At 38.8% G+C, this 576,716-nt stretch overlaps 2 protein-coding genes across 2 annotated transcripts; both read right to left on the bottom strand.

The window, feature by feature from the left end:
- Positions 1–23,615: 23,615 nt before the first annotated feature.
- On the bottom strand, positions 23,616–60,012 carry HAS3 (hyaluronan synthase 3). The gene is made up of 3 exons (XM_053692328.1): positions 59,407–60,012; positions 39,647–39,748; positions 23,616–24,657 (listed from the first exon to the last, which is right to left on the bottom strand). Exons 1-3 carry the CDS (start codon positions 60,010–60,012, stop codon positions 23,728–23,730), a joined length of 1,638 nt encoding a protein of 545 aa, XP_053548303.1. The 3' UTR covers positions 23,616–23,727.
- Positions 60,013–152,561: 92,549 nt separating this feature from the next.
- On the bottom strand, positions 152,562–437,418 carry TANGO6 (transport and golgi organization 6 homolog). Its single transcript, XM_053699413.1, has 18 exons — positions 437,263–437,418; positions 432,374–433,020; positions 429,689–429,805; positions 416,070–416,220; positions 411,542–411,678; positions 408,991–409,159; positions 395,215–395,285; positions 389,124–389,236; positions 381,284–381,460; positions 362,887–363,019; positions 349,109–349,297; positions 348,915–349,031; positions 310,859–311,203; positions 310,717–310,774; positions 288,094–288,246; positions 188,460–188,611; positions 188,249–188,362; positions 152,562–152,879 (listed from the first exon to the last, which is right to left on the bottom strand). Exons 1-18 carry the CDS (start codon positions 437,324–437,326, stop codon positions 152,703–152,705), a joined length of 3,084 nt encoding a protein of 1,027 aa, XP_053555388.1. The 5' UTR covers positions 437,327–437,418; the 3' UTR covers positions 152,562–152,702.
- Positions 437,419–576,716: the final 139,298 nt, after the last annotated feature.

Below are 576,716 nucleotides of genomic sequence, written 5' to 3'. Positions count from 1 at the left end.
GTACTTCCTTTAAGGATCCTTTAGATAGGAAGCTTCAATCTTATCTAAGGAAGGCCTTTTTATATTCAGGTCATCTTCTTAGACCTGCAATTTCTTTGGCTGATGTTGCGGCTGCATCAACTTTCTGGTTGGAGAATTTAGTGCAACAGGAATTGGATTCTGACTTATCTAGCATTATTCGCTTACTGCAATATGCTAATCATTTTATTTAGGATGCTATTTTTGATATTATCAAAAGTGATGTTAGATCCATGTCTTTAGCTATTTTAGCTAGAAGAGCTTTGTGGCTTAAATCTTGGAATGCTGATATGACATCTAAGTCTAGATTACTATCTCTTTCTTTCCAAGGTAATAATTTATTTGGGTCCCAGTTGGATTCTATTATTTCAACTGTTACTGCCTCAGGATAAAAAAACCTAAGAGTAAATCTAAGGCTTCTAACTATTTTCCTTCCCTTCGTCAGAATAAGGAAGAAAAAAATTCAATCCTTCCCCCAAGTAATCTGCCTCCAATTGGAAGCCTTCCTCAAATTAGAATAAATCCAAGCCTTTTAGAAAACCAAAGTCAGCCCCTAAGTCCGCATGAAGGCGCGGCCCTCATTCCAGCTCAGCTGGTAGGGGACAGATTAAGGTTTTTAAAGGATATTTGGATAAAATCTGTTCAAAATCAGAGCATTGTCTCTCAAGGGTATCGGATAGGATTCAGAGTAAGACCTCCTGTGAGAATATTTTTTCTCTCGCGTATCCCAGTAAATCCAGTAAAAGCTCAGGCTTTCCAGAAGTGTGTTTCAGACCTGGAGTCTTCAGGGGTAATCATGCCAGTTCCTCTTCTGGAACAAGGTTTGGGGTTTTATTCAAATCTATTCATTGTCCCAAAGAAGGAAAATTTATTCAGACCAGTTCTGGATCTGAAAATTTTGAATCGTTATGTAAGAGTACCAACTTTCAAGATGGTGACTATAAGGACTATTCTGCCTTTTGTTCAGCAAGGACATCATATGCCCACAATAGACTTGCCGATTCAATAGACCGATTCATCCAGAACATTATCAGTTTCTGAGATATTTTTTTCTAGACAAGCATTACCAATTTGTTGCTCTTCCATTTGGCCTAGCAACAGCTCCAAGAATCTTCTCAAAGGTTCTGGGTGCCCTACTCTCTGTAATCAGAGAACAGGGTATTGCGGTGTTTCCTTATTTGGACGATATCTTGGTACTAGCTCAGTGTTTACGTTCTGCAGAATCTCACACAAATCAACTAGTGTTGTTTCTTCGGAAACATGGTTGGAGGATCAATTTACCAAAGAGTTTCTTGATTCCTCAGACAAGGGTCACCTTTTTAGGCTTCCAGATAGATTCAGTGTCCATGACTCTGTCTCTAACAGACAAGAAACCTTCAGTCTCAGTCATTCCCTTCAGTGGCTATGTGCATGGAAGTTTTAGGTCTCATGACTGCAGCATCGGACGCGATCCCCTTTGCTCGTTTTCACATGAGACCTCTTCAGCTTTGTATGCTGAATCAGTGGTGCAGGGATTATACAAAGATATCACAATTAATATCCTTAAATCCCAATGTACGACACTCTCTGACATGGTGGATAGATCACCATCGTTTAGTTCAAGGGGCTTCTTTTGTTCGGCCAACCTGGACTGTGATCACAACAGATGCGAGTCTCTCAGGTTGGGGAGCTGTTTGGGGATCTCTGACAGCACAAGGGGTTTGGAAATCTCAAGAGGCGAGATTACCAATAAATATTTTAGAACTCCGTGCAATTCTCAGAGCTCTTCAGTTTTGGCCTCTGTTAAAGAGAGAACCGTTCATTGTTTTCAGACAGACAATATCACAACAGTGGCATATGTCAATCATCAGGGTGGGACTCACAGTCCCCAAGCTATGAAAGAAGTATCTCGAATACTTGGCGGAATCCAGCTCCTGTCTAATCTCTGCGGTGCATATCCCAGGTGTAGACAATTGGGAAGCGGATTATCTCAGCCGCCAGACTTTATATCCAGGGGAGTGGTCTCTCCATCCAGATGTGTTTTCTCAGATTGTTCAGATGTGGGGTCTTCCAGAGATAGATCTGATGGCCTCTCATCTAAACAAGAAACTTCCCAGATACCTGTCCAGGTCCAGGGATGTTCAGGCGGAAGCAGTGGATGCGCTGACAACTTCCTTGGTGTTATCATCCTGCTTACATCTTCCCGCCTCTAGTTCTCCTTCCAATAGTGATTTCCAAAATCATCATGGAACAATAATTTGTGTTGCTGGTGGCGCCAGCATGGCCACACAGGTTTTGGTATGCGGATCTGGTTCGGATGTCCAGTTGTCCGCCTTGGCCACTTCCGTTACGGCCAGACCTACTATCTCAAGGTCCATTTTTCCATCAGGATCTCAAATCATTAAATTTGAAGGTATGGAAATTGAACGCTTAGTTCTAAGTCATAGAGGTTTCTCTGACTCAGTGATTAATACTATGTTACAAGCTCGTAAATCTGTCTCTAGAAAGATTTATTATAGAGTTTGGAAGACTTACATTTCATGGTGTTCTTCTCATAAATTTTCTTGGCATTCTTTTAGAATTCCTAGAATTTTACAGTTTCTTCAGGATGGTTTGGATAAGGTTTTGTCTGCAAGTTCCTTGAAAGGACAAATCTCCGCTCTTTCTGTTTTTATTTCACAGAAAGATTGCTATACTTCCTGATATACACTGTTTTGTACAGGCTTTAGTTCGTATTAAGCCTGTCATTAAATCAATTTCTCCTCCTTGGAGTCTTAACTTGGTTCTGAAGGCTTTACAAGCTCCTCCATTTGAGCCTATGCATTCTTTGGGCATTAAACTACTTTCTTGGAAAGTGTTGTTCCTTTTGGCCATCTCTTCTGCTAGAAGAGTTTCTGAGCTATCTGCTCTTTCTTGTGAATCTCCTTTTCTGATTTTTCATCAGGATAAGGCGGTTTTGCGGACTTCATTTGAATTTTTACCTAAGGTTGTGAATTCTAACAACATTAGTAGAGAAATTGTTGTCCCTTCCTTGTGTCCTAATCCTAAGAATCCTTTGGAAAGATCCTTACATTCTTTGGATATGGTGAGAGCTTTGAAATATTATGTTGAAGCTACTAAAGATTTCAGGAAGACTTCTAGTCTATTTGTTATATTTTCTGGTCCTAGGAAAGGTCAGAAGGCCTCTGCTATTTCCTTGGCCTCTTGGTTAAAGCTTTTGATTCATCAAGCTTATTTGGAGTCGGGTCAAGCCCCGCCTCAGAGAATTGCAGCTCTTTCTACTAGATCAGTCTCCACTTTGTGGGCTTTTAAGAATGAAGCTTCAGTTGATCAGATTTGCAAAGCAGCAACTTGGTCCTCTGCATACATTTACTAAATTCTACCGTTTTGATGTATTTGCTTCTTCGGAAGCAGTTTTTGGTAGAAAAGTTCTTCAGGCAGCTGTTTCAGTTTGATTCTTCTGCTTTTGATTTTAAGTTTTTTTCTTTCAAATGAAAATAAACTTATTTTTTTGGGTGTGGACTAATTTTTTCAGCGATATATGGCTGTTTTTATTTTATTCCCTCCCTCTCTAGTGACTCTTGAGTGGAGATCCACATCTTGGGTATTGATATCCCATATGTCACTAGCTCATGGACTCTTGCCAATTACATGAAAGAAAACATAATTTATGTAAGAACTTACCTGATAAATTCATTTCTTTCATATTGGCAAGACTCCATGAGGCCCACCCTTTTTATGGTGGTTATGATTTTTTGTATAAAGCACAATTATTCCCAAATTTCTTTTGTGGATGCTTTCTACTCCTTTCTTTATCACCCCACTGCTTGGCTATTTGTTAAACTGAATTGTGGGTGTGGTGAGGGGTGTATTTATAGGCATTTTGAGGTTTGGGAAACTTTGCCCCTCCTGGTAGGATTGTATATCCCATATGTCACTAGCTCATGGACTCTTGCCAATATGAAAGAAATGAATTTATCAGGTAAGTTCTTACATAAATTATGTTTTTTCCGCCTCTAGTTCTTCTTCCAAAGGTGATCTCCAAGATCATAATGGAACAATCTTATGTATTTCTGATAGCACCAGCATGGCCTCACAGGTTTTGGTATGCAGACCTTGTCCGAATGTCCAGTTGCCAGCCTTGGTCACTTCCTATAAGACCAGACCTTCTGTCTCAAGGCCCAGTTTTCCATCAGGATCTCAAATCTCTAAATTTGAAGGCATGGAAATTGAATGCTTAGTTCTTAGTCATAAAGGTCTCTCTAACTCTTCTTTTAGAATTCCTAGGATTCTAGTTTCTTCAGGATGGTTTGGATAAAGGTTTGTCTGCAAATACTTTGAAAGGACAAATCTCTGCTCTTTCTGTCTTATTTCATAGAAAGATTGCTAAGCTTCCTGATATTAACTGTTTTGTTCAGGCTTTGATTTGTATCAAACCTGTTATTAAATCTATTTCTCCTCCTTGGAGTCTCCAATTTGGTTTTAAAGATTTTGCAGGCTATTCCTTTTGAGCCTATGCATTATTTGGATATTACACTACTTTCTTGGAAAGTGTTATTTCTTTTTGCTATCTATTCTGCTAGAAGAGTTTCTGAATTGTCTGCTCTCTTGTGAGACCCCTTATCTTATTTTTCATCCAGATAAAGCTGTTTTGCGGACTTCGTTTAAATTTTTACCTAAAGTTGTGAATTCTAACAACATCAATAGGGAAATTATTGTTCCTTCCTTGTGTCCTAATCCTAAGAATACTCTTGAAAAGTCTTTATATTCTTTGGATGTGGTAAGAGCTTTGAAATATTATGTTGAGGCTACTAAAGATTTCAGAAAGACTTCTAGTCTTTGTTATTTTTTCTGGTTCCAGAAAAGGTCAGAAAGCCTCTGCCATTTCCTTGGCATCTTGGTTGAAGCTTTTGATTCACAGAGCTTATTTGGAGGCGGGGCAGTCTCCGCCTCAGCGAATTACAGCTCATTCTACTAGATAAGTCGCCACATCTTGGACTTTCAAGAATGAAGCTTCAGTTGATCAAATTTGCAAAGCAGCAACTTGGTCTTAATTGCATACATTTACTAAATTTTACCATTTTGATGTTTGCTTCTTCGGAAGCAGCCTTTGGTAGACAGGTTCTTCAGTCAGCTGTCTCAGTTTAAGTCTAGTGCCAATGATTTGAGGGTTGTTTTTTTTTTAAAGAAAACGTAAAAAAAAATTGGATTTAATTTCTCATAGGAAATGGCTGTTTTTATTTTATCCCTCCCTCTCTAGTAACATCTTGGGTATTATATCCCATATGTCACTAGCTCATGGACTCTTGCCACCTATATGAAAGAAAACATAATTTATGTAAGAATTTACCTGATAAATTAATTTCTTTCATGGTGGCAAGAGTCCATGAGACCCACCCATTTTTTGGGGGTTATGATTTTCTTTTTTATGTAAAGCACTTTATCCGGTTTCTCTTTTTTATGCTTTTACTCCTTTTACACCTCACTAACTTGGCTATACGTTCAACTGAGGTATGAGTGAGGTGGTTGGTGTATTTATAGGCATTTGAGGTTTGGGAAACTTTGCCCCCTCCTGGTAGGAATGTATATCCCATACGTCACTAGCTCATGGATTCTTGCCACCATGATGAAAGAAATTAATTTCAGTTAAGTTCTTACATAAATTATGTTTTTCTTGCTCCTAAAACAGCATGTTGCTGGCTCTTCAGTATTAGGCCAAGAGGTAAGGAGATCAGACAGGTGCACCTTTAACCCATTTGTTTGTTCATCTTTTGAAATGGGCAGAGTTACCGATGCAGAGAAGGGCCCCGTCAGCTTCTGACAGTGGTAGTGCTGATCGTTGGTGGTGTGGGAAGGTTAGAAAGGATGCGGGTGGGCTGGAGGGGAGCTGGTGCGACTGCTACTCTACAGAAAAAAAACGGACAGCGGCAGAGAGGGGTGGAGGGAGAAGTAGGTAGAGGGGGATTGTATGGTGGTGGAGGGGAGGATTAGAGGGTAGGGTTATTATCTAAGAGGGGGAGGAAGCAGCTACACTACAGAAAAAAAGTAAAACTTTTTATAGCAAACTGGGTACTGCCAGTACCCAAGACGGCAGGAATCAGAGGGGGGAGGTTTAGAGACTGTTGGGGGGGGATCAGGGAGGTTGGGGAGTAAGGGGGGGATCCTACACTGCAGAAAATAGAAAAATTAAAAATATCTTAAGAAAAAAAGCCTTATTTTTATACTGGCAGACTTTTTGCCAGTACTTAAGATGGGGTGACCATGGGGGGGGGGGGGGGAGAGCTGTTTGAGAGGGATCAGGGGGGTGGGAAGTGTCAGGTGGGAGGGTAATCTCTACACTAAAGCTAAAATTAACCTTACAAGCTACCTGATTAACCCCTTCACTGCTGGGAATAAGTGTGGTGCACAGCTGCAATTAGCGGCCTTCTAATTGCCAAAAAGCAATGGCAAAGCCATATATGTCTGCTATTTATAAAGAAAGGGGATCCCAGTGAAGCTTTTAAAATAATTTTTCTTATGACTGCGATAGTTGTGTGTAAATAATTTCAGTATGAAACCTAAAGTTTGTGAAAAGTTAACTATTTTTTTTATTTGATCTCATTTTGAGATGAAATAGTGGCATGAAATATACCAAAATGGGCCGAAATCAATACTTTGGGGTGCAGAAAGCACATGAAAATTAAATGTATGGCAACAAATGCAAGAAGCATGACAGGTAAAATGGGGGAGCTTGGAGCTCTTAGTTGCAGAAGAGGACTATGATATTATCAGTATAACTTAAACTTGGTGGGATGCTTCACATGACTGGGCAGTTAACTTAGAGGGATATACATTATTTAGGAGGGACAGAAATAATAAAAGGGGTGGAGGAGTCTGCATGTATATTAAACCTAACCTTAAACCTACAATAAGGGAAGATATTTCTGATACAGGCGACAATGTAGAGACCCTGTGGGTGGAAATAAAGAGTGGGGGGAAAATCCTAAAAAAATATTACTAGGAGCATGCTACAAGCCCCCCAACATTAGTGACCTGGATGAAACTCAACTACTAATACAAATAGGTAAGGCTGCTAATAACAGTGCTGTAATTATGGGAGATTTTAACTACCCTGATATAAACTGGGCCAATGAAACTAGTAATTCAGCTAAGGGGGATAGATTTTTAAATGTTCTCAGGCATAACTTATTGTCACAATTAATAGAGGAGCCAACTAGGAGTAACGCTATTTGGATTTAGTGCTATCAAATAATACAGATATAATATCGAACATTTGGGTAACAGTGATCATAACATGGTCACATTTGAAATCTCTTTTCATAAGCAGTGTCTTAAAGGTTTAACCAAGACTTTTTTAATTTTAAGAAAGCAAAATTCAACGATTTAAGGAAATCATTAAATAACATAAATTGGGACAAAGTATTCTCTAATAAAAAATACAGAGGATAAATGGATAACATTTAAAACTTTGTTAAATAAATATACATATCAACAAATACCATATGGTTATAAAAATCAAAAATTCAAGCCAATGTGGCTGAATATAAATGTGTTTAGAGAAATTAGGAAAAAATGTAGGGCATATAAATTATACAAAGAAAATGGTACAGACTCAAAATTCCATATTTATAAGGAATGTAACAAAGCATGCAAAAAAAAAAATCAAATTAGCCAAAATTGAAAATGAAAAATTAATTGCAAAGGATTCTGAATCTAACCCTAAAAGGTTCTTTAAGTACATAAATAGCAAAAAAATCTAAGAGACAATATAGGTACATAAAAATGCGGGGAGGGTAGCATGAGTGACAGGGAGAAGGCTGAGATACTAAACCATTTTTTTTTCTTCAGTATACACACGAGAGGAACCATTGGATGATACTTTGGAACAAAATAGAACATGCCAGCCCATACCATTAACTGGGTTATGTATAGAGGATATTAGGAACAAATTGGATAATATTAAGGTAAATAAAACTCCAGGCCCAGATGGAATAAACCCAAGGGTGTTACGGGAATTTAGCACTGTTATAGACAAACCTCTACTCTTAATTTTTCAAGACTCATTATCCTCAGGCATGGTACCCAAGGATTGGCGTAAAGCTGATGTGGTGCCACTCTTCAAAAAGGGAAGTAGGGATGATCCAGGAAGCTATAGACCAGTTAGACTGACATCAATAGTGGGGAAGATATTTGAAGGAATTTTAAGGGATTATATTGGTGAGCATATTCGTGTAAACAAGATTATGAGTTCTAATCAGCATGGTTTTATGAGAAATAGATCATGTCAAACTAATCTAATTAGATTCTATAAGGAAGTAAGTAAAAATATAGATAAAGGGGAATCAGTTGATGTGATATACTTAGATTTTGCAAAGGCATTTGATACAGTGCCACATGAGAGATTAATGCACAAAATTAAGGGACTTGGAATAGCTGAAAATGTTAGTTTATGGATAAATAACTGGATAAGATAGGGAGCAATGAGTAGTAGTAAATGGATCATACTCAGATTGGACAAAGGTGATCAGTGCTGGTCCCTATTCTTTTTAATATTTTTATAAATGAATTGGAGCTAGCATTAAATAGCGACATCTCTATTTTTGCAGATGATACGAAGTTAAGTAAGGTCATTAGGTCAGCGCAAGATGAACCTTCGTTACAAAGGGACCTGCAAAAATTAAAAGTATGGGCAGGTAAATGGAAAATGAGACTTAATATGGGAAAATGCAAGGTTCTACATTTTGGAAGTAAAAATAAGCAGGCAACGTATTATTTAAATGGGACAAGACTTAGCCAAACACTGGAGGAAAGGGATTTGGGGTAGTAATAGATACCAAGCTAAAGATGGGTGCACAATGCAGGGCAGCAGCTTCAAAGGCTAATAAGATACTAGCATGTATTAAGAGGCATTGATTCAAAAGAGGAAAGCATAATTCTGTCACTATATAAAGCCCTGGTAAGATCTCACCTTGAGTATGGAGAGCAGTTCTGGGGACCTATTGCAGAACTAGAAAAAGTTCAGAGAAGGGCCACAAAGCTAATAAGGGGATTGGAGAATTTAACCTATGAGGAGAGGCTAGACAAACTGGGTCTGTTTTCTTTAGAAAAGAGGTGGCATGATTACTTTATATAAATATATTCAAGGCCCATATACAGAGATGGGAGAAGCTCTGTTTATTCCAAGAAAATTTTTGTGACCAGAGGTCACAATTTAAGGTTGGAGGAAAGGAGATTTAATCTCCTGCAACGGAAAAGTTTTTTCACTGTAAGAGCAATAAAATTGTGGAACTCATTACCAAAGGAGATAGTGAATGCCAATACCCTAGATACATTTAAAAATTATTTGGATACATTTCTGTCTATAAACAAAATTCATGGATATGATTGCTAGTATTAAATAGGTCACCTTTTAGTGGAATTATTTAAGCTTAACTGGAGCTTTTTGTATATATTTTAGATTTGTATAGGTTGAACTTGATGGACTTCGGTCTTTTTTTCAACCTCATCTACTATGTTACTATGTTTTGATAGGTAAATATAAAAAAGGATCTATTTCTGTTTAAATGTAGTGATGGCAAAAATGCTCTGGTCTTTTGGGGAAGTTTTAGTCTGAAATGCCTGGTCCTTAAGGGGTTAAGAGCCATAAAAGGTGCAGGGAAAAAATATGTGCTCAAAAACATCAATGCCAATAAAAAACAAAGGGTGGGGGCTTGTGGACTCTCACCACCATGAAATAAATTAATTTATCCGGTAAGCATAAATTGTTTTCTTTCATACGGATGGTGAGAGTCAACGATCCATTACTCATGAGAACTAATACCCAAGCTGTGGAAGTACACAAGTATGAACATAAAAGGAGAGATTTAAAAACGTCGTTTTCACTGAGAAAATAAATCCACAATCCCACTTAAAGAGACACAACCATCAAATTAAGACAACTGCCTGAAGAACCTTAATACCAAAAGCTGCTTCAGAGGAAGCAGAAACATCAAAATGTTAAAAGTATGCAAAGAAGACCAAGTAGCTGCTTTGCAAATCTGATCAACTGAAGCCTCATTCTTGAAAGCCCAAGAAGTGGCAACTGACCTAGTAGAATGAGCAGTAATCCGCTGTGACAGAGGCTGTCCTGCCTCCAAATAAGCTCTGTGAATCAAGTTTTAACCAAGAGGCTAAGGAAATAGAGGCCTTCTGGCCTTTCCTAGGCCAAGAGAAAAGAACAAACAAACTAGAGGTTTGTCTGAAATCCTTAGTAGCATCAACATATTTCAATGCTCTAACAACATTTAGAGAATGAACAGATCTTTCAGAAGAATTCTTAGAATTAGGACACAGAGGGAACAACAATCTCTCTACCATTGTTATCTGAAGAAAACAACTTTAAGCAAAAAATTAAATGATGTCTGTAAGACAGCTTTGTCCTGATGAAAAATCAGATAAGGAGGCTCACAGGAAAGAGCAGAAAATTCAGAAACTCTTCTATCAGAATATGGCCAGAAGAAACAACACTTCCAATGTATGCATAGGCTCAAAAGGAGGAGCCTGCAAAACCTTTAACGCTAGGTTAAGATTCCAAGTAGGAGAAATAGGCATAATAGGTTTAATTCAGACCAGAGCCCGAACAAAACAATAAACATCAGGAAGACTAGCAATCTTTCTGTGGAATAAAACAAAGAGCAGAAATCTGACCTTTCAGGGAACTGGCAGATAAACCCTTATCTAAACCATCCTGCAAAAACGGAAGAATCCTTGGAATTCTTAAAGAATGGCAGAAAAAAACATGATTTGCACACCAGGAAATGAACGTTTTCCAAACCTTGTGAAAAATCCTCCTAGAAACAGGTTTACGAATCAGTTTCAATCACAGAATCTAAGAAACTTCTGTCTCAGAACTTAGCATTCAATTTCCATTCCATCAAATTTAGAGATTTTAGATCCGGATGGAAGAAAGGACCTTAAAGTGAAGATCAATTTCGATGAATTAGTGCCCGGTTTTTAATAAACCTATTAAAAACAACGGCACTTTAATTCATCAAAATTGACATTTCACTCCTTTTCTTCAAAAACTTAACTTTTAATCCTGACTGCTGCTCCAGCGATTCCCTCGGCCATAGGAAGCCTCTTCTTACGCCAGAAATGACAAATCCAGCTTCCTCCAATCACGGCTTTCCCCCCTGGGGATCATGGCCTGATGCAACGCAGTGATTGGAGGAAGCCGGATTCTTCATTTTGGACCAGCGAAGAGGGCTTGCGTCGAGCGGAGGAAGCACTGCAACGGCTGATAGGATTAAAAGGTAAGTTTTTGAAGAAAAGGAGTGAAATGTCAATTTTGATGAATTAAAGTGCCCTTGTTTTTAATAGGTTTATTAAAAAACGGGCACTAATTCATCCAAATTGACCTTCACTTTAAGACAGAAGGTCTGACCACAGAGGAAGAGGCCAAGGAGGGCAACTGGAAATTTGAACCAGATCAGTGTACCAAATCGTGTGATACCAAGCTGGGACAATCAGGATTACAAATTACTTCTCTAGCTTTATCTTGAAAATCACTCTTTTAAGAAGAACCAGAGGAGGAAACAGATAAGCATGCCAAAATGACCAAGGGATTACTAGAGCATCCTCTGCCTGAAGATCCCTGAATCTTGCAAAGTACCTAGGAAGTTTGTTGTTCAAATGAGAGGCCATCAGATCTATTTCTGGAAGGCCCCAAAGAATCCCAATCTGATTGAACACATCCTGATGAAGAGACCACTCCCCTGGATGTAGAGACTGAGAAAGTCTGCCTCCCATTTGTTCACTCCTGGAATGTGAATCGCATAAATTAGGCAAATATTGACTTCTGCCCAATAAAGAATTCTAGACAACTCCATCATAGCCAGGTAACTGTGAGTTCCCCCCTGATGGTTGATATAAGCTATTGCTGTGACATTGTCTGGGTAGGAAGATAAGACTCCCTTTTCAACAGGGGCCAAGCTTAAATGGCCTAGAGAATAGCACAGAGGTCTAGAATACTGATGGGTAACCTCACTTACCGAGTATACCAAATCCTCTGCGGTGTTAGAGACCCCCTAATGGCCATCTGTGGTGAGCACAGACCAGGTAGGATGAGCAAAAGAAGCCCTCTGAATAATACACTTAAAGTATGGTATCTAATTCTATATTATTGTCTCTTTAATTGCAAGGAAATAAGTTATCTGGGTCTCATTTAGATTCTATTATTTCCGCCATTACTGCAGGTAAGGGAGCTTTTATTCCCAAGACAAGAAGCCTAAAGGATAATCTAAAGCTTCTAATCTTTTTTGTTCCTTTTGTCAAAATAAGGAACAGAAAAATGACTCCTCTGCTCAAAAGCAAAGTTCATCTGGTTTAATCTTGAGGCCTAATGCTAACTGGAGCAAATCCAAACAGATTAAGAAATCTGTCCCCACTTCTAAAACCACATGAAGGTGTGGCCCCTGATCCAGTAGTTCTGGTAGGGGGCAGATTAAGCCTCTTTCAGGAGGCTTGGTTTCAGTCTGTTCCAGATCCCCCGGGTTTGGAATATTGTTTCTCAAGGATATGGAATTGGATTCAGAACAAGGCCTCCCAAAGGAAGTTTTTTTTTTCCTGTTAAATGTTCCAAGGAATCCTGTAACAGCACAAGCCTTTCTTCAATCCGTCTCAGATATGAAAGCTATGGGAGTGATTGTTCCAGTTCCTTTGCAGGAATAGGGGATGGGGATTTTATTCAAATCTCTTCATTGTTCCAAAGAAGGTACTTTCCGACCAGTTCTGGATCTAAGAACAATTTTGTAAGGGTTCCATCATTTAGAATGGAAACTATCAGGACTATTTGGCCTTTTGTTCAGCAAGGTCAGTTTATGTCCACATTAGATTTAAAGGATGCTTACTTTCATATTCCAATTCTCTCAGAAGATTACCAGTTTCTGATGTTTGCTTTTCTGGACAAATACTTTGTTGCTCTTCCGTTTGATCTAGCTACAGCTCCAAGAATATTTACCAAGTTTCTGGGTGACCTTTTGTCTGTAATCAGAGCTCAGGGTATTGCAGTGTTTCCTTACCTGGAGGATATCTTGGTACTAGCTCCGCCTTTTTCTTTAGCAGAATTTCACACCAACAACTAGTGTTTCTTCAAAGACATGGTTGAAGGATCAATTTGCCAGAGAGATACTCAGTGTCCATGAGTCTTTCTTTAACAGATTAGAGACGGATGAAATTGGTGTTTACTTGCCTGAACCTTCAGTCTCTTTCATTCCCTACAGTAGCTCTGTGTATGGAAGTAGTAGGTCTCATGATTGCCGCCTCAGATGCAATTCCATTTGCTCGATTTCATGAGGCCTCTTAAGCTTTGTATGCTGCGTCAATAATGCAAAGATTTCTTCTGTTAAGTGTGATCAGTCCACGGGTCATCATTACTTCTGGGATACTAACTCCTCCCCAACAGGAAGTGCAAGAGGATTCACCCAGCAGAGCTGCATATAGCTCCTCCCCTCTACGTCACTCCCAGTCATTCTCTTGCACCCAACGACTAGATAGGAGGTGTGAGAGGACTATGGTGATTATACTTAGTTTTATATCTTCAATCAAAAGTTTGTTATTTTAAAATAGCACCGGAGTGTGTTATTACCTCTCTGGCAGAGTTTGAAGAAGAATCTACCAGAGTTTTTGCTATGATTTTAGCCGGAGTAGTTAAGATCATATTGCTGTTTCTCGGCCATCTGAGGAGAGGTAAACTTCAGATCAGGGGACAGCGGGCAGATGAATCTGCATAGAGGTATGTAGCAGCTTTTATTTTCTGACAATGGAATTGATGAGAAAATCCTGCCATACCGATATAATGTCATGTATGTATACTTTACACTTCAGTATTCTGGGGAATGGTACTTCACTAGAATTACACTGTAAGAAGTACATAAAGCTGTTTAATAACTAGAAATTATGTTTAGCGTTTTTGCTGGAATGTAAAATCGTTTTCATTTGCTGAGGTACTGAGTGAATAAATGTTTGGGCACCATTTTTCCACTTGGCAGTTGCTTAATCTTTTTCTGTCAGTTTCTGTTCTCTCTCACTGCTGTGTGTGAGGGGGAAGGGCCGTTTTTTGGCGCCTTTTCTATGCATCAGTTATTTCAGTCAGCAGCTCATTGTATTCCCTGCATGATCCGGTTCATCTCTACAGAACTCAGGGGTCTTCAAACTTATTTTGAGGGAGGTAATTTCTCTCAGCAGAGCTGTGAGAATTATAGTTGACTGTGATAAAAAACGTTTATTCTGTAATTGTTTCCTGCTTTCAGAATTTGTTATCTTTGCTATTGGGATTAAACCTTTGCTAAAGTTGTGTTGTTTACAAGGATTGAGGCTATAACTGTTTCAATTTATTAATTTTCAACTGTTATAGATTTTCTGTGCTTCTTAAAGGCGCAGTACGTTTTTAATTGAATTGTATTCCAAGTTGCAAGTTTATTTGCTAGTGTGTTAAACATGTCTGATTCAGAGGAAGATACCTGTGTCATTTGTTGCAATGCCAAAGTGGAGCCCAATAGAAATTTATGTACTAACTGTATTGATGCTACTTTAAATAAAAGTCAATCTGTACAAATTGAACAAATGTCACCAAACAACGAGGGGAGAGTTATGCCGACTAACTCGCCTCACGTGCCAGTACCTGCATCTCCCGCTCGGGAGGTGCGTGATATTGTAGCGCCGAGTACATCTGGCCGGCCATTACAAATCACATTACAGGATATGGCTTCTGTTATGACTGAAGTTTTGGCTAAATTACCAGAACTAAGAGGTAAGCGTGATCACTCTGGGGTGAGAACAGAGTGCGCTGATAATATTAGGGCCATGTCAGACACTGCGTCACAGGTTGCAGAACATGAGGACGGAGAACTTCATTCTGTGGGTGACGGTTCTGATCCAAAACTGGATTCAGATATTTCATATTTTAAATTTAAACTGGAAAACCTCCGTGTATTACTAGGGGAGGTGTTAGCGGCTCTGAATGATTGTAACACAGTTGCAATACCAGAGAAAAAGTGTAGGTTGGATAAATATTTTGCGGTACCGACGAGTACTGAGGTTTTTCCTATACCTAAGAGAATTACTGAAATTGTTTCTAAGGAGTGGGATAGACCCGGTGTGCCGTTCTCACCCCCTCCGATATTTAGAAAAATGTTTCCAATAGACGCCACCACACGGGACTTATGGCAAACGGTCCCTAAGGTAGAGGGAGCAGTTTCTACTTTAGCTAAGCGTACCACTATCCCGGTGGAGGATAGCTGTGCCTTTTCAGATCCAATGGATAAAAAATTAGAGGGTTACCTTAAGAAAATGTTTGTTCAACAAGGTTTTATATTGCAACCCCTTGCATGCATTGCGCCGATCACGGCTGCAGCGGCGTTCTGGATTGAGTCTCTGGAAGAGAACATTAGTTCAGCTACTCTGGACGACATTACGGACAGGCTTAGAGTCCTTAAACTAGCTAATTCATTCATTTCGGAGGCCGTAGTACATCTAACTAAACTTACGGCGAAGAATTCAGGATTCGCCATTCAGGCACGCAGGGCGCTGTGGCTAAAATCCTGGTCAGCTGATGTTACTTCTAAGTCTAAATTGCTTAATATACCTTTCAAAGGGCAGACCTTATTCGGGCCCGGGTTGAAAGAGATTATCGCTGACATTACAGGAGGTAAAGGCCATGCCCTGCCTCAGGACAAAGCCAAATCTAAGACTAGACAGTCTAATTTTCGTTCCTTTCGTAATTTCAAAGCAGGAGCAGCATCAACTTCCTCTGCACCAAAACAGGAAGGAGCTGTTGCTCGCTACAGACAAGGCTGGAAACCTAACCAGTCCTGGAACAAGGGCAAGCAGACCAGGAAACCTACTGCTGCCCCTAAAACGGCATGAATTGAGGGCCCCCGATCCGGGATCGGATCTAGTGGGGGGCAGGCTTTCTCTCTTCGCCCAGGCTTGGGCAAGAGATGTCCAGGATCCCTGGGCGCTAGAAATAATATCTCAGGGATACCTTCTGGACTTCAAATACTCTCCTCCAAGAGAGAGATTTCATCTGTCAAGGTTGTCAACAATCCAGACAAAGAAAGAGGCGTTTCTACGCTGCGTACAAGAGCTCTTGTTAATGGGAGTAATCCACCCAGTTCCACGATCGGAACAGGGACAGGGGTTTTACTCAAATCTGTTTGTGGTTCCCAAAAAAGAGGGAACTTTCAGACCAATCCTGGACTTAAAGATCCTAAGAGTTCCATCGTTCAAGATGGAGACTATTCGGACAATTTTACCTATGATCCAAGAGGGTCAGTACATGACCACTGTAGATTTAAAAGATGCTTACCTTCACATACCGATTCACAAAGATCATTACCGGTACCTAAGGTTTGCCTTCCTAGACAGGCATTACCAGTTTGTGGCTCTTCCATTCGGATTGGCTACAGCTCCAAGAATATTCACAAAGGTTCTGGGTGCTCTTCTGGCGGTACTAAGACCGCGGGGAATCTCGGTAGCTCCATACCTAGACGACATTCTAATTCAAGCTTCAAGCTTTCAAACTGCCAAGTCTCATACAAAGTTAGTACTGGCATTTCTAAGGTCACATGGATGGAAGGTGAACGAAAAGAAAAGTTCACTCGTTCCACTCACAAGAGTTCCCTTCCTGGGGACTCTTATAGATTCTGTAAAAATGAAGATTTACCTGACAGAGGACAGGTTAACAAGACTTCAAAGTGCTTGCCGCACCCTTCATTCCATTCAACACCCGTCAGTGGCTCAATGCATGGAGGTAATCGGCTTAATGGTAGCGGCAATGGACATAGTACCCTTTGCACGCCTACACCTCAGACCACTGCAACTGTGCATGCTAAGTCAGTGGAATGGGGATTACTCAGACTTATCCCCTTCTCTGAATCTGGATCAAGAGACCAGAAATTCTCTTCTTTGGTGGCTTTCTCGGCCACATCTGTCCAGGGGGATGCCATTCAGCAGACCAGACTGGACAATTGTAACAACAGACGCCAGCCTTCTAGGTTGGGGTGCCGTCTGGAATTCTCTGAAGGCTCAGGGACAATGGAGTCAGGAGGAGAGTCTCCTGCCAATAAACATTCTGGAATTGAGAGCAGTTCTCAATGCCCTCCTGGCTTGGCCCCAGTTGACAACGCGGGGTTTCATCAGGTTTCAGTCGGACAACATCACGACTGTAGCTTACATCAACCATCAGGGAGGGACACGAAGCTCCCTAGCTATGATGGAAGTATCAAAGATAATTCGCTGGGCAGAGTCTCACTCTTGCCACCTGTCAGCAATCCACATCCCGGGAGTGGAGAACTGGGAGGCGGATTTCTTAAGTCGTCAGACTTTGCATCCGGGGGAGTGGGAACTTCATCCGGAGGCCTTTGCCCAAATACTTCGACGTTGGGGCAAACCAGAGATAGATCTCATGGCGTCTCGACAGAACGCCAAGCTTCCTCGTTACGGGTCCAGATCCAGGGATCCAGAAGCAGTCCTGATAGATGCTCTGACAGCACCTTGGGACTTCAGGATGGCTTACGTGTTTCCACCCTTCCCGATGCTTCCTCGATTGATTGCCAGAATCAAACAAGAGAGAGCATCAGTGATTCTAATAGCACCTGCGTGGCCACGCAGGACTTGGTATGCAGATCTGGTGGACATGTCATCCTGTCCACCTTGGTCTCTACCTCTGAAACAGGACCTTCTGATTCAGGGTCCCTTCAAACATCAAAGTCTAACTTCTCTGAAGCTGACTGCTTGGAAATTGAACGCTTGATTTTATCAAGACGTGGGTTTTCTGAGTCAGTTATTGATACCTTAATACAGGCTAGGAAACCTGTTACCAGAAAGATTTACCATAAGATATGGCGTAAATACCTATATTGGTGTGAATCCAAGGGTTACTCTTGGAGTAAGGTTAGGATTCCTAGGATATTGTCTTTTCTACAAGAAGGTTTAGAAAAGGGTTTATCCGCTAGTTCATTAAAGGGACAGATCTCAGCTCTGTCCATTCTGTTACACAAACGTCTGTCAGAAGTTCCTGACGTCCAGGCTTTTTGTCAGGCTTTGGCCAGGATTAAGCCTGTGTTTAAAACGGTTGCTCCACCATGGAGTTTAAACCTTGTTCTTAATGTTTTACAGGGCGTTCCGTTTGAACCCCTTCATTCCATTGATATAAAGTTGTTATCTTGGAAAGTTCTATTTTTAATGGCTATTTCCTCGGCTCGAAGAGTCTCTGAGTTATCAGCCTTACATTGTGATTCTCCTTATTTGATTTTTCATTCTGATAAGGTAGTTCTGCGTACTAAACCTGGGTTCTTACCTAAGGTAGTTACTAACAGGAATATCAATCAAGAGATTGTTGTTCCTTCTTTATGCCCAAATCCTTCTTCGAAGAAGGAACGTCTACTGCACAACCTGGATGTAGTCCGTGCTCTAAAATTTTACTTACAGGCAACTAAGGAATTTCGACAAACGTCTTCTCTGTTTGTCGTTTACTCTGGGCAGAGGAGAGGTCAAAAAGCTTCTGCTACCTCTCTTTCTTTTTGGCTTCGTAGCATAATTCGTTTAGCTTATGAGACTGCTGGACAGCAGCCTCCTGAAAGGATTACAGCTCATTCCACTAGAGCTGTGGCTTCTACTTGGGCCTTTAAGAATGAGGCTTCTGTTGAACAGATTTGCAAGGCTGCAACTTGGTCTTCGCTTCATACTTTTTCCAAATTTTACAAATTTGACACTTTTGCTTCATCGGAGGCTATTTTTGGGAGAAAGGTTCTTCAGGCAGTGGTTCCTTCTGTATAAAGAGCCTGCCTATCCCTCCCGTCATCCGTGTACTTTTGCTTTGGTATTGGTATCCCAGAAGTAATGATGACCTGTGGACTGATCACACTTAACAGAAGAAAACATAATTTATGCTTACCTGATAAATTCCTTTCTTCTGTAGTGTGATCAGTCCACGGCCCGCCCTGTTTTAAGGCAGGTAAATATTTTTTAATTTATACTCCAGTCACCACTTCACCCTTGGCTTTTCCTTTCTCGTTGGTCCTTGGTCGAATGACTGGGAGTGACGTAGAGGGGAGGAGCTATATGCAGCTCTGCTGGGTGAATCCTCTTGCACTTCCTGTTGGGGAGGAGTTAATATCCCAGAAGTAATGATGACCCGTGGACTGATCACACTACAGAAGAAAGGAATTTATCAGGTAAGCATAAATTATGTTTTTACTCAGCTGTCTCTAAAGATATGCTTAGATTCCAGTACAAGGCATTCTCTGACTAAATGGAGTGATAGCAAAAATGCTAAAAATTCTCCAGTATCTTGGGCAAATTTTTCTCTGAAAGTCCCAGTAGTGAAAGGGTTAAAGGAACATTAAACACCAAAAATGTTATTGTTTAAACACAGGGTTATCTATATGGCACACATGGCCTAACGCTCTCTAGCTGTGAAAAACTGGCAAATCCATTCAGATAGGAAACTGCCTTCAAGGGCTTAGAAATTAGCTACCTAGGTTTAGATTTCAACTAAGAATACCAAGAGAACAAAGCAAATTTGATGATAAAAGGAAATTGGAAAGTTATTTAAAATTGCATGCCCTATCTGAATCATTAAAACTTAATTTGGACTTTACTATCACATTAAAATTCTAGGCTCTGAATAGTCAATATAATAATAGTCTTGATTACAGTTGAGAAAAAATTTCCTTCCTAAAAGGATATAAATGTCTGTTTTGTTATTATAACCAAAAAAACAACAACTAAGCAGTGGGTTATGCTTTATAGAAATCATTGCAATATGTATTATTCATAATATTAAAAGGATTTCACCTTCTTTCTTTTTATTTTTTTACTTTATTTGTGCAGTGTCCATTATTTTCTGTCACAACCCAACAAGGGGGGCTAGTGTCTCTACAGGATGACATCTATAGCTTTGATGTCATACATCTTCTAGAGTAACATCAGCCGGCTTAGTATTTGCTGACTGCAAAAGAAACAGGCAGTGTGTTTTGCCCATGCGCAGAAGAGGACAGAATGTAACTTAAGTTACCAAGATGTCAGCTTTCTTATCTCCCTGCGGACAGGAGCTTAATTGTGTTAATTTCTAAGTTCTCATTTTGCAAGAAAACAAGTTAATTGTTTGCTGTTTTTTTACACAATTTGTTTCTTTTTATGTTTTGATTTTGCATATTTGTTTTTATTAAAGAAGTACGTTTGTGTTAAACTGTGCCTCCCCTTTGCTCCTTAGAGAGGCCAAGAATCAAATGCTGTAGCCAGCAAATGCTGGAAGTCAACTGGATTATGCAATTTGAAGCATTTTGAAAACCGGCTACAGAGTTTGCTTTTTTGGCCTGTGGGGTAAAGCAATTTTTTTACACAAAAGCAATAGTTGCTTAAAGGGACACTGAACCCAAATTTTCTCTCTCATGATTCAGATAGAGCATGACCTTTTAAGCAACTTTCTAATATTCTCAGATTATCAATTTTTCTTCGTTCTCTTTTTCTATCTTTATTTTAAAAGCAGGAATGTAAATCTTAGCAGCCAACCCATTTTAGATTCAGCACCATGGATAGCGCTTGCTTATTGGAAGCTTACATTTACCCACCAATAAGCAAGCATAACCCAGGTTCTCAACCAAAAATGAGCTGGCTCCTATGCATCACATTCCTGCTTTTTAAATAAAGATAGCAAGAGAATGAAGAAAAATTGATAATAAGAGTAAATTAGAGCATGCAATTTTAAGCAACTTTCTATCTGAATCATGAAAGAAAAAAATTGGGTTTAGTGTCCCTTTAAAGCCCCTTTTAAGAAAGTCTCAGGTTGTAGCAAACATCCCCCTGAATTGTTAATGATACCGATAGACACAAAAATAAACACACATTTGGATACATTATTGTTTTTTTATTTTAAGAATGTTGCAGCTAATATGCTGACAGAATAATTAAATCCAATAAATAAACATTTTAAAAATATGAAAAAAGTATAAAATAAAAATTGTTCATATTACAAGCTACCCTGAAGTATCAGATTCATGCAGACGTACACCAGGCAGTTGTACATGCTTCCTGGGTAATATTTTGAGAATCCCTGCGTATTCTCACCTGATAATTAGCTTATAGGTATTGGGTTATGCAGCTGTAGTTCTTCAGGGCTCTGGTTTAAACATTACCCTTATACAGGGAATGGTCGAATCGACCTGTCTATATCATTAGTGATGTGCATATGCGCTCTATGGTACTGAGAGTTATTTACCAGTTACAGCAGTTGTGTATATGAACGCACATAACCTATTGATTTTAGGCTCATATGATGGCCAAAATGTACTCTGGGGGTAGTCAGGTGGTCAGCTAGATAAAATATATTAGCAACACCTGTTCTTAGGAAATCTTTAAAGGGACAGTGTACATAAAGATGTTATATCATGCATTTAAAGGAGCAGCACTTAAACTTCTGAGCTGTTTAAATTCAAACTTAAAATGCGTGTTTATGCACAACTGATACGGCTGTATTAAAGGGCCAGTAAACCTAAAAAATAATGTTATATGTGCAGAATTATATAACATTATATTAGCGTTAGCTTTATGCAATCTAATATTGCCTGTGAATTTTTATAAAAAAAAAGACTGTTTTTCAGACCCGCTCTCTATGCTCTTCTGAGCGGGTCTATTTTTATCACAGAGCGCATCTGGCCAGCTGTCTAGTCACAGCCTGGTCCGACAGCGGGCGCAAGCTGCACTGAGTGTAATGGCGCGGTCGGGCCGTGCTGTGACTAGACAGCTGGCCAGATGCGCTCTGTGATAAAAATAGACCCGCTCAGAAGAGCAGGTCTGAAAAACAGTCTTTTTTTATAAAAATTCACAGGCAATATTAGATTGCATAAAGCTAACGCTAATATAATGTTATATAATTCTGCACTATGTGCAGAATTATATAACATTATTTTTTAGGTTTACTGGCCCTTTAATAAGCATTGGTTCCTAAACCTCTACTGGGGAAAAAGACTGAGTCTCCTCAAACTTGATGAAAAATGTTTAGTGGGTTGAGCAAAAGAATACATAGCTACAATACAATCTGAAATGCCTTCTTTAAGATGAAATAAAGTAAAGCATAGAATATCCCTTTCACAGTACAGTAACTGACAACATCTAAGCTTCAGCATTGCCATTTTGATTGTGCATTGTATACTCCGGTCAGATATCCTCAAATCCTGACCTACTTCCCTGAGGACTGGAATTATGAATCAATACAATATTATTCTACAGGTAACTAGGCTACTGTTCTTTGTAATGTGATTGTTAACCTTTGCCTCTAAACATTAAAGGACCAGTAAATACATTATATTTGCATAATCGAAAAATGCATGATAACAAGACAATGCAATAGCACTTAGTATGGACTGCAAATGAGTAGATTTTTTTTTTCTGACAAATTTCCAAGTTCTGTCTATTTCCACTCCAACTGCATCATGTGACAGCTATCAGCCAATCACAAATTCATATACGTATATTCTGTGATTTCTTGCACATGCTCAGTTGGAACTGGTGACAAAATGTGTAAATATAAAAAGATTGTACATTTTGTTAATGGGAGTAAAATTGAAAGTTTTTTAAAATTGAATGCTCTATCTGAATCATGAAAGTTTAATTTTGACTTGTGTCCCTTTAATAATTAATGCTTGTGTGTCTTTCTGTTTTTGTGCATTTGGATCAATGGAGGTAGGTTTCGTATCTGACCACTGAGACATATAAACGACATCAGATCTGTCCTTATACTATAACTGCATATAGTCAGCAAATTTCAAGCACTGGTGAATGGTCCATGCAAGTATTCTAGTCTTGTTATCCCTGAGCAGCAACTTTAGCAGGTAACGCAAACCAAACAGCGATTTGGCAGCAAAAAAGGGGGGAAATCTGCCATTATGGTGAATAGGTAAAAATTGGTTCATCTAAATAGCACCGTGGCAAACGTATATCTTTGCTCGTTTTGTTTTAGTTTCCCTTTTCTGTGGTGGTTTATTGAGGTGGCTACTTCTAGAGAACAGAGACTGTAAGCTCTCCGACTCAGGGACATGTATTCTCTCAGCATATCTATATTTTAAATGTCTTAAGTCTTGTGCATTCATTCTATAGCACTATGGCAAATGCTGGTGTTTGATTAATGAGGGATAATTGTAGAAATTAGTTATTCATATAAATAAATGAGGAAGGCCAAGAGGCCAACACAAAATGTCACTAAGCTTAGTGCAGACCCATGTACAGAGCAATGCACACTGTGGGCTTCATTACTGAGGTGGGTAATATTGGTTAGTTTCCCTGAAGAGATTTAAGGTTTCACATTTATAATGTCTTTTTTAAAGTAAACTATTTAACCCATTCATATCTGGAGCTCTGGCTTGATTATAACAGTGAAACACATCTGTGACACCAGATTGCAGGGACAGTCATGCCGGTTTAAGGCTGTGCCTCTGAAGGATCTTATTGCTCAGGCGGATGGCTTTGACTTGTCTGTCTGAGGTATATGTTTGCATAGTACAGTCATAGCTCTGTGAGTAAGTGCTGGTGATAAATGACCCTGGCTACAAGTTCTTTTATTTCAAATATATGGGCTCTTCTGGGTCATACTGAAATGACTGTGATGCATTGTACATCCATGATCGTGCAAGGCAATGAGTCGCTGGAGTACTGTGCCAAGCCTCATTCCCCAGTCTGATCTGCAAAGCAACCTCACACCTCTGCCAGTGCCAAGCTGTACAGCTCCTGTCTTTTCCCACATCTCCTGGCTATTACCGATAGATACAAACTGAGCAAGGCTAACCAGTAACAGGCATACAGAATGGCACCAGACACCAGAAAAAGTAACTCAGTCTCAGTGAAGGGGTCCTGGCTCTGCCAATATGCTGTGTATGCCAACCCTCCCAGAAGGACACAGAACCATACAGATACAGGAACTATGCCTATGAAGTTCACTACCAGTTTTCTACGTCCAGATGTGCCCCAGCCTGCCTTATTTATGGTTATCAAAGCAAACATCTTTGCAGGCAAAAGACTGGTCATGTACAGGAGTGAGTAGAGAGACATGAAGATCATCTCAGCGTTACCGCGCAGGCAGCATGCATAGGCCGCCTTCACAATACCCACCAGCTGCACTGTTAGCAGAAAAAGGAGAATGTTCCAGACACGCCCACGGTAAAACAGTTGTACTACTGTGGCCATCAAAAAGAATGGAAAGAAACCTGTTACAACTGACTCATAGGTCATCCAGAGGTGGTGTTTGTGGAACCATAAGGCATTGTACAACCACTCCCGGAAATATGACTTGCTCCATCGTGTCTGCTGGTTTAGCCAGCGTAAGTACCGAGTGGGTGTCTCTGTAAGGCAATGAGACCTTGCTGTGTACTTAGTCCTGTATCCCATACTCAGAACACGGTTGGTGAGGTGTCTATCGTCCCCAAAGCTGCACTTCTGGCCTAGAAAAGTCTGATGGTACCAGTCTTCCAGAAAATACTGTAGCAGGCTGTTCCGATACATCCCTAGAGGGCCACTGATACACTGCACACAGCCAAAATACGACTGGCAGGCTCGTTCTACGTTAAATGCCATCCAATACCGTACACTGCTGAGGAAGGAGATCCAGGAATCATATTTATTCAGAATCTGAGAATATAAAGTAAAAAATAGCAGAGAAGAGAAATTAGAAACATTGATTATGAGAGCAAGGAGAGTATATAGTATGGGGATTTGTTGCGTTTTACTCATCTTTGTAGTCTCTCTGAAAAAGTCTTATACATGCAGAATATATTATTTAAATCAAGTCTGTAGTCAGCAAGTGAGATTTTTTTTTATATTAGTTATATAAAATGCCTTTACCTTTTCTTCTTGTTTTCTAAACCCCCATAACTCTAGCACCCCTGATGTTTCTGAACTACAATTCCCATTATGCCCAACTAGACTGCAGAGTGCCTAAGTATCATGGGAAATGTAGTTTCAAAACATCTGTGGTGCCAAGGTTAGCCATCACTGTGCTAGAGCTACTGTGTCCTCCTGATCACAGTATTATGAAGCCTCAATTGACGAACTTAGCAAGGCAGCCATATGACCTTAAAGGGACATGAAACCCAAAATTTATTTTCATCATTCAGATAAAGAATACAATTTTAAACAGCTTTCCAATTTACTACTATTATTTAATTTGCTTCATTTTTCAGATATCCTTTGTTGAATAAATAGCAATGCACATGGGTAAGCCAATCAAACGAGGCATCTATGTGCAGCCACCAATCAGCAATTACTGAGCCTATGTAGATAAGTAAATTTGAAAGTTATTTACAATTGCATTCTCTTTCTAAACTATGAAAGAAAAAAATGTGGGTTTCATCTCCCTTTAAGATCCCAGTTTTTCTTTATTTGTTTATTAATTTAATGTAGCATCATATGAATATTATGTCAGAATCAGTATAAGAGAAAACGAGATTTGTAATAACTAATAAATCAGTTTCTTCACATTCTAAGCAGTGATACATGAAACGCAACCTGGACACTATTTCATTTCTACTGGGTTTTCTTTGGCTGCCAGGTCAAGTTTTAGAGGTTGAGTTACTTATTTTCATTTCAATCTCTACACAGTTCCTCTTGGAAAAATGAGAAATTAAGTTCACTGGAAGTAGAGGGGTATATGTTAAAGGAAGATATTCACTGAAGACTTCTAGTAGGGTTTGTAAACATTTTTGAAATTACATTTCCCATGATGCTCGGACACTTTAAAGGGACACTGAACCCATTTTTTTTCTTTTGTGATTCAGATAGAGCATGCAATTTTAAGCAACTTTCTAATTTACTCCTATAATCAATTTTTTCTTCATTCTCTTGCTATCTTTATTTGAAAAAGAAGGCATCTAAGCTTTTTTTTTTGGTTCAGATCTGTGGACAGCACTTTTTTATTGGTAGATGAATTTATCCACCAATCAGCAAGAATAACCCAGGTTGTTTACCAAAAATGGCCCGGCATCTAAACTTACATTCTTGCATTTCAAATAAAGATACCAAGAGAATGAAGAAAATTTGATAATAGGAGTAAATTAGAAAGTTGCTTAAAATTGCATGCTCTATCTGAATCACAAACGAAAAAATGTGGGTTCAGTGTCCCTTTAAGCTGGCTGAGTATCATGGGAAATGTAGTTCCAAAACCTTGTGTGCCAACGTTGATCACCCCTGCAATAATGTGTGAGGCAGTATACTTCAACTGGTACCTGAATACCAACACCTTAAGAATGAAGAAACAGGTTTAGTAAATATTTATCTTGTTTTTTTTTTAATTTCTGGTCAACTTAAGGGAGTATACATTATACAACAAGAACGTTTGAACAAATTAAAGAGACAGTAAACACCTTGTAATTACAAGACATTTCTGTAGTCTTGCTATAGAATACATCTGCCAAGTGTACATATTTGTATAATACACTAGCTTTGTGTTTGCTGCAATTGTTTTTCAACAGCCAAACTCCCCCCACCACTTGCCTTCTTTGAAGGAGCTAATCCAGGCTTGAGTCTGCAGCTGACAAAACTGGCCACATTAATTATGTCAGAAAAAAATATTTTGTTTTGCTGTTGTTAACTGATAAATCCACTCAGGGAAATAAATGTAGCAAGATTAGAGCTAAAGCTTATAAAAAATAATGAAAGTATATAACGTTTACCATATAGATAACAAGGTGCTCACTCCTGTGAAGTTATGCATGAGTCAGCACTATTTGGCTAAAATGCAAATCGTAAACTGTCCTGAGATAAGGGGGCAGTCTGCAGAGACTTAGATACAAGGTAATCACAGAGGTAAAAAGTATATTAATATAACTGTGTTGGTTATACAAATCTGGGGAATTATTATTATTACTATTATTATTGGTTATTTGTAGAGTGCCAACAGATTCCACAGCGCTATAAACATAGGCGGTATACAAGGTAACATTTATAGGGATCAAATGGGAAGAGGGCCCTGCCGAGAGTCGCACTGTTGTAGTCAGCTCTTATGAAGGTGATCTGCAAACAGTTGGGCTCTTAGGCTTACATGCCAAGGGGATTCATGGTGTATAGTAATGGAGGAGAGGAACTGGTATAAAGAAAGGTTAGTGTAGGTTGTATGCATCCATGAACACTAGGTCTTTAGGGAGCGCTTGAAGCTTTTAAAAACTAGGGGAGAGTCTTATGGAGCGAGGCAGAGAGTTCCACAAGATGGGAGCCAGTCTGGAGAAGTCCTGTAAATGGGAGTGTGAGGAGGTAACAAGAGAGGAGGAGAGGAGGAGGTTGTGAGCAGAGCGAAGGGGATGGGAGGGAGAGTATTAAAGGGACATGAAACCCAAAATGTTTTTCATGCATCAGATATAGCTTGCAATTTTAAAAAAAACATAATTTATGCTTACCTGATACATTTATTTCTCTTGTAGTGTATCCAGTCCACGGATCATCCATTACCTGTGGGATATTCTCCTCCCCAACAGGACGTTGCAAGAGGATCACCCACAGCAGAGCTGCTATATAGCTCCTCCCCTCACTGTCATATCCAGTCATTCGACCAAAACAAATCGAGAAAGGAGAAACCATAGGGTGCAGTGGTGACTGAAGTTTAATTAAAGTTTAGACCTGCCTTAAAAGGACAGGGCGGGCCGTGGACTGGATACACTACAAGAGAAATAAATTTATCAGGTAAGCATAAATTATGTTTTCTCTTGTTAAGTGTATCCAGTCCACGGATCATCCATTACTTGTGGGATACCAATACCAAAGCTAAAGTACACGGATGATGGGAGGGACAAGGCAGGAACTTAAACGGAAGGAACCACTGCCTGTAGAACCTTTCTCCCAAAAACAGCCTCCGAAGAAGCAAAAGTATCAAATTTGTAAAATTTTGAAAAGGTATGAAGCGAAGACCAAGTCGAAGCCTTGCAAATCTGTTCAACAGAGGCCTCATTTTTAAAGGCCCAGGTGGAAGCCACAGCTCTAGTAGAATGAGCTGTAATTCTTTCAGGGGGCTGCTGTCCAGCAGTCTCATACGCTAAACGGATTATACTCCGAAGCCAAAAGGAAAGAGAGGTTGCCGAGGCCTTTTGACCTCTCCTCTGTCCAGAGTAAACAACAAACAGGTTAGATGTTTGACGAAAATCTTTAGTAGCCTGCAAGTAAAACTTCAATGCACGGACTACGTCTAGATTATGCAAAAGACGTTCCTTCTTTGAAGAAGGATTAGGGCATAATGACGGAACAACAATCTCTTGATTGATATTCCTGTTAGAAACCACCTTGGGTAAAAACCCAGGTTTTGTACGCAGAACTACTTTATCTGAATGAAAGATCAGATAAGGAGAATCACAATGTAAGGCAGATAACTCCGAGACTCTTCGAGCCGAGGAAATAGCCATCAGAAAAAGAACTTTCCATGATAGAAGTTTGATATCAATAGAATGAAGGGGTTCAAACGGAACCCCTTGAAGAACTTTAAGAACCAAGTTTAAGCTCCATGGGGGAGCAACAGGTTTAAACACAGGTTTAATTCTAACTAAAGCCTGACAAAATGCCTGAACGTCTGGAACTTTTGCCAGACGCTTGTGTAAAAGAATAGACAGAGCAGAAATCTGCCCTTTTAAAGAACTAGCTGATAATCCTTTATCCAAACCCTCTTGGAGGAAGGACAATATTCTAGGAATCCTAACCCTACTCCATGAGTAATTCTTGGATTCACACCAATGAAGATATTTACGCCATATCTTGTGGTAAATTTTCCTGGTGACAGGCTTTCGTGCCTGTATTAAGGTATCAATTACTGACTCGGAGAAGCCACGCTTTGATAGAATCAAGCGTTCAATCTCCATGCAGTCAGTCTCAGAGAAAGTAGATTTGGATGATTGAAAGGACCTTGTATTAGAAGGTCTTGTCTCAGAGGCAGAGTCCATGGTGGAAAGGATGACATGTCCACTAGGGCTGCATACCAGGTCCTGCGTGGCCACGCAGGCGCTATCAATATCACTGATGCTCTCTCCTGTTTGATTTTGGCAATCAGACGAGGGAGCAGAGGAAACGGTGGAAACACATAAGCCAGGTTGAAGAACCAAGGCGCTGCTAGAGCATCTATTAGTGCCGCTTCTGGGTCCCTGGATCCGTAACAAGGAAGCTTGGCGTTCTGGTGAGACACCATGAGATCCAGTTCTGGTTTGCCCCAACGGAGAACCAATTGAGCAAACACCTCCGGATGGAGTTCCCACTCCCCCGGATGAAAAGTCTGACGACTTAGAAAATCCGCCTCCCAGTTCTCTACCCCTGGGATATGGATCGCTGACAGGTGGCAAGAGTGAGTCTCTGCCCAGCAAATTATCTTGGAGACTTCTGACATCGCTAGGGAACTCCTGGTCCCCCCTTGATGGTTGATGTAAGCCACAGTCGTGATGTTGTCCGACTGAAATCTGATGAACCTCAGTTTTGCTAACTGAGGCCAAGCTAGAAGAGCATTGAATATTGCTCTTAACTCCAGAATATTTATTGGGAGGAGTTTCTCCTCCTGAGTCCATGAACCCTGAGCCTTCAGGGAGTTCCAGACTGCACCCCAACCTAGAAGGCTGGCGTCTGTTGTTACAATGGTCCAATCTGGCCTGCGAAAGGTCATACCTTTGGACAGATGGACCCGAGATAACCACCAGAGAAGAGAAGCTCTGGTTTCCTGGTCCAGATTCAGTAGAGGGGACAAATCTGTGTAATCCCCATTCCACTGACTGAGCATGCATAATTGCAGCGGTCTGAGATGCAGGCGCGCAAATGGCACTATGTCCATCGCCGCTACCATTAAGCCGATTACTTCCATGCACTGAGCCACCGTGGGGCACGGAATGGAGTGAAGAACACGGCAAGCATTTAGAAGTTTTGATAACCTGGACTCCGTCAGGTAAATTTTCATTTCTATAGAATCTATCAGAGTCCCTAGGAAGGAAACCCTTGTGAGAGGAGATAGAGAACTCTTTTCTTCGTTCACTTTCCACCCATGCGACCTCAGAAATGCCAGAACTATCTCTGTATGAGACTTGGCAATTTGAAAGCTTGACCCCTGTATCAGGATGTCGTCTAAGTAAGGAGCCACCGCTATGCCTCGCGGTCTTAGAACCGCCAGAAGTGAGCCCAGAACCTTTGTAAAAATTCTTGGGGCTGTAGCCAACCCGAATGGGAGAGCTACGAACTGGTAATGCCTGTCTAGAAAGGCAAACCTCAGGAACCGGTGATGATTCTTGTGAATCGGAATGTGAAGGTAGGCATCCTTTAAGTCCACTGTGGTCATGTACTGACCCTCTTGGATCATGGGTAAGATGGTTCGAATAGTTTCCATCTTGAATGATGGAACTCTGAGGAATTTGTTTAGGATCTTTAAATCCAAAATTGGTCTGAAGGTTCCCTCTTTTTTGGGAACCACAAGCAGCTTTGAATAAAATCCCTGTCCTTGTTCCGTCCGCGGAACTGGATGGATCACTCCCATTACAAGGAGGTCTTGCATGCAGCTTAGGAATGCCTCTTTCTTTATCTGGTTTGCAGATAATCTTGAAAGGTGAAATCTCCCTTGTGGGGGAGAAGCTTTGAAGTCCAGAAGATATCCCTGAGATATGATCTCCAACGCCCAGGGATCCTGAACATCTCTTGCCCATGCCTGGACGAAGAGAGAGAGTCTGCCCCCTACTAGATCCGTTGTCGGATAGGGGGCCGCTCCTTCATGCTGTCTTGGAGGCAGCAGCAGGCTTTCTGGCCTGCTTGCCCTTGTTCCAGGACTGGTTAGGTTTCCAGGCCTGCTTAGATTGAGCAAAAGTTCCCTCTTGTTTTGAAGTAGAGGGAGCTGATCCTGCACCTGCCTTGAAATTTCGAAAGGCACGAAAATTAGACTGTTTGGCCCTTGATTTGGCCCTGTCCTGAGGAAGGGTATGACCCTTACCTCCAGTAATGTCAGCAATAATTTCTTTCAAACCAGGCCCGAATAAGGTCTGCCCCTTGAAAGGAATGTTGAGTAATTTAGACTTTGAAGTCACATCAGCTGACCAGGATTTAAGCCATAGCGCCCTGCGCGCCTGGATGGCGAATCCGGAATTCTTAGCCGTTAGTTTAGTCAAATGAACAATGGCATCAGAAACAAATGAGTTAGCTAGCTTAAGTGTTCTAAGCTTGTCAATAATTTCAGTCAATGGAGCTGTATGGATGGCCTCTTCCAGGGCCTCAAACCAGAACGCCGCCGCAGCAGTGACAGGCGCAATGCATGCAAGGGGCTGTAAAATAAAACCTTGTTGAATAAACATTTTCTTAAGGTAACCCTCTAATTTTTTATCCATTGGGTCTGAAAAAGCACAACTGTCCTCAACCGGGATAGTGGTACGCTTTGCTAAAGTAGAAACTGCTCCCTCCACCTTAGGGACTGTCTGCCATAAGTCCTGTGTAGTGGCATCTATTGGAAAAATTTTTCTAAATATAGGAGGTGGGGAAAAAGGCACACCGGGTCTATCCCACTCCTTACTAATGATTTCTGTAAGCCTTTTAGGTATTGGAAAAACATCAGTACTCACCGGCACTGCATAGTATTTATCCAGTCTACACAATTTCTCTGGCACTGCAATTGTGTCACAGTCATTCAGAGCAGCTAATACCTCCCCAAGCAATACACGGAGGTTCTCAAGCTTAAATTTAAAATTAGAAATATCTGAATCGGGTCTCCCTGATTCAGAGACGTCACCCACAGACTGAAGCTCTCCGTCCTCAGGTTCTGCATATTGTGACGCAGTATCAGACATGGCTCTTACAGCATCTACGCGCTCTGTATCTCGTCTAACCCCAGAGCTATCGCGCTTGCCTCTTAATTCAGGCAATCTGGCTAATACCTGTGACAGGGTATTATTCATGATTGCAGCCATGTCCTGCAAAGTAATCGCTATGGGCATCCCTGATGTACTTGGCGCCATATTAGCGTGCGTCCCTCGAGCGGGAGGCGAAGGGTCCGACATGTGGGGAGAGTTAGTCGGCATAACTTCCCCCTCGACAGACCCCTCTGGTGACAATTCTTTTATAGATAAAGACTGATTTTTACTGTTTAAGGTGAAATCAATACATTTAGTACACATTCTCCTATGGGGCTCCACCATGGCTTTTAAACATAATGAACAAGTAGTTTCCTCTGTGTCAGACATGTTTATACAGACTAGCAATGAGATTAGCAAGCTTGGAAAACACTTTAAACCAAGTTAACAAGCAATATAAAAAACGTTACTGTGCCTTTAAGAGAAACAAATTTAGCAAAATTTGAAATAACAGTGAAAAAAGGCAGTTACACTAACAAAATGTTTACAGTGTATGTAACTAGTTAGCAGAGCATTGCACCCACTTGCAAATGGATGATTAACCCCTTAATACCAAAAACAGAATAATAAATGACAAAAACGTTTTTAAACACAGTCACAACTGCCACAGATCTACTGTGGTTGTTACCCTCCTCAAACACGACTTTTGAAGCCTTTTGAGCCCTTCAGAGATGTCCTGTATCATGCAGAAGGAAGCTGAGTGTCTCTGTCTGTAATTTTAGCTGCGCAAAAAGGCGCTAAAATAGGCCCCTCCCACTCATATTACAACAGTGGAAAGCCTCAGGAAACTGTTTCTAGTCAAAAATCAAGCCAGCCATGTGGAGAAAAAACTAGGCCCCAATAAGTTTTGTCACCAAACATATATAAAAACGATTAACATGCCAGCAAACGTTTTATATTACACTTTTATAAGAGTATGTATCTCTGTTAATAAGCATTTTTCTAGCAAATTCCATCCCTAGAAATATGTTTACTGCACATACCTTATTGCAGGGAAACCTGCACGCCATTCCCCCTCTGAAGTTACCTCACTCCTCAGAATATGTGAGAACGGCAATGGATATTAATTACTTCTGCTAAGATCATAGAAATCACAGGCAGATTCTTCTTCTAATGCTGCCTTTGATAAAACAGTACACTCCGGTACCATTTAAAAATAACAAACTTTTGATTGAAGTTAAGAAACTAACTATAATAACACCACACTCCTCTTACTACATCCATCTTTGTTGAGAGTTGCAAGAGAATGACTGAATATGACAGTGAGGGGAGGAGCTATATAGCAGCTCTGCTGTGGGTGATCCTCTTGCAACGTCCTGTTGGGGAGGAGAATATCCCACAAGTAATGGATGATCCGTGGACTGGATACACTTAACAAGAGAAATTATAATTTACATCTATTATCAAATTTCTTTCATGTAATTAACAAGAGTCCATGAGCTAGTGACGTATGGGATATACATTCCTACCAGGAGGGGCAAAGTTTCCCAAACCTTAAAATGCCTATAAATACACCCCTCACCACACCCACAAATCAGTTTTACAAACTTTGCCTCCAAGGGAGGTGGTGAAGTAAGTTTGTGCTAGATTCTACGTTGATATGCGCTCCGCAGCAAGTTGGAGCCCGGTTTTCCTCTCAGCGTGCAGTGAATGTCAGAGGGATGTGAGGAGAGTATTGCCTATTGAATGCAGTGATCTCCTTCTACGGGTCTATTTCATAAGGTTCTCTGTTATCGGTCGTAGAGATTCATCTCTTACCTCCCTTTTCAGATCGACGATATACTCTTATATTTACCATTTCCTCTACTGATTCTCGTTTCAGTACTGGTTTGGCTTTCTACAAACATGTAGATGAGTGTCCTGGGGTAAGTAAGTCTTATTTTCTGTGACACTCTAAGCTATGGTTGGGCACTTTATTTATAAAGTTCTAAATATATGTATTCAAACATTTATTTGCCTTGACTCAGAATGTTCAACTTTCCTTATTTCCAGACAGTCAGTTTCATATTTGGGATTATGCTTTAAATTATCATATTTTGTCTTACCTCAAAAATTTGACTTTTTTCCCTGTGGGCTGTTAGGCTCGCGGGGGCTGAAAATGCTTCATTTTATTGCGTCATTTTGGCGCGGATTTTTTTGGCGCAAAAATTCATTTCCGTTTCCGGCGTCATACGTGTCGCCGGAAGTTGCGTCATTTTTTGACGTTATTTTGCGCCAAAAATGTCGGCGTTCCGGATGTGGCGTCATTTTTGGCGCCAAAAGCATTTAGGCGCCAAATAATGTGGGCGTCTTATTTGGCGCCAAAAAATATGGGCGTCGCTTTTGTCTCCACATTATTTCAGTCTCATTTTCATTTGCTTCTGGTTGCTAGAAGCTTGATGTTTGGCATTTTTTTCCCATTCCTGAAACTGTCTTATAAGGAATTTGATTTATTTTGCTTTATATGTTGTTTTTTCTCTTACATATTGCAAGATGTCTCACGTTGCATCTGAGCCAGAAGATACTACAGGAAAACCACTGCCTGCTGGATCTACCAAAGCTAAGTGTATCTGCTGTAAACTTTTGGTAGCTATTTCTCCAGCTGTTGTTTGTATTAATTGTCATGACAAACTTGTTAAAGCAGATAATATTTCCTTTAGTGATGTACCATTGCCTGTTGCAGTTCCCTCAACATCTAAGGTGCAGAATGTTCCTGATAACATAAGAGATTTTGTTTCTGAATCCATAAAGAAGGCTTTGTCTGTTATTTCTCCTTCTAGTAAACGTAAAAAGTCTTTTAAATCTTCTCTCTCTACAGATGAATTTTTAAATGAACACCATCATTCTGATTCTTTGGACTCTTCTAGTTCAGAGGATTCTGTCTCAGAGATTGATGCTGATAAATCTTCATATTTATTTAAGATGGAATTTATTCGCTCTTTACTTAAAGAAGTACTAATTGCTTTAGAAATAGAGGATTCTAGTCCTCTTGATACTAATTCTATACGTTTGGATAAGGTTTTTAAAGCTCCTGCGGTTATTCCAGAAGTCTTTCCTGTTCCTAATGCTATTTCTGCAGTAATTGCTAAGGAATGGGATAAATTGGGTAATTCATTTACTCCTTCTAAACGTTTTAAGCAATTATATCCTGTTCCGCCTGACAGGTTAGAATTTTGGGACAAAATCCCTAAAGTTGATGGGGCTATTTCTACCCTTGCTAAACGTACTACCATTCCTACGTCAGATGGTACCTCGTTTAAGGATCCTTTAGATAGAAAAATTGAATCTTTTCTAAGAAAAGCTTATCTATGTTCAGGTAATCTTCTTAGACCTGCTATATCATTGGCTGATGTTGCTGCAGCTTCAACTTTTTGGTTGGAAACTCTAGCGCAACAAGTAACAAATCGTGATTCTCATGATATTATTATTCTTCTCCAGCATGCTAATAATTTCATCTGTGATGCCATTTTTGATATTATTAGAGTTGATGTTAGATTTATGTCTCTGGCTATCTTAGCCAGAAGAGCTTTATGGCTTAAGACTTGGAATGCTGATATGGCTTCTAAATCAACTCTACTTTCCATTTCTTTCCAGGGAAACAAATTATTTGGTTCTCAGTTGGATTCTATTATTTCAACTGTTACTGGTGGGAAAGGAACTTTTTTACCACAGGATAAAAAATCTAAAGGTAAAAACAGGGCTAACAATCGTTTTCGTTCCTTTCGTTTCAACAAAGAACAAAAGCCTGATCCTTCGTCCTCAGGAGCAGTTTCAGTTTGGAAACCATCTCCAGTCTGGAATAAATCCAAGCCTGCTAGAAAGGCAAAGCCTGCTTCTAAGTTCACATGAAGGTACGGCCCTCATTCCAGTTCAGCTGGTAGGGGGCAGGTTACGTTTTTTCAAAGAAATTTGGATCAAATCTGTTCACAATCTTTGGATTCAGAACATTGTTTCAGAAGGGTACAGAATTGGTTTCAAGATGAGACCTCCTGCAAAGAGATTTTTTCTTTCCCATGTCCCAGTAAATCCAGTGAAAGCTCAAGCATTTCTGAATTGTGTTTCAGATCTAGAGTTGGCTGGAGTAATTATGCCAGTTCCAGTTCCGGAACAGGGGATGGGGTTTTATTCAAATCTCTTCATTGTACCAAAGAAGGAGAATTCCTTCAGACCAGTTCTGGATCTAAAATTATTGAATCGTTATGTAAGGATACCAACGTTCAAGATGGTAACTGTAAGGACTATATTGCCTTTTGTTCAGCAAGGGAATTATATGTCCACAATAGATTTACAGGATGCATATCTGCATATTCCGATTCATCCAGATCATTATCAGTTCCTGAGATTCTCTTTTCTAGACAAGCATTACCAATTTGTGGCTCTACCGTTTGGCCTTGCTACAGCTCCAAGAATTTTCACAAAGATTCTCGGTGCCCTTCTGTCTGTAATCAGAGAACAGGGTATTGTGGTATTTCCTTATTTGGACGATATCTTGGTACTTGCTCCGTCTTTACATTTAGCAGAGTCTCATACGAATCGACTTGTGTTGTTTCTTCAAGATCATGGTTGGAGGATCAATTTACCAAAAAGTTCTTTGATTCCTCAAACAAGGGTAACCTTTCTGGGTTTCCAGATAGATTCAGTGTCCATGACTCTGTCTTTAACAGACAAGAGACGTCTAAAATTGATTACAGCTTGTCGAAACCTTCAGTCACAATCATTCCCTTCGGTAGCCTTATGCATGGAAATTCTAGGTCTTATGACTGCTGCATCGGACGCGATCCCCTTTGCTCGTTTTCACATGCGACCTCTTCAGCTCTGTATGCTGAACCAATGGTGCAGGGATTACACGAAGATATCTCAATTAATATCTTTAAAACCGATTGTTCGACACTCTCTAACGTGGTGGACAAATCACCATCGTTTAATTCAGGGGGCTTCTTTTGTTCTTCCGACCTGGACTGTAATTTCAACAGATGCAAGTCTCACAGGTTGGGGAGCTGTGTGGGGATCTCTGACGGCACAAGGAGTTTGGGAATCTCAGGAGGTGAGATTACCGATCAATATTTTGGAACTCCGTGCAATTTTCAGAGCTCTTCAGTTTTGGCCTCTTCTGAAGAGAGAATCGTTCATTTGTTTTCAGACAGACAATGTCACAACTGTGGCATACATCAATCATCAAGGAGGGACTCACAGTCCTCTGGCTATGAAAGAAGTATCTCGAATTTTGGTTTGGGCGGAATCCAGCTCCTGTCTAATCTCTGCGGTTCATATCCCAGGTGTAGACAATTGGGAAGCGGATTATCTCAGTCGCCAAACGTTGCATCCGGGCGAATGGTCTCTTCACCCAGAGGTATTTCTTCAGATTGTTCAATTGTGGGGGCTCCCAGAGATAGATCTGATGGCCTCTCATCTAAACAAGAAACTTCCCAGGTATCTGTCCAGATCCCGGGATCCTCAGGCGGAGGCAGTGGATGCATTATCACTTCCTTGGAAGTATCATCCTGCCTATATCTTTCCGCCTCTAGTTCTTCTTCCAAGAGTAATCTCCAAGATTCTGAGGGAATGCTCGTTTGTTCTGCTAATAGCTCCGGCATGGCCTCACAGGTTTTGGTATGCGGATCTTGTCCGGATGGCATCTTGCCAGCCATGGACTCTTCCGTTAAGACCAGACCTTCTGTCACAAGGTCCTTTTTTCCATCCGGATCTGAAATCCTTAAATTTAAAGGTATGGAGATTGAACGCTTGATTCTTGGTCATAGAGGTTTCTCTGACTCCGTGATTAATACTATGTTACAGGCTCGTAAATCTGTATCTCGAGAGATATATTATAGAGTCTGGAAGACTTATATTTCATGGTGTCTTTCTCATCATTTTTCTTGGCATTCTTTTAGAATACCGAGAATTTTACAATTTCTTCAGGATGGTTTGGATAAGGGTTTGTCCGCAAGTTCTTTGAAAGGACAAATCTCTGCTCTTTCTGTTCTTTTTCACAGAAAGATTGCTATTCTTCCTGATATTCATTGTTTTGTACAAGCTTTGGTTCGTATAAAACCTGTCATTAAGTCAATTTCTCCTCCTTGGAGTTTGAATTTGGTTCTGGGAGCTCTTCAAGCTCCTCCGTTTGAACCTATGCATTCATTGGACATTAAATTACTTTCTTGGAAAGTTTTGTTCCTTTTGGCCATCTCTTCTGCTAGAAGAGTTTCTGAATTATCTGCTCTTTCGTGTGAGTCTCCTTTTCTGATTTTTCATCAGGATAAGGCGGTGTTGCGAACTTCTTTTGAATTTTTACCTAAAGTTGTGAATTCCAACAACATTAGTAGAGAAATTGTGGTTCCTTCATTATGTCCTAATCCTAAGAATTCTAAGGAGAAATCATTGCATTCTTTGGATGTTGTTAGAGCTTTGAAATATTATGTTGAAGCTACGAAATCTTTCCGTAAGACTTCTAGTCTATTTGTTATCTTTTCCGGTTCTAGGAAAGGCCAGAAAGCTTCTGCCATTTCTTTGGCATCTTGGTTGAAATCTTTAATTCATCTTGCCTATGTTGAGTCGGGTAAAACTCCGCCTCAAAGAATTACAGCTCATTCTACTAGGTCAGTATCTACTTCCTGGGCGTTTAGGAATGAAGCTTCGGTTGACCAGATCTGCAAAGCAGCAACTTGGTCCTCTTTGCATACTTTTACTAAATTCTACCATTTTGATGTGTTTTCTTCTTCTGAAGCAGTTTTTGGTAGAAAAGTTCTTCAGGCAGCGGTTTCAGTTTGAATCTTCTGCTTATGTTTTTTGTTAAACTTTATTTTGGGTGTGGATTATTTTCAGCAGGAATTGGCTGTCTTTATTTTATCCCTCCCTCTCTAGTGACTCTTGTGTGGAAAGATCCACATCTTGGGTAGTCATTATCCCATACGTCACTAGCTCATGGACTCTTGTTAATTACATGAAAGAAAACATAATTTATGTAAGAACTTACCTGATAAATTCATTTCTTTCATATTAACAAGAGTCCATGAGGCCCACCCTTTTTTGTGGTGGTTATGATTTTTTTGTATAAAGCACAATTATTCCAATTCCTTATTTTATATGCTTCGCACTTTTTTCTTATCACCCCACTTCTTGGCTATTCGTTAAACTGATTTGTGGGTGTGGTGAGGGGTGTATTTATAGGCATTTTAAGGTTTGGGAAACTTTGCCCCTCCTGGTAGGAATGTATATCCCATACGTCACTAGCTCATGGACTCTTGTTAATATGAAAGAAATGAATTTATCAGGTAAGTTCTTACATAAATTATGTTTTTCTTTGTAAACTTATTTAAATTTGATAAGCTCTATTTGAATAATTAAAGAAAAAAAATTGACTTTACTGCTCTGAAGCCTCAGTGTAATCAACTTAGTTAATAAATGTTTTGTAGATGATTCATTTATATAGCCCACCTGGGAGTGTTTTTGTAACAATGTATAGTTTTGCTTATTTTTAAAAAACATTGTGCTGATTTACAGACTCATAACCAAGCCCCCAAAGTATCAGATGTAGACTGAAGTCTACAGATTCCTGCTGCTTCTGTTTGAGTAATCTGTCTTCTTTTCATATGCAGGGGAGGGTCTGCTGTTCCTGCTTTCTCAGCCCCTTTCAGTGGGTGTCCCAGACTACCTCATCAACAGTGCTAAACTGGGAGCTTATAACTATGTTTTTAAAAGGTTTTATACAGGGTTTTTAGATCAGTATCTGTGCATACTCTTCTTTTGGTGTACACTGTCCCTTTAATGCAATAGTGGTAAAATTACTGTATTATAAGCTTTACCTGTACATCTCCTCCAACTCCCCCCACTAAAGGGTCTTCCTCCAGAATGCGTAGCATCTCTGCAGTACACACTGGGTCCAATACGGTGTCTGAATCACAGACCTATAACAGGAAAAGCAGATTTATATGGTCAGCTGTATCACACAGATCACACATTTGCAACTTCTAGAAAAATGCAATCCATACAGCGCTCAAGACAAAAGCTAAGTTTCAAAAAGGTACAGAGAGAAAGAAGTGCATTTTAAAGTAAAAAATTAATTACAATTTATTTTTAATTGTAAGCTTTATCTGAATCATTCCAATTTAATTTTGACTTCAATGCTCTTCATTACATGTCCACTAAGTAAACTGCACGTCTGTGAGTCTGTGTAGCTTCCACCAGATTAATTACTGGTTCTTGTTACTGGCATCCAAGGTTTGAGTTACAAGCCTTTGTGTTACTGGTAGCCACTGTTCTGACTGCTCTGGCAACCATAGGGTATGGCAGGAGCATAACTACAGGGGTCTAAGATATCTCAACTAGGACTGGGCCAACACCTCTAGAGGGCCTATCTTACAAAACAGGAGTGGTTCCCTGAAAAACAGGGCTCACTGTACAAAAAGTGTATAGAATTGTCTTTACAAATATGGTAGCAGGGTTTCCAAGATGACCAACACTGTCTTGCTGCATGGAAAAAGCTGCCACCATATTTGTACACAAAGGGTGCATATCCTCAGGGGTGGGACTTACCAACAGAGAATTATGACTCACAGTCACAGAAAAACATCTCTATTTCTATGGAAAATGGGTGTATGTTATGGGTATCCTGAAGAATTATTCTATTAGGAGTTTGTAGTGCTTTGGAAAGGACATTGTTGAAATGGGGGGGGGGGGGGGGGGCTGTTGCAGCTTTTGTCCTAGTACCCAATTAGGTCTTTTTACACCCCTGGGGTAAGGGAGGTGGATATACATTTACTAAACACATATATTTAGGAGTTTGTACCTTTGGTTTTAAATAAATAATTAAAAAGATAACATTTGTTATTTTTTTCCCCTTTGCACCATTGTGTATATTATACAGAAAATGAGTAGGAATAAAATAATTAACCATAAAATATAAGATAAATTGTAAGACTAGGAGTAACATAGGCATAGTATCTATGCTATTCTGTTTATGACCCTAGCTCACATAATGTAGTAAAAAATAAATGAACACTAAATATAAATTGCCTGTGTTCTGTAATATTTCCCTACCTTGTTACATTTTCCTATCTACATAACGCGTACGGCCAAGCCTACATCTAGATGGAGAACTTTCATATCCGTCATTTTTTTTTCCCAAACAGAGGTTGATGTTAAAATAGTGATCGTATGGTTATGTTCTGTACAATTTTCCGACCACGTTATATTTGGCTGTTTTCAGTGCAGATCTCTCTCAAACATAAATAATTAAAAAATAAACACAAAATATAGTCCTAAAGCCTGTGTACACAGGCCATTTTTTTCAATACAGCGGTCCCACCCCTTGCTCTCTCTCTCTCTCGCCCCCTCTCTTTTGTGCTCTCTCTCTCTCTGACCCCCTTTTTTTGTTCTCTCTCTCTCTCCGTCACTCTCTCTTTTGTGCTCTCTCTCTCCGTCCCCCTCCCTTTTGTGCTCTCTCTACCCCCTATCTTTTGTGCTCTCTCCCTCCCTCTCTTTTGTGCTCTCCCTCCCCCCTCTCTTTTGTGCTCTCTCTCCCCCCTCTCTTTTGTGCTCTCTCTCCCCCCTCTCTTTTGTGCTCTCTCTCCCCCCTCTCTTTTTTGCTCTCTCTCCCCCCCTCTCTTTTGTGCTCTCTCTCCCCCCTCTCTTTTGTGCTCTCTCTCCCCCCTCTCTTTTGTGCTCTCTCTCCCCCCTCTCTTTTGTGCTCTCTCTCCCCCTCTCTTTTGTTCTCTCTCTCCCCCTCTCTTTTGTGCTCTCTCACCCCCCCTCTCTTTTGTTCTCTTTCTGCCCCCTCTGTTTTGTGCACTTTCTCCCCCCTCTCATTTGCTCTGTCTCCCCCCTCTCTTTTATGCTCTCTCTCTCTGTCCCCCTTTTTTTGTGCTCTCTCTCTCCGTCGCTCTCTCTTTTGTGCTCTCTCTCCGTCCCCCTCTCTTTTGTGCTCCCTCTCTCCCCCCTCTCTTTTGTGCTCTCTCTCTCCCCCTCTCTTTTGTGCTCTCTCTCTCCCCCTCTGTTTTGTGCTCTTTCTCCCCCCTCTCTTTTGTGCTCTTTCTGCCCCCTCTCTTTTGTGCTCTTTCTGCCCCTATCTTTTGTGCTCTTTCTCCCCCTCTCTTTTGCTCTGTCTCCCCCTATTTTTTGTGCTCTCTCTCCCCCCTCTCTTTCGTGCTCTCTCTCTCCCCCCTCTCTTTTGTGCTCTCTCTCTGTCCCCCTCTCTTTTGTGCTCTCTCCCCCTCCCTTTTGTGCTCTCTCTCTCCCCCCTCTCTTTTGTGCTCTTTCTCCCCCCTCTCTTTTGTTCTGTCTCCCTCCCTCTCTTTTGTGCTCTCCCCCCTCTCTTTTGTGCTCTCCCTCCCTCTCTTTTGTGCTCTCCCTCCCTCTCTTTTGTGCTCTCTCTCCCTCTCTTTTGTGCTCTCTCTCCCTCTCTTTTGTGCTCTCTCTCCCCCCTCTCTTTTGTGCTCACTCTTCCCCCTCTCTTTTGTGCTCACTCTTCCCCCCTCTCTTTTGTGCTCTCTTTCCCCCTCTCTTTTGTGCTCTCTCTCCCCCTCTCTTTTTTGTGCTCTCTCTCCCCCTCTCTTTTGTGCTCTCTCTCTCTCCCCCCTCTCTTTTGTGCTCTCTCTCCCCCCCTCTTTTGTGCTCTCTCCCCCCCCTCTTTTGTGCTCTCTCCCCTCTCTCTTTTGTGCTCTCTCTCGCCCCTCTCTTTTGTGCTCTTTCTCGCCCCTCTCTTTTGTGCTCTTTCTCCCCCCTCTCTTTTGTGCTCTTTCTGCCCCCCTCTCTTTTGTGCTCTTTCTCCCCCTTCTCTTTTGCTCTGTCTCCCCCCTCTTTTGCACGTTCTCTCTACAGACCACACCTGGCTACTCCCCCACCATGCCTGCGTCATGCATCACCATGCCTGCGTCATGCATCACCACGCCCGCGTCACGTCCCACCACGCCTGCGTTACATCCCGGCCGGCCTTTCCACTCTGCCCGACCCCGCCCACTCCCACCGGACAGCAGATCAGGTCAGTTTGTGTAAGGACAGGTGTGTTTGTCCTCGCGCTGTCTCTACTGCGCATGACAGCTTCAGACAAACACACTTGGCCTTTTATATTATAGGATGGTATTAGCTTGTAATGATAGCGTTATTTTTATAAATGCATTTTGTAGGCTATATAACAAAAAAAAAAAAAATACTATACAGATGTAGATACAAAACGGCAACTATTTATATTATTTTTTAGCAAATGTAACGGATGTGCCAACACACCAAGCACAGGTTCTGGCCACATGTCAGTCACCAGATGCACAGTTTCCTAAAATTATGTTTTCTGCAAATTAGAAATGAATGTAGAGGTTTTTTTAACTTGTATATACGATGCAATATAGAGATAGTATGTTCAGATTTGCTCCTAAAATAATACAGTCAAAACTTTACTGGAGAGAATATTGAGGTTCCATATTTGTCATTGTACATTAAACGGACATAAACCCAAACATTTTGTTCAGGATTCCAATGGAACATGCAATTTTAATCAACTTTACAATTTGCTTCTATTATCAATACGCTTCATTCTCTTGGAATCCTTTGTTGAAGGAGAAACAATGCGCTACTGGGAGCTAATTGAACACATCAGGTGAGCCAATGGCAAGAGGCATATATGTGCAGCCACCAATCAGCAGCTATCTTTCAGTAGTCCATTGCTGCACCTGAGCCTACCTAGGTATGTTTTTCAACAAAGGATATAGAGGATGAAGCAAATTAGATATGTCAATCACACTTTTTTTAGTCAAAACAATGTTTTACTTTGTTATCAAGCACTTATGACCCCTCCATACCAATAACCACTCTCCTAGATTAACTATGGGCCCAATTATCAAAAACTCGCCGGCATAGAGAGAAAACATACACTTTCTTTTTTATTATTATTATTATTATTATTATTAATTTAGTCCAGTGTTATTCGAAATAATATGTGGTACAAAACACGCCAAAATATCTTAGATATTCCCACCATGCATAAAGAAATAGTCTACAAATTAGTTAGTACAATATATAAATTTTTACAACAGATATGTGTACTTGGCTATTAACCCTTTCTGGTCCTTTAAATGATTAACTTGTGCGGCCCGCAAGTCTTATTTAATTCTCGCACCATTATTTTTGAATTACACAGTTAAATAGCAAGTCACCGCTAGATGTCGTTATTTAGCTGTGAAATTAAAAAGAGGCAGTCGGAATATATCCGACATTTGAGCGCATGCGCTAAAACCCTTTGTCGGATATATTCCGACATAGGACCGCAAAGGGTTTAACTTCTATTTGATAACATCGACACTCTAACCATGGAGACAGCAAAAAAGAGAGAGCTGTTTGGGAGAAATCAGGTAGGTGGGAGTGTAACCCCTACATTATATTACTATTAACCTTACCAGCTAACTAATTAACCCCTTCATTGCTGGAAATTTCACAAGTGTGGTACTATTACAAAACCCAAAGTTTGTGAAAAAGATAACAATTTTTTTAATATGATCGTATTTGGCGGTGAAACAGTGGCATGAAATATACCAAAATGGGCCTAGATCAATACCTTGCGTTGTCTACTAAAAATATATATCGTTTTGCTAGGTAAACAAAACAAAAATAAAGGCTCTATTTCTGTTTAAATAGAGTGATAGCAAAAATGCTAAAACATTTACTGGTACTTTGGGCAAGTTTTTCTCTAAAATTCCTGGTCCTTAAAGGGACATTAAACACTAAATAAATGCTAGATAGAATGATGCATTCAAAGAAAAGATTAGTCTGGGAATAACATGCAGATGTATTTTTCAAAGTTTCATTAGTTGTTTAAACATTGGCAAAATAAGTGTAAAGTTTTAGTGTCTATAAAACAATGGGAGCGGCCATGTTGTAACTTAGATTACCTTCTCTGCTGTGGCCAATTAGGGACAGTTATAAATAGGTCTCTAGAGTGTGCAGCCAATGGCTGTGTGGAATATAACACTGCACTTCCATTTCTAACAGGAACTGAAAAGCTCACAATTTCATAATGGATTTACAGGAAAAGGGGACAAAAAAAAAATAATGAAAGTATACTGCAGAGTTTTCTTTATATATACGATTTATCATGTTATATTACCATCTCAAAGTGTTTAATGTCCCTTTAAGAGGTTAATATTGGCTTACATTTTAGCTGGGTGGTCAGTAAAATCAGCCGGGTGGTGTGTCAATTAAGGTCCAGATTACAAGTGGAGTGGTATTTAACACTCCGGTGCTACCTCTTCAAGAAATAAGCTTTTTGCGTACATCGGGTAGCACTTTTATTACAAGTTGAAAGTAAACTGTTCTCGCACAAGCCCTAACCCAATTTGTGCAAAAAGCCGAACTTAGAATATTGTGCAAGTTAACGTATTCCCCCATAGAATACAGATGTAGAAACAAAAATGAAGCAGCACCACCAAACAGCGTTTCTTCAAGGTGTTTTATTCAGCTTGAGGAGTAGCCAGACCCAATAAAGTTAAACAACAACGTTTCGGACACAGTCCTTAGTCATGTATGGCTAAACTATACACATAATCATCTTTAAATACCCTCCTAGCCACACCCACACACCTGTGAAGTTTGTACATTCCAAATTAACCCCTTACATACCACTCAAGGTACACAGGTAATTATCAGCAAAAAACATTTCAGTTATTTTCCGGTGAAACACACCAACCTTATATATATTAAAGTATAGTTAAATATACATACATATATCAAGTAAATTAGCAGAACAGAATCCATAATCATCTGTAACAAAAGAGAAAAGGAAGAAATTAAGAAACATTGTATCAAATAATATTTAAAGGCATACAGATAGGTCAAAATCCCTATTCATCCCATTAGGGTGTAATGTCCCCAACTTATTAATCCAGAACATTTCTCTACTCTTAAGGATTTTGGCTCTATCTCCACCCCTTCTAGGAACTGGCACATGCTCTATCACTTGAAATCTTAACTGATTAAGGTTATGTCCAGCAGACAAAAAATGGCACGCTACAGGGGCATCAAGTTTTTTTGTCCTAATACTGCTTTTATGTTGAACCATACGTTCACGGACACTACGGGTGGTCTCTCCGACGTACCCCAATCCACAGGGACATTTAATCAAATAAACCACATATTCTGTGTTGCATGTAAAATAATCCTTAATAGAAAACATATATCCAGTCCTAGGATGACTAAAGGTGGGGCCTTTAATTATGTTATTGCAGTTAGAGCAACCAAGGCATGGGAAATTCCCCCAATTTTTCTTGCCTATATAGCTCTGCACCCCCCTCTTTTTAAGGGGGCCAATATCTGCTCTGACAAGTGAATCTTTAAAATTTCTACCTCTTTTATAGGCCGGCATAAAAGGTTTAGAAAACTCAGATACTGCTGTATATAAAAAACTGCATACAAACCCCGTTTTTAACATTCAGAAAGAGGTTGAAAATTGTGTTAATATTGCTGTAAAAAATGGGATAATTGATAAAGATATTGCAAAGTTTCTTTTGGAATCAGAGGCAGTTACTCCTGTTTTATACACACTTCCTAAAGTACATAAATGCTTAACTTCCCCCCCTGGACGCCCCATTGTAGCTGGAATGGGTTCTATCCTATCTAAAGTTTCCATTTTTTTAGATAAGGCTTTGAGACCACTGGTATTATCCAATTCCTATATTCAGGATACAAGTGATTTTATAACTAAATTGCAGAACCTGTCTATTGATGGGAACAGAGGCATACTGTTTAGTCTGGATGTAGCATCATTATATACTTTCATCTCGCATTAGGCTTGAGTCAAGATTTAAAATTTTCACCATTACAACAAGAATTTTTGATCCAATTATTGAGGATTGTATTATGTTGTAATTATTTTTTATTTGGTGATGATTACTACCTACAACTCCAAGGGACTGCCATGGGTTCCAATGTCGCCCCCACATACGCAAATATCTATATGAATATCTTTGAGGAATATTTTGTTTATAATCATCCATTGTTTTTACTATATGGTGCCACATGGTGGCGCTATATAGATGATATTTTTGGTGTGTGGTTGGGCGACATTGGAACCCTTGAGAAATTTATTAATGATTTAAATTCTGCTACAACTAGAATTAAATTCAAACTGGTGTGGAGTGAGGAGAGTGTGGTTTTTCTGGATACTCGAGTATCAAAAACTCCACAGGGCTTATCTGTGGATTTATATAAAAAAGAAACAGACTGTAACACCCTCCTCCACTATACCAGTGCCCACCCTCCATCTCTTCTCAAATCTTTACCTAGAAGCCAATTCCTTCGGGTCAGAAGGATTGTGTCTGATGAAAATTTGGCCAAATTAAGATTGAGAGAGATGGGGGATCGGTTTTTAGCAAGGGGTTACCCTAAGGAATTAATTGAATCAGAACTTGAGTATGCTCTTGCCACAACTAGACAATCCCTGTTAACTAAAAAGAATAATGAGAAAAGAGAGATAAAGGGGACAGAAAAATCTGATTGGTTTTTGTTAGCCAATATTCCCCTTTAAGTCTAAAGGTTCAGAAAATTTTATTAAAGCATTGGCATGTGTTACAGACCTGTGAATCAGATGTTTTGGAGTTTTCTAAACCTTTTATGCCGGCCTATAAAAGAGGTAGAAATTTTAAAGATTCACTTGTCAGAGCAGATATTGGCCCCCTTAAAAAGAGGGGGGTGCAGAGCTATATAGGCAAGAAAAATTGGGGGAATTTCCCATGCCTTGGTTGCTCTAACTGCAATAACATAATTAAAGGCCCCACCTTTAGTCATCCTAGGACTGGATATATGTTTTCTATTAAGGATTATTTTACATGCAACACAGAATATGTGGTTTATTTGATTAAATGTCCCTGTGGATTGGGGTACGTCGGAGAGACCACCCGTAGTGTCCGTGAACGTATGGTTCAACATAAAAGCAGTATTAGGACAAAAAAACTTGATGCCCCTGTAGCGTGCCATTTTTTGTCTGCTGGACATAACCTTAATCAGTTAAGATTTCAAGTGATAGAGCATGTGCCAGTTCCTAGAAGGGGTGGAGATAGAGCCAAAATCCTTAAGAGTAGAGAAATGTTCTGGATTAATAAGTTGGGGACATTACACCCTAATGGGATGAATAGGGATTTTGACCTATCTGTATGCCTTTAAATATTATTTGATACAATGTTTCTTAATTTCTTCCTTTTCTCTTTTGTTACAGATGATTATGGATTCTGTTCTGCTAATTTACTTGATATATGTATGTATATTTAACTATACTTTAATATATATAAGGTTGGTGTGTTTCACCGGAAAATAACTGAAATGTTTTTTGCTGATAATTACCTGTGTACCTTGAGTGGTATGTAAGGGGTTAATTTGGAATGTACAAACTTCACAGGTGTGTGGGTGTGGCTAGGAGGGTATTTAAAGATGATTATGTGTATAGTTTAGCCATACATGACTAAGGACTGTGTCCGAAACGTTGTTGTTTAACTTTATTGGGTCTGGCTACTCCTCAAGCTGAATAAAACACCTTGAAGAAACGCTGTTTGGTGGTGCTGCTTCATTTTTGTTTCTACATTTGCATTTGTGGGTTCTGGCAGGAACCTGGACGCTGGCACACCTTAAAACATTCCCTGTGCTGGATATATATGACTATCCCATAGAATACAGAGGAGCAAAAAAGTGGGGGGAAAATCCTACTCGAGCGCAAACACAATCACAAATGTGCTAACCAGACATAAAAATATGAATATTTCACATTCCAATTAGGGATGGGCAAATGTTTCGCAACAATCGAAAAATGAAACAAATTTTAACACGTTCGTTCATTTCGAATTTTCGAATGTTTGTACAACATTCTAGCATTTGTTTAATGTAATAGTATTTCTAATGCTTTGTTTATATGTAATATTATATTCAAATTTTTCTAATAATTCGATTCGAATTATGCAATATTCAAATTTATATATTTGTAATAATATTTCTAATGCTTTCTTTAAAGTGAAGGTCAATTTTCATCAACGAGTGCCCGGTTTTTAAAAATACTTTTAAAAACAGGGGCACTTTCATTGATGAAAATTAACATTGCACTGGATTTGAAGAAATACTTACCTTTTACTCCTGAAAAGCCAGATTGACTATCCCGCTCCTTCTTCTTCCTGCTGTAGACCACAGCAATGACAAAACTGGCTTCCTCCAATCACAGCCAGGCATCACGAGCTGGACGCTCTGGGGTGCAAGCCATGATTGGAGGAAGCCGGTTTTGTCATTTCTGACGTCAGTACAGAGGAACTGAGGCTGGGATCGGCGATCCGGTTTTGCAGGAGTAAAAGGTAAGTATTTCTACAAATCCAGTGCAATGTAAATTTTCATCAATGAAAGTTCCCCTGTTTTTAAAAGTATTTTTAAAAACCGGGCATTCATTGATGAAAATTGACCTTCACTTTAAGTGTAATATTCAAATTATGCAATATTCGAAATAGAAACATTCAAATTGAAATATTTGTATTTATTATGTATCTATTTACTAAATTCCCTACCACATAAACTATTGAACTTCTGAACAGTATAACACTGAATGTTACATTCGAAATTTCAAATGTGTACATTCGATCTAATTATGAACATTCAAAATCAAAAGTAACATTTGAAAACTGTAAATAGCATTCAATTATAGAATATTTAAGAATATTCGTTCTTATCAACATTCGATTATGTAAATCGAATTTCTAAAATAACATTTGTTCTAATATTCAAATTTTAATATAAACACATTCGCCCATCCCTAATTCCAATGTTTTTCACATAACAGAATATGTTCTTTTTATTTATAAATACATATTTCTATATATATATGATTATTTTTTGGTATAATATATATCTTTACCGATATATATGTATATATATATATATATATATATATATATATATATCTAAAAAAAATAATCATGTTTTCATCTACTTAAGGGGCCAGTAAATATAGTAGATTTGCATAACCAATGTATCTCTATGTTAAAGCCCTTTGTCTGCCTTTTTTTACTGGAGACCTCATATTTTTGAAACCTTATAACTTTTTTGTGCAATATTTTTTTAAATCATTTTTATTAGATGGTGTTATGAGTGTAACTGTACTTTGTAATATATTTTTTATGTGTTTTGTGCAACTTTTATTGTTGCTCGAAACAGTCAACCCGAACTCTGAGGATGCGATATCCCAAAGTGCATTAACTTAAATTGCGCTCAAGTAATCACATTTACTTTCAACTTGTAATACGAGCGAAAAACCCGATGTGCGCAAACACCCGCATTAAACCTCTTTTCACAAATGTTTAGTAATGCTTCCGAATTGGCAGCAGATGTTATGGATGACAGAGGTTCCTGGAGATATGGTACAATATAATTTTTTTATTAACCCTTTAAGGACACAGCTTTCTGTTTGCTCAATTGTTTTATGACGGAAAAATTCCGTCATATGTCCTTAAGAGGTTAATTTATTACAATGCAATTAAACTTCTAATGCAATTCTGGCTCCCACATTAAAGTGATAGTAAATCCTAGTGTTTGTGAAACGCTAGGGTTTACCAGTGAAACAAAAAAATGGGACTTTCAGTCATGAAGTATAAAATATGCTGAAAGTTCCTTGATTTGTCTGAAGCGTTCGCAGCGCTGAGCACCTCAGGCAGCCCACGGCAGAATGCTTTTTTTCAGTGAGGTGACGTATCCACCTCTTAGCCAATAGCAGTGCGGGCCAGCTGGCATTTTGCCGGATAGCTAGCACGCTATTGGCTAAGATCACTTCACTGGAAAATAGCCATGGGCTGCCTGAGGCTCTCAAACAATGAAGGAAAATAAAGGAACTATCAGTATGAAGTATTTTATACTTCATGCCTGAAAGTCCCCTATATTTGTTGCACTGGTAAATCCTAGCGTTTCAAAACCTCTATGATTTACTATCACTTTAATTTAGTGTACTGTGCCAAACTGTAAATATACACTACTACCTTGAAGGCATATCTTGTTGTGATAACAATACTGATGAATGTACCCTGTACAGAATGACATTATTGTTATTTTGTCTACAATGCATATTCCCAGGTCATAGGCATTCATAAACTTTACCACATAATGCAAGCTATGGGAATCTATCTGACAATGAATTTATTAATCAATTTAACCCATATTCTATTCCCTAATTCAATTACAACTAAGCGCTCAATATTCCTAACATGAGATATGTATCTTTAGTGAAGGTAACCTTTTTAAAGGGACATAAAACACAGCTGAGATTGTAATATCAAATGCTTAATTATGCATAGTAAAAAAAATGGCAATATACTTAAATTATTTATTTTCCTTCCTTTGGCTGCAATTTAACCCTGAATATTGTGGGTTTTCCAATTCTGAGAACTGGAAGTGTAAAGTGCAGACTTTACAACTAACCTTGATACATATATCTCTAATTGGTCTTAGCTAAATGTTTAGTTAGTAACAAGTTTGGACTGGCTCTCTCAAATAGTGTAAGTGGCAGGTTTTACATTAAAAAATGAAATTAGATTACAAAGTTTCTCTATTACATAGAATTAAATATTAAATTACCATTTCAAAGTGGTTCATATCCCATTAATCCACTGCAAGGCAACAGGAAAGTTGTGTAACTATAATGTGTTTTATGTCCCTTTAACAGTGTTCAATAAAAGGGGATATATATATATGCTCTGTAATGTCAACATAAAGCATGTGCCTTACAGTGATACTAATATGCACATATGCAGCGGTGCCAAAGCTCACACATCCTCCTCTATTTATGATGTTAAGATGTAAATAAGTTATTTGATTTTCTACTGATTTTATAGGTTTCTATTACCAGTTCCACCTTTTCTTCTGTAGTTCACAAATGAATACATTTATAGGGACAGTGCACTGCAACCCCCCCCCCCTTTAATTTAATCCCAATTATCCATTGTACCCACTGGCGTGTATTAAATTGTTTACAAATTGTTAATTTACCTTTATTTTGCCATTTGAACTAGCTGCTTTTGCTTGTGTTATCCCCACCTATACTGAAAATGTATATTGGCTATGGAAAAGTTATGTAAACAAAGCCAGCAGAAGAAATTACACTCCCAGACAGAGGTAGAAGAGGTTATTAATAAACGGTTAAAGGGACAGTCTAGTCAAAAATCAACTTTCATGATTCAGATAGGGCATGCAATTTTAAACAACTTTCCAATTTGCTTTATCATCAAATTTGCTTTGTTTTTTTTTGTATTCTTTGTTGAAAGCTAAACCTAGGTAGACTCATATGCTAATTCCTAAGACCTTGAATGCCACCTTTTATCTCAGTGCATTTTGACAATTTGTTCACAGCTAGACAGTGCTAGTTCATATGTGCCATATAGATAACATTGTGCTCCCTCATGTGGAGTTACTGATGAGAGGGCATTGATTGACTAAAATGCAAGTCTGTCAACAAAACTGAAATAAGATCTTTTTAAACAATATAAATTCTGGAGTAGACTGTCCCTTTAATTTTGTACTATTCTCTCTAATTAATGTGCTTTGGTATACAGACAGAGATAAGGACACATTTATGTGAATAGAAAGTGATAAAATAAGGAGACTATTTTAATGGGTTGTGAATTCAAAGAACAAAAACAGCTCTTTCATATACAAAAAAAATAAACCTAAAGGAGCACTTTCTCATACATTGTTTTACTCTGCTGCTGGTATAAAAAGGCATCAGAGACACATTAGGGAAAACTAATTTGATAGTACACATTAAAGGGATATTAAAACCTCTTGCTTTTGAATAAAAAATGTGCTTTGTCCCAAACTCCCTAGAGAGGACATAAAAAGCTAAATCTGTAACCTAGGTTTTCAAAATGCTGCAGATTGCCTTAAAGGGACAGTCTACTTCATAATTGTTATTGTTTAAAAAGATAGATAATCCCTTTATTACCCATTTCCCAGTTTTGCATAACCAACACAGTTATATTAATACACCTTTTACCTTTGTGCTTACCTTGTATCTAAGCCTCTGCAGACTTCCCTTTATTTCAGTTCTTTTGACAGACTTGTATTTTAGCCAATCAGTGCTGACTCATATATAACTCCACGGGAGGGAGCACAGTTTTTATCTATATGGCACACGTGAACTAGCGGTGAAAAACAGTCAAAATGCACTGAGGAAAGAGGCAGCCTTCAAGGGCTTAGAAATTAGCATATAAGATGACCTTGGTTTAGCTTTCAACAAAGAATATCAAAAGAACAAAGCAAATTTGATGATTAAAGTAAATTGAAAAGTTGTTTAAAATTGCATGACCTATCTGAATCATGAAAGTATAATTTTGACTAGACTGTCCCTTTAACTGGCTGATTTTCAGCATTTGCAGGTTACAGAAGTTTGCTTTCTGGCCTCTCTAGACAGTGTCTACTTTTTTTTGAAGTTTGTCTTCTTACACATATGCTAAGCATAAGAAAATCTGAGCTTGCATGCAAAATTCATTAGCATTTAAAGGGATATGAAAATCAAACATTTTCTTTTGTGATTCAGACAGAGCATGCAATTTAAAAAAAAATATTTTTTACTTTACTTCTGTTATCAAATTTGTTTTGTTCTCGTGGTATTCTTTGTTGAAGAGATACCCAGGTAAGTGCCGGGAGCAGTATATGGCAGGAAATAGTGCTGCCATCTAGTGCTCTTACAAATGGATAACATTCTTACAAGCTGGTTCCATATAGTGCTCTTACAAATTGATAACATTCTTACAAACTGGTGCCATCTAGTGCTCTTACAAATGGATAACATTCTGCCCAACAGGTGCCATATAGTGCTCTTACAAATGGATAACATTCTTACAAACTGGTGCCATATAGTGCTCTTACAAATGGATAACATTCTTACAAACTGGTGCCATCTAGTGCTCTTACAAATGGATAACATTCTGCCCAACAGGTGTCATCTAGTGCTCTTACAAATTGATAACATTCTTACAAACTGGTGCCATAGAGTGCTCTTACAAATGGATAACATTCTGCCCAACAGGTGCCATCTAGTGCTCTTACAAATGGATAACATTCTTACAAACTGGTGCCATCTAGTGCTCTTACAAATGGATAACATTCTTACAAACTGGTGCCATCTAGTGCTCTTACAAATGGATAACATTCTTACAAACTGGTGCCATATAGTGCTCTAACAAATGGATAACATTCTTACAAACTGGTGCCATATAGTTCTCTTACAAATGGATAACATTCTTACAAACTGGTGCCATATAGTGCTCTAACAAATGGATAACATTCTTACAAACTGGTGCCATATAGTTCTCTTACAAATGGATAACATTCTTACAAACTGGTGCCATCTAGTGCTCTTACAAATGGATAATATTCTTACAAACTGGTGCCATCTAGTGCTCTTACAAATGGATAACATTCTTACAAACTGGTGCCATCTAGTGCTCTTACAAATGGATAACATTGTTACAAACTGGTGCCATATAGTGCTCTTACAAATGGATAACATTCTTACAAACTGGTGCCATCTAGTGCTCTTACAAATGGATAACATTCTTACAAACTGGTGCCATCTAGTGCTCTTACAAATGGATAACATTCTTACAAACTGGTGCCATATAGTTCTCTTACAAATGGATAACATTCTTACAAACTGGTGCCATATAGTGCTCTAACAAATGGATAACATTCTTACAAACTGGTGCCATATAGTGCTCTTACAAATGGATAACATTCTTACAAACTGGTGCCATCTAGTGCTCTTACAAATGGATAACATTCTTACAAACTGGTGCCATCTAGTGCTCTTACAAATGGATAACATTCTTACAAACTGGTGCCATCTAGTGCTCTTACAAATGGATAACATTCTTACAAACTGGTGCCATATAGTGCTCTTACAAATGGATAACATTCTGCCCAACAGGTGCCATCTAGTGCTCTTACAAATGGATAACATTCTTACAAACTGGTGCCATATAGTGCTCTTACAAATGGATAACATTCTTACAAACTGGTGCCATCTAGTGCTCTTACAAATGGATAACATTCTTACAAACTGGTGCCATTTAGTGCTCTTACAAATGGATAACATTCTTACAAACTGGTGCCATCTAGTGCTCTTACAAATGGATAACATTCTGCCCAACAGGTGCCATATAGTGCTCTAACAAATGGATAACATTCTTACAAACTGGTGCCATATAGTGCTCTAACAAATGGATAACATTCTTACAAACTGGTGCCATATAGTGCTCTTACAAATGGATAACATTCTTACAAACTGGTGCCATCTAGTGCTCTTACAAATGGATAACATTCTTACAAACTGGTGCCATATAGTGCTCTAACAAATGGATAACATTCTTACAAACTGGTGCCATCTAGTGCTCTTACAAATGGATAACATTCTTACAAACTGGTGCCATATAGTGCTCTTACAAATGGATAACATTCTTACAAACTGGTGCCATATAGTGCTCTAACAAATGGATAACATTCTTACAAACTGGTGCCATCTAGTGCTCTTACAAATGGATAACATTCTTACAAACTGGTGCCATCTAGTGCTCTAACAAATGGATAACATTCTTACAAACTGGTGCCATCTAGTTCTCTTACAAATGGATACCATTCTTACAAACTGGTGCCATCTAATGCTCTTACAAATGGATAACATTCTTACAAACTGGTGCCATATAGTGCTCTTACAAATGGATAACATTCTTACAAACTGGTGCCATCTAGTGCTCTTACAAATGGATAACATTCTTACAAACTGGTGCAATCTAGTGCTCTTACACATGGATAACATTCTTACAAACTGGTGCCATCTAGTGCTCTTACAAATGGATAACATTCTTACAAACTGGTGCCATCTAGTGCTCTTACAAATGGATAACATTCTTACAAACTGGTGCCATATAGTGCTCTTACAAATGGATAACATTCTTACAAACTGGTGCCATCTAGTGCTCTTACAAATGGATAACATTCTTACAAACTGGTGCCATCTAGTGCTCTAACAAATGGATAACATTCTTACAAACTGGTGCCATCTAGTGCTCTTACAAATGGATAACATTCTTACAAACTGGTGCCATCTAATGCTCTTACAAATGGATAACATTCTTACAAACTGGTGCCATCTAATGCTCTTACAAATGGATAACATTCTTACAAACTGGTGCCATATAGTGCTCTTACAAATGGATAACATTCTTACAAACTGGTGCCATCTAGTGCTCTTACAAATGGATAACATTCTTACAAACTGGTGCAATCTAGTGCTCTTACACATGGATAACATTCTTACAAACTGGTTCCATCTAGTGCTCTTACAAATGGATAACATTCTTACAAACTGGTGCCATCTAGTGCTCTTACAAATGGATAACATTCTTACAAACTGGTGCCATATAGTGCTCTTACAAATGGATAACATTCTTACAAACTGGTGCCATCTAGTGCTCTTACAAATGGATAACATTCTTACAAACTGGTGCCATCTAGTGCTCTAACAAATGGATAACATTCTTACAAACTGGTGCCATATAGTGCTCTTACAAATGGATAACATTCTTACAAACTGGTGCCATCTAGTGCTCTTACAAATTGATAAAATTCTTGCAAACTGGTGCCATCTAGTGCTCTTACAAATGGATAACATTCTTACAAACTGGTGCCATAAGTGCTCTTACAAATGGATAACATTCTTACAAACTGGTGCCATCTAGTGCTCTTACAAATGGATAACATTCTTACAAACTAACATTCTTACAAACTGGTGCCATCTAGTGCTCTTACAAATGGATAACATTCTTACAAACTGGTGCCATATAGTGCTCTTACAAATGGATAACATTCTTACAAACTGGTGCCATATAGTGCTCTTACAAATGGATAACATTCTTACAAACTGGTGCCATATAGTGCTCTTACAAATGGATAACATTCTTACAAACTGGTGCCATCTAGTGCTCTTACAAATGCATAACATTCTTACAAACTGGTGCCATATAGTGCTCTTACAAATGGATAACATTCTTACAAACTGGTGCCATCTAGTGCTCTTACAAATGGATAACATTCTTACAAATTGGTGCCATCTAGTGCTCTTACAAATGGATAACATTCTTACAAACTGGTGCCATATAGTGCTCTAACAAATGGATAACATTCTTACAAACTGGTGCCATCTAGTGCTCTTACAAATGGATAACATTCTTACAAACTGGTGCCATATAGTGCTCTTACAAATGGATAACATTCTTACAAACTGGTGCCATCTAGTGCTCTTACAAATGGATAACATTCTTACAAACTGGTGCCATCTAGTGCTCTTACAAATGGATAACATTCTTACAAACTGGTGCCATATAGTGCTCTAACAAATGGATAACATTCTTACAAACTGGTGCCATCTAGTGCTCTTACAAATGGATAACATTCTTACAAACTGGTGCCATCTAGTGCTCTTACAAATGGATAACATTCTTACAAACTGGTGCCATCTAGTGCTCTTACAAATGGATAACATTCTTACAAACTGGTGCCATATAGTGCTCCAGAAATGGGCAGGCTCCTAAAATGACGTCCCTGTTTTTTAACAAAAGAACACAAAGAAACAGAAACATCAGTAAATTAGAAAGTTGGTCAAAATTGCATTCTCCATCTGAATCATGAAAGAAAAATTTGGAGTTTTGTGTTTCTTTAAGGGACTAAAATTCTTGTGCTGAATAACTTTTTAAATTTAGATCACTATAGAGCTAAACACATTTTTCCTTGAGTCCATAAATTCACTAGAAAAATGGGACATCACACAGCTGCTTTATGATCTACTGGTCAGCAATAAGAGATCTACTGGCAGATCCCAATCTACCATTTGGATAGGTTTTGGGATTGGAGAGGTTTCTTACATTTTAGTTGAATTACTTTTCCCCAGTGAATACAATGCCAAGCATGTTCTCATTCTAAACACAAACTGGTGAATAAATTGGCTTACTGGTGTTTTCTGCTTGTCACATTAACTGGCTTACTCATTTCCATAATGTGACATAGTCAATATTAAAAAAAGTAACAATATGTAATAATACAAGAAAATGTAGTTCATAACAATTCTAAACTTTCCCTACAAGGTAAATCACACTACACTAAACCTAATACAAAACAAGCATTGCAAGGCACATAGCACAAAGTATCACATTTCGTGCAAAGGAACATTACAGTCATTTTTATATATGTGCAGTATATATCAGCAATTAAACACAGCACAGAAAAAGATTTGCATACACAATGGGGTAAATTAATTAAAGACCGGGCGGACATGATTCGCTGTAGTGAGTCATGACCGCCCTGCATCACAAAATGCCGACACTGCACAAGCATTTCACAACAAATGCTTGTCCAATGCCGCCCCCTACACATTCACGGCCGCTAGCAGGGGGTGTCAATCATCCGATCATATCTGATCGGGATGACTGCAGCCCAAAAGTTAAGGAGCAGCGGTCGCGATCTTGAAACCTCGGACGGAGCAAGCAGCATCGGTTGCTTAAAAAATCTCCCCAAATAAGTCAAGAGCAACTGATAATGCGTGCCGTGTTATGTTGAGTTTTGCATTGCGCAAACAATAAATCATAATTGGGTATTAAAAGTTATTGGATAATAAAATATTTGAATGCACCTTAAACATAAGTAGGGCCCTTAAATTTTACCCCTGGCTCCTAAGATTTTGGGTTATTCTTCATATATCTATTTACAAATACCATTGTCTGACGGACTCCAAAATATTCTTACTGGCTCCTGAATTTTAAATGGATTTGTAGACCCCTGCGTATTGGACATTAAAAAACATAGAAACATAAAATGTGCATAGCAAACAACCAAAAACTTTTAGTGAATATTCTCATTAAAGTCTATTATCTGAGGGTAGGAATGCACTTGTGCTATCCAGCATGAATATTGTAGAGTGAATTATACTACTGTGCACTCAATATATTAAAGGGATATAAAACCAAAATTGTTTCTTTCATGATTCAGATAGAGCATGATATTTTAAACAACTTTCTTATTTACTTCTATTATCAATTTGCTTTGTCCGCTTGGTATCTTTTGTTGAAAAGCAGAGACGTATGTTTAGGAGCCCGGCCCCTTATAGACACATGTAATCTGGCCCTAAATGTTTTAAAAGCATTGTAAACTATTTTTGTTCTAAAAATTTGCAAGGTATTCCAATATCAGAACATCTCAGGGAAATACCAATTAAAAAAAACTGTTCTGGCTGCTTATAGCTCCTGTACTGATCTAAGCAATCACTGGCTGGCACGTAGCAGGGTCTGACAAACAGCACCTTACATAAGTATGTATATATGTACATACCCCACTCTTTTCATTAACCCTTTATGCATAAGTCTATTCTTTCTTGTTCATGCTCTACAACAGAACAGCAGGATGTGTAATCTATTCATTGTTTAACTGTCATGGGAAGGGAATGCCAACATAACACTAAATAAGTATGGGTAATGTGTGCAACCAGCACAATAATGGCTTCACCTGTAATATAACTCACCTGTATATAATCCACACTATCTCCCAGTGCTCGGAATGCTGTGTACATTACTTCCCGCTTTCCTCCCCACTTTTGCATAATGCAAGTATAAGGGAAGAGTTTGACCATCTCTTGCACTCCTTTCACGCCATCCTGACTGCCTTCCTCTAATTCATGGTAGTTGGTATCCCAGATGTAACAGCTGGTGCCCTCTGACCCCATGACCTCTCTGAAAATGTCCATCATGTAACGGTCTTCTTCAGTATTCCCATCAATCACCATCACCACTCTTACGTTTGGATATGACAGACGTTGTACAGATCGCAAACACTTCCGCAGGTACTCTGGATCCTCTTGGTAAGCTGCAATGCACAGGGCTACAGTTGATGTGCCTATAGGTGTCTGGCCATTGCAACGCATTCTCTTGTGCTCCAGAAAGGCAAAGAGGCTCTGGGTGAGCAGGTGGAGGCCCAGGATGGCGCCGTAGAGACCAAATGACAGGTTGTGGCGATCTGTGTGGATGAACTGGTAGCCAGTCACATATGCAGCCAAGATCCCCCCTAATACCAGAAGCGCAAAGAGGCTAGTGCCTAGGATACGCAAAGCAGTCTGCAGCCGCCCGGGCATCTGTACAAAAAGAAAGATTAAAAGGATATTAAGGTCATTGTTTCATATAATGCATATGATATATCAGCAATAATAATTGCATTGCAATTTGCAAAAGATCTATAAACCATATATTTTTGAATCACTTAACACTGTCATTCTTTTAATACAGTTTACAGGGTTTTGCAAAGCAAAATACACCCCTTGTAATGCCTGGTGGAATTCACTCTCCTGGTTTCTTTAATGTGAAAGAGAACAAATGAATGCATATAAATATGTATTTAACACCTGTAGCACATTAGCAGTAAACCATTTACCACATATTATTTTGATAGTGAATATTAATGTAAAGCTTGCAGATAAGCAAACTACACACAGATTTATTGAAGGAAAGAGCCACTCCATACAAGATTTATTTTGTGTTTTTTTTATTCTCAGTGCAGGCAAATTAATAAAAAATAAATAAAAAAAAAGACATTTTTTTAAAGTATATGTTAATGTATGATACTCATCCTTTTAAATTATATATCATTATTTCACAAAGGTTCATTTTGAACACAGACCTATCAGGGAGACTCTGCCCCCCTACCCCCCTTCCCTTCAGAACACAGAGCTTCTTGTACAAGGTAAAGCTATGGATTAAATGACTTGAAACTGGGAGTCACTGGCTCATAACTGCAAACCAGAGACCCGAAACGAGAAAGGCTCTGCTTAGAAGAGATAAAGAATAATGCCTGTCACAAATATCAGCTAACTGATGAGTGAGCGGCATTCGCTGATACTGAGCCTGATGACATCTAATATTTCCAGTAAACTAGAGGCCTGTAATCCTGCAACACTCCCTTTAATTTTTTTACTATTATCCGATGATTTGGGTCAAAGTGATTTTAGAGTCCAGCAAAAGCTGATTTAGGAAACAATGGGGGGAAAAATAGTCCATTAAAAAAATTTGCCTGGCTCCAGTAGATTTTTAAACCACTCTTATGTCAAGTAGCCACTTAACCACTAGGTTCTGTTAAGCATTGTTTTACTGCTAAACATTCAGTTTGTATGTGCTTTGTCTTGCATTTTAAACTTAAGAAAGCTTAAGATTTAAAGGGACAGTGCAGAATGGCCAGACCACTCCCAAAAATACGAATGTGCCGGTTATAACACAACATACATAAAGCCAGTATTCCAAGGAATGGGAACAGCTAAATGGGCACTGAACACATCTTTGTTCTAAATATTCTACACATGTATTTTACATAGTAACATAGTAGGTGAGATTGAAAGAAGATAGAAGTCCATTGGCCTATACCGATCCTATCTATTTTACCATAAAGAAGTTGTCAATTGAACATACATTAATACAATTAGACCCATTTAAAGTGATGGTATATCCTAATTTGTGAAGCGCTAGGATTTAACATTGGAACAAATAAAGGGGACTTTTAGTCATGAAGTATAAAATACCGACTGGCCGCCGTTGAGCAAGGGGCGGCATTGCAATGCTGTCGGCATTTAGCGAGGTCGAGCGGACATGATTCGCTACAGCAAATCATGTCTGCTCAACCTTTAATAAATCTATGAAAGCTTTGAAACCAGAATGAAGGACGACAAAAGCTTATTCAGAGTGCATGGTATCCTTTGTAGAGTCCGACTAATGATTAGAAATTCTGACTACATTAAGCATATAATAGAGTACTTTTTTTATGTACATTGGAACAGAACTGCTGAAGAGAAGGGCTAAATGGATTTTTTTAAATGATTAAATAGTGTTCAACCATATGGCATGAATTAATATTACAACTATTGGATTTATATTTAGATCAAATTTAATTTTCCACTCTAAAAATACACTTTATGAATTTAAAGTTGAAAAAACTAATAAACACATGTTAAAATATGTAGAAAGTGTAGCTCTTTTGCTGTGGTATAATTCATATAACACATTTAGGTCTAGATTACAAGATGAGCGCTAAATATTGCTTACGCTAAAGCTAATGTGCGCTGGTATTACAAGTGAGGTGCAATGCGAAGGGGGTAACTCGCACAGCGATGGGCATTAAATATAAATATATATTTAAAGTGTTAATATGTATATAAACATATACATTTACAGTAGCAATAACCAGCCCGCAAACGGCCAAAGTAAATTAGCGCTCCACTTGCAATTTAGGCCTTAATCTTTATTTGCAAATTTGCCTGTTTGCATTTTGTCAAATTTAAATAATAATAATGTTCCATTTCAAGTATTTGAACAATGGGACAGAATTACATATTTTCTCTCTGTGTTCTCAATGGTCCATTTTACCTGCTGGAGTGTATTAAATTGATTACAGATATATCTTTTATTCTGTTATTTGAAATAGTGGATTTTGTCAGTTGGGACATGATACCGAAATGTTGAAACACTTGAATGTGATGCAGCATAGCTGTAAACATCTCTATGTAAAAAAGGAAGACATTTGCCTCAAAATGTTCTAAGTATTCACACCCGTGGTAAAGGGACTTTAAGCAGCCAATCAGGATACTAGTCCCAGGACTTGCAAGGGAGCGTGCATCTGGCATGTGCAGGCACAGCTATGTTATTTCCATATTCAGTTTAAGGAAGTTTACTATAACAATCATAGCAAAGCATAGCATGACCTCAGCACTGCTGATGCTGATTGGCTATTATTATTATTATTTTTGTTCAACTTGCAACTGACAGTAGCTGAAGCATAACTGTTACAAAAGCACTTATTCTAGTAAGCTAGAAGAAATTTTGAGGTAAAATATCTTCCTTTTTTACATAGAGATGTATTATGTCTCTTTAGGTAGTGGTCATTATATAACTGAAATAACATTAAAGGGAAATCAATTTAACAGTACACTGTCCCTTTGAGTCCACTCTCAGGTAGTCACTAGAAGAAATAATCAGATTAGTTATATTTTGAAAAATATAGGATAATTCTTTAATAACGGATAAAGCAGTAGTTTCCTCTCCGGTACGTGCAGAAGTCAAAGACATGTTGACCAATTCGAAATGCACCGACACTAGCACCTCATTTCCAACCGGTTCTCTGGCTTATTTAAATTATTTAAATTTCAAATTATTTAAATTATTGCCATCAATTTAGCTACTTTTAGGGAATATTTTAGCTTGAAAAAGACCTGTATACAGACGTAGCTATATATTTTGTCTTTTCTTTTCTTGGAACTTGCACTGCTATGGTGAGGTACCTTACTGATGTCAAGGTTTCCAGCTATTGGCCTAAAATAGGTGGGGTCTCGCCGACTACAGCATTACCACAAACACCATTTTTCATTAAGGACGAGTTAGAGTCTTAGCAGAGGCCTAACATTTTTATCTGCTTTGAGCAGAGTAGGTTTATGTAAGGGAATTATACCTAATAAAAGTTATATTTTAGGTCAATGTTGGATGAGAGCCCATTTTTCATTCTGTTTCCCTCTTTCTGTTAGCATTGTATAAGGGGTGGTGACCCCATGTAACCTGGCAAACCAAACAGATGAAGAACACAGAGCCATTTCTACACTTGTTTCACTTTGGAGCAGCTCAGAATAACAACACTTCAATTTTTCAGAATAAAAGATTCCATATAGTAAGCTACCTTTGAAGAAGATCATAAAAACTGTGTTATCCCTATAAAGAATCATATAAGGCGGAAAGCAGATTACAAAACACATCAAGCACTGACACCAGTAAATTTGTTTTGAAGTCGTTAAACTTCAAGACTAGGAATTTGTATTCAAGGATAAACTGAAAAAAAAAATGAAATTTCAAAGAAACAATAGCTAATAACGTATCAACATCAGCTTGAATACATTTGAAGACCTGTGTAATTATTGAGAAGGCAAAAAAAAAAAAAAATAACATTTTTAATCTATTGACTTCAAATTTTCATCATTTCCAGTTCTCTAACCCTCTCTGGGCTGGTGAGATTCTATAACATGATTTGTCAGTATTACGAGGCCCCTCAGGGCATGTTTTAAAGGTTTTAAAGGCTATTTTTACCTTGGTAGTTGTGTATCCTATTGAGGGGAGTTCATTAATATTCTTTATGTTAAGGGGAGACACTTACTTTATTGGCTTCCTCAAGCCTCCAGAATTAAACACACAATTCTGACTCTGACAATCAAGGCCCTCAATAGCACTGCTCATCTTATATCTCAGACCTTGTCTCCAGATACTCTCGCTCCCGCCCCCTTCATTTTACTCATGACCTCCTCCTCACTTGTTACCGCCTCGCATTTCTGTCTCCAGAACTTCTCCAGACTGGCCCCTATTTTGTGTAATTCTCTGCTTCTCAATACTGTTCAGGGTTCCATATAACATATGCTAACATTCTCTTACCTCGGCTTGAGATTATACAACTCACCCGTTCAAAAGTATTGTTAAATAAAATGACCAATTGTCTTTCATGCCCGTTACATTTGTTATCTGTAATGTAAACTATTTGATATAACATCTGAACATGAATCTTTATATCAGATGAAATGGAGAATCATGTAAGCATCAAAGGTGTTCTAGTTCTAGCAATTAAAAGGACATAAAAGTCAAAATTATAACGTTCACGGTTCAGATAGAACATGCGATTTTAAACAACTTTCCAAATTACTTCTATTATGTAATTTGCTTTGTACTCTTGGTAAATGATGTTGAAAAGCTTACCTAGGTAGGCTCAGAAGCAGCAATGCATTACTGGGAGCTAGCTGCTGATTGGTGGCTACTCACATAAGCCCCTTGGCTCACTAGCTAGACCATTTTTTATTTTATTTTTTGCACTTTTGTACCACATGTAACAATTTATTGACGTCCAAATTGTACTTCTGTATTACTGATACTTCACATTCAGTTCAATTTGAGTGACCACCTTCATTATTTCACAAATTATTTTCATATTTATACTAAAAATAAAAGACAAACAACAGTTATATTGATAAGAAAACCCACATGTTTGAAATCTGAAACAAAAAATTCACAAAACAAAAAGAAAAAAATAAGTTAAAGGGAAAATCTACTCCAGAATTTGTAAAGTTTATAAAGATAGATAATCCCTTTATTACCGATTCCCCAGTTTTGCATAACCAACACAGTTAAACGAATACACATTTTACCTCTGTGCTAACCTTGTAGCTAAGCCTCTGTAGGCTGTTCCCTTATCTCAGTGCTTTTGACAAAGTTGCATTTTACCCAATCCGTGTTGACTCATAAATAACTCCACGGGAATAGACACCATTTTATCTATATGACACACGTGAACAAGCACTGTCTAGCTGTGAAAAAGTGTAAAAATGCACTGAGATAAGAGGCGGCTTTCAATGGCTTAAAAATTAGCATATGAGCCTACCTAGAATTAGCTTTCAACAAAGAATACCAAAAAAACAAAGCTAATTTGATGAAATTGGAAAGTTGTTTAACATGTCATGCCCTATCTGAATCATGAAAGTTTAATTTTGACTAGACTGTCCCTTTAAATATTCTCAGGATTTTTTTGCTAGTGCTACCATCTCCAGATCACATTACAATGTAAACCTGACAAATGGAAGTGACAACAAAAATCTCCACCCAAAGATTATGAATCTTTTTTTTTTTTGCCGCTACATCCGTTTTTTGTTTACAATTTGAACATGATCTGACTGTTCCTAAATGTTTTAATGGGCACAACCTTTGTATAGAGATACACTAGAATGTCCCATTATTTTGAGAGAGCATTTCATGTTTGAACATTTTGTTTTACTATGTTGTTAAAGGGACATGAAACGCAATTGTTTACATGATTCTAATAGAACACGCTATTTTAGACAGCTTTCCAATTTACTTCTATCATCTCATTTGTTTTGTTCTCTTTGTACTCTTTGTTGAAAAGCATACCAAGGTAGCTTCAGGAGTAGCAATGTGCTACTGGGAGCTAAATTCTGATTGAACGCTGCACATTTGTGCCTCTTGTCATTGGCTTACCTGATGTGTTCAGCTAATTCCCAGTAGTGCATTGCTGCTCCTTTAACAAAGGATACCAAGAGAATTAAAGGTATATGAAACCCAAAAATGTCCTTTTGTGACTCAGACAGTGCATGCCAGTTTAAAAAAAGTTTTTAATTTACTTTTATTATCAAATTTGCTTAATTCGCAGGACATTCTGTGTTGAAGAGATACCTAGGTAGGCATCTGGAGCACTACATGGCAGAAAATGGCTCTTTGAAATGGATTACATCCTTGCAAAACTGCTGCCGTATAGTGCTCCAAAAATGGGCCGGCTCCTAAGCTTACAACCTTGCATTTTAACAAAAGATACCAAGAGCACAAAGACAAATTGATACTAGAAGTAAATTAGAAAGTTGTTGAAAATTGCATGCTCTATCTGATTTATGAAAGAAAAATTTGGCGTTTTATATCCCTTTAAGCAAATTTTATAATTGAAATAATTTGGAAAATTGTTTAATTTTGTTTATTCTTCTTGAATAATAAAAGACCTTTTAATTCCTTCAAAGCAGTTAAACGTAGTCAGAGTTACACTACTTGTACACTGCCACTCTGCTCCAGATATGGCCACACAACTGATTGAAGCATATGCATGTATGACTGCTTCTTGTTTGCTGACCTGCTGAATCCTTATAGTATCACAGCCTAGACTATCTATCTATCTATCTATCTATCTATCTATCTATCTATCTATCTACAGGGAGTGCAGAATTATTAGGCAAGTTGTATTTTTGAGGATTAATTTTATTATTGAACAACAACCATGTTCTCAATGAACCCAAAAAACTCATTAATATCAAAGCTGAATATTTTTGGAAGTAGTTTTTAGTTTGTTTTTAGTTTTAGCTATTTTAGGGGGATATCTGTGTGTGCAGGTGACTATTACTGTGCATAATTATTAGGCAACTTAACAAAAAACAAATATATACCCATTTCAATTATTTATTTTTACCAGTGAAACCAATATAACATCTCAACATTCACAAATATACATTTCTGACATTCAAAAACAAAACAAAAACAAATCAGTGACCAATATAGCCACCTTTCTTTGCAAGGACACTCAAAAGCCTGCCATCCATGGATTCTGTCAGTGTTTTGATCTGTTCACCATCAACATTGCGTGCAGCAGCAACCACAGCCTCCCAGACACTGTTCAGAGAGGTGTACTGTTTTCCCTCCTTGTAAATCTCACATTTGATGATGGACCACAGGTTCTCAATGGGGTTCAGATCAGGTGAACAAGGAGGCCATGTCATTAGATTTTCTTCTTTTATACCCTTTCTTGACAGCCACGCTGTGGAGTACTTGGATGCGTGTGATGGAGCATTGTCCTGCATGAAAATCATGTTTTTCTTGAAGGATGCAGACTTCTTCCTGTACCACTGCTTGAAGGTGTCTTCCAGAAACTGGCAGTAGGACTGGGAGTTGAGCTTGACTCCATCCTCAACCCGAAAAGGCCCCACAAGCTCATCTTTGATGATACCAGCCCAAACCAGGACTCCACCTCCACCTTGCTGGCGTCTGAGTCGGACTGGAGCTCTCTGCCCTTTACCAATGCAGCCACGGGCCCATCCATCTGGCCCATCAAGACTCACTCTCATTTCATCAGTCCATAAAACCTTAGAAAAATCAGTCTTGAGATATTTCTTGGCCCAGTCTTGACGTTTCAGCTTGTGTGTCTTGTTCAGTGGTGGTCGTCTTTCAGCCTTTCTTACCTTGGCCATGTCTCTGAGTATTGCACACCTTGTTCTTTTGGGCACTCCAGTGATGTTGCAGCTCTGAAATATGGCCAAACTGGTGGCAAGTGGCATCTTGGCAGCTGCACGCTTGACTTTTCTCAGTTCATGGGCAGTTATTTTGCGCCTTGGTTTTTCCACACGCTTCTTGCGACCCTGTTGACTATTTTGAATGAAACGCTTGATTGTTCGATGATCACGCTTCAGAAGCTTTGCAATTTTAAGAGTGCTGCATCCCTCTGCAAGATATCTCACTATTTTTGACTTTTCTGAGCCTGCAAAGTCCTTCTTTTGACCCATTTTGCCACAGGAAAGGAAGTTGCCTAATAATTATGCACACCTGATATAGGGTGTTGATGTCATTAGACCACACCCCTTCTCATTACAGAGATGCACATCACCTAATATGCTTAATTGGTAGTAGGCTTTCGAGCCTATATAGCTTGGAGTAAGACAACATGCATAAAGAGGATGATGTGGTCAAAATACTCATTTGCCTAATAATTCTGCACTCCCTGTATCTATCTATCTATCTATCTATCTAGAAATAAAGGAATTTTTTTAAAAAAATATAATGCTCTAACAAAACATGTTAGAGTTTTTTACAGTAGCATGCCCATGTAAATGGACATGAAACCCAATTTTTTATTTCATGATTTAGAAAGAGCGTGCAATGTTAAACACTTTTCCAATTTACTTCTATTATCTATTTTGCTTCAGTCTCTTGATATCCTTTGTTGAAAAGCATATCTAAATAGGCTCAGTAGCTGCTGATTGGTAGCTGCACATACATGTCTCGTGTGATTGGCTCACCCCTGTGCATTGCTATTTCTTCAACAAAGGATATCTAAAGAATGAAGCAAATTAGATAATAGAAGTAAATGTGAATTTTGTTTAAAATTGTATTCTCTATCTGAATCATGAAAGAAAAAAGTTGGCTTTCATGTCCCTTTAAGTCCATTCAAAAATAGGTCAAATCTGAGTTTAGCGTTCTAAATTATTTTCTTGGCCGTATCGCATTATTTTACTTTGAAAATCTGTATGGGGGTTCAGATGAGGGCCACCAACAATACTGCAGTGTTTGTGTCTCCAGGAACAAAAAGGGGAGCCATATTTTGGGGTATAAAGTCCCCGTTTTCCCCATAGCCTTCCCCAGCCAGCTCTGCTCACCTACATGGATACATTGTATCAAACCCTCAGCCTACAGGTTTTTATTTTATTTCTGCAGGTTTTTATACATTTGTAACTGTTTACTGTACACAGGCACTTAAAGCAGCCCTGTCAGTACCTGCTGAGAAAATAATGCTCACACAGCACAGCTTTAAAGGGCAGCTCACCGCCTGGTCACAAAGTCTTAAAGGGACAGGCAAAAAACCCCACAGCCTTTAAAAGGTCAACTAGCACCACGCGCACACACAGTCTTAAAGGGACAGATCACAGTAATGTTCACACAGGGAAACCTTAAAGGGCAGCTTGGCACCTGCTCACACAGTCTTAAAGGGGCAGGCACACACAAACATTAGTGGGTAAACTCACACCACATATACTCTTAAAGGGAGCAATAACAGTATCTGCATGCAAAGCACACAGCCTTAAAGGGATACTTTGTCTTAAAGGGACAGGGGAACCTACACACACATTACTCACAGCCTCTAATGGGACAACTTGCACCACACACATAGACAGCATTAAAGGAACAGCTCACACCATGCACACCCAGCGCAGCCTTAGGGCAGCTCGCCGCATGCTCACAGTCTTAAAGGGGCAGGCACAAACCTTTAGAGGTAAACTCACACCACACGTACAGTCTTAAAGGGAGCGATAACAGTATGTATTTGCCACAGCCTTAAAGGGACCCTCTGTCTTAAAGGGACAGGGGCCCATGCACACACATACACACAGAGCACTCACAGCCTTTAAAGGAAGAACTTGCACCACACGCACAGTCTTAAATGGACAGATAACAGTAATGTTTACACAGCACAACCTTGAAGGGCAGCTTGACACCTACACACACAGTCTTAAAGGGGCAGGCACACACGCACAGTCTTAAAGGGAGCAATAACAGTATGCATCCGTATGCAGCCTTAAAGGGACACTTTGTCTCAAAGGGACAGGGACACGTACACACACACAGCACTCACAGACTTTAAAGGGACAACTTGCACCACACCAGGGGCTTATTTTGGCCTAGGCAAACAAGGCACTAGCCTAGCTCAGCAGATTTTTTTAGGGGCAGCACTTTTTGAGTTTCACTACACACGTACACTGCACTACACACGTACACTGCACTACACACGTACACTGCACATATAAGAACAAGCGCACTTGAACATGAACATTTACTTTGGAAATGCCATGGGGAAAAAAGTTCACGTCACAAGTAAAGGGGGGGGAGCAGAATTTTGGTTGCCTAAGGCAGCACAAAACCTAAATACGCCACTGCACCACATGCACACAGCGTTACAGGAACAGCTCACACCATGCACACCCAACGTAGCCTTAAAGGGCAGCTCGGCCTTCTCACACAGTCTTAAAGGGGCAGACACACACAAACTTAGAGTCATAATGTAGTATGCACCCACAAGCAACGCACCCAGCCTTAAAGGGATGCTCTGTCTTAAAGGGACAGGGGCACCTGCACACACACAGCACTCACAGCCTTTAAAAGGACAACTTGCATCACACGCACACAGAGTTAAGGGAACAGCTCACACCATGCACACAGCGCATGTGCATGTGTTCTTAAAGGGGAAGGCAACACAACCTTTAGTGGGTAAACTCATACCACACGCACGGTCTTAAAGGAAGCGATAACAGTATGCATCCACATACAACGCACGCACAGCCTTAAAGGGTCACTGTATTAAAGGGACAGGGGCACCTGCACACGCACACACAGCACTCACAGCCTTTAAAGGGACAACTTGCATCACACGCACACAGCGTTAAAGGAACAGTTCACACCATGCACACACAGCGCAGTCTTAAAGGGGAAGGCAACACAACCTTTAGTGGGTAAACTCACACCACACGCACGGTCTTAAAGAAAGCGATAACAGTATGCATCCACATACAATGCACACACAGCCTTAAAGGGTCACTGTATTAAAGGGACAGGGGCATCTGCACACACACAGCACTCACAGCCTTAAAGGGACAACTTGCACCACACACACACAGCCTTAAAAGAAACTCACACCATGCACAGTCTTTAAGGGAAAGGCACACAGGCTTTTAAGCACACCCAAATGCACAAAGCCTTAAAGGGGCACTCAGTTTTAAAGTGACAGACACAAACACAGCCTTTAAAGGGGCAGCTCACACCACAGGTGCACAAACACAGCACACACAGCCTTAAAGGTAGCACATTACGCTAGCATAGTCTTAAAGGCACGTACCTCACACATTACACACAGTCCTTAAAGTGATATTAAGTTTTTCCCTTGGTCTAAACAGATCTAGATTGTTAGAGATATTTTAGATGGAGTTTACACTCTTCAGTTGTAATGATGATATTCTATAACTAGCGCTGAAATTCAAATACCCTGTGCTATGGCCCACCCACTTCAAAATGAATATTTTTGTTGAGCTAACGGTTTGAAATAATCAGCGCTCTAGACATAAAGCACTTTTGTTGAAGAGCACAGTTCAAACTGTTAGCTCAACAAATATATTACTTTTGAAGTGGGCGGCTGGAGCGTGAGGTATTCGAATTTCAGTGCTACATTAAAAAGTAAGTTATAGCGCATCTTCATTACAACTGAAGTGTCAAACTCCATCTAAAATATCTCTAACATTCCATATCTGTTTAGACAAAGAGAAAAGTTTACTGTGTGAGTTTGTCCGTGCCTTTAAGACTGTGCAAGCGTAATGTGATTTGTGCCTTTAAGGCTGTGTGTGCTCTGTTTGTGCACCTGTACTATTAAAACTGTGTGTGTGCTGTGTGAGCTGACCCTTTAAAGGCTGTTTTTGTGTCTGTCACTTTAAGACTGAGTGCCCCTTTAAGGCATTGTGCATTTTGGTGTGCCTGTCCCTTAAAGACTGTGCATGGTGTGAGATGTTCCTTTAAGGCTGTGTATGTGTGGTACAAGTTGTCCCTTTAAAGGCTGTGAGTGCTTTGTGTGTATGTGTGTGCACGTGCCCCTGTCCCTTTAAGACTGAGGGTCCCTTTAAGGCCGTGTGCATTGCATGTGAATGCATACTGTTATCACTCCCTTTAAGACTGTACGTGTGGTGTGAGTTTACCCACTAAAGGTTTGTGCTTGCCCCTTTAAGACTGTGAGCATGCGGCTTGCATGGTGTGAGCTGTTCCTTTAATGCTGTGTGTGTGTGTGTGGGGCAAGTTGTCCCATTAAAGGCTGTGAGTGCTTGGCGCCCATGGGAGCCGGATTTACCGCACGGCTATTGGCTAAGAGGTGAAAACGTCACCTCTTAGCCCAAATTTTTTTTTAGCCGTGCTCTGCTGTAAGAGCTAAGAGCGGCGATCGGTTGAATCAAATTAAGGAGCTTTCTACATGAAGTATCTTATACTTCATGAATGAAATTCCCCTTTATTTGTTTCAATAGTAAATCCTAGCGTTTGTACAACGCTAGGATTTACTTTCACTTTAAAGCTGTGTTGTGTGAGCATTATTTTCTCAGCAGGTACTGACAGGGCTGCTTTAAGTGCCTGTGTACAGTAAACAGTTACAAATGTATAAAAACCTGCAGAAATAAAATAAAAACCTGTAGGCTGAGGGTTTGATACAATGTATCCATGTAGGTGAGCAGAGCTGGCTGGGGAAGTCTATGGGGAAAACAGGGATTTTATACCCCAAAATATGGCTCCCCTTTTTGTTCCTGGAGACACAAACACTGCAGTATTGTTGGTAGCCCTCATCTGAATCCCCATACCAATTTTTGAAGTAAAATAATGCTATACGGCCGAGAAAATAATTTAGAACGCTAAACTCAGATTTTACCCAAAAATATTATAAATAAAAAGTAAGATACATGAGAGTCAATACTGAATGCACACATTCTTAAAATGTTTAAAATTAAAATTACAACTTCTTGTCAGAGCTTCTAGGAGTATGAAAGGACAGTCATCTAATTCAACGGACACACCTCATCATATATATGATTAAAACAACCATACCAGTGGGATTGACAGCCCTGAAAGATATCATAAAACTGAGGCCATTCATTTAACAAAAAAAAAGGTTAAGGTGATGATAAATATGCCTTTAAGAAGAAAGCTAGGAGGGCTTGATGTGAGCCAGAGGTGGGTTATAGTACATCCTGGAAAACAAAGGAGACTTCAAAAGGCTTTAAAAGAATTGGGGGGGGGGGGGGGGGGGATGCGAGCACAAAGCTGGTAATAACAGGTTGCATCTGAGGGAGTCTCCCGCAGTCTGTAGCTGGGAACATTGGAATTAGGACCATGTGCAGCAAAGATGAAATATAAGGAAAGAATGATGTGTTTATCCTACAGTAAGAACAAACTCTCTTTGTTGCATCTCTATGGCGAGAATACCTCTTCAGCTCTACATTTCTCATGAATTACTACAAGGTTACTCTATAATAGGATGAAAAAGTTCAATATCACATGTAGATCATTTCTTTACATTCACTAAGAATTCACTAAGAATTCTCCAGATAGACAAAACTCTGCGATTCCTGTGATCGTTTAAAGTTGGTTCACAAGAATATGGAGAGAACCCTCATGCTTTAGTGAATCAGCTCCAATAGAATATATAAAGATTTGTCTCACAGAAAAGTTCTAATTTTTCACCAAGGGACTGCCCCTCTCTTTAGTTGACTTACACACCCCATGCCACAATCTTTTTAAAGGGATAGCACCTGGGTAGCGCTTGCTGATTGGTTGCTAAATGTAGCCACCAATCAGCAAGCGCTACCCAGGTGCTGAACCAAAAATTGGCTGGATTCTAAGCTTACATTCCTGCTTTTTCAAATAAAGATACCAAGAGAACAAAGAAAAAATTATAATAGGAGTAAATTAGAAAGTTGCTTAAAATTGCATGTTCTATCTAAATCATGAAAAAAAAAGATTTGGGTTGCATATCTCTTTAAAAGTCATTGTTTCACCCTGCACTTGCAGAGATTCCCAACCTACAGAGGTCTATGCCACACGTCTCCTTGCAGTGAGAGGAATACATTTCATGCCTATACTGTACAATCCATATGTATTAGGTGGTATCTAAGACAAATAATCTGTATAGTGCCTAAGTGATAGCTTGGGGGGGGGGGGCATGTACTAAACTATTCTTTGTGTTAATGTGAAATTAAAAGAAGCAGGCGAGCTTTGATTAGCATTTGGACCAATCTACTTCAATCAGCATAAAATCTTGATGACTCTTTCAAAAGCAGAAAGCAGCTGACATCAAACGCTTGCATTTCTCAAAAAGTTTATACAACAGGAATATTTCAATAAAGTACCTGATCCTAATACATATGCTGGAGTATAACATTGCACACAACAACTGTCCTTTCCATTGTTTTGGGACATCCTGAAACTGTTACAGTGAAGAGGAATCCCCCATGTGTGCTGCAGGCACCTGTGTCCTCTATCACTGCAGGGAAACCAAAGAGCAAGGGATGAAGACTGAGGAGGGGTCTGTCCTTGAGAGAGTGACCAGGAGTGCACTGCAAATGCAGAACCGCATCTATATCAAATTCCCTAAGATCAAATGTATGTGTTGTCTAAATGCTGCACATATATGATATTTAGATATGCAGTCTTTTAAAAATAAAAACCTGAAACCACTGTATACACATAAGAAGCATGTAGTTTATCTAAGCATCATTTTACAGCAACATTGGTTACATCCTCGTTACCCCCAACCTTCCAATGAAATAATATAGATCCCTGGGTGGTCTTACCGTGCAGCAGCTCTTCTCTGGGTTAATCCACGATCATTTGCTTCCTCCAGCACAAAGCTTCTCCACACATCTTGTTTCTTACTCTTTGCTATTCCTTTAGCATGTGCTTTTTTTCTCTCTTCTTACACCATTATCTGGTTCCCTCCCACCTCTCCCCTTTTCTTTCTACAGTCTGCAGGTTGTTTTAATCTCTACCTTCACTCCTCCTTTATCCAACCATCCACTTCGTCCAGACCTCCCATTTCCTGATGTTTCTTGCCCCATCTTTTTCCCTCCTCTCTGTCTTCCTGCATCCCCTGAGTTCAGCACTCTTCCCCTGCTGCCCCTGCAGTACCACGAGGGTGCGGTTCCGCTTGCTGCAGGTCACCACTAGTGGGTTTTGCTGTGAATCTTTTCCATTGATTCGTAAGACATATGCAAATATCTCATTGCCCTGTCACGTCCCTGACTTAATTTATATGAACTTGAAAACTTTCTACAATTCTGAAGAAGAAATAAAATGCAAATAAGGGACAGAGGTATCCTGGGTTTTCTGTGGATTTATTTAACTTCGTTCACACAGATTTCCTTTAGGGTCTCTCTGACAGACAACAGTTATATTTCTTTATTTTAAAAACAAATTAACAATATAATTTCAGCACTATATAGACCAGTAAATACAGTAGATTTACATAATAAATAAATGCATTATAAAAAAAGAAAGCAATAGCACTTAGTCTGAACTTCAAATGAACACAGAACATTTTTTTTTCCTGACAATTTTCAGTCTATTTCCACTCCCCCTGTATTATGTGACAGCCATCAGCCAATCACAAATATATATGTATATAGTCTGTGAATTCTTGCACATGCTCAATAGGAACTATAGAGTCAAAAAGTGTAAATCTAAAAAGACTGTGCATTTTGCTAACATAAGTAAATTTGAAAGCTGTTAAAAATTGCATGTTCTATCTGAATCATGAAAGTTTCATTTTGAATTGAGTGTCCCTTTAAACCCCTTAGTGACCACAGCACTTTTCCATTTTCTGACCGCTTGGGACCAAGACTATTTTTACATTTCTCCGATGTTTGTGTTTAGCTGTAATTTTCCTCTTACTCATTTACTGTACCCACACATATTATATACTGTTTTTCTCACCATTAAATTTACTTTCTAAAGATACCATTATTTTTATCATATCATAATTTACTATTAAAAAATTATAAAATATTATGAAAAAATAGAAAAAAACACACTTCTTCTAACTTTGACCTCCAGAATCTGTTACACATCTACAACCACCAAAAAACACCCATGCTAAATAGTTTCTAAATTTTGTTGTTTATATGTTCTTTGCTATTTTTGCAAGTTATAGGGCAATAAGTACAAGTAGCACTTTGCTATTTCCAAATCATTTTTTTTTTTTCAAAATTAGCGCTAGTTACATTGGAACACTGATATCTGTCAGGAATCCCTGAATATCCCTTCACATGTGTATATATTTTTTTTTAGTAGACAACCCAAAGTATTGATCTAGGCCCATTTTGGTATATTTCATGTCAAATGCGATCAAACAAAAAAAATTGTTCACTTTTTCACAAACTTTTTCACAAACTTTAGGTTTCTCACTGAAATTATTTACAAACAGCTTGTGCAATTATGGCACAAATGGTTGTAAATGCTTCTCTGGGATCCTCTTTGTTCAGAAATAGCAGACATTTATGGCTTTGGCATTACTATTTGGTAATTTTGAAGGCCGCTAAACGCTGCTGCGCACCACACGTGTATTATGCCCTGCAGTGAAGGGGTTAATTAGGGAGCTTGTAGGGTTAATTTTAGCTTTAGTGTAGTGTAGTAGACAACCCAAAGTATTGATCTAGGCTTATTTTGGTATATTTCAGGCCACCATTTCACCGCCAAATGCGATCAAATAAAAAAAATTGTTAACTTTTTCACAATTTTTTTCCCCCTGAAATTATTTACAAACAGTTAGTGCAATAATGGCACAAATGGTTGTATATGCTTCTCTGGGATCAGAAATAGCAGACATATATGGCTTTGGCATTGCTTTTTGGTAATTAGAAGGCCGCTAATTGCCGCTGCGCACCACACTTGTGTTATGCCCTGCAGTTAAGGGGTTAATTAGGTAGCTTGTAAGTTTAATTTTAGCTTTAGTGTAGAGATCAGCCTCCCACCTGACACATCCCACCCCCTGATCCCTCCCTGACCCCCTCAAACAGCTCTGTTCCCTGCCCACCTCACAATTGTCACTGCCATCTTAAGTTCTGGTTGAAAGTCTGCCAGTACTAAAATTAAAGGATTTTTAAAAAAAAAAATTAATTTTTAAATTTTTTTAAACAGCAGCCCGCAACCTCCCTAATCCCCCCATACAGCTCTCTAACCCTCCCTCCTCTACCTATTTTCCGCCATCTTGGGTACTGGCAGCTGTCTGCCAGTACCCAGTTTGCTTATAAACTATTGCCCAGTTTTCTCAAAACCCAATTTTCTGTAGTGTAGCTGCCCCCCCCTCCCAAATCCCTTTAGAAAAATGTATTTCCCTCTCTTTCCCACCCTCTACTTCCCTCTCTCTGGACTCAATGGAGCGTGCTCTGCGGGACAGGATCCGGAAGTCCCTCCAACGATGGGCCGCCCACCTGCCTCCCTGCTACAGCTCCCACCCACCAACGATCAGGGTATTGCAGGATGCCTCAATATCGAGGCATCACTGCAATACCCTGAGAGCTGCTGGAAGCGATCGCAATTGCTTCCAGCGCTCAATTAGACCGAGGACGTACCAGGTACGTCCATTGTCACTAACTGACAATTTTTGCAGGATGTTCCTGGTACCTTCTCGGTCGTTAAGGGGTTAATTATTCAAAAGAGTTTAAACAAATAACCAAAGATGTGCACTAAACACGTTTGTATTGGTATGACACAAAAAAAGTGGAGAAAAAAAGCCTAATCTGACACATTCCATGCAAAACTCCAAAAATGGACTGGACAAAATTATTGTCACCTTCTCAAAATTGTAAGAAATAATTGCCTTCCAAGTTTGTGATACTCCGGTAATTTGTAATTAAACTCACCAGTATCAATTAACAGGTGCTGACAATATCGGAATCACACCGGCAACCAGTTAAAATGGTGAAAAATGTACTCAACCTTCTGGGTTTGTGTCTGTGTGCCATATTGAACATGGAGAAGAGAAAGAGCAGCAAAGAAATGTTTGAGGATTTGAGAACAAAAATTGTGGAAAATAATGGACATTCTCAAGGTTACAAGTCCATCTCCAGAGATCTTAATGTTCCTGTGTCCACTGTGCGCAGCTTTGTCAAGAAGTTTACAGCTCATGGCACTGTAGCTAATCTCCCTGAACATGGACGAAAGAGAAAAATTGATTAAAGATTGCAACAAAGGATTGTTCAAATGGTGGATAAAGAACCTTGATCAACTTCCAGACAAATTCAAGCTGACCTTCAGGCACAGGGTACAAAACTTACCTGAGGAATCCAAAATCCTTTTAGGAGAATGTGCTGTGGACTGACGAACCAAAATTACAGCTCTTTTTGGTAAAGCCCATCATTCTACTTTTTTCAGAAAAATAATGAGTCTTTTAAAGAAAAGAATACAGTCCCTACAGTCAAACATGGTGGAGGTTCACTGATGTTTTGGGGTTGCTTTGCTGCTTCAGGCACTTGATGTCTTGACTGTGTGCATGGCAATATGAAATCTGGGAAGACAACAAAGTATTCTGTGGTGCAATGTAGGGCCCAGTGTCAGAAAGTTGGGTCTTTGTCAGAGGTTATGGGTCTTACAGCAGGACAATGACCCAAAGCACATGTCAAAAAGCACCCAGAAATGGTTTAAGACAAAAGTGCTGGAGAGTACTGAACTGGCCGGCAATGAGTCCAGATCTCAATCCCATAGAGCACTTGTGGAGAGATCTTAAAACAGCAGTTTGGAAAAGGAAACTTTTCAATCCGAGAGACCTGGAGCAGTTGGCGAAAAAAAGTGTAGTCCAAAATTCCAGTAGAGAGGTGTAAGAAACTTATTGATGGTTACAGGAAGCAATTGATTTCAGTTATTTTTTTTCAAGGGGTGTGCTACCAAATATTAAATATTAAAGTCCATTTTTGGAGTCTTGCGTGTAATGTGTCAGATTTGGCTTTTTTTTTCTCTCCACTTTTTTGTGTCATACCAATACAAACAAAATAAATAAACATGAGAATGCCTAAACATTTGTAATTGCAACAATTTTCTGGGCGAACTGGTGCATTATCTGACACAAATGCAGGGGTGACAATATTTTTGGCCATGACTGTATGTATGCTTTCATTTAGGGAAAATTAAAAAGAATAAATAAATCTATAAGTATAAATAAACTAATCTAGCAAAATTGATTTTTTTTTATTGTTTAGTATGCCCTCTTTAAAGGGACATAATATAATTATATTGCATGTATGTGGACTTTTTAATTTTTTTAATGTAATTTAACCCCTCAAATGCTTGGGTAGTGCAAAACCATAACACTGTGGTGGAATTGTGTTCTATAACTTGTGGTTAGGGATTTGAGAAGAAGTACAATTGTTGTCCAATTACAGTTGCTTATTTTGGTCATGGCTTGACTTCAGCTCTCCTGCTTTCATGGTGAGGGCCATTCTGTCTGATTACAGGGAGCAGAGAGAACCCTGATCTAGTAGGTGTCAGAGAGACAGTGCAGGTGTCAGAGAGACAGTGCAGGTGTCAGAGAGACAGTGCAAGTCCTTAGTCTGTCCCTCTGGCTACATGAGCACTGGACTATCAATCAATAATTGCATGTGTCCTTTGTTGATTGATTGGCTAGGTTATGACAGGAAGCTATTGACTTCTTAAAGGGAAATTAAATACCTTTTGATTAGCTGTGCTTTGCACCTAGGTTTTTAAAATGCTGTTAATTGTCTAAACCATCTCTTTGATTTGCAGCATTTTCACGCTACAGAATTTGCTTTTTGGCTTCTCTATGGAGTGTGGGTCAAGCACAATTTTGCAGAAAAGTGAGAGATCTTTTTAAAGAGACATGAAACCCAAGTTTTTTCTTTCATGATTCAGATAGAACATACAATCTTAAACAACTTTCCAGTTTATTTCTGTAATCAATTTTGTTTCATTCTCTTGGTATCGTTTATTGAAGGTGCCTCGATGTAATTCTTGGAGCTAGCTGAACACATTGGTTAACCAATGACAAGAGACATATATGTGCAGCCACCAAGCAGCAGCTAGCTCTAAGCCTACTTAGGTATCATTATAAATAAAGAATACAAAGAGAACAAAGCAAATTTGGTTATAGAAGTAAATTGGATTTGTGTAAATGTGTTTTATACAGGGTTTAGAAAGTAACTCTTTAAATCTCTTGCAGTGCTACTCAACTGATACAGACAGTCTTTTCCTCTAGACACAAAAGCTTGCAAATTCTATTTCAAATGCAAATTTATTTATTTTTTATCAATTTAATTTTTATGTCTTTCCTATGTTCGGTCAATAGAATGTTGCTGATTTTGGGGTATTTTCTATTGCAGCTGAAACATCTTCTTAAAAAAAAAAAAAAATCCAATTAAAGGGTTACTTTCTGTTATGATTTTTAAGCTAAACAACTAACATATTAAAGTTAATAAACATTAATTAAAACCTACTGACCTATATTTTCTCCAAAACGAAGTTTCATAACGTTCTAAAAGTTATATCTTTTATTCGCCGATGATGTCACGTTATCCAGCCCACTATTTTCAGCACTGAGTGTTCAAAATACTTAAACCAATAACTTTGTGTTTAAAGCGCCATTTTGGAACCTAGGTATTGTAAACGGATTGGTACAGAGCAAAGGATACCCACGGTGTGGGTGTGGAAAACAATTAAATTTGCAGACAAGATTTCTGATATACGGTAGAGATATGTTAATGAAATGCTATTGAGAAAAAGCATATTTGGGGTAGTTAGTTAGTAACAGGCATAGAAAATATTTACTTACAGTGGCCCTTTAACTCTATAAGGATTTATAACCTGTGTTGAGCTCTTCACATTTTACAGAATCTTAACACTTACGAGCCTATAATATATAATATAAAGATAAACTATTATTGTGATGTTATTATTATTATCATCATCTGATACCAGAAGGGTTTAAAACTCTTAAAAGGACATGGAAACCAAAAGTACACTTGGGGGGCCGATTTATGAAGCTGCAAATGCAGCTGTTTCCGCGAGAGCCTTTAGGTTCCCCGGAAACCTAAGTTAAGAAGCAGTGGTCGTAAGACCGCTGCTCCTTAACTCATCCGCCACCTCTGAGGCGGCGGACAGCAATCATCCCAATTGGATACGATCGGGATGATTGACGCCCCCTCCTAGCGGCCGTCAGCATTTATCGATGTGGCTCCATAGGGTTTATAGCCTGAGCATATCTTTTTTTATAACACTGAGATTGGCACCACTTGCACATACCAGGTGCTAAATGTGTGCTTACTAGGGCTCTAATTGGTGGGTATGTTCTGTGCATAATGCAGGGAGTGTACTAAATGATTAGCATCTCTGAGGAAGCACATGTACGCATGCGCGAAACGCATCAGATAGAAGGAGTTGTACCTCTTGTCTTCTACCTGCATGAATAAACCTTGAATTGCACTGGCACCCTGGCTCCGATTTCTCCTTTCCTTTTTCTAAATGATTAGTAACCAGGATAAACTTCTAAATGAGCACCGAGGCTGGATTGACTACCAGAACACCTGGAGATTTAGAAGGTTTTAAAGATTTGAACTGTTAGGAGGATTTGATCACTGCAATGTGGCGCTATAGTGTGTGAGGTTTAGACTTTTTTTGTGCTTCCTTCTCTTTCTCTCAGAGCAGTGGTGGCCCGTTTGCGGGCATACGATAAGTTAGCGCTCCACTTGTAATCTAGTCCAAAGTTTTTAGAATAGGGCCCGCCTTCTAAATTATGCTGAGTAACATGGGTGTTAAACAATGTTAAACACATGCCCTATTTATTTGTTTTCCTCACTTTTTATTTAAGGGTGTAAAATGCAAATATGTACATATACGTAAAATTCAATAGGAATCTTATTTAAAAAATATTTATGAAAATTTCTGGATTTCAGAATAATTCCAGATTTTACAATTACTTATTTTTGGGATTTGTATCTGTTTTGGTCTGTATGATGCCATAGCCCATAGGTAGTAGCCGTAGGTAGTAAGTATTGTAGTGGTTTTGTGTAGCTACATGTATGTACAGTATATTAGTAGAAGTTAGGCTACACACAGTGTACACACACACTACACACCATACAAACACTGCACAAATGCTATACACTACACACACGTCAGCTGCCCCTACACACACAATATACACCACATAAACATTACACACAAACGCTACATACAGGCACACACATTCTACACATATATGTCACTTAAAGTGAATTTAAATTTTCATGAGAAAATGCCCGGTTTTTTAAAAAAAATATTAAAAACAAGGGCACTTTCATTCATGAAAATTGACATTGCATCCAGATTTTAAAAATACTTACCTTTTTCTTCTGAAACGCCGGATCGCCGTTCTGAAACAATGCCCCCATCTGCTCCTTCCTGGTTAACTTACCCAGCAATGATGAAAACCGGCTTCCTCCAATCACAGTGTTGCCTCAGGCAATGATTCCCCCTGGGGGGAAACCGTGATTGGAGGATGCTGGAATCGTCATTGCTGATGTATGAAGAGGCTTGTGACGGGCTGCTGAAGTGCTGGAGCGGCTTCAAGAAGAAAAGGTAAGTATTTTAAGAAAACGGGTGAAATGTAAACTTTCATGAATGAAAGTGCCCCTGTTTTTAATAGTATTTTTAAAAACTGGGCACTCATTCTTGAAAGTTTACATTCACTTTAATCACACACATACTGTATATATATTTAAAAAAAAAAATTTAAGCTTTCAATCAAATGTTAGAACGCATGGAAATTTCTAAAATTAACCTCCACCATCAAATAATATATTAGTATTAGTATATATTAATATAATTAATATAATATATATTAGGGTTAGTATATTATATTATAAAAAGGCTATTATATTGAGAGAAAAAAAATCTCTTATTCGTTACAGCATATAATTTCATCACAATTGACGCTGCAACTCTGTGTTTAACCTAGACGTGTTCATTCGGATGCTTTGTTACCTTGTGCCTTTTCGGCTCTATTAGGAGCCGCATTCATTCTTGTGAAAGTGCAACACACTACGATCTGGTTTTGTACAGATCATAGTTTGTTGCAATTTCACAAGAATGCGGCTCCCAATGGAGCCAAACCATACAAGGTGCGCCGCCTTCTGCTTTCGGAAGCTAACGAAGCATCTGAATACCAACGTCCAGTTTAACCCCCTCAAAGGCGTTACAGACATAGCAAAAGTAATGCTTATGACTTGGCTGTGCAACTACCTCTGCTGATTGGGTCAACGACAATTTCCTCTTGGGACCAGCAGTTCTCTGCAGCTCCCAAGCAGTATTTTAACTTTTTGTTTAACGCCTTTGCTCAGGTTAAACACATAGACTCGCAAGGTCAATAGTGATAACATTACATGCTCTTATAAATGAGAGCATGTATTTTTTTTCTTCACTTTAGTGACCTTTTAAATAGGCTGATCATTACACTTCACTTTCATGTCCCTTCGACAAACATATGCTGCTTCTAATTTACTTACTAAAGTCACTTGGGCATGATTTTGTCAAGTGATGTCAAGTTAAAACCAGTAAAAACCATAACAAAAAAAATTATAATCTGATGTATGGGACTGGGAGAATAATGTATCACCTTGTTATTTAAATGGATATACAGTATTTAGTTTGCTATTTACTGTTATCCATTATTCTTGAAGTAAAATCACTTTAAAATGTCCCAAAGCCAATCATATAATTAGTGGATAAAATTAGATTGCTAGCTTTCTGGGTCAGGACTGCTTGACGCCAAAGAAGCTGCAAGCTTGGGCTGGATAAAACTTTTAGGTGCCTTGATTGCGCTTCCCTGGCAGCTCGCCCGTCTCTGCGTGAGACTCAGCTTGTGTTGTGCAAGAGTAGGATCCTACGTGTATACCGCACCCTCCTGTATTACAGTAATATGGCATCATTCAGGGGACACCTCCTCTGTATATTGGAACTGGTTATAAACACCAAAAAATGAACCTCCAATTTAGTCTTCTTATAATTCCCCCCCTGCTACAGTAAATTAATATATATGATGTACCAATACATTCTAGATGCAACATTAAAGGGACCGTTTACTGTAACATTGGTTTCCCCTTAATATCTTCCAAGTGACTTGTTATATTAGCTGCAGAGTATAAAATATACGAGAAATTGCTTATTTATGTTTATTTTTGGAAAATGTAATAGCTGGATTTGCTCTTTGAAATCAAACCCCATTAAAATAGGCTAAGCTTTTAGAGAAATCAGACATCCTTATCCTATCAATCAAATGTTTCCAATTCTTATCTCTATACAATACTTAGAAAGAACAATTGAAAATTAACATTTTACAACTTTATCTCTTCCACTCCCCACTGGGAGTGTATTTTTTTCTTCTGCTGGCTGTGTTTACATAGCTTGTCAATAGCCTATACTTAAAGGGACACAAAACCCAATTTTTTTCTTTTATGATTTAAAAATAGCATGCAATTTTAAACAGCTTTCTAATTTACTTCTATTATCTAATTTGCTTCATTTTCTTGATATCCTTTGCTGAAAAGCATATCTAGATAGGCTCAGTAGCTGCTGCTTGTTGGCTGCACATGGATCCCTTGTGTGATTTACTCACCCATGTGCATTGCTATTTCTTCAACAACAGATATCTAAAGAATGAAGCAAATTAGATAGTATAAGTAAATTGGAAAGATGTTTAAGATTCTATTCTCTATATGAATCATGAAAGAAAATTTTTGGGTTTACAATTAATTCAGATCCATGTCTCCCCTACACGCTGCACAGTAATTTTTTAATATGTCCAAGAGCTAATTTATATCTGGCTGTAACAAATTCGATCTGTCTCTTATTAGCGAATGAGATAAACAACACTAAAGAGGCTTTTCAATGGGTTATAAATAAACCCCTTAATGACTTGTGCCCTACAGCCATTTACAGTGATTGTATACTTAAAGTGGAGCATAGATCAGTGACAGAACTTCCAGGGTTGCAAAGTCCGCAAGTGCAACTGGGGCCTGCAGGTCCGTCACTCAGTCCTAGCAATCTAGATGTGCTCAGGGAGGCAGTGGAAGCCATGGTAAGGAGCTTTGCCAAACACACACAGGGATACAGGAGTGAATTCGAGAAAACAATATAAAGTGAATAGAAGGGACAGTTCCAGATATCACAGGATGATTTGAGGTAGTGCTACGTGTTATAAAATGGAGAGGTTTGTGCTTGACATTATAGGATAAAGATGGCCAATGCCAGTCATTATATGGGACGGTAAATAAGTATAGATGAAAAGGTAAGTCTCAAGAATAAGCAGCTGGAAGGTTAGTGCCAGGCATTATTGAGGTATAGAACAGCAGTGTCAGATTTAAGAATATAAAGAGGATGGCACATGCATACATAGGTGAATTAGAAGGCAGTGCCAAACATAAAGGATTAAAGAGACAGTATACACCAATTTTCATATAACTGCATGTAATAGACACTACTATAAAGAAGAATATGCACAGATACTGGTCTAAAAATCCAGTATAAAACCTTGTAAAAACTTAGTTAGAAACTCCCAGTTTAGAACTGTTGATAAGGTTAGGCTGGGACACCCAGTGGAAGGGGCTGGTTATAGTGATAGTACAACTCCTCTGTCTGGAATAGCTGACATTCTCTACTGCCCTTTGGAGAAAGGGTTTCTTTGGGGAGTTTACGCATTTTTAAGATATTGAGTTTAGATAACAGGTCTGTCTGTTTTTTTGTTTTTTTTCAGGAGATTGCCCATGACTGGAATTATATTGCAACTCTTATCAAGTGCTATGCAAAGGTCTTCACAAATTATATGTAAGAACAAACAAACAACTAAAAGAAAAAAAATTGGGTTTATGTCCCTTTAAGGGGGTAATATGTATTTGGTATGCATCATTTGCAATGCAGTGATTCATTTCTGATGTACATAAACAATGAATGTAATGCTCCTTTAAAGTAGAAATGTGTCTGTAAGGAAGAGGGTAAATTAATGTGTGGGAATGAAAGAAGGAAAGGAAATCAATGTAATCTCTAATGCAGGTAGCTTTACAGTGAGTGGGTGAAGAAGTAAGTTGTCACACAGTAGTAGTAGGAATTGTATTAAAGTAATTTATAGGAGATTAAAAATCACACGGATGTGGTGTGAAATGAAAAGGAGTGTTTCTGCTAACACTGAAATGACAAACATGTAGGTGATTAAATTAAAGTGAAGCAATAAGAGGTGGGTGAGGGACAGAGGAAAGTGAAGCTTTGTTTTATATGAGCTGGTGGTGTATATATCTTGTTCAGAGAATGGGAAAATGGGAACTGGAAAATGGATTTGTGTTAAAGGGACATGATACCCAAATGCTGAAGCACTGCAAAGTCATGCAGCATAGCTGTAAAAATCTGAATAGAAAATATCACCTGAAAAAGGTGTTAGAAATAATCGTTGGTGCCTAATCTGAATGCTACAAATTCTAACAAAAGGAAGATATTTTATCTCAAAATTTCACATTGCACTGTAAAAATACTTTAACCAGCCAATCAGGATGCTAGTGCATGCACAATCATGTTATTTTCCTATTCAGTTTAAGGAAGTTTACTATGAAATCTCACAAGATTTCAGTGAAATCTCATGAGATCACAGCAATGCATGACCGCAGCACTGCTGATGCTGATTGGCTATTGATGTTTGTTTTTTTGTTTTTTTATTCAACTTGCAGCTGTACAGTATCTGAAGTATAACTGTTCGCAGATCACTTACTCTTTTAAGCTGAAGAAATGTTGAGGTAAAATATCTTCCAATTTTATGTCAGCTTTTTACAGTTATGCTGCCTCACTTTCAAGTGATTTATGGATGTCTTGTAATAACCACAAAACCCGGTCGTGGTAAAAGGTTACTTTATTAAAACATTGCGACGCGTTTCTCGGGCAAAACAAAAGACCGTTCCATCATGCATAAAAACAAGTAATAAATGAACGCTATTTAAATCTAAAATGACCCGGAAGTGGTTGATACAGAAAGTTCACCATCATGATACTTTGTATTAGTCTAACTTAGTGTCAAACTCAGTCAAATGAGTCAAACCCAGACAGAGAGAAACCTTTTGGATACATAAATTAAAAACTTTGTATCCCATGGGCTTAAATGCCAATGTGGATCTCCCTGCCTTTGTTTGAAATATTCGTTACACAGATCTGACGCAATCTTCAACATTTTTATTTTTTTCTCATATATACATTCATTAGACATGTGCACAGCGGAAAAATTTGTTTCGGTTCATTTCGGACCGATTCTGATTTTTTTTAATTTAGCTTTGGATCTATTTGAATTCGGATACATTCCAATGTATTCGTTTCGGATTCATTCGGATTCAAATAAATTCGGATGTATTCGTTTCGTATTCGATTCGTAAATTCGGAAGTTTGGTATGTGTTATGTTGATTCAGATGGTTCCAAATTACACAAATGGAATTATTTCACTGTTCTATCTCACTATATCTCACAAAATTTCATTTTTATACTGAATTGTGATTAGTCCATGGCCATTCGAATGGAACGAATAAATCCGGATTTATTTGTTCCAAATGCATTCAGATTAGTTTAGTTTCATTGTTAGGGTAATTTGGAAATTCGAATCTCCGAACGTGTCTAACATTCATCTATCCACACACTCTTTCTTTTCAACCCACAACAAATCACTCCCTTCTTATTGCATTCGCATAAACATCACATACCCCCCAATCACTCCTTTTTTACCACTCACACTTTTTCTGCTCATTGACATATTTGTCATCAAGATATGCACATTATCACTATCTATATATTTACATTATGCTTCCATTCACACATATATATATGTCCATCCACATGAATCTCTCTTTTTCCCATTATGTCCTTATTCACATCACGTATCTGAACTGCTATATTTCACCTCCTTCTTTTGTCACATGACCATGACACTCGTCCCTTCTTCACCTTTTTATGGGACATTAATAGCAATACCCTTATTTTTATTTACCCTTTAATATATATTAATATATATGTATATTTAAAAAAAAAAAATATTTGCATTATACACAGTGATTTCTTACACCAAAATCTTAATTTCCATTGGTGTCTGTATTAAAATCCCTTTTTCAGATATTTATTCTACTATATAACACCTGATATGTCAGCAAGAATGTAGAGGATAAACTATATATATATATGAATTAGTATATAAACACATTTTTAAATGTATGTTCCTTATTACAGAACCTAAGATCGGCTTAATATATGAATTAGGTTATACATGTATATGTGTCCTCTAATTTTTCACATCACAATTTTTCATATTATTATAATTATTGTACTCTATTATTATTACTATTTGTTATTTGTATCAATTCATATAACTATCAGTGCTACTTTTTAGTCTTAATTGTCATGCTGTGCTGCTCTAGCCGTTGCTAGGGGCGCGACATCTCCTTCCCTGCTCATTGCCAGGGGCTGTGTCGGCTCTGGGTGCGTGCGGCGCTGACGTCATCGACGCATGCTCCGGATGCCGGTCTGAGCTCAGGGGTGCGAATCTGTGCCTATTTAAATGCTCAAAGAACGATCTGTCACTGCCAAAGTATAGGTGGTCCTTTGTGTGCTCCTGGGTGTGACAGATCGTTCTTTCTTGTGCCTGATAACTGTTGCTGAACCTGCCTGTCTGACTACTCTACCTGCCTTAACCCTTAAAATGCTGGATTAATCTCTGTTGCTGAACCTGCCTGTCTGACTACTCTACCTGCCTTAACCCTTAAACTGCTGGATTGATCACTGTTGCTGAACCTGCCTGTCTGACTACTCTACCTTCCTTAATCCTTTAACTGCTGGACTGCTTTACTGTTGCCAAACCCTTCCTGCCTGACCATTCTAGTGGTGGGCCCTTGGACTGCTTTACTGTTGCCAAACCCTGCCTGCCTGACAATTCTAGTGGTTTATCCTTGGACTGCTTTGCTGTTGCCAGACCCTGCCTGCCTGACCATTCTAGTGATTCATCCTTGCACTGCTCTGCTGTTGCCGCTGGAGACTGTCCTGCCTGTGGTGAGTGCCGCCTTCCTCATCTCACTAACTTTCTCTGCTCTGGGATATTCCTTATCATTCCAGCTCAACGCCGGGATAACAAGACTACTGGCCGAGTTTGGTCTGATAGAGGAATATCCCACGAGCGTTACATTATACTTGGGCCATGCAGCCAGATGAGGTGGCACGAGCTGTTTATCTTCAGGGACAGATGTTGGGAACCCATACCACACAGTTGCAGAATATGGATTCCAAGCTAGAGGCTATTACCGCTCAACTCTCCTTACTAGCTGCAGCAAGGGATGCCGCTCCTGTTGCTACACCACCAGCCCCTACTCCTAGTACTGTGGCTTCTTCCTCTGCCTCTGGAAGCATACCCCGGATACCCTTGCCTGACAAATATGAAGGTACTACTGACTTCAGGGGCTTTCTAAACCAATGCAGGCTGCACTTCCGCAATGATCCTCACACCTTTCAGTCTCATCAGTCAAGGGTCACCTTTATCATTTCCTTGCTAAAGGACAAGGCCCTAGCCTGGGTCTCTCCCCTTTTGGAACAGAACGCTACACTCCTGCATGATGCTGATGAGTTAATTTCTGCTTTATCTTCTGTGTTTGGGACTTTTGGCCGTACCTCTGCTGCGGAATATTCTCTCCTGGATCTCCGCCAGGGCAATAAAACTGTGGCACAATTTGCCATCGAGTTCCGCTCCTTGACACTTGAAACCACTTGGGATGGCAGTGCTCTCAAGGCAGCCTTTAGGAGGGGTCTCCATGAACGCATCAAAGACAAACTCACTTATCGTGATATTCCTTCTTCTTTGGATGACTTTATAGCGCTTTGTATCAATCTGGACTCTCGCTTTCAGGAAAGGCAAGCCGAGAGAGACAGAACAAGGAGGGTCCTTCCCTCCCGTCCTCCTAATTGCCCAGTTTCGGCAGCATCTGCTATCCCTTCAGTAGCTCCAGTTACCTCAGTAGAGGAACCCATGGATCTCTCCTCCTTCAAACCTTCAGAGTCCGAAAGGCAGAGAAGAAGGAGACTTTATCATTGTCTAACACGCCTCCTAAACATAGCCCGACACGTCTAACCCTCTATCCGCTATCCCCCCTCACTATCCTAACAATAAAAAAGCTATTAACCCCTAAACCGTCGCTCCCGTACCCCGCCGCAACCTAATAAAGTTATTAACCCCTAAACCGTCGCTCCCGTACCCCGCCGCCAGCTATATTATATCTATAACCCCCTAAAGTGAGCCCCTAACACCGCCGCCATCTATATTAAAATTATTAACCCCTAATGTAAGCCCCTTACACCGCCGCCATCTCTATTAAAATGATTAACCCCTAATTTAATCTACCTACCCCGCCGCCAGCTATATTATCTATATTAACCCTAAGTATATTATAGTTAATATAGGTATTACATTATATATATTAACTATATTAACCCTAATTATATTAGGGTTAATATAGTTAATATAGTTACTATAGTATTTATATTAACTATATTAACTCTATCTAACCCTAACACCCCTAACTAAATTTATATTAAATTAATCTAATTCATTTATAAACTAAAATATTCCTATTTAAATCTAAATACTTACCTATAAAATAAACCCTAAGATAGCTACAATATAATTAATAATTACATTGTAGCTATGTTAGGGTTAATATTTATTTTACAGGTAAATTGTTAATTATTTTAAGTAGGTATAATAGCTATTAAATAGTTATTAACTATTTAATATCTACCTAGTTAAAATAATTACCCAATTACCTGTAAAATAAATCCTAACCTAAGTTACAAATACACCTACACTATCAATAAATTAAATAAACTACAAACATCTATCTAAAAATACAATTAAATTAACTAAACTAAATTACAAAATAAAACAAACACTAAATTACAAAAAATAAAAAAAGATTACAAGATTTTTAAGCTAATTACACCTATTCTAAGCCCCCTAATAAAATAATAAACCCCCAAAATAAAAAAATTCCCTGCCCTATTCTAAATTAAACAAATTTCAAAGCTCTTTACCTTACCAGCCCTTAAAAGGGCCTTTTGTGGGGCATGTCCCAAAGAATTCAGCTCTTTTGCATACAAATACAATACCCCCCCCCCCCCCCCATTACAACCCACCACCCACATACCCCTATTCTAAAACCACCCAAACCCCCCTTAAAAAAGCCTAACACTACCCCCCCTGAAGATCTCCCTACCTTGTCTTCACCACACCGGGCCGAACTCCTGATCCGATCCGGGCGATGTCTTCCTCCAAGCGGCAAAGAAGAATTCTTCCTCCGGCGATGTCTTCCTCCAAGCGGCAAAGAAGAATTCTTCCTCCGGCGACGTCTTCCTCCAAGCGGCAGCAAAGTCTTCATTCTTCCGGCGGCATCTTCAATCTTCTTTCTTCGCTCCGCCGCCGCGGAGCATCCATCCCGGACGACTACTGAACTTGGAATGAGGTACCTTTAAATGACGTCATCCAAGATGGCGTCCGCCGAATTCCGATTGGCTGATAGGATTCTATCAGCCAATCGGAATTAAGTTAGAAAAATCTGATTGGCTGATTGAATCAGCCAATCAGATTCAAATTCAATCCGATTGGCTGATCCAATCAGCCAATCAGATTGAGCTTGCATTCTATTGGCTGTTCCGATCAGCCAATAGAATGCGAGCATTTATTAAATAAGGGGTTAATCATTTTAATAGAGATGGTGGCGGTGTAAGGGGCTTACATTAGGGGTTAATAATTTTAATATAGATGGCGGCGGTGTTAGGGGCTCACTTTAGGGGGTTATAGATATAATATAGCTGGCGGTGGGGTACGGGAGCGACGGTTTAGGGGTTAATAACTTTATTAGGTTGCGGCGGGGTACGGGAGCGGCGGTTTAGGGGTTAATAGCTTTTTTATTGTTAGGATAGTGAGGGGGGATAGCGGATAGAGGGTTAGACGTGTCGGGCTTTGTTAGGGAGGCGTGTTAGACAGTGCGGGTGTTTTAGACTTTAGTCAGGTTTTATAGGCGCCGGCAGTTTCTAACGTGCCGCAAGTCACTGGCGACGCCAGAAATTTGTACTTGCGCAGATTTCTGGACATCGCTGGTTTGTCAGACTTATGGCACGTTAGCATCTGACGGCGACTTATATGGGATAGCTCGAGTTGCGAGCTGAAACTGCGGGCGACCCCGGTTCCCTCGCTTGCGCCGCAAACTGCGATCTATATCGGATCGCGCCCCCAGATGGGAGATTCTTAATTACAGAAATAGAGGCCAAAGGCTCTTTTTTACGCTATGCAATCTATATGCACCAAATGAATGTCAGCCGGCTTTCTGGGATATATTATTCACTAAATTAATTAACTTGGTAAATACCCAAATGATTATTGGGGGAGATTTTAACACTGTGTTTGCTGCATACCTGGACAGACTAAAAATGAATAGATCCTATAGATCTAAGAAAGAGGCAAGGATATTATCTAACTTCTCCAAAAATTGAAAGATATATGGAGAGTGCAACACCCTGATGAAAGGCACTTTAACTGAATGAATCTGAAGTGAATCTAAAACTCATCAAACCCTTGCAAGAATTGATAAGTTTTTAGTTAGCAAAGCCCTGCTAAATACATAAATATCTACAGACATTAAAAATATAATCATATCGGATCACACAATCATTTCTCTGTCTGTTCAGGTAGGGAATATTTGGAGAGATCAATGTGGAAAGTCCCCCCCCACCTATTTATCTTCTGATGTTATTTCAGAAACTGGCTGACACAAAAATGGAAGGATTATACATATTTTAACAGGGAATATTTTTCTATGACAGAAATTTTTTGGTAGACAGCAAAAGCCTATCTTAAAGGGGAAATAAAAGCATATATGGTTAAAAGAATAAGCAGGAAGAGAGACATGCAGCTGGCTAATCAACTTAAAAATAAATACGCTAGGTATATTCAAACACCAGATAGAAATAATTGGAACAATTACCAAGATGCAAAAAAAGAGAGAAAGATCTTCCTTGACCAACAACGGACTCAAGTGGAGATTAAAAACAAAGCAGCCTTCAACAGGATCTCCCCTAAATTTGCTAAAATGTTAGCTAATCTCTCTAGAAGTAAGAAAAGAAACAACTAAATTGGGACAATTACAGTAGAGGGAACTAAATATACTGCTCCAAAAGACATATTAGCCCAGTTCCATAAGTTCTTTCAAAGAATATACTCTCCCGTAGATATTAATATAGACTCTAAAGAATGCTTCTGGGGCAATAGCAATTTTCCAAAATTCTGCCTGATCAATTATTATCTTTAAACAAATAAATCACAATAGAAGAAACAATCACAGCTTTTAAAGACCTAGCCACATGTAAAGCGCCAGGTCCTGATCAAATGCCACCTGAATTCTTCAAAATCCTTTCAGAATCAATTGATTCTGAAAGGATTTTGAAGAATTCAGGTGGCATTTGATCAGGACCTGCCCCAATACTTACGAACCTATTCAATACCTATTTTATCCATCATGTAAAGCCTTCCAAACAGTTTATTACCGCCTCTAACATTATCCTTATCCTTAAAAAGGATAAGGATCCCGGGTTCTATGGATTCTTATAGGCCTATATCTCTATTAAATAATGACTACAAGATCTTAGCCAGTATTATTGCCAATTGATTATAATCAAGACTTCGCTTACTTATGGTAGATGCCGAAAAGGTATTTGATTCTATTCTTTGGGATCACTTATTTCCTGCCTTAAACAATTTTGGTTTTTCAGGTCATCTTTTAAGTTATATCAGATTGATATACCAGGACCCAGTTTCCTTTCTGAGTTTAAATAGTTTTCTCTCTCCGGCTGTAACTTTACATAAAGGTACAAGACAGGGATGCCCCCTATCCCCATTGCTCTTTAATATAGCTCTAGAACCACTAGCAATAATGTGTCTAAATAAATTGGAGGGCATTAAGATAGGTCAGAAGAAATGCATCCACTACTTATAAGCAGATGATATCCTTTTCTATATAGGAAATTCAAGAAAGAACATACCGATACTTCTGGACATCATAACTGAATTTAGTAACTTTTCTGTCTACAAAATTAATCTTACAAAATCAGAAATCTTATGGGTCATTAGATAAAAAATAGCCTCTTGAATAATCCTTTCAAGTTTGCAGACAGAAATATCAAATACCTGGGGATAACCCTATCTAAAAACCCTGAAGAATGGTATGGCCTTAACTATATTCCTATATGGACAAAATGCTCTTTGGAGCTGAAAAGTTGGAGTAAACTACCTCTTACTTTGTCTGCAAAAATAGTTCTGCTTAAAATGCGCCTATTTCCTTCAAATTATTCCTACTTGCATTCGCAACATAGGCATCCAGAAATTCAACTCTAGCTGTTCACGTTTTTTATGGGATCCTGGGAAACCACATATATAGCATTAGCAAGACTAACTCATCCTAAAGATGTGGGAGGTTTTGCTTTCCACAATATTAAGAATTATAACTGGGCCTGCCTGTCAAAAGTAGCCTTAGATTGGCTTACAGAAAGTGACCATGTCACAAACTATAAGATAGAAGAACACATGGTTGCTCCATACTCAGTAAAAGCTCTCCTACATATGAATGAGCCTCAGCATATTAGAAACAGTATTCCAAAAATATATACGATAAACAACGTACTCCTAGTCTGGAATAAAGTCTGTAAACATCTGGAGATAAACTATAAAATATCCAAATATCTCCCTATTCGTGGGAACCCAGATTTTTAAAGCGGCTTTACCTCACATATGTTTTTAAATTATGGTCCTTAAAAAACCTTAAATATATTGTACAGTTGGTCGATCCACTCGTTAAGCATGTAAGAACATTTGACTCTATATTAAAGGAATTTAATTTAGATAAAAAACACTTTTATGCATACTTGCAGGTCAGACACTATATCTGCAGCCATAATCTCTCCGAACAAAACTCGTGGTTGCTGGGTCCGCTGGACCCAATTATTGATAGGTTTTGCCTAGGCAAACATTTGATGACTGCTATTTATAGATGTCTATCTGCTAAGGATGCAGCAGATAAAATCAACACGCTATTTCAAATCTGGAGCATAGACATCCCAACTATTAATTTTGAGTTCTTTCAAAAAAGCTTCTTCAGAGTCACAAAATTTACGTCTGTCATAGCTCTGAGAGAATCACATATCAGATTACTGAATAGGTCATATCTTACGCCTAAGACAATGGCTAAATGGAACATTCAGGGAGCTAATGGCTGCTTTCGGTGTAAAAATATAATTTATGTAAGAACTTACCTGATAAATTCATTTCTTTCATAGTGGCAAGAGTCCATGAGCTAGTGACGTATGGGATATACATTCCATGCCTACCAGGAGGGGGCAAAGTTTCCCAAACCTCAAAATGCCTATAAATACACCTCCCACCTCACTCATACCTCAGTTTAATGTATAGCCAAGTAGTGAGGTGTAAAAAAGGAGTAAAAAGCATACAAAAAGAGGAACTGGAAAAAATATATGCTTTAAAAAAATCATAACCACAAAAAAATATGGAGGGTCTCATGGACTCTTGCCACTATGAAATAAATTAATTTATCAGGTAAGTTCTTACATAAATTATGTTTTCTTTCATGTAAGTGGCAAGAGTCCATGAGCTAGTGATGAATGGGATATAATACCCAAGATGTGGAAGTCCACGAGTCACTAGAGAGGGAGGGATAAAATAAAAATAGCTATATCCGCTGAGAAATTAAATCTAAGAAAATAATAATTTTCTTAAAAGTTTTTAAAAACAAAAACAAATCAAAGGCACTAGAATAAAACAGAGACAGCTGCCTGAAGAACATTTCTACCAAAGGCTGCTTCCGAAGAAGCAAACACATCAAAATTGTAAAATTTAGTAAATGTATGCAAAGAAGACCAAGTTGCTGCTTTGCAAATTTGATCAACTGAAGCTTCATTCTTGAAAGTCCAAGAAGTGGCAACTGATCTAGTATAATGAGCTGTAATTCTCTGAGGCGGAGACTGCCCTGCCTCCAAATAAGCTTTGTGAATAAAAAGTTTCAACCAAGATGCCAGAGAAATGGCAGAGGCTTTCTGACCTTTCCTGGAACCAGAAAAAACCCCAAATAGACTAGAAGTCTTTCTGAAATCTTTAGTATCCTCAACATAATATTTAAAACCTCTTACCAAATCCAAAGAATGTAAAGACCTTTCAAGAGTATTCTTAGGATAAGGACAAAAGGAAGGAACAACAATTTCCCTTTTAATGTTGTTAGAATTCACAACCTTAGGCAAAAATTTAAACGAAGTCTGCAAAATAGCTTTATCTTGATGGAAATTCAGATAAGGAGACTCACAAGAGATAGCAGCAATTCGGAAAGGAGAAGCCTGTACAATCTTCAATACCAAATTGAGACTCTGAGGAGGAGAAATATATTTAATAACAGGTTTGATATGAGTCAAAGCCTGAACAAAACAGTGAATATCAGGAAGCTTAGCGATCTTTCTATTAAATAATACAGAAAGAGCAGAAATTTGTCCATTTAAAGTATTTGCAGACTACCCCTTATCCAAACCATCCTGAAAAAACTGTAAAATCATAGGAATTCTGAAAGAATGCCAAGAATAATCATAAGTGGAACACCATGAAATATAGGTTTTCCAAACCCGATGATAAATTTTCCTTGAAACAGACTTATGAGACTGTATCATAGTGCTAATCACTGAGTCAGAGAAACCTCTATGACTAAGCACTAAGTGTTTAATTTCCATGCCTTCAAATTTAGAGATTTGAGATCCTGATGGAAAAACAGCCCTTGAGACAGAAGGTCTAAGTGGCCAAGGCTGGCAACTGGACATCCGAACAAGATTCGCAGACCAAAACCTGTGAGGCCATGCTGGTGCATTCAGAAACACATAAGATTGTTCTATTATGATCTTGGAGATCACCCTTGGAAGAAGAACCAGAGGCGGAAAAATGTAAGCAGGTTGGTAAAACCAAGGAACTGCTAAATCATCCACCATCTCCGCCTGAGGATCCTTGGACCTGGAAAGGTATCTGTGAAGCTTCTTGTTTAGACGAGAGGCCATCAGATCTATTTCTGGAAGACCCCACATCTGTACAAGATGAAAAAACACATCTGGATGGAGAGAACACTGCCCTGGACGTAAAGTCTGACGGCTGAGATAATCTGCTTCCTAAATGTCTACACCTAGGATATGAATCGCAGAAATTTGACAAGAGTTGGATTCCGCCCAAGAGAGTATCCAAGATACTTTTTTCATTGCTGAAGGACTGTGAGTCCCTCCTTAATGATTGACATATGCCACTGTTATGATATTGTCTGTCTGAAAACAAATGTAAAGTTCTCTCTTCAATAGAGGCCACGCCTGAAGAGCTCTGAAAATAGCACAGAGTTCTAAAATATTGATTGATAATCTTGCCTCTTGAGGATTCCAAACCCCTTGTGCTGTTAGAGACCCCCAGACAGCTCCCAAACCTATAAATCTTGCATCTGTTGAGATCACAGTCCAGGAAAGACGAACAAAGGAGTCCCCTTGAACAATAAGGTGATGGTCTAACCAGCAAGTCAGAGAGAGTTGAGTGTTGGGTTTAAGTATATCAGTTATGATATCTGAGTAAAATCCCTGCATCATTGGTACAACATGCAAAGCTGTAGAGGGCTCATATGAAAACGAGCAAAGGGGATCGCGTCCAATGCTCCAGTCATGAGACCTAAAACTTCCATGCACATAGCCACTGAAGAGAATGATAGAGACTGAAGGTTTAGACAAGCTTAAACCAACTTAATTTGTCTCTTGTCTGTCAGAGAAAGAGTAATGGACACTGAATCTATCTGGAAACCTAAAAAAGGTGACCCTTGTCTGAGGAATCAAGAAACTCTTTTGCAAATTGATCCTCCAACCATGTCTTTGAAGAAACCACACTAGTTATTTTGTGTGAGATTCTGCTAAATGAAAAGATTGAGCTAGTACCAAGATATCGTCCAAATAAGGAAACTCTGCAATACCCTGCTCTCTGATTACAGATGGAAGGGCACCAAGAAGATTCTTGGAGCTGTCGCTAGGCCAAATGGAAGAGCGACAAATTGGTAATGCTTGTCTAGAAAAGAGAATCTAAGAAAACGATAGTGGTCTGGATAAATCGGAATCTGAAGATAAGCGTCCTGTAAGTCTATTGTGGACATGAAATGACCTTGGTGAACAAAAGGCAGAATAGTCCTCATAGTCACCATCTTGAAAGTTGTGACTCTTACAAAACCATTTAAAATTTTCAGATCCAGAATTGGTATGAGCGAACCTTCTTTCTTTGGGACAATGAACAGATTTGAATAAAAACCCAAACCCTGTTCCTGCTGAGGAACTAACAATCATCCCTGAAAGCTCTAGGTCTGAAACACACTTCTGAAAAGCCTGAGCCTTCACAGGGTTTGTTGGAACATGAGAAAGAAAGAATCTTCCCATGGGAGGTCTTATTCGGAAACCTATTCGAAACCCTTGAGAAACAATATCCTAAATCCACTGATTTAGAACAGAATCTGTCCAAATGTCTTGAAATAATTTAAATCTGCCCCCCACCAGTTTAACTGGTTTGAGGGCCGCACCTTCATGCAAGTCTTAGGGGCTGGATTTCGTTTCTTATAAGGCTTGGATTTATTCCAATTTGAAGATGGTCTCCAATTAGAACCAGAGGCCTTAGGGGAAGGAGAGGTCTTTTGTTTTCTCTATTCTGATGAAAGGAACGAAAACGATTGGGAGCTTTAAACTTACCCTTAGATTTCTTATCTTGGGGCAGAAAAACTCCCTTTCCCCCAGTGATAGTGGAGAAAATAGAATCCAATTGGGAACCAAATAAATTATTACCCTGTAACGATAGAGATAGTAATCTAGATTTAGACACCATGTAAGCATTCCAAGATTTAAGCCATAAAGCTCTTCTAGTAAGAATAGCTAGACATAGATTTAATATAAGCAGCAACGAACAGAATACTCCGGCAAACCTCCAGGCGTTAGTAATAAAAAAATTCCTTTTATTGGAGCAGGTTACAAGTTATTAGAAAAACATGTTAAAAACAGGTAAGATCTCACAGCAGGCGAGTTGATTGATTTAATATCAATCTTAATTACATCAAATATAGCATCGCAAATGAAATGATTGTCATGTTAAAGTAAATGAACAATGCTAGACAATTCAGGATCTGATAACTGCTGTGCTAAACTGTCCAACCAAAAAGTTGAAGCAGCAGCAACATCAGCCATAGAAATAGCAGGTCTAAGAATATAGCCAGTATGTAAATATGCTCTTCTACGATAAGATTCAATCTTCCTATTTAAAGGATCCTTAAAGGAAGTACTATCTTTCATAGGAATAGTAGTACGTTTGACAAGAGTGGAAATAGCCCCATCAACCTTAGGGACTTTTTCCCAAAACTCTAAATTGGCCACAGGTAAAGGCTTAGACCATTCTTTAGTAATCATATTAGAGATAGCATCTGGAATAGGAAAAACTTCAGGAGTAACCTCAGAAGTTTTAAAAACAGAATTCAAACGTTTGCTAGTTTTGTTATCAAGAGGACTAGACTCCTCAATACCCAAAGTAAACAATACTTCCTTTAATAAAGAACGAATATATTAAATCTTAAAAAGAAAAGTAGATTTGTCAATTTCAGTCTCTGAAGCAGGATCCTCTGAGCCAGAGACATCCTCATCAGCAGTAGATACTTCAGTATGCTGTCGCTCAATACAAATTTAATCAGATTTATGAGAAATTTTGGAAAGACCTTTTACGTTTATTTGAAGGCGGAATAGCAGTCATAGCCTTCTCTATGGCTGCAGCAATATAATTTTTCATATCTGCAAGAATATCATGTACATTAGACTGTGAAGGCATAACAGTAGATGTATTTGTACTTATAGGAACATTATCAGCATGTAATAATTTATCATAACAAGTGCCACATATTTGAGCTGAAGAAGTAAGATCAGCTAATTTACAACAAACACACTTAGCTTTGGTAGAATTGTGTTCATGCAGCTTAGTTCCTACAGTAACATCAGAGGCAGGATCAGTTTGAGACATCTTGCAAAATATAACAACAAAAAATAACATTTAAACAAAATATAAAATTTCCTCAAAATAGCAGTTTCAGGAATGGGAAAAAAAGCTTATGATAAAATTCTTATTCAAAAGTAAAATCAAAAGCAAACATCATAGCCATCTATAAACAGATGAGAGCAAACAAAGATGACGCAAATGCAGAGGAAAAAACTTTTGGCGCCAAAGCTAACAAAATTTTGCGCCAAAAAAAATTGCGTCATTAAAGATGCAAGAAATTATGCAACTCGCGTCACGACAGAGGCGACTTTGTGTCCAAAATTTTTGCGACAAAAATGACGCAATAAAAGGTTAGCCTTTTTGCATCATCATGAGCCTAGTTAGCCCACGAAAATTTTTAAAAACAGACTCCAAGTTACAACTAACTAGAACCCCAGGTAAGAAAAAAATACCTAAAATCTCCCATAAACATAATTTCCATGCTGAAACTGTTAGACTGCAAAGAGAAATACACAGACCTGACTCATGGCAAATATATGCAATAAACATTAAAAACTTTATAATATAAAGTGCCAAACATAGCTGAGAGTGTCTTAAAAATGATATATACTTACCAGAAGACACCCATTCACATCAGCAGAGGTAATGGTAGAGGAGTATAATGCAGATCTGTAAAGGGAAGCAGCAGATTTACAGAGAGCCTTAGAATAGATTTCCTATAGGTGAAAACATGGAATCATCAGGCAATACTCCCTTCACATCCCTCAGACAAACACTGTACTTTGAGAGGAATTTGGGCTTCAAAATGCTTAGAAGCGCCTTTCACAGAAGAAAATCAAGCACATCTTGCTTCACCACCTCCACAGGAGGCAAAGTTTGTAAAACTGATGTATGAGTGAGTTGGAAGGTGTATTTATAGGCATTTTGACGTTTGGGAAACTTTTCCCCCTTCTGATAGGAATGTATATCCCATACGTCATTAGCTCATGGACTCTTGCCACTTACATGAAAGAAATACCCGCTGCCGACTTATTACATTTATTCTATATATGTTCCAAAATTAAAAAACTATGGCCTAGATTTGGAGTTTTGCGTTAGCCGTCAAAACCAGCGTTAGAGGCTCCTAACGCTGGTTTTTACCGCCCGCTGGTATTTGGAGTCAGTCAGGAAAGGGTCTAACGCTCACTTTGCAGCCGCGTCTTTTCCATACCGCAGATCCCCTTTTGCGTATCCTATCTTTTCAATGGGATCTTTCTAACGCCAGTATTTAGAGTCGTGGCTGAAGTGAGCGTTAGAAATCTAACGACAAAACTCCAGCCGCAGAAAAAAGTCAGTAGTTAAGAGCTTTCTGGGCTAACGCCGGTTCATAAAGCTCTTAACTACTGTACTCTAAAGTACACTAACACCCATAAACTACCTATGTACCCCTAAACCGAGGTCCCCCCACATCGCCGCCACTCTATTAAATCTTTTTAACCCCTAATCTGCCGACCGCACACCGCCGCCACCTATGTTATACTTATGTACCCCTAATCTGCTGCCCCTAACACCGCCGACCCCTATATTATATTTATTAACCCCTAATCTGCCCCCCACAACGTCGCCGCCAGCTACCTACAATAATTAACCCCTAATCTGCCGACCGGACCTCAGCGCTACTATAATAAAGTTATTAACCCCTAATCCGCCTCACTCCCGCCTCAATAACCCTATAAGAAATAGTATTAACCCCTAATCTGCCCTCCCTAACATCGCCGACACCTATCTTCAATTATTAACCCCTAATCTGCCGACCGGACCTCACCGCTATTCTAATAAATGTATTAACCCCTAAAGCTAAGTCTAACCCTAACACTAACACCCCCCTAAGTTAAATATAATTTAAATCTAACAAAATAAATTAACTCTTATTAAATAAATTAATCCTATTTAAAACTACCCAACACCCACATACCCCTAATCTAACCCAAACCCCCCTTAAATAAACCTAACACGAAGCCCCTGAAGATCTCCCTACCTTGTCTTCACCACACCGGGTTCACCGATCGGTCCAGAAGAGCCTCCGATGTCTTCATCCAAGCCAATCAGATTGAGCTCGCATCCTATTGGCTGATCGGAACAGCCAATAGAATGCGAGCTCAATCTGATTGGCTGATCCAATCAGCCAATCGGATTGAACTTGAATCTGATTGGCTGATTCCATCAGCCAATCAGAATTTTCCTACCTTAATTCTGATTGGCTGATAGAATCCTATCAGCCAATCGGAATTCGAGGGACGCCATCTTGGATGACGTCCCTTAAAGGAACCTTCATTCTTCAGTTGGACGTCGAACGAAGAGGATGGATCCGCACCGGAGGTCTTCAAGATCAGCCGCTCGTCATCGGATGGAACAACATAGAAAATGCCGCCTGGATGAAGATGTTTGCCGGTCCGGATGTCCTCTTCTGCCCGGTTAGGATGAAGATTTCTGCCCGAAGATGGACTTCTTCATTTGCCGCTTGGATCAAGACTTCAGCCGGAGGATGGACGTCACTCTTCAGCCCCCGCTTGGGCTTGGATGAAGACATCGGAGGCTCTTCTGGACCGATCGGTGAACCTGGTGTGGTGAAGACAAGGTAGGGAGATCTTCAGGGGCTTAGTGATAGGTTTATTTAAGGGGGGTTTGGATTAGATTAGGGGTATGTGGGTGGTGGGTTGTAATGTTGGGGGGGGGGTATTGTATGTTTTTTTTTACAGGCTAAAGAGCTGAATTCTTTGGGGCATGCCCCGCAAATGGCCCTTTTAAGGGCTGGTAAGGTAAAAGAGCTTTTCTATTTTAATTTTAGAATAGGGTAGGGCATTTTTTTATTTTGGGGGGCTTTGTTATTTTATTAGGGGGCTTAGAGTAGGTGTAATTAGTTTAAAATTGTTGTAATATTTTTCTAATGTTTGTAAATATTTTTTTATTTTTTGTAACTTAGTTCTTTTTTATTTTTTGTACTTTAGTTAGTTTATTTAATTGTATTTATTTGTAGGTATTGTATTTAATTAATTTATTGATAGTGTAGTGTTAGGTTTAATTGTAGATAATTGTAGGTATTTTATGTAATTAATTTATTGATAGTGTAGTGTTAGGTTTAATTGTAACTTAGGTTAGGATTTATTTTACAGGTAATTTTGTAATTATTTTAAATAGGTAGCTATTAAATATTAAATAACTATTTAATAGCTATTGTACCTGGTTACAATAAATACAAAGTTGCCTGTAAAATAAATATTAATCCTAAAATAGCTACAATATAATTATTCATTATATTGTAGCTATATTAGGGTTTATTTTACAGGTAAGTATTTAGCTTTAAATAGGAATAATTTATTTAATAAGAGTAAATTTATTTAATTAGATTTAAATTATATTTAACTTAGGGGGGTGTTAGTGTTAGGGTTAGACTTAGCTTTAGGGGTTAATAAATTTAATAGAGTAGCGGTGAAGTCCGGTCGGCAGATTAGGGGTTAATACTTGAAGTTAGGTGTCGGTGATGTTAGGGAGGGCAGATTAGGGGTTAATACTATTTATTATAGGGTTAGTGAGGCGGGAGTGAGGCGGATTAGGGGTTAATACATTTATTATAGTAGCGGTGAGGTCCGGTCGTCAGATTAGAGGTTAATAATTGTAGGTAGGTGGAGGCGACGTTGGGGGCGGCAGATTAGAGGTTAATAAATATAATATAGGGGTCGGCGGGGGTTAGGGGCAGCAGATTAGGGGTACATAGCTATAACGTAGGTTGCGGCGGTGTACGGAGCGGCAGATTAGGGGTTAATAATAAAATGCAGGTGTCAGCGATAGCGGGGGCGGCAGATTAGGGGTTAATAAGTGTAAGGCTAGGGGTGTTTAGACTCGGGGTTCATGTTAGAGTGTTAGGTGCAGACTTAGGAAGAGTTTCCCCATAGGAAACAATGGGGCCGCGTTAGGATCGGAACGCTGTTTTTTGCAGGTGTTAGGTTTTTTTTCAGCTCAAACTGCCCCATTGTTTCCTATGGGGGAATCGTGTACGAACACGTTTTTGAAGCTGGCCGCGTCCGTAAGCACCGCTGGTATTGAGAGTTGCAGTGGCGGTAAATTATGCTCTACGCTCCCTTTTTGGAGCCTAACGCAGCCATTCTGTGAACTCTAAATACCAGCGGTATTTAAAAGGTGCGGGGGAAAAAAAGCACGCGTAGCTAACGCACCCCTTCTAACGCAAAACTCCAAATCTAAGCGTATGGACGCAAATAGAGTGCTGGCTAAATAGATTCTTACCTATCAGAATAAATTTAGAGTCTATTCATATTTTTTTCCCTAACCTCTCAAAGGAGTGTCCAGAATAAGTCTCTGATTAATACTGCAATCTTAATAGCCAGACAAATGATCTTAAAATCTTGGAAAGATAAAAAAGTTCAGAGTATAGCTGCGTTCGTACACAACATGACACATCAATTAGTTTTGGATCAACATGATCCCTTGATCATTCAGAATAATAAATTAAAAGCATTTATGGCCAAATGGGATAGAGTAATCATATCTTACCCCAGAGAGACCCAATTACAGATTAAAGATCACTTTCGTGCCTCCCCCCTGTTCCTTCAATTGATACAACTTGACGATTACCCTGTATATTGGAGACATCTTTATTGAGTTTTTCTTTTTTTTTTTTCTCCCTCCTCTTCTCTTTCTCTACTCTGTTAATTCTTTTTTTTATGTACTTATTTGCTATTGTACTTTTGTTTATAATTTTATTGTACTTTATTATAATACTAGTGTAGGTCTTGAATGTCCTGCACGTAAACCGCACAATATATGGAGAAAAAAAAAAAAAAAAAAAGGGACACAAGAAATTTTGCAAGCTTTTTTTTTTTTTTGGGTTTATCAAGATGATGTTGAAATGGATATTTGATGTAATCAGTTTAGCATGATGACTGATGTTATGAATTTCTATTATTCTTGTCCTTAATAAAAAGGAAATATAAAAAAAAAATGTTTAATCAATATATGTATGTAAAGTTAAATCCCATTAAAATTATATTTTTAATTAGTTTAAAATGTTATCACAAATGGAGAAAAAATATAATTAGACATTGTCTGCAGATGTGAGTTCCTAGTACACTGTCACTGAACATAACAAAGAAGGTAGTTTGTAATATATGGGACCTTTGTTAAAAAAGTATTACGTTAATAAAGCATAAAAAATGTCAGGTGCCAGTGGCTATGGCTTCTACAATTGAATTTCTGATGACTAAACTTTAAAAATGTTCTGCATACATGTATAAAACATCTTTACTCAATTCCCACAAAATATTTATTGTCTTTTTGACATTGTGTTATAAAATGATTCTTGGAAAAAATGGCTATTGATGTGAAGTGTTGGCTATGGGTGCCATCTTTCCCCCTAGCTATACTAAATCCTAGTAGTAGCCACTAATAGTCTAAGTAGACCCTGTAGCCAGGAAAAGTTTACTTATGACAGCTTCACTCTTCCAATCCATAGGATCCTTTAAGTATGTATCATCATCCTAGGGAATGGTCATATGTGTAGCTAAGAGCGACATCAACTGCAGGTGCATCACCCTAACTTTATAAAAATGATACAGAAATGGGAAAACAATTTATACCTTGTAGAATGATGTTTTCTAATATTTTAGCTATAAACCAAACTTGGCTGTAAACTAAAAAGTATGTATAACTAAAATATTACAAGACAGACTTTTTCTGTATAAAGAATCATGTCAAATCAGTTTTAGGATTTTTTTTAACCTCAGATCTAATTATGCACGACTACTTAGCTGAGCATCCTAACACATCAGGAACTGTGCAGACATCTTGGTTGGGAATCAGTGTTTACTAAGTAACAATGGTTATGAAAACACTTCTTCCATATAGAACAACCTACAAATAAAAGTCCAGACTCTAGTCAAAAATCCTAAAGATTGAGACCAATATCATATAGAAAACATATAAAAGTGTAATGAATAAACCAGTACAAATCAGGAACATTCCTATAAAAGGGAACATTTATTGTAAATCAGGGGATATATCACTTATATCAAAATTCTTAAGTGGGCTTATTCATATATGAATTAAATCTATATTTGTAACAGTATTAAAACATACACATGTATTGGTTTTACTTAAACTTACTCAGTTATTTCACATCATGTTCCACTTAAAGGGCCACTGTAAGTAAATATTTTCTATGCCTGTTACTAACTAACTACCCCAAATATGCTTTTTATCAATAGCATTTCATTAACATATCTCTACCGTATATCAGAAATCTTATCTGCAAATTTAATTGTTTTCCAAACCCACTCCGTGGGTTTCCTTTGCTCTGTACCAATCCATTTACAATACCTAGGTTTCAAAATGGCGCTTTAAACACAAAGTTATTGGTTTAAGTATTTTGAACATGCAGTGCTGAAAATAGTGGGCAGGATAACGTGACATCATCGGCGAATAAAAGATATAACTTTTAGAACGTTATGAAACTTCGTTTTGGAGAAAATATAGGTCAGTAGGTTTTAATTAATGTTTATTAACTTTAATATGTTAGTTGTTTAGCTTAAATATTATAACAGAAAGTAATCCTTTAAGGGAGCTTTGAGGAACGACCCATTTAGATCTCGAAAAGCTTCCAGTTTGGTGTGGCACGAAGTACCAAAGCAACTACATTTGCAGCTTAAGAAGCTGTCAATAATGGAGCGCTACACATTGTATCTATGTTAATAAGTACAGTGATGCAAAATATTTCCTTTAGGGATTAAATTAAAATTAAAAATTAAAAAAAGACATTGAACTGAAAATATTTCCATAGAAACATTGGTTTAAACATATGAAAATCAGAACAGTTCACAAAAATAAAAGTTTTTTTGGGGTCATCTTTTTAGGGTAGTGATCTTCTGAACCATATTTCTATGGATTCACTTTATTGTTGCAGTGAAATATGTTTTGCTCTATTTCTGTTTGGTCAGGCCTTTGTATAGTCCCAGGGGACATCACAGCAATTACTACTATCTGACTAATCATAAAATATTTAAAATCACCTTAGCTTATATTGTTCCTATAATTGAAATTAGGTACATTAGGGAGAACAGTGAAAACAAGAATTAAACCTCTTAATCTCAAACAGTGATTTTTATAATAATGTTTAAAAAAAAATCAATACGAAGAAAACAAAATAATAAAAAGACTATATATACAATAAAATAATAAATTGTATAAACAGAAATTGATAGCTGTACTTATACACAGGGAAAACAGGTGTTATCTGGTCAAATCCAACACATAGCACATTACAAGGTTAAGTCCCTTCCTCAGGTAATGATAGATGATATTAATTCATGTATTATTTTTCTGACATCTTTGTGATTTATCAGTAAAAACTCAAACTGCACAGCTATCCTATTTTTTAAGAACGTCAGAAACACATACGTGAACCAACATTCTGTCTCCTAATAGTTTAGATTATATTCTGTAATTCATATAGTGATTCTAGATTATTTTTTTGTGATCTCATTTGACAGACCCAGATTGTAAAATGTTTTCTTTCATAGAAAAATATAAACCTTATGATCCAGCCAATATCTAAGTATCTCATGGCAGACTCCAATGACTTTCATCATCAGAAGCCTGTACACCAGTTACACAAAAGTTTAAAGGGACAGTCTAAATAAACGTTTATGATTCAGATAGGGCATGCAATTTTAAACAATTTTTCCATTTACTTTTATCATCAAATTTGCTTTGTTCTCTTGGAATTCTTTGTTGAAAGCTAAACCTAGATAGGCTCATATGCTAATTTCTATGCCCTTGAAGGCCACCTTTTATCTCAGTGCATTTTGACAGTTTAGGGCTAGCTCATGTTTGCCATATAGATAAAATTGTGTTCACTCCTTAAAAACGGTCATCTACTTACTTCGTGTCTTATTTTGATGAAACAAACCTATGTATAACGAAACTTGACCACGCATTATGTATGTATGTATGTTTTGTATTACCTCAATAAAAAGTCTATTAAAAAAAAATGTGCTCACTCCTATGGAGTTACTTATGAGTCAGCACTTATCGGCTAAAATGCAAGTCTGTCAAAAGAACTGAAATAAGGGAGGCAGAGACTTAAATACAAGGTAATCACAGATGAAAAAAGTGTATTAATATAACTGTGTTGGTTATGCAAAACTGGGGAATGGGTAACAAAGAGATGATCCACTTTTTTAAACAATACAAATTCTGGAGTAGACTGTCCCTTTATGTTAGAGGTGAAGGCTTGTTACGCAGACACACACACATACACTAGTCAGACAACTTTCCCAGAAGTTCTGTTGTAATAAACAACAATAATCACGTCTCTAGGGCTCAGAGTACCGCGCCTGCTCTGCATGCTGAGTGGGCAGCAGCTGGCACAGGTCCACAGTCCAAAACTGGTAGCAAAGAGGTTATCAATAAAAAGGAGGAACCAACTCTGTAGCAACTAAACACATGCACAAATACACTATTTAGCACAACAAAAATGGATTGTCCTTGAAAAAAAATATGATATTTTAATTAATACAATACATATATTTTTTGTAGGAAAATGACATTAAAATGCAGAAATCTCATGTTATACTATAAACAAAGGCAGTCTATGGAGCTAACATTTGCTTACTTGGAAACAAAATATTTTGAGTGTACTGTTGATCATGGTGGTGGAGAAACCAAACGTATTAAATGATAAGAATAGAGGATGTGCAGTTACTACAGTATACACTACTAGAAATGACATTTTTGGATATGTAACTAAATATTTATAGCGTCATGTATCTTTTAAAATATTCCAAATCCTTTATACAAAGGGATTTATCTCACCAACTAAATCCATAGATTAAATACTGGCAGTCACAAATTACACCAATAACTTAATAAATAGATAGTTTTACTAACTAACCTCACATTCAGTATTTATGTCTTGCACACAATAAGGTGTTAATAGATTTATATAGCTTGTCCTAAGCCTCTTACCTTCATATGCAGCGACTTTGTTACTCTTTCTTCGTGCTCTTTTTACAGTGCTGTCGCCCATGATATAAATAAAATACTTTCAGTCTTTTTTTTTTTTTTAACACAAGAATCTCCTTGTTTAGAGAGAGTGAAACAGGATCCAGGAGAGAAGAGTGAAACAGGCAGCTCATTCTCTCATCCTTCTGCAAGTATCCACAAACATCATTAATGCCTTCACCTGAAGGGGACGAGTGTCTACAAACCAGTCAGCAGTCCAAGGACTGACGGCAGCAGAAGTGTCCGCTTATGCAGATGTGCAGGGGGCCTTAGATCGGCAACTCTTACAGTCTCATTAAAGGGACAGTCAACACCAGAATTTTTTTGGTTTAAAAAGATAGATAATCCCTTTATTACCCATTCCCCAGTTTTGCATAACCAACACAGTTATAATAATATTCTTTTTACCTCTGTGATCAACTTGTATCAGTTCTTTTGAGAGACTTGCATTTTAGCCAATCAGTGCTCAGTCCTCGGTAAATTCATATATTATCTTTATGAAACGCATGAACCAACACCCTCTAGTGGTGAAAAACTGTCAAAATGTATTTAGATTAGAGGCGGCCTTCAAGGTCTAAGAAATTAGCATATGAATCTCCTAGGTGTAGCTTTCAACTAAGAATATCAAGAGAACAAAGCAAAATTGGTGATGAAAGTAAATTGGAAAGTTGTTTAAAATTACATGCCCTGTTTAAATCATGAAAGTTTTTTTTTTGGACTTTACTGTCCTTTAAAGGGATATAAAAACCCAAACATTTAATTTTGTGATTCAGACAGAGCATACCATTTTAAAAAAAAGTTTCTTTGTTGAAGAGATATCTATGTAGGCATCTGGATCACTACATGGCAGGAAATAGTGCTGCTATCTAGTGCTCTTGCAAATGGATAATATTCTTGCAAAACTGTTGCCATATAGTGCTCCAGACACCTACACACTGAGCTTACGACCCCCTCCTTTTCAACAAAGAATACCAAGAGAATAACAAAAATTTGGTAATAAAAGTAAATTAGAAAGTTGTTTAGAAAAAAATGCTTTATCTGAATTATGGAATAAAAAAAATGGGTTTAATGTCCCTTTAAGGTAAGAGTATGTGAAAAATATGTTTAGTTTTTCATTGGTCAATGCAGCTTAAAGGGATATGTCAAAATGTTACTCTTCATAAAATGTTTTTAATATGCATAGTAAAAAATGTGGCACTTTTTTTTGTTTGACTTATTTTTACCTTCTTTTCCTGTAATTGAAATCTGAAGATTGTAATTTTTTTTTCATTGATCACCAACGAGGTGCAGAATCCTGAGCTTCCTACATGCTACACAGTGATGCTTGATTATATCAGAAGCTTGTTTCTGCATGTCCCTGTCTCGCCACAGCAAAGCAGATAACACTCAAGAGGTTTTTTAAACGAGTGTATCTCTGGAATGCAAAACAATGCACAATTTAGCTTTTTAAAATATCTTCTTGGTATGCAGATTATTTGCAATGCATTTATTAAAGGGATATGAAACCCAAATACTTTCCTTCATAATTCAGATAGAGCATTCAATTTTAAGCAACTTTCTAATTTACTCCTATTATTAATTTTTCTTTGTTCTCTTGGTATGCTTTGTTGAACGAGCAGCAATGCAATACTGGTTTATAACTGAACACATGGGTGAGCCAATGACAATGGGTATCTATATGCAACCACCAATCAGCAGCTAGAACCAAGGTTCTTTGCTGTTCCTGAGCTTTCCTAGATAAACCTTTTAGAAAAGGATAACAAGAGAAGGAAGCAAATTAAATAATAGAAGTACATTGGAAAGTTGTTTAAAATTGTATTCTCTATTGGAATCAAGAAAGAAAAAAAATTGAGTTTCATGTCCCTTTAATTTCTGATGCATGTGAAATGACAAATGTTTCATTAAGATATATTCGTGGGGGTATATTTATTATATGTTGGGCGGACATGATTTGCTGTAGCGAATCATGTCCTCCCGACATCACTAAATGTAACATTGCACAAGCATTTCTGGTGTGCAATGCCGCCCTCTGTACATTCGCGGCTTCTGGTGTGCAATGCCGCCCCCTGCACATTCGCAGCCAATCGGACGCTAGCAGAGGGTGTCAATCATCCGGATCAGGATGATTGCAGTCCGCCACCTCACGAGTTAAGGAGAAGCAGTCTTACGACCGCTGCTTCTTAACTTAAGAAACTTCAGGGGTAGATTGCAGCATCCGCTGCTTGGTAAATCTACCCCGAGGAGTTAATGGATAAAATGGATAACATATAGGTCTCCAGACATGTGCATTCTCCTGAGATTATGTTCATGCTTCTCAATAAAAAGCCAATAAGAAAGCTGTCCAAAATATTTTCGGGTTTCACATCTCTGTAACCCTTTAACACTATACGATGTATATATACGTCATGCGGTACAATGCTTATCGTACTGCAGAACGTATTTATGGCTCTGCTTTAGGAAGACTGCGGTTCCTGAGCTGCAGGCATCTGTCTTCATATGGTGACAGAGCACGATCGGAGCTCCTTTACCAAATTAATGCAGATTGCCATATTGTTACAGTGACACGGTCTGTGTCACTGTCTGTAACAATCACAATCTCCTTCAGGGGTGTTGGGAGGTGCAGGAGGGAGGTGGGTGGGTGGCATAGAGGTGGAGAGGAAGGGATGGACACTGCAGAAAAACATAATTTATGCTTACCTGATAAATTAATTTATTTAATGGTGGAGGGAGTCCACAATCCATTACTCCTGGGAATGACTGTTCTCTACCACTAGAAGGAGGCAAAGATTCCCAAAAACCCCCACCTCACACATACCTCAGTCTAATGTATAGCCAAGCATAGTGAGGTAAGAAAAAGGAATAAAAGCCATAAAAGGAGCAGGGGAAAAAGATGTGTCAAAATGAAATTAACCCTTGAAAACATAGGGTGGGGTCAGGTAAGCATAAAATATGTTTTCTTTCATAGAGGTAGTGAGAGTCTATGATCCATTACTTCTGGGAACTAATACCCAAGCTGTGGAGTCCACAAGTAATAATATAAAGGGAGGGATTTAAAAACATCTTTTTTTCACAGACAAATTAAATCCACAACCCTAATAAAAAAAAAATCAAACAGGCAAAAAATCTAACTAAGACAACTGCCTGAAGAACCTTCCTACCAAAGGCTGCTTCAGAAGAAACAAACACATCAAAATGGGAGAATTTGGTAAAAGTATGAAAAGAAGACCATGTAGCTTGCCATGCAAATCTGGTCAATCTGGCCCAGGAAGTGGCAACTGACCTAGTAGAATGAGCAGTAATCCGTTGACCTGCCTCCAAGTAAGCCGTGTGAATCAAAAATTTCAACCAAGTTGCCAAAGAAAGAGCAGAAACTTCTATCCTTTTCTAGAACCAAAAAAGTGAACAAGCAAACTAGAAGTTTGTCTAAAAACCTTAGTAGTATCAATGTAATATTTCAATGCCCTAACAACCTCCAAATTATGCACAAACAACTTTAGGTAAAAAGTTAAAAGTAGTCCATAAAACAAACTTATCCTGATGACAAATCAGATAAGGATGATCACAAGAAAGCAGAAACTTTAGAAACTCTTCTAGCAGAAGAGATAGCCAAGAAAACAACACCTTCCAAGAAAGCAGTTTAATATCCACCTTATGCATAGGTTCAAAAGGAGGAGCCTGCAAAACCCTTAATACCAAGTTAAGATTGCATGTAGGAGAAATTGGCTTTATTACAGGTTTAATACAAACTAAAGCCTATGAATATATGAATATATATATTAGCAAACTTTCTATGAAAGAAGACTGAAAGAACAGACCATCCTGTAACAACTGCATAATCCTAGGAATTCTGAATGAATGCCAGGAAAAACCATGATCCACATACCAAAAAAGAAAGGCCTTCCAGACTTATTATAATTTTTCCTAGAAACAGGCTTACAGACCTGAATTAAGTTTTTAATTACAGAAACAGAGAACCCCATATGACTAACTGTTCAATTTCCATGCCATCAAGTTAATAGACTTGAGATCCGGACGGAAAAACGGACATTGAGACAGAAAGTCTGAAGGTAGAGGAAGAGGCCAAGAAGGACAGCTGGACTTGTTAAACGAGATCTGCATAACAAAACCTGCGAGGCCAAGCTGGAACAATCAGAATTTCTGAATATTTCTTTAGGCTTATCTTGGAAATCACTCTAGGTAGAAGTACCAGAGGAGGAAAGAGATAAGCAAGCTGTAATGACCAAGGACCTACTAGAGCATCCACTAACTCTGCTTGAGGATCCCTGGACCTTGCAAAGTACCTGGGAAGTTTGTTCAAATGGGAGGCCATCAGATCTATCTCTTGGAGGCCCCAAAGATCCACAATCTGATTGAATAGATGCTGTTGAAGAGACCACTCCCCTGGATGTAGAGATTGACGACTGAGAATGTCCGCTTCCCAGTTGTTCTCCCCTGGAATATGAATTGCAGAGACTAGACAGGATTTGGTTTCTGCCCATGAGAGTATTTGAGGATTTCAAACTCCCTGTGCTCTCAAAGACCCCAAAACAGCTCCCCAACCAGAGAGACGTGCATCTGTAGTGATAACAGTGCAGGTAGGACGAGCAAAAGAACCCCCCTGAATAATAAACTGATGATCAAGTCAGAGACTGACTTGTACTGGGATCTAAAAATATTTAGTGAGACAGCTGAATATAATCTCCGACCCATTGAGAAAGCATTCAAAGCTGAAGAGGTCTCATATGAGACCAATGGAAATTGCATATGAAGCTGCAATCATAAGACCTTGAATTTCCATACAAAGAGCAATCAAGGGGAAAGAGAGTGCAGGTTCAGACAAGCTGACACCAATTTTAACCTTTTCTGCTCTGTTAGAGAAAGACTCATAGAGACTGAATCTATTTGAAATCCCATTTCCTTCTTTGGAACAATAAAGAGATTTGAATAAAATCCCATCCCCTGTTCCTGCAAAGGAACTGGTATAATCACTCCTGTAGCTTCCAGATCTTAGACAGACTGGAAAAAAAGCTTGAGCTTTTAAAGGATTCCTTAGAACAATGGACAGAAAAAATCTTCCTTGGTGAGGCCTAGAACTGAATCCTATTCAATATCCCTGAGAAACTATATTCAGAGTAACCAAGACTCCTGAAAGAGGCTTAGGGGGAGATTTAATAAGCAGTGAATGCTGCTTTCTCTACCCATAGTTTCCAGCAATCTGGAAAATGAAAATAAGAAGCAGCAGTCATAAGACTGCTGCTCCTTAACTTGTCCGCCACATTTTAAGTGGTGGACTGCAATCATCCGGATCAGATATGATCAGGATGATTGACATCCCCTGCTAGCGGCTGATTGGCCGCGAATGTGCAGGGGGCGGCATTGCACAAGCATTTCCTGTGAAACACTTATGCAATGTTAAGAAAAACAGAAAAATTAAATAATGAAAGTAAACTGCAAAGTTGTCTTACAAACATAGTTAAATGTTTTATAAAGATTTACATTTTGTTTTTTAATGTTTCTTTAAAATACTGGAGGAACACTTGCTCTGCCTTAGTCAGCCAAAGTATAAGGGATGAGTTCTACAGTCATGAAAAAAATTATTTAATCTATTTTTATTTGGTGTGTAGTGGTTTGTTTGATTACACCTTTAAGTTAAAGGGATGTTGAACAGTCTGTTTCATTGTTGTAATAAAAAAAATAATCAATAGGCAGTGGCTTATACTTAATAGAAATAATTGCAATATGTATTATTTATCATTTTAAAATGATTTTATATTTATTTATTTGTTTTTACACTACATTTGTGCAGTGTCCATTATTACCGGTCACAGCCCTACAAGGAGGCTGGGGCCTCTGCAGGAAGGTTTATTTAGCATGATGTCATAAAACTTCTGGAGTGACATGAGCTGGTTTACTATAAGGTGAATAGGCTAGATCACTGGTTTTCAAACCCGTCCTCAAGCCTCCCCAACAGGCCAGATTTTCAGGATTATCTTGGGTGAGAGCAGGTAAAATAATTATGTTTACTAATCACCTGATTATTTCAACTGTGCTCTAGTTCAGCTATCTTCAAAATCTGGCCTGTTAGGGAGCTCTGAGGGCAGGTTTGAATACAAGTGGACTAGATAAGAGGGAGTTAGATTTGCCCATGCTAAGATCAATCAGAATGTAACTAAAATTGCCAAGATGGCAGCTCTCTTATCACCCTGAGGCAGCTAGTGGCTACAGTGAGAATTTTAAAGTGCTCATTTTGCAAGAAAACAAGTAAGTTGTTTGCTGTTTGTACACAGTGTTTATTTTTATGTTTTCATTGATTTACCATATTTGTTTTTACCAAATGAGCACTGTTTAATATCCCTTTAACATAAGAGAGCAAAAATAAAATGCTCTAAAGTGTTATACAGCCATGTGTTTATCCCTGTATTTAAAGGGGCATTAAACTCTAAACTCAGAATAACCTCAATACAATGCTCATTAAATGTATTTAGTTTTCAGAGCAGAAATACACTACTGGGAGTTAGATGAAAAAATTGACTGAGCCAATCACAAGAGGCATATGTGCGTAGTCACCAAGCAGCATGTTTGCATTGCTGCTTCTGAGCCTACCAAGGCATGCTTTTTAACAAATAATACTAAGAGAATGAAGCAACTTTGAACAGTGAAGTAAACTGAAAAAATGTTATAAAAATTCGTAATTTGCAATTTGTTAGTAAAACAATCACAAAACTGGCTGCAGTTTGTGACATTTGGTTTGTTCTGGCACAAAATTTATAAGACAACTGTCTGTGTTATTGGAAATATTTTTTTGTGCTGCCCTTTTCTTTTTATAATAAATCTGCTGCCGTTAAAAATAGAACGCTGCAAACTGCAGCCATTTCTTGTGATTTGCTTTTCTAACGTCCGTTAACAAGTCTGTTTAAATTGAATGCTCTATCTAAGCCATTACAGTTTAATTTTGACTTTTTTTACTTTTAAAGGGACATAAAACACTAGATACAGTGATGCATTCAAAGCAATGATTATCCTGAGAATAATATGCAGATGTCTTTTTTTTAATTATTTTAGCTGTTGAAACATTTAAAAAATAATTATAACAATTCAGTGTCCCAACAGCAATGGGTGACGCCATGTTTTAACCTAGATTTTCTCTGCTGATGCTAATTATGGACGGCTATAAATAAGTTGCTAAAGGGAGCAAGCACTGTGAGGAATATGGCAGTGTTAAGTCTGCATGTTTTACAGAAAATGTAAAGTCCACAAGTTTCAGAATTAAACTACAGGAAAAGGGTAAATATTTCATATATATATATATATATATATATATATATATATATATATATATATATATATATAAATAAATAAATATATATATATATATATATATATATATATATATATTTTAGAACACAGGAGAGCACTCTCACTTTTCAGCTTATCTGCCAGGGTGCTAGTATAGGATAAATAAAGGTATCAAAAACTGCACTCGCTGGTCTTTTAAACACACTTTTACTGTGACAATATTTTGACGTTTCGGGGACAAAATATCCCCTTCCCCAGACCTGAGGATGGGGATATTTTGTCCCCGAAACGTCACTTTATTTTCACAGTAAAAGTGTGTTTAAAAGACCAGTTTTTGTTACCTTTATATATATATATATCTATACATACACACACAGTTCTTGTTTTGTGCTGGTTCAATTAGTGCCAGCACACATGAGTAGTTTTTCATTAATTTGCTCTCTTAAAGGGCCAGTACAGTGAACTATAAAAAAATTGCTATCATGCATATAAAAGAGCAGTAATATATTATAAATATTTTTTCAATGCGGTCCTTTTTGATGTTGAAGCTAACTGGAAGAGTATATCTATGTGCATGCTAAAAAAAAAAAAAAAAGTTAAAAATGTCCTTTTTATATGCACCAAAGAAATAAAATAACTGCTCACTGGCTGAAAAACAGAACTCCCCAATGTCTTATTGATGGATAGCGACATGTATCACAAGCATAAGACAATTTTATATTGCTGTTTTTACAGTTACAGCATTAATTTTAGGGCTTTAAATATAATATACTATAATATTGTATAATTACACATAGAATATACATTACACTATAATATAATATTACATTTCTAAGATGAATTTTGAGAAGGGCCTGGAAACTCATTTACTTCCCTTTGACTTCCATTATATAACTGAGTTAATTTTAAACAGATTTATTTTTTGCAACTATTCCTTCAGGTATAGAACCCCAGCTTAAACTGAGGGATATATATATATACTTACTGTATATACTTGCATACAAAGAGAGAAGCGCTCTACCAGGAACGAACAACAGCTCATTAGCTAGTTCTATGGCGATTTACCACCCGGAAGCAGCCTCTTTTAGACCAGTGTGCTTTTCACAGAGGGAAACTTTTCTGAAGTATATCAGTCTGATCCCGCCAATTAAGGTCAGTCCAGCCCCGAAATACCAGGCAATTCTCCTCTGAACAAGGAACATGACAACCCCAGACAATCATTTCGGCCTCCTATGGGCCTCGTCAGTGAGGTGCAGCCACATTCCTCTAAGCACACTGGGCAAGGAGTCCACGTCTGGTTTCCCCCATCACCCATAGGGAGACTTCCCCAGGGTCATATTAATTTGCATACAAAGAGAGAAGCGCTCTACTAGGAACGAACAACAGCTCATTAGCTAGTTCTATGGCGATTTACCACCCGGAAGCAGCCTCTTTTAGACCAGTGTGCTTTTCACAAAGGAAAACTTTCCTGAAGTATATCAGTCTGATCTCGCTGTACTGTATATACTGTATATAATCCTACCATCATGTGCCCACACCACAGCCACCAGCCCACCCCCTCTTTGCATATATTTAGCCATTGTTAAACACCTTAGTTCATATTTTTTATTTTAACCATAACAAATTAAGTACTTCTAATACGATTATTACAAATATATACAATATATAGACAGCCTTTATCTCCCTCTCTACTCGCCCCAGTTAAATTTCTATGTATATGTGAATGTATGTAGTCTGTTAAGGGTCTGGTTTAAAGTATCCCAATTCAGTAAAAAAGTTGTATATAATAAAGAGAATGCAGCTTAAATAAATGGTGTATAGGACTAAAATGCCTATACAGTGCTAGAAATTGGGAGTGGAATACGTATAAGCGCATTCCCTAAATCGCATACCAAATTCACATATAGGGGCCGATTTATCAAAGCTTCAACTGATAATAAGATGTAATCCGCTTGAATCTTGCGTCATATTCAACGCAAATTGAATCCGCCGTAATTAACAAAGCATCAACATCGTCAAATGTTGAAATGTGTGACGTAATATACACTCCCGCTATCTCAATCTGACGCAGATCGATGCTTCTGTAATTCCAGACTTTGAATTCACATTCAACTCTATTTGACCCTATTCCCAATTTATCAAACATTCAACAGGTACACTCGCGTCTTTTCCGCTGCAGCGTACCTATCGTTGAAACTGCCAGCCTTGAGACCGCGAATGCCATAGAAATCAACGATAGTCAGAAAACCCAGAAAGGTTATGTTAGATGCTGCAAGAGAATGCAGCATATTACATATTTATGTAAATTAGAAAGTTGATTACAATTGTATACTCTTTCTAATCACACAGATAACAAAGACGCATGTTTAGTATCCAAATAATATGTTAAATAATAATATTATAATCACATGTAATTTTAAGGGACAGCAGGACTAGTAAAATATAGGGATAAAAATAAAATAAATACATTACATACTATAGCTAACTTCCTTTTTGATCAATCTAATTTCAACATGTTTAACGCATGTAATGCAAGTCCCACTGCATTTCGCACCAAATTGGACGCAATACTCGAACTTCTAAACAACCCACAAACTAGTGAAATTGTCCATCACTTTTGATTGGGAAATGCATAATCACATGATTTATGACATCAACCAATCTGATTTAAATATACATTTTATACTATCACCAACAAATCAAATTGCTCGATACTTGTGTCAATGATCACTCATCAGAACTTGTAAGTGCCATCTGTTACATTGTGTATTATACTTTGAAACTATGTATATATGAAATTAGTATTAAAGTTAAACATTGATGATGACATTAGGACACACAGTGTAATATTTTTGACAATGATTTTAAAAATCGAATGATGTTTGATTCAATAAAATCTTAAACTGATAGCTCAAAGGGATAGTCCACCTTACATTAAACTGTCATGAATCAGATACAGCAGAAATTAAATTCACCTCTTTACTGTCATGATATTTTCAGTGTTTTTCTTCCTTCTCTTGAATTTCATTTTCATTAAGAAATGTTATCTTATATGCCAGCCCATTTTATAACACCTGTGTAGGGGTGGTGTTTAAAACTACACTGCAATCGGGAAGGGTTACACAGGTGCAGAGAGAAAACTGGCCAGCTCTTAAAATATCCATTGTTTGCAAATAAATACCTATGATACCCTGATTACATGTTATATTCACAATTATTCTTCCTCAGAATAATAATATATTTACACTATATACATATAGTGGTATAAATAAGCACAGAGATATGAAAGAAAACATTGTTTAGAACAAAATAAAATTTAGGGACATGTAAATATGTTTGGAAAAGATTTCTGACATAACACATATATATACAAGTATGTGCAAAGATATATGTACAAATTCTAGCATTAATAATCATTTAAAAAAAACAAAAAAAACATGAGATAGTCATATCATGATTTCTAGAAATACAAATACACATTAATTTATGTGAAAATATCATATATCAGATTTTTTGTATAACAAATAAAACAAAAAAATAACTTTCTATGAGATATTATTGTTTGTTCAGGTATAAATCTAGCTGTTTCTTGGACATTAACAGATGAAAAATAAAAGATTAGCTTTAGAGAAATGTTCTTGTTCATAGACAGTAATCATATGGTATAAATTAAGTTGGAAAAAAGAGAATATCCGCGACATCAATGACTCGACTCTTATTTATAAACAGTTCTATGCTCATCGCTCCGTACTTAACGTGCATGTTTTTGACAGATTTTAAAAAAATTAGGGCGTCTCATGTGGATTCGCTGCAGCGATGTCAAGCGATGCCTGGCGAGCGTATTCACTCCAGCGAATGCACTGAGATTGATGATTTGATAAATCGACCCCAGAGTATAAGTATCAACAGTCCACAAATAAATAAAGGTAGGTCATTCCTGGGTGAGACCCAAATCAGGTGTGTCGTTCTTAAAATACTTATGGTGGTTCACTTACTAAGAGCCTATTGGAGGCTTGAAACATTGTCCTCTTGTCTTTTGGACCCAACCTATGGAAATAAAGGTCTTTTAAAGAAATTGCTGATGGCTGGAGTGTTTCTGCATATATCTACTAGTCCAAATAGTCCCAGCTAATTGGTGCCCAGTGGTAACGTGACCCTACTCGTCATTGTGCTGACATGCATGTGTGTCTATACAGCCCTTATTATTGGACGACCTGGTCATTTGATCCTTCTGTTATACCAAAATTTACCATGGATACAGACTCACAGGGAAGAGCAAACTATAGCTTATCTTTTTCTTGATAAGTCTGTAACCCTGTTGATCAACAGCCCCGGCTATATATAGGATCCAAAACTGCTTATTGTTCTCAACTGAAAATACATTGTTCATAAATGATATTATTAACTCATGTTTAGACTAAACAATGTTTCTACAGAGTTTGTGCTATGTGTTAAATGGTTCTTAAAAGTGATTAACCTTTATTTGTTTTTAACAATAAAACCAAGAGACATATCAAAAAGGTCTATTGTTACTATAGGTGCAATGATCTCTATTTAAAAGATACAGACTACCTTGACATTAAAGTCAAAATTAAACTTTCATGATTCAGATAGAACATGCAATTTTAAAGAATATTCCAATGTACTTATTTTAGCAATTTTGCTTCATTCTCTTGGTAACATTTTATTGAAGAGTAAAACTAGGTAGGCTGATAAGAGCTCAGGAGTGTGCACGTCTTTAGTACTCTATGGCAGCAGTGTTTTGCAACATTATTAGTATGTTTGTTATACAATGTTGCAAACCACTGCTGCCATAGAGTACTAAAGACACGTGCACACTCCTGAGCTCTTATCAGCCTACCTAGTTTTACTCTTCTATAAAAGATTCCAAGAGAACAAAAGATACCAAAAGTAAATTGGAAAGTTGTTTAAAATTGCATGCTCTATCTGAATAATAAAAGTTTGATTTTGACTTTACTGTCACTTTAATACAAATGAAAAGGGGGAGATTTGCTACTTTGCATCTCCTTATGTTTCAAAACTCTGTAGGTTTGAATGTAGTTAAAAGTAACCCCTGCTAGTTTAAGTCTTCAATTTGCTGTCAGTTTGGGTCCTATAGTTGATCTATGAAATACTTGTTTTTTTTCTGGTTATTTATGCTATTAATATAGGGTGACCATATGACAAATATGAAAAATACATATGTCAGGGCTGTTTTCAAGGCTGTTTAAATAAATCTTTTGTATAAGAACCCTGGCATATGTATTTTTCATATGTGTCCCTTTTTAAAGCAGCAATATGGTCAGCCTATATTAATATCACCCTATTAAACCCCATAAATTTATTTTTTATTTATTATTTTGTAAAAGGGGGCTTATTATGTTCATATGTAGAGTGAACATTATAGTAGGAATGCAGTAAGGTTTATGTCTTTGTTCAGACCTCAGGGTACCATGTGTGAATTCTTGGTGTGAGTTCCCTCCCTTCTTCTTTCTGTCTGACATACTCTAAATATAATTCCTCATAGGCAGCTTGGGTCTTGATTTTGTACTTGTTTATAGTGAGCTGAAAGGTTGTGTGTTTTTCTCACCATTTATTATGTTAGTAATATGTTCCAATAAGCATTTTTTTAGGGCGTGTTGTGCTCCCTACATACTGTAAATGACACTTGTACTGTAACAGGTACACAACATATGTAGATTTGCAATAGCAAAGTGATTGTATGGTAAAGGTGTTTCCATTTACTGCAGAGTCAATATCTTTTGTGGCCTTGTTTCCGGAGTAATGGTGTGAGCATGCTGTACAATTTGCTGTGTTGCATTTGTAAAAAAAACTTTTGTTTGAGCCTGTAGCCAGTTTTCTTTTTTTCTTGTTTTGGAGTTTGCTTGGTGCAAGGATAAATTTGAGATTTTTATTTATTTTAAAAATGATTTCAGGTTCTGAATCTGTTATCTCTTTTTCACAAAGCTGTCTTTTCTTGAGTAAGTGCCAATGTTTTGTGGCACCTTCATTCATTGTTTGTTTGTTCCTGTTCCTTTTGTAAAAATAAATTGAGGAATTTTTTGCAAGGAGACCACCTTGTCTGTGTTCTACTGTTAGCAAGTTGGCAGTTACTTGCATCGGTCTCCTGCTTCCTGGGTTCCTGTGCTGGATACTAATGTGCTTTTTCTTTTTCACCTTCATTGTATGTCATTACCATAGACACTTTTTCCATATTTTGTCCCTTGCTCTTTTATAGACCTTTTCTATTGTGCATGTGTTTTAGCCTTTCAATCTAAATTTTTATTTTAGATCTTTTGCTTCCCTTTCAAAATTCTCCAATTTGGTACAGTTCCTTCTAATTTGTTGAAACTGGCCAAATGGGATGTTATTAATCCAACTAGGGTGGTGGTTGCTATTTGCATTTAGATATCCGTCGCTGTAATTTTTTTTGTATAGTTTACTGAGTATTTTATCCCCTTCATGAAATAGTATTAGATCTAGGAATTCTATCTCAAATGGTTGGGTTTTCTCAGTGAAAGTTAAGTTGAAGTCGTTAGAATGTATGTACATATTTAAGTCTTTCCTCACTATCATTACAAATTAGGATGATATCATCTATAACCCTGTCCCAGGTAATAGATGAGAAAAAGGGATTGTTGTTACAGATACATTTGTCCTCCCATATATATGTTTGTGTAACTGGGGGCAAATGTCATCCCCATTGTTGTGCCATTTCTTACTTAGAATGAACCTTATCGTCTCCAGGAACAATTATTTTCTAATTTCATGTAGAGTGGTACATTTATTTAGCCAGTATCATATAGCTTCTATCCCCAAGTTATCTGGGATGTTGGTGTATAAAGCATTAATGTCTAGTGTAACCCAACTGTAATTTTCATTCCAGCCGATTCTTGTCATTTTTTCGATGGTATGTGGGGTATCCCTTAAATAAGATCTTAAGGTGGGTAATAAAGGTTGCAAGTAGGTGCCAATGAATTCAAATTGTCTAGTGGTGAGAGAATTGATCCCTAGACTATTGGTCTCCCTGGTGGGTGTTTGAGGCTTTTGTGAATTTTGGGGAGATGGTAGAAAGTGTCTTCTTTAGGACAATTTTGACTGAGGAATCAGAATTCATTGTCATTGAGTATTTCTAGATCTTGTGCAGTATATAATAGGTCTCTGCATTGTTGTAAGTACCAAAAAGTGGGGTCTCACTTCAGTCTGGTATATGTGTTAGTTTCCCCCAGGATACTGTGGGCCTCAGCTATGTAGGCCTCTCTATCTTGTACCACTATTCCCTCTCCCTTGTACGCCTCTCTTATGACAAGTTTTCAAAATGTTTTTTTGGAATTAGTAATGCTAAGGTTGTGTGTGTATTTATAATATACAGTATATATATATATATATATATATATATATATATATAAATATACACATACATACACAACACACACACACACACACACACACACACACATATATATACAGTATATATATATATATATATATATATATATATATATACAGGTAGCCCCCAGTTTACGCCGGGGTTAGGTTCCAGAAGCAATGGTTGTAAATCGAAACCGTTGTAAATTGAAACCCAGTTTATAATGTAAGTCAATGGGAAGTGAGGGAGTTAGGTTCCAGGCCCCTCTCAAAATGGTCATAAGTAACACCTAAACATTATTTTTAAAGCTTTGAAATTAAGACTTTAAATGCTAAACAGCAATTTAAACCTAATAAAATAATCACACAACACAGAATATATAATTAAACTAAGTTAAATGAACAAAAACATTTGCTAAACAGCATTATAAACCTAATAAAATAATCACACAACACAGACTTTACTTGCATTGTTCTGCAAACAGTTCTTTCTATGCATTTCAATCTGGATTGCTTTATAGACAGGAAGATCTTGTTCCTTTGAAAACTGCTCAATAGCTCAGGTCTAGTTACACAAATTAATTTCAGCTTGCTTGGCTTGCATATCTTTGCTGCAACACAAGCAGACAGCTCCACCTACTGGCTATTTTGATCAATGCACTCCTTCTCAATGCTTTTCAATAGTCACATGACTTGAAAAAAAAGGTTGTTATTCTGAAACGGTGCAAATTGAACCGTTGTAAACCGAGGGCCACCTGTATATATATATATATATATACACACACACACTCACTGGCCACTTTATTAGGTACACCTTGCTAGTAGTGGGTTGGACTCACTTTTGTAATGCTCGTGGGATATTCCACTATCAGACCGAACTTGGCCAGTAGTCTTGTTATCCCGGCGTCAAGCTGGAATGATAGGGAACATTCCAGAGCAGAGAAAGTTTGCGAAATGAGGTAAACAGTACTCACACTATGCAGGGTAGTCTTTGGCGACAGCAGGTAGGATTCAGCGATTAGGCAGTTCAAGGGTAAACCACTTAAAGGACTGAAACAGACAGGATAGTCTCTGACGGCAATAGGTAGAGAATCCAGTGGTAAGGCAGTTCAAGGGTAAATCAATAGAATGGTCAGGGAGGCAGAGTTCGGCAACATAATGGCAATCCAATATTTTAGGGTTAACGTCAGCAGAGTAGTTAAACAGGCAGAGTTCATCAACGGTAAAGCAATCCAGCAATTCAGGGATTAAGGCAAGCAGCGTAGTCAAACAGGAAGAGTTCATCAACAGTTAAGCAGTCCAGCAATTCAGGGGTTAATGCAAGCAGCGTAGTCAAACAGGCAGAGTTCATCAACAGTTAACCAATCCAGCAATGCAGAGTTTAAGGCAAGCAGTGTAGCCAAACAGGCAGAGTTCATCAACAGTTAATCAGCCCAGCAATTCAGGGGTTAAGGCAAGCAGTGTAGTCAAACAGGCAGTGTTCAGCGACAGTGAATCAATACAGCAATTCAGCAAATATAGCACCCAGGAGCACAAGAAGTAACACCTATACTTGGGCACAGGTGAGAGGGACTGAGGCCTTTACATAGGGAAGACAGGGCAGGCGGTGATGATGTCATCACTGTGCTGCAGTTACACTGCCGTATCCCTAGCAACAGGAGGAGTGCCTGTGGTAACGGCCACAGCAGAGCAGAGAGCAGCGTGACACCTTTTGCCTTCAGAACTGCCTTAATTTTTCCTGGAAACATTCCTCAGACATTTTGGTTCATATTGACATGATAGCATCACGCAGTTGCTGCAGATTTGTCGGCTGCATATCCATGATGCAAATCTCTTGTTTCACCACATCCCAAAGGTGCTCTATTGGATTGAGATCTGGTGACTGTGGAGGTCAATGGAGTACAGTGAAGTCATTGTCATGTCCAAGAAACCAGTTTGAGATGATTTGAGTTTTGTGACATGGTGCATTATCCTGCTGGAAGTAGCCATCAGAAGATAGGTACACTGTAGTCATAAAGGAATGGACATAGTCTAGCAACAATTCTCAGGTAGGCCGTGGCGTTTAAACGATGCTCAATTGGTACTAAGGGGCCCAAAGTGTGTATATATACACACACGTGTATAAATCCCAAATTCCTAAATCCAAACATTCTTACGATGCTCAATTGGTACTAAGGGGCCCAAAGTGTGTATATATACACACACGTGTATAAATCCCAAATTCCCAAATCCAAACATTCTTAAATCAAACCTCTCTGCCTGTGTTGTGTTTTTTTTAATGTTCTAAGATAAATAATAGTCTACATTTATTTAAAACAACTCTTACCTTTCTGATTACAGTTCTGTACTCACAGTAGTTTCTGAGGGTATTATGTATATAGAAGTATTAAAAATGATATAAAGCTACCTTTAGCTTACATGTATAAGCTGTATTATTACGTCTAAATATTGCCTAAATAACATAAAATATTGATGTTTACACTTGGTTCCAGCCCCTCTCCAAACTGTCCCATTTTACAAATGCAAATAATCCAAAATCTAAACTTTTCAGAAATCAAACCTTTTGCGTTTTTTCTACCTGTATAGATGCGTATGTGTGTGTATATATACTCACCGGCCACTTTATTAGGTACACCTTGCTAGTACTGGGTTGGACCCCCTTTTGCCTTCAGAACTGCCTTAATTCTTTGTGGTATAAATTTAACAAGGTATTGGAAACATTCCTCAGACATTTTGGCCCATATTGACATGATAGCATCACGCAGTTGCTGCAGATTTGTCGGCTGCACATCTAGGATGCGAATCTCCCATTCCACCACATCCCAAAGGTGCTCTATTGGATTGAGATCTGGTGACTGTGGAGGCCATTGGAGTACAGTGAACTAATTGTCATGTTCAAGAAACTAGTTTGAGATGATTTGAGCTTTGTGACATAGTGCATTATCCTGCTAGAAGTAGCCATCAGAAGATGGATACACTGTAGTAAAGGAATGGACATGGGCAGCAACAATACTCAGGTAGGCGGTGGCATTTAAACGATGCTCAATTGGTACTAAGGGGCCCAAAGTGTGCCAAGAAAATATTCCCCACACCATTACACCACCACCACCAGCCTAAACCGTTGATACAAGGCAGGATGGATCCATGCTTTCATGTTATTTACGCCAAATTCTGACCCTAATATCTGAATGTGGCAGCTGAAATCAAGACATATCAGACCAGGCAATGTTTTTGTCCAATCTTCTATTGTCAAATTTTGGTGAGCCTGTGCGAATTGTAGCCTCAGTTTCCTGTTCTTAGCTGACAAGAGTGGCACCCGGTGTGGTTTTCTGCTGCTGTAACCCATCTGCTTCAAAGATCGACATGTTGTGCATTCAGTGATGGTATTCTGCATACCTTGGTTGTAACGATTATTTGAGTTACTGTTGCCTTTCTATCATCTTGAACCAGCTGTTGCCTTTCTATAATCTTGAACCAGTCTTCCCATTCTCCTCTGACCTCAACAAGGCATTTTCGTCCACACAACTGCCGCTCCCTGGATATTTTCTCTTTTTCGGACAATCCTCTGGAAACCCTAGAGATGGTTGTGTGTGAAAATCCCAGTAGATCAGCAGTTTTTTAAATACTCAGACCAGCCCGTCTGGCACCAACAAGCATGCCACATTCAAAGTCACTTAAATCCCCTTCCTTATGCTCGGTTTGGACTTCAGCAAGTCGTCTTCACTACGTCTAGATGCCTAAATGCATTGAGTTGCTGCCATGTGATTGGCTGATTAGCAAGCAATTGAACTGTTGTACCTAATAAAGTGGCCGGTTAGTGTGTGTATGTATATATATATATATATATATGTATATATATATATATATATATATACACACACACACATATTTATATATATTTTAACTACACATTTTATATTACAATCTCAAAGTGTTTAATGCCCCTTTAATACACCTCCACATTTTACAGGATGATGTGCTTTATTTATGATTGTCTACAGCCCTGTCCTCTTTGTGATACAGCAGAAGCCAGCGGTTATTACTGCAACTTATATACCTTTTTTGAACATAAGATCACTTATCTTATAAAATATTTTCGTAATTTTTTTAACTTGTTAAAACAAATGCAAAATAACATGGGGCAGAAGATTACTGTTGTAATTAAAGGGACAGTCCAAACAAATGCATAACATACTTAAACATTTTTATTGTTTACAAAGATAGATAATCCCTTTATTACCCATTCCCCAGTGTTGCATAAACACCAGTTATATCAGTACACTTTTTACCACTGTGATTACCTTGTATCGAAGCCTCTGCAGACTGCCCTCTTATTTCAGGTTTTTAGTCAAATATGCATTTTAGCCAATCAGTGCTGACTCATAAATAACTCCACAGGAGTGAGAACAATGTTATCTATATGGCACACACAAACCCAAAGTGTGTATATATACACACACGTGTATAAATCCCAAATTCCCAAATCCAAACATTCTTACGATGCTCAATTGGTACTAAGGGGCCCAAAGTGTGTATATATACACACACGTGTATAAATCCCAAATTCCCAAATCCAAACATTCTTAAATCAAACCTCTCTGCCTGTGTTGTGTTTTTTTTAATGTTCTAAGATAAATAATAGTCTACATTTATTTAAAACAACTCTTACCTTTCTGATTACAGTTCTGTACTCACAGTAGTTTCTGAGGGTATTATGTATATAGAAGTATTAAAAATGATATAAAGCTACCTTTAGCTTACATGTATAAGCTGTATTATTACGTCTAAATATTGCCTAAATAACATAAAATATTGATGTTTACACTTGGTTCCAGCCCCTCTCCAAACTGTCCCATTTTACAAATGCAAATAATCCAAAATCTAAACTTTTCAGAAATCAAACCTTTTGCGTTTTTTCTACCTGTATAGATGCGTATGTGTGTGTATATATACTCACCGGCCACTTTATTAGGTACACCTTGCTAGTACTGGGTTGGACCCCCTTTTGCCTTCAGAACTGCCTTAATTCTTTGTGGTATAAATTTAACAAGGTATTGGAAACATTCCTCAGACATTTTGGCCCATATTGACATGATAGCATCACGCAGTTGCTGCAGATTTGTCGGCTGCACATCTAGGATGCGAATCTCCCATTCCACCACATCCCAAAGGTGCTCTATTGGATTGAGATCTGGTGACTGTGGAGGCCATTGGAGTACAGTGAACTAATTGTCATGTTCAAGAAACTAGTTTGAGATGATTTGAGCTTTGTGACATAGTGCATTATCCTGCTAGAAGTAGCCATCAGAAGATGGATACACTGTAGTAAAGGAATGGACATGGGCAGCAACAATACTCAGGTAGGCGGTGGCATTTAAACGATGCTCAATTGGTACTAAGGGGCCCAAAGTGTGCCAAGAAAATATTCCCCACACCATTACACCACCACCACCAGCCTAAACCGTTGATACAAGGCAGGATGGATCCATGCTTTCATGTTATTTACGCCAAATTCTGACCCTAATATCTGAATGTGGCAGCTGAAATCAAGACATATCAGACCAGGCAATGTTTTTTTCCAATCTTCTATTGTCAAATTTTGGTGAGCCTGTGCGAATTGTAGCCTCAGTTTCCTGTTCTTAGCTGACAAGAGTGGCACCCGGTGTGGTTTTCTGCTGCTGTAACCCATCTGCTTCAAAGATCGACATGTTGTGCATTCAGTGATGGTATTCTGCATACCTTGGTTGTAACGATTATTTGAGTTACTGTTGCCTTTCTATAATCTTGAACCAGTCTTCCCATTCTCCTCTGACCTCAACAAGGCATTTTCGTCCACACAACTGCCGCTCCCTGGATATTTTCTCTTTTTCTGACAATCCTCTGGAAACCCTAGAGATGGTTGTGTGTGAAAATCCCAGTAGATCAGCAGTTTTTTAAATACTCAGACTAGCCCGTCTGGCACCAACAAGCATGCCACATTCAAAGTCACTTAAATCCCCTTCCTTATGCTCGGTTTGGACTTCAGCAAGTCGTCTTCACTACGTCTAGATGCCTAAATGCATTGAGTTGCTGCCATGTGATTGGCTGATTAGCAAGCAATTGAACTGTTGTACCTAATAAAGTGGCCGGTTAGTGTGTGTATGTATATATATATATATATATATATATATATATATATATATATGTATATATATATATATATATATATATATATACACACACACACACATATTTATATATATTTTAACTACACATTTTATATTACAATCTCAAAGTGTTTAATGCCCCTTTAATACACCTCCACATTTTACAGGATGATGTGCTTTATTTATGATTGTCTACAGCCCTGTCCTCTTTGTGATACAGCAGAAGCCAGCGGTTATTACTGCAACTTATATACCTTTTTTGAACATAAGATCACTTATCTTATAAAATATTTTCGTAATTTTTTTAACTTGTTAAAACAAATGCAAAATAACATGGGGCAGAAGATTACTGTTGTAATTAAAGGGACAGTCCAAACAAATGCATAACATACTTAAACATTTTTATTGTTTACAAAGATAGATAATCCCTTTATTACCCATTCCCCAGTGTTGCATAAACACCAGTTATATCAGTACACTTTTTACCACTGTGATTACCTTGTATCGAAGCCTCTGCAGACTGCCCTCTTATTTCAGGTTTTTAGTCAAATATGCATTTTAGCCAATCAGTGCTGACTCATAAATAACTCCACAGGAGTGAGAACAATGTTATCTATATGGCACACACAAACTAGCACTGTCTAACTGTGAACAACTGTTAAAATGCACTGAGATAAGAGGCGGCCTTCAAATGCTTTACAAAGGTTTAGCTTTTAACAAAGAATACCAAAAGAACAAAGCAAATTTGATGATAAAAGTACATTGGGAAGTTGTTTAAAATTGCATTCCTTATCTAAATCATGAAAGTTTAATTTTAACTAGACTGTCCATTTAATCTGGATGTAGCAAAGGATAAACCTGTATTGAACAAAGTAACATAAGAGAGGAGCAGCAATTGCAATTCTTTTGCACTCAAAGAGCCTGCAAACTAGTTTTACAAAGTTTATCTATAAAATATATTTTGTTTCTATAACAAACTTGAAACAATTAACCCTTTAAGGACACAGCTTTCAGTTTGCTCAATTGTTTTATGATGGAAAAATTCCATCATATGTCCTTAAGAGGTTAACTACAAGGTTAGTTGCAAATAAAACCTAGACATAAACATAGACCAAGATGCATATACAATGCTGTGCGTGGTGCAGAAGGGGAGATGAAACTGTAAGTTATATTACAATTAAGGTAAACTAAGTGTTATAAAGACATTATTTTTTTTATTTTTTTTTAAAAAGAATACCTGCAGCTTTACTTCAGTAAAAACTTGCCTGAAAGGGTTAAGAAGTGCAAGCCCACTGTGAAGATCTTTTTTTTTTTCAGGTGGTGACGTATTGTTGCAGTACGGCTTGCACAAACATTGGATTTGGCGGTGGGCAGGCAACGGTCCCGGTAAGTACAATAAATGACAAACTTTTTAACCCTTGTGTAACGGAAGCTTCCGTTACATTTGTACTTGGAGGACTGCAGGTCAGCCTCCTCCCCACTGACTATGGACCCAGGAACTTGAGGGGATTCTATAATTTGGGAGGCGGGTGTCCAGGGTACATTTGGGGTACTTTTACCCTGGATTCAGGTTTACCCCGTTTCCACGAATTCCCAGAGACTCTAAGAACTGAAGGGCCTTGAAGATTCCTGTGTTTTGTTGGAGTATAAGGTGACAGCCCAATTCAGCATTGTCTGCTGCAAACCCCCCCCTAGACTTAGAGACTCAAAATGTTAAAACCTCCTGCTCTAATCCTGTTGTTATCTAGTCTAGGTGTGAAGTGTCTTTTTGTTATTGTGTGAGTTTACCCATTGTCCTTTTGTAAGTCAGGATGCAATTAGAATCTTGTTTAACTAACCATTGTCTGATGTTTGTCTCATTGAATAATATTTGTTTCTATTGATTATGTAGTAACTACCCCCATTTGTTGGAAATGTATAAAAGTGTTTTCTGTGCAATAAAGCAGTTCCTATTTTGAACCTCAAGCATTCAGTGTTGGCTAATGTTCTTGGGGGTAGCTATAACAACTAGCAGCGGCCGTTATTCTAATAGCGGCAGGTATCCAGTGGAGGTTCATGGGTTGGTGTTTGGTGGGAGGAAGCTGACTTTAGCGGGTACCCAGTCTGGGGTACCGAGACCCGCTACAATTGGCTGGCAGCGGTGGGATCTGCTTCCTCCTTATGGAGCAGTTCCAAACCACCAGTGGGACCTCGATTGAAATGAAGGCGGAATTCCATTGGAGATTGCAGGCAGTGCTGGCCCAGTTTGATGGCCCTGTCTTGGCAGAGGGCAAACTGGCCTGGAAGGATATAATTTGATGGAAACTCTGGCACAAGGCTCTCCAGTTTGAACAAGACTAACAGGGGAAGTCCCTTCCTACACCAGAGCAGCAATACTGGCTCCAGATGGATCTACGAATACCGTTCCTGGGAAAGCAGCCCCGGGAGGAATGGATGGCCAAATTGGACGGATTGGTCCAGACAGAGGTGGAGGTGGATGAAGGGTACCGGCACTGCAGTGGTATGTGGCCCAGGTGTGTCCGGAAATGAAGACAGATGATTCTACAGAGGGCTATGACTGCAGCGGCCCAGGAGTGCTATTTGAAAGTCTCACACAGGACCCCCACTGCGGGAGTACGGCAGAGTGGCGTCAGGAGGACATACTGGAACACAGAGAGCTGAGGTTGAACCTTACAGAAGTACCCAGACTGAGAGACGATCTTTATTACCTAGCTGCTCATGAGTGGGAGCTAGAAAAGGCATATAAAAGGCTGATAGATCTTGTTCAGCAGCATGCTTCAGAGCCTGAAGAGGGCTATGGTGCAACGATCAGGGATTTATTGGACTTTTCCTCAGAGGAGTGGCAACCGGTAATGAGCTACCATGAGCTGCTAAACCATGTTCAGCAGCCTGTCCCTGAGCTTGCCACACCAGTAGAAGCGCTGGCAACAGGGCAGGGCACCAATGGCCTCTGTCCAGCACCTGTGATATCTCTGGAATCCCAGGGAGAGGAGGTAGTCGATTTCTCTACATAGCCACAGGCTCCAGAAATTGATAATTTAATTGACTTTTCCTCTGAGGAGGGACAGACCAGTGAGTCGTCAGCAGAAGAGATGGCCATAGGGCAGAGCACCCCTGGCTTCTGTCCAGCACCTGCAGCATCTCCAGGAAACCAGGGAGAGGAGGTAGCTGACCTCTCTCCACAGCAGCAGTCAGTTCCAGGGAGAGGAGGTAGCTGACCTCTCTCCCCAGTGTCAGAGCGGTTTCCAGGGAGAGGATGTAGCCGACCTCTCCCCACAGCAGGAGAGTCAGTTCCAGGGAGAGTAGGTAGCCTTCCTCTCTCCACAGCGACAGAGCCATTTCCAGGGAGAGCTAGCCTCTCTCCCCAGCAACAAAGCAGGGCTCAGGGAGAGGAAGTAGCCGACCTCTCTCCCCAGCAGCTTAGCGTGTTCCAGGAAGAGGAGATCAGCATTCTCACTCCCCAGTGGCAGTGGCCAAAAACAAAAATGGGAGGTTTTGGGCTGGGCCATCCGACTAACACAGGTCCAAACCAGTGGGTGGTCTGGTACCTGGTTAGTCTACCCCAGGGGGGGAAGAAATGTAACGGAAGCTTCCGTTATATTTGTACTTGGAGAGAACTGCAGGCCAGCCTCCTCCTTAATATAAGGTTAGCTAATTTTGTACCTTTTCAAATGTCTGGACGTTGCTTATTGCCACATGCGGGAGGGGCTATATGGAAGGTACATAAAGTCTAACTGTTAGTGATTAGCAATGGCTACGAAAGTTGAATTGACTTATTTTAGTAATAATCCCTTCACTTGTGTGGTATATTGATGTATGAAAAACAAAAACATTGTATACTTGTCTGACAAGGGGTTTGTTTGTGACTATATTATAACAATGGGAGTCGCAAAATTAAATTTATGCTTACCTGATAAATTTGTTTCTTTCTTGACACGGTGAGTCCACGGATCATCATAATTACTATTGGGAATATCACTCCTGGCCAGCAGGAGAAGGCAAAGAGCACCACAACAAATCTGTTAAATATCACTCCCTTACTTATAACCTCCAGTCATTCGACCAGAAGCAAAGAAGAAAGGAAGTAACATAAGGTGCTGAGGTTTATAGAAAAATAAACTGTCTGAAAATACAGGGCGGGGCCGTGGAATCACCGTGTCAAGATAGAAACAAATTTATCAGATAAGCATAAATTTAATTTTCTTTCTAATGACACGGTGAGTCCACAGATCATCATAATTACTATTGGGAATCAATACCCAAACTAGAGGACACGGATGATAAGGGAGGGACAAGACAGTTAAACTAAACAGAAGGCACCACTGCTTAAAGAACCTTTCTCCCAAAAGAAACCTCAGCCTAAGCAAAAGTATCAAACTTATAAAATAGATAAAGCAGAAATTTGACCCTTCAGGGTACTTGCAGCTAAACCTTTCTCCAGACGTTCTAAGGGGAAAAGACAACATTCCAGGAATCCTAACCCCACTCCAAGAGTAGCCTCTGGATTCACACCAATAAAGATATTTACGCCATATTTTATCTTATAATAAATATTTCTAGTTACAGGCTTGCGAGCCTGAATCATAGTCTCAATGACCGACTCTGAAAGCCCACGCTTAGATAGACTCAAGCGGTCAATCTCCAAGCAGTCAGCTTCAGAGAAACGAGATTTGGATGAAGGAAGGGCCCCTGAAGAAGAAGGTCCTTCCTTAACAGAAGACTCCAAGATGGAAGAGATGACATCTCCACCAGATCCGCATACCAGATTCTGCGAGGCCACGCCGGAACAATGAGAATCACTGACGCCCTCTCCTGTCTGATTCGAGCAATGACTCGTGGAAGGAGAGCGAACGGAGGAAACACATACGCTAGACTGAAGTTCCAAGGAACTGCCAGCACATCTATTAGCACAGCCCGAGGATCACTTGACCTTGACCTGTACCTCGGAAGCTTGGCATTCTGATGAGATGCCATGAGATCCAGCTCCGGCTGCCCCCACTTGAGAACCAAATTAGCAAACACCTCCGGGTGAAGTTCCCACTCCCCCAGATGAAACGTCTGTCTGCTCAGAAAATCCCACCCCTGGAATTTGGATCGCAGACCGACAGCAATTGTGGGATTCTGCCCACTAAATAATCCTGGCTACCTCTATCATGGCTAATGAACTCCGAGTTCGTCCCTGATGATTGATGTATGCCACTGACGTTATGTTGTCCGACTGAAACCTGATAAACTGGGCTAAAGCTAACTGAGGCCAAGCCAGAAGAGCATTGAAGATTGCCCTCAGCTCTAACATGTTTTTTTGGGAAAAAGCGATTCCTCCCGAGTCCATAGACCCTGAGCCTTTAACGAGCTCCAGACAGCTACCCATCCCAGCAGGCTGGTATACGTGGTCGCAATCACCCAGGAAGGTCTGCGAAAGCAGGTTCCCTGAGTAAAATGTTCCTGAGAGAACCACCACAGAAGAGAATCTCTTGTCACCTGATCCAGAACAATTCGCAGAGACAGATACGCATAATTCCCGTTACACTGACTGAGCATGCATAACTGCAGAGGCCTGAGATGGAACCGAGCAAACGGAATAATGTCCATAGCTGACACCGATTACCTCCATACACTGAGCCACTGACGGCTGAGGAGAGGACCGAATGACAAAACAAGAGTTGAAGATCTTTGCTCTTCTGGCTTCTGTCAGAAAAACCTTCATAGAGAATCGATAATGGTTCCCAAGAATACCACCCTTGAAGATGGAACCAAGAAACTTTTTCCTAAAATCACCTTCCACCCGTGGGAGCGCAGAAAAGACAACAACAAATGCGAGTGGGAGTTTGCTTGCTGAAAAGATGATGCCTGAACCAGAATATCATCCAGATAAGGTGCCACTGCAACATCCCGCAAATGGAGAACTGCCAACAACGCTCCCAGAACCTTTGATAAAATTCTGGGAGCCGTTGCCAGGCCAAAAGGAAGGACCACAAACTGAAAATGTTTGTCTAGGAACGCAAACCTCAGAAACTTGAAATAATCCTTGTGGATGGGAATATGTAGATACGCATCCTTTAAATCCACAGTAGTCATAAATGGACCTTCCTTAACCAAAGGAAGGATGGATCAAATAGTGACCATCTTGAAAGACGTAACTCTGAGGAACTTGTTTACACTCTTGAGATCTAGAATTGGTCTGAAAGTTCCCTCTTTTTTGGGAACCACAAACAGATTGGAATAAAAACCCAGACCCTGTTCCTGTATTGGAAAAGGAACTATCATTCCCAGGTCGGAAAGATCCTGAACACATTTTAAAAATGCTTCTCTTTTTATCTGGTCTACAGATAACCTTGAAAGATGGAACCTGCCCCTGGGAGGAAAACCTTTGAACTCCAATTTGTATCTACGTCCACCGCCCATGGATCCGAAACATCCCGAACCCAAGCCTGAGCGAACAGGGAAAGCCTACCCCCCACAAGATCCGCTCCAGGACCAGGGGCAGACTCCTCATGCTGACTTTGAGTCAGAGACAGGTTTCTAAGACTGCTTCCCCTTGCTCCAAGCCTGATTGGACTTCCAGGAGGACCTGGACTGTTCCTGCTTGACAGAGGAAGGGGAAGGCTTGCCTGACAAATTTCGAAAGGAATGAAAAACAAAATTTATGCTTACCTGATAAATTTCTTTCTCTTGTGGTGTATCCAGTCCACGGGTTCATCCATTACTTGTGGGATATTCTCCTTCCCAACAGGAAGTTGCAAGAGGACACCCACAGCAGAGCTGTCTATATAGCTCCTCCCCTAACTGCCACCCCCAGCCATTCAACCGAAGACAAGCAAGAAAAAAGGAGAAACTATAGGGTGCAGTGGTGACTGTAGTTTAAAAATAAAAAACACCTGCCTTAAAGTGACAGGACGGGCCGTGGACTGGATACACCACAAGAGAAACAGAATTTATGCTTACCTGATAAATTACTTTCTCCAACGGTGTGTCCGGTCCACGGCGCCATCCATTACTTGTGGGAAATATTCTCCCCCACAGGGAAAGGCAAGGAGAGCACACAGCAAGAGCTGTCCATATAGCTCCCCCTCTGGCTCCGCCCCCCAGTCATTCGACCGACGGTTAGGAGAAAAAGGAGAAACTATAGGGTGCCGTGGTGACTGTAGTGTATAAAGAAAATTTTTTTTCAACCTGATTAGGAAACCAGGGCGGGCCGTGGACCGGACACACCGTTGGAGAAAGTAATTTATCAGGTAAGCATAAATTCTGTTTTCTCCAACATTGGTGTGTCCGGTCCACGGCGTCATCTATTACTTGTGGGAACCAATACCAAAGCTTTAGGACACGGATGAAGGGAGGGAGCAAATCAGGTTACCTAAATGGAAGGCACCACGGCTTGCAAAACCTTTCTCCCAAAAATAGCCTCCGAAGAAGCATAAGTATCAAATTTGTAGAATTTGGCAAAAGTGTGCAGAGAGGACCAAGACGCTGCCTTACATATCTGATCAACAGAAGCCTTGTTCTTGTAGGCCCAAGTGGAAGACACAGCCCTAGTAGAGTGAGCTGTGATTCGGTCAGGAGGTTGCCGTCCGGCAGTCTCATAAGCCAATCGGATAATGCTTTTCAGCCAGAGAGAGAGGTAGCAGTAGCTTTTTGACCTCTCCTCTTACCAGAGTAAACGACAAACAAAGATGAGGTTTGTCTAAAATCTTTTGTTGCTTCTAAGTAGAACTTTAAAGCACGAACAACATCTAAATTGTGTAATAAACGTTCCTTCTTTGAAACTGGATTCGGACACAGAGAAGGAACAACTATTTCCTGGTTAATATTCTTGTTGGAAACAACTTTTGGAAGAAAACCAGGCTTAGTACGCAAAACAACCTTATCTGAATGGAAAACCAGATAGGGTGGATTACATTGCAAAGCAGATAATTCAGAAACTCTTCTAGCAGAAGAAATAGCAACCAAAAACAGAACTTTCCAAGATAATAACTTAATATCTATGGAATGTAAAGGTTCAAACGGAACCCCTTGAAGAACTGAAAGAACTAAATTTAGACTCCAAGGAGGAGTCATGGGTCTGTAAACAGGCTTGATTCTAACCAAAGCCTGAACAAAAGCTTGTACATCTGGCACAGCTGCCAGTCGTTTGTGTAACAAGACAGATAAAGCAGAAATCTGTCCTTTTAGAGAACTAGCTGACAACCCTTTATCCAAACCTTCTTGGAGAAAGGAGAGAATCTTTGGAATTTTAATCTTACTCCAGGAGAATCCCTTGGATTCACACCAGCAGATATATTTTTTCCATATTTTATGGTAAATCTTTCTAGTCACAGGTTTTCTGGCTTGGACCAGAGTATCTATCACAGAATTCTAAAAACCCACGCTTGGATAAAATCAAGCGTTCAATTTCCAAGCAGTCAGCTGCAGAGAAACTAGATTTGGATGTTCGAATGGACCTTGTACTAGAAGATCCTGTCTCAAAGGTAGCTTCCATGGTGGAGCTGATGACATATTCACCAGGTCTGCATACCAAGTCCTGCGTGGCCACGCAGGAGCTATCAGAATCACAGAGGCCTTCTCCTGTTTGATCCTGGCTATGAGCCTGGGAAGGAGAGGAAACGGTGGAAACACATACGCTAGGTTGAACGACCAAGGCGCCACTAATGCATCCACTAGAGTCGCCTTGGGATCCCTGGATCTGGACCCGTAGAAAGGAATCTTGAAGTTCTGACGGGACGCCATTAGATCCATGTCTGGAATGCCCCATAATTGGGTTAACTGAGCAAAGACCTCCGGGTGGAGTTCCCACTCCCCCGGATGGAAAGTCTGACGACTCAAATAGTCCGCCTCCCAGTTGTCTACTCCTGGGATGTGAATAGTAGATAGATGGCAGGAGTGATTCTCTGCCCATTGGATAATCTTGGTTACTTCCTTCATCGCTAGGGAACTCTTTGTTCCCCCCTGATGATTGATGTACGCAACAGTCGTTATGTTGTCCGACTGAAATCTTATGAACCTGGCTTCCGCTAGCTGAGGCCAAGCCAGGAGCGCATAGAATATTGCTCTTAGTTCCAAAATGTTTATCGGGAGAAGCGACTCTTCCCGAGACCATAGGCCCTGAGCTTTCAGGGAGTCCCAGAGGCTGGCGTCAAGAGGCTGGCGTCGGTCGTGACGATGACCCACTCCGGTCTGCGGAAACTCATTCCCTGAGACAGGTGATCCTGGGTCAACCACCAGAGAAGTGAGTCCCTGGTTACCTGGTCTACTTGAATTTGGGGAGACAAGTCTGTATAGTCCCCATTCCACTGATTGAGCATGCACAGCTGTAATGGTCTTAGATGAATTCGAGCAAAAGGAACCACGTCCATTGCTGCGACCATTAGTCCTATTACTTCCATGCACTGAGCTATGGAGGGTTGAGGAATAGAATGAAGAACTCGACAAACGTTTAGAAGCTTTAGCTTTCTGACTTCTGTCAGGAAGATCTTCATTTCCACAGAATCTATTATTGTTCCCAGAAAAGGAACCCTTGTGGACGGTGACAGTGAACTCTTTTCTATGTTCACATTCCACCCGTGAGATCTGAGAAAAGCCAACACAATGTCTGTGTGGGCCCTTGCTTTGGAAAGAGACGACGCTTGGATTAGGATGTCGTCTAGATAAGGTGCTACAGCGATGCCCCTCGGCCTTAGGACAGCTAGAAGGGACCCTAGCACCTTTGTGAAAATTCTGGGAGCGGTGGCTAAACCGAATGGAAAAGCCACGAACTGGTAATGTTTGTCCAGAAAGGCGAACCTCAGGAACTGATGATGAGTTTTGTGGATTGGAATATGCAGATACGCATCCTTTTTGACGGTAGTCAAATATTGACCCTGCTGGATTGTCTGCAAGATTGTCCGAATGGTTTCCATTTTGAAGGATGGAACACTGAGGAACTTGTTTAATATCTTTAAATCCAGAATTGGCCTGAAAGTTCCCTCTTTTTTGGGAACCACAAACAGGTTTGAGTAAAAACCTAGACCTTGTTCCCCGGAGGGGACTGGGTTTATCACTCCCATCTTTGATAGGTCTCTTACACAATGTAAGAATGCCTGTTTCTTTATCTGGTCAGAAGATAAGCGAGACAGGTGGAACCTTCCCCTTGGAGGAAGTCCCTTGAACTCTAGCAGGTATCCCTTGGAGACTATCTCTAGTGCCCAGGGATCCGGAACATCTCTTGCCCAAGCCTGAGCGAAGAGAGATAGTCTGTCCCCTACCAGATCCGGTCCCGGATCGGGGCTACCCCTTCATGCTGTCTTGGTAGCAGCAGCAGGTTTCTTGGTCTGTTTACCCTTGTTCCAGCCTTGCATGGGCTTCCAAGCGGGTTTGGGCTTGCCGCGTTACCTTCTTGTCTAGCGGCAGTGGAGTTATTAGCCGGTCCGTTCCTGAAATTGCGAAAGGAACGAAAATTAGACTTGTTCTTAGCCTTAAAAGGCCTATCCTGTGGGAGGGCATGGCCCTTACCCCCAGTGATGTCTGAAATAATTTCCTTCAATTCCGGCCCAAAAAGGGTCTTACCCTTGAAAGGAATATTAAGTAACTTAGTCTTGGACGACACATCTGCCGACCAGGATTTCAGCCAAAGCGCCCTCCGCGCTACTATAGCAAAACCTGAGTTTTTCACCGCCAATTTCATTATTTGAAAGGCGGCATCCAATATAAAGGAATTAGCTAATTTTAATGCGTGAATTCTGTCCATGACTTCTTCATAGGAAGTCTCTTTCTGGAGCGACCTTTCTAGTTCCTCGAACCAAAAGGACGCCGCTGAAGTGACAGTAATAACACACGTAGCTGGTTGAAAGATGAACCCTTGCTGAACAAAAATCTTTTTAAGCAATCCTTCCAATTTTTTATCCATAGGATCTTTGAAAGCGCAGCTGTCCTCTATAGGAATAGTGGTGCGCTTCGCTAGTGTTGAAACAGCTCCCTCAACCTTCGGGACCGTCTGCCATGCATCCCTTCTAGGGTCTACTATGGGAAACATTTTCTTAAATATAGGAGGTGGGGCAAAGGGTACACCTGGCTTCTCCCACTCCTTTTCCACTATGTTCGCTACCCTTTTGGGTATTGGAAAAGCGTCGTCGTGCACTGGGACCTCTAAAAATTTGTCCAATTTGCACAACTTCTCTGGTACTACCATAGAATCACAGTCATCCAGAGTAGCTAATACCTCCTTTAGCAAAGCGCGGAGATGTTCTAGCTTAAACTTAAATGCTACTATATCAGGTTCTGCCTGTTGAGAAATTTTTCCTGAGTCTGAAATTTCACCCTCAGACAGCCCTTCCCTCACAGCCAATTCCGATTGATGTGAGGGTAAAATAGATAAAGCATCGTCAGCGTCTGATTGTTCATCCCTTTTATCTGTATTTAAAGCTGAACAATCACGCTTTCTCTGAAATGCTGGCAGTTTCGATACAAGATTTGCTATAGAATTATCCACTTCTGCTGTTAATTGTTGCATAGAAATAAGCACTGGCGCGCTAGGTGTCGCCTGCGCGGGCAAAGCTGGTGTAGACACAGAAGGAGAGGATGTAGAACTATCCCCACTACCTTCATTAGATAAATCATCTTGGGCAACATTATGAAATGTAACAGAGCTGTCCTCATTTTGTTTGGACGCTATGGCACAATTATCACAAACACTCGAAGGGGGAACCACATTTGTCTCTACACACACAGAACATAGGTTATCTGATGGCACAGACATGTTAAACAGATTTAGGCAGGCAAACAATGCAATAAAAACGATTTTAAACAAAAACGTTACTGTATCTTTAAATAATAAAATGACACACTTTATTTCTGAATGTTCAAAAAACTATGAAGGCAATATCCGATTTTTCTGAAATTTGGACCCCAGTGTCTTAATGCTTAGAAAGTATTGCACAGCAAATATGGAGACTCTAGCTCTTAAAACAAGCAAACCGGAGCTAATTGTTGGATTTAACCGTTTTTATACACGACAATCCCTGCTTACAGCATTGCTGCAGCTTTTACCTTTCTTAGGGGTCAATCATCCACAGAAATAAGCCTTCTGGAGTCACTTTCTGAGCCACAGGACCCTCTCACATGGAACTGCATGCACTGCCTTGAAATTAACTGAAGTGCCAAAATGAGGCCTCCTCCCTCAGTACACTAGAGTGAAGGGGCCTTCCTGACTAGATTTAGGTGTCTAAAGCAAGCCAGATCAATAAAAAACGTCCTCAAGTGTATATGAGCTTATAAAACATTTCAATTGCCATCATATTGTAATAAAAAACAATCGACTTGGCCCCTGACAGTGTCTACCAGCATAAAAATAAAAAAGGGGAAGCTTGTTATCTTTTTTGCTGAGGTGAAAGAAAAATGGCTTACCGTTTTCCCTGAGGGGAAAAATGACTGTCATCGAGCATTAGCCTGTGTTGTTAGAAGGAGACTAGTCATACCTGAAGCAGATAAGTCTGCAAACTGTTACCCCCAACTGAAGTTCTCTGGTTTCAACAGTCCTGCGTGGTAACAGAAATGGATTTTAGTTACTTGTGCTAAAATCATAGCCCTCTTAAACAGAAATCTTCATCACTTTTCTGTTGTAGAGTAAATAGTACAAGCCAGCACTATTTTAAAATAACAAACTCTTGATAGAAGAATAAAAACTACAACTAAACACCACAAACTCCTCACCATCCCCGTGGAGATGCTACTTGTTCAGAGCGGCAAGGAGAATGACTGGGGGGCGGAGCCAGAGGGGGAGCTATATGGACAGCTCTTGCTGTGTGCTCTCCTTGCCTTTCCCTGTGGGGGAGAATATTTCCCACAAGTAATGGATGACGCCGTGGACAGGACACACCAATGTTGGAGAAAAGAAATTTATCAGGTAAGCATAAATTTTGTTTTCTCTTGTAAGGTGTATCCAGTCCACGGGTTCATCCATTACTTGTGGGATACCAATACCAAAGCTTTAGGACACGGATGAAGGGAGGGACAAGGCAGGAACTTAAACGGAAGGCACCACTGCCTGCAAGACCTTTCTCCCAAAAATAGCCTCTGAGGAAGCAAAAGTTTCAAATTTGTAGAATTTAGAAAAAGTATGAAGCGAAGACCAAGTCGCCGCCTTACAAATCTGTTCAACAGAGACCTCATTTTTAAAAGCCCATGTGGAAGCTACCGCTATAGTGGAATGAGCTGTAAATCTTTCAGGAGGCTGCTGGCCAGCAGTCTCATAAGATAAACGGATTATGCTTCTCAGCCAAAAAGAAAGAGAAGATGCCAAAGCCTTTTGGCCTCTCCTCTGTCCAGAGTAGACAACAAACAATGCAGATGTTTGACGAAAATCCTTAGTAGCTTGTAAATAAAACTTTAAAGCACGAACCACGTCAAGATTGTGTAATAGACGTTCCTTCTTTGAAGAAGGATTAGGACACAGTGATGGAACAACAATCTCCTGATTGATATTCTTATTAGATACCACCTTAGGAAGAAACCCAGGTTTGGTACGCAAAACTACCTTATCTGAATGGAAGATCAGATAAGGGGAATCACACTGTAAGGCAGATAACTCTGAAACTCTTCGAGCCGAAGAGATAGCTACCAAAAATAGAACTTTCAAAGATAGAAGTTTGATATCTATGGAATGCAGAGGTTCAAACGGAACCCCTTGAAGAACTTTAAGAACTAAATTTAAACTCCATGGCGGAGCAACAGGTTTAAACACAGGCTTGATTCTAACTAAAGCCTGACAAAACGCCTGAACGTCTGGAACATCTGCCAGACGCTTGTGCAGAAGAATAGACAGAGCAGAAATCTGTCCCTTTAAGGAACTAGCTCACAATCCCTTCTCCAATCCTTCTTGGAGAAAGGATAATACCCTAGGAATCCTGACTTTACTCCATGAGTAACCCTTGGATTCACACCAATGAAGATATTTACACCATATCTTATGATAGATTTTCCTGGTGACAGGCTTTCGAGCCTGAATTAAGGTATCAATGACCAACTCGGAGAAACCACGTTTTGATAAAATCAAGCGTTCAATCTCCAAGCAGTCAGCCACAGAGAAATTAGATTTGGATGTTTGAATGGACCTTGGAGTAGAAGGTCCTGCCTCAGCAGCAGAGTCCATGGTGGAAGGGATGACATGTCCACCAAATCTGCATACCAAGTCCTGCGTGGCCACGCAGGTGCTATCAAAATCACCGAAGCTCTCTCCTGCTTGATCTTGGCAATCAGACGAGGGAGGAGAGGAAATGGTGGGAACACATAAGCCAGGCTGAAGGACCAGGGCACTGCTAGAGCATCTATCAGCGCTGCCTGGGGATCCCTTGACCTGGACCCGTAACAAGGAAGCTTGGCGTTCTGACGAGATGCCATCAGACCCAGTTCTGGTTTGCCCCATAGTTGAATCAGCTGGGCAAATACCTCCGGATGGAGCTCCCACTCCCCCGGATGAAAAGTCTGCCGACTTAGAAAATCCGCCTCCCAGTTCTCTACTCCTGGGATATGGATAGCTGAGAGATGGCAAGAGTGAACCTCTGCCCATAGAATTATCTTTGAAACCTCCAACATTGCCAGGGGGATTCTTGTTCCCCCCTGATGGTTGATATAGGCTACAGTCGTGATATTGTCCGACTGAAATCTGATGAACCTGACCGCAGCTAGTTGAGGCCAAGCCTGAAGAGCATTGAATATCGCTCTCAGTTCCAGAATGTTTATCGGAAGGAGGGCTTCCTCCTGAGTCCACGAACCCTGAGCCTTCAGGGAGTTCCAGACTGCGCCCCAGCCCAGAAGGCTGGCATCTGTCGTCACTATAGTCCACTCTGGCCTGCGGAAACTCATTCCCCTGGACAGATGGACCCGAGATAACCACCAGAGAAGAAAATCCCTGGTCTCTTGATCCAGATTTAGCAGAGGGGACAAATCTCTGTAGTCCCCATTCCACTGATTGAGCATGCAAAGTTGCAGTGGTCTGAGATGTAGGCGGGCAAACGGAAGTATGGCCATTGCCGCTACCATTAGGCCGATTACTTCCATAACACTGAGCCACTGACGGCCGAGAAGTGAAATGAAGAGCACGGCAGGAAGTTAGAAGCTTTGATAACCTGACCTCTGTCAGAAAAATTTTCATTTCTACTGAATCTATCAGTGTTCCTAGGAAGGAAACTCTTGTGAGAGGGGAGAGAGAACTCTTTTCTTCGTTCACCTTCCACCCGTGAGACCTCAGAAAGGCCAGAACAATGTACGTATGGGACTTGGCGATTTGAAAAGTCGACGCCTGTATCAGAATGTCGTCTAGGTAAGGAGCCACCGCTATGCCCCGTTGCATTAGAACCGCCAGTAGGAACCCTAGAACCTTCGTAAAGATTCTTGGTGCTGTGGCTAACCCGAAGGGAAGAGTCACAAACTGGTAATGCATGTGTAAGAAGGCGAACCTGAGGAAATGATGATGATCTCTTTGAATCGGAATGTGGAGATAAGCATCCTTTAAGTCCACGGTAGTCATATATTGACCCTCCTGGATCATAGGGAGGATGGTTCGGATAGTCTCCATCTTGAAGGATGGGACCCTGAGAAATTTGTTTAGGATCTTGAGATCCAAGATTGGTCTGAAAGTTCCCTCTTTTTTGGGAACTATAAACAGATTTGAATAGAAGCCCTGCCCCTGTTCCTCCCTTGGAACTGGGTGGATCACTCCCATAACCAGTAGGTCTTGAACACAACGTAAGAATGCCTCTCTCTTTATCTGGTTTACAGATAATTGTGAGAGACGAAATCTCCCCTTTGGAGATGAAGCTTTGAAGTCCAGAAGATATCCCTGGGAAACAATCTCTAATACCCAGGGATCCTGGACGTCTCTTGCCCAAGCCTGGGCGAAGAGAGAAAGTCTGCCCCGAACTAGATCCGGTCCCGGATCGGGGGCTACTCCTTCATGCTGTCTTAGAGGCAGCCACAGGTTTCTTGGCCTGCTTCCCCTTGTTCCAAGCCTCGTTAGGTCTCCAGACTGGTTTGGGCTGGGCGAAATTCCCCTCTTGTTTTGCATTAGAGGAAACTGAAGCTGCGCCACTCTTGAAGTTTCGAAAGGAAGGAAAATTAGTCTGTTTGGTCCTTAACTTATTCGACCTATCCTGAGGAAGGGTGTGACCTTTACCTCCAGTAATATCAGAAATGATCTCCTTCAGACCGGGCCCGAATAGGGTCTGTCCCTTCAAAGGGATGTGAAGAAGCTTAAACTTTGAAGTAACATCTGCTGACCAGGACTTAAGCCATAGCGCCCTACGCGCCAATATGGCAAAACCTGAATTCTTAGCTGTTAGCTTGGCTAAATGAAAAATGGCGTCAGAAATAAAGGAGTTAGCTAACTTAAGAGCTTTAATCCTGTCTAGAATATCGTCTAACGGGGTCTCTACCTGTAGAGCCTCCTCAAGAAACCAAAAGGCTGCTGCAGCAGTAACTGGGGCAATGCATGCAAGAGGCTGAAGAATAAAACCTTGATGCATAAAATTTTTCTTAAGTAGACCCTCCAATTTTTTATCCATAGGATCTAGGAAAGCACAACTGTCCTCGACGTGGATAGTTGTACGCTTAGCTAGGGTAGAGACTGCTCCCTCCACCTTAGGGACCGTCTGCCACGAGTCCCGTATGGTGGCATCTATGGGAAACATCTTTTTGAAAGGAGGGGGAGAGAACGGCACACCTGGTCTACATTCCTTAGTAATAATTTCCGAAAACCTCTTAGGGACTGGAAAAACATCAGTGTAAACAGGCACTGCAAAGTATTTGTCCATTTTACACAATTTCTCTGGAACCACAATGGGGTCACAGTCATCCAGAGTTGCTAAAACCTCTCTAAGCAATAAGCAGAGGTGTTCAAGCTTAAATTTAAACGCTGTCATCTCAGAATCAGACTGAAGTAACGCCTTCCCTGAGTCTGAAATGTCACCCACAGATAGAAGCTCACCTGCCTCGGCTTCTGAGTATTGTGACGGTATATCGGACACAGGCAATAAAGCGTCAGAAAGCTCTGTATTAGTTCTAGCCCCAGAGCTGTCTCGCTTTCCTTGTAGCCCTGGCAGTTTGGAGAATACCTCTGTGAGGGTAGCATTCATAACTGCCGCCATGTCCTGTAAGGTAAAAGAATTAGACGCGCTAGATGTACTTGGCGTCACTGGAGCGGGAGTTATAGGTTCTGACACATGGGGAGAGTTAGATGGCATAATCTCCCTCTTTTCAGTCAGAGAATCCCCTGGAGATAAATCTTTAAGCGCCATAATATGGTCTTTATAGTTTATAGAAATTTCAGTACATTTGGTACACATTCTAAGAGTGGGTTCCACAATGGCTTCCAAACATATTGAACAAGGAGTTTCCTCTATGTCAAACATGTTTAAACAGACTAGTAATGAGACAAGCAAGTTGGAAAACACTTTAATAAAGGTGAAACAGCAATTAAACAAAAATGTTACTGTGCCTTTAAGAGAAAAAAACTAGCACTTAAACTGCAAAACAGTGAAAAATAACAGTAAAATCTTTGAAATTTTTACAGTGTGAGTAAGGGACTAAAGCAACATTGCACCCACTTGCAAATGGATGATTAACCCCTTAGGCCCCAAACCGGATTGAAAAACGTTAAAAAACTTTAAAAGTCAATTGAGCACCATGCCACAGCTCTGCTGAGACTCCTACCTGCCCTTAAATACGATTTTGTGCAGAAATAACCCCTTTGAAATGGTTCTCAGATGCCAGAGGACTCTTCTAGGGAAGCTGCATGTCTCAGTCTGTATTAAAACTGCGCAGTTAGAGCGCTAAAATAGGCCCCTCCCACCATGTACGGGATGTCAGAGGGGCCTTAAGAAAATACTCCTAGGAGTATCTGACTAGCCATGTGGAAACTAGGCCCCAAATAAAGACTTATCTCCCTCAGAGAAAAAACGTCCTATTTATGAAATCATGTAAACGTTTTGTCACTAAGCAATATGAATATTAACATGAATATTACCCTGTTATGTAAGCATGATCCCAGTCGCTGTTAAATCACTGCATCAGGCTTACCTCAAATACACAAGGCTCTGTCAGCATTTTCTAGAACGTATTCATCTCTCTAGAAATAAAAATACTGAACATACCTCAAAGCAGGTAATCTGCAGACCGTTCCCCCAACTGAAGTTTTCCCATATTCTTCAGTTATGTGTGAGAACAGCAATGGACCTTAGTTACAAACCGCTAAGATCATCAAACCTCCAGGCAGAATTCTTCTTCTAATTTCTGCCTGAGAGTAAAACAGTACAACGCCGGTACCGTTTAAAAATAACAAACTCTTGATTGAAGGTAAAACTACACTAAGTCACCACATATCTCTTGATACTTCCTTTCTTGTCGAGAGTTGCAAGAGAATGACTGGGGGTGGCAGTTAGGGGAGGAGCTATATAGACAGCTCTGCTGTGGGTGTCCTCTTGCAACTTCCTGTTGGGAAGGAGAATATCCCACAAGTAATGGATGAACCCGTGGACTGGATACACCTTACAAGAGAAATTACTCTGGCGACCCTTCGTCTAATTTCTCCTATCCTGAGGGAGAGAGTGACCCTTACCTCCCGTAATATCAGAAATTATTTCAGCTAAGGCTGGTCTAAACAAAGTCCTACCTTTCTAAGGAATAGAAAAAAGTTTAGACTTTGACGACACATCCGCAGACCAGGACTTCAACCATAAGGCCCTGAGAGCCAGATTAGCAAAACCAGAAATTTTTGCTCCCAACCTGATGACCTGCAAAGAGGCATCCGTGACAAAGGAATTAGCTAACTTAAGAGCCTTGATCCTATCCTGGATCTCATCCATAGGTGCATACGTCTGAATAGAATCAGACAAAGCATTAAACCAATATACTGCCGCACTAATGACAGTAGCAATACACACCGCAGGTTGCCATTCCAGACACTGGTGAACATAAATCCTTTTAAGCAATGCCTCCAACTTTTTATCCATGGGATCTTTAAAAGAACAGCTATCCTCAATGGGAATAGTGGTCCTCTTAGCCAGCGTGGAAATTGCTCCTTCCACCTTGGGAACTGTCTCCCAAGACTCTTAACAGAGTCAGCAATTTTAAACATTTTCTTAAAAATCGGAGAAGGGGAAAAGGAAACTCTGGCTTCTCCCAATCCCGTGCAATAATCTCAGAAGGACAATCAGAAACAGGAAAAACCTCCCCCTCTGACGGAACATCAAAATACTTGTTCAGCTTACTAGATTTCTTTGGAGTAACTACAAGCGTAGTAACAGAATCATCCAAAGTAGCCAAAACCTCCTAAAGTAGCGCCCGGAGGTGTTCAATCTTAAATCTAAAAGTTACCACTTCAGAATCAGAAGAAGGAACTATACTATCTGAATCTGAAATTTCCCCCCTCAGACTCTATGGAAAAATCTTCCCCCTCAGACCTATGGGAAGAAACGTTCAACATAGATACACCTGATTCAGATACCTTCCTCACTGAATCCTTATATCTCCTTTTACGCTTCCCCTGAAATACAGGAAAAGCTGCCAGTGCATGAGTTACCGCAGAGGATATCTGGGTAGCAATCTCCTGCAAGGAAACTCCAACTGGAGTAGACACACTGGGCACTGCATGAGATGACACTAAATTATTGAGGAGAAAGCTGCAGCATATCCTGAACAGGAGGACCCTGAACAGCATCCGCCTTAGCTAATGATGGCTCAGATTAAAAAATCTTATCCCTATACTGTAATGTCCTATCAATACATGATGAACAAAAAAGGATTGGAGGTTCCACATTAGAGTCAAAACGCAAGCTGCATGCAACATCTTGCAAAGCCTCTTCCATCTTTCAAATTTGCTTCAAAAAATGTGAAAATAAAAAACGCTACTGTCCCTTTAAATTTTAAAAGAACAAAATTTTTACTGCAAAAAAAATCAGTTTTCTGTTTAAGCTAAAAAATCACCTTCAGGCAGCCTCCTTACCTCAACACACCCTGCTGAGGTGCCTACCTGACCCCCTAAAGCCGGTAAATATCCTGACAATACGGACCCAGCAGTTCTTGGAAAGGAAATGAAAACCCCAACAAAATGCAGCCCTTCGTCTTATTTCTCTTATCCTGAGGGAGAGAGTGACCATTACCTCCCATAATATCAGAAATAATTTCAGCTAAGGCTGGTCCAAACAAAGTCCTACCTTTGTAAGGAATAGGCAAAAGTTTAGACTTTGACGACACATCCGCAGACCAGGACTTCAACCATAAGGCCCTGAGAGCCAGAATAGCAAAACCAGAAATTTTTGCTCCCAACCTGATGACCTGCAAGGAGGCATCCGTGATAAAGGAATTAGCTAACTTAAGAGCCTTGATCCTATTCTGGATCTCATGCATAGGCGCATACGTCTGAATAGAATCAGACAAAGCATTAAAGGGACAGTATACTGTAAAATAGTTTTTCCCTTAATGTGTTTACAATTGGTTTTTTTACCAACTGCAGAGTAAAAAAATGTATGAAAATTAGCTTTTTAAGGCTTATTTGTGTATATTAAAGCTCTGATTTTGTGTTTTGAAGCCACAACCTAATACAATGGGTTGAGCTTGTAGGTATAATCAGATCTCATTACTGTATCACATTGTGCACATATACCTGCTTCTTATCTTATATCTGTCCTTAAAACAATCACCAGTACCTTGAGAGAACAATGGAAAATCAACATTTTATTACCTTATCTCTGCTATATCCAACTGCGAGTGTAATTTCTTCTGCTGGCTGTGTTTACAAAGCTTATCTATAGCTGGTACGCGCGGCCACAAACTTTCAGAATAGGTGGGGATACCACATGCTAAATCAACCATTTCAAATGCCAATATAAGGGTAAAGGAGCTACTTGTAAACAATTTAATACACTCCAGCAGGTATAGTGGATCATTGGGAACAAATTAAAGGGGATACATTTTTTGAGTAAACTGTCCCTTTAAACCAATATGCTGCCGCACTAGTGACAGTAGCAATACACACCGCAGGTTGCCATTCCAGACCCTAGTGAACATAAATCCTTTAAAGCAATGCCTCCAACTTTTTATCCATGGGATCTTTAAAAGAACAGCTATCCTCAATGGGAATAGTGGTCCTCTTAGCCAATGTGGAAATCGCTCCTTCCACCTTGGGAACTGTCTCCCAAGACTCCTTAACAGAGTCAGCAATTTTAAACATTTTCTTAAAAATCGGAGAAGGGGAAAAAGGAACCCCTGGCTTCTCCCACTCCCGTGCAATAATCTCAGAAGCACAGTCAGAAACAGGAAAAACCTCTACCTCTGAGGGAACATAAAAATACTTGTTCAGCTTACTAGATTTCTTTGGAGTAACTACAAGCGTAGTAACAGAATCATCCAAAGTAGCCAAAACCTCTTAAAGTAGCGCCCGGAGGTGTTCAATCTTAAATCTAAAAGTTACCACTTCAGAATCAGAAGAAGGAACTATACTATCTGAGTCTGAAATTTCCCCCCTCAGACTCTATGGAAGAATCTTCCCCCTCAGACCTATGGGAAGAAACGTTCAACATAGCCACACCTGATTCAAATACCTTCCTCACTGAATCCTTATATCTGCTTTTACGCTTCCCCTGAAACGCAGGAAAAGCCGCCAGTGCATGAGTTACCGCAGAGGATATCTGGGTAGCAATCTCCTGCAAGGAAACTCCAACTGGAGAAGAAACACTGGGCACTGCATGAGATGACACTAAATTATGGGACGCATGAGGAGAAAGCTGCGGCATATCCTGAACAGGAGGACCCTGAACAGCATCTGCCTTAGCTAATGATGGCTCAGATTCAAAAATCTTATCCCTATACTGTAATGTCCTATCAATACATGATGAACAAAAAAGGATTGGAGGTTCCACATTAGAGTCAAAACACAAGCTGCATTCAACATCTTGCAAAGCCTCTTCCATCTTTACCAAAACCAATCAAATTTGCTTCCAAAAATGTGAAAATAAAAAAACGTTACTATCCCTTTAAATTTGAAAAGAACAACATTTTTACTGCAAAAAAAAATCAGTTTTCTGTTTAAGCTAATAAACACCTTCAGGCAGCCTCCTTACCTCAACGCACCCTGCTGAGGTGCCTACCTGACCCCCTAAAGCCGGTAAATATCCTGATGATCCGGACCCAGCTGTTCTTTGAAAGGAAATGAAAACCGCATTAAAATGCAGCCCTTAGCTCCCAAGGAACCTCCACATACACCGGAACAAACAAGGAAGTGAACCAGAAAGGCGCCAACAAATTGCCGCCTCAGAAAACGCCCCTCCCATTAGGGGGCACACTAACGTTCCAGCTTCAATTAAATTCACAGGAAATTTTTTTTTATATAAAAAATAAAACACAGAGCCTCTCCTAAGTGTCACACAGTGCCCATATACTGCCAAACACTAAACCCACATTGGTTTACAGTCCCTATGCCCAGCAAAGTGCCATAACTATTTTCTAATAAAGAAAAAAAAACGGCACTTACCTGAGTCAAATCTGCCCGGCAGCAGGGCAGCTCACAGATATGGAAAGGCTTTCTCCCCCCAATAGACCCGTGGAACAAATAAAGGACCGACTAATCTTGATCAGGCATTCAGGGTAGGGCAGCAGCAAACATGGAAGGCACAGTGAGATGAAAAATCCCAATAGTTACCAAATGCTCAAAAGCCACCACAGCTCTACTGAAGAGACTGATGTGGAACACAGCTAGACCCCAGTAAAAAACAGAACAGCCAGCTCTGCTTTAAAAATAATAAAAACAAAGGATATTCCAGCCTCCAAAATTTAAAAAGAACCTTTATTTCCACATGTGTTCCTCAGAAGAAAACATACTAAATATATGCGCACATATTTTTGCAAAAAAAAGAAAAAAATAATAATTAATAAGCTACAAGCAACAGGAATTTGTAGATAGGGATGCTATGGAAGGACCACTATTTTCTTCTCTAGCTTCTGTGGGGGAAATAGTGCAGCTCTGATTATGTGATCTAGCTCCTCCAGTCCTAACTGTGCATGAAGAACGGATACCGAATCAGATTCGCACTGCACCACAAACTTTAAAAGGCGGTACAGGTCCAGAAGTACATCGCGCAGGACCTGTTGAGACACAAGAAAGGAGGAAGAGGATTAGTCACAGAAGCTGTCTGATACTGAAAAGTAGGAGTTATGGGAAATATAAATACTGGAAGGTAAAAGAAAATGTGTAATAAAAAGGGATGGCAAAGAAAGGAACTGAGTCATAGGATGGCAGCTGGAATATTAAAAAAAAACATCCTAAATGTGGGGAATGAGACATCTAATTCAGCCTATCTATATTAGAAATATTTACACATTTATTTTACAGCCCATGAGTGTACAATTACTAAAGAATAGTTTTATCATTTGCTATTAGACATTACACACTAAATAAATGCTAGCTAGAATAAAGCCAAGAAAAGATCACAGTTCTGATCTACAAAAAAAAAGGGGGGTTAGCATTTTATTCCATAGGAACACAGCCTTCCATCACATACAAACCACCAAAGATACTGAAGGACGGTTTCTGGGAGTCTTTGGACTTCTATATGGAACCCCAGTCTCATTAATTAGCATCTATGCCCCAAATGTTCAACACATCCCATTTTTTCGTAAAATGTTTCAGAAACTAGTAGACATGGCCAAAGGTATTGTCATCCTGGGGGGAGACTTTAACTTCCCTCTCCAACCACTAAAAGATAGTTCAAATATCAACGTCTGCGTTTCTAAGAAAACCGCACAATTTTTGTGGAAAAATATAAGGGAACACAATCTTTATGACTCCTGGAGATATTTCCATGAGGACAAGATCGATTACACATTCTTCTCAGCCCCCACAAAAATGTACAGCAGATTAGATTATTTTTTTGTAAACCAAGTAGGTCTCCCTCACCTTTCAAACTCCCAGATCAAAGCCACCACATGGTCTGATCACTCTGCTGTATTACTCTCTCTAAACTGGCCCAACTCCAGGAATTCTGAATTCATATGGAAGTTGGACGATGCAATATTACACAAGACTGAGCACACAGAGGCCTTGACACGCTCCCTGCAAGAATTTTTTACTATCAATAACACCCCTGATATTGAAATCTCCACTTTGTGGGAAACACATAAGTGCTATATGAGAGGGGAGTTCATAAAAATTAGGGCACAAAATAAGAAAAGAGCCCGCTTAAGATACACCGAATTGGCTGAATCACTATCTAAATTAGACCTACAACACAAGAAAACACCTACCGACCCACAAGTATTACAAGATTTAATGCGCACTAGAAATCAATTGAAATCTCTCCTAGCCCAAGAACAACAAGCTATCACTCATAAAGTTAAACAAAAATTTTTCTATGAAGGTGATAGGGCAGGGAAATTATTGGCCAGAGCTCTTAAAAAGAGAAAACTAAAATCATATATCCACCATTTGATCACCCCTCAAAAACAAAAGGTGCAAACTACCCCGGAGATAGGTGCACAATTCCGGGAATACTACCTTAAATTATATAATATAGCTCCTACCACCGCTAAGCCCATTGAAGACTCAGAGTTAGAACATTACCTACAGAACTGTGTCCTGCCTTCCCTGACTCCCGAACAGAGAGCTGAGTTAGATTCACCCATTACCCATCAAGAAATTATTAGAGGACTTAAGGAAATGAATAAGGGTAAAAGCCCAGGCCCAGATGGCTTTTCAATGAATTACTATCAATTCTTTAAAGATATTTTGTCCCCTTTTCTTCTCCAACTTTTTAATGAGGTGGGGGAGGGGAATCCATTTTCTAAAAACATGGTTGAGGCTCATATAACAGTACTACCTAAACCTGATAAGCCCCCTACAACCCCATCAAACTTCCGCCCTATCTCCTTAATTAATACAGATATAAAGCTTTACGCTAAGATTATTGCCTCCCGTATTAATAAATTTCTCCCTACACTAATACATGTCAACCAAGCAGGCTTTACTCCCTCCCGGGAAGCTAGGGACAATACAATAAAGCTACTTAACCTTCTCGACTATGTCACAGTTAATGAGATACCTACTATATTTCTATCAATAGATGCCGAAAAGGCTTTCGATAGACTAAATTGGAGGTTCTTAAAGGCAACTTTATATAAATTTGGATTTGGACAAACAATAGTTGAAAAAATATTTGCATTGTATAATTCCCCCTCGGCTAGAATTAGACTAAACGATTCCCTAACTCCCCCAATAACTATTGCCAATGGTACGAGACAGGGCTGCCCTCTCTCGCCTTTGCTGTTTGTTCTGGCAATGGAGATTTTGGCATCCAAAATTAGGCAGAACTCAGAGATAAAAGGAATTGAGGTCCAAGGCAATCACTATAAAATGGCATTATATGCCGATGATGTCATGCTCACATTAACATCCCCTGCCACCTCCCTTAAGGCGATATCGTCAGAGCTCTCAAACTATAGCAGGTATTCTTACTTCAAAGTTAATGAAACTAAGTCAGAATTCATCAGCTTTTACAACCCCTCTAATTTGGTAGATAAGATACAAACAGACTTTGGGTATCATCATAACACTAAATCAATTAAATATTTAGGTGTTCAAATCCCTGAAAACAAATCATTAGTATTTTCATTAAACTATCTCCCACTACTGCAAAAACTTAAAAAGGAACTACATGAGTGGAAACATAAAAGTATATCTTGGATAGGTCGTATAAACTCAATAAAAATGATGGTACTCCCCAAGATACTATACACTTTCCAAGCCCTCCCCATACAACTTCCGGACTCATATATACGCTCTTTACAAAAGGCTCTCAACTCCTTTATCTGGTCTGAACATATGATAAGGGTTCCTATGCACACGTTGTATATGCCTAAAGATAGAGGGGGATTAGGGGCCCCAAACATAGCACTCTATAGATTAGCAACACAGCTGGTACGTATCATTGATTGGTGCAAAAATGGGATAAATAAGGAATGGATTGCACTAGAACACTCACTAGCCTCTTTCCCCAATCTTGGTAGCGCCTGCTGGATACCCCCTACCGAACAAACATGTACTACGTCAATATCTTCACTCACAAGGGAAACCTTTAAATCATGGCACTATGTTCTCAAACATTTCCCTTCTATATCATCCGTTCCATCCCCCTTATCCCCAACTATCACTAATCCTGTCTTTCAAATAAAGTACAAAAGTATTGGTACAACCGACAGCACGATCCACACTCTAATTCCATTTAGTAAGGTTTTAAGGGGGCAGTCCCTATGTACAAAAGAAGAGCTACTAGAATTGAATATTGATCACTTCCAACAATGGTATAAGTTTTTCCAACTTCAACACTATATCAACACACACCCTGATAAACAGCAAATTCTTAGAACACGTACACCGTTTGAAAATATATGCTTCTCACAAGTGGCGACTAAGGGCCACCTCTCTATGACCTACCAACAACTATTAAGTTATCACTCACGCAAGCTACCATCATATACAGAGAAGTGGGAGAAAGATTTTAACTCCCCTCTTACAGAAAAGGATTGGCTTACCATAATTAAACACATGAACTCTTCCACCACATCTATGAAATTCAGGGAGACAAACATGAAGTTACTAAGTAGATGGTATTTGACACCACATAGGTTATCCCTGATCTACCCTAACACCCAAGCCTTATGCTGGAGAAATTGCGGCCAGACAGGTACACTGCTTCACGTGTGGTGGCACTGTCCAAAAATACAGGAATTTTGGAGAATGGTGACCTCTGAGATTCGCAAAGCCACACACCATGACATATCCCTAGACCCACAGACGTGTTTATTTCATAAGCCAACCAAGATTAGATGCAGGCTCAGAGCGGTAATACTGAATATGATGCTGAATTGTGCTAAACAGTTAATTCCAAGACGATGGAAAAGTACTGATGTTCCATCTAGAGAGGAATGGATAAACTCCATCACATTAACATTATCCCTAGAGAAATACCACTATGGTTTAGTGAACAAACTGGAGGAATATTATTCTATTGTGTTTCTATGGGAAGAATATTTGAATGCTGTAAAAAAGAAAAGAACTTAGAATGCCTTAATCACCAACCTGTTTAAGAATACCACCTCTGTAAGTTAGCCTAGTTTTGAAGGACTAGAACATTATTGTTAATCTATTGCCTGTGAATTAACTGAGACCTGAACTGCATTATTGTTTTACAACTGTAATTGTTTGATTTCTGTTAATAAAAAATTTTCAAAAAAAAAAAAAAAAAAAGCCAAGAAAAGATTAGTATGAGAACAACATGTAGATGGATTTTTTAAAAGTTTAATTAGTTTAAATATTGAGAAAATAAGTGTAATGCAATGGGTGCTGCCATGTTGTAACTTAGATTTCTTTCTCTGCTGAGGCTAAGATAGTTATAAATAAGTCAATGGGGTGTGCAGCCAAAGGCAGTGTGGAATATAAGTGTTCTGCACTTCTATTTCTAACAAGTACTGAAAAGCTCACAATAGTCAGAGTGAAATTACAGGAAAAGGGAACAAAATAAATAATGAAAGTATATTGCAATTTTTTTATATATACAATTTATCATGTTATATTACCTGCTCAAAGTATTTAATGTCCCTTTCATTTAGCAGTTTCAAATCAGGAGGCAGTCACCAACTATTTATTTTCATTTTTATAAAAACAAGATCTTCTAAATCCATGAATTTCATGTGCTATTTCAGCTACATGTTGGCATGGAAACCAGAAGTGGAGGCTTCGGCCTAGCTGAAGAGTCTATTTTGGTGCCATGGAAACAAAGTAGGCAGCATGGCATTGTAATGCTTTAAACAGCAGTGAATGTCAGAAATACAAACATCTAATCAAATATATTAACCCAGAGGGAATATAGCTCAGTAAATTGATGTAAAACTTATGTATTTTTTTAAATCAAATGCAATGCCAGTATCTTAAAAGTGTTTTTGTTTTGTTTAGATCTACATTTTATAGTATTAATAGAGTGGTAGCCTTGATTACAGATGCATTGTCAGTTCAATGACAGTTAGAACTGGACCCCCTCACACTTATTGATCTCTGGGAGACTTAGTAAGGTTGCGATTAATTATTCACGTTGTCACTAACAGTAAAACTGCAAAGCAGCAAATAATAAAATAGATGAAGATTGAATGTGTGGGATTATCAAAGGACTAAAATGTGCTTCAAACATACAATTAGTGACCTTCTAAACATATTCAATACAATAAGACACTGTGACCTAATTTGAAATAAGGAACACATTTGATAGACTTTAAATCATTTGCTCATAGAAGAAAAACAAAACACATTATGATGGATAATGAATATGCACAAAGCCTGTCTAGTGTAAAACTTCCAGCCATGTAGTTGAGTTTTTACTTTATTTCTTTGCTATATCCTATTACCATGTTAGTTTAAATTTACATATTAGATTTAACATACAGGGGCGTAACTACAGGGGTCTCAGAGGCACATACATCTAGAGGCCCCTTCTGGCCCTCCAGTCAGTAGTGGTATTTCTATATGGGGGTCTGGTGTACCTTGGCTCCACTTACATCATGTAATTATTATTATTATAAGTTCTCTGAGGAAAATTACAACCACATAATGTTACTGCGCATGCATGCTTGTACGTCACCACTTTCATTAAAAACCTGAGGACTAATTTTAATCCCCGGAAAAATTTGCTACCGATGTGCGCATGCTTGTATTTACGTAATCACATTCCACACATTTTTTTTGAAACATATGTGGAGTGTGATTACGTAATTGTGCGCTTGCACAAATTGTGGTACCAAATTTCGACAGAGAAGCAAATCTAGACAGAACACCGGCTCTCACAAACCTCACTCTGCCCGACTGGCCCCAGCCCCTACTCACTAGGCTGCACTGCCTAAACTTATTGGTAAACCTTTCCCTGCAACAGGCTAAATTTTAGGTGCGACTGGCATTGGTGTGCAGTGGCTAGCATCAAGAGCATTCATGGGTGTCTTAGGAGCTCCAAACCAGGGTGCCAGGGCCTATTTTGAAGGCGCCAGTGGCGCCAGGGTTTGTCGAACTCTGGATTAACATATCTGTCTCTAGCATGTAAATTTGCAAACAAACAATGCTCTGCACCAAAAAGTGGAAAAACAATAAAAAGCAAAAAAACGAATGTTTTATATGGTGGCCAGAAGCACAATGCACTATCCCCTAGGCCACAAGGAGGGATAATCTGAAACCCCCAGTGTAGTAAGTTTATATGTGGGGTTAATGGTGCTCTATCTTTGGCAATGGGTTTAATGCACTATATGAGGGTAACAAAGGGTTAATAATATTTCTTATATGAAACCCAATTTTTTATCTCATGATTAAGATAGAGCATGCAATTTTAAGCAACTTTCTAATTTACTCTTATTATCAATTTTTCTTCATTCTCTTTATATGCTTTGTTGAATGAGCAGCAATGCACTACTGGTTGCTGACTGAACACATGGCTGAGCCAATTACAATTGGTATATATAGATATATATCTATATGCAGCCACCAATCAGCAGCTAGAACCTAGGTTCTTTGCTGCTCCTGGGTTTTCCTAGATACATTTTTCAGCAGAGGATAACAAGAGAAGGAAGCAAATTAAATAATAGAAGTAAATTGGAAAGTTGTTTAAAATTGTATTCTCTATCTGAATCATGAAAGAAAAGGTTTGGGTTTCATGTCCCTGTAATGTAAGGTATAATAACAAGAGGTTATTACTGCTCTATTTATGGAATAAAATTCAATATCTGGTTCACAAAGGTTCATTACTAATCTATAAGAGTCTCAGAAGTGGGTAAATACTACTCTATACGTGACTGGCAAGGGGTCGATATGACTCTAAATGTAGCTCACAGGGATTAATAATGTTTGCATGAGGCTAACACAGGGGTATTGCTGCTCTAAAATGTTAATAATTAGCTGCTCAGTTGTAAAAAAAAAAAATGTATAAAGTAAATGTGTAAAATGTGGGTTGGACATACAGATATATTTGTGCCTAGGGCAGCAGGAAACCTAATTACATTACTATCTGCAATCTATTGTACAATAGCATTACCTGCAAGGCAACACTTCTTAAAGGGACACTGTCGGATAGAGCACACACCTTTAAATAACAACTTTCCCATTCACTTTCATTATCTAAATGTGTACAATCTTTTTATATGCACACTTTCTGAGGCACCAGCTCTTACTGAGGATGTGCAAGAACTGACAGAAAATATGCATATGTATTTTGTGATTGGCTGATGTCTGTCACATGATGCAGGGGAAGGAAAATTTAACACATTAAAATCTGTCAGAAAAAAATCTAATACTCATTTTAAATTCAAACTACCTGATTTTTCATTGTCTTTATTATGCATTTGTTTATTATTCAACTGTACTGTGTTTATTAATTCTTTAAATGTTTCTTGGGACTGGGAGGTAAGTGGTCTTCTTTTGAGCTGAGCTGGTTGTCTGAGCAGTCAAAGAACAGTTTGTTATAATCTAGATAGGGACTAGGCTTATTAAATTTATTTCCTAAAGGTGACCTAGAACTGCCCAAACCTAAATAGCAGAAAAAAAATCAGACTAATCTACCACAAAGTAATAATTCAGGCCTGGAAACTTTGTTCTAGAATAATAAAATATGGCCTTGGTCAATCTAATCATGTCCCAGAACACAAACCTTGAATATGCAGTGTCACACAGTGGGGTGGACTTTACATTTTAAAAACACGTTCATTTAAAGGGACATTGTACACTAGATTTTTCTTTGCATAAATGTTTTGTAGATGATTAATTTATATAGCACATCTGGGGTGTTTTGTAACAATGTATAGTTTTGCTTATTTTTTTAATAACATTGTGCTGACATTCAGACTCCTAACCAAGCCCCACAGTGTCAGATGTATACGCTCAATTACAGACTCCTGATGTCTCCTGTTTGTTATCTGTCTTTTCCTATGAAGGGAATGGGGGAGGGGGAGTGTCTTATCTTTCTGTTTCCCCAGTCCCTTTCAGTGGGTGTCCCAGCCTAACCTGAGAAACAGTGCTAAATCTGGAACTTCTTAGTAAGTTTTAAAATGTTTTATACTGGATTTTTACATCAGTATCTGTGCATATTCTTGTGTCTATTACATGCTGTTATATGAAAATTGGCGTATACTGTCCCTTTAAACACAAGATTAAATATTTATGAGGCTTAGGTCACATTGTACTCCAAAATTTTCTATCAAGTATACAATAAGTAGCAGTTAAACATTTTTGTATATGAAATAGCTGGTTTTGTTCTTTGAAACCACAACTTATTAAAATGGACTGAACCTGCAGGGAAATCAGACCTTCTTATCACTTTCTATACACAGATATGCTTCCTTATCTTATCTCTCTCTGTCAGTGACGTGCAGTGAGGTCAGAGGCAGGTGAGGCACTGGCTAGGATATGCCTTCATTCTTTAGATATCCTTTGTTGAAGAAATAGCAATGTACATGGGTGAGCCAATCACATGAGGTATCTATTGTGCAGCCACCAATCAGCAGCTACTGAGCATATTTAGATAAGATTTTCAACAAAGGATATCAAGAGAATGAAGGAAATTAGATATTAGATGTAAATTGGAGAGAGAGAGAGATAGAGAGACAGAGGGGAGAGAGAGAGACACAAAGAGAGACAGAGGGGAGAGAGACAGAGAAAGAGACCATGGGGGAGAATGAGACGTAAGGAGAGAGACAGAGGGGGTGGGAGAGACAGGGAGAGAGAGATGGATAGAGAGAGACAGAGGGGGAGAGAAATAGACACAGAGGGGAGAGAGAGAGAGAGGGGGAGGGAGAAAGGGAGAGACTGAGGGGGAGGGAGAGAGAGATAGAGACAGAGGGGAGAGAGAGAGACACAGAGGGGAGAAAGAGAGACAGAGAGAGAGAGAGGGAGAGAGAGGGGGAGGGAGAGAGAGAGAGAGGGGGGGGGGAGGGGAGAGGGAGGGGATAGAGAGAGAGAGAGGGGGGAGAGAGAGGGGATAGAGAGAGAGAGGGGGGGGGAGAGAGAGAGATAGAGAGAGACAGAGGGGATATAGAGAGACAGAGGGGATAGAGAGAGACAGAGGGGATAGAGAGAGACACAGAGGGGAGAAAGAGAGACAGAGAGAGAGAGAGGGAGAGAGAGGGGGAGGGAGAGAGAGAGAGAGAGAGGGGGGGGGAGGGGAGAGGGAGGGGATAGAGAGAGAGAGAGGGGGAGAGAGAGGGGATAGAGAGAGAGAGGGGGGGGAGAGAGAGAGATAGAGAGAGACAGAGGGGATATAGAGAGACAGAGGGGATAGAGAGAGACAGAGGGGATAGAGAGAGACAGAGGGGATAGAGAGAGACAGAGGGGATAGAGAGAGAGGGAGAGGGATAGAGAGACAGAGGGAGAGGGATAGAGAGACAGAGGGAGAGGGATAGAGAGACAGAGGGAGAGGGATAGAGAGATAGAGGGGGAGGGATAGGAGACAGAGGGGGAGGGATAGTGAGAGAGAGAGAGACAGAGGGGGAGGGAGAAAGGGAGAGACAGAAGGGAGAGAGACAGAGGGGGAGAGAGAGAGACAGAGGGGGAGAGAGAGACAGAGGGGATAAAGAGAGAAAGAGGGGATAAAGAGACAGAGGGGGAGGGATAGGAGACAGAGGGGGAGGGATAGGAGACAGAGGGGGAGGGATAGGAGACAAAGGGGGAGGGATAGGAGACAGAGTGGGAGGGATAGAGAGAGAGAGACACACACACAGAGGGGAGAGAGAGAGACAGACAGAGGGGAGAGAGAGACAGAGGGGAGAGAGAGACAGACAGAGGGGAGAGAGAGAGGAGAGAGACAGAGGGGAGAGAGAGAGAGACAGAGGGGAGAGAGAGAGAGAGGGGAGAGAGACAGAGGGGAGAGAGAGAGAGAGGGGAGAGAGAGACAGAGGGGAGAGAGAGAGAGAGAGAGAGACAGAGCGGAGAGAGAGAGAGGGGGGAGAGAGAGACAGAGGGGAGAGAGAGACAGGGGGGAGAGACAGAGAGACACAGAGGGGAGAGAGAGAGGTGGGGAGAGAGAGAGAGAGGGGGGGGGGAGAGAGAGAGACAGAGGGGAGAGAGAGAGAGGGGGATGGAGGGGGAGAGAGAGGAGGATGGAGGGGGAGAGAGAGAGACAGAGGGGGATGGAGGGGGAGAGAGAGACAGAGGGGGAGGGAGGGGGATAGAGAGACAGGGGAGGGGGGATAGAGAGACAGGGGAGGGGGGATAGAGAGACAGGGGAGGGGGGGATAGAGAGACAGGGGAGGGGGGGATAGAGAGACAGGGGAGGGGGGATAGAGAGACAAGAGAGGAGGGGAGAGACAAGGGAGGGGGGGAGAGAGAGAGAGAGACAAGGGAGGGGGGGAGAGAGAGACAGGGGAGGGGGGAGAGAGAGACAGGGGAGGGGGGGGGGAGAGAGAGACAGGGGAGGGGGGGAAGAGAGACAGGGGAGGGGGGGGAGAGAGAGACAGGGGAGGGGGGGAGAGAGAGACAGGGGAGGGGGGGAGAGAGAGACAGGGGAGGGGGGAGAGAGAGACAGGGGAGGGGGGGAGAGAGAGACAGGGGAGGGGGGAAAGAGAGACAGGGGAGGGGGGAAGAGAGAGAGACAGGGGAGGGGGGAAGAGAGAGAGACAAGGGAGGGGGGGGAGAGAGAGACAAGGGAGGGGGGGGAGAGAGAGACAAGGGAGGGGGGGGAGAGAGAGACAAGGGAGGGGGGGAGAGAGAGACAAGGGAGGGGGGGAGAGAGACACAGGGGAGGGGGGGAGAGACACAGGGGAGGAGGTTAGAGACACAGGGGGGGAGAGACACAGGGGGGAGAGACAAAGGGGAAGGGGGGAGACAGTATTGTTGTAGTTATGTTATGGTGGTTGAGGAAGGCAGCACACTAGTCACTGTCACACACACATCCATCTAACATCACTGACAGACTGCTCACAGTCTCACAGACAACAGTGAGACTCGAGTCAGACTCAAACAAGTTGTGTTCCTTTCTTCCACTAGCACGGCAGCTGCACTGCTGCTGCAGCTCTGAACTCTCACTGACCTGTTATGAGCCGCCCTCACTCACTGTGCACCGACAGACACCTCCGGAGTCCGGCGTGACCATCCGTCTCCGACTGAGACAGACAGTGAGTGCGTGAGAAGACCTCTTCAAACTAGGACCGTCTGACTGATGCTGTGCATGTATGTAGTAGAGAAAGAACAGCCTCTTCCACAATGTGTATTATATTAATGTTGCAGTTTATCGTTTGGTTGAGCAGTACCAGGTTATTTGGGAACTATTTATAAACTGTATGTCTGACTCTGACTGACTTCTTCATCTTCATTGATCTTCATCTAGTGTAGTGATGACTGTGTCTAACGCGTTGACTCTCGACTCCGCGCCACCTGATCTCCCTCCCACCCGCCGCATGTCCCACCCACTGACTAGTAGTCACTCACTGTCAGTGAGACTGGGACCACGCGGCACGCTGATTGGCTGAGGCAGGCAGGGCTGAGAAGGCTCCCGAGGCTGCCATAGACTAGCCTCTATTGGGAGCGGTATGGGCCGAGACAAAATGTTAGTCGCCACTGGGTGGCAGTCTCCTGCGGCCCATACAAACAAATACAATAATATTGCGCAACGGAAGGGCTCACAGCCTCTTCCTACTTGCGCAATATGATTGTATTTGTTGAGAATACAACACGACAGTCAATTAAGATAGCTGAGTGGGTGGCAGGGGGGTGTGACTAATTAATACACAAATTTTTTTTATAAATTTTTTTTTTATTTTTTTATTATTAAAAATGTATTGGTTGGTGTAATTACACACATAGGACAAGTGAGGCGCTGCCTCACCTGCCTCCTATGACAGCACGTCACTGCTCTCTGTATACCAAAGCCGAATACTTAGAGAGAACAATTGAAAATAAATATTTTATTAATCATCTGTCCTATTCCTCATTGGGAGTGTAATTTCTTTATCTGGCTAAATTTACACATTTTTATTTATAGTCAATACTTAAGTATTGACATTTTCAGTATAGGTAGGGATACCACAGGTAAAAGAAGCTATTTAAAATGCCAAAATAAAGGTAAATAAGCACAGGAAGTGAATTTTTTTTAAAACTAATACCTTTTTGGCAGTGACAAATCTCACAGAAGTCGGTTTATGCAGAACTGGAACATACATTAAAAAATAATTTTTTTAAGTTTTTAGACTACATTTTTAACAACAGAATACAAAAACAGTGCTTTGCAGTCATGTTATATATCATTTTTTTCTACTAGCTGGAATTTACGGGTTTTCTTTCATTTCTCTTTGGGAATGTTCTGTACTCTGAGTGACATTGTAACTATGAATGAACTGCTGTCCTAGTTTTGTAATAAAGTGATTTTTACGGTTTCTGTCCCTTCACCCTTAGCTTTCTACTGGGTTTTACGTTTTGTTACATTTTGTTGTATTTAAAACAATGCTACATTTAAACCCTTTATATGTTGCAGTCTGTCCTTATACAGGTATACCTCACTTTACAGCGCTTCACTTTACAGCGCTTCGCTAATACAGCGCTTTGTGGAGCTGAAGTTCAACCTCCAATTATTTTAAAACAGTGCTGTAATCTTTGTGAGATTGCAAGAAAAGTGACTGGCACCATTTTATTATGCTTAGTTCCCTCTGTTTACAGCATTACAGTGCAATCTGTGTCTCAGTGCTATACTCTGGCAAATTTTACTACAGTGATTGTCACTATTTTACAGGTACAGTATTTATTGAATACTGTGCTGTGCGAGTGTTAAACTAAACTTAGCGCTATTGCACCCCTAATATAAGTTAATTAAAACCTGTTTTTAAGTTTTTAAACACACTGGCAAGTGAAAAGAAAACTAAAACTGCCTTGTTTCACTTTAAGGCGGTTTTCACTTTACAGCGGGGCTCCGGTCCCTAACCCGCTGTATGAGCGGGGTATACCTGTATAGCATTTTTATTCATTGAAGGACCAGTAAATAGATTTGCATAATCAACAAATGCACAATAACAAGACAATGCAATAGAACTTAGTCTGAACTTCAAATAAGTAGATTTTTTTTGACAAATTTTATTTATGTCTATTTCCACTCCTCCTGCATCATGTGAGAAACATCAGCCAATCACAAATGCATATAGGTATATTCTGTCAATTCTTGCACATGCTCAGTAGAAGCTGGTGACTCAAAAAGTTTAAATATAAAAATACTGTGCTCATTTTTTTTTATGGTAAATTTGAAAGTTGTTTGAAATTGCATGTTCTATTTGAATCGTTAAAGTTTAATTATGACTTGAGTGTCCCTTTAAAATAAAGTACCCTGGTTTGTTTTATTAATCTGTTATGGTATTTTGTTTGCTTCTAAAAACATTTTAATGACATTCAGAAATGCTAAGACCTTTGAGGAATGTCACTCAATCACTAGACTTTTTTTTAATTAAAAGGACACCAAAGTCAATTTTTCTATATGAATAGTACATATTAGCAGATCTGAATACAAAACAAATGTCCGGTCCGCTTCCAACTCTCTAAGGGACTGACGATCAAAAACTTATAGACATTCATCTCACAAAACCTTTGGAATATTTTTATTGTAATGTAGGTGTGTAGGTAGTGGCATAAACAGCTGTGAAGCAAAATTTTGCCTTTCTAAATTTCACAGCACAGACGAGACTTAGATAATCTTTCCTGAGGGGACAGTTTTAGATTATTAGGCTCTAAGTGTTTTGTGTGACCCTCAGCACCAAAGGGACATCATCATTTGTTATTGAAAAAGCAGGTCCAGACTACTCATAAGGTTTTTCAGCATGTGTATTTGTACCAAATTTAGTACATTTGAGTGCTTAACGAGTAAGAAAGTTCAAAATTGAAATGTGCATTAAAGCGCCAGTAAACCTAGAAAATAATGTTATATAATTCTGCACATAGTGCAGAATTATATAACATTATTTTAGTGCTAGCTTTATGTAACCTAATATTGCCGGCATTTTTTCAGACCTGCCCTCTGTGCTCTACTGAGCGGGTCTGGTTTTCCCTCAGAGCACATCTGGCCAGATGTCTAGTCACAGCCCGGCCCGACCGCGCCATTACACTCAATGTAGCTCGCTCCCACTGTCAGACAGAGCAGGAGCGAGCTACATTGAGTGTAATGGCATGATCGGGCCGGGCTGTGACTAGACAGCTGGCCAGATGTGCTCTGAGGGAAAACCAGACCCGCTCAGTAGAGCACAGAGGGCAGGTCTGAAAAACATTCTTTTTTTAATAAAAAATGCCGGCAATATTAGGTTACATAAAGCTAGCACTAATATAATGTTATATAATTCTGCACTATGTGCAGAATTATATAACATTATTTTCTAGGTTTACTGGCGCTTTAATGCATTTAAATTTTATATAGAAGAATGTTTGCAATATACAGTACTTCCATTTGTACAAACTGCTTCTAGTAAAACATACTAAAACAATGCTGTGAGGATCCATGCACCAGCATTAAAACACTGCACCTTCTTAGAGAGCCAGCAGTGACTTGTATGACTCAAATGAAATCTTCACAACAACAATACACAACACCGACAGCTCTCTGAGCTTGAATACTCACAGCATATTTATTTCACTTTAACTACTTTATGAAGATTGGGATTTAATAAAGAGTTACTTAGGGAGAGCCAGCGGATGCTTCAGATTAAGCAGCAAACACAGATAGATCTATAGCTCTCACCGGTAATTATTATTGGGTGTGTAACCACATAAGACCTTAGGGTACATTCCAAAGTAATGTTACTACCTTAATGATTATGATTAGAATCAGTATAAGAAACAAATCTGTGTCCTTGTGTAATCTGAACTAATTCTGCCAGTCTCAGGGTATTAGATAAAGCCTGCAAATGTAACATTACAAATCATTTAAATGTTTTTAAATCTCCACATATAACTAAATGTCACAATTAAGCCTACTAGAAATGATTAAACTTTATTTATAAAGCGCCAACATATTACGCAGCGCTGTCCACGGGTACAATTGATATTAGTAAAATAATGATACAGAAATAAAGCAAAATAAGTCAGATAGCATTTGGGTAAAAGTAATCATAACATGGTAAGGTTTGAAATCACTTTACATAAGTAGTGTTACAAGGGTTCAACCAATACATTTAATTTTAAGAAAGAAAATAAATGATTTAATATTAAATAGCATAAATTGGGGACAAATATTCTCAAATAAAAAAACAGGATAAATGGATAACATTCTAAACTTTGGAATGTTGAGTCTGTTCTACTTTCTTTGAATAATGTAAATGTCCTACATGTTTCCTAATTTCTCTTAACACATTTTTATTTAGCCACATTGGCTTGAATTTATTTATTTTACTTTTATAACCATGTGGTATGTGTTGATATGTATATTTATTTAACAAATACTGTAACAGGTGTGTAGGTAGTGACATAAATAGCTCTGAAGCAAAAAATAGCCTTTCTAAATTGCACAGTACAGACACGATTTAGATAATCTTGCCTGAGGGGACAACTTTAGATCATTAGGCCCTAAGTGTTTTGTGTGACCTTCAGCACTAAAAGGACATAATTTGTTATTGAAAAAGCAGTCCCAGACTAGGCTAGAGGAAAGGAGATTTAATCTTCAGCATTTGTTCACTGTAAGAGCAATCAAAAACGCATTGCCTTGCCTAAGGAGGTAGTGAGTGCCAATACTTAGATAAATTTAAAAACAGCTTAGATAGATTTCTGGCTAGAAACATAATTCAGGGATATGATTAAACTCAAAAACAAGGGAAACTGCAAGGTAACCAAGTATTATGCAAAAGTCAGAAATCCCAAAGCATGTGTAATAGAGAGCATGATGATCCTTGGTGTTCAGACTAGAATGTGTTTTTGTCTGATTCTCTTGATACCTTGAAGTATCCAAGATAAAGCAGGAAAAACAGAATTTATGCTTACCTGATAAATTACTTTCTCTTGCGGTGTATCCAGTCCACGGATTCATCCTTACTTGTGGGATATTCTCATTCCCTACAGGAAGTGGCAAAGAGAGCACACAGCAGAGCTGTCCATATAGCTCCCCCTCAGGCTCCGCCCCCCCAGTCATTCGACCGACGGTTAGGAGAAAAAGGAGAAACCATAGGGTGCAGTGGTGACTGTAGTTTAAACAAAATTTTTTTTTTTTAACCTGACTTAATTGCCAGGGCGGGCCGTGGACTGGATACACCGCAAGAGAAAGTAATTTATCAGGTAAGCATAAATTCTGTTTTCTCTTGCAAGGTGTATCCAGTCCACGGATTCATTCTTACTTGTGGGATACCAATACCAAAGCTTTAGGACACGGATGAAGGGAGGGAACAAGACAGGTAACCTAAACGGAAGGCACCACTGCTTGCAAAACCTTTCTCCCAAAAATAGCCTCCGAAGAAGCAAAAGTATCGAATTTGTCTCTCCCACTCCCTAGTCACAATATCCGCCACCCTCTTAGGGATCGGAAACGCATCAGTGTATACGGGGACTTCTAGATATTTGTCCATTTTACACAATTTCTCAGGGACCACCATGGGGTCGCAATCATCCAGCGTAGCTAATACCTCCTTAAGCAGCACGCGGAGGTGTTCCAGTTTAAATTTAAACGCTAAGGAATCTGATTCTGCCCGCTGAGAAACCTTTCCTGTGTCAGAAATTTCTCCCTCGGACAGCACATCCCTCACTGCCACTTCAGAGTGTTGTGAGGGTACAACAGATAAATCATCCAAAGCTTCTGATTGCTCATACTCTGTTCTTAAGACCGAGCTATCACGCTTTTTAGGAAAAACTGGCAGTTTGGATAGGAATGCCGCAAGGGAATTATCCATGACTGCTGCTAATTGTTGTAATGTAATAGGGGCCAATGCGCTAGAGGTACTAGGCATCGCTTGTGCGGGCGTAACTGGTGTTGACACATGGGGAGAGGAAGGTAGGCTATCCTCGTTACCTTCTGTCAAAGAATCATCTTGGGCTACATCTTTAAGTGAAACAACATGATCTTTAAACTGCATAGACACATTAGCGCACTTAAAACACAAATGAAGAGAGGGTTCCACCATGGCTACTAAACACATAGAGCAACGTCTATCTGTAGGCTCAGACATGTTAAACTGACAAGTAAATAGACTTAGACAGCACTCAAATACTGAAAAATACAATTTGAGAAAAAACGGTACTGTGCCTTTAAATAATAAAAAGCACACACTTTTTTACTAAATCCTCAAAAATGATCCAATCTTTCTGAAATTTTCACCATATGATCCTAATGCTTTGAAATGATTGCACAGTGAATTTCAAGTCAATTAACCCCTTAATGCCCAAACCGGAGCAACCTAAAGCTGACAACCGGTTAGCAAACTACAGCACCATGCCACAGCAATCTGCTGTGGCCCTACCTGCCCCTGGGGATTAGTTTGATCGAAAATAAGCCTCTATGAAGTCTTTGGACCCTCCACATGAAGCTGCATGAAGCTGTCTGCCATCTCAACTGCGGCGCGAAATTTAGGCCCCGTCCCTCTCCACTCCGGTGTTGTGGGGCCTTCAAAACCCTAAACAGGTGTCTAAATATATGCCATGTGGAATAAAACCCCATAAATCACATCCAAATGTAATAAAAACTTGTATAATGATTAGTTTTTCTTCTATAAAATAATCGATTGCCCTTTAACAGTGTCCACCAGTTATTGAGCCCTGTTAATTAAGCCTTTCTTCTATACTGAGTCTCAGAATATGGCTTACCTTCCCCACATGGGGATTCTTGTCAGTCTTCTAGCATTACTAAGTCTTGACTAGAAAAAAATGACTGAACATACCTTATAGCAGTTAAGCCTGCAAACTGTTCCCCCCAACTGAAGTTTTCTGGTACTCTTCAGTCCTGTGTGTGAACAGCAGTGGATTTTAGTTACAACATGCTAAAATCGTTTTCCTCTCAGCAGAATTCTTCATCACTTTCTGCCAGAGAGTAAATAGTACAAACCGGCACTATTTAAAAATAACAAACTTTTGATTGAAGATATAAAACTACAAATCTAACACCACATTCACTTTAAACTCCCGTGGAGATGCTACTTGTTAGAGCGGCAAAGAGAATGACTGGGGGGGCGGAGCCTGAGGGGGAGCTATATGGACAGCTCTGCTGTGTGCTCTCTTTGCCACTTCCTGTAGGGAATGAGAATATCCCACAAGTAAGGATGAATCCATGGACTGGATACACCTTGCAAGAGAAATTATGGTTTTGAATTTGCATCTTCCTGTAGATGAATAAATGCAGGTCATTTTCTCAGTTTTCTGGTCCTCTGTATACGCAGACTTAAAAGTACTTTCATAAAATAGTTGGTTACAGAGGTTTTAAAGGGATAGTCTACACCAGAATTTATATTGTTTAAAAAGATAGATAATCCCTTTATTACCCATTTCCTAGTTTTGCATAAAAAACACAGATTAATATACTTTTTTCCCTCTGTGATTTCCTTCTATCTAACCCTCTGCAAACTGCCCCCTTATTTCAGTTATTTTGACAGACTTGCATTTTTCGCTTATCAGTGCTGACTCCTAGCTAACTCCACAGGCATGAGCACAATGTTACCTATATTGCACACATGAACTAACATCCTATAGTTGTGAAAACATGCCAAAATGCATTCAGATAAGAGGCGGCCTTCAAGGACTAAGAAATTAGCATATGAGCCTACCTAGGTTTAGCATTAAACTAAGAAAATAAAGCAAAGAGTGCTTCCTCTGAACTAGGCTAGGGATCTTTTGCTCTCTATCCATGCCTTCATATATGAAACTTTGGCATTGCAACACCAATTCCTCAATATACTTAATATCATAGGATGGCCCATTCATTTTTGATGATTTAGAATGGTCTGTTTTTCAGTGTCATGTTCAGTGCGACTCTTCATTCTTCTTTCCTCTCTCCATATACATCCTAGTTTTATGTAGGGACAGGAGAAGCTACTAAAGACTTCTGAAAGTTTCTCCCTACTCCAAGAAGACAAACACTAACAAATCACTAGTTCCTGAATATGGTTTAACATAAGTATGAATTATGTAGTTTGTTGAATTTTTGGTAGGCATTAAATAAAACATGGATTATGATCTTAGTTGCGCTGTCTTCATTTATGCGTATCTAGAAAATAATGAAACAAAAATATTTCCTTGGCCATCTTTCCTTGTGTGCATTTGAGGAAAGCCAGGGCTCTTTGGTGAATTTTCAAGAATACCAATCATTCTGCCTCGTCTTATCTTTCTTAGTACTTAGATGATCAAGGAAAATTAAAGATCATATAGTTCCATCTTTGACTTAAAGCACAATAGTTTTGAGAGGACCCCTTGCAGATAATATCTCCAGCCATTAAATATAATCTGTTACCATTGGATAAACCTGTCTTTCCCTATAACTGAGCTATTTTTCTTAAACATTTCAGGCTCAATTGTTAAGGCAGAATACAGCTTGAGCTGACATAATCCACTAGCTAAATTTAAAGACAATTCTGATAAGCTCTTTAGGCATCTTACTAACAATTGTGGGCTTCTTGAAAGTAATATGCAATAAAAGGGACACTGTACTGTAAAACTGATTTTCCCCTTAATGTGTTTCCAATGACTTGCACCAAATGCAAAGTGTAAAATGTATAAGAAATTGCTCCTTCTTGTTTATTTTTGTATATGAAATAACTGTTTTTCTAATTGAAAATGCAACCCATTAGGCTGAGCTTGCAGAAATAGCAGACCCCCATTTTGTATCTATTTCTTTATATACATGCCTCATTATCTTATCTCTTTGTCTATACTCAAAAACTGATACTTAAGGCCAATTCTCTACAGCTATCCGGTCTAGTGAAATTCTTTAAGATGCTTTATCAGTATTATGAGACCCCCCAAGGATCATTTTAAAGATAATTGTAACATTGGGAACTGTGTATCTCATTATGTGGAGTTCACTAATATGCTTTATGTTAAGAAGAGACACAATTTATAATATGATTCTTAGTAAAATAAGTTGATAATTTCTCTCCATGCCAGAGGCTTTTTGAGAATCGGTCCTTAAAGAGAGCAATTGAAAAATAACACTTTTGTACTAGTCTTTCTCACCTCCTCCCGGGCTGTTGTTGATTCTTGTTTACAAAGCTTTTTTTTAGAGAATAATAATATGCATATTATCAGTATAGGTTTGGTTTTAGCAGACAAAATCAGCAATTTTAAATGACAAAATAAAGGCAAATTAGCTATTTGTAAATAATTTAATGCACTCCAGCAGATAAAGTTGATCATTGGAAACACATTAAAGGGTAGAAAATATTATAATTTTTATAATTCTCTGAAGCATAAGGGGATCTTTGACATTGCAAGATTTCTGAGTAAAGTGACTGAACGAGAGCCGCCATATTGGAAGTGAGGTACTAGGTGTAAGAAAGCCCAGTACAGCCAATGATGGGTGGAGCTTTGGTTGCTAATGAAAAACACCACAGGAAGAATGTCATAAATCATTTTATAAAGTATGATATTTTAAGGGATGTTTGCCTTGCTACATAGGTATACAAATAGATGGTTAATATGGTTAAAGAGACAGTCTACACCAGAATTTTTATTGTTTTAAAAGATAGATAATCCATTTATTACCCATTCCCCAGTTTTGCATAACCAACACAGTTATATTAATACACTTTTAACCTCTGTGATTAACTTGTATCTAAGCCTCTGCTAACTGCCCCTTTATTTCAGTTCTTTTGACAGACTTGCAGTCTAGCCAATCAGTGCCTGCTCCCAGATAACTTCATGTGCACAAGCACAGTGTTATCTATATGAAATACGTGAACTAACACCCTCTAGTGGTGAAAAACTGTTAAAATGCATTCTGAAAAGAGGTGGCCTTCAAGGTCTAAGAAATTAGCATATGAACCTCCTAGGTTAAGCTTTCAACTAAGAATTCCAAGAGAACAAAGCAAAATTGGTGATAAAAGTAAATTGGAAAATTGTTTAAAATTACATGCTCTATCTGAATCATGAAAGTTTATTTTGGCCTAGACTGTCCCTTTAAACATGGTCCTGACCAATATATTTTCATACTGGAACGGATTGAGTAACTAAGAGCACTGAGATAAAAGGGGAGTGTATATGCGAGTACCTTGTGACTGGATATTATTTTCTATTTAAAGAATCCACATATGATTATGTTTTCTACCTGATGAAACAGTGTTACTGAGCTGAGAAACGCGTCGAAGTTTAATGGAAATCATATGGTCACTTTTTTTATCTTTTATATTGTTTGAAAAAACATTGGAGTCGGATTTGCTGCATGTAAGGAGAGCAAGGAGGTTGTGCAGAAATACATACTGTTTTTGAAGCTTACTGTGCCACTTTGGAAAGTCTAGTCAGTATTTGTAGACACTTCTGATTTGAAAGCAGTTACCGGTGTTATCAGAGCACTGGGCCACTGTCAGAGTCCAGTCTGCCCCTATCAGCAAGAGGGAGTATTGCACCTTTTGTGAGTGGCACATCATATTTATACCCGATACTGTGCTTGATGTTTATTGATCTGCACAATGTAGTGTCTTTTTGTTGTACTGTATTATTCAATACTTTATAGAAGTGTTTTCATGGAACAACAGTCCTGTGAAGATGCAAGGATTGGACTGCATTTATCATACATTTGTAGTTATATCAACTAGTCCTTGTGTTTCTGTATTTTGTTTTAATTACCTCTTTATCTGAATCTAATTATTAGAGCAGCATTACAGTACTAAAACCCACAATTGACATAAATGACTGCAAAAGGGGTAAATAAAGTATATTGCAAAGCTGTACTATAATTAAAGGGACATTCCAATCAAACATGTGGATGCTTTTCAGTTTTGAATAGAAGCATTTTTGTACTAAACATGTCTTTGCAAAAATGCTTCTAATAAAAGCTATAGCTGTTTCAAAAATGTATTTAAGTATGTACTGTGCACCAGCATTTTAAACAGCACTAAGGTGCTTGTTCCATCTGGCAATGACTCTATTTATTAATTACTGACATGGTACAAGCCCCACTGGCGCTCTGAGCAGCTGCAGTATTTAAAATGCTGGAGCGTTGAGAATATCTAGCTATGCTTAACATGCACGTGCAGAGAAAAATACTAACACTAAAACAGTGATAACTTTTACTAGAAGCATTTTTACCAATAAATGTATATTGTAAATATGTTTCTGTTCAAAGACGTCATTAATCTATGTGCATTTAAATTTTGACTGAAATGTCCCTTTAAACATTTCATATTACAGTCTCAAGGTGTTCAGTATAGGAATGCAAATATTTCCAGAAGTATAAAATCAAAGATTACATATGACAAAATGCCTACGATGTTATGGAGCTAGCTGTGTGCTTTTTTAGTAGTTTAATTTTGCTTTTGTGGAAATCTCTCATGACAATACAGTGCAAGCATTTAGCAGTGCTTGTGACAACCTCTTTCTTTGTGCTGGAGAGTTTTACTAGTATAAATCTTTGTGATATGCATTAGCATTGAACACTGCAGAAACTCTATTAATAGAAGCCAGTCGCTCAAATGCTCACCCCCCCCTCTAAATGAAAAATGTACAGAGTGGCAGAAATTGGCAGTTTATCTCAGTGGGTAATTAAGAAATTGAATTTGTGCAGGCGGTGAGCTTAAAATACCAAGAAATGGGTGGTTTACTGCAGTGAGCTTAACACTAGAAGTACTGGGCAGAACAATACATAGCAAATTAAAATCTAACAAACATACAACAGCACCTACATGGCCAGGACACTGAACATATTAACCAGTAATTCTTACACTGAAAGACAATAAAGAGTGTGTATTCACGGAGAACACATAAGGCAGCCTAAAAGGTTTGAAGGGATTGATTTGTTTCCTTAGCCCAATCAAATATTGCAGCTTCAGCAACACAAATAAACCCATCTTTGTGTCACAATTTAAAACTACTGAGCTGGTGACACCTTTAAGGGCTTACTAATTAGGTTTGGTTTGCAATACAGTAATTTAGTATTATATATAAATATATATATATATATAGATATCAACACACGCACACATATATATATTATATATATATATATATATATATATATATATACACACACACTTATACAGGTATATATATATAAATATATATATACACACACACACACTTTGGGCTAGATTTATTAACGCTGAGGCGTACAGGGGTGCGTATACGCCTCAGCTCGCCTGTGGCGGGGCGAAATTACCCACAGGTATTCGCCATTGCACACGAGCGCAACTTTGCGCTCGCGTGCAATCCCGCCCCCTGCCCGTGCACAGCCAATCACGCGCGGGCAGGAGCTGTCAATCTCCTCGGTCGGACTCGACCGAGGAGATTGAATTTCGCCACCTTAGAGGTGCGAAGAGCGTAGGGAAAAAGGCGGTCTGGTGACCGCTGCTTGATAAATCACGGCGAGCAAGTTCTTGTGAGAACTTGCAGCCGTAGGGGCTTGATAAATAGAGCCCTAAAGTGCTTCACTTTACAGCGCTTCACTAATACAACACTTTGTGGAGCTGAAGTTTCACCTCCAAGGATTTTGAAACAGTGCTGTACTCATCGTAAGATTGTGAGAAATGCGACTGGCACCATTTTGTTATGCACAGTTCACAGTGCAATCTGTGTCTCAGTGCTATAGTCTGGCAAATTTTACTACAGTAATTGTCACTGTTTTACAGGTATTGAATACTAAAGGAATACTGTAATATATGTTAGTTCAAACATGTTTTCAAGTACAGTGGCAAGTGAAAAGAAAGATAAAACCACGTGGTTTCACTTTACAGTGGGGCTTTGGTCCCTAACCCCCTTTATGAGCGGGTATACCTGTATATATATATATATATATATATATATATATATATATATATGTTACAAACTGCTGTTTGTAACTGGCCCTTTAAATGGAAAATTGCCCTGCTTCCCTGGATTTTGGAGAAGCCTATTTGCCAGCCTCCTTCCACATGACTATGGCCCCTGGAAGATTGTGCCCCTGAAAACCTATTAACTTTTGTTGGGTGTGTGTGGCCCTTTGGGAACCGTCTGGGGACATATTGTGACTTTGGTGAACAATGCCCCCTTTAAGACTATGTCCCCAGACCTGTGAAATGACTTGTCCCTGGCTTTCTCCCACTTGGTTCAGTTTCATTGTGTGCCATTAAGAGTAAAATTTTGTTCAGCTTCAAGAAACCTATTCTAAATACAAGTCTGCTGGGATTAGCTCTAATTAGGTTTAGTGATCAACTTTCCCATTGTCTAATCAGACTAGTATTGATAAGGTGGACTGCATTGTTTTATTGTGTGTAATGTTATCTGCTGAAGTAAATGTTGTGGCCTGTCAAAGGGAGTGTCTCTCTATCTAATATCAAATGTGTGATGGGGGATTTTATGCCTCCCCCTGAGAGTGTCCTGTTTGCATGTAACCTCAATAAAAAGGAGGCTGTGTGCTCCAGCACATCAGACCTATTTCTGACCCTCTAACTTGCAGCTTTGACTCATGTTTGTAGGGGACAGCTTCAGCTATAATCACTACAGGGATTGCTATGCTTTTCATACTCCCTTAGCTACGGGGATTGCTACAGAAGGAAGAGGTTCACCTACTGGAGCCTGGTCGTAGGTCCAGGGCGCAGAGCAGACGGCGAGATACCAGCCCAGCAGCGGTGGTTCATAGAGTCTGCGTTACTTATGGTGGCTACGCAGTAGTTATAGTGTCCACGGTGCTGCTGCTCCTTTGGTGAGCGCTAGGAGCATCCTTTTCTACGGTCCAACTTCCAGCCAGCCTGGAGGCAACTGTAACAATATATATATATATATACACACACACACACATACATATATATACTAAGTGGTGTATTTTTTGGTAAAAATATAGCCTTTCAGTTTTACCTCTTAGATCCCCCCTCAATGCACTAAAGACTGTATATATTTAAAGGGACACTAAATTAAAGGGACATTAAACACTTTTTTTTCTTTCTTGATTTAGAAAGAACATGCGATTTTAAACAACTTTCCAATTTACATCTATTATCTAATTTACCTCATTCTCTTGATATACTTTGTTGAAAAGCACATATAAATAGGCTCAGTAGCTGCTGATTGGTGGCTGAACATAGATAACTCGTGTGATTGTCTCACCCATGTGCATTGCTATTTCTTCTACAAAGGATATCTGAAGAATGAAGCAAATTAGATAATAGAAGTAAATTGGAAAGTTGTTTAAAATTGAATTCTTTGAATCATAAAAGAACAATTTTGGGTTTCATGTCCCTTTAAACGTTAATGATTCAGCAGTTTTAAGACAGTTTCCAATTTACTGCCATTACCAAATTGTGCAGTCTTTTATATATACACGTTCTGAGGCACCAGCTCCTACTGAGCATGTGCAAGAATTCAGTGTATATGTATATGAGCCTGTGATTGGCTGATGGCTGTCACATGATACAAGGGGCAAGCAAATTGAAGTAAATTTTGGAACGTGTCAGAAAAAATCTACTGCTCATTTAAAATTCCGAATAAGGGCTTCTGCATTATTAACCCATTACATAAACCATTGCATCTTTATTCTGGGTGCCACCATCTTGTTGCTCCTGTATTGTTGAATCCTGTGATAGAAGCAGTTTATTTTAACAGATCAGTTGTCACTGATGTTTTGACAACTGTACCTTGAACTTTGCTTTCCGTTGTTCATGGTAAACCAGAGGCTTTACATATTTGCAGTTTTTTTGTATACAGTTTAAAGTTACATAACAAATATAAAAAAAAATATATAGCTCCTGCTCTTTATTCTACACTTTAAACTGAAGTGCACAATAAAGCTTGTCAATAAGACAACAATATCACTGATCTGTGAGTGTGCACTGTGCTTCTGTCACATGGTGTGAGAAAACAAATTCATCACATAAAACCTAAGGTGGCCAAATTCAAAAATAAAAATATATAATTCTAAAAACTCTAATATTTAAAAAAAACAAACGCATTTTTAAACAACATTTACAATTTACTTGTATTATCTAATTTGTAATTGATATGTTTTGATGTATTACTACCCTTTGTTGAAGAGCATGCCCAGATAGGCGAGGAGTGTGCTCATGTCCTGAGCACTATACAACAGCTGTGTTTTCAACAATATTTGTAACAATTTGTATACAATGTTATAAGTTGGAAACAATGCTCCCTCTCATAATCAACAATTTTAACATTGTAAAAACGGTCGCCATATAGGGATCAGGACACATGAATGCTTCTCAGCCTTGAATAAAAGACACTTGCAATGCTTAATGTTACATATAACAAAAGGCCTACATTTTTAACCTTTAAAGAACTAGTATTTTTAGCCCTGAATATAAAAATCTTGTATTATACATAAATCTGTTATAGAAATATAACAATTTATTTAAAAATGTTTACGACACATACACATGTAGATGAAAAACATTACAGGGTAAGAAAATGCACCAATCTGTTGCTTCAAGTGTAATAAACATAAAAAAAGTCAGATGAACCTGTGCTTTGAAAAGGCACATAATGATTTTTATCTCTCTTCCAAATGGCAATACAATCAAGTCAGCCGTAGCATGGCTTATGTTATACTGTAGGCTTAAATTATGGCATTTCAGCCAAATTCATGATACAAAATAGTTAAACATTAAAAAAAAAACAAGCTGTAATTGAGATGCTCAGAGAATGTGAACCAAGCATTTTGTTTTGAAGTTTCTTTGAGTCTTGCAATTCTGCTAAAAAGAAGCGAGGAACCAAAGCAATCAATGACTTTGGTCATCTTAGGGAGTCTCAGATTATACATACTGCTTCAGAAATATAAGCACACCTTTCTTTTACCCATTTCCAGGGATCATGTAAAGCAAGACGTGACTCCCCATCAAGTAGAAAGAGCTAATTTTCAGGCAAGAATTTGTAATGAGTTGCTTTTTCCAGCTAAAGTTCCACAATTCAGAGTCATCAATCATTCTGTCAGTCTGGACAATTGTGAAAGTGACAACTAACAACTTATCAGCAGTATTCTACGTCAAGAAACAGTGATGGCGACAGATGTCAGACAACAAGTAAATTGATTAATACTCAAAGTATCTATGGCTATATAGTAGGCTTAAGGTCATCTCATCTGAAAGGTTACCCATATTATCCCCCTCACTGAGAAGGTCCTTAAAGTGAATGTAAACTTGAGCATACTCGCTCAAGTCATAGGATAGGATTTAAACATTTATGAGATTTTAATTTATCAAATTTGTAGTCTATACTGATCTTCTCAGATTTACCTTTGAACGATATAACGATAAGCGCCGTTCCTCCGCCCGCCATATTGATCAATTTATTGATAGATGAGAAATCTGCAATCCACTAATCATTGTTCAGACCCTTTGCACAAACGTCACAACCCAGGGGGGAAACAATGATTAGTGGATTGCAGATCCGTCATCTATAAATCAATTTATCAATATGGCGGGCACAGGAAAGGCGCTTATCATTATATATCATTCAAAGGTAAAAATCTAAGAAGATCAGAATAGACTACAAATTTGATGAATGAAAGTCTCATTAATTTTTAAAATCCTATTCTATGACTTGAGCAAGTATGCTGAAGTTTACATTCATTTTAAATCTGAGGCCCCTTAGGATAGCCAGGTTTGCAAGTTTACCAATCCCATATCTACTGAGGCAACAAGCCATGATAAATGGGAAAAGCAAAACAGGACTTACTCACTTTCATTGCAACCTGAAGGATTCCTGTAACACAAAGGAAAATCAGTGTAACTAACAATCACCTAGATTACAAGTTTTGCGCTATAGAGGGTGCAAAAAGAACTCAACTAAAGTTACGTTATTTCACCCTCCATTGTGCTACCATTACGCGTTTTTGAAAAGCCGCCTTGTGCGTACGATATGGTTGCGTTAAGCTCCATACCACACAAAACACAAGCGCTGCTTTGACGTGCTCGTGCACGCTTTCCCCATAGACATCAAGGGGGAGAGAGTGTTAGAAAAAAAAGTAAAACCCGCCACCCAACCAACCCCCCAAAATAAAAAAACCTAACTCTAAAAAAAAAAACCTAAGCTACCCATTGCCCTGAAAAGAGCATTTGTATGGGCATTGCCCTTAAAAGGGCATTCAGCTCTTTTAAGACAAGCCCAAACCCTAATCTAAAAAAAAAAAACCCACCCAATAAAAGTTTTAAAAAAACCTAACACTAACCCCCGAAGATCCACTTACAGTTTTTGAAGTACAGATATTTTGGGGGGGTTGGTTGGGTGGTGGGTTTTACTGTTGGGGGGGTCTTTGTATTTTTTTTCAGGGAAAAGAGCTGATTTCTTTAGGGCAATGCCCTACAAAAGGCAATTTTAAGGGCTATTGGTAGTTTATTGTAGGCTAGTACTGGAAAATAAGAACACAAAAGCGCATCCACGATTTAAGGTAAAAACGTATGTAACATTTATTAGTGCACACAGTCTATTGCACTTACAAGAAATAAAACAAATGAATGCCTTATTAAAAGCCTTGGCACACTCTCTGTGACAGCTCCACATGAACCAGCAACTGAACTCTCACAGAGAGTGTGCCAAGGCTTTTAATAAGGCATTCATTTGTTTTATCTCTTGTAAGTGCAATAGACTGTGTGCACTAATAAATGTTACATACGTTTTTAACTTGAATCGTGGATGCGCTTTGTGTTCTTATTTTCCAGTATATTTAAAGCCTGAGCACTCCTTTGTGCTCAGTGAATGTGGAAGCTGCATCAAAGATTCGTCACGAAGGGAGAAGTTATTCTATCTACAGGAGCTGTGATTCTATATATGTAAAGTATCTACCAATACTCCCAGAGTCTTGAATGTAAGTTAACAAAGTGGGTTTTTATTATCATTATAAGTAAAATTGTTTTTATGTAGTATTAGTATTATTATCGATATTAGTGAAATTGTTGATATTCTAACACTATATCATAGTGACTCAAAACTTTATATAAAAGTGACTCAAAACTTTATATCTAATCAGTACAACTGACAAGATACAGTTTTAATTTGGTCTATACCTATTACTTGTGCCTTTGCGCAGCTTAATTGTTTTGTTGAGTATCTTATTGTAGGCTAGGGTTTTTTTTATTTTGGGAGGGCTATTAGATTAGGTGTAATTGTTTTTATTTTGGATAATTTAATTTGTTATTTTTAATAATTTTTTGTAATTTAGTATTTTAAATTTTTTGTAACTGTAGATTTAATTTTTTTATTAGTGTTAGGTTTTTAGGTTTTTTTGATGAGTAATTTAATTTATTTAATTGATATTTATTTTATTTTTAGTATAATAGTAATATTAGTTTAATTTATAGTTTAAATTTATTTTTATTTTTTTAATTTTCAAGGTAAATTTTTATTTATTTTAAGATAGGGATCTTGTCATTTTAATTTAAAGTTAGGGGGCTGTTAGCTTTAGGGGTTAATAGTTTAATTTATTTTTTTGCGATGTGGGGGGGCTGGTGGTTTAGGGGTTAATAACTTTATTTAGTGGTGGCGATGTTGGGGTGCGGGGGAATAGGGGTTAATAACTTTAGTATAGTGGTGACGATGTTGGGGAGCGGCGGAACAGGGGTTAATACATTTTATTAGTGGCGGCGATGTTGGGAGTGGCAGATTAGGGGTTAATAAAATAGTGTTTGCAATGCGGGAGGGCCTCAGTTTAGGGGTTAATAGGTAGTTTATGGGTGTTAGTGTACTTTAACACTTTAGTTATTAGTTTTGTGTAACAGTTTTGTTGCGCAAAACATAACTACTGCTCTCAGATTGCGGAACAGATCGTGTCGGTATAGGGTGTAACCCAAGCTTTTTAGCCTCACTGCAAAACTTGCAATGGCAGCGCTATGGAAATCCCATGCCAAAACGTAATTTTTTTTGAGTGTGGGACTGACGTTGCATTACAGCTAAAATGCTTGCGGTACAGCTATACCGACAAGACTCGTAATGGCTGCGTTGCTGTTTTAACACAGAAATGGCCATTTTTTTTTGCATTAAAACACGAACGCAAAACTCTTAATCTAGGTGACTGTTTGCCCATCTAAGGAGTACAGCACAGACATTCTGGAATGAGGCATGGGAACTTCCCTGCGACATCCAGCAGCTATAATATATCAGAACTCTACTAGGAGAATTACATGGCTTCTAACACTCCCCTGCCCTCTCTTGCAGGAAACAATCCATTGAGGACAATAAACTCAAAATCTTCAGCAGAGCACCTCTCTGCGCCTACCTCCAGGAAACAAGGCAAAGAGCTATTGAGAGCATAGGGGAAGTGGGAGGGACATTTAATTCTTTGTTTAGGGTGTCTTTGCCTCCTCCTGGTGGGCAGGTGAAGTATTCCCATAGGTTATGAATGGATTTTGTGGACTCTCACTGCCATTAGAAAGAAAAGAATCATAACCCATACCCAATATACATCCCTCGGACAAGCACTGTACTCTGAGGGGAAACCAGGTCTCAATATAGACTGAAAACCCCTCTCTCTGAAGAATCAAATGCACATATTCACTCTTTAAACTCTTTGGGTATTCCCAAGAGTAAAGGAAAGTGGACTCTCACCACCTGTATGAAAGAAAAAGAAGCACTGTTGAAGGAGAAGACCAAGACCATCTAAATAGAGAAATAGCAGCAAAAACAAAATTTATGCTTACCTGATAAATTTCTTTCTTTCCGGGCATGGAGAGTCCACGATTTCATTAAAATTACAAGTGGGATATTCAATTCCTGGCCAGCAGGAGGAGGCAAAGAGCATCCCAGTAGAGCTGTTAAGTGTCACTCCCCTTACCCATAATCCCCAGTCATACGGCCAAAGGAAAATGGAAAAAGAAGATAACACAAAGGTATAGAGGTGCCTGAGGTATCGCAAAAAAAACCCTGCTGTCTTACATTTAAATAAGGGCGGGTAGTGGACTCTCCATGCCTGGAAAGAAATTTATCAGGTAAGCATAAATGTTGTTTTCTTTCCTATGGCATAGAGTCTCTACAATTTCATTCCAATTACTAGTGGGAACCAATACCCAAGCTAGAGGGCACAGAATGAAAGGGAGGGAGAACAAGATAGGCAGACCTAAACAGAAGGCACCACCGTTTCAAGAACCTTTCTCCCAAAGAAAGCCTCAGCCGAGGCAAAAGTATCAAATTTGTATAATTTGAAAAAGGTATGCAGAGAGGACCACGTAGCGGCCTTGCAAATTTGCGCCACAGAAGCTTAATTTTTTAAAGCCCAGGAAGAAGAGAGAGCCCTAGTGGAATGAGCCGTAATTCTCTCAGGAGGCTGCTGTCCAGCTGTCTCATAAGCTAACCGAATAACACTTCTCAACCAAAGAGAAAGAGTAGTACAAGTGGCCATCTGACCCTTACGCTTACCAGAGAAAACCACGAACAGGGCAGATGATTCCGAAAATATTTAGTTGCTTGAAGATAGAATTTCAGAGCATGCACAACATCCAAGTAATGCAAAAGACGTTCCTTCTGAGAAGAAGGATTAGGACAAAAAGGAACAATAATTTCCTGATTAATATTGCGATCCAACACTACCTTAGGGAGAAATCCCAGCTTAGTACGAAGGACCGCCTTATCCGCATGAAAAATAAGGTAAGGGGAATCATACAATGTGGATGGCAGATAGGAGAAAATCATGAGATTCCGCCCACTGAAGAATGCAGGTCACCTCCTTCATTGCTAAGGAACTCTGAGTTTCTCCCTGGTGATTGATATAAGCCACAGAGGTGATGTTGTCCGATTGGAATCTGATAAACCGGACCAATGCTAGTTGAGGCCAAGCTGTCAAGGCATTGAAGATTGCCCTCAACTCTAAGATGTTTATGGGAAGAGAAGACTACTCCCGAGTCCAAAGGCCCTGAGCTTTTAAGGAGCCACAAACTGCTCCCCAGTCTAACAGGCTGGCATCCGTGGTCACAATCACCCTAGGAGGTCTCAGAGAGCATGTACCCCGAGACAGATGGTCCTGCGAAGTCACCAACAAGAGAGAATTTCTTGTAAGGGGATCCAGATCTATCCGTTGCGAAAGATTTGAGTGGTCTCCGCTCCATTGACTGAGCATGCATAGCTGCAGAGGTCTCAGATGGAACCGAGCAAAAGGAATAATGTCCATGGAAGCAACCATCAGACCAATCATCTCCATGCATTGAGCCACTGATGGACGGATAGAAGACTGAAGAAAAAGGCAAGAAGCAATACGTTTGAATTTTCTGACATACGTCATAGACAACAACATCTCTGTATGAGAGAAAAAACAACAAAACTAGGGGGCGCTCTCTACTAAATAATGAATGGTAAAAATACAAAAATAAAAATATAGACACTGAACCCAAAAGTTTTCTTTTGTGATTCAGATAGAGCATGACATTTTTAAACAACGTTCTAATTTACTCCTATTATCAAATGTTCTTTATTCTCTTGGTATCTTTATTTGAAATGCAAGAATGTAAGTTTAGATGCCGGAACATTTTTGGTGAACAACCTGGGTTGTCCTTGCCAATTGGTGGATAAATTCATCCACCAATAAAAAGTGCTGTCCAGAGTCTGAACCAAGAAAAAAGCTTAGATGCCTTCTTTTTCAAATAAAGATAGCAAGAGAACGAAGAAAATTTGATAATAGGAGTTAATTAGAAAGTTAAAATTGCATGCTCTATCTGAATCACAAAAGAAAAAAAATGGGTTCAGTGTCCCTTTAAATAATGAACAAAAAGCAAAAAAGACCTGAGGGTAAAAAATAAAGATAATACATAAAATGCATAAATCCAATCACAAATGCATAAAAATGTAAATACAAATGCAATATAAATCCAAAAGTTATATAAAAATATGAAGGACAGATCCAGGGTAATCTTATCAAACGGTTAGTTCATCAATGTCAAGTACACCAAAACCCAGGAGTCTAGATGATATACACAGGCATATAAATATACTTATGTATATCTTTAAAGATAACTAAATCTGTGTAAACTTGACAGCCAATTATACCAATCAGTCTAAAATCTGTTAGATGAAACGGTAGAAACAAATCAACAACAGGTTAAATAACACTATGTTGAATACTACACAATAAGTAAAATAATATATTGTTTGAGACTTATAACTCCCAACAGATATAGTCAAGTCCTTAGTCCAGGATATCAATATCTTCCACTTGAGGGGATAAGCCAGGCAGCACTCTAACTTCCCCAAACGTGATGAGACGACTATGCAGTAAAACAACAAAAAGGAAATAGGCGCCACATGTGTAGATCAATTGCACCGAATGGTAACAGACAAACTAGAGACACAGGGTACTCACATGATGTAGAGGCACTCACTTGTGCCGGTAGGAGCAGACTGATTCTTTTACAGCAAACCAGCTAGCTGAACTCGGTCAAATCTTAGGATCTCCAGAAGCACTAGAATACTGTAACAACAAATCTGCAGCGAGTGATGTACAGGAGCGAGCAAACCGCCCCTTGGTAGCGTAGGATAGTCCAATAAACACTAAGTACTAGGAGTGTAACTTAAAAAGATTTATTAAAAAGTATATAACAATACCAAAGTTAAAAACAACTCCTGCTTAATGTTTGAATCACTAACATGAGATTAAATGCAATAATGCGATGTGTTTCTCGGGATAACCCCGTTCATCAGGCATGTACTTAGTTTTCATCAGGCTAGTACTTAGTGTTTATTGAACTTTCCTACGCTACCAAGGGGCGGTTTGCTCGCTCCTCCACATCACTCGCTGCAGATCCGTTGTTCCAGTATTCTAGTGCTTCTGGAGATCCTAAGATTTGCCCGTTCAGCTAGCTGGTTTGCTGTAAAAGAACTAGTCTGCTCCTACTGGCACAAGTGAGTGCCTCTACATCATGTGAGTACCCTGTGTCTCCAGTTCGTCTGTTACCATTCGCTGCAATTGATCTACACATGTGGCGCCTATTTCCTTTTTGTTGTTTTACTGCAATGTCAAGTACACGGCTGCTCTATTCCTTGCAGATCACTCCGGATCAGGCTCTGAAGATGGATACAAAAGACAAAGGGGCGCCTATATCCCACACCGATATAAAGCCAAATGGGTACTCACATTTAGCTGGAGCAACCTTATGTGCTTGTGGAAGCGAGCTGATAACTTGGGGTGTATCAGCTAACCCTGACGACAGGCATCTCTCAGGAACACCAGATGCAGTACTCAAATACAAACCGCCCCAAAGAGTATTAAAAGTAGAAGTAAGGTGCTAACACTTGGCTAAAGTAAAACAAGGGGTTTATTAAAACTCACATATAAAACCAAAGCTTCAAGTGATAAGAGGGCATATGCATATAGCCCCCAAATGCAACACGTTTCTCAGCTGTAAAATCACTGTTTCATCAGGCATAAAAGCACCTTACCATTTCCTAAACTTTTAAACAACACATGACCAATCAAAGCAATGGATAAAACACACCCCTCTAGAGGCGTGACTAAACACATGTGTATACAATCAGTGTTTCATAGTTACAATTACAATATGTAGCATATAATTACATCCTAACAAAACATTTTGAGTACAAAGCCCATATCTCACACAAAAATATATGTACACATGCTATATAAACACATTTAACCCTGATTCTCATATTTAATGCACTCATGTAACTGAAGACTAAGTTTATATCAAAATACCAAAACGAACATAAATAGTGCTTATTCATTAGTATATTCTGTTTTATTTTATTTGAGGTATTTATGTGACACACTCACTTTGTATTTTCAATGATATCCCTTCAATCCGTTGCTCAGTAAGTTAAAACCTCTCAGGTGTTTTAATCATATTGACTCTACAGCGTGGTCACATCATAAACCACCCCCAATTGGTATACTCCAGCCCGCCCACTAAGATCCAACAATGACCTGCTCCTTGCATCTTCGACTATCACCTCTTCCCATGCTAGACTGCAGAACTTATGTTGTGCAGCACCTACCCTCGAAACACTCTTCCTCGTGCTGTAAGGCTTTGCCCTGCTCTTTCTTCCTTTAAATGCTCCCTGAAAACTTTTTTTGTTCAGAGACGCCTACCACCCAACTCAGTAATAAATTACTTCCACTTACCTAACATTTCCTTCATCTAACTATGTATTTTCTCAACCTCCTACCTTCTAGATTGTAAGTTCCCACTAGAATAGGGCCCTCAATTCCTCCTGTATGTGTTTATAAAATTTTGTCTTGTCTCTTACAAGTTTTATATCATTGTTTTATTTAAATTAATTGTACCCATTGACAGCGCTACGGAATATGTTGGCCCTCATAAATAAAGTATAATAATAATAAAATAAGTCCCACTTTATATCAATAAAAAAAATAAGGATTTCCTATGTAACTTCACAGTGCAATCAACAGTGAGTACTCACTCCACAAACTTACCTCCATGGCTTTCTCACTCAGACCTCGTAGAAGCAGAACCACCACATGAATAGCTGCTCTTCGCACCTGGGCTTCTGGGTCAGTTCGGACAATAGCTGATAAACAGTTGTTCACCTGGGGGAAATTTAAATGTAAGCCATGTCACAATGACAGAAGATAATCAGGGCAAGTGTACTGAAGACATGAAGATAATGTGGAATGGAAATCATACCTCATGAACAAATGGGCCTAGAGAGAACTGCAGCCGCTGGCACAGCTCGCCCAGATTGGATAGGCTGCTCGCCCTCAAGGAGCTATCCGGATCTCTGGAGCACTTCAGGAAGGTGTGAATAAGGGGGTCTCTGTACTGAAATATCACGTCCCCTGGAAATAAACAATGTATCAGTATTTGCAAACATACTGTACATGGCTATATGGCAGACAAAAAAATACTCTAAACATAATATCAGTGTAGATGACAAAATATATTATAGTTATAGTTTTGACAACCACATTTAACTCTAAAAAAGGTATACAACAAGATACATATTTGACATTTTTACCTTCATATGATGTCTACAGGATTATATAAAGTAGACAATATAGGGCTAGATTACAAGTGGAGCGTGTGATTATTAACCAGCCATTACAAGATCAGATCTCTGGTTAATTTTATAAATGTGCCCCAAAAATACAGTGTAGTGTATTTGATTAAAAAATAAAGATAGCAGCATCTTTTTATTTTTTATTGAGGTTTAATGTCATGACATACAACAAGCTAAAACAAATGTCAAATACAATAAGCTAATACAAATAATTTCTATAAGCAATGATGGAATAACATGTTAATTGGAATCTTGACCCTCCGAATTTCACAGAAGGCCACTCTTGTGCCTTATAAGACTAATATAAGTTAAAGGGACAGTCTAGGCCAAAATAAACTTTCATGATTCAGATAGAGCATGTAATTTTAAACAATTTTCCAATTTACTTTTATCACCAATTTTGCTTTGTTCTCTTGGTATTCTTAGTTGAAAGCTTAACCTAGGAGGTTCATATGCTAATTTCTTAGACCTTGAAGCCTCCTCTTTTCAGAATGCATTTTAACAGTTTTTCACCACTAGAGGGTGTTAGTTCACGTTTTCATATAGATAACACTGTGCTCGTGCACGTGAAGTTATCTGGGAGCAGGCACTGATTGGCTAAACTGCAAGTCTGTCAAAAGAACTGAAATAAAGGGGCAGATTGCAGAGGCTTAGATACAAGATAATCACAGAGGTTAAAAGTATATTAATATAACTGTGTTGGTTATGCAAAACTGGGGAATGGGTAATAAAGGGATTATCTATCTTTTAAAACAATAAAAATTCTGGTGTAGACTGTCCCTTTAAAGAGAGTACTCAGAGATAAGAGAGGTTACTCTTGGACCCCATTGAGGAAACCTCTTTTTTTTTTTTTTAAGTAAATAACTAGAATGATTAGGAAAGGCACAAGTTTAACATAAACATCTGCTTTTTAGTTCAGAGAATAGTTAGTAACATAAAACATAGAGGTCTATTTATCAAAGGTCTGGCGGACCTGATCCGACAGTGCGGATCAGGTCTGCCAGACCTTGCTGAATGTGGACAGCAATACTCTCTCCGTATTCAGCATTGCACCAGCAGCTCTTGTGAGCTGCTGGTGCAACGCCGCCCCCTGCAGATTTGCGGCCAATCGGCCGCCAGCAGGGGGTGTCAATCAACCCGATCATACTCGATCAGGTTGAACTGTGGCGATTTCTGTCCACCTCATCAGAGCAGGCGGACAGGTTATGGAGCAGCGGTCTTCAGAAATGCTCCATAACTTGCGTTATGGACATACAGTATTTATTTGGAAACGAACCAGAAGGGACTATACTAACCATGCATAATATAACAAGAGGATACACTTCTAAGGGTCGACTCTGCCAAAGCCCATTGTAAGGGTGCTGTATGTGTTCTATCACTCCCAAGCGTAAATTTATCTATGGGGCAGCTGATTCGGCCACAAACAACAAGGCATAAATGGGAGTAAACTAGGAGAAGATACTGCCCCAGTAAAATGGAATAAGGTTAGCAGACTCTTATTCTGTACAAAATTACTCAGCAGTGAAGGGGCTTAATTAAATGAGAAGCCAACTACGATGGGGTATTGTGGGTATGTGATAGCTACAGAAGTGTTAACATTCTATTGATGCCCTTCCCTCTTAGTACAATATATGCCTAACACACGCATGAGAGTAAAATTCAAGCAAAGTTATGCATGTATAGCAACTACCGTATTTTCCGGCGTATAAGACGACTTTTTAACTCTTGAAAATCTTCTCAAAAGTCGAGGGTCGTCTTATACGCTGGGTGTCGTTTTATAAGCCTTATTATTACAGAGTACAGGCTCCACTGAAACAGAGGCGGGCACTGGGCGGGTGCTGTCAGGTCCTATCTACCTTTTATTTTTGTTACTGGCCCTTTATTTGTGGTTGTCCCGTTGCCTTATTTAAGTTCCCTGTTACCAGCATTCCTTGCTGGATTAATTTTCCTCCTGCACTTGTGGGAGTGTTACCTATCGCCAATCCGGCTTCTCCATCCTCTCAGCTCCTCCTGCTGCAGCTGTCTTGCAGACTGAAGCGCTTGTCAGGACTTTGCTCCGTCTTCTCAGTGAGACGCCTTCTCTACCTGGCTACGTCATCAGCTGTGGCCGAACACGCTGCTCCTGTTACCGCTCTCAGGAAATTCTCCTCTACAGACGCGGCTGTCTCACGGACCTTGCAACTAATCCTGAATGTATGAATCAACATACGGTGAGCAGGTTGCTATTCATATATATTGCGCATATTTAAGAGCTGGTTATTGTATTATCTTGGGCTTACCGAACATAGCAGTCTAGTTACAACATCTGAAGTATACATTTCATATTACGATACTAGTCAGTGTGATACACCCTTCCCTCATGATCCGGTTAATGATATCTATGCCTTGACATTAGGAGGTACTATCCTTACTGTGAATTTGTGTTACATCTAGTTGGTGTGCTTGCTGCATTCATTGAGGGGGTAGTCTAGGGGGTAGTCTTATACGGCGAGTATAGCACAAACCCTATATTTTTAACAGGAAAAGTAGGGGGTCGTCTTATACGCCCAGTCGTCTTATACACGGAAAATACGGTAGTTGAAAAATAAGCAAACTGTCAAAGATTAAAAATAACCTATGGTAAGCTGCTAAAAGCACTCAAGATAGGGAAGATTAGCCATTAACAGTATGCATGCTGAATAATTAAAAGTTTCAACGGCATGTAGCGGGGCAATAGTTCTACAAGGTTGGTGGTGCTTCACTAAGTCCATATAAAACAGATCTTCTGGGTTCCAAGACAGGCGCAAAGGAGCTGTAGATAGTGGCCTGTAAGATTCTAGACAGCTTGGTTATTTTGCGATTGTGAGAGATGAACTGCCCGGATCCCACTTAGGGAACTGTGAGGCTGTGTGAATGATCTCAAAGGGCACCAATGTAGCCGAAGGGAGACACGCGGCATGTAAGTTTTCATCGCCGTGATCATTTTTTTTTCTGGAGAAACTTGTGTGCTACAATTTATGGTCTCTTGAATTTTTGGTGGAACAAATTGGGTCGTTTCGGGTGCAGGATCGGAGGCGTGGGTGATAACATTGAAGCTCTCTAAAGCATTTTCTGGTCGCCTCGCCAGCCCCTCTTTAGATCGGATTGCTGGTTCCATAGCGCAGTGTTTCAGATCTCCCATAGAAGTGCTAGTAGTAGGTAGTGGATGTCGGGGCCCCAGAACGTCACCACCCTCACACTTCACACTGTCGGGGATGAATTGGTAGGGCTGCTGAAGCAAACCAGTGCTGCTGCCTTTGAATGCTGTGACCAGCATGTCCTTCATAGCTGCATGGTGTCTGGTAAGTAGGCTGCATAGATCCTCAAGGAAATGTGTAGGGATCTCCATAGCAGAAACTCAGTAAGAGGCGTTAGGCAGATGTAATGAGCAGGACAGTGAATAAAATTTGCGGTGTCTTATCACGGGATGTTCTTGCAGTGCCTTGCGGGGAATCACTGCCTTTTAACGATAGGAGCACCTAAGTGCCCTACCAGGGGGTTAGATGTTAGGCCACAACCCTTGAATTACTCCGGCATGCTGAATTCATTATCAAGACCAAAAATAGTGGTATTGTGCGAAATAGCTTACTTTGGTGACAAATCTGTAGTCAAGCAAGCTGCACGATGTAGTGTTAGCAAGAGGATTTTAAGTAGATTTGTGCTGGAGTTTGAAGAGACTAACACTCTTGCGACCTGTGATGGCCGCTGCCCGGACGTTTTCCCAGCATCTTTATTTTTTAATAAAATAACTGCACTAGGCAGTGTTTTGGGGGTAAAGATGGCGGTTGTGGGTGTTAAAAAAAAAAAAAAAAAAAAGCTTATATACATATATATTTGTGTTAATATGTGTATATACTATATTATATCATAGGTTGACCTATAAACCTGGCTCATACATGTTTTTCTTCTCACCAAAAAAGAAAAAAAAATAATTTGGGGCATTTAGTATAAATTCATAATATGGTAAAAAGAAGAACACCTGATAGTTATTTTTTTAACTATTATTTAACGTCTCCATATTTTGCCATTATATTTTTGTAGGAAATAAGTTGTTACTGGTGTTCACACTTGTTGCATTATAATCTGATATAGCATACGTTTGCTGATCAAGTTACATTTTGCATGGTTATTTAAAATGTGTGGGATTAAGTACCAAATCACAACTTGAAACATGTCATAGGTGGGATTAATCTTAACATTTATATTATTATCCATGAAAGAGAGAACACACAATGGGGGAATGACAAAAGACAAGCAGAAAAAGAAAATGCCTTGCAGACATGTTGTTGATTACACTTAAATCAGAAACACTAGCTGACTCCAAAACCTGCAGCATCCTACAGACCAGGGGTGCCCAAAATGTTGACTGCCTTGCCCTTTAAAGGTAAATCATGGAACAATATAGTGGCTGTCAAAAGCATAGTGTAGCTGCACTAAGGTTATGCTGCCATGAAATACATAGTGTAGCCGCACTAAGGTTATGCTGCCATGAAAAGCATAGTGTAGCCGCTCTAAGGTTATGCTACCATGAAAAGCATAGTGTAGCCACACTAAGGTTATGCTACCATGAAAAGCATAGTGTAGCCGCATTAAGGTTATGCTACCATGAAAAGCATAGTGTAGCCGCACTAAGGTTATGCTACTATGAAAAGCATAGTGTAGCCGCACTAAGGTTATGCTACCATGAAAAGCATAGTGTAGCCGCACTAAGGTTATGCTACCATGAAAAGCATAGTGTAGCCGCACTAAGGTTATGCTACCATGAAAAGGATGCCTTTTGACAGCCACATTATTGAAAGGAATTAGGAATTTAGTGTTTGGCCGCACTAAAGGCCCCATTGCTCCTGCCTAACATTTTTAAGGTATCACACAGTTCCCTTGGTGTAACTTCTCTACTTGAGCAACAACCCTCCATCGGTCACGTGACATGGCCTCAGCCCACCCCTGGTCAGGCATCTTCGCCCTGTTCAAGATCTGGCAACAACGCTTTGCACACCCCGAGGGCTTCTCACAGGCTGAACTCTGTGATCTGCAGAAGGATAGCAAATTTAGGGAGGTGACAACTACTAGTAATAGGCTTGGTACTCTGGTGAGTAGCATGTGCCCGATGACAGTTGCAATTTCAGGACTGTGCAGCTTGAGCTGCATCCATCTGGTTGCAGTTAATGCATTGTCAATGCAAGACATTCCAGTTGGGTTAATTGATACAATGCAGATTGTATTTACATTTATGTTTTCTTAATACTGGGGATTGTAATTGTTAATTGTAATGCCACATGCTACATGTCAGGGGTTGTTAAATTAAAATATAACTAGCTTTCTTGAGGCTACACACACTGGGCCTTAAATATACTCTCTCTTTCTGCTCTTGTGCAAAATCAATTTATTGAAATGTGTTACAGCTAAAGAATTCTTTAACCCCTTCACCCAAACAGACATATATAAGTCTTGCAGTGCTTTGCCTATCGTACAGCAAGACATATATATATACGTGTTAGCTTCAGGAAGCTCCAGCAGTCTCAGATGTTAAGTTACAGCCGAGAGCTGGAGTTCCTGAAGCTGCAGGCATCTGCCGCATATGGAGCCAGAGCGCGATCAGTGCTCCGGTTCCATATGAGGGCAGATGCCTCATTGTTACAACCGTTGACACTGTGTGTGGGAGGTGTGAGTAGGGGGCAAGGTGGGCGGCTCAGCAGTAGAGAGGGGAGGGAAAGGCCCTATGCTACAGAAAAACAAAAAACAAAAGCAGCTTCACTACGGATGAGGCAGCTTCACTACAGAAAAGGGAATGTGGGGTTGTGGGGGGCCCTAACTAAGGATCGTGGGAGGGGGGAGGACACTACGGTACAGAAAATAAATTAAAGATAATAATAAAAAATTGGTTTACAGGTACTGGCAGACAGCTGCCAGTACCTAAGATGGCGGCTAGTAGTTAGAGGGGGGAGGTTTAGAGAGCTGTTGGGGGGGGGGATCAGGGTGGTTGGGGGGTAAGGGCGGATCCTATACTGCAGAAAATATATATATATATATTTTTTTTATTTAAAAAAAAAGAAGCCTTAAATGTTCATACTGGCAGACCAGTGGGGGGGGGGGGGGGGGGGAGGGGGCAGAGAGCTGATTGGGAGGGATCAGGGGTTGGAAAGTGTCATATGGGAGGGTAATCTCCACACTAAAGCTGAAATTAACCTTTTAAGATAGGTGTGGTGCGCAGCTGCAATTAGCGGCCTTCTAATTACCAAAAAGAAATGGCAAAGTCATATATGTCTGCTATTTCTGAACAAAGGGGATTCCAGAGAATCTTTTATAACCATGTGCGCCATAATTGCACAAGCAGTATGTAAATAATTTCAGTGAGAAACCCAAAGTTTGTGAATAAATAAACATTTTTTTTTATTTGATCTCATTTGGCCGTGAAATGGTGGCATGAAATATACCAAAATGGGCCTATATCAGTAACTTGGGTTGTCTACATAAAAAAAAATAATATATAGTTTTGACAGGTAAATAAAAAAAACCAAGGATCGATTTTTGTTTAAATGAAGTAATAGCAAAATGCTAAAAAATTCTCCAGTATTTTGGGCAAGTTATCCCCTATAAGTATTGGTAGTAAAGGGGTTAAAACAGCATCCCAGAGGGACAAAGTACATTTATTAGTTATAAAATGTCAACCAGCTCCCTTTATTAATGACAAATTAAAATCTACCAGGGATGATAGACATAAGGCAAAAATGACTTAAAAGCCCAACAAAAGATGTGTTTTGGCCATAGATTTGGACTTTGTAACAGCTAATGTGGGAAATTGTTAACCCTGTGTACTATTTATGTAAAAACACAAGAACACCCTGATTTTTCTTAACATTTGGAGTATGCTACATGCACAATTTTCTTTATTTTGGCATAAGTATTTTTCAGTGATAATTTTGTCTGGGAACCCCTGCTACAGACTAAGCATATATTCTTTCCACTGATATATAACATCACACATATGCATATTCGCATAATATATGACTATTACTGCAATATAATTAAAATAAATCTTTACTTACTACCGAAAATTTGGAAGACGTAATTTATAATTAAATTTTTCAACAACTGCATATTTGTTTCCATAAGCCCCCGTTTCCATTGACAGAATGTTTCTTATAACAATAATATATTTTATTTGGTGTTGCTAAATTTTATGCAAATTTCATATTGCAAATAATTGGCTTTATACTGCAGTCATTTTCCGTAGAACATTTTATAAAACGTATAATACCTAATGTAAAATAAAAGTTTCTAAGTCAAAGGTACGTTTCTAATTACAATTTCTTACCTCCAAAATACTTTACACAGATACTTGTACATTTATTGTTTTGCTTGATATTAAAAAAAAAAATACATATTGCAATTACTTTCTCAACATTTTGCAATTAAATTTTTATTAGGAAATAGGTTATTGTTGGTATTTTGCCATATCAGAATAATGCAACAAGTGTGAATAAGTCTACTGATTGTCCATTTATCACTACATTTATTTTGCTATAGCTTATTGCACGTTCCTATACTTTTGTAATTAGAAATTAAATAATCTACAGCAGCAATTTCTTGGTCTGTATCATATCCAATATTTACCAAGTGAGACTTGCTTTTGTGCAGGGGCAAGGACACAAAAATACCAAAAGAAAAATACCAACAAAAATACCATGCCCCGATTATCTGATGTCCCCTTCTTTATTCCCAGTACTGTTCATAATACCATAAAGCACTAGGATCTTTGTAAGTTTTAGATCGAATATATGCCAAGGTATAGAAAGTTCTGCTGATGATTATTTAATTTCTAATTATATTTGCCCACCCTACAAATACTTACCAAGTGAGATTTTTAAAAAGCAGTATAAAAATTATGTGTGTGAATAAAGACATGGGTAACCAACTTAAACACGTCCAAAGTGTATAAGGGCATATCTTCACACTGGTTGCTGAATAAAAATGAACTGTTGATGGAAAACAAATGGCTCATCTAAAGACAGAGCTTATAATTCAGATACCCTTTTCTCAGAGGTTAATGGCACCAGAAAAACTGTTTCAGTGTCAAAAGCCATAGAGGAGCTGACGTTAAATACACATTTATTAATGCATCAAAAACGGAATGCAAATCCAGGGCAGGATTGTGACGACACTTTAGATAAGGATTGAAAAACTGCACAATAGGATGCTGTGTCCATTTATTGCAAAAGATTGACACTTGGACCTTAAGTATAGCAGAAGAAAGTAAATTTTTTCAATCTTCAACTACCTTCGGATCCCACCCTGTGACAGACTCCGGCTACCCCGACTGGGTAGCTCTGCCAGAGGGTCCTTCCTATCCCTGACAACAGGTCGCTATGTAGTAGAGAAAAAGATTATAGAAGGAGCCCACCCAAATAACTAGACAGACTAGCATTCAGGTGAAACAAGAACTGATTTTATTGAGAAACACACACTCCTTTTATACACAACCAAAGGGTCTTATCTCACTCCCAAATCTCCTGCCATTCCCGCCCCTCCAGACAGGCTGGCGCCTGCCATAACAGCCACAGTCCCACAGAGCCCCAAAGGTGGTGGTTTCGAGGTGATCCCCGGGGAGCGGCTGCACTTCCATTGTGTCCTTTGCTCTCGGTCCCCAGATGCCACAGTCCAAAAAGTGGCGTGATTCGTTACAGAGTTACAGCCTGCTAAATATAGGGGGTAGGGGTGTCCAAAACCCACGGTTCCCAAAGGAGCTCCCCTCCGGCAATCACCCCACTTCTTGTCCTCCCTAGGTGCTACCAATCCCCAAAAGAGCAAGAGTTTTGAGGCAAAGGGCCGTTGGAGCAACCAGGGGTAAAGTTAGTGGGTTTCCAGCGTGAAGCGGCCGACCGGGAGTTCCAGGAGCCCGGCTAGCCTGAGAGGGGTTAGGCGGGTATCCATTTCAGTGCGGCTGGCCGGCACTTCCAGGAGCACGGCCAGACTAGAAGGGTTTTCCCGGTCAGAGATCAGCTCTTCTCTGACAAAGTTCACAATTCAAAACAACAGGCATGGGAGATTGCGGTTGCTCTCAGGAGCACAAATCCGCTGAGAAACAGGAGGGGGTGAGTTAGTAGGGGGTAGGGGTTTAACCCTTTCTGCCTGGTATCCACAGACAGGATGTAGGTTATACAGCCAATGTAGAAAGCCAATAATGTCACATGCAGAGAGTCCATCATTTATGAATGCATAGGGTACAGATATATCCAGAAATCCTGCATACAGAGAGTGCAGGTAAACAATCATTAGGCTGAGCTTCTTCAGTTTTTTTACCTGTCACAGATATCCTAACCAATCAAGCCACAACCCAAGTAAAAAAAATCAAAAAATCTCTCTTTAACAGACAAGTAGTTAAAAAGACTTTTAAAGAAAGGTCTTTCCTCACTCACTTCCGTTATAAGCAGGAAGATTGATTGACATATAACGATGCTATCTAACCAAGAAGATGTTTGAGCTGACACTTGCCCGGAATAAACACTTTTATCAGTTGAGGGGGGAGAAAAGGTCAGCTTAGCACACAAACAGTAACTTTGACATAAGGCAGCAGTGCAGCACAGTTCAGCTTATACAGACACAACAACGGCATAGTTGCCCCACCCACCAATACCTTTCTAGACAGAAGCTCGTTTGTTGAAACTAATAGCCCATGGGGCCATAAATGATGAGTAGAAAAAATATATATCCGACTGCTGTGTGCCCCTGAACCACATGTTCCACTTACTACTGTGCACACTCAAAAGGAAACTGCATGAGGCTGCGTGTCAACTATCAGCTCCATCTAGTAGTGTGATTTAAAATACATATTGTTTTCCTTGAACCCCCAGAGTGAACTTACCCAATGCAGCCTTCTCCCCACTCTCGCCTGCAACCCTTCTTTTTCCCAGAAACATCCGCACATGGGAAAGAAGGGGGAGGCTAGAGAGAGGTAGAACTTTATTTGTGGTTAGTGTGTGACATCACACTAGGGAGTCGGACAGCCCCTCGGCACTCACTTAGGCACGCAGTGATGACAGATCAGCAGAAGGTTGCTTTTTAACTATACCGTTTGGGTGCTGTTGAATCTTTCTTCATTACTGCCTGTCATTTGATGCGCCTGGGTTAGTTAATCACGGTATAGACTCAAAAAGTGCTGCCCCCTCCAATCTGCCGCCCTAGGCCAGTGCATTGTTTGCCTAGGCCAAAATATGCCCTTGCCATAAGGTCAATTAAATGACTCTCTTACTGTCACAAGAATAGAATTCTAGACATGTTCCCAAAATGGGGTGGTGTGCTTATCCCCTCTTACACCTCCTTGGAAGTTCTTGGCAACATATTTACTATTAGTGGACCCCATGGAATTAGGCATAAACTTTACAAAAATCAATGGATCTCCTCCAATTTAATCAAATATCAACTTCCTTTCTTGCAAGCTTCAGCTAAAAGAAAGCCTAGCTAGGACTTGTACGGAGAGAAAATGAGGCATGTGTCTAAAGTATGGCCTGAGGAAACAGACTACCAGATTGTGAGTCTTTGTCATAACTTAATTTCCTCATATGGAAGTGATATCATATCAGAAAAGTAGGTGATCATTTACTTCAAAGCTTTGCCAATGCTGACTCAGAGCTACTCTTCTACAATGTCCATTGTATGCAACAGCAGAAGTATTATGATGCAGGTACTGCCTTGTAAATATTCACATTAAAGAAAAAAACAAATAGCTGCACCTCGAGAGCAGTAGGTTAAGCGATACATTTTATTCAAACAAAACATAAAAGAAAAAAATAAAAGAACCAATAGCTAGTGAGAATGAAGTGTATTTTGTATCCTACTGTCCTCAAAGTGAAACATTTTAAAAAAAAAGTAATATATTTAATTGCTGAGATTTTTATCATCCTTGATTCAGTAGAAACTTTCTTAAAGGGACATAATACTCATATGCTAAATGAATTGAAAGTGATACAGAATTACTGTAAAAAGCTGACAGGAAAATATCACCTGAGGATCTCTATGTAAAAAAGGAAGATATTTTACCTCACAATTTCCTCAGCTCAGCAGAGTAAGTTCTGTGTAAACAGTGATACTTTTTTACATAAAGATGTTCAGGTGATATTTTCTAGTCAGCTTTTTACAGCTATGCTGCATCAGTTTCAAGTGTTTCAACATTAGGGAATCATGGTCCTTTAAGTCCTTGGGAGCCTCTGCCTGTCCCACAAACTCCTTCCAGTTGTTCTAGATTAAGTTCACATATATACTGTAAGTCAGGACCTATTGTAGTAAAACACAAAACAGAAAAACATAGATTATCCTTACCTGATAATTGCATTTCCTTCTGTATGAGGAGAGTCCACGGCATCATTCCTTACTGTTGGGAAAGACACCCCAGCCAAAGACTTAAATACTCCCCCTACTTTCCTCATATCCCAGTCATTCTGCCAAGGGAACAAAGAACAGTAGGAGAAACATCAGGGTATAAATAATGCCAGAAGAGAAAACCTAATTTTGGTCCGCCCATCAGAGTATATGGGCAGGGGCCGTGGACTCTCCTCATACAGAAGGAAATGAAATTATCAGGTAAGCATAATTTATGTTTTCCTTCTTAATATGAGGAGAATCCACGGCATCATTCCATACTGTGGGGAAAACTATACCCAAGCTCTAGAGGACACTGAATGATAACGGGAGGGATAAAAGAGAGGCAGACCCTAATCTGAGGGCACCACAGCCTGCAAAACCTTTCTCATAAAAGCTGCTTCGGCCAAAGCAAAAACGTCAAACTTCTAAAATTTAGAAAAAGTATGTAAGGAGGACCAGGTAGCCGCCTTACAAATTTGATCCATAGAGGCCTCCATAGAGGAAGCCACCGCTCTAGTGGAATGAGCCGTAATCCTCTGAGGAGGTCTAAGGAGCTAAGCGTATAACACTCCTCAACCAAAAAGAAGCCTTCAGACCCTTACGCTTCCCAGAGTAGATAACAAACAAGGAAGAAGTTTGTCTAAAATCCTTAGTAGCTTGCAGATAAAACTTCAAAGCTTGAACCACATCCAAATTATGAAGTAAACTTTCCTTCAAAGAAGAGGGATTAGGACAAAAGGAAGGAACCACAATCTCCTGATTGATGTTGCGATCAGACACAACCTTAGGAAGAAAACCCAAGCAGGTACGTAGGGCAGCCTTATCAGCGTGAAACACCAGATAAGGAGGGTCACATTGCAAGGCACCTATTTCAGAAACTCTGCGTGCCGACGCAATAGCCAATAGAAAAAGAACCTTCCAGGACAACAATTTGATGTCAACTGAATGTATAGGCTCAAACGGAGCCCGTTGCAAAACCTTAAGAACAAGATTCAATCTCCAAGGTGGAGCATTAGATCTAAACACAGGTCTGATCCTAATCAGAGCCTTAACGAAAGATTGGATGTTAAGGAGCTCTGCAAGCCTCTTGTGCAGCAAAACAGATAGGGCCGAAATCTGTCCCCTCAGGGAACTGGCAGAAAGGCCATTCTCCAGACCCTCCTGGAGAAAAGAAAGTATCCTGGCAGCCTTAACCTTATGCCAGGCTAAAACATGTTCTTCACACCAGAATAAGCTCTCCACACTTTATGATAGATGCGACAAATAACAGGCTTACGAAACCTGAATGAGAGTATCAATAACCCTCTCAGAGAAACCTCTCTTGGCTAGGACTAAGTGTTCAATCTCCACGCAGTCAGCCTCAGAGAATCTAGATTTTGATGAACAAAAGAACCCTGTTCCAGCAGATCCCTGCAACAAGGTAACTTCCACGGAGGAGATGAGGACATCCCCACCAGGTCCACGAGCCACATCCTTCGCGGCCACAATGGAGCAATCAGTATCACTGATGCCTGCTCCTGCTTGATGCGCGCCACTACACGAAGAAGAAGTGGTAATGGCGGGAAAATGTAAATCAGATTGAATCTCCAAGGCATTGCTAATGCATTGCTAATGCATCTATTAGCTCCGCTTGAGGATCCCTGGGTAGCTTGGAATTGAGACGGGACGCCATGAGATCTATCTCCGGCATCTCCCATTTGTTGCAAATTTCCGCACATACCTTGGGATGGAGAGACCATCCCCCCGGATGAAAGGATTGTCTGCTGAGGAAATCCGCATCCCAGTTGTCCACACCCGGAATGTGGATAGCTGAAAGCGAGAAATCCGAGATACTTCCCTCATTGCTAGGGAGCTTCTCGTTCCCCCCTGATGGTTGATGTAAGCCACCGAGGTTATGTTGTCTGATTGGAATCTGATAAACCAGGACGATCGCAGAAGAGGCCAAGCCTTCAGAGCATTGAAGACTGCCCAAAGTTCCAGAATGTTGATCGGGAGGAAGGATTCCTCTCGAGTCCACAGGCCCTGTGCCTTCCTGGCACCCCAAACAGCTCCCCATCCTGATAGACTTGTGTCCGTAGTCACAATCTCCCAGAATGGTCTCAAGAAGGATGTCCCTTGGGACAAGTGATCTGGACAGAGCCACCAGGAGAGCGATTTTCTCGACCGGCTGTCCAGAGAAATCTGTTTAGACAGATCCGAATGATCGCTGTTCCACTGTCTCAGCATGCACAGCTGTAGTGGTCTGAGATAGAATCTGGCAAAAGAAATAATGTCCATGCTGGACACCATGAGATCAATCACCTCCATACACCGAGCCATAGAGGGCCTTAAAGTGAAGGTAAAGTTAATGGGTCTGCTACAAATAAATGAATATATCATGCAAAATAAATAGCATGTTCATTCATCAATACTTCGATCTTTCAATATTACCTTAGATATCTTTTATAATCTGCTCCGATTCTGCTATCCTAAAATCAACCCTTTTTTTTTTCCCCCTAAACAACAATCACGTTGTTTAGATAGACAATTGATTCTTTGGCCGTTAGGCGGCCGTCAATTGACGTCATCAGGGGATGGTTAATTCTGCGCATGCTCAACTATTTGTATTGCCTACTTGCAAAGCGAGCGCGTCCATTAACGATTAACGCATGCGCAATGGTGACAGAGAATTTAGAATGCGCATGCGCGGTTATTAGACGCTCAATGTGCACGAGCTTAGTTTACACGTACAGAGCGGGTGGTACCGCTCTATACGTCAAAGTATCAGAAACCCGGAAATGCTGTATGGGAGGAGATTCTGATGGCTACGATAAGAAAAATGTAGGTAGATAAATATGGTCAAAAATAAGTTTATTTAAAAAAAAAACATATCGACTGCATTGGAGATTGTAAAAGGATTATGCATATCCATTTTTAGTTTTCAAAATAAGCTTTATTAGCGAAATGGTATAACAAAGGAAAAAAGGAAAACATATAAACACGTTCATTACCAAACAATATTAAGTTATTATGTAACATTTGCGGTGGTACAGTTATTCAAAGACATTTCGCGATGTGTTAGATGTTGAAATCTATTCTAACAGCCTAGTTAATGTCATTCGGTACGTAAGGTATAAAACCATCACATACCGTTTATACTTACTGAAACTCATCACATAGACTGTTTACACGCCAAGAACCATCGCAACAGATGATTCTCTGTTGAAACAATATGAAATGCATAATGAAAAATATAGCTTAACGAGAACAGTACAATTCTAACAATCTCAAATCGACAGCTTACTTATACACAGCGCTGTCGGATCAGTTGTTCTCGGTGCATTATATCTCTAACAGATAGGAAAAAGAGTTAGGAGTAAGATAGATTAACCTTCCGATGAAGGGGGGAGAGAAAGATAGGGGAAAGAAGAGAAAGTGAGGAGATGAAAAACAGAAGAGGGAAAAAAATAAATAAAAAAAATTAAAAATAAAAAGGGGGGGGGGGAGTGGTGGGGTAGGGGGGTGTGGAGGGACGAGGGGATTGTTGTGTGAGTTGTGTAATATAAAAAGTGGACTCCCTTTTCAAGTTCAGCTACAGTATTTCTCTACGGGAAGACTTAGATTCCACGTCCCTCCCAGGTTAGTAACATCATTTCATGTGTACCCAGTTTCCCAATTTTAAGGTAATTAATGGTATCTCTCAAGCCTCAGTAAGTCAGTTACTTTATTTTTCCATTCTCGAATATTGGGGGTGCTCTGTTTTTTCCAGTATAAGGGAATTAGGCCTTTTGCGCCATTAAGCATCAACAGGAGGAGAAGATATTTATCCTCTCCAATTATTTTGGGTAACTGGTGGTATAATAAATAGCAGGGGTTAGGAGGTATAATAATATTGAGTACCCTACTCATTTCAGCTAGTATATCATTCCAGTAAGGTCGTATCAGTGGACAGGTCCACCATATATGTAAAAGGGTTCTCTCCTCTCCACACCCTCTCCAACAGTTCCCGCTAGTGTGTGGGTATATGTGTTTCAGCCTGTGGGGAGTCAGATACCACCTACTTAGCAATTTGTATTGTGTTTCTTGTATCTTGGCTGAGACTGAGGCCCGTCTCGTTCGGTCAAAAATTTTTCTCCAGTCCTTGTGGTCTATCTCTAAATCTAGTTCGTCCTGCCATGACAGCGTAAAGGATGGGAGGAGGTGGCCGTCTCCCTGTAATAATAATTTGTAAAGTTGAGAGATCAAGTGAGTCGGGTGTTGGGTCATCGTAAATAAAGTTTCAAAATGTGTCTTACGTCTTGTCAGATTATGTTTGTCTCTGTGCGTATCAAAGTAGTGTCTAATCTGAGCTAGTCTAAACCATGAAGCGAATATCCCATTATCCCATGTCTTTAATTCTTCCTGTGTTTTCAAACCGTCCTGCTGGAGTATATTATATATGGCAGAGTCAGCAAGATCATAGGACCCCTTCGTGGAGGGGAGACCAGACATGAAGATCAGGTCAGGATTCTCTCTAAGTGGGGTAACGGGTGATATAAAGGTAGATATGTGAGAGGTTTTCTTAAGCAATTTATCCCAGTTCATTAGTACACTGTCCATGAGTGGATAGAGCTTAATCACAGAGGGTCTGTGGGCGGGAGAAATCCACTCCAGGGTGCCTGAGTTTCCTCTTTTTAGGATAGCATTGTCTACATGTATCCAAGCCTTTTGGTTTGAGTTTTGACACCATTCCACCAATCTCTGGAGGAATATTGCCCTTTGGTACGTCAACAAGTCAGGCACTCCCATTCCTCCTCCACTCCGAGTCAAGAATGTCGTTTTTCTACTGATTCTTGGTTTTAGATCTCTCCAGATATACGACTCAATAGCCGATTGAATTTGGTGTAGGATATGGGAGGCTGCAGATGACGGGATAGTCTGCATGATGTAGAGAACTCTGGGCATGACATTCATTTTGACCACTCCTAAGCGGCCTAACCAGGAGATGGTTTTATTTCTCCAATTGGACAGATCCTTACAGATCTCATTTTTGATGTTCTTATAGTTTAGGGTCACTATTGCTTTAATACTGGGTGTCAAGAATATACCCAAGTATTTCAGTTTATCTTTTGCAATTCTCAATGGGCAGCCTCTTTTCAGTTTATCAAACTCAGCCTCCGGGACCGTAACGTTCATGATCTCGGACTTTGAGGGATTTAGGAGAAAGTTTGATACATCCCCGAAGAGTGTTAACTCTTCAATAGCCGTTGTGAGGGACTGCCCTACATCTGATATTAGCAAGAGGACATCATCAGCGTACATGGCAAGCTTATGCGTATTGCCCCCTATATTGATTCCTTTAATCTCAGGGTTCGCTCTAATTCTGGTCGCTAATATTTCAATCGTCAGAGCGAACAGAAGGGGAGACAGGGGACAACCCTGTCGAGTCCCATTGCGAATATCGAAGGGATTTGAAAGGGTTCCATTCACTCTTACCCTAGCATTGGGTGTTGAGTATAGTGACATTATCCAATTTGTAATTTTAGGCCCAAAACCGAACTTTCCCAGTGTGAGTTGCATAAATGTCCAGCTGACCCGATCAAATGCTTTTTCAGCATCGGTCGAGATCAGGGCCAGCGGGACTGAATTGTTGTGCGCGAATGTTATCATTTGAAGGACTTTCAAGGTATTATCCCTTGCTTCACGTCCTGGGATAAAGCCTACCTGGTCGGTAGAGATAAGGTGTGGAAGATGTTTATTGAGGCGGTTGGCAAGTACCTTCGCCAATATCTTAACGTCTGCGTTAAGCAGCGAGATAGGGCGGTAATTTTCTGGGCTAGTTTCTGGTTTGCCTGGCTTAGGGATCACGGCAATGTGGGCCTCTAGCATTGTGTTAGGTAGAAATGGGTCGTCTGATAGTTGATTAAAGAGATTTATCATATTCGGCGCGAGTATGTCGCCAAACATTTTGTAGTACTTGGCTCCGAAACCATCAGGTCCTGGGCTCTTGCCCGAAGATATATCCCTGAGTGCTTGCTTAATTTCCATAGGTGTAAGCAGGGAGTCCAAGGTCTCGGAGTCCTGATTCGAGAGCTTTGGGGTATCGACACTATCAAGATACTCCAATATCCTGTTTGTCTCTTGCTCCCGAGTAGGGGCATGACCTTCAGCCCTATTCGTATTCTGGATATTGTATAGGGTTTCGTAGTAAGATCGAAAGATCTCAGCGATAGATCTCCCATCTTCCCCAGTCTTCCCATCCGGGTGTATCATACTATATACATATTGTTTCTTTTTTTTCCGGGCAACAGCCCTGGCCAGCAATCTACCAGCTTTATTACCCTGTTCGAAGAACTGTTGTCTCAGAACAAGGGCTGCTTTCTGGTAGTCTTCTTGTAGGAACTGCAAGAGTTCTGTTCTCGCTTGAGTCAAATTCTTATCGAGCGCTGCATCAGTAGGCATAGCCTTGTGTGAGCGCTCAGCGTTCTCTACTTCAGAAAGAAGCTTCTGATATTTTAATCGTCTACTCTTAACTATCCTGGCTTTCTGTTTCAGAAAGAGACCTCGGATAGTGCACTTATGGGCTTCCCATACCATGGCTGACAGTGTTTCCGTTCTTTCATGTATCTGGAAGTATTCTGTCAGAGCCTTCTCTATTTCTAGTTTAAAGACTGGATCATCCAACAGGGTATCATCCATTCTCCAAATATAGGGTGTGATAGGCGCGTCAGACCATAGGATTGTACATGTGACTGGGGCATGATCTGACCATGTGATAGGAAGTATATTGCTTGACGTGGCAACTGTGAGGCCAGTAGCATCTGTGAACCAATAATCTATTCTCGAGTATTTTTTATGGGGGTGGGAGAAGAATGTAAAGTTCTTAGATGTGGGGTGGTGTGATCGCCATATGTCGTGTAATGCTGCTTCTCTGAGCGATGATGTTATGCATATCCATTTTTAATGAAAAAACTTTACCTTCACTTTAAGGAAGTCTGGAGGGCACGCACGACAAGCGGAAGTTAGCTAGTAACCTCCCTGGTCTGTAAGGCATATCCTCATGGATATGGAGTCTATTATAGTACCCAGGAATTGCACCCTGGTACTGGGAATAAGAGAACTATTTTCTAAGTTTATCTTCCATCCATGAGATCGAAGAAGAAACAGAAGGGATTTCGATTGGTCTTCTGCCAGACAACAAGATGGTGCTTGAACCAGAATATCGTCCAAGTATGGAGATACTGCTATACCTCTGGTTCTGGCAACTGCAAGCAGAGCCCCTAGAACTTTCGTAAAAACTCTTGGAGCAGTAGCTAGACCAAACGGAAGTGCAATAAACTGGGGGTGCTGGTCCAGGAAAGCAAACCTTAGGAACTTGAAGTGTTCCTTGTGGATTGGAACGTAAAGGTAAACATCCTTCAGATCTATAGTGGTCATGAACTGTCCTTCCTGAACAAAGGGAAGGATGGACCTTATCGTCTCCATCTTGAACGAGGGGACAGATAGGAATTTGTTTAAGCAATTTAGGTCCAGAATCAGGTGGAAAGTTCCCTCCTTCTATGGGACCACAAAAAGGTTTGAATAGTATCCCAAAGGCGTCTCTCTTTTCTGGCCTGGAAGACAGGTTTGATAGGGGGAATATGCCCCTGGGTGGATGAGACTTAAAACCTATCTTGTATCCCTGAGCGATGACCTCCAGGACCCATGGCTCCTGCACGTCCCCAAACCAAGCATCTGAAAAGAATGACAGTCAGCCCCCTATGTGATCAAGAACCGGATCGGGGGCTGCCCCTTCATCCTCGACGGGCTTCTTGTGGCAGGCCGGCTTCAAAGTACTCTTGGATTGCTCGGGCTTTGCAGAGGGCTGCTGATGTTGGGATTTATCAGAACGAAAGGAACACAAATTAGGACCTTGTCCCTTAGGTTTGTTTCTCTTATCCTGCGGTAAAAAGCCTTTGCCTCCAGTAACCGTGGAGATAATTGAGTCCAGACCTGGAGCAAATAAAATCTTCCCCTTAAAGGGGAGGGCAAGAAGTCTGGACTTAGAAGTCGTGTCCGCAGCCCAGGACTTCAGCCAGAGTGCCCTACGGGGCTTGAACAGAAAAACCTGAAGCCTTAGCATTCAGGCGAATAATTTGCATAACAAATAAAAGAACTAGCAACCCTTAAGGCCTTAATTCTTTCTTGGATCACGTTGAGGGGACCCTTCACCTCGATCAACTCAGATAAGGAGTCCCACAAGTAGATAGCCGATCCAGCAACCGCAGCAACAGCCGCTGCCGGTTGAAACAAATATCCCGTATGTTGAAACATCTTTTTTAACAGAGTTTCTATCTTCTTATCCATGGGCTCTTTTAACAAAAAACTATCCTCAAGCAGGATAGTAGTGTGTTTAGCAAGTGTGGAGATAGTGCCATCCACCTTGGGGATGGAACCCAACAACTCAATTGAGAGTCCGGGACCGGGAACAATTTCTTAAAGGAAGACGAAGGGGAAAAGGAAGAACCAATCCTTTCCCATTCATTCTTAATAATGTTCGCCATCTTTACAGGAACCAGGAAAGTTTGTGGTACAACCCTGTCCTCACAGACCTTATCTAATTTAGGAATCAAAGGTTCCTCAGGCAATTTGGGCTCTGGAACCTCTAACGTAGCCAAAACTTCCTTCAACAGAAAGCGTAAATGTTCAATCCTAAATCTAAAGTCTGGTTCCTCCGCAGCTGGAGGTTTAGAGGCAGCAGACTCTGACACAGAAAGTTCGCCCTCTGAAGTATCAGAGGCGCCTTCATCATCGGATAATCTTGTATCAGATAAATGCAACAAACTAGTTGATGACCCCTGGGAAGGAAAGCAATATTTGACCTTTTCCTTGCGCTTAGCAGGGCGAGGTAAAGCACTAAAGGCCGCAGACACCGCTGTTTGTAACTGTGCAGTAAAGTCTGGCGGTAAAAGGCCCTCTCCAGATGGAGGATTAGGAGTGCTACCGGGAGCTGCATGTGTATTAGGAGATGACTGTAGGGTGCGCACCTCACAGGAGGAAGACTCCTCAGAGGTGGATGGCTCAGTGGTATTAAACATATTAACCTTCTTTGACATGATTACTTTATCGAGGCTTGTGGAACATAGTTGAGCGGGCGGGTATACCGTGGCCTCCTCACAATATAAACAGGTATTAGACTTAGGTAAAGAGGGAGTACCCTCTAATGCATCAGAATCCTCCATAGCTTGCGCTTACAAAGCAGACTATTGATTAATAATAAAAAATGGCACCTTTATACCCCCAATGGCTGGGGCACTCACCACCTCCTATGACCCAGGCAAAAACAGAAAAAACGCTTCTTCTCCGGTAACCAGCACGGGCAGGAAAGAGGAAATAAAGTGTGACCACACCCGATCACATGGTGCGCAATGCAGGACTGCCCCTGCTATAAGAGCAAAAAAAGTGCGCCAAGCCTTTCAAGCTGCGCAGCTCAAAAAATGAAAATAAAAACCTATACGTTCCAAAATCTGCCTGAGCCCAAAAAAAAATCTCACATGTTGCAGCATAATCAAATAAACTTATCTGATTAATCCCTACTGTTCAATAATCGCCCTCAAGAGATACTAACGCTTGATTCCCTACAGATAAAAGGAGCCACACTGTGACCCTGTCTTCTGGCGTTATCATATGTGTAAAAAATGAAACTATCTTACTGGAATCTATGCCATGGAACAGAAACACAGCCTCTCAAAGTCTGTAGCATTGCTTCTGACATGGACTTAAGTGATGGAAGCACGCAGTGAAACTCATCAACACTGATTGCTTAGGAGCTGTTAATACGAGTCTGGATGGGTTCGCAGAAAGACTCTCCCTGCATCTCCAGACTCTAACCTTCGTCAAAGCTCTCACTGAGAGGCTGAGAAGACTACTTAAAACTCCAGTTACCCTTCATAAGGAACTACTCCGAATCTTATGACACTTCTCTGCCAACCTCCTGTGATGAAAGGCAAAGAATGACTGGGATATGAGGGAAGTAGGGGGGGATTATTTAAGCCTTTGGCTGGGGTGTCTGCCTCCTCCTGGTGGCCAGGTTCAGTATTTTCCAACAGTAAGGAATGATGCCGTGGACTCTCCTCGTATTAAGAAGGAAAAGAGGATTGTCCTTGAACATGGCTCTGGGAAATAGACTGTGCAAAACAGACCTAAATAGGTGTGTATATTATTTCACATCGAGAATGAACACATTAACTAAAAATAAATATAAATCTTTATTTTTTTATCTTGTGTATTGTAATAAGAACAGTTAAATCAATACCAAACCTGCCCATGTAAGACATGGGTAGGGAAAAATATCCATTGTCTAGGTCAGAGGAAGTACTGTATACAAGAACTCTATACCAAATGCCAATTGGTGAAAATTATTTATCTAATGGTGGATTGATATTCCTAAGATTAACTAAATCAGTTATGGCCAACTACCTAGCACATGGAGTTGCAGAAATGGTTTTTTAGAACGTGCCGCATATAAGTTTATGGCCTTTAAACAAACAAACAAATAACATTTTCTACAAACATCTAGTAGCACATATTTAGGCAAGGTGACAGTGTACCCTCTACCTGCTTGAGGTACTAGTGTTGAGGACCTCAGGAAAAAAATATATTAAAATAATTACAATGGGGGGGGGGGGGGGCGTGTCCAACCACCGACCAAGATGGCTACCTTTTAGATACAGCTGTAACATCAGATCTAACTAAACCTTTATTTTTCACCCATAATCTTTACAAACCAAGCTTTATGCAAGGGATACAACACAGATCGCTATTGTAACGTCAATCTGAAAAGCTTGACAAGAACTTCCAGCCTGGCAGACCTATATTATAAGGTACGCAACAGAGGCCTAATAACGTCCGGAACCTTGTCATATCCCCCAACTTTTCTGCTCAATCAGATTATGCTGCAAACACTGTGCCACTCTGTTAACTATAATACTAACGCTACCAATTAAGCAATGACTGTCCAGCCACATAGCGGAGCAGATACCTCCATTGCGGAGGCTGTGGAAGCCTGGGGGTCTAACATTCGGTCATTACTGGCAGAGCATTTCCGGTGCCTGGAAAGACAGCTGAACACAGTAATAACCCAGGACAAACGGTAGAAATTTAACTTACAGCGGTGCACATACAAAGGTGAGGATTTCAAACAAAGTTGATGTGTTTGTACAAGATGACACCACACCGCCACCTTGAACAAAGCAACCACCGGCAGCCATAAAGAGAGCACAATACCTGTCACAGAGAGAACAGAGACATATGCTAATAGCCAAAGGAACTAATAATGTGAAATCAGCGTACAGGAAACCAGTTACATGCCCTGATCAGCTAAATCTACCCAAGAAGAAAGTCCGGATCATACATGCGGCTAAGATGGCGGGTCCTAAAACGAAATTACTAAACCGGCCTAAATACCAAGGCAGCTGGCTGAGTATCTCCTGGAGACAAGCAAGTTGCACGCTTCACGGAAGACGCTAGCCAAGAGCAGAAACTAAAGAGGTCTCCTCACATGCAACAGTTTCTCTGTGATTGTCTTATTCTCAGGAACATTGTTGACTTTCACAAGCCCTGGAAAATCATACACTCTGTGAGCCTTCTGATGCGTCTCAATTGCTCTGGAGTCGGCTAGAACCTAAGCAGTACTCTATAATAACACCAGTTAACAATATTTGTTTATTACCTAAGCTGGACTGCACCGTATTTTATTGTTTTCCACTGACGTTTCAGTTGATCTTGGCACTCAAACAGTTGAGCTAAGTTAGTTTTGGGTAACCTAATTTTTACTATTGCTTGTTAGATGTTTACACAGTAACCAGGGTTCTTCATATAGTAATAAGAGTGACATAATGATCATAGGACATCCATGAAGTATCATATAAGCAAAGTGGGTTTCTTAACTGTACCATCTAATATCCTTTAAATTTAGCCTTAATTGATATCTTATATCATAACGTAGCTACCCCGCAATACCTGCAGTATAGAAAAAGTATACTTTTTGTCCACATCTAATACCCCAAATACTTCCCTTAGTCTAATATACTCTTAACTCTAGATATATCTCCAATGTCTTGTTACTCTACGGCCTCATTGTCAGCGGCCGAGACAGTAAGGCGTGTTAAAATGGCGGAATGTCTAGGTCTAGCAATTGATTAGACTTTGGACAAGATATCCTTAGAACCTCAGATAAACGTGTACACTAGTTGTCCCCCAATTAATGGTTGGTTCAGAGCTATATACTAAATATATTGAGGAAAACTGGTACTAGTTCATGTCCCCTCAGGCTCAGAGCCAAGATAATACGATGTTTCAGAAAATTTCCCTAACATGCTGGTCATTGTAGATGGCATTCTAAATCATTATCATATCTGATAGAGAGTTTTACTTACACTACCATATGTTTAGTGTCACCTCCCAATATTTAATGCTTTATTTGACCTAGGTTTTTTCAAAAGTAAGCTTTATTGAATGAACACATATATAATTACATCTTATACATTTGAGATGAAACATAAAACCAGAGCGATCAATATCGCCATATCAGATAAACATAAACATATCCTGGTAAGTGACTGATAAAAAGTTATGATATTACAATTGACGTGTTCATTGTTTGTAATTCCACTTTACGATATGCCAAAAATGTACATTGATTCTTGCGGTCGACAGCACCGGACCTAGGCATCCAATGGTAAAAAAAAACAACAAGGTTGCTAGTATAGTGTTAGATGCGGGTGAGTCCGGCAGTGCCAACCCCACAATGTCTCTGAAAATTTCAGTGGAGAAGGTAATAAGAGAAAAGATAGATTCAGGAAGCCGATGGGAAGGTGAAAGAGAAGGGGAATGTTGGGTTAAGATAGTGTGGGGGTAAGAGGGAGGGGAAGAGCAGGTAATGGGATGTGGAGGGGAGGAGAGAGGGAAGAAAAAAAAAAAAAAAAAAAAAAAAAAGGGGGGGGGTGAGGGAAGGGTAAGGGAGGAATTAATTCCAATGGACACAGTAAATTTAAACTAAATAATCCAGATCTTACATGAGTTTCGCCTCGACTGGCCACCCAGTCTCCAAATTTATCCCTGACAGCTATAAACCCCTACCCTCCCAGATCAGAATCATATATTCATGATTGACCTAGGTTTTTTAACTAAACTATGTAGACTAGCCCACAGACTTGCACCTCACTAGGACAGATACTAAATATATTAACAGATTGGTAGTCCCTATTCTCATTAATGTGGTACATTATCCTTTTCCATCTCATATTTCACTAAATATTCTGATTGAGGGCCCAAAAGAGGTCTTATATAATAGTCCTCATACTGATCTATATGCCACGGGAGTTTCAAGTTTCTATGTTTTTTTTATATATATATATATATGCATTTGTGAAGGGTCCAAAGCGACCATATATGCCTAATATTTACTAATACAGATAGTTGAGAATTTCTTTATGTATCATATAGCTGATGTATTTGGACAACTCATATTTTAACTGTACATGTACACTACAAGTTCTATTACAGCTAGTTGAAGATAGTGAGACATTTCTATCTATACTTTTGATCTTTGTTAGTCTGGGACCAAGCTGCCTTTCTATAAGAATATGTAATTACGTATAGTCTATGTTTTTTGTCAAGGGTCAAAATGTAGCCCTCCAAGCTTAATATTCTCTGAAATATTTAGATGGGAGGCACTCATTATGCATCATATATACAGTAGATATAAAAAGTCTACATACCCCTGTTAAAATGTCAGGTTTCTGTGATGTAAAAAAATTAGACAAAGATAAATCATTTCAGAACTTTTTCCACCTTTAATGTGACCTATAAACTACACAACTCAATTGAAAAACAAACTGAAATCTTTAAGGTGGAGGGAAGTAAACAAAAAAAAAAAAAAAAAAATAATGTGGTTGCATAAGTGTGTACACCCTCTTATAACTGGGGATGTAGCTGTGTTCAGAATTAAGCAATCACATTCAAAACCATGTTAAATAAGAGTCATCACACACCATAATTTAAAGTGCCTCTGATTAACCCTGAATAAAGTTCAGCTGTTCTAGTAGGTCTTTCCTCACATTTTCTTAGTCGCGTCCTACACAAAAGTCATGGTCCGCAGAGAGCTTCCAAAGCATTAGAGGGATCTCCTTGTTAAAAGGTATCAGTCAGGAGAAGGGTACAAAAGAATTTCCAAGGCATTAGATATACCATGGAACACAGTGAAGACAGTCATCATCAAGTGGAGAACATATGGCACAACAATGACATTAACAAGAACTGGATGTCCCTCCAAAATTGATGAAAAGACGAGAAGAAAACTGGTCTGGGAAGCTACCAAGAGGCCTACAGCAACATTAAAGGAGCTGCAGGAATATCTGGCAAGTACTGGCTGTGTGGTACATGTGACAACAATTTCCCGTATTCTTCATATGTTTGGGCTTTGGGGTAGATGGCAAGACGGAAGCCTTTTCTTACAAAGAAAAACATCCAAGCCCAGCTAAATTTAGCAAAAACACATCTGAAGTCTCCCAAAAGCATGTGAGAAAAGGTGTTATGGTCTGATGAAACCAAGGTTAAACTTTTTGGCAATAATTCCAAAAGATATGTTTGGCGCAAAAACAACACTGCATATCACCAAAACAACACCATACCCAAAGTGAAGCATGGTGGTGGCAGCATCATGCTTTGGGGCTGTTTTTCTTTAGCTGGAACTGGGGCCTTATTCAAGGTAGAGGGAATTATGAACAGTTCCAAATACATGTCAATATTGGCACAAAACCTTCAGGCTTCTGCTATAAAGCTGAACATGAAGAGGAACTTCATCTTTCAGCATGACAATGACCCAAAGCATTCATCCACATCAACAAAGGAATGGCTTCACCAGAAGAAGATTAAAGTTTTGGAATGGCCCAGCCAGAGCCCAGACCTGAATCCAATCGAAAATCTGTGGGGTGATCTGCAGAGGGCTGTGCACAGGAGATGCCCTCGCAATCTGACAGATTTGGAGTGTTTTTGCAAAGAGGAGTGGGCAAATCTTGCCAAGTCAAGATGTGCCATGCTGATAGACTCATACCCAAAAAGACTGAGTGCTGTAATAAAATCAAAAGATGCTTCAACAAAGTAGTAGTTTAAGGGAGTGCACACTTATGTAACCATATTATTATTTTTTTTTTACTTCCCTTCACCTAAAATATTTCAGTTTGTTTTTCAATTGAGTTGCATAGATTATAGGTCACATTAAAGGTGGAAAAAGTTCTGAAATGATTTATCTTTGTCTCCTTTTTTTACATCACAGAAACCTGCCATTTTAACAGGGATGTGTAGACTTTTTATATCCACTGTATAACAAGTTAAGTTATAGCTAACAAGAGGTCCTAAGAAATTTCCATTAATAACTTTCTTCCTTGGCAATTTGAGACAATATTATCTCCCTGTAATAGGTTCTTTAAATTATAATATAATATAAACAAAATAAGGTTCATCATTCAGGACCCAAGAGTGGCCCCCTCTTGTTTTAGAACACCCTCTGTGAAGTTATATATGTGATACTGTTGAGAGGTCCATGAGTGGCCTCATGCGTTATTTGGAGGGTATATAATTAGCATGGCATATACCAATGTATATGAATATTTGTCATAATTGTCACATCAACATATAATACCTATCTTGCTCAGCTTACTTTGTATGTGTGCCTTATAATAATTTCTCTCTAATGTTTTTTCTGACATATATTATATGTATGCCTTGATTTGAACCTCAACAAAAAATTACAAGGGGTGAAAGAGACTAAAGATGCTGTGCAATATATTGATTTATAAACAATGTTAAGTATAATAATATTCTAAAACTATTATTATCTCGTCAAATATTACACCATGCACTAAGAGCCTGCCAAGAAAGCAAAGGACCTAGCATCCAAACACACAGTATGTAACTTTTCTAAAATCTGAACCCCAGGAACCAAAATCTTCCCTAAGAAAGTACAAAGTCACCAAACATTGAAGGTGTATAAACATAATCTACTGTAGTTATCCACATAGGCATTTGGATGAAGGGTTTATGAAAAAAAAAAAACATACAAATAAACACCACCTAAAAAGGCAAGAACACATTTTGTGCCAGAAGAGAAGCACACATACTGCAGCTAGAGGAAGTGTTCCAATTGTTGTCAAAGCTGCTCTGGGATTAATGGGTTAATATCTTTCTGTTTATTCTGTTGGCATGGAAAAGACTTTCCTAATAATCATAGCATGCTGCAGCATGTTCCACACCCAGGAAGCAGCTACTGATGCCAGACAGATGAAAGGGTGAAAGCTGTGACATCACAGGGCATCCTATCCATCTGCCTGTGATACCGCAGGCAATAATATTTATTAGTTATTGAAACCAAGTCCCCTAACAGTTCATCAAACTGAAAATGTCTTGTAATAAAACTTTAAAAACAATGTTAATGCTTTAAATTAAAGTTGGAAAGAATTCCTGCATATACAATGAATTAAAATGCAGCCAGTGTATTGCTCTGTGTAATCATCATGACGCTCTAATTAAAAATATGCAGCACCATTCAAAAGTTTGGACAACTACTCATAGAAGGGTCTTCTGTATTACTACCATTTCACATTCTAGAATAATAAAAAAGGAAATTTATGCTTACCTGATAAATGTATTTCTTTTACAATATGACGAGTCCACGGATTTCATCCTTACTTGTGGGATTTATCCTCCTGTTGACAGGAAGTGGCAAAGAGCACTACAGCAGAGCTGTATATATAGCTCCTCCCTTCCCTCCACCTCCAGTCATTCGACCGAAGTTAGGAAGAGAAAGGAAAAGCTAAAGGTGCAGAGGTGACTGAAGTTTAATAAAATAAATATATACCTGTCTTAAAAAATGACAGGGTGGGCCGTGGACTCGTCATATCGTACAAAGATATGACGAGTCCACGGATTTCATCCTTACTTGTGGGATACAATACCAAAGCTATAGAACACGGATGAAAGGGAGGGACAAGACAGGAACCTAAATGGAAGGCACCACTGCTTGAAGAACCTTTCTCCCAAAACCAGCCTCAGAAGAAGCAAAAGTATCAAATTTGGAAAATTTGGAAAACGTATGAAGAGACGACCAAGTTGCAGCCTTGTAAATCTGTTGAACAGAAGCATCATTTTTAAATGCCCATGAGGAAGCCACAGCCCTAGTAGAATGAGCCGTAATTCTTTCAGGAGGCTGCTGTCCAGCAGTCTCATATGCCAGACAGATGATACTCTTCAGCCAAAAAGAGAGGTAGCCGTAGCTTTCTGGCCCCTACGCTTTCCAGAAAAAATAACAAATAAAGAAGAAGATTGACGAAAGTCTTTAGTCGCCTGCAAGTAAAACTTCAGGGCACGGACTACGTCCAAGTTATGCAACAAACGCTCCTTCTTAGAAGAAGGATTAGGACATAATGAAGGAACCACAATTTCCTGATTAATATTCTTATTTGAAACAACCTTAGGAAGGAATACAGGTTTGGTACGTAGAACCACCTTATCAGAATGAAAGATAAGATAAGGCGAGTCACATTGTAACGCTGAAAGCTCAGAAACTCTACGAGCAGAAGAAATAGCAACCAAAAACAAAAGTTTCCAAGATAACAACTTAATATCTATGGAATGCATAGGTTCAAACGGAACCCCTTGAAGAACATTAAGAACTAAATTCAAACTCCAGGGTGGAGCAATTGGTCTAAACACAGGCTTGATTCTGGTCAGAGCCTGACAAAAGGATTGAACATCTGGAACATCTGCCAAACGTTTGTGTAGTAAAATTGACAAAGCAGAAATTTGTCCCTTTAAGGAACTTGCTGATAACCCTTTCTCCAAACTCTCTTGGAGAAAACACAGAATTCTGGGAATCCTAATTCTACTCCACGAGTAGCTCTTGGATTCACACCAATAAAGATATTTACGCCATATCTTATGATAGATATTTCTAGTAACAGGCTTACGTGCCTGAATCAAAGTATAAATGACCGAATCAGAGAACCCACACTTAGATAAAATCAAAAGCGTTCAATCTCCACGCAGTCAGTTGCAGAGAAACTAGATTTGGATGTTGAAAATGTCCCTGAATGAGCAGGTCCTGCCTCAATGGAAGCCTCCACGGTGGTAGAGAGGACATGTCCACTAGATCGGCACACCAAGTCCTGCGAGGCCACGCAGGCGCGATTAGATCACTTTACCTCTTCCTAGTACGAACATAGGCAAAGAGAATGACTGGAGGTGGAGGGAAGGGAGGAGCTATATATACAGCTCTGCTGTGGTGCTCTTTGCCACTTCCTGTCAACAGGAGGATAAATCCCACAAGTAAGGATGAAATCCGTGGACTCGTCATATCTTTGTAAAAGAAATTATTATAAATTTACAGTTACACCTAACAATCAAGTTATCATACTGTGACACCAGATCACAGTTTACATTCACCACAGCAATCTGGTACAAATCCCTGTTTTAGGCATCTACTTTAATTTCTAGAAATCAGTTGAGTAGAAATTTTTAAAGAAACTCTCACCTGACAGTTCAAGGAGGATACAGAAAACAGTACTGGCTTAGCCAGGAGCAAACCTAACAAAAAGTTAGAACAGGCAGGCTCTGCGACTTAGAGGCCGGACAGACAGGCTCTGCGACTTAGAGGCCAGACAGACAGGCTGTGCGACTTAAAGGCCAGACACGCAGGCTCCGCGACTTAGAGGCCAGATAGGCAGGTTCCGCGACTTAGAGGCCAGATAGGCAGGTTCCGCGACTTAAGAGGCCAGACAGGCAGGTTGCGTGACTTAAAGGGACAGTCAACACCAGAATGTTTGTTGTTTTAAAAGATAGATAATCCCTTAATTATACATTCCAAAGTTTTGCATAACCAACAGTTATAATTATACACGTTTTACCTCTGTAATTACCTTGTATCTAAGCCTCAGCAGACTGCCCCCTTATTTCAGTTCTTTTGACAGACTTGCATTTTAGCCAATCAGAGCTGTCTCCATGGTAAATTCACATGCATGAGCTCAATGTAATCTATATGAAACACATGAACTAATGCCCTCTAGTGGTGAAAAACTATCAATTTGCATTTAGATTAGAGGCGACCTTCAAGGTCTAAGAAATTAGCATATGAACCTCCTAGGTTTAGCTTTCAACATTGGTGATAAAAGTAAATTGGAAAGTTGTTTAAAATTACATGCCATATTTGAATCATGAAAGTTTTTTTTGGACTTGACTATCCCTTTAAGAGACTAGAGAAGCGGGTTCCATAACTTGGAGGCCAGACAGGCAGGCTCAGTGACATGGAGGCCAGACAGGCAGGTTCCGTGACTTGGAGGCCACACAGGCAAGTTCTGTGACTTGGAGGCCACACAGGCAAGAAACCAGACAGACTGTGACTTGGAGATCAGGTGTCACAGCAGACAAGGAGTATTCAGGAGAAATGTCAGATAACAGACAAGGGTCCAGGAGCCAGGAATCCATCAGCACAGGCAACACAGCAGACAAGGAGGATCCAGGAGTGATATAAGATAACAAGCCATGTTCAGTCAGAATAATAAGTATCAGGACAAAGACTCAAACACAAGGGTGAAACCTCAATTACAAGTGGAGCACAAACATTTGCACGAAAGAGATAAGCATTTTTTAGCGGATGTTTGTGCTTGTCTGGCTTACCGTGGGTATTACAAGTTTAAAGTAAAGCGATTTTAATTTACGCTAGAATGATTACTTCAAAACTCTGGTTAACTTTTTTGCGAAAATAAAAGTTTCTCAAAACAAATCAAAAATAAATTACAAAGTACACTTACACTCATAATAACACTATACAAGAAAAAATATTTTAAAAAATATATTGCACACAAAAGTTATAAGGGCTCAAAGATAGGTTGTCTCAAGTGACATGCATATATATATATATATATATATATATATATATATATATATCTCATGTCTAAAGATGTATGTGTGTATATATATATATATATATATATATATATATATGTGTGTACATATGTATTTATACGTGTATATACAGTGGGGCAAAAAAGTATTTAGTCAGCCACCAATTGTGCAAGTTCTCCCACTTAAGAAGATGAGAGAGGCCTGTAATTTCCATCATAGGTATATTATAAATGTTGAAACAGATCCAGACAATCACATTGTCTGATTTGGAAAGAATTTATTTGCAAATTATGGTGGAAAACAGAATTTATGTTTACCTGATAAATTACTTTCTCCAACGGTGTGTCCGGTCCACGGCGTCATCCTTACTTGTGGGATATTCTCTTCCCCAACAGGAAATGGCAAAGAGCCCAGCAAAGCTGGTCACATGATCCCTCCTAGGCTCCGCCTTCCCCAGTCATTCGACCGACGTAAAGGAGGAATATTTGCATAGGAGAAATCATATGATACCGTGGTGACTGTAGTTAAAGAAAATAAATCATCAGACCTGATTAAAAAACCAGGGCGGGCCGTGGACCGGACACACCGTTGGAGAAAGTAATTTATCAGGTAAACATAAATTCTGTTTTCTCCAACATAGGTGTGTCCGGTCCACGGCGTCATCCTTACTTGTGGGAACCAATACCAAAGCTTTAGGACACGGATGATGGGAGGGAGCAAATCAGGTCACCTAGATGGAAGGCACCACGGTTTGCAAAACCTTTCTCCCAAAAATAGCCTCAGAAGAAGCAAAAGTATCAAATTTGTAAAATTTGGTAAAAGTGTGCAGTGAAGACCAAGTCGCTGCCTTACATATCTGATCAACAGAAGCCTCGTTCTTAAAGGCCCATGTGGAAGCCACGGCCCTAGTGGAATGAGCTGTGATTCTTTCAGGAGGCTGCCGTCCGGCAGTCTCATAAGCCAATCTGATGATGCTTTTAAGCCAAAAAGATAGAGAGGTAGAAGTTGCTTTTTGACCTCTCCTTTTACCAGAATAAACAACAAACAAGGAAGATGTTTGTCTGAAATCCTTTGTAGCATCTAAATAGAATTTTAGAGCACGGACAACGTCCAAATTGTGTAACAAACGTTCCTTCTATGAAACTGGATTCGGACACAAAGAAGGTACAACTATCTCCTGGTTAATATTTTTGTTGGAAACAACCTTCGGAAGAAAACCAGGCTCAGTACGTAAAAACCACCTTATCTGCATGGACCAGATAGGGCGGAGAACACTGCAGAGCAGATAACTCAGAAACTCTTCTAGCGGAAGAAATTGCAACCTAAAACAAAACTTTCCAAGATAATAACTTAATATCTATGGAATGTAAGGGTTCAAACGGAACCCCTTGAAGAACTGAAAGAACTAGATTAAGACTCCAGACTACATTTAAACACCAAAAAACTCTAAGCCATCTCCGTGGAGATGTTGCCTGTACAACGGCAAAGAGAATGACTGGGGAAGGCGGAGCCTAGGAGGGATCATGTGACCAGCTTTGCTGGGCTCTTTGCCATTTCCTGTTGGGGAAGAGAATATCCCACAAGTAAGGATGACGCCGTGGACCGGACACACCTATGTTGGAGAAAATAAGTATTTGGTCAATATCAAAAGTTCATCTCAATACTTTGTTATATATCCTTTGTTGGCAATGACAGAGGTCAAACGTTTTCTGTAAGTCTTCACAAGGTTGTCACACACTGTTACTGGTATCTTGGCCCATTCTTGCATGCAGATCTCCTCTAGATCAGTGATGTTTTGGGGCTGTCGCTGGGCAACACGGACTTTCATCTCCCTCCAAAGGTTTTCTATGGGGTCATTCACTAGGTCCCCCGTGTGGAATGGGATGTTTGGTCACCGTTCTTGTGATCATTTTGACCCCACGGGGTGAGATCTTGTGTGGAGCCCCAGATCGAGGGAGATTATCAGTGGTCTTGTATGTCTTCCATTTTCTAATTATTGCTCCCACAGTTGATTTCTTCACACCAAGCTGCTTGCCTATTGCAGATTCAGTCTTCCCAGCCTGGTGCAGGTCTACAATTTTGTTTCTGGTGTCCTTTGACAGCTCTTTGGTCTTCACCATAGTGGAGTTTGGAGTGTGACTGTTTGAGGTTGTGGACAGGTGTCTTTTATACTGATAACAAGTTCAAACAGGTGCCATTAATACAGGTAATGAGTGGAGGACAGAGGAGCCTCTTAACGAAGAAGGTACAGGTCTGTGAGAGACAGAAAGTTTAATAAAATAAATATATACCTGTCTTAAAAAAATGACAGGGTGGGCCGTGGACTCGTCATATCGTAAAAGAAATACATTTATCAGGTAAGCATAAATTTCCTTTTCTTTTACAAAGATATGACGAGTCCACGGATTTCATCCTTACTTGTGGGATACAATACCAAAGCTATAGGACACGGATGAAAGGGAGGGACAAGACAGGAACCTAAATGGAAGGCACCACTGCTTGAAGAACCTTTCTCCCAAAACCAGCCTCAGAAGAAGCAAAAGTATCAAATTTGGAAAATTTTGAAAAAGTATGAAGAGACGACCAAGTTGCAGCCTTGTAAATCTGTTGAACAGAAGCATCATTTTTAAATGCCCATGAGGAAGCCACAGCCCTAGTAGAATGAGCCGTAATTCTTTCAGGAGGCTGCTGTCCAGCAGTCTCATATGCCAGACAGATGATACTCTTCAGCCACAAAGAAAGAGAGGTAGCTGTAGCTTTCTGGCCCCTACGCTTTCCAGAAAAAACAACAAATAAAGAAGAAAATTGACGAAAGTCTTTAGTCGCCTGCAAGTATAACTTCAGGGCAGGGACTACGTCCAAGTTATGCAACAAACGCTCCTTCTTAGAAGAAGGATTAGGACATAATGAAGGAACCACAATTTCCTGATTAATATTCTTATTTGAAACAACCTTAGGAAGGAATACAGGTTTGGTACGTAGAACCACCTTATCAGAATGAAAGATAAGATAAGGCGAGTCACATTGTAACGCTGAAAGCTCAGAAACTCTACGAGCAGAAGAAATAGCAACCAAAATCAAAACTTTCCAAGATAACAACTTAATATCTATGGAATGCATAGGTTCAAACGGAACCCCTTGAAGAACATTAAGAACTAAATTCAAACTCCAGGGTGGAGCAATTGGTCTAAACACAGGCTTGATTCTGGTCAGAGCCTGACAAAAGGATTGAACGTCTGGAACATCTGCCAAACGTTTGTGTAGTAAAATTGACAAAGCAGAAATTTGTCCCTTTAAGGAACTTGCTGATAACCCTTTCTCCAAACCCTCTTGGAGAAAACACAGAATTCTGGGAATCCTAATTCTACTCCACGAGTAGCTCTTGGATTCACACCAATAAAGATATTTACGCCATATCTTATGATAGATATTTCTAGTAACAGGCTTACGTACCTGAATCAAAGTATCAATGACCAAATAAGAGAACCCACGCTTAGATAAAATCAAGCGTTCAATCTCCACGCAGTCAGTTGCATAGAAACTAGATTTGGATGTTGAAAAAGGTCCCTGAATGAGCAGGCCCTGCCTCAATGGAAGCCTCCACGGTGGTAGAGAGGACATGTCCACTAGATCGGCATACCAAGTCCTGCGAGGCCACGCAGGCGCGATTAGATCACATTACCTCTTCCTAGTACTAACATAGGCAAAGAGAATGACTGGAGGTGGAGGGAAGGGAGGAGCTATATATATACAGCTCTGCTGTGGTGCTCTTTGCCACTTCCTGTCAACAGGAGGATAAATCCCACAAGTAAGGATGAAATCCGTGGACTCGTCATATTTTTCTAAAAGAAATTATTAAATTTACAGTTACACCTTACAATCAAGTTATCATACTGTGACACCAGATCACAGTTTACATTCACCACAGCAATCTGGTACAAATCCCTGTTTTAGGCATCTACTTTAATTTCTAGAAATCAGTTGAGGAGAAATTTTTAAAGAAACTCTCACCTGACAGTTCAAGGAGGATACAGAAAACAGTACTGGCTTAGCCAGGAGCAAACCTAACAAAAGTTAGAACAGGCAGGCTCTGCGACTTAGAGGCCAGACAGACAGGCTCTGCGACTTAGAGGCCAGACAGACAGGCTCTGCAACTTAAAGGCCAGACATGCAGGCTCCGTGACTTAGAGGCCAGATAGGCAGGTTCCGCGACTTAAGAGGCCAGACAGGCAGGTTGCCTGACTTAAAGGGACAGTCAACACCAGAATGTTTGTTGTTTTAAAAGATAGATAATCCCTTAATTATACATTCCAAAGTTTTGCATAACCAACAGTTATAATTATACACGTTTTACCTCTGTAATTACCTTGTATCTAAGCCTCAGCAGACTGCCCCCTTATTTCAGTTCTTTTGACAGACTTGCATTTTAGCCAATCAGAGCTGTCTCCATGGTAAATTCACATGCATGAGCTCAATGTTATCTATATGAAACACATGAACTAATGCCCTCTAGTGGTGAAAAACTATCAATTTGCATTTAGATTAGAGGCGACCTTCAAGGTCTAAGAAATTAGCATATGAACCTCCTAGGTTTAGCTTTCAACATTGGTGACTTGACTGTCCCTTTAAGAGACCAGAGAGGCGGGTTCCATAACTTGGAGGCCAGACAGGCAGGCTCAGTGACATGGAGGCCAGACAGGCAGGTTCAGTGACTTGGAGGCCACACAGGCAAGTTCCGTGACTTGGAGGCCACACAGGCAAGTTCCGTGACTTGGAGGCCACACAGGCAAGAAACCAGACAGACTGTGACTTGGAGATCAGGTGTCACAGCAGACAAGGAGTATTCAGGAGAAATGTCAGATAACAGACAAGGGTCCAGCAGCCAGGAATCCATCAGCACAGGCAACACAGCAGACAAGGAGGATCCAGGAGTGATATAAGATAACAAGCCAGGTTCAGTCAGAATAATAAGTATCAGGACAAAGACTCAAACACAAGGGTGAAACCTCAATTACAAGTGGAGCACAAACATTTGCACGAAAGAGATAAGCATTTTTTAGCAGATGTTTGTGCTTGTCTGGCTTACCGTGGGTATTACGAGTTTAAAGTAAAGCGATTTTAATTTACGCTAGAATGATTACTTCAAAACTCTGGTTAACTGTTTTGCGAAAATAAAAGTTTCTCAAAACAAATCAAAAATACATTACAAAGTACACTTACACTCATAATAACACTATACAAGAAAAAATATTTTAAAAAATATATTGCACACAAAAGTTATAAGGGCTCAAAGATAGGTTGTCTCAAGTGACATGCATATATATATATATATATATATATATATCTCATGTCTAAAGATGTATGTGCATGCATATATATATGTGTGTGAGTGTGTGTGTGTGTACATATGTATTTATTTGTGTATATACAGTGGGGCAAAAAAGTATTTAGTCAGCCACCAATTGTGCAAGTTCTCCCACTTAAGAAGATGAGAGAGGCCTGTAATTTTCATCATAGGTATACCTCAACTATGAGAGACAAAATGTGGAAACAGATCCAGACAATCACATTGTCTGATTTGGAAAGAATTTATTTGCAAATTATGGTGGAAAATAAGTATTTGGTCAATATCAAAAGTTCATCTCAATACTTTGTTATATATCCTTTGTTGGCAATGACAGAGGTCAAACGTTTTCTGTAAGTCTTCACAAGGTTGTCACACACTGTTGCTGGTATGTTGGCCCATTCCTGCATGCAGATCTCCTCTAGAGCAGTGATGTTTTGGGGCTGTCGCTGGGCAACACGGACTTTCATCTCCCTCCAAAGGTTTTCTATGGGGTCATTCAATAGGTCCCCCCGTGTGGAATGGGATGTTTGGTCACCGTTCTTGTGATCATTTTGACCCCACGGGGTGAGATCTTGCGTGGAGCCCCAGATCGAGGGAGATTATCAGTGGTCTTGTATGTCTTCCATTTTCTAATTATTGCTCCCACAGTTGATTTCTTCACACCAAGCTGCTTGCCTATTGCAGATTCAGTCTTCCCAGCCTGGTGCAGGTCTACAATTTTGTTTCTGGTGTCCTTTGACAGCTCTTTGGTCTTAACCATAGTGGAGTTTGGAGTGTGACTGTTTGAGGTTGTGGGCAGGTGTCTTTTATACTGATAACAAGTTCAAACAGGTGCCATTAATACAGGTAATGAGTGGAGGACAGAGAAGCCTCTTAAAGAAGAAGATACAGGTCTGTGAGAGCCAGAAATCTTGCTTGTTTGTATGTGACCAAATACTTATTTTCCACCATAATATGCAAATAAATTCTTTCCAAATCAGACAATGTGATTGTCTGGAATTGTTTCCACATTTTGCCTCTCGTAGTTGAGGTATACCTATGATGAAAATTACAGGCCTCTCTCATCTTCTTAAGTGGGAGAACTTGCACAATTGGTGGCTGACTAAATACTTTTTTGCCCCACTGTATGTATTTACAGACATAAATACACATATAAACACAAATATATATGTACACACATATATATACACACATGGGGCGCGATCCGATATAGATCGTAATTTGCGGCGCAAGCGGGGGAACCCCCGCCGCCCGTAATTTCAGCTCGCAACTCGAGCTATCACATATACGGCGCCGTCACATGCTAAAGTGCTGTAAGTCTGACAAACCAGCGATGTCCAGAAATCTGCGTAAGTACAAATTTCTGGAGTCGCCAGTGACTTACGGCACTTTAGAAACTGCCGGCGCATAAAAAACCTGACTAAAGTATTAAATCTCCCGTACTGTCTAACACGCCTCCCAAACATAGCCCGACATGTCTAACCCTCTATCCGCTATCCCCCCTCACTCTCCTAATAATAAAAAATGTATTAACCCCTAAACCGCCGCTCCCGGACCCCGCCGCAACCTACATTAACTACCCCCTAATGTGAGCTCCTACCCCGCCGCCAGCTATATTAAAATTATTAACCCCTAATCTAATCCCCCTACCACGCCGCCGGCTATATTAAAATTATTAACCCCTAATCTAATCCCCCTACCCCGCCGCCAGCTATATTAAAATGATTAACCCCTAATTTAATCCCCCTACACCGCCGCCAGCTATATTAAATACATTAACCCCTAATCTAATACCCCTAAAGTAACCAGCTCTATTACCAGCCCTTAAAAGGGCCTTTTGCGTGACATTGCCCCAAAGTAACAGCTCTATTGCCAGCCCTTAAAAGGGCTTTTTGCGGGGCATTTCCCCAAAGTAATCAGCTCTTTTACCAGCCCTTAAAAGGGCTTTTTGCGGGGCATTTTCACAAAGTAATCAGCTCTTTTGCATCTAATCTAAATCCCCCTACACCGCCGCCACCTATAAGAAATGTATTACCCCCTAATCTAATCCCCCTACACCGCCGCCACCTATATTAAATAGATTAACCCCTAATCTAATCCCCCTACACCGCCGCCAGCTATATTAACCCTAATTATATTAGGGTTAATATAGTTAATATAGTTATTATATTATATATATTAACTATATTAACCCTAATTATATTAGGGTTAATATAGTTAATATCGTTATAGCTATTTTAGGATTTATATTTATTTTACAGGTAACTTGGTATTTATTTTAACTAGGTACGATAGCTATTAAATAGTTAATAACTATTTAATAGCTACCTAGTTAAAATAATTACCAATTTACCTGTAAAATCTAACCTAAGTTACAAATACACCTACACTATCAATAAATTAAATAAACTACAAATATCTAAACTAAAATACAATTAAATAAACTAAACTTCAAAAAAAACAAAACACTAAATTACAAAAAATAAAAAAAATTACAAGAAGTAAGAAATCAGCTCTTTTGCCTTTAAAAAAACAAACACAATACCACCCCCCAACATTACAACCCACCACCCACATACCCCTACTCTAGTAGGGGTATGTGGGTGGTGGGTTGTAATGTTGGGGGGTGGTATTATGTTTTTTTTATACAGCCCAGTAATGCTTTTCACAGAGTAGAACTTTCCTGTAGAATATCAGTCTGATCCCGCCTATTAAGGTCAGTCCAGCACCGAAATACCAGGCAATTCCTCTCTGAACAAGGAATACAGCAACCCCAGACGATCGTTTCGGCCTTCATTGGGCCTCGTCAGTGAGGTGTAGCCATATTCCTCTAAGCACACTGAGCAAGGAGTCCACATCTGGTTGCCCCTTTTTCCCATAGGGAGACTAAATACATACAGAGAGAAATGCACTCACAGGAACGAACAACCAGCTCAATACCATTGTTAGCCTGTTATATGGCGATTTATCACCTGGGTGCAACTTCTTTTAGCCCAGTAATGCTTTTCACAGAGTAGAACTTTCCTGTAGTTTATCTGATCCCGCAATTTATGCTCAGTCCAGGGCCGAAATACCAGGCAATTCCTCTCTGAACAAGGAACACAGCAACCCCAGAAGATCGTTTCGGCCTTCATTGGGCCTCGTCAGTGAGGTGTAGCAGTATTCCTCTAAGCACACTGTGCATTGGAGCCCTTTTCTGTCAAGTAGAGAAAAACATGAAAAAGCATGTTTATGAAATACTCAGATTTAAAAAAGTGTTATATCTTTACCTATATATAATCGTGTATATATATATATATATATATATATATATATATATAAACTTTTCATTTCACACAGTCACTTACGGAGAACAGTCTTGACAAAGGTTCCTGCGAGGACCGAAACGTTGACTGAATTAATGAATTAATAAAACTTATTGCTAATTAAGACCTGTGTGTGCCTCTTCTCTACATGAAAAGTTTCTACCTATCTATCTACCATAGAGTGCACCCAGGCAATTCAACGTACAGTGAGTGCTTGGATCCAAAAACCAGATTATATATATATATATATATATATAGTACTAAAAACCATCATATATATGTAGAAATATTTATTTGTGAATAAATAGAACGAATTCTGTTATGTACACACATAAGAATTTGCAATGGAGTTTGCGCGAAAGTGGGTTGTTAGGTTTTTCCCCCACTGTTTTTGTATCCATTGACTTCTATGGGGGAATACGTGAGCGTGAAAGCAAAATTCTAATTTCGCAATCCGACCAGCGCAAAGAAGCTTACTTCTAGTACAATTAACACTCGAGTGGGAATGATAATTAGCGCTTCACTTGTAATCTGGCCCTTAATGAGAAACACAGGTGTAGCTCTGGATTACACAGCAAAGCAAGGAAAACATATTCTGGAGTAAAAGCTGAAAGTAAATGCCATAAAGGGGGGACCAACGGCACTACAAAATATATTTTCTTTCATGTAATTAGCAAGAGTCCATGAGCTAGTGACGTATGGGATATACATTCCTACCAGGAGGGGCAAAGTTTCCCAAACCTCAAAATGCCTATAAATACACCCCTCACCACACCCACAATTCAGTTTTACAAACTTTGCCTCCGATGGAGGTGGTGAAGTAAGTTTGTGCTAGATTCTACGTTGATATGTGCTCCGCAGCAAGTTGGAGCCCGGTTTTCCTCTCAGCGTGCAGTGACTGTCAGAGGGATGTGAAGAGAGTATTGCCTATTTGAATGCAGTGATCTCCTTCTAAGGGGTCTATTTCATAGGTTCTCTGTTATCGGTCGTAGAGATTCATCTCTTACCTCCCTTTTCAGATCGACGATATACTCTTATATATACCATTACCTCTGCTGATTCTCGTTTCAGTACTGGTTTGGCTATCTACTATATGTAGATGAGTGTCCTGGGGTAAGTAAGTCTTATTTTTTGTGACACTCCTAGCTATGGTTGGGCACTTTGTTTATAAAGTTCTAAATATATGTATTCAAACATTTATTTGCCTTGACTCAGAATGTTCAACTTTCCTTATTTTTCAGACAGTCAGTTTCATATTTGGGATAATGCATTTTAATTTAACATTTTTTCTTACCTTAAAATTTTACTTTTTCCCTGTGGGCTGTTAGGCTCGCGGGGGCTGAAAATGCTTCATTTTATTGCGTCATTCTTGGCGCGGACTTTTTTGGCGCAAAAATTCTATTTCCGTTTCCGGCGTCATACGTGTCGCCGGAAGTTGCGTCACTTTTTGACGTTATTTCGGATGTGGCGTCATTTTTGGCGCCAAAAAGCATTTAGGCGCCAAATAATGTGGGCGTCTTATTTGGCGCGAAAAAATATGGGCGTCACTCTTGTCTCCACATTATTTAAGTCTCATTTTTTATTGCTTCTGTTTGCTAGAAGCTTGTTCTTTGGCATTTTTTCCCATTCCTGAAACTGTCATTTAAGGAATTTGATCAATTTTGCTTTATATATATGTTGTTTTTTCTCTTACATATTGCAAGATGTCTCACGTTGCATCTGAGTCAGAAGATACTACAGGAAAATCGCTGTCAAGTGCTGAATCTACCAAAGCTAAGTGTATCTGCTGTAAACTTTTGGTAGCTATTCCTCCAGCTGTTGTTTGTATTGATTGTCATGACAAACTTGTTAAAGCAGATAATATTTCCTTTAGTAAAGTACCATTGCCTGTTGCAGTTCCTTCAACATCTAAGGTGCAGAATGTTCCTGATAATATAAGAGATTTTGTTTCTGAATCCATAAAGAAGGCTATGTCTGTTATTTCTCCTTCTAGTAAACATAAAAAATCTTTTAAAACTTCTCTCCCTACAGATGAATTTTTAACTGAACATCATCATTCTGATTCTGATGATTCCTCTGGTTCAGAGGATTCTGTCTCAGAGGTTGATGCTGATAAATCTTCATATTTATTTAAAATGGAATTTATTCGTTCTTTGCTTAAAGAAGTCCTAATTGCTTTAGAAATAGAGGATTCTGGTCCTCTTGATACTAAATCTAAACGTTTAAATAAGGTTTTTAAAACTCCTGTAGTTATTCCAGAAGTTTTTCCTGTCCCTGATGCTATTTCTGCAGTAATTTCCAAAGAATGGGATAATTTGGGTAATTCATTTACTCCTTCTAAACGTTTTAAGCAATTATATCCTGTGCCGCCTGACAGATTAGAATTTTGGGACAAGATCCCTAAAGTTGATGGAGCTATTTCTACCCTTGCTAAACGTACTACTATTCCTACGTCAGATGGTACTTCGTTTAAGGATCCTCTAGATAGGAAAATGGAGTCCTTTCTAAGAAAAGCTTATCTGTGTTCAGGTAATCTTCTTAGACCTGCTATATCTTTGGCTGATGTTGCTGCAGCTTCAACTTTTTGGTTGGAAACTTTAGCGCAACAAGTAACACATCGTGATTCTCATGATATTATTATTCTTCTTCAACATGCTAATAATTTTATCTGTGATGCCATTTTTGATATTATCAGAGTTGATGTCAGGTTTATGTCTCTAGCTATTTTAGCTAGAAGAGCTTTATGGCTTAAAACTTGGAATGCTGATATGGCTTCTAAATCAACTTTACTTTCCATTTCTTTCCAGGGTAACAAATTATTTGGTTCTCAGTTGGATTCCATTATTTCAACTGTTACTGGTGGGAAAGGAACTTTTTTACCACAGGATAAAAAATCTAAAGGTAAAAACAGGGCTAATAATCGTTTTCGTTCCTTTCGTTTCAACAAAGAACAAAAGCCTGATCCTTCATCCTCAGGAGCAGTTTCAGTTTGGAGACCATCTCCAGTCTGGAATAAATCCAAGCCAGCTAGAAAGGCAAAGCCTGCTTCTAAGTCCACATGAAGGTGCGGCCCTCATTCCAGCTCAGCTGGTAGGGGGCAGGTTACGTTTTTTCAAGGAAATTTGGATCAATTCTGTTCACAATCTTTGGATTCAGAGCATTGTTTCAGAAGGGTACAGAATTTGTTTCAAGTTGAGACCTCCTGCAAAGAGATTTTTTCTTTCCCGTGTCTCAGTAAATCCAGTAAAAGCTCAAGCATTTCTGAAATGTGTTTCAGATCTAGAGTTGACTGGAGTAATTATGCCAGTTCCAGTTCCGGAACAGGGGATGGGGTTTTATTCAAATCTCTTCATTGTACCAAAGAAGGAGAATTCCTTCAGACCAGTTCTGGATCTAAAAATATTGAATCGTTATGTAAGGATACCAACGTTCAAGATGGTAACTGTAAGGACTATCTTACCTTTTGTTCAGCAAGGGAATTATATGTCCACAATAGATTTACAGGATGCATATCTGCATATTCCAATTCATCCAGATCACTATCAGTTTCTGAGATTCTCTTTCCTAGACAAGCATTACCAGTTTGTGGCTCTGCCGTTTGGCCTAGCTACAGCTCCAAGAATTTTTACAAAGGTTCTCGGTGCCCTGCTGTCTGTAATCAGAGAACAGGGTATTGTGGTATTTCCTTATTTGGACGATATCTTGGTACTTGCTCAGTCTTTACATTTAGCAGAATCTCATACGAATCGACTTGTGTTGTTTCTTCAAGATCATGGTTGGAGGATCAATTTACCAAAAAGTTCTTTGATTCCTCAGACAAAGGTAACCTTTCTGGGTTTCCAGATGGATTCAGTGTCCATGACTCTGTCTTTAACAGACAAGAGACGTTTAAAATTGATTACAGCTTGTCGAAACCTTCAGTCACAATCATTCCCTTCGGTAGCCTTATGCATGGAAATTCTAGGTCTTATGACTGCTGCATCGGACGCGATCCCCTTTGCTCGTTTTCACATGCGACCTCTTCAGCTCTGTATGCTGAAGCAATGGTGCAAGGATTACACGAAGATATCTCAATTAATATCTTTAAAACCGATTGTTCGACACTCTCTAACATGGTGGACAGATCACCATCGTTTAATTCAGGGGGCTTCTTTTGTGCTTCCGACCTGGACTGTAATTTCAACAGATGCAAGTCTCACAGGTTGGGGAGCTGTGTGGGGATCTCTGACGGCACAAGGAGTTTGGGAATCTCAGGAGGTGAGATTACCGATCAATATTTTGGAACTCCGTGCAATTTTCAGAGCTCTTCAGTTTTGGCCTCTTCTGAAGAGAGAATCGTTCATTTGTTTTCAGACAGACAATGTCACAACTGTGGCATACATCAATCATCAAGGAGGGACTCACAGTCCTCTGGCTATGAAAGAAGTATCTCGAATTTTGGTTTGGGCGGAATCCAGCTCCTGTCTAATCTCTGCGGTTCATATTCCAGGTGTAGACAATTGGGAAGCGGATTATCTCAGTCGCCAAACGTTGCATCCAGGCGAATGGTCTCTTCACCCAGAGGTATTTCTTCAGATTGTTCAAATGTGGGAACTTCCAGAAATAGATCTGATGGCGTCCCATCTAAACAAGAAACTTCCCAGGTATCTGTCCAGATCCCGGGATCCTCAGGCGGAGGCAGTGGATGCATTATCACTTCCTTGGAAGTATCATCCTGCCTATATCTTTCCGCCTCTAGTTCTTCTTCCAAGAGTAATCTCCAAGATTCTGAAGGAATGCTCGTTTGTTCTGCTGGTAGCTCCGGCATGGCCTCACAGGTTTTGGTATGCGGATCTTGTCCGGATGGCCTCTTGCCAACCGTGGACTCTTCCGTTAAGACCAGACCTTCTGTCACAAGGTCCTTTTTTCCATCAGGATCTGAAATCCTTAAATTTAAAGGTATGGAGATTGAACGCTTGATTCTTGGTCAAAGAGGTTTCTCTGACTCTGTGATTAATACTATGTTACAGGCTCGTAAATCTGTATCTCGAGAGATATATTATAGAGTCTGGAAGACTTATATTTCTTGGTGTCTTTCTCATCATTTTTCCTGGCATTCTTTTAGAATACCGAGACTTTTACAGTTCCTTCAGGGTGGTTTAGATAAGGGTTTGTCCGCAAGTTCTTTGAAAGGACAAATCTCTGCTCTTTCTGTTCTTTTTCACAGAAAGATTGCTATTCTTCCTGATATTCATTGTTTTGTACAAGCTTTGGTTCGTATAAAACCTGTCATTAAGTCTATTTCTCCTCCTTGGAGTTTGAATTTGGTTCTGGGAGCTCTTCAAGCTCCTCCGTTTGAACCTATGCATTCATTGGACATTAAATTACTTTCTTGGAAAGTTTTGTTCCTTTTGGCCATCTCTTCTGCCAGAAGAGTTTCTGAATTATCTGCTCTTTCTTGTGAGTCTCCTTTTCTGATTTTTCATCAGGATAAGGCGGTGTTGCGAACTTCTTTTGAATTTTTACCTAAAGTTGTGAATTCCAACAACATTAGTAGAGAAATTGTGGTTCCTTCATTATGTCCTAATCCTAAGAATTCTAAGGAGAAATCGTTGCATTCTTTAGATGTTGTTAGAGCTTTGAAATATTATGTTGAAGCTACGAAATCTTTTCGTAAGACTTCTAGTCTATTTGTTATCTTTTCCGGTTCTAGAAAAGGCCAGAAAGCTTCTGCCATTTCTTTGGCATCTTGGTTGAAATCTTTAATTCATCTTGCCTATGTTGAGTCGGGTAAAACTCCGCCTCAGAGAATTACAGCTCATTCTACTAGGTCAGTTTCTACTTCCTGGGCGTTTAGGAATGAAGCTTCGGTTGACCAGATCTGCAAAGCAGCTACTTGGTCCTCTTTGCATACTTTTACTAAATTCTACCATTTTGATGTATTTTCTTCTTCTGAAGCAGTTTTTGGTAGAAAAGTACTTCAGGCAGCGGTTTCAGTTTGAATCTTCTGCTTATGTTTTTCGTTAAACTTTATTTTGGGTGTGGATTATTTTCAGCAGGAATTGGCTGTCTTTATTTTATCCCTCCCTCTCTAGTGACTCTTGTGTGGAAAGATCCACTTCTTGGGTAGTCATTATCCCATACGTCACTAGCTCATGGACTCTTGCTAATTACATGAAAGAAAACATAATTTATGTAAGAACTTACCTGATAAATTCATTTCTTTCATATTAGCAAGAGTCCATGAGGCCCGCCCTTTTTTTGTGGTGGTTATGATTTTGTATAAAGCACAATTATTCCAATTCCTTATTTTATATGCTTTCGCACTTTTTTATCACCCCACTTCTTGGCTATTCGTTAAACTGAATTGTGGGTGTGGTGAGGGGTGTATTTATAGGCATTTTGAGGTTTGGGAAACTTTGCCCCTCCTGGTAGGAATGTATATCCCATACGTCACTAGCTCATGGACTCTTGCTAATATGAAAGAAATGAATTTATCAGGTAAGTTCTTACATAAATTATGTTATAATATTTAACCTTCTATTGCCCACTAGTGTTCTAAGGGAATTCGTCCCTATAGTTGATTATGTGGGAGTAGGTGCTATGTAGTATTGCACTGACACAAAATTAACTCAGAAGAAGGAAGAATTCTCCCAAGAAAAAGACTACATATATAGCACTCAAAAAGGTTAAGAATTGTATGGATTAATTGTCAAAACTAAGTGACACTACCATACAGCAACTATAGAGGTAACTGTACTTGTTAAGTGTTCGGGGTTGCTCAGCGTTAAAACGTAACTTTTATTAATAATATATACATAAAATAAAGAAAAATAGGGTTAAAAACGCACCTAGGAGCTTACAAGTGACCCAAATAGTATAGACTGAGTGAGTAATAGTTCAACACCTGAGTAGACCATTTATAGTATAGCGAGGTTAGGATGCTGAATATATAAGGTAAAGAGGTAGAATGTAAAATATTCACTTATAAATATATAGTAGAAAACACCTAATATCTACTGGGAAGGACAGTGTTTATAAAAGCACACTGTACGTGAAACAAGTAGTGTAACTGGACACTAAGAGTGGTGTATTGGTTATCAAACTAGGGAGCCACTAATATACTATGATTAGTTTATAGGAGCACACTGTACCTGGGTCGTGTGGTATAACTGGACACTAGGGCCTCTAGTTATCAACGTGTCTACTTTACCTGCCTTCGCCGGCCCAATACGCCCGCCTAAGCTCGCCTACCATCGCCGCCGCGGACCTGAAAAATCTCGCCAAAGTTATCAATAAATCTGTCAAAAAGCCGCGCACCAAGTACAGGGCGATGAGCAGCGGACTGTGATAGTTATCGCTCATCCGATCTCGCTGCTCTTCGGCTTTTTGACAGCTTTATTGACAAGCTGTCACTAAGCACCCACACTAACTACACTGTTCTACCCCTTATACCAGCGCCCCTGGAGCCCCCCGCAACTAAATAAAGTTATTAACCCCTAAACCGCCGCTCCTAGACCCCGCTGCAACTCTTATAAATGTATTAACCCCTAAACCGCCGCTCCAGGACACCGCCGCCACCTACATTATACCTAGTAACCCCTATCCTGCCCCCCTATACCGCCGCCACCTATAATAAAGTTATTAACCCCTATCCTGCGGATCCCGGACCCCGCCGCAACTAAATAAATAGTTTAACCCCTAAATCGCCGCTCCCGGACCCCGCCGCAACCTATATTAAACTTATTAACCCCTAATCTGCCCCCCCTACACCGTCGCCACCTATAATAAATTTATTAACCCCTATCCTGCCCCCCCCTACACCGCCGCCACTGTAATAAAATTATTAACCCCTAAACCTAAGTCTAACACTAACCCTAACACCCCCTTAACTTAAATATTAATTAAATAAATCTAAATAATATTTCTCTTATTAACTAAATACTTACCTTTAAAATAAACCCTAATATAGCTACAATATAAATAATAATTATATTGTAGCTATCTTAGGATTTGTTTTTATTTTACAGGCACCTTTCAATTTATTTTAACTAGGTACAATAGCTATTAAATAGTTATTAACTATTTAATAGCTACCTAGTTAAAATAAAGATAAATTTACCTGTAAAATAAAAACTAACCTAAGTTACAATTACACCTAACACTACACTATACTTTAATAAATTATTCCTATTTAAAACTAAATACTTACCTGTAAAATAAACCCTAAGATAGCTACAATGTAATTAATAATTACATTGTAGCTATTTTAGGATTTATATTTATTTTACAGGTAACTTTGTATTTATTTTAGCTAGTTAGAATAGTTATTAAATAGTTATTAACTATTTAATAACTACCTAGCTAAAAGAAATACAAAATTACCTGTAAAATAAATCCTAACCTAAGTTACAATTAAACCTAACACTACACTATCATTAAATTAATTAAATAAATTAGCTACAAATAACTACAATTAAATTCAATTAAATAAACTAACTAAAGTACAAAAAATAAAAAAAGCTAAGTTACAAAAAATAAAAAAAATAAGTTACAAACATTTCAAAAATATTACAACAATTTTAAGCTACTTACACCTAATCTAAGCCCCCTACTAAAATAACAAAGCCCCCAAAATAAAAAAAATTCCCTACCCTATTCTACATTAAAAAGTTACCAGCTCTATTACCTTACCAGCCCTTAAAAGGGTCTTTTGCGGGGCATGCCCCAAAGAAAACAGCTCTTTTGCCTGTAAAATAAAAATACAACCCCCCCAACATTAAAACCCACCCACCATTATTATTTATATTGTAGCTATATTAGGGTTTATTTTAAAGATAAGTATTTAGTTTTAAATAGGATTAATTTAGTTAATAAGAGAAATATTATTTAGATTTATTTAATTAATATTTAAGTTAGGGGGGTGTTAGGGTTAGACTTAGGTTTAGGGGTTAATAATTTTATTACAGTGGCGGCGGTGTAGGGGGGGCAGGATAGGGGTTAATAAATTTATTATAGGTGGCGACGGTGTAGGGGGGGGCAGATTAGGGGTTAATAAATTTAATATAGGTGGCGGCGGGGTCCGGGAGCGGCGATTTAGGGGTTAATACATATATTATAGTTGTGGCGGGGACCGTGAGCGGCGGTTTAGGGGTTAACATTTATTATAGGTTGCGGTGGGCTCCGGGAGCGGCGGTTTAGGGGGTAATACATTTATTTAGTTGTGGCGGTGTAGGGGGGACAGATTAGGGGTGTTTAGACTCGGGGTACATGTTAGGGTGTTAGGTGTAGACATCTCCCATAGGAATAAATGGGATCTCTGGCAGCAGCGAACATGAACTTTCGCTATTGTCAGACTCCCATTGATTCCTATGGGATCCGCCCGCCTCCAGGCCGGGGTTTGAAAACCAAGTACGCTGGGCCGGAAAAGTGCCGAGCGTACCTGATAGTTTTTTGATAACTAGCAAAAGTAGTCAGATTGTGCAGAACTTGTGTGCGGAACATCTGGAGTGACGTAAGCATCGATCTGTGTAGGACTGAGTCCGGCGGATCGAAACTTACGTCACTATATTCTACTTTTGCCGGTGTCTAGGGCTTGATAACTAAGGCGAATCAGCCTCGCCACAAATACGCTGTGGAATTCCAGCGTATTTGAGGTTGACGGCTTGATAACTAGGGGCTTAGGAGTGGTATATTAAATACCAAACTACTGAGCCACTAATATACTGTGATTTGTCAATGTATTTACTTTTTAAGTGGATAACAAATGTTACCCTGTTCTTTAAGCAATTAAGTAAAACACTAGTAAGAGTGTTTCATATGATACCACTCAATATTCTCTTATAATATATGGTAAAATGCCCCTGAAATCTACTGGGAAGGACAGTGTTTATTGAAGCACACTGTATCTGATTCGTATAGTGTAACTGGACACTAGGAGTAGTATATTTGTTACCAAATTAGTGAGCTACTAATGTACTATGATTAGTCAATGTATTAACTATTTCAGTGGACAACAAATGCTACCCACTATTGAGGGTGTTACGTATAAGTTCGTTGTTGTCTATATATTACTTGTACTTCCACTATAGTGTGATTAAACTCATATTGATTAAAGCATATCATTTATTGAAGGTTCACGTACATTGATATAAAACATGAATCTATAGTATCACAATAATAGTTTAATTCGGGGGAAGAAAGCGTGTACTACATACGATTAATTGCTATTGGTTCAAGTATATACATATATTGCTCGTCAGATATTACAGTGGTGCTCAGTATTGTATAGAGTGATGACCTGTATCTCTCAAACTCGAAAAACTCTTATTTTCTAAGCATCAGAGACTAGTTACACATGCTTTGTAGAGAAGCTGCGGCACATCAGATTGCCGTACATCAATATAGCTCTGTTGTTATTACTGTTACACAACTTATAATATAAAGTGCATAGGAAAATGCTAAGGTTAAATCAGCATAAAGCGTATTATTATAACTTTGTTGCGCTCCTCATATTGCTGATCTGATATATTCATCAGTGCACTGGTTCATAGATGTGTAGTGAATCTGCAGCACGTCTAACCGCCACACACTGTTAGTCCTATGTGATTTCTGCAGATACAGAAATTGTACTGACAAGCGCATAGGAGAGTATCAAAGTTTGATCAGCGTATTACCTATTAATACCAATTTTTTTGCGCTCCTACCTTACTAGTATGCTATAGTAGCGTTAGCTTGATGCTTGTGAATTGAGCTGCATAAAGCTTCACATAGGTTAGTAAACATTGCGATATAGGTTAAAGTCTAAACAGCTTCTCCCATTCCTATATTATAGAGAAATTTTAATTACATAATGTTTTACACATTTTTAATACTCATTTTCTATCTTTTGGGGTTTTCAATATGTTGTATATTAAAGTGATAGTAAACTCTCCCCTTTTTAAAACCAGATCCGGAATGTTAGCGATATTTGAGCTGTTTAGAGTTTAATGAATCAGTTGTAATGAAGATACGCTATAACTTACTTTTTAATATAGATATGAAATTCAAATTATCCGCGCTCCTCCGCCGACTTCAAAAGAACATTTTTCTGTGAGCTAACGGTTCAAATTGTTGTCCAATCACCACTCTCCCCATATCGCTCCTTTTGCTTTAGCTATTTAGCGTTGATTGGAGAACAATTCAAACCATAAGCACACAGAAAATTTGACTTTTGAAGTGGGCCAAGAGTTAGATTTTAGAATTGCATATCTATATTAGAAAGTTATAGCGCAGCTTAATTACAACTGATGAATTAAACTCTGTCTAAAATATCACTAACATTCCGAATCTGTCTTTATAAAGGGGATAGTTTACCATAATTTTAAACAATGGAGTATTTGACAAAGTCTCAAACCATAAAAACACAATTTATGCTTACCTGATAAATTTATTTCTCTTGTGGTGTATCCAGTCCACGGATCATCCATTACTTGTGGGATATTCTCATTCCCAACAGGAAGTTGCAAGAGGAAACCCACAGCAGAGCTGCAATATAGCTCCTCCCCTAACTGTCATAGCCAGTCATTTGACCGAAAACAAGCCGAGAAAGGAGGAACCATAGGGTGTAGTGGTTACTGTAGTTTAAATTTAAAAATTACCTGCCTTAAAATGACAGGGCGGGCCGTGGACTGGATACACCACAAGAGAAATAAATTTATCAGGTAAGCATAAATTGTGTTTTCTCTTGTAAGGTGTATCCAGTCCATGGATCATCCATTACTTGTGGGATACCAATACCAAAGCTAAAGTACACGGATGAAGGGAGGGACAAGGCAGGAACTTAAATAGAAGGAAACACTGCCTGTAAAACCTTTCTCCCAAATATAGCCTCTGAAGAAGCAAAAGTATCAAATTTGCAAAATTTTGAAAAAGTATGAAGCGAAGACCAAGTCGCCGCCTTGCAAATCTGTTCAAAAAAAGCCTCATTTTTAAAGGCCCAAGTGGAAGCCACAGCTCTAGTGGAATGAGCTGTAATCCTTTCAGGAGGCTGCTGTCCAGCAGTCTCATAGGCTAAGCGGATTAAGCTTCTTAGCCAAAAAGAAGGAGAGGCTGCCGAAGCCTTTTGATCTCTCCTCTGTCCAGAGAAGACAACAAACCAAGCAGATGTTTGACGAAAATCTTTAGTAGCTTGTAAGTAAAAACTTTAAAGCACGGACCACGTCCAGATTGTGAAACACAAGGATGGAACAACAATCTCTTGATTGATATTCTTGTTAGATACCACCTTAGGTAAAAACCCAGATTTGGTACGCAGGACTACCTTATCCGTATGAAAAATCAGATAAGGAGAATCACATTGTAAGGCAGATAACTCGGAGACTCTACGAGCCTAGGAAATAGCTACCAAAAAAGGACTTTCCAAGATAAAAGTTTGATATCTATGGAATGAAGAGGTTCAAACGGAACTTCTTGAAGAACCTTAAGAACCAAGTTTAAGCTCCATGGTGGAGCAACCGGTTTAAACACAGGCTTGATTCTAACTAAAGCCTGACAAAATGCCTGAACGTCTGGAACATCTGCCAGACGCTTAACTAGCTGACAATCCTTTTTCCAATCCTTCTTGGAGAAAAGATAATATCCTAGGAATCCTGACCTTACTCCATGAGTAACCCTTGGATTCACACCAATAAAGATATCTACGCCATACCTTATGGTAAATTTTCCTGGTGACAGGCTTTCGTGCCCGTATTAAGGTATCAATAACTGACTCGGAGAAGCCATGCTTTGATAAAATCAAGCGTTCAATCTCTAGGCAGTCAGCCGCAGAGAAATTAGATTTGGATGGTTGGAAGGACCCTGAAGTAGAAGGTCCTGTCTCAGAGGCAGAGACCATGGTGGAAAGGATGACATGTCCACTAGATCTGCATACCAGGTCCTGCGTGGCCACGCAGGTGCTATCAGAATCACCGATGCTCTCTCCTGCTTGATCTTGGCAATCAGTCGAGGGAGCAGAGGAAACGGTGGAAACACATAAGCCAGGTTGAAAGACCAGGGCGCTGCTAGAGCATCTATCAGTTTCGCCTTGGGATCCCTGGACCTGGATCCGTAACACGGAAGCTTGGCGTTCTGGCGAGACGCCATGAGATCCAGTTGTGGTTTGCCCCAACGATGAATCAGTTGTGCAAATACCTCCAGATGGAGTTACCACTCTCCCGGATGAAAAGTCTGACGACTTAGAAAATCCGCCTCCCAGTGCTCTACACCTGGGATATGGATAGCTGATAGGTGGCAAGAGTGAATCTCTGCCCAGCGAATTATTTTTGAAACTTATAACATCTCTAGGGAATTTCTTGTTCCCCCTTGATGGTTGATGTAAGCTACAGTTGTGATGTTGTCCGACTGAAATCTGATGTACCTCAGAGTTGCTAACTGAGGCCAAGCCTGAAGAGCCTTAAATATCGCTCTTAGTTCCAGAATATTTATTGGAAGGAGAGACTCCTCCTGAGTCCACGATCCCTGAGCCTTCAGGGAGTTCCAGACTGCACCCCAACCTAGAAGGCTGGCATTTGTTGTTACAATTGTCCAATCTGGCCTGCGAAAGGTCATACCTTTGGACAGATGGACCCGAAATAGCTACCAGGGAAAAGAATACCTGGTCTCTTGGTCCAGATTCAGTTGAGGGGACAAATCTGTGTAATCCCCGCTCCACTGACTGAGCATGCATAGTTGCAGCGGTCTGAGATGTAAGCGTGCAAACAGCACTATGTCCATTGCCGCTACCATTAAGCCGATTACTTCCATACACTGAGCCACCGAAGGGCGCGGAATGGAATGAAGAACCCGGCAGGAATTTAGAAGCTTTGATAACCTGGACTCCGTCAGGTGAATTTTCATTTCTATAGAATCTATCAGAGTCCCTAGAAAGGAAACTCTTGTGAGTGGGGATAGAGAACTCTTTTCCTCGTTCACTTTCCACCCATGCGACCTCAGAAATGCCAGTACTACGTCCGTATGAGACTTGGGAATTTGGAAGTTTGACGCCTGTATCAGGATGTTGTCTAAATAAGGGGCTACTGTTATGCCCCGCGGCCTTAGGACCGCCATAAGCGACCCTAGAACCTTTGTAAAGATTCTTGGGGCTGTAGCTAATCCAAAGGGAAGAGCTACAACTGGTAATGCCTGTCTTGAAAGGCAAACCTGAGAAACCGATGATGATCTTTGTGTATCGGAATGTGAAGATAAGCATCCTTTAGATCCACTGTAGTCATATATTGACCCTCCTGGATCAGTGGTAGGATGGTACGAATAGTTTCCATCTTGAACGACGGAACTTTGAGGAATTTGTTTAAGATCTTTAGATCCAAAATTGGTCTGAAGGTTCCCTCTTTTTTGAGAACCACAAACAGATTTGAGTAAAAACCCTGTTCCTGTTCACTCCCATAACTAGGAGGTCTTGTACACAGTGTAAGAATGCCTCTCCTTTATCTGGTGTGCAGATTATTGTGAAAGGTGAAATCTCCCTTTTGGGGGGGAAGCTTTAAAGTCCAGAAGATGTCCCTGGGATATAATTTCCAACGCCCAGGGATTCTGAACATCTCTTGCCCACGCCTGGGCGAAGAGTGAAAGTCTGCCCCCTACTAGATCCGTTACCGGATAGGGGGCCGTTCCTTCATGCTGTCTTAGAGGCAGCAGCAGGCTTTTTTGACCTGCTTACCTTTTTTCCAGGTCTGGTTTGGTCTCCAGACAGTCTTAGATTGAGCAAAAGTTCCCTCTTGTTTATTATTAGAGGAAGTTGATGCCGCACCTGCCTTGAAGTTTTGAAAGGCACGAAAATTAGACTGTTTGGCCCTAGATTTGGACCTGTCCTGAGGAAGGGCATGACCTTTTCCTCCAGTGATATCAGCAATAATCTCCTTCAAACCAGGCCCGAATAGGGTCTGCCCCTTTAAGGGAGTGAAGTAGCTTAGATTTTGAAGTCACGTCAGCTGACCATGATTTAAGCCATAGCGCTCTGCGCACCTGTATAGCAAAACCAGAATTCTTAGCCGTTAGTTTAGTCAAATGAACAATGGCATCAGAAATAAAAGAATTGGCTAGCTTAAGTGCTCTAAGTTTGCCAAGTATGTCATCCAATGGAGTCGCTACCTGTAAAGCCTCTTCCAGAGACTCAAACCAGTACGCCGCAGCAGCAGTGACAGGGGCAATGCATACAAGGGGCTGTAGGATAAAACTTTGTTGAATAAATATTTTCTTAAGGTAACCTTCTAATTTTTTATCCATTGGATCTAAAAAAGCACAACTGTCCTCGACAGGGATAGTAGTACGCTTTGCTAGAGTAGAAACTGCTCCCTCCACCTTAGGGACTGTCTGCCATAAGTCCCGTGTGGTGGCGTCTATTGGAAACATTTTTCTAAAAATAGGAGGGGAAGAGAACGGCACACCTGGTCTATCCCATTCCTTATTAATCATTTTTGTAAACCTTTTAGGTATTGGAAAAACATCAGTACACACCGGCACTGCAAGTATTTATCCAGTCTACACAATTTCTCTGGCACTGCAATGGAATCACAGTCATTCAGAGCAGCTAAAACCTCCCTAAGCAACACGCGGAGGTGTATAAGCTTAAATTTAAATGTAGAAATATTAGAATCAGGTGTCTTCCTGAGTCATTAACATCACCCACTGACTGAAGCTCTCTTTCCTCAGCTTCTGCATATTGTGAGGCAGTATCAGACATGGTTCTTAAAGCTTCAGTATGCTCTGCATTTTGCATACAAAGAGAGAAGCGCTCTACCAGGAACGAACAACAGCTCAGTGGCTTGTTCTATGGCGATTTACCACCCGGAAGCAGCCTCTTTTAGACCGGAAAGTTTTCTTCTGTGAAAAGCACACTGGTCTAAAAGAGGCTGCTTCCAGGTGGTAAATCGCCATAGAACAAGCCACTGAGCTGTTGTTCGTTCCTGGTAGAGCGCTTCTCTCTTTGTATGCTCTGCATTTTGTCTCACCCCAGAGCTATCTCGCTTACCTCTAAGTTCAGGTAGTCTGGCTAATACCGCTGACAGTGTATTATCCATGACTGCCGCCATGTCTTGTAAAGTAAACGCTATGGGCGCCCTAGATGTACTTGGCGCCATTTGAGCGTGAGTCCCTTAAGCGGGAGTCAAAGGGTCTGACACGTGGGGAAAGTTAGTCGGCATAACTTCCCCCTCGTCAAATTCCTCTGGTGATAAAAAATTTTAAGACAGAAAATGATCTTTATTGCCTAAAATGAAATCAGTACATTTGGTACACATTCTAAGAGGGGGTTCCACCATGGCTTTTAAACATAATGAACAAGGAGTTTCTTCTATGTCAGACATGTTTATACAGACTAGCAATGAGACTAGCAAGCTTGGAAAACACTTTAAATCAAGTTAACAAGCAAATATAAAAATGGTACTGTGCCTTTAAGAGAAACAAATTTTGTCAGAATTTGAAAAACAGTGAAAAAATGCAGTAAATCGAACTAAATTTTTACAGTGTATGTAATAGGCTAGCAGAGCATTGCACCCACTTGCAAATGGATGATTAACCCCTTAGTTCAAAAAACGGATCAAAAAAACAAAATAGACGTTTTTTAACAGTCACAACCAACTGCCACAGCAAGCTGTAGCCCTACCTTCCCCAATAAACGACTTTGGAAAGCCTTTGGGCCCTTTAGAGATGTCCTATAGCATTCAGAGGGCCTTTGAGGGAATCTGGATGTCTGAGTTTGTAATTTTAACTGCACAAAAAAAAACGTTAAAATAGGCCCCTCCCACTCATAGTAACACAGTGGAAAGCCTCAGGAAACTGTTTCTAGGCAATATTTAAGCCAGCCATGTGGAAAAAACTAGGCCCCAATAAAGTTTTATCACCAAAGCATATATAAAAACGATTAAACATGCCAGCAAACGTTTTATATTGCAATATCATAAGGGTATTACCCCTGGGAGTAAGCATGATACCAGTCGTTATTAAATCACTGTATTCAGGCTTAACTTACATTAATCCGGTATCAGCAGCATTTTCTAGTGTTTTCCATCTCTAGAAAAAATTATAACTGCACATACCTGATAGCAGAATAAACTGCACGCCATTCTCTCGCTGAAGTTTTACTTCATCTGTGTAATCCCCTCAGACATATGTGAGAACAGCAATGGATCTTAGTTACAACCTGCTAAGATCATAGAAACCTCAGGCAGATTCTTCTTCTATTTACTGCCTGAGATAAAATAGCACAACTCCGGTACTATTTAAAAATAACAAACTTTTGATTGAAGAAAATAAACTAGCTATATTTAACCACTCTCTCCTACAACGTCCTTGCTTGTTGAGAGTTGCAAGAGAATGACTGGCTATGACAGTTAGGGGAGGAGCTATATTGCAACTCTGCTGTGGGTTTCCTCTTGCAACTTCCTGTTGGGAATGAGAATATCCCACAAGTAATGGATGATCCGTGGACTGGATACACCTTACAAGAGAAATACAGATAAGAAATATACAAACATTTCAGTCTGCCTTTTTAAAAATATCTAAGAGAATTAACTCTATATTTAAAGGAAAAAGGTGTCAAATGATAAATTGACAAGTTCATTTAAGACAAATAGTACAAAACATTAACATAACAAACCATAATCATTCTGTGGTTAATTAGTCAAGTAAGGCAAATTGTACATAAAAAAAAAAAAAAAAAACTATGAAGATAGTTCTCAATAATGCCTCATTCTGTAACATAGACCTAAAATAAAATACCCAGATCAAAAGAACATTTCATGAGAGCAAAATCAAATACAGCCTCTAGTAAAATATGGTAAAGCGATAAGTATAAGAAGATGAAAGCTCTAGGTCTATATTACAGTGTAAAGAGGTTAAACAAATAATTAGCAAAATGAAAAAGACAGTAGCACAGATAATGAAACCTAATAGTTTTGTTATAACACAAAAGCATAAAGAAACAGCACTAGAAATCAGACTCTTATACTCTCTCCTTTATGATATAAAACAATAGCAAAAGGAAGTTGAACTAAACATAAATTCAATAGCAAACAAAAAAACTCAATCAAATCCATCACGTTAAAAAAACAAAACTCTGAACTTAAATGGACATTGTACTCTAAAATGTTCTCCAATTTAATGTGTTCCCAGTGGTACATTTTACCGGATGGGGTGTATTTAACCGTTTTGCAAGTTTCACTTACACTGAAAATATGAGTAACAAATGTTTTCTCTGTAGAAAAGATCTGTAAATAGGAGACAACTGATTAATCTCCCGGTGTTTGTGTGTGTGTGTGTGTGTGTGTGTGTGGGGGGGGGGGGTATGAGGGAGTGATTTTGTATGTGAAATAGCCGTTTGTGTTTATTCAACCCCCCAAGCCATAATTAACATTTTGATACTTAACAATGGCTGGCAGGCTCAGCTCATTATTATTGGCATATACTTGGTGATAAGTCTTAAATGGATACTATAAACCTCAATTTTTTCTCCTATTATAAATTTTTCTTCATCCTTTTGCTGTCTTTATTTGAAAAAGCAGAAATGTAAGGTTAGGAGTCGGCCCGTTTTTGGTTCAGCACCTGGGTAGCGCTTGCTGATTGGTGGTTACATTTAGCCACCAATCAGCAAGTGCTACCCAGGTGCTAAACCAAAAATGGGTCGGCTTTTAAGCTTTACATTTCTGCTTTTTCAAATAAAGATAGCAAGAAACCGAAGAAAAATTGATAATAGGAGTAAATTAGAAAATTGCCTAAAAACAGAATATATGCTTACCTGATAAATTACTTTCTCTTACGGTGTATCCAGTCCACGGATTCATCCTTACTTGTGGGATATTCTCATTCCCTACAGGAAGTGGCAAAGAGAGCACACAGCAAAGCTGTCCATATAGCTCCCCCTCAGGCTCCGCCCCCCCAGTCATTCGACCGACGGTTAGGAGAAAAAGGAGAAACCATAGGGTGCAGTGGTGACTGTAGTTTAAACAATAAATTTTAACCTGGCTTAATTACCAGGGCGGGCCGTGGACTGGATACACCGTAAGAGAAAGTAATTTATCAGGTAAGCATAAATTCTGTTTTCTCTTACAAGGTGTATCCAGTCCACGGATTCATCCTTACTTGTGGGATACCAATACCAAAGCTTTAGGACACGGATGAAGGGAGGGAACAAGACAGGTAACCTAAACGGAAGGCACCACTGCTTGCAAAACCTTTCTCCCAAAAATAGCCTCCGAAGAAGCAAAAGTATCGAATTTGTAAAATTTGGCAAATGTATGCAGTGAAGACCAAGTCGCTGCCTTACAAATCTGTTCAAAAGAAGCCTCATTCTTGAAAGCCCATGTGGAAGCCACAGCTCTGGTGGAATGAGCTGTAATTCGTTCAGGAGGCTGCTGTCCAGCAGTCTCATAAGCCAATCGGATGATGCTTTTCAGCCAGAAGGAAAGAGAGGTAGCAGTTGCTTTCTGACCTCTCCTCTTACCAGAATAGACAACAAACAAGGATGATGTTTGTCTGAAATCTTTAGTTGCTTGTAAATAGAATTTTAAAGCACGAACCACATCAAGATTGTGTAATAGTCGTTCCTTCCTTGAGGATGGATTAGGGCACAGAGAAGGAACAATGATTTCCTGGTTAATATTCTTATTAGAAACCACTTTAGGAAGAAAACCAGGTTTGGTACGCAAGACTACCTTATCTGCATGGAACACCAGATAGGGTGAATTACACTGCAAAGCAGATAATTCTGAAACTCTTCGAGCAGAAGATAAAGCTACCAAAAACAAAACTTTCCAAGATAACAACTTAATATCTATGGAATGTAAAGGTTCAAACGGAACCCCTTGAAGAACCGAAAGAACTAAATTTAGACTCCATGGAGGAGCCACAGGTTTATAGACAGGTTTGATTCTAACTAAAGCCTGTGCAAACGCTTGAACGTCTGGTACTTCTGTCAGACGCTTGTGTAACAGAGCAGATATCTGTCCCTTTAAGGTACTAGCTGATAACCCTTTCTCCAATCCTTCTTGGAGAAAAGACAAAATCCTTGGAATCCTAATCTTACTCCACGAGTAACCCTTAGATTCACACCAACAAAGATATTTCCGCCATATCTTATGATACATTTTCCTGGTGACAGGTTTCCTAGCTTGGATCAGAGTATCTATGACTGATTCAGAGAACCCACGCTTGGATAGAATTAAGCGTTCAATCTCCAAGCAGTCAGCTGCAGAGAAACTAGATTTGGATGCAAGAATGGACCCTGTATTAGAAGATCCTGCCTCATTGGCAGTGTCCATGGTGGGACAGATGACATATCCACTAGGTCTGCATACCAAGTCCTGCGTGGCCACGCAGCCGCTATCAGAATTACCAAGGCCTTCTCCTGTTTGATTCTGGCTATCAGCCGAGGGAGAAGGGGAAACGGTGGAAAGACATAGGCCAGATTGAAGGACCAAGGCGCTACTAGAGCATCTATCAAAGCCGCCTTGGGGTCCCTGGACCTGGATCCGTATAGAGGAAGTTTGGTGTTCTGACGGGACGCCATCAGATCCAATTCTGGAATGCCCCAAAGCTGAGTCAGCTGAGCAAATACCTCCGGGTGAAGTTCCCACTCCCCCGGGTGAAAAGTCTGACGACTTAGGAAATCCGCTTCCCAGTTGTCTACTCCTGGGATGTGAATCGCAGATAGGTGGCAAGAGTGATCCTCCGCCCACCTGATTATCTTGGTTACTTCCTTCATCGCTAAGGAACTCTTTGTTCCTCCCTGATGATTGATGTATGCTACAGTCGTGATGTTGTCCGACTGAAATCTGATGAACCTGGCCGCCGCTAGCTGAGGCCAAGCCTGGAGCATATTGAATATCGCTCTCAGCTCCAAAATGTTTATCGGGAGAAGAGACTCTTCCCGAGACCATAGACCCTGAGCTTTCAGGGAGCCCCAGACCGCGCCCCAGCCTAACAGACTGGTGTCGGTCGTTACAATGATCCACTCCGGTCTGCGGAAGCACATTCCCTGAGACAGGTGATCCTGAGACAACCACCAGAGAAGAGAATCTCTGGTTTCCTGGTCCAGTTGGATTTGAGGAGACAAATCTGCATAATCCCCATTCCACTGTTTGAGCATGCACAATTGCAGTGGTCTGAGATGAATTCGAGCAAATGGGACTACGTACATTGCTGCTACCATTAATCCGATTACCTCCATGCACTGAGCGACAGATGGCCGAGGAATTGAATGAAGAGCTCGGCAAGTGCTTAGAAGCTTTAACTTTCTGACCTCCTTCAGAAATATTTTCATTTCTACCAAGTCTATTAATGTTCCCAGGAAGGGAACCCTTGTAAATGGGGCAGAGAACTTTTTTCGGTGTTCACCTTCCACCCGTGAGACCTTAGAAAAGCCAGAACAATATCCGTATGAGCCTTGGCTCTGGGAAAAGACGACGCCTGAATCAAGATGTCGTCCAGATAGGGTGCTACTGCAATGCCCCGCGGTCTTAGAACCACTAGAAGGGACCCTAGCACTTTTGTGAAAATTCTTGGAGCGGTGGCCAACCCGAAGGGAAGGGCCACGAACTGGTAATGCTTGTCCAGAAAAGCGAACCTTAGGAACTGATGGTGATCTTTGTGGATAGGAATATGAAGGTACGCATCCTTTAGATCCACGGTAGTCATATATTGACCTTCCTGGATCATCGGTAAGATTGTCCGAATGGTCTACATCTTGAAGGATGGAACTCTGAGGAACTTGTTTAGAATTTTTAGATCCAGGATTGGTCTGAAAGTTCCTTCCTTTTTGGGAACCACAAACAGGTTTGAGTAAAAACCCAGTCCTTGTTCTGTAATTGGAACTGGACATATCACTCCCATTTTGATTAGATCTTCTACACAGCATAAGAACGCCTCTTTCTTTGTCTGATCTGAAGACAGACGAGAAATGTGGAACCTTCCCCTTGGAGGAAGGTCCTTGAATTCTAGAAGATATCCCTGAGCAACTATCTCTAATGCCCAGGGATCGGGAATATCTCTTGCCCAAGCCCTTTCCGCCAGTGATATCCGAAATAATCTCTTTCAACTCTGGCCCGAAAAGGGTATTTCCCTTGAAAGGGATATTCAGTAACTTAGTTTTAGACGACACATCGGCCGACCATGATTTCAGCCAGAGCGCTCTGCGCGCCATGATGGCAAAACCAGAATTTTTCGCCGCTAACTTGGCTAATTGCAAAGCGGCATCTGTTATAAAAGAATTAGCCAGCTTCAGAGCTTTAATTCTATCCATAATTTCGTCATATGAGGTCTCTGTCTGGAGCGACTCCTCCAGCGCCTCAAACCAGAAAGCCGCTGCAGTAGTCACAGGAATAATGCAGGCAATAGGTTGGAGAAGGAAACCTTGTTGAACAAATATTTTCTTTAGTAAACCTTCCAATTTTTTATCCATAGGATCTTTGAAAGCACAACTGTCTTCAATTGGTATGGTTGTGCGCTTGGCAAGTGTTGAAATTACCTCCTCTACCTTAGGGATCGTCTGCCATGCGTCCCGCCTGGGATCAGTTATAGGGAACATTTTCTTAAAGATAGGGGGGGGGGGGGGGAACAAAGGGTACACCTGGTCTCTTCCACTCCCTATCCACAATGTCCGCCACCCTCTTCGGGATCGGAAACACATCAGTGTATACAGGGACTTCTAGGAATCTGTCCATTTTACACAATTTCTCTGGGACCACCATGGGGTCGCAATCATCCAACGTAGCTAATACCTCCTTAAGTAGTACGCGGAGGTGTTCCAGCTTAAATTTAAACGCTAAGGAATCTGATTCTGCCCGCTGAGAAATCTTTCCTGTATCCGAAATTTCTCCCTCGGACAGCACATCCCTCACCGTCATTTCAGAATGTTGTGAGGGTACAACAGATAAACCTTACAAAGCTTCTGATTGCTCATACCCTGTTCTTAAAACCGAGCTATCACGCTTTTTAGGAAAAACTGGCAGTTTGGATAAAAATGCCGCAAGGGAATTATCCATGACTGCTGCCAATTGTTGTAATGTTATAGGGACCATTGCGCTAGAGGTACTAGGCATCGCTTGCGCGGGCGTGACTGGTGTCGACACATGGGGAGAGGAAGGTGGGCTATCCTCATTACCTTCTGTTAAAGAATCATCTTGGGCTACATTTTTAAGTGAAACATCGTTATCTTTAAAATGCATAGATACATTAGCACACTTTAAACACAAATGTAAAGGGGGTTCCACCATGGCTACTAAACACATAGAGCAACGTCTATCTGTAGGCTCAGACATGTTAAACAGATACAGACAGCAGTTAAAGACTAAAAAATACAATTTGAGAAAAAACGGTACTGTGCCTTTAAATAATAAAAGTGCACACTTTTTTTCTAAATGTTCAAAAATGATCCAATCTTTCTGAAAACCACACGACCTTAATGCTTGGTAATGGTTGCACAGCAAATATCAAGTCAATTATCCCCTTAATGCCAGAACCGGAGCAACCTAAAGCTGACAACCGGTTAGCAAACTACAGCACCATGCCACAGCAATCTGCTGTGGCCCTACCTTGCCCCTGGGGATTAGTTGATGAAAAAACATAATTTATGTAAGAACTTACCTGATAAATTCATTTCTTTCATATTAGCAAGAGTCCATGAGCTAGTGACGTATGGGATATACATTCCTACCAGGAGAGGCAAAGTTTCCCAAACCTCAAAATGCCTATAAATACACCCCTCACCACACCCACAATTCAGTTTAACGAATAGCCAAGAAGTGGGGTGATAAGAAAGGAGCGAAAGCATCAAAAATAAGGAATTGGAATAATTGTGCTTTATACAAAAAAATCATAACCACCACAAAAAAGGGTGGGTCTCATGGACTCTTGCTAATATGAAAGAAATGAATTTATCAGGTAAGTTCTTACATAAATTATGTTTTCTTTCATGTAATTAGCAAGAGTCCATGAGCTAGTGACGTATGGGATAGCAGATACCCAAGATGTGGAACTTCCACGCAAGAGTCACTAGAGAGGGAGGGATAAAATAAAGACAGCCAATTCCGCTGAAAAAATAATCCACAACCCAAATCAAAAGTTTTAATCTAAATAATGAAAAAAACTGAAATCATAAGCAGAACAATCAAACTGAAACAGCTGCCTGAAGTACTTTTCTACCAAAAACTGCTTCAGAAGAAGAGAAAACATCAAAATGGTAGAATTTAGTAAAAGTATGCAAAGAAGACCAAGTTGCTGCTTTGCAAATCTGATCAACAGAAGCTTCATTCCTAAAAGCCCAGGAAGTAGAAACTGACCTAGTAGAATGAGCCGTAATCCTTTGAGGCGGGGACTTACTCGACTCCACATAAGCATGATGAATCAAAGACTTCAACCAAGACGCCAAAGAAATGGCAGAAGCTTTCTGACCTTTCCTGGAACCAGAAAAGATAACAAATAGACTAGAAGTCTTTCTAAAATCTTTAGTAGCTTCAACATAATATTTCAAAGCTCTTACTACATCCAAAGAATGTAAAGATCTCTCCTTTGAATTCTTAGGATCAGGGCACAATGAAGGGACAACAATTTCTCTACTAATGTTGTTAGAATTCACAACCTTAGGTAAAAATTGAAATGAAGTCTGCAACACCGCCTTATCCTGATGAAAAATCAGAAAAGGAGATTCACAAGAAAGAGCAGATAACTCAGAAACTCTTCTAGCAGAAGAGATGGCCAAAAGGAACAAAACTTTCCAAGAAAGTAATTTAATATCCAGAGAATGCATAGGTTCAAACGGAGGAGCCTGTAAAGCCCTCAGAACCAAATTAAGACTCCAAGGAGGAGAGATTGACTTAATGACAGGCTTGATACGAACCAAAGCCTGTACAAAACAATGAATATCAGGAAGATTAGCAATCTTTCTGTGAAAAAGAACAGAAAGAGCAGAGATTTGTCCTTTCAAAGAACTTGCAGATAAACCTTTATCCAAACCATCCTGAAGAAACTGTAAAATTCTAGGAATTCTAAAAGAATGCCAGGAGAACTTATGAGAAGAACACCAAGAAATGAAAGTCTTCCAGACTCGATAATAAATCTTCCTAGACACAGATTTACGAGCCTGTAACATAGTATTAATTACTGAGTCAGAGAAACCTCTATGACTAAGAATCAAGCGTTCAATTTCCATACCTTCAAATTTAATGATTTGAGATCCTGATAGAAAAATGGGCCTTGAGATAGAAGGTCTGGTCTTAAAGGAAGTGTCCAAGGTTGGCAACTGGCCATCCGAATGAGATCCGCATACCAAAACCTGTGAGGCCATGCTGGAGCCACCAGCAGTACAAACGAACGTTCCATTAGAATTTTGGAAATCACTCTTGGAAGAAGAACTAGAGGCGGAAAGATATAGGCAGGATGATAATTCCAAGGAAGTGACAACGCGTCTACTGCTTCCGCCTGAGGATCCCTGGATCTGGACAGATACCTGGGAAGTTTCTTGTTTAGATGAGAGGCCATCAGATCTATTTCTGGAAGTCCCCAGATTTGAACAATCTGAAGAAATACCTCTGGGTGAAGAGACCATTCGCCCGGATGTAACGTCTGGCGACTGAGATAATCCGCTTCCCAATTGTCTACACCTGGGATGTGAACCGCAGAAATTAGACAGGAGCTGGATTCCGCCCATACAAGTATCCGAGATACTTCTTTCATAGCTTGAGGACTGTGAGTCCCACCTTGATGATTGACATACGCCACGGTTGTGACATTGTCCGTCTGAAAACAAATAAACGATTCTCTCTTCAGAAGAGGCCAGAACTGGAGAGCTCTGAAAATCGCACGGAGTTCCAAAATGTTGATTGGTAATCTCGCCTCCTGAGATTCCCAAACCCCTTGCGCTGTCAGAAATCCCCATACAGCTCCCCAACCTGAAAGACTCGCATCTGTTGAGATCACAGTCCAGGTTGGACGAATAAAAGAGGCCCCTTGAATTAAACTATGGTGATCCAACCACCAAGTCAGAGAAGATCGAACATTGGGATTTAAGGATATTATTTGTGATATCCTTGTATAATCCCTGCACCACTGGTTCAGCATACAAAGCTGAAGAGGTCTCATGTGAAAACGAGCAAAGAGGATCGCGTCCGATGCAGCAGTCATGAGACCTAGAATTTCCATGCAAAAAGCTACCGAAGGGAATGACTGAGACTGAAGGTTTCGACAAGCTGAAACCAACTTCAGACGTCTCTTTTCTGTTAGAGACAAAGTCATGGACACTGAATCTATTTGAAAGCCCAAAAAGGTTACCTTTGTCTGAGGAATCAAAGAACTCTTTGGTAAATTGATCCTCCAACCATGTTTTTGAAGAAACAACACAAGTTGATTCATATGAGATTCTGCAGAATGTAAAGACTGAGCAAGTACCAAGATATCGTCCAAATAAGGAAATATTGCAATACCCTGTTCTCTGATTACAGAGAGAAGGGCACCGAGAACCTTTGAAAAGATCCTTGGAGCTGTTGCTAGGCCAAACGGAAGGGCAACAAACTGGTAATGCTTGTCTAGAAAAGAGAATCTCAGAAACTGATAGTGATCTGGATGAATTGGAATATGAAGATATGCATCCAGTAAATCTATTGTGGACATATAATGCCCTTGCTGAACAAAAGGCAGAATAGTCCTTATAGTCACCATTTTGAATGTTGGTATTCTTACATAACGATTCAATATTTTTAGATCCAGAATTGGTCTGAAGGAATTCTCCTTCTTTTGTACAATGAATAGATTTGAGTAAAACCCCAGACCCCGTTCCAGAACTGGAACTTGCACAATTACCCCAGCCAACTCTAGATCTGAAACACATTTCAGAAATGCCTGAGCCTTTACTGGGTTTACTGGAATGCGAGAGAGAAAAAAATCTTCTCACAGGAGGTCTTATCTTGAAACCTATTCTGTATCCTTGAGAAACAATGTTCTGAATCCAAAGACTGTGAATCGAATTGATCCAAATATCTTTGAAAAATCGTAACCTGACCCCTACCAGCTGTGCTGGAATGAGGGCCGCACCTTCATGCGGATTTGGGAGCTGGTTTTGACTTTCTAAAAGGCTTGGATTTATTCCAGACTGGAGAAGGTTTCCAAACAGAAACCGTTCCTTTAGGGGAAGGGTCAGGCTTCTGTTCTTTATTCTGACGAAAGGAACGAAAACGATTAGCAGCCCTGTATTTACATTTAGATTTTTTGTCCTGCGGCAAAAAGGTTCCTTTCCCCCCAGTAACAGTTGAAATAATAGAATCCAACTGTGAACCAAATATTTTATTACCTTGGAAAGAAAGAGAAAGCAAAGTTGACTTAGAAGTCATATCTGCATTCCAAGATTAAAGCCATAAAGCTCTTCTAGCTAAAATAGCTAAAGACATATACCTGACATCAATTCTAATGATATAAAAAATGGCATCACAAATAAAGTTATTAGCATGTTGAAGAAGTTTAACAATGCTATAAGCATTATGATCTGACACTTGTTGCGCTAAAGCCTCCAACCAGAAAGTTGAAGCTGCAGCAACATCAGCCAAAGAAATAGCAGGTCTAAGAAGATTACCTGAACATAAATAAGCTCTCCTTAGAAAGGATTCAATCTTCCTGTCTAAAGGATCCTTAAAGGAAGTACTATCCGCCGTAGGAATAGTAGTACGTTTAGAAAGAGTAGAAATAGCCCCATCAACTTTAGGGATTTTATCCCAAAATTCTAATCTATCAGATGGCACAGGGTACAATTTCTTAAACCTTTGAGAAGGAGTAAATGAAGTACCCAGACTATTCCATTCCCTAGAAATTACTTCTGAAATAGCATCAGGAACTGGAAAAACTTCAGGAATAACTACATGAGGTTTGAAAACCGAATTTAAACGCTTAGTAGATCTAGTATCAAGAGGACTAGATTCCTCCATATCTAATGCAATTAACACTTCTTTAAGTATAGAACGAATAAACTCCATCTTAAATAAATATGAAGATTTATCAGTGTCAATATCTGAGGCAGAATCTTCTGAACCAGATAGATCCTCATCAGAAACAGATAAGTCAGAATGATGACGGTCACTTAAAAATTCATCTGAAATATGAGAAGTTTTAAAAGACCTTTTACGCTTACTGGAAGGAGGAATAACAGACAGAGCCTTCCTAATAGATTTAGAAACAAATTCTTTTACATTAACAGGGACATCCTGAACATTAGATGTTGAAGGAACAACAACAGGTAATGGATTATTACTAATCACAATCTGCATTAGAAAGTTTATCATGACAGTTATCACAAACAACAGCCGGAGGAACAGTTACCAAAAGTTTACAACAGATGCACTTAACTTTGGTAGAACCAGCATCAGGCAGCGTCTTTCCAGAAGTAGATTCTTATCCAGGGTCATGTTGAGACATCTTGCAATATGTAATAGAAAAAACAACATATAAAGCAAAATTATCAAATTCCTTAAATGACAGTTTCAGGAATGGGAAAAAATGCCAAATGAACAAGCCTCTAGCAACCAGAAGCAATGAAAAATGAGACTGAAATAATGTGAAAAAAAGGTGGAGACAAGAATGACGCCCACATTTTTTGGCGCCAAAAATGACGCCCACATTATTGGCGCCAAGTACAACGCCCATATTTTTTGGCGCCAAGTATGACGCCACATCCTGTGACGCAAAAAAACGTCTGAACGTCAAAAATGACGCAACTATGCACAAACTTCCGGCGTCAATTAGGGCGCCGGACATGACAAAATTTTTGCGCCAAAAAAGTCTGCGCCAAAAATGACGCAATAAATTGAAGCATTTTCAGCCCCCGCGAGCCTAACAGCCCACAGGGAAAAAAAGTCAATTGAAAAAAAATTCTTTTAAGGTAAGAAAAAAATATTCCATATGCATTATCCCAAATAATGAAACTGACTGTCTGAAAATAAGGAATACTGATTATCCTGAATCATGGCAAATATAAGTTTAAACACATATATTTAGAACTTTACATATAAAGTGCCCAACCATAGCTTAGAGTGTCATAATAAAATAAGACTTACTTACCCTAAGACACTCATCTACATATAGTAGACAGCCAAACCAGTACTGAAACGAGAATCAGTAGAGGTAATGGTATATAAGAGTATATCGTCGATCTGAAAAGGGAGGTAAGAGATGAATCTCTACGACCGATAACAGAGAACCTATGAAATAGATCCCGTAGAAGAAGACCATTGAATTCAAATAGGCAATACTCTCTTCACATCCCTCTGACATTCACTGCACTCTGAGAGGAAAACCGGGCTCCAGCCTGCTGCGAAGCGCATATCAACTTAGAATCTAGCACAAACTTACTTCACCACCTCCATGGGAGGCAAAGTTTGTAAAACTGAATTGTGGGTGTGGTGAGGGGTGTATTTATAGGCATTTTGAGGTTTGGGAAACTTTGCCCCTCCTGGTAGGAATGTATATCCCATACGTCACTAGCTCATGGACTCTTGCTAGTTACATGAAAGAAATAAGCCTCTATGAAGTCCTCAAGAAGTTTTATGACCCTCCACGTGAAGCTGCATGAAGCTGTCTGCAAAATGAATAGCGCAACTGAGGCGCAAAATTTAGGCCCCCTCCCTCTCCACTCCGGAGTTGTGGGGCCTTCAAAACCCTAAATAGGTGTCCAAAATTCTGCCATGTGGAATAAAACCCCAAATAACACTCCAAAAATGATAAAAACATGTATAGTGATTATATTTTACTAAAAAATAATCGATTGCCCTTTAACAGTGTCCACCAGTCATTTAGCCCTGTTAAATAAGCCTTCCTTCTATACTGAGTCTCAGAATATGGCTTACCTTCCCCACATGGGGATTTCTTGTCAGTCTTCTAGCATTACTAAGTCTTGACTAGAAAAAGATGACTGAACATACCTTAGAGCAGTTAAGCCTGCAAACTGTTCCCCCCAACTGAAGTTTTCTGGTACTCCTCAGTCCTATGTGAGAACAGCAGTGGATTTTAGTTACAGCATGCTAAAATCATTTTCCTCTCAGCAGAATTCTTCATCACTTTCTGCTAGAGAGTAAATAGTACAAACCGGCACTATTTAAAAATAACAAACTTTTGATTGAAGATATAAAAACTCTAACACCACATTCACTTTACCCTCCCGTGGAGATGCTACTTGTTAGAGCGGCAAAGAGAATGACTGGGGGGGCGGAGCCTGAGGGGGAGCTATATGGACAGCTTTGCTGTGTGCTCTCTTTGCCACTTCCTGTAGGGAATGAGAATATCCCACAAGGATGAATCCGTGGACTGGATACACCTTGTAAGAGAAATTGCATTCTTTATCTGAATCATGAAAGAAAAAAAATGGGCTTAGTAGCCCTTTAACCCTACCAAAGACGTGCCAGGCACATCCTACAAAAAACAGTCATTAACGATCAAGGATGTGCCTGACACGTCCTCCGGGGTTTCAAGCGGTGGAAGCGATCGTGATCGCTTTCAGGCGCTTTCAAGGTATTGCAGTGATGCCTCGATACTGAGGCATCACTGCAATACATTTTTGTACCCACCGATGAAGAGAGAGCCCCTCTCTGGCCCTCTCTGCATCGGCCAACGATGGTGCCGATCGTTGGTGGATGGGAGCCATAGCAGGGAGGCGGGTGGGCGGTCCATTGCTGGTCGGTTCCGGATCCTGTGTCCCTCAAGTGCGGCACAGAATTGTGCGGGAGAGCGTGAGGGGGCAGGGGCATGCGAGCATACGTGTGTGCGATCTACATTTGAATTCAATTCAATGTATGGGAAGGAGGGAGAGGGAATAAATGTTAAAACAGTATATGATAGTGATTGCCTATTCAGTCGGGCAGAACTATGCTCACCTTAAAAAACTATCCCAACGGTTTTGTGTACAATAGGTCAAAACAATAGGTGGCGCAAGTGAATGCTGTTCTGACTAATAATGGTTTAAAATGTATTTCAGATTCCTTATGTGTCTGATAATGTTCTCACCTTACATAGGCTGTATTGAAATTTCAAGTGTAAATGGTATCTCTCCAGGACAATAAAGCTTCTAGATTCAAATTCTATAGTTTAAATATATATATATTTATTGAATAAAAGATTCTTGTTTCTTAAATGAACGATTCTTATATATGAGATCAAAATAGTGATGATCTATTCACAAGTGATAATCAGTTGACAATTTAAAACATTTGGTAAAATATAAAATATGATAGTACAATATTAAAAACACCGGTGTTCTTCATAAACAAAAAACTATAAAAACTCAAATTGAGATAATATAAGCAAGCAGGTGTACTCAGAAGATAAAACCAGAAAATAAACAGAGGAGACTCATGTACCTCTAAGCGTATGACTATCAAAAAACATATATAAATGCATATATGAGTATATGAACCATATGTCTGGTATCCGTTAAACTAGCGTATATATATACTTCACAGATGTATAAGGGTTAAGCAAATATTATACAGTTCCTTATTGCTTAATGTTCTGGCAAAACATGGGGTGGTTATCCTTCCGTCAAAAATATATTTGAGCCAATGTATATTGAAACAAAATGTGGCAAAATGTAGCCAGTAATATGTAGCAGCAGTGTTATTTCTTAGATTTCAGCGTCTCTGTTTTTTGATCAGAGGTAGGTTTACATACGGTTTTGAGCTTGGTGTAGCGATTCCTTCCTTAAAAACAGTGCACTGTTGACGTCAACAGTGCACTGTTTTTAAGGAAGGAATCGCTACACCAAGCTCAAAACCGTATGTAAACCTACCTCTGATCAAAAAACAGAGACGCTGAAATCTAAGAAATAACACTGCTGCTACATATTACTGGCTACATTTTGCCACATTTTGTTTCAATATACATTGGCTCAAATATATTTTTGACGGAAGGATAACCACCCCATGTTTTGCCAGAACATTAAGCAATAAGGAACTGTATAATATTTGCTTAACCCTTATACATCTGTGAAGTATATATATACGCTAGTTTAACGGATACCAGACATATGGTTCATATACTCATATATGCATTTATATATGTTTTTTGATAGTCATACGCTTAGAGGTACATGAGTCTCCTCTGTTTATTTTCTGGTTTTATCTTCTGAGTACACCTGCTTGCTTATATTATCTCAATTTGAGTTTTTATAGTTTTTTGTTTATGAAGAACACCGGTGTTTTTAATATTGTACTATCATATTTTATATTTTACCAAATGTTTTAAATTGTCAACTGATTATCACTTGTGAATAGATCATCACTATTTTGATCTCATATATAAGAATCGTTCATTTAAGAAACAAGAATCTTTTATTCAATAAATATATATATATTTAAACTATAGAATTTGAATCTAGAAGCTTTATTGTCCTGGAGAGATACCATTTACACTTGAAATTTCAATACAGCCTATGTAAGGTGAGAACATTATCAGACACATAAGGAATCTGAAATACATTTTAAACCATTATTAGTCAGAACAGCATTCACTTGCGCCACCTATTGTTTTGACCAGGGAATAAATGTTGAAAGGGAAAGGGATCTGGGAGGGGGTAGGAAATTGAGGGGGGCAGCTACTGTCCAAATATTTTTTTTATAGATAAATAAATATAAAAAACAACAACATTTTTTTCAGCAAACTGGGTACTGGCAGACAGTTGCCAGAACCCAAGATGGCGACATATAGGTACAGGGGGGAGGGTTAGAGAGCTGTTGGGGGGGGGGGGGGGGTCAGGGGCTAAGGGGGATCTAACACTGCAGAATAAATATAAGGGAGGGATCAGGGGGTGGGATGTGTCAGGTGGGAGGCTGATCTATACACTAAAGCTAAAATTAACCCTACAAGCTAAAGTTAGTGACCTAAAGTTAGTAAAAAAAAGTTTGTAAAAAATGAACAATTTTTTTTATTTGATCGCATTTGGAGGTGAAATGGTGGCATGAAATATACCAAAATGGGCCTAGATCAATACTTTGGGTTGTCTACTAAAAAAAAAATATATATCTATGAAGGGTTATCAGGGATTCCTGACAGATATCAGTGTTACAATGTAACTATCGCTAATTTTGAGGAAAGAAAATGGTTTGGAAATAGCAAAGTGCTACTTGTACTGATTGCGCTATAACTTGCAAAAAAAGCAAAGAACATTTAAACATTGGATATTTCTAAACTCAGGACAAAAAGAAAATGTATGCTTACCTGATAAATTTCTTTCTTTCTTTCTTGACACGGTGAGTCCACGGATCATCATAATTACTGTTGGGAATATCACTCCTGACCAGCAGGAGGAGGCAAAGAGCACCACAGCAAAGCTGTTAAATATCACTCCCCTACCCACAAACCCCAGTTATTCGACCAAAGGGAAAGGAGAAAGGATGTAACATAAGGTGCCTGAGATTTATAGAAAAATAAACTGTCTGAAAAATACAGGGCGGGCCACGGACTCACCGTGTCAAGAAATAAATAAATTTATCAGGTAAGCAAACATTTTCTTTTCTTTCTAATGACACGGTGAGTCCACGGATCATCATAATTACTGTTGGGAACCAACCCAAGCCAGAGGACACAGATGATAAGGGAGGGACAAGACAGTTAAAGGGCCAGTAAACCTAAAAAATAATGTTATATAATTCTGCACATAGTGCAGAATTATATGACATTATATGAGTGCTAGCTTTATAAAACCTAATATATCCGGTAAACTTTTCTAAACAAACAGGGTTTTCCAGACCCGCCCTCTGTGCTCTACTGAGCGGGTCTGGTTTTCCCTCAGAGCGCATCTGGCCAGCTGTCTAGTAACAGCCCGGCCCGACCGTGACATTACACTCAATGCAGCTCGCTCCAGAAGTAGAAGAGAAGTAGCCATAGCTTTCTGACCCTTGCGCTTCCCAGAAAAAACAACAAATAAAGAAGAATGCTGGCGAAAATCCTTAGTCGCCTGTAAATAATATTTCAATGCACGAACCACATCCAGGTTGTGCAACAAACGCTCCTTATAAGATGGAGGATTAGGACACAAAGAAGGAACAACGATTTCTTGATTAATATTCCTTTTTCGAAACCACCTTGGGAAGGAAACCTAAGGCAGTACGCAGTACCACCTTATCAGAATGAAAAAACAAAATTTATGCTTACCTGATAAATTTCTCTCTTGTGGTGTATCCAGTACACGGGTTCATCCATTACTTGTGGAATATTCTCCTTCCCAACAGGAAATTGCAAGAGGACACCCACAGCAGAGCTGTCTATATAGCTCCTCCCCTAACTGCCACTCCCAGCCATTCGACCGAAGACAAGCAAGAAAAAAGGAGAAACTATAGGGTGCAGTGGTGACTGTAGTTTAAAAATAAAAAACACCTGCCTTAAAGTGACAGGGCGGGCCGTGGACTGGATACACCACAAGAGAAAGAAATTTATCAGGTAAGCATACATTTTGTTTTCTCTTGTAAGGTGTATCCAGTCCACGGGTTCATCCATTACTTGTGGGATACCAATACCAAAGCTTTAGGACACGGATGAAGGGAGGGACAAGGCAGGCACTTAAACGGAAGGCACTACTGCCTGTAAGACCTTTCTCCCAAAAATAGCCACCGAGGAAGCAAAAGTATCAAATTTGTAGAATTTAGAAAAAGTATGAAGCGAAGACCAAGTCGCCGCCTTACAAATCTGTTCAACAGAGGCCTCATTTTTAAAAGCCCATGTGGAAGCTACCGCTCTAGTGGAATGAGCTGTAATTCTTTCAGGAGGCTGCTGGCCAGCAGTCTCATAAGCTAAACGGATTATGCTACTCAGCCAAAAAGAAAGAGAAGATGCCGAAGCCTTTTGGCCTCTCCTCTGTCCAGAGTAGACAACAAACAATGCAGATGTTTGACGAAAATCCTTAGTAGCTTGTAAATAAAACTTTAAAGCACGAACCACGTCAAGATTGTGTAATAGACGTTCCTTCTTTGAAGAAGGATTAGGACACAGTGATGGAACAACAATCTCCTGATTGATATTCTTATTAGATACCACCTTAGGATGAAAACCAGGTTTGGTACGCAAAACTACCTTATCTGTATGGAAGATCAGATAAGGGGAATCACACTGAAAGGCAGATAACTCTGAAACTCTTCGAGCCGAAGAGATAGCTACCAAAAACAGAACTTTCCAAGATAGAAGTTTGATATCTATGGAATGCAGAGGTTCAAACGGAACCCCTTGAAGAACTTTAAGAACTAAATTTAAACTCCATGGCGGAGCAACAGGTTTAAACACAGGCTTGATTCTAACTAAAGCCTGACAAAACGCCTGAACGTCTGGAACATCTGCCAGACGCTTGTGCAGAAGAATAGACAGAGCAGAAATCTGTCCCTTTAAGGAACTAGCTGACAATCCCTTCTCCAATCCTTCTTGGAGAAAGGATAATATCCTAGGAATCATGACGTTACTCCATGAGTAACCCTTGGATTCACACCAATGAAGATATTTACACCATATCTTATGATAGATTTTTCTGGTGACAGGCTTTCGAGCCTGAATTAGGGTATCAATGACTGACTCGGAGAAACCACATTTTGATAAAATCAAGCGTTCAATCTCCAAGCAGTCAGCCGCAGAGAAATTAGATTTGGATGTTTGAATGGACCTTGGAGTAGAAGGTCCTGCCTCAGCGGCAGAGTCCATGGTGGAAGGGATGACATGTCCACCAGATCTGCATACCAAGTCCTGCGTGGCCACGCAGGTGCTATCAAAATCACCGAAGCTCTCTCCTGCTTGATCTTGGCAATCAGACGAGGGAGGAGAGGAAATGGTGGGAACACATAAGCCAGGCTGAAGGACCAGGGCACTGCTAGAGCATCTATCAGCGCTGCCTGGGGATCCCTTGACCTGGACCCGTAACAAGGAAGCTTGGTGTTCTGACGAGACGAAATCAGATCCAGTTCTGGTTTGCCCCATAGTTGAATCAGCTGGGCAAATACCTCTGGATGGAGCTCCCACTCCCCCGGATGAAAAGTCTGCCGACTTAGAAAATCCGCCTCCCAGTTCTCTACTCCTGGTGATATGGATAGCTGAGAGATGGCAAGAGTGAACCTCTGCCCATAGAATTATCTTGGAAACCTCCAACATTGCAAGGGGGCTTCTTGTTCCCCCCTGATGGTTGATATAGGCTACAGTCGTGATATTGTGCGACTGAAATCTGATGAACCTGACCTCAGCTAGTTGAGGCCAAGCCTGAAGAGCATTGAATATCGCTCTCATTTCCAGAATGTTTATCGGAAGGAGGGCTTCCTCCTGAGTCCACGAACCCTGAGCCTTCAGGGAGTTCCAGACTGCGCCCCAGCCCAGAAGGCTGGCATCTGTCGTCACTATAGTCCACTCTGGCCTGCGGAAACTCATTCCCCTGGACAGATGGACCCGAGATAACCACCAGAGAAGAGAATCCCTGGTCTCTTGATCCAGATTTAGCAGAGGGGACAAATCTGTGTAGTCCCCATTCCACTGATTGAGCATGCAAAGTTGCAGTGGTCTGAGATGTAGGCGGGCAAACGGAACTATGTCCATTGCCGCTACCATTAGGCCGATTACTTCCATACACTGAGCCACAGACGGCCGAGAAGTGGAATGAAGAGCACGGCAGGAAGTTAGAAGCTTTGATAACCTGACCTCTGTCAGAAAATTTTTCATTTCTACTGAATCTATCAGTGTTCCTAGGAAGGAAACTCTTAAGAGAGGGGAGAGAGAACTCTTTTCTTCGTTCACCTTCCACCCGTGAGACCTCAAAAAGGCCATAACAATGTCCGTATGGGACTTGGCGATTTGAAAAGTCGACGCCTGTATCAAAATGTCGTCTAGGTAAGGAGCCAACGCTATGCCCCGTGGCCTTAGAACCGCCAGTAGAGACCCTAGAACCTTCGTAAAGATTCTTGGTGCCGTGGATAACTCCACGGTAGTCATATATTGACCCTCCTGGATCATCGGGAGGATGGTTCGGATAGTCTCCATCTTGAAAGATGGGACCCTAAGAAATTTGTTTAGTATCTTGAGATCCAAGATTGGTCTGAAAGTTCCCTCTTTTTTGGGAACTATAAACAGATTTGAATAGAATCCCTGCCCCTGTTCCTCTCTTGGAACTGGGTGGATCACTCCCATAACCAGTAGGTCTTGAACACAACGTAAGAATGCCTCTCTCTTTATCTGGTTTACAGATAATTGTGAGAGATGAAATCTCCCCTTTGGAGATGAAGCTTTGAAGTCCAGAAGATATCCCTGGGAAACAATCTCTAATACCCAGGGATCATGGACGTCTCTTGCCCAAGCCTGGGCGAAGAGAGAAAGTCTGCCCCCCACTAGATCCGGTCCCGGATCGGGGGCTACTCCTAAATGCTGTCTTAGAGGCAGCCGCAGGTTTCTTGGCCTGCTTCCCCTTGTTCCAAGCCTGGTTAGGTCTCCAGACTGGTTTGGGTTGGGCGAAATTGCCCTCTTGTTTTGCATTAGAGGAAACTGAAGCTGCGCCACTCTTGAAGTTTCGAAAGAAACGAAAATTATTCTGTTTGGTCCTTAACTTATTGGACCTATCCTAACCTCCAGTAATATCAGAAATGATCTCCTTCAGACCGGGCCCGAATAGGGTCTGTCCCTTGAAGGGGATGTTAAGAAGCTTAGACTTTGAAGTAACGTCTGCTGACCAGGACTTAAGCCATAGCGCCCTACACGCCAAAATGGCAAAACCTGAATTTTTAGACGTTAGCTTGGCTAAATGAAAAATGGCGTCAGAAATAAAGGAGTTAGCTAACTTAAGAGCTTTAATCCTGTCTAGAATATCATCTAACAGGGTCTCCACTTGTAGAGCCTCCTCAAGAGACTCAAACCAAAAGGCCGCTGCAGCAGTAACTGGGGCAATGCATGCAAGAGGCTGGAGAATAAAACCTTGATGTATAAAAAATTTCTTAAGGAGACCCTCCAATTTTTTATCCATAGGATCTAGGAAAGCACAACTGTCCTCGACGGGGATAGTTGTACTCTTAGCTAGGGTAGAGACTGCTCCCTCCACCTTAGGGACCGTCTGCCACGAGTCCCGTATGGTGGCATCTATGGGAAACATCTTTTTGAAAGCAGGAGGGGGAGAGAACGGCACACCTGGTCTATCCCATTCCATAGTAATAATTTCCGAAAACCTCTTAGGGACTGGAAAAACATCAGTGTAAACAGGCACTGCAAAGTATTTGTCCATTTTACACAATTTCTTTGGAACCACAATGGGGTCACAGTCATCCAGAGTCGCTAAAACCTCCCTAAGCAATAAGCGGAGGTGTTCAAGCTTAAATTTAAACGCTTTCATATCAGAATCAGACTGAAGTAACGCCTTCCCTGAGTCTGAAATGTCACCCACAGATAGAAGCTCACCTGACTCGGCTTCTGAGTATCGTGAGGGTATATCGGACACAGGCAATAAAGCGTCAGAAAGCTCTGTATTAGTTCTAGCCCCAGAGCTGTCTCGCTTTCCTTGTAGCCCTGGCAGTTTGGAGAATACCTCTGTGAGGGTAGCATTCATAACTGCCGCCATGTCCTGTAAGGCAAAAGAATTAGACGCGCTAGATGTACTTGGCGTCACTTGAGCGGGAGTTATAGGTTCTGACACATGGGGAGAGTTAGATGGCATAATCTCCCTCTTTCCAGTCAGAGAATCCCCTGGAGATAAATCTTTAAGCGCCATAATATGGTCTTTATAGTTTATAGAAATTTCAGTACATTTGGTACACATTCTAAGAGGGGGTTCCACAATGGCTTCCAAACATATTGAACAAGGAGTTTCCTCTATGTCAGACATGTTTAACAGACTAGTAATGAGACAAGCAAGCTTGGAAAACACTTTAATAAAAGGTGAAAAGCAACTAAACAAAAACGTTACTGTGCCTTTAAGAGAAAAAAACTAGCACTTAAACTGCAAAACAGTGAAAAAATACAGTAAAATCTTTGAAATTTTTACAGTGTGAATAAGGGACTAAAGCAGCATTGTACCCACTTGCAAATGGATGATTAACCCCTTAGGTCCCAAACCGGATTGAAAAACGTTAAAGAACGTTAAAAGTCAATTGAGCACCATGCCACAGCTCTGCTGAGGCTCCTACCTGCCCTTAAATACGATTTTGTGCAGAAATAACCCCTTTGAAATGGTTCTCAGATGCCAGAGGACTCTTCTAGGGAAGCTGGATGTCTCAGTCTGAATTAAAACTGCGCAGTTAGAGCGCTAAAATAGGCCCCTCCCACCATGTACTGGATGTCAGAGAGGCCTTAAGAAAATACTCCTAGGAGTATCTTACTAGCCATGTGGAAACTAGGCCCCAAATAAAGACTTATCTCCCTCAGAGAAAAAACGTCCTATTTATGAAATCATGTAAACGTTTTGTCACTAAGCAATATGAATATTAACATGAGTATTACCCTGTTATGTAAGCATGATCCCAGTTGCTGTTAAATCACTGCATCAGGCTTACCTCAAATACACAAGGCTCTGTCAGCATTTTCTAGAACTTATTAATTTCTCTAGAAATAAAAATACTGAACATACCTCAAAGCAGGTAATCTGCAGGCCGTTTTCCCAACTGAAGTTTTCCCATATTCTTCAGTTATGTGTGAGAACAGCAATGGACCTTAGTTACAAACCGTTAAGATCATCAAACCTCCAGGCAGAATTCTTCTTCTAATTTCTGCCTGAGAGTAAAACAGTACAACGCCGGTACCGTTTAAAAATAACAAACTCTTGATTGAAGGTAAAACTACACTAAGTCACCACATATCTCTTGATACTTCCTTTCTTGTCGAGAGTTGCAAGAGAATGACTGGGAGTGGCAGTTAGGGGAGGAGCTATATAGACAGCTCTGCTGTGGGTGTCCTCTTGCAACTTCCTGTTGGGAAGGAGAATATTCCACAAGTAATGGATGAACCCATGGACTGGATACACCTTACAAGAGAAATAAGGAAAGGAGATTCACACTGCAGCGCTGAAAGCTCCGAAACTCTTTGAGCCGAAGAAATAGCGACCAAAAACAAAACCTTTTCAGGATAACATCTTAATATCCAATAAGCTCAAACGGAGCCTGTTGAAGAACTCTAAGAACCAAATTAAGACTCCAAGGAGGAGTAACAAACTTAAACATAGGCCGGATTCTAACCAGGGCCTGACAAAACGATTGAACATCTGGCACATCCGCCAGACGCTTGTGTAACAAAATAGATAAAGCAGAAGTTGGACCCTTCAAAGTACTAGCAGATAAACCCTTCTCCAGACCCTCCTGGAAAAAAGACAAAATCCTAGGAATTCTAACTCTACTCCAAGAGAACACTCTAGAGTCACACCAATAGAGATATTTACGCCATATCTTATAGTAAATCTTCCTAGTCCCAGGCTTACAAGCCTGAACCATAGTTTCAATAACCGACTCAGAAAACCCACGCTTAGATAAAATCAAGCGTTCAATCTCCAAGCAGTCAGCTTCAGAGAAACGAGATTTGGATGAAGGGAGGGCCCATGAAGTAGAAGGTCCTCCCTTAACGGAAATCTCCAAGGTGGACAAGATGACATCTCCACCAGATCCGCATACCAGATTCTGCGGTGCCACGCCGGAGCAATAAAAATCACTGATGCCCTCTCCTGTCTGATTCGAGCAATGACCCGTAGAAGGAGAGCAAACGAAGGAAAAACATACGCTAGACTGAAAGTCCAAGGAACTGCCAGAGCATCAATCAGCACAGCCCGAGGATCCCTTGACCTCTACCCATACCTCGGAAGCTTGGCATTCTGACGAGATGCTATGAGATCCAGCTCCGGCTGCCCCATTTGAGAACCAAGCTGGAAAACACCTCCGGGTAAAGCTCCCACTCCCCCGGATGAAACGTCTGTCTGCTCACAAAATCCGCTTCCCAATTGTCCACCCCTGGAATATGGATCGCATTGCAGCATTTGTGAGCCTCCGCCCACTGAATAATCTTGGCTACCTCTGTCATGGCCAAGGAACTCTGAGTTCCTCCCTGATGATTGATGTAAGCTGGGACCTGATAAACTGGGCTGAAGCTAACTGGGACCAGGCCAGAAGAGCATTGAAGATTGTCCTCAGTTCTAGGATATTTATGGGAAGAACCGACTCCTCCCTAATCCATAGACCCTGAGCCTTCAATGAGCCCCAGACAGCTCCCCATCCCAGCCGGCTGGCATCCGAGATCACGATTACCCAGGAAGGTCTGCGAAAGCAAGTTCCCTGGGAGAGATAATCCTGAGGCAACAACCATACAAGAGAGTCCCTTGACGCCTGATCCCGATCTATTCGCAGAGACAGATCCACATAATCCCTGTTCCATTGACTCAGCATGCATAACTGCAGAGGCCTGATATGGAACTGAGCAAACGGAATAATGTCCATAGTCGACACCATCAGACCAATGACCTCCATACACTGAGCCACTGACGGCCGAAGAGAGGACTGAAGGGCAAGACAAGAATTAAAGATCTTTGTTATTCTGGCCTCTGTCAGAAAAATCCTCATTGATAGAGAATCAATCGCCTAGATTTAGAGTTTTGTGTTAGAAGGGTTGCGTTAGCTACGCGTGGTTTCCCCCCCCCGCACCTTTTAAACAACGCTGGTATTTAGAGTTCTCAGAAGGGCTGCGTTAGGCTCCAAAAAGGGAGCTTACAGGCATATTTACCGCCACTGCAACTCTCAATACCAGCGTTGCTTACGGACGCGGCCAGCTTCAAAAACGTGCTCGTGCACGATTCCCCCATAGGAAACAATGGGGCAGTTTGAGCTGGAAAAAAACCTAACACCTGCAAAAAAGCAGCGTTCAGCGCCTAACGCAGCCCCATTTTTTCCTATGGGGAAATACTTCCTAAGTCTGCACCTAACACCCTAACATGTACCCCGAGTCTAAACACCCCTAACCTTACACTTATTAACCCCTAATCTGCTGCCCCCGCTATCGCTGACCCCTGCATATTATTTTTAACCCCTAATCTGCTGCTTCGTACACCGCCGCAACCTACGTTATCCCTATGTACCCCTAATCTGCTGCCCCTAACACCGCCGACCCCTATATTATATTTATTAACCCCTAATCTGCCGCCCCCAACGTCACCGCCACCTACCTAAATTATTAACCCCTAATCTGCCGACCGGACTTTACCGCTACTATAATAAATGTATTAACCCCTAATCCGCCTCACTCCCGCCTCAAAAACCCTATAATAAATAGTATTAACCCCTAATCTGCCCTTCCTAACATCGCCGACACCTAACTTCAAGTATTAACCCCTAATCTGCCGACCGGACCTCGCCGCTACTCTAATAAATGTATTAACCCCTAAAGCTAAGTCTAACCCTAACACTAACACCCCCTAAATTAAATATAATTTAAATCTAACGAAATAAATTAACTCTTATTAAATAAATTATTCCTATTTAAAGCTAAATACTTACCTGTAAAATAAACCCTAATATAGCTACAATATAAATAATAATTATATTGTAGCTATTTTAGGATTAATATTTATTTTACAGGCAACTTTGTATTTATTTTAACCAGGTACAATAGCTATTAAATAGTTAATAACTATTTAATAGTTACCTAGTTAAAATAATTACAAAATTACCTGTAAAATAAATCCTAACCTAAGTTACAATTAAACCTAACACTACACTATCAATAAATTAATTAAATAAACTATCTACAATTATCTACAATTAAATCAACTAAACTAAATTACAAAAACAAACAAACACTAAATTACAAAAACAAACACTAAATTACAAAAAATAAAAAAAGATTACAAGAATTTTAAACTAATTACACCTACTCTAAGCCCCCTTAAAAAATAACAAAGCCCCCCCAAAATAAAAAAATGCCCTACCCTATTCTAAAATAAAAAATTTACAGCTCTTTTACCTTACCAGCCCTTAAAAGGGCCTTTTGCGGGACATGCCCCAAAGAAAACAGCTCTTTTGCCTGTAAAAAAACATACAATACCCCCCCAACATTACAACCCACCACCCACATACCCCTAATCTAACCCAAACCCCCCTTAAAAAACCTAACACTAAGCCCCTGAAGATCTTCCTACCTTATCTTCACCACGCCGGGTATCACCGATCCGTCCAGAAGAGGGTCCGAAGTCTTCATCGTATCCGGCAAGAAGAGGTCCACAAGAGGGTCCGAAGTCTTCATCCTATCCGGCAAGAAGAGGGCATCCGGACCGGTAGACATCTTCATCCAGACGGCATCTTCTATCTTCTTCCATCCGGCGCGGAGCGGGACCATCTTGAAGCAGCCGACGCGGATCCATCCTCTTCTAACGACGTCCTAAGTCCGAATGAAGGTTCCTTTAAATGACGTCATCCAAGATGGCGTCCCTCGAATGCCGATTGGCTGATAGGATTCTATCAGCCAATCAGAATTAAGGTAGGAAAAATCTGATTGGCTGATTGAATCAGCCAATCAGATTCAAGTTCAATCGGATTGACTGATCCAATCAGCCAATCAGATTGAGCTCGCATTCTATTGGCTGATCGGAACAGGGTTAGATTAGGGGTATGTGGGTGGTGGGTTGTAATGTGGGGGGGGGGGTATTGAATGTTTTTTTACAGGCAAAAGAAGCTGTTTTCTTTGTGGCATGCCCCGCAAAAGGCCCTTTTAAGGGCTGGTAAGGTAAAAGAGCTGTAAATTTTTTTATTTTAGAATAGGGTAGGGCATTTTTTTTATTTTGGGGGGCTTTGTTATTTTTTTAGGGGGCTTAGAGTAGTTGTAATTAGTTTAAAATTCTTGTAATCTTTTTTTATTTTTTGTAATTTAGTTTAGTTGATTTAATTGTAGATAATTGTAGATAGTTGAATTAATTAATTTATTGATAGTGTAGTGTTAGGTTTAATTGTAACTTAGGTTAGGATTTATTTTACAGGTAATTTTGTAATTATTTTAACTAGGTAGCTATTAAATAGTTATTAACTATTTAATAGCTATTGTACCTGGTTAAAATAAATACAAAGTTGCCTGTAAAATAAATATTAATCCTAAAATAGCTACAATATAATTATTATTTATATTGTAGCTATATTAGGGTTTATTTTTCAGGTAAGTATTTAGCTTTAAATAGGATTAATTTATTTAATAAGAATTATTTTATTTCGTTAGAATAAAATTATATTTAATTTAGGGGGGGTGTTAGTGTTAGGATTAGACTTAGCTTTAGGGGTTAATACATTTATTAGAGTAGCGGTGAGGTCCGGTCGGCAGATTAGGGGTTAATACTTGAAGTTAGGTGTCGGCGATGTTAGGGAGGGCAGATTAGGGGTTAATACTATTTATTATAGGGTTTTTGAGGCGGGAGTGAGGCGGATTAGGGGTTAATACATTTTTTATAGTAACGGTGAGGTCCGGTCGGCAGATTAGGGGTTAATAATTGTAGGTAGGTAGCGGCGACGTTGGGGGGGGGGGGGGCAGATTAGGGGGTAGTAAATATTATGTAGGGGTCAGCGATGTTAGGGGCAGCAGATTAGGGGTACATAGGGATAATGTAGGTTGCGGCGGTGTGCGGTCGGCAGATTAGGGGTTAAAAAAATTTAATAGAGTGGCGGCGATGTGGGGGGGCCTCGGTTTAGGGGTATATAGGTAGTTTATGGGTGTTAGTGTACTTTAGAGCACAGTAGTTAAGAGCTTTATGAACCGGCGTTAGCCCAGAAAGCTCTTAACTCCTGACTTTTTTCTGCGGCTGGAGTCTTGTCATTAGAGTTCTAACGCTCACTCTATCCAAGACTCTAAATAACGGCGTTAGAAAGATCCCATTGAAAAGATAGGATACGCAATTGACGTAAGGGGATCTGCGGTATGGAAAAGTTGCGGCTGGAAAGTGAGCGTTAGACCCTTACCTACAAGACTCTAAATACCAGCGGTAGGCCAAAACCAGCGTTAGGACCCCTTAACGCTGGTTTTGACGGCTAATGCAGAACTCTAAATCTAGGCGTCTGATTGTTCCCAAGAACACCACCCTTGTAGCTGGAATCAAGGAACTTTTTCCTAAATTCACCTTCCATCCGTGAGAATGCAGAAAAGACAACAACATCTCTGTGTGGGAGTTTGCTTGTTGAAAAGATGGCGCCTGAATCAGAATGTCGTCCAGATACGGCGCCACAGCAACGCAATGCTCCCAGGACCTTTGAGAAAATTCTGGGAGCTGTTGCAAGACCGAACGGAAGAGACACAAACTGAAAGTGCCTGTCTAGGAAAGCAAATCTCAGAAACTTGTGATGGTCCCTGTGGATGGGAATATGCAGATACGCATCCTTCAGATCTACCGTTGTCATGAACTGGACCTCTTGAACCAACGGAAGAATGGAACGAATAGTGTCCATCTTGAAAGACGGAACTCTGAGGAACTTGTTTATGCTCTTGAGATCTAAAAACATAAATTATGCTTACCTGATAATTTCCTTTTCTTCCGTTGGAAAGAGTCCACAGCTGCATTCATTACTTTTGGGAAATAAGAACCTGGCCACCAGGAGGAGGCAAAAACACCTCAGCCAAATGCTTAAATACTCTTCCCACTTCCCTCATTCCCCAGTCATTCTGCAGAGGAACAAGGAACAGTAGAAGAAATATCAGGGTGAAAAAAGGTGCCAGAAGAATAAAAAGATGCCCCACATAGAAAAAGGGTAGGGAGCTGTGGACTCTTTCCAACGGAAGAAAAGGAAATTATAAGGTAAGCATAATTTATGTTTTTCTTCCTAATTGGAAAGAGTCCACAGTTGCATTCATTACTTTTGAGAAAACAATACCCAAGCTAAAGAGGACACTGAATGCCAAAACAGGAGGGTACAATAGGCGGCCCATTCTGAGGGCACCAAGCCAGAAACCACTACCCAACAAAAACACTGCTTTGTCTGAAGCGAAGAAACTTTGAAAAGGAAAGGCCCCAAGGGTACTGACCCACAGATAGGCTAAAGACCGCAAAATCAGACTCAACTGAGCCAACAGTCCTCCAGGAGACACCGTCGCACAACAGGCGGTCCCTCATCAAGGGATAAGGCAAAAAAGAACCCAAGGGGAACCGAAAGGTCACCACAAAATCCATAAAAGGAAAACCCCCAATAGCGAGCCCAGCTCACAAAGACCCATTTGGGTCCTGACAGACAAGGGGAGGCTACGCCCAGACCAAGCAGAAACCAGAGGTTTAGGATCGGGCCTTGAAACAGAGAAACCTTTCTCTCAACATCGTGCAAAAGCACTGAAAGACAACTGAAGACAGAGTCCTCACATCATCAGAACTAAGAATACTATAGTATTCAGACAAAAAAAAAAAAAAAGTGTAACAGACCCAGGCAAAAAACCCTGTGTCAAGAACATGCAGCCATCATTAGGATGACACAGAAGAATATTTGCTGAGAAATAAAAAGCGGCCAGTAAGAGAACAGATTGCAAAAGGAAAACTCCCAGACAGAGGGCACACTTCCAGGCAATCAAAGTCGCTAGACCTACACACAGGGCTCCAAAAGGGGAAGCACATAACCTCAACGAGACCCACTGCACCCCCAAGAGAGAGAGAGAGAGGGGTTACACCCAGAATCTGAAGGTAAATGGTAACCCAGGACCCTCAGCTTGTAAACCCAGGGGGCTAGCTACAATGCCGATGACAATGCATCTCAGAACCCACTCCCAACCGGGCCAGCCAAAGCATCGGTAGGTCTTGAAAACAGAACAGAAGAACCCCAACACCAGCTCAAAAACGAGCGGAAGAATGGCCACAGCCATCCCAACAGAGCACGGGTGCCAACCCGACTCCTTAGAAACAGACAACAAGGCCGCAGATCCAAAGGAATCTAACAAAAAGGCCCACCATAGTCTTGACACGGAGCCAGCTAGACTCCAGATGGAACGTAACAACCCAAAGAAAAACAACCCTCTTTGAAAGGTTAACTGTCAGTTCCAACCTCCTGAATCCAAGAGAATCCCTAGAAAAAAGACAACATCCCCATGAGAATAAGCCCCCCACACTAAGAAAAGGGATGGGGCCAAAAAGGCAGAGCACCTGCCCACAAGACACAAAGCCACAGGCTAAAGGAGAAATCTCTAACACAGATGAATTTGGAAGGAATCCCCCTAAGTAATTAGCTTGCTAACACACATCCAATCTGCAATAGCTGCAGCAGAGACACTGCAAACCCATTCGCCTGCAGAGCAGTGAATCCATAAGGTTACCACAGCAAGCTGACCAAGGGAAACCGACCATAAAGGCGTAAGTCCAGCCCAATGAGCATCAGCACTCAGACAACCTGGCCAACCGTGACCAGGTCAATTAGTCCAAGTAAAAGGACATAGCCAAAGTTCCCAGGAACTGGGGAACCCCGAACCAGCCCTAGAGCCAAAAAGTCCAGCAACAACTCCACAAAGGAAAACACTGAGCGAAGCCTCAGCAACCGTAAGCACCAGGGAGAAAACAGACCCGAGCCCCCAATTGTTTAAACAAACAATATCCGAGAACTTAACACCCCGTCTGATATAAAAAACCAGACCACAGGGAGACATCAATGCAATATCCATATCAACCCGGATAACGAGATAACTCGCAAGTCCCGACTTCAGGAAGAGACCACCCCTTGCCAAAGTACAATGCTCCAAAGGAGCTAAGGCGTTAAAAGTTGAACAACAACACTAGAGCCCATAGACTCTCAAACAGCCGCAGGAAAACAAGCAAGGAGATACCCCAAGGCCAAAATCACTCGAGCAAAGGCTGGTCTCCGCATCACCTCCATACAATCAGAGGATCATAAAGAGAAAAGGACGCACAGCATCCCCAGCTCCGAGCAGAGCCCAAAGAGACCACGCCCAGTGCCTCTAACAGGGAACGACCATATTCCGGAGGGGAACCCAGGTCCTTAAAAGTAGACCTAACTCACATGGAGACAATAGAGGTAGACCAAAAGTTCTCATAAAAAACAGCTAGACAGTATACAGTCAATGTGCAATAACTGCAGCTGGTCACATTCTGCAACCCATCCACTGCAAGGCAGGTGAACTACCCAATAAACTACTAGCTGCTGAGAACTAAGTCCAAAAGGACAATGCCCAGGGTCTCAAAAGAAAAAAGGCCAAACCGCCCAACTCGGCGGCAAGAGGGGCAAGCCCACCAACCTTCCACTACATGGAAAGGAGCTCTAGGGTCTGACGACCCCAGACACAAGAGAGAGAGATGCAGCAGAACTCCACTGACCCAGTCATCCAAATTGAAGGCTATAAGGACTGAGACAATCCTTCCTGCCTCATGGACCCACTGGTCCTCCAGAATGCTTAGTTGAACACAGAGGATAACATGAGCACTTGGCGCCTCTATCGGACCGGCCAAGCAGAGTGGTACCACGTGTCCGAACAGCTACCAGACAGAAATGAACCAAACAGGACCAGCCTGCAATACGGGTCCTAACCGTCAAGCCGCAGAAATCCTCCCTCACAGGAGAAGGAGGAAAACAGACAGGACAGCCTATCGGATGAAAATAAAATACAAGGCAACCCATAGGTTAACGATCAAAAAGAAACAGGGCTACCGCAGGACCAGCCAAACAGAGCCATGATCTTCCAAAAAAAACGGGAAAAGATCTCAATACATGGACAATCAGGAGATTACATCATCTCCACATGTCTAATGAGGTGCACCATTCGAAGAGAAGACTGAGTATTCCCATATCCGATAAGGATAGGGTCGTTCAATAACAGAAAAAAACATGTCTGAGTAACGCGCGAAGGCGCGCAACTCTGTAAGGCACAACACTTAGGGACAGTCGCACCCGCAGGAAACTGTACGGTCTAAGGTGGGACAACAGGAGCAGGAAAGAAGGCACCACCCTGTCCTCAAAACTCTATTCAATTTAGGAAATAAAGGTTCATTAGGCAATATGACCTCTGGAACCCCTGAATTCGCCAAAAACTTCCTTTAGAACAAGCGCAGGAGTGATATTCCCAGCAGTAATTATGATGATCCGTGAACTCACCGTGTCATTAGAAAGAAATTTAGAAACTATTTAGCATGGGAGTTTTTTGGTGGTTGTAGATGCGTAAGAGAATTGGGGGTCAAAGTTAGAAAAAGTGTGTTTTTTTTCTCTCCATTTTTTATATATATATTTTTTATATATATTTTAGAAAAAAATGTTTATAGTAAATTATGAGATATGATAAAAATAATGGTATCTTTAGAAAGTCCATTTAATGGCGAGAAAAACAATATATAATATATGTGGGTACAGTAAATGAGTAAGAGGAAAATGACAGCAAAACATAAACACAGCAGAAATGTAAAAATAGCCCTGGTCCCTAATGGTAAGAACATTGAAAAATGGTCTGGTCACTAAGGGGTTAACGATAAAAAACCCAGCTATTTAAAATACAAAAATATACATGAAGGAACAATTTGAAATAATTTAATACTCTGCAGTAGGTGTAACAGGTCATTTGGAACACATTAAAGGGGAATCATTATTTTTTTAGTTAATACATTGTCCCTTTAAATCCCGGGGCGCAGAAACCTAATGAGGTTAAGCCATGTCCTGTTTATCTGACCTCAGCAGACTATTATTCAATATGGGGCGATTAATATAATGGGCTGTCTAATATGAGCACTAACCCAGTACTCTGGACATAATGATACATCTGTGCACTTACCCAGTACTTCTTCCTGCCTGCTCTCCTCCTGCTTGTCTCTCCCATGCCACAGCCACTGCCCTCCGCCTCCCAGCACAGCACAGGTAACTCTCTTTCTTAACTTTCTTTCTACAGCCACTGCCCTGCCCCCCGGAACCTATTTAATGGAGGTCGCTGCTACCTTAGTTTGAGACAGCAGCTTCTTCCTGCCTGCTCTCCTCCTGCTTGTCTCTCCCATGCCACAGCCACTGCCCTGCCCCCTGCCTCCCAGCACAGCACAGGTAATTCTCTTTATTAACTTTCTTTCTACAGCCACTGCTCTGCCCCCGGCCTCCGAGCCCTTCCACCTCCCGGCACCTATTTAATGAAGGAAGCAAAGGCAAGCCTCTCAGAGCCCGTCCGCGCCTGGACCGTGCCCAGCGCCACAAAGCCTGGCTCCTACAACCGCCGCCACTACAACACCAGCACCATCCTCCATCTCAACACCGGTAGATCATCCGCCTGCCACCACGCATCCCCGACGAACACCATAGGACCCTTCACCTGCCGCAACTGCTCCTTCTCCTTCCTCCAGACCACTAACCCGCCAGTCACCTCATGCAAAAACAACCGCAACCACCTCAACTGCATCCTCCTCAATACCCGCTCCGTCCACAAGCATGCAGTCGAAATCTGGAACCTGCTCAATTCCACCTCCCCAGACGTCGCCTTCCTCACCGAAACCTGGCTGAACCCCACATCAACGCCTGACATAGCCATCCACGACAGATAAAAGATCTCCAACAAGGACTGAAGCAACCGACCGGGAGGAGGCATCACCATCATCCACAAACACTCCCTCCACGTCACAACCAGCTCCGACTACCACTCACCAGGCTTGGAAATCTTACACTTCAAGATCCAGGTCAGTCCCAACACCACCCTCCGCAGCACCCTGATCTACAGACCTACCGGACCTCGTCCTGCTTCTGCGACTCCATCATCGACCTCATCGCACCCCACGCCTTGGCCTCAACAGACTACATCCTCCTCGCTGACCTCAACTTCCACCTAGACAACCCCAATGACCACAACACCACCAACCTCTTGGAAAACCTTGAAACCATCAGACTGAAGCAACTTGTCAACTCCCCAACCCACTTAGCCGGACACACCCTCAACCCTATCTTCTCTGCAGGCAACCACATCTCAGTCAACCACATAACCGAACTCCATTGGACCGACCACCATTGCATACACTTTTCCTTCAACAAACCCACCACACACCTCCAGCAGCACCACCCGCCCCGCAGAAACTGGAAGACCAACTGTACTCCACCCTGAACAAGTCCCTCCCAGCTACCTCCACAGACGCCAACTCCTCCGCCCGCAACCTCCACCACTGGTTTACAGACTGCGCCAACACCCTTGCCCCCCTCAAGAAACCATCCAACCGCCAACCCACCAACAAGGCCAGTTGGTTCACCCCGGCCCTCCAGGACTCCAAACGCCACTGCAGGCGTTTGGAAAGTACCTAGAGATCCAGCAAGACCCCTGCGAACAAACAAAGAAGTCATCACTACCCACCACCACCACCTCATCAAAACCACCAAGAAGACAGACACCCAAGACCGAATCAACGCCAACTTCCACAACAGCAAGGAGCTATTCATAGTCATCAAGGAATTCTCCAATCCCAACAGTGACACCAACGACATCCCGCCCTCCCAGGACCTCTGCGATAACCTCGCAACGTACTTCCACCGCAAGATCGTCGACATCTATGACAGCTTCGTGCCCCAGAACTCACCCACCACCGCCTACCCACCAACTCTCACCGATACCTCACCCAAATACACCAGTGCCTACCCCCCACGGACCATCTGGAGCCCCCTCACCACAGAGGACACCATCAGAATCATCGATCCACTCCGGAGCACCCTCGGACCCATGACCACATCACATATTCAACAAAGCGGGTTACACCATCGTCCCCCAGCTCTGCAGCACCATCAACTGCTCCATCGAAACCGGCACCTTCCCGGATGATTGGAAGCACGGAGAATTAAAACCCCTACTAAAAAAAAACACGGGTGACCCCAATGATCCGAAGAACTACTGCCCCATCTCTCTGCTCCCCTTTGCGGCCAAAGTCATTGAGAAGTCCATCAACGCACAACTCGTTGACCACATCGAAGCCAACCACAGCATCGAGACCGCCCTCCTCGCCGCCACAGATGACATCCTCGCCTTACTCGACCGAGGAGAAACCGTTGCCCTCATTCTCCTAGACCTCTCAGCAGCATTCGAAACTGTTTTCCACCTTACCCTCCGCACCTGCCTACACAACGCCGGCATACGCGTCAAAGCCCTGGAATGGATCACCTCCTTCCTCACCGGCAGAACCCAGAAAGTTAGACTCCCACCCTTCACCTCCAAGCCCACAGAAATCAGCTGCGGTGTACCCCAAGGCTCTTCGCTGAGCCCCACCCTATTAAACATCTACATGGCCCCTCTCGCCACCATCGCCCAACAACACGACCTCAACATCGTTACCTACGCTGTCACAGCTCATTACTATTACCTGGTGTTTGAGTAATCTGTAGCTTTAAGGGGCGGATACATTACTTAGTTCTTTGCTATAAAATCTAGTGACACACCTAAATCAGTGCTTGGTAATTCTCATCCTATGCTGTCCTGTCCAGGACCATCTCTGATTACTCAGCCCCTTTGTGCACTTACTAGTACTTTTCTTGAAGTTCTTATTTTCAAACTTTAGTTCCTGCTGTTTCTCCGGTTACTGCTGTGTATCCTCTGCCGGAACTACAGGATTACTCCGCGGTGACGTCACATGCCTAAAGAACCGCTCCGACTGACTGCTCGTCCTCCTTGCTCTCAGCTGATCGCTGCTACGCTACTTCCATCGGATCTCACAGAACTTCCATCCAAAACTGCTCTCTAGCCTTCGCTGCTGCCGCACAGTAAGACTGCTTACTAAGTTTTATTATTTCCATGTCCTTTGATATACCCTGTTATGTAACCTCGTAACCAGGTGCCAGTCTTGTAATCTCTGCTGTACTATGTTGCGCTCCTACAGCCATAGAGGTTTGCTACACTGTTGTACCAAATACTAATGCAGGGACTTTGCTTCACACTTATGTTATATGTAAATAACTTGTACTGGTGTACTACTTTGAAGCAGAGATCCTACTACACATCATTCCTTAAGCTGCAGGTTCATATACCTGTTATCTTAGTATCCCACAGTTGGGTTCTATAATTAACATAGCATTCTCCCTCTCTTCTAGGGACTGGCTATACCCTATATCAATTGTGATAGTATTACCAAGCCACAATCATGAACCCAGTGGATATTTTTGCACATGTGCAAACACTCACTGATAGAGTAGAGGAAATTACAATAGCTATGAACACCCTACAGCAAGAAAATACATCACTTAAAGCTTACATAAAAGAGATAGCTGATAAACAAAAAATTGATTCCCTGTCTGAACCCAGTATTAGTCCCCCAGATAAGTTTAATGGTGACCGCAAACTTTTTTGGGAGTTCAGAAATGCCTGCTATCTCCTTTTCACTTTAAAACCTAAGACATTTCCTACAGACCACATTAAGGTCCTTACAACTATCTCATACCTCAGGGGGGAGCCACGTATTTGGGCAAACTCCTTCTTTGAGACGAATGACCCTATACTCCACTCAGACTCATTTTTTTAAGCAATGTCACAGTTATATGATGACCCCTATAAGCAGCTTACCGCATAAACTGCTATGAGGTCATTAAAACAACACAAAAGACCAGTAGAGGAGTATATAACTGACTTTAAGAAATGGTCTAAAGATTCTGGCTTGAATGAGCTTTCATTAAAGAATCAATTTCGCTTAGGACTATCTGACTCTCTTAAAGATGAACTAGCTAGAGTTGAACTACCTGACAGTTTTGAAGCTCTTATTAACCTAAGTATTAGTTTAGATAGGCGTCTGAGAGAACGCAGACAAGAGCGTAACACCCTTGACACCACTGTAAAGAGATATTCTACTCCTGCACCACAACATACTAAGACACCCATTAGGGCTACACCTGAACCAATGGACTTAGGTTTCCTGAGGGGTCCCCTTAATCCACAAGAGAAACTTAGGAGATGAAACAACAATTTGTGTATGTACTGTGGTGCCGCCGACCATACCGTGAGAGACTGCCCCCCACTTGCACGCCAAAAAAGGGGTAAGAGTTGTTTAATGAATACTTATCACAATTTAAACACATCACATTCTAGCCATTGCTCACTCTCAATTCTCTTGCAGTGGGAGACCCATCGACTTCCTTCCAAGGCGATAATTGACTCCGGAGCAAGTGCTAACTATATAGATTTAAGTTACTCACAGTTAAATAAAATTCCACTTGTTAAAAAACAAACACCTGTGACTGCACGTGTTATTGACGGTACCCAGATTTCCTCAGGTCCCATACACTACCAAACCATCCCTATAAGAGTTACCACAGAGTCAAACCATATATAGTACCAATATATCAGTTTTGATGTTATCCCATCTGCTATATTCCCTCTAATATTGGGTTACTCCTGGTTAAGGTTACATAATCCTAAGATTTCTTGGGAGACCTCATCCATACGATTTGATTCAGACTACTGTAAGTCAACCTGTTTCCTAAGTCACCACATTCTTTTTACTTCTGAGGACCATATACCGCATGAGTACTCAGATTTTAAAGAGGTTTTTTGTAAAAAAGAGTCTGAAAATCTTCCACCCCATCACAAATATGACTGCCCCATAGATCTTATTCCTCGTGTAGATATACCTTGCGGTCATATATATCCCCTATCTAGTACCGAACTGGAACATTTAAAGGGTTATCTAGAAGAGAACCTTAGGAAGGGGTTCATCAGACATTCCACCTCCCCAGCAGGTTCTGGGATGTTCTTTGTAAAAAATAAGGAGGGTAGCCTCCGCCCGATAGTAGATTATAGAGAATTAAACTGACGTACAGTTAAAAATAAATACTCTTTGCCTCTTATCCCAGAGCTTATAGAGCGACTACAGGGCGCCACTTACTTTACCAAGCTGGACTTGAGAGGTGCATATAACCTCATTCGTGTGCGAGAACGGAACAAATGGCTCACAGCCTTCCGTACTCGATAGGATTATACGAGTACACTGTGATGCCATTCGGCCTCTGCAACGCCCCAGCCACTTTCCAACATCTAATAAATGATATATTTAAAGATTTATTGAACATCTATGTCGTCATTTATTTGGACGATATTTTGATATATTCAAAAACCAAGATTGAGCACATTAAGCAAGGTTACGCGATAACCGGTTATATGCTAAACCAGAAAAGTGTATATTCCACACTGACACCATCACCTTTTTATGATATGTTATTACTCACAAAGGAATTAATATGGAGGATAGCAAAATCCAAACCATCTTGCGCTGGCCTACTCCCACCACCAAAAGGCAAATTCAGAGTTTCATGGGATTTGCCAATTTCTACCGTAAATTCATAAACAATTTTGCACATTTAACTAAACCACTCACTAACCTCACAAAAAATAATATTAAGTTTACTTTGACAACTCAATGCCAGATGGTTTTTGACCAATTGAAACATTGTTTCACCACTGCTCCTATACTCACTTTCCCAAAGTCATCCCTCCAATATGTATTAAAGGTAGATGCATCAAACTACACCATTGGAGCAGTTTTATCCCAACGGCATTCACTTAACCATCCCTTGCATCCGGCGGCGTTCTTCTCTCGGGTTATGACCCAATCCGAAATGAATTACGCTATAGGAGAAAAAGAGTTGTTAGCCATTAAATTCTCTTTGGAACATTGGCGTCACCTTTTGGAGGGTACAGAGATTCCGATACTGATATATACTGACCATAGGAATCTCCAATATTTAAAAACAAACAGAACACTTACCTCTAGACAAGTTCGTTGGAACTTGTATTTCAGTAGGTTCAACTATGTTATCACTTACAGACCAGCAAATAAGAATACAAAGGCCAATGCTCTATCCAGAATGCATCAAAACCCAACCATAGAAAACATACCACAACTGTCATACCTCTCGACCATATGATTGGTCTTACCCATGACACCATTTCTTTGTTCAAGTCACATCAGGCAACTGATACTACTAAGCCTACCACACAACTTCATACTGGACCAGATAGTCTTTTGTACCATAATAACTTACTGTATGTACCACAAAGCCTGAGAGAAAAGGTTTTACACACTAACCATGACAGTCCCCTAGCTGGACACCCGGTTGCCAAAAGACCATTGATTTAATTACTAGGGCTTACTGGTGGCCACATATGACTGAAGATATTAAATAGTATGTACTTTCCTGTAGAACTTGTACAGTATCTAAAAACACTACCACTCGTCCACCTGGGCAACTACTCTCATTACCAACACCCACAAGACCTTGGACCGACATAGCTTTAGATTACATAGTAGAATTACCTAAATCTTCTATAACAGCACTATTTTAGTAGTGGTTGATCTATTCAGCAAGATGGCTCATTTCATTCCCACAACTAAACTCCCTACTGCTGCGGAGACAGTCCAACTCCTTCTACACAATGTATTTAAACATCATGGTTTACCTCATTCCATAACGTCAGATAGAGGATCCCAGTTCACTAGCAGATTTTGGACTGCACTATTTAAAACACTGAAGATCCAACAAAGATTGAGCACCTCTTTCCATCCGCAGACAAACGGGCAAACAGAAAGGACCAATCAATGGTTAGAACAATACCTGCAATGTTTTACTAACTTAGACCAAGATAATTGGTCGTCTCTGTTGCCCTATGCAGAATTTGCATATAATAACACTGTTCATACCACTACTAAACTCTCACCTTTCTACATAAACTATGGTTACCATCCTACTTTTCATTATGACTCCAAGGTAGAAAGCAATTGTCCTGTAGTGGATGATCTCGTTAACACCATTTCACATACCTTTTCACGAGTCCACAGTAACATTATTGACGCCAAACGCTACCAGAAATTCTACTATGATAGGAAGAGGTCTCCAACACCTCCTTATATTATAGGGGACAAGGTTTGGCTGTCAACTAGCAACTTAAAATTGCATTTACCCTCTCATAAATTGTCCTCCTTATACATTGGTCCTTACGAAATCAAGTCTATTGTCAACCAGAATGCAGTAACTTTGACTTTACCTCCTAGCATGTCCATTCATCCTACTTTCCACGTCTCTTTACTAAAGCCATATCGTTCCACCCGTGATGTGGACACCTCTCATATTGATTCTACCAGAGTGAGTAACTTGGCAGCCGAGTACGAGGTTCACTCTATCAAGGACTCTAGACACCACAGGGGAATTTTGCAGTATCTTGTTCACTGGAAGGATTATCCTGATGAAGACGACACTTGGGAGTCTGCTGGTAGTTTATCTGCTCCTAGGTTGGTGTCTCAATTTCACCGGAGACACCCTGGTAGACCCAGACCCTGATCCCCGGAGTGGATCCTTGGGGGGGGGGGGGAGTTCTGTCACAGCTCATTACTATTACCTGGTGTTTGAGTAATCTGTAGCTTTAAGGGGCGGATACATTATTTAGTTCTTTGCAATAAAATCTAGCCCCTTTGTGCCCTTACTAGTACTTTTCCTAAAAGTTCTTATTTTCAAACTTTATTTCCTGCTGTTTCTCCGGTTACTGCTGTGTATCCTCTGCCAGGACTACAGGATTACTCCGCGGTGACGTCACACGCCGAAAGAACAGCTCCGACTGACTGCTCGTCCTCCTTGCTCTCAGCTGATCGCTGCTACGCTACTTCCATCGGATCTCACAGAACCTCCATCCAGGACTGCTCTCTAGCCTTCACTGCTGCCGCACAGTAAGACTGCTTACTAAGTTTTATTATTTCCATGTCCTTTGATATACCCTGTTATGTAACCTCGTAACCAGGTGCCAGTCTTGTAATCTCTGCTGTTGCGCTCCTACAGCCATAGAGGTTTGCTACACTGTTGTACCAAATACTAATGCAGGGACTTTGCTTCACACTTATGTTATATGTACATAACTTGTACTGATGTACTACTTTGAAGCAGAGATCCTACTACACATCTTTCCTTAAGCTGCAGGTTCATATACTTGTTAACTTAGTATCCCACAGTTGGGTTCTATAATTAACATAGCATTCTCCCTCTCGTCTAGGGACTGGCTATACCCTATATCAATTGTGATATACGCTGACGACACCCAGCTAATCATCTCACTCACCAGTGACCCCACCACCGCCAAGAGAAACGTCCACGAAGGGCTGACAGCAGTCACCACCTGGATAAGCTACAACTACCTAAAGCTGAACGCAGACAAGACCAAAGTCCTCCTCCTCGGTCCCACCACATCTGCCTGGAATAACTCCTGGTGGCCTTCAGCCCTCGGACACCCTCCAAACATGCAAGAAATCTAGGTGTCATCCTGGACTCATCGCTCTCCAAGGACCAACAAATCAACGCCGTCTCCTCTGCATGCTTCCACACACTCCACCGGCTGCGAAAGATCTTCAAATGGATCCCAACCGAGACCAGGAAGACTGTCACCCACGCCCTCGTCAGCAGCCGACTGGACTACGGCAACGCACTCTACGCCGGCTCCAACATCAAGCTCCAAAAGAGACTCCAGTGCATCCAGAACGCCTCGGCCAGACTCATCCTCGACATCCCTCGTCAATGCCACATCACCAAGCACCTGCGGGACCTGCACTGGCTCCCTATCAACAAAAGAATAACCTTCAAGCTTCTCACCCACGCATTCAAGGCCCTCCACAACATCGGTCCTGAATACATTAACCACCGCGTTACCTTCTACACCTCCACCAGACAACTTTGATCAGCCGACCAAGCCCTCACAGTCATCCCCCGCATCAGGAAAACAACAGCGGGAGGCAGATCCTTTTCTCATCTGGCAGCCAAGACTCGGAACACCCTCCCGCTGCACCTCAGACAAGCTACCACCCTAAGTTCAGAAAGGACCTCAAGACCTGGCTCTTCGACTGAACTGCAACCCTCAGCGCCTTGAGACCCTTACGGGTGAATAGCCGCGCTTTACAAGAACCCAATAGATAGATAGATAGTGAATAATGATACCTCTCTGTGCTTACCCAGTACTCTGGTGCATAATGATACCTCTGTGCGCTTACCAAGTACTCTAGTGCATAATGGTACCTTTGTGCACATACCTAGTACCCTAATGCACAATGGTACTTCTGTGTGTTTATCCAGTACTCTGGTACATAATGATACCTCTGTGCGCTTACCCAGTACTCTAGTGCATAATGATACCTCTGTGCGTTAACCTAGTACTCTTAGTGCATAATGATACCTCTGTGCACTAACCCAGTACACTGGTGCATAATGATACCTCTGTGCACTAACCCAGTACACTGGTGCATAATGGTACTTCTGTGCACTTACCTAGTACGCTAGTGAATAATGGTACCTCTGTGCACTTACCCAGTACTCTAGTGCATAATGATACCTCTGTGCACTAACCCAGTACTCTAGTGCATAATGATACCTCTGTGCGTTTACCTAGTACTCTTAGTGCATAAAGTGCATAATGAAACCTCTGTGCACTAACCCAGTACACTGGTGCATAATGGTACCTCTGTGCACTTACCTAGAGCTCTGGTGCTTCTCATTAAAGCTTCTCCAACCTTCATCCTATTTTCAGGGGCTCGTATTTTAGTCTTGTCCATTGTGGTATTGCCGAACTGAGCCAAAAGGACTGGAAGGACACGGTCAGGAAACTTTGCAGACAGAACAGCAATCCCTGTTAGTGACAAACAATGGCTGGTTATACAGTGACTGGGCTTAGATGTTGCCGGTGTAAAGAGCTGAAATGATTAGGTCTGTGTTATAGATTATGGTTCAGTATTAGGTCAGTAGGTTTTGAAACAAATTTGAAATAAAATAGGATGGTAGTAACATCTTTGGTAAAATGACTGAATATTAACAGAGTGTATTTACTCAGTGAAGGACCTGCATAAATTAGAAAATAAGCTGATGAAGAGAACATTTGTTAAAAAAGAAATACAAAATGCATTTTAGCAGAAAAACATCTGTCACCTATGGGCACAAAAAAAGATTTTTGTACTAACTCTAAACTGAAAATTAAAGGGACTTTCAACTTTTTTTTATTGTTTAAAAAGATAGATGATCCCTTTATTACCCATTCCCCAGTTTTGCATAATCAACACTCTTATATTAATACACTGTTTACCTCTGTGATTAAAGGGACAGTAAACCTTAAAAATAATGTTATATAATTCTGCACATAGTGCAGAATTATATAACATTATTTAGGTGCTATAGCCATAAAATCATTTTTTACCGTTTAAAATGTAAAAATGTCAGCGCTTTTACAGACCCGCTCTCTGCTCTCTGCTGAGCGGGTCTGTAATATTCAGTCAGCGCATCGGGCCAGCTGTATAGTCACAGCCCGGCCCGATCGCGCCATAAGACTAAGTGCAGCTCGCTCCTGTCACAGGAGCGAGCTGCACTTAGTGCTATGGCGCGGTCGGGCCGGGCTGTGACTATACAGCTGGCCCGATGCGCTGACTGAATATTACAGACCCGCTCAGCAGAGAGCGGGTCTGTAAAAGCGCTGACATTTTTACATTTTAAACGGTAAAAAATGATTTTATGGCTATAGCACCTAAATAATGTTATATAATTCTGCACTATGTGCAGAATTATATAACATTATTTTTAAGGTTTACTGTCCCTTTAACTTATATCTAAGCATCTTCTGACAGCCCCCTGATCACATGACTTTTTCTCTATTATCTATTAACTTGCATTTAAGCTAATTAGTGCAGTGTCTGGCACAACTACACGGAGGGAGCACAATGTTATCTATATGGCTCACATGAACTAGCACTCCCCTCTTGTGAAAAGCATGTGATAAGAGGCTGTCTTTAGTGGCTTAGAAACAGGCAGAAAGTATATTAATATAACAATGTTGATTGTGTAAAACTGGGGAACAGGTAGTAAAGGCGTTATCTATCTTTTTAAACAATAACAATTTTTGTGTTGACTGTCCCTTTTAATGAAAGCACATTAAACTAAAGAAGATTATAGATAATTTAGTTAATATTCAGATATACACTGACTAGGAGATGTAAACATAAAACTATACAGAGTCCCCCCACTTTGTAGCCAAATAATAAGTGGTGGCCGAAGAGTTGTTGAAAAAGAAGAGAGCAAGACTGAAAAACAAGAACGACAAACTTGTAAGGACTGGTTTTAAAGGGACAGTCTACACCAGAATGTTTATTGTTTTAAAAGATAAATCTCTTTATTATCCATTCCCCAGTGTTGCATAACCAACACAGTTATAATTATACACGTTTTTACCTCTGTGATTACCTTGCATCTAAGCCTCTGCAAACTGCCCCCTTATTTCAGTTCTTTTGACAGACTTGCATTTTAGCCAATCAGTGCTAAGTCCTAGGTAATGTCACGTGCGTGATCACAGTGTCATCTATATGACACACATGACCTAACAACCTCTAGTGGTAAACAACTGTCAAAATCCATTCATATTAGAGGCGGCCTCCAAGGTCTAAGAACTTAGTACATGGACCTTAGCTTTTGGTTTTGCTTTCAACTAAGAATACCAAAGAACAAAGCAAAATTGGTGATAAAAGTAAATTGGAAAGTTGTTTAAAATTACATGCCCTATCTGAATCATGAAAGTTTATTTTGGACTAGACTGTCCCTTTAAGTCTGCTGTCTTTCAGAACCAGATTTAAAAGTACAAAATAACCTCTTATCCTCATAATCATAGTAACAATTAGACAGTATGGTGGTATCCTAATGTTATGTTGTGTGCCAAAAACAATTTTTTTGCATACCCCTTGGTCAATTGTCCCAAGATTTGCCATTCCATTTTTGCCATTAAAGGGACAGTGTATTGTAAAATAGTTTTTCTCTTAATGTGTTTCCAATTACTTGTTATACCTGCTGCAGAGTATAACATTTATGAGAAATTGATTAGGTTTATTTATGTTTATGAAATTACTGGTTTTGTTCTTTGAAACCACATCCTATCAAAATGGGTTGAGCTTGCAGTGAAAACAGAAATCCTTATTGTATCACTTTCTGTACACACAGATGCTACTTTATATTATCTGTCTGTAAACCAAAATCCAATTTCGAAGAACAATTGAAAATTAACATTTTATTAGTTCTCTCTCCAACTGGGAGTGTATTTACTTCTGATGGTTATGTTTACACAGTTTTTCTATAGCTGATACTTAAGTATAGAAACTTTCAATATAGGTAGGAAGACCACAGGCGAAACCAGCTATTTCAAATGCCAAAATAAAGGTAAATTCAATATTAGTAAATAATTTAACATACTCCAGCGGGTAAAATGAATAATTGGAAACATATTTAAAGGGGAGGAAAATTTAGAGTATAATGCCACTTTAAAGAAACAGTAAAGTCAAAATATAATGTTCATGACTGAGTGATTTTACACAACTTTCCAATTTACTTTGATGATCAAATTTGCTTTATTCTCTTGGCATTCTTTGTTTTAGAGTAAACCTATGTAGACTCTGGAGCAGCAATGCACAGGAAAAACAGAGAAAAAAAGAAAGATAAAAATTGCATAGCGCAGGGGTGTATAAAAGGTTTAGCAGCAAAGGGATTAAAGGCATTATTGAGAGAAGAGATAAGCTAAAATAACCTTAATTTAATTTGTACGTAAAGGGACAGTGTAGTCAAAATTAAACTTTCATGATTCAGATAGGGCATGCAATTTTAAACAACTTTTCCAATTTCATCAAAATTTGCTTTGTTCTCTTGATATTCTTTGTTGAATGTAGCCACCAATCAGCAAGCACTACCCAGGTGCTGAACCAAAAATAGGTTGGCTACTAAACTTATATTCCTGCTTTTTCAAATAAAGATACCAAGAGAATAAAGATACTAAGCGAACAAAGAAAAAGTGATAATAGGAGTAAATTAGAAAGTTGCTTAAAATTGCTGCTCTATCTGAATCATGAAATAAAAAAAAATGGATTTCATATCCCTTTAAGCAGCGCAATCATTATTTAAAGTATGCAGGAATATTCATATTTAATGTGCAGAGTAAAAATGTTATTTCAAGGGAAATAAAAATGCAAAAAGATATTGGTCTAATTTGTTAGAGCATTTTCTTATTGCACTATTGATTGCACACAAGTTTGTGTTTGACTTCTACAATGGATTAAACACATAGTTAAAGTCAGCTTAAGAGTAGCAATGACTGGGAGCTAGCTGAGCATTTGGTAAGCTAATAAGCGACAAATGTGTGTAGCCACCAATCACCAGCTAGTGCATTACTGTTTCTACTAATTATATGTCATATGCTTTTCGACAAAGAATACAATAGAATAAAGTATATTTGATAATAGAAGTAAATTTTAAGTAATTTAAGACACTTATTTTAATCATGACAGTTTAATTTTGACTTACTTTAATGTTCAACGTCCTGTCAAAATACAAGGTTAAAATCACACCAAAGAGTAGAACAAGCTAGCAAGTTTATTTCAAAATACATAATACACTAAATGTAATGGTAGAAAAAGACATTTATGTAAAACTAGAAGCAAATGCAAGGTAAAGAACACAGAAAACAAGGTACAATTTGATTTGTATGTGCTTCAAAAATGTTATCCTCGGTACACGTGCTCTCTGTAATATTCACTTTATCCTGTAAGATTCTCCATTCCAGAGAGTTTTACTGCTATTTATGGGAGCAACTCTCCACTCACTGAGACTTCCAAGTTCAGACCCCCTTTTTTTTTTTTTAGAAAGTGAGGGCAGGCGTAATATATCTCTCCATGACATGGCTAACATGACTGCAACAATGGGAAAAAAGAATAAAGAGCTATTTGCACACATATAAATATATACCAGATTAAATTGTGATGGTAAGTTTATGGAACAGGCATTTTATTCAAATATTCTTGTGTAGCGTGGTGTAATTGAAGTATAGAAAAATAATTAGACTAGACCTTGTGCTGAAGGATTTATCACATTGCATATTGGCCTGTTGCCAAACACCATACGCTGGTCTAAAATAAGAATTATACTGTATACATTGCGGATGATAGAGAGAGTAAGATGCTGTAAATTAATTTAAATCAAAACACATTTTTTTAGAAATGGTAAAATACAATTTATTTAAAGGGACAGTCTACTTGATTTTTTTTATTGTTTAAAAAGATAGATACTGCCTTTACTTCCCATTCCCCAACTTTGCACAAATAACATTCGGCTAGATTACAAGTTGTGCGTTATGGTTTAAAAGCTGAAAAAATGGCCATTTCAGCGTAAAAACAGTAATGCAGCCATTATGAGTCATGTCGGTATAGCTATACCGCAAGCATTTTAGCCTGTAACGCAACGTCAATCCCGCACTAAAAAAATTATCACTTTTTTGCATGGGATTTCCATAGCGCCGGTATTACAAGTTGTGCGGTGAGGCTAAAATGCTTGCGTTCCAGCCTGTACCGACACAATCCATTCTGCCATCTGAAAGCAGTAGTTATGAGTTTTGCGCCACAAAAATGTTTCACAAAACTCATAACCAAGGTGTTACAAAGTACATTAACACCCATAAACTACCTATTAACCCCTATTCCGCCACCTTCCCACATCGCAAACACTATTTAAAATGTATTAACCCCTAATCTGCCGCCCGCCCACATCACCGGCACTACAATAAAGTTATTAACCCTTATTCCGCCGCTCCTCAACACCACCGCCACTTTATAAAGCTATTAACCCCTATTCCGCCGCTCTCCGGCACTATAATAAAGTTATTAACCCCTATTCTGCCGCTCCCCGACATCGCCGCCACTAATAAGTTATTAACCCCTAAACCTCTGGCCTCCCACATCACCGTCACGCAATAAACCTATTAACCCCTAAACCGCCAGCCCCATATCGCAAATAACAAAATTAAACTATTAACCCCTAAACCTAACAGCCCCCTAACTTTATATTAAAATTACAATATCCTTATCTTAAAATAAATAAAAACTTACCTTTGAAATTGAAATAACCTAAGTTTAAACTAACAATTAACCTAACATAACTATTATACTAAAATTAAAATAACTACCAATTTAATAAACTAAATTACACATAAAAAAATAACACTACTAAAAAAATGTAAGTCTAAAATAAAAAAAAATTAAAATACTAAATTACTAAAAATACCAAACACTAAATTACGAAAATTAACAAACGAAATTATCAAAAATAAAAACACCTAATCTAATAGCCCTATCAAAATAAAAAAAGCCCCCAAAATAAAAAACTAGCCTACAATAAACTACCAATAGCCCTTAAAAGAGCCTTTTGTATGGCATTGCCCTAAAGAAATCAGCTCTTTTACCTAAAAAAAAATTAAAAAAAAATACGACCCCCCCAACAGTAAAACCCACCAACCAACCAACCCCCCAAAATAAAAAAAACCTAACTAAAAATGGCATTCAGCTCTTTTACGTAAAGCCCAAACCCTAATCTCAAAAAAAAAAAAAAACAACCCAACCAAAAAGATTTAAAAAAAAAACCTAACACTAACCCCCGAAGATCCACACACAGTTTCTGAAGTTCGGACATCCAGGCGGCGAGGTCTTTATCCATCCAGGCTGTGTCTTCTATCTTCATCCAGACGGCGTCTTCTATCTTCATCCCGGCGGCTTGGAGCGGGTCCTTGAAGACATCCGGCGTGGAGCGTCCTCTTCATACGGTCACCGCCGTACACTGGATCTTCAATGCAAGGGAACCTTTTCAAAATGGTGTCGCTTGCATTCCTATTGGCTGATTTGATTATTGAAATTCAAATCAGCCAATAGGATGAGAGCTACTGAAATCCTATTGGCTGTTCAAATCAGCCAATAGGATGAGAGCTAATTAAATTCTATTGGCTATTCAAATCAGCCAATAGAATTTCAGTAGCTCTCATCCTATTGGTTGATTTGAACAGCCAATAGGATTTCAGTAGCTCTCATCCTATAGGCTGATTTGAATTTCAATAATCAAATCAGCCAATAGGAGTACAAGCGACACCATTTTGAAAAGGCTCCCTTGCATTGAAGATCCAGTGTACGGCAGTGACCATATGAAGAGGACGCTCCGTGCCGGATGTCTTCAAGGATGGACCCGATCCGTGCCACCGGGATGAAGCTAGAAGATGCCGCATAGATGAAGCTAGAAGACGCTGCCTGGATGGATGAAGACTTCTCGCCGCCTGGATGTCTGGACTTCAGAAACTGTGAGTGGATCTTTGGGGGTTAGTGTTAGTTTTTTTTTTAAATCTTTTTGGGTGTTTTTTTTTTAGATTAGGGTTTGGGCTTTATGTAAAAGAGCTGAATGCCCTTTTAAGGGCAATGTAAAAGAGCTGAATGCCTTCTTCAGGGCAATGGGTAGCTAAGATTTTTGTTAGAGTTAGTTTTTTTATTTTGGGGGGTTGGTTAGGTGGTGGGTTTTACTGTTGGGGGTCTTTGTATTTTTTTCAGGTAAAAGAGCTGATTTCTTTAGGGTAATGCCCTACAAAAGGCCCTTTAAAGGGCTATTGGTAGTTTATTGTAGGCTAGTTTTATTTTTATAGGGCCATTAGATTAGGTTATTTTTTGTAATTTAGTATTTTTTTATTTTTTGTAATTTTAGACTTAAATTTTTTAGTAGTGTTTAGGTTTTTTTTAATGTTCAATTTAGTATTTTTAATTGGTAGTTTTTTTAATTTTAGTATGATAGTTTAGTATAATAGTTATGTTAGGTTAATTGTTAGTTTAAACTTAGGTTTTTTTAATTTCACAGGTACATTTTTATTTATTTTAAGATAGGGATATTGTAATTTTAATTTAAAGTTAGGGGTTAATAGTTTAATTTAGTTTTTTGCGATGTGGGGGGCTGGCGGTTTAGGGGTTAATAACTTTTTTGTGGCGGTGATGTCGGGGAGCAGCGGAATAGGGGTTAATAGCTTTATTATATTGTCGGCGATGTTGGGGTGCGGGGGAATAGGGGTTCATAACTATTTTATAGTGGCGGTGATGTCGGGCAGTGGCAGAATAGGGGTTAATAGCTTTTATTAGTGGCGGCGATGTCGGGAGCGGCTGATTAGGGGTTAATAACTTTATTTAGGTGTCAGCGATGTTGGGAGCGGCAGATTAGAGGTGTTTAGACTTGGGGTATATGTTAGGGTGCTATGTTTAAACGTAACTTTTTTTCTCCATAGACATCAATGGGGTTGTGTTACGGAGCTTTTCATTCCGTGATCGCAGGTGTTAGTTTTTTTTTCTAACACTCTCTCCCCATTGATGTCTATGGGGGAAGCATGCACGTCAAAGCAGCCCTTGGATTTTGTGTGGTATAGAGCTTATTGCACACACAAGGCAGATATTTATAAACTTGTAATGGCAGCGCTATGGCGGGTAAAATAACTTTTGTTGTGTTCGTTTCGCACCCTCTATAGCGCTAAACTCGCAATCTAGGCGCATGTTATTATAATATACTTTATAACCTCTAAATCTCTGCCTGTTAAAAGCCCCTGCAGGCTGCCTCTTATCTCAGTGCATTTTATTAGCTTTTCGCAGCCAGACAGTGCTATTTTCATGTGTCATATAGCTAACATTGTGCTCACTCCAGTGGAGTTATGCAGGATCCAGCACTAATTGGCTTAAATACAAGTCTGCAAAAAGCACTAAGATAAGGAACAGCATTGATTATGCAAAACTGGGGAAGGGGTAATAACAACATTTATGCTTACCTGATAAATTTCTTTCTCTTGTGGTGTATCCAGTCCACGGGTTCATCCATTACTTGTGGGATATTCTCCTTCCCAACAGGAAATTGCAAGAGGACACCCACAGCAGAGCTGTCTATATAGCTCCTCCCCTAACTGCCACCCCGAGTCATTCGACCGAAGACAAGCAAGAAAAAGGAGAAACTATAGGGTGCAGTGGTGACTGTAGTTTAAAAATAAAAAACACCTGCCTTAAAGTGACAGGGCGGGCAGTGGACTGGATACACCACAAGAGAAAGAAATTTATCAGGTAAGCATAAATTTTGTTTTCTCTTGTAAGGTGTATCCAGTCCACGGGTTCATCCATTACTTGTGGGATACCAATACCAAAGCTTTAGGACACGGATGAAGGGAGGGACAAGGTAGGAACTTAAACGGAAGGCACCACTGCCTGCAAGACCTTTCTCCCAAAAATAGCCTCTGAGGAAGCAAAAGTATCAAATTTGTAGAATTTAGAAAAAGTATGAAGCGAAGACCAAGTCGCCGCCTTACAAATCTGTTCAACAGAGGCCTCATTTTTAAAAGCCCATGTGGAAGCTACCGCTCTAGTGGAATGAGCTGTAATTCTTTCAGGAGGCTGCTGGCCAGCAGTCTCATAAGCTAAACGGATTATGCTTCTCAGCCAAAAAGAAAGAGAAGATGCCGAAGCCTTTTGGCCTCTCCTCTGTCCAGAGTAGACAACAAACAATGCAGATGTTTGACGAAAATCCTTAGTAGCTTGTAAATAAAACTTTAAAGCACGAACCACGTCAAGATTGTGTAATAGACGTTCCTTCTTTGAAGACGGATTAGGACACAGTGACGGAACAACAATCTCCTGATTGATATTCTTATTAGATACCACCTTAGGAAGAAACCCAGGTTTGGTACGCAAAACTACCTTATCTGCATGGAAGATCAGATAAGGGGAATCACACTGAAAGGCAGATAACTCTGAAACTCTTCGAGCCGAAGAGATAGCTACCAAAAACAGAACTTTCCAAGATAAAAGCTTGATATCTATGGAATGCAGAGGTTCAAACGGAACCCCTTGAAGAACTTTAAGAACTAAATTTAAACTCCATGGCGGAGCAACAGGTTTAAACACAGGCTTGATTCTAACTAAAGCCTGACAAAACGCCTGAACGTCTGGAACATCTGCCAGATGCTTGTGCAGAAGAATAGACAGAGCAGAAATCTGTCCCTTTAAGGAACTAGCTGACAATCCCTTCTCCAATCCTTCTTGGAGAAAGGATAATATCCTAGGAACCCTGACTTTACTCCATGAGTAACCCTTGGATTCACACCAATGAAGATATTTACACCATATCTTATGATAGATTTTCCTGGTGACAGGCTTTCGAGCCTGAATTAAGGTATCAATGACCAACTCGGAGAAACCACGTTTTGATAAAATCAATCGTTCAATCTTCAAGCAGTCAGCCGCAGAGAAATTAGATTTGGATGTTTGAATGGACCTTTGAGTAGAAGGTCCTGCCTCAGTGGCAGAGTCCATGGTGGAAGAGATGACATGTCCACCAGATCTGCACACCAAGTCCTGCGTGGCCACGCAGGTGCTATCAAAATCACCGAAGCTCTCTCCTGCTTGATCTTGGCAATCAGACAAGGGAGGAGAGGAAATGGTGGGAACACATAAGCCAGGCTGAAGGACCAGGGCACTGCTAGAGCATCTATCAGCGCTGCCTGGGGATCTCTTGACCTGGACCCGTAACAAGGAAGCTTGGCGTTCTGACGAGACGCCATCAGATCCAGTTCTGGTTTGCCCCATAGTTGAATCAGCTGGGCAAATACCTCCGGATGGAGCTCCCACTCCCCCGGATGAAAAGCCTGTCGACTTAGAAAATCCGCCTCCCAGTTCTCTACTCCTGGGATATAGATAGCTGAGAGATGGCAAGAGTGAACCTCTGCCCATAGAATTATCTTTGAAACCTCCAACATTGCCAGGGGGCTTCTTGTTCCCCCCTGATGGTTGATATAGGCTACAGTCGTGATATTGTCCGACTGAAATCTGATGAACCTGACCGCAGTTAGTTGAGGCCAAGCCTGAAGAGCATTGAATTATCGCTCTCAGTTCCAGAATGTTTATCGGAAGGAGGGCTTCCTCCTAAGTCCACGAACCCTGAGCCTTCAGGGAGTTCCAGACTGCGCCCCAGCCCAGAAGGCTGGCATCTGTCGTCACTATAGTCCACTCTGGCCTGCGGAAACTCCTTCCCCTGGATAGATGGACCCGAGATAACCACCAGAGAAGAGAATCCCTGGTCTCTTGATCCAGATTTAGCAGAGGGGACAAATCTGTGTAATCCCCATTCCACTGATTGAGCATGCAAGTTGCAGTGATCTGAGATGTAGGCGGGCAAACGGAACTATGTCCATTGCCGCTACCATTAGGCCGATTACTTCCATACACTAAGCCACTGACGGCCGAGAAGTGGAATGAAGAGCACGGCAGGAAGAAGCTTTGATAACCTGACCTCTGTCAGAAAAATTTTCATTTCTACTGAATCTATCAGTGTTCCTAGGAAGGAAACTCTTGTAAGAGGAGAGAGAGAACTCTTTTCTTCATTCACCTTCCACCCGTGAGACCTCAGAAAGGCCAGAACAATGTCCGTATGGGACTTGGCGATTTGAAAGTCGATGCCTGTATCAGAATGTCATCTAGGTAAGGAGCCACCGCTATGCCCCGTAGCCTTAGAACCGCCAGTAGGGACCCTAGAACCTTCGTAAAGATTCTTGGTGCCGTGGCTAACCCGAAGGGAAGAGCCACAAACTGGTAATGCCTGTCTAAGAAGGCGAACCTGAGGAACTGATGATGATCTCTGTGAATCGGAATGTGGAGATAAGCATCCTTTAAGTCCACGGTAGTCATATATTGACCCTCCTGGATCATAGGGAGGATGGTTCGGATAGTCTCCATCTTGAAGGATGGGACCCTGAGAAATTTGCTTAAGATCTTGAGATCCAAGATTGGTCTGAAAGTTCCCTCTTTTTTGGGAACTATAAACAGATTTGAATAGAAGCCCTGCCCCTGTTCCTCCCTTGGAACTGGGTGGATCTCTCCCATAACCAGTAGGTCTTGAACACAACGTAAGAATGCCTCTCTCTTCATCTGGTTTACAGATAATTGTGAGAGATGAAATCTCCCCTTTGGAGATGAAGCTTTGAAGTCCAGAAGATATCCCTAGGAAACAATCTCTAATGCCCAGGGATCCTGGACGTCTCTTGCCCAAGCCTGGGCGAAGAGAGAAAGTCTGCCCCCCACTAGATCCGGTCTCGGATCGGGGGCTACTCCTTCATGCTGTCTTAGAGGCAGCCGCAGGTTTCTTGGCCTACTTCCCCTTGTTCCAAGCCTGGTTAGGTCTCCAGACTGGTTTGGACTGGGCGAAATTTCCCTCTTGTTTTGCATTAGAAGAAACTGAAACTGCGCCACTCTTGAAGTTTCGAAAGGAACGAAAATTATTCTGTTTGGTCCTTAACTTATTGGACATATCCTGAGGAAGGGCGTGACCTTTTCCTCCAGTAATATCAGAAATGATCTCCTTCAGACCGGGCCCGAATAGGGTCTGTTCCTTGAAGGGGATGTTAAGAAGCTTAGACTTTGAAGTAACGTCTGCTGACCAGGACTTAAGCCATAGCGCCCTACGCGCCAAAATGGCAAAACCTGAATTCTTAGCCGTTAGCTTGGCTAAATGAAAAATGGCGTCAGAGTTAACTAACTTAAGAGCTTTAATCCTCTCTAGAATATCGTCTAACGGGGTCTCCACCTGTAGAGCCTCCTCAAGAGACTCAAACCAAAAAGCCGCTGCAGCAGTAACTGGGGCAATGCATGCAAGAGGCTGGAGAATAAAACCTTAATGTATAAAAAATTTCTTAAGGAGACCCTCCAATTTTTTATCCATAGGATCTAGGAAAGCACAACTGTCCTCGACGGGGATATTTGTACGCTTAGCTAGGGTAGAGACTGCTCCCTCCACCTTAGGAACCGTCTGCCACGAGTCCCGTATGGTGGCATCTATGGGAAACATCTTTTTGAAAGCAGGAGGGGGAGAGAACGGCACACCTGGTCTATCCCATTCCTTAGTAATAATTTCCGAAAACCTCTTAGGGACTGGAAAAACCATCAGTGTAAACAGGCACTGCAAAGTATTTGTCCATTTTACACAATTTCTCTGGAACCACAATGGGGTCACAGTCATCCAGAGTCGCTAAAACCTCCCTAAGCAATAAGCGGAGGTGTTCACGCTTAAATTTAAACGCTGTCATTTCAGAATCAGACTGAAGTAACGCCTTCCCTGAGTCTGAGATGTCACCCACAGATAGAAGCTCACCTGCCTCGGCTTCTGAGTATTGTGAGGGTATGTCGGACACAGGCATTAAAGCGTCAGAAAGCTCTGTATTAGTTCTAGCCCCAGAGCTGTCTCGCTTTCCTTGTAGCCCTGGCAGTTTGGAGAATACCTCTGAGAGGGTAGCATTCATAACTGCCGCCATGTCCTGTAAGGTAAAAGAATTAGAGGCGCTAGATGTACTTTTCGTCACTTGAGCGGGAGTTATAGGTTCTGACACATGGGGAGAGTTAGATGGCATAATCTCCCTCTTTTCAGTCAGAGAATCCCCTGGAGATAAATCTTTAAGCGCCATAATATGGTCTTTATAGTTTATAGAAATTTCAGTACATTTGGTACACATTCTAAGAGGGGGTTCCACCATGGCTTCCAAACATATTGAACAAGGAGTTTCCTCTATGTCAGACATGTTTAACAGACTAGTAATGAGGCAAGCAAGCTTGGAAAACACTTTAATAAAGGTGAAACAGCAATTAAACAAAAACGTTACTGTGCCTTTAAGAGAAAAAAACTAGCACTTAAACTGCAAAACAGTGTAAAAATACAGTAAAGTCGTTGACATTTTTACAGTGTGAGTAAGGGACTAAAGCAGCATTGCACCCACTTGCAAATGGATGATTAACCCCTTAGGCCCCAAACCGGATTGAAAAACGTTAAAAGTCAATTGAGCACCTTCCACAGCTCTGCTGAGGCTCCTACCTGCCCTCAAATATGATTTTGTGCAGAAATAACCCCTTTGAAATGGTCCTCAGATGCCAGAGGACTCCTCTAGGGAAGCTGGATGTCTCAGTCTGAATTAAAACTGCGCAGTTAGAGCGCTAAAATAGGCCCCTCCCACCATGTACTGGAAGTCAGAGGGGCCTTAAGAAAATACTCCTAGGAGTATCTGAATAGCCATGTGGAAACTAGGCCCCAAATAAAGACTTATCTCCCTCAGAGAAAAAAAACGTCCTATTTATGAAATCATGTAAACGTTTTGTCACTAAGTAATATGAATATTAACATGAGTATTATCTTGTTTTGTAAGCATGATCCCAGTCGCTGTTAAATCACTGCATCAGGCTTACCTCAAATACACAAGGCTCTGTCAGCATTTTCTAGAACTTATTCATCTCTCTACAAATAAAAATACTGAACATACCTCAAAGCAGGTAATCTGCAGACCGTTCCCCCAACTGAAGTTGAGATCATCAAACCTCCAGGCAGAATTCTTCTTCTAATTTCTGCCTGAGAGTAAAACAGTACAACGCCGGTACAGTTTAAAAATAACAAACTCTTGATTGAAGGTAAAACTACACTAAGTCACCACATATCTCGATACTTCCTTTTTTGTCGAGAGTTGCAAGAGAATGACTGGGGGTGGCAGTTAGGGGAGGAGCTATATAGACAGCTCTGCTGTGGGTGTCCTCTTGCAGCTTCCTGTTGGGAAGGAGAATATCCCACAAGTAATGGATGAACCCGTGGACTGGATACACCTTACAAGAGAAAAAGGGATTATCTATCATTTTAAACAATAAAAAAATTCAAGTAGACTGTCCTTTTAAACTAGAGACTCAACGGTAAGGATAAGATTTAAAGACTGCTCATGCCAAGCATGAGAAAATCCCAGTATTGATCCACTTATGATTATGACCGATGGGTCACTTACCTGGACTGAAACGAACCTAAACTTAAAAGCATGCTGAGGCCTTTCTCTCTCACAGGTTGGTGATCCAGTAGAGAGCCCATCCATTGCAAGTAAATATACTGCAGAGGATACTGTGGATATACCTGTAACCCCCTCCGGTGGAGACTAATGGACAGGGTCCCCAGCGACGCCTGATAGCAGATATGGCTGTTAGATTTCCCACTAGGGTAATGAAAAGCACATGAGAGATAATCCTTACCCCTGTTTAACTCACAGTCGTCTTAAAGGGATAGTAAAATCCAAATTAAACTTTCATTTTTCCTATAGGGTATGTCATTTTAAACAACTTTCTAATTTACTTCTATCATCAAATTTGCTTTATTTTCTTGTTATTCTTAGTTGAAGGCTAATATTAGGTAGGCTCATATACTAATTTCTAAGCCCTTGAAGGCTGCCTCTAAATGAATGCATTTGACAGTTTTTCACAGCTAGAGGGCGTTCATGTGTTTCATATAGATAACACTGTGCTCATGCAAGTGAAGTTATTTAAGAGTCAGCACTAATTGCCTAAAATGCAAGTCTGTCAAAAGATCTGAGATAAGGAGGCAGTCAACAGAAGCTTAGATACAAGGTAATTACAGAGGTAAAAAGTATATTTCTATAACAGTGTTGGAGGATATGCAAAACTGGGGAATGGTAACTAAAGGGATTGTCTATCTTTTTAAACAATAACAAACATTTTTTGTGTTTACTATCCCTTTAAATCTTCTTGGAGTCAAGTTGCCTAGGGGTACTGGGTCCTAAGTCAGGTCTGAGTTCACAAGTCATATGAAAAAAATAATAAAAACTCTTGATAGTATAGCACCTCTGAAATGTTCAACCTCTCTTCTCGGAGGCCAAGAACAAACTGGAGAGGGAGAGAAAGTGGGAGGGAATAAAGCTCTGTGAGGGTTCTTGGCCTTCTCAATGACACTGTCCTGCAGGGGAATACACTATATGTATGTTAACGTACTTTAAAACTTAATAAAAAATAAATATATCAAAAGAAATAAAGTAAAATGGGCAGGTTGAGATAGAAGGTCCGGTTTCAGCGGAAGACACCATGGAGAATTGTTGGTCATCTGCACTAAGTCAGCATAGCAGGTTCTGCACAGTCGCACTGGAGCTATGAGAATCACTGAAACCCTCTCCTGTTTGAGACGTGCTACCACTCTAAGCAGGAGAAGAATTGGAAGAAAACAGATAGACTAGTTGATAATGCAAGGACTCATTAAGGCATCTATCAGCTCCGCTTGTGGGTCCCTTGATCTTGACCCATTTCTTGGAAGTATGCGACTACCCCACCTGGCAACCAATTGATCGAAGATCTCCTAATTTAGAGATCGTTCTCCTTGGTGAACTGACTGACAGCTTCAGTATTCCGACTCCCAGATGTGAATAGCTGGTGTTCCTCTGCCCAATGCAGGATGCGAGAAACCTCCTGCATTGCTAGAGTACTGCGTGCGCCACCCTGATGATTGATGTACGCCAAGTCATTATATTGTCTGATTAAAAGCGGATGAATGGTACTGAAGGATGCATATCTTCACATAGTTCTGGATTTTTTGTCCTGAGGCAAGAAAGCTCCCTTGCTTCCAGTCACTGTGGAAATAATAGAATCTAAATCAGGGCCAAAAAGGGTCTTACCGTTAAAGGCTAAAGACAGAAAACGTGACTTAGACAACATGACCAGGACTAGAAAAGAAAGGTAGAGTCCGAAGCTGTCCAAATTGAGAAATTCCCTTTTTTTCACAAAATTAAAAGCTTGAAACAACAAAGTGCATTGTGGAAGAATGTATGTCCAGATCAGCTGACGCGTTTCAGCTGTTGAGCCGTAGTCATAGCTTTGCACCAGCAACTGCTACAATACTGACCACCGGCTGAAAATGAAGACCCCTGAAGAAAATACTTTCTCAGATAACTGTCCAGTTTCCTGACCATGGGGATAGTAGTCCATTTAGCTAAAGTAGAAATAGCCCCGTCCAAGAAATTAAAGGGCTAGGTTCCCAAAAAGAGAGCTCCATAAAGCCCAAGAATATACAGATGTAACCCGGTCTGGGTGATGCCCCTCCATATTGAGATATGGTAATGACAAAGGAAGGACACACTGTGCCCCCAATTAGCTCCCAGGGACCCTTACCAAGTACAACTGCCCACACACTCAACAAGACTGCCTCTGACTCTGGTTGCTCCCGAAAGCCAGAAAGACAATAATGGTAAAAAGTCCTGTCCTGTAACTAACAGTGTAGGACTTACTCTGCAGAAGTGCATGCACTTGGCAAAAAACAGGAGCAGGCTTAGGAACTTCCCAGCAACACCATTGGCCTGCGAGTAGGCAAGACACTTCAGAAATTTCCTAAAAACCCTTGCCATACTCTCCTAACCCTCTCTTCAAAGAACTATCTATTGAGGGTGAACATAATACAGAACACCTCTTTCATTGCCCTCTCCTAAATAAAGCAAAGAAGGGAAGTAGGAGGGATACCCAAAGCTCTGGTGTAGGGTGTCTTTGCCTCCTCCTGGTGGCCAGGTGATGTATTTCCCAAGAGTAAGGATTGTGGACTTTCACTACTGTTAAAATTAAATATGAACATGTTTGTATGCTCTGTAGAAAAGCTATCAAAACAAGAGATAACAGAGTAAATTAACCTCCCAGTGGAGGGTGGTAAAGAGAGAGAGGTGTTTGTATCTGAAATAGCTAGTTTTGCTAATTAAACTCCTCAGCCTTAACTAATATTTCAATACCTAACTTTTAGTGTACAAAATAGTTAACATTAAATGGTCTAATTTCTCTGTAGGACCTATCCTTTGGATGAAAATATGATGGATTTAATGAGCCGAAACAGCTAATAAAAAAATAAATATGAAGGAACATTTTCCCACACATATAATACTCAACAAGTCATATGAAACACATTAAAGGGAAAAAAATACAGTACAGTGTCCCTTTAACTAACCTATGAAGACTTTTGGGAATTTCCTCTATTTATGTCCTCAATATGTAGTTACAAAACTCTTTCGGTTGAAAACCATGTAAAAGAAATAGCTGATGGACAGCAAAACACCACACATCAAATTTACAGTGGATACTCTCCCTACATGGCTGCTAAATAACTTTCTATTGATTCTTAAAAGAAAGTAAAACAAAGCTCACAATTATTTTACGGTCAGAGTTGTTTAGACAATAAAACAGATCTCACAATTATTTTATGGTCAGAGTTGTTTAGAAATACAAGGGTTGATCACAGTCTATCGTTTGATAATTAGTGACATGAACAAGGCTGTCGGTGAGCAGATTTCATTGTCAACATGATTAAAATGAGCTAATTTAGGGGTTGCACGCGAGCGATATCGGGTTTATTGCGCCTGTTTGCGTGCGTAGGGAGTAGCGAGTGTATTACAAGTTGAAAGTAAACATGATCGCTTGAGCGCAATTGAAATTAACGCGCATAAGTGCATTGGAGCCCGTTATAGTCCAGTAGATGAAAACATGTAAAATCATTTTTATGCAATATTCATATTTTAATAAAGGTTTTAATGTTTTTACTGTACATATTCACATTACAATGTTCTGTACATAGGGGAATATATATATATATATATATATATATATATACACACACTTACACACGTATATTGTGCCAAAATACCATCAGATATATATAGAAATATGTATTTATGAATAAATGGAACATTTTCATGTCAGGTTAGCGCGCTTGAGAATATGTGATCGGGTTAGCGATTGACTTCTATGGGAGAATACGTTATTGCGCACGTAATATTCTAAGTTCAACTTTTTGGGTTAGTGCCGGAGCGAAAACAGTTTACTTTCAACTAGTAATACGAGCTCAACCTGATGCGTGCAAAAAGCATGCTTCTAGCGCAGTGTGCAAGCCAAAGCACTAAAAAGCGCTCCACTAGTAATCTAGTCCTTAATTCGTTATTGTCAGTCCTTTTCCCCCTATTCTTTCAGAAAAAAAACAACAACCAGTCCTATACTTAACATACTCCTGGTTCTATTTTATCTGATCCCAATCCAAATCGTTGACATATTTAAAGGGTTATGAAACCCAAATGTTTCCTTTAATGATTCAGACAGAGCATGCAATTTTAAGCAACTTTCTAATTTACTCCTTATTATCAATTTTTCTTTGTTCTCTTGGTATCTTTATTTGAAAAAGTAGTAATGTAAGCTTAGTAGCCGGCCCATATTTGGTTCAGTGTCTGGGTAGCGCTTGCTGATTGGTGGCTTAATGTAGTCATCAATCAGCAAGCTCTACCCAGGGTGCTGAACCAAACATTGAGTAAATTAGAAACTTGCTTAAATTTGCATGCTCTACCTAAATCATGAACGACAAAATGTGGGTTTCATATCTCTTTAAGGAGCCACTTTTAAGTTATCAAATTCTACATCTAAAATTGCTTGATAAATCCCAAACTCTTTTCAACTTACTACTGAGAACCCCAAATTCTTTTGAATTCGACAACCGCCACCGTATTGGATGATGTTAGAAAGCAACATAGCCAAAAAAGAGAAACGCTTCCTGCTTGATCAACTGAAGTTAAATAAATAACTATTACACTAATAAAAAATTAGCAAAATCGATAATCCAACAAATGCACATTACAACTAGAACGACAGTGTATCCCTATGGTTTTAGAGAGCAAGAAGATATTTGCACACCTCAGCTATTAGTGTCACTACACACTTGAGTCAACCTGCGATGTTTGTTTGCGTATTTAGTTTTTGAATACAACATTGTGAGATAAATGATGCACTATTTCAAGCTTCAGATGGCATTTTTGGATTGTGATTTTTGGAAAAACACTTTGACAATACTGTCCAAAGTTTAGAAATCGTTATCTGTGCTCAAATCCATAATGGATCAAAAAAAAAAAAAAAAAAATTGTACCAAAGTAAAAATGGCTTTATTATACAATCTCCTTTGTCCTGATGTTTTTATGCCCACCCCACATGCACACACACAGCTGTTTTTATATATATATATGCTTTTACATTTTTATTGGCAACTCTGGAACTGACATACGTTTTTTAATTTCCTAATTTTTTAACACGAGTGCTGTGTGCACAGTGAGAATGAGGGTGCTGCTTGTGTAGTACAAAGGTGTGTTTAGAGAATGCAATGACAATTAGGATGGCGTATGTCGCTACCCTGACTAAGCCCTCAGTGTCCGGGTCATGCCTTAGCATAAGATATGAGGTATAGGAGTACCGCTGAGACTGGCAGAGTGAGTGGCACGGAAGGTAGTTGTCATCAGCATTAATGCCATGGGGCTGCATCTATGTAAAATGTGTTGCTGATCAGTTACAATGTCTATACTGTCATCTTCACATGCTTTATGGATCCAAGCTGTGTCCATCTTGGTACAGTGAAGCTATGGGAAAACACTACTGAGCATGACTACATTTATCTTCTTATTTTTTCTACTAAGGATGTCTGAACTAAGGCAACTTTAACGCTTTATAGCTCAGAAAATATTGCTTGTTTTTTTCCACCAAACAAAAGTAAGTACTAGGAAATAAAATCTACTTGAATAACAAATGTTATAGAAATAGGTGCAATGTTTTTTTGCTGTAAATAAGATTAATAATTTCCCTATTAGTACCTTTCCTCAACTAAACTAATTTTTTTATAATTTGTGGTCACTGAAGCAGACCACAAAACTGCCAATTATCCAACTGTTCACTCAATCCTATTGGCTGATCCAATCAGTCAATAGGATTGAGCTGGCATTCTATTGGCTGTTCCAATCAGTCAATAGAATGCCAATTCAATCCTATTGGCTGATTGCATCAGCCAATAGGATTTTTTCTACCTTAATTCCGATTGGCTGATAGAATTCTATCAGCCAATCGGAATTGAAGGGACGCCATCTTGGATGACGTCATTTAAAGGAACCTTCATTCTGTGTTTAGCCGTCGGAAGAAGAGGAGGCCGTCGGATGAAGATAGAAGATGCTGTCTGGATGAAGACTTCTGCCCGTCTGGAGGACCACTTCGCCCGGCTTGGATGAAGACTTCTCCCGGCTTCGTTGAGGACTTCGGCCTGGTTGGGTGAAGACATCTCCCGGTAAGGTGATCTTCAGGGGGTTAGTGTTAGGTTTTTTTAAGAGGGGAATGGGTGGGTTTTAGAGTAGGGTTGGTTGTGTGGGTGGTGGGTTTTAATGTTGGGGGTGGAATTGTAATTTTTTTTCAGGTAAAAGAGCGGATTACTTTGGGGCAATGCCCCGCAAAAGGCCCTTTTAAGGGCTATTTGTAATTTAGTGTAGGGTAGGGCTTTTTTTTTATTTGGGGGTGGGGGGGGGCTTTTTTTTTAATTTTGTTAGGGGAATTAGAATAGGTGTAATTAGTTTAAAAATCTTGTAATTTCTATATTATTTTCTGTAATTTAGTGGGGTTTTTTTGTACTTTAGATAATTTTATTTAATTGTAATTAATTGTATTTAATTTAGGTAATTAATTTAATTGTAGTGTAGTGTTAGGTGTAATTGTAATTTAGGTTAGGTTTTATTTTACAGGTAAATTTGTCTTTATTTTAACTAGGTAGTTATTAAATAGTTAATAACTATTTAATAACTATTGTACCTAGTTAAAATAAATACAAACTTGCCTGTAAAATAAAAATAAAAAAAAACCCTAAGCTAGCTACAATGTAACTATTAGTTATATTGTAGCTAGCTTAGGGTTTATTTTATAGATAAGTATTTAGTTTTAAATAGGAATTATTTAGTTAATTGTAGTAATTTTATTTAGATTTATTTAAATTATATTTAAGTTAGGTGGGGTTAGGGTTAGACTTAGGTTTAGGGGTTAATAACTTTATTATAGTGGTGGCGACGTTGGGGGCGGCAGATTAGGGGTTAATAAATGTAGTTAGGTTGCGGCGACATTGGGGGCGGAAGATTAGGGGTTAATAAATATAATGTAGGTGTCGGCGATGTTCGGGGCAGCAGATTAGGGGTTCATACATATAATGTAGGTGGCGGCAGATTATGGGTTAATAATATAATGTAGGTGTCGGCGATGTCGGGGGCAGCAGATTAGGGGTTAATAAGTGTAAGATTAGGGGTGTTTAGACTCAGGGTTCATGTTAGAGTGTTAGGTGTAGACATAACTTTTATTTCCCCACAGGAATCAATGGGGCTGCGTTAGGAGCTAAATGCTGTTTTTTTGCAGGTGTTAGTTTTTTTTTCAGCCGGCTCTCCCCCATTGATTCCTATGGGGAAATCGTGCACAAGCACGTTTTACCAGCTCACCACTAACGTAAGAAGCACTGGTATTGAGGTGAGATGTGGAGCAAAATTTTTTGCAGTTAACACCGGGTTTGTAAAAACCCGTAATACCAACTGCTGTCTGTAAGTGAGCGGTGAGCATAAACTGCTCCCATGCCTCCCCTTATATGTTACCCATGCCACTGCTCCCATGCCTCCCCTTATATGTTCTTGTGGCCCCATGGGGCCATAGCTTTATTTGTCTATATCGGTTGTTTTCAATTATATATATATATATATATATATATATATATATATATATATATATAATAAAATTCAATAAACTTTCCACTGCTTTTCAATGCTTATATTTCACAACATCACATTGTACAGGTGTACACTATATTGTGAAATGTAAGCACAGAAAATAATAATACATAAAGGATACACTCGGTATGAGATTGATTAACCATACACACACACATATATAGATAGATATATAACTTCTATTAAGAAATTCATTCTATACCTAAAATAATTTAATTGAAAATAATAGCTTACACAAACCCAACATACTGCATGCATACAAGCTGGGAGATTCAGTATAGAACTTATATCAGGAGGAGTATTGCACTATATATGTAACAACCTGTTTGTTTGAAAAGTAACTTATCCATGCAAACAATTTATAAATAGATTTCTCATCTCTGAGATCAAAGTCAGGCAATGCCTCTCTGTTCTGCTTCTCTTCTCTAGTTTTAAGAGGCCCAGAACACAGACCACTTTGTCTTATGTTCACAATTGGCACACTTAAAACACAAAGCTATTTAAACCCACTCCCAAAGCTCAGCATTATGACCTGCACTTGCACACTTGTTCAGTTCTCAATCCTCAAGGGCCGGAGACAAAACAGATTTATAAAGAATATCTTATAATATCTTGTGATACTTAGACCTTCCCATAAATGTCAGTCCATATAATCTGCTTTGTAGTCACTAATGAAGGAAAGAACGATAGATAAACCTGGTATAGATGTCCTAACATACAGGTGTTGTTTACTTGGTGAGTTTTTTTTCCAACTTCTAACTTGAAAGTGCAGATAAAATACTTTTTTGACTGTAAACTATATCTGACGGCTCCCATGAAACAAATTACCATCATTAGTTGCTCAAGCTCAGAGTCATGTGACGTTACCTTGAATTGCCGACAGATATACAAAAGAATCCTCTTGCTCCAGGTTTTCTAGAAACAGCTGAAACAAAATCATAATGTTAGTTAGTCAGCGGATAGGACAGAAATACATAGGTCAGAAAGAGGATCATTGTCTCCCTCTCACCTGCAGTGCCTGCCCCTGAAACTCCAGAACACGGGGGTCTTTCTGCTCTAGTAATCGAATCAAAGTGCGCAGGGCAGCTGCTCGAGTGGGTATGTCAGTATCGCTTGCTGAACTCAGTATCTCCTGAAAGTCGACTGTGTCTGGTGATCTTTTTTGTGCTTCTTTTCTCTCTGGGTTCTGACTACTGGCTGCGGTTCTCTGGGGCAGCTGGATAGCACAGTGTGTGGCAATGCTGATCCGTAGATCATTTGCCAGCTCCTGAATAACTAGTTCTTGGTGGGATTGGGAAATCTGTTCCAATATTGGCAGCAACCTCTTCATGTGTCCGAAATCAGCAGATGTTAACTGTATGGAGGAGAGGGAGTAACAGGATACACATTGTATTTGAATTGTTATCTCCTAGAAAATCAATACATTAGCATTACAAAAAGTATAATGATTATTGCATATATAAGATACTTAAATGGACACTAAGCCCACATTTTTCTTTCATGATTTAGATAGAGCAAAAATTTTAAGCAACTTTCTAATTTACTCATATTAGCAATTTTTCTTTGTTCGCTTGCTATCTTTATTTGAAAAGCAGAAATCTAAGTTTAGGAGCCGAACGATTTTTAGTTCAGCACCTGGGTAGCGCTTGCTGATTGGTGGCTAAATGTACCACAATTGTCTGGTTGATGATGAGAAAAGACAAAACGTTAGGTAAAAATCATAGATTTGACCTCTGTACCGCCTTAGCAGAATGGAATATCAAGGATCACATCCCAAGTAAGCAACTTGATATCAACAGAATGTATAGGCTCAAGTGAAGCCTGTTAAAGAACACAGATAAGGTTCCATGGAGGAGCAACAGGAATGACAAACAGGTCTAAACCTAGCAATTGCCTGAACAACACCTGAACATCTGGCAAAATGAGCCAACTTTTGCAACATCAAACTGAAACCCCTTAAAGGGACACTGAACCCAATTTTTTTCTTTCGTGATTCAGATAGAGCATGCAATTTTAGGCAACTTTCTAATTTACTCCTATTATCAATTTTTCTTCATTCTCTTATCTTTATTTAAAAAAGAAGGCATCTAAGTTTTTTAGTTCAGCAGTCTGGACAGCACTTTTTATTGGTGGATGAATTTATTCACCAATCAGCAAGAACCCAGGTTGTTAAACAAAAATGGGCCGGCATCTAAACTTATATTCTTGCATTTAAAATAAAGTTACCAAGAGAATGAAGAAAATTTGATAATAGGAGTAAATTAGAAAGTTGCTTTAAATGTCATGCTCTATCTGAATCACAAAAGAAAAAATTTGGGTTCAGTGTCCCTTTAAGGGAGGAAGTTGACAGGCTCTTCTCCTGACCATCCTGAAAGAACTGCAGGATATATGGAATCCTCACTCTATGCCATGAAATTTCCCAGTATTCACAATAATAAAGGAATGCCCCCCAGACCTTATGATAAATACAATTTCCAAGGCATTAGATATAACATGGAACACAGTGAAGACAGTCATCATCAAGTGGAGAGTATATGGAGCAATAGTGACATTATAATTGATGATTTCCAAAATCGATGAAAAGATGAGAAAAAAACTGGTCTGGGAGGCTGCCAAGAGGCCTAAAGCAACATTAAAGGATCTGCTGGAATATCTGGCAAGTACTGGCTGTGTGGTACATGTGACAACAATCTCCCATATTCTTCATATGTCTGGGCTATGGGGTAGAGTGGCAAGATGGAAGCCTATTCTTACAAAAAAATAAAACATCCAAGCCCAGCTAAATTTTGTAAAAACACATCTGAAGTCTCCCAAAAGCATGTGGGAAAAGGTGTTAAGGTCTGCTGAAACCAAGGTTGAACTTTTTGGCCATAATTCCAAAAGATATGTTTGGTGCAAAAACAACAATGCACATCACCTAAAGAATACCATACTCACAGTGGAGCATGGTGGTGGCAGCATCATGCTTTGGGTTTGTTTTTCTTCAGCTGGAACTGGGGCCTTAGTCAAGGTAGAGGGAATTCTGAACAGTTCCAAATACTAGTCAATATTGGCACAAAACCTTCAGGCTTCTGCTAGAAAGCTGAGCATGAAGAGGAACTTCATCTTTCAGCATTAAAACGACCAAAAGCATACATCCAAATCAACAAAGGAATAGCTTCACCAGAAGATGATTAAAGTTTTGGAATGGCCCAGCCAGAGCCCAGACCTGAATCCGATCGAAAATCTGTGTGGTGATCTGAAGAGGGCTGTGCACAGGAGATGCTCTTGTAATCTGACAGATTTGGAGTGTTTTTGCAAAGAAGAGTGGGCGAATCTTGCCAAGTCAAGATGTGCCATGCTGATAGACTCATACCCAAAAATACTGAGTGCTGTAATAAAATCAAAAGGTGCTTCAACCAAGTATTAGTTTATGGGTGTGCACACTTATGCAACCATATTATTATCTTTGTATTATTTTTACTTACCTCCACCTTAAAGATTTCAGTTTGTTTTTCAATTGAATTTTACAGTTTATAGGTTACATTAAAAGGTCGAAAAAGTTCTGAAATGATTCATCTTTGTCTCATTTTGTTACATCACAGAAACCTGATATTTTAACAGGGGTGTGTAGACTTTTATATCCACTGTACGTCTAGGAAAAGGCTTCCGTCCCTGATGAGAGTATGGTTTACATTCTCAGAGATCCCCTTTGAGACAAGACTAGCCGCTCAACCTCCAAGCAGACATCCTCAAAGTATTTAACTTTAGAAGAATGTGCCTTTCTCTAGAAGGTCCGGCCTCAGAGGCAACTACCACAGAAGAACAGATGACATTTTCACTAGGTCTGCATAGAAAGGCAAGCGTGGTCACGCCAGGGCCCAAAGTATCGGGTACATTTTCTCCAGATTGATCCGCGCTACGACTCATAGTAGTAGCACAAACAGAGGAAAGAAAAGTACACTAGATTGAAATGCCAGGGGACCGTGTGTCCACTAGCTCCGCCTGAGGGTCTCTCAATCTCAACCTTATTCTCGGAAATTGGCAATGAGACGGGAGGCCAAGGTCTATCTCTGGACACCCCCATCTGTGAATGATCTTGCAGACAACTCCTAGACTAGGGACCATTTTCTGCTCAGAAATTTACTTCCCAGTCCTCCAGAGCTTTGAGGTATGCCCAGATGAATGACATAAGTCACACATTTGATATTGTCAGAATGGAATCAAAATAACAGGCGGAACGAGGATGAGGCCATGAGAGAAGAATTGAAGATGGCCCCCAAATCCAGAACTTTATGGGGAGAGTCTCTTCCTCCAAGCGCCAGGTTCCCCGAATCCTCAGAGAACCTCACACAGCGCCCCACCCTGATAAACTCGCATTTGTGGTAATATTCACTCAAGGTGGACATAGAAACACATTCTCTGAATTACAGGATTCCGTGACTGCCACCAGTCAAGTGCCTCTCACGTCTACGGATCCGGAGATAATACCTTAGATATATCGGAATGATCCTTTAGCCGAGCACCTCTCTCTATGCCAACCTCCATGAAACAAGCCAAACAACTACTGGGAGGGTAGAGGAAGTTGGAGGGATGTTTCAATGTTCTGTGCCAAGTATAGATTTCTCGTAGGTTATGAATGTTTTTGTGGACCCTCATTGCCATTAGAAGGAAAGACCCGTGTCTACTCGCAAATGTATTGCAATGATTGACCTTCTTATCAACGTCACATACATATCATTATCAGAGTAAGGAGGGAAGAGCATTTGTAGTAGGTATGTCATTTTAAAAGAAAGTGTTTTTCCCATACTGGTATTTCTAGATAAGAAAAATTCCAAAACCACATATAGCTACAATAAATATATTATTTAAAAAAACAGAATTTATGTTTACCTGATAAATTACTTTCTCCAACGGTGTGTCCGGTCCACGGCGTCATCCTTACTTGTGGGATATTCTCTTCCCCAACAGGAAATGGCAAAGAGCCCAGCAAAGCTGGTCACATGATCCCTCCTAGGCTCCGCCTACCCCAGTCATTCGACCGACGTTAAGGAGGAATATTTGCATAGGAGAAACCATATGATACCGTGGTGACTGTAGTTAAAGAAAATAAATTATCAGACCTGATTAAAAAACAAGGGCGGGCCGTGGACCGGACACACCGTTGGAGAAAGTAATTTATCAGGTAAACATAAATTCTGTTTTCTCCAACATAGGTGTGTCCGGTCCACGGCGTCATCCTTACTTGTGGGAACCAATACCAAAGCTTTAGGACACGGATGAAGGGAGGGAGCAAATAAGGTCACCTAAATGGAAGGCACCACGGCTTGCAAAACCTTTCTCCCAAAAATAGCCTCAGAAGAAGCAAAAGTATCAAACTTGTAAAATTTGGTAAAAGTGTGCAGTGAAGACCAAGTCGCTGCCCTACATATCTGATCAACAGAAGCCTCGTTCTTGAAGGCCCATGTGGAAGCCACAGCCCTAGTGGAATGAGCTGTGATTCTTTCGGGAGGCTGCCGTCCGGCAGTCTCGTAAGCCAATCTGATGATGCTTTTAATCCAAAAAGAGAGAGAGGTAGAAGTTGCTTTTTGACCTCTCCTTTTACCGGAATAAACAACAAACAAGGAAGATGTTTGTCTAAAATCCTTTGTAGCATCTAAATAGAATTTTAGAGCGCGAACAACATCCAAATTGTGCAACAAACGTTCCTTCTTCGAAACTGGTTTCGGACACAGAGAAGGTACGATAATCTCCTGGTTAATGTTTTTGTTAGAAACAACTTTTGGAAGAAAACCAGGTTTAGTACGTAAAACCACCTTATCTGCATGGAACACCAGATAAGGAGGAGAACACTGCAGAGCAGATAATTCTGAAACTCTTCTAGCAGAAGAAATTGCAACCAAAAACAAAACTTTCCAAGATAATAACTTAATATCAACGGAATGTAAGGGTTCAAACGGAACCCCCTGAAGAACTGAAAGAACTAAGTTGAGACTCCAAGGAGGAGTCAAAGGTTTGTAAACAGGCTTGATTCTAACCAGAGCCTGAACAAAGGCTTGAACATCTGGCACAGCTGCCAGCTTTTTGTGAAGTAACACAGACAAGGCAGAAATCTGTCCCTTCAGGGAACTTGCAGATAATCCTTTTTCCAATCCTTCTTGAAGGAAGGATAGAATCTTAGGAATCTTAACCTTGTCCCAAGGGAATCCTTTAGATTCACACCAACAGATATATTTTTTCCAAATTTTGTGGTAAATCTTTCTAGTTACAGGCTTTCTGGCCTGAACAAGAGTATCGATAACAGAATCTGAGAACCCTCGCTTCGATAAGATCAAGCGTTCAATCTCCAAGCAGTCAGCTGGAGTGAGACCAGATTCGGATGTTCGAACGGACCCTGAACAAGAAGGTCTCGTCTCAAAGGTAGCTTCCATGGTGGAGCCGATGACATATTCACCAGATCTGCATACCAAGTCCTGCGTGGCCACGCAGGAGCTATCAAGATCACCGACGCCCTCTCCTGATTGATCCTGGCTACCAGCCTGGGGATGAGAGGAAACGGCGGGAACACATAAGCTAGTTTGAAGGTCCAAGGTGCTACTAGTGCATCCACTAGAGCCGCCTTGGGATCCCTGGATCTGGACCCGTAGCAAGGAACTTTGAAGTTCTGACGAGAGGCCATCAGATCCATGTCTGGAATGCCCCACAGTTGAGTGACTTGGGCAAAGATTTCCGGATGGAGTTCCCACTCCCCCGGATGCAATGTCTGACGACTCAGAAAATCCGCTTCCCAATTTTCCACTCCTGGGATGTGGATAGCAGACAGGTGGCAGGAGTGAGACTCCGCCCATAGAATGATTTTGGTCACTTCTTCCATCGCTAGGGAACTCCTTGTTCCCCCCTGATGGTTGATGTACGCAACAGTTGTCATGTTGTCTGATTGAAACCGTATGAACTTGGCCCTCGCTAGCTGAGGCCAAGCCTTGAGAGCATTGAATATCGCTCTCAGTTCCAGAATATTTATCGGTAGAAGAGATTCTTCCCGAGACCAAAGACCCTGAGCTTTCAGGGATCCCCAGACCGCGCCCCAGCCCATCAGACTGGCGTCGGTCGTGACAATGACCCACTCTGGTCTGCGGAAGGTCATCCCTTGTGACAGGTTGTCCAGGGACAGCCACCAACGGAGTGAGTCTCTGGTCCTCTGATTTACTTGTATCTTCGGAGACAAGTCTGTATAGTCCCCATTCCACTGACTGAGCATGCACAGTTGTAATGGTCTTAGATGAATGCGCGCAAAAGGAACTATGTCCATTGCCGCTACCATCAAACCTATCACTTCCATGCACTGCGCTATGGAAGGAAGAGGAACGGAATGAAGTATCCGACAAGAGTCTAGAAGTTTTGTTTTTCTGGCCTCTGTCAGAAAAATCCTCATTTCTAAGGAGTCTATTATTGTTCCCAAGAAGGGAACCCTTGTTGACGGAGATAGAGAACTCTTTTCCACGTTCACTTTCCATCCGTGAGATCTGAGAAAGGCCAGGACAATGTCCGTGTGAGCATTTGCTTGAGGAAGGGACGACGCTTGAATCAGAATGTCGTCCAAGTAAGGTACTACAGCAATGCCCCTTGGTCTTAGCACAGCTAGAAGGGACCCTAGTACCTTTGTGAAAATCCTTGGAGCAGTGGCTAATCCGAAAGGAAGCGCCACGAACTGGTAATGCTTGTCCAGGAATGCGAACCTTAGGAACCGATGATGTTCCTTGTGGATAGGAATATGTAGATACGCATCCTTTAAATCCACCGTGGTCATGAATTGACCTTCCTGGATGGAAGGAAGAATAGTTCGAATGGTTTCCATCTTGAACGATGGAACCTTGAGAAACTTGTTTAAGATCTTGAGATCTAAGATTGGTCTGAACGTTCCCTCTTTTTTGGGAACTATGAACAGATTGGAGTAGAACCCCATCCCTTGTTCTCCTAATGGAACAGGATGAATCACTCCCATTTTTAACAGGTCTTCTACACAATGTAAGAATGCCTGTCTTTTTATGTGGTCTGAAGACAACTGAGACCTGTGGAACCTCCCCCTTGGGGGAAGCCCCTTGAATTCCAGAAGATAACCTTGGGAGACTATTTCTAGCGCCCAAGGATCCAGAACATCTCTTGCCCAAGCCTGAGCGAAGAGAGAGAGTCTGCCCCCCACCAGATCCGGTCCCGGATCGGGGGCCAACATTTCATGCTGTCTTGGTAGCAGTGGCAGGTTTCGTGGCCTGCTTTCCCTTGTTCCAGCCTTGCATTGGTCTCCAAGCTGGCTTGGCTTGAGAAGTATTACCCTCTTGCTTAGAGGACGTAGCACTTTGGGCTGGTCCGTTTCTACGAAAGGGACGAAAATTAGGTTTATTTTTTGCCTTGAAAGGCCGATCCTGAGGAAGGGCGTGGCCCTTACCCCCAGTGATATCAGAGATAATCTCTTTCAAGTCAGGGCCAAACAGCGTTTTCCCCTTGAAAGGAATGTTAAGTAGCTTGTTCTTGGAAGACGCATCAGCTGACCAAGATTTCAACCAAAGCGCTCTGCGCGCCACAATAGCAAACCCAGAATTCTTAGCCGCTAACCTAGCCAATTGCAAAGTGGCGTCTAGGGTGAAAGAATTAGCCAATTTGAGAGCATTGATTCTGTCCATAATCTCCTCATAAGGAGGAGAATCACTATCGACCGCCTTTATCAGCTCATCGAACCAGAAACACGCGGCTGTAGCGACAGGGACAATGCATGAAATTGGTTGTAGAAGGTAACCCTGCTGAACAAACATCTTTTTAAGTAAACCTTCTAATTTTTTATCCATAGGATCTTTGAAAGCACAACTATCTTCTATGGGTATAGTGGTGCGTTTGTTTAAAGTGGAAACCGCTCCCTCGACCTTGGGGACTGTCTGCCATAAGTCCTTTCTGGGGTCGACCATAGGAAACAATTTTTTAAATATGGGGGGAGGGACGAAAGGAATACCGGGCCTTTCCCATTCTTTATTTACAATGTCCGCCACCCGCTTGGGTATAGGAAAAGCTTCTGGGAGCCCCGGGACCTCTAGGAACTTGTCCATTTTACATAGTTTCTCTGGGATGACCAAATTGTCACAATCATCCAGAGTGGATAATACCTCCTTAAGCAGAGCGCGGAGATGTTCCAACTTAAATTTAAACGTAATCACATCAGGTTCAGCTTGTTGAGAAATGTTCCCTGAATCAGTAATTTCTCCCTCAGACAAAACCTCCCTGGCCCCATCAGACTGGTTTAGGGGCCCTTCAGAACCATTATTATCAGCGTCGTCATGCTCTTCAGTATCTAAAACAGAGCAGTCGCGCTTACGCTGATAAGTGTGCATTTTGGCTAAAATGTTTTTGACAGAATTATCCATTACAGCCGTTAATTGTTGCATAGTAAGGAGTATTGGCGCGCTAGATGTACTAGGGGCCTCCTGAGTGGGCAAGACTCGTGTAGACGAAGGAGGGAATGATGCAGTACCATGCTTACTCCCCTCGCTTGAGGAATCATCTTGGGCATCATTGTCATTGTCACATAAATCACATTTATTTAAATGAGAAGGAACTCTGGCTTCCCCACATTCAGAACACAGTCTATCTGGTAGTTCAGACATGTTAAACAGGCATAAACTTGATAACAAAGTACAAAAAACGTTTTAAAATAAAACCGTTACTGTCACTTTAAATTTTAAACTGAACACACTTTATTACTGCAATTGCGAAAAAATATGAAGGAATTGTTCAAAATTCACCAAAATTTCACCACAGTGTCTTAAAGCCTTAAAAGTATTGCACACCAAATTTGGAAGCTTTAACCCTTAAAATAACGGAACCGGAGCCGTTTTTAACTTTAACCCCTTTACAGTCCCTGGTATCTGCTTTGCTGAGACCCAACCAAGCCCAAAGGGGAATACGATACCAAATGACGCCTTCAGAAAGTCTTTTCTATGTATCAGAGCTCCTCACACATGCGACTGCATGTCATGCCTCTCAAAAACAAGTGCGCAACACCGGCGCGAAAATGAGGCTCTGCCTATGATTTGGGAAAGCCCCTAAAGAATAAGGTGTCTAAAACAGTGCCTGCCGATATAAACTTATCAAAATACCCAGATTAAATGATTCCTCAAGGCTAAATATGTGTTAATAATGAATCGATTTAGCCCAGAAAAAGTCTACAGTCTTAATAAGCCCTTGTGAAGCCCTTATTTACTATCTTAATAAACATGGCTTACCGGATCCCATAGGGAAAATGACAGCTTCCAGCATTACATCGTCTTGTTAGAATGTGTCATACCTCAAGCAGCAAGAGACTGCTCACTGTTCCCCCAACTGAAGTTAATTCCTCTCAACAGTCCTGTGTGGAACAGCCATGGATTTTAGTAACGGTTGCTAAAATCATTTTCCTCATACAAACAGAAATCTTCATCTCTTTTCTGTTTCTGAGTAAATAGTACATACCAGCACTATTTTAAAATAACAAACTCTTGATTGAATAATAAAAACTACAGTTAAACACTAAAAAACTCTAAGCCATCTCCGTGGAGATGTTGCCTGTACAACGGCAAAGAGAATGACTGGGGTAGGCGGAGCCTAGGAGGGATCATGTGACCAGCTTTGCTGGGCTCTTTGCCATTTCCTGTTGGGGAAGAGAATATCCCACAAGTAAGGATGACGCCGTGGACCGGACACACCTATGTTGGAGAAACATAATTTATGTAAGAACTTACCAGATAAATGCATTTCTTTCATAATGGCAAGAGTCCACAAGCTAGTGACGTATGGGATATACATTCCTACCAGGAGGGGGCAAACTTTCCCAAACCTCAAAATGCCTATAAATACACCTTCCACCACACTCACACCTTAGTTTAACGTATAGCCAAGTAGTGAGGTGTAAAAAGGAGTAAAAAAGCATACAAAAAAGAGGAACTGGAAAATAATATTAAAAGCCCAACATGTGGGAACTGATCTAGTAGAATGAGCTGTAATTCTCTGAGGCGGAGACTGTCCCGCCTCCAAATAAGCCTTGTGAATCAAAAGCTTTAACTAAGATGCCAAAGAAATGGCAGAGGCTTTCTGACCTTTCCTAGAACCAGAAAAGACAACAAATAGACTAGAAGTCTTCCTGAAATCCTTAGTAGCCTCAACATAGTATTTCAAAGCCCTTACCACATCCAAAGAGTGTAACAATTTTTCAAGAGAATTCTTAGGATTCGGACACAAGGAAAGAACAACAATTTCCCTACTAATGTTGTTAGAATTCACAACCTTAGGAAGAAATTTAAACGGAGTCCGCAAAACATCTTTATCCTGATGGAAAATCAGAAAAGGAGACTCACAAGAGAGCAGACAATTCAGAAACTCTTCTAGCAGAAGAGATAGCCAAAAGGAACAATACTTTCCAAGAAAGTAGTTTAATATCCAAAGAACGCATAGGCTCAAAAGGAGCCTGCAAAACCTTCAAAACCAAATTAAGCCTCCATGGAGGAGAAAAATACTTAATAACAGGCTTGATACGAACCAAAGCCTGAACAAAACAGTGAATAACAGGAAGTTTAGCAATCTTTCTATGAAAATAGAAAGAGCAGATATTTCAAAGTACTTGCAGACAAACCTTTATCCAAACCGTACTGAAGAAACTGTAAAATTCTAGGAATTCTAAAAGAATGCCAAGAGAATTTATGAGAAGAACACCATGAAATATAGTTTTTCCAAACCCGATAATAAACCTTCCTTGAAACAGAGTTACGAGCCTGCAAATTAGTATTAATCACTGAGTCAGATAAACCTCTATGACTAAGCACTAAACGTTCAATTTCCATACCTTCAAATTTAGTGATTTGAGATCCTGATGGAAAAACGGCCCTTGAGACAGAAGGTCTGGCCTTAAAGGAAGTGACCAAGGTTGGCAACTGGACATCCGGACAAGATTCGCATACCAAAACCTGTGAGGCTATGCTGGTGCTATCAGAAACACATGCAATTTGTTCCATTATGATCTTGGAGATCACCCTTGGAATAAGAACTAGAGGCAGAAAAATATAAGCAAGTTGGTAAGACCAAGGACCTGCTAACGCATCCACCATCTCCGCCTGAGGATCCCTAGACCTGGAAAGGTATCTGGGAATTTTCCTGTTTAGATAGGAAGATATCAGATATATTTCTAGAAGACCCCACATCTGTACAATCTGAAAAAACACATCTGGATGGAGAGACCACTCCCCCGGATGTAAAGTCTGACGGCTGAGATAATCCGCTTCCCAATTGTCTACACCTTCGATATGAATCGCAGAAATTAGACAGGAGTTGGATTCCGCCCAAGAAAGTATCTGTGATACTTCTTTCATTGCTAAAGGACTGCGAACCCCCCCTAATGATTGACATATGTCCCAGATGTGATATTGTCTGTCTGAAAGCGAATGAAAAGTTCTCTCTTTAATAGAGGCCAAGCCTGAAAAGCTCTGAAAATAGCACAGAGTTCTAAAATATTGATTGGTAACCTCACCTCTAGAGGATTCCAAACCCCTTGTGCTGTCAGAGACCCCAAGACAGCTCCCCAACTTGAAAGACTTGCATCTGTCGAGGAAGGACGAACAAAAGAGGCCCTTTGCACAATACGATGATGGTCTAACCACCAAGTCAGAGAGAGTTGAATGCTGGGATTTAAGAATATCAAATGTGATATCCGAGTATAATCCCTGCACCATTGATTAAACATGCAAAGCTGCAGCGTTCTCATATAAAAACGAGCAAAGGGATCGCGTCCGATGCTGCACTCATGAGACCTAAAACTTCCATGCACATAGCCACTGAAGGGAATGATCGAGACCGAAGGTTTCGACAGGCTGAAACTAATTTCATTCGTCTCTTGTTTGTTAAAGACAGAGTCATGGACACAATCTATCTGGAAACTTAAAAAGGTGACCCTTGTCTGAGGAATCAAGAAACTCTTTGGTAAATTGGTCCTCCAACCATGTCTTTGAAGAAACAACACTAGTTTAATGTGTGAGATTCTGCTAAATGAAAAGATTGAGCCAGTACCAAGATATTGTCTAAATAAGGAAATACTGCAATACCCTGCTCTCTGATTACAGATAGAAGGGCACAGAGAACCTTTGAAAACATTCTTGGAGCTGTCGCTAGGTCAAATGGAAGAGCGACAAATTGGTAATGCTTGTCTAAAAAGGAGAATATAAAACAACGATAGTGATCTGGATGAATCGGAATGTGAAGATAAGCGTCCTGTAAGTCTATTGTGGACATGTAATGACCTTGCTGAACAAAAGGTAGAATAGTCCTTATAGTCACCATCTTGAAAGTTGGGACCCATACAAAACTATTCAAAAACTTCAGATCCAGAACTGGTCTGAATGAATTTTCATTCTTTGGGACAATGAATAGATTCGAATAAAAACCCAGACCCTGTTCCTGAAGCGGAACTGGTATAATTACCCTGGAAAGCTCTAGATCTGAAACACACTTCAGAAAAGTCTGAGCTTTCACAGGATTTGTTGGAACGTGAGAGAGAAAGAATCTTCTCACAGGAGGTCTTACTCTAAAACCTATTCGATACCCTTGAGAGACAATGCTCTGAATCCACTGATTTTGAACAGAATTTGCCCAAATGTCTTGAAATAATTTCAATCTGCCCCCCACCAGCTGAACTGGATTGAGGGCCGCACCTTCATGCAGACTTGGGAGCTGGTTTCTTAAAAGGCTTGGATTTATTCCAACTTGAAGACGGCTTCCAATTGGAACCAGAATCTTTAGGGGAAGGAGTGGTTTTCTGTTCTCTATTCTGACGAAAAGAACGAAACCAATTAGAAGCTTTAGATTTATACTTAGATTTTTTATCTTGAGGCAAAAAAACTCCCTCCCCCCAGTGATATTGGAAATAATAGAATCCAACTGAGAACCAAATAAATTATTACCCTGGAAAGATAGAGATAATAATCTAGATGTAGATACCATGTCAGCATTCCAAGATTTAAGCCATAAGGCTCTTCTAGCTAAAATAACTAAAGACATAGATTTAACATCAATCTTGATGATAACAAAAATAGCATCACAGATAAAATGATTAGCATGTTGAAGCAAACGAAAAATGCTAGACAAATCAGGATCTGCTTCCTGATGTGCTAGGCTATCCAACCAAAAAGTTGATGCAGCTGCAACATCAGACATAGAAATGGAAGGCCTGAGAATATAGCCAGAATGCAAATAAGCCTTCCTTAGATAAGATTTAATCTTCCTATCTAAAGGATCCTTAAACAAAGTACTATCTTCCATAGGAATAGAAGTACGTTTGGCAAAAGTAGAAATAGCCCCATCAACCTTACGGACTTTTCCCCAAATCTCCAATTTAGCCACTGGTAAAGGATATAGCTTCTTGAACCTAGAAGAAGGATTAAAAGAAGCACCAGGCTTAGACCATTCCTTAGCAATCACATCAGAAACAGCATCTGGAACAGGAAAAACCTCAGGAGTAATCACAGGAGGTTTAAAAAACAGAAGTTAAACGCTTACTGGATTTGTTATCAAAAGGATTAGACTCCTCAATATCCAAAGTAACCAATACTTCTTTCAATAAAGAACAAATATATTCAATCTTAAAAAGATAAGAAGATTTATCAATTTCAATGTCTGAAGTAGGATCTTATGAACCAGAGAGATCCTCTTCAGAGGAGGATATTTTTGTATGTTGTCGGTCATTACAAATTTCATCAGATTTATGAGAAGTTTTAAAAGACCTTTTACATTTATTAGAAGGTGGAATAGCAGACATAGCAAAAGCTTATCATGACAACTGTTACATAATATAGCCGGAGATATGATCTCAGCTTGCTTACAACAGATACACTTAGTTTTGGTAGAACTGTGCTTAGGCAGCATGGTTCCTACAGAAGCTTCTGAGGCAGGGTCAGACTGAGACATCTTTGCAAAAATGTAAAAGAAAAAATAACATTTAAACAAATATCCAATTTCCTCATATAGCAGTTTCAGGAATGGGAAAAAAATGCATATGCTAAATAGGCAGAAAAGCAAACAGCATAGCCCTCTAGAATATAAAGAGAGCAAAAAGCATAAAGGAAGTGGGGTCAAATAACTAAAATATTTGGCGCCAAGCATGACGCACAATGCAAATAGTGCTGAAAATGTTTTGCCGCCAACCAACATCCTGAAATGACGCAACTCGTGTCATAACAAGCGCGACTATGCGCCAAACAACCTAACAAAGACACAGGAAATTATTAAGCTTGCGCCACTGTAGACGAAAATTCGCGAAAAAAGTGTTGCGCCAAAAATGACGCAATAAATAATAGCATTATTGCGCCCTCACGAGCCTAGTTTGCCGCGAAAATAAGGAAAAGCAAGTCAAATTGGAAAGAAAGACTAAACCCCAGGTAAAAAATAACTTCCTAAAACATGATTCCCATACTGAAACTGTTAGACTGCAAAGGGAAATACACATAGACCTGACTCATGGCAAATATAAGTAAATACATATATTTAAAACATAAAGCACCAAACATAGCTGAGAGTGTCTTAAATAATGTTACATACTTAACGAAAGACACCCATCCACATATAGCAGACAGCCAAACCAGTACTGAAAACTATCAGCAGAGGTAATGGTATAAGAGTATATCGTTGATCTGAAAAGGGAGGTAGGAGATGAATCCCTACGACCGATAATAGAGAACCCTTGAAAAGATTTCCCATGAGTGAAACCATAAAAATCAACAGGCAATACTCTCTTCACATCCTACTGACAAACACTGTACTCTGAGAGGAATGCTTAGAAGCGCTTATCATAGAAGAAATCATAGAAATCAAGCACAAACTTACTTCACCACCTCCATAGGAGGCAACGTTTGTAAAACTAAGGTGTGAGTGTGGTGAGGGGTGTATTTATAGGCATTTTGAGGTTTGGGAAGCTTTTTCCCCTTCCTGGTAGGAAGGTATATCCCATACGGCACTAGCTCATGGACTCTTGCCATTTACATGAAAGAAATATATATATTTTTAAACTAAATACCTTTAAACAGAAAGATACATGTTGTCCATCTTCTCATACAAAACCCCCCAGATGTATACCTAAGGAAATCACAGTCTAAAACCATTCAATGACTAAAACACCAAGAAGAATGTGCATAGTAATCAGACCTCAGGAGAGAAAACCTCTTGATATCTAAAGGTTCTTGATTATTTGGCTTGTTTTGCTATTGCAGCGTAGAAGTTCATAATAAATTGTTGAAGTTGTAAGATCTGGATTTGTAAAGCCATGTCACTCATATCTTGTAAAGGCATGTAGCTGCCAGTCAACGGCAATGCACCGCTCAAAAGATGCAATGCATTGTGGCTCCTGAGTGGAACATCAGCTTTGTGTTTATACCCTTTGCAGGGGAAAGCCATAGTTAGAATGGGATAGTAATGCAAACATTGCCTGCTCTAATGTGAATAAAACATCCTAGATCTGAATGAATTAAATATTCTAATGAAATACTTTGTTCTTTACATAGTTGAATGTGCTGACAACAAAATCACACAAAAATAAAAAAATGGAAATCAAATGTTTCAACCCATGGAGTTCTGGGTTTGGAGTCACACTCAAAATTAAAGTGGAAAAACACACTACAGGCTGATCCAACTTTGATGTAACGTCCTTAAAACAAGTCAAAATGAGGCTCAGTAGTGTGTGTGGCCTCCACATGCCTGTATGACCTCTCTACAACGCTTGTGCATGCTCCTGATGAGGTGGCGGATGGTCTCCTGAGGGATCTCCTCCCAGACCTGGACTAAAGCATCTGCCAACTCCTGGACAGTCTGTGGTGCAATGTGACGGTGGATGGAGCGAGACATGATGTCCCAGATGTGCTCAATTGGATTCAGGTCTGGGGAACGGGCGGGCCAGTCCATAGCATCAATGCCTTCGTCTTGCAGGAACTGCTGACACACTCCAGCCACATGAGGTCTAGCATTGTCTTGCATTAGGAGGTTTGGTTGCTTGTCTCATTTGGCCAAATGCGGTAACTAACTCTTCTAGTTTTGCTTTTGTTCTTAGATGTGAGCTTGTGAGCGAGTGCTGGACTTTTTTTATGTGTGTAACATTGTTTGTTTCTGTAATTCACCCTTTGGATCTGCACCCAGGCAGGCCCGGGGTTAACTGCCTGTGACTCTGCAAATAGTGTAGCTTTATGTGAGTGCAATAGCAACCAAAGCTGAGCCTGTTTGTGGGTCATGGGATGTGGAACCGGTCCGGTCGTGCTGTCCACTCCTAAACTTTGCTTGCGCCCGGAGTGATTACATAAGTCTTTGAACCCTGACTTGTTCCCAGTTTGTTTATTAGCCTGCATTTGTGTGTGTGTCTGCAGTTGTGTGGCTGTATTAGGGACTCAGGCACTAGGAAGAGACCTTGACGTGGTGCCTGAGCTTGTCCCATTTGGCCAAATGCGGTAACTAACCAACTATAGTGGTAACAAAAACCATACTGATGCATGTTTAGCAAATCTGATCTCAGCAGATTCCAAAGCTGCACATTTTAGAAGACTCAGCTTAGAAACTGTCATTTTTCCACCTAGGTTTGTTGTGACAAACTAGGTACTGTGTAATCTTTCAATAAGAAGGAGCTTATGGGAAATTGAAAAACCACATATGCTATCAAATAAGTCTTACTGCTTCTTGGTATTAGTACGAGAAGAGAAAACCATACACTCACTGATATGTTTATGCTATCACTGACTTAACCTTTATGGATATAATGGCTGGACAGATTCCATATTCAACCTCACTTTTCTTAGAAGAAAAACAACTCATGAGTATTATGAGGGATTGTAAAACGCTTTCATGCAGCTTAATTATACTAATACTTAAAGGGACAGTCAAGTCAAAAAAAAACTTTCATGATTCAAATAGGCCATGTAATTCTAAACAACTTTCCAATTTACTTTTATCACCAATTTTGCTTTGTTCTCTTGGTATTCTTAGTTAAAAGCTAAACCTAGGAGGTTCATATGCTAATTTCTTAGACCTTGAAAGCCGCCTCTAATCTAAATGCATTTTGAGAGTTTTTTACCACTAGAGGGCGTTAGTTCATGTGTGTCATGTAGATAACATTGAGCTCATGCACGTGAAGTTACCTAGGAGTCCGCACTTATTGGTTAAAATACAAGTCTGTCAAAAGAACTGAATTAAGGGGGCAGTCTGCAAAGGCTTAGATACACGGTAATTACAGAGGTAAAAAGTGTATTTATATAACTGTGTTGGTTATGCAAACTGGGGAATGGGGAATTAAGGGATTATTTATCTTTTAAATCAACAAAAATACTGGTGTTGACTGTCCCTTTAAATGTTTTTAAGCTTATATTTTGTGCTATGAATCTATATTTGCTACTACCGAATTAGCATGGTTTGTACTCTAACAATGTGAAGTTTCCTCTACGTTTATTAAAGATACAGTCTACTACAGAATTGTTATTGTTTAAAAAGATAGATAAACCCTTTATTTACCATTCCCCAGTTTTGCATAACCAACACTGTTATATTAATACACTTTTTACCTCTGTGATTACCTTGTACCTAAGCCTTTGCAGACTGCCCCTAATGTCAGTTTCACATTTTAGCCAATCAGTGTTGACTCATAGGTAACACCACAGGAGTGAGCACAATGGTATCTGTTTATCTTAGAAATTAGCATTTAAGCCTACCTAGCTTTAGCTTTCAACAAAGAACACCAAGAGAAAAAAGCACATTTGATGATAAAACTAAATCAGAAAGTTGTTTAAAATTGCATGCCCTATCTGAATCTTGAAGGTTTAATTTTGGCTATGCTGTCCCTTTAACCCCTTAATGACAACTGACGTACCAGGTACGTCATGCATTAACTAACAGTTAATGACAATGGACGTACCTGGTACGTCAGTTGTCTAAGAGAGTGCTGGAAGAGATCGCAATCGCTTCCAGCAGCTCTCAGGGTATTGCAGTGATGCCTCCATATGGAGGCATCCTGCAATACCATTTAGAAGACTCCGATGCAGAGAGAGCCACTCTGTGGCCCTCTCTGCACCGGTAGCGATGGTGCCGGTTCGTTGGTGGGTGGGAGCGTAACAGGGAGGCGGGTGGGCGGCCCATCGCTACCCGGCATCCGGTTCCTAGAAGTGCAATGTAGTGTAGCAGCCCCCCACAATACCCCTATCCCCCTCCCCCTCCCAGATCCTTTTATATTATTTTTAAAAAAAATATTTCCCCCCTCCCCTCTTCCCTCCTCATTGGTGTCAGTGTCAGTGCCAGCTAATGCGCGCTCGCGCACGCGCGCACATGCACGCGCACGCCCCGCACGCTCCCGGCATGCGAGCGCGCATTAGCTGGCACTGACACTGACACCAATGAGGAGGGAAGAGGGGGGGGGGAAATATTTTTTTTAAAAATAATATAAAAGGATCTGGGAGGGGGAGGGGGATAGGGGTATTGTGGGGGGCTGCTACACTACAGAAAAAATAAAAAAAAGCAAAAGAACAAAAAACACTTGTTTTTGGGGCAAATTGGGTACTGGCAGACAGCTGCCAGTACCAAAGATGGCCGCAATTAGATAGGGGAGAGGGTTAGAGAGCTGGGGGGGGGGGGGGGGGATCATGGAGGTTGGGGCTAAGGCAGGAGTCCATCACAGCTAAAATATTTTATTTTTTTTATAAAAAAAAAAAAACTCCTTTTATTTAGTACTGGCAGACTTTCTGCCAGTACTTAAGATGGCGGGGACATTTGTGGGGTGGGGGAGGGAAGAGAGCTGTTTGGGAGGGATCAGGGGGTGGGATGTGTCAGGTGGGAGGCTGATCTCTACCCTAAAGCTAAAATTAACCCTGCAAGCTCCCTACAACCTACCTAATTAACCCCTTCACTGCTGGGCATAATTTACGTGTGGTGCGCAGCAGCATTTAGCGGCCTTCTAATTACCAAAAATCAGTGCCAAAGCCATATAAGTTTGCTATTTCTGAACAAAGGGGATCCCAAAGAAGCTTTTACAACAATTTGTGCCATAATAGCACAAGCTGTTTGTAAATAATTTCAGTGAGAAACCTAAAATTGTGAAAAATGTAAAGTTTTTTTTTTATTTGCTCGCATTTGGCGGTGAAATGGTGGCATAAAATATACCAAAATGTGCCTAGATCAATACTTTGGGTTGTCTTCTAACAAAAAATATATACATGTCAAGGGATATTCAGGTATTCCTGAGAGATATCAGGGTTCCAATGTAACTAGCGCTAATTTTGAAAAAAAGTGGTTTGGAAATAGCGAAGTGCTACTTGTATTTATGGCCCTATAACTTGCAAAAAAAGCTAAGAACATGTAAACATTGGGTATTTCTAAACTCAGGACAAAATTTAGAAACTATTTAGCATGGGTGTTTTTTGGTGATTGTAGATGTGTAACAGATTTTGGGGGTCAAAGTTAGAAAAAGTGTGTTTTTTTCCATTTTTTCCTCATATTTTATTATTTTTTTTGTAGTAAATTATAAGACATGATGAAAATAATGGTATCTTTAGAAAGTCCATTTAATGGCGAGAAAAACGGTATATAATATGTATGGGTACAGTAAATGAGTAAGAGGAAAATTACAGCTAAACACAAACACAGCAGAAATGTAAAAATAGCCATTGTCATTAAGGGTAAGAAAATTGAAAAATGGTCCGGTCATTAAGGGGTTAATGTGTTTTGTACTATGAGGGTCATGTAGCTTTTAAAATCATGTATCCATTGTCTATCATGGTGCTCTATCTTAGATTCTGTTAACTGCAAGAGTATGTTACCTGATGTGAACTTGCACTGTTAACGTGAGTGATTATAGAAAATCTAAAGATGATATGAGTTATTTCAAGCCTGGCAACATGATAGGCGTAAAAGCTTCAGGAATTATTAGACACAGTTAGATATAGGCAACAAAATAGTGTGTAATCCAGCATAATAGATAGGTAGATGCAACATAAAAACAAATTGTGCAAAAGGAATACTATATTGTCATGCAGAGGCGTTAGGAAAAGAATTGGGAAAAGCCACATATAAGGCAGAAGAATTTAAAACAAACGACATGGAGAGCATTATGAACTAATGACATCACCTGACATGGAGAACTGAAAGAACTAATGACATCACCTGACATGGAGAACTGAAAGAACTAATGACATCCCCTGACATGGAGAACATAAAGAACTAATGACATCATCTGACATGGAGAACATAAAGAACTAATGACATCACCTAACATGGAGAACAGAAATAACTAATGACATCACCTGACATGGAGAACATAAAGAACTAATGACATCACCTGACATGGAGAACATAAAGAACTAATGACATCACCTGACATGGAGAACATAAAGAACTAATGACATCACCTGACATGGAGAACATAAAAATCTAATGACATCACTTGACATGGAGAACATAAAGAACTAATGACATCACCTGACATGGAGAACATACAGAACCGAACTAATGACATCACCTGACATGGAGAACATAAAGAACTAATGACATCACCTGACATGGAGAACATAAAGAACTAATGACATCACCTGACATGGAGAACATAAAGAACTAATGACATCACCTGACATGGAGAACATACAAAACCAAACTAATGACATCACCTGACTCTTTAACTTGAAGCTACAGAGCACAAGGCACGTATAAAAAACATTAGAAATCGGATAAGGCACAGGTACTAACACTGCAGAAAAGTGAAAAAATATATAGCTCTTATAGAAACATGAAACCAAATATTTTCACAATTCAGAAAGAGCATTTTTTAAAAACATATCAATGTGTTCAGGTTGCTCTTAGTAGTGCATTGCTGCTCTTTCAGCAAAGGATATCAAGAGAGCAAACCAAATTACATAATAGAAGTAAATTGGAAAGTTGTTTAGAATTGTATGCTCAATCTGAATCATGAAACTAAGCTGCTGAAAAATTATTTAACATTGTTTTAAAGCTATTTTTATAGATCACATCTTTTAATCACAATTGAAATAAAAGCATATATAGAGTAATGCTGCTTCACAGGTACTCTATTCTCTCTCTCTCTATTCTAGCCAGTAACAGTTTAATAACTACGGGTGTTTTGGGGGAAGAATTAATTAATTTATGCATGACTGTTTATATAATTCAAAGGACATGAAACCCAGAATTTTTATTTCATTTTCCAGACAGAGCATACAATTTTAAAAAAGTTTCCAATTTACTTCAATTATGAAATTTACTTGGTTTTCATGTTATTCTTTGTTGAAGAGATACCTAGGTAGGTAGTGTGCACATGCCTGAAGCACAACATGACAGGAAATAGTGCTGCCATCTAGTGCTCTTGCTAATATATAAAACACTGTTGCATAACTGCTGCCATATAGTGCTGCAAACAGGTGCACACTCCTGAGCTTAAATTACTGCTTTTCAATAAAGAATAACAAGAAAACAAAGAAAATTTGAAAGTTGTTTAAAATGGTATGCTCTGTCTGAATCATGAGAAAAACATAAATTATGCTTACCTGATAATTTTCTTTTCTTCTAAAGGGAAGAATCCAGAGCTGCATTCATTACTTTTGGGAAACACAGAACCTGGCCACCAGGAGGAGGCAAAGACACCCCAGCCAAAGGATTAAATACCTCCCCCACTTCCCTCATCCCCCAGTCATTCTGCCGAGGAACAAGGAACAGTAGGAGAAATATCAGGGTGAAAAAGGTGCCAGAAGAACAAAAAAATTACACCCGCCTCATAGATAAAAACACGGACGGGAGCTGTGGACTCTTCCTGTCAGAAGAAAAGAAAATTATCAGGTAAGCATAATTTATGTTTTTCTTCTTAAACGGGAAGAGTCCACAGCTGCAATCATTACTTTTGGGAAAACAATACACAAGCTAGAGGACAATGAATGCAAACAACGGGAAAGTACAAAAAGGCGGCCTCTTCGAAAGGCACCACAGCCTGAAATTACCCGACACCCTTGAAAAATATAGACGACACGGGAGAAAACCCGAAGCCCAGGTAACTGCACATTAGTTACACAGCCAGCAAAGCCGAACTAGAGACCACTCAGTCCTAGAGTCCGTCTAGCCCAAACAGCCTCCAAGGAGTCAGCCCTGCGGTTCACGATTCCCATGAAATGCAGGTACCCGGCCGAAAGACAAGGGCTGCTATCTGCCCCCAAAAGGGAGAACAGATTCCCAGGAAAATCCCAAGGATCATTCCACACGGCTCAACAAACATAGAACAACCCATGGTTGTCTTACGATAGTAGCTCCCAGGGAGACGATTTTCCTAGAAACACAAGGACCTAATAAACAAGAAATCCATACACAGGGAAACACGTCCCAAACAGGACTCGAGGGACACCCTCATATCCCTGACCCAGTACCATACCATAAGATACTCCAGAAAAACATGAGTTCCCTGTTGCCTCATATCAGATTGAAACCTGCAGGCTAGGCAAGCAGAAACAGCAAAAATAGGATAACTATCCCAGCAGTTAGTAAAGAGCTCTCCAAGAGAACACCAAACCGTCTGAACAGGAACTCTCAATGACCAGCTTCAAGGTAGGAAAGCTGACTCAGCCATCATGAAACCCAAATCACCGAAAACATAATTTATGTAAGAACTTACCTGATAAATTCATTTCTTTCATATTGGCAAGAGTCCATGAGCTAGTGACATATGGGATATACAATCCTACCAGGAGGGGCAAAGTTTCCCAAACCTCAAAATGCCTATAAATACACCCCTCACCACACCCACAATTCAGTTTAACGAATAGCCAAGCAGTGGGGTGATAAAGAAAGGAGTAGAAAGCATCAACAAAGGAAATTTGGAAATAATTGTGCTTTATACAAAAAATCATAACCACCATAAAAGGGTGGGCCTCATGGACTCTTGCCAATATGAAAGAAATTAATTTATCAGGTAAGTTCTTACATAAATTATGTTTTCTTTCATGTAATTGGCAAGAGTCCATGAGCTAGTGACATATGGGATATCAATACCCAAGATGTGGAGTCTTTCACTCAAGAGTCACTAGAGAGGGATGGAATAAAATAAAAACAGCCATATTTGGCTGAAAAAATAATCCACAACCCAAAAAATAAGTTATTTTCACTTAAAAAGAAAAAAACTTAAAATAAAAGCAGAAGAATCAAACTGAAAGAGCTGCCTGAAGAACTTTTCTACCAAAAACTGCTTCCGAAGAAGCAAATACATCAAAATGGTAGAATTTAGTAAATGTATGCAAAGAGGACCAAGTGGCTGCTTTGCAAATCTGATCGACTGAAGCTTCATTCTTAAAAGCCCATGAAGTAGAGACTGATCTAGTAGAATGAGCTGTAATTCTCTGAGGCAGGGTTTGACCCGACTCCAAATAAGCTTGATGAATCAAAAGTTTCAACCAAGAAGCCAAGGAAACAGCAAAAGCTGTCTGACCTTTCCTAGGACCAGAAAATAAAACAAATAGACTAGAAGTCTTCCTGAAATTTTTAGTAGCTTCCACATAATATTTCAAAGCTCTTACCACATCCAAAGAATGTAAGGATCTCTCCAAAGAATTCTTAGGATTAGGACATAAAGAAGGGACAACAATTTCTCTACTAATGTTGTTAGAATTCACAACCTTAGGTAAAAATTGAAAAGAAGTCCGCAAAACTGCCTTATCCTGATGAAAAATCAGAAAAGGAGACTCACAAGAAAGAGCAGATAGCTCAGAAACTCTTCTAGCAGAAGATATAGCCAAAAGGAACAACACTTTCCAGGAAAGTAGTTTAATGTCCAAAGAATGCATAGGTTCAAAAGGAGGAACCTGTAAAGCCCTCAGAACCAAATTAAGACTCCAAGGAGGAGAAATTGACTTAATGACAGGCTTAATACGAACTAAAGCCTGTACAAAACAGTGTATATCAGGAAGTATAGCAATTTTTCTGTGAAATAAAACAGAAAGAGCGGAGATTTGTCCTTTCAAGGAACTTGCAGACAAACCCTTATCCAGACCATCCTGAAGAAACTGCAAAATTCTAGGAATTCTAAAAGAATGCCAGGAGAATTTATGAGAAGAACACCATGAAATGTAAGCCTTCCAAACTCTATAATAAATCTTCCTAGAGACAGATTTACGAGCTTGTAACATAGTATTAATCACTGAATCAGAGAAACCTCTATGACTTAGAACTAAGCGTTCAATTTCCATACCTTCAAATTTAATGATTTGAGATCCTGATGGAAAAACGGACCTTGAGATAGAAGGTCCGGCCGTAATGGAAGTGGCCAAGGCGGGCAACTGGCCATCCGTACCAGATCCGCATACCAAAACCTGTGTGGCCATGCTGGAGCCACCAGCAACACAAAAGACTGTTCCATGATGATTTTGGAAATCACTCTTGGAAGAAGAACTAGAGGCGGGAAGATGTAAGCAGGTTGATAACACCAAGGAAGTGTCAGCGCATCCACTGCTTCCGCCCGAACATCCCTGGACCTGGATAGGTATCTGGGAAGTTTCTTGTTTAGATGAGAAGCCATGAGATCTATCTCTGGAAGCCCCCACATCTGAACAATCTGAGAAAACACATCTGGATGGAGAGACCACTCCCCTGGATGTAAAGTCTGGCAGCTGAGATAATCCGCCTCCCAATTGTCTACACCTGGGATATGTACCGCAGAGATTAGACATGATATTGTCTGTCTGAAAACAAATGAACGGTTCTCTCTTTAGTAGAGGCCAGAACTGAAGAGCCCTGAGAATTGCACGGAGTTCTAAAATATTCATTGGTAATCTCGCCTCTTGAGATTTCCAAACCCCTTGTGCTGACAGAGACCCCCAAACAGCTCCCCAACCTGAAAGACTCGCATCTGTTGTGATCACAGTCCAGGTTGGGCGAATAAAAGAAGCCCCTTGAACCAAACAATGGTGATCTATCCACCATGTCAGAGAGTGTCGTACATTGGGATTCAAGGATATTAATTGTGATACCTTTGTATAATCCCTGCACCATTGATTCAGCATACAAAGCTGTAGAGGTCTCATGTGAAAACGAGCAAAGGGGATTCTGCAGTATGTAAAGACTGAGCTAGTACCAAGATATCGTCCAAATAAGGAAACACCGCAATACCCTGTTCTCTGATTACAGATAGTAGGGCACCCAGAACCTTTGAAAAGATTCTTGGAGCTGTTGCTAGGCCAAATGGAAGGGCAACAAATTGGTAATGCTTGTCTATAAAAGAGAATCTCAGAAACTGATAGTGTTCTGGATGAATCAGAATATGAAGGTATGCATCCTGCAAGTCTATTGTGGACATATAATGTCCTTGCTGAACAAAAGGCAGAATAGTCCTTATAGTCACCATCTTGAAAGTCGGTACTCTTACATAACGATTCAAAATTTTCAGATCCAGAACTGGTCTGAACAAATTTTCTTTCTTTGGTACAATGAATAGGTTTGAATAAAACCCCAAACCTTGTTCCTGAAGAGGAACTGGCATGATTACCCCTGAAGAATCCAGATCTGAAACACACTTCAGAAAAGCCTGAGCTTTTACTGGATTTACAGGAATGTGTGAGAGAAAAAATCTTCTCACAGGAGGTCTTACTTTGAATCCTATTCGATACCCTTGAGAGACAATGCTCTGAATCCAATGATTTTGGACAGATTTTATCCAAAAATCCTTGAAAAACCTTAATCTGCCCCCTACCAGCTGAGCTGGAATGAGGGCCGCACCTTCATGTGGATTTAGGGGCAGACTTTGGTTTCCTAAATGGCTTGGATTTATTCCAATTTGTGGAAGGCTTCTAACTGGAAGCAGATTCCTTGGGAGGAGGATTGAGTTTTTGTTCCTTATTCTGACGAAAGGAACGAAAACGGTTAGAAGCCTTAGATTTACCCTTAGGTTTTTTATCCTGAGGCAAAAAACTCCTTTTCCTCCAGTGATAGTTGAAATAATAGAATCCAACTGAGAACCAAATAAATTATTACCTTGGAAAGAAAGAGATAGTAATCTAGATTTAGATGTCATATCAGCATTCCAAGATTTAAGCCACAAAGCTCTTCTAGCTAATACAGCTAAAGACATGGATCTAACATCAATTTTGATAATATCAAAAATAGCATCACAAATAAAATGATTAGCATGTTGCAGTAAGCGAACAATGCTAGATATGTCAGAATCCAATTCATGTTGCGCTAAATTTTTCAACCAGAAAGTTGATGCGGTCGCAACATCACCCAAAGAAATAGCAGGTCTGAGAAGATGACCTGAATATAAATAGGCCTTCCTTAGATAAGATTCAAGCTTCCTATCTAAAGGATCCTTAAAGGAAGTGCTATCTTCCATAGGGATAGTGGTACGTTTAGCAAGAGTAGAAATAGCCCCATCAACTTTGGGGATCTTTTCCCAAAACTCTATAGATTTTGCTGGTAAAGGATACAATCTCTTAAACCTTGAAGAAGGAACAAAGGAAGTACCTGGCTTATTCCATTCCCTAGAAATCATATCAGAAATAGCCTCAGGAATGGGAAAAACACCTGGGGAAACCACAGGAGGTTTAAAAACAGCATTTAAACGTTTATTAGACTGAACGTCAATAGGACTGGTTACCTCAATATCCAAAGTAATTAACACTTCTTTTAATAAAGAACGCATATACTCTATTTTAAATAAATAAGTAGATTTGTCAGTGTCAATATCTGAGGAAGGATCTTCTGTTTCAGATAGATCCTCATCTGAAGAGGATGAATTATTATGTTGTTGGTCATTTGAAATTTTATCAGCTAAATGAGAAGTTTTAAAAGACCTTTTACGTTTATTAGAAGGTGGAAATGCAGACAAAGCCTTCATAATAGATTCAGAAACAAATTATTTGAAATTTACAGGTATATCATGCACATTAGAAGTTGAAGGAACTGCAACTGGCAATGTACTATTACTGATAGAAACACTATCTGCATGTAAAAGTTTATCATGACAACTATTACAAATGACATTCGGTGGAATAATTTCTACAATTTTGCAACAAATGCACTTAGCTTTGGTAGAACCGACGTCAGGCAGCAATGTTCCAGCAGAAACTTCAGAGACAGGAACGGATTGGGACATCTTGCTCAATGTAAAAGAAAAAACAACATATAAAGCAAAATTATCTATTTCCTTAAATGACAGTTTCAGGAATGGGAAAAAATGCAAATGCATAGGCCTCTTGATAGAAGAAAGCATGAGGCAAACATGAATGGGGTATTGAAATAATGAAAAAATTGACCGGAAATGACATACTTGCGTCACTAATGACGCCGCCGAGTGAAAGGTCTCGACGTCACATGTGACGCTGGAAATGACGAAGTTGCGTCAAAAAACGTAATTTCCCGCACCAAAAAAGTTTGCGCCAAAAATGACGCAATAAAGTCTAACATTTGACGCACCCGCGGGCCTAATACCCGCAAATGCAAAAGTAGTCAAATTTGAAAAAGACTAAACCCCAGGTAAGAAACAAATTTCTTAAAGTGTTTATATTCCCAAATATGAAACTGACAGTCTGCAGAAGGAAATACATGAACCTGACTCATGGCAAATATAAGTACAATACATATATTTATAACTTTATATAAATTGCATAAAGTGCCAAACCATAGCTGAGAGTGTCTTAAGTAATAAAAACATACTTACCAAAAGACACCCATCCACAAATAGCAGATAGCCAAACCAGTACTAAAACAGTTCTTTAGTAGAGGTAATGGTAAATTTGAGAGTATATCGTCGATCTGAAAAGGGAGGTAGGAGATGAATCTCTACGACCGATCACAGAGAACCCATGAAAAAGACCCCCGTTAGGAAAATCATCGTATTCAATAGGTGATACTCCCTTCACGTCCCTCTGACATTCGCTGTACTCTGAGAGGAATCGGGCTTCAACAATGCTGAGAAGCGCATATCAACGTAGAAATCTTAGCACAAACTTACTTCACCACCTCCATAGGAGGCAAAGTTTGTAAAAACTGAATTGTGGGTGTGGTGAGGGGTGTATTTATAGGCATTTTGAGGTTTGGGAAACTTTGCCCCTCCTGGTAGGATTGTATATCCCATATGTCACTAGCTCATGGACTCTTGCCAATTACATGAAAGAAAAGGTGTTTTATTAGCCTGCTAGCACACATTCAAAGTGCAAATAGCTGTATCAGGTTTCAAACTGCAAACCTTCCAAAGACTCAAAAACAGCCCTCCGAACACCGGGCTCCAAGGAGCGTCCCCTCCCAGCACCAGACGCCAGTAGAAAAGAGGAGGACACCAAAAGTCCTCCCACCGAAAAAGAGGACCGACTCTGGAAGAAAACGGCCAACACTGCATAGATTAACTAATCCCCGAACTTCCCTCCAGGGTAATGGTCCCAGTCCAAAGGCTAGTCAAAGACCAAAGACAAGAGTCTCAGACCTCTGGAAGAGAAAAGGAAGGGTCAACAAGGAACGAAGCCCCCCGGGAAGACCTCTGACCGCTACTACAAACAGCATGCTACCATGAGTCAGGATAGACATTGTGCTCGGGTACGAGACCCCCTACACTGCTGTCTTCCCCAAAAAGGAACACTTCCCAAGGAAAGAGGGCTCTCAGACCCCCAGCATCTATATATCAGAATCCAACATTTAACAGAAGCCCCAACAGGGTTCAAAGCCTCAGCCTCCCGCTGCAGGAACGGTGGAACCAGTTACTACTCCACATCTCCCCTTACAGGATTCTGAAAACGCAAGAAGGGAAACAACCCTTACAAGGCAGGAAAAACAGGACCTACAGGTCGCCATATAATGCTGCGTTAGGCAAGGATAATTGTAGGACTTGCCTGATGAAGAGTACATAACCATAACCATAACCTACAGCTTCCAAGGAAACATAGTTTACCACAAAGTCGACGTAGCACACAACAAATGCTAAGGTAACTAAAAACCAAGAGAACCCCACCCTCACTCTAGATGAGAAGGGAAAAAGCCATGGAAAACACCCTACCATAGGGGCGAGATTCCTCGGCCATATCGCCAACCTAGTTGAAGACACCTGGAGCCTACAGGAACATCAAATATGCCAGAAGACCAGTAAGGACCCGTCAGAAAGACCCAGAGCCTAAGCTACAGGCAGATAGGAATCTCCCCCATAACAAAGCCCCGCCCCCCTCTGAGAGAGGTACCCAGGACCGCAACACCTAAAGTGATACCGAACCATCCACCCTCCTCTAGGGAGAGACATGGACCTAGGCCAGGGTCCTCGAAAAACAGAACTGATCTAAAGATCTAACCTCCAGAGGAACCCTAAGTTGCCTCCTACGATTAGGAGCGCACCATCTAAAGTCCGTAGACTTGGCGATCCAGCAACAGCCTCAAACACAGGAGTCTGAAGACCTCCTGAACAGTTGAAGAATTCTACACTCAGTGCACTTGGATCGCAAGTAAAATATCGTACACAAGCGATAACACGTGTTACACACACTGGCAAGGTAGCAACCAACACCCAAAGGTGAATGAGAACCCTTGACCTTGCTCGTCATCCCAGAGAGTTAGACGTAAGGCACCCTCCATAAAGTCCTAATGGAACATCGAGGATAAATGGTCAACTACCTGACCCCAGAAGGGCGACCGTCTAAGACCGACCTCGACTCTTCACTAGTAAGCCCAAGGCTAGATTTGCAATGAGGACGTAGAAACACCGAACGTCAAAGACCGTGGTCAGAACAAGGGTAAAAGATGGAAGAGTATAAATGATTGCGTAAAAAAATGCTAAAGGTGGGAGGGGATATAAGTGACTATTAATAAATATCAATAATGGTATATATAGATCTGTAATAGGGATCTATTATGTGTAAAAAAAAAACTATATTTGTAGAAGATACTAGATACTACACGTTTTTTTTCCACATAACAGATCCCTATTACAGATCTATATATACACCATTATTGATATTTATTAATAGTCACTTATATCCCCTCCAACCTTTAGCATTTTTTTGCGCAATTATTTATATTTTTTCACTAAATTTAATTTCGAGGAATTCTTTTTGGGAGATCCTTTTTTTGATTGTTTGTGTGGTCTTCTGCGATGATCAAATTTATTCTTTTTTTAAAAGATGGAAGCCAGAAATCCATGTAGGATCGGTCTTTCAAAAAGAAAACCCCCTTTTTCACAGGGTAAAGCTGGAGTCTCTCAGCTCCCCACAGAAGGCAGGGAACCCCTGAACACCACCTCTTAGAGTAACGCAACTCTGAGCAGAGGAAGAAGGCCATGCCCACGCTTCCAGACCAGATGATCTGCACAAGGCGGGAAGGAAGGAGACTCTGCCACCGCAAGAAAATGCTTAATGGGCTAAAAGTCAGCATCCGGAGAACCTCGAGTGAAGACGCAAATCGTTCACCACTCGGAACACCAGACCATATAGGTCACTCATATCTCCCAACTCCAAAGGAATAGAAATGACAGTTCTGAGTCCCCAGGAACCTGAAAGAACCATGATGACGTCTGCAAAGACAGATCCATATCCCAGGCGAGTAGCCCGAAACAGCCAACCTTAGATTGGCACTCACACCCATCCATCAGAGGGGTTGTATTTAAACAGTAGGCCTCATACTTCGATAGGATCCGAGCCCAGAGTCCATAGCAATAGGCAAAGAGATATTTTCACAGAAAAGGGCGCGCAATCTTGAGAGATCGCATCAGTAAAAACAGAATTTATGTTTACCTGATAAATTACTTTCTCCAACGGTGTGTCCGGTCCACGGCGTCATCCTTACTTGTGGGATATTCTCTTCCCCAACAGGAAATGGCAAAGAGCCCAGCAAAGCTGGTCACATGATCCCTCCTAGGCTCCGCCTACCCCAGTCATTCGACCGACGTTAAGGAGGAATATTTGCATAGGAGAAACCATATGATACCGTGGTGACTGTAGTTAAAGAAAATAAATTATCAGACCTGATTAAAAAACCAGGGCGGGCCGTGGACCGGACACACCGTTGGAGAAAGTAATTTATCAGGTAAACATAAATTCTGTTTTCTCCAACATAGGTGTGTCCGGTCCACGGCGTCATCCTTACTTGTGGGAACCAATACCAAAGCTTTAGGACACGGATGAAGGGAGGGAGCAAATCAGGTCACCTAAATGGAAGGCACCACGGCTTGCAAAACCTTTCTCCCAAAAATAGCCTCAGAAGAAGCAAAAGTATCAAACTTGTAAAATTTGGTAAAAGTGTGCAGTGAAGACCAAGTCGCTGCCCTACATATCTGATCAACAGAAGCCTCGTTCTTGAAGGCCCATGTGGAAGCCACAGCCCTAGTGGAATGAGCTGTGATTCTTTCAGGAGGCTGCCGTCCGGCAGTCTCGTAAGCCAATCTGATGATGCTTTTAATCCAAAAAGAGAGAGAGGTAGAAGTTGCTTTTTGACCTCTCCTTTTACCAGAATAAACAACAAACAAGGAAGATGTTTGTCTAAAATCCTTTGTAGCATCTAAATAGAATTTTAGAGCGCGAACAACATCCAAATTGTGCAACAAACGTTCCTTCTTCGAAACTGGTTTCGGACACAAAGAAGGCACGACTATCTCCTGGTTAATGTTTTTGTTAGAAACAACTTTTGGAAGAAAACCAGGTTTAGTACGTAAAACCACCTTATCTGCATGGAACACCAGATAAGGAGGAGAACACTGCAGAGCAGATAATTCTGAAACTCTTCTAGCAGAAGAAATTGCAACCAAAAACAAAACTTTCCAAGATAATAACTTAATATCAACGGAATGTAAGGGTTCAAACGGAACCCCCTGAAGAACTGAAAGAACTAAGTTGAGACTCCAAGGAGGAGTCAAAGGTTTGTAAACAGGCTTGATTCTAACCAGAGCCTGAACAAAGGCTTGAACATCTGGCACAGCTGCCAGCTTTTTGTGAAGTAACACAGACAAGGCAGAAATCTGTCCCTTCAAGGAACTTGCAGATAATCCTTTCTCCAATCCTTCTTGAAGAAAGGATAGAATCTTAGGAATCTTAACCTTGTCCCAAGGGAATCCTTTAGATTCACACCAACAGATATATTTTTTCCATATTTTGTGGTAAATTTTTCTAGTTACAGGCTTTCTGGCCTGAACAAGAGTATCAATGACAGAATCTGAGAACCCTCGTTTTGATAAGATCAAGCGTTCAATCTCCAAGCAGTCAGCTGGAGTGAGACCAGATTCGGATGTTCGAACGGACCTTGAACAAGAAGGTCTCGTCTCAAAGGTAGCTTCCATGGTGGAGCCGATGACATATTCACCAGATCTGCATACCAAGTCCTGCGTGGCCACGCAGGAGCTATCAAGATCACCGACGCCCTCTCCTGATTGATCCTGGCTACCAGCCTGGGGATGAGAGGAAACGGCGGGAATACATAATCTAGTTTGAAGGTCCAAGGTGCTACTAGTGCATCTACTAGAGTCGCCTTGGGATCCCTGGATCTGGAACCGTAGCAAGGAACCTTGAAGTTCTGACGAGAGGCCATGAGATCCATGTCTGGAATGCCCCACAGTTGAGTAATTTGGGCAAAGATTTCCGGATGGAGTTCCCACTCCCCCGGATGCAATGTCTGACGACTCAGAAAATCCGCTTCCCAATTTTCCACTCCTGGGATGTGGATTGCAGACAGGTGGCAGGAGTGAGTCTCCGCCCATTGAATGATTTTGGTCACTTCTTCCATCGCCAGGGAACTCCTTGTTCCCCCCTGATGGTTGATGTACGCAACAGTCGTCATGTTGTCTGATTGAAACCGTATGAACTTGGCCTTTGCTAGCTGAGGCCAAGCCTTGAGAGCATGGAATATCGCTCTCAGTTCCAGAATATTTATCGGTAGAAGAGATTCTTCCCGAGACCAAAGACCCTGAGCTTTCAGGGATCCCCAGACCGCGCCCCAGCCCATCAGACTGGCGTCGGTCGTGACAATGACCCACTCTGGTCTGCGGAAGGTCATCCCTTGAGACAGGTTGTCCAGGGACAGCCACCAACGGAGTGAGTCACTGGTCCTCTGATTTACTTGTATCTTCGGAGACAAGTCTGTATAGTCCCCATTCCACTGACTGAGCATGCACAGTTGTAATGGTCTTAGATGAATGCGCGCAAAAGGAACTATGTCCATTGCCGCTACCATCAAACCTATTACTTCCATGCACTGCGCTATGGAAGGAAGAGGAACGGAATGAAGTGTTTGACAAGTTTTGTTTTTCTGGCCTCTGTCAGAAAAATCCTCATTTCTAAGGAGTCTATTATTGTTCCCAAGAAGGGAACCCTTGTCGACGGAGATAGAGAACTCTTTTCCACGTTCACTTTCCATCCGTGAGATCTGAGAAAGGCCAGGACTATGTCCGTGTGAGCCTTTGCTTGAGGAAGGGACGACGCTTGAATCAGAATGTCGTCCAAGTAAGGTACTACTGCAATGCCCCTTGGTCTTAGCACCGCTAGAAGGGACCCTAGTACCTTTGTGAAAATCCTTGGAGCAGTGGCTAATCCGAAAGGAAGCGCCACGAACTGGTAATGCTTGTCCAGGAATGCGAACCTTAGGAACCGATGATGTTCCTTGTGGATAGGAATATGTAGATACGCATCCTTTAAATCCACCGTGGTCATGAATTGACCTTCCTGGATGGAAGGAAGAATTGTTCGAATGGTTTCCATTTTGAACGATGGAACCTTGAGAAACTTGTTTAAGATCTTGAGATCTAAGATTGGTCTGAACGTTCCCTCTTTTTTGGGAACTATGAACAGATTGGAGTAGAACCCCATCCCTTGTTCTCCTAATGGAACAGGATGAATCACTCCCATTTTTAACAGGTCTTCTACACAATGTAAGAATGCCTGTCTCTTTATGTGGTCTGAAGACAATTGAGACCTGTGGAACCTCCCCCTTGGGGGGAGCCCCTTGAATTCCAGAAGATAACCTTGGGAGACTATTTCTAGTGCCCAAGGATCCAGAACATCTCTTGCCCAAGCCTGAGCGAAGAGAGAGAGTCTGCCCCCCACCAGATCCGGTCCCGGATCGGGGGCCAACATTTCATGCTGTCTTGGTAGCAGTGGCAGGTTTCTTGGCCTGCTTTCCCTTGTTCCAGCCTTGCATTGGTCTCCAGGCTGGCTTGGCTTGAGAAGTATTACCCTCTTGCTTAGAGGACGTAGCACTTGGGGCTGGTCCGTTTCTACGAAAGGGACGAAAATTAGGTTTATTTTTGGCCTTGAAAGACCTATCCTGAGGAAGGGCGTGGCCCTTACCCCCAGTGATATCAGAGATAATCTCTTTCAAGTCAGGGCCAAACCGCGTTTTCCCCTTGAAAGGAATGTTAAGGAGTTTGTTCTTGGAAGACGCATCCGCTGACCAAGATTTCAACCAAAGCGCTCTGCGCGCCACAATAGCAAACCCAGAATTCTTCGCCGCTAACCTAGCCAATTGCAAAGTGGCGTCTAGGGTGAAAGAATTAGCCAATTTGAGAGCACGGATTCTGTCCATAATCTCCTCATAAGGAGGAGAATCACTATCGATCGCCTTTACTAGCTCATCGAACCAGAAACACGCGGCTGTAGTGACAGGGACAATGCATGAAATTGGTTGTAGAAGGTAACCTTGCTGAACAAACATCTTTTTAAGCAAACCTTCTAATTTTTTATCCATAGGATCTTTGAAAGCACAACTATCTTCTATGGGTATAGTGGTGCGTTTGTTTAAAGTAGAAACCGCTCCCTCGACCTTGGGGACTGTCTGCCATAAGTCCTTTCTGGGGTCGACCATAGGAAACAATTTTTTAAATATGGGGGGAGGGACGAAAGGTATACCGGGCCTTTCCCATTCTTTATTTACAATGTCCGCCACCCGCTTGGGTATAGGAAAAGCTTCTGGGAGCCCCGGGACCTCTAGGAACTTGTCCATTTTACATAGTTTCTCTGGGATGATCAAATTCTCACAATCATCCAGAGTGGATAATACCTCCTTAAGCAGAGCGCGGAGATGTTCCAACTTAAATTTAAATGTAATCACATCGGGTTCAGCTTGTTGAGAAATTTTCCCTGAATCTGAAATTTCTCCCTCAGACAAAACCTCCCTGGCCCCCTCAGACTGGTGTAGGGGCATTTCAGAACCATTATCATCAGCGTCCTCATGCTCTTCAGTATCTAAAACAGAGCAGTCGCGCTTACGCTGATAAGTGGGCATTTTGGCTAAAATGTTTTTGATAGAATATCCATTACAGCCGTTAATTGTTGCATAGTAAGGAGTATTGGCGCGCTAGATGTACTAGGGACCTCCTGAGTGGGCAAGACTCGTGTAGACGAAGGAGGGAATGATGCAGTACCATGCTTACTCCCCTCACTTGAGGAATCATCTTGGGCATCATTTTCATTGTCACATAAATCACATTTATTTAAATGAGAAGGAACCTTGGCTTCCCCACATTCAGAACACAGTCTATCTGGTAGTTCAGACATGTTAAACAGGCATAAACTTGATAACAAAGTACAAAAAACGTTTTAAAATAAAACCGTTACTGTCACTTTAAATTTTAAACTGAACACACTTTATTACTGCAATTGCGAAAAAGTATGAAGGAATTGTTCAAAATTCACCAAAATTTCACCACAGTGTCTTAAAGCCTTAAAAGTATTGCACACCAAATTTGGAAGCTTTAACCCTTAAAATAACGGAACCGGAGCCGTTTTTAACTTTAACCCCTTTACAGTCCCTGGTATCTGCTTTGCTGAGACCCAACCAAGCCCAAAGGGGAATACGATACCAAATGACGCCTTCAGAAAGTCTTTTCTATGTATCAGAGCTCCTCACACATGCGACTGCATGTCATGCTTCTCAAAAACAAGTGCGCAATACCGGCGCGAAAATGAGGCTCTGCCTATGATTAGGGAAAGCCCCTAGAGAATAAGGTGTCTAAAACAGTGCCTGCCGATATTATTTTACAAAAATACCCAGATTAAATGATTCCTCAAGGCTAAATATGTGTTATATATGAATCGATTTAGCCCAGAAAATGTCTACAGTCTTAATAAGCCCTTGTGAAGCCCTTATTTACTGTCTGAATAAAAATGGCTTACCGGATCCCAGAGGGAAAATGACAGCTTCCAGCATTACATCGTCTTGTTAGAATGTGTCATACCTCAAGCAGCAAGAGACTGCTCACTGTTCCCCCAACTGAAGTTAATTCCTCTCAACAGTCCTGTGTGGAACAGCCATGGATTTTAGTAACGGTTGCTAAAATCATTTTCCTCTTACAAACAGAAATCTTCATCTCTTTTCTGTTTCAGAGTAAATAGTACATACCAGCACTATTTTAAAATAACAAACTCTTGATTGAATAATAAAAACTACAGTTAAACACTAAAAAACTCTAAGCCATCTCCGTGGAGATGTTGCCTGTACAACGGCAAAGAGAATGACTGGGGTAGGCGGAGCCTAGGAGGGATCATGTGACCAGCTTTGCTGGGCTCTTTGCCATTTCCTGTTGGGGAAGAGAATATCCCACAAGTAAGGATGACGCCGTGGACCGGACACACCTATGTTGGAGAAATAAGGCCGATAGGTTCCGTAAAAGCCATGAGCCTAGGTATTGCTACACATATGCAGATAAAACCATATACCAAACATGATTAAAGTTCCCCCTGTTCAATAACCCCCCACAGGAGATATTAACCCATGATTCCTTATTAAGATAAAAGGAGTCCTACTGGGACCCTACCTTGTTTCGTTAGCATAACATTCACATATTGAAATAAAATGAAACAATCTTACCGGAATCTACACCGTGGAACAGGAACACGGCCCTTCAAGTTTGACATAGCAGCCTCGCTTCTGACATGGACTTGAGTGAATAAAGGTAGGCAGCGAAACTCGTCAATGCTGATTACCAAGGAGCTGTTAATATGAGTCAGGATGGGTTTGCAGGAAAACTCTCCCTGCATCTCCGGACTTTAACTTACATCCATGCTCTCACTGAGAGGCTGATAGGATTACTTAAAACTCCAGTCCCATTGTGTAGAGTACTACCCTTAATAAGTGACTATCTCGAAATTCTGACACTTCTCTGCCAACCTCCTGTGACGAAAGGCAAAGAATGACTGGGGGATGAGGGAAGTGGGGGAGGTATTTAAGCCTTTGCTTCCTCCTGGTGGCCAGGTTCTGTATTTCCCAAAAGTAATTAATGCAGCGGTGGACTCTTCCCGTTTAAGAAGAAAAGATTATTAAACTGTCCCCATCAAACTAATCACAACATAATAGATATAATAAAGAGTAAACCATTGGAATAATGTTAGGGAAACTTCAGATTTGTCTCCTGTAGTCCAATGAAAACAAAACTGCATCCTTAAAGGGAACAATTTTTATTGTTTTAAAAGATAGATAATTACTTTATTACCCATTCCCCAGTTTTGCATAACTAACACAGTTATATTAATACACTTTTATCTATATACTATTACCTTGCATCTAAGAATTTTCTGACAGCCCCCAGATCACATGACATTTTATTTATTATCTTTTGACTTGCAGTTAGTACTGTGTTGTGCTAAATCTTAAATAACTCCTCGGGCGTTAACACAATGTTAACTATATGGCCCACAGGAACTAGCAGTCTCCTGTTGTGAAAAGCAAATAAAAAAGCATGTGATAAGAGGCAGTCTGAAGGGGTTTAGAAACAGGCAGACATTTAGAGGTTTAAATGTTATAAAGTATATTAATATAAAAATGTTGGTTTTGCAAAACTGGGAAATGGGTAGTAAAGGCGTTATCTATCTTTTTAAACAATAATAATTTTAGTGTATACTGTCCCTTTAAATGCTTACAGGACAGATTAGAAGTGGGAATGTGACAATGTAGTGAAGTTACTCACCTATCTCAATCATCATCTGTTCCTGAGAACTGAGATTTTGGCACCATAACAAAACCTTAACAATAACACAAGCACCAGGGAATTAGGGCTGGAAGAAGTTTCACTCAGACAATGCTAGAAAGGAGGTAATAGTATCTGCTCTGATACCAAAGTGTATTAAACTCACCTTCACTGCCCCACCTAACATAGCAGCTATCAGTCCCATCCCCATGCTCAGTGTCTGCGATTGCACAGGAAGGCTGGCACAGGCCCGATCCAACGTCACAGCTACAAATTCTACTACCTGCACACAGACAAACAATAGTTTGATGCTGACAATGACAATCTTGTTCTGAACGATGCCCATCCACCTTCTCTCACCTGCTGCACATCAGTAAAGATGGAGTCGGAGATCTTCTCACATAGCACAGAAAGAACTTGTAACAGCTGAAGACGCTTCTCTTGAGTCTCGTAGCCAATGGTGAGTCTTCGTTCCAGATCGAGGAGACTGTCACCTGAGCAGACATCATTATCTAATGGCTCCTGCTCTGCAACAAGGAGGTTCAGCTCCTAAATAACAAAAGGAAGGTTATTATAAAGAGGAGGAGTACCGGTCTGTCAATTTACAGTATAAACCTTACTTTAACAAACAAGTAGCAGAGTCACTTAATACAAATCATGGAAATGTTAAAGGTATATAAAACACACACAAAAAATAATAATAATAATAAAAAATTCTATAATCAAATTTCCTTTTTTCGCCCCATGGGTTTCCTTGTTGAAGAGATTCTTAGGAAGATTTCTGGAGCACTACGTGGCAGGAAACAGTGCTGCCATCTAGTGCTCTTGCAAATGGATAGCATTCTTGCAAAGCTGCTGTCATATAGTGTCATAAAGTTACCAAGAAAATGAAAAAAAATTGATAATAGAAGTAAATTAAAAAGTTATATAAAAGTGGATGCTCTATCTGAATCATGAAAGAAAGTATTTGGGTTACATGTCCCTCTAAATATGATTAAAAAAAATGACATACATTAGAGACTTTTATGAAGCTATAATCAGCTTCGGGGGCCATTTTAGGGCAGGCTCGCTCATGGAAGCCTGCAACCCAAAGGGGAGAAGACGTATAAAAGTACCTAGATTCATGGAATATACATTTTTAAAGATTTCTTTACAAATGTTGCTTGAGTAGATACAGATATCTAATAATAATAATAATTTGTAGATTTGCAGCCACCAAATAGCTGCAAATACCAAGAGAACAAGGAAACATTGATAATAGGAATAAATTAGAAAGTTGCTTAAAATCTCATGCTCTATCTGAATCATGAACGAAAAAAATTGGGTTTAATATCCCTTTTAAATTTGTAGATTTAAACTTAAATCCTGTAATAGGTCTTAAAGTGATGGTAAATCCAAGCATTTAAGAAACACTAGGATTTACCATCACTAAAAATAAAGTGGACTTGATCAACCATGTAAAAAATGTGCTATACGCACCCTTTATGTGCCGTTGCACATCGCTAAACACTACGGCTCCGGCCGCCCACAGCACATCGATCTCCTTCAATGAAGTGACGTTTTCACCTCTGAACCAATAGCTGTGCGTGTCAACGGACAGGTTTCTGTATGCACGCACCGCTATTGACTTAGACGTGTAAGCGGCACCTCATTGGTAGAAGATTGATGTGCCATGGGCGGCCAGAGACGCTGAGTTTAGCGCTGTGCAACAGCAGGGTGAGTTTACATGGTTTTTACATGGTTGATCAATTAAAGTACACTTTATTTTTAGTGATGGAAAATCCTAGCATTTGTTAAACGCTTGGATTTACAATCACTAATTATGGGTTTTTTTAATTTAAGGTGATTCTACATGATAAAGGATAATGTGAGCATGGCACTGAAATGGGGTTTAGAAGCACACAATTCTGATCTAATAAAAATTGTATGTTCTGAGAACCATATTCACCATGGCCAGGTTAGAGCCAGAATTGTCTTTTGCCTCTTTAATTATTTGAATTGTCTGAGGAAGCATGTCAAGTGAAGGAAGCACATACCCCTAGTTTAAATATCTAGTGCAAGTGCCAAATATTGATATATGACTACTATTCATTTTGTCCTGAATCCTCTCTCATACTGTAACTGACTCTTGACCTACCGCTAAAACAGCTAAAGATGATTTCTAAGATGTTCATGGGTAAACTGACTGCACAAAGAGTACAATCCTACATTAACCTGAAAAATAGTGGCTGTGCATATCAAAGCCAACATCTGTTGAAGGAAACAACAGTATTGACAATAACTGAAGGCCTTCTTCATATGGTGTCACAAATTAGTTTGAGTCAGGAATGTAAGGTTATTATTATTACAACTAAATAGCTGTAAAATTGCAATTGTTAAAATAAAACACCTCAATGGCTGGCAAACGTTCAGAAACATTGTTCTGACAGCTGTAATGCGGCATCATTTGGATCACATGGTGGTAGGGCAACTTGACCTTCAACAATGGCCTTAATCTGGATATGAGATACAGAAATACATTATGTTCAGGCTTTTTTCATTACCCTTGTAGACCCCTCCTGGGTTGCCGCCAGGCCAAAAGGAATTTAAGTGAAAATAAATACATGGTACCTGAAGGGTAAAATATTTAGATGTTTTAGATCAGTGTTTCTCAATTCCAGTCATCAGGACAGGTTTTCACAATATCTGTACTAGAGCACAGGTGAAATAATCAGCTGATCAGCAACCATGGTTACTAACCTGCTCTCACCCAACAGCTGATTATTTCACCTGTGCTCTTGTTCAGCTATCACGAAAATCTGGCCTGTTGGGGGCCCGGATGACTGGAATTGAGAAACACTGCTTTAGATGTATGGCAGTAAATAGGCATGCACCTTGGGTTTGTTCTTTACTGTTTATTCATTTTGAATTGAGGACCTCCATTCATGCCTATTACATGGTAAAACTGTTCCTATTCCAGCACATTAAATGACCACTAGACACAGATTAGGATAATCTGTAAATGCATAATATTAAAAAAAGAAAAAGCACTTAGATTGAATTTCAAATGAGTAGTTGATTTCTGACAAATTTTAAAGTTAGCTCTATTTTGCCTCCCACTGCATCATGTGACAGCCATCAGCCAATCACAAAATACAAATACATATATTCTGTGAATTCTTTGAAATGCTCAGTAGGAGCTGGTGCCTCAGGAAGAGTGTAAATATAAAAAGATTGTGCACATTTAGATAATGGAAGTGAATAGTAAAGTTGCTTAAAATTGTGTGCTCTTTCTGAATTATGAAAGTTTAATTTTGACTTTAGCGTTCCTTTAAAGTGATATGAAACTGCTTCTTTAATGAACAAAAAAAAATAAAAAATAAAGTAAACAAAAAACAAAACAGTTTGTGTTACAAAAACAAACATCTTACTTGTTTTCTTGCAAAATTAGCACTGTGCACCTACTGCCCGCAGCTATATAAGCAAGAAGATATTACAGAACTTATGTTCTACTGCCACATGATTTTAATTTGCAGCAGAAGTCCACGACTGATCATGGGCAATAAACACGCTAGAGCTATTTTATGGTGTCTCCTAGCAACAATTCAACAGAAAAACTAGTATTTTGTCTTCCTGTACAGACCCCAGCACCCTTGTGTGACTGTGACAGAAAGTAATGGACCCTGCACAAATGAAGTAAAAATAAATAAATAAAATCCTTTTAAAATTATCAATAATACATATTGCAATGATTATGATTTTTATTAACAACCCACTGATTAGTGCTTTTTCTATTACAACAATGACACAACCTGTTTTATATCCCTTTAAGAGTATTCCCACTGTGATTTCCATTAAAAATAACTTTTCATGCCCACTAAGACATAAGTTGCATGATAATGAGCTTTGAACGTCATCATCAGAGTTTCTTTGGGCTTGGACTTGTTTCACACCGACTTCCAACTGGATTTACTGGAAAGGAAGACGTTTGGTAACACTGAGTTTACTTCTACTGCAAACTGTATTTTTTTAAATAATGGTTTAATGTTACAGCCAAATGAAAGAGTTCCTTGAAACAAGGAAATAACAATAGTTATCAGTACACTTGTGAATTACAAGTGTTCTGAGAATCAATGTTCAGACCAGGCTTTGAGCCAGAATGCTTGGATGAGAAAAGTTGAAGCCTTTGCTCAAACTTGTAAATTTCCTACTGAAGTATCCAAGATTATCTTTAAAGGGACACTAAAGTCAAAATGACACTTTTATGATTTAGATATAGCATGCAATAAAAAAATGTGCACACTTTCTGAGGCATCAGCTCCTACTGAGCATAAGCAAGAGTGAAATGTTTATACGTTTTATGATTGGCTGATGGCTCTTACATCATACAGGGGAAGGAAATGAAATTAACTTTGAAATTTGCCAGAAAAAGAATCTACTAGTCATTTGAAATTCAAAGTAAGTGCTATTGCTTTGTCTTTTTATTGTGTATTTGTTGGTTATGCAATTTTACTGTATTTAATGGTCCTTTAATCGCTTAAAGGCACACTGAACACAAATGTTTTCTTGTGTGATTCAGATAGAGCATGACATTTTAAGCAACTTTCTAATTTACTCCTATTATCAAATTTTCTTGATTCTCTTGGTATCTTTATTTGAAATGCAAGAATGTAAGTTTAGATGCCGGCCCATTTTTGGTGAACAACCTGGGTTGTCCTTGCTGACTGGTGGATAAATTCATCCACCAATAAAAGTGCTGTCCAGAGACTGAACCAAAAAAAGTTTAGATGCCTTCTTTTTCAAATAAAGATAGCAAGAGAACAAAGAAAAATTGATAATAGGAGCAAATTAGAAAGTTGCTTAAAATTGCATGCTCTATCTGAATCACAAAAGAAAAAATTTGGGTTCAGTGTCCCTTTAACTGCCCATGACGAGAACGGGTAGTCATGCAAACTGCTGCCTTTGAGTGCATGATGACCCATCCATGACATGAAAGGGAATCGCTGATCACAGCACCGGATCGTCTATTCCCCTGAACTGCAGGCCCAATAATTGGTGGTATAGTAGATGACACTCCCAGAACTACATGGGAGTGCTGGTGATGTATCCATGAATGTGCATGATGACATCACAGAGGGGGTGGGGCCGCAATATGACAGGCAGTTAAGGGAGATGAATGGGGGAGGGGGGGTTGCTGTTCAAACCCCTCGATCTCAGCTTACTTACTAGCCACAGACCTCCAAGACCACTCATTTCAAAGAGAATTGCTTGCTCTTTCAAATAGTGGTGGACTTGCAAAGACAGTACAAAGCAGATCTTTTTAAAAAAGTATGAGCACAATACATGGGGATTTGCTTAGGAATGAGACACTATATACTCAATAAAAAATCTGTTATTTCTAGAGACCACTAATAAAGATTATTTTCTAGTAGACAAGGTTATATCTTAAAAATATGAATTTTGTCTGTATAGCTAGGTGATCAGAGATAACAGTAAACATCTTGCAAGAAAAAGTGTTTTTTTTCTGTATGGCACAAAGGGGCCTTTGTAATCTATATTATAACCCACAAAGCAGTAACAGCAGTGGTAATCTGTTCATTTTCAATATTATTATTATTTACTAAAATCTTAACAAAAAAGAAAATTTATGCTTTCCTGATAAATTTATTTCTTTTTTGACACGATGAAGCCATGGATCATCATTAATTACTATTGGGAATATCACTCCTGCCTAGCAGGAGGCGGCAAAGAGCAACACAGCATAGCTGTTAAATATCACATCCCTTCCCTCCCACTCCAGTCATTCGACCGAAGTAAAGGAAAGAAAGGAAGTAACAAGGTGTAGAGGTGTCTAAAGTTTATAACATATTAACAACCTGTCTCAAAAACAGGGCTGGCCATGGACTCATCGTGTCAAAAAAGAAATACATTTATCAGGTAAGCATAAATTTTCTTTTCTTTTTAATGACACGATGAGTCCACAGATCATCATTAATTACTGTTGGGAATCAATACCCAAGCTAGAGTACACAGATGATAAGAGACAAGACAGGAACCTAAACTGAAGGCACCACTGCTTGAAGAACCTTTCTCCCAAAAGCGACCTCAGCTGAGGCCAAAAGTGCAATTTTATAGAATTTTGAAGAAGAGTAAAAAGAAAACCAAGATGCAGCCTTGCAAGTCTGTTCCATATAAACTTCACTTCTGACTGTCCATGAGAAATCAACAGTCCTCATGGAAAGAGCAGTAATTCTCTCTGGAGGTTGCTATCCAGCAATCTCTTAGGCAAAATGTAAGATACTCTTCAGCCAGAAAGAAAGAAAAGCAGCTGTAACTTTCTGTTCCTTACGTATTTCAGAGAAAACCACAGATAAGGAAGAAGACTTACAAAATCCTTAGTTGCCTGCAAGTAAATTTTTTGTCTAAATAGTGCCAAAAACCTTTCCTTCCGAGAAGAAGGATTAGGACACAAGGAAGGAACACCAGTCTCCTGATTAACGCTCCAGACAAAAATAACATAATGGTACGTAAAACCACCTTATCTGAAGAAAACTAAGGTAAGGTGACTCGCACTGTAATGTCGAGAGCTCTGACCCTCTACGAGCAGAGGAAAGAGTAATACAAAACAAAACTTTCCCAGATAATATCTAAGGAATGCATCAGCTCAAAAAGAGCCCCCTGATACTCCTAAGAACTAAATTAAGACTCTAAGGAGGAGCAACTGGTTAGAATACAGGCCTAATACTGACTAAGGCCTGACAAAACTAATGTATGCCTGGAATTCCTCCAGACGTATATGTAACAATATAAACAAGGCAGAAATTAGACCCTTTAGGGAACTTACCGATAAACCCTTTTCCAAACCTTGTTGGAGAAAGGACAGAATTCTAAGAATCCTAACTCTACTCCAAGAGTAGACTTTGACTAAAGATATATACGCCATATCTTATAGTAAATCCTTCTAGTTATAGGTTAATTTTCCGGAATGATAATCTCAATGACCGTCTCCGAAATCCACGCTTGGATAAAACCAAGCGTTCAATCTCCAAGCAGTCAGCGTCAGAGAAACTAGATTTGGATGAGGGAAGGAAATTGAAGAAGACCTTTCCTCAACAAAAGTCTCCAAGATGGAAGAGATGCATGACCATCAGGTCTGCATACCAATCATGCAGAGACACGCCGGTGCATTAAAGGGCCATAATACCCAAATGTTTAAACACTTAAAAGTGATGCAGTATAGCTGTAAAAAGCTGACTAGAAAATATCAACTGAACATCTCTATGTAAAAAAGAAAGATATTTTACCTCAAACATTCCTCAGTAGCCACATCCCATTGTAAAGGATTTCTAAGCAGCATATTAGTATGTCTGTCCTGGGACAGCTGAAGGGATGAGCCTTGTGCACTCTCATGTTATTTCCCTATTCAGTTTAGGGAAGATCACAATGAAATCTCATGAGAGTTAAGTCAAATCTCATGAGATCACAGTAAAAGAGTTCATTACCTCAGCACTGCTGATGCTGATTGGCTGCTGTTCATTTCTTCATTTTTTTTTTTTTTTTTTACCTGCAGCTGGGAGCAGCTGAGAGCAGCTGAATTATAACTTTTTACACAGAACTTACTCTGCTGAGCTGAGGAGATTGTGAGGTAAAATATCTTCTTTTTTTACATAGAGATGCTCAGGTGATATTTTCCTGTCAGCTTTTTACAGTTATACTGCATCAGTTTCAAGTGATTTAGCATATGAGTATTATGTCCCTTTAAGGATCACCGATGCCCTCTCCTGCTTGACTCAAGCATGCTTCGAGGAAGAAGAGCAAAAATTAGGAAAAAAGGTATGCAAGACTGAAACTCCGAGGTATCGCCAGAGTGTCCCTCGGAATAGTCTGAGGGTCCCTTGACCTCGACCCGTATTTCGAAAGACTAGCATTTTGCCAATATGCCACGAAGTCCAAATCCGGCTGGAAATACACTCCTGGAATGTGTATCGCTGACCTACTGGAACTTCCATGTTCCCTGAGTCTTTATGGAGCCCCTTGCTCCCCATCCCAGAAATCTGTTGTCTGTAGTCACAATCATCCAAGAGGGTCTGCAAAAGCAGATTCCCTGGGAGAGATGATCCTGAGACAACCACCAAGGTAGAGAATCCCTGTCTCCTGCTTCAGCTGTAATCGCGGAGACAGATCCGCATAATCTCCTTTCCACTGCCCGAGTATGTCTAACTGCAGAGTACTGAGGTGGAAACGAATGAAATGAACAGGATGATGTTCCTTGCCGCAACCATCAGCCCAAATACCTCCACGCACTGAGCCACTGACGGCCGAGGAGAGAACTGAAGTGCTAGGCAAGACGCGAAATCCTTGATTTCCTGACTTCTATCAAAATAACTCTCATTGATAAGGAGTCTATTATGGTTCCCAAGGAAACTATCCTTGTAGATGGAACTAAAGAACTCTTTTCCAAATTCACCTTCCATCCGTAAGACCGTAGGAAGGATAACATTTCCATGTGTGATCCTTGAACCAGAATGTCGTCCAGATAAATAACCACTGCCCCACGATCGGAGCACCACTAGCAGGGATCCCAGAACCTTTGAGAAAATTCTGGGAGCTGTGGCAAGCCGAATAGAAGAGCCACAAACTGGACGTGTTTGTCTTAGAAACTTGTGATGGTCCCTGTGGCTGGTAACATGCAAGAAAACGTCCCTTAAATCCATCATGGTCATAAAATGACCCTCTCGGACCAAGGGAAGAATGAAACTAGTAGTTTCCATCTTGAAGGATGGCACTCTGACAAACGTGTTTGGACTTTGAGATCTAAAATTGGTCTGAAGGTTCCCTCCTTCTAGGGAACCACAAACAGATTGGAATAGAATCCCAGACCTCGTTCCTGCATTGGAGCAGGAACAATCCCTCCCAGGTCGGAGAGGTCCCTCACACAAAGTAAGAATGCCTCTCCTTTGTCTGTTCTACAGATAATCTTGAAAACTGAAAACCTGCACCTGGGAGGAAAGTTCTGAACTTTAGTTTGTATCCCTGGGACACAATGTCCACGCACAGGGATCCTGAACATTTCGAACCTAAGCCCGAAGGAAGAAGGAAGCCAGCCCCCCACAAGATCTAATCCGGATCGGAGGAATGCCCTTCATGCTGTCTTTGATTCAACAGTAGGCTTCTTGGATTGCTTTCCCCTAGTCCAATACTGAATGGGTCTCCAGGAAGGCCTGGACAGCTCACGCCTGTAAGAGGGAGTGGAAAAAATTTCCTAGAATTTTCTAAAGGAACTAAAATTACTCTGACCTCCCTTTTATTTATTTCTCTTATCCTGGGTAGGGAATGTCCCTTAACTCCTGTAATATCAGCGATTATTTCCATCAAACCAGGTCCTTCCCTTGTAAGGAGTCGTCAAAAGATTAGACTTAGATAAGACATCTGCAGACCAAGATTTTAATCATAACGCTCTGCGGTCCATATAGCAAGCCTAAAATCCTAGCTCCCTGTTAACAAACTGAAGGGAAGCATCTGTAATAAAGGAATTGGCTAACTTAAAGGTCTTTAGCCTATCCTGTATTTCTTTGAGGGGAGTGTCTGTCTGAATAGAATCAGACAACGCATGAAACTATATTGCAAGGGATAAGAGTGCGCTCAGAAGAGCTCTACCATTAAATGTGAAATATAAATGGAATAAAAACCAATTATATGTAAAATATTATTTTAATTTAATGAATTATTCTAAAAGTTTATTTTACAATACAACACATTAAAAACATGAACAAATGTAATATATAGTAAGGTGCACCTTTTTTCTATTACACAATTTAAACAGCAAAATGAACTTATGAGGTTTATTTCAGCGTGTTACTTTTTGTCCACAAATTGCAAAAAGTTTTTTTGCAGCAATGCTTTTTTCAATATATTGCAACTTTTTCCAGTGATAATTGACACACGAGTGTGGCAGCAATGCTGTGAACAATGATTATATCATAAACTGACTTTTTCAAATAAAAGTGTACAAAGTGCTTAAAAGTCTGTATAAGAGAAATATTATGACTTTGTATCTCTTGCTTGCCAAACTTTTAAATGAAGGCGGTAAGTCAATAATTTGTTGCAAAATAGTAAATACTGCTTTCTTTTGTATGTAGCAATAAGTTCCGTTAAAAGTCTTTTTAAGAAGCCCCAAATTGGGTATACAAACTCACCAGAATCCGAAAGGCAGATATTTTAAATACCTTTCCCTGACTTCTCCGAATATTGGCGTCTTCTGAGTCAGCCGTTAGATCCGACTGTGACGTGTATCATTCACGTGATACCACTCCTCCGCCAATAGCCCAAACAGGATCTTTGAATAGAGATGAATCCAATTGCTATGATTCCATGTAACAGGATTTTGCTTGAACACAGCAGGTATCCAAATGAACTCTTCTGTGATTTAGATCACTAGTACTGCCGTTTGACTTTTTGCAGTAATCCAGAATGAGACGTTCGGTGTGACAAAAGACAGGGCTGGCCAGCTTCCACAGATCAGGTCATCGATCTACGCGTTTCAGCAGAAATGCTTTTTTCAATATGTGCCTGTGGACTTCCCATCATGCCTTTATACAGGTTCCATTTTAGTTACAGTTTTCTGCAAAAAGTCAAACGGAAAAAAAAGTAACACGCTGAAATAAACCTCATAAGTTCATTTTGCTGTTTAAATTTTGTAATAGAAAAAAGGTGCACCTTACTATATATTACATTTGTTCATGTTATTAATGTGTTGTATTGTAAAATAAACTTTTAGAATAATTCATTAAATTAAAATAATATTTTACATATAATTGGTTTTTATTCCATTTATATTTCACATTTAATGGTAGAGCTCTTCTGAGCGCACTCTTATCCCTTGCAATATTTTTTTATTACTAGTGTGATTATTGGGGATTATCACACTTAAAGAGTAGCTATATTCTACCTATTGGGTATCCCTTGTTTTAAACGCATGAAACTAGTATGCTGCCGCACTAGTGACGTTAGCACCACAGGTTACCATTGTAAACCCAGATGTACAGACATTTTTTTTTTCTAGCAACCCCTCTAACTTCTTATCCATAGGATCTTTAAAGGAACAACTATCCTCTAAGGGCATAGTAGGATTCTGGTTAGTGTGGACATTGCCCCTTCTGCCAAGACTCCTTAATAGAGTCTGCTATAGGAAACATCCCGTTAAAAATAGGGTATGGAGAAAAAAGGGATACCCAGTTTCTCCCATTCCTAGAAATAATCTTTGTAGCCCTTACTGGTACAGGAATTACTTCCACATAAGGGGCTTTTTAGGATTGACTACGCAAATAGTCTCGAAATCGTCCAAGGTAGCTAAAACCTCCTTAATTAACAAACGGAGGTGTATAAGCCAAAACCTGAAGAAACCAACTTCAGTATCAGATAAAGGTTTACACTGTCTGAGTCTGAGATTTCCTCCTCAGATACTACCGGAGTATCTTCCTCTTCAAGCTTCTGGAAAGAAAACTTTCAGAATAGCCACTACTGTATCAGAAACCTTTAATTTAATACATTTCCTCTTACATTTTCCCTTTAGCATGGGAAAAGCATATATTGAACATTGTCATTAGACTCCTGAACAACATCCGCCTTACAAGAAGTTGGCTCAGAAAAATCTATCCCTATTTTTTAAATATTCTCACCACATGAGAAAAAGAAAGGGATTGGTGGTTCCATATTGGTATTAAAACATAAAGAACAAGAGACACTATGCAGGGCCTCTTGTTCCATACTGACTCACAATTGATGATTAATCAAATAAAAGTCTTACATTTTTTAATAAAAATGAACACAGATCAAACGATTCTGTCTCTTTAAATTTTAAAACGTACGTTTTTATTTTTTGTGCAGAAAATAGGGTAAATTGGTACACAAATACTGTAGAACCCTGCTACCCCTCAGCTAAACCCTGCTGAGGTTCTCATTTTGCTTTCTGACACCAGATAGATTCCCTCAGAAAAAGGACCGGAACTAAGCTGTAGCGCTGTCCAGTCCCAACGCATGTTTAAACACTGAGGGCTCAATTTATATATCAAACTGTCTGATCCTTCCGATAATAGGAAGTGTTAGGAAGTGTAAAGGACGTGGTGCGCAACCCAAATTGGCGCCACATATAGCTCCGCCCATCGTGGGCGTTTCCAAAGGCAATCTCCAGGTTGCCATTTTAATGCTTAAAGTTAGGTCACCGGGAGATATTATCTGCAAAGCCTGGAAGTAAACAGAGTCTGCAGTTTCTAGACCGCTGCTTAGCCCTGTGAACAGTGAACCACCTCTAATGAGCCTGTCTCCTCAGTCCCCGTGATATAAGCCCCCGGGAGCCGTGAAAAATCACCTAATTATGAGACTATCTCCTCAGCCGCAGTGCCTGTTTAAAAGGTGCTGTCTATAAATCCCCTCCTTTGGTATATAGGAGGCTCTATGTCCCAGGTAAATAAAGTGCTCCACTTCCTCTGGATCCTTTTATTATTTTCCCAGACCCAGAATAAAAAAGTCAGCACTTCCCTTGTAAATCTGCCAGACAGCAAGGCAGCTAGGAAGGTTTGAGAGGTCCTCTCCCTCACATAGCCCTGTGGACAAAATATAAAGCCTGAGTAATCTTACTTAGGCTATCAGGATTAGGGCAGCATAAATTACATGGGAGGCACAGTGAGAATTATGTCCCACAAGTTCCCATTTCTCTAAAGCCACCACTGCTCTACTAAAGAGACTGAAATGGACTACGGCTACACCCTAGAACAAAGCAGCACAATCTTGCACTACTTAAAAAATAATAAACTCTTGATTGAAGAATCTTTTACTAACACCTAACTTTACCACTTCCTTGCTCTAACGTAAGCAAAAAGAATGACTGGAGTGGGAGGGAAGGGATGTGATATTTAACAGCTTTGCTATGGTGCTCTTTGCCGCCTCCTGCTGGGCAGGAGTGATATTCCCAACAGTAATTAATGATGATCCATGGACTCATTGTGTCATTAAAAATAAATCATTTTTTTTTACCAGTTTTAGCCGTATCCATCTCACATGCCATGAAATACAAGTATAGTAATGGTAAACTCTGAATCTGCTGGGCATGTTGAAAAAAAACAACAATATATCTAATTTGTGTGGGTCACGGAAATTTGACTTACAATAGCAAAAAATACTCAAAATTGGCTTAGCAATGGGGTGTGAAAATGGCTTAGCAGCAAAGGGGTTAAATTAACATACTTAGTTTGCACAATTACTGATTGAAAATCTGAAAAAAGTTCATTATTTCTGTCACTTTGTAGCATGTTGCGATTTATACAAAAAATTTGTAGGTCTAAAATATCTAACCAAAAAATATAACATACATACATACATTTAAAATTACACAAAATTCTGATTTTGCAGAAGGGTGGTTTAAGTAAATAATAAAACATGAAATAGTTGCATTAAAGGGACATTAAACACTTTGAGATGGTAATATAACATGATAAAATTGTATATATAGAAAAAACTCTGCAATATAATTTAATTATTTATTTTGTTCCCTTTCCTGTAATTCCATTTTGAAATTGTAAACTTTTCAGTTCTTGTTAGAAATGGAAGAGCATAACACTGATCTTCCACACAGCCATTGGCTGCACTCTCTAGTGACCTATTTATAACTGTCCCTAATTGGCCACAGCAGATAAGGTAACCTAAGTAACAACGTGTTTTAAAGACACTAAAACTTTACAGTTATTTTGTCAATCTTTAAACAGCTAATGAAACTTTAAAAAAATACATCTACATGTTATTCTCATACTAATCTTTTATTTGAATGCATCATTCTATCTAGCATTTATTTAGTGTGTAATGATACTTTAAAAAGTCACCCTACATCATATTTCACAAAATATCATCTAATTTTCCCCTCACACAGTTCTCAAAATTATTTTGATTGATGTTTTTTTTTTTGTAATAGTTCAGAGAAAAATGGATCTATGAGCTCTAACATCAACAATGCAAAAAACTCAGGTAGCAGCTGCTGCCTGGTTTAGCCCTCACATTGCAGCTCTTGAGGGTATGAGTATGCTACTCCTAAATGCTTAATAATGAAAAGTTAAGCCACTGATTAGCAATGACGATCAAAAATAACTATCAATGGCACATCACCTTACCTTCAAACAGAAAAGAAAGAAGTCTGCAGCAAGGCCACTAGTGGAAGTGACTGACAACAGATCCACCAGGCACTCCACTCTCCACTGCTCGCAGGTCACCTTTTCATACAGTGCGTCATCATCATCAACTGGACTGAAAGAGCCAATAAAAGACAACATCTTACTTAAAAGGACATGAAACCCAATTTTTTTCTTCTAATAATTCAGATAGAACATACCATTTTAAACAACCTTTCTATTTACTTCCATCATCTAATTTGCTGTGTTCTCTTGTTATGCTTAGTGGAAAACTATGGGTAACTAAAGATGGAGTGGCCAGGTTGGAAGATGAAAATGCAGTAGTCTTAGTATATAAGAATTATGATGTTCTGTGAGAACACCAAGATCTGATAAAAGAGTGAATGTGAGAAGTCGGGAAACACACTGGTGTGATAGTGAAGGACATTTCTGATATTGTGTTTTAAAGTGACAGTAAAGTCAAAATGAAACATTTTTATTATTTTAATATGGCATATCATTTTAACTTCTATAATCAAATTTACTTTGTTCTCGATGTATCTTTTTGTTGAAAAATATATCTGTACAGTTGAAAGAAAAAGTCTGTGAACCCTTTGAAATTACCTGGATTTCTGCATTGATTACTCCTAAAATGAGGTCCGATCTTCAACTAAGTCACAATTATAGACAAACACAATCTGACTGAACAAATAACAAACAGTACTTTTTAAATTATTATTAAAACTATTTGGAGTTATGTTTTAATTAAGGAGATGAAACTGGAAATGCGGGTTGCACAGGTGCCCTGCCCTTTAAATAAAGGTACACAAAGCCTGAATACTGAAAAACAAAAAATTCTTCTAAAAAAAGATTGGTTAATATGAAACCATGCCTCAATCTCAAAAACTTTTAAAGGACCTTAGAAGATGCATTACAGAGATGCAAGGAGCTGGAAAAAAGTTCCAAAATAATTGCCGGGTTGTTCATTCATCAATACACGGTAGGACAAATTGTCTACAAATGGAGAAAATTCAGGACTGTTGTTACTCTCCCTTGGAGTGGGGTGTACTGCAAATATCTCTCTAAGAGCACAACAGGCAATCCTGATAGAGGTGAGAAAGAACCCAAGGGTAACAGCAAAAAAACATAATTTATGTAAGAACTTACCTGATAAATTCATTTCTTTCATATTAGCAAGAGTCCATGAGCTAGTGACGTATGGGATATACATTCCTACCAGGAGGGGCAAAGTTTCCCAAACCTTAAAATGCCTATAAATACACCCCTCACCACACCCACAATTCAGTTTAACGAATAGCCAAGAAGTGGGGTGATAAGAAAGGAGCGAAAGCATCAAAAATAAGGAATTGGAATAATTGTGCTTTATACAAAAAACATCATAACCACCACAAAAAGGGTGGGCCTCATGGACTCTTGCTAATATGAAAGAAATGAATTTATCAGGTAAGTTCTTACATAAATTATGTTTTCTTTCATGTAATTAGCAAGAGTCCATGAGCTAGTGACGTATGGGATAGCAGATACCCAAGATGTGGAACTTCCACGCAAGAGTCACTAGAGAGGGAGGGATAAAATAAAGACAGCCAATTCCGCTGAAAAATTAATCCACTACCCAAATCAAAAGTTTCAATTTTTACAATGAAAAAAACTGAAATTATAAGCAGAAGAATCAAGCTGAAACAGCTGCCCGAAGTACTATTCTACCAAAAACTGCTTCTGAGGAAGAGAAAACATCAAAATGGTAGAATTTAGTAAAAGTATGCAAAGAAGACCAAGTTATTGCTTTGCAAATCTGATCAACAGAAGCTTCATTCTTAAAAGTCCAGGAAGTAGAAACTGACCTAGTAGAATGAGCCGTAATCCTCTGAGGCGGGGATTAACCCGACTCCAAATAAGCAAGATGAATCAAAAGCTTAAACCAAGATGCCAAAGAAATGACAGAAGCCTTCTGACCTTTCGTAAAACCAGAAAAGATAACAAATAGACTAGAAGTCTGTCTGAAATCTGAGTAGCTTCAACATAATATTTCAAAACTCTTACCACATCCAAAAAATCTAAGAATCTTACCAAAGAATTCTTAGGATTAGGACACAAGGAAGGGACAATAATTCCTCTACCAATGTTGTTAGAATTCGCAACTTTAGGTAAAAAATTGAAATGAGGACAGCAAAAACCACCTTATCCTGATGAAAAATCAGAAAAATGAGATTCACAAGAAAGAACAGATAATTCAAAAACTGTTCTAGCTGAAGAGATGTCTAAAAAGAACAATACTTTCCATGAAAGTAATTAATGTCCAAAGAAAGCATATGCTCAAACAGAAGAGCCTGTAAAGCCTTCAGAACCAAATTAAGACTCCAAGGAGGAGAAATTGGCTTAATGACAGGCTTGATACGAACCAAAGCCTGAACAAAACAATGAATATCAGAAAGATTTAGCAATTCTTACTGTGAAACAGCACAGGAAAAGCAGAGATTTGTCCTTTCAAGGAACATGCAGACAAAACCCTATGAAGAAACTATAAAAACCTAGGAATTCTAAAATAATGCCAAGAGAATTCATAAGAAGAGCATCATACGATGTAAATCTTCCAAACTCGATAATAAATCCTACTAGACACAGATTTACGAGCCTGCAACATAGTATTAATCACTGAATCAGAGATACTTCTATGACTAAATACTAAGCGTTAAATTTTCATACCATCAAATTAATAATTTGAATTCCTGATGAAAAAAAACCCAAATGTTAAGATATAAGGTCTGGCCTTAATGGAAGTAGCCAAGATCGGCAACTGGACATCCGAGCAAGAACCATATACCAAAACCTGTGTGGCCATGCTGGAGCCACCAGCCACACCAAAGATTGCTCTCTGATAATTGAAAATCACTCTAAAAAGAAGAACCAGAGATGAAAAAATATAGGCAGATTGATAATTCCAAGGAAGTGTCAATGCATACACTACTTCCGCCTTAGGATCCCCGGACCTGAATAGGCCCCTGGGAAATTCCTTGTTTAGATGAGATGCCATCAGATCTATTTCTGGAAGCCCTCACATCTGAAAAATTGAAAAACATATCTGGGTAAAGAGACCATTCTCCCGGATGTAAAGCTTGATTAACAGAGATAATCCGCTTCCCAATTGTCTATACCTGGGAAAAAAACCACAGAAATTAGATAGGAGCTGGATTTAGCCCAATCAAATATCCGAGATACTTCTGTCACAGCCTAAGGACTGATAGTCCCACCCTGATGATTGACATACGCCACAGTTGTGACATCGTCTGTCTGAAAAAACAATAAACGTCTCTTCTTCAAAAAGAAACCAACTGAAGAACTCTGAGAATGCACGGAGTTCCAAAATATCAAATGGTAATCTCGCCTCCTGAGATTTCCAAACCCCTTGTGCTGACAGAGATCCTCAGACAGCCTCCCAACCTAAAAGACTCGCATCTTGTAGAGATCATGGTCCAGGTTGAAAGAACCGAAGAGCCCTGTAGAACTAAATGATGGTGATCTTAACCACCGAATCAAAGATAGATAAAGATTAGGATTCAAAGATATAAAAAGTGATATCCTAGAATCCCTGCACCATTATTCAGCATAAAAAACTGGAAAGGTTTCCTATGAAATGAGCAAAGGGAATCGAATCCAATGCTGCAGCCATGAAACCTAAAACTTCCAAGCATATATAGCAACTTGAAGAAAATAATAGAGACTGAAGGTTCCGACAAACGGAACCTAATAAACTTGTCACTTGTCTGTTAGAGACAAAAACATTGACACAATCTATCTGGAAACCTAAAAAAGGTGACCCTTGTGTGAGGAATCAAGGAGCTTTTGATAAAAAGATCCTCTAACCATGTCTTGAAGAAACAACAAAGTTGAATCGTATGAGATTCCGCAGAACGAAAAGACTGAGCCAGTACCATGATATCGTCCAAATAAGGAACACTGAGAACCTTGAAAGGAATCTTATAGCTGTCGCTAGACCAGAAGGAAGAGCAACAATTGGTAATGCTTGTCAAAGAAAATAAAAATAATCTGAATGAAAACAGAAAATGAAGATATGCATCTATTGTATCTAATGTAAACAAATAATGCCATCACTGACCAAAAAGGCAGAATAGACCATATAAACACCATTCTAAAAAATGGTACACTTCTATGACAATTCTAAAAGATTTTTTATCTTTGGAACAATGAATAGTCTTGAATAAAACCCCAAAACCCAGTTCCTAAAATGAAACTGGAATAAATACCCCAGAAAACTCCAGGTCTGAGCAGCGCTTGAGCCCCAATGGGTGACCAGCCGCACTTCACCAGTACCCAAAACATATAGGTCTGAAACACACTTCAGGAAAGTGTTAGTCTTACTGGAATAGCTGGAATATGATAGAGAAAAAAGACTTCTCACAGACGGTTTTACTCTGAATCCTATTCTGTACCCAAAGTCTAAGAAGTTTGGACCGAATAGAACCAAACAAATTTCAAAAAAGTCTTAACCTGCCCCTTACCAGCCAAGCTGGAATAAGAACCGCACCTACATGCAAATTTGGGGAGCTGACTTTGAACTTTTAAAAGGCTTAAATAAATGAAGAAAAAACTTCCAATTATAAACATGTTACTTGGGGAAGAATTCAGGATTCCGTTCCTTAGTAAGAACAGAAAACTAATAAAAGCTTAAAGTTTTAGTCTTAGAACTCAATCTTGAAGCCTAGAGTAACAGTTAAAGAATTGAATCCAATTATGAACCAAATAATTGATTATCTTGGAAAAAAAGAAATATGGATTTTAGAAATCAAATTAGCATTCCAAGAATAAAATCACAAAGTTCTTCTAGCTAAAATAGCTAAAGACATAGATTAAACCTCATTTGCGAAAATATTTAATAAAATGACAACACAAATGAAATTATTAGCATGTTAATCAAGTTAAAGGACCAGTCAACACACTGGACTTGCGCAAACAACAAATGCAAGATAGCAAGACAATGCAATAGCACTTAGTCTGAACTTCAAATGAGTAGTAGATTTTGTCCTTTTAACAATGCTAAACAAATCATAATCCGATACTTGATCTTAAAGTATCCAACCAGAAAGATGAAGCAATTGCAACATCAGCAAAATAAATTACAGGACTAATAAAAGTACCTGAAAATAATTTTCCTTAAATAAGATACAACCATCTGAAGGAAAAAAAAAAATACTATTTGCTATAAGAATAATAGTATATTTAGCAGGAGTAGAGATAGCCCCATTAACTTGAGGAATCTTTCCTCAAAACTAACTGCCGGCAAAGAATACAATTTAAAAACCGAAAGAAGGACTAAAAGAAAATTCTCAGCCTATTCCATTCCCTAGTATCAGGAACTGGAAAAAACCTCTGAAGAAATCACAGAAGATAAATAAGCAGAATTTAAATGTTAGCTAGTCTTTAAAATCCAAAGAACTAGTTACTTCAATATCCAAAATAATCAACACCTTTTGAACAAAGAACAAATGTACTCTATTAAAAAATAAAAAAGTAGATTTGTTAGTGTCAATATCTGATGAAGAAAAATTCTTTATGAGAAAAAAACACCATCAGAGAAGGATAATTCATTATGTTGTTGGTCATTTGAAACTTCATCAACTAAAAAAGAAGTTTGAAAAAGACCTAAAAATTTATTAGAATCTAGCACAAACTTACTTCACCACCTCCATGGGAGGCAAAGTTTGTAAAACTGAATTGTGGGTGTGGTGAGGGGTGTATTTATAGGCATTTTAAGGTTTGGGAAACTTTGCCCCTCCTGGTAGGAATGTATATCCCATACGTCACTAGCTCATGGACTCTTGCTAATTACATGAAAGAAACCTCTGTTTATGTGTCCACTATCAGAAAAACATTCAACAAGAATGGTGTTCATGGAAGGACACCACAAAGGAAACCACTGTTGTCAAAAAAAAACAACAACATTGCTACACGTCTCAAGAATGCCCAAGATTACCTGGATGTTCCACAATGCTTCTGGGAAAATGTACTGTAGACAGATAAGACAAAGTTAAACCTTTTGGCAAAAATACACAATGCTATGTGTGGGAGAATAAAGGACAGTGTAAACACCACCAAAGCCTCATCCCAACTGTGAAGTATGGTGAGGGAGCATCATGGTTTGGGGCTGCTCTGTTTTCTTAGGGCCTGAATGTCTTGCAATCATTGAGGGCACTGTGAATTCAAAGTGTATCAATACATTTTGCAAGAGAATATCAGGGTAACAGTCCATGACCTCAAGCTTAAAGGGACACTGAACCCACATTTTTTCTTTCGTTATTCAGATAGAGCATGCAATTTTACGCAACATTCTAATTTACTCCTATTATCAAATTTTCTTAATTTGCTTGCTATCTTTATTTGAAAAAGAAGGCACCTAGGCTTTTTTGGTTCAGTACTCTGGACAGCACATTTTTATTGGTGGATGAATTTATCCACCAATCAGCAAGAACAACCCAGGTTGTTCACCAAAAATGGGCCGGCATCTAAACTTACATTCTTGCATTTCAAATAAAGATACCAAGAGAATGAAGAAAATGTGATAATATGAGTTTATTAGAAAGTTGCTTAAAATGTCATGCTCTATCTGAATCACAAAAGAAAAAAATTGGGTTCAGTGTCACTTTAAGAGAGGTTGGGCAATGGCCCAAAACACACAAATAAATCAACTAAAGAATGGCTGAAAAATTAAGAGGATTTATGTTTTGAAATGGCCACGTCAGAGCCCTGACCTTAACTTCCTTGAGATGCTGTGGCATAACCTGAAGAGGGCTGTGCAACCAAGGCAACCCAGAAAAATTGATGAACTGAAACAGATTTGTAGGCAGTGGTCCAAAATTTATTCTAAAAGCTGAAATTCTTATAAGCAGCTACAGAAATGTTTGTGGGGGCTGTTACTGCTAAAGGAAGATCTACAAATTGCTCAATTCAAGGGTTCACTTAGATGTGACTTAGATGAAACCTCATTTTATGAGTAATCAATGCAGAAATCCATTGGCTCACCCGATGTGTTCAGCTAGCTCCCAGCTAGCCTACTACTTAACAAAGGCTACCAAGAGAAAAAAAGCTAATTTGATAACAAAAATACAATTGAAATTTCTTTGAAAAAATCTGAATCATGAAAATATTTCTTGAACCTTCTACCCTTCAAGATCACAGCTTCTTATTATGATGTGACTCTGGGGAAAAAAATCAGCTTCATCTTTATTAAGCCCTTTAGTATACAAGAACTTTCTACCATGTTATCTCTCTCCCTTCTTTCTGAATTACCCACGATTACTGTAGAATATATTTATAGTAAAGGAAATCTGCGTGTGATTTTCTTTAGACAGGATCTCAGACTGTTGCTGAGGATGGGACTGTTTGTAAAGCTGCAAGATGTAATGCTCAGAAAGAGGAAATAGGAGAAAACAGAGATGGTCAGATCATTATAACACTCAAACAGTCCACAAATAGGCACAGGGAGAATTTTGGAAGTCATATGAGTAAAGGGATAACCAGATTTTAATGTTAAAAATGAATTAAGAATAAAGTGGGATGATTAGAATGTGAGAGAGCTATGTGGCAAACTGATAGTTATCAAGGGTCACAGTAGATGATACAGCAGGCACATAAGAGAGAGTGAATATGAAATAATCTCTAAGGCCTATGTAGAATTCCTTAGATCTGCAACATGACCTTGCTTAGGAGTGAAGATAGAAGACTCTGCTGTGTATTGGTTGTGCTGTGAGCTTCCCAGCAATGAGAGGAGGTTTTTTTGAACTCTCCGAGTGTTTACTAAAACTGAACACAAAGGCAGGAAGCACGAAGACATTTTGGATTACTTCCTTTACATAGTAGTAAAGATTAAAAACACTGTGCTAACATTAATGCTGCAGTATAATCACTTTACTCTGAAGTTATAATCTCTTTACAGAGAAATTACAAAATGATAGCTAACCCTATTATAATCTTCCTGTCTGTATATTAACCTCTTGAGTGCAAATTAAAGTTCAGACCCATCTTCCGCTTTACCTGTATGGTGGAAAGGCTCTTAGCCATACTTCCCACCGCCCCAGTTACTCATCATCAAGGTGCCAGATGACAATGACCTTCTGGCAGCATTTACCATATAAAAACATTTTCCCTCAGATTACATTTTTAAGGAATCCAATGCCTCTTTATGCAGCAAGTTATTGAAATAGAGAAAAAATATTTGCCATCATTGGGTGGGGAAGTCACTGTCTCACCCCATACAAAACACTGATTGTGCTTCCTTACTATATGAAAGCAACAATCTGCTTTCATATAGTAAGGAAGCACGACCAGTGTATAGGGAGCAGTGGGAGGGAAGGAGGGAGGCATGTGGATAGGCTCAGCGAGGAGGGGGAGAGAGGGGTGGGTTCCCTACAGTACAGGAATCAATGTTATATAGGCACCCTACAACCCAATTTCATCCATTAAATAATTATCCGTATGTTGATCTGGAGAAGACACTTAAAACAGTATATCACTCTGTCTCACAGTGTGACTTGATCAGACAATAGAAACCATTAAGAGGAGGGTTACTAAAATGGTACATGGTCTAGAAAATAAAACTGACAAGGAAATGCTTTTTGACCGTAATATGTATAGCTCAGAGTAGAAAAGAAGAGAGGTGATACAACTGCATTGCCTACCAGAACATCCTTTAAATTGTAGCTGGTCAGACCCAGCTGCTGCAGCCCACAGAGAGATGTCCGGGTAGGCCAATCCAGCCTTGGATGGGACCCTACACTATGGCAAAAAAATCATCTGGAGGGGGGATCCAATGCTACAGAAAAAAGGGATTTTGCAGGGGGGAAGGTGAGGGGGCACTTCACAACAAAAAATAAAATAAACAAAAACATAAATTATGCTTACCTGATAATTTCATTTCCATCTGTATGGGAAGAGTCCATAGCTGCATTCCTTACTTGTGGGAAATACTGAACCTGGCCACCAGGAGGAGGCAAAGACACCCCAGCCAAAGGCTTAAATACCTCCCCCACTTCCTCATAACCCCAGTCATTCTGCAGAGGGAACAAGGAACAGTAGGAGAAATATCAGGGTGAAAAAGGTGCCAGAAGCAAAAATTTCAAATATAGGGCCGCCCATTGGAGAACACGGTCGGGAGCTGTGGACTCTTCCCATACAGATGGAAATCAGGTAAGCATAATTTATGTTTTCCATCTTAATATGGGAAGAGTCCACAGCCGCATTCCTTACTTGTGGGAAACATATACCCAAGCTCTAGAGTACACGGAATGCTAACGGTAGGGAAAAAAGAGAGGCGGACCCTAATCTGAGGGTACCACAGCCTCAAAACCCTTCTCCCGAAGGCTGCTTCAGCAGAAGCAAAAAAATCAAACTTGTAAAATTTTGGAAAAAGTATGTAAGGAGAACCAGATAGATGCCTTACAAATCTGATCCATAGAGGCCTCATTTTTGAAGGCCCAAGAGGAAACCACTGCTCTCATAGAATAAGCCTTAATCCTCAGAGGAGGCTTATGTCCCGCCGTTTCTATGCTAAACGGATGATACTCCTCAGACAAAAAGATAAGGAAGTCGAAGAGGCCCTCTGACCCCTACACTTCCCGGAAAAGAGAACAAACAGAGAAAGAGATTTGTCTAAATTCCTTTGTGGACCGAAGATAGAACTTCAAGGCACAAACCACAACCAGAAATATGTTGTAAACATTCGATGAAGGAGGATTAGGACATAAGAAAGGAACCACAATCTCTTGATTGATGTTGCGAATTGACACAACCTTAGGAAGAAAGCCTAACTTGGTTCGTAGAACAGCCTTATCGCAATGAAAAGCCAGATAAGGAGAGACGCATTGCAAGGCAGCAATCACAGATACTCTGCACGCAGAAGCAATAACCAGTAGAAAAAGAACCTTCCAAGACAACAATTTAATGTCTACTTCATGCATAGGCTACAATGGGGCCCGTTGCAAAACCTTAAGGACAAGATTTAAACTCCAAGGAGGAGCCTTAGATCTAAACACAGGTCTGATCCCAGCAGAGCCTTAACATCTGGAAGCTTTGCAAACCTCTTGTGCAGTAACACAGACAGGGCCGAAAACTGTCCCTTCAGGGGACTTGCAGAAAAGCCCTTCTCCAGATCATCCTGGAGAACAGAATAAGTCGGTTCTCCACACCCTATAATAGATGCGACTAGGAACCAGCTTACGAGCTTGAATGAGAGTAAAAATAACTCTCTCAGAAAACCCTCTCTTGGCTAGGACTAAGCGTTCAATCTCCACAAAGTCAACCTCCGATCTAGACATTGATGAACAAAGAGACCTTGGCCAGCAGATCCCTGCGACAAGCTAACTTCCACGGAGGAGATGATGACATCCCCACTTGATCCGCGAACCATATCCTTTGCGGCCAAGATGGAGCAGTCGGTATCACCGACGCCTGCTTGACTTGAGCCACTACACTAGGAAGTAGTGGTAACGGTCGGAAAGGATAAATTAGATTTAACCTCCAAGGGACTGCTAATGCTCTGCCTGAGGATCCCTGTACCTCGACCCCTTACTTGGTATTGAGACGTTATAAAATCTTCCTCTTGAAAATCTCTGCAAACACTCGGGATGGAGAGACCATTCTCCAGGATGAAAAGATTGTCTGCTGAAGAATCCGCTTCCCAGTTGTCCACACCCGAAATGTGGATCGCTGACAGTGAACAAATGCGGGTCTCCCCCACACCAGAATCAGAGATACTTCCCTCAAAACTAGGGAGCTTCTCGTTCCCCCTGATGGTTGATGCAAGCCACAGAGGATATATTGTTTAATCTGATTAACTGGGACGAACTCAGCAGAGCACAAGCCTTCAAGACGTATATTGCCCAAAGATCCAAAAATGAGATCAGGAGGGAGCTTTACCTCCTGAGACCAGATACCCTGTGCCACCCCAAACGGCTCCCCATCCTGACAGACTCGCAATCGTAGTCACAATCACCCAGGATGGTCTTGAGGCGGACATCCCTCAGGACAAGTGATCCGGACAAAACCACCAAGAGAGCGATTCTCCCTATTGGCTGTCCAGAGAAATCTGTTGAGACAGATCTGAATGATCGCCGTTACACTAGTTCAGCATGCGCAGTTGCAACAGTCTGAGGTGAAACCTGGCAAAAGAAATGATGTCCAAGCTGGACACCATGAGAAAAATCCACTCCATACACCGAGCCACAGATGGCCTTAAGGAGATCTGGAGGGCAAGACATGTTAAAGCTAGCTTGCAACGTCTCCGGTCTGTTAGAAATATTCTCATGTCTATGGAGACTTTTATAGTACCCGAGAATTCTACCCTGGTACTTGATACAAGAAAACTCTCTAGATTATCTGCCATCCATGACTGGAAGTGCTGGTCCAGGAATGCAAACCTTAGGAACTGGAAGTGGTCCTAGAGGAATGGTACGAGAAGGGAGCATCCTTCAGATCTATTGTGATAGGGAAGAATGGACCTTATTGTCTCCATCTTAAACAAGGGGACATTTAAAAACCTGCTTAAGCACTTTAGGTCCAGAATCGGACAGAAAGTTCCCTCCTTCTTAGGGACCACGAAAAGCTTTGAATAGTATCCCGAACCTCTCACTGTGATAGGCACCAGGACAATAACTCCTAGAGGACAGATCCCGTACACAACCCAGAAAGGCTTCCCTACTTTCTGGTCAGGAAGACAGGAGGAATCTGCCCTTGGGTGGCTGAGACTTAAAACCTATCTTGTAACACTGAGCTATGACCTCCAGGACCCATGGATCCTGCACGTCCCTGAACAGAGCGACATACTGTCCCCTACACAATCGAGAAGAACCCCGCCCATTCATACCGACGTAGACTCTGCAGGCTTCTTGCTCTGCTTGGATTTATTTCAGGAATGAGCCGGCTTCCAAGAGCTCTTGGTTCGCTCTGGCTTAGCGGCGGACTGATGACATGGGCTATATCAGAACGAAAAGAGCGAAAATCGTCCCTTAGATTAGTTCATATACTCTTGCGGTAGGAGGGCACCCTTGCCCCTGTGACCGTGGAGATAATTGAGTCCAGGCCTGGACCAGACAAAATCATTCCCTTAAAGGGAGGGAAGAAGTCTACACTTAGAAGTCATATCCGCAGACCATGACTTCAGCAAGAGCCCGACGGGCCTGAACAGAAAAAGCTGAAGCCATAGCAGTCAAGCGAATAAACTGCCTAATAGCATCACAGATAAAAGAATTAACAACCCTCAAGGCCTTAAATCTTTTCTGAGTAACGTTGAGAGGATCCTCCACCCAGATCAAATCCTATAAGAAGTCACACCAGAAGGTAGTTTCTCCCATAACCGCGGCAACACCCTCCGCCGGTTGAAACAAATATCCCGTATGTTGAAACATCTTTCTTAACAGAGTTTCCATCTTTTATCCATGGGCTCTTCAAACAAAGAACTATCCACAAGCGGGATAGTATTACGTTTAGCAAGAGTGAAGATAACACCATCCCATTTAGGGACAGAACCTCACAACTCCATTGAGAGTCCAGGACCAGGGACAATTTGTTAAAGGGAGAAGAGAAGGAGATGGAATCCAATCCTGTCCCATTCATTCTAATAATGTTCGCCATCTAACAGGAGCAGGGAAGGATAAGGTACCACCCTGTTCTCAAATTCTATCCAATTTAGGAATTAAAGGTTCATCAGGCAATTTGGCCTCTGAAACCTCTGAATTCGCCAAAAACTTCCTTTAGAAGAAAGCGCAAATTCCTAAATGAAAGTCTGGTTCCTCTGCAGCCGGAGGTTTAGAAACAGCAGAATGTTCATACTCTGAAGTCTCAGAATCAGAACTAACTTCATCCTCAGATAACCCTCAGTTAAATCCAATAAATTATCCAAGTGTACTCTGGGAAGGAGTGCAATATGTAACCTCTCGCTTGCGCTTAGCAGGGCGAGGTACAACATTAAAAGCTGCAGACACCAGTAATGTCTGGTGAAAAAAAGCCCCCTCCAGATGGAGGATCAACAATGCTACGGGAAAACTGTGTAGAGATATAAAAATGTAGGGTACACACCTCACTGGACGACAACTCCTCAGAGGTTGACGGCTCCATGGTATCAAACACGTTTGATATTATCACATTATCAGGGCATATGGAACATAATTGAGAGGGCGGAACTAAGGCCTCCTCACCATATAAACAGAAATTACTCATTAGGAATAGAGGGAGTGCCATCACCGGAGAACTAGAGAAATAAAACATTTTATTAAAAAAAACGGCACCCCTATATTCCAATGGCTGGGGCACTCACCACCTCCTATGACCCAGACAGTACAGAGATTTATGACTCCTCTCTGATAGACACCCGGTCAGGAAAAGGGGAATGAATCACATGGTGCACAATTGCAGGACCGTCCCTGCTATGAGAAAGCGTGCCAAGCTTGTAAACTGCATGGCTCTCAAAGTGAAAGTGAAACCTGTATATTCCATAACAGCCTATGAGCACATAACATCTCACACATAAAAGCAGCATAAAATCAAATACACATATAAGATTATTCCACTAAGGATATATTAACCCTTGATTCTATACAGATAAAAGGAGCCACACTGTTACCCTGTCTTCTTGCATTATCATACATGAATAAAATATGAAACAATCTTACCAGAATCTACGCCGTGGAACAGGAACACGGCCCTTCAAGTGTGGCAGATAGTAAGTAGCATCTCTTCTGACATGGACTTGAGTGAAGAAAGCTGGCAGAGAAACTTGTCAACGATGATTGCCTATGGAGCTGTTAAGATGAGTCGGGATGGTTTCGCAGAAAGAGTCTCCCTGCATTTCCGGACTCTAACTTTCATCCATGCTCTCACTGAGAAGCTACTTAAAACTCCAGTCCCATCTCGAAGAGTACTACCCTCCATAAGAGACTACTCCGAATCTTCTAACACTTCTCTGCCAACCTCCTTTGACGAAAGGCAAAGAATGACTGGGGTTATGAGGAAGTGGTGGAGGTATTTAAGCCTTTGGCTGGAGTGTCTTTGCCTCCTCCTGGTGGCCAGGTTCAGTATTTCCCACAAGTAAGGAATGCAGCTGTGGACTCTTCCCATATTAAGATGGAAAAGATATTACTTGCAGACTGGCTGCCAGTAATAAGAAAGCTGTTGAAGGGGGTTGAGGGGGGGGGGGGGGGGAGATCAGGGAGATGGAAAAATGAGGAGGAACCCCTACACTAGAAAAATAAAGCTACCTGATTTAACCTCTTCACTACTGGGAATCATGGCGCATAGCTGCAATTAGTCGCCTTCTAACTAATTGCAAAGCCATGCATGTCTGCTATTTTGGAACAAAAGGGACCCCAGAACATTTTTAACAACAATTTGTCTTATAACTATAGTTGTGTATAAATAATTTCAGTGAGAAACTCAAAGTTTGCAAAAAAAGTTTTTTTCTTTGAAATTCCCAGTAGTGAAGGGATGAAAAGGACATGAAACCCAATATTATTCTTTAGGGATTCAGACAGAGCAAACAACTTTAAAGTGTAAGTAAATCCTAGTGTTTTACAATTGCTAGGATTTACTATTGAAGAACTATTGAAACAAGGGCACTTTCATTCATGAAGTATAAGTTTTTTTTTTCTCTCTCTCATAAAAATCAGTTAAAGGGACAGGAATCCACAAAATTTTATTTCATGATTTGGATAGACAACTTTGCAATATACTTCTATTATCAAATTTGCTTCATTCTCTTGCTATCCTTTGCTGAAGGAACAACATTGCACTACTGCAGGTAGCTGAACACATCTAGTTAACCAATCACTATAAGATACTTCATGTAGAAAGCTCCTTTATTTAATTCAATCGACCACTGCTCTTAGCTCCTACAGCAGCGCATGGCTAAAAATGTTTTTGGCTAAGAGGTGATGTTTTCACCTCTTAGCAAGTAGCAGTGAGGTAAATCCGGTTCCCATGGGCGCCAAGCCGGATTTACCGCACGGCTATTGGCTTAGAGGTGAAAACGTCACCTCTTAGCCAAATTTTTTTTTAGCTGTGGGCTGCTGTAGGAGCTAAGAGCGGCAGTCGATTGAATCAAATAAATGAGCTTTCTACATGAAGTATTTTATACATCATGAATGAAAGTGCCCTTTATTTGTTTCAATAGTAAATCCTAGCGTTTGTAAACTTTAAAGAAGTTTCAAATTTACTTCTATTATGAAATTAGGTTTGTTCTCATGATATTCTTTGTTGAAGAGATGGTTAGTGTGCACATGCATGGAGCACTACATGGCTGGTAAAAAGTGCTGCCATCTAGTGTTCTTCCAACTGATGCCATAAAGGGCTGCAGACGTGAATTGGAAAGTTGTTTAAAATTATATTTTCTATCTTGAATCATGAAAGAAAGAAAAAAAGGGTTTTATGTCCCTTTAACATTTTTTTTTTAAAATGGTATAAAAACCACTTGCATTCAGGGTATTTGCTGCCAGATATAAATTAATTTAGGAAATTCACAAGTGTATTCTAGTTTTACAGATTTTCTCAGGTCAGTTACATTATAATGTTTTCTACCATGGATATAATATAATATATTTTTTTAAGCAATTAGTAGTAGTCGTTTTACAAACCAATACACACAGTACAGGTGGCCCTCGTTTTACAATGGTTCAATTTACACCGTTTCAGAATAACAGCCTTTTTTTTCAGTCATGTGACTGCTATTGAAAAGCATTGAGAAGCAGTGCATTTATTAAAATAGCCAGTAGGTGGAGCTGAACACTTGTGTTGCAGCAAAGCCAAGCAAGCTGAAATTATTCAGTGTAACCAGACCTGAGCTATCGAGCAGATTTCAAAGGAACAAGATCTTCCTGTCTATAACTCAGTCCAGATTGGAATGCATAGAAAGAACTGTTTGCAGAAAAATGCAAGTGAAGTCTGTGTTGTGTGATTATTTTATTAGGTTTATAATGCTGTTTAGCATATGTTTTGTTCATTTAACTTAGTTTAATTATATATTCTGTGTTGTGTGACAATTTTATTAGGTTTATAATGCTGTCTAGAATTTAAAGTCTTCATTCCAAAGCTTTTAAAATAATGTATCAGGTGTTACTTATGACAATTTTGAGAGGGGCCTGGAACCTATCTCCCTCACTTCCCATTAACTTACATTATAAACTGGGTTTCAATTTACAACGGTTTCGATTTACAACCATTCCTTCTGGAACCTAAACACGGCGTAAACTGAGGGCTACCTGTACTAACTAGCAGTATTAAACACAAATCAGGATCATGTATAAAGAACATATACACTTTTCAAAGTTTTTTTTTCTTCATAAAAATCAGTTAGAGGGACAGGAATCCCCAAAAATTTATTTCATGATTTGGATAGAACATAACATTTTAAACAACTTTGCAATATACTTCTATTATCAAATTTGCTTCATTCTCTTGTTATCCTTTGCTGAAGGAACAACATTGCACTACTGGCAGCTAGCTGAACACAACTAGTTAACCAATCACAAGAGACAAATGTGTGCAGGCACCAATCAGCAGCGAGCTCCCTCTAGTGTAGGATATGTGAGTATTCTTTTTCAGCAAGGGATAACAAGAGAACGAAGCAAATTTGAAAATAGAAGTGAATTTAAAAGTGTCTTAAAATTACATGCTCTATCAGAATCATGCAAGTTTAATTTTGACTTTCCTATCTCTTTAATTATCCTACTTTTGCATTTAGTGCAATGTGTAAAAATGTTTAACTGCTTTGCTAGAAATTAAGGAAAAAATGACCTGCTTTAGTTTGCACATTATTTTTTTGCACCACTCATAGTGAAACTATATGTGTTCAACCTCAACAAAATGGTTAAACATATTATAGTTTTGCTTGTCAGCCACAAGCATTGCAGTTCCCTTGCTAATCACAGCTGGTGATTGGAGGGGTTGAGTGGCTGCTGGATCTTGGCTCATTGGCTGTTTCCTGCTTGGAACCTGCAGTATCTGTAGCTTTAGGTTAAATACATACAGCTCCATGGTGAATAGTGCAAATATTACCTGCTATGATGAATAAAAACGGAATAATGTCCCTTTATAGATTAAGAATCCTAATTGTTCTGAACAAGAAAACCTTTAACAGAAAAAGTTCCCAGAAAAGCAGAAAACTATTGTTTTATGTTGCCACAGGAACAGTGAGTAAGTTCTTTAAAGTAAAAACAGATTCATTTTTTTAGTCATATTTTGTATGCACTAAAAATCCTAAAGCATGCCTGAAATATTAGTGCACACAATAGATGGTAATAAATGTCAGTGTCTGAAATGCGTAAGCTTGCCTACCCTAGGTGCTTGTGTGCAACTTTGTTTTGCTGTTTTGGACCATCAGCTTTTAACTTTTTGAAAAGAAAAGACTTGTTTTAAATCTATCCTGCCGTTCGCTCTCAGTTTTCTTTATGGTGAAGTGACTACAGCCTGCTTGAGCGATACGGCACCCTTCCTAAGAGTCCTCAATTTTTTTGAGCTCCCGGTTGCGGGATTTACCTCACTCTCCTAACTATCGTCTGTGAGTTACACGGAACATCTCGGCATCTCTCATTGGTGGATGCGGTGGTGACACAAAGGCGACACACCTCCAGGTATTACGGATTGGATCCGGCTAGTGACGCATAGGACGTTAGCGTGCATGTGACACGCCCCCACGCCTGGTTGTTGGGAACTCAGCGTCTTCCACTTTGCTCCACGACCGCAGCCTGGTTCTGCGGGAGAGTACATCAGGATCCAACGGACGATAGTGGACTCAACCTCTGTTACGAGATATAACAGTAATGTACCCATTGATCATCTCGTATGTGTACTAATTGCAACAGAGTTAATTTGTATGAGGTTTATTTCCCTTCTACCGGTGGACTGTCTAACTGAATAGATATTGACCTTTGGAGCGGAGGACCATTTTTTGTTATAGATTTCTCTCCCCACATTGTGCTTTTGGTTGGTCTACAGAATATTTTAGGAAACATCAATTAGTTCAACAAATCCTGGAAATGGCTTTGCACAGGTTATTTGCGTTGCACTTTCTTCCTAATAAATCCGGCGCCAGAAAGAGCCAAATGCTGCAGACGAATCCCAAATATTTGCACATATCTGCTGTTCAATGTGCTGCTGACATACAGTAAACGGGCAGTAGGTTATAACACTTTGTTTTGTACAGATTTTTATGTTTTTTTCATATGTGTAAGATAAAATTATAGACTTCAATAGTCATACCATAAATGACAAACTATTTAGTGAAATGTTACATTGGAAGTGGAGTGCCATCTAGTGGCTTACACAAGAATTGCAGGCATTGCAGTAGCTACAAAAAATGGTTATCTAGGAGTCAGACTCTTACCTATTACATTCCTTGATTATGATGTCTGCTCCCCCATGACTGGCTGGTTTTATCTGGCAATAGGGAAGTATTGATGGTAGAGAGTTATTCATGCCGGCCAACCCTGCAAGTGTGGACACTGCTAATTCTCTTTCTGACTTCTCCAGAAACCACAGGAGAATATCCTGGCAAGGAGAGCTGTGCAAGAAATGCAAAGTAAGTAAAATAATAATAATATATATGATACACTCATTAAAAGGGCTTTTATCTATCACCTCGGTACAGGATACTATTTAGATCCTTAAAGGGGAATGGAAGTCAAAGGTAAACTAAAATGAAATTATTCAAATTGAACGCACAAAAAAAAAGAAAATATATAATTCTCTTTTATTATCATATTTACCACTTTCTCTCAGTATCCTTTGTTGAAATGCACAAATTTCCATGAGAGTATACTAAGGTAAGCTCAGGCCAGAGTACAGGATTAAAAACAATATTAAACACCTCTTGCTTTTGTGCAAAAAATTTGTCTTGTTCTACGCTCCTTTGAGAGGTCACTTCTGTAATCTTTAACTGCTGAAAATCAAACAGCCGGTTTAGAAAACCTAGGTTACAGATTTAGCTTTTTGGCCTCCCTAGGTGGTGTGGGAAAAAGCAAAGTTTTTTTTACACAAAAGCAAGAGCTGGTTAATGTCCCTTTGAGATATATATATATGGAGCCCATGTACTATTGGATAAACAAACAAGGTTCCTAATTTGGGAACCTGTCTGCCTGTCTTTGCGGTGTATTTTCTGTTGCGCAATTGCCGCCCCCTTCTTTTGTGTGACCAAACAAGGACGTTAGGGGTGATTTATCTCTGCAACCTCAGAGGAAGCAGAGGTTACAACAAGGGCTCCAAAGCAGCATCCGCTACTTAGTACATGGAGCGCTTTGTATTCAAGTCAGACACTCCTACGTCTATAATCTCATGGAAAGCAGGTAAGTTTCAGCAAAGGATTCCAAGAGATAGAGAACTTTTTGATAATACAAGTAAACTGGATTTTTTTTTTATAGAAATTGTACACTCTGTTTGAATCATGAAATTATCATTTTGAAAGGGACACAAAAGTCTAAAGAGAAATACATATATTTCATATTTGCATACCAATTTAAAAAAGCCGATCTTTGAATAAAAATATATATAAAAATGATTGCAAATTTGTTAGGATCATTAGGGCTGAAATTCCCTATTTATTTTTAAACTCTCATGTGTCTTTCAGAAGATAGTAGCCAGAAGTGAGTATTTCAGTTTCTTTTTTGACACCCCCTCTTTAGGGAGGAAGCAAATCTTAGTTTGTAACAAGCTTGAGTTTTATCTGTGGCACAAGCAGTTTACACTTAGATGAGCATCTCTGACCTCTACCAGCAAACTCAGCATTGACAGATATACTATGCAGAGGTTTTAGGCAGGTGTGGAAAAATGCTGTAAAGTAAGAATACTTTCAAAAGTAGAAATCTTAATAGTTTATTTTTATCAATGAAAAAATTGCAAAGTGAGAGAACAGAAGAAAAATCAGAGATTTTGTAGGTATATAGTCAGGTGCATGATTAAACAATTATAACAGAAATAGATGTGTAGGGGGAAATAAAACTGAGTGAGAAACAAGGTGAGGTTGCTAAAGACAGTTTAATGTTAAAAGTCATACACTAGAGCAAGAATGAGCACAGCAACAAGACACAAGGTAGTTATACAGCAAGGTCTTTCCCAGGCAGAAATTTCAAGGCAATCAAGGGTTTCCATGTGCTGTCCAAGTTCCTCTGAAGAATCACAAAGAAATGGGCAACGTTGAGGACAGTAGATGCTAAGATCCGCCAAGAAAGCAGTGCAGCAGATAAAAGACACATCATGCTTACTTCCTTTTGCAAACGTAAAACATCCAGCAGTACCATCAGCTCAGAAGAAACCAGTGGGAATGTGGTACCCCCATCTACAGTCCAGAGAAGTCTGGTCACAAGTGGTCTTCATGGAAAACTTGGAGCCAAAAACCCATACCTTATATAAAAACAAGGCCAAGAAACTCAACTATACACAAAAAAACAGGAACTGGGGTGTAGAAAATGGCAGTAGGTGCTCTGGACTGGTGAGTCAAATGTTGACATATTTGACTGTAGCAGAAGGTAGTATTTTGGCCAAAGTGCTGTAGAGAGCGGTACAAGAATAAGTGTGAAGCTTGGTGGAGCTTCCTTCCAAGTTTGGGGCTGCATTCCTGCAAATGGAGTTATCATTTTCAGGTATTCCGCAGCGCTATGACATAGGTGGTATACAAAATAACATTTACATGGGTCAAGTGGGTAGAGGGCCCTGACGAGAGTTGAACTGTTGTAGTCAGCTCTTATGAATGTGAACTACATACAGCTGGGCTCATAGGCTTACATGCTATGGGGTTTAAGGGGATAGCAGTGGAGATAGGAAGGTTAGTGTAGGTTATATGCATCCCTGAATAGTAGAGTTTTCAGGGAGCGTTTGAAGCTTTAAAAACTAGGGGAGAGTCTTGTGGAGCGAGGCAGAGAGTTCCATAAGATGGGAGCCAGTCTGGAAAAAGTCTTGAAAACGGGAATGTGAGGAGGTAACAAGAGAAGAGGAGAGTAGGAAATCATGAGCAGAGCAAAGGGGACGGGAGGGAGAGTATCTGGAGACAAGGTCTGAGATGTAGGTGGAGCAGTGAAGTTGAGGGTTGTGTGTGTCAGAGTGAGACTTTTGTGTTTAATCCTAGAGGCAAGAGGAAGCCAGTGAAGGGACTGGCAGAGAGGTGCAGCAGATGAAGAGGGACGTGTAAGGAAGATGAGCCTGGCAGAGGCATACATTATGGATTGTAAAGGAGCTAGGCGGCAGCTAGGGAGACCAGAGAGGATGGAGTTGCAGTAGTCGAGGCGGGAAAGGATGAGAGAGTGGATTAAAATCTTAGTTGTGTCTTGTGTAAGGAAATGTCTAATTTTAGAGATGTTTTTAAGGTGGAAGCGGCAGGCTTTAGCCAAGGACTGAATGTGAGTAGTGAAAGAGAGATCTGAGTCAAGTGTGACCCCAAGACATCGGGCATGTGGGGTTGGGGTAATGATGGAGTTATCAACAATTATAGAGAAATGGGGGTGGAGATTTTGAAAGAAGGGGGGAAAATAAGGAGCTCAGTTTTGGAGAGATTTAGCTTGAGGTAGTGAGAGGACATCCAAAATGAGATATGAGGGAGACAGTTAGTGACACGGGTTAGCAAGGAAGGAGATAGTTCTGGTGCAGAGAGGTAGATTTGGATGTCGTCGGCATACAAATGATAATGAAACTTGTGGGACTTTATTAAAGAACCTAATGACGACGTGTAGATTGTAGAGAAGAAAAGGGGATTGAGGACAGAGCCTTGCAGTACCCCAACAGAAAGAGGTAACGGGCAGAGGATGTCCCAGAGAAGTCTACACTAAAGGTACGGTTAGACAGATAGGAAGAGAACCACAAGAGAGCAGTGTCGCAGATGCCGAAGGAAAGGAGGGTGTTGAGCAAAAGAGGGTGGTTGACAGTATCAAAGGCTGCAGACAGATCAAGAAGGATAAGTAGAGAGAGAAGGCCTTTGGATTTTGCATTTTGAAGTAGATCGTTGGTAACCTTAACAATTGCTGTCTTTGTGGAGTGTAGGGGGCGAAATCCAGATTGCAGTGGGTCAAGGAGGGAGTTTAATGTAAAAAAATGGGATAGACGTGCATATACTAGCTTTTCAAGAAGTTTTGAGGCAAAAGTAGGGAAAATAAGGCGGTAGTTGGATGGGGAGGTTGGATAGAGCGAGGGTTTTTTGAGGATAGGTGTGACCAGTGCATGTTATAGAGATGAGGGAAATATACCAGTGCAAAACTTCTTCTCTAACAGGGGTAATAAAGCAAAATTTTTGGCTATGTGGGTTTTGGTTGATTGTGAGCTTTTGGGGGGTGGGGGTGGGAGACCGGTAGTATGTTGAGAGCCGAATTAATTTCTGATGGAATTGATTTTGTTGTTGAAGTAGCTGGCAAAATCTTGAGCTGAGAGAGAAGTTGTAGAGGGAGGTGGGGATGGTTGGAGAAGAGTATTGAATGTGGAGAACAGACGTTTTGGTGTTTGAAGAAAGAGTAGAGATAAGAGTAAGAAGTAATGTTGCTTATATAGATTAAGGGCAGAATAATAAAAATTCAAGATGAACTTTTAGTGAAGAAAGTTAGCTGAACTCTGATATTTCCTCCAGTGTCGCTCAGCAGTACGAGAACATCTGCGTAGGTACCGTGTCAGAGGCGTATGCCAGGGCTAAGGATGAATGTATGCTTTCCGAGCTATGGTAGGTGGGGCCAGATTGTCAAGGAAAGATGCAAGGGAGGAGTTATAGAGGCAGATAGATTCATCAGGGCAGGAAAAGGAGGGGATGGAAGAGAGGAGAGGTTCGAGAGAGCTAGCGAGCTGTTGCTGATCTAATGACTTGATTCTTCTGTGAAGTTTGGTGTGAGGGGTAGAAGGAGGGAGAGTTGTAGGGAGGGAAGTGATGTTACGAGTGAGGAGGTGATGTCAGAAAGAGGAAAAGGGGAGTTTGTGAAGTTTGAGATAGTGCACCGAAAGCTGAAAATCCATTGTGACAGGCCGAACAAGGAAGTGAACAAGGAAGTGAGTTGCAGAAGTTGTTTTGCAGACGAGGCAGTGGGATTATCAACAGGGAGATTGAAGTTACCAAGAATGAGGGCAGGGGTATCTGAGGAAAGGAAATAAGGTAGCCAGGCGGCAAAGTGATCTAGAAATAGAGTTGAGGAGCCAGGGGGGCGTATATGACTGCAACACGTATAGAGAGGGGAGAGAATAAGCGAATTTTGTGTGTTTCGAATGAAGAAAATGTGAGGGAAGAGAAGGGCTGTATTTGTTGAAAGTTGCAACGAGAGGAAAGTAAAATACCCACACCACCTCCTTGTCTATTATCAGACCTAGGAGTGTGGCTGAAGTGGAGACCCTTATGTGACAGTGCGGCAGAGGAAGCTGTGTCTGAAGGAGAGAGCCAGAAGATTGGAGTTGGGGATTTGCTCAGAATTAATGGTTTCCTCAATACTAAGAAGTATAGGCAGACACTTATCCATCATGCAATACTATCAGTGAGGCATCTGACTGGCCCCAAATTTATTCTGCATCATGACAATAACCCCAAACATACATCCAAAAAGTAATTTTCAGAATAAAGAAGAACAAGGAGTCCTGGAAGTGATGGTGTAGCACCCACAGAGTTCAGTTTTCAACATCATTGAGTCTATCTGGGATTATATAGAGAGAGAAGGCTGTGAAGCTGCCTAAACCCACAGAAGAGCTATGATTAGTTCTCCAAGATGTCTGGGACAAACTACCTGTCGAGTTCCTTAAAAAACAGTGTGCAAATGTAATGCTGTTTTGAAAGCAAAGGGTGATCACACCAAATAATGATTTGATTTAGATTTTTCTTCTGTTCACTCACTTTTTGTTAATTGATTAATATACACTATTAGCATTTCTATTTATGAAAGCATTCTCATTTTACAGCATTTTTTCACACCTGCCTAAAACTTTTGCATAGTACTGTAGCTACATGAAATAATCCCACAGCACAAAACAACACACATTTCCTGGCCAAGTTAGACAGTGTAGTGTGCACGTGAGCTGTATGTTTAAAAACAGATCCCCTTACGCCAGCAGTGGCTACAAATGGTGACAGTTTTATCTTAATAAGGGGGAGGCGCCGCTGCTGGCTGCCACACTTTCCTCAGGCTCCTGACCTCTTCTGGATTTATCTTAATTTTAACCTTCTTACATTCAAAATTCATCATAATTATTTCAAGGACCAATACCGACTCCACATAACGCACAACTAACTCATAAAAATTGAACGGATGACATTACTAAAGTGAGATACTCAATGGATGGAAATATACTCCCACCGGACCATCTTACTACCAGAAAGAAATACCTTCAGCTGAACACCACAAACAATACTGACAAACCTCTACTTCGAAGAAAATTCAAGTAGAGGTTGCCGCAGCTTTAGCAACAAGGCTTTGTAATAAAAAAGTAAATGAAGGGCACTTTTGATTAAAATCATTGTACATGCTGAAATATATAAATAAATCACCCTTTTATTTTTAATACATTCCGCCGTTCCTTCGCCCACAACGCATAGAGGCATATTTAACAAATGTCTGTCGGACATTCGACAGACATCGCTGAATGCGGAGAGCAATACGCTCTCCGTATTCAGCATTGCACCAGCAGCTCACAAGAGCTGCTGGTGCAAAGCCGCCCCCTGCAGAGCAGCAGGGAGGTGTCAATCAACCCGATCGTACTCGATCGGGTTGAATTGTGGCGATTCCTGTCCGCCTCATCAGAGCAGAGCTCATCTGAAGACTCGCCAGAAACACAGGCACTCAAGCTCCGTACGGAGCTTGATAAATGGGCCTCACAGTCTATTTCAGTGTAAAATGACGAATCTTGCTGTAGCCAATCGTAACGCGCCACCTTTGGCGTCCAGCAAATGGTGAAATGTATAAGAAAATGAAAAGGTGATAATTTATATATTTTAGCGTCTACAATGATTTTAATCAATGAAAGTGCCCTTCATTTACTTTTTTTATTACAAATATTGTTCAAAATCTGAACATGTGCATTACTTCAGTAGCACGTTCATCATAATAATTGAGCAGTTATCTTTATGTATGGAATCAGTGTAATTTAAGTTTCTCTAAGCTATATTTAGTATATTTCACACTTCTGAGTCTTTACCAGATGGTTGGTTATCCATCTGTCAGTACTATAGAAATCTGTTTCTCTTGCCAAGCTTTAATGCTTTTTCTGTATCTCCAAAAGCGGACAAAGTCAACACAGGGATTCATAGATGTAACATGAAAATGATGGGTTTGATCACAAGGCCTTAGAAAAGTTTTTTAAATTATTTCTTTACAAAATTTAACATATACTTTAAAGGGCCATTATAAACCAAAATTTTCTTTGCATAAATGTTTTGTAGATTATCTATTTATATAGCCCATCTGGGAGTGTTTTTGTAACAATGTTTAATTTTGCTTATTTTTTAATAACATTGTGCAAATTTTCAGACTCCTAACCATACCCCAAAGTGTCAGAAGTAGACACGCTTTTCCAGTCTACTGTTGGCTTCTGTTTGTATATTAAAGGGTTTATACTGGATTTTTAAATCAGTATCTTTGCATATTCTTCTTTATAGTAGTATCTATTACATGCAGTTATATGAAAATTGGTGTACACTGTCCCTTTAATAGTGAATTCTGTAGACAAAATATAGATACACTTTTCTAAAGGATTGTGATTGACCTCTATTCTTGGTTGCCATAATAGAAATATTTATATTTGTAAAACATTAAATGTTTAAAGGGACAGTAAAGTCAAAACTAAACATTCATTAGTTGGATAGAGCATGCAACGTTAAACAATTTCCCAATTTACTTCTATTATTAAATGTACTTTGTTCTCTTGGTATCCTATGTTGAAGAGTAAAACTAGGTAGGCTGGAAGGAGCTAAGTAGAGTGCATGTGGCAGTAGTAGTGTTTGCAATCTCAGATTATCCTTTAACAAAGTTTACCAAGAGAACAAAGCAGATAATAGAAGTGCATTGGAAAAATGTCTAAAATGTCAGGCTTTTTAAAATCCATTTAAGTTCAATTTTGACTTTACTGTCCCTTTAAATAAAAACTGACCAAACAATAAGACCCCCTTACAAATAAAAAAATGGTAAGTAAGATGTTGTGTTAGTACATGTGCCATTATAGGTAATGAGGCTATAAAACTGCGTACATAACTCCCTCTTGTTATTAATTTACTTTATTCTTACCGTAAGTGGGACACATTCTGTTTTGCAAAGCAATATAATGAAAAGATGACAGACAGGATTTGTCTGGTAAAGTCAAGCAGTGCAGCTGTTGGATCATTCCCCACAACAAAGACCTGTGAAATACACGATTAGTAGTTAGAAAAAAAAAACAGGTTAGGCCTTGCAGTAAAATTGCGCTTGCAGAAAACTGACACGAGGAAAGGAAATTACATGTCACCTGTACTATTATAATATTTATTGCTCCTATTTCATGATGGAATTCACCACAAGAAAGATTTATGTCCTTAATGTGAATGGACAAAAAAATGTACCACAATTTATATTTATGTTTCTTTCATGTAATTGGCAAGAGTCCATGAGCTAGTGACGTATGGGATATACAATCCTACCAAGAGGGGCAAAGTTTCCCAAACCTCAAAATGCCTATAAATTCACCCCTCACCACACCCACAATTCAGTTTTACAAACTTTGCCTCCTATGAAGGTGGTGAAGTAAGTTTGTGCTTAGATTCTACGTTGATATGCGCTTCTCAGCATTTTGAAGCCCGATTCCTCTCAGAGTACAGTGAATGTCAGAGGGATGTGAAGGGAGTATTACCTATTGAATGCAATGGTTTTCCTTGCGGGAGATCTATTTCATAGGTTCTCTGTTATCGGTCGTAGAGATTCATCTCCTACCTCCCTTTTCAGATCGACGATATACTCTTGTATACCATTACCTCTACTGATAACCGTTTCAGTATTGGTTTGGCTATCTGCTATATGTGGATGGGTGTCTTTTGGGAAGTATGTTTTCATTACTTAAGACACTCTCAGCTATGGTTTGGCACTTTATGTATTTATATAAAGTTCTAAATATATGTATTGTACTTATATTTGCCATGAGTCAGGTTTATGTATATTTACTTTTGCAGACTATCAGTTTCATATTTGGGAAAAATCATATTTAGGAAAATATTTTTCTTACCTGGGGTATAGTCTTTTTTCAATTGACTGCTTTTTCATTAAATTTCGCGGGCAAAATTAGGCTCACAAGGGCGCAAAATGCCAAAGTTTATTGCGTCATTCTTGGTGCGAGAATTTTTTTGGCACAAAGGTACGTCTGATGACGCAGATTAGTCATTTCCGGCGTCTTAGTTGACGCAGAGTTCCTTGCACAAGGTTGCGTCTATGATGTCGCGAGTGTGTCATTTCCGGATTTTGTTAGCACCAAAAAAAATTCAGTTTGCGTTGTGCGTAATACTTGGCGCCAAACAATTTCATTATTTAAAACCCCATTCCTATATGCCTCTTGCCTTTTTCTATGTCAGAGGGCTATGCTGTTTGCATTTTCTTCCCATTCCTGAAACTGCCATATAAGGAAATTGATCATTTTGCTTTATATGTTGTTTTTTATCTTACATTTGCAAGATGTCTCAATCTGATTCTGTCTCAGAAACCACTGTAGGAACCCTGCTGCCTGATAACAGTTCTACCAAAGCTAAGTGCATTTGTTGTATATTTGTGGAGATTATATCTCCAGCTGTGGTATGTAATAGTTGTTATGATAAGCTTTTACATGCAGAGAATGTGTCCATCAGTAATAGTACAATGCCTGTTGTTCCTTCAACATCTAATGTACATGATATTCCTATGAATATAAAAGATTTTATTGCTGATGCGATTCAGAAGGCTTTGTCTGCCATCCCGCCTTCTAATAAACATAAAAGTTCTTTAAAAACTTCTCATAAAGTTGACTGAATGAGGATCTATCTGATTTAGAAGATCCTTCCTCAGATATTGACACTGACAAATCTACTTATTTATTTAAAATGGAGTATATTCGTTCCTTGTTAAAAGAGGTGTTGATTACATTGGAAATTGGGCAAACTAGTCCTCTTGATATTAAAACTAGTAAACGTTTAAATTCTGTTTATAAACCTCCTGTGGTTACGCCAGAGGGTTTTCCAGTTCCTGATGCTACTTCTGATATGATTTCTAAGGAATGTAATAGGCCTGGTACTTCTTTTATTCCTTCTTCAAGGTTTAAAAAATCGTATCCTTTGCCAGCAGTTAGATTGGAGTTTTGAGAAAAGATCCCCAAAGTTGATGGGGCTATTTCTACTCTTGCTTAACGTACTACTATTCCTATGGAAGATAGTACTTCTTTTAAAGACCCTTTAGATGGGAAACTTGAATCTTATCTAAGGAAAGCTTATTTATATTCTGGCTATCTTCTCTGGCCTGCCATTTCTATGGCTGATGTTGCAGCTGCATCAACTTTTTGGTTGGAAAGCTTAGCGCAACAGGAAATGGATCCTGATTTGTCTAGCATTGTTCGCTTTCAACAACATGCTAATCATTTTATCTGTGATGGCATTTTTGATATCATCAACATTTATGTTAAATCTTTAACTATTTTAGCTAGAAGAGCTTTGTGGCTCAAATATTGGAATGCTGACATGGTATCTAAGTCTAGATTACTAGCTCTTTCTTTCCAAGGTAATAAGTTATTTGGTTCTCAGTTGGATTCGATTATTTCAACTGTCACTGGGGGGAAGGGAGTTTTTTTGCCTCAGGATAAAAGACCTAAAGGTAAATCTAAAGCTTCTAACCGTTTTCGTTCCTTTCGACAAAATAAGGAACAGAAACCTAATCCTTCCCCCAAAAAAATCTGGTTTCAATCGGAAACCTTCTTCAAGTTGGAGTAAATCCAAACCGTTTAAGAAATCAAAGCCAGCCCCCAAGTCTGCATGAAGATGAGGCCCTCATTCCAGCTCAGTTGGTAGGGGCAGATTTAGATTCTTCCAGAACATTTGGGCAGATTCTGTCCAAAATCAATGGATTCAGAGTATTGTCTCTCAAGGGTACCGAATAGGATTCAGAGTAAAACCTCCTGTGAGAAGATTTTTTCTCTCACACATCCCAGCAAATCCAGTAAAGGCTCAGGCTTTTCTGAAGTGTGTTTCAGACCTGGAGCTTTCAGGGGTAATCATACCAGTTCCGTTTCAGGAACAGGGTCTGGGGTTTAATTCAAATCTATTCATTGTCCCAAAGAAAGAAAATTCATTCAGGCCAGTTCTGGATCTAAAAATTTTGAATTGTTATGTAAGAGCTCAAACTTTCAAAATGGTGACTATAAGGACTATTTTGCCTTTTGTTCAGCAAGGGCATTATATGTGAACAACAGACTTACAGGATGCATATCTTCATATTCCGATTCATCCAGACCACTATCAGTTTCTGAGATTCTCTTTTCTAGACAAGCATTACCAATTTGTCGCTCTTCCATTTGGCCAAGCGACAGCTCCAAGAATCTTTTCAAAAGTTGTTGGTGCCCTACTCTCTGTAATCAGAGAACGGGGTATTGCGGTGTTTCCTTATTTAGGCGATATCTTGGTACTAGCTCAGTCTTTACATTCTGCAGAATCTCACTTGAATCAACTAGTGTTGTTTCTTCAAAGACATTGTTGGAGGATCAATTTACCAAAAAGTTATTTGATTCCTCAGACAAGGGTCACCTTTTTAGGTTTCCAGATAGATTCAGTGTCCATGATTCTGTCTCTAACAGACAAGAGACAATTAAAATTGGTTTCAGCTTGTCGGAACCTTCAGTCTCAATCATTCCCGTCAGTAGCTATGTGCATGAAAATTTTAGGTCTCATGACTGCAGCATTGGACGCGATCCCCTTTGCTCGTTTTCATATGAGACCTCTCCAGCTTTCTATGCTGAACCAATGGTGCAGGGATTAATATCCTTAAATCCCAATGTTCGACTCTCTCTGACTTGGTGGTTAGATCACCATCGTATAGTTCAAGGGGCCTCTTTTGTTCATCCAACCTGGACTGTGATCACAACAGATGCAAGTCTTTCAGGTTGGGGAGCTGTCTGGGGATCTCTGACAGCATAAGGGGTTTGGAAATCTCAAGAGGCGAGATTACCAATCAATATTTTAGAACTCAGTGCTATTTTCAGGACTCTTCAGGTTTGGCCTCTGTTGAAGAGAGAACCGTTCATTTGTTTTCAGACAGACAATATCACACCTGTGGAATATGTCAATCATCAGGGTGGGACTCACAGTCCCCAAGCTATGAAAGAAGTGTCTTGGATACTTGTTTGGGCGGAATCCAGCTCCTGTCTAATTTCTGCGGATCATATCCCAGGTATAGACAATTGAGAAGCTGATTATCTCAGCTGTCAGACTATACATCCAGGGGAGTGGTCGCTCCATCCAGATGTGTTTTCTCAGATTGTTCAGATGTGGGGTCTTCCAGATATAGATCTGATGGCTTCCCATCTAAACAAGAAACTACCCAGGTACCTGTCCAGGTCCAGGGATCCTCAGGCGGAAGCGGTGGATGTGTTAGCAGTTCCTTGGTGTTACAAACCTGCTTATATCTTCCCGCCTCTGGTTCTTCTTCCAAGAGTGATTTCCAAGATCATCATGGAACAATTATTTGTGTTGCTGGTAGCTCCAGCATGGCTTCACAGGTTCTGGTATGCGGATCTTGTTCAGATGTGTAGTTGCCAACCTTGGCAACTTCCATTAAGGCCAGACCTTCTGTCTCAAGGTCCATTTTTCCATCAGGATCTCAAATCATTAAATTTGAAGGTATGGAAATTAAACGCCTAGTGTTTAGTCATAGAGGTTTCTCTGACTCAGTGATTAATACTATGTTACAGGCTCGTAAATCTGTTTCTAGTTAGATTTATTATCCAGTTTGGAAGACATATTTCATGGTGGTCTTCTCATAAATTCTCCTGGCATTCTTTTAGAATTCCTAGAATTTGACAGTTTCTTCTGGATGGTTTGGATAAGGCTTTGTCTGCAAGTTCCTTGAAGGGAGAAATCTCTGCTCTGTTTTATTTCACAGAAAGATTGCTAAGCTTCCTGATATTCACTGTTTTGTACAGGCTTTGGTCCGTATTAAGCCTGTCATTAAATTAATCTCTCCTCCTTGGAGTCTTAATTTGGTTTAGAAGGCTTTACAGGCTCCTCCGTTTGAACCTATGAATTCTTTGGATTATAAACTACTTTCTTGGAAAGACTTATTCCAGGCAGCATGGCAGCTCACTAGGTTTGAGAGGCCAGTTCCCTCACATGGACCTGTAGATAGAAACAAAGACTGAGTAATCTTACTCAGGCTTGCACGGTTAGGGCAGCATAAATATATGGGAGGCACAGTGAGGATTGTACCCCACAAGTTCCCATTGCTTGAAAGCCACCACTGCTCTACTGAAGAGACTGAACTACGGCTACACCCTAGAACAAAACAGCACAATCTTGCACTGCTGAAAAAATAATAAAATCTTGCTTGAAGAATCTTTTCCTAACACCTAACTTTACCACTTCCTGCTGTAAAGAGAATGACTGGAGTTAGAGGGAAGGGAGGTGATATTTAACAGCTTTGCTGTGGTGCCCTTTGCCGCCTCCTGCTGGGCAGGAGTGATATTCCCAATAGTAATTAGATGATCCGTGGACTCATCATGTCATTAGAAAGAAAATACAATTTGTCAGAAAAAAAATCTACTGCTTATTTGAAATTTGAAAGTAGGTGTTATTACATTGTCTTTTTATTATGCACTTGTTAATTATGCAATTCGACTGCATTGAGTGGTCCTTTAATGTTTGGTACGTATATTTTGACCTATTTGGCTCCCAGTCTGTTAAATCAGTGCCAAAGGGAAGAGCCTTTTTGAGCAGCAGTGGTTTATACAAGCTGTATGCAATCAATTTGTCCAGCATGTATGGGAGTTTATAGATAAACAATTAAATTAAACTACTCAGCTGACCAAGACAACATCATGGGAAGCTCTGGTCAGTAATAACACTTGTTACATGAATCCAAGTAGGTGAGTGTTCATTGGAAAGGATATGATTTAACTGGTATCATCATGACTAAAACTACATTACCATCACCACCACTGTGGGATAGAGATCTCGACTGCTTTAAATTTATTAATTAACGTCATTTTATGAAAAGGGATATATCATATCATATTATGCACTGAGATTATAGGTGTTGGTGCTCCACTGAGCTGGTTTATTTTCTTTTGTGCAGTTAATCTCCTCTTTTCCATAGTATACAAATTATTTAACAAACAACTCACTTTAACAATGTCCTCCATACAGCGCGACAGCTCCTTTTCCGACACCAAAGTTTTGCCCGGTGGAGGTGGCTCTGAGAAAATAATGAAGAAAGGGAAAGATATAAATGAGTTTGCCTAAATGACAGATTAGACAGCCTCTTTGAAAGCAATTTAAGGTTTTTGTTTTTCCTTCCTTTTCTTTTTCAGCTCCTTTATTTTTAGATGACTTCAATTAATACCGATGTGAAAGAGGATGTTTCAGAAGGCATAGATTAGGGCAGTGATTCTAATTCTGGATGTTTAGAAAATCAGGGGTGGGGTTTTTAGGTGAAAACATAAACCACTAACAGTGTATTTGAAAATAAACTGCTATTCTTGAAAGGTTTTAATGACACACATGGACAAACACTAAACAAATGCTAGATAGAGTGATGCATTCAAAGAAAAGATTAGTCTGAGAATAACATGTAGATGTATTTTTTAAATTTTAATTAGCTGTTTTAATATTGACAAAATAAGTGTAAACTTTTAGTGTCTATAAAACAATGGGAGCTGCCATGTTATAACTTAAGTTACCTTCTCTGCTGTGGCCAATAAGGGACAGTTATAAATAGGTCACTAGAGTGTGCAGCCAATGGCTGTGTGTTCTGCACTTCCATTTCTAACAGGAACTGAAAAGCTCACAATTTTAGAATTGCAGGAAATGGGGACAAAATAAATAATGAAAGTATATTGCAGACATTTTTTTCTAAATATGATTTATCATTTTATATTACCATCTCAAAGTGTTTAATTTCCCTTTAAGCATCCTTTTTTTAGTTCAGAGTATTTCTAATTTTGTATCACTGTTTCTCACAGAGATATAACGGGACTATCCAGTATATTTCAAAAGTATGGCAAGTGTTTACCAAAGCAAAAAAAAAAAAAGATAAACTGCATGCTTCAGAAAATTACTCTTGACCCTACTTGGCCTTTATTTTGAAATAATGATCCCTTGTTCTGGTATTGTACTTTTTGTGAAATAATACTTTCAGCCTAAATTTTGTTAAATTATTTTTTCTTTCATAAGATGGTGAGAGTCCCCGAGCCATCACATGTGGGATTAAACTCCACTCCACTAGGAGGCAGGCAAAAACACCCAACATACCAAGAGCATTTAATCCCTCTCAGTTCCCTGCTCACCTCAGTCTTGTTTTGCCTCTACTGAACAGTTGAAAGAGGTTCTCAAACTGCTGAGAGACTCGTCATTCCCCTCAAAGAGCTGGAAATAAAACAAAGTAAAAGATTTTGTTTCTTTCTGCTCTTGAGGCCTTTATTGCCACTGTGACTGGGGGTAAGGGTGCCTTTGTTTTACCACAGGCCAAAAGACTAAAAGGCGAGAACAGGCCGTCATTTTTCTTTCCTTTTCCCAATTCCAATATTGTAAGCCTACCTCTTCCATAAACCAAATGATTGACTTTTCAGAGGCCTCTTGGAAACTAGGATATGCTGGGTATAAGGCCAAGCAACCTTAAAAGCCTTCCACCTCTAATAATTTTGCGTTCAGGTATGGCATTGAATCAGGATTTTGCTCTGATAAAAGGGGCAACTTGAACCTTTTTGTAAGGATTTTGGTCGCAGTCAGTTTGAATCTCTTGGGATTTAAACATAGTTACTCAAGGGTTTCAGGTCGGTTTTTTATCAAAGTATCTTTGGGGAAGGTTACGTCTGTCTTAGGTCTCAGAGTATCAGTTCAAGACAAATGCCTTTTTTCAAGGCATGCTAGAATTGGAGCTAAAGCTGGAATAAGCTTAAGGGTTTTATCCCAATCTCTACATTATTTAAAAGAGAAGGGATTTCTTGACCTATTCTAGTTATAAAAAACAACAACAAACAAACAGAAAAACAAACAGAAAAACAAAACAGCTTTCTGAGGTTTCCAACTTTCCAGATAAAATCCATTAGACCTTCTGTCACTTGTTCAAAAGGATCAATTCTTGACATCCATAAACCTGAAGGATATTAGTCTTCATATATCTAGTCACCAAGAACTTTATCCAGTTTCTCTGGTTTGCATTTCTACACAAACACTATCTATTTGTAGCTCTCCTCTTTAGGTTTGCTACAGCTCCAGGAGTATTTCCAAAGGTTTTGAGAGCAAATCTAGGTGTGAAAAAAGCTTAGGGCTTGGCAGTGGCTCCCTATTTAGATTCCATTTGCTGTGTTATATTAGCCAGCAAACAGATACGGAGGGCTGAGCCGCAAGTGGTCCACCCGCTAAAGCTGCAGCCGAAGTTTGCCACAAGCATCTGAGCAGTAGGCTGTGTTACACTTGCCAGCAAACAGATATGGAGGGCTGAGCAGTAAACAGACAGCGTGAGGAGAGGAGTCGTAATATGTTTTTCTATTAGAGCTGCAGCCCAAGCCCATACTGAACACCTGAGCAGCGTGCTGTGTCTCTATAGACAGCAGACGGACATGGAGTGCCGAGTAATAACCTGATGGTCATTGGGAGGAGAGATAACAAGCAAATCAGAAAAGATCCTTATATAACAAATGGAGATGATACCGGTAGTAGCGATATTTCCCTGAGATGGTACACAAGTGAAACTGGTACTGGGCTGGAGTCCAGTTTCTCTTTTTTCTTGTCTTGGTAGTGTATCTCTGGTGGACCTACAGCTGGAGAAGGATTTGCAGCTGGGTGCCTAGGGTCGGGGGTGACTGACTCATAGCCCAGACATACAGATCGCAGATCAAACAGAAGGGCCTCAGGGAAAACCGCTAGTACTATCTAACATTATATTACATATAATTGTGGTTAAAAGCTGTTTTACCCACTAAAAGAGAAAAGTAGTGTATCATCTATTTCTGAATTCCCCCTTAACATATAGACATGAGTAGTCGCAGTCAGTCTAAAGGAAGAACTGGACATATCCTACTTGTTGCCATTTGCGGCAGAGTTTGAAGGAAGATAAACGGCAAAAAAAGAAGAAAAAAGAGACAGGAAGAGGGTGGAAAAGTAAATACTATGTTCAGTGCTAATAGCAGTAAGAGGAGAACATAGAGGACTGCTCATTCCCTTTTTGTTATTGTTGCTTTTACTCATCATCTTTACCTCTGAATTTGGGCTTCGTATTAAGTATACAACCAATCTGATAAAGTATTTGTATATGCCCAGAGCAGTACGCTGCTAAATCAACTGGTGTACTAATTGCCCTTCTTTTTGGTTGGGCTGATAACATACTAGAAGACTCTAGCTGTAACATATTTGAGAGCAGAAAGAGTGTATTGTGCCTGCTAAAAATGTATCTTGTTGATGTTTTGACATATGTAAAATTGGCATAAGGCCTAGAAAGGCCAAACTGGATAAAATAGAAAAATAGAGGACTAGAAAAGATATGATAAGGCAGTGATTTTAAACCTTTTTTTTGCCGTGGCACACTTTTTTACATTAAAAAATCCTGTGGCACACCACCATCCCAAAATTTAAAAAAAATCACACATTGTAGCCTAAAAACACTGTGATAAGATGTAAACTGAGGATTACAAAGTAAAGGTAGATACAGTGTACATATTATTAACTAAGTTCTAAAGGATACAGGGTTTAAAGTATATATATGTGCTGGGTACTGAAAAGTATAAGAAGTTATTTACTGATAAAGTAAAAGTGTTACTGGTAAAATGTTTGGAATTGGCTTTATCTCTTGAATTTTATCCTCTCTAAATGTAAATTACAGATTGTGATGTTGGAAATTGAAGAAAATAACTGGATGACCTGAGGTTATTAGAGGTATAAGAATATTATATGTGCCAAATACATGTTAATTAGGACTACAAGGTCTGGTCTACTCTAGATGGATATTGATTTTATTTGTTGAAAATTAAGTCTGACAAGTAAGCGATTTTTTGCATATTAGTACATTAGATGCGAAGATAACACACATTTATAAGAATATAAGGATTGTATGTATGTATCAGATGTTGATAAAGGTAAAGCTCTAAGGTCATAGGGTTTAAGCTATATGCAGGTCTTAGGCACTGGAAAGTATAATTAGTCCTAAAGTGTACCACTGAGAAACATAGTTTGGGGTCTAAATACTAGAAGTTAGTAACAACTCTAAAAACAGTATAACTACGAGTACAGGATACTGTGTTGATGCTAGCTGGGTGCGGATTAATTTGACAGATAGTGACATGGTCATTTAACGATCACACTGATATATTTCTTTATCAGTGTTTTGGATATCAATTACACGTCCCTACACCCTCTTTAAAAAAAAAAAAAAAAAAAACACGCACTAAACACAAAGTATTCTCTCTTTTTTTCCCCTTCTTTTTTCTTTTATTTTTGCTGCAATTCCCGTATATTGTTAGAACACATGGAAAGGTTTCTTTCCAACCCTAATATCACTTCTCAGACCATGCCCCCCAAAACGAAAGATAGGAAACACCGGCTATCGGAGGCACTAAGTGAGACACAGAATGAAGGGGCAATTACGAAAGCAGATATGCAATTAATGGTGAACCAACTTTCAGATATCTTTCTACCCCAATTTGAATCTTTGAAAAGTCAGATGTCGAGTCTATCAGCAGAAGTTAGACAATTTGCCAACAGATTAACAGAGGTAGAGGATAGAATATCAGTAATTTAGGATACGCTCAATAATCAATCAAAGATAGTATCAACACTAGACAAAAAAAACTAACTTTTGAATGCTAGAATAGATGATTTGGAAGACCGTTCCAGACGGAATAATGTAAAGATTATAGGCCTACCTGAGGCAGAGGAATTTAAAGACACATTACATTTTGCTGCATTTATATTACCTCAAATGTTAGGTATCGAGCAACAGAACCTCCCATTAAAGATTGAAAGAGCCCACAGGATGGGCTCCCCTAGGGGCAGTGCCACTGGAAAAAATCCTAATAGACCTATTTTGGTCAGATTTTTAGATTTCCAAGATAAGATCAACATCTTGCGACTATACAGGAAAAAGGAGAAATTGATAGTTGGGGAAAGCAGAATTTTGCTTTTCCAAGATTATTCCAGTGACACTGCCGCTAGGAGAAAGGAAATGGCCCCATACTGCACTAAGCTAATACAAGTGGGATAAAAAGCTAGACTTCTATATCCTGCAAAAATTGTGATTGAAGGTGAGGATGGCCCAATTAATTTGGGTAATGTAGCAGAAGCTAAAGACCCCCAAGGCAGAACATACAGTGATCTGAGATGTCATCGCAGAAAATGCAGCATGTCTGCAGAAAGAACAGAACCCATGCAGGAACTGTTAGACTTAGTGCTTTAACTTTGCAGCTATACTCTTCAAACAGAGCTGTGTTCTGGATGCACTGTTTAAGTGGTCCAGTGCATCAAGAGAAAAGTGCTGTTTGAAGTTAACAGACAAATATGCAGTAGCACTGTAAAGCAGCAGTGCATTGATTATTAACTGGCTTTATTCAAACACTACCCTAGCCTTTCCCAGTCTGCAAAGCTGTTTGTTCTGAATGTAAGACGTTCTTATGAGCATTGCACCTTTTTATTACTACATTTCTATGTTAGACCACGAGAAAAGGAAACAAATTTATTCAAGACATTTTATAATTTAGTTTGTCTGCAGCTAATTTGCAATGCAACTTTCAACTACTGCACTATGTTATAAAACGTTAAAAATTGTTTTATTCTTTAGTTAACTAACACATTGCAATTCAACTGGTGCTTTAGTGCAACTGCCTAATTTAAAATTGAATTTTATTTAAAAATGGCCTGCAGAAAAATTTTCACTAAAAAAATCTCATCGCAGAAAGTGAAAAAGAATTCTTCCTCTGGGCTTAAAGACTTTTTTAAAAGGAAAAAAATAACACAGGAGTGAATTTAGGGCTACAACTAACAGAGATCTATGTGATAATGAAGACTCCTGAATTAAGAAGCTTTAATAAAATTTAATAGAAATCACTGGTAAAGGAGAATATTAGATGCCTCTCCTGAAACGTGGGAGGCATCACCTCCCCGATCAAAAGGAAGTTAATAGTAAGACAACTTGGGAAACTCAACCCTAATATAGCCTTTATACAGGAAACTCATTTAAAATAGGAAGAAGTGGTTAAACTTAAAAATAAATGGGTTGGGGAGGTGATAGCCACCCACTGTTCCAGGAGAAAGAAGGGAGTAGCGATGCTAATAAATAAAAATCTGACATACAATGTTATCAAAACAGATATAGATCTAGATGAAAGATGGTTGATAGTAGAACTACAGGTTAATGGAACTAAGTTAACTTTATGTAATATATACGGCCCCAATAAAACAGATGTAAACTTCTGGAACAATTTAATTTTTCGTTTATCTAAATACATTGGACAAAACATAATATTAGCAGGTGACTTGAATTTAATACCTACAAAATTAGATAAATTTAGTCCTAAAAACGTTTTCTTTTCTAAGAAAAAGGCTAAAATATTTGTACAAATATGTAAAAATCTTAAGCTTCACAACATATATATAGCGTATACAACATCCTGACATTAAAATGTTTACCTGTGATTCGAAAGCTTTTGACTCCCTATATAGGATAGACTTCTTTTTAGTATCAAACTCACTTTTTAATCTAGAAGCAAAAACTAAAATACATGATATAAGTATCTCTGACCACGCGATCATAGCACTAGATATCTGGTTAAGACCAAACCAAAGAGCTGGAGGGACTAATTTCTTTTTCCCTAAATTCTTTGTTAATAATGAGGATTTCTGCAATTGGTTGATACAAAAATGGAGAGATTTCAATATATTTAAAGTGATGGTAAATTCGTATGTATTGCAAAACATATTCTAGATGCTCTTACTTTAACTAGCAGATCGATGTGCTTACATTTAAAAAATAAACTTTTTTTACTTTGTTATTCCGTTTTTATTAGGGTAACCGTACAGTCTAATAATCTGCCTCTCTCTATATTTTTCACAGGGGCAGCTGTGATTGACATTGGTTTTAGCCAATCATCAGCTCACCATGCGCCCCATGTGAAATCGGACCTGCACGCTCCCGTGCTCTCAACTCACTCATTGCTATGGACTGCGCATGCGCAATTCTTATGCTAATTGCGCATCTCTAAATTATAATACTCATTATTATTATTATTATTAGTATTATCATATAGAGATGCGCAATTAGGTCTGAGGAAGGGGATACACTGTCCCCGAAACGTCACTATTTCTTTGCCAAGTAAAGATTTGTTGAAAAGTCCAGTGAGTGCAAGTTTTCTTTGTGATGGTATATATATATATATATATATATATATATATATATATACAGTATAAACAAATATATATATACACAAACATGGGATGCTGAATGGGTTAATGTAAATGCAGGGGTCTGTTGAGAACCGCTGTGAGTGTGACCTGATATTTGAATCAGTGTACTGTTATCTAAATGATTCATTAGAGTTACAGTACACTGAGTCATTTACAAACAGCACTGCAGGAAACAAATCTGCGGCTCTACAGTTCACCTACTGAACATGAGGTAGAGCCTCTACCTCATGTTCAGTCTCTACCTCATGTTCAGTAGGTGAACTGGTGAATCGGTTCATGAACCGGTTCAGTTAATCGAACCGTCTGAAATGAACCGATTCACCCAGAAGAACCAAACTTCACATCACTAAGCCATATAGCAAATCCAAAGACTGCTACAGAACCACCTGAAAGAACTAGACTAAACAACCAGTTCCAAAAAGTACTACTCTACAAGTTTTAGATCACTTTGTACTAGACTCTAAAAATACCCCATTTAATTTAGGGTGACATGTCACATAAAACATGAATATATATAAAACATATAGAAAAAAACATAATAATAAAATATAATTAACGAAAAGAAGGGGGATTCGGGGAGGGATAAACGATAAAACTCACAACCATACATTGAATTGTCACTCTATGCAAAATATATGCAAATGAGTCTTTCTCCAGTACACATTTTGGTGATGAACCTGCTACCAATAGATGGAGCTGTGTTGCACATGTCAAGGAACTTTCAACCAACAGATGGCGCTATCGTGTGTTACACTATGTCCATGTATGTGACTGGGGAATGGTTACAATTTTTTTTTTTTTTAAATTTCATAAACAGCTCTTGTTTATTTTATAGAATTTAAAACGAAAATTTTTCTTTGTAATTTTAGTTAATACATTTGCTTTATGTTTAAGAGTTAACATCTTGATACTCTAAATATAAAAATTAAAATGTTAAGTGCTTGTTTGCTATTTAGAACCAGCAACACAGTATCATTGAATATATGGGTTATTAAGTATTTTTTTTGCTTTGTCCGCTTCTTGCATATTATCAACAACGATTGAACATAATTAATTTGCTGTACAACATGTATGTTGCATTCATTTTAGGTGACTGCCAGTTATGTGAATATGAATCATTGAGGTGTGCAAATTATATGGACTTGCAGGGTTTGGCAGCCTTGAACCACCCATCCCCTTCAAACTTTTAGTCACACAAGTGATTGTACCTTTTTGGGGGGATTAAATGGTACAGACATGGACCCTTTGACAGTTGGAAACATATTTGTACCTTATTTACCACTAAATGGTACATATTAGTTCCTTAAGGAGTAATTATGATCCATTGAGGGTACAACCACAGCAGTTGTACCCTAAGTGTTCACAAACGGACCCCAACCGTACCCTTTTTTCTGACAGTGTATAGAGAAAAAACAGAGATCTTTTGGGAAACGGTGAAAAGCCTGGCTAAGGGACGAGATTAAAGCATACATGATAAAAAAGAAAAAGGCAAAAGCTAAGGAGATCCAGTTGTCTAGTCAAGTGCGTAACGTATACCGCAAATATATGAATGAGCCTAGTAAAAATTTATGGGATAAATATAAACAAGCAAAACTTGAAAGAGATCTATTTATTAAACAGAAAAGTGCTTGGGAAGAGTTGAAATTGAACACAATTTATAAAGATCATCATGGCAAATCAGCTAAATTTCTATCAAGATTAGACAAAGCCAGGAAAAAAAATAACATAATAGAAGCCATTGTAAGTGAGCAAAATAGATATACAGATCTCTCTAAGATCAAAGAGATTTTTCTTAAAAATTATCAAGAGATTTATACATCTGGAGAATTGGATATAAATAATAAAAGTGCCTTTTGGCACAGAGTGAAAGCCACCCAAAGTCCCACAAGACCGCAAAAAAGTCTTAAATATTCCTATTAATAGAGAGGAAGTTATAGAAGCTATAGAACATGCTAAATGTAATAAAGCCCCAGGTCCAGATCAGATACCCGCAGAAATGTATACAATTTTAAAAATAGAGATAACAGACATTCTAACTAATCTTTTTAATCAATATTATATTTATGCACAAAAAATGTCCAAATATTTTGCGGCATCCAATAACGTTAATTCTAAAAAAAGATAAAAATCCCCTAGACCCAGGGTCTTACAGACCCATATCTTTGTTGAACACAGACTAAGTTATTAACACATATTATTGCTAACAGATTGAAGTCGTGTCTTGAGCATATTATACATGTAGACCAATCTGGTTTCATGACTGGAAGATCCCCCATTAAAAACATGCGCCAAGTTACATTAGTTCTTGAATACTATAGGGATAAGTTAGAGGGTAAAGCCCAGATTAAACAAGATTCTGCATTAATTGTGGTGGATGCCGGGCATTTTACTCAATTTATTAGGACAATGTATGATTACCCAATTTCTTCTATATTGATTAATGGTAGTCAGACAGATATCTTTACGTTGAATAGGGGAACTAGACAGGGCTGCCCACTTTCACCTTTATTATTTAACATTTCTATAGAACCCCTTGCTATCCTGTTGCAGGAAGAAATAAAAGGTATTTGTATAGGAGAACAAAACATAGCTCTGCTATTATATGCAGATGATCTGCTGTTATTTGTGGAAAATACTAAAAAGAATATACCAAAGGTCATGAATATTATTAAGACATTTGGTTCCTTTTCAGGATATAAAGTTAATACTAGTAAGTCTGAAATCTTATGGATCCACCAAAAGAAAAACTGTTTTAAGGAGTGCGTATTCAAAGAGACTTTATCTATTAATTACTTAGGAATACATTTACATGTTGATCCAAAACAGTGGTATAGGCTGAATTTCACCCCTTTTTTTTAGGAAACCTTTCAGTTAAGGTTATGATTATTAAAACTATTTTATTTCCACAGCTAATGTATATTATACAGAATGTCCCACTGCTTATACAAAGTCAAGACATTAAAAAGTTCTATAAAGATTGCGCAATATTTTTATGGGGCAAGAGGAGACATACGCTGTCTATAACAAAATTAATATGTAATCTAGAAGATGGAGGACTAACCCTTCCTGACATTAAAAAATATAGCAATATTAGCACGTTTTGCTGTGGATTGGATAACGGAAACCAATTATATCACATTTCCATCACTAGAAGGAGGATTGATTTCTCCATTTTTGTTAAAGGCTATATTGCATTGCCCAGCTTCACAACTTCCAAAATACATTAAAAATATAAATACAATATATAGTGTGGTGGTCGCGTGGCAAAAACTTAATATAGCACTAAACGTGAATTATGAATTATCTTCCTTTCTCCCGATAATGGGAAATCAAAACTTTATACCGGGCCTATCATCAGAAATCTTTAAAATTTGGGCACACAAAGGATTGAATTATGTCCATCAGTTTTCTGATAATATGCATCAAGTGAAATCTTTTGAAGCCATCTCTATAGAGTTTAATATATCTAATAATTTTTTTTTGCATACTTGAAGATCAGGCATTTTATACAAGGGCTTAAGAGACATAATATGGAAGCACTAGAAGGGACTAAAATTGTGTCATACATACATACATATATACATATATATAGCAGGAAATCATAACATATCCTTACTATATAAAATCATGTTGGCAAAACAAGGGCAATTAGTCTTAGATAGATTAGTAGAGATATGGAAAATAAGATATAGTGATGTGACTATAGACACAATTAGAACAAGCTACAAATGGATACAGAATGCACATATATCTGTAACATAGAAAGAGTCTCATATAAAACTACTCAATAAAGCTTATATTACACCATTAAAAATGAGTAAATGGAACTGGAATGGAGCTGCTAATTGTTGTAAATGCAAGAATCCAGCGGCGGATCTAATACACTGTTTCTGGTCCTGCCCTAAGCTTTTGCAGTTTTGGCTTAAGGTAGAATATTGGATTAATCATAATTTAGAAAGTAGGCTAATCCAGAGACATTTTCTTTATTTTAACAGAAAATCCAAATGGAGAAAACAATAACTTAATAAACACAGCAATTATGGTAGGTCGTAGTTTGATCCTGAAGAACTGGAAAAATAAGGCAGCTCAATAGAGAGTTTCACACAATCCATGTATTATCAAATACTTTTTGAACAATTTATCATATCACCTATACACAATAAAAAAAATTAAGGCTTTTTTTAAAAAAATGGCTGAGGGTCATTCTATCCTATCCTATACCAATACAATTTTCACTAACATCTCATTATCATAAAACGGAATATTTTGAACATTTAATCTTACGGAACATTTTCCCGCCCGAATGGGATTAGTGTCTCCCAGATATAAGAAATGGTTGTGGGGGGTGGGAGGGAGGGGACTGGGCGGAGAGACAGGGGTGTGGTGGGTCAGCCTGTGGGTTTTTTTTGTGTATTTTGTGTTGTGCTGTGTTTTAGCGATGGTGGGTGTATGAAATATAAAACACTCCAACAGTATTTGTGGATTCTTTTCAGAGAAAAAAATAAAAAAGGGAAAAAGGAAAGGAAAAAGGAAGAAGAGAGGGCAAAAAGAAAGGAAAGAAAGAATTAACTCATATTCTCAGCTAAATGTAAAACAATTTACGCACTGGACATAGGGCCTCTAAGAATTTATACATAAACAGGGTAGACAGATTGGATAAGGAAATATATAATTCCCTAGTTGAGGGTATAATGTGATTATAGCAGGATGAGATTTAGGCATGTGTTCTTTCTGTTCTTTTTTGTTGTGGTTTTTCTTTTTTTTATGGTTGGTCTCCTGCCTGGAGTTATATTGGAGGTATATGATATGATGTACATAAAGACATCCTGCGTGGTGTACAGAAAATGTATATTTGAACTGTTTAATATTATTTTTGCTTTCTGTTTCTTTTCTATTGATTGTTTTCATATACTGCTGGAATAAAGAAATGATTTAAAAAAAAAAAAGATTCCATTTAGTACAAGCTTTGTTCATTCAATTGGCAGAGACTTGTACAAATAAGGTACTGAATTTCCTTCAAGTACAATGCTGGAAGGTAAATGTGTAAGGAACTCCTTATCTTCTCAAAGAGAGATAATCTTTCTGGGAAGTTTTTTTCTAGGAATTCACCAGGAAATCTCTCTCTTAGTACCAGTCTCATTCCTTGCACATTCGGGGGGCATTTTTTCTTTGCAAATCGTGGGTAGTCATTAGAAGAGAGTTTATTGAGTTGGGATGTAGTCTGGGAGTCTTGAATGGTGCAAGGAGTTTAGTCTCCACAGGAGGCAAGGTTACCAATCGACATTCGGTTACGCCAAGCAATCTTCAGGGCTCTTCAGAGTTGGCCTGAGATTCTCTCTCAGTTTTCAATCAGATAAATTAACAATGACAAAACTCTCTTGAATTCTCAGATAATTTCTATTTCTGGAATAAACCACTGGAAGCAGATTTTCTAAGTTGTCAAATACTCCATCCGGGGAATGGTCCCGTAACCAGGAGGTGTTCGATTGAATTGGCAATTGGTGGGTATTTCCGGAAATGCTAATTGTTTTTTAATTACAGCACAAAATTCATAAATTTTATGCCAGGTTTCTGGATCTGATAGTTCCTTGCTCTTTTGCCAAATATATTATCTCTGCATTTTCTACGGGATTTTGTTAATCTTCTTCCTTATTTATTCTTTTTGTGGTCCTTGTATGGGTTAGAACGCTACTACAACCGATCTATCTTTTTCTAAAGACAGCTTACTTGGTTGTGGGGAAGACTTCACGTGAGTGACTTACAACTTATTTTAATAGATTGGTTTCCGTATCCTGGGTCTTCAGTAATGTCGCATCCATAGAAAAGTTTTCAAGGCAACATTTTGGTCTCTCTAAGCTTCTTTTTCTAATTGTTCTCATTTGATGTTTTTGCCTCTTTCAAGCCTGCTTTGGCAGGGAAGTCCTTCAGGCAGAAGTGTGGTTCTTAGTGTTCCTGCCTTAACTTCATATCCCACTCATTTTTCCTTGTGATCTCATGGGTATTAAGTGACCACATGTGATGGCTCGTGGACTTTCACCACTTTATAAAAGAAAACAAAAGTTATGCTTACCTGATAAATTTCTTTCTTTCATGGTAGCGATTGTCCACGAAACCTGCCCATTTTTATATTCAGTTGGCAGCAGTTCAATACCCTGCTTTGTCCTTTCTTGCTTTTCTGTTGTTCCCCTTCTCTGCTTTACATTAGATTGAGTTGAGCAGGGAAGTGGGAGGGATTAAAAACTCTTGGTACGTTGTGTATTTTTTGCCTGCCTCCTAGTGGATTGGAGTTTAATCCCACATGTGATAGCTCATGAACTCTCACCACCATGAAAGAAATTAATTCATCAGCTAAGCATACATTTTGTTACATACTCAAATACCCCTCAATTCTCTACATTACCATATTGAATATTAGTAGGTGTATAAGAGTAAAAGTTTTGTTGTCATGAGAAAGATTAGTTGGGGACTTTTAAGAGAAGACAAACAATATCTGGGTGCAGAAAGTCTACCTGCTGTCTGTTTAGAAGTGCAGCGCAGCAGTGGTTCCAGCATGGGCAGGATTAGGTGCTTCTCTGCCAGTTGTGGCTGCTCTCGGCTCATTGTCAGGAAAGTTTCAGTAGCTACTCTCTGAAACTGGCGTGCCGTCAAAGGGTCTCGAATATGAAGTAAGTCTAGAATCTGAGAAGAAAACAAAACCACACACTGAAGAAGTCAGAAAGAATTTTAGAAGAATTTGTGGAGTTATGCATTCTGTATTTCCTACATTTTCTAAGAGTTCAGGTAATTCTCAAGTTAGAAAAATCATGGGTGAGATAAAAAGCATAGAGACGCATCTCTGATTCAAATGTTTTATTTAAGTATGGCTGATTTCCATGTCGTTAAAATATATGCTCTTATATAAGTAAACCGATGAGATGCAATAAATTAAACATTTTTATGGGACAGTCCCGATTGCTCCTGTGCCTGGTTTCTGCTTGTCTGGGGGAATCTGTTTCTCTGTTTAGAGCTCTGTTTCTCCTCAGTGTTCAGAAGCTCCCGTGCTGCAAGTAAGGTGTCCCTCTGGTGATCATTCACTTGACAAAGTCTAATCGTAATCAGAGGAAACATGACGAGATACTGTTCTACCACCAGAGGGACTTGCAGCCCAGGAACTTCTGATTGGCAAGGAGAAACAGAGCTTTACCTGGAGAAATGGAAATGGCGGGTGGGTTTTAAAAATGTTAAGAATTTCTTGATATGTTATTCTATAGCAACACAACAGAAATGTATTGTGATTTCAAGTTGTTTACTGTTCCTTTAAAGGGTACATTAAACACAGAGCGTAAAATTCCAAATCACTTTTTAATTTATTTCTATTATCTCATTTGTTCGGTTCTCTTTGTATCCTTTGTTAACAAGTTTAACTAGGAAGGCTCAGAAGCTGCTGATTGGTGGATCCTTCAGCAAAGGATACCAAAAGAATGAAGTAAATAAGATAATTGGAAAGATGTTTAAAACTGTGAGAGCTAACTGAATAATGAAAAAAAAAAAAAAAATAGGTTTCATATCCCTTTAAGGCCTTTGTAACTACAAGCACAGGCACATTCTGGAGTGTGTAAAGAATGGGGCAGACACATAATTGCTCTAATGCTTAATGACAAGTTGAAACCTTATAGTAATTATAAACTACTGGCAAATTACGCTAACTTCTCACACCCATTTAGCTGTTTAGTAACAACTAATGGCTTCCAACCAGAATCTCTTTAAAGGACCATGTAAGTATAGTATACATTCATGTATATTATATAATTTTACTAAAGCTTGCATATAATCTAATTGTATGATTAAAGGGATAGTCTACTTCCCCCTCCCTGCCGCTCTGAGGGCTCCTTTTCTGTAGTGTAGCAGTCCAGCCCCTCCCGCCCACCTGCCTCCCTCCTTACCCTCTCACGCCACCAACGATCGGAACCACTGCTGCCCGATTACCTCTGCCCATCTATTTCTGCACTGCCTCACTCGTGGGGCATGCAGAAATAGCGCAATCTCGCTACTTTTAGAGAGATCGTGGCAGAGAGAGGCCCTGCGCTGGTCGTTAAGGGGTTACATTTTAGCCAATCAGTGCTGATTCATAAACAACTCAACAAGAGTGAGCACAATGTTATCTATATGGTACACTTGAACTATTGTCTAGCTTTGAAAAACTGTCAAAATGCACTGAGATAAGAGGCAGCCTTCAGGGGCTTAGAAATTATCATATGAGCCTACCTAGGTTTAGATTTTAACAAAGAATATCAAGAAAACAAAGTAAATTTGATGAAAAAAGAAAATTGGAAAGTTGTTTAAAAAATAGCATGCCCTATCTGAATCACGAAAGTGTAATTTTGACTAGACTGTCACTTTAAACAAATGCACGTCACATCATTAGCTTACACCTATAATCTGAATTAATTTGATTAAATCCATGTCCCAGTAAAACGTAGAAACACAAACACTTGCCCATTCTGCTTTCTGAAGTGTGAGCTTAAAAGTACACATAAAACATGCATGAATAAGACACAGCATATAATTGTAAGACAATTTGAAATTTACTTCTATTGCGAAATATACATTGTTCTCTTAGTACCCTTTGTTAAAAAGAAAATGTACATATCCTCAGCAGCTCAATGCACTACTGGAAGCTAGCTGGTGGTTGGAGGCTTCACACATATGCCACTTGTCTTTGGCTCACAATATGTATTCAGCTAGGTCCCAGTAGTGCATTGCTGCCCTGAAGCTGACTTTAACTATGTGTTTCATCTCTTACCAGTTTCATGCAAGCCATAATTCAATAATAAAATGCTACATATTATAACATTGTCTATTTGCATTATTATGTCCCTTTAATTAATTTTTAGAGTAGCTTTATATTTATCCCAGGCAAATTTCCTTTAGCAATGGTTCTTACTACCTACTGGAAATCAACCACTCAATCTGTAAAAAGAAGCACTTGCCCAAACTACTCTTCAACCTATAGCTCTCCCTTGTAAGATTCCTGCCCCCTTGTTCTGTGAAAACAAAACCTGCCTGCATGAAACTTGTTACCTGTGGGCAAACCTTCTGGTAATAATCTTCCACAGATAGAGACTGCTGAGGGCACGATGCCAGGACTCTTGCCACAGCCTCACACTTCTTCCAGTTGCTAGCTGCAGCTTCTGCATCACGGCCTCCAACTGTACCAGCTGCAAAAAGAAACAAACACTAACTGTGATTCTGAAACATTACCTATTAAAAAGAATTATATACAGTATGTGTATGTATGATTCACAAGAATAGTGACCCAGCAGAGTAAAGGAAAAAAATTACTTTTTCCATATTTTACCCAGACAAATAGAACATTATAGGGACAACAATTAACAGTGTTTAAATTCCCTTTAAACAAAAGTCACTTGTTGAACAATGAATTGCTTATCTTAAAAACAGTAGTCTAATGTTGCTCATATTTACAAGGGGCATTTGCCGAGTTTGATCCACATGGATAAAGAGGAACATATTACACAACTATACAAGGACTAAAAGCTTCACTCTTGCCGTATACTTATATCCATAATTGTCTGAAGTGCAGTACAAACAGTGTTTTTTAATGCTTTAAAAAGCAAAAATGTATTTGCTTTTAGAAACATTAATATTTAGTTGTTCATTACACAACCTTTTCTTTACAGGCATGAGAATATTTTTCCCTGTTCCTCAATGCAGCAGCAGATGATACTGTACTTGACAGCCAAGGAGAATTGCAACTGAATGTAGCAAATAACAAATGCTTAAAGTGATGGTAAACCCTAGCGTTTGGGAAACGCTAGGATTTACAATCGTAACAAATAAAGGGGACTTTCATTCATGAAGTATAAAATACTTCATTCTGAAAGCCCCTTTATTTGTTAGCAGCGCTGAGCTGCTAAAGGCAGCCCACGGCAGAACGCTATTTGGCTGAGAGGTGACGTTTCCACCTCTTAGCCAATAGCCGTGCGGGAAATACAGCTTGGCGCCACAAAACGCTGCTAACAAATAAAGGGGCTTTCAGAATGAAGTATTTTATACTTCATGAATGAAAGTCCCCTTTATTTGTTACGATTGTAAATCCTAGCGTTTCCCAAACGCTAGGGTTTACCATCACTTTAAGCAATACTAAAATAACTGAGTATGAAAAAACTATTTCTACCAGGTATAGAAGACAATCTTTTAAAAAGGCCATGCTGGAGTTTTATCTGTCATGTAAATAAGCGTATTGTTAACTTTGAATTAATTTCACATGCCTTCATAACCTCTAGTTTATTATATATATATACACACACACACAGTATTGTGTAAAAGTCTTAGGCCACTATTAGATTTGTTGTTTTAGCAAAGTTTTAAGGACTATCCGTATTTTTAAAAAAAGCACAATTGTCAGAACAAAATGGCTTTTTTCAGGCAAAAGTCAGTATTTAGTGTGACCTCCCTTGGCACTAAGCACATCTTGAACTTTTTTGGGGAGACTGTACTGAAGGTTTCTGAAGTCATTTTCTAGTATATTATACCAGGCTTCTTTCAGCACTTCCCAGAATTCTTCTTTATATTTAGGTTTTCTTATTTCTTTCTCTGTCCAGGTGATCCCATACCGCCTCTATAATATTCAGGTCTGGAATCTGTGGAGGCCATCCATGACTGTCAGTGTTTTATAAGCTGTTTTTCTCTCCAAATATGATTTCACTGCATTAGCAGCGTGCTTGGGATCATTATCATGCTGAAAAATAAAACCATTCCCAATCAGATGCTTTCCAGAAGGAATGGAATGACGATTTAAAAACCTGTCTGTACTTTTCAGCCTTCATAATCCCATGAATTCGGACAATGTTGCCATCATCACTGGCAGAAAAGCCCCAAACCAGGACCAGACCCTCCACCATGTTTCACAGATGGCTACAAGCACTCATTCTTTCATCTCTCTCCAACTCTTCTTCTATCATATTGTCGACGATTGGACCCAAAAATTTCAAACTTGGCTTTGTCACTCCATAATACTTGTTTCAACTGATCTTCATTCCAAACTTTGTGAGCTTTAGCATATCTTAACCTTTTCACCCTTTTCCCTTCCAAAAAAAGTGGTTTCTTGGCTGCTACCCTTCCACAAAGACCATTTCTGATCAAGCTTCTTCAGACTTGGGAAGGGTCAACTTGACATCTCGATGAAGCTGCCAGTTGCTGAGCCAGGCCCTTGCTGGATTTCATCCGGTCTCTCAAAGAAACTCTGAGAAACTCATCAGATTTTGAAATAGAGCTGCAACAACTAATCGATAAAATCGATAATAATCGATTATGAAAATAGTTGTCAATGAATCTCATAATCGATTAGTTGGTTTGCAATTAGTTTGTCTGTGCACAGTACCAGCTGCTTCACTCCAATGAGCTCCTGCACATGGTAGTGTTTTATGGTTATGCCCTTAGCCGAAAGGACGTCTACAGAAGTTTACTTTTCACTTTTTTCAGACAGTATAAGTTTCTTTTTAAGTTCACAACTACTCCTGGCTTATGTGTTACCCAGAAATAATAGGAGTCATCCTTTGGATTGTTTATATTAAATCAGGTGATTTGGGACAATGCTTTGCGTGATATAGTGCAGAGCTTGTTATTTACACCTAGCCCTAGATTGATGGGAGTTGTTATTTGAATTGATGTTCACTATTGTGCACAATTATTACAATTATTAGCAAATTGCTTTCTATTGCTGATTATAATTATGTACTGTATAGATAAATCTATAAGGCTTTGTCCTGTTATTGATATATAGACCTTAGCGATTTTTTTTTTTTTTTTTAATTAATAGTAATATGTACCAAATTAAACCTCTAAGTATATATCTTATTTTAAGAGCGGACTAGATAATTTTTTCCTTAACCTTATAGCTGGTTATTTACCATGGCATATAGATATTCAAGATATTTTTTATGTTAGAATGAAGTCCAGGCTTACTTTATTAAGAGGCCACTCGCATTGGTGGCGAGTTAACAAAAATAAATATCCCACCTTGGTAAAATTGGCAAAACCCTACTTATGCATCTCAAGCACCTCAACACCATCTGAGCTCCTCTTCTCTGCTGCACCCAAAATAGCTTGGATTTTATTTTAAATATAGGGAAAACAGGTTTTAGTTTTTTTATCCGATTAGTCGAAAAAATAATCGTCCGATTAATCGATTATGAAAATAATCGTTAGTTGCAGCACTATTTTTTTTCTTGGCCTTCCTGTCCTTTCTTTGTCTTTGACCTATCCTGATTCTTCAAATTTCTTTATAACATCTTGAATACCTCATCTTCAGTATCCAGTTTGTTTGCTGATTTCCCTTTGAGAGTGGCCTTGTTGATAAAGTACGATTTTATGTCTGTCAAATTCTGTGATCTTTGGCATTTTGAATGGAATGATGTAATTGAAAGTTGGTCTTATTAGCAAGCTTCCAATGAATTAAACTCATGCCACATGTGTATGTAATGCTCAAGCATGTCTTGCACAAACTTGGTGTAAAACTTTTACAAAGCAGTGATTTTGACATGAAATAGTAGGACAAATACAGGTGTTAGCAATAACATAAATTCCATACCATTTAGATTTATGAGAGCCAGGTTCCTGCTATTGCTCAAGAGAAAGGGGAGGTCACACTAAATACTTGCCACTTTAACCTATATAGAAGCCTTTTTTTCTCCCCCCCCCCTGTTTTTTAATATTGCATACAAATATCCTGTATTTTCTGGTTGTATTCTAATATATGGTCATTACACCATTTCTAAAACAACAAATTTAAAGGTGCACAGTACTTTCTCTCTCTCTCTCTCTCTCTCTATATATATATATATATTTAACGGGTAAAGTCAGATATCCCGGTAATCCTAGGATTACCCGGGTAAAACTGACATTACCCTAGCGGTAAAACTGACATTACCCTAGCGGCTGTGGGTAAAGCTCAATGTAAGATCATACATCTGGCTTTACACAGGTAATCCTAGGATTACCCAAATACTTCTTGATAAAGCTTCACACATATATACTGTGCACTGTAATTCCCCCATCTTCACTATTATTTTTGCCTCTGCCTGGGGGTTTAAGGGGGGCGCATGACATCCACCCCAAGTAAACCTTGGGGAATGACCCGCACAGCTATTGGCTAATAAGTGTAAATGGAACCTCATTGAAAAATAGCAGGCGACCTGAGGTGCTCAGCATGGCAAACGTTGCAGACAAAGGAACTTTTAGCATAAATTATTTTATACTTCATGACTGATAGTCCCCTTTATTTGTTGCACTGGTAAATTTGTTGCACTGGTAAATTTCAGAAACACTAGGATTTACTATCACTTTAAGGTATTTACATAGTTTTTTTTAGACATAATGCTATTGCACACTTAATAGACTACAGTATAGTGTAAACATTATATGCACAGGGAATAGACACTTTATTGCTCTATTCGATTTTTTGCGGTGGTCTGGAACCAAACGCGCAATATCTCAGAGGTATGCCTGTATATAATTTAAGAAAAAAATTGAATGCTGAGCAATGTTGAAACTCATTTTTTGCAGATTCACGCAAGTGGATAATACTAACCTCCAGCTCCTTCAAGGATACCTCTGACAACGGCCTGTACTCCGTGAGGTCTTACTAAACGCTCAGAAAGAAGCTGCCCAGAAAGGCGGCGCAGCCAGGCTGGTGCTGGGGCAAGTTGCTCTACTGTTGCATTGCCTGAAGGACGTGGGCCCTAAATCAAGAAGGATTAGTAAAAGAAGTGCAAATCTTTAGGATCAGTGAGACTCATTAACTTAAATGAAACAATATGAGTACTAGTATACTAATATAGTATGTATGAACAAAATATATTGATAATTATAAACCTGCATACAAGTGACAGATTAAAACAGAAGCAATAATAGAAAAAACACTCAGAGCGCCACTAAAAATTCCAAGAAATTACTCAAATATCCCCGTAAAGATATTATAATCCAATGAAAGGGATGCAAATATATATATAAATTATATCGGTTACTATAACACCATAAACCTATTACAGCATTATTTAAATATATAATACAGCTAAAAAAGGATCTCTTACCAATAATAGCTATTACAGGCAAATTAAAATAATGCAGTCCATATAAAAAGGTGTTCTCCAGTCTTATTCCGCAAAGATCCTGCTGCTCCCTTTTATCCACTGGTGTGAACTCCGTGGATTGCAAAATGTGAAAACAGTTCCTGAAGAAACAGAAAACTAAATTTATGCTTACCTGATAAATTGATTTCTTCTATGGTAAGACGAGTCCACGGATTCATCCTTTACTTGTGGGATATTATCCTTCCCTACAGGAAGTGGCAAAGAGCACCACAGCAGAGCTGTCTATATAGCTCCTCCCTTAGCTCCACCCCCCAGTCATTCGACCGAAGGTACAGGAAGAAAAAGGAGAAACTACAAGGTGCAGAGGTGACTGAGTTTAAATCAAAATAATATAATCTGTCTTAAAATGACAGGGCGGACCGTGGACTCATCTTACCATAGAAGAAATCAATTTATCAGGTAAGCATAAATTTAGTTTTCTTCTATAAAGGTAAGACGAGTCCACGGATTCATCCTTTACTTATGGGATACAATACCAAAGCTACAGGACACGGATGAACGGGAGGGACAAGACAGATGGTTAAACAGAAGGCACCACTGCTTGAAGAACTTTTCTCCCAAAAACAGCCTCTGAAGAAGCAAAGGTATCAAATTTGTAAAATTTGGAAAAGGTATGAAGCCCATGTGGAAGCCACCGCTCTAGTAGAGTGAGCTGTAATTCTTTCAGGAGGCTGCTGTCCAGCAGTCTCGTATGCCAAACGGATGATGCTTTTTAGCCAAAAGGCAAGAGAGGTAGCCGTAGCTTTTTGACCTCTACGTTTTCCAGAATAAACAACAAACAAAGAAGATGTTTGACGAAAATCTTTGGTCGCTTGCAAGTAAAACTTTAAAGCACGAACCACGTCCAAGTTGTGCAATAGACGCTCCTTCTTAGAGGAAGGATTAGGACACAGAGAACAACAATTTCCTGATTAATATTCTTATTAGTAACAACCTTAGGAAGGAATCCAGGTTTGGTATGCAGAACCACCTTATCAGCATGGAAAACAAGATAAGGCGAGTCGCTTTGCAATGCAGATAGTTCAGAAACTCTTCGAGCCGAAGAGATAGCAACTAAAAACAGAACTTTCCAAGATAGAAGCTTAATATCTATGGAATGCATAGGTTCAAACGGAACCCCTTGAAGAACTTTAAGAACCAAATTCAAACTCCATGGCGGAGCAACAGGTTTAAACACAGGCTTGATTCTAACTAAAGCCTGACAGAACGACTGAACTTCTGGAACATCTGCCAGACGTTTGTGCAGTAGAATTGATAAAGCAGATATATGTCCCTTTAAGGAGCTAGCTGATAGCCCCTTCTCCAATCCTTCTTGGAGAAAGGACAAAATCCTAGGAATCCTGATCTTACTCTATGAGTAGCTTTGGATTCGCACCAATAAAGATATTTACGCCATATCTTATGATAAATTTTCCTGGTGACAGGCTTTCGAGCCTGAATCAAGGTATCTATGACCGACTCAGAGAAGCCCCGCTTGGATAAGATCAAGCGTTCAATCTCCAAGCAGTCAGTCGCAGAGAAACTAGATTTGGATGCTGGAATGGACCTTGAATCAGAAGGTCCTGTCTCAGTGGCAGAGTCCATGGTGGCAGAGATGACATGTCCACCAGGTCTGCATACCAAGTCTTGCGTGGCCCCGCAGGTGCTATCAAAATCACCGAAGCTCTCTCCTGTTTGATTCTGGCAATCAAACGAGGAAGGAGAGGAAATGGTGGAAACACATAAGCCAGGTTGAACGACCAGGATACTGCCAGAGCATCTATCAGTACTGCCTGAGGATCCCTTGACCTGGACCCGTAACGAGGAAGTTTGCCATTCTGACGAGACGCCATCAGATCCAATTCCGGTGTGCCCCATTGCTGAATCAATTGTGCAAAAGGTGTGTACTATTTACTCTCAGGCAGCAGATGGATGAAGACTGCTGCCTGGAGGATGATGATCTTAGCATTTGTAACTGAGGTCCATTGCTGTTCCCACAGAGGCTGAGGAGTACAGGAAACTTCAGTGTGAGGAACGGTTTCATGCTATGCAGCAATGAGGTATGTTCAGTCATATTTTTTCTGGAGAGACTGTGTATTTCAGAAAGGCTGACATTATACCCAGGAGGGTAAGCAGTAATCCTAGAGCTAAAAGAAGGGCATTACTTAGCTTGCATATGGGACCAATTACAAATATGGTTGACACTGAATGGCAAAATGTTTGTGAGCAAACGTTTTTTGATTGGGAGTGCTTTAACGTTTTTGTGGGCAATAAACGTTTTGGGCAACTTTATTAGGGCACACATGGCTTAACTTTCGGGTCTTAGAACCCACATGGCTAGTTATAAACGCTCGGGTGCAGTTCTTTAAGGCTGAGGAAACATCGAGTGAGATGGGTGGGGCCTATTTTCGCGCCTCAGATGCGCAGTTAGTTTTGTCAGCAAGCAGCAAGCCCTAACTCCTGAGGGCCCTGGTGTATGTTTTGGGCCAAATCAAAGATTTTTTTTTCCGGATCTGGGCCTATTTTCGATCCGGTTTGGAAATTGTGGTGCAATCTTAACTACCTATAGTGTGTCTACATACAAAATTTTGGCAATCTTATTTAAAATAACAAACTCTTGCTTGAAGAAATTAAAAACAAATATTTTATCACCTCTTTCACTTTACCCTTCCTTAGAGTAGGCAAAGAGAATGACTGGGGGGAGGAGCTAAGGGAGGAGCTATATAGACAGCTCTGCTGTGGTGCTCTTTGCTACTTCCTGTAGGGAAGGATAATATCCCACAAGTAAAGGATGAATCCGTGGACTCATCTTACCTTTATAGAAGAAAAGAAAGGAGCGCAACTCAGTGCATCATAGGACGCACGCTACTGACAAGAGCGGGTTTCACTGAAGCCGGAAATTTACAGTGCACCGTTTTCCTGCTCGTTACACAAAGTCCTCGGCTGAATTGGAAACCGATCCGCTCGACATACACCACTACAGAAGGGTGACAGAGAGTGTTTGGCGGAGTGATCTATCTATCACGTATATATATGCAAGCACATACCTCATATGTTTGAGGTTTACTATGTGAGTGTACATTTGTTTACTATTTTGTTTTATATATTAAAGTGTTTTTGAACTACACTTAGATCTTCCGTGTACTTTATGGTGCACAGAGTTGCGCTGCTTTCTTTTCTGTTTCTTCAGGAACTGTTTTCACATTAAAACAGAAGCAGCTGGGATTTATAGTAATGCAAAATTGACAAGTTATTTGTTACAGCACATCATTTTTGCATTACTTATCATGGCTAATTATGTTAGGTAACGCTGCAAAGGAGTTAAGCAGGTAATGTCTTCCACGAAAGTAGCAAAGCATTTCATCTCCCAGGGACTGTGACGTACATGCGGCTGCAACTCAATTGCTCACCTACGGTTTCCTTCTCTGAAGCTTCAATACTTGTGGCTTCCAAACAGGACTTTACCTATGTGTGTATTCCCTTTGTGGTGGTTAAACCATTGCATTGACCCCAAAGCTTATCAAATGACTTATCTACAAACATCCCAGTAGAATTATATAGTGACGTTTGTAGAAAAAAACTCACATTAGATAAACTTTTATAAAGGATAGTAATCAACCTCCATAGTTAAAGGAAGACTAAACCCAAATGTTTTCTTTAATGATTCAGATAGAGCATGCAATTTTAGCCAACTTTCTAATTTACTCCTATAACATTTTTTCTTCATTCTCTTGCTATCATTATTTAAAAAGCAGGAATGTAAAGTATAGGAGCCAGCCCATTTTTGGTTCAGAACCTGGGTTACACTTGCTCATTGGTGGCTAATTTAATTGATACAAATGTTTAAATTGAGTAACGCATTGTAAGTGCAGCATCATTTTGAGCACTAGCAATCAGAGAGAATGTAGATTGTTTTTAAAGCATGCATTGTAGCAGATGGGTCATTCAGCTATGAGTACTGCCATAGGCCGAAACGCGTCAGCTGACCTGGAACGATCCATTACACACAATGTGTGAATTGTTTGCTACTGACAGCGATACAAGTTTTAACTTGTTTCTTTAACTTGTTTTATTATTAACCTGTACTTAATAAAAGTGAAATTTTAAAACAAGAAGTCTTCCCTGGATGTATACTGTTGCGGATGACATTTATGCTTTGCCTGGTTCTGGGAAAGTAGCCTTTTGTAAGAATTGCAATCCAATGGAGCGTGGTTACTGAGGACACATGCAGGTAACAGGAGTCGAGGAGGAGAATAGCGTCACAGCCCATTAACCGCCGCCGGGTTCTGCAATTAAAATATATGGTGCATCAATACTGTTCGTGACGAAACTTCCCTGTGGACCGGTCCGTGGAGCCACTATAAGGTACTGTCCATTATCCACGCTCTCTTTCAAAAGCATATGGAATTGTAACCTTGGATTTAGGCTTTTGAGCAAATTGCATATAGAATAAGGAATCTTTATAAATGGTTTGCTATTAAAGTGTACCAGGCACACTATACACCTTACTTCTTATAGCATCTGCACAGCCTTACATTTACGGATTGCTGATATGGATGTAAGTACAGAACAGAGTATCAATAATTACTTTTTTTCTTTACAAACAGATAAATAAAGGATTACAAGTATGCAGGAATTTGAAAGTATATTTTCTACAGATAAATCAACGTTTACATTGAGTCAACTTTTCAAAGAAATGGAGAAATTATTGATAAAAGAAAAAAAAAAAATTGAGTTGGGATATTTGGATCATGGAACGTTATCACAGCTTGGAAATTATACCAAGGAGACTTAGAATAAATACATTTCCCACTTTTACATCTGAAGATGAACTTTAAAAAAAAAAAATTAAAAATATTTTTTAGGAAACAGTGTTCCTACTGACTGATCCCTTAAAGGGACATGATACCCAAATGTTTAAACACATTTGAAGTGCTGCAGTATAGCTGTAAAAAGCTGACTAGAAAATATCACCTGAACATCTCTATGTTAAAAAAAAAAAAAAAAAAAAGATATTTTACCTCAAAATGTCCTAAGTATTCACACCCCATTGTAAAGGACTTTACGCAGCAAATCAGCATGCCTGTCCTGGGACCGGCAAGAGAGTGAGCCTCATGCACACTATTCAATTTAAGGAAGTTTACTATGAAATCTCATGAGATCACAGTAAAAGAGTTCATGACCTCAGCACTGCTGATACCGATTGGCTGCAGTTAAAGGGACACTGAATCCAAAAATTTTATTTGGTGATTCAGATAGAGCATGTAATTTTAAGCAACTTTCTAATTTACTCCTATTATCAATTTTTCATCATTCTCTTGCTATCTTTATATGAAAAAGAAGTCATCTAAGCTTTTTTTCTTGGTTCAGTACTCTGGACAGCAGTTTTTGATTGGTAGATGAATTTATTCACCAATCAGCAAGGACAACCTAGGTGTTCACCAAAAATGGGCCGGCATCTAAACTTACATTCTTGCATTTCAAATAAAGATAACAAGAGAATAAATAACATTTTATAATAGGAGTAAATTAGAAATCTATCTGAATCACAAAAGAAAAAAAATTGAGTTCAGTATCCCTTTAATTTCTCTCTCTTTTTTTTTTTTAACCTGCAGCTGAAGCAGCAACTTAAAGGGACATTAAACCCACAATTTTTCCTTGCATGGTTCAGATAGATAATACCATTTTAAACAACTTTCTAATTTACTTCTATTATCTAATTTGCTTCATTCTCTTGATATTATTTTCTGAAAAGCATATCTAGATAGGCTCAGTAGCTGCTGATTGGAGGCTGCACATAGATGCCTCATGTGATTGGCTCACCCATGTGCACTGCTATTTCTTTAACAAAGGATATCTAAAGAATGAAGCAAATTTGATAATAGAAGTAAATTGGAATGTTGTTTAAAATTGTATTCTCTGTCTGAATCATGAAATAATTTTTTGGGATTTAATGTCTCTAAGTATAACTTTTTTACAGAATACTTACTCTGTTGAGCTGAGGAAGTTGTGAGGTAAAATATCTTCCTATTCTACATAGAGATGCTCAGGTGATATTTACCTGTCAGCTTTTTACAGTTATACTGCATCAGTTTCAAGTGATTTAGCATATGAGTATTATGTCCCTTTAAACTGATTCAATTATTAATAAAGTTTAAAACTGATCTTTTGAGTAAAGTAAAAGTGAATGTAAATTTTGATGCTAAAGTGCCCGTTTTTTTTTTAAATTCGATTAAAAACAGGGGCACTTTAATTCATCAAAATTTACATTTCACTCCTGTGGTGAAAAAAAAACTTACCTTTTAATCTTCACAGCAGCTCCAGCTTCCTCCACCCGTTGCAAAGCCTCTTCCTGGGTCTAAAATGAGGAATCCGGCTTCCTCCAATCATGGCGTTGAATCAGACACTGATTCCCCGTGGGGGAAGCCGTGATTGGCGGATGACCTATCCATCATTTCTGACATCAGAAATGGCTTGCGACGACCGAAGGAAGCTGGAGCTGCTATCAAGTTTAAAAGGTAAGTTTTTTGTCACAACAGGAGTGAAATGTAAATTTTGATGAATAAAGTGCCCCTGTTTTTAATCAAATTTTTAAAAACCGGGCACTTTAGCATCAAAATTTACATTCACTTTAAGGATCAAATAGGTGCATTCCAGCAAGAGTTAAATAAACGCAGTGGAGATTTGGCTTACTCTAAATTTGACAAAATCCTGCAAGAAGCTGTAGCAACAGCAAAATAATTACTAATGTATATCAAACATTATAAATATTTGCGGGATCAGTCCGATCACAGTTTATCTATGGAATAGAAAAATGATACCAGTATAGACTAACTCACAAAGCAACAGGCAGACTATGGATAATTATAAAGTAAGGTCTTATAGAAAATAAATGCCCCAAAAAAGTTACTTTTTCCCTCTTAGAAAGTGAAGCTGAATCAGTGGGAGAAGAAACAAATTCAGTGGGAGGTGAAGATCAGGAACATCCATTAGAGATCGTACCCCCCAGAATAGATACACTACAAGCACAGGTAGTGAGATCAAAAGCAGGAGCACCCCCAATCTTGCCTATCTTAAAGGAGACAGGGAGACAGAGCAATCATAAAAGATATCATGAAAACATTACTAAAATATCTCACAAGAGGAAAGAAATTTAAAACAGGGTTTTCAGCTCCCTCAAAGAAGACCCAGAGGGAGGGCAAATTACAGAATAGAAGACAATACACTGAAAACATCAAATCAAGTCCAAAGACAGGACAAGTATCAATTACACAAGGGAGACAGTACACACAAACCAAATACACATGAATAACATCATAAACCTCTCAAGTCATGTTCTTATAGTGTGTTGGGTTTAACCTTCGACCCCAAAAAATAAATTGATCTAAATAGACTCATCAGAAATGTAACACTCAAAAACAGATAAGAGATCCAAGTACTCAGGCTGATCAATATCAACCCTTAAAGGTATCTTTTAGGGAGGCTTGTGATTTGGCCTCTCTGGAAGATCTTTTCTATGAAGGAAAAATTGAAGATGAGGGACAAGAGAAACAATCTCTAAAACTCCCAGAACATAAAAATCCCTTCACATTTACATGTGAAGGGATTTTTATTCCATTCAGGATAGGCTTGCTTTACTAGAAAAATTCCAGATGAGAGTAGAAAAGGATCCAACAGAACTAGCCTTTAAGACAGACCAAAAGAGAGGAAAAAACTATCATTTAAAGAAAAAAGGACCCCCAAACAATTTAAAGCAAAATACTAATATTAACATAAGAGCAGCTGACAAAAGAGGGTCAATTGTAGTAATGGACAGGAAGTGGTTTATCGAGGAGGCACACAGTCATTTAAATTATGAAAAACAATATTACAAACTATTAAGAAATCCAACTAAAATATTTCAAAAGGAAATAAGAAATTTGATAGATGATAGTAGGAATTTAGGCTTTTTCAGCTAGCACACAGCACAATTCTTACTAGTAGAACATCCAGTCGTACCGATTTTTAACCATCTGCCCAAAGTCCACAAATCCCTGACAGTAGTCAGTGGAAGGCCTATAATAAGTGGGATAGGCTCAATCTTGAAACACCTTTCTCAGTGGCTAGATTAAATTTTGCAACCTATGGTGTTGAGTCTGTATAGTTATCTCCAAGATACAAAAGACCTATTGAAATTGATGGAGGTCTTTGAATGGAGACCAGAGTATGGGTGATTGTCCATAGATGTTAAATCGCTGTATTTATCTATCCAACATGAGAAAGGCATTGAAGCAGTTAACTTCTTTCTGCAAATATATTACAGGAATCACAGCGAGTTCTGTAAATTTACACTAACAGTATTGCAATTCTTGTTTACACACAATTTCTTTGCATTCAAGGGAAATTTCTATCTGCAGAGGAGTGGGACAGCTATGGGGGCAAAATTTGCCCCCTCATATGCAAACCTCTTTATGGGGAGGTGGGAGCTGTCCCACATCTATGGAGATGAAAACCCGATAAGCAGAATATAATTATATTCAGGCGATACATGGATGATCTTATCATAGTATGGAAAGGTGGAGAGAAACGTGCAAAAGAATTTGTCACATGGGTAAATAAAAATGAAGTGGGCATTAGCTTTACTTCCAGCTATAAGATATCAAGTATAGAATTTTTAGATCTCATACTGACAGACACAATGAAAGGAAAAGTGAAAACCACGTTTATAGAAAATCAATCTCAGGCAAAACACTACTACACGCTAGAAGTTGCCATCCCAAAAGAGTTTTTGGATCAGTTATGAAAGGGCAATTCATACGTTTAAAAAGGAATTGTACAAATATGCAGGAAAATAGCATACAATCAAGAGAAATTTAGCCAAAAGTTTGCAAGAAAGAGGATATAGAGAAACCCATATAAATACAATAAGACAACAAGTAGCTGGATTTGATAGAAAGGAATTATTAGAATCAAAGAAAAAACTTTCGTCACCAGTTATAGTGATGAATATGATACCATCTGTAAAATTATTTACACATTTACCACTCCTAACAGCGGAAGACAGTCTAGTTGAGACAATAAAGACAATTCAGACAAAGGAAGGTAGATGTTCCTATAGGAGACATAAAACCATAGGGCATTTGATACCTACCACAAAAAAATACCTACATCTAACACTCACAGCTCCTGCCTGGCTAAGATACAAGGGGACTTATAGATAAAGTAACCCAACATGCAACATTTGCAGATGCATTAATGTGGTCTATTTGTTGACAAGCTCAGAGTGTAACTTACAGTATGTAGGACTTACGACTTGTGAAATTAGAATAAAAATTAGACAACATCTCACAAACATCAAATAAGGCACACCAATGACACCCCTAATAACACATTTTACAAAAACACATAAAAAAAAAAGAGCCAACACATTAAATTGGACAGTGATTTAGAAAGTAAGGCCACATGAGAGAGGAGGGGACCTTGATTACATTCTAAGAAAGTTGTTTTGGATATTTATGTTACAGATCAGAACCCCAAAAGGGTTAAATTCTGAGTATGATCTTCTTATTAATTTTTGGCAATAAAAATATCCAAGAGATAAAGAATTATACATTTAAAAGGGACATGACACCCAAAAAATGTTCATGATTCAGATAGAGGATACAATTTTAAAGAACTTTCTAATTTACTTCTGTCATCTAATCTCTTTCATTCTCTTGGTATCATTTGTTGAAGGAGCAGCAATGCACTAATGGTTTCTAACTGAGTCAATCACAATCAATATATATGCAGCCACCAATCAACAGCTAGAACCTAGGTTCTCTGCTGCTCCTGAGCTTGCCTAGATAAACCTTTCAGCAAAGTATAACAAGAGAAGGAAGCAAATTAAACAATAGAAGTAAATTGGAAAGTTGTTTAAAAATGTATGCTCTGTCTGAATCATGAAAGAAAAAAATTGGGTTTCATGTCCCTTTAATATATTTTGAAAAAAAAACCTAGATTTCCTAAATAGAAAGGCTGATACATGTAAAGGAATAGTTGAAAAATTGCTGGCCATTTGATCCCCTAGTTATAACCCTCATATTCTAGTCATTTTACCAATGGTAAGAACATATTTAATAGGATAGATGTATGAATCAGCGCTTATTTCTACCAGCCAAATACAGAATGGTCCCTCTCACAGAGACCAATAAGTAGTTAGAAATTGAAGAGAAAAAAAAGTACTGGCGCTAACAGCTAGGTCAGTGATCAAACAATAAATGAGTAATTCTCAGAATAAACATGAGAGAGTGGTTACACCTAAAAAATGAAAGGGAAAGTATATACTTTCCAAGTAAAATTAAAAGGTAACAATAATGTATATAAAATGGAATTTTCCACAGTCAATAGCAATAGTGTATATAATATTGATTTTCCCACAGGTAATAGTAAAAGAGAGAGAAGTCAAAATATTAATAAAACTTCATTGTTTATTTAAAAGAGGGATAAAACCTAAATATGACTGCACAAGAGGTGTCTGGTGTGTAATGGATAATTTTAGATAACCTAGCTCTAAAGATGAGCTCGAACAAGCAAATTACAATAGGTAAGTGTAATAAAACTATCCTATACACTGGTGATGCTAAATTATAAATAAGAGCAATATTGACAGTAGTAGCAATGTGGTCACAGAGCTCTACTAGAGCTATGAATAATATTAATACAGATAAAAATACATAAAATTACTAGCAGACTGGACGTCCAGTTAAAATAGTAAAATAGACACACTTTAAAACCAATTATTACACAAGAAGTAGCTGCACATTAAATAAGAGTCTATCTAAAAGACTGGGAATAACCAAACGATTATCCGGTTATAAGGCAAGTTGTATACGATCAGCAAGAGTGCTGGAAAATGTAAACAGTTCACTCTCGTATGCTGTTGATCTTGCTCTGCGAGTATTGGATCAATCAAGCATATGAGAGGGGTACCTGTAGATGGCCGGCGTAATATCCGTTGGTGGCGGCGGCTACCAGGAGCCGTGCACTCTCAACAGTAATCGAGTGCTGTGGGAAGTCTCCTTGTTGGAACTCTAATCCTCTGGGTCTTTTTCCTCCTATCGCAGACCGCTTGCTTTACCGCTGTCCTCTCTGATAGCGAGTGCGGTGCAGATTGCTGGAGCTGTTCCGGTTCCCTTGGCTGTGTGAGTGACATATCCGCTTACGTGATAGGGGTTTACGAGCGGTCGTCAACAGCTGGGCTCAGGTTTGGAATGTATCCAAAAAGGGTCCGATTCAGATGCAGGGCTCACCAAACGTATTTTAATTCACGCTTGGGAAAACAAAGTTCTTTGCCTTTTGGTAATAGAGCAGTGGGCCAACATTCATTTTTGGTAGCATATATGCAATAGGGTAAGTTTTTGTGTTATACCTACAACTTTTGGCAGCAATATGTCTATCTTCACATGTATAAACGGATAGTTGTTTTATAGTTTAAAAGATAAAAGGAGTTTTGGCATAACTAATAAGTTTAACGATAAAAGATATATACAAAAAGAATAAAAATGCATGATAAAGAAAAAACATTAAAGGGACACTGAACCCAATTTTTTTCTTTAGTTTTTTTCAGATAGAGCATGCAATTTTAAGCAACTTTCTAATTTACTCCTATTATCAATTTTTATTCACTCTTGCTATCTTTATTTGAAAAGCAAGAATGTAAGTTTAGAAGCCGGCCCACTTTTGGTTCACAAACTGGATTGTCCTTGCTGATTGGACAGTACCAAAAAACAAGTGTTCTAAACCAAAAATTGTCTGGCTCCTTAGCTTAGATGCCTTCTTTTTCAAATAAAGATAGCAAGAGAACGAATAAAAATTGATAATAGGAGTAAATTAGAAAGTTGCTTAAAATTGCATGCTCTATCTGAATCACAAAAGAAAAAAAAATTGGTTTAGTGTCCCTGCCAAATGATAACCATAATATGACGTTTTATTCCAACTGAAAAAGCATCCATTTATACATAAACTCTAACAAACAGCATTAGACATACAGATGTTAAACGTATATACATTCTTGCATATGTTTAGTAAATCCAAATGCTAGTCTCGTAGCTAAAGCTTAAAGGGACACTGAACCCAAATTTTTTCTTTCATGATTCAGATAGAACATGAAATTTTAAGCAACTTTCTAATTTACTCCTATTATCAATTTTTCTTCATTCTCTTGCTATCTTTTTATTTGAAAAGCAAGAATCTAAGTTTAGAAGCCGGCCCATTTTTGGTTCATAACCAGGGTTGTCCTTGCTGATTGTCCAAGGTCTGAACCAAAAATTACCTGGCTCCTTAGCTTAGATGCCTTCTTTTTCAAAGAAAGCAAGAGAACGAAGAAAATTTGATAATAGGAGTAAAGTAGAAAGTTGCTTAAAATTGCATGCTCTATCTGAATCATGAAAGAAAAAAATTGGGTTTAGTGTCCCTTTAATAATAGCGATAAAATACTTACAATGAAATGCACTGTCACAAAAAATTGATACAAATGTTTAAATTGAGTAACACGTTTTAAATGCAGCATCATTTTGAGCAATACCAATCAGAGAGAATCTAGATTGTTTTTAAAGCGTGCATTGTAGCAGATGGGTCATCCAGATAGGATTATGGCCATAGGCCGAGACACGTCAGCTGACCCGTGACTCCATTACACGCAATGTGTGAATTGTTTGCTAGTGACAGCGATACAAGTTTTAACTTTTTTGATTTTTAACCTGTACTTAATAAACTTGAAATTTTAAGCCAAGAGGACCTCCCTGGATTTATACTGTTGTAGATGACATTGATGGTATGTCTATGCCTACTTCTGCTGTACAATAACAGAGTTATGTAGTTAAAATGGAATCTCATGACAGAAAATAAGGCCGCAACCAAAGTAAGTTTCCAAGTGGCTCATTTATTTCTCAAATATTTTTGTGGACATTTGTTTCCCTCTTCTCATACAAGTACCAACATAATATCCTCCATTTTGCCTCTTGGACTGAAAACACTAAAATATTTATTACTATCTGGTTTGTTACAATTTGGATGCATTGACTGTAAACTGTTATCTACTTCATTATTTTTTCCGTACCTGTCGGGGGCCTCCCTGCAGGATCAACAGTTCTCGAATAACAAGTGGCTGGTAGACCTGATCCAAAAGACACTTTAGTGCTTCTTTGCATCTGCTTCTCTCTCCTTCAGTCAGATCCTATAAAATACTTAGTAATGAGGATGCATTTTGAAGTCAGTGTGTAACAGCACATTTGTTATGATAAAGCTTGACATTTTGTTCAAAATATAGAGCAAGAAACTTTTGGACAGCTACGCGAGTATCTAGCTATCTACGTATAAGATACATATTAAAATATCTATCTATCTATCTTTATATATATAGGTGAAAATAAAATCCCCCCCCCCCGTGAATCCCTTATGCTTAGACACAGAAACAGCTATCGGGCACTGGAACACTGAAAAGGCTTATAACTATTCTGTTAAAATGGGGAGAGAGTAAGCGCTAAAAAGCTTAAAAGGCTAGTAAAAAGTACATTTTAAAACATATAAAAATTTACAGATGGCAATCAGACGCATGGATCCATGTCTGACTTAACAAAAAAATATATATATATAATAAACAAATCTAAAAGTATCTAAAAATATCCAATGGAGTATAGCATGTGACACTGACTTAGTGAGCCAGTGATGAGGAGTTAGAAGGACATGTACATCCAATAATATAAGCAACCTAAGTGAGTGATTGAGTGCACACAATAGCTTTCAACAAAGAAAAATAGCATTCACAAAAAAGAAAAATAGCATTCACAAAAACTAGTGTTCACAAAAATTGGCGTACATAAAAAATGTTCAAATGTTCAACCGGTTATATGTGAATCCAGTAGTGTTTCCTCCAAAGTGACGTGTAGAAATATAACGTGAAGTCAATAATAGTAGAATGTAAACGTTGAGTGGGTCAAATTAATGTGGTTCAGCTTCTAAATTAAAAAATTGTAAATCCGTGAGGTGTATAAAAATAAAAATAACTTCTGAAAAAATCCATGTGGAAAACTTGAATTCAAATGATAAACAAAGGTCAAACATCAAAAGACAAAAATAAAAAGACAAAAATATCAAAAGACAAAAATAGAAAATCAGTGATAATATTAAAAAGCACTAAAGGTCTAGTGAAAACAAATCCTTAATTCAGATGTTAAAAATCCTTGGTAAGATCCATAACAAACAAATACATCGATAAAATACCTAAAAGGGAACAAAAGAGAAACAAATAGTGCAACACTGTATATGATATATAATATAGGTAATTAAAACCAAGCTCACCAGTATGCCAACGCGTTTCGGCCTAGACTGGGCCTTTCTAAAGACTATTAATTACCTATATCATATATCATATACAGTGTTGCACTATTTGTTTCTCTTTTGTTCCCTTTTAGGTATTTTATCAATGTATTTGTTTGTTATGGATCTTACCAAGGATTTTTAACATCTGAATTAAGGATTTGTTTTCACTAGACCTTTAGTGCTTTTTAATATTATCACTGATTTTCTATTTTTGTCTTTTGATATTTTTGTCTTTTTATTTTTGTCTTTTGATGTTTGACCTTTGTTTATCATTTGAATTCAAGTTTTCCACGTGGATTTTTTCACAAGTTATTTTTATTTTTATACACCTCACGGATTTACAATTTTTTAATTTAGAAGCTGAACCACATTAATTTGACCCACTCAACGTTTACATTCTACTATTATTGACTTCACGTTATATTTCTACACGTCACTTTGGAGGAAACACTACTGGATTCACTTACATATAACCGGTTGAACATTTGAACATTTTTTATGTACGCCAATTTTTGTGAACACTATTTTTTGTGAATGCTATTTTTCTTTGTGGACAGCTATTGTGTGCACTCAATCACTCACTTAGGTTGTTTATATTATTGAATGTACATGTCCTTCTAACTCCTCATCACTGGCTCACTGTCAGCGTCACATGCTTTACTCCATTAGATATTTTTAGATACTTTTAGATTTGTTTATTATATATATTTTTTTGTTAAGTCAGACATGGATCCATGCGTCTGATTGCCATCTGTAAATTTTTATATGTATTAAAATGTACTTTTTACTAGCCTTTTAAGCTTTTTAGCGCTTACTCTCTCCCCATTTTAACTTTTATATTGTTAGCCTACTAGGAGGCTATATAGTTAGTAAGCTTAAGGCCCTGGGTGTAGCGCTCGGTCCACTTCTCCTGTTCTTATAACTATTCTGTAATAGATAATAAAATCAAGTTTTTGGTGAGGGAGAGAGGAATACATAGTGTGTAGCAGTGTTTCCATATCTTTTCTTTATTTGTATATTATATATTAATAAATTCATTATTAAATTGCTAAAGGTCTGCATTATAATAAATATTTTATGAACATTTAAAATGGTACAGAAATATCGGCAAGGGTTTTTCTACTGTGGCCACCATATAAAAATTAACTCATGCATAGATTAAGTGAGAACTTGTTAAAGCTAGGCACCTTAGCGCCAAAAGGCTTTGAAAATAGACCCAGGTGCCACATAATTTACCCTAGCCCTTAGCAGGAGAAAGGGACAGTGTGCCCTTGAAGAACTTTATTCAAGTTTTTAAGCTGGAGTTAAACACAAACAAGAGAAAAAGGAAATCCTTATAAAATATAATACTTAGAAATAAATAGAGCATTTTATTTTTACACTAAAATGTCCCTTTGGGCTTTTAGATTCATATTAGCTTTACCTTTGGCCTTCCTACTGTACTCTGCCCTGGCTTTGCTTTTGTTGGACAGAATCCTAACTGGCACAGTCCTGCCATGAGGTCCCCTAGATGGTGCGTTAGCAGAAGACTCCCTAATGATGGATGGCGAGACACATCCAGAAGGGTGGTGCAGGTAATGTAAAGTCTGCGTGTGCGAACAATATGTTCACATGACACTACTTTGTGGACAAGAGCTCCAAATTCTGATCGGTGCTGAAGAGGGAGGCCTACACCAGGTAGAAGATAAGGACAAATGCCCAGAGAAACTACAAACTGGATTGCAGACTGGACAGTCTTCTGTTGGGAGATGCTGAGTGTGTCGGGGCTAAGAGCTGGGGCACACTCTGGTGTTTTTGGGTTCGGTTTAGGAGGCTGGAAAGAAGCTGCCATCTGATTCATACACTCCTTCATACACAAAAGCAACAGCAGAGTCTCTATGGTAAATCTCCAGGTTGGCTCATCGGGGGCGTCTTCGCATTCTTCTAGCCACTTAGCCTCTGCCAAGATTCTTGACCTCAGAAGCTGTAACTTCTCCCATTTTGGAGAATTCAGAAGTTTATCTTCCAGGGAAGAAACATTGAGCTTTAGAGAGCTCAGCAGAGCTGCTTGTTTATCAGTCTCAGGAGATTCTGTTAGGAGAGAAGGACAATTAGCTACAGGGGAAACAAAACATTATTAATATCAATATACTTCACACAAAGTCTCCATCAAAATTAGCCTTCAACACTATCTTTCTGTAAAATAGCTTTTCTTCTTCTGCTTTCTGTCACAACCCATTATTTATGATGTAAGTCTAGACAAATGTACATGAAACAGCTACACATTTATCAATAGCCTAGGTGTGTGTGTATATATATATATCAAATAACTTGGGTGTCAAAAATTTGTAATGTTACGAAGGATTCATAGAGATTTTTATATAAAATGTGTAATGAAACAATGTTGCAATATACTTTGTCCCCTTTTTTATGAAGATTGAGGATTATCTAACTGACTTATTAAGGCTAATCATGCTATATTCCTGTCCCTAAATGGCTATTAACTGCTAACAACTACAAAACTATGTCATTCATATTAACTTTATAATAGTCACTAGCCTTGTTGCCTGTGGACTAAACCAAGATTGATTGCTCCATATAAGGCAAAGTTAGAGTTTGCCTATTGAAAAAACTAAAATACAATAAATTAAACTAAACTAAATTACCAAAAAAAACAAACACTAAATTACAAAAAATAAAAAAAATATTACAAGATTTTCCTGCCCTATTCTAAATTAAAAAAGTTCAAAGCTCTTTTACCATACCAGCCCTGAAAAGGGCCTTTAGCGGGGCATGACCCAAAGAAAACTGCTATTTTGCCTGTAAAGATAAACACAATACCACCCACCAACATTACAACCCACCACCCACATACCCCTATTCTAAACCCACCCAAACCCCCCTTAAATAAACCTAACACTACCCCCCTGAAGATCTCCCTACCTTGTATACACCCAGCCGGGCAGAACTCTTCATCCGATCCGGACGATGTCCAATCAAGCGGCAGACAAGTCTTCTTCCATCCGGCGATGTCTTCAATGAAGCGGAAAAGAAGTCTTCTTCCATCCAGGCGAACTCTTCTTCCATCCGGCGATGTCTTCAAGCAAAGCAGCATCTTCAATCTTCTTTCTTCGCTCCTCCGTCGCGGAGCATCCATCCGGCATGAAGACTAAACGAGGAATGAGGTACCTTTAAATGACGTCATCCAAGATGGCGTCCGTCGAATTCCGATTGGCTGATAGGATTCTATCAGCCAATCGGAATTAAGGTAGAAAAATCTGATTGGCTGATTGAATCAGCCAATCAGAATCAAGTTAATCTGATTGGCTGATTCAATCAGCCAATCAGATTTCTCTACCTTAATTCCGATTGGCTGATAGAATCCTATCAGCCAATCGGAATTCGACAGACGCCATCTTGGATGACGTCATTTAAAGGAACCTCATTCGTCGGGAAGTCGTCGTGCCGGATGGATGCTCCGCGGCGGAGGAGCGAAGAAAGAAGATTGAAGATGCCGCTTTGCTTGAAGACATCACCGGCTGGAAGAAGACTCTCTGCCGCTTGCTTGAAGAGATCGCCGGATGGAAGAAGACTTCTCTGCAGCTTGATTGAAGACATTGCCCGGATCGGATGAAGAGTTCTGCTCGGCTGGGTGAATACAAGGTAGGGAGATCTTCAGGGGGTAGTGTTAGGTTTATTTAAGGGGGGTTTGGGTGGGTTTAGAATAGGGGTATGTGGGTGGTGGGTTGTAATGTTGGGGGGTGGTATTGTGTTTATCTTTACAGGCAAAAGAGCAGTTTTCTTTGGGGCATGCCCCGCAAAAGGCCCTTTTAAGGGCTGATAAGGTAAAAGAGCTAACTTTTTTTAATTTAGAATAGGGCAGGGAATTTTTTTTAATTTTGGGGGCTTTATTATTTTATTAGGGGGCTTAGAATAGGTGTAATTAGATTAAAAATCTTGTAATATTTTTTTTTTATTTTTTGTAAATTAGTGTTTGTTTTTTTGTGTAATTTAGTTTGGATTATTTTATTGTAATTTTAGTTTAGATATTTGTAGCTTATTTAATTTATTGATAGTGTAGGTGTATTTGTAACTTAGGTTAGGATTTATTTTACAGGTAAATTGGTAATTATTTTAACTAGGTAGCTATTAAATAGTTATTAACTATTTTGAATAGCTATTGTACCTAGTTAAAATAAATACCAAGTTACCTTTAAAATAAATATAAACCCTAAAATAGCTACAATGTAATTATTAATTACATTGTAGCTATTTTAGGGTTTATTTTATAGGTATTTAGATTTAAATAGGAATATTTTCATTAATAATATTAATATTAGATTTATTTTAATAAGAGTTTAGTTAGGGATGTTAGAGTTAGATAGGGTTATTATACTTAATATATAGATAATATAATAACGATATTAACGATATTAACCCTAATATAATTAGGGTTAATATAGTTAATATAGCTGGCGGCGGTGTAGGGTGATTAGATTAGGGGTTAATGTGTTTAATATAGGCGGTGGTGTAGGGGGATTAAATTAGGGGTTAATACATTTATTATAGGTAGGGCCGGTGTAGGGGGATTAGATTAGGGGGTAATACATTTATTATAGGTGGCCGCGGTGTAGGGGGATTTAGATTAGATGCTAAAGAGCAGTTTACTTTGTGACAAAGCCCCGCCAAAAGCCCTTTTAAGGGCTGGTAAAAGAGCTAAATTCTTTGGGACAAAGCCCCGCAAAAAGCCCTTTTAAGGGCTGGCAACAGAGCTGTTACTTTGGGGTAATGCCACGCAAAATGCCCTTTTCAGGGCTATTTTTAGGGTTAGACTTGGGTTTAGTGGTAGGGATAGTTTAGTATTTTAGGGGTTAAATAATTTAATATAGCTGGCGGCGGGGTAGGGGATTAGATTAGGGGTTAATTAATTTAATATAGGTGGCGGCGGGGTAAGGGAATTAAATTAGGGGTTAATAATTTTAAAATAGATGGCGGCGGGGTAGGAGCTCACATTAGGGGGTAGGTAAGGTAGATGGCGGCGGTGTAAGGGGCTCACTTTAGTGGGTAGGTAAGGTAGATGGCGGCGGTGTAAGGGGCTCACTTTAGGGGCTAGTTTTTATATTGTTGGCGACGGTGTAGGGGGGATCACATTAGGGGGTAGTTAATGTAGGTGGCGGCGGGGTCCGGGAGCGGCGGTTTAGGGGTTAAATATGTTATTAGGGCTTGCGGCGGGGGATTGCGGTTGACAGGTAGATAGACATTGCGCATGCGTTAGGTTTATTTTGTAGCTAGTTTAGGGAGTTACGGGCTCCAATAGACAGCGTAAGGCTTACTACGGCTGCTTTTTGTGGCGAGGTGAAAATGGAGTAAGATTTCTCCATTTTCGCCACGTAAGTCCTTACGCTGTATATTGGATACCAAACTGCGCTGGTTTGGTATTCCTGCCTATGGCCCAAAAAACTACGGGCGACGGCAGAAATATACGGGCGTAACTTCTAGGTTACGCCGTATATAGGATACCAAACCAGCGCAAATTTCAGCGTTGCCGGCATTTGCGGGCGACGCTGCATATCGGATCGGGCCCTTGCAGCGTTCACAATTCGCTTACAACATAGTAATGAATGAATAGCTAGTCATTGAATACTATGTTGCAACGATTGACACCTGCGCTTTAGGCATAACATTTTTTGGGTCACGCAGGCGCAAATCGATTGTATGGGGAATGGTGCGCATGCGCAATTGTTCCGGCAATCGGGAACGCGCATTTGAAGTACGTACAGAGCGGGTGGGACCGCTCTGTACGTAATAAAGGCAATTATCTGGAAATACATGGAGTTGCGATCATACTATATATTAGATGAGGAATAGAATACAGGCTGCAAAAACGAAAAACTTTACCTTCACTTTAATCTAAATAGATCGCTTTTCCTTTTATCTGTATTGCTGTCTGAACCATATTACAAAAAAGCCACTGTACAAAAAAGTCATCCTACATACTTTTTACCCTCATTTAAAATCTGTTTTACAGGACAGGGAAAAGTTGCTGTTTCAGTCAGACGTATATTTATTTATAATAGTAAATGCTTTACATGTCCAACACATAAATATTTCCAATTTCTTACACAGATCTGTGTTTTACATGCACTAATTATAGGAATATGTAGCCGCACAAAATCATTTGACTAAGCATCATAGCCAAACCCCAAGACATAGAAATATACACCGTAGAACTCCATCTCTCTTTCGGCTTACAAAGACAGGTACCATTGGAGAAAGTAATATAGTAAAATTACGAGGATAGTGGCTGATAACCGTAGGTGATAAAAGCCTCACCTCTCGGTGTGATCAAGACACTGAGCGCCTCAGTTATAACACCGACACTCAAATCTGCTGCCATAATAGCGAAGAGTTCCCATTCGACTATAGGACTACTAACTAAAAAGACAATAAATCACGTGACTAGAGCGATCACTTGGTAAAGAGAACTAATAGCAGGACTACAACGTGCTGTATGTTTCCTACTTCATTTACGCTCTGACGTCACGTAGTAAACGTCTTGATGCGCGACCCACGTATTCTATAAAAAGGGTTGCGAAGCCGACGCGCGGTTTTTGTTTTATGTTCCTCGTTTTGGTATATGTTTGTATGCCAGTGCACAGTGTGTAGTTATTAGGCGCAAAATGGGTTTCATTACTTTTTTCACATAATTAATTATACTTTTTAACAGTATTGTTATTTAGCCTAGTGAAAGACGTACTTTTTCATTTTAACCACAATGGAAAAAAAAAAAAAACGTTTCTTAAATTGCAATGAGACTTTGCATAATAGAGATGCAATAGTTTTTTTCCCTTCAATAGTAGTTTTAGGCATAGAGCGTATAAAGAAGTTATTTATGACAGAAACTGAAGATTTTTTTTGGGGGGGGGGATGTACTAAAAGGAATGACAACATAGAATGCCCATAGACTTTAATGGTATTTAAAATTAAAAGTGTTAAAGCAACAAAACTATGAGAAATATCAAGTAGATATTTACTCCCAGGTGCAGTAGCATATTCTGAAAGTGAGATTACATCAGATTATAGTTTTTTTCAATGGAATTACAAGGGTGAATGACATAATGGAAGGGATGTACTAAAAGGAATGACAAGGGTGAATGACAGAATGGAATGCCCATAGACTTTAATGGGATGTAAAATTAAAAGTGTTGAAGCAACAAAACTATGAGACATATCAACTAGATATTTACCAGATATGTTCCCCAGAACCTGTAACATATTCTGAAAGTGAGATTACGCCAGATTATAGCTGCTTTCTATGGAATGACGAGTGAATGAAATAATGAAATGCCCATAGACTATAATGGGATTACATTTAAAAGTGCTATAGAAACTAAAATATGAGACCTATCAAATAGATATTTACCAGATATGTTTCCCAGGTACAGTACCATATTCTGAAAGTTATATTACATGCGATTATAGCTGCTTTCTATGGAATGACAAGGGTGAATGACAAGATAGAATGCCCATAGACTATAAAGGGATTACATTTAAAAGTGCTATAGAAACTTAAATATGAAACATATCAAATAGATATTTACCAGATATGTTCCCCAGAACCAGTAACATATTCTGAATGTGAGATTACGTCAGATTATAGCTGCTTTCTATGGAATGACGAGTGAATGACAAGATAGAATGCCCGTAGACTATAATGGGATTAAATTTAAAAGTCCTATAGAAACTAAAATATGAGACATATCAAATAGATATTTACCAGATATGTTCCCCATTGTACAGTAGCATATTGTGAAAATGAGATTGTGAGATTATAGCTGCTTTCTATGGAATGACAAGGGTGAATGACAAAATGGAATGCCCATAGACTTTAATGGATTAAATTTAAAAGTGCTATAGGAACAAAAATACGAGACATATGAACTAGATATTTACCAGATATGTTCCCCATGTACAGTAGCATATTCTGAAAGTTTGATTACTTCAGATTATAGCTGTTTTCTATGGAATGACAAGGGTGAATGACAAAATGGAATGCCAATAGACTTTAATAGGATTACATTTAAAAGTGCTAAACTAACAAAACTATGCGACATATCAAGTACATATTTACAAGATATGTTCCCCAGGTAAAGTGAGATTACACAGGATAATTGCTGCTTTCTATGGAATGACAAGGGTTAATTACAAAATGGAATGCCCATAGACTTTAATGGGATTACATTTAGTGCTATAGCAACAAACATATCAGACATTTCAAGTAGATATTTACCAGATATGTGCCCCAGGTACAGTAGCATATTCTGAAAATGAAATTACATTAGATTATAGCTGCTTTCTATGGAATGACAAGAGTGAATGACAAAATGGAATGCCCATAGGCTATAATGGAATTAAATTTAAAAAGTGCAATAGCAACAAAAATACGAGACATATGAACTAGATATTTACCAGATATGTTACCCAGGTACAGTAGCATATTCTGAAAGTGAGATTATTTCAGATTATAGCTGCTTACTATGGAATGACAAGGGTGAATGACAAAATGGAATGCCTATAGACTATAATGGGATTACATTTAAAAGTGCTATAAAAACTAAAATATGAGACATATCAAATATATATTTACCAGATATGTTCCCCAGGTACAGTAACATATTCTGAAAATGAGATTATTTCAGATTATAGCTGCTTTCTATGGAATGACAAGGGTGAATGACAATGACAATCCCATAGACTATAATGGGATTACATTTAAAAGTGATATAGAATCTAAAATATGAGACATATCAAATAGATATTTACCAGATATGTTCCCCAGGTATAGAAACATATTCTGAAAGTCAGATTATCGCTGCTTTCTATGGAATGATAAGGGTGAATGACAAAATGGAATGCCCATAGACTTTAATAGGATTACATTTAAAAGTGCTAAACCAAAAAGACTATGAGACATATCAAGTACATATTTACGAGATATGTTCCCCAGGTACAGTATCATATTCTGAAAGTGAGATTACACAAGATAATTGCTGCTTTCTATGCAATGACAAGGGTTAATTACAAAATGGATTGACCATAGACTTTAATGGGATTACATTTAGTGCTATAGCAAAAAAATAGATATTTACCAGATATGTTCCCCAGGTACAGTAGCACATTCTGAAAATGAAATTATGTGAGATTATAGCTGCTTTCTATGGAATGACAAGGGTGAATGACAAAATGGAATGCCCATAGACTATAATGGGATTACATTTAAAAGTGCAATAGAAACTAAAATATGAGACATATCAACTAGATATTTACCAGATATGTTCCCCATGTACAGTATCATATTCTGAAAGGGAGATTACTTCAGATTATAGCTGTTTTCTATGGAATGACAAGGGTGAATGACAAAATGGAATGCCCATAGACTATAATGGGATTACATTTAAAAGTGCTATAGAAACTAAAATATGCGACATATCAAATAGATATTTACCAGATATGTTCCCCAGGTACAGTAGCATATTCTGAAAATTTGATTATGTGAGATTATAGCTGCTTTCTATGGAATAACAAGGGTGAATGACAAAATGGAATGCCCATAGACTATAATGGGATTACATTTAGTGCTATAGAAACACAAATATGAGACATATCAAGTAGATATTTACCAGATATGTTCCCCAGGTACAGTAGCATATTCTGAATGTGAGATTACGTGAGATTATAGCTGATTTCTATGGAATAACAAGGGTGAATGACAAAATGGAATGCCCATAGACTACAATGGGATTACATTTAAAAGTGCAATAGAAACTAAAATATGAGACATATCAAATAGTTATTTACCAGAAATGTTCCCCAGAACCAGTAACATATTCTGAAAGTGCGATTACGTCAGATTATAGCTGCTTTCTATGGAATGACAAGGGTGAATGACAAAATGGAATGCCCATAGACTATAATAAGATTACATTTAAAAGTGATATAGAAACTAAAATATGAGACATATCAAATCGATATTTACCAGATATTTTCCCTAGGTACAGTAGCATATTCTGAAAATTAGATTACGTGAGATTATAGCTGCTTTCTATGGAATGACAAGGGTGAATGACAAGATAGAATGCCCATAGACTATAATAGGGTTACATTTAAAAGTGATATAGAAACTAAAATATGAGACATATCAAATCGATATTTACCAGATATGTTCCCCAGGTATAGAAGCATATTCTGAATGTGAGATTACGTGAGATTATAGCTGATTTCTATGGAATAACAAGGGTGAATGACAAGATAGAATGCCCATAGACTATAATGGGATTACATTTAAAAGTGCAATAGAAACTAAAATATGAGACATATCAAATAGTTATTTACCAGAAATGTTCCCCAGAACCAGTAACATATTCTGAAAGTGCGATTACGTCAGATTATAGCTGCTTTCTATGGAATGACAAGGGTGAATTACTAAATGGAATGCCCATAGACTATAATGGGATTAAATTTAAAAGTGCTATAGCAACAAAAAATATCAGACATCAAATAGATATTTACCAGATATTTTCCCGTGTACAGTAGCATATTCTGAAAGGGAGATTACTTCAGATTATAGCTGTTTTCTATGGAATGACAAGGGTGAATGACAAAACGGAATGCCCATAGACTTTAATGGGATGTAAAATTAAGTGTTGAAGCAACAAAACTATGAGACATATCAACTAGATATTTACCAGATATGTTCCCCAGGTACAGTAGCATATTCTGAAAGTGAGATTACTTCAGATTATATCGGTTTTCTATGGAATGACAAGGGTGGATGACATAATGGAATGCCCATAGACTTTAATGGGATGTAAAATTAAGTGTTGAAGCAACAAAACTATGATACATATCAAATAGATATTTACCAGATATGTTCCCCAGGTACAGTAGCATATTCTGAAAATTAGATTGTGACATTATAGCTGCTTTCTATGGAATGACAAGGGTGAATGACAAAATGGAATGCCCTTAGACTATAATAAGATTACATTTAAAAGTGCTATAGCAACAGAAATATCAGACATATCAAATATTTACCAGATATGTTCCCTAGGTACAGTAGCATATTCTGAAAATTAGATTACGTGAGATTATAGCTGCTTTCTATGGAATGACAAGGGTGAATGACAAGATAGAATGCCCATAGACTATAATAGGGTTACATTTAAAAGTGATATAGAAACTAAAATATGAGACATATCAAATCGATATTTACCAGATATGTTCCCCAGGTATAGAAGCATATTCTGAAAGTCAGATTACTTCAGATTATCGCTGCTTTCTAGTGAATGACAAAATGGAATGCCCATAGACTATAATGGGATTACATTTAAAAGTGCTATAGCAACAAAAATATCAGACATATCAAATAGATATTTACCAGATATGTTCCACAGGTACAGTAGCATGATCTGAAAATTAGATTACGTCATTAGCTGCTTTCTATGGAATGACAAGGGTGAATGACAGAATGGAATGTCAAGACTATAATGGGATTACATTTAAAAGAGCTATATAAACTAAAATATGAGACATATCAAATATATATTTACCAGATATGTTCCCCAGGTAGAGTAACATATTCTGAAAGTGAGATTACATCAGATTATCGCTGCTTTCTATGGAATGACACGGCTGAATGACAAAATGGAATGCCTATAGACTATAATGGGGATACATTTAAAAGTGCTATAGAATCTAAAATATCAGACATATCAAATAGATATTTACCAGATATGTTCCCCATGTACAGTAGTATATTCTGAAAGTGAGATTACTTCAGATTATAGCTGTTTACTATGGAATGACAAGGGTGAATGACAAAATGGGATTACATTTAAAAGTGCTATAGAAACTAAAATATGAGACATATCAAATAGATATTTAACAGATATGTTCCCCAGGTACAGTAGCATATTCTGAAAATGAGATTATGTGAGAATATAGCTGCTTTCTATGGAATGACAAGGGTGAATGACAAAATGGGATTAAATTTAAAAGTGCTATAGAAACTAAAATATGAACATATCAACTAGATATTTACCAGATATGTTTCCCAGGTACAGTAGCATATTCTGAAAGTGAGATTCAGGGGGGATTATATCTGATTTCTATGGAATGACAAGGGTGAATGACAAAATGGAATGCCCATAGACTATAATGGGATTTCATTTAAAAGTGCTATAGCAACAAAACTATGAGACATATGAACTAGATATTTACCAGATATGTTCCCCAGGTACAGTAGCATATTCTGAAAGTGAGATTACGTCAGATTATAGCTGCTTTCTATGGAATGACAAGGGTGAATGACATAATTGAATGCCCATAGACTATAATGGGATTACATTTAAAAGTGCTATAGCAACAAAAATATCAGACATATCAAATAGATATTTACCAGATATGTTCCACAGGTACAGTAGCATATTCTGAAAATAAGATTATGTGAGATTATAGCTGGTTTCTATGGAATGACAAGGGTGAATGACATAATGAAATGCCCATAGACTTTAATGGGATTACATTTAAAGTGATATAGAAACTAAAATATGAGACATATCAAATAGATATTTACCAGATATGTTCCCCAGGTATAGAAACATATTCTGAAAGTCAGATTATCGCTGCTTTCTATGGAATGATAAGGGTGAATGACAAAATGGAATGCCCATAGACTATATGGGATTACATTTAAAAGTGCAATAGAAACTAAAATATGAGACATATTAAATAGATACTTACCAGATATGTTCCACAGGTACAGTAGCATGATCTGAAAATTAGATTATGTGAGATTATAGCTGCTTTCTATGGAATGACAAGGGTGAATGACAAAATTGAATGCCCTTAGACTATAATGGGATTACATTTAAAAGAGCTATATAAACTAAAATATGAGACGTATCAAATAGATATTTACCAGATATGTTCCCCAGGTACAGTAGCATATTCTGAAAGTGAGATTACGTCAGATTATCGCTGCTTTCTATGGAATGACAAGGGTGAATGACAAAATGGAATGCCCTTAGACTATAATAAGATTACATTTAAAAGTGCTATAGCAACAGAAATATCAGACATATCAAATATTTACCAGATATGTTCCCTAGGTACAGTAGCATATTCTGAAAATTAGATTACGTGAGATTATAGCTGCTTTCTATGGAATGACAAGGGTGAATGACAAGATAGAATGCCCATAGACTATAATAGGGTTACATTTAAAAGTGATATAGAAACTAAAATATGAGACATATCAAATCGATATTTACCAGATATGTTCCCCAGGTATAGAAGCATATTCTGAAAGTCAGATTACTTCAGATTATCGCTGCTTTCTAGTGAATGACAAAATGGAATGCCCATAGACTATAATGGGATTACATTTAAAAGTGCTATAGCAACAAAAATATCAGACATATCAAATAGATATTTACCAGATATGTTCCACAGGTACAGTAGCATGATCTGAAAATTAGATTACGTCATTAGCTGCTTTCTATGGAATGACAAGGGTGAATGACAGAATGGAATGTCAAGACTATAATGGGATTACATTTAAAAGAGCTATATAAACTAAAATATGAGACATATCAAATATATATTTACCAGATATGTTCCCCAGGTAGAGTAACATATTCTGAAAGTGAGATTACATCAGATTATCGCTGCTTTCTATGGAATGACACGGCTGAATGACAAAATGGAATGCCTATAGACTATAATGGGGATACATTTAAAAGTGCTATAGAATCTAAAATATCAGACATATCAAATAGATATTTACCAGATATGTTCCCCATGTACAGTAGTATATTCTGAAAGTGAGATTACTTCAGATTATAGCTGTTTACTATGGAATGACAAGGGTGAATGACAAAATGGGATTACATTTAAAAGTGCTATAGAAACTAAAATATGAGACATATCAAATAGATATTTAACAGATATGTTCCCCAGGTACAGTAGCATATTCTGAAAATGAGATTATGTGAGAATATAGCTGCTTTCTATGGAATGACAAGGGTGAATGACAAAATGGGATTAAATTTAAAAGTGCTATAGAAACTAAAATATGAACATATCAACTAGATATTTACCAGATATGTTTCCCAGGTACAGTAGCATATTCTGAAAGTGAGATTCAGGGGGGATTATATCTGATTTCTATGGAATGACAAGGGTGAATGACAAAATGGAATGCCCATAGACTATAATGGGATTTCATTTAAAAGTGCTATAGCAACAAAACTATGAGACATATGAACTAGATATTTACCAGATATGTTCCCCAGGTACAGTAGCATATTCTGAAAGTGAGATTACGTCAGATTATAGCTGCTTTCTATGGAATGACAAGGGTGAATGACATAATTGAATGCCCATAGACTATAATGGGATTACATTTAAAAGTGCTATAGCAACAAAAATATCAGACATATCAAATAGATATTTACCAGATATGTTCCACAGGTACAGTAGCATATTCTGAAAATAAGATTATGTGAGATTATAGCTGGTTTCTATGGAATGACAAGGGTGAATGACATAATGAAATGCCCATAGACTTTAATGGGATTACATTTAAAGTGATATAGAAACTAAAATATGAGACATATCAAATAGATATTTACCAGATATGTTCCCCAGGTATAGAAACATATTCTGAAAGTCAGATTATCGCTGCTTTCTATGGAATGATAAGGGTGAATGACAAAATGGAATGCCCATAGACTATATGGGATTACATTTAAAAGTGCAATAGAAACTAAAATATGAGACATATTAAATAGATACTTACCAGATATGTTCCACAGGTACAGTAGCATGATCTGAAAATTAGATTATGTGAGATTATAGCTGCTTTCTATGGAATGACAAGGGTGAATGACAAAATTGAATGCCCTTAGACTATAATGGGATTACATTTAAAAGAGCTATATAAACTAAAATATGAGACGTATCAAATAGATATTTACCAGATATGTTCCCCAGGTACAGTAGCATATTCTGAAAGTGAGATTACGTCAGATTATCGCTGCTTTCTATGGAATGACAAGGGTGAATGACAAAATGGAATGCCTTTAGACTATACTGGGGATACATTTAAAAGTGCTATATAAACTAAAATATGAGACATATCAACTAGATATTTATCGGATATGTTCCCCAGGTACAGTAACATATTCTGAAAGTGAGATTACCTCAGATTATAGCTGCTTTCTATGGGATGACAAGGGTGAATGACATAATGGAATGCCCATAGACTATAATGGGATTACATTTAAAATAGCTATAGAAACTAAAGTATGATACATATCAAATAGATATTTACCAGATATGTTCCCCAGGTACAGTAACATATTCTGAAAGTGAGATTACGTGAGATTATAGCTGCTTTCTATGGATTGACAAGAGTGAATGACAAAATGGAATGCCCATAGACTATAATGGGGATACATTTAAAAGTGCTATAGCAACAAAAATATCAGACATATCAAATAGATATTTACCAGATATGTTCCACAGGTACAGTTGCATATTCTGAAAATTAGATTATGTGAGATTATAGCTGGTTTCTATGGAATGACAAGGGTGAATGACAAGATAGAATGCCCATAGACTATAATGGGATTACATTTAAAAGTGCAATAGAAACTAAAATATGAGACATATCAAATAGATATTTACCAGATATGTTCCCCAGGTAGAGTAACATTCTGAAAGGGAGATTACTTCAGATTATAGCAGTTTTCTATGGAATGACAAGGGTGAATGACAAAATGGAATGCCCATAGACTTTAATAGGATTTCATTTAAAAGTGCTATAACAACAAAACTATGAGACATATCAAGTACATATTTAAGAGATATGTTCCGCAGGTACAGTGTCATATTCTGAAAGTGAGATTATGTGAGATTATAGCTGCTTTCTATGGAATGACGAGGGTTAATGACAAAATGGAATGCCCATAGACTTTAATGGGATTAAATTTAAAAGTGCAATAGAAACTAAAATATGAGACATATTAGATACTTACCAGATATGTTCCCCAGGTAGAGTAACATATTCTGAAAGTGAGATTACATCAGATTATCGCTGCTTTCTATGGAATGACAAGGCTGAATGACAAAATGGAATGCCTATAGACTATAATGGGGATACATTTAAAAGTGCTATAGAAACTAAAATATCAGACATATCAACTAGATATTTACCAGATATGTTCCCCATGTACAGTAGCATATTCTGAAAGTGAGATTACTTCAGATTATAGCTGTTTACTATGGAATGACAAGGGTGAATGACAAAATGGGATTACATTTAAAAGTGCTATAGAAACTAAAATATGAGACATATCAAATAGATATTTAACAGATATGTTCCCCAGGTACAGTAGCATATTCTGAAAATGAGATTATGTGAGAATATAGCTGCTTTCTATGGAATGACAAGGGTGAATGACAAAATGGGATTAAATTTAAAAGTGCTATAGAAACTAAAATATGAACATATCAACTAGATATTTACCAGATATGTTCCCCAGGTACAGTAGCATATTCTGAAAGTGAGATTCAGGGGGGGATTATATCTGATTTCTATGGAATGACAAGGGTGAATGACAAAATGGAATGCCCATAGACTATAATGGGATTTCATTTAAAAGTGCTATAGCAACAAAACTATGAGACATATGAACTAGATATTTACCAGATATGTTCCCCAGGTACAGTAGCATATTCTGAATGTGAGATTACGTCAGATTATAGCTGCTTTCTATGGAATGACAAGGGTGAATGACATAATGGAATGCCCATAGACTATAATGGGATTACATTTAAAAGTGCTATAGCAACAAAAATATCAGACATATCAAATAGATATTTACCAGATATGTTCCACAGGTACAGTAGCATATTCTGAAAATTAGATTATGTGAGATTATAGCTGATTTCTATGGAATGACAAGGGTGAATGACAAGATAGAATGCCCATAGACTATAATGGGATTACATTTAAAAGTGCAATAGAAACTAAAATATGAGACATATCAAATAGATATTTACCAGATATGTTCCCTAGGTAGAGTAACATTCTGAAAGGGAGATTACTTCAGATTATAGCAGTTTTCTATGTAATGACAAGGGTGAATGACAAAATGGAATGCCCATAGACTTTAATAGGATTTCATTTAAAAGTTCTATAACAACAAAACTATGAGACATATCAAGTACATATTTAAGAGATATGTTCCGCAGGTACAGTGTCATATTCTGAAAGTGAGATTATGTGAGATTATAGCTGCTTTCTATGGAATGACGAGGGTTAATGACAAAATGGAATGCCCATAGACTTTAATGGGATTAAATTTAAAAGTGTTATAGCAACAAAACTATGAGACATATCTAAAAAATATTTACCAGATATGTTCCCCAGGTACAGTTTCATATTCTGAAAGTGAGAATATGTGAGATTATAGCTGCTTTATATGGAATGACAAGGGTTAATGAGAAAATGGAATGCCTATATACTTTAATGGGATGTAAAGTTCAAAGTGATATAGCAACAAATCTATGAGACATATCAAATAGATATTTAGCAGATATGTTCCCCAGATACGGTAGCATATTCTGAAAGTGAGATAACGTGAGATTATTGCGGCTTTCTATGAAATGACAAGTGTGAATGACTACATGGAATGCCCCTAGTCTTTAATAGGATATAATTTTTCAAATGCTATAGCAGCAAAACTATGACACATATTACATAGATATTATTATTATTTATTATTATTATCGCTTATTTGTAGAGTGCCAACAGATTCCGCGGCGCTATTAACAAAGACGGAGTACAATAAAACAATTATAGGGATCAAATGGGTAGAGGGCCCTGCCAAGAGTTGCACTTTTGTAGTCATCTCTTGAGAAGGTGATCAACAAACAGCTGGACTCTTAGGCTTACATGCTAAGGGAGTTCAGGGGATAGCAATGGAGGAGAGGAACTGGTATAAAGAAAGGTTAGCATAGGTTGTATGCATCCCTGAACAGTAGAGTCTTTAGGGAGCTCTGGAAGCTTTCAAAACTAGGGAAGAGTCTTGTGGAGCGAGGCAGAGAGTTCCACAAGATAGGAGAAGTCCTGTAAATGGGAATTTGAGGAGGTTACAAGAGAGAGTAGCAGGTTGTGAGCAGAGCAAAGGGGATGGAGGGAGTATTTGGAGACAAGGTCCGAGATATAGGGGGGAGCAGTGCAGTTTATAGCTTTGTATGTCATAGTGAGTATTTTGTGTTTAATCCTGGAGGCAAGAGGAAGTCAGTGATGGGATTGGCAGAGAGGTGAAGTAGATGAAGAGTGATGTGTAAGGAAGATGACCCTGGCTGAGGCATTTATTATGGATTTCAAAAAGAGTTAGGCGGCAGCTAGGGAGACCAGAGAGGACCGAATTGCAGTAGTCGAGGCGGGAAAGGATGAGAGAGTGGATTAAAATCTTAGTTGTGTCTTGTGTAAGGAAATGTCTACTTTTAGAGATGTTTTTAAGGTTGAGGTGGCTGGATTTAGCCAATGACTGAATCTGAGTAGTGAAAGAAAGATCGGAGTCAAGTGCGACCACAAGACAGCAGGCATGCAGGGTAGGGGTAATGATGGAGCTGTCGACAGAGAGATTAGGGGTGGAGATTTTGGAAAAAGGGGTGAAAATTAGGACCCCAGTTTTGGAGAGATTTCATTTGAGGTAGTGAGAGGACATCGGGTTAGCAAGGAAAGAGATAGGTCTGGTGCAGAGAAGTAGATTTGGATGTCGTCGGCATACAAATGATATTGGAACCCATGGGATTTAGGGAACCTAATGATGACGTGTAGATTTAGAAGAGAAGGGGACCGAGGACGGAGCCTTGCAGTACACCAACAGAAAGTGGTAACGGGGCAGAGGAAGCCCCAGAGAAGGTGACAATAAAGTTACGGTTAGACAGGTAGGAAGAGAACTACGAGAGGGCTGTGTCACAAATGCTGAAGGATTGGAGGGTTTGGAGCAAAAGAGGGTGGACAAAAGCTGCGGACAGATCAAGGAGGATAAGCAAAGAGAAGTGGCCTTTTGATTTTGCAGTAAATAGGTCGATGGTAACCTTAACGATTGCTGTAACGATTGTGTGATTGCTCTGTGGAGGGATGGGGACGAAGTCCAGATTGCAGTGGGTCAAGGAGGGAGTTTAATGTAAGGAAATGGGATAGGTGTGCATATATACTAGCTTTTCGAGAAGCTTTGAGACAAGATGGAGTAGGGAAATAGGGCATTAGTTGGATGGGGAGGTTGGATCGAGAGAAGGTTTTCTGAGGAGAGGTGTGACCAGTGCATGTTTCAGAGATGAGGTAAATATACAGAGTGAGAGGTTGAAAATATGTGTTAGTATAGGGGTAAGGGTGGAAGAGAGGGAGCGGAGTAGCTGTGAGGGGATAGGGTCAAGGGGACAAGTAGTGAGGTGAGAGCACAGTTTAAGTGCAGAGACTTCTTCCTCAGTTACAGGGGAGAAAGAGCTACATTAATGGGTTGTGGTTGATTGCAAGCATTTGAGGAGGTGAGAGAATCTGCGTATGTTGAGAGCTGATTTAGTTTCTAATGGAGTTGATTTGCTATTGAAGTAGCTGGTAAAATCTTGAGCTGACAGATGTTGTATTAGGAGGTGGGGGTGGGCGGAGAAGAGTATTGAATGTGGAGAACAGACATTTTGGGTTTGAAGAAAGTAAAGATAAGAGCAGAGAAGTAATGTTGCTTATAGAGATTAATGGCAGAATAGTAGGAGTTCAAGATGAACTTGTAGTGAGCTGAACTCTGAGATTTTCTCCAGTGCCGCTTAGCAGTATGGGGACATCTACATAGGTACCGTGTCAAAGGAGTATGCCAGGGCTGAGGATGAGTGTGTAATTTCCAGCTATGGTAAGAGAGATTGTCAAGGACCGATGTAAGGGTGGAATTATAGAGGCAAAAAGATTGATCAGGGCATGAAAAGGAGGAGATGGATGAGAGGAGAGGTTTGAGGGAATTAACAAGCTGTTGCTGATCTAAGACATAATGCTTCTGTGAAGTTTGGTGTGAGGAGTAGACGGAGGGAGAGTTGTAGGGAGGGAGGTGATGTTGCAAGTGAGGAGATGGTGGTCAGTCAAGGGAGTGACCACCTTTATGAGTGGGAGAGTCAGTTCATTGTGACAAAAAAGAATGAGGGCAGTGGTGTCTGAGGAAATAAGGTAACCAGGCAGCCAAGTGATCTAGAAATTGAGTTGAGTAGCCAGGGGGTCAGTATATGACTGCAACACGTATAGAGAGAATAAGCAAATCATATGGGTTTCCAATGAGGAAAATGTGATGGAAGAGATTGGTTGAATTTGTTGAAAGGTGCAACGAGGGGAAAGTAAAATACCTACACTACCTCGTCTATTAGCAGACCTAGGAGTGTGGCTGAAGTGGAGACCCCCATGTTACAGAGCAGCAGTGGATGCTGTGTATAGGGGAGAGAGCCAGGTTTCTGTTAAAGCCAGAAGGTTGAGGGAGCGGGAGATAAAGAGGTCATGGATAGAAGTGAGCTTGTTGCAAACAGAGCGAGAGTTCCAGAGTGCAAAAGTGAAGGGGTTAGGGGATGTATTAAAAGGAATGACAAGGGTGAATGACAAAATGGAATGCCCATAGACTTTAATGGGATGTAAAATTAAGTGTTGAAGCAACAAAACTATGAGACACATCAACTAGATATTTACCAGATATGTTCCCCAGGTAAAGCAGCATATTCTAAAAGTGAGATTACTTCAGTTTATAGCTGCTTTCTATGGAATGACAAGGGTGAATGTCAAAATAATATACCCATAGACTATAATGGGATTACATTTAAAAGTGCTATAGAAACAGAAATATGAGACATATCAAATAGATATTTGCCAGATATGTTCCCCAGGTACGGTAGCATATTTTGAAAGTGAGATAACTTCAGATTATAGCTGCTTTCTATGGAATGACAAGGGTGAATTACAAAATGGAATGCCCATAGATTTTAATGGGATTATATTTAAAAGTGTTATAGCAAAAAAAAAATACGAGACATATCAACTAGATATTTACCAGGTATGTTCCCCAGGTACAGTAGCATATTCTGAAAGTGAGATTACGTCAGATTATAGCTGCTTTCTATGGAATGACAAGGGTGAATGACAAAATGGAAAGCCCATAGACTATAATAGGATTACATTTAGTGTTATAGCAACAAAAATATTAGATTTATCAACTAGTTATTTACCAGATATGTTCCCCAGGTACAGTAGCATATTCTGAAAATGAGATTACGTCAGATTATAGGTGTTTTCTATGGAATGACAAGTGTCAATGAGAAAATGGAATGCCCATAAACTATAATAGGATTACATTTAGTGCTATAGCAACAAAAATATGAGACATATTGAGTTGGTATTTACTAGATATCTTCCCCAGGTACAGTAGCATATTCTGAAAGTGAGATTACGTCAGATTATAGCTGCTTTCTATTGAATAACAAGGGTGAATGACACAATGGAATGCCTATAGACTTTAATGGGATTATATTTAAAAGGGCTATAGCAACGAAAATACGAGAAATATCAACTAGATATTTACCAGATATGTTCCCCAGTTACCGTAACATATATTCTGAAAAAAAAAAGTTGACTCTGCTAATAAACAGTTTGCTATACGGGAAAGATTTCAAGCAAACGTTTAGCCTATCTGGTGAATACTAAAGGCCAAATATTATTTCTATGCCTGACACTGGAACTTAGTGGAAAAAGAACCGAATTAATGACAGTATTATAACAAGCTTTGTTGGTTGGTGCATTGTCATCTTAATATCAGGACAAAAAAGCTTTGACAGTACACTATAGTTTTTTTGTTGTTGCATGATTTATATTTGGTTGCGAGAAAATTGCCCTGGATAAAATCCTATGTATGGGCCATATTGTATAATTTGCAAATGCACAAGCATTAGTGTTTGCTGTATAAACCCTTAGGAAATGTAATGCTAACTTTGTTTATTTAAAGGTACAAGGTGTCTCTTATATGTATTATATACCGTGCAAAGATTGTTAAAAATTCCCAATATATTTGTCGTATTGTTTGCATAAGGGCTTCTTAGTTATGCTCAAGTTATATATGGTTTCAGTTACACAGATTATAGATAGGTTATAACCAGCAAGTTAACCTATAGTTCATAAGAACAGTCTTAAGGTAAAAGTACATAACTCTGAGACCTACATATAATCAGAAGGGGCAGGTATTCAGGTATAAGTGTTTTATTCTCAGATGATACCGTTTGGCTATTTTTCCTTATTTTTTTTTTCTTTTTCTGCTTCTTTGCTAATTGTTGGTATACAAGGTACAGGCCAATGCAAAGTAGCAAAGTAAATTGGCTTTCTTAGGTCATTTTGCCTAATTATTGTAACACTAAGTTAATTAACCATACACATTATTAACTTCTCTATTACACACACAAAAAAAAACAAAAAAAAAATAACACACCATTCACTGGGACAAGTTCCCTGAGTTAGAACAGTAAGATCTTTTACTGGAAGTATTCACGTCACAACGTATTCAGACACTCTCTAGTAGTGTCCCTGCAGTTTTTCTTTTTTTTTCCACTATTGTATTTTTCACTTTTTGGTAGTTTTCCATCACTTTTTTCACACTATCAATGGAAAAATTTATCACAGGCAAAAACTAATTCCCCAAAAATGCCAGCCAAATCCAAAGATAAAAAAGCCAAGACGGCAGGTAATAGTGTAGAAAATATACCTGAAATGACATCTTTAACTATTGACACTCAGACCCTTATCAGTCAGATAGCGGCTATTTTTTCACCTCAATTCGACTCTATAAAAACAGAGTTAGGTGTTATTTCAACTGATATAGGGACACTTTCAACAAAATAAAACAATTTGCATTAAGACTTTCCGAAGCTGAAGATAGGATCTCAACATTAGAAGATCAGGCAAACATACAACACATATCTATACATAAACAAGAGACTAAATTAAAAAGTATCCAATTGCGCCTGGAGGATCTTGAAGATCGCTTCAGGCGCAATAACATTAGAATCATTGGTCTACCGGAATCTCTGGAGTTTGAGGATCTTATGACTTTTTCCTCGACTACTCTACCACAGGCACTGGGTATGCCTACACACTTGGTACCCTTGGTAATTGAGAGAGTGCACAGAGTAGGTTCCAGGAAGCCAGTCATTAATGGGGCCACCAGACCTAGGATGACCATCCTCAAGCTCCTGAGATTCCAGGACAAGATTGAGATCTTTAATCTCTATAAAAAGAAAAAAGAGCCTTTGATATTTGGTAACAACAAAATATTGTTGTTCCAGGATTTCTCTGGCGAGACCTCAGCTAGGAGAAAAGTCATGGCTCCGTATTGCACGCAACTAATAAATAAAGGCATTAATGCTTGGCTGAGTTATCCGGCCAGAATTATAATAAAAGATAATGGTAACAGGCAGATATTTAGTGAAACAACTGAGATAATTGAATTTATAAAGAAACTGGGATAATGATGAAATGTTAACATTTTATGTTGAAGTATGTTGAGAGTATTGTTGAAGATAAGAAATCCAAGTTTTTTTTTTTCCTCTGGATCAGTCTTTTCTTTTTTTTTTTTTTTTCCCCTCCTTTTTCCCTTTCCCTCTTTTTTCTTTGGAATAAATTGTTGATTATTAATATTGGCAAAAATGACAGCGGAAATTAGGATGTTTTCCTGGAATGTGGGGGGGGGGGATTGGTTCACCAGTGAAACGTAAACTGATTGTTAGAACTTTAGCTGGATTGCAGCCTGATCTGGTTTGTCTGCAAGAAACACATCTTAAAGAGATAGAAGCAGTAAAACTTAAGATTAAATGGGGCGGGGAGGTAATCTCCACAAACGGTTCCAATAAAAAGTGCGGAGTAGCAATACTCCTACACAAGCAATTAGACTATAAGATTATAAAAGCAGAGGTTGATGTTGAAGCTAGATTTATCCTACTTCAAATAATGGTTAAAAATATAAAATTCATAATCTGCAATATTTATGCTCCGAATAAACTTTCATTAGTTTTTTGGGAAAATATTCAAAGCAAGTTATTTCCGTTTATAGGGAATAATTTAATCTTATGTGGAGATTTTAATATGACATTAGACCCTTCAATAGACAGGTTTTCACGTAAAAATATAGATAGTAATAGACAAAGTGCTAAATATTTTCAGAGATTCCGCTATAAACTAAAATTAACAGATCTGGCGAATTCAAAACCCTGATATTTCAGTATACACATGTGAATCTAAAGCTCACAAGATATTTTCTAGGATTGACCTATTTCTGGTCTCTGAGTCATTATCTATCTGGCAATCAAAGGCTGAGATAAGGGAGATTCTGATATCGGACCATGCAATAATCTCATTAATATTCCCATCATTGAAAAAAGATAAGGTTCCAAAATCGGTATTTTGCTTTCCCCGTTTTTTATGCTCTGAGCCCAGGTTTCGGTTGTGGCTACAATCAAAATGGCAGGAGTACGGTTTCAATAACATTGAATATAGAAATAAAGTTGAAACTTTTTGGGAGGCCTCTAAGACGGTTCTAAGAGGCGAGATTATGGCTTATTTAAATGTTCGCTGGAAGAAGATTAAATCTCGGGAGGTCACGTTGGCAAAGAGTGTGAAGAATGCTTACATATTACTACAGAATGTTCCCTCGCAGAATAATTGGGACAACTATATTGCTATTAGAAAGGAGAGAGATCTCTTCCTAAAACAGCAATCCCAAATAGAGGAAATTAGAATAAATCTGCATTACAAAGGGTTCCATGGTTGTTCGGCCAAACATTTGTCTAATCTTACTAAAAATAGGAAGAAAAAAAAATCTTATACCGGTTATTAAAGATAATAAGACCAGACATATGGAAACTTTGGAAATTTGTAAGGTTTTTGCCTCTTATTATCAATATATATATTCTCCAGTTAAGACTAACCTCTATATCCAAGAGGCATTTTAGTCTAAAGTGGTGACGCCTAAGATTCAAATTGAAGATTTGACAATGCTGAATGATCATATAACTAGAGTAGAAATTAGTAAGGCCATTGATAAACTAAAACTTAATAAAGCCCCTGGCCCAGATGGATTCCCTGCGGAATTCTACAAATGTCTTAAGGAAGATTTATTACCAGTATTAGAGAATTTATTTAATGAGTATTACTCAGTAGATAAATCAATATCATCTTATTTCTCAATGGCCAACATCTCTCTTATATTAAAAAAGGGGAAAGATGCGGAGGATCCAGGCTCTTACAGGCCGATATCGGTTTTAAATTCAGATTATAAGATTCTAGCCACTATCTTAGCCGACAGATTATCATCTTGTCTGCAGAAACTTATTCATATTGATCAGACGGGATTTATGATCAATAGGAATGCCTCTAAGAATATACGGAAATTAACCACATTGTTAGACTTTGCATGGAATGAGGAACGAAAATCTGGTTCAAATAGGGGAAGTGATAGGGCCGTCCTTACATTAGACGCAGTCAAAGCGTTTGACTCCATAGTATGGGAGCATCTTTTTATTTCACTCGGGAAATTTAGGATAAACGGGAATTTTTTGCAATTTATTCATAGAATCTACTCGAAGCCTATATCATACATATTAGTAAATGGGATGGTCTCGCCTAAAATAACACTTCAGCGGGGTACCCGGCAAGGGTGCCCATTGTCTCCCTTGCTGTTTTAATACAGCACTAGAGCCACTTGCGATACGATTAAGAAATAGTCTAACAGGGATTGCAATAGGGTCGCTTTGTCTAAATACGCTATTATACGCGGATGATGTTCTGGTATTTCTAGAAGATACACAGCAATCTATTCCAATTCTGATGCAGCTATTAGAAGAATTTAGCTCATTTTCAGGTTATAAAGTGAATACGGAAAAAAGCGAATTGATGTTTATAGGGAAAGCAGCATCGAGGTGCTCCAACAATCCTTTTAAAGAGGTAGACTCTGTTAAATATTTGGGTCTTGTACTACACAAGAATCCGAAGTACTGGTACATAGATAATTATGCTCCTTTATTGCAAAAAATTAAATTAGATTTGCAACTATGGACCTCTCTTCCTATATCGTTAACGGCAAGAGTAAATCTGGTTAAAACTATTATCTTTCCACGCCTTCCTTATTCAATTCAAAATTTACCTTTATATCTAATCGGGATCGAAGAAATTTGCATTGCATATCAACTAGATATTTACCAGGTATGTTCCCCAGGTACAGTAGCATATTCTGAAAGTGAGATTACGTCAGATTATAGCTGCTTTCTATGGAATGACCAGGGTGAATGACAAAATGGAAAGCCCATAGACTATAATAGGATTACATTTAGTGTTATAGCAACAAAAATATGAGACTTATCAACTAGTTATTTACCAGATATGTTCCCCAGGTACAGTAGAATATTCTGAAAATGAGATTACGTCAGATTATAGGTGTTTTCTATGGAATGACAAGTGTCAATGAGAAAATGGAATGCCCCTAAACTATAATAGGATTACATTTAGTGCTATAGCAACAAAAATATGAGACATATTGAGTTGGTATTTACTAGATATCTTCCCCAGGTACAGTAGCATATTCTGAAAGTGAGATTACGTCAGATTATAGCTGCTTTCTATTGAATAACAAGGGTGAATGACATAATGGAATGCCTATAGACTTTAATGGGATTATATTTAAAAGGGCTATAGCAACAAAAATATGAGAAATATCAACTAGATATTTACCAGATATGTTCCCCAGTTACCGTAACATATATTCTGAAAAAAAAAAAGTTGACTCTGCTAATAAACAGTTTGCTATACGGGAAAGATTTCAAGCAAACGTTTAGCCTATCTGGTGAATACTAAAGGCCAAATATAATTTTATGCCTGACACTGGAACTTAGTGGAAAAAGGAAAAAGAACCGAATTAATGACAGTATTATAACAAGCTTTGTTGGTTGGTGCATTGTCATCTTAATATCAGGACAAAAAAGCTTTGACAGTACACTATAGTTTCTTTTTTTTTTTTTTTTTGCCTGATTTATATTTGGTTGCGAGAAAATTGCCCTGGATAAAATCCAATGTATGGGCCATATTGTATAATTTGCAAATGCAAAAGCATTAGTGTTTGCTGTATAAACCCTTAGGAAATGTAATGCTAACTTTGTTTATTTAAAGGTACAAGGTGTCTCTTATATGTATTATATACCGTGCAAAGATTGTTAAAAATTCCCAATATATTTGTCTTATTGTTTGCATAAGGGCTTCTTAGTTATGCTCAGGTTATATATGGTTTCAGTTACACAGATTATAGATAGGTTATAACCAGCAAGTTAACCTATAGTTCATAAGAACAGTCTTAAGGTAAAAGTACATAACTCTGAGACCTACATATAATCAGAAGGGGCAGGTATTCAGGTATAAGTGTTTTATTCTCAGATGATACTGTTTGGCTATTTTTCCTTATTTTTTTTTCTTTTTCTGCTTCTTTGCTAATTGTTGGTATACAAGGTACAGGCCAATGCAAAGTAGCAAAGTAAATTGGTTTTCTTAGGTCATTTTGCCTAATTATTGTAACACTAAGTTAAGTAACCATACACATTATTAACTTCTCTATTACACACACACAAAAAAAACAAACAAAAAAAAACACACCATTCACTGGGACAAGTTCCCTGAGTTAGAACAGTAAGATCTTTTACTGGAAGTATTCACGTCACAACGTATTCAGACACTCTCTAGTAGTGTCCCTGCAGTTTTTCTTTTTTTTCTCACTATTAATTGTATTTTTCACTTTTTGGTAGTTTTCCATCACTTTTTTCACACTATCAGTGGAAAAATTTATCACACAGGCAAAAACTAATTCCCCAAAAATGCCAGCCAAATCCAAAGATAAAAAAGCCAAGACGGCAGATAATAGTGTAGAAAATATACCTGAAATGACATCTTTAACTATTGACACTCAGACCCTTATCAGTCAAATAGCTGCTATTTTTTCACCTCAATTCGACTCTATAAAAACAGAGTTAGGTGTTATTTCAACTGATATAGGGACACTTTCAACGGAAATAAAACAATTTGCATTAAGACTTTCCGAAGCTGAAGATAGGATCTCAACATTAGAAGATCAGGCAAACATACAACACATATCTATACATAAACAAGAGACTAAATTAAAAAGTATGCAATTGCGCCTGGAGGATCTTGAAGATCGCTCCAGGCGCAATAACATTAGAATCATTGGTCTACCGGAATCTCCGGAGTTTGAGGATCTTATGACTTTTTCCTCGACTACTCTACCACAGGCACTGGGTATGCCTACACACTTGGTACCCTTGGTAATTGAGAGAGTGCACAGAGTAGGTTCCAGGAAGCCAGTCATTAATGGGGCCACCAGACCTAGGATGACCATCCTCAAGCTCCTGAGATTCCAGGACAAGATCGAGATCTTTAATCTCTATAAAAGAAAAAAGAGCCTTTGATATTTGGTAACAACAAAATATTGTTGTTCCAGGATTTCTCTGGCGAGACCTCAGCTAGGAGAAAAGTCATGGCTCCGTATTGCACGCAACTAATAAATAAAGGCATTAATGCTTGGCTGAGTTATCCGGCCAGAATTATAATAAAAGATAATGGTAACAGGCAGATATTTAGTGAAACAACTGAGATAATTGAATTTATAAAGAAACTGGGATAATGATGAAATGTTAACATTTTATGTTGAAGTATGTTGAGAGTATTGTTGAAGATAAGAAATCCAAGTTTTTTTTTTTCCTCTGGATCAGTCTTTTCTTTTTTTTTTTTTTTTCCCCTCCTTTTTCCCTTTCCCTCTTTTTTCTTTGGAATAAATTGTTGATTATTAATATTGGCAAAAATGACAGCGGAAATTAGGATGTTTTCCTGGAATGTGGGGGGGGGGGGATTGGTTCACCAGTGAAACGTAAACTGATTGTTAGAACTTTAGCTGGATTGCAGCCTGATCTGGTTTGTCTGCAAGAAACACATCTTAAAGAGATAGAAGCAGTAAAACTTAAGATTAAATGGGGCGGGGAGGTAATCTCCACAAACGGTTCCAATAAAAAGTGCGGAGTAGCAATACTCCTACACAAGCAATTAGACTATAAGATTATAAAAGCAGAGGTTGATGTTGAAGCTAGATTTATCCTACTTCAAATAATGGTTAAAAATATAAAATTCATAATCTGCAATATTTATGCTCCGAATAAACTTTCATTAGTTTTTTGGGAAAATATTCAAAGCAAGTTATTTCCGTTTATAGGGAATAATTTAATCTTATGTGGAGATTTTAATATAACATTAGACCCTTCAAATTCTGATATCGGACCATGCAATAATCTCATTAATATTCCCATCATTGAAAAAAGATAAGGTTCAAAAATCGGTATTTTGCTTTCCCTGTTTTTTATGCTCTGAGCCCAGGTTTCGGTTGTGGCTACAATCAAAATGGCAGGAGTACGGTTTCAATAACATTGAATATAGAAATAAAGTTGAAACTTTTTGGGAGGCCTCTAAGACGGTTCTAAGAGGCGAGATTATGGCTTATTTAAATGTTCGCTGGAAGAAGATTAAATCTCGGGAGGTCACGTTGGCAAAGAGTGTGAAGAATGCTTACATATTACTACAGAATGTTCCCTCGCAGAATAATTGGGACAACTATATTGCTATTAGAAAGGAGAGAGATCTCTTCCTAAAACAGCAATCCCAAATAGAGGAAATTAGAATAAATCTGCATTACAAAGGGTTCCATGGTTGTTCGGCCAAACATTTGTCTAATCTTACTAAAAATAGGAAGAAAAAAAAATCTTATACCGGTTATTAAAGATAATAAGACCAGACATATGGAAACTTTGGAAATTTGTAAGGTTTTTGCCTCTTATTATCAATATATATATTCTCCAGTTAAGACTAACCTCTATATCCAAGAGGCATTTTGGTCTAAAGTGGTGACGCCTAAGATTCAAATTGAAGATTTGACAATGCTGAATGATCATATAACTAGAGTAGAAATTAGTAAGGCCATTGATAAACTAAAACTTAATAAAGCCCCTGGCCCAGATGGATTCCCTGCGGAATTCTACAAATGTCTTAAGGAAGATTTATTACCAGTATTAGAGAATTTATTTAATGAGTATTACTCAGTAGATAAATCAATATATTTGGCAAAATAAAAAACCACGTAATGCAGAAATCATGGGCTGGTGGTTTATCACTTCCAGACATCAGTTTATATAATATTGCAGCGTTGGTAAAAATTGCAATTGATTGGCTGGCAAGAACAGATATATTCTCCTCCTTTGATCAGGAGTCCCTTTTGATACATCCCTTCGCACTATCAGCTATATTACATTGTAAGCTGCGGCAATTACCCTCTAATGTTTCTTCACTTATAACATTCAAGAACATAGTTCTGGCGTGGCATAAATTCTGTAAATTATTGGAAATAGATTTTTCTTATTTAGAACATCTTCCTATTCGGGGTAACCCGTTATTTTCTCCAGGTATTTACCAAACTACTTTTAAGGTCTGGGCCGAGAAGGGTTTGCCAATTAGTTGGTGTAGATGATTTAGTTCTAGCGGGAGAAACTTTGTTTTCTCTTTATCAGTTACCCAGATCAGATTTATTTGCATTTTTTCAGCTACGACATTTTATTACAACACAGGACTGGAAGTTTCCCATATCTATTGCATGGTCCGATGTCAGGGTCTTATTACAGAGATTTGTGGCGGGTGTCACTTCAATCTCATTATTATATGATATTATGCTCTTGAAGCAAACTCAAGGTGCTTTAAATAAAATTTGTGGTCTTTGGAGCAGGTTAATTTCAGATATAGATCAGGACAGAGTCATACAGAGTTTTAAGACCCTGGATAGGTGCAAAGTCCCCTCAATGTGGAAGGAATCACATATGAAACTTATAAATAATTTTTATTTATATCCAGCTAAACTTGCCCGGTTTTATCCATCTAGATCAGCTTGCTGCCCAAGATGTGCGTACATGGAAGCGGATTTATTTCATATGTTTTGGGCATGCCCTAGGATAAATCAGCTTTGGTTGAAACTTATATATTGGTTTAATAACATTCACGGGGTATCTGTCTCTCTCACGTTCCAGGATATTATCCTATTGATTGAGACTTCGAGTAATCAAGATAGATATTGGGTTCGTTCTTTGAATACCTTAATACTAGCGGTAAGAGAGAGTATTCTAAAAAAATGGAAAGCAAAAAAAGGGCCTGTATTCTCTGAGATTCTACATGTTATCCAAGATCAAATCATTTTTGAATCATATCATCTAAAGGATGCTTCAGAATCTAGAATTAAGAAATTTTTACTTGGTTGGTACCCCATTATTAACTCATATCTTATACCTATACAAAAACAGAATTTAGCACCTTTTCTGTCCTCAGTTAGTTTTGCAGAGATGGTTGTATTAGACCTGTTTCCACATTCATGGATAACAAATGCTGCTGAAATTCAGTATTAATTGTATCAGGGATTAGGGGAAGGAGGTTTTTTTTTTTTTGGTTTTTTTTTCTTTCTCTTCCTGTTGTTTTTCTTTTCTTTTTTTTATTATTTTTTTTTTGAGCTCCCCCACAGCAACTTCCTGTGAGGAGCCAGTTACAAAAATGCCGAGAAATTATTGTCATATGATGGGTTGTTATATCTGTTAAATTATTTTTGAAGTTATGCTTATATGTGACAACATAAGTGATCTTTGTTACTTATATTTATCGGCCACCAATAAAGATATATTAAAAAAAAAAAAGTGAGATTACATCAGATTTTAGCTGTTTTTTATGGAATGACAAGGGTATATATTAACTGCGCTTCCCAGTTATCACATAAAGTATTTCACGACAAAAATAGAACCAACATATTAAAATACCATAGAAAGTAAGTGATATATAGTTGTACGTACAATATATAATACAGAAAATATAGGGTCAAACTCCAAAGTGACCTGTATACTTTTAACCAGATCAGAAAAGTATATATCACCCCTGTTGGTACTGTATGTAAGTTCCTGCATATGATGGAAGCAGAGGAAAAAAGTAATTTTCCAATATATGTTCCTGGAAAGAGGTGTGGACAATTCCAAGCAGTGGCCTCAAAAAATGCTGTCAATGGATGCTGCTCTAATTTTTTTTTTTTTATAGTTTTATTAATTTTCCAGGTACTGTATTGTACATTGAACACAACCAAAAAAGAAAAGCAAATTTAAAAAAATAAATAAATTTCAGTACATAATACAATACACATTTAAGTTCCTTCTCATAACAATCAGACGGCTGGCTTTGAAAAAATACACATTGTCAAAAGAAAAAAGGCAGATTTAGCCACTAGTCAGGTCTAATAAATTTAATACATGATATGGAGGGAGAAAAGGGGGAAAAATGTGAAAATATAAAGAGAAAGGAGAAGAGAAAAAAAACCTTAGTAGATTAAGTTTACCAGATTCCCAATCAAACTATCTGAGTGCCTGAAGGGATATATTAAATGATCATTTTCTCCAGGGGAAAACATTCTGATAAATGCAGACCATTTAAAAAAAAAAAAAAAAAAGTTATTTCACGCTCAGGGGCTAAATTGGTATCTGATTGCTCAATAATACATTGTTATTTCAGATAATTTTAAATTTCTACGATACTAGGAACAGATTTATCACACCACTTACTAAGGATTATTTGTGATTGTTTTTGTGTTCAGGAGACAAAGTTCCGTCTAAGAAAAATAACCTCTGCCAGGGAAAGAGAGACAATACTTATTTTTAGAGTATTAATAAGCCAGTACTCTATTTTCAGCCATAGCTGCTTTATCAATGGACATGACCACAGCATATGAATTAGATCTGCCGCGGGATATGCGCATTTTGGACATTTATTAAATTTAGGATTATGCCAGTTGAAACCCTTCTGCAGAGTATAGTAAAATCTATATAGTAATTTAATGAAGGATTCCCTCCAGCTTGAAGATAGGGTAGCTTTTCCCTACTAGGGCTATAGAGCGTTTCACTTGTTCTAATCCTATATTGTTTCCAGTTAACAAAAGGTTCCACTTTTGTGCTATATTCATCAAATTAGAGTCACCGGTTTGGCTGACTACAAGATCATACCAGATTGAAATAGAAGATAGATAATTTCTAGCAAGAATAGGCCAACAGTCCAATTTACCCCATGTCCAGGACCAACCAAATTTCTTGGTAAATTCAAAGAGATAGTGTCTGACTTGGAGGTAGGCAAAAAAATCCTTATTAGTTAAGTTGAATTCTTGTTTTAAACTATCAAAAGGCTTGATAGAATGAGTGTCTTGAGCTATAAACTGAGTAAGAAAGGAAAGGCCTGCTTCGTGTTAGTTTTGGAAAACTCGGAGCTGTGTGCCTCCCTGGAACTCAGGATTGCCCTGTATTACCTGAAATTTGGGGATACAGAGATTCATATCTAATTTTGACCCCAGTTTTTCCAGGCCTGAATTACTATGTATACAGTATACAGCTAAGTAATTTAACTTGTTTCGGGATTGCATTAACTGGGCAGTGAATAAGAGCTACTGGATAAGGATAAAGCATATTTATCTCAAGATTGTTGTTGGTAAAATAATCTTTATTCAAGATCCAATCAATACCGATACGTGATAAAAAGACTAACCATTAAGGACATCTAAATAAGTGTTGGTAATGGCATATTTACTGTATAAAGGCTTTGAATATAGGCAAACAATACACTTCATGGACAAAGATTGTCAGCAATTCTATATCAGCGGATAAGTAGTTCCCATGCCTGGAAATGCGGAGAGAGAGGTACTATGCACAATGTTTCAGAATAGAATAAATCCTATGATGGTAATAATGATCAAACTATGGATTAGACATTAAGCTAGAAATTAAATAGTTCAATAGAAACATATAACCCGCAGGATATCAAATCGACCAAGCTTATGTACTAATTAACAATAGGCACAGACAAGTAAGTATTAGCATCTCCCCAGTCATGTGGAGAAGAGAGGACAAGAGGTAGGGAAAGCCTCCAGCACATAACAGTGATAAACCGCAAGTTGTCCATATTTCAAAAGGTACCTAGGTTAATATATACTAAAATGCAACAAAATGTATTCCCCGTTTATATAGCCTTTATAGTATTATTGGGGAATAGAATATGTAGTGCATAAAGGTGTGGTTTAGTTTTAACAGAGACATACCCAGTTAGATGAGATTCCTAAACCATCATACATACCCGTCCCAATTGTAGATAGTCTGCCTATGTGGTCTACTAGAATCCAATGTATCACTTCCTGAAAGCTGAATAATGATAGGCTGCTAAGTTACTCCGCAAGGCAACAAACAGGTCAAACTAGATTTATCTTGGATGAAACAAGTAATATGAGCGCCAGCAACAACTACAGGCACTGCTTATCTCTGGACAATAATAAAATACTGTGCTATAAATACACTACAAGGGTATATGCTCATCAATAGGAGTGTAGCAACTAACTAGCATTATAGTGTTATTTAGATAGACATATCCTTATGCAATAGGTGCATAACAAATAACTGATCAGCTTAGAGGGCAGGGGAAACGTGAGTAATACAAGGTAAGTAAGGCATTTGAATTATAGAGACATAGGTAAAGCATATAAATATTACGGGGGTGACCTATGATGATAATGAAAGTGCATTAGAGCTCAACAGTCCTCGATATGGGGCTTGGGTGTTAAGTCTCATTTCTGACTCCTAGTCACTGTTAATCATTATCAGTATGATATTTATGGTCTTAAGGGACCTTAGTATATATAAGATATATTCTATGAGGCACCATTAAGGAAATACATGTCTATATTTATATGTTTACCTGAATTATCAAGTTGTGGGTCTGGTCTAACCCTGTTAGCTATGAAAAGATATGAGTTGCATGGGCTAGCTATTCAGCCTCTCCCACCTACTTATTTAAAAATGCAAAATAGTAAAACTAAACATATCGCTTATAAAATATGATATATTTGTTATATGGGTGGTTATATTATAAACAGAGTATATTTGGTTTAAGACTGCATTGTACAGAGTGTTAGTATACCTATACTTTTTTTATTTTTTTGAGGTTTTCAACAGGTACATTAACATCAAAGTAGGAATGACAATTTACCAAGTATTCTCCTGTGGAGACAATTCAGATTATTATAGCCTATGGTGAATAAAAAAAAAAGTTATTTCACGCTCAGGGGCTAAATTGGTATCTGATTGCTCAATAATACATTGTTATTTCAGATAATTTTAAATTTCTACGATACTAGGAACAGATTTATCACACCACTTACTAAGGATTATTTGTGATTGTTTTTGTGTTCAGGAGACAAAGTTCCGTCTAAGAAAAATAACCTCTGCCAGGGAAAGAGAGACAATACTTATTTTTAGAGTATTAATAAGCCAGTACTCTATTTTCAGCCATAGCTGCTTTATCAATGGACATGACCACAGCATATGAATTAGATCTGCCGCGGGATATGTGCATTTTGGACATTTATTAAATTTAGGATTATGCCAGTTGAAACCCTTCTGCAGAGTATAGTAAAATCTATATAGTAATTTAATGAAGGATTCCCTCCAGCTTGAAGATAGGGTAGCTTTTCCCTACTAGGGCTATAGAGCGTTTCACTTGTTCTAATCCTATATTGTTTCCAGTTAACAAAAGGTTCCACTTTTGTGCTATATTCATCAAATTAGAGTCACCGGTTTGGCTGACTACAAGATCATACCAGATTGAAATAGAAGATAGATAATTTCTAGCAAGAATAGGCCAACAGTCCAATTTACCCCATGTCCAGGACCAACCAAATTTCTTGGTAAATTCAAAGAGATAGTGTCTGACTTGGAGGTAGGCAAAAAAATCCTTATTAGTTAAGTTGAATTCTTGTTTTAAACTATCAAAAGGCTTGATAGAATGAGTGTCTTGAGCTATAAACTGAGTAAGAAAGGAAAGGCCTGCTTCGTGTTAGTTTTGGAAAACTCGGAGCTGTGTGCCTCCCTGGAACTCAGGATTGCCCTGTATTACCTGAAATTTGGGGATACAGAGATTCATATCTAATTTTGACCCCAGTTTTTCCAGGCCTGAATTACTATGTATACAGTATACAGCTAAGTAATTTAACTTGTTTCGGGATTGCATTAACTGGGCAGTGAATAAGAGCTACTGGATAAGGATAAAGCATATTTATCTCAAGATTGTTGTTGGTAAAATAATCTTTATTCAAGATCCAATCAATACCGATACGTGATAAAAAGACCAAACTTTACTTGCTTAGATCTGGAAGAGCTAATTTTACAAATTTCCTGGGTAGATAGAGTTTATTAATAGAAATTTGTGGTCTTTTACTTCTCTAAATAAAATATTGTAAGGCAGTATTAAGACTCCTCCAGTCACTACTATTTAAAATTACTGGGACGTTCTGTAAGGTATATAAGATTTTCGGCAGCAAGACCATTTTAAACAGGGCTATGCGACCAGACAAGGTTAACGGGAGGTTTTGCCAGTTTTTCATATTTTTTTTTTATTTTAATAAGAATCAGAGAAATATTAAGTCTATACCTTTCATGAGGATTTAAAGAAATATTAATTCCAAGATATTTGAATGAGGAGTCGACAGTTTTAAAAGGTATTTCAGTTGGAGAGAGCTTATTTTTTCTAATCCATAACAATTCGGTTTGGAGGTGTTAGCCTTATAGCCAGAAAAAGATCCAAAGGTATTTATAAGTGAAAGAAGTTTTGGAATATTAGTCCTAGTGTTTGAAATATACACAAGTACATCATCAGCATACAAGGCTATTTTTTGTTCTACGGATCCAATCTTAATTCCATCTATTTGCTGTCTTATCTTAAGAGCTAGTGGTTCTATGGCAAGGTCAAATAGAAGGGGAGAGAGCGGGCAACCCTGTCGAGTGGCTCTTTGGAGATTAATTAATGTAGAATCTAAGTAATTTACGCTTAATCTTGTTGAGTATTTTTCGTACAAATTTTTAATAAAGACCAAAAAATCATCTCTAAAACCAAAACTAGAGAGCGTATCTAAAAGATGATAATGCACTGAATCAAATTCTTTTTCAGCGTCAATTGCGATAATCGCAGAATCTACATAATCTTGCCCAGTCTTTTCTTGAAGATTATGATACTTATCAAGGACCAGAAAAACCTCTCTGATCTTAGCTGGCGAATTGCGCTTAGATAAAAATCCTGCTTGATCTTTATGTATAATGCTCCCTATTTCCCGTTGCAGCCTCTTTGCTAAGATAGAAGTAAGTAGCTTATAGTCAGAGTTAAGCAGCGCAATAGGGCGATATGATTCCTTTTTCAAGGGGTCTTTTCAAGGATTAACCCCTTAAGGACCAGCGACGTACCCTGTATGTCGCTGGCCTTTTTTTGGGACTTGATTATTTTATAGCGCGGTCTTGCCACCAGCGTTGAGACTGCTCTATTCCACAAAGCCTGCTGGAGGGAGGGAATTAATAGCTTGTTCTTGCTAGACTTGTGCTATTATGTGCTGAAAAAACCCTTAACGACCAGTGACATACAGGGTACATTGTGGTCATTAAGGGGTTAAAGTTGTAGAGGATACAGCAAAGCTCAGATGAATTGGGTTATTCTCTAGATAAAAATAATTAAAAAGATTGTTTAGGTGCTGAGTGATAACAGGAGCCATGATTTTATAAAAACTCATTCGGCAATGCATCCGGCCCCGGTGCCTTATCTAAGAGCAATTCTTTTTTTATTTTTTATAATTTTGTATTGAGGTTTTGCGATATAAACAACATACAATGATTGCCTTGTAGCGTCAAGGGAACATTTAGTATTGATTTTGATACAATGACATTTATAAGGAAAAAAGATAAACACAACAATGGATAACACCAAATAGGCTTCTAAAACCTCTATTTTACAATGAAATAGCTTAATTGGCTACTAATTGGATGGTCACTTTGGGGCCAACTAGTCGCGAAAGTTTAAAGGCATATGGTAGTCAGGTGAGCTGCCACATGTGGGCTTTATAATTATATTGGATCCAAGATAGTCCCCACATCCACTGGGGTAAAGCTCTAAAACATCCTTCTAATGTAAAAGTCATATGATGTGGGGAGTTAGCTCTTATGATGGTCATGATTGGACCATAGTGAAAAGGGGAGTGGAGGGTAGTCAGCGGATGAGCGCCGCTCGGAATATGGGGGGGTGGGGCCAGCGTAGATGAGCAGTTATACTTAATGGTAGGCATCCAACGCAGGGTTGCACAATTTATACCCTAATCTAGGTTCTTAATCAGGGCAGGAATTAGTATTAGACAATAAGAGAAAACAAAAACAAACAAGTATATTACTTAATCCTAATTCTCAAGTATTATACATAGTCACAACTTATAATAATAAAATATTGAGATAAGGCTTGACTGCCTCAGAGCAAGTATAGGAGATGTAAGCTAACCATTAAGGACATCTAAATAAGTGTTGGTAATGGCATATTTACTGTATAAAGGCTTTGAATATAGGCAAACAATACACTTCATGGACAAAGATTGTCAGCAATTCTATATCAGCGGATAAGTAGTTCCCATGCCTGGAAATGCGGAGAGAGAGGTACTATGCACAATGTTTCAGAATAGAATAAATCCTATGATGGTAATAATGATCAAACTATGGATTAGACATTAAGCTAGAAATTAAATAGTTCAATAGAAACATATAACCCGCAGGATATCAAATCGACCAAGCTTATGTACTAATTAACAATAGGCACAGACAAGTAAGTATTAGCATCTCCCCAGTCATGTGGAGAAGAGAGGACAAGAGGTAGGGAAAGCCTCCAGCACATAACAGTGATAAACCGCAAGTTGTCCATATTTCAAAAGGTACCTAGGTTAATATATACTAAAATGCAACAAAATGTATTCCCCGTTTATATAGCCTTTATAGTATTATTGGGGAATAGAATATGTAGTGCATAAAGGTGTGGTTTAGTTTTAACAGAGACATACCCAGTTAGATGAGATTCCTAAACCATCATACATACCCGTCCCAATTGTAGATAGTCTGCCTATGTGGTCTACTAGAATCCAATGTATCACTTCCTGAAAGCTGAATAATGATAGGCTGCTAAGTTACTCCGCAAGGCAACAAACAGGTCAAACTAGATTTATCTTGGATGAAACAAGTAATATGAGCGCCAGCAACAACTACAGGCACTGCTTATCTCTGGACAATAATAAAATACTGTGCTATAAATACACTACAAGGGTATATGCTCATCAATAGGAGTGTAGCAACTAACTAGCATTATAGTGTTATTTAGATAGACATATCCTTATGCAATAGGTGCATAACAAATAACTGATCAGCTTAGAGGGCAGGGGAAACGTGAGTAATACAAGGTAAGTAAGGCATTTGAATTATAGAGACATAGGTAAAGCATATAAATATTACGGGGGTGACCTATGATGATAATGAAAGTGCATTAGAGCTCAACAGTCCTCGATATGGGGCTTGGGTGTTAAGTCTCATTTCTGACTCCTAGTCACTGTTAATCATTATCAGTATGATATTTATGGTCTTAAGGGACCTTAGTATATATAAGATATATTCTATGAGGCACCATTAAGGAAATACATGTCTATATTTATATGTTTACCTGAATTATCAAGTTGTGGGTCTGGTCTAACCCTGTTAGCTATGAAAAGATATGAGTTGCATGGGCTAGCTATTCAGCCTCTCCCACCTACTTATTTAAAAATGCAAAATAGTAAAACTAAACATATCGCTTATAAAATATGATATATTTGTTATATGGGTGGTTATATTATAAACAGAGTATATTTGGTTTAAGACTGCATTGTACAGAGTGTTAGTATACCTATACTTTTTTTATTTTTTTGAGGTTTTCAACAGGTACATTAACATCAAAGTAGGAATGACAATTTACCAAGTATTCTCCTGTGGAGACAATTCAGATTATTATAGCCTATGGTGAATAAATAATCTTGATTTTATTAAAGACAGGAGGCGAATATTTTGCATCAAATCTTTACTGAATCCAAACAGCAGCAAAGAAAACATACAGAGAAAAAAATAATAGCATAGTAACAAGACTGCACCAATCAGCACACAGCAGCCTAATAAACTGTAATGAACAAGACCAGCATTTCCTCTTTTCTTTGATCATAAGACAGCGGAACCAATCATGAAGAAAACAAACTCTAAAATATCCATCCTAGACCAAAATGGAACAGCGATTGCCAGGAACGGAGAAACAACAGATGACCTGGTCCGTAGATAAGGGAGAACATAAAATCCACAAAGTCACTGAAAAGAGAAAAAAACGCAAAGTAACAACAATCCCAGTAATGGAAAATCAACAGCAATAACAATTTAGATAAAATTTCCACAAAACAAAATCATTAACATCATTTAGATAAAATTTCCACAAAACAAATTAATTAATATATATTGGGAGGGAAAAGAGGGGTGGGAAAATATTCGCCTCCTGTCTTTAATAAGATCAAGATGATTTATTCACCATAGGCTATAATAATTTGAATTTTATGGCAAGACAGGAGGCTTCATATTTTGCATTTTTAAAGCACTTACATAAAAAATTTAAAAACAAAACTTTTAGAGTCGAAGCTCTGATGTCCCTCTTGAAAACCCTGGGGAAGGAGGGTTCTTTAAACCCCATTTTACCTCTGGGGAGGAGGTTCTATCACCCCTATGTGAAATGCCTGGGGAAGGGGCTAACGGCCTTCGAGCTGGAGTTATGCCTCTATGTGAGACTGGGAGATATAGGGTCTTCCCAAACCAATTGCGAGAATACAAGAGAATCTGATATTGAGCTACAGAGTTTAGAAGTCTCATAGGAATTAAGGGATACCTCTGAAAAGGGCTTAAGGATGATTTAATACGTTGGCCATGGCTGATACAAACTTTCAAAGGCAAAAAACTACTTAGAAGAAGGAAGAGGATAGAAAAGTGTTTTTTTTTGTTTGTTTTTTTAGAAATACACAAGGAAAAAACATTTTCAAAGGAAGAATAAAACTAGGAAAGTAAAGTAAATAAAACCACAATGAGAAACCAGTGTCGCGCTGAGCAGCGGCTCGCATGACTGACCGGAGCTAGTCACTGGTCAGGCACGCGTCCGCATGGACTCTCAGCACAGCCCCGAAGGAGATAGACAAAATACATTAAAGAGATAGTATAGCCAAAACCAATCCAATATTCACCTTCGACTAGACTATCCCTCCAAGGGAAAGAATAGGTAAAAGGATTAGAGGAGTACTAATAAAGAAACTGGTTAGTACAGAACAGATTAAACAATACTCCTAAGTGAGATGCCCAGGAGAGGGGCGTGAGGCCTTCCCAAGCCGCTTGAGGGCGAAAGTGACATCGATACTGGGCTGAAAGAGACTGAAGTATGGGAGACAGTTCTGGAGTGTGTTGAGAGGGTTTATGATCCACCTCAAAAGAGGGGGAAAGGATTTACTTATGGGGCAACAGCAAAGGTCAAAAAATGTAAGCAAAAAAGACCTCTTCGGAAGAAGGAAAAGTTTAACAGGCTAAAATTTGAATTTCGAATGGCCTAAACGCAGGCTAAATAAGGTTATATTTAATAGAGCGATAATACAGGCTTTAAATAGTTACAGAATATAGCCTTAATAGATTAATTAATAGAGCCTTATTTTTATTATTATTATAGGATATTTAAATAGCGTCAACAGATACGACCGCACAAATTAATACAGGCTTAAAATATAGTTATATAGAAAAGCCTAAGAAGGGATAATATATATATTTGAAAAACATAATACAGACTATTACAGGGAGTGCAGAATTATTAGGCAAATGAGTATTTTGACCACATCATCCTCTTTATGCATGTTGTCTTACTCCAAGCTGTATAGGCTCGAAAGCCTACTACCAATTAAGCATATTAGGTGATGTGCATCTCTGTAATGAGAAGGGGTGTGGTCTAATGACATCAACATCCTATATCAGGTGTGCATAATTATTAGGCAACTTCCTTTCCTTTGGCAAAATGGGTCAAAAGAAGGACTTGACAGGCTCAGAAAAGTCAAAAATAGTGAGATATCTTGCAGAGGGATGCAGCACTCTTAAAATTGCAAAGCTTCTGAAGCGTGATCATCAAACAATCAAGCGTTTCATTCAAAATAGTCAACAGGGTCGCAAGAAGCGTGTGGAAAAACCAAGGCGCAAAATAACTGCCCATGAACTGAGAAAAGTCAAGCGTGCAGCTGCCAAGATGCCACTTGCCACCAGTTTGGCCATATTTCAGAGCTGCAACATCACTGGAGTGCCCAAAAGCACAAGGTGTGCAATACTCAGAGACATGGCCAAGGTAAGAAAGGCTGAAAGACGACCACCACTGAACAAGACACACAAGCTGAAACGTCAAGACTGGGCCAAGAAATATCTCAAGACTGGGCCAAGAAATATCTCAAGACTGATTTTTCTAAGGTTTTATGGACTGATGAAATGAGTGAGTCTTGATGGGCCAGATGGATGGGCCCGTGACTGGATTGGTAAAGGGCAGAGAGCTCCAGTCCGACTCAGACGCCAGCATGGTGGAGGTGGAGTACTGGTTTGGGCTGGTATCATCAAAGATGAGCTTGTGGGGCCTTTTCGGGTTGAGGATGGAGTCAAGCTCAACTCCCAGTCCTACTGCCAGTTTCTGGAAGACACCTTCTTCAAGCAGTGGTACAGGAAGAAGTCTGCATCCTTCAAGAAAAACATGATTTTCATGCAGGACAATGCTCCATCACACGCGTCCAAGTACTCCACAGCGTGGCTGGCAAGAAAGGGTATAAAAGAAGAAAATCTAATGACATGGCCTCCTTGTTCACCTAATCTGAACCCCATTGAGAACCTGTGGTCCATCATCAAATGTGAGATTTACAAGGAGGGAAAACAGTACACCTCTCTGAACAGTGTCTGGGAGGCTGTGGTTGCTGCTGCACGCAATGTTGATGGTGAACAGATCAAAACACTGACAGAATCCATGGATGGCAGGCTTTTGAGTGTCCTTGCAAAGAAAGGTGGCTATATTGGTCACTGATTTGTTTTTGTTTTGTTTTTGAATGTCAGAAATGTATATTTCTGAATGTTGAGATGTTATATTGGTTTCACTGGTAAAAATAAATAATTGAAATGGGTATATATTTGTTTTTTGTTAAGTTGCCTAATAATTATGCACAGTAATAGTCACCTGCACACACAGATATCCCCCTAAAATAGCTATAACTAAAAACAAACTAAAAACTACTTCCAAAACTATTCAGCTTTGATATTGAGTTTTTTGGGTTCATTGAGAACATGGTTGTTGTTCAATAATAACATTAATCCTCAAAAATACAACTTGCCTAATAATTCTGCACTCCCTGTATTTCATATAGCTTAAAGGGACATTAAACACTACATAAAAGCTAAAATGAATGCATTTATGCTAAATAAAATGATGCATTCATAGAAAATATTAGTCTGCATTAGTCTGAAAATAACATGTAGATGTATTTTTATAAGTGTAATGTTTTAGTGCCTATAAAACAATGGAAGCTGTCATGTTGTAACTTAGGTTACCTTCTCTGCTGTGCCCAATCAGGGACAGTTTTAAATAGGTCACTAGAGTGTGCAGTCAATGACTGTGTGGAATATAACAGTGTAATGCACTTCCAATTCTAACAGGAACTGAAAAACTCAGAATTTCAGAATAAAATTACAGGAAAGGGGGACAAAATAAACAATGAAAGTATATAGCAGAGTTTTTTTTTTTTATAAATGATTTATCATTTTATATTATTATCTCAAAGTGTTCAATGTCCCTTTTAAAGGGACACTGAACTTAAAAAACAAAAAAAACAAATAGATAAAATGTTTAAAATTAAGACACTTATTAATGTCACATACTTTGTAATAACTTACTGTTTGCAATGTATTCACAAAGTAATCCTGATATCCAAACCCACTCCGTGGGTACCTGATCACCTAGCCCCATCTTGCATGAGAACCCAGGTACCAATATGCAGACAATATCCGCTAGGCGCCTGCGCACGGTTTTGACACGTCAGAGAATACGTCACCTTGTGTTTCTCTGTATTGAAATTGCAGAGTCGGTGACGGAGCTGCGCTAACAATGTGAGTGCTGTTCGCATATAGAATCTCCCTAGCATTAATGAGCAACTTATTATTGTGTGGGCATAATAAAGAAATACTTTTTTTATAGCTCGGATCAGATTGCGCATGCGCGAGATGCCGACTAAACGTTTTAATTTGATTCATAAAAGCTGAATATTATTGGTTGAATCTATGGACGATTGTACAGCCCATATTTGTGGCTGTCTTAGCCTACGTCATTAGAAGATTTTAAAACAAAATTTTTATATATATTAGAAGGATCGTTTGAAACTGCAAGTAGGTGCAAATTATTTCTTTGAACATTATAACCCAATTTATATAATTGTTATATATGCCAAGAATAAAACTACAGTAATCCTTTAATACAGGCCAAAATACTAAAAAAAAAAAATAACATTAGACAGTACTAGTTCATGTGTGTAATATAGATAACATTGTGCTCACTCCCGTGGAGTTATTTAGAAGTCTGCACTGATTGGCTAAACTGCATGTCAGTCAAAAGCACTGAGATAAGGGGGCAGTCTGCGGAGGTACAGATACAAGGTAATCACAGAGGTAAAACATATATTAACATAACTGTGTTGGATATGCAAAACTGGGGAATGGGTAGTAAAGGGATTATCTATCTTTTTAAACAATAAAAATTCTGGTGGAGTGTCCCTTTAATAAGGGTACATTTATATAATATAGCCTAATATGCTTATATTCAAAGTATCCTAATACAAGCTTATCATACAATGAAGCCTCAATTAGGCAGATCTACTATATTCAGGAAAACCTTATATACCGGCTTATATCTAATATAGCCATAACACTGGCTAAAATTACTATATAAATATAGCCTAAAATATATAGCCTGAAAACAGGCCAACAAACTTATAACATAGGCTCATAAAGGCTAAAATACTAAAATAAAGTCCTAATATAGGTTTAAATATATAGCCTAATACAGGATAATCTCCTTATATTCAATAAACCTGAAGCAGCTGAATATATATATATATATATATATATATATATATATATATATATATATATATATATATATATATATATATAAAAAAAAATATATATATTATGGAAAATTTGAATGGAATTTAAAACTGCGCTCTGATAGAGATGTATTAAGAGCAATTTAGACTGAATAGCCTGTGCAATACAAGCTTTCAAAATGAAGCAGTATATATGTGCATAAAAAACAATGAAAAGTGGCATTAACTTCTGGACGTATATTACTATTGTGAAACAAGCTCCTATATACTCCAAACCAAGCCATAAGAGACAAAATACACACGTGTATATATATATACACATATATATAAATAAACATATACATGTATACACCTAGACGTGTGTATGTATATATATATATATATATATATATACACACACACGCATATATTCACCTACACATGCATACATAAAAACATGTATAGGAACACACATACACATAAATATGTACATATACACACACGCACACAACATTAAATATAGCTACATATGCCTACATAAAAACGTGCATAGGTACATCTAGACACAAAGACCTGTATATATATATATATATATATATATATATATATATATATATATATATACAGGGAGTGCAGAATTATTAGGCAAGTTGTATTTTTGAGGATTAATTTTATTATTGAACAACAACCATGTTCTCAATGAACCCAAAAAACTCATTAATATCAAAGCTGAATAGTTTTGGAAGTAGTTTTTAGTTTGTTTTTAGTTATAGCTATTTTAGGGGGATATCTGTGTGTGCAGGTGACTATTACTGTGCATAATTATTAGGCAACTTAACAAAAAACAAATATATACCCATTTCAATTATTTATTTTTACTAGTGAAACCAATATAAAATCTCAACATTCACAAATATACATTTCTGACATTCAAAAACAAAACAAAAACAAATCAGTGACCAATATAGCCACCTTTCTTTGCAAGGACACTCAAAAGCCTGCCATCCATGGATTCTGTCAGTGTTTTGATCTGTTCACCATCAACATTGCGTGCAGCAGCAACCACAGCCTCCCAGACACTGTTCAGAGAGGTGTACTGTTTTCCCTCCTTGTAAATCTCACATTTGATGATGGACCACAGGTTCTCAATGGGGTTCAGATCAGGTGAACAAGGAGGCCATGTCATTAGATTTTCTTCTTTTATACCCTTTCTTGCCAGCCACGCTGTGGAGTACTTGGACGCGTGTGATGGAGCATTGTCCTGCATGAAAATCATGTTTTTCTTGAAGGATGCAGACTTCTTCCTGTACCACTGCTTGAAGAAGGTGTCTTCCAGAAACTGGCAGTAGGACTGGGAGTTGAGCTTGACTCCATCCTCAACCCGAAAAGGCCCCACAAGCTCATCTTTGATGATACCAGCCCAAACCAGTACTCCACTTCCACCTTGCTGGCGTCTGAGTCGGACTGGAGCTCTCTGCCCTTTACCAATCCAGCCACGGGCCCATCCATCTGGCCCATCAAGACTCACTCTCATTTCATCCGTCCATAAAACCTTAGAAAAGTCTTGAGATATTTCTTGGCCCAGTCTTGACGTTTCAGCTTGTGTGTCTTGTTGGTGGTGGTCGTCTTTCAGCCTTTCTTACCTTGGCCATGTCTCTGAGTATTGCACACCTTGTGCTTTTGGGCACTCCAGTGATGTTGCAGCTCTGAAATATGGCCAAACTGGTGGCAAGTGGCATCTTGGCAGCTGCACGCTTGACTTTTCTCAGTTCATGGGCAGTTATTTTGCGCCTTGGTTTTTCCACATGCTTCTTGCGACCCTGTTGACTATTTTGAATGAAACGCTTGATTGTTCGATGATCACGCTTCAGAAGCTTTGCAATTTTAAGAGTGCTGCATCCCTCTGCAAGATATCTCACTATTTTTGACTTTTCTGAGCCTGTCAAGTCCTTCTTTTGACCCATTTTGCCAAAGGAAAGGAAGTTGCCTAATAATTATGCACACCTGATATAGGGTGTTGATGTCATTAGACCATACCCCTTCTCATTACAGAGATGCACATCACCTAATATGCTTAATTGGTAGTAGGCTTTCGAGCCTATACAGCTTGGAGTAAGACAACATGCATAAAGAGGATGATGTGGTCAAAATACTAATTTGCCTAATAATTCTGCACTCCCTATATATATATATATATATATATATATATATATATATATATATATATATATATACACACACAAATATTCAGCTACATACAGATTCCTGCAGGCTTTTAAAAGGTTAATACTGGATCCTTAGATCAGCATCTGAGTCTATAATACTTTATAGTCTATAACAAGAAATACTTTTTAATTCTGTCAGACCCAGAGGGCCATCATACCTGGGTCTAACAAGTGAAAGGACTTAGATTAAAACAGTCTAAAAATCCCCCATATGGAAGCTCTGGAAGGCAAGGGATAAAGGATTTCATATCATTAAGTAAGAGAGATTTTTATATAAATAGATAAGTCACTCAGATGGGGCTGCTAGAAAAGGAGAGACACAACCCTAAAATGACTATATATAATCTTACACCATAAGGCTGACATCATACTAAGATAATACAACACACAAGGAAAACACCTATTAATTGTAGGCAAGCTAGAAAACAAGTTTAGCAAATACAGACTTGTCTACATTTAATATAATGTGCAATAGAAATAAAGGGGGTCCTAAGCACAGCACCTGATGAAAAATGAGGCCTGGCTACTGCCACACACACACTGCACACTGTACTAAATAAAGCTTTGCAAGAAAAGAAACAAGGCCTGGAAACCGGCCTAATATACAAACATCATGCAGGCAAGCAGGCTGTTAACCTATTGACTGTTCCAAAAGAAAACAAACAATTACATTTAGGATAAGAATACAGACATCCCAACCTGCAAAAACTCATTTCAGGGAGGTGGCTTCTCCCGCTACTGCGCCGCCAACCCCCTCTCCCAGTTATATATTGGACACCTTGAAACCCTAAATAAGATGAGGCCCATTTATGAAGCTCTGAATGGAGCTTGTGGGCCCGTGTTTCTGGCGAGTCTTCTGACTCGTCAGAAACAGCAGTAATGAAGCAGTGGTCTAAAGACCGCTGCTCCATAACCCTGTCACCCTGCTCTGATGAGGCAGACAGGAATCGCCACAATTCAACCCGATCGAGTATGATCGGGTTGCTTGACACCTCCCTGCTGGCGGCCGATTGGCCGCATGTCTGCAGGGGGCGGCGTTGCACCAGCAGCTCTTGTAAGCTGCTGGTGCAATGCTGAATACGGAGAGCGTATTGCTCTCCGCATTCAGCGATGTCTGTCGGACTTGATCCTCACTGTCGGATCAGGTCCGACAGACATTTGATAATTCAGCCTCAGAGACTTCTCATTAAAGTAGCTTCCCACTAAAGTCACATTAAAAAAAGTTGCTTTATTGCACAACCACATACAACAAACCTATTTTCCAGTGACCGTCCACTTGTTGAATGCTTAAATATTTTAAAATACAAAGTTTAATTACATGCAGTAAATAAGGTAGTATGTGTTTTATTTTATTAAAATCAGTGGGGGATTTGAGGGTTCTATAATGTCCCAGCAACTAAAGGCATTGCTTAAAGAAACACTTTTCCGGATTTGGGCCACATTGGATCATGGTACTTGGAGTTTCAGGGAGATTGCATTCCATTTGCTGGCATCAGGGAGCCGCTATTAAAATCAGGGAGACTCCCTAAACTTCAGCGAGAGTTGGGATGTCTGAGAATATGAAAAATAAAGGGATAAGAATATAAAGAACTTAGGAAAGAAACCATATATAATAGTTTTACTGAAAAGTCTTAAACAAGATAAACAGAATAGAGACTAAAGAACCTAGGAAAGAAACCTATATAATGGTTTATAGTATATTCTAAAACAAAGATAAACAGATTAGTGATCTTAAGCAAAGATCATCAAAATATATTACAATTTGAGGGGAAAATGAATACATGACCTTGTCTGGATGCAGCAAAGAAAAGAGGAAATGCTGGACTTGTTCATTACAGTTTATTAGGCTGCTGTGTGCTGATTGGTGCAGTCTTGTTACTATGCTATTATTATTTTTTTCTCTGTATGTTTTCTTTGCTGCTGTTTGGTTTCAGTAAAGATTTGATGCAAAATATGAAGCCTCCTGTCTTGCCATAAAATTCTGTTAAACTGGGTAAGGAAAATAAAAAACAGTATCACATAATATTGCAGTGCTAACTTATAAAGGCAGTAATTAGGGTGCGGTATAGAATAGAAAAAACGCATATTTAACCCTCCTGATATAGGAGGTTTATTATATAGGGGAGGGGGCAGGAGGTGATAATTCAATAATGTTAATCTATTGTGGAGAAATCCCTAGGGGCATAAATTACAGATAGTTGCATGAAAGTGAACTAATTGTTTGCTGGGCTGGGCTGCATCTAATTTAGTGGAAACCAACAACCAGACTCCTCTATATGATATAGTTTATGCAGGTCATGGAAGATATCATGCGCAGGGAGATAATAGCGTTAGTGTAGGGCCAGCCTGCAAGCTGTCAAATGCTTTGGAGTGAGGCTGCACAGCACATCGCATCAATATTGGGTCTAACTGTCAGACTATGATACCAATTCTGAACTGTATATGTACAGATAATACAGCATATGTGCAAACAGCCCAGCACAGCTAGTATATTATAATCAATAGAGCTAGCCTCATACTAAAAAGCTATTGAGTGTGTCGTGTATGGAACACCGCCTCGGCCGCCGGCGGCGCAACCACACAGGACCAGTAGGCATAAGATATGAGAGAGTCCTGGTTTTAAGGTTAGGCTCAGAGTTGAGCTAATTGCAATAAAACAGAATAGACTAACTGCTGCATGGTAGTATAATTAACTACAAAGATGTAGCTAATCTATGCCTTAGGAATTGTCAGTGAATACCATGCTGTTCTGGGTCATATAATCATAATCTGTAGTTATTCAGTACCAAAAACGTTAGGGTTGAAAACATGTTGGATCCTGAAAAGTGAACATTAGGGTGTATGTATCTTAGACCTCAAATACCATAGAATAGTTATACATTGAGTTCAAAAACAATCAAGATCAAGGAAGGAGAATGTCATATGCTTTTGCTGTACAGCACACTTCTGCACACATACAATCATATAGTAGACTTTATATGCGGTGCCGCACTCCATGGATGCCAGATACCTACCATTACATATTTCTTTACACTAGAGGAGGCGCTGTTAACACATTTGACAGGTTAGGACTAAAGTCTTGTTTAGATTAATAAAAAGGTGAAAATCACCATGGGATAGAATTACAGCTAGCAATACAGGGCATCTGTCCGGCACAAGGAATAAACTAGGTGTTATTCATTAAGTTTCAATAGTGGGTCAGCTGAGATCTAGGGGTTACTTATATGCCTATTAAAATTCCATATGGAGCAGCTACTGGGGGTAAATAGCAAATAAACAAATATAGATATATATAAATAGGATTAACTGCCCCAAACAACAAGAGCTTGCCAACCAACAAGTAAATATAACTACATTGTAATATTAAATTAAGAGCTAGGCAATAGCAGAAATATAAAGCAGGTAGGCATATGTTTCATGTGTATCAACAAAGGTATACAGAGACATATGAGGCTTTTAATATGTTAAAAAATGGCAGGATATTCTGTAGTATACACATTTGTCATCTAGCAAATAGAACATTTTTAAGAGGATTGCTAATTACATAGATCAATAAGTGAAGTAGCTTTCGCAATTATCAACAGACCTAGATCCCAATGCAATATACTTATACTTCTCTATTAGGATGAGTATTACAGAAACAAAGTTTTCACCTGTATTTGATAGATAGTAACTGTCATATTGCAGTGCAGAAAACCAGTGGAATGTTACTGTTCCCTTTAACTAAATAAGACAGCAGCCAGCAGGCAAAGTTCCCATGAAATAAATGCAAAGTTATAGGAGACATGTCAAATAGTAATGTAGTAATTGTTAAGACTAGACCAGATTAATTTCACGTACATCTAATGCAAATGGAGAGCTGTGACTAATCTTAGACTCCCCTCTAGTGGTCACAGTTGGTATTTACTTATTGCTAGATATTTTAATTTAAATCCCTAGTCTGTCGTGAGGCAAAGCTGGGTGAATATCACGGGAGATATCTAGCAAATGTCTAAGTCTCATTAGTTAAGTTTGGGGGAAAAAGGCTACCCAATCTCTGCTGTAAGTAAGAATCACAAGAAAAACAATAATGTCGCCCCAGCACCCCTGTTCCTTGCTTCAGTATAAAGACCACAATGTATATTCTCTTACATGCAAGCTTCCAGTTTAAAGCACTTCAACACAGCACAACCGACAAAATATGCCCACAGCAAACATTGAAAACTAACCTAAATGAACTATAATAACGGTAGGGTAAGGCAGTTCTATTATTTTTTGTGGCTCAGGCAAGCTGTCCATTTGTATGCAAACTCCCTCTGTCAGTGTTCAACTGAGATGAGAGATATAACTGCGACACAGCGCGCCAATGGAGTTAGTGTTCTATCCCACGCCAGAACGATTTGCTGGGTATAGTCTCTGTAAGGTATACAGACTGAGCAGTTGCATGCTGTTCCATGGAGTAAGTTTCGATGTCCCTTCAGCTTTAGGTATAGATGGAGTGATGTTTCTGAAGGATGATATCTTAAATCTTGGGCATTGGGTTACGTGTGGGAAGGGATCTGCGTGCTGTGGCTTTAGCTCCAGCAGAGAATCAGCCAGAGGCTTAACGTTAGTTTGTTCAAAGCAGGAAAACTTGTTGACAGTAGGGTTTTTAAATACAGATGCTTGCGTCTTGCATATTCCCATCTCAGCAAAGTTCACCACCCGATCTGCGATATAGACATGCTCTAAACTTGTATTCTTTGGACCTCTAGGTAGATCTGCACAGCCTATAGCTGCGTAACATGTGACTGATATGGTCTTCACTGACTTCTCAGCTGCACTGCTCTCTTTTTCATCCGACGAATTTCTGATCGGCTCCCCCTGAAAAGCAAAGAGCAACGTACGGTCCAATCTTTCAAAGTGCTCATGACAAATCCGGAACAACTCTGCTTCCCAGCTAAATTGCATGTCTCTAGCCTCACCCAATAAGGGAAAAAATGGCGCCCCTTCCACTCTCCTCTTGCGTTTTTTGAAAGAGCTTGCAATCTATTGCCACATCACAGACATGCAAAAAAAAGGTCTTCAACTATCTGCTGGGTAGAACACAAGCTCCTACGGTGACACCAGATGTTGGTATATATATATACCAACTTAATAAAATATATAAGAGGTAATGGACAAATGTGACAAATCCACAGTATCATACCATAGTACTAAATAGAAGTAGGTGTAGTCTAAAGGAGGGGGTTAATAGAATCTGAAGGTATCCTGTAGTCCCTAAGAACTGAATTCTCATTTGTGATCCATAGAGAACTAATAGTGTATAACAAATATAATGGGTAAAAAAAAAAGAATTAAACCACTTTGTTATGGAATGGTATTAGGAACAAGGGTTCATGCCACGTGTAGTAGTATAAAATTGAAGAATAAAAAATAAAATAAAAAATAAGACAGCCTTCAGACTGGTGGTCTCCAGACAGTCAGATCCTAAGTTTTATATATTGAAGTATAGGTAGCATACTAGTGTGGCAGAATAACAATCCAGTAAACCATAGATTCCTAAGAAAGAATTGCAAGTCTAATATCAGTCTAGCTGAACAGGCACACGCAAGGGTGTACTATTCCCAGTCATTAACTGATCCCTATTTTGATTGTTGTAGGACCATCTAGAGTTGAAGGTATGGGCATGTGCAGGGACCCGTGTCTCATGTTGTTAGATAGTATCTGTGATTGACCTAGCCAGAGACTGTGAGCTTCTATTGCAATCATCCAATGTAGGAGGACCGGGCATCAATGTAATTCTCTAGGACCTTTTAAAATTCGGATGGCAAGTGGGTATTTCCCCCTCTCAGAAGTAAAATGTAGATCTCTGATGGCAACGTGTTCCGTATCGTCAGAAGTCCAGGTTGCGGAAATAGCCTTAACCGCTTCTGTTAGAGAGACCAGCTTCGCATCTACCTCGGAAGAGTTCTTTAGTGTGTGTTCTGCAGCGTGACAACCAGCAGACGCGGCAGCGGTCCTCTCCTCCAGCGGGACAGATGAGGCCTCCCCAGATATCATGGTAAGTGCTTGGCCCACATGCTTGCTCAGGATATGCATCGCGGCTTCTCCGTTCACTGAATCTCCCTGTCTGTGAGCTATTTTCGGTAATCCGAGACCGCCCAATCGGCCACTCACCCCCTCGTCTGCTGTTATGGCTAAAGTGCTCACTGTAAGTCCGGCAGCGGTGAGTAGATTGCGAAGCTCAAACTGTAAGGCTTGATGGTGGTGATCCATAAGTAGTATTAGCTTGCGTTCCCATTTGTCCAGGGCTTCCATAGCCAGAGCTAGCTCCCAGCTTTGCAATGTGGTATATAATACCTTATTGGTGGGGTGGATGGTTCTCTTTGAATTTTGAGAGAAGTGTCTCTGTAAAGATAGGCCCGCGTGGCTTTCTGGATAGCGTAGTTCAGGAATGCTGTCAATAATCAGCTTCAAAGTCTCACAAGTAAAATGTCCTTGATATCTTTGCTCAAGTGGTCAAGTATTAGCTTGCTAATTAGCCTATAATATCTGATAAATATAATTAAGACCAGGAGCTCTTCCCAAAGGCGTCCTGCTGCTTCAAGAGCTGGCTCCGCCCCAAGAGCAATTCTTTAATAGAGTGAAGTATCTCTTGTTCAGTGATAGGAGAGTTAATTCTAGCTATTGAGTCACTGCTCAAGGATAGATGACTGACATTATTCCAAAATTGTTCAAGGGCGACCGTATCAGAGTCTCTAAAGGAATATGTCTTTATAATTGTCAGGGCACAGGTAAATACATATTTATATATATATGTATGTCAATAGGACAGGGAAATATGTTTATGTATGAAACCATATTTGTATCAGATATTACTGGAATAAGGTTTAAATTCTGATGTCAGGATTTGACTCAGAAACCTTCACAAATTGAATATACATCTCCAGGCTGAGCTACAGGCAACAGGTCCCAAGAAACAAAGGAAAACATTTGCTTCTTAATTAGGAAGTGCAAATTTCATAGCACTCTTGTACCCCATGTGGTGAGCAAGAGACGAAGAGCCTGGATACACACTCACATATGAACTTCCTGCCAACAAAGGAGCTGAAAATTGACAGCTGCCTGTTAAGTGACTCAGGCTGTGTGGCTGATAACACCAGAATACACGTGACACAGACGTGTCTGGGGTTAGGATAACATAGAGAAAGCACATGACTTACATTATGATTTCAAAATAACTGTATTTAGATTTCAAATCAAATATAATTCCAGGAAAATATATATATTTTAATGGATATGAGATGTATATTTATGTGATATCAAATATTAACATCTAAATATATATATATGGAAAGTAAAAGATTGAATGATATATATATATATATATATATATATATGTATATTTTGAAGGCATGAATATCTTAGCCTCTGTGTGTTTAAGAACATGAATAGATGTTTATGGACCTGAAGAGAAGTGATTATTAACATTTATTTTTATTTCAGATCTACATAGACAGGATTCATGTATTAAGGAAGAAATACACAGAAATGTAACATGCTATATCTGGATGAATGCAGTATATCAGGAGTTTTAAATACTACCAATCTGGAAATATAAAAATAGGCTGTTATTTCTATAGAAATGCCAGGATACTGATAAAATTATAATGCATTTTAAGCTAGTAATTAGCAGTATTAAATTGCCTTAATATAATAAAATGTTAATATAAAACATGTCTCATATCAAAACGATCAGGAAATTGATCTGATGCCGCTTCATCTATAATTAATATTGGGAGAGATTAATACAAGAAATTATGGCAGTTATTACATAGTTTAAAGAAATATTTCACTGTCTAAAAATGTTGGTTAAATGAATTTGTATGTATTGTCATGCTGCATTGTTTTTGTGCTGTCTGTTTGTAATGCTGGCACCTGGTGTTATGTTGCGAAAACTACAGCCAGAAAGCCTTTTGGCTGTTAAAAATAAGATATTCCAATGACAAGGGACAAGGCTCCGTGGGCATTTCCAATATTCACCAATGACTGATAAAAATCAAAAACGGGGAGGGGTGAGATCAGATGATTTAAACCCCAGCATAGAGGAGGTTGTGTTGTTGTTGGCTGATCCTGAAGGGAATAATTGCCGTGGTTATTATTAAAGCACACACCTACTATTGGACTCCATATGCATTATCCCCGAATTTTGAAATTTCTGATTTGAAATTGGATCTGTTGCGAAACATTGGAAACTGGATTGCTGTTTATGAAGTTCTATGATGTATACAAAAGTTTTATTGTAAGATAAGTCATATGCATAGCCTTTACAGTTAATAGATTTAAAGAGCAGATTATACTTTTAAACTGTATGCCATTGTTTCAGATAGCTCTTAGCCTGCCTATTTGCATGCATGCATTTAAAGTAAGCATTTATTATTACTGTATGTAGCAGAGTTAAAGAAAAAGTTTGGATTTTAAGTTAACATTTCACAGCCTATATATTGTTTAAATCTGTATCTGATTTGTTAAGTAATTCGTCTGTGCTGCAAGTTCTGATACTGTAAATTTTGTATTAGGATAAATTGCAGTTAAATAGCAGAATATATATATATATTATCCTATTGCTTAAGAGCACAGCTTAGAATTGTATTGCTTGGATGTTAAAAGATTTGTAAATAAGGTGGGTTTTTAAGATAAGCGTGTATGAATTTTGCATAGCATATTTTAATAGTTTTCAAGTGCATATAATATTATTTCATTTCCTTTTATTGCAAATATATTTCAGTATGTTTATGGATATTAACTAAATAAAAGAATTCAGATATTTATATTAATTGTATGGTCTAGTAGGTGCATGTTGAGTAAGGGTTTCTATTTTTAAGGAAAATTATTATTTGTATTGTGATTATAACCCTGCCATAAGCTGATATATTATTTGTATAGCACTACTAAGATTTTCATAAATATACTGACATAATAATTGGAAGCACTGTTTGAGATTTATTAATATTCCATCATATTTGATATAATATATTTGTAGTAAATAGAAATTATTATAAAAGAGAATTTTTTTTCATATTTCGATATTAATATTTTGAAGATATAATTTTTGAAAGGTTGAAATATTAATTTTCATATTTCGAGATTGATATTAATATCTTGAAATATTATTAAAGATTAATTTTGAAAAATTAATAAAAATATTTATTTTTCATATTTCAAAATTAATCAAAATGATAAATTTTTTCATATTTCAAAATTAATTATTTTTTTTTGAAATATTAAATTTTTCTCTCTTTTTATTGGCAAAAATTGTATTAGCGTTTTAATTTAACTGAATACTAAACCAATATAATTATGCCTGTAGCCAGAAGTGACTCATTTAATTCTATACATAGCGATGAAATTGGTCCCATTACCATACCTATTACTAAAGGTCAGGTCCTTAAGAAAGATATCTTAAGTTACATTAAAGGGAAGTTAAATATTGCTGGTAAATTAAATGATTTTGTGGATATGCTTGAAACTAGAGCTAAAAATATTACCGTTAATAATATGTGGAATGAAGAGAATGAATTCTTCCAGGAATTATTAATGATTAATCAATGCAAAACTCCCAAAAAGCGAGAGGAACTAATACTAAAATCTTGGCCCCTCTTAATATGCATTATTGACAAAATGTCGTTTTGTGTCACAGACAAACGATTGCAAATACAGGAACTAGAAAATAGTATTTGTTCCTCACACAGACACGAAGAGGATTTAAAAATAGCCAAAAATAAAATGGATGAATTTGCCCAAAACCTAACCGCCTTAGATAAACATAACATCGACTTACTCGCACAGATACAAGATTTAAATAAACAGCTTGCGCAAAGCCAGAGAGAATTAAGCGAATAAGCCAAATAATTGGTATCCGCGCAAGGGTAGATACAATAGACGGCGAAGATATTCTCAGGGTAACCAGACACCCCAGGTATATAATGCCCCCCAAGGTACTAATACTGAGCAAGCTGAACCCCAGGGGGCAACCACGCCAGAATAGAAATAGCGGCCCTGATTCTGAGGAAACCCAATGGTCCAGGAATCATTATTATGGGGCACCAAGAGATAGGCCCAGGGGTAGAGGTAACTTGTACAATCCGGTAGATATGCTGTTTACCCAGTTAAATCGGTTGAGCGAACAAATCGCTAATATGAGTCAAAAATCTACGGCTCAGCAACCGAACAATACTTTTTTAGGGGTACAGCCACTGGTCAGCAGTGGACCACAGGCACAGTCATAAATACTGCAGTATCACCTAAAGGGGAGGGGAGAGATATACAAAATGTAGTAATAAATATCAATGATGCTAATCATGTTCTCTCCCCACAGACCGGAAACGGACAATTTAGCTGTGATGACAGGCAACCTCATCCGGGAAAAACTAACAAACCTCTTCCTTTGCAGCACTCTCTTAACCTTGTTTCCACAGATGCAGTACGCAAGAATCCAGCTGGTCCTGTCATATAGGAGACCGGTAGGTATGAAGCTTCTTCTGCATCGGAGAGCATGGCAAACTCAGGTAACACGTGGCGAAACCCACAAATGTATGATAACGCCAACTTTATGTGTGAAATGGTAGAAATTGCAGGAAGGTATTATGTATTAGTTGAGCTGCAAGATTCAGACTCCAACCCTATCAGGGGATTAATTGACACTGGGTCACAGGCAACTATCTTATCCCACAAGTACTACACACAGCTAAATGAGCTAACACCCCACAAACCTAAAATAAGAGAATTTGACGGTTCTCTAATAGGTGTTGGGGGTGACTCCCTAAAAGTCTACGGTACTGCCTGGTTAAAATTTAAATTGGGGAACAGGGTCATAAGACACGCTGTCATTATAGTGGATCTGCCAACTGATCGTTTAATTATTGGTAGTGATCTCCTGAAGAGATTAAGCACCATAATTGATTGCATAAATAATGTAATTTGGTCACAAGTTAAGAGGGCTATAAATTATGAAAGATCTGGTATATCTCGCACCGGACATAGCTGTCACGTGGTGGAAGAGAAACCAGATGCTGTGGAGATTCATTTCAGGAATAACTCTGTACCTGAAATCACTTTTCTACAAATAGATGATCAGACTCCTTTTAGTGGCTCTGATGGTAATACTTTTAAAATTTTGCCTGGAAAGATAGCGAATATTTCCCTAGATGGCGACGTATCACTCCACAAGGGGGATCATAAAATCCCTAAGGGGGAAGGCCACGCTCAATAACTCACAGGGATTGAGAGAGTTAAAGAGGATCTATTTATCCCTATACAAGTGCATGACCTTTGTAAAACCAAGTATGCTAAAATAAACTTAAAACAGGAAGCTAGCTATATAAGCGAAGGTTTATTAGCGCAAATATCTGAATCTAAAGTGATTAAATATCTTTCTCCCCAAGACCACTGTTTCAACGGCCTGGATGACAGGTCTGAAAGCTATAACATCACAGCTAAGTGCTTATTATCTATCTCTATTGGTAATAAGTCAATGAAGCACCTGTTTTTAGTTTTAAATACTCCCCATAATCAAATATACATTAGCAATGATATCTTACATAGATATGCCATACAAATAGATTTGATTAACTCTTGCCTCTGGAGCAGGTTAAAGGGGGACCCTGAAGTATTTCAGGATGAAAATGCAGCCCTGAAGTCAAACCAGCAATTGCCATATGCTGTGAATATGCAGGTATCTAGCGATGTTATTCCTGCTGGGGCTGATGAATTTCTTTTACCCTTACAGGTAAAGAGAGGTCAGAAATTAAAAACTTCTGAAACACTGATTTGCCTCTCCCATAGAATACAAAATCTGGGTGTCACAGTAACCTACACTCCTATGGTGAATATTGGAACTGTTCCAATACATATTGTTGTGCATAACATGACCCCACAGGATATAACCTTATCCAAGGGAACTACCATAGGATATGCACTGGAATCAAGTTATTACACTTTTGGATTCCAGAATAATGTAATTGGGCTAATACCTGAAGGATACCTAACTGAAGAACAATTAATAGAACAATCCTTTGCATCCATGCCAGAGGGTCTATTTAATATTCAGTCTATTTATCCCTTCAGCTCAGAGGAAGGCATCTGTAAAATTGAAGAAGCCTCTCTAGTGTTTGATCAGCCAATCAAACAGCAAGATTACGCCATTACCCAGAGTCATGGGAGTAATGTAAATTATAATCAAGGGGATCTCACCTCTAGATTGGAAGAAGCCTATGAAATAGGACAGCATGAAATCTTTCCAGGATTTCAGCAAATAGTCGAAGAGCAAATATCCTTAGCTAATGGCTGTTCCAGCGATGATGAACGCCAACAGCTGCGGGAACTCCTGATGGAGTACAAGGATATTTTTGCTAAGGATTCTTATGACTGTGGTACTACAGACTTGCACATTGCAAGGATACAAACAGATCCCGATGCACCACCTGTATTTGTCAAACAATACAGACTTCCCTTAGCTTCATATGATTCTCTTGCAGAGATCATAAGGAATTTGGAAGAAAGAGGTATTATCAGACAGGTGCACAGCTCTTATAATAATCCTATTCTAGGTGTCCTTAAGCCCAATGGACAATGGCGTTTGTGTGCTGACTTAAGACAGCTAAACAAACGAGTATACATGTCTGGCTGGCCTGTACCATACATTGACCAGTGCCTAGCACAAATGCAGGGATCCAAAATATTCACTGCCATTGATTGTGCACAGGGATATTGGACCATAAAGGTACATGAAGAGGACCAATATAAGCTGGCATTCTCTTTCCAAAAGGTCCAATATGCATTTCAAAGACTTCCTTTTGGATACAGAAGAAAAAGGTGGAGGCTATAGTGAATTCTAAAAACCCAACTAACTTAAAGGAATTGAGATCATTCCTGGGTATGACAAACTATTCTCGCAAATTCATTGATAATTATGTGGAATTAGCTAAACCACTACTACTTCTTCTAAAGAAGGATGTGAAATGGCACTGGAGTGAGTCTCAAGAGACAGCCATCAGAGAGCTGAAGAGAAAACTCACTCAAGCACCTTGCTTAGCATACCCTGAAGGTGGTAAACCTTTCTACTTAGAAACAGGGTACACAGATGTAAGCATGAGTGCTGTTTTATACCAAAAACATGATAATTTGAACAAAGCCATTGCTTATGCGAGCAAAAATATATCCCCAGTAGAAATACAATTTAGCGATTGCGAAAAAGCCCTCTTATCTATTATATGGGCTCTACAAAATTTCCGCAGCTATATACAGGGCGAGAAAATTATTGTAGAAACGGCCCACCAGTCTTTGCTATATTTGCAAAGTGAGAGAATAAGATATGGGAATTTGTCAAATCGCCGCATAACAGCGCAGACTCTTTCCTTACAAGGCTGGCCATTAGAAATTAGCTACAAGCAGAATAAAAAGAATCCAGTTGCACAGGGGCTTGCTGAGCTCCACGACTGTACTGTTAGAGATCCTGGGGAAGAATTATCAGAAGATGATTTTCTGGAGGAACAATTGCTTTCCCCATAAAAAATATACAACGAGGACCATTGTCAAACATTACCTTGGGTGTATGTTGATGGTTGTTCTTAACATTGCCACTATTGATAATGAGCGCAGATTAGTCGCTGGCATTGGTATAACTGGGGCAAATGGATTCCCGAATATATCTATAGGTTTCAACATTGGACCAAGATCCAGTCAAGTTGCAGAACTCACTGCTGTTTTCAAAACCATTGAAATGGCTATTCAACATGGTATTCATGAATTTGTGATCATAACTGACTCAAATTATGTGCGCGACAGTTTTGTTGAATACCTGCCAACTTGGAAAAGAAATGGCATGCAGAAAAGCAATAACAAACCAGTCAAGCATGGCAAGTTGTTCTGCGAGATTGATAATCTGGTGGTATCCAATGATTTAACCATACACTGGAAAACGACCAAGGGTCATTCCAGAGTTCTAGGTCCGGATAAGGAAGGCGATGACATTGCGGATTCATTAGCCAAACAAGGAGCCATAACTGGAGAACTCCTTAATATTGACCACTTAATGGGTACAATTCAGGTAGAAGCCATTACCAGAAACCAGGCAAAACAACAAAGTGAGCCTAACTTGGTACAATAGAGTCAGGATTCTCCTAGTGAGGACCTGATCACTAGTCAAAAAGAAGACCCCATTGTAGGCATCTTCTATAAACACATAGAAGATCCTGAAAGCAACCCCATCTCAAAAGATGATTGCATTGGCAAAGAAGATCTTAGAATCTTAATGAAATCTAGATCACAATTCAAGTTACAGGATGGTTTATTAATTAGAACCTCCAAAACTGGCATCCAGCAGTGGGTAGTACCCACCAAGTTCAGAGGTCTAATGCTTCAACATGCCCATGATGCTCCCACATCTGGTCATCGCGGTGCCAAACTCATGTATGAAATATTACGTGATTACGGTTTTTGGCCACACATGTTGAAAGATGTTCAAACCTACTGTCAAGGGTGTTTAATCTGCCCACAGTTTCAACCCACTGCACCAACGCATAGAGCGCCATTGCAGAAAAGGGGGATGGTAATGTCATGGTCAGATATACAAATTGATTTTATTGATCCGGTAACAAGGTCATCAAGAGGTAACAAGTACATGTTAACAGTGACATGCCTGTTCACTAAATGGGTAGAGTGCATTAGCGCACAAACATGTGCAGCGTTGCTCATCAACCATGTATTTTCCAGATTTGGTTTGCCCCAAAGAATCGAGTCAGATCGGGGGACCCACTTCACTAGCGAAGTGATGACCAAAATGTGGAAAATACTAGGGGTAAAAAGAAAGCTCCATATTGCTTATAGAGCTGCCTCAAGTGGTGGTGTAGAGCGTTACAACCAGTCCATTGTTAAAATCCTCAAAAAGTTTGTGAGTGAAACGGGTAAAGACTGGGATGTAAAACTACCTCTAGTCTTAATGGCATTAAGAGCAACTCCAAGTAGTGCTACCAAGATGTCACCTTTTGAACTGATGACTGGTAGAAGAATGTTTCTACCTCAGCATCTACTATACCGTACATCAGACCAAAACTTGATAAACGCTGCCAATACACATCAATATGTGGAGAACCTAAGAAAGCACCTGCAATATGCCTTTGCATTTGCTAAAAGGAATTTAGAAAGAGCCGCAACTGCCACTAAAACCTATTATGATCTCAAAACGTCCAAAAAGGAAAATGAAATAAATGATAAAGTTTATCTTTATAACTTTGGAAGAGATCAGGTTAGGGAGAAGAAATTTCTTCCCTCATGGAAAGGTCCTTTTGTCATTACTGACAAAATATCTCCAGTGGCCTATAAAATAAGGATCCCCAAAAATGAAAGTTTCATAGATAAATGGGTCCATATCAATCAATTGCGGGCATGTCATCCCAGATCCTAACTACAAGTCATAGAGGGAGAATGAAGTGTCATATCCCCAACTGCACTAAAGACATACTGTAGTTTGAAGATGACTGGCTCAAAAATAATGGACTTTCTACTTAAAGGACTGCCTATGATGTATACGGCCAATATCCTCACCGAGTACCACTGACTTTGATCCAATTCAAATACATGTGTCCTACATATATTTGAATTTGAAAGGGGGAATTATGTCAGGGCACAGGTAAATACATATTTATATATATATATATATGTATGTCAATAGGACAGGGAAATATGTTTATGTATGAAACCATATTTGTATCAGATATTACTGGAATAAGGTTTAAATTCTGATTTCAGGATTTGACTCAGAAACCTCAAATTGAATATACATCTCCAGACTGAGCTACAGACAACAGGTCCCAAGAAACAAAGGAAAACATTTGCTTCTTAATTAGGAAGTGCAAATTTCATAGCACTCTTGTACCCCATGTGGTGAGCAAGAGACGAAGAGCCTGGATACACACTCACATATGAACTTCCTGCCAACAAAGGAGCTGAAAATTGACAGCTGCCTGTTAAGTGACTCAGGCTGTGTGGCTGATAACACCAGAATACACGTGACACAGACGTGTCTGGGGTTAGGATAACATAGAGAAAGCACATGACTTACATTATGATTTCAAAATAACTGTATTTAGATTTCAAATCAAATATAATTCCAGGAAAATATATATATTTTAATGGATATGAGATGTATATTTATGTGATATCAAATATTAACATCTAAATATATATATATATATGGAAAGTAAAAGATTGAATGATAGATAGATATATGTATATTTTGAAGGCATGAATATCTTAGCCTCTGTGTGTTTAAGAACATGAATAGATGTTTATGGACCTGAAGAGAAGTGATTATTAACATTTATTTTTATTTCAGATCTACATAGACAGGATTCATGTATTAAGGAAGAAATACACAGAAATGTAACATGCTATATCTGGATGAATGCAGTATATCAGGAGTTTTAAATACTACCAATCTGGAAATATAAAAATAGGCTGTTATTTCTATAGAAATGCCAGGATACTGATAAAATTATAATGTATTTTAAGCTAGTAATTAGCAGTATTAAATTGCCTTAATATAATAAAATGTTAATAATATAAAACATGTCTCATATCAAAACGATCAGGAAATTGATCTGATGCCGCTTCATCTATAGTTAATATTGGGAGAGATGAATACAAGAAATTATGGCAGTTATTACATAGTTTAAAGAAATATTTCACTGACTAAAAATGTATGTATTGTCATGCTGCATTGTTTTTGTGCTGTCTGTTTGTAATGCTGGCACCTGGTGTTATGTTGCGAGAACTACAGCCAGAAAGCCTTTTGGCTGTTAAAAATAAGATATTTCAATGACAAGGGACAAGGCTCCGTGGGCGTTTCCAATATTCACCAATGACTGATAAAAATCAAAAACGGGGAGGGGTGAGATCAGATGATTTAAACCCCAGCATAGAGACTGAGGAGGTTGTGTTGTTGTTGGCTGATCCTGAAGGCAATAACTGCCGTGGTTATTATTGAAGCACACACCTACTATTGGACTCCATATGCATTATCCCCGAATTTTGAAATTTCTGAGGTGAAATTGTATCTATTGCGAAACATTGGAAACTGGATTGCTGTTTATTCGATGATGTATACAAAAGTTTTATTGTAAGATAAGTCATATGCATAGCCTTTACAGTTAATAGATTTAAAGAGCAGATTATACTTTTAAACTGTATGCCATTGTTTCAGATAGCTCTTAGCCTGCCTATTTGCATGCAAGCATTTAAAGTAAGCATTTATTATTACTGTATGTAGCAGAGTTAAAGAAATAGTTTGGATTTTAAGTTAACATTTCACAGCCTATATATTGTTTAAATCTGTATCTGATTTGTTAAGTAATTCGTCTGTGCAAGATCTGATACTGTAAATTTTGTATTAGGATAAATTGCAGTTAAATAGCAGAATATATATATTATCCTATTGCTTAAGAGCACAGCTTAGAATTGTATTGCTTGGATGTTAAAAGATTTGTAAATAAGGTGGGTTTTTAAGATAAGCGTGTATGAATTTTGCATAGCATATTTAAATAGTTTTCAAGTGCATATAATATTATTTCATTTCCTTTTATTGCAAATATATTTCAATATGTTTATGGATATTAACTAAATAAAAGAATTCAGATATTTATATTAATTGTATGGTCTAGTAGGTGCATGTTGAGTAAGGGTTTCTATTTTTAAGGAAAATTATTATTTGTATTGTGATTATAACCTTGCCATAAGCTGATATATTATTTGGATAGCACTACTAAGATTTTCATAAATATACTGACATAATATTTAAAAAAAGTATCTAAAATTTCTCTCAGGGTTTTAAATAAGGTGTCGTTATCTTGAATTAATTCAATAAAGGAATTTCCTTGGGTATTTTTCATTAGTTTGGCTAACAATTTGCCCGCTTTGTTGCCATAACGATAAAATTTAGCTTTTGTCTTTAAATCAGCCTGGGCTGCTGATTGCATTAAATAAGTGTCTCTTTCTTCCTTCGCTGAGGTATATCTTCCCCAGTTCTCAGGTGTGGGCTGGCTTAAATATCTGTTATAAGCATTAGTAAGTGCTCTCAATACTTCATTCTCTCTAAAAACGGCCTTCCTCCTGAATTCTGCCATGTAAGCTATAATATCCCCCTTACCACCGCCTTTGCGGCTTCCCAAAACGTAGTTGGTTTCTCCACAGAGCCTATTTTTAAGGAGATAAATTCAGCCATCTTAATATTTAACCAATTTTTAAACTTCGAGTTATTAGTTAAAAACTTTGGGGGGAAAAACAACCGCTGTGAGGAGAACAGTGTTTTATGTAAAGGAATTTCTAAAATAATTGGAGCATGGTCTGAAATGCAGATTGGTGTAATTCTGGCTTTTCCCCCAGTCTTATACAAGCTATCATTAACCAAAAATAGATCAATTCTGGAGAGGGAGTTAAAATTTCTAGCCTTGCATGTAAAATTTTGTGAGTCTGGATACTGTAGTCCTTAGATATCTCTGAGTGCTAAGTTTCTAAATAACGTCTTAAACATTTTGGCATCTAAGATATCTTTTTTGATTTAGGTTGGTTTGGGGATTGTCTGGATCTGTCCAAAGGGACCTGTGGGGCCATATTAAAGTCCCCTGCCAAAATGATGTTCCCTTCATCAAACTGGAGTATTTTGGCCTGCAGGGATTCCCAAAATCTTGTATCGAAGTCATTAGGAGCATAGATATTACAAAGTGTATATATTTTAATTTTTAAAATAACAAACCTACTTTCAGGGTCCTGGAAAACCGAGATTACTTCATATGCTAACTTCTTCCCCCAATAGGATAGCCACCCCTCTTTTTCTGCCTACACTTGGGGTAGCAAAAATCTCCCTTACCCAAGAAAATCTCAGTTTCAGGGACTCTTTGGCATTGAGATAGGTTTCCTGGAGTAAGGCAATATCATGTTTCCTCAAATGTGAAATAACCGTTTTACGTTTTATTGGGAATGAAATTCCACCAATATTCCAGGAAGTTATGATCAAATTCTTTACTCTAGACATTTCCTTAAGACAATACTGGGAAGTTGATGAACAGAGGGGAAGAAAAAGAGAAGAAAAGAGAAAGGGAGAGAAAAAAAAAAAGGAAAAGGATAAACCAATAAAAACCCATGCTACCTTTAAATAACATGGTGCATTGAAAAGAGGGGAAAAACCTTTTTGAGAGACCATCATTGATTAATATAAAGTTACAAAAATAGGTACAGCCTTGTCAAGGTACTATCTAATACAATTTTCACTATAGAATTTCTCAATTTCGAGAACAGAACGGTCAAAAAGATACATTTGCCCATGCAACTCCACTTTGAGTTTAGTTTGGTATATCACAGTAGCTGAAAGGCCAGCCTTTATCAATCTACCACAAATTGGGGAGAGCTCCTTCCTTTTCAAAGATGTTTCAAACGAGAAATCCTGGAATAGTAATATTTTACTCTCACTTAAAAAGATAGGAGCATTTTTATGGAATAACTGTAGTATCTTAACTTTGTCCTGAAAGTTTAGGAATCTCACAATGATAGGCCTTAGTCTTGTGGTGGCTCCATCTACTGAAGGAGGTCTCCCCAGTCTGTGTGCTCTTTTCACAGCTAAAGGTAATAAAGCCTGAGAAAAATTCAAGAGCTGTGGGAGTGTTTCAGTGGTAAATTTAATCAAATCTGAGTACTGTTTAGTTTCTGGTACTCCAATAATCCTTACATTATTTCTCCTTGAACGGTTTTCTAAATCTTCAAGCCTATTCTGTAGTTTTGTCAGAGAAACATGATTAGTCTGTATTTTAGTATACTGTGCGTCTGTAAGGTCCTCTAGGTCAGATACCCTTTGCTCAACCTCCTTATTTTGGAAAACTGCCTAACCTCATTAGAAAGGTTAGGCAAATCTTGTTTGATTTTTGTTTTGAGTGACTCAAACTTAAAATATTATTAACTAGGGTTTGTTAGTCGGATAAGTCATTATGTCTTATATTAATTGCTGGTTCAGGATGCAGTTCAACAAGGGTCTCAGAAGAGTTTTTGGTCTTCCTTTCTCTAGGTCTGGATGCCATGGCTGGATAAGTTGTTTTACTGTGCATAGGTGCGCTTAAAAATATGTCCATACTTGATATGGGTAGTGAAGAAAAACAAAACAAAAAAAACACAAAAAGGTAGTGATTAAGCGTATAAGTGGCAGGGAAGAGGAAAAAAAGGGGAGGGGAAGGGGGATTGCAAAAGTGGTTAAAGCAGAAAATGTGATCAAGGGGTCAATTAAGACCAGCCATGGGCTCCTGACACAGGGAGGGGAGGCCAAGGCAGAGAGAAGAGCAAGTTGTCCCACTTAGGGATTAAGTGCCTACAGTATAATTTGCCTCTGAGACGTAATGTCCTTTTTCAAAAAATGTATCTAGATTTTAGAGGCACATACCATTAAACCTAGTAACAAATAATGCACCTTGGGAAAAAACAATGAGAACAGTTTATAAGTTTTAGAAAAAAAGTTCCTAGCTTCAAGAATCAAAGAGAAATTATAAGATAATTATACAGCTAAACAGAGGTCGTGGAGGGTACAAGAAATGTCAGCCTGTTTTTTCCACGAGATATCAGCCTATGCTGTAAAACAAGGAATTCTAGTAAAAGTAAGAGCAATTATTATAATTTGACAATTATTAGGTAGCCAAAAGCAGGGCTGGACCTGGGCTGAGTAACCTGATACCAAGGCAACACTTCCCTGTCCTTATAGAAATCTACACTTTCAGAATTCGCTAGTGATTCCCTTTCCGGATGGTTCCAAGGGCAGGGTTTCCCACAGACCTTTTAATATACTTTTTTTTACAAAAAGAGTGCTATTACCACAACACTAGGGTAAAAAAAAAAAAACAATTACCCAGTGATGCAAGGATTAACATATAATATATATATACAGATGAATCCCCACAGTATTAAACATTGTTTCCCAGGAGCATTCACTTATATAATAATAATGATTTTTAGCAAAGATTATAGGTTCAACAATGTATAGGTTTGACAGGCTTAAATAACCAGGTACACCCATTGCATATAGATAGGTATCACTTGAGTCCCCCCGCAGATGTGAGGAGATAGGTATCACTTGAGTCCCCCCGCAGATGTGAGGAGATAGGTATCACTTGAGTCCCCCCGCAGATGTGAGGGAGAGAGAGTCCTCTTCATGCATTAACGATACCAGGAAAAAGTCTCTGCAGGGTGGGAGGACACCAACCATGTACATAAACTTTGATCACAAAATAATAGCAATGAATTTGAGCAAAAATTATAAATTCAACATTTTATTGGTTTGACAAGCTTAAGTAAACAGGTACATCCAAGAGACTATGCAGGGGTAGTTGTTAGGTCAGATCCCTTGCACATAAGTAGCTATCACTTAAGTACCCTCTCAGATGTGAGGCAAAAAAAAGTCCTTTTCATATAATAATGCCGGGAGAGTGTCTCTGCAGGGTGGGGTCACACCCACCATGCACACAAACCTTAATCCCAAAATACATGGTAGCAGTGACTCTTAATCTTTTCTTTTCCTTCCTCCTCTCCCTTTTAAGAATTCCTGCCCAAAATAAAGTACAGTGTCAATATCTCTCCCTCAAATAACAAATGTGGCTTGCAAACATAAGAGGGCTGTTTGCCTCTAGCGGAGTTTTTCGGCCACAAGCGCCACAGTGTTAACAAGCAGGTCTCATTTGCTATATTGGGAACTTCGTTGCGGCTCTTAATTTAAAGATGGGCTCACACCTAGGACTTTTCTTTTGGTATGGAAAGTTTCATTCAGGCCTCATTCGCCACAGGGGAAGAACTTAAAGGGCCATCTTTACACCTTTATAGTGTTATGAAGAAGATAGGGAGGAGATGACAGGGGAGATAATCAGGGTCGCATAGACCACAAACAATATGGAACGCTGGAGGGTGAACTGCCAGTCGCTTACCACCTCTCGAGTAGCCTTAAGCCCTCCAGACTGAAGAAAGTGCTTCTCCAAGATGTGCCAGCTTTTCCAGTGGGAACTTAATGTGAATCCCCCCTCGCGTAGCACCAGTGGGAGGGGAGAGGGTTGCAAATGATAAAATCTGTACCCGGACCTCAGCACAGCTTCTCCGGGCTGTTAGGCAGCAAACTCGGCCACTGCTAGGGACAGATAGCTGGACCCCCTCACGCAGCACTGGTGGGAGTGGGGACTGGATCTCATTGAGGGTAAAAACTATCGTCTCCGGCAGCGGCCCAAAGGAGAGGGCTAGCAGTTCTTCCTCCGGCAAACTATCGTGATGGAGTAGTGCTTACAGGAGCTCTGGGTGGGTCTTCTCCTCACTTCCATGCCTGCCTGGCGCGAGTATTGGCGTTCTCCGCCACAGGTGCAGGGCTGGGTCAAACTCCAGATGGGCGCCTCAGCGTGACTTGCCACCTGGATCCTCCCCCGTAAACTCCTTTTGGATGCTACTCTAATTATACTGAGAGGACTGTGATCCTCCTCCCAAATGGAACTTGAAAGACAAAAACAGAGAGAGTGCAAACCACTCTAAGAGTAAAAGTATTTAATACAAAATGTGAAGCGAAAGTAAAAAATATACGTACAGGAATTAAAAACAACAAAGCATATAGGGCTCTTATTAAAACTAGATTTAGTGAACATTGCTGTAATATCAAAAACAAAATCGAGACCCATTGAGTACCTGACCATTTCAGATACTTTCATAATGCTAATTCTACGGGACTAAAAATCAGTCATTGACTGGATTCTGCCTAATAGTTCCAATAATAGATTTAAAACTCTACGACAGCGTGAAACATACTGGATTCACGAACTCCAGACTCTGAACACAGTCAATCGTAAAGGTCTTAATATAGACTTAGACCTTCAGGCTTTTATGTAATTATGTTGCAACACTTTGGGTGTTCTCATTCGATTTTAAAGATTAGGATTTGGGGGATTCTTTGACATAGGTTTTTTGCCTTAGTTATATGTAACATTCCTCTATGTCTCACATACTTTGTATTGCATGTAGGCACACTGTAAAGATTATTTACACTATGTCCTTTTTTATTTCATTTTATCATTATAGACTTTTGGAGTCTAGCTAGTAGCTATTAAGAACCAAAACAAACGAACACCGGATATGGTAAAAAAGCGTTTCTTTATTCTCCATAAAATATCGACATCATGCACTTAAAAACAAAAACACAGTACAAGGGTAGACTCAGTCTGACATGTTTCGGCCTTGGCTGGCCTTAATCATAGAACTAATGATCAAAGTAAAACCTGTGGCCTTATACCACTCCCTTAACCATGATTGGCTGTCTGTGCTGCAGTAATTAGAAATGAACTATTTAGCTTCCCTTAGATCTTGGAATTTTTTGTTAACTAGCACCATACTGATGGTAAAACTAAAAGTGCTTCCATTATATTATATTAATCACATCAGACTATGCTCTCAAGTAGTTTTCAAATTGTGTATAGGTTAATATTCACCATTATAAAACATTAGAGATTTTAAAACTTAGAGATACTCTAGGAATTTTTGCTCATAAGTCTGTTAATACTTTGTGGTCAAACGGTAAATACCATATACTATATAAAGCTATCTTCCCTATATGTGGATAGTAATAGTCTCCCTGTATATGCCTGCATATGTTCCATATTCCACATCTACTCCCCTAGTGTTATGTCTAAATTAAGAGGGACTAATCATATGCATCTATATACACTGGTACCCATAGACTGTGGGTTTGCCTTAGTTATATGTAACATTCCTCTGTCTCACATACTTTGTATTGCATGTAGGCACACTGTAAAGATTATTTATCTTATTATTATTTTATTTACACTATGTCCTTTTTTATTTCATTTTATCATTATAGACTTTTGGAGTCTAGCTAGTAGCTATTAAGTACATAAGTACATACACCTATTTTCGTTCTTTGGTTTAACACGCCATGTTTCCATATATCTTATCTCTCCCCTCTTTTAGTAAGGACAGTGTTTTAGCGGTAGCAGCTGATAATCTGCAGAGCTATCTATGAGATCACATAATAGTCACCCATTTTTGATAGCAGATATGATTTAAAATGTAGTATCCTGGATCGTTTTCTCCTATCGCAGTATACAATTGCTTAAATCATTAACTATTGATAGTTTGTATTTTGTCTGCCAGATAGCCTTTTACGTGTTCTAATGTTTTCAATCATAAGCGTTTTATTTGCTTTGCAATGTTTTTATATTACTGATTTTTTTACATTGTACCCATTTTACAGTGTTGCTTAATACATGAGTGTATGTGTATAGCTATATAAGTATTGTCCAATAGCTAGGTATATGCCTTCTTCGCACTTTATGTATTATATCACATATCGCTGACAGCTGCTTGGGAGGATTTCATTGGCGCTCAGTAGCCAATCATTTAGTGACACGTAGTCAGCCAATCAAACACTGCAACGTAGTCAGCCAATCAAACACTACAACGTACCTGACCTTTGACAGCTCGCTGAATTCAAAAGGAAGTAAGCTGTTGATACATCACCTCTTGACAAAGTCGGGTCCGATCCCGATGAAATGCATTGAGGAGCTATATTGTACTCACATGATCTCCAGACACAGGCTATTATAACTTCCAGCCCCAGCACCTCCAAGTTTTAACGATGTTCCGGTTGCACTTAGACTGTAGGAAGGACCGAGTGGCACAAGTCAACACTCATCTGGCCTGCAACTGAGTTTCTGTGATATGCACTAGATGCTTTGTTGTTTTTAATTCCTGTAAAAAACTAAGTATATTTTTTACTTGCGCTTCACATTTTATATTAAATACTTTTACTCTTAGAGTGGTTTGAGCTCTTTCTCTGTTTTTGTCTTTCAAGTTCCATTTAGGAGGAGGATCACAATCCTCTCAGTATAATTAGAGCAGCATCCATTGACAGCATTTTCTGAGGCCACCGCTTGGAATTGTCCACACCTCTTTCCAGGGACATATATTGGAAAATACTTTTTCCTCTGCTTCCATCATATGCAGGAACTTACATACCAACAGGGGTGATATATACTTTTCTGGTCTGGTTATAAGTATACAGGTCACTTTGGAGTTTTACCCTATATTCTCTGTATTATATATTGTACGTACAACTATATACCATTTACTTTCTATGGTATTTTAATATGTTGGTTCTATATCCGTTGTGAAATACTTTGTGATAACTTAGAAGCACATCTTATACATACTTGTTGCATGTAATCCCATTATAGTCATTCACCCTTGTCATTACATAGAAAGCAGCTATAATCTGATGTAATCTCACTTTCAGAATATGCTACTGTACCTGGGGAACATATCTGGTAAATATCTAGTTGATATATCTCGTATTTTCGCTGCTATAGCACTTTTTTTTTTGTAACACATTTTTTATTGAAGTCATATAGAGATGTAACAATAGTGACATATCCAAGAACAATGACAGAGAAAAAGAATACAGTGCTAATACAAAGATATTCCTAAGTCAACAATACAAATTATGCCAACCTAATAAGCATTAATGAGTTTAAAGAGTGGTACTTGATGAGAATTATTAATTAGGTGAGAAAGCTATAATTGGCTGGAGATATGAAAAAGCAAAGAGGTTGACTATGCAGTAGAGGTAAATATAAGGAGCATATGCATCCAATTCGTCAAAGGCATTAGCAAAGAGTTTGGACTGTCTAAATTAAGACTTCAGTTTTATATTTTAAGCTGAAAGGGGGAGTAGCTACTGCGTTGGTCGCATGCGGACCAGATGTTATCATGAATGTCATATCTGATGTAGCTACTCAGAGTCGGTGGACAAACATATAATGTATAAGATACTGAAATAATATATATAGGGTAAGATCACCACATTGCCATTAGAAACATTTATAGGGTTATATATTCTAGTAAAAGTGGGGCTAGTGTGAGTTAGTATATATTTGGCCACTTTTGGACCAAATTAGCGAGGAGAGGGGTAAAGGAGTGCAGCGGGCAAGAGCCGCTCAAGGTGGAATGGGGAAGGGAATGGAGGGCGGAGCCAAACAAGTTAGTAGGATAGTTAGTGGAGGTCATATTATATAGTTACATTATATTGGGTTTGAAAGGAAGGACATATTGTCTATAAAACTAATAGGAGGGGACGCTGTTCTCTATCCATTTTCCTCCAGGGAGACTGTTAGGAAATGAAGGCTAGTTACTAAGGCTCTATAATGTGGTAGGGGGTGATAGTTATGTAGAGAACAACCGAGTCTTAGTCCAACACTTAATGCAAGTAAACTTGCTTTCCATAAAATGAATTAAGAAAAAAAGAGATTTATAAAAACTAAAATAAAAATTGCACTCAACAATATTATGTGGAGGGGGGTACATTAGAATGTTTGAAGCATAGGGGACCTCTGGGTAAGCCCCTCTCCTAGGGGGGTGCCACCTATAGGCGATGCAGGAAAATGGAGTAGGGATATGACCCGCAGGCAACCAGTACCGGCGGGAAAGGGAGGAGAGAGACTCAACAGGAACAAATAATATGTACTAATAAGATAGGCTTAATATAATCATCCCAGTCTGGATTGGGCCTATAGAGATCCAATAACAGCAGATTATGAGCTTTATGAAGACAGTAGGTATGGCAACTTATGAATAGGAATATAATATAACAAAATGTCAACAGACAATCTTAAGAGGTAGTTCCATGTCAACATAACACATATATATATATAATCATAGCAGTACTTATGGATATTCATATATTAATGTCCTTACACATAAACATACCTCCCTGTGAGAAAAGATGTAATAGTAATAGCAGTGTTATGAGCAGGTTTCATCAGCTGTGTCCAGATTACTAAACTAAGACAGGAGACGATAACTCAGTTTTGCAAAATTAGTAGAAATAAAAGCTTAGGTCCACCTAAATAAGTATGAGGCGCCTTTGTTCTTGCAAGGAATAAATTCAACGATCTGACGTTGTAAAGAAAACATCTATAACAATAAGTTTGGAGGTCCGCGGGTAAAAAGGGTGGTAAATCAGGGAAGCTCTGTGGGACAGGGTAGTTAAATAGGAATTCTAGCTAGAATAATGATGATAAGCCAGGCCTATACTTCTCAGATCTCAAACTGTGGTAAATATGCCTGGATGAACTAGTTATGAGCCTTGGTATATTGTTACTGGTTTAGGTAGGGGGGGAGCATAAAAGGTTGGGAGGTCAGAGTATTATGTTTTCACAGTCAGATGCCTAACACGGATTACTGGGTTCTCATATAAAAGCACAGGAATGGACAGGATGTAGTTGCTATATATGTGTATATCCTGGATTCATGTTAACAGTATAACAGGTATTTAATGTGGGAGCATAAACATTTGTGGTGGTCATTATTCTATATTAAAAGCAGAAACTCTGATGAGGATAACATACATAACCAAGTTAAACATACACATCTAAAAACTATTATAACATTCAGTTCACTTAGAAATACAATACCAGTAAACCACTAACAAAAGGTTTGAGATAACTTATCCATGTTCATGGAGGAATCAGTCCAATGACCTGGTAACGTTAAAAGCTGCTCATGAAGGGGAATACCAAAGTCACACAGATGTAAGATCAGGATCTTTGAAACATTAACCCACACCAAGTCTAAGTTGAGGCAGCATGACACCCGTAGCTTGAGGGGTCTTATCGTTTAATCCAAAATTATCATGTCCGAGTCCTCCTAGCTTCAGGGCAGAAAAGGCATATGTACGGTTATGTAGTGATTTCCTCTGATGCTTTCTAGCCGCTTTCTTTGATGCAAGTGTTCCTACGATTGTCTTTATGGTGATGTAAGCAGGCTCAACATGGGACCGGTTACTATGCAATTGATGGAGTCCTAAGCCTCGAATGGAGGTTCTGGTGAGTTTGTGGTATGGGACATAGCAGCTCCTGAAATTAAGCATGGCTGGCTGCGCTGCCGCTCCGTCTTTACTAGGCGTACTGACTGCTATTTTCTGTGTTGTGGCGTGTACTGAGCGCTCTGTATGCTGCACGTCTACTGACACCAACCTCCTTTTTAGCGGCGCTTCAGCAGCTGTAGGCGGGCTTCCGGAGGGGTCTATCCCCGAAGTATCAAAGTAAGTATGGACTGTTGTTCCCAGGCACCACATTTGACTGAGACTGATCGGCTGTGTCAGTGGGAGTTCTGTCAGAGTCGTCGTATGTTGCGCTGGCCGGGAGTGAGTGGAGAGAGGCTGTAAGATGCTGTTCCGGTTAACAATGCCAGACCATTCTACCGCTGCTAGACTGGGACCTTCCTTTACCGAACCGGCTACCTCCGTAACTTGCATTGTCTGCATTGTAGTCTGTAGCGGGGCTGCGGCGGCTCTAAGATCTGCAATAAGAGCCTGCTGATGTAGATCCATAGAAAGCATTAATTTGTGCAGTTCAAAAACAATTTGCCTCTCTATCATTGAGCGTAAGGGGTTGTAATAATACAGAAATCACGGCTATGGTAATAATTATAATGCATGGAGTCTCCAAATATGGCGGTTCACTCTGTCCCGTCGCCTCAGCAAGTCAGAAGGCCTTAGCACAATTACGGAGATAATTACATAGAGTTCTGGTCCCAGACCAAACTATTTTCAAGTACATTTTAAGTACCAAGTCTGGGGATAAGATAAAATACAGAACGAAGGTCTTGTAGTGCCAAAAATAAGGATTTTTGAGATCAAATGTCAGGAGCTCTGAAATGGCACGTCTTGCTGCCTCAGCTGTTGGCTCCGCCCCCCGCTATAACACTTTTAAATGTAATCCCATTATAGTCTATGAACATTCCATTTTGTCATTCACCCTTGTCATTCCAAAGAAAACAGCTATAATCTGACACAATTTCACTTTCAGAATATGCTACTGTACCTGGTGAACATATCTGGTAAATATCTAGTTGATATGTCTCGTATTTTCGTTGCTATAGCTCTTTTAAATGTAATCCCATTATAGTCTATGGACATTCCATTGTGTCATTCACCCTTGTCATTCCATAGAAAGCAGCTATAATCTGATGTAATCTCACTTTCAGAATGTGCTACTGTACCTGGGGAACATATCTCGTAAATATCTAGTTGATATGTCTCATAGTTTTGTTGCTTCAACACTTTTAATTTTACATCCCAATAAAGTCTATGGGCTTTCCATTTTGTCATTCACCCTTGTCATTCCATTTAGTACATCCCTTTTTATTGTTGGTACTTTCCCATTATACAGGAGGGCTGTCAATAGAACAGATGAGATGCCCCTACAGCACACTGATGGGTCTCTCTTGGTAAATTCAATTTTTTTTAAAATAATTATTTATAATGGGCTGACAGAATTTCACAATTGTGTAATTATCAGTTAGGAGAAGCAATATACAAATCTAGGACTAAAACTTTATTCTTTTTCTGTAAAAAATAAATAAATAAAAAGATGGTTGGGCTTTAATTCCTTTTAATATATAATATATTGAACCTTGTATACATAATTACTTTATAGATACTGATTCCTTACTGTGAGGCTATTTCTGAGTGGCATTAGATATATATATATAAACCACTGCAATCCCTTGCTGTGCAAATCTGCAGGTGCTCAGTCCATAGAAATAGACACACTGTATAGTAAACCAGGCACTCTTGATTAATTCAAATAAATTCTTTATTATCCGGTACAATCCGGTATTCCCAACGTTTCGGTCCTCACATTGGACATTTGTCAAGGGTACAAATCTGTCAAAACAGTACACAGGTAATCACAAAAAGTTCTACTTACATATTTACAATGTCACACATGGAAACACAGAACAAATCATCAAACCGGAAGTGATGTCATACCTGATCCAGTTCCGGCTATCACACACCTTCATTAACCAAAGACTTTAAGGCCCCCAGGGCAAACAACAAGCCAATCAGTGCAGCAAGACGTAGCTATCGCCCTGACTACCAGCAAGCAGAAAAAAAGTGAACACAACCTGTAGCAAAATAAACATATACTTGCAACTAAAAAAATAAAAAAAATGAAAACATTATTATTTTTACCAAAAGATGTATCTAGAGCCGGATCAGAGAGTGACAGACACTTACGAAATACAAATCTATTACAAAAGTCTAAACCTAAATATAATATAGATGGTAGTGGCACAAGGATTGAAAAAAATTGTTACTCAGTACTATGCTCCTAAACATACATATTTAATCTATCTTCAAATACAGCAAAAATATAGTGTAACAGTGGATCTCTATCTCTCAGAGAGAAAACATGATAACTTGTTTATTTAACCCCCATGGGGCCATTATTTGTAGGCAATATATCCACTCCACTTCCCTACAGAGTAACTGTTTTTTAGTGTTGCCCCCTCTTGGATGGTGTTTATTCAGATCTATGGGCATACACCTCAGGTCACCCACACCATGGTTAGCTTCCAAAAAATTTAAGTCAACTGGGTGGTCTTTTTTTTTTCATTTTGTAAGGCCTGTCTGATTGTAGATTTATGATTTGCAATTCTGTCCTTTAGGGGGCGCTCCGTTTTACCACCATACATTAACCCACATGGGCACTTAATTATATATACAACCATTTCAGATGAACAAGTTAACCTGTGCTTTAAGTGCATCATCTTCCCAGTATGTGGGTGTCCAAATGATTCCCCTAAAATAAAACTATTCCAAGTGACACATCCGTCAGACCTATAAAACCCAACTTTAGTATCCCATGACTTATGTATATAACTGCCAATCGGGTCACTCTTGACCAACAAGTCCTTAAGGTTTCTGCTCCTTTTGAAACCCACAAGTGGGCGTTGACCTAACTTTTTATTGAGTAATTGGTCACTCTGTAGTAGGTGCCAATTCTTGTGAATTGCCTTTTTCATATTTTAAGGCTGTAGATTGTATCTAGTCAAGAAAACACATGAGGGAGGTCCATCATTGGGATTAGTGCCACAGGGTTCTTGTGTAATAATCCACTTAGCCCTATTGAGACACGCCTGTTTGTACCCTCTAGCCATAAATGCATCCATCATTTCTCTAAATTCTCTTACTACAGGGTCTGAAACAATTCTTTTTACCCTATGTAGTTGGCTAATAGGCAAACTGTTAACCAGTCCCCTGTGATGGAAACTGGATGCCAGTAGCAGAGTGTTTCTATCTGTCTCCTTAGAGTATAAGTCTGTGACTAAACTGTCATTCTGTTTGATAATCATAACATCTAAGTAATTTAGATGAGCATAACTTGCATTCATAGTGAAAGAAATCTTTGAATCAATCTTATTCATCGTATTAATAAAGTCAGTCAGACTCTGCATATCTCCTGTCCATATTAGGAAAAAATCATCAATGTACCTACAATACATCCCAATAAACTGAATATAGTGGATCACTCAGGATGTCTCATAATCATTCATAAACATATTAGCAAATGAAGGCGCTACATTTGAACCCATTGCGGTTCACATTAGTTGCATATAATAATCTTTCTCAAATTTAAAATAATTGTTGTTAAGGATAAATCTTAGTAGTTTCTGCATATAGATAACATCAGGTCCCTCATATTTCTCACTTAAGGTAACCAAATCACACACTATCTTAATTCCCTCTTCAATGGGGATATTGGTATATAAGCTAGACACATCTAGCGTAACTAATATAATATCCTGAAAAGTGTCTAAAGATACCTCATTTAACAGTCTCAAAAAATGACCAGTATCCTTTACAACAGTTTCCAATTCCCATACACAGGGCTGAATATAATGGTCTATATATTGAGCTAGAGGCTGCATTATTGAACCCCTAGCCGAGATGATGGGCCGACCTGGGGGATTAACAGGATCCTTATGTACTTTCAGAATACAGTAATGGATGGGTCTATTAGGATGTTTTTGTGTAAGAAACGATGCTGTGTCTTCATCAAACTATCCTGCATTTAACCCCTCACCAATGAGTTTGCATGCCTCTTTCTGAATAGTTAATGTGGGGTCAACCATCATTTTCTCATAAACATTTACATCATGTAATTGTGAAAACACCTCATTCCTATATTTGTCATAATCATATATATATATATATATATATATATATATATATATATATATATATATATATATATATATATATATATATATATATATATATACATATACATACACACACACACATACCTGTATATAATAAGGTAAAATAATTAATTTGTAGATGAAACTGGCTAATGTAAGTTCAATTCTAAAATCAGAATGTTCAGCTCCAAACCACCTCTACAGTCAATGCACAGAGCGCCTGCTGTGACCAGATACACATCACAAGCCAGGATGTCCAAATTATCCATTTCAAAGGAAGCCTATATAAAGAGTTCTCCTATCTGGAGGAGCGGACGGTCTGTAAGGATAGTGGAATATACAAACATTCTCAAAGGATGTAGCTCATATCATCTAGGTGCTAAATTGTCCCATACTGAATTCAAATCCATGGAATTTAGATGTAACGTCACCGTGATATAATAAAGAAAGTCTTTTAAAACATCTTTAACCCTGTGAGTGCAGAAAGCATATAAGAATTCAAATCTGGGTTTTAAAAAGGAGAAATTAGAACTTTATATAAAATGAATTGAGTAATTTTCAAATATGACATTTATACTCATCTTAAAAATATCTGCATATGTATTGATCTGAAACTTATATTATGTTACATAAATGTGCTATATTAAATGAATGGCTGTATTGATGAATTCAAAATGTTTTGCAAACATGCAGGATAAAAATAAATGATGTTTTTCTGTGTTTTTCAGAACCTGGTCTGACCGGAAAATTTTAAATTAGACTGATACATAATAAATAAGCTGTCCTATGAATATTTGTCCTAAACATAAGTCCAGACACTGGATATTAAAATGTTATCCACAACCATACTGTATTTATATTAATATGGGACAACAATATAAATTTAACTTTTTAGCACACCTTTTAAAATATATGTAATATACTCATGTTTAGTCTCTATAAATACATGCTAAATTATATCAGATGGGATATATATGTTGACCAGATAAGTTTATTAATATCAAGAAATAGTGAATATACTAAATATACATTTGAAGATGTATAGTAAGCTGTATAAACTGTAGCAAAGCTCCGAAGGGCCTATAACAGAGACAGCACTGGAAGTGCATATCCAAAACGTTCACCAATGATTACAAAAGAGATGCGGGCTGATCAATTGTTAAAATCTCATGCAAAAGGAAAGAGAAAGGTCTTTGCTTGCTAAAATGTTGACTGATAACCTTGCTTCTTTTGGGTCACAGTCACTATAAGCGAAACTGGGCCTATTTGCTTTTCCTAAATTGCAAATACCTTTCTCATATGAGATGAACGAATTTATCTGAAAAGCTGAAAATTTCATACTGGCTTATGTGGTAATGTATATGGTGCTAATTTAATATTTTAAAGCAAATATGTTCATTGTTGCTACAGTATAATTGAAGCTGGTAATTTAAAGAGCATATTTGGTATTTTAAGTGTATCTTCATGATCCTGTGTAGTTTAGAACTAGTCACATTAATGCTAAATAATTTTATTTGCTAGATAAAGGTCCTTGCATTTCATATCTCTATGTCAGGCTTATTATTGTGGAATCTCTTACAAATTATATATACATTTCTCTAGTTGTGGTAAATTAGGCAGAGAAAGTTTGTAATCCATATTGAGCATTGAATTAGAGTTATTGGCTAATGATATCCTGTGCGGGGATTCTCATTTGTGTGAAGGATCTTGTTATATTGTTTAACTAAGCACTGTTAAGCTAGCGGTCCATATTCTGGTATTTTAATGAGATTCACTGTGAGTAAGGTTCATTTTTAAGGATATATTTTTATGATCTGTGATATTGAATTTTGTAACTGAATAAGCATGTATAATTGATTCATAATCTAGTTTCTACATAAATATAATTCAGTGTGTATATAAATTTAACTAATATAAGAATTTAGGAATAAATATTAATTTCAATTGTTTCGTATATACATTTTAATTGGAGTTTATTTTAACCTCTTAATGACCACAGCATTTTTCCATTTTCTGTCCGTCTGGGACCAAGGCTATTTTTACATTTCTGCGGTGTTTGTGTTTAGCTGTAATTTTCATCATATCTTATCATTTACTATAAAAAATTTTTATAAAATATGAGGAAAAAATGGAAAAAAAACACACTTTTTCTAACTTTGACCCACAAAATCTGTTACATATCTACAACCACCAAAAAACACCCATGCTAAATAGTTTCTAAATTTTGTCCAGAGTTTAGAAATACCCAATGTTTACATGTTCTTTGCTTTTTTTGCAAGTTATAGGGCCATAAATATAAGTAGCACTTTGCTATTTCCAAACCACTTTTTTTCAAAATTTGCGCTACTTACATTGGAACGCTGATATCTTTCAGGAATCCCTGAATATCCATTGACATGTATATATTTTCTTTTAGAAGACATCCCAAAGTATTGATCTAGGCCCATTTTGGTATATTTCATGCCACCATTTCACCACCAAATGCAATCAAATAAAAACATTTTTTCACTTTTTCACAAATTTTTTCACAAAATTTAGGTTTCTCACTGAAATTATTTACAAACAACTTGTGCAATTATGGCATAAATGGTTGTAAATTTTTCTCTGGGATCCACTTTGTTCAGAAATAGCAGACATATATGGCTTTGACGTTGCTTTTTGGTAATTAGAAGGCCGCTAAATGCCACTGCGCACCACACGTGTATTATGCCCAGCAGTGAAGGGGTTAATTAGGGAGCATGTAGGGAGCTTTTTGGGGTAATTTTAGCTTTAGTGTAGTAGACAACCCAAAGTATTGATCTAGGCCCATTTTGGTATATTTCATGCCACCATTTCACCGCCAAATGCGATCAAATAAAAAAAGTTACTTTTTTCCAAATTTTAGGTTTCTCACTGAAATCATTTACAAATATTTTGTGCAATTATGGCACAAATGGTTGTAAATGCTTCTCTGGGATCCCCTTTGTTCAGAAATAGCAGACATATATGACTTTGGTGTTGCTTGTTGGTAATTAGAAGGCCGCTAAATGCCGCTGCCACCACACGTGTATTATGCTCAGCAGTGCAGGGGTTAATTAGGGAGCTTGTAGGGTTAATTTTAGCTTTAGTGTAGTGTAGTAGACAACCCCAAGTATTGATCTAGGCCCATTTTGGTATATTTCATGCCACCATTTCACTGCCAAATGCGATCAAATTAAAAACTATAGTCAACTTTTTCACAAACTTTAGGTTTCTCACTGAAATTATTTACAAACAGCTTGTGCAATTATGGCACAAATGGTTGTAAATGCTTCTCTGGGATCCCCTTTATTCAGAAATAGCAGACATATATGGCTTTAGTGTTGCTTTTTGGTAATTAGAAGGCCGCTAAATGCCACTGCGCACAACACGTGAATTATGCCCAGCAGTTAAGGGGTTAATTAGGGAGCTTGCAGGGTTAATTTTAGCTTTAGTGTAGATATCAGCTTCCCACCTGACACATCAAGACCCCCTGATCCCTCCCAAAGAGCTATTTTCCCTCCCCCACCCCACAATTGTCCCCGCCATCTTAAGTACTGGCAGAAAGTCTGCCAGTACTAAAATAAAAGGATTTTTTTTTAGCATATTTACATATGCTGCTGTAGGATCCCCCCTTAGCCCCCAACCTCCCTGATCCCCCCCAAAACAGCTCTCTAATCCTCCCCCTCTGCCTTATTGGGGGCCATCTTGGGTACTGGCAGCTGTCTGCCAATACCCAGTTTGCAAATAAAAATGTTATTTTTTTTTTTTAAATAGTTTTTTTCTGTAGTGTAGCTTCCTCCCCCCAAGACCAATCCCCCACCCCCTCCCAGATCCCTTAGATTTATTTTATTGGCATTTATAAAAAAAACCTGTTTCTGTAGTGTAGCGGTTCCCACCCGCTCCCTCCCCGTGCGCGCGCCCGCCACCTCCCGTGCTTGCGCCCGCCACCTCCCGTGTGCGCCCCCTCGATCCCGCCCCCAATCCCGCCCCCCTCTCTGACTTTGAAGCCATTGATGGCCACCCACCCGCCTCCCACTTCAGCTCCAACCCACCAACGAATGCGGCCATCGATGTCCGGTGCAGAGAGGGCCACAAAGTGGCTCTCTCTGCACCGGAGGGGTAAAATTTTTTATTGCAGGATGCCTCAATATCGAGGCATCCTGCAATAAGTGATCAGGATAGCTTCCAGCTGCTTTCCAGACCGAGGACGTTGCAGGGTACGTCCTTGGTCGTTAAGTGACTTTTTTTAGAGGACGTACCCTGCACGTCCTCGGTCGTTAAGGGGTTAAAGAATAATACTAAATTATATTTTATAACCTGGTATATATCTACATATTATCTGAAGACACTGATATAATACATTTGTAGCAAATAGAGATTATGTAGAAAAAAAAATAATTAAAAAAACAAAAACATTTTTATTAAGATTTCAAAATTCTTTTTTTCGTTGGTCAAAATTGTATTAGCGTTTTAATTTAACCAAATACTAAGCCAAAATAATAATGTCTGTTACTAGAAGTGAATCTATACCCGGTGTTGAAATATGCTCCCCAAAATTACCACTCACTCAGGACGATGTCCTGAAGATGTACATTATACGCCACATTAAAAATAGATGTAATATTGCGAGTGATTTAAATGATTATATGGATATGCTTGCAATTAAGGCTAAAAATATTGATAATGGAAGGTGGAATGAAAAAAGTGAATTGTTCCAAGAATGATTAAAAATTAATCAAAGCAAAAATTCTAGAAAATGGTGAGCTAATACTAAAATCCTGGCCCCTTGTAATATGCATTATTGACGATATGTCCTCTCACCTTATAGAAAAGGAGTTACAATTACAGGAGCTAGAAGATGAAATTCGTTCATCACGCAAATGCGAAGAAAATTTAGAAATAGCTAAAAAATAAATTGTTACATTTAAACAAGACATGGCCACCTTCCAAGAGCATAGCCAAAAATTAGTAGCCCAAATAGAAAGTTAAGTGAACCAAAAAGGCAGTATAAAAAAATAATAAAACCTCCTCTATTAACAATGAAAATAATAAGGATAATGCAGGTATTTTAAAAACCCTAAAAGAATTTATGAGAAATGAACTGCAGAGTATAAGAGAAGTATTTAAACAAAGGACTCTATTGGGTCAGAGGTAAACTTCCCACATAGACAGTCACCTCATGTTTTAAATTCAGGAACCTGCTACATTTCAGAGGGGGAGGGCAGTTACCATAGTGAGTCAGGGGGCGGAGCCAGCTACCCTATATAATACTTATATATGTAAGGGGTCTCCCCATAGTAAAAGTAGGGCAGAAAAAAAAATAAGGTCCCTAGGAAGGCCCAAGATACATCTAATAAGGTATATGACACCCCTAAAATAATTACTTTCTTAAGTGGTGCAGTACCTAAATTTTCCAAAGAGGGGACCACTTCCATAATTGACCACTTAGAGGCCTATGAAAATGCTTTATCCATAATGAATGTTAATAGTGAGCAGTCAAAAATTACATTTCTGCCCTGAGTATTTGAAGGTAAACATCACAAATTCTTTGCTTCACTTAACGATATGAATATTAATTCCTGGAGTGAAACAAAGCGACAGTGCAAAAAGGAGTTTGGTTTTTATCGCAAAAAAACAGCTGCTAAAAAAGCCGTATATCAGCCAAGGGCTGATGTGCAGAGAGAAAATACTTAAAATGGGGGGCATGCCCAGACAAATAGTTATCCCAAAAGAGATGAACACCCACAAGGTAATCGGTATCCCCATAAAAATAAATTCCAAAAGTGGCGAAAATACTGTCAGGGTAACCAGACACCCCAAATAAATAGTGCTCCCCAAGATATTAACGTTGAACAAGTTGAACCCCAAAGACAACCACGTCAGAATAGAAACAAAAGCTATGATTCTAAAGGATCCCAAGGATCCAGGAAACAATACCCTGGTATATAAAAATAGCGGTCCATGAGTCAAAATAGCTTGTATAATCAAGTGGGCCAACTCAGTAGGCAGTTAAATCAATGTACACTGTCAGGATAGGTTAAGTCCAGAGTTAGACCCAAATGCTAGAATGAGGATTGTAACTCCCTAGCACTGTGAGTATATACCAGGTCTTGACCCTGCGACAGCTACAGTAATATACTCACTGAAATAAACTGGAAGTTGGCACAGCAGGGTCAGGAGAAGAAACTTCGTGTAGATTGGGTTAACCAAAAGAGTAATCAAGCAAGCAATATCCAGCAACGTGTAATCAGGCAGGTAGGGGTTAACCAATAGTTATCAAACAAGCAATGTCCAGCAACGTGTAATCAGGCAGTTTGGGGTTAACCAGTAGAATTATCAAACAAGCAATGTCCAGCAACGTGTAATCAGGCAGGAAGGGGTTAACCAGTAAAGTAATCAAGCAAGCAATGTCCAGCAACGTGTAATCAGGCAGAAAAGGGTTAACCAATAGAGTTATCAAACAAGCAATGTCCAGCAACGTGTAATCAGGCAGTTTTGGGTTAACCAGTAGAATTATCAAACAAGCAATGTCCAGCAACGTGTAATCAGGCAGTTTGGGGTTAACCAGTAGAATTATCAAACAAGCAATGTCCAGCAATGTGTAATCAGGCAGTTTGGGGTTAACCAGTAGAATAGTCTAGCAAGCAAAGTTCCAGCAACGTGTAATCAGGCAGTTTGGGGTTAATCAGTAGAATAGTCTAGCAAGCAAAGTCCAGTTATCAGGTATCAGGCAGGTAGGGGTTAAGCAGGGTTGAAGTCAAACAAGCCAGCAATTCAAATATGACAAGAAGTTCAAAAAAGTACTCACAAGCCGGGTAATGAGAACAAACAGGCACAGAGGAGAGGAGACGCCGGAATAAGAAGCCCTTCTGACGTCAGCAGAAGGGGCCGGTGGCATACAGGGTTGCTAGGCAACCAAGGAAGCGCAACAGCGCCGGAAAAAACAAAAGGCAGAGAGAGCGATCAGCAGAGCGATCGCGACATACACTATCTACTAATATGAGTCAAGCTTTGACGACTCAGCACCCTAATAATCCTTTTTAGGGATATAGCCAGTGGCCAGCAGCGGGCCACAGGCACAGTCATAAATACCCAGGTATTACCTAAGAGAGAGAGGAGAGATATACTAGATGAAATAATCAATGTCAATAATGGTACTAATCATGTTCTCTCCCTACAGCCCAGAAACAGACGGCCTAGCTGTGATGAGAGGCAGCCTCCGCCTGAAAGCTCTAACAAACCTCTTCTTTTGCAGTTGTACCCAAACCTTATTCCCATAGATGCAGTACACAGGAACCCAGTCATACCAATTATAGAGGAAGTGACCGGTAAAAATGAAATTTTTTCTGCATCAGGTAAAGTGGTTGATACAGGTAAAAAGTGGTGAAGCCCACAAATGTGTAAACATGCAGATTTTATGTGTGAAATGTTAGAAACTGCAGGAAGATATTATGTATGTGCTGAGCTCCAGGATTCAGTTACTAACCCTGTAATGGTATTAATATAAACTGAATTTTAGGCAACTATTTTATCCCACAGGTACTACACACAGATAATTGAGCTAACACCCCACAAACCTAAACTAAAGGAATTTGATGATTCACTTATAGGTGTTGGGGGTGAATCTCTCAAAGTGTGGGGTACTGTATGGTTAAAGCTAAAGCTGGGGAACAGAGTAATAAGACACCCTGTCATTATAGTGGATCTGCCAACTGATCCTTTAATCATTGGTATCGACCTTCTTAAGGGATTAAGTACCATAATTGATTGTATAAATAATATTATTTGGTTGCAAGTTAAGACCTATTAATTATCAGCGGTCCAGCATACCTCACACCAGACATAACTGTCACGTGGTGGAAGAGAAGCCAGATGCTGTGGAGATTCATTTCAGGAATAGCTCTGCACCTGAGATAGCAGTCCTTCAAATTGATGGTCAGACTCCCCTAAGTGGTTCTGATGATAATACCATTAAAATTTCACCTGGGAAGGTAGTCAATATTTCCCTAGACGGCGATATATTATTAACCATATCTCTCCACAAGGGGGATCCTAAATCCTTTAAAGGGGGTGATCCCTCTCAATTCCTTGCAGAAATTGAGAGTTAAGGATGATCTATTCATCCCTATACAGGTGCATGTCCTTGAAAAAAACAAGTATGCCAAATTGAACTTAAAACAGGAAGCTAGCTATATAAGTGTAGACTTATTAGGACAGATAGCTGAACCTAAGGTGATTAAATATCTTTCTCCCCAAGATATCTGGGTCCATGGCCTGGATGACAAGTCTGAAAGCTGTAACATCACAGCTAAATGTTTATTATCTATCTCCATAGGTAATAAATCAGCAAAGTACCTGTTTTCAGTTTTAAATACTCCCCATAATCAAATATACATTGGCATTGATCTCTTGCATAGATATGCCATACAAAAAGATTTGATTAACCTTTACCACTGGAGCAGGTTAAAGGGGGACCCTGAAATATTTCAGGATGAAAATGCGGCCCTGAAATCAAAGCAGCAAATGCCATATGTTGTGAATATGCAGGTGTCTAACTATGTTGTAAACCCTGCTGGGGCTGATAAATTCCTCTTATCCTTAAAAAGGTAAAAAGGGGTCAAAAATTAATAACGTCTGAAACACTAATATGCATCTCCCATAGAATGCAAAATCTGGGTTTCACAATGACCCATATTCCTATGGTAAATATTGGAACTATTCCAATACATGTTATTGTGCATAACATGACCAAGGAAACTACCATGGGATATGCTCTAAAATCCAGTTACTACACTTTTGGATTCCAGAATAATATAATTGGGCTAATACCTGAAGGATACTTAACTGAAGAACAGTTAATATAACAATCCTTTGCATCTATGCCAGAGGTTTTATTTTCAATTTAGGCTATTTATCCCTTCATCTCAGAGGAAGGCATCTGTAAAATTGAAGAAGCCTCTCTGTTTGATCAGCCGATCAAAGAGCAAGAATACCCCAATACCCATAATCATGGGGGCAATGTAAATTATAATCAGTGGGCTCTCGCCTCTAGGTTGGAAGAAGCCTATGAGATAGGACATACAAAGCAAACAGATCTATGGAGCTTACCAGCCCCAAAGGATTCCAATGGCAGTGTTTCTTCAGCGTGTGCACACGTCCCAAGTATGTCGTTATTTTTAAATCCTTTTTCCTGATTCGGTAGGGTGCATGCACGACGGTGTTTCCGTCACAACGCCAGTAGCCAAACAAAAAATGAAGAAATGGCTGCTGCAACTCCGTTAAACCGAATAAAAGATAATAAAGTAGTAAAAAGCAAAGTCTTTATTGGCGCTGAATCAGCAACTTAAAAACAGCATCTCATGATCACATGAATGAGGTATCTAAATGTGTAAATACAGCAGACATGTTTCGTGCAGGGCTTCTGCACTTGTTCACAGCTTGTGCACTGCACATCCGGATGCTCCTTTTAAAACAAAGTTACATAGGTGGATACAAAACAATTAAGCAATTAGGTAAGTTAACCCCATCATGGACTAAAACGCTTTAGACTGAACCACAAAGAATAGCAAAATTACATATTATTTGATATATATTCTATCATTGTATGTATTGCATAAGTAGGAATAGAGAGAATGCCAATTTAATACTGATAATCTACAAATGTATAGTTAAATTTTATACAATTTAAGCGAATATACAGATATATTGAGCTACATACGTTTAGATAAATAAATTAACACCTACTTTAGGTTTATACCTACTGGGTGTCTGGTGCACAGTGTAAAAATCCACTGAGCTTCTTTATAGCTAAGTTTATACTCTCTGTCCCCTCCCCTATTATGGCGTGGGACATGATCAATGGCTTGGAACGAAATCGGGGATGAGTTACCCATGTGTAGATTTTTAAAATGTTTAGCAACTGGAGTGAAAATGTCTGGGTTCTCAATATCTCTGATGTGCAGAGATATTGGATTAGGCACCCCCTACAGGTCATTAGATAAATTACATATTTTGAACTATAGTTTAAATTGTTTTTTTTGTTTGTTTGTTTTTTGCTAAGAGCGATACAGTATTAATTTCATACAAAACAAACAGAAATTTACGATCATTATACCACGTATATTAGTTAGATACTAAATTTGAGCTGATTTTCTCTTTCAACTTTATAGAATAGATTGTTGAGAATTTTATATTTCTATCAAAATGACAACAAAAGAATTGAAAACTCACAGTATAGATATTGCTTATCTATAGATTATCCCTGAGGCAGATTAGAAAAGGAGAAAAAAAAAGGGGGGGGGGAAATTACATAGTAAAAAATACTATTTGTAGAACTTCCTTTTATTACCAGATATCTAGCAAGACGATTTCAGCATTTCTGAATGGAAATATTAAGTTATCAATTTCATTGGGTGGGAATATTTTAATAAATTTTGACCACTTTTTGAAAAAACTAATTATTTCTCGTTCTGAGTTTAGGTCTGTTGCTAATTGCTCAACTAAGTATTGTTTTTTAAGATAATTCTTAACCTCCGCTATTGAGGGTGATGATCTGGTCTTCCATTTTTTAAATATCAGGTTTCTAGCTGCAAGAATGGTCAAGTTTACTATTTTCACATCATTTAAGGCTGAATTCTTGTCAATCAGAAAAATAATTTCTGGCCCTGTAAACTTTTAATAGCCAAAATTCTATTTTATTCCAAAACTGTTGTAGTTTGGGACAAGCCCACATCATGTGAATTATATCTGCAGCTGGTAAACTACATTTAGGGCAATTATTAAAATTTATATTATGCCATCTGTACCCTTTATCTGGAGTGTAATAAGTTAAATGTATTAACTTTATATGGGTTTCCCTCCAGGTCTCAGCTATGGTGGCTTCATGGAGCAAATCTAGGGAGCGCAAAATATGCCTCTCTTGATCAATATTAACTGAGATAAGGTTTGTCCACTTATGAGCTAATTGTTCTATATTGTTTTTTCTGTTGTGCATGACCAAGTAAAAATACCAAGGAGAGATAGAAAATAAACCTGCTTTAACCAGAACTCGCCAGTTTTCTAGCTTACCTCATGACCATCTCCACGGAAATTTACTGATTAGCTGAGTGACATAATGTCTAGCTTGCAGGTATGCAAAAAAATCACGGTTATTCAAATCATGCTCTTGTTTTAGCTCTTCAAAAGATTTAATGTTTCCTGTCTCTAAATTGAGCAATTGTGTTACAAAATATAGCCCGTGCCTGTGCCACTTTTGCAATAATGGAGAGTGTGAACCTTCTTGAAATTCCGGATTACCTATAAATGTTTGATATTTAGGTATATTTGTATTGACTTCAACTTTTATTCAGATCTTATTCCATGCCTAAATTATCGTGTAAATTGTTTTAATCTTTTTCACCTGTTTAGGAATTAATTGTAAAGGAAGATGCAAAAGAGATACTGACGATAATGGGTATATCATATTAAGCTCCAGCTCATTAGCCGTAAAATGGTCTGCCTCCGCAATCCAATCAGCGGCTATACGCCCTAAAAAGGCTAGATTATAGAGATAAAGATCGGAGAGAGCAAGACCAGCGAATTGCCTAGGAAGAGATAGTTTCTGGAGCGAAATTCTGGGCTTTTTTGATTGCCAGATAAAACGGCGAAGTGCAGTATTAATTTTTTTTATATCATAAGACTTCACCATAATAGGTAAATTCTGTAATATGTAAAGAATTTTAGGTAACATTACCATTTTAAAAAGGGCTAAACGCCCTGATATCGAAAGAGGCAGATTCTGCCAGTTCTTCATGTATCTAATGGCTTGAATAAGAGTTGGAGAAATATTTAAAGCATACCACTCTTGAGGATTATCTGAAATATTAATTCCTAAATACCTAAAGGAGCTAGTGACTGTCTTGAAGGGATTATCTATCCATGAGTCATTTGTTTTCCTCAGCCAGAACAATTCCAATTTTAAGTTATTCACTTTATTGCCTGAACATTGGCTATATAATTCAATTATGTCCATAAGATTTGGAATATTTAAACAAGTGTTAGAAATATAGATCAGTAGATCATCTGCGTATAGGGCCACCTTCACCTCTTTTTTATGTATTTATATACCTTCGATCTGTTGTCTAATCTTCACCGCTAACTGTTCAATTGCAAGATTAAATAGTAGTGGTGAGAGTGGACATCCTTGTCGAGTGCCCTTTTCCAGTCTAATTGCTTTTGATTCTTGACCATTGATAAACAAGTTAGTGGAGCACTGTGTACACATGTTTTAGGAAATTATTACCTAAACCAAATCGTTGTACTGTATCTAGCAAATAATCATGGCTAACGCGATCAAACACTTTTTCAGCGTCAATTGCTAAGACTGCGGCATCTGGATGGTCCTTCAATAAACTTGTCTCAATATTCTTAAAATAGTCGATAAGTAAAAGCAATTGTCTGATTTTGGCTGCTGAGCTGTGGTTAAGGAGAAAACCCACCTGATCTCTATGAATAACTTCTGATAACCCTTCCTGTAATATTGTAGCTTGAATTGATGCAAATATCTTATAGTCGGTATTTAGCAAGGCAATAGGCCTGTAAGAGTCTCTATTACATGGATTTTTTTCCAGGTTTAAGTATAAGACTTGTATATGATGCTACAAAGTTAACTGGAATCTGAACATCCCCACTATAATAATGATTGAAAAGTTTTGTTAAGTGAGGAATGAGTGATGGAGCCAGATTCTTGTAGAAATCATTTGGCAACGCGTCCGGGCCTGGAGCTTTCTCCAGTTTCAGTGCTTGAATAGCTTGTGATACTTCAAGTTCTGATATGGGCAAGTTTAATTTATGATTAAATTCGCAACTAGATTTTGTGATATTTAAATCTTTCCAGAATTTTTCACTAGCAGCCTTGTCAATGGATTAGGATGAATAAATTGTTTTATAATATTGATAAAAAGATTCCAAGATCTCTTCAGAAGCACTTATTTGGTTATTGTTAATCTGATTTGATTAGATTGTTTAGAATTTTTTACTAATCTAGATAGTAATTTACCTGATTTATTGCCAAATTTATATAGTTTTGCTTGATATTTTAGGTCTGAACGTATTGCATAAGAGGTTAGGAGGGTGTCTCGTTCTTTTTTTGCGTTATTATATCTGATCCAGTTTTCCTTCGTTAGAGAGTTTAGATATCTATTATATGCATTAATTACTGCAGCTATTGCCTGGTTCTCCTTTAATCGAGATTCTCGCTTAGCTTTTGCCATATAGGCAATAATTTCTCCTCTTAGAACTGCTTTTGCAGATTCCCAAATAATCGAAAAATTGGACACTGATCCTATATTAAATTGGAAGAATTAATCTGTTTTGTTTTTTAGCCAATTTTGGATTATTATTCAGGTATTTTGGATAGAAAAAGCGTGCTCTACGTAAGTGAGCATTATCCCCTGGAACATCAAGCATTACAGGGGCATGATCCGAAATGCAGATTTTCGAGATCGAAGCTTTAACGCCAATTTGATAAAGACTATAATTTATTAGCATAAGGTCGATTCTTGACATCGATTTAAATACCTTTGAGTAACAAGTATAATTCTTGGAATCCGGGTTCTGTGCCATCCATATATCTCTAACTGCAAGATTTTTAAAAATAGCATTAAATATTTTTGTTTCTAAATAATCCTTTTTAGTTTTTTTCTGAGATGCACCTCTTCTTAGCTTATCCAAGGGATAACGAGGAGCCATGTTAAAATCACCTGCTAAGATTACGTGGCCTTCTGCTACTTGCAGTATTTGAGCCTGGAGGGAATCCCAGAAGTCAAGATTAATTATATTGGGTGCATATATATTGCATATCGTGTAGATTGAATTTGCAAGTTTCAGTTTTAATATTATGTATCTACTATCGGGATAAACTATTGTAAGAAGCTTATCAAGTTATTTTTCCCCCCAAAAGAATGGCCACCCCGTTTTTTCTGTTTAGTGATGGGGCGTAAATTGGCTCCGCCACTCACAATGATTTTAATTTCTGTGATTCTTCCATATTTAAGTGTGTTTCCTGAATTAAAGCTATGGAGGTATTGAGCCTCTACAAGTGTGTTAAAATCATTTTCCGTTTAATGGGGGAAGTGATACCCCTACATTCCATGAAGTAATTCTGAAATCTTTATTCATCTATTTTATTTGAGGGGAAAGAGAGAAAAGAGGAGGAGAGAGAAAAAAAAGAGAAAAGGAGAGAGAAAGGGGAAAGTTTAAAAAAGAAAGGGGACATCAACCCTGGGGTTCCGTTCCAAATGTCTCTAACTAGGAGTAACATCATAATTGAGTTTAAGAATACCATCTAGGTTATCCCTAAATTAAATCTTATTAGGTCCCATGTTCAGCTAGCTTTTTCTCTGCCTCAGCTGCCGTCTCAAAAAAATAAATTTGACCGTGCAGTATCACTTTAAGCCTAGCCGGGTAGATGACTGTGGCCTGCCAGCCTGCTTTCAACATTTTGCCACAGATTGGGGAGAGTTCCTTTCTTCTAGAAGAAGTCTCGCTAGAAAAATCTTTAAATAGTAAGATTTTAGTGCCATTATAGAGAATGGGCTGATTTTTACAGTAGTATTGTAAATAAAGCATTTTATCCTGATAATTTAGAAATTTTGCGATAATTGGACTAGGCTTAGATGGATTACCCAAATAATTTGTGGATCTCCCCAATCTGTGGACTCTTTCTATAAAGAAAGGTGTGTGAGGTGACGAAATATTTAGCAGTTGGGGGAGAGTGTGTGTCATAAAATTCATAAGATCTTGCTGTGAAGATTCTGGGTAGCCAATAATTCTTAGGTTATTCCTTCTTGACCTGTTTTCAAGGTCATCTACCTTAGCTTGAAGCTTGAGTATCATATTCTGATTACATTCAATCTTGGGGACATAGGAATTAGTTACATCTTCAAGGTCTGATATTCTTTGTTCTGCTTCCTGTATCCTTTTAGAGAACTGTCTTACCTCTGCTGTTAATGAAACAATATCCTGCTTAATTTCGTTCTTTAAACAATCAAACTTAGGGGATATAGCTTCTAATATACTGGAAACTAAGGATTGTGAACCTTGAAAGTCCGTATAGCTTGGATTATTTGTTGAAGTAGTGGCCTCATGTATTATTGCAGGGGCCTCTGGAGGGTTCTTGTTTCTGCGATCCCTATGTTTAGTTGCCATGCCTGGATTATACTTGGGAGTGAGGGATGAAGAAGTGATGTACTTTTCCATAAAAATAACGTGCAATTATAAAATACTATAGTAGTGCGAGAAAAATTCAGGTGCCGTGACAAGAGTGAATGTGATGAAAGTAAGGACGACTAATAATGTGAAAAAAAAAGTTTAGACCAGAATATGGCAACTAATGTAGGTAAAATTACACATTCACAGAGAGTCTCAAATAGAGACGTAGAAAATTATAATAAATAGATCTATACCAGCACTTTATTAAATCTATTTTGCTGTGTTTGATATTATATCTAACCTCTAAGCTTTTAGGAAAGCTGTCGATTAAGGCCTTATATAATGTGTTATGTCAACAGCTTAATGCCTTTCCTTCAAAGGTGTAGAGAAAAACTATACCAGATCAAGTTCCTATATAAGTTTAACATTAAACCAAGTAACCTAGAAGATTTATTTGAGGCATTCTTTGTATTTATAGATAGTAGTCAATAGTGGGTAGATCTCACTAAGAAATAAATCGTCTAGAGTCAATCAACAAGACAACCTATTTTCGTTAGATCCACAACAACTCCTACTATAGTACACTTCAGCTTGGTTTCAAGAATATTGCTTAAAACAACCCTTATATTTTTAGTTTAACCATGAACTTAGAAGATCTTCGTCTCAAAAAAAATACCTAGAGTTAACCAAAAAAAGAATCTGTAAGATGCTAACCTTGGCTTATATAGAGCAAACCAATTTTTCACACATAGTTAAATACATTTTCTTTAACTTGAAACAACCATTGATATGTGGTCCTGACAATAGGATCCTTCATCTATAAGTGACTGAACTAAACAGATTCAACCATGGGTTGAATTAATGATAAGTTATCAATATAATATGAGTGCTATACTACAAGCAGTCTCAAATATTCACCTTATCTCTATGACCAAGAAAAATAAGTTTGATTGTAAAAAAAAGAAGAAAAAAAAAAGAGGGACTATGTTAGATTTTATGTTCTGAAAATCCCATTCCTCCTGTAAAACAAATACTTGTGAGAAAAACAATATTACTACAATCAGGAATTCAATCCTAAAAAACAAAGTTAGTATAGACTATAGAGTTAAGCCAAACGTTATTAATCCAGCAATAAAAATGTTAAGATTGCCTCATCAGAGTTCCAATAGCCTACGCAGCATGTAGCTACGTGTTATAGATGTAGTCTTTAAGGAACTTAGAATTATTTAACCTCAGTTGTCAAGGCTTATGAGCAGGTTCAACAGCCAGTTCCTAAAGCAACTGTAATTAGCTCCGGTATGAAAGTTATTCAGCAAACTGAACAAGAAGTTATCCCACATATATAGAGACTAGTTAAGTCTAGTTAACAAAGTCTCAAGCACTGTTTAACTTTAGCGTGTAAAGTAGTCTTTTTAGCTTATTTAACCAAGATTGTCAGGTCTGTCAAATCGTGTGCTGTCTCACTCTTACCCCTTCAACATGCCATTTCTTCACTTCAGACGGGCACTAACCGGAGTGGTCCGCAGGAGCCGCAGACCAGCTTTGCTGATACCTTTGGCCTCTCACACTCTCCAGGATCGAGTGAAGACCCAAGGAACCCTGCGGCATACCATCCGCCTAGATCGTGACCTAACGCTCATTCGGCACTTCTAGATACCAAGGTCTGCCACGCCTCCCCTCAAGTCCGGCAGAGAGGAGAAACCGGTTCCGTCGCTTGTTGGTCTGCACTTCTGTCGACTCCTTACACGCAGCACCGGTGGGTGGGAGCGACTTCCAACCTGGCCTGACCTCCGATTACCTCCAAGAAGCCACGGTTAGCAAGCGATGATCCTCGATGGAGTGGGAAAAACGAGTTGGGGTGAATGCAGGTCAGCTCACGCTAATAGTTGCTGAGCTTTCTACCTCCCTTACCCAAACTGGGTGTAGGGGGAAGCTTCCACTAATGATCTTTAAGATTTATGAGATCTTTACAATCACAATGTCCTATGCATTACTCCTGATGGATAGGTCTTTCTTAGCGTAGATGAATGTTTACGCTTTGGAGGCCTTTCTGGTCTGTAGCAAAACCAGCTGCAGAGTTTTCCTCGACTGCTGAGGTTCCAGGCGCAAACAAACCGCCAAGGTTTAGCTGCAGGGGAACGCAACCTGCACAGCACGATCTATGCACAGGCTCCTCCTCTTCCTCTCGAGCTTCAGAGCATATGGTTTTTCATAGTTTAAATTGTTTAATCCAATAATTCTTTCCAGTGACTTTTGAGGTGAAGCATTCACCTTCTGTCACATAGTTACATGTTTTACAGATTCATGAGGTACATCTATAGAAACCTTTTCTTAGGGGAGCCAAGTAGTTTTTCTATTCTGTGGGAGATAAGAAGGTGCTACTATATTCCCCACAGTTTTTGATATTTTTTGCTAAAAATTTACAACCATTCATGGCTATACCTTCCAAAGCTAGGTCAGTTGCCAGAATAGGCAGACATTCTTTGATCAATTTGCAAATTCTAGAATACTCAAGGCTGTAAGGGGTACTAAAGATCAGTTTTTCCCTATTGCCTACAGTAATGGTAGAGTTAAATTTCCCCTGTCTGTTATACTGTAATAAAGAATCACAGGGTATGAATGCCACTTCTCTAGTTGAATCTAGTAATTTATCTGGGTATCCCCGTTCCTTTAATCTATAGTCAAGAATGTCACATTGTTTATTGTAGCTTTTTGAATTAGAGCATATCCTCTTAGTCCTGATATATTGGCCCTTCAGTATCGCTTTAAGTACATGAGGTGGATGACACGATTTAAAATTTAAAATCGTGTTCCCTCCTGTGGGCTTTCTATATAGACATGTTTCAATAGATTTAGACGGTAATTGAGCTTTTACTTCAATGCCCAAAAATTTAATACTGTCAGTGTCTTGTTCAAACGTAAACTTTAGATTCATTTTGTTATTAATATACTCTACAAAGGCCTGGACACTGTCTGCATCCCCATCCCACACCAGAAAGAGATCATCTCTATAACGACCAAAATAAATTATATTTTTCCTGAAGGGGTTGTTATCCCCATAGACGTGGAGCAGCTTCCACCATCCCATATAGAGATTGGCATAGGAGGGGGCATAGCATTTTTTTATTTTTCCTGAAGGGGTTGTTATCCCCATAGACGTGGAGCAGCTTCCACCATCCCATATAGAGATTGGCATAGGAGGGGGCACATCTCTGGAGATAACCACCCTGAAACAGAAAAAAATTGAGTCAACAAAAATTCAATAGCCTTAACCAAAAAACTCTTTACATCCTCCGAAAAGGTGGAAAGATGATCCAATATAAGTGAGATAGATTTTAATCCCTGCTGGTGTGGGATTGATGTGTACAAAGAAGCCACATCTATCGTTACAAATCTGTAAGTGGGTTCCCAGGTAATGTTTTGAACTGTTTTAAGTACTTGAGTGGAATCCCTAATATAACTCATCCAAAGGTTGGAGATAGGAATCCGCCAATTTCCAAGAGGTGCTCCAAAAGAGAGCCCACCCCAGAAATAATGGGTCTGCCAGGGGGAGTGTGAGCATCCTTGTGCAACTTAGGCAAAAAAATAAAAAAATGGAGTGATAGGAGACTTTGGTAGAAGAGTATCCATTGTGGAAGGAAATAATGCATCCTTGTTTAGACCTGAAATAAGAATATCTTCAAGGAGGGATCTATAGCTGCCAGTAGGATTAAAATAAGTTTTTTGTATACCTCATTGTCTTGTAACTGTCTAAAAGCTTCAGACATGTAATACTCTCTATCCATGACAACTATATTTCCCCCCTTGTCAGACCCCTTGATGACAATATCATAATTAGATTTTAATGCCTCCAGAGCTTGATGTTGTTTCAATGTTAAATTGTGCTGAAAAGCTCTTTTTTATATTTATTGCTTTTATTGCAAGTGTCCATCTGTGGATAGACTGTTTCTGATAGAGCTATAAGTTTTCTTTCAACTGTACGTTGAAACACATCAATATTTTTACTTTCTACTCTGAATAGGGTAAAACTTACTTTTTTTTTCATACTGGGGTAAACTTGGGTTTAATACATCCTCCCCCTTGTGGTAAATTTTTATTTAGTAAATTAGTCATGCCAAGTACCAGACATTGCTGTTCACAGTTTAAACTGTCTGTATTAATGTTCTTACTACTAATTTGTGCATGCATTACTGTATTAGTACTATTTTCAATCTCAGTGGTAGGATCCCCACTACTGGAAAAATGTCTCTTAAGTGTAAGTTTGCAAACAAACTTATTAATGTCATGGATAGTACCAAAGAGATTGAAATGTGAGGTGGAGAAAAACGCAGCCCCAAATTAAGATCTTCTCTCTCTATATCTGTTAAGACAATTTTGGAGAGATTTACAACATTAGTTAAAGATATTTCCTTGTTTGAGTCCTTGTCTGGTATCTGCTCAGTAATTTTTTGGTTCCTTTTTCCCCTTCTACCCCTTCTGGTTTTTTCTTTTGGGTTTCGTCCCCTGGCGCCATTCATTTTTTTGCTCCTCACAGTTAGTACTCGGAATATCTAAAGCTGATATATTACTAGTAGTAACTATGTCCTCATTAGAGTCAGGGTCTGATGTTACTTCTTCATAATCATGCACTTTTTTCATACTTTGTATTTCCTTGCTCTGCTTATTTTTAGGGAATCTGCGGTTATGGTGTTGATTTTCATATCTGTAATTATTCCATCTATAGACCGTATCAAAGTCATAGTCCCTTTTATCTCTTCCAATTTTCTGCTTTTTAAATTTCCAAAGTTCCTATAAGATAGGACAGCCTGAAATCTTTCCAGGATTTCAGCAAATAGTCAAAGAGCAAATCTCCTTAGCTAATGGCTGTTCCAGTGATGATGAATGCCAACAGCTACGAGAACTTCTGATGGAGTACAAGGATATTTTTGCTAGGGATTCCTATGACTCTGGGAATAAAGACCTGCACATTGCAAGAATCCAAACAGATCCCAATGCACCACCTGTCTTTGTTAATCAATACAGACTTCCTTTAGCCTTATATGATTCTCTTGCAGAAATCATAAGGAACCTGGAAGAAAGGGGTATCATCAGACAGGTGCACAGCTCTTATAACATTCCTATTCTAGGTGTTCTTAAGTCCAATGGACAATGGCGTTTTTGTGCTGACTTAAGACAGTTAAAAAAACAATATGTATATGTCTGTATGGCCTGTGCCATACATTGACCAGTGTCTAGCGCAGATGCAGGGATCCAAAATATTAACTGCCATTTATTGTACACAGGGATATTTGACCATAAAGGTACATGAGGAGGACCAGTATAAGCTTGCATTCTCCTTCTAAAAGGTCCAGTATGCATTCCAGAGACTCCCGTTTTGATACATAAATTCAGTACATGAATTTGCTGTATTCATGCATAAGGCTATGTCTGATGCACTGGAAAGGGGGGCGTTATCCTATGTTGATGATGTTAATCAAAAGCACCGACTTTGAAAAACACATCACAGAGCTCAAACATGTCCTCAGCCAACTTAAAAGGTCAGGTATCAAATTTTCCCTTCAAACATCTCAATGGTGCTGCACTCGTGTAAACTTCTTGGGACATGAAGTTACTTCTGAAGGGTTAAATCCTGAGAAGAAAAAGGTGGAAGCTATAATAAATTCTAAGAACCCAACTAACTTAAAGGAATTGAGATTGTTACAGAGTAAACTGCTTGTGTAATACGGATATGCATGTATGTATGTGTATATATGTGTATGTATGTATGTATATATATATGTATATGTGTGTATGTGGGTATGTGTATGTGTGTGTATGTATATGTGTGTATATATATATATATATATATATATATATATATGTGTGTGTGTGTGTGAATTGATCTGTATGTCTGACAGTCTGATAATAGCCCCTGGCAATGGAAAGAGATGGCCCCTTCACCTTTTACTGCCCTGTCTCAAGAACAACAGCCATACAAAAATTTTGTTTACCATGTCCTGTCTATTTCAAAAAGAATCAGGATATGGTAAACAAGAGAGTTATTTTCTCAGGTTTACTCCCATTCAATAAGTCACCAAATGTTTACATGTAAATAGGAGTCTTTCATGTACCTGTTGGGGTGTGGATGGTAGATAACAGGCTATCATGGACAAAAGAACATCTGACCTTACAATCAGAACAAGCTGTCCACGCCATATGATTTATAACCATCCACCCCCTAAAATAGCCCTATTTACATGTAAACAGCTAGGACCAATGGCATCCAGTTTTCCAAATATGGTGAAGCGGGAAACAAATTAACCAATTGTATCAAAGCAATACTAACAGATGGGACAATTCTGAATATATAGAACAAGATTTAGCCATTAGAGTTAGTCAAGAGAGAATTCAGAAGGGAAGGAGATAGGACACAGACCAGAGCTAGCTGAAAGAATTTGTCCACAAGATAATCCCAAGGTACCTATGTCATGTATGTTTGTGTAAATGTATATTTGTAAGTAAATGTTAATTGTTATTGTCTTTAGGCCTATGCATTGAATATTGTGTAATTTCATGTTTTATAGCTGATCTATTAAATAATTGTGTATTTTGAAACCAACAGTAATTTTAAGAGTCTTATTACATTGGATTATTTATCAGTTTCTCATTTATATGTGTATTTATGCAATATTTTAAACTAGAAACTTAGTCATTTCTATCTATTAATATAATATAGAAATATTTAATCCCATAGCTACAATTTGTACATTGTAAGCCCCTTTTTAGCTAAATAATAAGCCAGATTTCATATAATTTATGCCTTGCATGGTCAAGAAAACATAAATATATCTCTGGATTAGTTAGACTTTAATTGTTAATTCCTCAATGAGCCATAAAAAGCTGTGTAAATAAACAGATATATTTTATGGATGTAGTTATATTGTCACTCTGGGATAAAATCAGAAAATATTGCATAAATATATATATATATATATATATATATATATATATATATATATATATATATATATATATATATATATACGCACTTTACAAGTCAGATTAAGGATCTAAAATTCCTCATATTAAATAACCTTTAATTATATTTGTACTCTAAAAATTATTACTTTTAAGAGTTGGCGAACCACGTCAGGTAATAGAAATTTACGTCTCCATCAAGATATTTTATCCGGCATATACGTTTTACACGTATGGTGAGGCTACTAGCAGTGTCAGGCTGAGACAGCCACCAGCAATAACTGAATTATAGTATATTCTGTTTATTGAACTAGTAGGAATACCTTGTTGGAACGTTTACTTCTATTCAAAGAATCCTCACCATTTAAAACAAATATAGTTTAACTGTTGGTATTCATTTACAACAATTTCTAGCTATGGTTGTGACCATAGAAGATTATTAGGACGAATTCAGGCTGCTCCAGCCGTTCAACAGTCATAAAACCACATTTATTCAATGCCATAAAATAAGCTTATTTCTGGCTTCATTTTGAACCAGTAAAATCCCTCAAGAGGATTAAACCTAAAACGTTTGTTTTTGAATTAAACAAATGAGTATTGCTGCCGGCTAAGTAAGGAAAACTTTCTTGTTTTTTTTTTAAGTTGTCTCCTTACTCTTGTTTTTTTGTTTTGTTGTTTTTTTAAATGGCATTATAATAGTCTAGCTTTTTGTTCTTTGGTTATTGCACAGACTTCCATTATAAGCTTCGGTTTTATTGATTCTATTTGATTTTTTTTATTATTATTATTTCATTTCTTTCCATTTTATTTTTAATTATTATTGATTTCTGCTTTATTGCTCAGATTTAAGTTTGACATATATTTTACTTGTGATTAGTTGGTTACAAAATGGCTACTGTTTCTAGTCTGGAAAGTTTTGTAGCAAAATACATAACAAAATATAATGTAAATGATTTTGCATGTGAAGCCAAATTGAATGAAAATCCATGGACCTATGTTCAGGATTTATTTGAACAAGAGGTTCAAAAACCCAGAAAGAGTAAGAAAATGAAGGGAAAAGCAGTAGCAGCCATGTTTGCTGCATGCTTAGCAATGAATACAAAAATTCAAAATTTAGAAAAAGCCCTTCAAAATTCAAATACAACAATTAACAATAATGAAAAAGAAATTGACAAACTAGAAAATCAAGTAAAAACTCTTACCTCCCTTAATGAAATCATTACTGAATCAAAGGAGGAAATTACAAACTGCACAAATTGAAGCAAAAGCTTATAAAGAAAATTTAACTAAAGTAGAAACTGAAAGGGATCACATTATTAGTGCTTACACTGTGATCCAAAATCAAATTACAGAGGTTAAAAAGGGTAAATCTATTGACCTTACCCATTGTAAAAACAAAGAATCACAGTTGCTACAAACTATTTCTGTTCTAAAAGGAAAAGTAGCCATTGCTGATAGAATTCATAACCATGCTTCTGCTCCCACATGTGCATTATCAATGAAGGATTGTTATACAATAGACAATTGGGAGGATGATAAGTGGGAGACAGATTCTACTGAGTCTGAATATACTTTGCCTGTAGCTATGGGGGAAGTTGTAAACACTGAATTACCTGGTAACTGTACTATCACAATAGAACAAGAAAACAATGGGGAGGAGACACACATACATCAGACTCCAACTATGATTAGAACATGTCTATTTCCATCTACTGGGGGGGGGGGGGGGATGACACATTACTGGGATTTGACAGTACTGGAAAACCAGTGCATTCATTAAATACAAATACTCACCCTACCCAACCCCTAAAGACACTTATGGGAGTAGCTGATTTAATTGGTAAATTGAAACCTGGTGACCATATAACCTCACATGCATCAACTGTACAACAGAGATGTGAGTTACTGGGTATAAGAAATCCAAATGACCAAGTTAAAGTTTTGCAATTAACCATTGATATGCATGTGTGGAGTGCTTTACCTGATACAATTAAAGAAGGCAAAGGGAATTATGATGAAACAGTAGAAGAATTACAAAAGATAATAAATCCCTCAGCAATAGGCTTAATGGCAGCATACCAAATTAAACAGAATAATGAGGAAAATCCTTTAGTCTATGCTAACAGATTATGGGCAGCATATCGCTCTGGTTATGGAAAACATGGTACAAAAGAGGATCATGAATATAAAAATCTGTTAATCTTAAATGCTCATCCTAGCATAAAAATGAAATGTGAACATATCATTGACCCTAGAAAACATGATTATGATGAAATAATTGGAATCATGCAAAGATCATTTCAGTCAATACTAACATATAAAAATAGATTAAAAGAGAAAGAAGAAAGGCATGCCCCTAAACGAATAGCAGCCTTTCAAACAAACCCCATCACAATAGAAGGTCCACAAATCCCTGCTGAAAAAAAACACACCATATAACCCCAACTGGAATGCTAATACACACCTTAGAAGGGGTACAAACAGGGGAAGATCTCAATATAAAAACAGGGGAAGGGGTCAGACATATACAAACATAAACCACCAGCAGCAAAAATATGGGACACAACACACCCCAAATTATGCAGAATTAAGACAACAACTACATGAGATTCAAAATAACTCACACAAAAATATGGAGGTTAATTCAACACAACAGTTACAAAACACAGCACTATGACCGTCACAGGCCCCCAAAATAGTATCACCTATTACACTAGACAGTTGTGGGCGGCCTCAAGTTGCAGCATTGGTAGGGGGCCACCAATGCAATATGATACTAGACACAGGGGCAGCTATATCCATCCTTCATACAGAAAACCCCAAACAGTCCCTCTTATCAGGAAAACCATTACACCTTCAAAGCTTTTCAGGACACAATGTAAATTCTGCATTATCAAAGCCACTAAAAATTACAATAGGAAAACTGACAGTAACACAGCCCTTAGCACTAATGCCACTCCCAAATGAAACTAGCTTACTGGGGTCTGATTTCCTAGTCCCAAATGGATGTATGATAGATCTAACAAATTTGCTTCTTTTACAGAATGATGAACACACAAGTTCTGACACTGTGATTATCCCTGATTCTCATTCAATTGCAGCCATAAAACTTAATGATTCTAAGTATGATTTATTCCAGGTAATTGCTGACCACCCAGAAAGAGATGTGCTTAAACCACTGCTGGAAAAACATTCAGATGTGTTTGCAAAACATAAACATGATTGTGGAAGAGTTAATACATTCATAAACATCACAGGCACTGACCCACCTCCACAAAAACAGTACAATTTCCCAAAGGAATCTGTCTGTTACATACAAGAAACTATACAGTCGCTATTAGAGCAAGGTGTCATTAGACCATGTGTTTCCACAAACAATGCCCCAATCTGGCCAGTTAAGAAACCTGATAACTCATGGAGACTGACAATAGATTACAGGAAACTAAACAGTGTTTCAAATAACTGTACACCAACAGTAGCATCTGTCCCAGATGTTTTGAGCATGCTAACTCCCACACATAAATACTTCACAGCTCTAGATATTTCGAACGGTTTTTGGTCTCTCCCACTTTCCCCCCAATGCCAATACAAATTTGCTTTTAATTTTTTAGGCAATCAATATACATTCAATTCTCTCCCACAGGTATATCATAATTCACCCTCCCTCTTTCATTCTAAAATGAGAGAAATACTAACAAAATTCTCTTCCCCTAAGAATCTTTTACAGTATGTGGATGATCTCCTATTAGCAACCGAGGACAAACAACATCACTTGGAACTACTGGATGAGCTGTTAACAATACTTAAGGAAGCAGGATTAAAGTGCAATCCAACAAAAGCACAACTATTAAGTGGGTCTGTATCTTTTCTGGGGATCACGGTCACAGCAGGAGGTCGTGAAATAGCAACGGATAAGGTAAAAACAATCCTTAATTTACCCTTACCAGTAAGCATACCTACATTACGGTCTTTTCTAGGGTTGGTAAATTACTCCAGGTCATTCATACCAGAATTTGCACAAAAAGCTGCACCTTTGTATGACCTTTTAAAAAAAGATACCCAATGGGAATGGACAGACGAACATACTATGGCAGTAGAAACACTGAAACAATTCCTAATTCAAGCGCCTGCACTAGCCAATCCTGACCATCACTTACCATTTCACATAGAGACAGCATCCACTGACACAGCAATGGCAGCAGTTCTTTCCCAAGAAATACATGGCCAACAAAGACCAATATCATATGCCTCAAAACTTCTAAGCCCTGTAGAAATGAAATACTCTTCATGTGAGAGACACCTCTTAGCAACATTCTGGGCTGTGAAACACTTTACATATATTATAGGTCTCAATCCCATTATCCTACATTCAACACACACACCTACAAAATTCCTTCTCACTGACAGAATAAAAGATGGTAATGTTTCCAATGCTAGACTAGCACACTGGGCTCTACTATTACAAGACAGAGATATTACTATAAAATCCACCATTAATCCCTCAGCCCCAGCACATGGCCTTTTGTATAATGGAGTAGCACACGAATGTAATATCAAGCTCAAACAAAACAACACAATTTTTTAAAGCTCTGCCCCAAGAAACTATTGCTCCTGACCAAGCGATACAGATTTTTACATATGGTTCCTGTTTCTATATTGAAGGCTCACCCCATGTTGGATTTGGCTTGTACATAATTGATCCTAAACAAACAACCCCCACATCGATTTCAAGGTCATGCACAAATCTGCCCAATATGCAGAAATGGCAGCAATTGCACATGCCCTTGAAATCATAGAGGGAGACAGAGAAGTAATCCTGTACTCAGATTCAGCATGGGTATGTAATGCCCTCACAGAGTTCCTTCCCTTTTGGCACACACATCAATACACATCCTCTGACGGGACACCATTAAAACACAAAACTTTGATACAGTATATTGTATCCCTAACAAAAAAATTGACACACAAACCAAGTGTATGCAAAGTAAAAGGCCACTCAGTCAATTCCCCTCACTTTGATCAAAACACTGTAGCAGATACACTAGCCAAACAGGGAGCACAAAGGGGGGAGATTTGGAATATCACACAAATTATAAATGACTCAGACTTGTGCCCCACTGTTTGTGCCATAACAACTAACTTGCCTATTAATATACCAGACATTGCTGAAATACAGAAACAAGACCCAGAGATCAAGGAAATCATAAAACAGGAACAGCTAAACCTCACAGAGGGTAATTCACTTAACAAGTACATTAAATCCCTAAAATTATCTGAAGACAAAAATCTTCTCCATATTGGGGAAGAAATAACATGGGTAGTGCCTAGAGAATACAGGAAAGAAATGATTTATTTAGTGCATGACCTTCCAACAGGAGGGCACCAGGGGACAGAAAAAACATATCAAAGGCTAAAAGAAGTAGGATGGTGGCCTAACATGAACACAGATATACAACAGTATTGTGACAATTGCATTGTATGTGCCCAAGTTAACCCTGCCCCAAGAAAGATAAACGCTCCACTCAGAATAAGGTTAAAAGTAGGCCCTTGGAACTCCCTACAGATTGATTATATGGGCCCTCTTCCTACAACAGCTAAAAATAACAAATATGTCCTGGTAATAACTGATCTCTTTTCAAAATGGGTAGAATTTTTTCCCACTAAAAGTAACACCGCACAGAACACAGCAAAATTACTAGTAGAACAAGTATTTACTAGATGGGGTCTGCCAGCATCTATAGAGTCTGATCAAGGCACACATTTCACAGGAAAATTGATGCAAACATGCATGCAAATGCTGGGAGTCAAGCAAAACTTTCACATACCTTATCATCCTGAATATTCTGGGCAAGTTGAGAGGGCCAACAGACAAATTAAAACAATGTTAAAAAAGTTTTGTAAATATAAATGCAAAAAATTGGGATAACCTACTGCCCCTCCTGACAATGGCAATTAGAGCCACCCCCTCCTCCACAACACAAATAACACCTTTTGAGGTTATGACAGGTAGAAAAATGAGGCTACCCGAACACCTATGGGTAGAAATGCATACCCCAACTATTGACAGACTATCAATGGACCAATACCTAATCAAATTAGAGAAGGCCCTTAGAGAAATACACACATTTGCAGCACAACACCTGGGGAAAGCCCAAAAGAGGGCCAAAATCCAGTTTGACAAGGGAGTGAGAGAAAACTGTTGGGATATAGGGGATAAAGTAATGCTACTGGAGCTACGCCCAACAGAAAGCAACCTTTCAAAAAAAATGGAGGGGTCCCTTTACCATCATAGACAAACTTAGCCCATCAGTCTATAAAATCAGGATAAAGGAAAAAAGGTCAGAGGATAAATGGGTGCACGCCAATCAATTGAAAACTTATAAGGGAGAGGGCAGCACAGAATAGGTTATATGTAAGAAAACAGATGGACAGAAAGGTAGATGGATGTAAATATTGTATTATTTATAGTCTCACTTGTTATAACTTCTATGTTTCCGTATCACTAAAAAGTTTTTTTTTTTTGTTTTCCTTCCACCTCCTTATGTCACTCCAATCTATACTCTGACCACAGTACCATGAAGCTGATCATAATATGGATCGTTGTGCACCGAAGTTTAGCTGTCATCTGCACTCCACTCTTCAGGATAAGAGTGGAAAAGAATCCAGTTTACAGCCACAAAGGAGAATCGGTCCTTATTCCTGTCACAGCAGAGGGCATCAGTGGGCAAAGAGTATCTTGGTGGGGCCCAGACAAAATAAGAATATGTAAAGAGGGGGAAGTCTTGGAAACAGACTACAAAGAGAGAGTGGAAATTTTCCTAAATGGATCACTACACATCCACCAGACCCGCCTAGAGGATTCTGGGAGATGGGCATATCTATTTATCCTTTCTAGCAACGATCCAGCTCCCTCTAACCACCATGTCCCTGGTACCGTGATCCTACAAGTTCTCCCGAAACCCACACAACGATTCACCTCACAAGCACCTGTGCCATCCACTCTCACTCCTACAATACAAGCTGCAGGATGCCCAGCAACACAGATAGGCCCTACAAGTGGCCTCATTGCAACACCAGTGCCAGGTGTTCTTTACAATAACGTACATTTTATCCATATTCCAATATTGCTGAACATATCGAAATGGAATATGGCTGAATTCGGGGCCTGTAAGCACACCAATGTTTCCGCATTCTACTCGTCTTTATTAAAGCAATTAATAACCTCACATGCCAGTCAAATTCAAAACACCATTCCAAAACATGACACTCCTAATTATCAGGACAGGGTTTTTAGATCTAGAAACTTGAATGGAATGGAAGGAGTTGCAGAAGCAATTCCAGGACTGTTTGGATCAGGAATGTCAATTTGGAATAGGGCAGACCTGGAAGCAATACGCAAACATATTGCTAACTTTGAGCAAAATGAAGGACAACATGTATTAAAACCCTCTCTAAAGGGAATAGGCGGACTGGCTGATGAGGAAAAATATACTGTGTACAACATACATGACATAGCTAACCTATTCAGGGAAACACAAGTTAAGATGAATGAAATGATAGATGCTAGCAATGAGAGAGCTAGGAAAACCATGAGGGGAGGGAAATAATCTGTACAGCCTATGGTAGTTTTGTTATTGATAAGATATCCAATGTCCTCAGGGATATACGTTCAGGTAAGAATAAGATTCCGGACATCCTAAAAGATAAAGACTTGGCACAATGGTACTGTCCCCATAGGTCCATTAAAAATTGTGAAATGCTTCCAACATCCATCATTCATGATATAGGTTTAGTGACACCACACCCCCGTAAGAATCACCACTGCCAGAGAAAACAAACTTCCTGTTCTCTTGGTGAAGATTCGTATGTATCTTTCACTATCTCCCTGCCAGTTTTTGATCCAGAGGACTCTATTTTTGATAGACTGGCGTTCTCTCATTCAATTGGATACCTAGAAGGTACAATATACAAGGAGAGACTGAATATCCCAGAGCTTTTGGTACAAATAAAAGGGAAATGGAAGGTACCTAACACAGCATGTTGCACTATGAGAGAAAACAGGTACCTATGTCGCTGCAATGCCTTTGAAATCAGTACCCCCATATGTGGCCTTAGGCAAGAAGAAAATCCAACAGCAGAGGCCATATTACTGATGGAGGGACAAGAGATTGAAGACAACAGCACCCAGGAAACCCAGAAAAGTACAAAAGCTATGACTGGATCTGAGGAAGAAACTAATTCAAGCTCCTCTCCAACCGAACTTGGATGTCCAATTCAACTAACAAAGTGGAGAACACCAATGGTGAAAGCAGCATACAATATGGATGGACAATATTGTGTAGTCACAAACCACAAGGAATACACCCATGGAAGCCAGTTATGCCCAATAATATACCCTAACTTTTGCTATACCCCCCGTGAAGACAGTACCATTGGTAGCATAGTAATCCGACCTATTCCTGTCTTTAAGGAGGAAATACTCATTGACAGTGAACCTGATGTTCCGGAACCTGAAACATATATCCCTGTGTTCGACATTCATATCGATCCAATATCACTAAATCTCCACAATTTATTAGAAAGGAAAGATACCCATATAATACAAATTAGTAACAATATTGATAAGGCAGGTGGAGTATTAGATGAGTTATTACACGATGGAGATTTTAGCCTTGTCTTAACTAACACATAGATAGAAATAGGAATTAAGGGTTTTCTTTTAGCACAGGGTATTCTTGTAATCATTTTAATAATTATATCCATACGGCTGAACAGATTATTTAAAGAGCACCGGGTAAAGTTGGAAAATTTATTGGAATTAAGACACAAGCAACTACTGTCACAGGTGTGGCCAAGCAACCCAGGTTTATTGTCCACAAGGGGACAACTGTTACAGAGTAAACTGCTTGTGTAATACGGATATGCATGTATGTATGTGTATATATATATGTGTGTGTATATATATGTATATGTGTATGTATATATATATATATATATATATATATATATATATATATATATATATATATATGTATATGTGTGTATGTGGGTATGTGTGTGTATGTATATGTATATATATATATATATATATATATATATGTATATGTGTATATATATATATATATATATATATATATATATATATATATATATATATATGTGTGTGTGTGTGAATTGATCTGTATGTCTGACAGTCTGATAATAGCCCCTGGCAATGGAAAGAGATGGCCCCTTCACCTTTTACTGCCCTGTCTCAAGAACAAAAGCCATACAAACCTTTTGTTTACCATGTCCTGTCTATCTCAAAAAGAATCAGGATATGGTAAACAAGAGAGTTATTTTCTCAGGTTTACTCCCATTCAATAAGTCACCAAATGTTTACATGTAAATAGGAGTCTTTCATGTACCTGTTGGGGTGTGGATGGTAGATAACAGGTTATCATGGACAAAAGAACATCTGACCTTACAATCAGAACAAGCTGTCCAAGCCATATGATTTATAACCATCCACCCCCTGCAATAGCCCTATTTACATGTAAACAGCTAGGACCAATGGCATCCAGTTTTCCAAATTTGGTGAAGCGGGAAACAAATTAACCAATTGCATCAAAGCAATACTAACAGATGGGACAATTCTGAATATATAGAACAAGATTTAGCCATTAGAGTTAGTCAAGAGAGAAGTCAGAAGGGAAGGAGATAGGACACAGACCAGAGCTAGCTGAAAGAATTTGTCCACAAGATAATCCCAAGGTACCTATGTCATGTATGTTTTTGTAAATGTATATTTGTAAGTAAATGTTAATTGTTATTGTCTTTAGGCCCATGCATTGAATATTGTGTCATTTTATGTTTTATAGCTGATCTAATAAATAATTGTGTATTTTGAAACCAACAGTAATTTTAAGAGTCTTATTACATTGGATTATTTATCAGTTTCTCATTTATATGTGTATTTATGCAATATTTTAAACTAGAAACTAGAAAAAAGTCATTTCTATCTATTAATATAATATAGAAATATTTAATCCCATAGCTACAATTTGTACATTGTAAGCCCCTTTTTAGCTAAATAATAAGCCAGATTTCATATAATTTATGCCTTGCATGGTCAAGAAAACATAAATATATCTCTGGATTAGTTAGACTTTAATTGTTAATTCCTCAATGAGCCATAAAAAGCTGTGTAAATAAACAGATATATTTTATGGACGTAGTTATATTGTCACTCTGGGATAAAATCAGAAAATATTGCATAAATATACATATATATATATATATATATATATATATATATATTTATATATTTATATATATATATATATATATATATATATATATTTATATATATATATATTTATATATATATATATATATATATATATATATATATATATATATACGCACTTTACAAGTCAGATTAAGGATATAAAATTCCTCATATTAAATAACCTTTAAGACTAAATATTATATTTGTACTCTAAAAATTATTACTTTTAAGAAGATCATTCCTGGGTATGACAAATTCTCGCAAATGTATTGATAATTATGCAGAATTAGCTAAACCACTGCTAGTTCTTCTAAAGAAAGATGTGAAATGGCACTGGAGTGAGGCTCAAGAGACAGCCATCAGAGAGCTGAAGAGAAAACTCACTCAAGCACCTAGCTTAGCGTACCCTGAAGGTGGTAAACCTTTCTACTTAGAGACAGGTTACACAGATATAAGCATGATAATTTAAAGGACCAGTCAACACAGTAGATTTGCATAATCAACAAATGCAAAATAACAAGACAATGCAATAGCACTTAGTCTGAACTTCTTCAGATGAGTAGTAGATTTTTTTCTGACAATCTTAAGTTATGTCTTTTTCCACTCCCCCTGTACCATGTGACAGCCATAAGCCAATCACAAATGCATACACACTTATTCTTGCACATGCTCAGTAGGAGCTGGTGGCTCAAAAAAAAAAAAAAAAGTTTGCAGATTTTGTTAATGGAAGTAAATTGGAAAGTTGTTTAAAATAGCATGCTCTATCTGAATAATGAAAGTTTAGTTTTGATTGAGTGTCCCTTTAAGCAAAGTCATTGCTTATGCGAGCAATACTTTATCCCCAGTAGAAATAAAATATCTACTGTATGGGCGCTACAACATTTCCGCAGTTATATACAGGGCGAGACAATTATTGTAGAAATGGCCCCCCAGCCTTTGCTACATCTGCAAAGTGAAAGAATAAGATGGTAACCTGTCCAATAGCCGCATAACAGCTTGGACTTTTTCCTTACAAGGCTAGTCTTTAGAAATTTGCTATGAGCAAAACAAAAGGAATCCAGTCACACAGGGGATTGCTGAGCTCCATGACTGTACTGCTAAGGACCATGGGGAAGATGATTTCCTAGAGCAACAATTGCTTTCCCCATATAAAATGTACAATGAGGACCATTGTCAAACCTTACCTTGGGTATATGTTGATGGTTGTTCTTACCATACCACTATTGATAATGATCGCAGATTAGTTGTCGTCATTGGTATAACTTGGCCAATGTATCCCCAAATATTTCTGTAGGTTTCCACATTGAACCAAGATCTAGTCATGTTGCAGAACTCACAGCTGTTCTAAAAAAACATTGAAATGGCTATTGAACAAGGTATTCATGAATTTGTGATCATTACTGACTCAAATTATGTGCATGACAGTTTTGTTGAATACCTGCCAACTTGGAAAAGAAATGGCATGTAGAAAACTAACAACAAACAAGTCAAACATGGCAAGTTCTGCAAAATTGATAAGTTAGTGGTGTCCAATGGTTTAACCATACACTGGAAAAATAGCAAGGGTCATTCCAGGAAGGCAATTATCTTGCAGTTTTATTAGACAAACAAGAAGCCATAACTGGAGAAATCCTTAATATCGACCACTTAATGGGTGCAATTCAGGTAGAAGCCATTATCAGAAACCAGGCTAAACAACAAAATGAGCCTAACCTGGTACAATGGAGTCAGGATTCTCCTTGTGAGGACCTGATCACTAGTCAAAAGGAAGACCCCATTATAGGTATCTTCTATAAACACATAGAAGATCCTGAAAGCAACCCCATCTCAAAAGAGGACGGTATTGGCAAGGAAGATCTTAGAATCTTAATGAAGTCCAGATCACAATTCAAGTTAAAGGATGTTTGTTAATTAGAACCTCCAAATCGGGCATCCAACAATGGGTGGTACCTACAAAGTTCAAAGGTCTCATGCTTCAACAAGCCCATGATGCTCCCACATCTGGTCATTGTGATGCCAAATTAACATATGAAATATTGCGTGACTATGACTTTTGGCCGCACATGTTAAAAGATGTTCAAACTTACTGTCAAGGGTGTTTAATCTGTCCACATTTCCAACCCACTGCGCCAACGCATAGAGAAAAGGGGGATGCTAATGCCATGGTCAGATATACACATTGATTTTATTGGTCCAATAACTAGGTCATCAAGAGGTAACAGATACATGTTGACAGTAACATGTCTATTCACTAAATGGGTAGAGTGCATCAGTGCACCTAACAAAAGCGCTGAAACATGTGCAGCATTGCTCATCAACCACGTGTTTTCCAGATTTGGTTTACCCCAGAGAATCGAATCTGATCGGGGGAAACCTACTTCACTAGTGAAGTGATAACCAAGATGTTGAAGATACTAGGGGTTAAAAGGAAGGCTGCCTCTAGTGGTGGTGTAGAGCGTTACAACCAGACCATTGTGAAAATCCTCAAAGTTTGTGAGTGAAACAGGTAAAGACTGGGATGTAAAATTACCTCTAGTCCTAATGGCATTAGGAGCAACCCCAAGTAGTGCTACTAAGATGTCACCTTTTGAATTGATGACTGGTAGAAGAATGGTTCTACCTCAACATCTACTGTACCGTACATCAGACTAGAACTTGATAAATGCTGCCATCACAAATCAATATGTGGAAAACTTAAGGAAGCACCTGCAATATGCCTTTGCTCAAAGGAACATAGAGAAGGCTGCAACTGCTGTTAACACCTATTATGATCTCAAAACTTCCAAATAGGAATATGACATTTATGATAAAGTTTATCTTTATAACTTTGAAAAAAGATCAGGTTAAGAAAAAGACATTTCTTCCATCATGGAAGGGCCCTTTTTCATTATGACAACATTTCTCCAGTTGCCTATAAAATAAGGATCCCTAAAAATAATACTTTTATGAATAAATGGGTCCATATTAATCAGTTGTGAGCGTGCCATCCTAGGTCCCAACTACAAGTCATAGAGGGAGAATGAAGTGTCATATCCCCAAATGCACTAAAAAAGTATGTTAGTTTAAAGATGCCTAGCTAACGAGCATAAATATGAGGATCGGAAAATAACGGACGCTCTTCGTAGCAAAACTGTCTATGGTGCATACTGTCAGTACACTCACCAATTACGTGGATTATAAGTCAATTCCAATACGTGTGTCCTATATATATTAAAATTGAAAAGGGGGATTTATGTCAGGGTACGGCTGAGTGGCATTGGATATCACATAATTCAATATCTCATTTAGCTAATATCTACTATGAATTGATTTGGCTGCACTGTGAATGACACTAAAATGGGTGATATCGACCCCCCCTTTGTTCTAAAACACAGATTTCAAGAACAAAGAACAAAACAAAGAAATGGTCATTTTAAAAACTCAGGATGTCACTTTAGAGAGGATCTTTCTTCTGTGTAATAAAATTACCAGGTAATGAACCCCTGGGGGCAGGGATCCCAAGAGTCTAAAACTTACAGGTAAGGCAACTGCTTAGCAAACGAAAGCTAAGTACCCCATGCTGAGCTACAATACACATCTCCCCAGACAAACTGTTAAATTTTGGTTTTTAAAAGAAGTTAGAATTTCATATAAAATGAATTGTGTAAATTTCAAATGTTTCATTTATACTCAGATCATATTAAAAATATCTATCTATCTATATTGATCTGAAAATTATACTATATTGGATACATGTATGCTGTACTGAATAATTAGCTACATTGATAAATTTAAAATGTGTTCCAAAATAAATAACATCTGATATACAAACTAGGTTCCAGATATGACAAGTAGATACTAATATATGAATGCCTATGTAATGTGTGCCCTGAATCATATCATATAGTGTATACACTAAATATTAAAATAATATCCACAGATATGAAATATTTATATTAATATGGGATAATAATTAAATGTATATATAGCTATATGAAATTACATCTGACTGCTACTCACAAGGTATGTATGTGATATTAAGATGATAACTGGAAGAGGTGGAAATATTATATCAGGATATAAACTAAAATACTAATTAAATGCATGCTGAAAGTATTAAAAATCCTTTTAAGTGTCATAATGAAGTGGAATATACTCAAGTTTAGTATGAAAATACTCAGGTGAAATAGTATTAAATAATCCTATACATATTGGACATATTGTTTGCTGATACTGGAAATTATAAATATATTTAATGAACACTGTAAATCAAATACTAAACTGTAGCAGTTTTTGACAGTGTCTGCTGCCACCAATGGTTCAGAAATGGTATTGCAGCCAAAAGGGGTTGGCTGTTATTAAAATACATCCCTCTCCAGGGGCCAATGAGATGTTCATCTTCGATGGGCCTATCATAAGAAAAGCACCGATAGGGCATATCCAAAACGTTCACCAATGATTACAGAATGGAGATAGACTTTATCACTTGATAAAAGTCTCATGCAAGAGAAAAAAAAGACACATGCTGCTGAATTTTGACTGACTGACAACCTGGCTTTGAGTCACAGTATCTATAAAGCAACACTGGGCCTAACTTTTATTTTCCAAATTGCAATACCTCTCACATAATGGTGAACGGATCTATCTGAAAAAGCTGAACCCACATCTGGTTAATTTGTAAAGTATAAGCAATATTTAAATCAAAGGTATTCTATAGCTATAATTAAATTGTAGCTGTGATTTAAAAGGATATTTTGTACTTTAAATATATGTCCCATTGGCCCGTGTAGCTTAGAAATTATTATATTGATGCTGTTATTTTATTGCTAGGAAAAATAATTTCTATTTTGGTATTTATAAGTCAGTCTTACTTAGTAAAATCTCTTATAAATTGCATATAAATTGTTTATTGTGTTAATATACAATTTCTCTGATTGTTATAAGTTCAGCATTATAACTTATAGGCTTATGTAGTGGCAGTAAATTAGAATTGTTGGCTAATTATAGGCTTCTCTGGTATTCTCAATTGTGGTATTTTAATAAGCGATTCATTGTGAGTAAGGTTTATTTTTTTAGAGATATATTATATGATCTGTTTTGTGTAGAATAATTGTAACAGAATAAGCGTATATAATTGATTCATAATCTAGTTTTTACATCAATATAATTCAAGGTATCTATAAAGATAACTATTCAAGCACAAATGATTAAATTATTAATTTTAATAATAATATTGTTGTCAAATTTATAGATATCTCAGTAGCGATATCTTGGAGTACACTACAGATGAATTTGGAACCACAATGGTAACTCGAGTCATTAAGGATATTTTTTCCGACACATTCACATTTTTAAGGGACATCCCAGTTTTTTATACCTTGCTCTGAGATGGTTTGCTGCATTGATTCTCTGTTAAAGTAAGGTTTTATTGCAAGGACAGAGACTCCCATTTTGCTATAATCTTTTCACTTTACTGTCAGATAGCATTTTAACGAAAAGTATAATTTACAGAAAAAACTAAGAAAACAATGAGTATAACATAGAAGCCAATGAGAACAAGGCTTGAGAGGTCAGAAATAAAGGACCAATGAGAGAAGTCCAAATCCTCTTAAATTGACCAGTAAGTAGCCACTCTTCTCTTTTCTCTTTGCTGCTCAGAGCGTTAAGTACATTATATTGTGTATGCTAATAAACGGGTTATATATATATTTTTATTAATTTCTTTATTTTATTTTCTTTCATTTTTTCTTATATTTTTCTGTTTAAATGCGTAGATTACCATTTCCGGTTTTTGTTTTGTGCATATTTAGAGTTTTTAGTAACTTACATTTACTTATTTATCCCCTTTCTTCTGAGCAACATTTTTCAGTTGCGGCCGCCATTTTGTTTTTTCTTTTTTTTTACTTGGTCACGCTTCCATTTTCTGTGACTTTTTTCCCTGCCTCTTTGCATGTCAATCAAGGTATTAGCTTTACCGCCCTCTGTTTTCTCCCTCAGTCAGTGACCGGAGCAGTTGATTATTTAGCTTACTGCAAGTTATATACAAACAGTTACAGTTGCATAATTTTTGTAACTTGTTACATTTTAGTTTGTTAGGACTATTTTAGATATATTTTTTCTGCTGATATTTTAGTTTAAATTTATTAAATGTTATAATTAAAATTAATTAATTATTTAGTTTAGTTTTAATAATACTTTGATTTAATAGTTATTTTCATTATGTCCGATGACAATAATCTCAATATTCAGAGAAATATGTCAGGGAAATTATCAACAGCTCTTTAGAACCATTCAAGCAGCAGATGTTGCAGTTTCAAACTGTTATTAATTCTGTAAATGAAATTAGGGATTTAATTCCCAAGAAAGCTACATGTAAGACCAAACATCTGTAAAAAAATGTTGCTAAATCTAATTCTCATGGTAAAAATAAGAGAATTAAGTCACGTCAGCCACATTCTGACATTGCTTGTGAACGCAATAATAATATTTCATCACACTCAGAAAGTAATTCTAATGCTGAAAAAAGATACTTTCCAGAAAAGGAAATGTATTATTCAGTCAGACTCATCTGTTGATTTTGATGCATCTAATATGCAAATTGAAAAATATAATTTTGATTCTGAAGAATTTTCTAGAGAATCTTTTTCCCATGATTCTCTTGATAAATTTATTTCATCTTCATCTGAAGATTCTCCTAAACCCAAAATCTAAACATTTATCTAAATCTAAGAAAATGAAACTTATTGACAATTTTGGAGAACCTTATACTGACCCTAACGAATTAGAGCACCCCAGATCTACTCAATGGAGACCACCTAAAAGGGTCTCAAAATGTTTAGATTATTATATCCATAGTCCCCTTTCGAATAAATCTAACAGTACTTTAAAGGGACAGTCTAGGCCAAAATAAACTTTCATGATTCAGATAGAGCATGCAATTTTAAACAATTTTCCAATTTACTTTTATCACCAATTTTGCTTTGTTCTCTTGGTATTCTTAGTTGAAAGCTTAACCTAGGAGGTTCATATGCTAATTTCTTAGACCTTGAAGCCCACCTCTTTCAGATTGCATTTTAACAGTTTTTCACCACTAGAGGGTGTTAGTTTACGTATTTCATATAGATAACACTGTGCTCGTGCACGAGAAGTTATCTGGGAGCAGGCACTGATTGGCTAGACTGCAAGTCTGTCAAAAGAACTGAAAAAAGGGGCAGTTTGCAGAGGCTTAGATACAAGATAATCACAGAGGTTAAAAGTATATTATTATTACTGTGTTAGTTATGCAAAACTGGGAAATGGGTAATAAAGGGATTATCTATCTTTTAAAACAATACAAATTCTGGTGTAGACTGTCCCTTTAAGAGCGGAATGTCCCTGAACTTCCGCATAATACTCACTTAACCCCTAACATTGATTCTAATTTATTAAAATTTCTGGGTAACAAAAATTCTAATCTCAGAAGAGGTCCTGACCGGTTCTTAAAATCTTGTCAGGGCAAGATCCTTGATTCTTTAGGCCCTGTTACAAAGCTCTTTGAGCTATCTGAGGAAGCCATTTACAATAATTCCATGTTAGACACGTATGCTGCCAGGGAATGAATACACAGATTGGTCTATCTTTTAGATGATGCTAACACCAATCTCTTTCTACCCAAAGGAGAAGGTTAATTTTTAAATCATAGATCCTAAGATCACAGATTTCGCACCCACAGAGATGGGTCCCAAAGCAGATGGACTTTTATTTGGTGATGCTGAATTTCAGCAATTAAGTTCTTATATAAATACATTTAATTCTCTAAATAAACTTAAAACTAACACTAAAAAGATTTTTTACCAGTCTCATTAGCCTCAAAAGGTTTTCAGCAGGGCTGGAAAAGGAAGAGACCGCTTTTCCAGACAATATTCAAACATCTCCAGGTCTCATTTTTATAACTGCCCCCTCCACATCCACACATGCAAAGTTTTTTCCATCGAGGCCTAGGTTGTCGATTATCAGATCATTCAGATCTTTCAGGAATCCCAAGAGACCCTTCCAAGGTAAGTTCTCCCACCTTTATTTCCACAAATTTTTCTCATATAAAAATAGGAGGCAGACTTATGTGTTTTATAAGAGAATGGCAAAAAATATCAGATCCATGGGTTCTTCAGGCAGTGTCCGGCCTTCCTTTAGACTTCATTCAAAATTCCTTACCTACTCCAATAAGGTTTTCACACGAAGATCAAATTCTTTTAGATACAGAAATTTCCAATGTCATAAAAAAAGAATGCTGTAAAAATTGTTCCTTCTCCAGAAGACACTTTAATCAGCAACATGTTTCTTGTTAAAAAGAAAAAAGGATTGTTCCGTCCTGTCATAAATCTAAGGGATTTAAATCAATTCCTGATTTTCAACTATTTCCAGGTGGAAGGTGTTCATTTTTTAAGAGATTGTCTTTACAACAAGGATTGACTTGTAAGACTAGATATATATCACGTAGGTTGGTACCTCTTCGATAGGCAATCATGGGGGACAAATTTTGTGTGAACAGAAGTCTTGGATCAGAAGTGACCACTGGCCAGTGTATTCTTAAGATTTTGCCAGCATCTGTTGTATTAGGTGCAAATGTAGTAGCCATAATAAGTTTCTTTTGCTCTGTGGGTATTGTTTCCTTATGAATAAGGGAAGGGTATCTTGAGTAAGTGTCAGGACCTCCGCAAAAAAGTCATTAACGATGTGCGGTTTATAGCCCCGTTGTAGGAAGTTGTCTCTCATAAGTTGTAATTGGGAGACCCCTGTGGCCTTGTCAGAGTAATTACGTATATTTCTAATCATCTGTGATTTTATTATGCCTCTGAGCAATGCCGGAGGGTGGCAACTTGCTGCACTGAGGATGGAGTTTCTGTCTGTGGGCTTACTGTATAAGGTAGTACCCAGAGTGTGCCCCTGAATGAAGATATTCAAATCCAAGAATTGTATTTCTTTATCACTATTTGTTAGTGTAGTGTCAGTTCTGTTAAACTGGTCAAACCATTTTAGGAGTGTCTGCTGTCCCCCACACCACACCATTCTAGGAGTGTCTGCTGTCCCCCACGCCACACCAGGAAGACGTATCCGTGTTCCAAAGATGGTCATTTTTTAATTGAGACATGAAGATGTTGGCATAGGATGGGGCCATATTCGACCCCATCGCTTTGCCTGCCACTTGAAGATAAAATCCTGTCTCAAAACGAAAATAATTGCGGTGCAAACAAAATTCCAAAAGGGTCAGCAGATATTCAGTAGGTGGTCCCTCATAGTGTGTTCCTTCTGTGAGGTGTTTTTTAACTGCCAGCAGTCCCATTGTATGGGGGATAATCGTATAGAGACTGTTGACATCCAGGGTAACCAGGATGTCACCAGTCTCCACCCCCACATCCATCAATTTCCTAATCAGGTCACTGGTATCTGAGATGTATGATTTTATATTTTTCACTGTCGGTTGTAATAGTATGTCGATGTATTGGGCAACTGGCTGAGATAGTGATTGAACTGCTGATACAATCGGACGTCCCGGAGGGTTGTCTAATGTCTTGTGTATTTTTGGTATAGTGTATAACACAGGGACTCTGGGAAATTGTGTCACACAGAATTCATATATTTGCTGTGTCAGATAGGCCTGTTCAAAGCCTAATTTGAGAATACTGTCCAATTCTTTTTTAAAAATTGTAGTGGGATCCCTGGGTAAATCCCTGTAAGTTTCAATGTCAGCCAATTGTTGCATGATGTCCAACCTGTAGTCACAGTAATCGAGCAATACTATCGCTCCTCCCTTATCGGCGGGACGAATGACAAGAGATTGATCATCATGCAATGATTTAATAGCACTCATCTAGATTGGAGTCACATACCTGGGGTACAGCCATGGGCGACGTGAACCATTGTGTAGGGCATGATGGGTGACTTGCCTCTTTGGGGTGAGTCTTCTGCCATATACCCAATCTCCACACACCAGAATTCCTCAGGATGTAGGCATCATGACTACTTCCTGGGAACCCTGCAACAACATTTAATATGCGCATGTTTGCATTGCATATAATCTGCAGATTTAAGGAGGGGAAATGTTTGCGATTCCTAAATATTATCTCCCTGTGCACAGGGGGTCTTAGGCCAATGTGAGAGCAGTCAATGACCTAAAAGAAAAAAGTCCCTCTTAACATCACGTCAACCTCTGGGTGATGTGGGGGAAAATAATTCCTGCAATTGTCATAAAGTCCATCAAGAACTTGTGAGAAATTCTTGGAAAAGGTGGACTTATGCTCTTCCTGGGTCCCCTGATGACGATTCCACAAGAAAAATACTTTTTTTTTGAGATTTTTCAGGTTGGAGATGAGAAATTCTTTCATCAGTTCAAGCTAAGGACGGCGCTCTCTCCTTGTCGCACCGTCACGTTGTCCATGGCTTTAGGGAGAAAAAAAACAAACTTAAATACATGATTAAAATAAGAAACAGAACAAAATTAAATTGATTATGAGTACATATGTAAGTTGATTGGAATTTAATGCTTTATCTGATTCATGAAAGTTTTATTGTGAATACATTATCCCTTTAATTTAAAGTGACATAACACTAATATTTGATTCCATTATTTTGCTAAAACATATATATTTACAAGCAAATCTAATATAATTATATTATTTTTAGTATCCTTTGATGATAGTTTTATCTAGGTAAGATCAGGAGCAGCATAGAACCTAGGTTAGAGCTGTTTAGTGTTGGCAACATATACAGTATATCCTAGTTTTCATTGGCTAACCCATGTGCTCATTTTTATTAACCAGGAGTGCATTGCTGCTCTTTAAAAAAATGATACCAAGAGAACAAAGTAATATTTGGAATAGAAGTAAAATGAGATTTTAGATAATTGTTATACATAAATCATAAGAGAAGAGATATTTTTAGGTCCCTTTACAGATGAATGCATTGATTATTACATAGCTGGAAATAAACATTCATCATGACTATATTTGATAAAGTACACATTTATATAGGGAAAATGTGGTAAATACGAGGATGAGGAGAGAGGGAGGGGAGTGGTATTCTATCTCTGAGAATCTAACTGACTATCTTTAATCTGTAAAACATTAAAAGAAAACGTGTATTATTAACATATTAATAAATAACTAAAAGGTCTCATTACAATACTACAAAAGTACCTGAAAAGAAATCTTGAAGAGTTGCATTTCTCTCCCAATGGGTATTGAGTGGTTGGGGATTATTAATGACATCAGGCTCAAAGATTTCACCTGGGGGCTGTGGTGGTGGAAGTAAATTGTTTAACATTCCATGCTCCTGTGCCATGTTATGTAGACAGCAACATGCCACTATAATTTATATTGCCTTTTCAGGACTGTATTGGAGATCGCCCCCCCGACCTGCCCAGGGAGCGAAAGCTCATTTTTAGAACTCCAAACAATCTTTCTATTATAGCACGTGTTCTGATATGCGCTTCATTATATCTGTATTAAAACAAGAAATATGATTATAATAGATAATGTGGAGACAAATACTAATGAGCTACCTATATTCATGTTGTGATCTTATCACTCTTTAAACCTTTTTACATATATAAATATATTTATATTCAAGCAGAGAGGTTTATAACTGCTTCACTGATAATAGATGATTTGGATTTGGACTGTGCCTTTAAAGGCACTCAGTACAACATTGTTATGTCTGTGATAGAGTGGGTGATATACAGTGTATATATATATATATATATATATATATATATATATATATATATATATATATATATATATACTGTACATAGATACACACAGGAGAAAATCAAGCAACACGTACGTGCACAAACACAGATTATAGACAAATGGAATCCACAGCACCAATTAGGTAAAAGAAAATACCTTTATTTTCACATTACATGCGACGTTTCGGCCTTCACAGCCTTAAAGATGCATGATTAAGGCTGTGAAGGCCGAAACGTCGCATGTAATGTGAAAATAAAGGTATTTTCTTTTACCTAATTGGTGCTGTGGATTCCATTTGTCTATGTTGCTGTAAGGGTGGCAGTAACCCTTTCTCCACGGCATCACACAGAACTAAAACCTGCTTTAAGGAACCAACAGGTGCTGTACTCATTTACTACTTTTTTTTTTTTTTTTTAAACACAGATTATAGTGAGCATTTTGCATGGCACAATCAATATTTCTGACATACAAGAGCAGAAAATAAAAATATTTTACCTTAATTCAGCAGGCCCAACAACCTGGTTCTCCTTCAATGGTGTCCAAATCCCCATTTTTTAATGGATATTCAGAATCAACTGAAATATGAATGTGTATGTGTGTGTATATATATATATATACACCAGGCCCGGACTGTCCATAGGGCATACCGGGCATTTGCCCGGTGGGCCGCCGGTAACCTTGGCCCCGCCCACCATTACAGCACAGCTGCCAATCAATTATATTCCCCAAATTGGCCGCGCACTGACTCACTGTCTGGCGGTGAATGACTGTCTGAGTCTAGAGCACCTGCTGACCAATCACTACACTGATGCCCTAAAATGCCTGGGCCTCTTTTTGGTCCCAGTCCGGCCATGTAAAACGTGTATTATTAACATATTAATAAATAACTAAAAGGTCTCATTACAATACTACAAAAGTACCTGAAAAGAAATCTTGAAGAGTTGCCATTCTCTCCCAATGGGTATTGAGTGGTTGGGGATGATTAATGACATCAGGCTCAAAGATTTCACCTGGGGGCTGTGGTGGTGGAAGTAAATTGTTTAACATCCCATGCTCCTGTGCCATGTTATGTAGACAGCAGCATGCCACTATGATTTTTATTGCCTTTTCAGGACTGTATTGGAGATCCCCCAACTCTCCCCCCACCGACCTGTCCAGGCAGCGAAAGCGCATTTTTAGAACCATAAACAGTATTTCATTTCTATTATAGCTCGTGTTCTGATATGCGCTTCATTGTACAATACTACAAAAGTACCTGAAAAGAAATCTTGAAGAGTTGCAGTTCCCTCCCAATGGGTATTGAGTGGTTGGGGATGATTAATGACATCAGGCTCAAAGATTTCACCTGGGGGCTGTGGTGGTGGAAGTAAATTGTTTAACATTCCATGCTCCTGTGCCATGTTATGTAGACAGCAACATGCCACTATAATTTATATTGCCTTTTCAGGACTGTATTGGAGATCGCCCCCCCCCCCCCCCCGACCTGCCCAGGGAGCGAAAGCGCATTTTTGGAACTCCAAACAATCTTTCTATTATAGCACGTGTTCTGATATGCGCTTCGTTATATCTGTATTAAAACAAGAAATATGATTATAATAAATAATGTGGAGACAAATCAAATACTAATGAGCTACCTATATTCATGTTGTGATCTTATCACTCTTTAAACCTTTTTACATATATAAATATATTTATATTCAAGCAGAGAGGTTTATAACTGCTTCACTGATAATAGATGATTTGGATTTGGACTGTCCCTTTAAAGGCACTCAGTACAACATTGTTATGTCTGTGATAGAGTGGGTGATATACAGTGTATATATATATATATATATATATATATATATATATATATATATATATATAATGTACATAGATACACACACACACAGGAGAAAAGCAAGCAACACGTATGTGCACAAACACAGATTATAGTGAGCATTTTGCATGGCACAATCAATATTTCTGACATACAAGAGCAGAAAATAAAAATATTTTACCTTAATTCAGCAGGCCCAACAACCTGGTTCTCCTTCAATGGTGTCCAAATCCATTTTTAAGTGGCTATGCAGAATCAGCTGAAATATAAATGTGTATGTGTCTATATATATATATATATATATATATATATATATATATATATACACAGGCATCTTTCAATAAAACAATGTATGACATAAAATAATGTTATGCATATGTCTTACTATGACATAGTTAATATTGATCTTTTGAAATGATTAACATTTTATTTATTTAAACAATTACACCCCCTTAGAAACATACATAAAGGATTATAAAGCAATGAAATGGAAAAAAGACAAAACATTGGACACATGAAGGCATCATTATATTCATAAACACTTACCGAGGAGATGTCCTTCAGGCATTTGATTTGTCTCAAACAATCTCCACACACCAGAATTCCTCAGGATGTAGGCATCATGACTACTTCCTGGGAACCCTGCAACAACATTTAATATGCGCATGTTTGCATCGCATATAATCTGCAGATTTAGGGAGTGAAAGTGTTTGCGATTCCTAAATATTATTTCCCTGCGCACAGGGGGTCTTAGGCCAATGTGAGTGTAGTCAATGACCCCAAGGGCATTGGGTATGCCACCTAAAAGAAAAAAGTCCCTCTTAACATCACGCCAACCTCTGGGTGATGTGGGGAAAAAGAATTCCTGCAATTGTCATAAAGTGCATCAAGAACTTGTGAGAAATGCTTGGAAAAGGTGGACTTATGCTCTTCCTGTGTCCCCTGCAGACGATTCCACAAGAAAAATACTTTTTTTTTGAGATTTTTCAGGTTGGAGATGAGAAATTCTTTCATCAGTTCAAGCTAAGGACGGCGCTCTCTCCTTGTCGCACCGTCACGTTGTCCATGGCTTTAGGGAGAAAAAACCAAACTTAAATGCATGATTAAAATAAGAAACAGAACAAAATTAAATTGATTATGAGTACATATGTAAGTTGATTGGAATTTAATGCTTTATCTGATTCATGAAAGTTTTATTGTGAATACATTATCCCTTTAATTTAAAGTGACATAACACTAATATTTGATTCCATTATTTTGCTAAAACATATATATTTACAAGCAAATCTAATATAATTATATTATTTTTAGTATCCTTTGATGATAGTTTTATCTAGGTAAGATCAGGAGCAGCATAGAACCTAGGTTAGAGCTTTGTATTGTTGGCAACATATACAGTATATCCTAGTTGTCATTGGCTAACCCATGTGCTCATTTTTATTAACCAGGAGTGCATTGCTGCTCTTTAAATAAATGATACCAAGAGAACAAAGTAATATTTGGAATAGAAGTAAAATGAGATTTTAGATAATTATGTTATACATAAGTCATAAGAGAAGAGATATTTTTAGGTCCCTTTAAAGATGAATGCATTGATTATTACATAGCTAGAAATAAACATTCATCATGACTATATTTGAGTAAAGTACACATTTATATAGGGAAAATGTGGTAAATACGGGGATGAGGAGAGAGGGAGGGGAGTGGTATTCTATCTCTGAGAATCTAACTGACTATCTTTAATCTGTAAAACATTAAAATAAAACGTGTATTATTAACATATTAATAAATAACTAAAAGGTCTCATTACAATACTACAAAAGTACCTGAAAAGAAATCTTGAAGAGTTGCAGTTCTCTCCCAATGGGTATTGAGTGGTTGGAGATGATTAATGACATCAGGCTCAAAGATTTCACCTGGGGGCTGTGGTGGTGGAAGTAAATTGTTTAACATCCCATGCTCCTGTGCCATGTTATGTAGACAGCAACATGCCACTGATTTTTATTGCCTTTTCAGGACTGTATTGGAGATCCCCCAACTCTCCCCCCACCGACCTGTCCAGGCAGCGAAAGCGCATTTTTAGAACCATAAACAGTCTTTCTATTATAGCTCGTGTTCTGATATGCGCTTCATTATATCTGTATTAAAACAAAAAAAAAAAACTATATTCCTGGTTTGATCTTATCACTCTTTAAACCTTTTTACATATATAAATATATGTATATTCAAGCAGAGATTTATAACTGCTTCACTGATAATAGATGATTTGGATTTGGACTGTCCCTTTAAAGGCACTCAGTACAACATTGTTATGTCTGTGATTGAGTGGGTGATATATGAGAAAATCAAGCAACACGTATCTGCACAAACGCAGATTATAGTGAGCATTTTGCATGGCACAATCAATATTTCTGACATACAAGAGCAGAAAATAAAAATATTTTACCTTAATTCAGCAGGCCCAACAACCTGGTTCTCCTTCAATGGTGTCCAAATCCATTTTTAAGCGGCTATGCAGAATCAGCTGAAATATAAATGTGTATGTGTCTATATATATATATATATATATATATATATATATATATATATATATATATATATATATATATATATATATATATATATATACACACATCTTTCAATAAAGCAATGTATGACATAAAATAATGTTATGCATATGTCTTACTATGACAAAGTTAATATTGATCTTTTGAAATGATTAACATTTTATTTATTTAATCAATTACACCCCCTTAGAAACTTAAATATAAAGGATTATAAAGCAATGAAATGGAAAAAAGACAAAACATTGGACACATGAAGGCATCATTATATTCATAAACACTTACCGAGGAGATGTCCTTCAGGCATTTGATTTGTCTCAAACAATCTCCACACACCAGAATTCCTCAGGATGTAGGCATCATGACTACTTCCTGGGAACCCTGCAACAACATTTAATATGCGCATGTTTGCATCACATATAATCTGCAGATTTAAGGAGTGGAAGTGTTTGAGATTCCTAAATATTATTTCACTGCGCACAGGGGGTCTTAGGCCAATGTGAGTGTAGTCAATGACCCCAAGGGCATTGGGTATGCCACCTAAAAGAAAAAAGTCCCTCTTAACATCACGCCAACCTCTGGGTTATGTGGGGAAAAAGAATTCCTGCAATTGTCATAAAGTCCATCAAGAACTTGTGAGAAATGCTTGGAAAAGGTGGACTTATGCTCTTCCTGGAAGAACTTGTGAGAAATGCTTGGAAAAGGTGGACTTATGCTCTTCCTGTGGCACCTGCAGACGATTCCACAAAAAAAAATACTTTTATTTGAGGTTTTCCAGGTTTGAGATAAGACATTCTTTCATCAGTTCAAGCAAAGGACGGCGCTCTCTCCTTGTCGCACCGTCACGTTGTCCATAGCTTTAGGGAGAAAAAAAGCCCTTAATATGTATAGCTTAGAGGAGAGAAGGGAAAGAAGTGATATGATATCAACTTTCAAGTACGTTAAAGGGCTTAGTAAAACTGAGGTAATATCGGGCAGACTTGCTGGACCTGTGGCTCTTATCTGCAGTCAATATCTATGTTTATGCACCCCAGTTACAATGCCCCCTGTCACCTGAAAGGATTCAGAAACCAAAAAATGAAGTGCCCCTAGTAAGTTGGTCAGTCCTGCTTGAATAGCCCTGGCTTTCCAGCCTGCCTTGCAGCAGGGGATATAACTAATATATATTCTCCCTGGTGAGCCTGAAACTAAACACCTGTTGTTTATTCAGGGTTTCTATATCCAGCCTTTCTCTGGGGATGTCAGGCCTACGCTGCCTAACCTCAACATTCTCAGATTCTCTTTCTAACCCTGCATTTTGAAATATCTGTTCTGAGGTTAGGCTAGGTGTGGTCTTTTTTATAGATGGTTGACATATGTGAAACTGGTGATTGCAATTAAGGGCTTATTTTCAAATCATCTAATCTTTAATTTAATGAACAGTTTGTAAGTATATACTTAATCATAACTTTTATTTTTGAACTATAATTTCAACATATATGTAGTTACATATAAGAAATTCAAAGACACTGAATGTAATTAGTATATTTTTCTATTTAAATATTTCAGCCTTGATCATAACATTTAAAAGTAATTATTGTAATTATATGATTTATATAGGTAAAAAAAAATATATATACAATTATACATTAATACATGTATACAAAGATTATTATTAGCTATAATTATATTTATATATGTATTGAGAATATATATAGCATCCCTAGGCAAAGGTTGCATTTTGAATAGGTAGATATATGCTTGCATCTATTTTTCTATGTACATACATATTGATATTTCTATGAAAACATAGATGGAAATATTCCTATACAAAAGACCAATAAATGTAGCATATATAATGCTATTTGTACATTTAAACACTAAATGTTTTTGTGATTTGCAATTTCAATGAGAAACAGGCCTCAAAAAGCTTCTTTTTCCTCCTTTACACCTAGTTGAGCTGGGTGTAATATTTCTCAATGTATCGTCAGCCTCTGACAGTGTACTAACGGTTAGCGCTTTTATTGGAAACCTGGTATAATTTATTTATTAACAGCTTCTATTACTTTGTATGGGGCGCAAAGATTTTTTCGGCAGCCGAAGTCCAGCTGCCGATATTGAGGTATAACGCGCCATTGGAAACAGTTGATAAATGATATTGAAACTGAAGAACTTAGTAACTACTACCTCTCTCTTCAATGTAATGCATCTTAATCAATGCTGGATGTTTTCAAGGCTTAAAAAAAATCAAGATTAATTTTGATCATTTACAGTTAATTTAAATATTTAATCTAAGAAAAGGAAACAAAATAGACTGAGGAAACACAAATAGGCACATTATATGTAATGTGGATGTATACAAGGTTATTGATTTGTCTTGTACCTCATTACAGACCTCCTGTTCAGTGGTTTAAAATGGAACCACAGCAGTACTCTGAAGTTGTGTCAGATAAGTTCACACACTTGGCAGCATCATCTTCACGAATGCAATAAAAATATTGCCGCTGGACATGTGAAACTAATTTCTTTTTTTTTTTTATTCTTTTTATTGAAGAAACAGGTACAGGTTAGTACATGTACATACGCGTAAGGTAAATATTACAATCCAAATTCTACGATAAGCTCTACATTCTAGGCATTAATGTAGTATCGACTATTTGAAATAGAAACGATTCTTCATGGATATGTGTAAACCAATACATTAAGATACCCTATAGTCTTGTCAGATATCATCTTGCGCTGATCCTGTGCCTCTAATTTTTTTATAATAATAACAAATAGAAAACAAAACTAAACAAAAACAAAACATCAAACTACTAGTGTTATAGGTAGTGTATACATGCTCATCTCAGGTCTTGCATTGTTTACCTGAATGTGTGATGTCGCCCAAAAGAGCACCATAATACAGTCCAGCTGTTATGGCTGATGCATGTGACTAGCAGTAATTAGCAAGAATATGACATCAAATAAGAGGATACATTAATACATTCTAACCACTAGAGTTATTGTGATATATGTGAATCCTTGCACACCCAGTATACTTTTAGCAGAAATGTAATATCACATGTGTGGCTGCTTTAGAATAGGCTATCTACTAGCATTATAAATGACACACATAGGTTCATGTCTTGAAGTCTGTAGCATGAGTGCAATATCACATGGTTGGAAACATTAAGATAGACCAACTACTAGTTTTGTTTTCGATACAAGCGACCAATCTCACATCCATCATTCCTCAGCAGCAGTGTAGTATCTCATAGGTGGGAACAATAGAGCAGGTCAGCTACTAGTGGTGTAGGTGGGATATTTGAATCGTCTCCTATCTAGTATTCTTGGAAGCAGTTGAATAGGCTGACTACTGAAGTTGTAGGTGATATTCATGGGCACATGCCTATTCTTTAATATACACCTAGATAGAAACAGGTCGAGTAGGCTAACTCCTAGTTTTGAAAATGCTATATGCAGTATTCTCTAGCAGGAGTGTAGTATCACATAGGTGGAAATCTTAAAAATAGGCTAACTACTAGTGTTGTAGGTTATATGTGTGAGCTCTTCCCAAGTCAAGTGTTATTTAGCTGGAATACAATATCACATAACATAGAACATTATTACACTCTGACTACCAGTGCCGTTAGTAATATATATGAGCTCATCTCAGGTTTGGTATCGTTTAGCAAGTGAAGCTTTACATAAAAGAGATATTAATACAGTTAAACTGCCAGTGTTATAGATAATGTATGTGGGATCATCTCAGCTCCAGTATAATTAAACAAACAAGGGTGTCCCATCACATAAAAGGAAACAAATATGCTGTATCTATTTGCACTGAGCAAAATAAAGACAATTTGATAAAATAAATAAATGAAACCAGATGGGACACCAAGCTTGAACAATGACAGAGCATAGGTATATAAAAGAAATACATGTTAACTTAAGTTTGTATCTCAATGCCAACTGCAGTTGTACAAAGTTTAGAGATGAGGTAGGTATAAAGAGGGAAACTAACTATATATGTACCCTAGCAGTGACTCATATTAAATAGGTAAAGTAGAATCTCCATAAGGAATTAAGGTGAAACAGATAATAAGTATGTACCAATCCTGCCCCTGACAATTGTGACCCTAAAAGAAAAGGGCAGTTATGAGTATCTGGATGTACATACTGCCTGCAATGCCCATCAGGTTTGGAATCTAAAATCTTATCGTTATTACAGACATAGAACTATTCCTTAGTTAAGGTAAACTAGTATGGTGAGTTAAATGCAGATACTATTCAGTAAGCAAATTTGACTTATGAGATTAAGCATCACTAACATAACTCAGCGGCATAAATACATCATGCTTCCTTCATGGATGTAGAGGGAAGCTTAATTAAACGTTTTACTTTAAACGCCATTTTACATACTCTAGTAGCTAAATTGCAATTGTCTGTTTTAAATATCAGTGTTATTAGTAATGTGGTTAGCGTGTGGCAATTTTTCTTTACAGAACTTAAAGTAAATTTTAGATTCTCTAAATATCTCCCTATTCTTGGGCAACCTAATTTTATCCCAGGTTTGAGCTATGGTATATTCCATATATGGGAAAGAAAAGGACTAGAATATTTAGTTCAATTATTGAATAAAGAGACAGGGGTGACTAAATCATTCACACAGATTCAAGTAGAATTTGATCTACCCAAACAAAATTTTTTGGGGTATTTACAGATTAGGCAATTTTATAACAATTTGATACAAAACCAATCTTTTAGTTCAGACTTAGGGACAGTTGAAGGAGGTGTCCAGATATTTTGGGCCGGATATCATTAATATTAATTTGGTATAAAATGATTATAAAAAGCCTAGGCAAAGCACAGATAGAAACATTTACCAATAAATGGCAGTAATGCATCCCAGAAGTGTCAGCCCAAGACATTAAACAAAGCATATTGACAGTTTGGTATAAGTACACGTCGTGGAAAGGAACACACAGCTTTCTTGTTAATATATCATACATTACCCCCAAATTACTTAAATGGGATAAAAACTCCAGGGGGAGATGTTTATTGCCACGCCCCCCAATCAGACATTCTCCATTGTTTCTGGTACTGTGCGAGAATCTTTCAGTTTTAGAAAATGGTCTCCTTCTGGCTTAATAGGTTTTGGAGACAGACAGTGACCTTTACCCCTTCCAGTATTATATTTTTTATTTTTCAAAGACGATTTGTAAGGGAAGAGTATTATTTAATTATTACTGCAATCCAGATTGCAAGGAATTTAATTTTGCAGCACTGGAAAGCAAAAAAATACCCCAGTATTGCCGAATTTGGTCAAAAAATGAACACCCAGTTCATCATAGTGCAAATGAATGTTGTGACAAATAACGAAAGAAAATTTAAAGCCTTTATTACAAAATGGTCGGGAGTCATTAGGGCCCAAATGCCAGACATACAAACGGAAATCCTTAAACCTTTTTATAAAGCAGGATATGTACTCCCTGATGATCTTTAGAATCATAAGCATCCCCTAGAAATTTAGATAGTTTAGGAGGAAGTTCCCCTATCTATATTTTTTATATATATATATATATATATATATATATATATATATATATATATATATATATATATATATATATATATATATATATATATAAAATTTAATATATATATATATAAATATCTAAACTTTTTTTCCCCTCCCCTCCCCCTGTTATGTCTAATTTATTTTATTATTTTATATGGAAAAACTGATAATTGTAGAAATTCAAGATAAGAGAAACTCAAGTTAATGTTATGGTACTTAAAACAGATAAAGTGGGGTTTTTTTTTTTTTTTTTGCTTTCTTTAAAATGGAATGTATTAATGAAAAATAAATTTTGTGTTGTTATGATGCCAACATGGTATATCTTGTTGTAATACAATTATTTTCGCAATAAAAAGATATATTAAAAAAAAGTTTTTTTGCATTGCTCTTATAAAAATCTGCCATCCAATGTTGTTAGTCTGATCTGAATTAAAAATGTTGTCTTAGCATGGCATAAGTTCTGCGCTTTATTATAGGTTTACTATTATTTCTAGGATTTCTTGCCCATAATTGGTAATTCACAATTTATTCCAGGAATGAACCAAAAAGTATTTAAAGGTTGGGATGAGAAGGGTCTTAAATGTATTCATCAAATAATGTTAGAAAATGGACAGATTTTATATTCTGAGACACTTTTTCAACAATATGGCATATCCAGAACAATGTCTATTTGCAATTTTTGCAATTGTGCCACTATGTACATATGCAAAAAATTTGATAGTCTCTCTCTGGCCTCCTGGTCTAATTTTAGGATATGTATTCAAAAATTTGCATCTGGTAAGGCGTCAATCTCCCTCATGTATGACATTTTGCTAACTAAACAAAGGTTATCACATTTTAATAAGTTATGTAATATATGGGCAGTTTTTTTTCCTGAAACAGATTCTGACAATCAAAATGAGCTTTGCGGCCCTATATAAATGTGAGATTTCAATGAGCTGGTAGGAATCGCATCTGAAGCTTAAAAATAATTACTACTTATCCCCCCTAAAATGTACCCAACACAATCTTTTCCATGTCCACGCTGTGCTAACCCCAAAGCGGATATACTTCATATGTTCTGGTTTTGTCCAAAAATGTACCAATTATGGCAGAAAATTGGGTACTGGTTTAATAAACTCTATAATGTTACAATTTCCCTTTTTCCAGAAGATAGACATAGATCCTTTTTACATACAAACATTCTAAATACCATCATACTGACTGTTAGACATTTAATAGTTAAAAACTGGAAGGCTAGCTCTGCCCGCGGGTCTATCGCTTCTTTTCAAGGAAACAATTCCAAATAATATATGAATCTTCTCATTTACAATCAGCGTCAGAAAAACAAATCAAAAAGTTTTTACAAGGATGGCTCCCCATTATTAAAATGAACCCTCTATCTATTCAAAAACATATTGTATTCCCTTTTTGACTTCTAATAGTTTTGCAGAGCTTGTCCTATTAGATCTATTTCCGCCCTTTTGGATATCTGGATATAGAGAAGTGCATTCAGTAGCTATTAACAATTTCAACAGAGAACAAGGTTAGAGAAGAATATTGAAATTTTCCAGGTGTCCACAGACATTCCATATAAGACTGTATATTTGAGATCTCCAGGACTAAGAGAAGGGGGGCTTTTCTCCTGGTTTGTCCTCTCTTTTTTTTTTCTCCCGTTTTTTATGTATATATAAAAATAAAGTACGAGATGAGATTTTTGAGGAAGGTTTTCCTCAATATATTGAATGGTATGCTATAACATAATGTTGTTTTCTTGTTAGTAATAGATTACTTTTATGTGCTGCCATAAGCTTGTTTTATGGTATGTCAATCGTCCAATTCTTTTAAGTTTTCTATTGTTTTTGTAACATCTTATACTTCATCAATAAAATAAAAAAAGACATGGACTGTTTAACAAAAGGACACATCAATTTAACTAAACAGATATATGGTAAAGATAGTCAGTACTTGCAACTGTTCGTCTACCTGGAGGAGCAGCCAAACTCTTATGCAATGTAGGTAATGTGTAAAACACAGAAATCACAAACTCATCTATTAGCAAACATTTTGTTTTGTATCCACATCAACAATACCATTATTAAGTTGTGAATATCCTTCCTTATCTTACTAGTAGGATCATAATATAGAGGCATATAGACTTATGTATCTGCTAATTGTTTCAGTATTTCACCTAAAGAGTTTTTTCTTTTCAAAATCAAATTAGCTCCACCTTTATCAGCCTGTTTAAAAATCAGATTCTCCCTTTTCATGAAAGACTAATGCAATTATTATTTGATAGTCAAATTCTCTTTGTTATAATTTAGTTTCTTATTCATAATTCTATTCTTTTCATCCGACAATCTAATATTTTTATTTTTTTAACATCCTGTGACACTAAATCAATAAATGTATCTATGCTTGAATTATAAGCATTAGCTGTAAACTTGCTTTTAATCTTAAGACCCCTGTTTATGAATTGAAAGTTCATTAGATTCAACATTGCCCACATTGCCATGATCATTATCTGCAAAATAAGATTTTAGTTTCAACGTCTGAAATAACTTTTGAAAGTCCTGCTTTAACCTGAAAAAGAATCACATCAATTACTTTTACAGAAAGGGTCTTTTTGATACTTTTTCTTCTTCTGAAAGCTTTGAACTAGAGATGTTTTTTGCAAGTGTTTATTCTCCCTTCTTGTTCGATAAGACTATTACAGGTCATGCAACTAGGACACTTAAAGCATCCTGTTTTCTGTAAAGGTCTAGTTCGATAATTGTCCTGGGGTTCGGTTTCACTAATAGATGTCTTAGATTGATGCCACTTCGATATTCACCCCTTGGAAATTGCGTCTCAGTAAACAATAACATGGGGTCCAATGAAAAAATTTCCAAGTGATTTCTTAATATCCTTTCTGCATTTTTTATATCTGGATTAATCATTGCTATGAAGGTTAAACGTTCCTGTTGAGTTTCTTCTTCTTTGTGGTTTTTGTATTAGTTCCTATATTTGCTTATCCAGGATCTGTAGATTGTATCCCCTCGGTAAGAATATATCCTTCATTTCCTCCAACTGTGAGACCCTTATTGACCAATCCATATTGTTTCTTAAAACTCTTATGAAGATGACGGATGACAGCTATCTTCTCTCAGTAATTAGTTGCGGTCTGTTGGTTTATGAAATAATGTTGTTTGTAAATATTGTTCTCTTATTTCAACTTGTACATCCAAAAAGGTAATTTTATTCACATCGTAGGCAATCTTGAATTTCACTGGGACACCTGTGTTATTAATATGTTGATACAATTCCTGTAAAGAAGATTCAGACCCTCTCTAAATGAGGAATACATCATATATATTGGTGTTTGACGTTACTAATCGTGACTGGACCGGCTTTTCGTTACACGTGAAGGGAACGTGTGTCTGTTCATTGGAACACTATCTGCCAAGACGCTGGAACAATGCCATACAAACAGCTATATTTGTGCAACTGAGAAATAAGTGGCAATAAAGACCTCAGTAAAGTATTGCAGTTTATATTATCCTTCACTGCATATAATATGGCAATGGATGAAAGTGAATTTGCAAGTGGTGCTAAGTAAATTCCACAAGGATTCGCAATGGCTTACTTTATTTCCTGATTGATGAAAATAATCAGCCCACAACTTTGTATCTGAAAACTCAGAACTGTTACCACTAAGCAATTATATTACTCTTTGCAACATTGATGCCACTTGCTCACTCCGGATGGACATAGATCCTTAAAAGTAGATATCCATGATAGCATTGAGCCGCTGCAATATTGGTACTATCCTCTGGTAAAGGTGTTGTCCTTCTGCTTACGGTTGACATTATTTATTATAACCTGCATTTATACATGTGTTCTCCCCTGAATAGATCCTTATGAGGTATCTATGGTGACAGATTCCAGTTGTAATCACAGAGTCACCCTCTGGTAGAGGTGTTGCAGCTGTTTGTATTTTGCATCTTGTATACATGTTTTATATTGCATAGATCCTCATGGAGGATCATGTTTGGAAAGCTGGCCTGATTTTTATATATATATACTGTATAATTTTTTCTTGTATATGTAATTGTTTTGTTTCTTTTGTGCTTGTCCTAGACGGACTACCCACGGAGATCAGATGTGTATGAGCACGCAAATAAAAATACTTAAATTTACTTTTTGACGCATTTGCATATTTAACTGAGTGCTGAAATCCCTTTCTGTATGAAGAGAAGATACTCATTCTCATAGTGTTCTATTAAATATTACAGGGTCTGCATCGCTTAAATATTTAACGTAACTGTAACAATTACATATTGTAATTGTTTCCTTTCCCCTCTCATTAAGTTTATTATATATAGATATAAAGCTTTGACAAAAAGCACTCACTGCAACTTGGTATTATTTTATCCTATAATAGTGAACAGTTTCAGGGTTTTACTCCCTTCTTCAGACATTTACAGAAATATTCCTGTATATCTGAAGAAAGGGTTAAAACCCTGAAAAATGGCCAAGCTGTGACCTCAATCCTATGAGGTAATTGTCACGTGTCGCTGGAGAAGGATGTCTTTTGTAGAAGGTTAGGAACTTCAGATTTAGCAGTAGTAAGATCCTTGTCTGTTATGAGGTAAGTGGTCAACATCACAAATAGAGCAGATACAAACACTGCGTATATCGTTGATCCAACGAATAGGATAGGTAAACCAGGAGGTCCGCTGTAATCCTTGCATGTTTAAAGTCACTAGGACTTCTTCATCAGAAGAAAATTGAATTTGTATACTCCCGGGTTGAAATTCAACTATTTAACATCCAGACCTCCATGCAGTTTACCTTCCCATTGGTTCTGAGCTTTGTCACGTGACCCCGATTTGACCAATAAGGTAGCCCGCACGTCACTGCTATTATCTCATTGCGTTATTGGTTTAATTCTGAACATGTGGGTTTTCCACCTGGAGTGTAAATAGGGATTATTTTGGTAATGGTTTCTTCTTAATGGTGTAATCTGATTATTTTTTGTATGATAAGAAATTTTATACTGAGAAGCCCCTCTTTCATTTCTGTTTTTTTTTTTTTTTTTGTCTAGAACTTCTCCTGTTTTTAGGGGTATTTTTTATTGTCATTGATGGTTTATGTTCTCGATCAGGTCTTCCTATATTTCTACTTCTCCCTCATTAATACTAATGTTATTTTTATTTTCATGAAGATCTCTTAACCCCTTAACGAGACACGTCGTACAAGGTACGTCTTGCACAAACTGGTCTTTAAAGACCAGCGACGTACCCTGTACGTTACGGGTTTAAAGCGGCTGGAAGCGATCCTGATCGCTTCCAGGTGCTTTCCGGTTATTGCAGTGATGCCTCGATATCGATGCATCCTGCAATAACCATTTTTAGCCATCCGATGCAGAGAGAGCCACTCTGTGACCCTCTCTGCATCTGACATCGATGGCCGGTATCGTTGGAGGGTGGGAGGCGGGTGGGCAGCCATTGATGGCTTCAAGTAGGAAGTGGGTTCGTGCATGCACGGGGAGGGAGCAGGTGGGAACTGCTACACTACGGAAAATTTAAGTTGCAATAAGTGGGAGAGGGGGGAAGGGAATGCATACATATATCATCTAAGTGATCTGGTAGGGGGTGGGGGGTTGGTCTTGGGGGGAAGCTACACTGCGGAAAAAACTAATAATAAAAAAAAAAAACTATTTTTTTGGTTAACTGGGTACTGGCAGACAGCTGCCAGTACCCAAGATGGCTCCCAATAAGGTAGAGGGGGAGGGTTAGAGAGCTGTTTGGGGGGGTATCAGGCAGGTTGGGGGCTAAAGGGGGATAGGTGGGTGCTTCACCCTTGGATTATATAGCAAATTGGGAAGGGGCCCTTCACTCCCGGACACCCCTTGGGAGAGGACAGGGGTCCCCAGCACAGGTGGGTGCTTATGCCCTTGGATTATATAGCTAATCTGGAGGGGCCCTTTGCTCCCTGGATGCCTTGCAGGAGAGTACAGGGGTCACTGGCACAGGTGGGTGCTTACGCCCGGATGAAAAATGCCCTTGACTTTTTATACATTTTCATAAGCATTCAGCAGGAAAACCAAAACACTCTTCTTCACCAGTGTCACTTTCAAACATTTCAACACGTTTTTTTTTTCTAAAAACTTGAATTGAACTGGTTATTCCACACTTTTTAAATGTCTTAACGATCAGTCCTTTGGGTATTTTATCCCATGCATCTTTAACCCACTGGACAATAAAGCTGTAGCTTGGGCGCCTCAAAGCACTCCCTCGAGCTGTTTTTTTCCAGATAACATCTAGGTGATCCAGGATTATTTTACATGGGTTTTAAAAGGTTTGTTCATGGAGACATCTAGACAGATTTGGTGAATGCAGAATTGGTCCCAAACAAGCAATAAATGTGATTTAGAAAGGTGTTGTGGTCTTTTCAGCCAAACCTCGTCTAGCCAAACATGAGTAAGAGTTTCGTTCATCCACCCCTTTGGACACCAGTTGCAAAGTCTTCCTTTTAAAAATAACCATTGCTGTCAGCTTTGTCCCATCTGCCATGCTTGACAAGACAACGGTGTATGAAGTGTTGCTTTTCATGATGAGTTGTTTTTACATTATTGGTATGGTTACCAGAAAAGTCAACTGTGCTATTACCTGGCATATCAAAAAACGTTGATGTTTGATCCATGTTGCCTATGGATGATGACAAGTCAAATGTACACCTTTTAAGCTCACAAAGTATAAAATTTTGAAATGTATGCACTTTATTCTGCAAATTTATGGGTAACCTTTGGGCAATGTGTGTTCTTTGGCTCACGACAAGCTTGTATCTATTCATGAACCTGCTACACCACTTTGCAGAAGCATGGAAAATATGACACCATATATATCAGTGCCTTTTGAAAGTCTTAAAGCTTTGGTTCGTATAGTCAAACGTGTAACAACAAGTCCCTTAGAGCGCAAGTCACATACCCATTTACCCAAGCCTTTTTTCAGCTTCTGGTGGGGGCATGGTGGTGCAGCTTTGGGCTGCGGGATAATTTATTTTTTCTTCCTCCAGCCCCTCGTAACTCTTGCACTTTGCGGCCATGGTTTAACGAGCCCAGTTAAATTTGAACTGCGTAGCATGCCACAGCATTCCAGCCGTTTTGGCATGTGAGCATCACGTGGTTCCGTTGCTCTGAACGTTAATTAACGTCTTATCCGCGTGTGCTGGACAAAATAAAAAGACATCTTATCTGTGGAGATATACAGTATATGTATGCATCTCTATGTCTTCTGCACATCCTGTCTCCTAGGTATTCTCTTTACACAGTGGTACTCCGCGAGTGTGTTAGCATGCGATTGAAACTAAATTTGTTTGTTTGACAATTTCTGATATTCTTTTTTTGTGAATTCTGTTGGGTCTTCCTAGATCTTTTGACTCGCGCACCAAAGTGGTTATTCGAGCTGCCACTACATCGGGTTCTTTATTCTCCATATTTGTGCATTTTGTCCAATAGTGTAAAGACAAAGTGTAAAACCAGCACCTGCAAATCTTCTAATATGCAAGCTGCTCAAGCTGCTGCTCAAATATTTTCTCAAAAGAACACCAATGCAGCAGCACTGCTCCAGTGTAATTTTATAAAGAGTTTATTGCAGAACCATAAAAAGTACAAGGTTTTGGGCACAACTGCCCTTAGTCATGTACATACATTTCAGGAGTGCAACCATTACTTAAAGGGACAGTCAACCCAAATTTTAAATTAGGTAATTCTTATAAAGTTGCTAACTATTTTTAGTTTGCACTATAGCCTAATTTATTAGCCTAAATAGTTTATAAGCAATACTATTTACATGTTTAAAATGTCCGCCTGCCCCCTCCCATATTTCGTCTTCAGTGTCCAGCTCTAACTCGGCAAATTCTCGTCTTTCCACGCTCCTGTGATTTTGCGAATGCGCATTGTGCCGCTAACACTGTAGGGGGAAGGAACTCTAAATCCTTTCTCATGTTCCTAGACGTCTGATAATTCAGGTGTACCGTTTACCAGTGTGCAGTCATTGTAGTCTGTGAAGTCTCCGGCTGCAGTTTTGTTTCATCTCTTTTACCTGGTACGTAATGATGATAGTGCATAGGTTTCAGTGCAGCACTTCACTGGATTATTGGTGTAATATCTGTCATCACTGTTAGCTATACCAAGAACCTGGCACACATCAGCAATACTCTGCTGCTAATGCTTTTACACACTGTAAAGCTTGCTGAGCTGTATAGTAAATATTTGTCTGTTTCACAACATTATAAATTGTACACATTGCTGAATATAAATGTATATGCCTTGTTTCACAGGGAGTTTTAATTGTATTTTTTGCAGAACTAAGATATTATATAATTATGTTATTTTAAAATATATATTCCAAGTGACGTGCATCACATTCACTAGCAAAAACAGATAATTAATCTGAATATATTGTACAACATCCTGGCATAGAACTTTGTAGGAAATCAAAATAAAACTAGTGGAATTGTGTCTGATGATATATAAACAATGCACACTATCTTCAGTATGAGGGGTGTGAGCAGATCTAAATTCATCATAGCATAAAATAAATAAGCACTGTCGGTCGGTAACTATATATGGAAATAATTTCATGGAGGAATAATATTAAAACAAGAAAAAGTAACATAGGCAAATCACCCTTTAGTTAATATTGAGATATTTTCCAGAGTAGTCAGAAATTCAGACTTTGTTGCTTTTTGCAGTTAAATAGAGATAAATGTGCATTTTTAAAGAATTTTTTCATTAATATTATTGTTCTGCTTTCAAAATGTAAAACTTTTTTTTTTTTTTATAAATTTTCTTCAAACCTTTGGTTATTACAGCATATTTTGTGACTGATTTCAGTTGATCTTGTTCTATATTTTACTCCTTAAATTATACTTTTTGACCAACTTGTGTTTGCTTTTCCAATTTCATTAGAAAAAGTCAACACTCTTGTTCACCAAGCCCCACCCATTCCCTTATTACTTACAGTTTTACGACAAAGACCACTAGGCTCATCAATGCAAAACCACAATGTCTCCTAACCCTAATATTGAGGTTTTTCATTGATTGGTGTCAACACTTCATATTGTTCTATAATATTATTTTACAAGTAGGAAAATATCTATTTTGTGACTTTTAGAAGTCTACCTAAAAGGTAATCTTTCCAGATTTGCAGCTTTATTTCCTCCTCCAGATGTATTGTCCAGTGAAATTCTGTGGTAAATATGGAACCATAGATTTTAAGGCATTTAAATCTATTTTAGCAAATAGATAACTAAATAAAAAAATACACAAAAAAAAAGTTACCTTATCTATGATTTCTATTCATTTTGAAATTTAAAATAATTTAGGAAAAATAGAATAAGCTTATCATAAAATGCAACATGCCACTGAGTTAATTTTTACTCTAATAGACATGTTACCAGTCTACAAGAGTAAAAACAATTTAAAATTTACAATTGATTTGAATGACACAAATCCTTATCAAGACGCTTCTCCTTCTGCAGTGCCTCTCCATGCTCAATGGTAGGCAGCCTGTCAAGCAGATGAGGAATTTAGTATTCCAATTAGGGATATTACTTGGTAGATGCTGTGCTTGTGGGTCACTTTCCCATGTATAAGCACTGTTAGCTATACCATGAACCTGGCACACATCAATTAATTTGATACAAAGTAGCATATGTGTTCCTACGTGAATGCATGTGTATCTAGCTGCTGTGAGATGCTGTGCATGTATATGAATGCATGTGTATATATGGCAATGGCAAATATAACCACTATGCAAAGTAAACTGTCATTACAGCTAGACAGGAATATTATTACTTTTTAAATGTATAACAAGCATTGTGCAAGTTTAGCCTGAATGTTACAATTATTAATATCTCTTTCATGTTGTGCTGCCTAGGTTCTAGCCAGTAATTTTAGTGCCACCACAATATCTCAGCTACAATGGGAAAAATGTTGCAGCCAAAGTATTTTTTTGCTGTGATTTTGCTACTCCAAACGAAAAAAATGTAGAGTTACAAAAACTGATAGATCCTGGGTGTCTAATCCTATCCAAATCTTGTCCTGTGAGTAGAACACAAGCCTACTTTTTGTACACGTTTTTATTTTATATAGTGACACGCATATACACAATATTAATGATGTTTCTTTATGTTCTCGCAGTCAAGAAAGGTAAGTAATATTCAATTTATTATGTACAATTTATATGTGATTTTAAAAAGTACTCTAACTTTGTCTTTAAATGTTTGTCTACATCTTTTGACTTCTTTGCATGATGATGACAAATTCATTAAAAATGTGAGTATTTAGTACATTATTAGAACACCTTATCACAATTAATCTATTGCAGCATAATATTCTTAGTTGTCTATGGTTTTCTATTTCAGAATGTCTACAAGAAAGACATAGGTTTTGGATAAGTATTCTAAAGACATTCAACGTATGGTTAGTAGTTAGATACAATTACCTATAATTATAGTACATGTCATGTTTCCCTTACATAAAATGATTTTAAATTTGTATGTCCTGTCAAATTTTTTAAAGCGCAAAGAAATGAGCGAAGATATGCTCGGAACGATATAATCTATCATCAAACCCATCAATGGGACCCACATGTTTCTAACAGTACCACAAGAAGACCATTTGAAAATCTTGAAACCCTGCCGCCAGTGCGTGTGGGGCAAATTGACTGGTGCTCATGTGGTAACTGTTTTCAAATGCCGACAGAAGTGGAGTCTCTCTACTGTCGGGAGGTTACAAATATAGTCAAATTTTTACCCGACAATGTGAGCTGTGTATCCAGTCAACCTTATGTAGCAGATTTTTTGGGTAACCGTGAAGTTATTGAGGAATTCTTTAATTATGAATCCATTTTTGACGGCACAAGGAACAGTGCTCAAATGTTAGAGGTAATTGCACACACAAACATAACACATTTTATATGTTTAGATCACATATTTCCTTATTCTTTTTCTCTATTCCTTTTTTTGCCCTCTGAAAAATGTTTATTATTTTTAATTGTTCACAAGTACTTGACAATTGTATCTCTTCAATGCTAATACAACTTTTACTTTCAGCGATTACCGAAGAATCGCATACCGCAGATTTACATTGCGGACACACGGTCATCTTGGTGTCCGAAACAGAAAGCCAATACCCTCCTGTGCAGTAAAAAGAATACGGAGCCATTTCCCCGCACCAGACAACCTTTACATGGGCTTTCGCACTGTACTTCACGATGGACCCGCAAATGATATGCTTGTAGATTAAAATCCTTTTTTTTTATTGTTGATTTTTTTTACGTAAGCGGGACTTAGAACTTATCAACAGCGATTCTTTTGATGGATGTAGGGTACAAGCAATGTTTGCTGGCAGTGTAGCATTTTTGGATTCCCAAGTACTATCCAATACCCCGGCAGCCAAACGAAGTACATCGACAAGCATTGGATAGATATGGTCCATTTTAAGGGACTCATAAATAGGGTGCAATTGCCACTGCTTTTTGCTTTAAATTTGAATTTAAGTTGCCCAAAGTGTTCACTGTATATAGATTCTCTTAGGATACGTTGTTGGATACGTTCCGTGTTCGTGTTGTGTGCAAGAGCAGCTAGCTTGGATCTTGCATCCTTTGAAAAATTTATTCTTTTTGGCCGATATTTTAGAACAAGGCTATGAAATACCTCTATTGTCCCAGTGTGGCAAAATTGGGACACACTTGGGAAATCTTTGTCCATCCTGGTGTCACATATAACCATTTGTAGTTCTTTGAAGGCTTTTCCATGTAGATTCAACCATGGTCTCACATGGTCTTCATCGGTCATATCTTCATGTGTACACGAATTGATAAGTGTGCCATAATCCCAGGAATGGAAATTAATGCAGTGGTACAAGCAGCTGCTCCAGATTTCTTTCATGAGATGTTCATCACCCTTACAAAGCATACTTGATGTCCATAGGTGATTAACTATGGGCCCCACCCAAGGTGATAGCTCTCTGCAGTTTCTTTTTCCCCCAATAGCATTTAGTCGATTACATATATTTTTGGCATAATGCCAGATATCAAACTGGGGATTAATCACCGGGTATTCTTCACATAGTATTTTACGTATACTAACGTGTCTGTCCGTAGCAATTTGTAG

Source organism: Bombina bombina, chromosome 1 (genome assembly GCF_027579735.1).
Source record: "Bombina bombina isolate aBomBom1 chromosome 1, aBomBom1.pri, whole genome shotgun sequence".
Lineage (NCBI taxonomy): Eukaryota > Metazoa > Chordata > Amphibia > Anura > Bombinatoridae > Bombina > Bombina bombina.
The sequence above is the reverse complement of the archived record's forward strand: the minus strand, read 5'-3'. Positions and strand labels throughout refer to the sequence as shown.

Coding starts and splice junctions, on each gene's coding strand:
- HAS3 (XM_053692328.1), bottom strand. CDS start 60,012: ATGCCCGGGCGGCTGCAGACTGCTTTGCGTATCCTAGGCACTAGCCTC. Junction 39,749..59,406: donor ATAGTGTGGATTATATACAG/GTGAGTTATATT, acceptor TTCCTGTTATAG/GTCTGTGATTCAGACACCGT. Junction 24,658..39,646: donor GAGTTGGAGGAGATGTACAG/GTAAAGCTTATA, acceptor TTATATTCTCAG/ATTCTGAATAAATATGATTC.
- TANGO6 (XM_053699413.1), bottom strand. CDS start 437,326: ATGGCAGCAGATTTGAGTGTCGGTGTTATAACTGAGGCGCTCAGTGTC. Junction 429,806..432,373: donor GTACAGTAGGAAGGCCAAAG/GTAAAGCTAATA, acceptor AGTATTTTATAG/GATCTGACTGAAGGAGAGAG. Junction 416,221..429,688: donor TGCAGGGAGGCCCCCGACAG/GTACGGAAAAAA, acceptor TTCTTGATTTAG/GGCCCACGTCCTTCAGGCAA.